Genomic DNA, 576,716 nt, shown 5'->3' on the forward strand with positions numbered 1-576,716 from the left:
CACATTCGCAGGGAGCACCCCAAGGGGCGCAAGGCATGGAAGAAGCCCATTGCAGTTTGCTGCAGTCCTGTAGAGGAGAGGGGCGGCAGCTCTCTGTTGCCGACTCTCCACTCCGCCCCCGGGTCAGACCTGACCTGGGAGTGGAGCTCCCTCACATGCCGAAGCCAGGCTCTGATGGTGGGGGCACTTGGTTGTGCCACCTCCAAAAAGTGCGCCCGGGGCAATGGCCCCCTTAGTAAACCCCCCCCCCACACACACACACTATGCCACTGTCAGAGAATCCCGTTGCAAGACCAGATGTGTACATGACATACAGAGAGATATTCAGGTAGGTAGCCGTGTTGGCCTGATGCAGTCAAGATAAATAAATAAATAGTGGCACCTTAGAGGCCAACTAAGTTTGTACTGGGTATAAGCTTTCGTGTGCATGCACACTTCTTCAGATACCAGATAGAGAGAGAGAGAGAAGTGCTGGAACTGTTGCTCATGTATCATCATTTTGCTCTTGGTACAGAGCGAGTCACTTAAAGCGTTAATACTCCATTCTTACTTACAGTTTATTAGGTGACTAATCTGAAAATTCTAAATGAGCTTGGTGATTTTAGTTTCTCAGTAGTGTTCTTATGCTTGTATTTTTACTCAGATTGCAGTGACTGGTGTTTTAATTTCGTTTGGCATTTTTACCTGTTTAGTTGTTTGTGTATGCATTGCTTCTTTTAACTCACATTTCAAAGGCCAGTGGGTGACGCAAAGAAGGACCTGCCTGCCTACTGTACATAGCTGCCTATCCAGCTGTCTATCTGCGACCAGCTGCCTCCACTGTCCAATACAATGCTATCATCTTCAGACCAGTCATGGCGCCCTCCCCATTTCCAGCAGATAAAGTAAAATGGGGAACAGCAAGGTCCTACTCACAGCCCATTGTTGCCCACCCATGTTCCATTATTCTGCAAAATAAAAATAAAAATCTGAACCACTAATATTAAGAAAGAAAGAAAAACCGCATAACATTCACAATGTGACTTCCGGTCTGCAGCAGCAGCAGCCATGCTGCTCATGACCTGCTTTGGAGATTGCACCCCATAGAGGTCACATCCATAAAAATGGTTTGCTCCACCAACTGTGTTCTTCCAGGAGAGAGGGGGAGTCGAGATTTTTCTGAGTTTTCTACAGATCTGCTGTCTAATGAGAAAAGAAAGCCTTCAAGTCTCCAGTTTTTATTTTCTCTAATGACTGGTGCTAGTTTTTTTTTCTTGTTTCTTTTTTTTTTAAAAAAAAGACTGTCTTTTCTTCTTTTCTTTTCTTCCTGTGGAAGTGATGATGGCATCATGTGCTGTTCCCATTAGTTCCAAGGGATGGACAATAAAGGGAAGGCCAGGAGAGGGATGGCTAACTGTTGCAGGTTGATGAAATTTCCCCCTTGGCAGTCGTAACACTGAGGCACCATATTGCCCTGTGTTTCATCGTTTGACATGCAGGCATTGCAATGTGATCTTGGGAGTAGAATGATGAAAATGATAAAAAAAGGAGCATGATCTTAGCTTCCTAGTAGATAACTACCAAGCTTCTCCAAATGTTTATAAAACGTGTTCAATAGTCAGGATGTATGCCTTTGATTTTTCTTTTCTTTTAATGAGATATGTTTACCATTCCTAATCATTATTGCATGTGTTATAAAGATTTAGCTGTAACCAGGATGAAAAAGTAACTCTTCAATGGACTTGTGCTTAACTAGGAGGGCAATGGTTTTCTATCTTCATAGAGAGTGTTTATTCCTTTTTATAAAGTTAGCTATTCAAAAATACCACAAACAAAGTCAACGGGGACCATGAAGAATATAATAAACAGTGGGTGTTACTGCTGGAAATAGCAATACAATCTATAGTAACAGGAATGCATAAAAGCATGTATGATATAAATGGCAACAAAGCTACATAAAAACACATGCAAGAGAGACTCATATTGTAGTCAAAAGGCCATTGAATGAGCTGAATATACAAAATTCCCCTATGAAACTGAATCTTAAATGAGAACATTGTGGGATTGCATATATACTCTCTCTCTCTCTCTCTCTCTCTCTCTCACACACACACACACACACACACACACACACACACAATGGTATGTTGGTATGCAACCGTTTTGGATTACAACCACATTAAACCCAGAAGTGTGTGTCCCTTTTTTTTGGATTACAACCCTTTATTATTATTATTACGACCCATTTTGTTTTTGTGCACCTTGGGTTACAACCTGTTTTGGTTTACAACCGGGCCTCTGGAATGAATTATGGTTGTAAACCAAGGTACCACTGTACAGTGAATGTTATTGGAAATAGCAATAGTAATTTCTTACGTTGTTTGTAGGCCTCATAGACACTTTCTGCATATTGCATATTGGTGGGGGGAGGATCTCCTTTTGTCTTTGTGTATAAAGTTTACTACATATTTTTCATCCCAGTGTTGCCTCCAGAGACTCCTCACAGTCCTGGGTTTCAGTCCTGGGCTAGCCAGTGTCTATGCTCCATGCCTGGAGTAATCAACATGGTATTATCCTGTTGTTGTGGACAACTCCCATTAGCCTTACCCAGGAAGGCCAGTTGTCAAAGATGTTCAGAGCTGCAGTCCAGCAACCTCTGGAGGGTACTGTGTCAGCTATCCCTCCTTTGTTCAGCAGCTTGGTATCTTTACAGGTATTTAGTATTCTTTGAAACATCAGCATCAATTGTAGAAAGCATACCAAGGAATTGGAAATACAAAGTTAGCCAAGGAAACACTATTTGTTCCTTAATATATATGAACCAGCATTCAATATTCAGGGAAAGCAGAAGGCTAAGATAATGTCTCACATAAATAGACCATGGCATGAACCTTCCAAATATAGGCAAGAGGTGAATATATTTGATGGAACACTTTGCAGGAGACAGAAAAAGTAAGCCATATGTTGTGGTTAAAAGGGTGGAGAATTCCACATGCTCTCTATCCTGCAGCCATTTACCCCTCAGTACTTTAATTATTGATTTAGTTAAACTCAACACATGTAAGATGCTGATAAATATTGCAGATGCTACTAAAATCAGAAGAGCAGTAAAGCTCAATAGGACATGGCTGGTTTATGATGTAGCCCCAACCTATTTGTGAAAAGCATCAAGGAGCATAATATGGAATGTAAGGGATCTAAGTGTTAAATGATGCATTGGTGTAGAGGAGTCCATAACGATTTAATAGGGGAGAGGAGACAAAAGTATGTTGATTGAGGCATTTAAATATTCGGCATAGCTGCCAAGTTATCCCTTTTTTAAAGGGATTTTCCCTTATGCTGAATAGGCTTCCTCGCGAGAAAAGGGAAAACTTGACAGCTATGATATTCGGCCCAGTGCACCAAAAGCTCACATATCTAGTAGATAAATGATAATGAACTTGCATAAAAATTGAACTCTAAGAGAATTGCATTCCTGTGTAGGAAGTTAAGGCAACATTCCCAATATTCTGCATGAATTGTTCAGTATTATCATGGCACCTCAAGTGTTATAGTTCATAGGATCAAACTAAGGCTGAAATCCTATATCCGGCAGCCCCAAACTCAGCCCGCCAGATGTTTTGGGACTACAGTTCCCATCATCCCTGACCACTGGTCCTGTCAGAACCTATGGGGAACAGCACTGTCCTACTCATGTTCCCCCAAAACTAATATTTGGAGGCTGCTGACAGTGGTTGCAATATAGCCATCTAGTAAATATGGATAGCCTTATCCTGCATTTTGTCTAATCTCCTTTTAGAGTCATCTAAGCTGACTGCCATGACAACATCATGTCTCAAGTTCAGAATTAAACTTCAGAAAAGGCTTCTCCCTTGCCTTGAAGGAACTGTGATCAGGGGTGTAGCAAGGGGGGAGCGGAGGAGGCAGCCCGCTCCTAGCTCCGTCTTTTGGGGGGCAGTGCGAGCGACAGTGCTGCCACCCCACTATATAGCGCATATGTGCACACTACGTAGTGATGCCCCACCCCGAGTGTTCATCATGTTTGCCGCTCCGGGTGCCCGAGTGGCTTCCTACGCCACTGACTGTGATATTCCACTTGCAGAAGGAGGAGGAGACAGTTTGCTTTTGTCAATTTCCCTCTTGTCCCAAGCTGTCTTCCAAACATCCAGTGTAATTTGCTGGTGGTGCAGGGGGAATCTTGGGACATAGTCCCCTCACCCTTCTGTGAACTAGAACATGCCCTGAGCAGAACTTCACTCATGAGATCTCTGGAGCCAACACATTAGATTCCAGCAGAGACACCCAACACTAAATGTAACAATTGAACATCCAACCTTATGATCTGCTTTAGCACGACCTGGGATTTATGCAACTCATGGCTAAGTACTCAGCTGGGCAAACTTCTCACTGAATTATGCTCTTGAGTGGTGTTTTGCAGGTATGACTCTTCAGTAATTTTTATATACTGTTTTCTGTCATAATGTTGAGACACGATAATGATTTTTTTGTTATAAATTCCTCCATATATAATATAACTGATGGATGATGCACTTATTTAAGCATCAGTGGGCAAGTAAAGTTATCTATGGGTGACTAACAGCCTTGAATAAATACTATTTCAGCTCAGCTCAGGAACTATAATACCTTAGCAATGCAATTACATGCTGGGACCTATTATCCCAATTAATTGACTGTTTTATGTTCACAGTGCACTATCCTTGAAACACTTCAGAGGCTTGGCCTTCTCTTGGCCACAGGCAAAAAAATAAAAAGTATAACAAGTAACCAGGAAACAGCTTTCATTTATGTACCAATATATATGGTGTGTAATTATACTTTAAGCATAAGTAGGCAAGGCTCAAAGATGTCCTTTGATTTAAGTAAGTATAAAACTATATATTAAGGCCATGGTGGAATATCTAGCTTCCAAACCCCTTTGGAGAACTGTATCTGATCTGTCTTCAGCTTTCCACATATTTCCTGTAATGCTTCTGGCAAAAGGTTGATCTTGATTGTTATTAATTATATACCGATTTCCAAGCACGGGAAAGTGAAAGAGCAGTTACCAAGGGATTTTGCATGTGCTGGATGGGTGAACAAGTAAAGGTAGTACATTAATGTCTGGTTGTGTAGCTACTTTGTAAACTGTCAGCCCTGGGCTGTGCTTTATGGTTCTGGAATTTGACCACTTGAGTTTACCTTTACTCCCTCTTGTGGTTTCCAAAGCTGTATTGCCAATGCTATAAAATAAAACACAGTAGTAATTCTTCTCCTTATTGTAAGAAGCATTGATCGTCTCTGATTGTATATTATAGCAAAGGGGCAGTCCATTACACAAATTTATTACATTTTCTTCCTGATAATTACTGGAAGTTATTGAACAAGGCAGGGAGTTATAGCCAGTCAGTTCCTGCTCTCGCTGAGGAAGCAAATCCAAATATTTAGTAGAACTGAACAGCTGTAAACAACACATCCTGCTTTTAACAAATTTAGAATTTACAACATACAGTGCACTGGGATGTTGGGGTTTTCTAAATTGTATTTTTGATGCAACATTGCATCATTTTTGCTTCTTCTCTCTCCTCCCCCCGCCACCCCAAAGCACCATAATTGTTTGACCATGAGCTTAATGGTCTCATCAGCAAACCACAAATCATATGCACAATCAAGACTTCCAGAGACCATTGTATGGGTGCTTGCTAACAGCAGGAAAAAGGCACAGACGATGGTGGAATCTTAGGGCAGAGGGGATGTACAAATCCCCTATTAAGGTGAGCTAAAGGTCAGATCCTCTGGGTAAAATTTATCTAACTAGGACAAAACTCTCAGGATCTAAATACCTCACTCCAGCTGACCTATTCTTCCTTTTCCCCAGTCTTCTGGACACAATTGCATCAAAACAATAACCATTGTTGGAATTTCCCAGTCATGGTACCCCACTGTGACTTTGTGACCACAGTAGAATCTATTCTGGCCGAACTCTCCTTAGTCAGAGCAACCTTTTGAAGATGGGCCAGCAGAAGCTCATAGAAGGCTTGGGGGGGGGGGTACAGAGTGTTTAGAAAGCATATAGGTGCATGAGGTTTTCTACTTGTCCCATGCTACCTAGGCATGGTCCCCCACTTTCCCCCACTTCTTTCCCTGGGAAACCTGGTATTCACCCCTGAATTGGAGCAAACATCCATCTGTGGAAAACCGGATTGATGTTTGCTCTGATTCCTGGGGGGAAAGCAGCAGGACAAGTGGAAGTGTGGACAAGCCCTAGCAAGCTAACTTTAACTTCCCTGCTTTTTGATACTTAAGTGAACTGGTAATTATCCTGCCTCTTAAATGAAACATTTCTACACCTTAAAATCCCCATGGGGAAGGACCATAGCTTAGCAGTAGAGTGCGTGTGTTGCATTAAGATGGTCCCTGGCTCAATCCTTTGCATCTTCCAGTTGGATTGGCAAAGTCCCCTATCTGAAACACTGATGAACTGTTGCATCCATTAGATGGGTCAATGGTATGACTCAGAATAAGGTAACTCCCTTTGCTCAGGCCAGCTTCCACTCTTCTATTCATTTCCCAATTGCAGCATCTTTGACCTGAGTCTTCACCCTAAATGTCACCTTCACTTACCTAAATGTCTAAAGCAGAATAAGAGTTTTTGCAAAGCCTAATTGGTGTGCTAAAATGTTTTGCCTATTGCACTGGACTCTCATGAAGTACTGGTAGTTTTTTTCACATTTCACTGTCTCTTTGTATAGCAACTTTACATATATTGCAGTCTAACAGTGAAAGGACTGGGAATCAGTTCTCGACCAATAAATTTTTATCCATTTCAATTAAACACAAACATAATAAAACATTTATACAACATGCATTCAATACATTGTGACTTCCCTCCTCCCACCAGATGGTAAACTATTTCAATCCTCTCTCGTATTGTTTAACTTTCTTATATTCTCAACGATGTAGGAGTTATGCTATTACCGCTAACTATTTCATTCCATTGTAATTGTCCTTAGCGTAATCAATAAATTTACTCCATTCTAACCGAAATTTCTTGTCGTCCTGGACTCTGTGGGTTAATTTGGCCATTTCCATATATTCTAAAACCTTCGTTTGCCACTCTGTAATTGACGGAATTTCCTGTAATTTCCATTTCTGGGCAATTAGTATTCTGGCAGCCACAGTGGCATATAAAAAGAATCTTTGGTCCACTTTTAGAATTTCTTTGTCTACTAATACTAGCAGAAAAGCCTCGGGCTTTTTTGGGAAAGTATATCTCAAAATCTTTTTAAATTCATTATACACCGATTCCCAATTTTTTTTAATCCTCTCACACTCCCACTACATGTGGTAAAATTCCCCAACAGATGTTTTGCATTTCCAACAAAACTTGTTTTGATTCCTATACATTTTAGCTAATCTTGCCGGCGTCAAATACCAGCGGTATACTAATTTCATAACATTTTCCTTTAACACTGTACAGGCCGTGAACTTTAAATTCTCCCTCCACAATTTTGACCACACATCAATTGTTATGCTATGCCCGAAATCTATAGCCCATTTAATCATTGATTCTTTTACAGCTGGGAATCAGTTCTCTATAGATACCTGCATCCATTTTTGTGCACATGGAGTGCAGCTAACCTAGTGCAGTTGACCTAGATTCCATGTCATGTAGGGTAGGGAGATATTTTGCACTATTCTACTACACCTTACGATAAGGGACTTACGTCTTCTTTGGTGTACTTTTTATACTAAGCCAGCTTTTGGTCCAGAGCTAACATCAAGGAGCATCTTGGCTGGGCATCTTCTGATGGTGCACACTTACGATGTTGAAAATGTCAATTTTTGTTTCTCCTAGTCTTATGTTCACTTCTCCACATTTCTACATCAGTTTAATGTTTTTCATAAAGTAATCATTATAAAAAAATTTTTTAAAAATGTACATTTTAATGCACACTTTACCCTAGTATATGCATAAAAGTACTTGGCTGGATAACCGCATTGCAAAATCCGGAGGCAAACTTGCCTTTAAACGTGAACCAATCCAAATTTCTTCCTGATCCCAACCCTAACCCAGCAAAGGGGGCTGACAGAAGCCATGTGTATCTGATGCAATGAGGAGAGGTTCGTGAAGGGCAGGGGACCCACAGAGGGTGTCTTTCTTGCCCAAGGATGGTCCAAAATCTGAAGCTGGCACTGTTCTGGCCTTTGGACCAGTGTGGGCATATTGCACTCAGGAGGTCCCTTGGCATCCACTGTGACATCCTCCTCACTTACCCACACACCTGCTTCAGAGGTTTCTGCAAGCGTAGGCTGCAATCTTAGGCACACGAAGCCTGATCCTTAGCAAAGTAACTGGATTTGGTGGGACTTACTACTTAGTGAGTGTCGATAGGATTGCAGCCTTCCTTTGATGTTCATCCTGCTGAAATAAATGAGGCTCACTTCTGTGCAAACATAGTTAGGACGGGGCTCCTATTGTGCCCTGCAGTCCCACAGCCAGAGGCAATGAATCATGCCTTGAGTCTTATTCTGTTACAGACTTAATATTTACCTTGAATAATCTCCAGGTTTGAAGAGTAACTGCTCTGATCTATTTTAAACTGTCAAGAAGCAGGGGAAATTTGACTTTTAAATGACAAAGGCAGCTCCGTTGTTTGCCAATGAATATAGCTTTTATGAAAGAAAATGAACTTTATTGCCATTTCATTATTTTAATAAGATTTGCCCAAGACTGCATGCCTATAAGGTGCCGCTTTTCTTGGATCACTGGGGGGACAGAGGGGCAAGTTTTATTATCATACCTGAAGGCTCACTTGGTGTCTGTGTGCAAGTAAAAGATGGATGTGCCAAAGCTTCATGGTTTATTTCATTACAGAGCATATTGGAATGGAGAAATAGTATCACTTGTTTTAGTTTTATTAACCATCAGAATCATTTAAATTAAAGTATCCCAGTTATAGCCAACATTAGCTATGGAGCAAAATAAACACTTGTGATCAACTAGCACAATCACAAGCACTCCTCCATTTGCCCAGAAACTCCATACAAAAAATACAAAACAAAAACACAAAAAACCCACCTTCAGAAGTAAAGGTTTGCAGAATAACTTGGAGGGACCTGTGGGACACAGGTGGCGCTGTGGTCTAAACCACAGAGCCTAGGGCTTGCCAATCAGAAGGTTGGCCGTTTGAATCCCCACAACGGGGTGAGCTCCCGTTGTTCAGTCCCAGCTCCTGCCCACCTAGCAGTTCGAAAGCACGTCAAAGTGCAAGTAGATAAATAGGTACCCCTACTGCAGGAAGGTAAATGGCGTTTCTGTGTGCTGCTATGGTTCACCAGAAGAAGCTTAGTCATGCTGGCCACATGACCTGGAAGCTGTCTGCAGACAAACGCTGGCTCCCTCAGCCAGTAAAGCAAGATGAGTACCACAACCCCAAAGTCGTCCACGACTGGACTTAACAGTCAGGAGTCCCTTAACCTTTACCTTTGGGGGGACCTAAAAAGGAGCCCCAAAAACATCCCAGTGAGGCAGGTGAATGGAGAAAGGAGGTGCCTTAAAGGAGACATGGCCGGCTGGCCTGAACTGTCAACTGGAGAACTCTATGCTGCAACACTTTGTTGCCAGTCCGCCTTGTGTCATTAGAATAAATTCTAATTGGGAGAAGGGCTTGCCCCTTGCTATCATTCCAGCTGTAATGATATATTTTGGATAAGCACAAGTTGCATGTGCCCCAAGACTTGGACACACTTGAAAGTATATGTTTTGTTTTGCTGGTTGGTTTTGTGTGTGTGTTTTTGAGGATAGTAATGAGTGACCACATGTCAAAATGAAAATAGCCAGAAGCAATGTAAGACTCAGCCCTGGCAGACTGACTGAAAGAGGTTTGCTGCAGATGTCCAGATGCTCTTTCCAGCTTGCTGCTGGCAAACAGCCCAATTAGTATAAAGAAATTTGTTGCAGGTATTAATTTTTTTTATTTTTTTATTTTTTTTTAAGTGAGGGAAGATAAACATGTAAAGCAAAATTTCCCTTAGGAATCCCCTTATCATTTTAATTGTGTCATCTGAAATGACCTCAGTGCTGTTTTGTAAATTCACACACACACTAGCCACAACAAATGGCAAATGGCAAACAAAACAATAAACCATAATTGCTCAGCTGAACAGATAGTCCAGCACCACATACTTGTATATACATTTCAACATCTCCAGTGCTATCCAATAACAAAACCACATATTCCTGTGCATGTCTGCTCAGAAGTAAGTTGCACGACATTCAGGGGTTTGCTCCCAAATAAGTATATATCCTACTAGTATATTTTCCCAGCTAATGCCATTTTCCCAGCTGCTGATTGAAAGTACAGTCAAATGCAGCTAATGCTGAAATTTTGCATAGGTTTGCTTGAGAGTAAGCCCCACTGAATTACCAGTAAGTGACTCACTTAATAGGGAGGATAAGTGCTAGAGCTAAATTGTAAAGCATCAACAGTTAAAATATGAATCAAGTACCAAGTGATTGGAGAGCACTCTGGAGAGCCAATGTCAGTTGGAATTATCTTGTTCTCAGGACCCGATCCTCCATTGGGGCGGACTTGAAGGAAAAGGGGGCATCAGGTGCAGAGCCATCACTCCTACTTTCTCAGACCATCTAGACCAGAGATGTGGCCTTGCTTGACTCCTCCAGTTCATAAAACAAGGCAGTGCTTGCTGCCTCCAAGTAGGAGAAGACATGAGTTACAGAACAGATTAATGGTTCTTTAAATGAGCAGAACACTCCTCAGAGTGGGGCAGGACTAATGGGATAGCCAGCCTTTAGAATAACCTACCGGTAAGCATGCTGTTGAGGTAACAGCAGTCCCTGTACTCATTAACCATAGCTGCCAAGTTTTCGCTTTTCTCGCGAGGAAGCCTATTCAGCATAAGGGAAAATCCCTGTAAAAAAGGGATAACTTGGCAGCTATGACTCATTAACAATGACCACCAGAAGCTCTCGAGGGTCCTACTCTTGACCTATCAGTACCTGTCTGTAAAGAACTATTGGATTGGATGTTACTAATAGCCTTGACTGGTCTATTGCACAACATGCCCTTGCTCTTTGAGATGTGACACCTCCAACCTAAAAGTGAGTCCCTCCAGCTGCAACCTTTCACACCACCCCCCAGGCCCCAATCTGAAAGAAAGAAGATAGGACAGGAATAGACAATACTGAGTTAGATGGATAAGTAGTCTGATCTGATATAAGGTACCTTCCATTGTTTTGAGTAAACATGCATAGGATCAGTTCTTTACAGCAACAGCAACAAGGGGTTATTTGAGAGCTGTTTTCAGGCACATTATTTGCAGCTGATTACTACTATTTATCCCACCAGGATCATCTTAAGAAGAATTCTCTTACAGGGTGATTTGTTTTTTTTTCCTTATAAGATGCTTAACAAGTTGCTTAATTCACTTCTCTGTGTGACAATTCTCTGCAATATCCTTCACATGCAGCTTCATCTGTGTGGGAGCCTTTTATATAGTGTGATGTGCACGCAAACACACACACACTCACACAGCTAAGGGCTGCATGTGAATTATGCATAAATGAGGCAGGATGTGTGGGTCTTTTCCACATAACTGCTTTTCTCTTTCCTGGCAGGGTTCCAACAGGATTTTTTTTTCTTTTTCTCTGGCTGTATACACAGCTATCTATTTAAAGCACAAAGAATCCTGGGAACCATAGTTCACCCTTCAGAGAGCTACAATTCCCAGCACCCTTAACACATTTATTTTAAATTGGTGTGACTTGCCCTAAGACTTGCCTTATAGTAAAAATAATAATGACAAGAAGAAGAAGAAGAAGAAGAAGAAGAAGAAGAAGAAGAAGAAGAAGAAGAAGAAGAAGAAGAAGAAGTATAATGATTAGATAAGCAACATATTTTCTGTTGACTGTGCTACTGGGTGCCACCCTTGGGCTCTCCCCCCCCCTAAAAACAATTTCCTGGTTCAAGGTCTCTGCCAGGTTTAATAGCTCTTGGCAAAGTGTCCTCTGTTGGGCTCCTTCCTATATGAGTTTCCCCCCAAGGAGTCTTTCCTGTTGGAGATGTTGAGCAGCAGCAACCAGCCATCATTTTGATTACAATTCCCTTGCTGTCTGGAGCATTGTGGGAAATTAAGACAGTACCAGGGGACACAGGTGGTCTAAACCACTGAGCCTAGGGCTTGCTGATCAAAAGGTCAACGGTTCGAATCCCTGCAATGGGGTGAGCCCCTGTTGCTCGGTCCCAGCTCCTGCCAACCTAGCCCTAGCAGTTCGAAAGCACAAAGTGCAAGTTGATAAATAGGTACAGCTCTGGTGGGAAGGTAAACGGTGTTTCCGTGTGGTGCTCTGGTTCGCCAGAAGTGGCTTAGTCATGCTGGTCCTTAGCTGCCAGCTGCCAAGTATCCCATTTTTCGTGGGAAACCCCCGGATTTTAATCCGTTTCCCGCTGTTCTCCCGAATGGAGAAAAATCCGGGAAATCCCGCGGATTTCCTACCTGCCAGGGAGCCTCCATTTTGGGTGCTGCTCTGCCCCGGAAGTTGCTTCTGCGCAACTTCCAGTGTCGCGCCGCTGCTGATCCCGCATTTTTCAGCGGGAGACTTGGCAGGTATGTGCTGGTCACATGACCTGGAAGCTGTCTGCAGATAAACACTGGCTCCCTCAGCCTATAGAGCAAGATGAGAGTCGCAAACCCAGAGTCATTTGTGACTGGACCTCATGATCAGGGGACCTTTACCTTTACCTTTACCTTTTTATGTACTGATACAGGGGTTTTTTATTTCCAAATCATTGCAACCAATATGGTCATTAATAAGAAGGTTGTAGCTACAGAAATGTAGAAAAATGGTGATAAGCAAGAACACAGTAGCAAAACTGAAGAGGCTGAAGAACACATTTTTCCACATCTGATGAAGATGGCTCAGCATGACAGGGCCCAACATGTTGTAATACAGATATAGCAACACTGCAGCTAAGGTGCATGGTGGTGTTTAACATCAAAGTCCTAACAGACCAATGGGCTTAGCTTACAACACAGATAAAAGGATGCTTTATTCCTTTTCAGCATCTCTTGATCAAGCTGAACCGTGTAGAATTTTGGTGAAAACTCACAACTGGAAATGATACTTTGAGCAAGATTGGAACCAAGCATGTAGCAGTAAATACACAGCTTGAAAGCTGCTTGGTGCTATCTGAAGAGACCAATGCCCTATCAGAAAAAGACACTGTCTGCACTGGAAGGGATTTAGTAGGAATATGCACAATGCCTACAATAGTGAACGTTTTTTTAGGAAAGGTGAACATGTCACTTGCTGATCTGTCACCAACCTCCAGCTCCATCACAGTGATAGGACACATCCAAAAAGTATATCTTGCTATCAGATATTTACTCATATTCTTGGATTATGACTGCACAATTCTCAACCTGCCAGACTGCAGCTGGAAGGATACTTTGCTGCCATTTAATTGCCTTATCCCTTTCTAAGAATTATGACACTTTTCACACTTGCATAACCTGTGCAGATGCAAAATATGCCACCCAAGAAAGTGCAAATGCAATCCATTCTTGGTGATTTAATGTACTTTATCCATGTGTGAAAGATGTTACTCATATATATAGTTCAAATATTGTTTCTGATTTCAGTGGTTTTAGAGAAGTATTCATTTGCTTCATTTCAGTCTGAGAATTCCCCACCCCTGTTTTAGTGAGTCAAAGCCTCCCCTCCTTTTTTTTTTAAGGACAGTGTTTCTAATGATCTGATTACTGGTATTAGGGGGGGGGCAGATCTAATCCCAGCCATGGAAATGATAAGAGTACATCACACTTTAAAGTGAAGTAGCCAGCCTGTCAGTCAAAATTCCCGAGAGCCCCAGAATGCAGCATGGGGCTAAGGCTTTATGCAATAATGAATGGTGAGGGCATCAGTAATAACTGCCTCAGGAGTCAAGGAGTTGTGACCAATAATGAGAGAGGCAGAGATTACGCAAGTCTGTTGGGATTAAGATATTGTGCAGATAAATAATTAGACAGATAAACAGAGTACTTCTGGATCTCCATAAATGCATGATTTAAAATAAAAATAAAGAAACAGTATTCCTGTTTTTCCCCTAGCAGCATTATAAGGTATGTGTTCAAACTCCCATTAGGGTTAGGTTGCCATGAACAGAAATGCCAGGCAGGACATGTATTTAAATGGTTACTGGATTATGTATTCCCATCACTGTCCTTCTGGGATAAAGGAAATATTGTAACCACCACAAAAAGAAAAGGTATTTATAGAGCAAGTCTCTGGCTAATTTTAATAAATGAACATAAAGGGGTAGGATATAATTGAAGTTCCTGCAATTCTGCATCCAAGTATCATCAGATAGGGTGAGTTTACTATTTCATGAGAGAGAGAGAGAGAGAGAGAGAGAGAGAGAGAGAGAGAGAGAGAGAGAGCAGTGACCTGAAATTTTCTACCTTATTTGCATTCAGCAATATTTGGGGTACCATTTTTTTGAATATTATTGAATGAAAAGAGAAATATTCCAACATTTGATATTGGGGGGCAGGAATGCTGTTAAGCAGTGATACAAAAAAAAAAAGAACCAACCGAAAAGTTTTCCATTTATCATTTTGCTGCTGCTGCAAAGAAAAATAGCTAGCAACACCTGTGATGGCAACCTGGCTGCCATTTTGCATCTAGCTACCCCCTAACTATACCCGAGACTTTGGGGGCATTGTGAAGTGCAGGGAGAGAACTAGAAGTCTTTACCCTGCCCCCAATGGCAGAGAATACAGTGGTGCCTCGCTAGACGAATTTAATTCGTTCCACGGGTCAATTTGTATAACGAAAAATTCGTCTAGCGAATCCCATAGGAATGCATTGAATTTTTTTTTTTTTGCCCATAGCAAAGCATTAATTGAATTTCAATGCATTCCTATGGGAAACCGCGATTCGCTAGACTATTCTTTTGCAAAATGAATTCGTCTTGCGAGGCAACCTCCGCTAGAAAAATCTCTTCGTTAAGCAAAAAATTCGTCTTACAGGGCATTCGTCTAGCGAGGCACCACTGTATCCTGAGGGAGCAAAGAGGTTGTTCTCGTGTATTTTAAGAAATTTCTTCTGAGAAACTTTGGCTCAGCATATCTGTGGATGAGCAAGAGGGGGGGGGAGATGGCAGTTGTGGCTGTTCCACTGGGGCAAATGATGCTCTTGCCCCACTGGGGCAAATGATTGCCATCAACCAATTCCTGTCTCCCTCCTCTATTTACAACCAATCCGGAGGTGGCTCTTCCTGCTATTGGCTGTGGCACCAGCCACCACTGAGAGGGAAAGAGTTTATGGTTCTGCCTTTTTCAGGAGCTTTTGCCACACATCTTCTGTGTGCATATCCTGTATGCACACTCCCTCCTCTGGGCCTCCTGTTAAAATGCACACACACACACACACTGTAAGCAAAGCTCAAATGCCTCATGGTGTCTACACATGCAACGTGCAATTCTATCTTGTCACAGATTGCTATCCAGTCAGGTCGAATGTGGCAATCACTCAAACAACAAGGGACAATAGTGTCTGGATAAAGGATACAGTTTTATTAGCAGGCTCTAGGAATGGTGCAAGTTGAGCATGTCTCTGCCATTAGGTTTACAATCTAAACGACATGACACAAAGGGGAAAGGATAAGGAAGAAGGAGTGGGGAAAGCAAACTTGATCCCTGTTTCATAGCTACACCATTCTTATAAGTGTTTATTTCTGACAGAGAGGGGAGAAGCTGTTATACTCAGTTCATGCTTGCTGGCTTCCCATAGGGAGGTTGCTGGACTAGATGGGCCATTGGCCTGATCCAGCAGGGCATCTTTTCTGTACTTCAGCTCCCTACACCTGCTCTTTCTTTGGTTGTTGGAAGGAAGAGTGTATGTGGTGTAAGAATGTAAGAAGGCATTGTTTTCCATTCTAGCCCTGTGTCTCCATTCTGCAGCAGTTCATCTTCCACTAAAAGCTTTGTTATTCGTCTCATTGCCCCTTGTGACAAAATTATGTAACTGATGCAACTTAATTCATTGCATAAACTACTGTCATTATGTTTTGTCATCCTGTTCATTTCAGTGCAAAGGAAACTCATTGCAAATTAGGCAAGTGGGGGGAGGGATGTGATCAGTTACATATAATTTGCAGCAACAATACTGAATACCAATTGTATTTGCTGGAATGCTTTCTGATCTAGACCTGGGATTAATAAATGAGCGTGAGAGATTACCACTCCTGTTTCTGTTTTTATTGGAATTCTCCAACATTCCTAGTATGGTGGCAAAGAGGTTCAGCAACATGAAAGTGGAAGATGTGACAGTTCATCTAATTTCTACTTAATCATTCATAGAATTGCAATGAAGGAATTTGCAGCTGTCCCATACAGAGATTGAATCTGCAGCATTGGTGTTATTAGCACCAACAGAGTTATCCAAGTTTTCCATTCTGCATTGGAAAACAAGCACAGACATAAGCTAGTATACCTTCCAGAGAAGGGGCTGTTAGGGCTTTTTAAAATTCATGTCTGCAGTGTAAACCTGTAGTATTTTGCCCTAAGTCCCACCTTTAGCAGAGGTAAGAGGTCAATAATGCATATTAGAAGCAAGTCCTATTAAGTTCAATGTCCTTACTCCAAGCTAAATATGCATAGGATTTCAGCTTTAATTCTTTATTGAATACCATAGGCTATTACGACTGCAACCCTGTCCACCCTTCTCTGAGAGAAAGTCGACTGAAATCAGTGCAACTTAATACATTTGTATGCATATCATGAAAAAGCTCCATTGAGCACAGTTGAGGTTTCCAAGTATAGTTTAGTTCATAAGATTCTTGTTCTAGCCAAAGGCCATGACAAACTTATATTAAGCAATAGTATTAATAAAATAATACAAAACATGTATCCATAATATAAAAATCTGCCAAGTTCCTAAGCATTAAAATACAGTTTCCCTTGTGCATCTCTGACAGTTTCAATTCTAATATTAGTTTGCCTTTTTAAAATCCAATTTGTCAACACCCATGATGTAAGAAGTTACTGGATACACCAACAAACTCCAATCCAGCTTGATTTCTGATTAAACCTCCAAATCACCATAACAATTTAAATCAATTTTATCTAACAACCTTTTCCTGATTTTTTTGGGGGGGAGGGGACAGTGCATAGGTCACTCTGTGTGTTATGAAGCTATTATTGTCACTAAAAATGAAATGAAGCCATTTCTAACAAGGTGTGGCTGCTCGCTTGTGTGAACAAAGGTTTCAGAAAGTGGTATCTTGGGTCTATATAAAGAGCAGGCTGACAGATAATGCGTCTTCCACCTGAAGTTGACCACAAATACAAAGACTGGTACAGGGTTTTTTGTAGCAGCCATTGAAGACTGCAGTGGACACTACTTACAAATGCAGCTCAATAAAGGCATTTATTAAGGATACTTGTGAGAGTTTGGTCAGATAACTAGCTCTAAAATTCTCTGTTCTCAAGAGTGGATACCAAGGGGAAAATATGGTGTTTCTAATTAGTTGCAGGTCCCTTCTGGATTCTATCTAGGAGAGCCTGAGTTGACACATATTCAAGGTCAAAGCAGAGCTCAGTTTTGGAAAACAATGATAATCAAAAAACATCTTGACAAGCTGCTTTCCAGAGAATTTTTTAAAATACACTTAAACTGAGCACAGTTTGTTCTTGTTTTAATTGTTGGCCACCTGGATTTTGTACAAAGAAGCATTGCTGAAATTCCTGGAAGGAGAGTATAGCTTCCCAAAAAAAATATATTCTGCAGTTTCCAAAACTTTAAAGGAGTTCAAATCAGAGCCCCAAATTTCAACGCAACAGAGCATCTGAGAAAGCATTTTGCTATCAAATATGTTTAGGGCAGGTTCAATCAGCTGACCTGCCTTATTGTAACAGAACTTTATCAATGCCTCTATTGCTATACCTAGGGCTGTGTTTTCCAAAAATCATAATCTTGGTTTTAGAGTAAAATATAGTTAGGAATTCCTATTTCCATATGTGCTGAACATCTCCAAGAGATTTTTGAGGCCCAATCAGAAAAGAGAAAGGAGCACCTGCATATATCAAATTTCAGATCTTTCTGTTCCAAATTAATGGAGAGGAGGAGTTTGCATTGGCTAAATATGGCACTAAATTATTGATTTAAAGGTTAAAAAGAGTGGGAGACAGAATGCAACCTTGCTTCACTGCTCAAGACATTTTAAAAGCATCAGTCATTACCACCATTTAAACCTACTCTGATCCCCTTTTCTGCATAGCTGTATAGTTCTTGAATCAATAGCAGAAATCTGCAGTCAATGTTGCCAATGTGAAATTTCTCCCACAGTCTGTTTCAATTAATAGAGACGAATGCAGCAGGAAGATCAATAAAGGCTACATAAAGATTATTCTTAATGTTCTTAGTATATTTCTTCAAATTTTGGTTCAAAGTAAAACATTGATCAGTGATACTGTATCCTCCTCTGAATTCCACTTATTGCATGACGAAGCCCCCAGAAATCCCACTAATTAACTCACAACACACATAATATTTTAGTTTGGGTTGTTGGCATTGTTTTGGCCACAACTTTATTTAAATACAATTTTAATTCTGAGTGTTGGCTTAGGCTTTGGTTAATCCATCTGTCCACTCTAAGGGACAGGACCAATTCCATCTGACCCATGTTGGGTCAGGACCATTCCATCTGCCCCCCTTTGGTCAGGACCAGCTCCAACTTACCTATGCATAGGTAAGTCAAGTAAACACTCCAAGGGAGTGGAGGTACTGTTCACAGACACTCTCCCCTCGACCCCGGAATGTTCCCCAAGGCTCGGCTCTGTAATGTCCGCATCTTCCCTGCCTATGGCAGGGTTGAATGGACTAGAGTCCCAGAGCCCCAGGATTCCTTTAATGGAATACTTCTATGAGGAGCAAAATAGGGGGGTAGGCAATTTAATGCCATGCCCCTCCTATAACCAATTTATTAACCAAAGCCTAACGGCCAACCTAACAAGTTGTGACGATTTGCTGAGCAGTAGGCAAAAACCAAATGGCCACAGCCAATCAGCCAAGTGGCAAAATTCCTACTGGGCCCCTGAATACAGGCAACCCCTCAAAAAGCAAAGCAATGTCAGGCTAAAGCCTATGAAACAGCGGCGGGCGGGCAGGAGGGAGATTCTAAGGCTTGCCAAGAGTGAGCTGGAAAACGAAAGTAGCTGGCTTAAGTAGGGATCTCCTATCAATCAAATACTGCTACACGCCCCCATGACTCAGCCTAACTACAGCCCACCCCCTCCCAGATTTCTTTAGGGCTCTTCCGCAACCCCCTTTAAGGAATGTAATGGGCTTTGTTAACTTTGCAACCTGTCTGATATATTTTTTAAGGGGATACCATTTGAGAAGAAGTTCAACAAGCTAATTGACCGATAGTTTTGTAGATCATTCCTATTCCCTTTCTTATAAATAAGGAAAATGAAACTCATTTTCCATCCAGGGAGCATTTGGCCTGTGTTGTTTATGGTGGTAAATAAGCCATCCAGGATAGACACACACACGCATTCTATGTATTCCTTACAGAGCTCAGATGGAAGTATATATTCTCAAGGATCTTTATTTTCTTTCAACCTGGAAATCAGGGCCTTTATCTCATTATTGGAGACTGGTTGCTATCCAGGTAGCTTTGAAAAATCCTTACACACTGCTGGTATGTGTAATTGCCCAGACTGACCACCATATATTGGAGAAATAACCCAATCAGAGGCAAGTATTAAGCCAAGAGATTCCTTCCTTACTTCCATTCCAACCAGTGAACCATTGCAGCATATCCTATTTCAGTTATATTTTGCAAAACACACTCAAAGTTGGTTTAACTTCATTTCTCCACCTCTCCCTCCCCCCCCCATACACACACACACACACACACACACAATGTTTTCCATGATGGGAAGATTGTAGAACAGTTTCCTTTGGATTACGCTCGGTTGGTAATTACTGTGACTAGCTGTAGACTCTACGCTAATTCAAAGACTAAGCTGCATGACTTTTTATACTTTAAATTAAAAACCTTGCCTAATTAGGGATCTCATTAAGAAACATATCGGGAGAGATTCAGGTAATGTGTTTGCTCAACAGTTGCTTGAACAGTTCTCCAGTTTAATTTCAGCAAGATTGATAGTTGTGTTTATTTCTTGTGAAAGAAATTGGATTATATAACTTGAACTTCCAATCTCTCTGGTAAATAACATGAGCATTATATCTGAATAACAAACTAAAGAAATCCCAGGAACTGAATCTCTAAAAGATATGGCCAAGTGAAACTCCTTCATCCATTAGCATTGTGCCCCCTCTCCATAGTTAATTGGCTTCGTTAAAACATGTTGTTAAAAAAATCCAGCTAGTTCATGAGCTGGGGCTGAAAGACAGGAGGAGCATGACTTAAAATCAAAACTTCTTCAAAAATGCTGAGTTGAGTGCAATGCTTCCAATCCCCAACTCCAACAGTAATACTAGAAAGATACCATGCTATGGCCAATGATACAATGACACCAAGCAATCAAAGAGAATACCTGTTCCTCTTCCTCTTCCTCTCCCAGCACAAGATGTCATTCAGGGTGACCAAGGTGGTGTCTGTGGCAAATCCACACCTTACTCCTGACTGAAACAGATCAAGAAAATCAGTTTTATTCAAGAGTGTTTGGATCTCTTCAGCCACCACCTGCCTGAAGACCTTACCCAGAAATTTGCTATCAGACTAGCCTTGTCAAGATATTCTTGGTTCAGGGTAAGTTCTTTCAGTAGTCTTAATACTGCCTCAACCTCTTACAAAGTAGCATTCATCACTTCCCTGTCCCAACCAGCTATCGCCTCCCTACCAGCCCTTACGAGCCAAGAGGGGCACAGCTACCATGCATAGGTGGTTGTACAAACCTGGCCAAGCATCTTTGAGTTGCATCAACTGATACCTATCCAATAAAGCCGGGCAAGACTGCACTCCAGACACCTTTTTTAATTCACCTGGTTCAATGACGGAATCCAAGTTGTAGTGGAAGTAAACCATTTATCCTCAAAATGCCTAGCAGACGTCTCACAACATTTACAGAAACATTTACAGAAAGTTGAGTCCAGTTCCAGTCATGCAGAAACTCGCAAATGTCAAACATATTTGAGAACAACACCTTACTCTCTCCATGGAATACTAGGTTTGCACCCCTATCCATCTTACCTGTTAACCCATCTATTTAAAAAAAATGATGATCATAGAATTGGAACTAACTTGAACTGTGCATAGTATTCACAATGTAACTACATTAGATTTATAAAATGGCATTGCAATAACTCACTTTTATTGAATTCAACCATAGGTCATTACAAAGTCATTATGATAACTCACAGAGTTATTGATATCTCATCCCTAATAGAATCTAACACTGAATTTACTGTTTACTGTTTATGCTCATGAGTTGATATTTTCAGTCTTCACTGAGCTGTCCACAGGGTCAGCCCAACTATGAAACCGCTGAGTGGGGCTATCTGGAGGTTTGGAGTACATTGTCAGCAATATGGTGATGACACACGGCTCAACTTCTCCTTTAAATCTGCACGTGTGGCAATGGATGTTATAGGCCATTATTTTGTTAGTGGGTGGTTCCCTAGACTAGATGGATGGGAGGTTGCCTGCTCTTGATGAGGCTACACTCTCTCTGAAGGAGTGGGTATGCAGCTTTGGGGTCCTTTGCTGTCACTTGAGGCTCAGGTGGCCTTGGTGCCACAGAGTGCCTTCCATCTGCTTTGGCTGGTAGCCCACCTATGTCCCTATCTGGACAGGGATAGCCTCTTTTCTGTTGTCTATGCTCTGGTAACCTCTATGTTAGGTCACTGCAATGTATTATACATAGGATTGCCTCTGAAGATAGTTCAGATACTTCAGCTCATGCCAAATTCAACAGCCAGGTTACTCACCAGGGCAAGATAGTTTGAGCATATTACACCGATCCTGGTCTGACAACACTGGCTGCCAATTACCATACCCAACTCAAAGTACTGGTTTTTACCTAGAAAACCTTAAATGTCTCAGGATTGCAATACCTCAATAAATTGGGTCCTCCCTGCAAAAGAGGTCACGTGTTGCGGTGGGAGCTGGCAATCAGGCCTAGGTGTTGGGGCGGGGACAATTGGAGCAGCCACAACCCCCTATTGGTGGTCCCTCTGACAGGGAGCAATTGGGCTAAGGGCATGCCAGTCAAGGAGTCAGAGGGACCACTATTTAACTGCTGCACGTGACCTTAGAAATCCTTTTTTCAGATCACAGTGCATCGGAACACCTGCCCACCTCTCCCTAATTTAGGGCTTGCGCTTGACTTTGCTATGCCGTCATGTGTTGCCTGTTTTTGGGATAGGAGCACTGCAGGAATTTTCCCCACTTGGCTGATTGGCTGGTGCCACTTGGGTTTTGCCTGCCATGTAGCAAATCGTCACAACTTGTAAGGTTGGCGGATAGATTCTGGTTCCGGTTGATAGGGGTGGCAGGATTCCTAGCCACCCCTATGCATCAGTATTCCTGTAAATGGAATCCTGAGACTTATGGATGGTCTTCCCCAAGCAGGGTTGTGCCCTGAGCCAGAGTTCAGGGCGCACCTGGGTGGACCCGGGCCCAGTCATCCGACGGCTCCCGTCCCAGGTGTTTCCCCAGGCTGACTCATGGTTGCTGCCCTGAGTCAGCACTACTGCAGGTAGCTTTGTGAACCAGAGCCTATGCAACCACTCACTTGATTTGTAATCAATAAAGTTGTGGCCTAAATTCTGCCAAAAACCAAACCAAAAATTTGAGTCATGTCTGGATTTATTTCTAGGCCAGGTTAAAGGGTCTCCACACGCAACTGCCTCTCCCTATATGAACCAACCCAGACCCTGCAATCATTATTTGAGGCCCTTCTTTGCATGACCTTCTCTGTGAGAGGTCTGGGGGCAGAAAGCATTTTCTGTGGTACTTCCCCATTTGTGGAATGCTTTCCCCAGAGAGGCTCACCTGGCACCCTCATTACATATCTTTTGACTCCTGACAAAAAAACACCTTTCTTTCCCCAGGCCTTTGGCTAATTAAACAATCTGCAACCTTTAAAACTGTGGGGGGTATTGTTTTTGTTTGTTGCTACATCGTGCATGTTTGTGCTTTTATATTGTAAACCACCCTGTGATCCTCGAATGAAGAGCGGCATAGAAATTTAATAAATGAATAATAAAATAATAAAAATATTAGGCACAGTGAAGCAACTTCCTCAGGGCAAAGAAGCAGGGAACAGTAGCAAGGTTTCTGAGCTATATGCTGCCACTCTGGTCAGCTTCTGTATGTGGAATTGAGGTGGGCTGGCATAATCTTACTCTTTGTTTCAGGCAGCAAAATGTCTAGGGCAAGCTCTGGCTGATCACTACAAACCTGAGATCTCTTTCACAGCCAACTTTCACAGCCAACACAGTATGTACCTTCAGGGAGGAGCTGTAGTTCAATGGTAGAGCATATGTCTTGCAGGAGGAAGGTTCTCAATTCAATCCCCAGTATCTCCTGGTAGGTCTGGGAATATCCCATGTCACACCTGGGAGAGCACAGTAAATCAGTGTAGGCAAAGCTAAGCTAGATGGACCAATGGTTTGACACAGGATTAGGCAGCTCCCTAATAATAATAATAAATGTGGGGCTGTTGTTCATAGCAGAGCATCTACTTCACCAGCAGAAAATCTCAGGTTCAATCCCTGTCATCTCCTGGAATTCTTACTCCTGTATGAAATCCTGGAGATCTGCAGTCAGTCAGCAGGGACAAAACTGAGCTAGATGAAGGAATGGTCCAATTCAGCATAAGGCAGCTTCCCTATGTAAGCTGGGGTGAGCCTACTTTACACTTACTGTTACTGAAACTCATGTGATCCATTGCTAAAGAAGCTTTAACCCACCCACCACCACCCCTCCCCATGGGTGGGGGGAGAGAAACTTGAAACCATCTTCCTTGCAAAATCGTAATGATATTTTCAGAGTTTTTCTTGGCTCATTTCATACTCCGAGATGTCATTGTCCTGGATAATTTAGGTTTTTGTTTTCTTTTTTTGTTACCTTCACTATTTCCCTATTCATCCTTTGGAAAGGAATTTTGTTTAAAAAAAAAAACTTTTTTGAATTTTTGAAGCCTATTATATGTATTGGATTGCCCTTATCTAAATGTTGGTTGGCACTTCCAAAGAATTTTCAAAGGTTAATGAAGCAAGAGTGCCTCTGCTTTGCAGAAGGTATGGTGATGGTGGGGGAGTCCCCCGCAGGCAGTCTTTATATTTAATTATTCTGATCTCAATAAAGCTTTCCAATATACCTGAGGTGGCAGTTAGGCTGGCAGATCTGAAATTTCCTGAATTTCCCCCTCTGGGTCCCTTTTTTAAAACTTATTTTTACATTGACTACCATCCAGTTCTCTGATTAGAAGACGGGTGCAGGTGTTAGAAGCCTATGCATTTTTATTTGAAAGAGCAACAGTTTCACATTTGAGTTGTTTAAGAATTTTTGTGTGAACGTTAAGATAAGCATAATAAAAATATATATTCTGTTTCATTACATATATATAAAAATTCTACAATGTTACGCGTCTACTAAAATTTTATAGGCTACAAGCAGGAAGTAGGGTTGCATCCAATAACAGTTTTCTGTGCTGTCTCATAACCAAAGAGAGGAATAAGAGGAAAGAACAAAGAAAGAAAGAGACAAGCGATTGAGAGGGAAAGGAAAACCTCTCTCTTGCAAACCAAGTATCTTGATGAAACACCATTACATCCCTGATTACTTCTCCCTCTCCCCCACCACTGATGAAGTTCTTGAATAAGAAGAAACACAATACCCCAGGCAGAACAATAAAGTTGTACACTGGAAAGCACATGCTCCTCAAAGAAGAAAACTCTCCAAAAATCAAGAATCACAATAAAGGAACAAACAAGAATCAAGTAACTGAACAAAGGCGCTAATTCACAAACTAAGTGTGCTTGTCACTTATCAAAGTGCTTTTGCACATTTCCCCATTGCATGCATTCGCACTTCACTGACAAAGGCACACTGCAGAGTGGCAATTCATATGCCAATTGCTTGCCAATATGCCACTGTATTTTCCCTGAAGGCAACAGAGTTTGTAGGGTTTTTTAAAAAAACAAAATAAGTAAAAAATGAAGTTGCAAGACACACAATTCTACACTCCCCACCCCACCCTTTGTCTCCTTCTCCAAGCAAATTGGAGTCAGGTTCCCAGAATCCCTTTCACACACAGGCTGGCTAAATGCATGGAAGGGAAGGGTAATAGTAGAGATTGGTCCATTAGGGTGTATGGGACACTGCACCACCAACCTTAAGTCTGCCCTCCTCAACCAGCCCCCATCTGCCTTCTTTCTTACACTCAACCAGTCCAGGAGAGCGGGTGCAAAGGCTTTCAACTTCCTCCCTCTAAGTCTGAGTGTTGCTCTTGTAGGACTCAACAGAATCAAAATAAAATTAGTTGACAATGCCTGTCATTAACTCTGGCTCCACCTACTGTTTGCCTGCCTGCCTTCCACTTAACCTGCCCCAATGAGCACCACCCACAAATGGTGGACTGTGCCTCCTGTCCCAGCCAACACCTGCACATTCATCACAGATGCCTGACATAGAGAGGCCTTGTACTCACAACTGTATGTTCATAGGCTTCCATGCAATCAGGAACCTAACATGACTCCCAGCTCATAGGGGCCTGTACACAAAGACATTTTTGCTGAACATGGCAGATGTTTCCCTGGAATGCCTCTTTTTAGGGATTTTCACTGGCTGTTGCCCACCAGTGATAATTTCTCCTTCCCTACATTTGGAAGGCCAAGCTCCATGCCACAGGGTTGGAGACCAATGGGGTTGGAGGCAGGGATGCCTCTGCTTAATTCGCCACTGAGCACAAAGGGGATTTGGATGCTTATGTTAATTATTAAGAAGAAAACAAATGACCCTTATCAACACCATTTCTTGCTAATGATTTTTAAAACATCTCCAGAATGTCAGTTGCCAACACCCCTTTTAAACAATTGCCTAGTAACTCCAAAGAAAATTTTGCCACTGACTTCAATCTAGTTAATTTTTTAAAAATCTTTCGAGTGATTCAATGCCAGATCTTTGTGTCTCATTAAAAATTGTGGCCACCACTTTTCTCAGAAGATGAAAGACTTTGTGGCAAAAGGAAAAACAATTGATGATGTACAGAGGGAAAGATTTTGAAATATGTTGAAAGAGGGGGAAGTATAAAATAACTCAACCCCCCCAATAATGGAACATTCATTTGTTTTTAATGTTTCTAATCTAAATCATACAGAGTCAATATAAGCAAAAACATATAGTATTTTAAAATGTGCACACATTTCATTTCATCTACAATGTGCTATGAGTCAACACAACAAAACTATAGTCAAACATTTTAGGACCCTCTGCTTACAGCTTCTGATGCTGAGATGTTTACAGAAATGTAAAATGAGCAATAGATAATGTTCATGGTGCAAGTGGGAGGCAGGATAAACTGAAAAATTTGCCAGTTCTTTAGTTTACCTTTGCTTTCTGTTTTCAAAGTGATTTCCCCCCAAACTTTATTTTTTAATTACAACTGTGAAAAAACATTTTCAGCCTGAAGGCCACATTCCCTTATTGATAACTTGGGTGAGGGGGGCACATGCCAGTGCTGGGCAGTGCCAGAGACAAAACTGGGTGGAAGAAGCAAGAAAAATTCACCTTTGCACTGTAGGCTAGATTCTTCACACACTCACAGACCCCTCTCTATCCTCCATCCAGGGGAGCAAGAGGCATCAGAATTCAATGACACATTTCAGCCAAGCATAAATGCACAAGGAATGTGCATAGAGGTGGTCTGCCCTGGGGAGGTCCTGAGAAATAGAAAGATTAGGAGGGTCATCTTTGCCCCCCCATCCCTTCCATAGACTTACTTGGACACTCAAGGAACACATGAAGGCATATGCACTGGTTTTGCCTCAACACCCTCACTGAACATTCACTGTCTCAACTTTCTGAAGAATACACTTAGTTGCCTACTTCATATCTTCATCATCCAACTCACAGAGATCTGGAAATGGAACTATGGCGGAGCACCAGAGATGGTGGTGCTTGACAGTGCTCTGGCTGGTCCATTGCGCTGGATGGGGAACTGCACCATCAGCTTCTCCTGCATTCAGCCAGCCCCCACCTGCCTGCCTTCTTACTTGCATCCAGTCAATTGGGTCGCACTGGCTGTAAGCTTCCTCCACCACAGTCTCAGTCTTGCCTTTGTAGAACTCAGCAAGGAGGAGGACCAGCTCTGCCTGTCAGTGGCTGTGCTTGTGCCTATCATTACCTCTGACTCCACCTCTTGCTGGCCTCTTGCCTTTCAGCCCATCAGTTCCAATGGGGACACCAGCCACCTTTTCTTCTTCTAGGATTGTTTGCATGTGAATAATCAGAGTACAGTGGTATTTTGGTTTATGAATTTAATCCATTCCAGAAGTCCGTTCTTAAACCAAAGCGTTCTTAAACTAAGGTGTATTTTCCCATAGCTGCAGGGGACTCAATTTATAAATGGAACACACTCAACAGGAAGCAAAACATGTTCTTATTTCAAGACAAAGTTCACAAACCAAAACACCTACTTCCGGATTTGCAGCGTTCTTAATCCAAGTTGTTCGTAAATGAAGCTGTTCTTAAACCAAGCTACCACTGTATTCAGATAAGACTATTGAGGTATCCTTACCAGAGAACTATGACTAGATGCATGTATCCCTGCTAGTGGGCCCAGATTTGTGTGAAATGTGTGCAATATAGGTGATGTTCACTTACTACATTCAATAGATATACAATCTGTGTACACAAATAACTGAGCTATACTGTCATAAAGTTATTCACATGTTGACTAGATTACCCTTGGGGTCCCTTCCAACTCTACGAATATGTGTTCAACAAAGGCATAATCTATGTGCACAATAGCTGAGCAGTACAAATCAAGAAGTGTACACCCCTTCACATAAACACATGAAGAGATGGCTTGCACTTTAGGAAAGATCTGTAGGTTAGCTCAGTAGTATAGCATCTGCTTTGCATGCAGAAGGTCACACTCTTCAGCTAGAAGAGAGTCCATCTAAAAACCTGGATTCCTACTGCCAGTTATTGCAGACACTATTGAGCGAGGTGGACCAGTGGTCCAAGTGTTCACTGTAACATGTGAACAAGCCTATAATGTTTTCTGTGTTGTGTGACAAGCTTAGTTAACTACCGGTATATGTACATTTCTTGCTTTTCCCATTGGGAGGGGGGGAAATCCTCTTTTCCTGCTGTAAATAAATAAATAAATAAATAAAAACACACAGGAACACTGGAGAGTGGCAGTGTAATAAAGCTTAATTTCAATAACAAGGTTCAGCAACTCATTAGCTGTATCCCTTTCAATCCTCTAACAATAGAAAGAGGATAGTTATTACATGCATTTAGCCTCTAACAAGAAATAGAATAATGTGCATCCTTTTCAGAAGCAAGGCTTTTTGCAAATAATTTTAAATACTAATTTGGAATACTAAATACTAATTTGAAAAACATCAGCTGATTGCGGATTATAGAATTGGATTTTAATCAGAATTGTCCTGTGTGTATGGATATTTTGTGTAGAGGACATTTAAACTCTGTTTGTGTGTGTCAAAGGTAACATTTGGGATTGGGATTTTTTCCCAAGTGGTGAAGTGTTTCTCTGTGAGCAGAAACTAGTGTCTTCATTAAATACACTTCTGATGCAGCATTGGCTCTGTGTGGATCACCCTGGCTTTGAGGTGTTTGTTGTAGTTGTTGTTGCTGCTGCTGCTGCTGCTGTTGTTGTTTCAATCAAATAGGTGTGTAAACTTTATGAAATAAATATTTATTTAGTAAATAAAGTAATCTTTCGCTAGCAATACGTAGTAGCAGCCTTCTTCACCAGGTTGAAGAAGGATGTTTCAGAGGTTCAGTTAAAGGCCCAGGTAGAGAAATATCATTGCATTGTTATGCTAATGCAGAAAATGACCAGGCAGGCCTGGAAAAGACAGGAGGATTTATGTGGGGTGGGGACGCTGGATTCCCCTGATCCATGTTTCACTCTGCTTCTTTAAAACAAAATTATTTAACTGTGACTAGTTGCAGTATACTGTGCATTCGTGCAGATCTTCAAATGCATGCCTGATGGCAAGCAATGCGGTGGACATATGGCACATACTTTCAAATGCATATTATGATCTATCATTGGATTTGTGTTTGCTTAATACCCACAATTCTTGATCTAGCAAATGCAAGCTGTGCTGCATTGGGGTCACCATCCAGGCACAAGCAGAAGGTACCAGGCTAGCTTGGGTGAACCCCAAAATGTGCAGAAGTAACAGTAGCAGCAGCAGCAGCAGCAGCAGCAGCAGCAGCAGCAGCAGCAGCAACTATAACAACAAAACACTTAAGGGAAAAAGCCCTAAGAGTGGGAAAACACGCAAACAGCCTAGTGAGAACTGGGTATTCTCAGTGGGCACAGGATGCTGGTTAAAGGTTGGAGTGTGTGGAAGCAAGGGACAGCATATGCAATGGAGTCCTTTGGAAAGGGTAATGGCTGGCTGGCAGGCACGCTGCAGTCCTGCTGGTCATGGCCAATAGCTAGTAAATCTATTCCACAGAAATGTGTCAATAATGTCCCGTAGTAGCAAGGTTCCATAAATCAGTAATGCCCTGTATGAATAAGTCTTCTCCCTTCTCCATCTTGAAACTATGTCAACCTGCGACTATCTCTGGGGGAATGTAGCAATTACACAAAAGTAGAGTCCACAGCAACACACTTCCTCTTCTATTTTTTGAGTGAGCATATTGAGGATTAGGCTGCCAGAGACAATTATAAAATTAATTAAGTCCTCACTACCCAACCACATAAAGGAAATGCAGCACCCCAGCAGGATTTCATCTTCTATGTTTGGTGCACTTAATTCATTCCCCCAGAGGCTCTTACAGTTTAAGGTGGTGTTATGCATCCTATAGTAATTGCTTGTATACAAAGTGCTGTGGATATATAGAGAGATAGGGAGTGTGTGTGTGTGTGTGTAAACAAATTAGATATATGTCAGAAACCTATAAATAATGAATTAAATATTGGTGTGCTCATAAATATTGCAGAAAAGAGCAATAGATTGCAAAAGAACACTTCCCTTATGAGTTTTTACCCGAACCACAAGGGCGTCTTGATGCTGAGGAGACTGAATTATACATTTCTGGGTATACAATTAGTCCAACCGTCAAATTTTTAAAATTTATCTTTGGAATACAGTGTTCCAAAATTGAATGAGGAATAGCCCTTGAAAGTGTGGCATTAGTATTGCTCCTATTTATTTAACTTTCTTATACAGTTTCTTTCTCTTGCTCTCCCCCCTCCCACCAAAAAAATATGTTTAATTGCTTTGTAACTTGCATCAGGAGCTCTGCCAAGGAGGGTTTATGCAATACTCAAATGTCAATGCTTTACCTTCCATGCATCCTCTACATCTACAACAAGGGTAGCCGATATTGTGCCCGCTTCTGATACTGGCTGACAAAAAAATGACCTTAAACAAAGCTTATTTTCACATGCAAGAGATTTCTACAACTAGAGAGCAGCCACAGAAAAGGCCCTGACATATACTGCAACCAATCTTGTATCAGCCTGTGTTGGGACATAGAAAAGTCTTGTCCACCAAATCTTAGGGTGTGGGCAAGATAGCAAAGAAGAAAGTTGTGTCTCTGGCAGTCAAGCCGTTTAGGGCTTCCTGGGCCTAATCAGCAGCACATTGAGTATGTTCTCGTCTTAATGCAGCACACAGTTAAACTATGGAATTCACTCCCAAAGGAGGCAATGATGTCCACCAGTGTAGATGGGTTTAAAAGAAGATTAGAGGAAGAAAGAGCTATTGATGCCTACTAGCCGTGATGGCTATGCTCTGCCTCCACAGCTAGAGGCAATGATGCCTCTGAGTGCCAGTTGCTGAAAAGCACAGGAGGAGAAAGTGCTCTTGTGCTCAAATGCTGCTTGGTTGGCCACTGTGCAAATAGGATGCTGGATTAGATGCCCTATATATATGGATGAAAGGAAAGGGAAACTCATCCACCAGTTCTCGCCTTACTTGCTGTTGTCACCACTCCTAATATTTTATTGATAAGAAAAGGTGAGTGCATTGGGGGGGGTAAAGACTTTGGGGACTATGAAGATATTTAGGATAAGTGGTATATTTTACTTTGATTAGTTCTTGGAGGGGGGACTTGGTATTCATTCATTTACTTACTTTCATACGTACGTACATACGTATTTACTTACTTATTTAATAAAATGTATACACCACTTGACTGTAAAAAAACAAACAAACCTCAAAGCAGTGTACAAAAAAAGCAGATTGGTCAGTGTTGAGGTCTGGGATCATTTCTGACCTAGGAGTCATATTCACTACCATGCTGATAATTGTTAGGTGACCTCCCCCACCCCCACCCCACGATTCACCACACAGGGCTACAATTCACAGAACGGCTTAACAGTGAGTTTGCAGCCTTCCTGGGGACCCTGCTTCAATGAAATCATAGACAAAGACATCATCAGGTAACTCCTCCCACTGTGCTTTGTTTCAGATCAGGAGATCTGGGCAGCCAGGGAGGCTACAGAGCAATGTTCACTGGAAAACCTTAATAATAATAATAATAATAATAATAATAATAATAATAATAATAATAATATATTATTATTTATACCCCACCCATCTGGCTGGGTTTCCCCAGCCACTCTGGGCAGCTTCCAACAGAAAAATAAAATAAAATAATCGATTAAACATTAAATATTTTTTTCTAAGCCTTTGATTCAATCATTCAAAAACAAAAAAACAAAAAAAACCACCTAACCTCCACCACCTCTCCTTGCCCCCAAGCTAAGTTGGGGAGGAGTAAGATCAAGACACTGCTGCTACTTTCATGTCTTTGAGCCTGTATGAACACCCTTGCTTCTCATAATAACCTAGGTGTGTTCAGCATCCTAAAATGCTTTGGTTTGAGCTATCTGTTGCATGCTCGAACAACACTCTGTGCCTTGTAGATGTTCTCTCTTCTTTGTTTCTAGGATTTTCCTTATTTTTTTAATAGAATCCTTATGCTATCTGGATCTTAGGTACTGTACCTTCATTCCCTCAACTGACAAGAATCTCCACTATGTCACACACGAAATCCATAGCTGGATTCTGTTACATACATTCCCACCCACCCCCCAGTTCCTTCAAAGCAGCAAATTGAGATCAATTTAAATGAGGATTAGCACCCACCCATCCCTCTCTCAGACACACACGTGGTTGGCCAGGTCAAGCACTGGGTGAGGGTCCAAGCATATCAAAAGGGCCCCCACAACACTTGCCATGCTGCCACTCATCACCCTCCTTACTGGGGCCATGGAAACATCTCAACTCTTGGCAGGCAGCTTTCCCACTTCTGAAAGGAAGCAGAGTTTGGCTCCTGCTCCCCAAACTACCCTGCTCTGGTCTGCAGTTGCATAAAACCACTGGGACTATAGATCTGTAAAATGGTATACAATCATCTATGGTTCTACCAGGACCTGTTGTCCTACCAGATCCTATCTGTTCTTCCATGGCAGCTGCTAATGCAGAACCATTGTGCCTTTGATTCCAGAGACAGCATAGAACAATCATGAGTCATGACTCAAAGCAAATAGGTAGACTTTGTCCTGTGTGAAACTCTGTGCCATGATCTCTAAGCAAAGGACAGAGAGGATCCAGCTTAATCCAGAGGACCATGGATGGAGACTACAGGGGATCTTGGTAAGGGACCCCAACACCAAACCTGAGCTCCCAAACCAGAAACATGTAGCATTGTTACGAAATAAGTGGACTCTTTTTTAAAGAATCAGAATTCTGAATGTGGTTTGTTTGGAGATTATGGGGCTAACTTGTTAAACCTTGCTGTTCCGTAGATCAAAGCGGGAGAAAGAAAAAGTATTGAGAATAGTGCAGATAGAGAACCAGATGAAAGAAAGGCAGACCAGGATGCATCTCAGGAAAGTATGATATGCTGGTCTGGAGAATGACGAAAGGAGGGCTGCTGCAAATCTAACAGATGTCTGTAGCTTAGGGGTCGTCTAGTTAGGAAAAGCTGTCTGCTGTTAAACCAGGTTGCTTTTCCATACTTCTGCTCTTTGAGAACTTGCTTTCTGTGCATGTAACTAAAAGAACCATCTTTTAGGCCTTTTAGTAAACCTCTAATCTTAATTCACAAAACTCTATTAATTAAAACCATACCATGTCTAAGAGCCAATTTCCACACCACCTTTAATCATCTAGAGAGAACCTAATGGAAGTTTAAGGCTGTTTGGTGAAAGGCAAAAAATAAATCCTTTTGCCTGGTGGCAGCTATGGTAACTAGAAGGAACAAGAGGACATGCTGTGTGGTTCAAATCTTCCTTCCCCTCATGTTCCAGGACCCAGGGATGGTGGTGCCAATACAGTTATCAATGGTGGACTTTGGGCTCTCATAGTTAAATGGAGCCTTGTGTGACACTAAAATTTGGTGCCTCCCACCTCTCACGCTCCATTCTACAGCATTGTTGTGGTGCCCCCTGCAGCCTGGTGCCTCCAAACCGGTTACACTACCCTAATATTGCCTCTGCAGTTAACCTGTCCCCAGGAAAATGAAAAGTGCCTTGTCAAACTGTTTCCAGTGAATGTACCTTTAAGATTCCTTCTTCCCTAGAACTGAAAGGTGGTGACTGAAATGGCACAGAAAAAGGCTTTGGTGTTGAATTAAAACTGAACAAGTCGCAAACTCCTATTGAGACATTCCCTGTACAAGACGATCTGAAGTGCCATATCACATCTTGCAGGGCTTGAGCATTCAGTGACTGCATGCTCTCTCCGTTCTTTTTTTTTTTTAAGCTGTGACCTCTTTGATGGCTGAGGGCAAATGTGATATGTTCCTCTGCCTACTTCTATTTATTGCTTTGAGAAGAGGAGCTATAGCTCTGTGGCAGCAAGAGAGTACATGCTTTGCATGCAGAGGGTCATAGGTTCCATCCCTGACAATGCTCAGCTATACAATTCCCAGAGTTGGGGGGGGGGTTGTTGTTTTTACGACGGCAACGGCAACGGCGAAGAGTTTGGAATTTATATCCCGCTTTATCACTACCCGAAGGAGTCTCAAAGCAGCTAACATTCTCCTTTCCCTTCCTCCTCCACAACAAACACTCTGTGAGTGAGTGGGGCTGAGACACTTCAGAGAAGTGTGACTAGCCCAGGGTCACCCAGCAGCTGCATGTGGAGGAACGGAGACGTGAACCTGGTTCCCCAGATTAGGAGTCTACCGCTCTTAACCACTACACCATACTAGCTCGAGAGATGTGGAGAGATTCCATTCAGAATGGAATCCACTTGGCCAAGTGGATTAACTTGGTATAAGCAATTTCATACATATCTCTTTGCTGTTCTTTACTTATTTCCTTTCAGGCAGACAAGCATCATTTATGTACCACAGTTTCAACAGATTAATATACCCAGGACAGCTAATAGAGCAGTACGAAACAAAAGGTCCAATTTAAAATAAGGGGCTGGTATCCAGTGTTACTCATAAGGCACATCCAGACTGTTAGTATTTTGTGGGAGGGGTTCAAACACATACTTAGAAATTAAGGTTAGCACAATTAGAGTGGATTTGAGTGCCCTGTCACCCTAGCAAAGCAAATCCATTTAAAAGTAAATAAACTGCCTTCTTGCAGTTAGGAATGAAATGAAGAAATGCATTGAAACAATGCCTTATGAGGAACGGATAGGGAGCTGGGTATGTTTAGCCTGGAGAAGAGAAGGTTAAGGGGTGATATTATAGCCATGTTCAAATATATAAAAGGATGTCATATAGAAGAGGGAGAAAGGTTGTTTTCTGCTGCTCCAGAGAAGCGGACATGGGGCAATGGATTCAAGCTACAAGAAAGAAGATTCCACCTAAACATTAGGAAGAACTTCCTGACAGTAAGAGCTGTTCGACAGTGGAATTTGCTGCCAAGGAGTGTGGTGGAGTCTCCTTCTTTGGAAGTCTTTAAGCGGAGGTTTGACAGCCATCTGTCAGGAATGCTTTGATGGTGTTTCCTGCTTGGCAGGGGGTTGGACTGGATGGCCCTTGTGGTCTCTTCCAACTCTATGATTCTATGAAATGTGTGTTGTAAACAAATGTTTAATGGGAAGGTGTGTAAACACGCTACAACATACGAAGGTTTGTTGCCATATAACCGGCCCTTAAAGAATGAATGCTCAATTAAAACTGGTAACATGTAAGCTTTGTGCAAGAAAATCTGGATGAATTCTCAAAAAATAAGTTCCCTGAACTCATATGCAAAGTAGACCGACTGAAATCAATGGATCTACTCATGAGCATGACTAGCATTGGATACCACCCATTATTAAAATTGATAAAGTATGCAAACTAATGCAAGAAATGAAAAAAAAACAATGTAAAATGGGGACAGCCGATTTAAATAGATGGTGAAAGTGCTTTAAGTTAAACAAAGAACATCTATATTAGACCTTTTTTAATAATAATAATAAAGGCCTCAGACTCAGAAATGCTTTTCCCTGGCACCTAAGTGATAGGAATGAAGGTTGGTATCCAACTAACACATCCCATTGGCACGAGGATTTCCACTTTGCACAATGGGATTTTCCCTTCTCTTCACCCTGTGCTCTCCCCAGATCTGCTGCTGAAGGTAGGAGGAACCTCTGGAACAGAATTAGATAATGTGTGGAGGGAGAGTGGGGCAGGTCCTGTGGCAGAAGCTGAAATCGCTACACTGGTGGGATATGCTACTAAGCTGTCCTTTTGATCCTGTCTATGATCTCTAGGCAAGGCCTTTGTGGGAGGGCATTCCCAGGGTGAAGAGTCGCCACAGAACAAGTTCTCTCTGTCTCCATTCATCTCTCATCCCATTTCAGACAGCGGGGGTGCCCAGGAAAGGCCTCAGATCACTGCCTCAGTGGTCAGGAATATTGATCTGGGAAAAGCGGGTCCAGCAAAAAGACATACCCTTAGTAGGGATGGAGGAGAGATTTGATTCCATTTGCGTTTTAATGCAAACTTCCCCAATTCATATCTTTTCAAACAGTATGCAAACCGAAAACATAGCCATTCTTCAAAATTTGTACAGCTCTGAATTTTGCAATGCCTTTCTCCAGCCAATTAATGTGTACAAAAATGTATATAGTAGGGTAAAGTGTGCATAAAATGCATCCATTAGTGAAAATAACATACATGAACATTGTATATTAGGGAAAACTGCTCTCCTAAAATGTAAGTATTTTTGAGATGTGCATACAAAAATGTGTTGTATTAGAAGTTCATACTAAAATGCTGGTGAATTTTCACAATGACTTAAAATAAGATTGATGTGGAAATGTGAGGAACTGAACTTAGAAATAGAAAAATGAGAAACTGAAGGAAACCAAAATTGGCAGACTTGTCAATCTTTAGTCCTATTCAATATATTGGGAGACAGGACAGGCAGAAGGGAGGGATTTTCTGCATTCTCACTAATGACCTGCTAATTGCCTCAGATGAACCGAAATAGGGAGATGTGTTTTCCTAAAGATGCGGAATTTTGTGGCCTAGACTGCCCCAAGACTTGACAGAACACAGGTATTTAACAACCTGCTATAACTTGCCTCTCCCCATATAAACCATCCCAGACTCTGTGTTCATCACCTGAGGCCCTTCTCCTTGTGCCTCCTCCAGGTGTGGTCTGGAGGGTGGCAACATGAAAGACGGACTTTTCTGTAGTCCTCAAATCTAAACGATGCCAAGGGTGCAAAAATGCTGATTATAAAGGAAAGAGTTTTCTCTCTGTGTTATTCTGTAGAACAGATTCTATTTAATGTTCTGTTTCCTAGAAGCTAATGCCGCTGAGAGGCATTGTTTGACATAGCAAAACCACAGAGAATGTTTAAGCACTGCAGAGAGCAAAAGGTTCTTTGCTGATCGAGTGTTCTAGATTTGAAATGCTTTTTCACTTTCTAGCAGAGAAGTTCACTCCACTGTTATTGTTCCAAGAGTATGATCCTATACATAGTGGTGGCTGGTGCCAATTAGGAAGGTACAGAGGCCAACAATAAAGCCAATGGCAAGCATAGCCAATTAATTCTAGTTTTGCTCCCACTCTCCTTCCTGTTGACTGAGGGGCAACACTGAGATGAAGGAGGAGGAGGAAGCTGTCAGCCAGGAGCACTCCCTGGAATGGATATAAGAGGGCAGGCAGGTGGGGTAGAAGCCCATTTGCCCTAAGAGAGCAGCCTCCACTGCCTGTACATACCTACTTAGAACGCAGGTGGCACTGTGGTCTAAACTACAGAGCCTCTTGGGCTTGCCGATCAGAAGGTTGGAGGTTCAAATCCCTGTGATGGAGTGAGCTCCCGTTGCTCTGTCCCAGCTCCTGCCAACCTAGCAGTTCAAAAGCATGTCAAAGTGCAAGTAAATAGGTACCGCTGCGGCAGGAAGGTAAATGGCATTTCTGTGCGCTCTGGTTTGTCATGGTGTTCCATTGCACCAGAAGCTGTTTAGTCATGCTGGCCACATGACCTGGAAAGCTGTCTGTGGACAAATGCCAGCTGCTTTGGCCTGAAAGTGAGATGAGCGCCGCAACCCCATAGTCGCCTTTGGCTGGACTTAACCTTTACCTTACTTACCATGTTTCTCCTAAAATAAGACACGTCTTATATTTATTTTTCCTCCAAAAAAACACACCACGACTTATTTTCAGGGGATGTCTTATTTTTTTTGTTAAGCTTTTTTATTTTTTACCGGTATTAAGCTTTCAGAGAGTTTTGCTGGGTCGGGGCTCCGTGCGGCGCGCGCTGCTGTCCTTGCTGGCTCCAGCTCAGTCGGGGCTCGGCGCTCGGAGGGGTGTGTGGGTTACTTGCCAAGCAAAGAGCGGCTGCTGCGGCGACTACCCCCCGCCCCTTGTCAGCAGCCGGCTGCCCAGATCACTACTGCCTTTGTTACAAGCTTGCAGAGAAGCAGCTGCCCAACAGCAAACTTCCTCACGCGATTAAGTTTCCCCTCTGGGTTGCAGGACTGCGTCCCTCCACACTCTCGCGTGATATTTTGTTTAGGGCGGGTGTGTGTGTGTGTGTTGTCTTTGCAGATCGAACATCAAAGCTGAGAAGCGACTTTTCAAACACAGTCGCTATTTAGCCGTCATTACTGAGCCCTCGCCCCCCAAGGCTTTGCAGCGTCTGCAAAGCCTTGGCTGCAGAGCAGGGTCTCTAAGCAAGCGAACAGCGGCGCGCCCATTCAAGATGCCCAAGCGAAGAACAGCAGCGGCTGCCGCCTCGCCGTGCACACTGCCGCCACCTCCTGTTGTAGCAACCCCAGCTCCGTCGAGCCGCTTCGCCCGGCGGGATGAAATGGAGGACAAACACCGAATGAATAAGCGCTTAACCAGCGCCCTCTCTCCCCCGCCCCCAGCAGTAGAGCGTGCATCGACTGCTAAAGAGGCTTCGCATTCAAAACGGCGTAGCTGCACCGCCGAGCAATAACAGGCTGCAATCTGGCGCGTTTACCTGGGTGAAAGCTCCGTACAACTTGGCGGGACTTGCTTCCGTGTAAAGCGTGCACAGAGTCGGGCTGCAGGGGGCTTTGCTTTTTTGAATGAGGGGCGGGCGGGTGGGTGGCAGAATCAGATCCAGGCTGCCTTTTTCCAGGTATCCACATTTCTCGCCAGGATCTTGACCTAAGCTTCCCCGAAGCCTCTTCCACTGGGTCTTTACTGGGTCCCGCTGAGTCGGGGCTCGGCGCAGCACGCGCTGCTGTCTTTGCCGGCTCGGCGCCCCGACTGAGCGGGATCCAGCAAAGACAGCAGCGCGCGCTGCGCCAATCCCCGACTGAGCGGGACCTGGCAAAGAGCAGCGTGCACCGCGCCATGTCCCGACCCAGTGGGACCCAGGAGAGACAGCAGCGCGCTGCGTGCCGAGTCCCAACCCAGTCGGGGCTCGGCGAGGCGCGCGCTGCAGAAGCGCCATGCAGACCTGCTCCCACCACTACCGTAACAATACCCCAACACGTCTAATTTGGGGGGGATGTCTTATATTTTTTTGCCTTTAAAAAATTGTGCCATGGCTTATTTTATAGGCACGTCTTATTTTAGGAGAAACACGGTAGAAGTAAGCTCTACTGAGTTCAGTAGGACAACACAAATGGAACTGGTCACACATAATTGTCAACACGAATTGTGAAACATGAAAGTTTTTTTTAAAGATATGCCTGAAAGTTGACGTCCTCTAGATCAGGGATGGGGGAAGAGAGTGCCCACCAGATGTTGATTGGCTGCACCTCCCATTGCTCAGCTTCATAGAAGATGGAGCACACTTGTTTTCTCCTGCTCCAGAAGGAGATTCCGACTAAGCATTAGGAAGAAGTTTCTGACAGCAAGAGTTGTTCAACAGTAGAATGGACTCCCTCAGAAGATTGTGGACTGTCCCTCTTTTGAGGCTTTTATGAAGAGGTTAGATGGCCGTTTGTCATGGGTGCTTTAGTTGAGATTCCTCCATTGTAGGAGGGTCCCTGCCAATTCTACAATTCTATAATCCCTGACCATTGGCCATGCTGGCTGGGGCTGAATGCCTTAGACTTCAACACAGCGGAAGGGCCATTAGTTTCTTCCGGTGGATATATACCTACCTATCTGGGAGTAAGTCCCATTGAACTCAATAGGACTTACTTCTGAGTATGAATTTATAGGGTTGCAATGATTTATTTATTTCTATCTATCCCACCCTTCATCACCCAAGGTTACGTAAAATACAACAAAATACCTGCACTACAAATAAGCAATGTTAGTGTTGCTGCTAGTTTCTTTATTGTGCTGTGCATAGCTGCCAAGTTTTCCCTTTTCTCGTGAGGAAGCCTATTCAGCATAAGGGAATTTCCCTTAAAAAAAGGGAGAACTTGGCAGCTATGGTGCTGTGTGTATTTTAGGCTAATTAACTTCAGACTGTTCTAATATGGATTTTGCTCTTGCTTTGGATTATAAACTGCCTTGAAGGCCTTGTAGGTCAAAAGACAGAGTATAAATGTTTAAAGTCTGTCATCTCTCTCTCTCTCTCTCTCTCTCTCTCTCTCTCTCTCTCTCTCTCTCTCTCTCACACACACACACACACACACACACACACACACACACACACAGGGGGAAAATCTGTCAATTTTAGTTTCTCTCAGTTGCACTTTCCCCCCCTATTCTTAAATTCAGTTCCCCACATTTTTACATTTATTTTTACATTTTTTAAGTCCTTCTAAAAATCATCAGCATTTTAGTGTGCTTTTCTCGTAATATGCACGCTTTTGTGTGCCATGTTCCACAATGCACACATTTTTTTGCAAATAAATTTCCCCTAATATATACATTGTTTGTACACTATTTATTTATTACATTTATATCCCACCTTTATCTTCCAAAGATCTTAGGGTAGTGTACACAGTTCTTCTCCTCACCATTTCTTCCTCACAACAAGCCTGTGAGGTAGGTTAGGCTAAAAGATGGTGACTAGCCCAAGGTCACTCAGTGAGCTTCATGGCTGAGTGCATATTCAAACCCTGGTCTCCCAGGTCCTAATCCAATGCTCTAACCATTATGCCACACTATACATATTGCAATGCGTACTTTACCCTATTATGTGGCAGAGGTTGGTACAGGGTGGTGGTAGCATGGTAGGGTTGGTGAGCAACACCAAGTAGGGAGCTCCTAGTATATATTTAGATTGATTTATTTTAACACATTTGTATCCCATCCACAAACTCAGCAGATAATGTCATCTATCTAAGCTAGTTTGTAATATTCCATCAAGATTTATTAGGACCTAGAAACAGAATTTACTGTAAAACCATACAGACTATTGTCGGCTTCACTCCCAGTGGATCTCACTGTGTTCAAAGGGACAAAGCCAGTGGGCAGGAATTTGGGACACACTTCAGCCATGTTTTTCATTCCAGACACTGAAAGTATCCAGTCTGATTTAATCCTCAGCCCAGTTGCATCCCTGACTGTGCAATCCTATACTATACATGTCTACTCAAAAGCAACGCTTTTTGTTTTTACAACACAGTTCATAGTTAATCATTTATGCAAACTTAAATCTGTGGTCTTACTTTCTTTTTCTTGACCACAATTTCCCAATGAGATTTCACCAATGCATGAACTGGAAAATGATGGGGTAGTGGTTATCATGTCATACCTTGGTTGGGGAGACCTGGGTGTGTATTCCTGATCAGCTAAGAAGTTCACTGAGCTTACCCTACCTTGCAAAAGAATCATGTGCCAGGCCAGATCTCTTCTCAAGTCCCACAAAACCTACAACACTGGCAAATACCACTCCAGCTGATGGCACAGAAATGTAAGAACATATGACAACAATGCTGTTGCTGGGAAAAAGTAGCAGAACGGCACTATACCACTGCAGTGACTAACAGTCGAGGGAGGACTCTTGTGTTGCTGCCTGATTCCTTCTGTGAAAAACAAAAACAGCTTCATCATACACTATACAACACTCCTATCTTTTTGTTTTTGTTTTTAGAGACAATCATATAAGTCTGCACAAAACAATACACATGCATTTTGCAACTACAATAAATCGTGCTGGCCACATGTTTTATTATTACCGTCACTTCCTCCAGTTAGGTTTTTGAAGAATGCTTAGTTTTTCAGAGTACTAGGAAGACTAGGATCAGGAGGAGATGTAGGTAAAACACAAGTTTGGGAGTCAGTGCCACCTGCTAAAGTATATTATATTATCTACTACATATTTTGGGAAATTCTCTGTTCTCTGTGCATGAATATATTGCTAGCAGACTTTGCAGCTTGGGTGAATTGGTTTGGAATAATCACTTAATGTTCTGGAGTTCAAAGGCTTTATTCATGCAGGAACTATTTACAGGTTATGTGGCAATGAAAGAGAGAACAGCAGGCATCTTGTCTCAACAGTTGGGAGAGAACACTAAAATGGATCAGGTTTTAGGGGCGGAGTTAACTTAGACAAAGCAAAGATTACACACAAGTGCTGACTAGATTGCTAGACAAATAGTACCCTCATGTGGTTTAAAGTAATGCACACATAAACTAGAAGTTGAAAAGAAGGAAATGTATTCATTTTTCTCTCACAGGTATCATAACCAAATTTTGCAAGGTGGTTCCTGTGATAAAGAAGCAGATTTTCACCTATTGTTTTATTATATTTGGTTGCCATTTTGAATCAAGATGGTGGAGTGAAACTTTGAAAACTGCAGTGTGTATTTGGACATCCCTTAATATAATGTAGCCAAGTTTTGAATGATTGATCCTGAGCATATCTGCCAAGTACCCCGCATTCCCCGGGAAACCCCCGTTTTTCCTTACCATTTCCCAGCAGTCTCCCATTTTAGCTCCTCTCCCATAAATCCGCTGCTGCCAGCAGCCATTTTTCTGGCGCTGGTTTGCCCATCTATGGGCACCAGAAAATGGCCGTGACTGGCGCTGGAAATAGCTTCTACGCATGCCTGGCGGCCATCTTAGGGGTGGCCACATGGCGGCAGCCATCTTGGAGGTGGCCGCATGGCCACCCCTAAGATGGCCGTCGCCATGCGGCCACCCCCAAGATGGCCGCCAGACAACTTCCGGTGCAACTTTCAGTGCCGCTGCTGCTGCTGCTAATCCCGTATTTTTCTGTGGGAGACGTGGCAGGTATGATCCTGAGATCAAGGAGCAGGTTTTTATTTATGTTTGGATACAGCTGGACATATTGAACCAAGATGGTGGGTGGAATCTTTTAAAACTAAAATGATTTTAATCACTAATTTCAAAACTGCTGATTTTTGTTGTTCTTTCTTAGGCTGCTAGTATGATTATAATTTCAGCTGTTGCTTCGTCCCTTCCTCTTTGGCACATGCTAGATAGAGGGCAGAATGACAATAAAAATAATATTAGATAAACCAGATTTTCCAGACTTAAAACTGGAATCAGTTAAAACTGAGATGAGGTGTGGGAAGGCAAAGGAAGGAAGCAACACTAAAAAAATTGGATTTTTGGAATGACAGATATTGAATGTCTCTCCTTGTGTACTCATTTGCTAAAAACCCAAGAATGACCTAATGATAATGTTCTTTATAAATAAAATGATTGTTCAATTGGAACAATGATGCAGGCTCAAGAAATCCAAAAGGAAAGCAACAGATGATAAAAGGAGGTGAAACAAGATTTTATTGTGAAAGGCCTAACCAGGTTTACTTCCATACTTCCACCTTTTCCTCATACTGCGTTTGCTGGAACCAGAGAAATGTGATTCCTAGCAGCTGCAGGTGAACCCTAGTGTGAACTCCTCCTAGTATACTCATCCTTAGATCTTTGGCTCAGTGGTGATTGGTGCCCTTGACTGATGGGGTGCAAGGGAGAAGGCCAATTGTAGGTGGAGCTAGAACCAGTGACAGGTGGAGCCAACTTATTCAACTTTTGTCCCCATCCTTCTCCCTGATGAGTTCTACAAAGTCCGAACAGAGGCTACCAAACAAGAAGCGGGAGACCAGGGCCACCCTCTGAACCTGTTTTGATAGTAAGAGGGCAGGCAGGTGAGAATTGGCTGACAACAGACTGAGGCAGGCCAGGCAGTGCCCCCTTTGCCCTAATGGACCAGCCTCCACAGTTGGGCAGCTTCTCATCTTTCCACTTATTTGCTCACAAAAGATTTCTGTACGTGTAGGAAAGGGGCCAAGGGCACTCCATTTATTCTCTCCATTTATTCCTCCTTCCCCCGCCCCATTTCCAATGGCTGATCTTTGTAGGCAGCAGCGCCCAGGTTCTAATCCCCAGTTAAATCGATCGGGTAAGAAGGTAGTGGGAAGGTCGCTTTTCTCCCTGAGGGGCACCTGGAGAGGAGGATCCAGCAGCCTGGACCCGGTGGATGGTCCGGGTTGTCGCTCTGATAAGGCAGCCGTATCTCCCCAAGCCAACTGAATGCGAGGTTCAGATTTCTTCGCCATCCTCTTTCTGCAGTCGTTCTCAAGGATCCTCGGGGTGTGCCGGCGGCAGTCTTCACCTGTTGCTTTTCTCCCCCAATAATCTCTGTGTGTTTCGCTGCACCCTTCTGGCTGACACCGCCAGCCTCCTCCCTCCCTTCTCTTCCCTAGCACCCGCCGCCGCCGAGCGTCGCTTGCCTCTTTCTCTCCGGCTTCCCAGCCTAGCGGCATTTCTCCCGCTTTGCGCATTCTGTGGCCCCCAACCACCCATCTCCCAGTCTTTAGCAACCCATGGATATGGGTGTTTTCTGGAGAGAGGTGAGGAGACGAAGACGGATCTGAGCAGTGTGTGTGTGTGACAGAGAGAGACTGGAAAATCTTCCCACTTCCACCTCCCTTTTAGCCGCTTTTCGTCGAATCCCCGTTCTCCCATTTTGCGCTCTGTTCCCCATCCCGAAGTAAGGATCGTCTCTGGGGAAAGCTTCCCCTTCACTTTCTGGTTAGAATTGGGCCCCTCTGCCCACTTCCCCAAAGCCCTCCCTCCTTCCTTTTTCTGCTTTCCTCCCAGTGCACCTGCACAAGAGTCTGGCAGCAGGTAAAGGCAGAGGCTTCGGCGTCGGCAGCGCGCATGTCCTTCCTCCTCTCCCGGGCATGCTCATTAGCGGCCGAGGAGGCAAACCGCTCGGAAGGGATCGGGTTCTCTGCTGCCAGTCTGCCCGGCGCAGAGCGGCTGGGTGTGCAAAGGCGAGAGAGCGAGAGCAGTGACAAGGCAGCAGACCGGGCTGGTGCAGCTTCGCGTTTCCGAAGCAGCCTGTCTGCCTTTGCGGACAAGCCCGGGTCTCCTCTCTCTGCTTTTGGCGCTGAATCGCCCCTGCGAGGAGGACTGGGAAGGGGAGGAGGTATGATGATGCGGGCAATCAGCAGCAGCTGCATCCTCGGCTATGTGGATTTATATTCGCCTTCAGCGTAGCTGCCGCGCCGGGGAGAGGCAGGACGAGGGCAGCAGCGTCGGCAGCCGGGCGCGATGGCTAGCCACCGGAGCCGCGCGGGGTGGAGGCGGCGCTGCTGCAGGAGCAGCAGCAGCAACTGAAACTTCCACTGGGCAAGCAGGTAAGTTTGGCTCGAGGGGGAGGAGGAGGAAGAAAAAGAAGAAGAGGGGGGGGTTGGCTGGCTGGCTGGCTGGCTGGCTTGCGCGATGGAAGAGCTTGTGCGCGCGCCCTTGGAGATCCGATGGTCCCTTTCCCTCTCCTCCACCTCGACTCCGCTCTAACTGGACTTGACATGTCCGTGCGTGTGTGTCTGTGTGTGCGCGCGTGGGTCTGATGTTGCAGGAGGAGAACAACGGGAAGTCACAATCAATAAGGCTGCAATCCTGAGCTCACTTACTAGGTAGTATAATATGCTCAACTGGACGCGGTGGGGCTTGCTTTCGGGATGAATTATGCGCAGGATATGCTCTGTGTAAATCAGCCGAGATCTCTTAAGGACACTCCGACACTTCTGCTGCTGGGATCGCGACACGCACGCGCGCACCCCATGCACAAAACCGTAGTGCAAACCCACAGGAACCTTGCACACATCTTCCAACCACACTTGAATTGTAGGTGGAATCCCCGCTTGAAATAATTAACCGAATGTTGTACATCAAGTGGTGTAGATTGGATGCATAGTCTCTCTACTCGGACCCGGTGCGTGTGGATTGATGGGTGCTGTGGGTCAAGTCAAGGTGCAACAGTGTGTATTGGGGTGGTGAGGGGGGAGAGTGATAATAATCCATCAAATAGCCTATGTAAGAGAATCTCACATTCATGAACATATGCTTGGCCTGATGTGCTGCATTTTTTTTTAGACCCATGTGTCCAGCTTTGTGTTTAGGAACAGCAACTTTTGCCTGTAGACTGGTGTGCAACTTTGGTATTGTCTGTGTTCTAACATTTGCACTTCACATTGTGGGTTTTTATGTGCTGCAGATTCTAAATGTGTCCAATTGTACACATATACACTGGAAAGATGCAGTATTAGACTGAAGTGTATTTGATTGTCATGTTTATAATTGAATTTGTACACTGTGAATTGCAGTGTGTGAGAGATGTCCAGCTCTTTAAACAGATTGGTAGGCTATATACTGTATATACAATCAGAAATTATGTAGTATGTGTTTTAGCTATCTCCAAACATTTATTTTGCCTATAGGGGGTCCCCTTTGCTCACAGTTGTTGTATTATTTTCCTTTTATACTGTAACTGTAGGTGCTATATGTGTCTCCTTTTAATTAATGTGTTATTCTCTGGGATTCTCTCACGTCAGAAAGATACTCCCTCTCAGGCCCAGATAGTTCAGCTTTTTCATGTTATGAGTATAATGATATTCAGCACTTGCATTTTTCTATCATCTCCCCCCCCCAAAAAAAAATCAATTTAAATTATCTGTATTGCTTACAACAACCTTGTAAGGCAGTTCTTTGCTCTCAGCTCCTTGTCGTGTATGGACTGATGGGATGGTGGATTGCCTAATGAGTTCATGGGTTGAGATTTGAACTCTGGGCTTCTGGCTTTGCACTCTCATAACTGCTACACAGTGTTGGCTCTAAAGCAGACATACTGGCTTTATTTGTCTTTATTAAAAGTGTGTTGCAACACAACCATGAGCTTTTAACATCTTTAAAGTCAGCAGAAATTCAATTATTTACTGACTTGAAATTCTAACTTAGCTGGTGGGAAGGAATTTGTGGATGTGCTTTATGGATGTGCTTTACTAACAGTTAAGTGAAGACAGTCTTTAAGGGAAAAAGGAGTGTTGCTTCAAGGTGTGGCAATATATTTCTCTTCGAGTTCTAGGGCCTTTGTGGAATCCAGGTTAGGGTGAATGAGAAGGCAGCTCCTAGTGACCTCTCCTTGCCTTCGTTTTCTCCTTCACCTTTTCCCAGCTACTTTCCAGTCTTCCTGGTGATATGCTTAGCAGTTTCCTCACTCCTGGCACCTCTGGTCATTTTCACTTAACACTTGCAATCCATCAATCAACGCAGGTGCTCTTATACACTCTTAGCTTCCTGCAATTGCTTCTGCTGGGCATTGAAAAAAGCCGTTGGGTTCATTATTTGGAAATGAATGATGATAGTAGCCGTTGTATGTGAAGGAGGGAGAGCTTGCAGTTGTATTTTGTCCATGGTGGAGTGGAGCTCAAGCAAGCTTCAGTGGCTCTAATCAGCACCAGTAGTAGCATGTGGTTTTGATGGTGGAGTCTTTTTAATCAGACTTTCCCTTTCCCACCCCCAGAGGAAGGGGGCTTACTTCTGTGCAGATCAATATAGGACTGCACTAAATGATCATTTTATATCCTATGGTTGCGGTTTACAAATAGTCAGAAATCTATCTTGGTTGTATGGAGCCCTTCTCTGCAGCTTAATTGTCGAGATGGATGACCTGTAGTGTAAATTTGTTAAGTCTTCAAGGTGCCACGAGACTCTTTGTTATAGTGTCAAAAATAAATCCAGCTGGTGACATTGCCCTGAAGACGCATCAAATATGCCTGTTTTGACTCTGGGTGCATTTGCGGAAATAACGGCAAGTGTGCTTATGTGTTTGCATTTCTCTTTTAATTACTTGAACTAAACAACACAGCACAGAATTGATTTCATATGTGCACCCACATCCCTAGCTGTAGCAAACAGAACAGTGTAGGAATATGAAGTACTGAGGAATATTAACAGTGAGCAAGCTAGCTAGTGAATGAGGAGGGGGGGGGAAATGGAATTTATTTTTCCATCTTTCTCCCACATGCTGTGCATCCTTTCTGAGATGCAATTCTATGCTCTGATTGTTTTCGAGTGAAGGAAAAGTATCTTGCCATGTGAACTATGTGATGTTTTATATGCCCATCTTCTAAATACACTATACTAAATTAAAGGAGTATCTTCAGCTTTGTAGACTAAGGTCCCAGATATTTATTAAGATGTACAGGATGTGTTTATAAAGCACATGACAGAAGCATTAAGCAGTAGATTTCGCCAACATGTGTTTATGATAAATGGATCTAAAAACATATTTGTTGGTCTTGCTCCTTCCCCTGGTAAGCATTAAATTGTAACTGGTAGTAGGAGTTTTGGGTTGCACTCAAATAATTTTTACACAGAGCAGACCTTTTGAAATTAATGTACCTAAGTTAACCACCTTCATTAATTTAAATGGGTTTACTCTGAGTAGGACTAGCATTGCATACAACCCTTTGCAGTCCTCTCCCCACTTTCCTGAGAGTAAGCTTCACTTAATACAGTGGGATTTATTTCTGGGTAGACCAGCATAGGATTGTGCAGTTAATGACTTGCACTGCATTAAGAAGAAGGTTGCAGTCCTAACTTCACTTACCTGGGAGTAAGCTTCATAAAGTTCTGTAGGACTGAACTCTGAGTACACATTCGTAGGATTATGCAGCATGTCCCACTGTTCAGTGGAGTTACTCTCGGAAAAATGGGAAGAGGATTGCAGCCTTTTTAGTGATGGTTTGGATATTACATATCTGCCCGCAGTGTATTAAAATTGGTAAGCTTAGAAAATGCCAATAGCCTTGAACTTCATAGTAATACTTTTAGCAGTGTTTATGGCATTATTTTGTACTGCTTAGAACGATCAGTGTAATAAGTGTAAAACTCAGGATTCCACACTCCATAGATAAGGACACTTACCTGGAAATTTAAAAAGTAGCATTAATTTTCATTGGGACATGGAGCAGAATTCCAGCCCTTGCCCACATTCTTTGAGGAGTTGTCTCAATGCACTGGATAATAAGGTTAAAAGCAAACAAATACTACCTCAACATTTTTGAAAGGTATACAAGCAATATATTCGGAACAAAATGCAAAATTAATTGTAAACCAAGCGATAACAAATGAATATAAAATACAAAAAGGAACAAAGCAAGGATGCCCATTATCACCGCTGTTGTTCATCTTGGTCTTGGAAGTTCTTGTGAGGAATATAAGAGCTGATAAAGACATACAAATCTTCACAAGCGTAAAGATTTTCCAGTATCATTCGTTGCCAGTATGCAGCCTGTTTGCTTTATATCATATTATTAATTTCTCCCCCCACCTAATCTGCACAGATACTTTGTTTCCTCCAAACCCACCTGCAATTATCATTCTCTTGCAATCCAGCTAGTAATTAGTAGAATAGATGGCTTAGATATGCAGATGATAAAATATATTGTGTTCTTGTGTTGAGGCAGTGTTTGGTATAACAGTGATACAGTTAGCTGTGAAGCGGTAATATAAAGCCTTCTAGCACATCCGGGGGGGGGTATCTATTTTGGAAATGGATTTTAATTGAGGGGAAATGACTTGACTGTCCCTCTGAAGTGGAAAATGAGGACAAAATGTTTTGAGAGTTGATGATACCCCCCCCCCAGTTGTTGTTGCCAGCAAGGAGGTGCATAATGAAGATGAATTTCTGTCTCGTAATACATCTGCAATCTGGTTTCAGGGTTAGTGCTGTAGAAGGATTCTCTGTTCATGCTTCATCCTTCTTCCTGCCTGCCTGCCTGCCTGCTCCTGTGGCATGCCTGTAAAATGTTATTGGATCATTCTTGCATGCATCCTGTTTGTCGCCACCTTTTTGTGGCCCGTCATTTTACTACAGGGGTCAGGAGCATTTTTTCAGCCTGAGGTTTGCATTCTTTCATGAGCAACCTTACTTGGGTGGGGCGGAGCTCATGCAAATGATGGGGCCAGAGGCAAAAATGGGTGGGGCAGTTGTCTTACCTTTTGTGCAAAGCTGCATTCCAACCATGCAAAAGTAAGACGTCTTTTAAAAATTTTATTTATTGCATTTATATCCCTGTTTCTTCTCCAAGAAGCTCAAGGTGGCATACATGGTTCTCCCCAACATCCTTTAATCCTCACAACAACCCTGTGAAGTAAGTTGGCCCAACATCACTCAGTGACCTTCATGGCCAAGTCAGGATTTGAACCCTGGTCTCCCAGGTCCTAGTCGGATGCTCTAACCACTACACCACATTCACTCTCTTTTACACACACACACACACACACACACACACACACACACACACACACACTCCTCCATCCAGGTAGATATGACCACAGTTCATGGAGCACTTCCTAGCCAGGAAAAAGAAGTTTGTAGAGTATTGCCTGGAAGAGGTGTTGTGGCCTCAGGAGAGTTCCAGGGGCCGGTTAGAAAGGTCTCGGGGGCCACATTAATCTCCCTGGGTCTCAGGTTCCCCACCCCTGCTTTAGACAGGAGTTTCAGAGGGCCAGATAGATGTGATGTTATTGATTTCTTCAGTCTTTGTGTGCTGTTGTGTGTGATAATTAAATATGGAAAGCGAGTGTAGAAGCATATTGGGAGCATGGCATGGCAATGTGTAACCTTTCCCCCACCCCACCCATAGTCCTGGTCTGTATCATCCCCACTCCCTGCCTGCTATTAGAATAGGATGAAAGCTCCCACTGCTGCCAATGAGAGCATTTCCCTCATTGCAAAGAGCAGGCATAGAGGGTTTGGATCAGAACCATGGTACAGGCAAAGAGTTGCCTCAACTCAAAATATTACTGTTCCAATCTGGTGTCTTTTCCCAACCTGCAATCTGCTGCTGCTGTTGTTGTTTGTTTGTTTTTTAAAAAATAGAAATAAAAAATAGAAATAAAACATGCAGGAGCTAAAGACACAAATAATGTTTTGCCTGATTTGGTCCTTATTCTGCAATCTTCCTTGCCATTTAGTCTCTGGGAATATGTGGGGATCAGTGTATTGGTTTGAGATGTTTTCCATTTGTTTCACTGTTGTGCTTACAGTGTTTTTCACCGTTGCACTGCTTTTCATTGACCTTTGTGCTATACTGTGTGGGTTTAATGAACATAAGATGGAAGTCCTTCATTCAAATTTGAGTTGAACCATGACTCATCACAGAATTTAAGGCAAACTGTGTATTTGTAAACTTCAGTCTACCGTGAAAACTTGCTTGTAGGGTTTATCAGGAAAGAGTAACCTAACAGCAACCTTGTGAGGTAGGTTAGTACGTAAGAACAGCCTGCTGGATCAGGTCTAGGCCCATCTAGTCCAGCATCCTGTTTTCACAGTGGCCCACCAGAGGCCAGTGAGACGCCTGCCTGCAGAATTCAAGCACAATAATACTCTCCCCTCCTGTGTATTATAGCAACTTATATTCAGAAGTTTTACTGCCTCCGATCACAGAAACAGAGCAGAGCCAATATGGCTAGCAGCCACCCACAGCCTTCTCCACCATGAATTTGTCTAGTCTGCTATTATAGCCATCTAAGTTGGTGGCTATTAATGCATCCTGTGGAAGTGAGTTCCATAGTTTAACCATGCACTATGTGAATAAATCTTGGGCTGAGATAACAGCTGGTCCAAGGTAATCCCTCGAGCTTCATGGTGGAATGGGGATTTAAACCCCATTTGTAAATGTGTAAGTTGGAAGCCACATTGGGAGGGTTTGATCCTGAAAGGCAGTCTACAAATATTTGAACTCAAACCTAGTCTGAAACTTGAAGCAATGCAGCACACTAGGTGTCATCTATGTGAATAGATCTGAGCAGGTAAGGAAGACCCTCCTGATATATTAGGCGATTTTTATTAGAATGTTCAGTGTTAATATGTCAGAGAGAAGTGGGTTCAACATCTACTCAGGCTGTGGAGTTCACTAGGTTATCTAACAACATATACTCCCATTTCCAGCTTCCTGCATTTCAGTTAAAGCCCATGAGGAAATGTCATGAAGTAACTCCTCTCATGGAGTTTTTTCTGATCAGGAAGTGTGGGCAATTGGGGAGACTGCTGAGTGTCACCATTGCCCCATCCACACTATAATGCAGTTTTATACTACTTTGATAGCCATGGCTACCCTCAAAGAATTCTGGGAACTGTAGTTAGTTAAGGGTGCTGAGAGTTGTTAGGAGATACCCTATTCCCCTTGCGGAGCCACCGTTCCCAGAGTTCTCTGAGAAGAATTGTAGCTCTGTGAGGGGAAAAGAGGTCTCCGTAACAACCCTCAGCATCCTTAACCAACTAGAACCCCCAGGATTCATTGAGGGAAGCAATGACTGTTTAAAGTGGTACATGAGTTTTAAATGCATGGTGCAGATTTGGCCAAGTGATGAGGTCGCTTCAAGCTTGCACAATAATTATAAAGCACCCTGTGGTGGGGGGAAAAAAATCAGAAGCCTCTTTCGTGGGGAAAGAAACCTTTTGATAAACTGTAGGGCATTATTCACGCAGCATTAGTCTGAAAGGGCAGGTGCATGTATCTCTCCCCCCCTCTCCAAAATGTGTGTTGTGGAATTTACCTCTAAACGGCTAGGCAAAACTAGAACTAGCTAGAATTCAGCATACATGTAGTCCAGTCCAGGCATTTGTGAGGAGAGGAGACTGTGTTCTGGTTTCTTCCAGACAACCTGTTCATTGAGTAAGTTTGCACAATGTTTGCTAGGAAGTCAGATGGAAATGGCTATTAAGTGTTCACTGCAATCTGTTTGCTGGGAGGTTATCTGATGTTACATAGAGCGATTGTAGTTTCACATCATTTTCCGTATTGCTAAAAGTTTCATGGGGAGGGGGGCGATTTATTGTGCAAGAGCGTCAAAGCAACTTTGTGAAACTTTCACTTGTGAGTATGTGATTGAATTCCTGCTGAAAATGGGGAAAACCTGGATGTGCTCTTTCTGCTTGCACCCCTCTCCGCAGCAGGTAAGAGTTTTGTACCCTTGGAGGCTCCTGTTTGGAAAATCCTGGAAAATCAAGGTTCCAGGTTTCCACTCTGATTCCAATAGCAGTCACAAAATCTTTTAGTTTGTTTCAATGTATCTCTGCTGTGCCAAAAGCAGTTCCTGGGGCAGTTTACAAGAACAGAATACAACAATAAAAATCGGTGCCATAAAAAGAAACAAGAAAATGAAATTGTAGTGAAAAGTAGGAGAGGGGGAGTTTAAGCACCAGAATTTAAAAAGTCTGAACAGTATGATAACAGCAACAGCAACATCGTCAACAACTACAGTACTTGCTAGCACTGAAAATATACCGGTAGCAATGAAGGTGGAGGGAGTTCCATAAATGAAGCACCACCACTAAAAAGACACTCAGCCCTATTTCCACCCACCTGATTAGCCTCTGCATAGAAAGCTATGAATAGGTTGCAATGCTGGACTGTGGAGATGGTGTGTTACCTACTCAGGTGTAGGATTATGAGAGTAGGATAATTCAATAGCACTCGGAGCATGTATGCAGAAAACTTCAGTATTTTTATTTTCTGTGCACATGCATGCCCATACACACCACACTACATAGAAAATACTCCCAGGAAGCTGCATTAGAATTTTTAGCAGTGTGAGGCAGCAGCAGCAGCAGCAGCAGCAGAAAACTGGGTAGCAACAATGGGGGAAGGCCGTGGTGGAGCCACCTGCCTTGCTTGCAGAAGGTCCCAGGTCAAATCCCTGGCATCTTCAAGTAGGGCTGGGAGAGACTCCTGACTGAAATTCTGGAGAGCTGCTGCCAGTCAGTACAAACAATACTGAACTAGAGGGAATAGAGGCTGTTGGTCGTGACCTATGCTCCTGCTTTGGGCTTCTTGTAAGTGTCTGGTTGGCTACCATGGGAAGCAAGATTTGATTCAACAGGTCTTTGGTCTGGCCCTGCATGTCAGCTCTTGTGTTCCTAAAGACCCTCCAAGTGTCCGTATTTTCCAGGGACATCCCTGATTTAGAGAAGCCATCCCGGTTTCTGATTTGATCCCAGAACGTCCTACTTTTACTTCCTATTTTCATTGGAGAAATGTTGGAGGGAATGGAGTTATCCGACCCTCGAGCCACCCAGAGTGGCTGGAGCAACCCAGTAAGATGCAGATAAATAGCATTATTATGGAATGGAACATCCCTATTTTCGTCAGAGAAATGTTGCAGGGTATGTTCCTATGTTCTTCAGTTGAGCTCTTATTGGTTTAAGCAGGAGTGGTAAGCACCTGCTTAAAAGCTTCCCACTGAAATCAATGAGGCTTCCGTGTGCTTTATTCTTTGTGGATTATATCTAACATAGGTGGTGGGGAGAGGGGAGATATTTGTTTCAGACTCTCTAATTAGAACATATTTCTCATGGAAGTATTTCAGTGTTAAGGCAGATCAAGCGGTGCTGAGTGATTTGTATGCTTGCTCTCCTCCAATTTAAATAGTGAATTACAAAATGTCAACCTTTCTTTGCAAACAGTACATACACCGCAGGGTTGTTTGTCTATAAATTTTCATAAAGTATCTTTTGAATAATACATTTTTGAAACTGTTAACCTTATCATCAAAGTCTGAGGAGGAGGAAGAAAATATGTCAGGACCATGGTCCTCATCCTGCAAGATTGATCCTTGTATGGAAGCTGGCTGTTGTGAGCAGTTTTGTTTTCTGGTTTAAGGCCTACACAAAGGGAATCCATGTATGGTGAGCAGTTGCCTCTTGAACTAATAACCAGTGCAGTTGATTTGCACTATAAAAGACTATTGGCTTTGCTAGGTGACCTAATTCTCATGCTCACCAGCATTTGTGTGAGGTACCAGAGTGAGCTCAATATGCCTGCTTATATTACCTACTTCCAGGGGATCCTATAAACTGTGCCCTCTTTGGGCAGCTGGCTACCCCAAAAGGATGACCCCGAAGGACATCTTCTGCATTTGTTCTCTATGAGAGTTGTGAATATAAAAATGATGGTCACACCCTTGCCCCACCTCTGAAGGGCAAGCGGCCTTTGGGGATATCCTTCAGGGGTAGCAGAAGCAGAGTTGCCCTTCAGAGGTGGGACAAGGGCATGACCATCATTTTTAAATTCACAACTATCATAATAGGGTTTTTAGATGGCTATACACTCTAGTAAGGGTGGGGGCTAGAGGAGGCGAGAAGCTGAGTATTAACTGACCCTCTGTAAGGAGCCTTTTATACAGCTGCCCAAGACACGAGGAGGCACTAGTTTTTCTAACAGCATTAAGTAGATCATGACATTATTGGATCTTGTGCACCCATGTAGTGCTTAGTGTCAACTGTGCTCGTCTCATGTACCCACTCAGCCATAAAGGTCATTGGGTCAGTTGCTTACCCTCATCTTCAGCTACCTTGCAGGATTTGTGGGGAAGAGAACCATGCACTCTGGTTTTTGTTCCTTAATTGTAAGCTACTTTGGCTCCTGGCTGGAACCTTGTATATAAATATAATAATAGTTGAGATAATATTACCTCCTTCTTTAAAGTAGGCTGTAGCCAACAAAGTCCTACTCTCTACAGTTAGTGGACCTAAGTTGGTCTTGTCCCTTCAGTGGGTCTACTCTGAGTTGGATACAGCACAGAATGCTTAAATTAAATAGTTAACATTAAAAAAAACACCAAGTGGGACCTTGGACAATAGATTGCCGCACCATAATTGCATGCTCCTGCTCAGAATGTTAGTCATACTCTTCCAGGCTACCCCATTCCATTTCCCATCTACCTCAATTCCTTCACTATTTCTTTCTGCTTAAACAGGCACTTGGCATTCTACAACTACTGAGCATGCATGGTCCTCAACAAGTTGCTTTGGGTCATCCCCCCTTATGGTTCTACCCCCCCCCAATATATTTGTATGTGTGTATATATGTGTGTATCCCACATTCATACTTGTGCAGTATTGTGTTTCTTCCAAGCCTGATAATATCTCCTCCTTGTGTATGAATGGTGGCGTTTTGACTTCGGAAGGACTGGCACTTGGAGAATTGAATTTGCTATTAGTATATGTGAAATTCTATTTCAGGCATGTGTTCCCTTTCTTCCTCTGCCTGTTTAAGTAAACAGACTTTAGGTCGGGGTGTCAGAAACCTCCTGATGCATTGATTTTAGACTAGAACCTTACCAAAAATACAAAAATGAAGGAGCAAAGCCATCTTTGTCTCTGTCTACTGCTGTCTTACTCCTTGTTTCCATGTGAACGGTGAGGGGAATGTGGCAAACTGGATAGAAATTTCAAATTAGGGATGACTTTAAAATCTTTTTTACCCTATTTCTTTCTTGTCAGGCCCCTGTTACCATGGGAACTGGTTCAGAAAGGCAGCGGGTAGTCAGCGGTTGAGTGAGAAGTGTTACCCGCTACTCTTGGATTCCAGCTGCCTGTTGAGCAAGATTTCAAGCTTACCGAAAAGCATGGCCTATGGTGTGTGTGTGTGTGTGTGTGTGTGTGTGTGTGTGTGTGTGTGTGATGAAGTCTTTTTAAAGGCAGAGAGGACCCCTGGTTGGGCTACCCACATTCCGTGCCAAAGAAAATCTGAATTCTTCGCTGAGAAGTGTGTGAATTAAGCCAATCTTCATGCTCTCTATATCCTTGCAACAATTTCAGTCCACTAATCTTGAACTGGGCAGGACTTAGGATGCCTTGTGTTTCATCTGAAAGGGGTTGGTGCTGTTTTGTTTATTTATTAAAGTATATGGCACCTTTCCTTGAAAATCTTAGGTTGGTTTACAACAGATTCTGTATAAAACAATACAATAAAACCAAGTTGTGGCTGTGTGCAAATTAAAAGCTTTGCAATAGTAGCAAACGCTATAGAAGCTCACTCTGATCCTTTGTTCGGGACCTCTTCTCAAACACTCACAAAATCCTGACTGACATGCCCCACCCTATGACCCATGCAAAAGGCTGGTTTGGGAGCTTTCTGAGAATTCACAGGGCATTGAATACATATATTCAAGCCTACCTCTGTATCTTAAGCACTAAAAATAAATCTTTATGGAAAGAAGGTTACCAGGTTGCCCATTTTCTTGTGTCTAAACATAATGCCAAATGGTTACACTCCTTGGCAGCCATAAGCTTTGGACTGGGACACTCCTTCCTCCCTTCCCTCCACACATGTTGGGAGTAGATGGATAATAGGTGAAACCTATGCCTTTGCCAGGCTCAGTCCTAATAGCAAACATAGTTTGCAGCTAACCAGGAACCAAAGCTTCTAATCCCTTTGTGGGAATGTTCAGGGTTGCAGGAGAGGATATATTGTTTGATTATATCCTTTCCAACTTGCATTAACAAGTTCTACAATTTAGCAGTGTAACATTCATCTTTTTAAACTTGCACAGCGGATGCGTTTGCTCAGGCTCGCTAAAGCCTCTAAAATAAGTTTCGTTGGTAATTTCCCCTTTAGTCCCTCATAAAAAGATAGACATGACACAGCCTTCTATAAAAGTATACACATTCTGTTCACAAATGGGTACCAGAAGGCAGACTTAAGTTACAAAACTTGGCTGGAAGCCAAGAGAGAATCTTAGGCTTAGCAGATGTTGCTTCTTTGACGAATGTAGTCAGAGAGAGAGAGAGAGAGAGAGAGAGAGAGAGAGAGAGAGAGAGAGAGAGAGATGGCTGACCAGTCCTGCTCTTTTGTTACCTGGGCAGGTGAGGTCACGCCCACCTCTAGTCACATGCAGAGGAAGTCTGTCCCAGCCTAAGAGAAACATGAAATTCCGACTGGCTGGTCGAGACATCCCCTTTTATGTCCACTCTAGGGACGTTGTTCTTGACTGCTTTTGTGTTTCACATCCCACACCCTTTCCCCTTTATTTAAGTACCCTTCACCATATGTTCCCATGGCTTCACCTTCAAAAACGTAGTGAAAGAGGTAAGTCTTCACCTTCCTCCTCAAAGAGTATAATGTGGAGGCGAGACTTCAAAGAGCAGTGAGGAGAAGAATGTCTGAACACTATTGGTAAGTTTCTGTGGACTGTTAAACTCAGAAAGCAGTCCCATGGGGCTGAGGGGAGTTGTAATCCTCTAAAAGAGACCAGGTTTGGAGAAGGCTGATTTAGAGGCTACTGAACGTTTATGACAGTTAAGCCTTATAATATGATAATAATTTCTTCTCTTATTAAGAAATTGCCAAACCATTCTTCTCTCTTGCTTTTTCTTCATGACTGCTCCTGATTTCTCTCTGAATGGCATCTGTTTTAATTTGTATTTGGCATGTAATATGGCAATAGGTGCAGAGTAGATAATATTTATTATTATTAAATAAGAATAACCTGGCACCTGCAAGGGTGAAACTTATTTTTTTAATCATTTCTTATGAAAAGTTTTCAACATAAATTTCAATAAAAATCACACTAACCTAGAAAAGAAAAAAGGGAAAGAAGGAAAAATAAGGAAATGAAGGAAATAAGGAAGAAGAGAAAGAAGAAAACAACCAAAAGGAGATTGCAAAACCCTCTGTCAAAATTATATGTTAACCGTTATTCCACACACAGAAGAATAAACCCTCCCAGCTCTCATCTGAGAGCTGCCCCCTCTTCACCCAGCCTCCCACCCTGGAAAATCAAGGCTGAAGTTTCTTTTAAGCTATGCCTGCTGTGTGCCCCATCTGCAAATGTTAAAATTTCAGAGCTTTCACTCCATATTGCAGTGTGCTTTGAGTTTTGTGAAGTTCATAGGAGCAATGAAATGTTGAGTGCACCCATTGGCTGAGAATAGTGTGATGCCTTAGAACATTCCATGAATATTCTTTAGTGATAGAGAATTAAAGAAGGCTACATGGAATTTTCAAGGACATTCTCTCCTCTGAGTGAAGTTATAGAGCAGTTGAGTTGGAACTGAAAACAGCACCATGCTAGGAGAATCTGTGTTGGCAAGATAGGATTGCTGAGAGAGAGAGAGAAAAGAACCCAAGAGCTAAGCTAAAAAGCTCAGGATGGTACACCTTCCTCAGACAGCCAAGTGAGGTAGGTTAGTGATGAGCCCAAGTGAGGATTTGTGTCTCCCCAGTTTAAATCTGCCACAGCAGGAAAAAGAAGGTGCTGGGATCAGTGGCAGACTGAGATACAGGAATCAGAGCAAATAGAAGCCTAAGGAAATGAGAGGAAAATATGATGGATAGATTATGCCAACTGATGGGTTCTGATTTTTATTTACACAACTTAAGGCGTAATGTAGCATACAGTCAGAGGCCCTGATGGCCTCAACTGGGATCCCAGTGCTGGGGAAGCAAATTCCCAGGATCTTGCACAATTTACATGTTCACTGAGAACCCAATTCATTGTGCAAAATAGGACATGGTTGGAAGCACAGGATGAAGGACTGCAAAGGTAAGGCTGGGGACTAACCTACAGAGCCAGAGATCTCCTTTTTCTCTGAAGACTACAGTTTATTCATGACTGGCAAAGAGGTAAGTGGTGCATCTTTTTTATTATTGTTGCATCTCTATGCTCAGGGGGAAGCTGTGACCAAACTCATGCCTCTAATGCAATGATATTTTTAAAGCCATTGGCCATATTTGCTAGGACAGATGGGAGTTGTAGTTCAGCAATATCTGGACAGCCAAAGGTTCCCCACCTACCCAATTAACACTTTTGAAACAACATGTCTTTTTCTTTTTTGGCAATCACTCGTAGCCGAGTAAGATTGTCTTCCATAATCAGTTTTAGCAGTGAGTCCGTAAGGGACTGTGGAGGCTAATTCTGGATCCATACATCCTTCCACACAGGGCCGGTGCCTCCATTTAGGCAAACTAGGCCTTGGCCTAGGGCGCTGAAATGGAGGGGGTGCTGTTGAGCCGGCCGGCCGCACTGCCGCCAGCACCGGGAGCAACGAGCGAGCGAGCGAGCGGTGGCGGCGGCAGCGCCCGTAGCTGAAGCCTTCAGCTATGGGCGCTGTTGCTGCCGCTGCCGACGCTCACTCGCTGTCGCAGCCGCTGAAGAACTCACAGTGGCCCCTCCATAGGCAGGAGGCGTGCGAGCTGAAATGAGGCATGCGAGCTGAGATTCCTGCATTCCAGGGGGTTGGACTCGATGATCCTTGGGGTCCCTTTCAACTCTACAATTTTAAGATGATTCAGCCTTATATAAAAACACGTGTTAGGGCAATGTATGTATAAAAATGAACACATTAAGTGAAAATAACATACAGAAGGCATTATAATAGGAAAATCAATTTGTAAAGATGTGTTTCATGGGTTAAACGGCATACAGGCATGTCTATATTAGGAAAATTTTGCACTAAGATGCTGATGAATCTCCATGAGGATTTATGTGGAAATGTGAAGAACTGAACTTAAGGTGGATTATGACCTAAGGTCCTTACTCTGCTGACAGAGACAGTATGTATTTGAAAACCATTTACAGGGAATCATAAGTGAGGAGCACAAGTGAGCACTGCTGGTGTGCTTAGCTCCTGCTTTAGGACTTATTATATGTTTCTTGTCGGCCACTGTGAGAAAGGATAGAGGATTTGATAGGCCTCTGGCCTGATCAAGCAGAGCTGCATACAAATTCTTAGGCGTTAATGTCTCCCTTCAGTATTTCACAGATGAAATGGGGATGTGATTGTACCACTGCTATCCTTGTACCAAGTATTTCTTTGGGAACTCCTGACACTCATTTTGTGGTACGCTCACAGCCACCCACTCTGTGTGCTTGTATTCATTTGCTCTATGACAGCCTAGCCAGTTCTCCACTGATCTGAAAACCAACTGTGTTTCTGTTTGTTTGTTCCTTGTTTGTTTGGTTAGAGATATATCAGAAACGGCAAAACTATCATACTGTGTTACTGGCAGTTCAAAACAGCAGCTGTAGTGTGTGAACTTGACCAGATCCAACTCAATCTCACCCCAATAAAGATATACAGAAAGTTAAGGTCCAGTGGCCTGGGCGAATCATAGTGCCATGCAATTACAACATAATCATAAACATTGCATGAAATATTGTGCATAGCACATAATACACTCAACATCTGGCAAATGTCACGCTGGCTATCCCTTCCCTTCCTTGTCACAACAGTAGGAGCAAAAGAGGGCATTGATTTACCAAGGACCAGTGAGCAGGAGGAGGAAAGATGTGGTGAACATGCAGGCAGTCAACACCATGAGATACAGTTGATGGCCACTAGCTTGTATAGCTTTAAAGGATTATTAGGTAACTTCATGGGGGGATAAGGCTAGCAGTAGCTACTAGGCGTGATAGCTAAATGTTTCCAACAGGATCAGAGGCAGTTAATTATGGTGTGGAGTAGCCTGTCTCATGACTCACGGTCATCCAGGCAGATGGATATTGGAAGATACGGGAAAGAAAAAAATGATGTAGTACATCCCACAGTGTATAGTTGGCATTCACTCCCACAGGATGCTGCAATGGCCATGAATTTGAATGACTGTAAAAGGGGGCTGGACAAATTCATGGAGAATAAGGCTATTGATAGCTACTAACCAGGATGCATAGGCTTAGATGGCTGTAGTATGTCTCTGAATTCCAGTCGCTGAGGAACACAAGTCCTGGTTAGGGGCTTCCCATGAGCACCTGGGAACTTGAGGTGGAGCATGGCCCAATGTTCTCCCTCCACTGTCAGAGGCAGTTTGCTTCTGAAAACCTGCTTGTGAGCTTTCCATAGGCATATGGTTGACCACGGTGAGAAAAGGCTCTTCCCGAATAGTGCCCTGTGCATACTTACTGATTTAAAATGCATAGAGTTTCACTGTAAGATTTCATTAATCAGATAACTCCAGTGCAAACATTTTCACACTATTATTGACAATAGTGAAAACCTTGTATTCTGACAAACACCTCAGAATATGATTGTGAGTGTATGTGGGGAGCGGAACAGTGGGGTGATTTAGTGATAGATGGCTTCTCCTCCTCAAGGGGAAAAAAAACAATTTTGCCCAGCTTCTACCATTTTTCTTTTTGGCATATAATATCAATAACTAAAATGTCAGAAAGTTTCTGGTGCTCATTATTTCTTTCCATCTGTGGCCAACAGACAAATTCCTTTTATTAATGGATGCCCTGCTACCTTATTCTGTTTGGGCTTGCATAGCTCCTTGTTTTGCTTTGTTTTTGGTATTAAAAATACACCTTATTACAAAACAACATAAAATATGTGGTTTGGTGGTAACCTGTCTGTTTTGTAAGGTAGCAGGAGAGAAACTCCTTTGCATAGGGTTTGCTGGCCCAAATAACATTGAAATATAACTCTCATCTGCCCCTGCCAACATAACCAATGATGGTGGGATGGGATGGTAGAAGATGTCATCCAGGAAAAACCTCTGGATCAGGGTGTCCCAAACTTGAGTCTCTACCTGTTTTTGGACTACAATTCACATCATCTCTGACCACTGGTTCCTATTAGCTAGGGATGATGGGAGTTGTAGTCCCAAAACAGGTGGAGACCCAAGTTTGGGAAACCCTGATCTGGAGAGTCATGGGTTATTCCCCCCTCCTTTATTTTAATAATGTATATACCATTTGCTACAATTGTTTTTAAGCTGTGTGCAATAGGGGTACAGCATAATAGTTGTTAAAATTGACCATAAAACAGGGTGGGGGTGTCACAAAATGCCCGTTGAATTAAGAGTAAGCTTTACCAAGTTCTGGAACACTTGAAACATAGTATGTGGGCTACAACTCCCATCATCCCTCACCATTGACCATGTTGTATGAGTTTGATGGGAGTTGGAGTCCAACAACATCTGGAAGGTGCCACATTGACTAGCCCTCTGCTCAATGGGTGATGGGGCCTGTCTGATCTCAGCCGAAGGGGAGTTTCACTGAATTGAACCCACAACACTGAGCTCACAATTCCTAGTGGATATAAGCCACTTCGAAGCTTCTCCAAAGACCTTGTGATCAGGCGGGAATATAAGGCATCAGGTGGTCCTTAACGTATCCTGGACACAACTTGTTGAGGCTGTTGCAAATTAATACAAGAACTTGGTTTGGTGCTGGTGTTAGATCAGTACTTGGGATGGGTAGGAAAGCAGAGGCGTACCAGTTCTTCTCAAGCACACCTTAAACCTTCCCACTTCTTTTCAAAGGACAACAGCCCCACTCCCTTATCCCTTATTTAGACTACTTGAGAGCAGAAGGAAGTGGAAAGTTCCTTCCCTCATGCATGCTAAGGGTAGATCTTTAAGTTGCAAGAATGTCAGGACCCAGCCCCATAACCCCAAAGGGGTACTCTGGCACTCTCACCCTTAGGCCAGAAATGTTTGAATTTAAAATGGCAGGCAGCTGGACTCTTGACTGCCAATGCAGGTGCTTCTTTCCTGTGCATCTCCACCATTGCTGTGGTACCTATGGGGTATATTTGCTGTCATTTATAGTCCCCCTGGGCTCTGTTGGGACCCAAATTTGTACCCCGTAGTTCTTAAATTATTGAGAATGGTGTTCTTCAGTTATTCAGGCAGTTCTGCAAGTGTGCCCCTCTTTTCAGTTGTTGAAGGATGTGCTTCTTTTGTTGTTGAAAGAATCCTGTTATGTTTAACTCTTTGGGGGGAGCAATTTTGTGAATTATTTTATAGTGATTGGTTTCCATTTCAGTGAGATTAAAGTGTCTATTAAGTATCAAACAGAAAGAAGGAATAGCCTTTTAATATGTCTTATATTTGACTTGATATATATATTTGAGAGCACCTGACTTAGCGAATTGAATTTTGGAACCACAGAGCAGATATAAGTTGTACTGAAGTGCTCTTACCAGTTTCTGTCAGGCTTTTCTGGAGTGCTAGCCATGAGAAATTGCAGTCTGTATGTTGATGTTAACCTCTCCCCTGCAAAGTGCTATGAGATATTCGGGCAATCACTGGAACATGAGAAACTAATCACAATTTTGTTCACACTCCCTCTTCCCCTCTCGAGTGCAGCATCCCATTTTGTTTACTGTTTACACAAACCATAACTTGCCATGATATTCAAATTGAAACATAATGGTTAGCATGTGAATTGGAAACACCATTTCAAACCATATTTTCTGATTCTGCTTTGGAGGGCAGGTGCTAACCATAGTGGTCCAATCTGAGCACAGCATCAAATTATGGTTGGTGCTAAGCACAGATGGGGTAGGAAGCTGAGATGGAGTAGAGAATGCTTGAGTCCAGTGATGAATTTGCAGTCCTCCTGTGCTTTGGTTGATTGCCTGAACTGAATGTTTACTTGCTACCTCATTTGAAAAAGTGAAATATTGAAACAGTCTTCAGCTAAAAAGAAGTCAAAACAGTTGTCACACACACACATTTGGTTTTCTGTTTGATTGTTTCTTAAGAAAAAACAAAAATACTGAGGCATTTCAAAGTTATGCTTTCTTTTTAACTTCGTTCTGTTTTATAAATACTGTTAGCTGTGCTGGATTCTTTATGAGAGAGAGCAGGTTACAAGTGGAGGAGGATGCAATTTTCACGGAAAAAAACAAGGAAAAATGTAACCAACAGGTTTTCCAAGACATTGCTGGCTTTCCCTAATAATCTTACCATTGAAAGTAGCAGAGTAAAAAGAGGCAGATAAATCTTTCTCTAAGTGTCTAGGTGTAGAAAATGTGCCTGTACATATTTTGCTGCCTAAGGTGGAGCAGGAAATTATGTTCCACTCCAAGTCAAAGTACATACTACCCTAGCATTTTGGTACCCGAAGCAGAAGATTCCTCAAGTGCACCTCCTTGATCCAACTGTAAAAATGCAGTAAGGAAATTAAGTAAGGAAAAACTTGCTGTCCTTCTGTGACACTCTGAATCTATTGCCTGAGGTATCAGTCTACTGATAAGGCTGGCTCTGAGAAAGAGAGACCTCTGAAGAAAATCAATTTGCGACGCTCCCTCTTCCATTACTGTTTTATTATTATGTATTACTACTATTGAACAAAATTCAACTTCTGGTGAAAGACGGTGTTAAGGTGTGTTTGCAACTCCACAGGTACTTGCAGCTAACAGTGTTTTGGCTTAAGAAAGTGCCCTTTGAGCAAGACATAACTATTCCTTTTCTTATTACCTTTTTTAGGGTACTACTCTGAAAAGTGGAAAAGTGGCTTTGTTTAGGTGTTTACTGCAAATTGTGGTATGGGTAATGACTGATATTGACTTAACATTCATTAATTCTGTTTCTCCTAGTCTTGCTTGGTCTTGGGTCTTTCTGTCAGGAGAAATGCATGTTTCCTGTCCTTTGTTGGCATCCTGTCTTGAGAGACAGCAGACGAGTGCACCATCAGGGGTAAAGTCAAACCATTTTCGGAGTATGGCTTATTTTCGGGGTATGGCTTATTTTCGGAGAAACACAGTAATGTATGTGAATAAGTGCTTTGCTGAAATTTTTCCTCTGGTTTTTCAGTGTTTCTTCCATTTTTCTGCCTCATTCTTGTAAGAGTAGTGGTGCTCTCCGCAAGAAATGGTGCTGATTACTCTGAGCTATACATATTTCAGTCTTAATTTACATATGTACAAAGGCAGTAGACATCATTCAGCCATCCGTACTCTCGGACTCAGATCCAGGAAGTAACTTTTGGCAGCTTTTTCTCCAACATAAAAGCTTAGGGAGCCCTAATCTCCGCCTCTGCGTTCTATGTGTCAACTCCCGCCTCTCCCTTGCTGACGGGACCTGTGTAGCCTCCCCTTCTGTTCCCGAGCTGGTGGAGAGTGTTGGGGCTCCAACTCAGCCACCGTGAGCCCTTTCAATCTGTGGCTGCTTCCTGTCACCCCTGCCCTTCTCCTCCCAGCTGTTCCTGCCCAGTCTCCTCCTGCCATTTCCTGTCCTTCTCCTCCCAGCTGTTCCTGCCCAGTCTCCTCCTCCCTCTCTCCTCTCAAGGTGTTTCTGGGCAGTGCCGTGACAATTCTCAAGGCACTTTAGATTATTGCTCAGTGACAGGTTTTGAGCTTACAATTCCAAGGTGGCCAAGGGTGGCTTACAAAAATCAATACTAAGATTGTCCCTGTCCTCAGCCTAAAAAGGCATGGTGTATGAGGAAAAGGGTAGAGGTGGGGAAGCAAAGCTTAAACACAATTTATTAGAAGACAACAGTCCTTGTTGTATATGTACAGTATATATGTTCAGGTTCAGGTTTTCAGCGGAAGCCACAAGGATTAATGCAAATCCCCACTTGCAATTTCCTCCAGGTATATGGACTCTTCAGACCTTGATATGGGGTTTAATATGGTAGCTTGATTTGGTTGCTGAGTTTCCAGAATACACACACACACACACACACACACACACACACACACACACACAAAACCACAGCTGCTTTGTTTGTGCAGTATGAAGAAATATTGCAGCATTTGGGACTTTTTAGTTTAGAGAAAATGTGAGATAGGAGTTTATAAAATTATGAGTGGCATGGAAAAAGTGCACAGGGAACAGTTTTTCTCCTTTCAAAACACTAGACCTGGAAGAATTATGGACGGATAAACGAAACAACTTCTTCATGCAGCACATAGTTGAATTATGACACTCACTCTTGCAGAAATCATAAAACCATAGAACTGTAGAGTTGGAAGGGACCCAAGGTTCATCTAGTCCAGCCCCCTGGAATGCAGGAATCTCAGCTAATGCATCCACGACAGATGGCCATTCAACTCTCTGCTTAAAAAGCTTTAAGGAGGCATTGCAGTGATGGCTCCCAACCTGGATGACTTTAAAAGAGAAATAGACACATTCATGGAGGGTAAGTCCATCAATGGCTACTGGCCATGATGGAGGCTATGTTCTCCCTCCCTGGTCAGAGGCAGCAATGCTTCTGAATACCAGTTGCTGAAAGCCACAGGGGGAAGAGTGCTCTTGTGCTCAGGTTCTGCTTTGGGGCTTCCCATAGTCATCTGCTTGGCCGCTGTGAAAATAGGATGAGGAATTAGATGGGCCATTGGCCTGATTCAGCAGGCTTTTCTTATGTTCCTATGTTAGATAGCAAGAGCTGTGGCGGCCACTGATTTGCCAATGCAAGGATTTATGCTACTGACTTGCTCGGCATGATCCCAGTGAAGTTATGCTTGTGCCAGCAGTAGAGGGTTCACTCACAGCTGTTGTGTTGGGGACAGTCAAGAAGCATATGAGCAGGGTCACAGCACTCATAGGCAACCATCCTTACCGTATGCTTCTCAGTGTGATAAGCTGTAATGTGTAGCTTCCCCCCACCTCTCTCCCTGGAAAGCCACAGTTAAACATTTGCTTCTCATTAGCTAACAGTCCAGCTGAGCAAAACAAATTCTCTTGTCATTTTAGTAGCTGATTGGGGCAAACGTGCCAGTGGTGTTAACTTGAGCATTTTATAGGTGAGAACTCCAGCAAATGTTTGATTTGAGTTTTTTGTTGTTGCACACAATAGCTGTTCTAGATTTAAGAATGCAAAGACCATGAACAACTAAGGGGAGCACTGCAGGATAGATGGACTGCAGACAGGGATAGGATGATTTCCCTCATTTTCACACTTAAGTTTAGTCCTTCACATTTAAGCAGCAGTTTTCAATTAAACAAGAAGCGTATTTGTGAAAATTCATCAGAGTTTTTGCAAATTCTGCCTAATACAGTGGACCCTTCGGATGCGAACTTAATTCATTCTGGGGGTCCGTACGTACCTTGAAAAGTCCGCATCTAGAGGCGCCACTTCTGTGCACACACACGGCATGATAAAGTGCTTCCACGCATGAACATGATGCGCACAGCACTTCTGCGCATGCACGAAGCAAAACCCGGAAGTATACATTTCCAGGGTTGCAACATTCACAACCCAAAAGTTACATTACCTGAAGGTAACGTAACCCGAGGGTCCACTGTATATGGATTTGTACACAATTTTGCCTAATATACACATTTTAGCAAAACAATTTCTCAGATTCATTTCCCCCTAATTTAATATATTTCACTAATATGCATATTTACATTTTTTTTTACCTTAGTATATGCATTTTTGTACATACTGCTTAGCTGGAAAAGAGTGAATTTCAAAAGATGGCTGTATTTTGGTTCTCATATTGTTTCAAAAGTGCAAATTACATAGGTTTGCTTTTAAATGCAAACCAAATCCAATTTCTCCCCATCTCTAATTACGACCATTGTTCTTTGAAGGTGTGATAACTCACTTCTTGAGTTATATTGAAAGCTTTAATTAGAAATTATTGAGTGTTGGCTGTTTAATGAAATATATCAGGCTTCCCTACCCTAGCTTTCACTCATAGGTGGTGGGGTCTACTTCTGGGAGTGGGGCATCATTTTCTTTCTTCATTACTCTTTGCAACCCTTACAAATTGCAAAGCATTTCAATTTTCATTGCATTTTTTTATATTGTCATGGTCTGTTGTGGTCCTTGTAGGGTTGCCTCTGAAGGCAGTTCAATTGCACCCTGGGGCATTGTGTGTTTTGTGTTCTCATTTTGTATTTTTATGTTGTGAAATGCTCTGTCATCTTTGGATTGCAAATTTAGATGGTGGTGGTGGGCCCTTCACCTGTTGCTGTTGAAGATTTGACTTTGGAGTAGGAGATTCAGGGTTGTTTGTTTTTATAGGCTACTGCTTCCCACAGACTGATGGATAGACCCATCTTAACCCTGCAGAACAGCTGGTGTGGTGAGGGACATGGGTACATTTCCTGTGGGTGTTAAAAAAAAAAAAGGTTTGTCTCAACCCTTTATGCTAAATGTCCAGCTCTGTGTTTGTGTTATTTCCTATCTCCACTTGTTCAAAGCTGGGATTTTCTTAGTTTCAGCACTGATGAACTGAGGAATTAAGAGACCATTACAAGGTCACAAACAGACCTCACAGGCAAGATCCAGGGGAAGGAAGTACAAACCCAAATCACTTCTAAGTTAGAAGCTTTTACTCTATGCACATTTATAAAGGTTATTTCCATTAAAAATGTGACCTCCATTTAAGGGTGGCTACAATTTCTCTCTCCCCCCCCTCCCCTCTTTCTGAGAAGCTGAAACTAGGAAGTACTATTACTGCTTTGTCTGCAGTTTGAAGCAGAAGGTGTTCTTCTAATCATTATCCTGGAAGCTGAGATCCCATTCTACAGCTTGAGCTGAAATACACGGCTTGTTAATTAACGGGAAACCCAAACTCTTTCAGCTCCCCATTAAATACCACCTTTATGAAAAGACAAGTCTCCCCGCTTCCCATCCTCACTGCTGAAAATGTAGCTGACTGTTTTAATCATTTCTTGCCGCTCCTTCATTCTCCGTAGCAGTTGAGGTGTCTGAGACAAGGGGGAGAAAACCTGGTAATGAGCAGAATGTATAAAATAAAACACTGGTACGGCTTTGTAGGCAGACTGGCTAAGTACAGTTGCAACAAAATAGCTTGTTCAAATGGATTGATCTTTTGCATTGTCTACTGGAAGGATTGTGCTGGTGCTTGTCATCACAAGTGTAAATGATCTCATCTGCACAGTTAGTTTCACAGTGTCACTTTATGGTGTCTGTGGCTAGAGGGATGAGACGAAAAGTGAATGCGGTTTCCACCCCCCCTCCCTTGCTCTCATGCTGCCAAAGTGAGATCCATATTTTTCTGCAGGGGGGTGTCTTTCCCTCTGCCATCAGCAAACACCAGTGGTTTAGTGGTTTTAATTTTCTCTCTCTTGTGCACCCCTTGCGGTCTAATAGACTGGTTAACACTATTTGATTAGCTTCCTACAAAGATTAGGTTCAAGGTTTTTGTATTAGTTTATGAGACCCTGAGCTTTGAGTCAGGCAGCACACAATGTGTGGGATGGGATCAATTCTCATTGATGCACTAGTCTTCTCCTTGCAGGGAGCTGATTGCCTAGGAGAGCTTTCCACAATGGCATCTGGCATTGAAGTGGTTCAGTCTGTTATGCTGCCTCATTCTCTTTCAATAAGTGGGCCAGAACCAAGATCTGAATCTTGATCTGAGCTCACTGTGTGGTCTCGAGGAAGCTGTATGTTCTCATCCTTAGCTGCCCCCCCCCAAAAGAAAGCAGTAAATGAGGTGTTGTATATTCTTTGGAAGTAAATATGAAGATTGTGGAGCACTGTAAATTTTAGTGTTGTAGAAATGTTAAGCTGTAGCATCTCCAAAGATCGGGTCATTATTAAAATAATTAAAGCACTCTTGTTTGTTGAGAGCTCATGTGTTTGATGGGGCATGGATAGTATGATCAAGCTCTAAAATTACCCTGTGCCAACAAATAAGGAAATTTTAGAAAACATTTTAAGTACCTCAACTTATTCAAAAATTTCCACACATGGCTCACAATATTCTAAAAGAAATAAATTGCAAAAGCTTTGAACATCTTTTAAAACTATGTAAAATAAAACTAATGGAGTTGTCTTCTTCTTTGGTAATCACTCATAGGGATTGAATTCACACAACATCTTAACAAGCTCATTGAGAAAATCTGGAAGAGATACGAGATCCCAACAGACTTTAGGGATGCCAAAATTATCAAGCTGTTTTAAAAAGGTGATAGAACGGACTGCAGAAACTATTGACGCATCTTTTTATTAGCTGCGGTCGGCAAAATTCTTGCAAGGATCTTAGCAAACTGTCTCCTAACTATAATCAAAGTTACCCTTCCTGAATCCCAAAATGGAGTTATAGAGGAAGTGCTAAGATTTAAGAACAGCATTGAATTATACCCTTTAAAATTAAATTATGTTAATAGATTTTAATATTGAATTATTACATTGTTGTGACTCACCCTGGGAACATGGTGAAGGGTTGGTGAGAACTTCTCTTCCTCCTCCTCTTCTCCATCATCATTGCCTTAGGGAGACCCCATAATTTTAATCCAACTTGTAAAACATTTCGGAAATTATTATTCTTAGCTTTTATTCAAAGATCCCAGGGCAGTTCAGCCCAGAACAATAAAAAATGATAATACAATGTACATAAGAAAACAAACCAATAACCTCTGCTCCCACAATAACATTTAAAAATCCATTGAATGATAGCCAGCCAAAAACCTGGTTGAAAAGAAACTTTTTCACCTGGTGCATAAAGATATGTAATGAAGGCACCAGGCCAGCCTCTCTGGAGAGAGCATTCCAGAAATGGGGAGCAGCTGCAAAAAAGGCCCATTCTCATGTTGCCACCCTCCAGATCTCTCATGCAGAAGGAACACAAAGAAGGGACTCAGGTGACGAGTGCAGGGTCCGGATTGGTTCCTATGGAGAGAAGCGGTCCTTGAAGTATTGTGGTTATGAGGTGTTTAAGACTTCATAGGTCAAAAACAGCACTCTGAATTTGGCCTGGAAACTAATTGGCAGCCAGTACAGTTGGGCCAGGATTGGTGTTGTATGATCAAACCATCTTGCCTTGGTGAGCAACTTGACTGCTGAATTCTTCACCAGTTGAAGTTTCCGAATGGTCTTACAGAGGCAGTCCTACATATATCATGTTCCAGTAATCCAGAGGTTACCAGAGCATAGAAGTCAGGCTATCCCTGTCCAGAAAGGGGTGCAGCTGGACCACCAACTGAAGCTGATGGGAGGGAGGGTTTCTTGAGCAGTGGCACATCCACTGCCATGCATGCAGATGTAAAGGAGAAGTAGAGCTGTGTGTTATCAGTGTACTGCTGACAATGTACTCCAAAAACCCCACTCCGGACAACCCAACTTAGCAGTTTCATGTAGATGTTAAATAGCTGCATAGGGGGTAAAATTGAAACCAGAGGAATTCCACACTGAAGGCTCCCCAAGTCTCACCATCCAAATAGGACTGGAACCACTACAAAGTGTGTATTTAGGTAGTCCTACAATGAAGGGGCACCTTATGGAAATATCTTGGTCCTTACAGCCACTATTTCCATTTCACTGGTCCAAAATAGTAAGAATATAGGAAGCTGCCTTATACAGAGTCAGACCATCTACCTCAGCATATTCTAAACAATCAATTTCCTGGATTTTAGGCTGGGGCATCTCCCAGTTCTAACTGGAGATGCCAGGGATTGAACCTGGGGCCTTCAGCTTGCAAGGCAGATGCTCTACCACAGAGTTGTGGCCCATTATACTACTCCTTTGTATCCATGGAGATAAGGTCTCCATGGCAACCTATATGGAAGCATCAAATTTTGCCCTCTCAGCAAATCTGTTGAGGTGGGATATGCCAGAGGAATTGAGACTTTTTAAGGCCACCCAGCAAGCTCTGTGATTGGTCAATGGGTCTCCCACCCCTGTACCAAAGGGGCCCTTCATAGGCCAGTAAATGAAAAGAAAGGGACAGTTTAATCAGCATGTGTGATCATTTTATTTTTAAAAAAATGTATTTTGGCTCATTAGTGACTAAAGGGTATTCTTAGCACCACTTCAAAAAGTAGCTTTAGATATTTGATGTCCTAGAATCCTTTACTAGTTGGTTTGGATAGCTCTCAGGCAGATTGATTTCTGATTTTATGACAGAGAAGACCGCAAGAGCAGCTCTCACCTTCATCTAATAGTCTTATTTGGGTTTGCTAAAATCACTGGAAATTGCTTCTAAGTAAGACACTTAAGGTCAGTGTGCTAGATGATTTAAAGGATGCTTTGGATAATGCAGTAAAGTTTTGGTCTCCCAAAGGTATTTGTGGTAGGGCCAAGCTGAAAAAGTGCATGAGGCTTTCCTATGAGGGGGGGGGATTCTTATGTGGCCAAAATGTGCACTTGGCTACTTCTCAGTATTTGCTCCCAAAGGTGTGTGGTCCTCAAAGTGAGGGCAATTGTGTATACATATGATTCTGAATGCTAAGAATGGAAAATGCAGATTTGTTGATCTGTGAAATATTGCCCTCTCTCACAATTGTTGCATCATATTGCTCATGTTCAGTTGTTGTGTAGCCAATCAGATTACCTATGCAGTCTTGGTAAGTCATCATGTTCATTATTGTCTGGAATCGCTATCCACTAAGCTGACTGTCAGGTTTTGTTTTTCAAACGGTGGTGCAGTAAGTCAGAAAATGAAACCCAGTGATCAAGGTAAGTCAGGTAGGTAATACTTTCACCACAAAACTAAAATTATTGAACTTCTGAGCCCCATTGAGATCTTCTTTGTGCTAGGGATGGATGGAACACCCCATTCACTATTTTGCACGTGAACGTTCCTAGGTTCTGTCTTGTTTCTGCATTCATTTGTGCATGTATCTTAATAAAAAGTATCATTGAAGACGGTATCACAAAGTGTATTATTTGCATACATATTTTCTCAATGTCAGTGTGTAAATATATATTTATCCATACGTGTTTTATGGCATATTTTGGTATGTCTTTTAAGGCAAGAACTATATTGCAGATCACAGAGTATTGTGAAATCCAAGGAGAAATATGCTAGAAGATGCGGATCAGGGGGTGAATTCCTCAAGCTTACCTGGATAACACATTGAAATGCATAGAGGCAAAGCAAGTGGAATTGTGCTTATGACCCTGCCTCCCTATTTGCATTCAGTGTGATGTCTGCAAAGGGATTCATAGATTCATACAGGTGCAGATACTCCATATGATCAGCTTTCCTATGCAATCAGGGGCCCTACTTGCATGAAGCAACTGTACACGTACAGCTTTATTATTTTATTTATTTATTTATTAAATTAATTATACCACCCTTTATCTGAAGATCGCAGGGTGATTCACAACATAAAAATACAAAACGATAACACCAAATACATAATGAAGATAAAAATAACTTCAAATAAATCCAATAACTCAACACAGCCAAAGGCCTGGTTATAGAGAAACATTTTTGCCTGGTGCCTAAAGATATGCAATAAATGCACCAGGCGAGCCTCTCTAGGGATAGCATTCCACAAGCGGGGGGCCACAGTAGAAAAGGCCCGTTCTTGTGTTGCCACCCTCCCAGCCTCTCATGGAGGGTGCTCATGAAGAAGGGCCTCAGATGATGATTGAAGGTCTAGGTCTGAGATTCTGGCACAGCAGTTAAGCCAAGGTTTCTCTTAGCACATCATCTGAACCTGGGATTGTGGTTAAGTTCTCCTCCATAACTACGAGTTGTAGCCAAAGATTGTTCTTGGCTACAGATCATGGCTAAGGAGAAGAGCTTAATCACACACCCAGGTTTGGATGATGTGCCAAGAGAAACCTTGGCTTAGCTGCTGTGCCAAAATAAAAGGACTGGGGGGGATCCAAGGCCATTGCAATCTCCATCCTAAGAACAAGAACATTTCTTGCTAAGCCATTGTTTGGTTTAGCATTGTTTGCGAACATGGCCACTATTGATTTACACAGACGAGGATGGTGTAAGAAAGCTTCATGTGTTTGTATATGATTCTTAATATTAAACAAGATGTTGCAAACTTGGTTTGCTAGGTTTGTCCTCAATTTGCCTGTCAAAATTGAAAATATCTTGCATAATGACTAGGATGTAAGTGCTTCCATTTTCAATAGACTTGCATGGCACTTAAATAGGTAACAACCCATTAGTAGGTAGATTTGTTGTGTATTAAGCTACCTAGACATCTAGTTATGAGGGGCAGATACATGCATGCATGCATGCATGCATACATACATATATATAAAATTTCATTTGTATGTCACCTTTCCACCATTCAAACCACGCTCAAAGCAACATAAAAAATACATAAATACAACATAACAAAAGTAGTCATAAACAATAAATCAGCGTTGAAAATATACAACCAATGAACAATTTTCACATAAATCATGACAGGATTTAATACAAAGATACAAAAAAAAAAAAAGCAACAAGACCACAAGCCCAAGAGTCTGTTGAGCAGCCTCACCTTTTGTGGCAGGAGTCAGTCAAGGCCCCACCCTCCTAGACCAGGTGGGAAAAGGCCTGCAAGACAGGGAGCAGGTGTTCTAAAATTCACAGGCAAGATGGGAAGTGATTCTTGGTACTGAAATCTTAAATAAGAAAACGACCACATTACTTTGAGGTGTATTAAGTAATAACAGCCCCCAACATTTTATGCAGCCCTCTGTACCATATTTGTTTTTCTTGCCTGCAATGAGTATCAAAATTTAAATTCACAGTTAATTGGATTTCTTTTGGTTTTAGTGCATGCAACACGTTAGATTATCTTTATCAATATGCAGGAGGCATACAGCTTTGTGAATTGCAACTTCAGAGGCATCAGTTCTGTTTTTATGAGCCTAATTTTTTTATTCTTTTGTATGCCATGCTGAAAACATCTCCCCATGTGCTAAAACATAAGCTCATGATACTATTTATCTGCTTCCCTTCCGGAAGGATTCACTCAGCAGGTGCTGCAGAATACACTCTTGTATCGTTCAGAACAGAACATCTGCTGCCTCACCTTATTTGTTTTTGTTTTTTAAAAACCACAGGGCATTAATCCACTTTTGTACTCTGAGCCATTTAAGTCTGTGCCATGGGTTTCCAATGTGGAGCCCATGGACACACATGTGCCTGCAGAGGCATTTCTTAATGCCCACAGGGTCCCATCTCCCCACTGAAATCCAGCTTGAAAGAAGCCTTCTTTAACCAAAATATGACTTTCTTCAAGCCTGATCATGGCAGGGGGGCAATTTCATGCAGGTCTGAGGAAGGGAGAGTTGTGGCATGTGTGTGGTGCCCCAAACAATTGTTTGGTTTCCAAATCTGCAGCCCCTGTTTTTCTACTTCCTTCCATTATGTTGATTTCATTCTTTTTTTTCTTAGGTCTTGACACCTCAGGCCCTCCTCTAGGTTTGAGGGAGTCCAGGGCAAGGTGCCTTTTGTGTGCCTGTGTGTGCTTATGTGACATTGTCAGTGGTGCTCCCCTTCCTGTAAGCTTGGCAGACAGTATGTGATGAATGTGGCAAATAGCCCAGCAACAGCAATAAGAGATCTGCAGTAGTGCTGTTATAAGTATTTGGTCTGGTAGTGCCTCCATTTTGATACCCCAGATATATGTATGTCTCAGGAAGCACTGATGATGTTGGGTTAAAAACATCGCATACCAGCCTAACTAGAGAGACCAAACCTTGCCTCAGTAATCTTTGCACTGGCACATCTAGCACAAACTACTTTGGTGTGCTTTATGTGGGGCTGCCTTCAAGGCAGTTCAGAAACTTCAACAGGTTCAGGACATTGCTACCTGGTTTCTTGAGGGCTCTGGGTATTCAAAGCATGTGACTTCTGTTCTGCCATATTTGTTGCTACTGCATTTCTGGGGTCAGATCAGAATGCTTCCATCCAGTGTGGGGCAGGTGCAAGCGCAGCAAGAGACACACAAAACATTGAGGAGTTTTAAGTGAGTCCCCAGATTGTTCCTTTTGCAAGCAGGTCTCCCTGTCATTACTGATCAGAGGAGGCTCACTTTTTTCCATTTGAAGGAAGAATTTTGGACCCAAGGCACTTCCTTCAAAGTGACTCCCTGTAACCATTGACCAGTAGTAAGTTATTGTGAGTCCCTTTGAAGGTGCGCTCTCAGGTTGCATCTGCCCTATGCATTTAAAGCAGCATCATGTTATTTTAAACAGTCATGACTCCCCCCCCCCAACTAGGAAACCTGGAGACTGCAGTTTTCTAAAATGCTGTGAGTTTTTAGGAGGCCCCTCTGTGTGGGGGACACAGAGCTGCAATATTCAGAGTGGTTTAACAATCCCTCTTCCCAATGAACTCTGGGAATTGTACCTCTGTCAGGGGAATGGGGGCCTCCTAACAACTTTCAGCATCCTTAACAAACTATAGTTTCCTGGGTTGTTTGGGGAGGATCCATGTTTAACGTGATATAATACTGTTTTAAAGTTATAGTGCAGATGAAGCCTAAGTACTGCTGTTGCAATGAAGGAGCATCTTCAAAGGTTGCTGTAACCATGGATCAGCTGATTGGTGCTTACAGCAACCTGCTTCAATCTTTGACAGATGTCAATTATATGGCATCATTTTATTGACAGGTGGATGACAGGCGGGCAATATTGCCCGCCTCTCAAAATTGGCCAGGGCTCAGATCCATTGATTGGATTCAGTTCCCCTCTCGTGCCTTACCCAAGGTTGCCAACTTTGCCCCATTTATCAAATTCCCATTAAAAGGAGAAATAGAGAAGAAGTAACCACAAGACCCAGCAGCCCTGCTGTGTGTGCCTGACCAAGAAATACAGCGAAGCTTCTCTACATCTTCCTTTCCATCCCTACTAAAGAGAAAATGTGGAAGGGGGGGGAGCCTGTGCACAGTCATCAAAGCATCACTGCAAATGCTGTGCAGGGGCTCTGATTGCGGTGCTACAGACACTGCTTATAAATTTTACGTTCTCCTTCCTCTTTTGAAGCCAAAAGCTCTTTAAGTTCAGGAGAGTGAAGAACAGTCCCCTTCAGCATTTCTCCGTAGGAAAAATAAGCATGAAGCTGTCCTCCAGTTCTGGCTTTCATGGCCTGGCAGTAGAGCTGTCCAGCAGTATCAGCAGTCAGAGGTCTCAATGCTGGGAAGAAGGGAGCTGTCCAGACAATTTCTAGAAGTAGTTTGTGAATCTATCTGCATCAATTATTGAGGGTTTAAGTCAGTCTGGCTGCCCAGTGTTGTCTGGCATTATACCTTAGTTTGGGGCTGCTGCTATCATTGAGGACACAGTGGTGATAGTGTGTATGGGGTATAGTAAGTCTGCTGATTCCCTAGTTGGGGTATTGCTTTAAAACACTGTATTTGGTATCTTTCTTTGCTTATTTTTCTTCTCAATTTCATGGCCTGAACATTTGACCTACCTGGGCAGAACATAGATGGCTTTCAAGGGAGAAATAAGCTTTCATGGAGGATGGGGCCATAAATGTTCACTAGTCATATGCCTATGTACTACTTCCACTGAATGACTCGGTATACTTCTGTACTCTGGATGCCAAGAACTGCAAAGGGGTAATGTGCTGCTGCACCCAGGACATACTCATGGCTTCCCCAGAGGCATCAGGTTGACCATTGGTTTCATATACCTTTGGTTTCATTTAGCAGGGCTCTTATGCTGCTATGTTAGAAAGGCTATGAAGTAGAGTTTAGTACTTTAATACACAAATAATAAAATTCATGTTTGGTCTTGGAAATTTCCTCTTTTGTAGAACATGGAGAAAATTTTACCCAGTTGCCCACCTGTGTTGTGATACATAGGCAGTGCAGCCCATAATTGAATGGTAGTTCAGCAGTGGATCAAAGATGTGTGACCTCTTTCTGACTTCTTAAATGCTTATAAGCTTTATTTTGGAGTTGAATATACCATGCCCTAGGGACGCGGGTGGCACTGTGGGTTAAACCACTGAGCCTAGGGCTTACCGATCAGAAGGTCGGTGGTTCGAATCCCCGCAACGGGGTGAGCTCCCATTGCCTGGTCCCAGCTCCTGCCAACCTAGCAGTTTGAAAGCATGTCAAAGTGCAAGAAGATAAATAGGTACCACTACAGCGGGAAGGTAAACGATGTTTCCGTGTGCTGCTATGGTTCACCAGAAGTGGCTTTGTCATGCTGGCCACATGACCTGGAAGCTCCCTCAGCCAATAATGCGAGATGAGCGCCCGAGTTGGTCACGACTGGACGTAATGGTCAGGGGTCCCTTTACCTTTATACCATGCCCTAGTTTAGACAGGTATTCTAGCTCTCTGGGTGAATTCAGACATGGGGAATATTGTGTTAGCTTTCCGTATTATAATGCTAGTTCTTCTGCGCCATTTTCTAATACCCTTCTCACTTCAGTACCTGTTGTGTTATGGAATTGCGGCTTATTGACCAACAATACTGGCATGTCATGCTAAATTATGTCATGTCAGGCCAATGGGTGAGATGTGACACATCAACGAACAGCACTGGACAGCATCATTACTCCTTCACTCTTTCTGCACATGCCTAATTCATCCATAATTTCCCCATGAAAAGAGCAGGATAAGGCTGTATGCTGGTAACCCCCCCCCGAAAAGCAACAACACATCATATTATTCATTTGATTTTCCATAGGAAAGGGGGTTGCAAATTGTTTCTGTCTCTCCCTCTCTCCCTCACTACAGAGGTAGTGAGTAGGGAGGGCTGGAGAAAGTTGTAGAGAATGGCTTACCCCTTTGCTTTGTCTTCTGAGAGTGGAAGAAGAAAAGGTGGACATACCAGATACCATCTGATAGCATCTAGTAAACTAGATCAGATGCGGATTAGATACACTACCAATTCTATATTAGATGCGTATTAGATACATCAATCAATTCTGTAACCATGAAGTGCTGCTCTTTGGGTGTCTGTTTCTTTGTCCCACCTCATCTTGTATTAAAAAAGAACCAAAACAGGATTAGCTAGGATAGCATTAATACCGAAATGCAAATCAACAGCCTTATATATTTACTAGGAAATTATTCATATGCCACTATGACAACACTATAATAGTCACCATTATACTTTATCGCCACTTAAAAAATTGTAGCAAGGAACTGGAAATTGGAACACACAAAATAAAGTTTGTTTCTTTTGGAAATACTATTAAGGTCTCATATCTATCACTGCCTTAATTTTAATCTCTGCCCTTTTTGCTAGCCTAATCGCATTAACTCTCTGTTTCTTCATACAAATGATTACCTGCTTAAAATACTGTAGTGTACCCCTCTTTTGACTGCTGGATGTGTTTGCATAACACATTAGGCTTTCTGTTAAGTTATAACTTGCTTTAGTTTTAATGTGGAGTTATATTTATCGATTCATTTTTATTTGCAGCATTTATTGCCTGCCCTGTAACCAAGAAGGCTCTCAGAACAGTTTACAGAAATCAGCGGCCCTGTCTGCAGGCTCACAATATGAAAAGACATGACACACAAGGAAAAAGGATTGGGGAGGGAGGAAGGAAAAGTAAGCTCAAGCACAAGCTATTCAAATTGCAGCAGATGCTAGTGGCTGTTTTGACAGTGTCCAGGCAAGTACGGTAGGACAGAGCAGCTCCTGCCGCACAGTTATCTCATACAGCTGACTTGATGACAGTTAGGATTAACACAGGATGGGGCTTGAGGGCATCACATTTTCCCCTTGCTGATGTCAGTGGTAGTTCCACTGAGTTCCGGCTGGAAAAAAGCCCTGGTTAAACCCATCTGGGAATCATGACTCTATGATGGGAATAGCTACTCTCAGTACCTTGAATGAACTCCAGCTCTCGGGATTCTTTGGAGGGAAGCTATGACTGTATGAATCGGCATGATATTGCTTTAAATGAATATTGCAAATAGTGCCTTAAATTCACATTTCTGCAGCAATTTGATTTCCTCAAATATTTTTAGATTTTTTTAAATGCAAACTTGACCCAATAAACACACATTTGTATGCATTTTTTCAAGCAGTGTTTCTTAAGACAATGCATTTTAATGTTATTCTTTACCAATATATTCATTTTATGCATGCTTCCTCCCCATGTATGCATTTTTGTAAAAAAAATAAAAAATAAAATCAGTTAAGTGTTAATTCTGAAGGCCGGCTGTGTTTCAGTTTGCATATTGTTTCAGGAAGTGCAAACTTGATAGACCCAGCTTTAAATGCAAACTTAATCAAATTTCTTCCCCATCCCAAGTATCAGCCATTTTTAGGTGCAAATTATCTCTTAGGGTTTCCCCCCCTTGAAGTTCACACCCACACTCAAACACACTTCTGCATACCATTGGGATCTTCCAAGCACATAGAGACAGCCCTCTTCTGGGGTGTAGCTGCTTTGTTTTGTAACTTGTCATTTTTCTGCAAATTTGGGGAATAAGAAGGAATGGTTGGCTCCTCTAAAGGTCAAGGTAGCTAAAATGTGAAGCATGTGCCACTTGGAGGAAGCTGTTCCTCTAGTGGTGTTACAGTATTGTAATTCCACTAAAATGCTGATGTATTAAGGGTGTGTGTGTGTGTGTGGCATTTCCCTTTCAAAATCCTCTCCCCAATACCCTTTTATTATCAACCCACAGATGGGGCTGCAAAAAAAAAATGTTGCAGTGTATTTTTGCTACCTAATCAGTGTGTTTCTGTTCCTCCAATAGGCAATGCCACTTCCCCTCGCCAATTTTGATAGTTTCTTTTGCAATTGACATTCAACTGTGGTTGCTGAGATGCTCAATCCTCATTTGTTTTTGTCTTGGTGGGGAGATTTGTCCCTCGCTATTTTATTTGTTGTACTTCTTTGCAGGACTGCTCTGGACATGCTAAAACCTCCCTCTTGCTTCTAAATGGCCCTACATTTTCTTCTGTTTCAGTCAGCACTGACCACCTGCATTTGCCACTAGCTGGAATGATAAAAAAGGTTAACATTTTTGTTTTAAAAGCACTGTGCAAAAGATTCAGAATTCAGTGCCACAAGCAAGCTAATGCTGAGCTGATTTCCAAGCTGTTGCCCATGTGCTGACCATATCTTGGTTCTTTATACCTATGCATGAACATAACTTTAACCTTGGTCTAGGTGCAGTGCCCATCCATTTTGGAACATGAGACTTTCGTAGTTCTGTATGTTTGTCTGCTTTAATTTATCATATATCTGAGATCAATCTGTACCCCCATCCAACATATTAAGTTTCCACTTAGCATATCTCATGATAGGACACCAGTAAAACTTTGTAGTGCAACTTTAATGCTGGAATTGGATTTGACAGCAAGATCGATAATTAGCATGGTCAGCTCAGCAGTAATTCTGAATAAGCCATGCATTTATCCAATAGTCCTTGTAAATCTTCATTGATCAATGACGCACTTAAATGTTATTGAAGGGATTACGATGACATCACTGAACTCTTTTGCAAATGGGTGATTCATTGCTATACAAAGTGTTGCAAGAAGTGTTTCCTGACTGGCTCTTAATTAGTACCAGTTATATAAACAACATGTTTAATTTAAATAAGCCTACTTTGCAATTTGTGTCACTTACTGGTTGCTGCTGCCGCCGCCGCCTCCTTCCATCCAGTTCTACTGAGTTATTCCTCCTATCCACATTTCTAACTATCCTGCTTAGTTTCATCTATGTTGATACACCAAATGTTGATTGCGATTATTCTAGCCCAAACTGGAAATTGTGGGTGTTATTCAATTTTACCCAGACTAGATCCGCTGTTAAGTCCATTCATTTCATTAGGTGTACTCTGAGTAATACTTAGTTGAATACTACCCATTAAGTCCACACCTGCAGTTTGCATTTAAAGCAGTATCATAGCACTTTAAACAGTCATGGCTTCCCCCAGAGAATCCTTGAGACTTTATTTGCTAAAGGTGATGAGAGTTGTTAGGAGATCCCTATTTCCCCTCAGAGAGTGACAATTCCTCTTATTGGGGAACTCTCGGAATTACAAATACAGTCCTCACTACTCTGGAAATTGTAGCTCACTCCCCTTACAACTCTCCTGCAGTTCCCAGGATTATTTGGGTGATGCTATGATTGTTTCAGGTGGTAGGATAGGATAGTTCTTTAAATGTGTAGTGCAGATGGGTCCTACAACTCTAATATCGAGTCACTTGTTTTCAAGTAAATTCCACTGAAAGTAGTGAAATTTGCTGCCAGGTAAATGATCCTAGATGCAGTTCAATCACTGTCTTTCTTTCTAACCTCCTCACTGGGTTTTCACCAGTATTTCCCCCCCCCCCAGAAAAATAGGTGCTGGTACTCACCATGAAGTTGTTACAAGTAAGTGCCACACTTTTTAAGAACAACAACAAAAGAGGTGTTGGTAATGTGTACCCTTGAGTACCCCCTGAAAAAAGGCATTGGTTTTAACAAGGATAAAAATGGAAAGGGAGAAACCCATTGGCACACCCTTGGGTTGGAAGCCGCCCAGAGTGGTTGGGAAAGCCCAGCCAGATGGGCAGGGTATAAATTTTATTATTATTATTATTATTATTATTATTATTATTATTTTATTTGCATTGGAAGAGTGGCTGAATATAGGTGTGAGAAATAAATATTGCTGCCACATACACCCGGCCAACACCATCACTGGCCCCAACAACATCAAACATACCATCTCAGGACTATTTAATTGCTCATCTTCTAACATTGTGTATGCCATCAAATGCCAACAGTGCCCTTCAGCTCTCTATATTAGACAAACAGGCCAAACCCTACGCCAAAGTATAAATGGACATAAATCTGACATCAGGAATCACAAGACAGAGAAACCAGTAGAAGAACACTTCAATCTCCCAGGACATTCTATACCAGATCTCAAAGCAGCTGTTTTATTACAGAAAAATTCCAGAAACAGACTGGAAAGAGAAGTTGCTGAATTGCAACTCATAAGGGACCCAGGTGGCGCTGTGGTTAAACCACTGAGCCTAGGGCTTGCTGATCAGAAGGTCAGCGGTTCGAATCCCTGTGATGGGGTGAGCTCCCGTTGCTTGGTCCCAGCTCCTGCCAACCTAGCAGTTCGAAAGCACGTCAAAATGCAAGTAGATAAATAGGAACCGCTATAGCGGGAAGGTAAACGGCGTTTCCATGTGCTGCTCTGGTTTGCCAGAAACAGCTTTGTCATGCTGGCCACATGACCTGGAAGCTATACGCCGGCTCCCTCGGCCAATAATGCAAGATAATGCGAGCGCGCAACCCCAGAGTCGGTGACGACTGGACCTAATGGTCAGGGGTCCCTTTACCTTACCTTTACCTTACCAAGCTTAAAACCATGGAGAGACCTGGTATGAACAGAGACATAGGATTCTTATCTCATTATACATGATCAAGCTTTCTTTAGCACCTCAGCCCTTGCTTTTTCCTGCAAGACCAATTGCAGTCGTTAACAGTCGTTAACAGTCATCAACAGGTTTACCACTCCTATCAGCCCATCACCCATTCCCATCACCACCACCCCTCTGACTATACATAAGGGTCTGGTGACTTCTGTTTCAGTGTATCTGAAGAAGTGTGCATGCACACGAAAGCTCATACCAATGACAAACTTAGTTGGTCTCTAAGGTGCTACTGGAAGGATTTTTTTATTTTTAGAAATAAATATTGTAATTATTTATGCAGAAGGTTTTGTTTGTAAACGGAGAGATTAATGCCATTGTGTTTCCTAAGTCTTTGACCTGTGCTGGAAGGGTTGTGCTTTTTGGTCCTCCTGCCCATCTTTTCCAGAACAAACAATAAAAACAGATTAAAGCTTAGTGCTTCTCATCAGTGACATACTTTTTAACTGTTGGAACGGAATGTTCATGGGGACTTTCTAGACTAGGAAGCTGGGTTGTTATTTGTTTGGAATGGGGTATAGCATGGTTGGTATTGAGAAGAGACCTAGAATAGGCAATGGAGACATGCACAAAGAAGGAATGTGTAACAGACATCGTTTTTACTAAACTGGCAGTAATATTTGCTATATTTATTCCATTTCTATCCCACCTTTTCCCCAAGGAAAATGAGATAGTGTACATGGTCCCCCCCCCCAATTTAATCCCCACAACTACCCTGTGAGCTGGGTTAGGCTGACAGGTAGTGACTGTCCCAAGGTTACCCAGTGAACTTCAGATTTGAACCCTGGTCTCCCAGGCCCTTGGCCAACAGTCTAACCACTACAACACACTTCTACCTTCCACATGTTACAAAAAAAATCCTACTCGTGCATTTGGTTTGTCCTTATGTCTGAAGAGAATTTTTCCCCCTTCTGCTTAGGAGCCACAACTGAATGCAGGAGTGAATTCATGCATTTGGTTTGTTCTACTTGTTAAGCAAGGCAGAGCAAGATCTACTGATCACTCAGAGGGTCAAACACTCCTTTGACCTTCAATTAATTCCTCTGTGTGCAACTTGAAGCAAATTAAGGAAGTGTTGGAGAATTGATGAATGGCTGTTTGTTGTCATGACCTGAGTTGGGAGTTCATGAAGGCTGAAATCTTCTGCACTCTTGGGAGTGAGTCCATGGAAATCAATGGGACTTTGGAATGAAGATAGAAATCAGCCTCAAATTGATTCATGATGACTTACACCTTTTTAAAATCAACACAATTTAATTGTTTATTTTATGCTGTTCAGCGCCATTTTTTTCTTCTAAATGTAAACAGTATAGACATGTCTTGTACATTCTGTTTTGGCAAGACAATTAGGATAATTAATGCTCTGGAAAACATAATAAAGTATTTTTTTAAAAAATGGGGGATTTTTAAGAAATACATAAGGCAAATGTAGACATCTCAGGATGCTTTTATCCATTTACCTGGGAGTGAACCCAATTGAATCCAGTGGAAGTTACATTCTGCAGACAGGCCATTTTTTCTGCGGGGGGTGTCTCTTTGGCCCTGAATATGGTGGCCAAATAACCATAACAAGGCATTCATACAAGCCTGGGTATTAACACCTTTGCACAGGCCATTTCTAGCCTGGGTTAAAGATAAAGGGACCCCTGACCGTTGGGCCCAGTTGAGGATGACTCTGGGGTTGCGGCGCTCATTGCACTTTACTGGCCAAGGGAGCTGGCATTTGTCCACAGACAGCTTCTGTGTCATGTGGCTAGCATGACTAAGCCACTTCTGGAGAGCCAGAGCAGCGCACGGAAACTCCGTTTACCGGTACCTTCCCGCCGGAGCGGTACCTATTTATCTACTTGCACTTTGACGTGCTTTCGAACTGCTAGGTTGGCAGGAGCTGGGACCAAGCAATGGGAGCTCACTCCGTCGCAGGGATTCGAACCACCAACCTTCTGATCGGCAAGCCCTAGGCTCTGTGGTTTAACCCACAGCGCCACCCCCATCCCTGCTACTTTCACATGCATACATGAATTGGCATACATCTAAACTGTTCTCTTACCCAAGGTAGGGAAAGGTTTTCAGCTTGGAGCAACATTCCTTAATGGCCCATTTGGTCCTCACTAGACTTCAAAAAGGGTGAACTGTACAAGGTCGTCCACCCTTACTGAAAGGGTGGGCCTGATCAGCTCCTTCCTCTGCATCCTGACTGACCCAGACAGCAGGCAACTATGGCCAGATATGGGAGGCGCCAGCCATTTCTCTGCAGCTGTGTGGGACAGCGATGATCCCAAGACCCCACAGCCACGCCATGCAGCAAACATTTCCCGCCTCCTGCATGTTATTGACTCTTAGAGCATATGTTTTAAAGCTCTGATTCTGTCTGTGTTTATATGTCTCTCTCTGTGTGTATAGATATACAGTCATACCTCAACATCCAAACGATTTGACTTCTGAAAGTTTCTACTTCTGAAGTCGACAACCCCGGAAGTCTTTTTGCCGCGCACACCCCACGCCGACCGTGCGCTTCGACATCCGAAAACCTCGACTTACGAAGACAGCCACGGAACGGATCGTCTTTGTAAGTCGAGGTACCACTGTACAAACCTTCCAAGTGTCCCTATTTTTCCAGGGAGAGTTCTGGATTTACAGAAGCCATCCTGGTTTCTGGTTTGATAATGGAATGTCCTGCTTTTTCTTAGGATGTCTCTATTTTCATTGGAGAAAAGTTGGAGGGTAGGGAATTACCCAATCCTCAAGCCATCTGAAGGCAGTCCTGTACAGGGAAGCTTTTTAATGTTTAATTATGCTTTTATAAATGTTGTAAGCTGCACAGAGTGGCTGGGGAAACCCAGTCAAATGGGTGGTGTAAAAATAGTAAGATGATGATGATGATGATGATGATGATGATGATGGAAAAGGATGACCCTATTTTCATTGGATAAATGTTGGAGGGTATGGATGTATACACATATAAAACAGACAAAGAACTTCAGGACCAAGGGCCAAATGGGCCACTAAGAAATGTCACTCCCAAGCTGAAAACCTTTCCCTACCTTGGGTGAGAGAACAGTTTAGATGTATGCCAATTCATTCGTGCATGTGAAAGTAGCAAGAGTGGATTCATTGCAGATTTGTGCAGACATCTGTAATTGTGTGTTTTGCACACCTATACAATTGTAACCTACACAATGCCACGTATCATGCAAAGTTCCTCCAACTGTTGTAGGTGCTTGCTGTGTATACTAGCTCATCTCTCGTTCCCTGCTGTTGCTTGCCGATACTAATGACAGCCATTTTTCTTTTGGGAAGCAGGCTCCACCAGGGAAGCTTCAATCTGCCAAACAGACATGTGCTGTAATACTTGCTGTTAGTTAAATGACTGGTTAAAATAGGAATTTAGGACTGCAGAATGGATTTTCATCAAGCAGAAGGCAATGTCCTTGAGTTTTTGATATGACCTGAGCTGCAGAAGGAGAAAATTTACTGTGCATTGCAGTGAATGTCTACTTAGGTGTATGTCCCATTTTAGTTTCATAGCGTGCACAAGGTGTTTAGGATGAAGTCACCAGTTATATTTTTAAGTTGTAAACTGTATGATCAAAACTGATGAATGATAATGCATTTGGGGTTTTTTAACCACTTTTTTTACCACTTGATTGCAAGAGAACCACTAAACTTTTTACAAACATATAAAATGGAACATTAAATTGGTTAAAAACAAGTATTTAAAAATATTGAAAAGATGATTAAAATCAACAATAACTAAAAGGAAAACAAAACATAGGTAATTTCTACATTTCAGGATAGGCTTGCCTAAACAGAAATGTTTTAAGCAGGCACCGAAAAGAGAGTTCCAAAGTGTAGGTGCTACCACACAAAAGACTTATTTCTTTTGAGTAGCAAACTAATATTATTCAACATCCGCAGTAAAACCACTTCCGCAAATGATAGCACAATATTGCAGTCAATTAAGACAATTTACAGTCCGAATAGGATGAGTCCTAAACAGGTGTGTGTAAAAGGCAAGGTAAAGGCAAAGGGACCCGTGACCATTAGGTCCAGTCACGGATGACTCTGGGGTTGTGGCGCTCATCTCACGTTATTGGCCGAGGGAGCCGGCGAACAGCTTCCAGGTCATGTGGCCAGCATGACTAAGCCGCTTCTGGCGAACCAAAGCAGCACACGGACATGCTGTTTACCTTCCTGCCAGAGCAGTACCTATTTATCTACTTGCACTTTAACGTGCTTTCGAACTGCTAGGTTGGCAGGAGCTGGGACCAAGCAATGGGAGCTTACCCCGTCGTGGGGATTCGAACCCCCGACCTTCTGATCGGCAAACCCTAGGCTCTGTGGTTTAACCCACAGCACCTAAGATAAACATAATATAATGTGTGAAGGGAAAATGAAATTGAGTGCCCTCAAAGATGGCATGGCTGGCATCCCAACAGGAGCATTCCACACTGCAACATTTTCTTGCAATTACCAGTAACATTGCACATTCAATGTTTGCATTGAATATAATTTGTTTATTCAGTTCCAGAAGGACCTGCGACTGTATTTCTCAAACTCTGGGCTGGCACCCACTGGTGGGCACTTTCAGGAGGGCCACAGTCTGCCCAGGGCTTCCTCAGCTGGCCAAACCATCCCTTACCTGCCCCATAGCCTTTTGGGTTGAACATGCCACCCCACAGCTAGTCCTTCCATACAGACCCAGAGGTTTTGGCAGGGGGAAGGAGGTTTGTGTCCTATGAGCATAAAGGGCAAGAGCAGGTATTGAAGAAAATTAGAAAGTGAGACAGAAGGTGTATTAGTAATAAACAAACAAACAAACAAACTTAGTATTTAAAACAAACAAACTGGGAATAGAAAGGAAGTGGATGTGAGAGGAAAGCTGTTATAGGAGGAATAAGTGTATGTAAAAGGGCAAGGGAGGATGGATGAAAGAAACAGGTAGTTTAGAGGAGAGTGTGAAAGGAGAATGGGAGAAGAAAGTACATGAAATTATTTTTAAAGGGGGGGGGAGGATTTTTTTAAAATTCATCCATCCCAATCAACATTTACATCATTTAACCCACCCCCACCCTTTCCCATAACTTCCACAAAACATTTTTACACCACTTCTGCTGTTTCCTCCCACATCCACCTGTACCTTCCTTTCTAATTTCCCAGAATATGCCCTGTCCCCTCTCTCTCACTGGGAGGGCAAAAGTCCACCCTGGTTCGTCCTTGAGGTGTTCTTGAATCAAGTCCTTTTTCTGTTCCACATCTCCCACATGTGGAGCATTCTGCCATTCTTCCTCCTCCTCTTCTTTAAGTTGTACAGATTCTTCATATGTCATGGAAATGTCCAATGTTGGTGATTCTTCTTGGTCCTCAGCAACTACTTTTACAAGTTCATTTCCAGTTCTATTTTCCGTGCAGTTTTTTCCATTCGCCTCTCTTAGTTGTTTGTTATATTCACTTGGTATACGAATTCAGTTCCTTTCTAATGTCAAAAAGTTCTAAAAAGATCTTTTGCCAAAGCTGGTCTATTGCGGATGCTGAGTCTGGAGCCATCTTATCTATTCCAATCCCATGGGAAAACAGCAAGTTGCACAACAGGAAATAGTAGAAGGCTTATTTCAAAACATTATACTCCATTTTGTTACCCAATCTGGTTATCTTCTTCTTTTAATTTCTTTCAATCACAACCCCACTTCTTCTTTTTAGCAGCTCAAGATCAAGTTCAATATTTCAGTCTTTGCTTTAATGATTTTCTAAAGTCCAATCGCTGATCCCTCCAGGGACCCAAATCTAACTTCCTGAGGGGCTTCCTTTAAAGAAAAGATTCTAATTTTGCAGGGAGTTTTAAAAAGAAGCACTTCACCACCACCCCACTTCTGGGGAAGAATCAATCGCTCTCCGCCGCCGGCACGAAGCTTCGCTTCCATGAGGGTAACAATACCGCTCAAAATGGCCCCCACAACTGCCACCCCACTCGCTCCGGGCCTCTTAACAGAGCTTACTGGAGAGTAGAGGAGTCGGAAATAGGGCGCTGCTGAGCTCTTCATCCCCAGATCTGGGGCTCTTTTGGGTGGCCACGCCGCTCTCGTGGCTCTCCCCCCCCCTCGCAAAGCCGGGTTGCCTCGGAGCTCGAGGCAAACCCCACCGGATGGCGCTGGCAGTAGACTGGAAGTCCGGGGAATGATTTTTTGGAGTGGGAAGGGGAAAATGTAAAAGAAAAGGCCTTATTGCGTGTGAAGACCTTTAAACCTCCCCCTTAAATAAATTCAGACAAGACTCAAATTTTGGTTTGGTTTTTGGCAAAATCTAGGCCACAACTTTATTGATTACAGCAAGTGAGTGGTTGCGTAGGCTCTGGTTCAACTAGCTCCCTGCACCGTTGCAGGTAGCGCTGACCCAGGGCTCTATCATAGGTCAGCCTAGGATGAACACCTGGAATGGCGGAAAGCCGGGGACATGCTATGTCCACCACTCAGATATCCCCCTGGACTCAGGCACAGACACAACCCCTCGCAGGGTTGACCAAACCGTTGAGTCCCTGGATTCCTTTAACAGAATACCCCTTCGCATAGGGATGGTGAGAGTGTTCCCCCATTCCTATCACCTGAACCAGAGCCTATCTGCAACCTTACAATTCTGACGATTTTTTATGCGGCAGGTGAAACCCAAATGGCACCAGCCAATCAACCAAGTGGGGAAAATTCCTGTCGTGCCCCTGTCCCAATGACAGACGACACACGATGGCATAGCAAGGTCAAGCGTGCAAGCCCTAAATATAGGGAGAGGTGGGTGGGTGTTCCAATGCACTGACCAAGAGAGAAAGCTCAGGGTCATGTGCATTGACATATATAGGTCCCTTGATCCATTTGGCTAGTGTCCCATTGGTCAGATTAAACCCAGCATCAAGGGACCTACCAATTGGATGTTGTGACTATCCAATCGTACCCATCCACAACACAAGGGTTTGGTTGCCAGGTCTCGCCGCAACACGTGCCCTCTTTAAGGGAGGACCCGATTTCACTTAAGATTCTCTGCATCCACAAACTCTACGTAAAATGGGGAGGCAGAGTCACAATACTGCCAAAGTAGATACATGTACTTAGCTTGCGGAAAGCTGAGCTATGAAACTCCCTGCTGCAAGGAAAATACTGTGTCAAAGAATTCAGCAAATTCCAAAAATGGATTGGATGTTTCACTAAAGCGATGTCAGTAACTTCCATTTGATCATTATACCAAACCCTTCCTCCATCTGCTACCATTACATGGGCTTTTGCAATGTTAAACTGTCTTTAAGTTGGCTCTGGGGGTCAGAAGCTTGAGAATGGCTTGTGTTGTAAAGGTCTCTGTTCCACTCCTCCAGTTTATCCATTTTGCTGACATGTTTCTCTCCTTCATCCCACAATGCTGTCTTCATACTGAGTTTCAACTGATGTGGTGAACTAATGGTAATAATAAGAAGCCTGAGGGTGACTGATCCAAATAGAGGGAGGCAATTCTTATTAGTACTTGGTGTGCTATTCCTCTGATTTATTCTGATTCTTCATGGAAATCTAAAGAGGATTCAGAAAGTGAGGGTGCTCATATGTCTTTTTGCGGGGCTTGTGTGAGTTTGGTGCGGTGGATTATGTTGTGGAAGCACTCAAGCTGAAATTTAGTGTGTGTAGTATTAATAGGAAATGATAATGGAAGTGTGGGGTGGGAAAAGCACACACACACACACACACATAAGAGAGAGAGAGAATTCTGGGTCAGTGGCTGTTCATAAGCCTGTGTTGATTCCTCTATTTGGAAGCAAATCTATGCTAGCAAATTGTTAGAATTAAGGAGATTAAAGTTGTGTGTTATGTGGTCATGCCTGCAGCTTTGCTGTGGATCTAAACTACTGCTAAATTGCAGTAGCTCTGCAAGAACAGATTAATGCCCCCTGGTGAAACATACTCATCCGCTCTGCTAAAATGCTTGTGTTGAACAGGATGCTTTTGGCTATCATAGAACCTTGTTTTCATAGCTGCCAACTTTCGGATTTGAAAATAAGGGATCAGCAGCCTCACCTGTCCACTTTCTGATTTGAAAATAAGGGATCAATAGCCTCACCTGTCCTGGGGACAGTCTACGGTATATCTAACAATCCAAGATAGCAGCGGGAAACGGCACTGGAATAAGGGAATTTCCAGCAAAAAAAGGGAAAGTTGACAGCTGTGGCTTAGATTAAGGGAGTTTCCCGCAAAAAAAGGAGGGTTGGCAGCTATGCCTTGTTTTGCTTCCTCCCATCCTACTCACAATCTCTCCTGTAAGTTAGTGCCAGCTAAACCAATCTCCTTTGGACTCTTTTCCACTATATAAAATCAAATTCACTGGTGCTTTCTTTAGCCCGCCCACCCCTGCCTTTAAAAATAACAAAGATCTCTGGGTTGTATTAAAAAAAAGTCTTACCATTGATTCACCCAGATGATAATCACCGAATTAATCACATTCCTGAAATGTGTTGGAGAAACTGGAAACTGCCTTGACCACTTTACAAGACACTTTTCTGCTTATTGTCACATCCACACCATGAATACAAAGCACTCTTACACCACTTTAATGTCATGGAGAATCTTAGGTGCTGTAGGTTTGTGAGGTCAGCACCCTGGGCAGACTACATCAGGCATCCCCAAACTGCGGCCCTCCAGATGTTTTGGCCTACAACTCCCATGATCCCTAGATAACAGGACCAGTGGTCAGGGAAGTTGGGAATTGTAGTCCAAAACATCTGGAGGGCCAGAGTTTGGGGATGCCTGGACTACACTTCCCACGGTTCTTTGGGGGAAGCCATGGCACTTGAAGTGATATAAGAACTTTTGGGGGGCTCCCATCATTCCTAGCTGTGCTTGCTTGGGTTAATAGGATTTGGAGTCCAACAACATCTGCAGAGCACCCAGTGGGGGAAGATTGCTGTGGTCCCTTTGCTCATCCTAGCTTATTAGAGCAACCAGTCAATTATTATACAGTCACAGACCCTCTAAACCAGTCGGGACAGGACTGACTCCTAATTGTAGCCACAGAGACTTTTAACAAAGCTTGTCGTGAGGCCCTATCTTCCCAAAAGGCATCAGTGGTTGTTGTTGTTTAGTCGTTTAGTCGTGTCCGACTCTTCGTGACACAGCTAAATGTTCCAGCATGGGATGATGCAAGCATACAGGCACCCTGCTATTGAGGAATACCCCCACCAGAGGGCAGTGTCTATGCTTTTTAACTGGATGGACAGAGGGAACCAAGCTCACATTTGTGATTTGTACAGTTGCTTTGGGCAGCGGTGAGGGGGGCGGGGAGTAAGGGCTCATCCACACTTCAGCTTCTCCTGTGCCTAGAAAGCCCAGCTCCAAGCACTTTCCCACTTAATCCATACATTCATACCTCGATTTAAGTACGCTTCGGTTTAAGTACTTTTAGTTTAAGTACTCCGCAGACCCGTCTGGAACGGATTAATCCACTTTCCATTACTTTCAATGGGAAAGTTCGCTTCACGTTAAGTATGGACTTCCAGAACCAATTACACTCATACTTTGGGTTAAGTACGCTTCAGGTTGAGTACTCTGCGGACCCATCTGGAACGGATTAATCCACTTTCCATTACTTTCAATGGGAAAGTTTGCTTCAGGTTAAGTACAGATTTCCGGAACCAATTGTGTACTTACACTGAGGTACCACTGTACTTTCGAGGCATGGGTCCAAGCAGTTTCCCACTTGCCTGGCTCCTTACCCATTCTTTAGCTTTAAATTGGGGGTGGTGGTGGTGGTGGGGAACCAGCAATCTGTGGGAAACCGGAATTGCCCTTTGCTCCGATTAAATGTTAAAGAGGTGTTTTCTCTGGGGGGAAGCAGCGGGACAAAAGGATAAGTGCTTAACTGAGAGAATGGAAGGAATTTGTGTCATCTGACATGGAGGGGAATAGAGAGGGAAAAGATATTTCTCCCATTAATTTACAGATTGTACACTTGTGCTTATATGACTGCTGGAGGATTCTAAACTCCTCTGTAGTGGAACAAGACCCTACAAACTTAATTGTGCAGAGTTACAGGAATATTTCCTGACATGCTGTTGGTAGGAGTGATATTATTATTTTTTTCAGTTTAAGTTTTTTATCAGTTTCTCATTTATCCCAAGTTCAGTTCAGTTCTCCATATTTCCCTATATTTTGTTTTGCTTTAAAAAAAAACACCATAAAAATTCACCGGCATTTTAGGGCGAATTTCTCCCAATATGTGTGCCATTTTGTCTAATTAATTTCACATTATCTCCACAAACATATGCATTGTAATATACACTTTACCTTAGTTTATGCATTATTATTATTATTATTACACATTTCTTGTTGGGAGAACTATATTGCAAAATTTTGCAGAATATCTGTGTCCAATCCCAAACTATTGGGAAACCAAGTTCTTATCATGCTTGGGGGCCGGGGGACAGAAAGACAGCACATGACTCCAAACACTTGCCATCTCATTGAAAAGCTATGAAGTTGTGTTATTGTTGTTGTTGTTGTTGTTGTTGTTGTTGTTGTTGTTGTTGTTGTTGTTTTTAATGGAGGGAAAATAAATGGATGTTCACATTGTCAGAATCCTCATGGAAGCAGTTTTGCTTTTTTGCACCACTTTGCTTTATAACAGTTGGTGATAGCTACATCTGATGAATGTTAGAGAATATATTCCTCAAAACATATGTCCCATAGATTTCAATGTGGGATTCGCTGCCAACATAGATAAAGTCTGCTTTGACAGATGCATTAACAGTCTGAAATCTGAGAGAACATCAGAATCAAACTTGCTGAATTGAATTAGGAATGTGTGGCTTTTAACATACTCTAGCCACTCTCATTTAAACACAAACCATCTGCTGTTTACAGATGTACCACTTCCAGTGGTAATATTCTAAGGATTCTCTCTCTCTCTCTTTTATTTATATATACCCTTTATTTTTCAGTTTCTGAAAATACTTATAACACACAATCCCCATATAACCCCACACACACCAAGGCCCCCATTCCCAAAAGTGGATGCTCATGGGAAGATCCCAATACTGCAGCTCATGTATTGCTATTTTGCGATCTTTATGAAGCTTTGAGTAAAGAATTAATCTCCTCGTTATCATTATCATTCATCCAGGGGGTTTGGCTTATTATTACGCAACCTTTCTGCTTGTGGACCAAATTAAGCTGGAGGCAGCAAAAATACTACAACATTTCTGGTGGCTGTCATTTACAATATTACTGAGTTTTAATTTGCATCATCCAAAAAAATGCATTTTGGCCATTTTTATCTGTTTGGTTGTGTTTATATCTGTGTGTACTTGGTACACAAATACCAATGACTGGTGGCTGAGACAACTACATACCTTTGTCATCATCATCACAAAGCATGCTCAGTGGGCTATTTAGAGGCTGGTAGGGCGCTGTGGTTAAACCACTGAGCCTAGGGCTTGCCGATCAGAAGGCCGGCGGTTTAAATCCCTGTGACGGGGTGAGCTCCCGTTGCTTGGTCCCAGCTCCTGCCAACCTAGCAGTTCGAAAGCATGTCAAAATGCAAGTAGATAAATAGGAACCGCTACAGCGGGAAGGTAAACAGCGTTTCCATGTGCTGCTCTGGTTTGCCAGAAGCGGCTTTGTCATGCTGGCCACATGACCTGGAAGTTATACGCCGGCTCCCTCGGCCAATAATGTGAGATGAGCGCGCAACCCCAGAGTCGGTCACGACTGGACCTAATGGTCAGGGGGCCCTTTACCTTTACGGCATGCTGGCAGAGCAGGTATGGTAGAAGGGAGGTGTGTGGTTAAACCTTTCCCTGTGTGCAGCTTCTCCTGCTCCCCCCCCCACTGCGTACACTCACAAACTTCTTCCAGCTGAATACATTTATAGTTCTGAAGTCTAGCAAGGGAAATATTTGACAACCATTGGGGCATTTGTAGTGGAGAATTAGCAGAGATGTGAGAGGCTGAACGCCTCTCTCCCTCTTTTTACACACTGATTGTGCCCAACTTTGTCTCTTAGCCCCATGAATTCATGCTTTAATCTAGTTCCCCTCTCAGGAATCTGTATATCAAACAAATCAAGCTGAGAAATAATGGCATTAGTGAGTTTGCGGCTGAGGCAAAATTAGGATCAGGATTTTAGTCTATTTTTCCATTTGTTAGCTTGCACACTGTGTTTTAAACTGTGTGAGATACAGCAACTGTAGGAGAGATACTGTGATAATTGCTCAGTTTGGGACTCTACCTTCCATCAATTGCAGGCAGCATGGCCAGTGGTCCACTAACATATGGCTGCTGGTTGTGGTGGTGGTGGACACAACATCCCCATCTCTGCTTTTAGTTATAGAAATTTCTTTAACACATTAATGGCTGTCATTGTATGCCTCTTAGTTTGACTCCATGCTATGCTCTACCTTAATCTACCGCTGACTTTAAAGTGATGGGCTGTCGGCTCCCTCAAGACCACTGCTTGCCTCATTAACACCACTGGAACAAATTATCACTTCACAGCCCAGAAATTTTGTGTAGCAGTTGAGGTGATTGATGTAACAAGGCTGAGAAATAATGATGAAATGCACGTTCCAGTAGAGAGGATATTCAAAGGCAATTAAGTGTGACACTGAAGGAGGCTGGCATGAATGAAATATATAATATATATTTTTTCAAATAAAGTATAATCTACCTTACTTTTTATTACTCTTAATTAACGTTTGTGTGCAGTAATAATCTTTGGTAATCAGTTAAGTGAAAAGCAGTTAACTCTGGAGGAAAGTGGAAACAGGAACACAATAAACTGCCTTATAGCAAGTCAGACCGTTGGTCCATCTAACGTAGAATCATCCATAACAGACAGACAACTTGATGCCCTCCAGTCATTTTAAACTACAATTTCCACCAGCCCTAGCCTATACAGCCAAGGTATCAGGGATGGGGAGATGCTGGTTTATGCTGACCAGCAAGGACTTTCCAGAGCTTCAGGAGATGCTAGTGATTGAACCTGGGACTTTCTGCATGGAAAGCTCTACCACTCAAGTATGGCCAACTTTTATAACCAGGCCAGACTATTGGTCCACCTAGCTCCGTATTGCCTACACTGACTTTCAGTGGCTCAACAGGGTTTAAGCAGTGGACTGTCCCAGCCTTACCTTGGAGATGGAAGGGATTGAGCCTGGGACCTCTTTTGCAAGCAGTGAATGGTCCTTAGCATGGAGCCGTGGCCCTTCACTGTCACTGCTTTATTGGGCTGTAGTTAATGCAAGTGTGGATAGACTTTGGCTCTCCAGATATGACAGAACTACAACCCCCATATATACTGGTCTATGACTGTAATAAAGTGGTGTTGGTGTTGCTACAGCTCCCATCAGCCCCAGCGAGCATGAACAATGGCCCGGGGTGATGGGAGTTGTGGTTCAATAACATCTGGAGAGAGATAGGTTCCCCACATCTGATTTAGAGCAACACTTGATGTCCAGGCTTATGTTATAGGATGAAAACTATGGCAAGCTTGGAGTTTGACCAGGTTGGTCATTTATTTGAGAGGCATGCTATTGCCTTGCAACCCTGCCTAATCCCTGCATCCAGCAGAGGAAACTTGGCTGGGGACTGCAAGTGCAACAGCAAACCAGTTGGCTAGGACATGGCACCAAACCAGCTAGGTAGTCCTCTCCATCCCCACGTATATGAAGCTGGCATCAAATGTGTGTACACTTCAGTACCTAATAACGACTTTATTTTATTTACACAAACCTTTCCTGATTAAGGCTTACCTGTATCTCTACCTCTTCACATATGGAGCTACTGTATATCCAATGCTAGTCCTATGCAGTGTAGCCCCATTAAAATAAATGGGCATGAATAACTTAGGCCAATTAACTTTAGTGGATCTTCTTGGAGTAGGACTTGGTTACTGCTGATTGTTTCTGGTGTTATACACCTATATATGTTCTGATTAGTGATCTGTACAGTATTTTAAACTTTGTGTTATTTGTGCGTTTATGTATTCATTTTTATTGTACACTGCTATAAGTATGCCAGTTTGAAGTAGCATATAAATAATTTAAATGTCTTCAGGGTTTTCTGTCAAAGAGTTACAGCTCATGCCATATGTGTCTGATGTTGCGAACGTTCTCTAGCAAAGCCCACATTTTCTTAAAATGAGACTGGGATAAGACAAGAAGGTGTTTAATCACTCTGCAGCACATTGTGCCACATTATGCTTCATAACGGAAAGGGATGAGGGTCAGAGATAGAGCACATGCATTGAATGTGATGAAAGTCCCAATCCTTGGCATCTTCAGGTAGGACTGGGGAAAGCACCACCAAGAAACACTGGACAGCTGCTGCCAGTGTAGACCAGGAGGGGAAATCTTTTTCAGACCCAAGGGCCATTTCCCCTCATCAGCAACCTTCAGGAGAGGCAACATATGCCCTTGTTCAGCAAGGCCAAGGCCCAAAGTAGGCAGAGCTACAGTTACAAACCCATCTCAATCCTCAACCAAAAAGCAAGAGGTATTACCAGACACATTACTAGGACACATGCTAGCTAAGCAAACAACAACAACAACAACAACAACCAAGAAGGGTGTTAAACAGGGCAAATAGGGAGAGTCCTAAGCCTAGATAGAGTGGACTGGAGGAAAGTGATCAGCCCATAAGCCTGAAGTTAGAATCATAGAATTGTAGAGTTGGAAGGGACCCTCAGGGTCATCTGTTCCACCCCCTGCAATGCAGGAATCTCAACTAGATCCTATATGACAGGTGGCCATCCAACCTCTGCTTAAAAACCTCCAAGGAAGGAGAGTCCACCACGTTCCGAGGGAGTCTGTTCCACTGTCGAAAAGCTCTTACTGTCAGAAAGTTCTTCCTGATGTTCAGCTGGAAACTCCTTTCTTGTAACTCAAAGCTATTGGTTCAGCTCCTACCCTCCAGGACAGAAGAAAACAAGTTTGTTCCATCTTCCATGTGACAGTCCTTTTGGTATTTGAAGATGACTATCGTTTATATGGTTTCTCCCCTTTGTGAGTTTGCGAATGTTCTGTAAGGTCTCCATTTTTCTACACTCCATTCATGGAAATAGTTTCTCTCTTAGGTGAGTCCTTGGTTGTATTCTAAGTTTCAAATGGCTTGTCCTCTATTGAGGTCGTTTATGTGAAATAAGGTTGGAATCCTGACTTGAAATACCTCCCACACTCCATACATATAGATGGTCATGTTGTCGTCGCCGTCGTCCCCCTATGTAAGTTGGTTGATTATTTTTAAAGTTTCCGTTATGCATTTAAATTGTCTCTTTGTTATTCCAAATGAAAGTGCATGTGGCTCTCTGCAATTCTGACCTTCGTATCCATCATCTGCTCTATTCCATTTTCTCCTTCCTCCGTGTTCTGTAACATCTTCCTGACACATCCCAAACAACTGAGCACAGAATCCTGATTCATTTCCTTCCTGAGGCTGATCTTGACAGATCTCTCTGAGGGCCATGAGAGGGAATGCTCAGAGGTTGTGGAGAGAAATGCAGGAGACAGCCTAACCAAATCTACTGTCCATCTTTCTCCTTCCATCCTCATAAGGTTTGCCTCTTTCATCCTTCCTGAGGACCTTTTAAGTTTTAAACTATTTTGCTGACCTCAGAAGTTAAAACAAGCTACAGGGTCTTGTATTAAAAATAACTCGCTTTCCTTCTGTTTTTTTCTCCCCACTTTCCTCCCCTCTTCCTACCCAGAATTTCTGCATTGAGCCTTCCACCGTCCCCTCCCCAGGGCTTCTCACCCCTTGTGTACATATTTTTGAGGCAGAAGGTCTGGTTCCACCCCCACCCCACCCACCCCATATAAGGCTGTTTCCTACATTCATGTGTGGGTATAACATGAAAAATGAGTCAATAAAAGTATCGTGGATTTTGCAGATGAAATTGGGGAATTGACTGCAAGATCTGAGCGCAAGCACACCACACTGTCTTAACTGAAACTATTCTTGTGAAGAACTATCTTTAATTAAAATATAACACATGTGGAAACCTTTTTTCTTACCCCCCCCCCCAATATTGCTAGCTGTAATTTAAGTTTAACTTAGAATGAAAAACTTTTTACAGAAATCACACCCTCGCCAGAATTGCACATAACTTTATATAGGATTAATTATTAAAATATACTGTGGTTTAGAGTAACCATGGAGTTCATCTTCTATATCAGCTTTATTGCTTATTACATGTCTCAAGACTGTATGAGGTACATGTAAATGTTATTAAACTGAGAATTTGACTCCCAGTTATTGAGAGTGGTTAATTTAGGGAAGCTGTCCTTTCTTTCATAGCATTGTGATTGGTAGATGACTATTTCTCTATTGAGTTATAGCAAACTGGGTTCTACTTCAGAGTAGACCCATTAAAACTGATAAACCTAAATTCAATGGGTCTACTCTGAGTTTGACAAGCAATGGATACAACCCATAATCCCCAGCCCCTGCAAAGCAGGGCCCCATTCAAAGAGGATTTAAAAAAAATTCAATGATGTATTTTAACATCATTTTTTACTTTGTTGTTGTTGTTGTTGCTTAGTCATTTAGTCGTGTCCGACTCTTTGTGACCCCATGGACCAGAGCATGCCAGGCACTCCTGTCTTCCACTGCCTCCCGCAGTTTGGTCAAACTCATGTTCATAGCTTCGAGAACACTGTCCAACCATCTTGTCCTCTGTCGTCCCCTTCTCCTAGTGCCTTCAATCTTTCCCAACATCAGGGTCTTTTCCAGGGAGTCTTCTCTTCTCATGAGGTGGCCAAAGTATTGGAGCCTCAGCTTCACGATCTGTCCTTCCAGGGAGCACTCAGGGCTGATTTCCTTAAGAATGGATAGATTTGATCCTCTTGCAGTCCATGGGACTCTCAAGAGTCTCCTCCAGCACCACAATTCAAAAGCATCAATTCTTCGGCGATCAGCCTTCTTTATGGTCCAGCTCTCACTTCAATACATCACTACTGGGAAAACCTTAGCTTTAACTATACGGACCTTTGTCAGCAAGGTGATGTCTCTGCTTTTTAATATGCTGTCTAGGTTTGTCATTTCTTTTCTCCCAAGAAGCAGGCGTCTTTTAATTTCGTGACTGCTGTCACCATCTGCAGTGATCATGGAGCCCAAGAAAGTAAAATATCTCACTGCCTCCATTTCTTCCCCTTCTATTTGCCAGGAGGTGATGGGACCAGTGGCCATGATCTTGTTTGTTTGTTTGTTTGTTTATGTGGAGCTTCAGGCCATATTTTATGCACTCCTCTTTCACCCTCATTAAAAGGTTCTTTAATTCCTCCTCACTTTCTGCCATCAAGGTTGTGTCATCTGCATATCTGAGGTTGTTGATATTTCTTCTGGCAATCTTAATTCCAGTTTGGGATTCATCTAGTCCAGCCTTTCGCATGGTGAATTCTGCATACAAGTTAAATAAGCAGGCAGACAATATACAGCCTTCCCCATTTTGAACCAAACAGTTGTTCCATATCCAGTTCTAACTGTAGCTACTTGTCCCACATAGAGATTTATCAGGAGACAGATGAGGTGATCAGGCACTCCCATTTCTTTAAAAACTTGCCATAGTTTGCTGTGGTCGACACAGTCAAATGCTTTTGACTGTGTGTAACTCCATGGACAAAGACAACAGGAATTTTTTACTTAGGTTGTCTTTATTTTAAACTGCAAATATCCAGGAACTACAAATATCCACTGATTTTTGAAGAGGTTAGGCCCCAGCTAGAGCATAGTGAGTCTCCAAGCATATGCTCTGGGGTTTTTCCAGCCCTGCTCCCCACAATCTGCTGCCAGGAAACAGATTCCCATTTGCCTCCCCTTGATCTGGACTTGCCCCAATACATGTTGTGTGTTTGCTTCTTTATTATGTTTATTTATCTTGCAAAAATTTTGATTAAAAATTAGTCTTCTGCATTTGTTCTGGAATTCCCTTCCAACAACAACCGTGGATCATAAAAGGCAGCTCACAAGGCCATGCTGTTTTGCTGGAACTGCATAACTCAACGTATATAGTTTGCTGACATTACTTCCTGAGTTGGAGGCAACATGCCATTGACTTCAGAGAGTGCTGTTGTGCTCAAGGTCTGCTTGTGGGCTTCCCATAGGTGTCTGAATGGTCACCGTGAGAACAGGATGCTATATGGGCCTTTGGTCTGACCCAGCGGGACTCCTTCTGGGCTCTTCATGGTCATAACATCCCTGTGCGGTCTTGAGCTGGGAAAATGTGATGGGCCCTAATTCAACCAATGAGCTTAACTGCTTGAGGTGGGATTTGAGTTCAGGACTCCACAGTTTAATTCAACACTCCATGGATTTGGCTGTGCAGAGATAAATGAATAGTTCAATATTTGCCTCAAGATTCTGAGCTTCATGTATGTGATCCAATGACTTTGTGGATATGATCCAAAGTTCCTGACCACTTGACTCAATGAATCATAGAATCATAGAATTGTAGAGTTGGAAGGGCCTCTGAGAGGCATCTTGTCCAACTCCTGCAATGCAGGCATCTCAACTAAAGCATCCATGACAGATGGCCATCCAACCTCTGCTTAGTAACCTCCAATGAAGGAGAGTCGACCACCTTCTGTTCTACTGTCCAAACAGCTCTTATTGTCAGAAAGTTCTTCCTGATGGAATCTCCTTTCTTGTAACTTGAATCTACTGGTTCAAGTCTGGAGCAGACGAAAACAAGCTTGTTCCATCTTCCGTGTGACAGTCCTTTAGATATTTGAAAATGGCTATCATATCTTCTGTCATCCAGGCTAAACATATACAACTCCCTCAAGGAAGCAATGATAAACTCTCCCATCTACTGCCGTTTTGTGACCATTCTTTTAATATACAGTTTACGAGGGTGAGAGAGTGTGTGATTAACTGTAGTCTGAAACACAAGTTCTGGCCTCTTTTAATTTTGGTAGAACCTAAGCCATCTGTTGTTTTTGAAGCACAGAGATTTAGTAATCAAGTACAACAGTAAGAAGGAACTTATCTGGAGAGGTTATTAATTAAGAAACTTGGATGGGGTTCAGCATCTTCTAGCCTTAAGGTCAAGCCACTCAAACAAGTCTGTTGGACAATTAGTTTCAAAGTCGGGCTTAATCTACTCAGATGCTTGTCTCTTTGCACTGAACTTTTATTCTAGCGCACATTAAGGAATTTATATAACGGCTCTGTTATTGGCTGTTGCTTTTTGCCTTTTTAATAAGGCGCCAGTAAATGAAGTCTGCTTGGGGAAAACGAACATGCAGAAATTATTTATATTTTTGCAAACTTCACATTTCCCCCAAGCCTGCTGATCTCTCCCTCTTGTGTGCAGGTGCTGCTGCTTTGGCAGTGGTACCCGCAACCTAAAAACAGAGGGAATAATGCATGTTGACAGCAGCAGCAGATCCCATGCTGCAAGCTGGATCCCCTGAGGTGTACTTCAGAGCAATCTGTCCTAAAATATTGAAAGATGAAAGCTCCAGTACTTTGCACATTCTACTCCCAAGTAAACCCCAGTGGACTTAGTGGGGCATTCTTCTGAGTAAACATCTGTAGGATCAGGCAGCAGGTTTCCTCTGTATAATTCTATGGAAGTCGATAAGCATTCAAACCTTCCGAGGGTGTTGAATAGAGTTCAAGCATTTTGGAACTCTTGGAGTTGACTCAATCCAAAAGTTAAATAACCCCACTTTGCAATATTTGCTATTGTGATCTTATCCACTACTGGAAGGCACTCTGCCAAGTCAATTAAAATGTGAACCACGAAGGTTGAGGTGCTCTTGCATTTCTCTCTCTCTCTCTCTCTCTCTCTCTCTCTCTCTCTCTCTCTCTCTCTCAATTAGTGGGACTTGCCATTCTTAGGCATGATATGTGGCAAAGTCCAGATGAGCTTCACTAAAATTCTTGCTGGAGGCTGAGCTAAGCAGAGCTGCGTAGAGCAAAATTCTGGTGTGAGGAATGACCTCTATGCCAAATTGTTATATCCATTGTCATACTCAGAGTAAACCTGTTGAAATTAAAGCACATTTAACTTTTGTCTGTTAATTTCAAAGGACCTACTCTGAGTTTATATCATTATGAATCACTTCCCATGAATCACCCCAAAGCTATTTACAATATAATAACATATATAAAACTGTTGCATGGATAAATACAGCTGAAACAATTGTACATATAAAAACAATCTTTTTTTAAAAAAAACACCACAATTTAAGACAGCTGGTGGAAGAAGGAATGCAATTTATTGGTAGAATATTTGCATTGTTCGCAGGAGGTCTCCTCTTCAACATTCAGCTTATCCAGGTGGGGAGCTGCTGCCAGTTAATTAGAAAATAACTAAACAGACGAACAATCTGCCAGTATACTGCAATATCCAATCCTTACTAACAAAGCAGTGTTTGAAACCTGGACAGTAGCTGCTATCCCATGCACATATTAATAATCTAGGACGGACCAAGGCATCTGGGTGAAATATAAGTTCTCCAAGGTATCTGGGTAAAAGTCAGGTCTAACATAATTAAACTGAGACTCAAAAAGTCAATAGAGATGAAATAAGAAGTTGGGAAAGAGTGTCACTCTTCCAACTTCCCCTTTTAGCTCAATGTGTTTTTCAAGGGGGAAATGGAAACCACCACCACTACCTCATGCCTAAGGGGCTGGGTTGGGGGGGGCACTCAGAGGCTTCACAGACACATGGGTTTACCTCTAGAGCACAACATTACCAACCCCACATCTAGAACTTGCACTGTCTAATCTGAAAGTCCTTCCTTGCTAGCAGTTAGCAAGCCATGTCATTGTAAACACCTTCCAGAGTGTAGCAATGCCTCAAATTTAATCTCTGGTGGACTGATTGTTTTTCACCTGGTTCTGTCAGAGTGCAGAACAAATATGCAGTGTATTTATTAAATGGAATAATTTCAGCCAGAAAATCAAGAACCTACCACTCCTACTGCTTCTATCAGTGACTGTTAGCTGTTCGCTTCTTTGCTACGGAAGCTGAATGTCGGAAAATTCAGGACAGATAAAATCAAGTACTTGTTCATATGGCACATACAGTGGAACCTCGGTTTATGCCTACCTCGGTTTATGAACGCCTCTGTGTATGAATGCCGCGGACCCGGAAGTGTTTGCATCTGGGTTCTGCGGCGCTCGGATGCACAGAAGCGATCTGCGCAGCTCGTGCATGCACAGAAGCAATCTGTGCAGCGTGTGTGTGCGCTGAAGCGCTCTATCGGTGCTTCATGCACATGCAGAAGCGTGCCTTCGGCGAGCGAACACCTCCGTGGAACGGATTGCGTTCGCAAACCGAGGTACCACTGTAGTTAAACTCTGGAACTCATTCCCACTGGAGTCAGTGATGGGCACCAACCTGGATGGCTTTAAAAGATGATTAGACAAATGTATGGAGGAAAAGACGTACCGTTGCCTACTAGCCACAATGGCTATATTCTACCTCCACTGTCAGAGGCAGTGTCCCTCATATTTCCTGCTGCTGGAAGCTTCATGAGGAGAGAGTTTTCCTACAGGTATCTGGTTGGCCACTGTGAGAACAGGATGCTAGACTAGATGCGCCATTGGCCTGATCCAGCAGGCTTTTCTTATGTTCTTATGTTCCCTTATCCTGATAGTTCATGTGTGGCATAATAGCTGTTGTATCTAAAAGTGCAGAAAAAGAGATGGTCCTCATGCTGATCATGTTTTGTGTCAGGTATATATTTTTTTACATACAAGATGGCAGAAAGCATTGCACTTACTCTGATTTGGCTGCAACCAACATTACAAAGCCAGTTCTTTCCAAGTATATGTGATTTTAGTAATTTTAAAAGTCCATCTCTTTTTGGAAGCATTATCAAAACCAGTAACTGGAGAAAGCATTTTAGCACATTCACAGATTGCCCTACAAAATTTTCAACTCTCACTCCCCCAAAGAAACCACACACACTGTTGTACTGTGAATAAGGTGGTGAATAAATAGGAGATTTTTGCTCGGCTCTAGTTTGGGAATTATAAACTCTCTCAGTTTTTTTGCATCCTGCCTTTTCACAGTTGGGCAATGAATGGAAGTAATTTATAGGGTGTCCAAAGTGGGTGGGTTTTTATATATTTATTTTTTCTACTGTGAAATATCTGAGAGCTGAAAGTTGCAAATTCACGCCGGCTGTAATGCAAACAAGGAGCCTTATGCTATAAAACCAAATATAGCAATGCATCTGCAATGAAGAGAGAGGTATTGGGGGGGGGGAGGAAAGTAATTTGCAAGCTAATTTATGAGCTTGAAAACAAATTTCATCATGCTCCAAGGATAACAAATACCTGTTTCGCCCTTGCATGTAATTACTGAAGCCGAGCCACGTGGAAACGGAGCAGAATGCGTTTCTCCGTTCTGTATTGTTAACCTATCATTATTTGTTTCCATAAATATTGTTATAAGGTCCTACTATTTCAGCAACCCCATTAATGGGCCCTTTTCCTTCTTCTTTTAATGGCAGCAGTGACTCGTATCATTAAAGTTCCTCACCATTCCTCCCAGTGTTACGAGGGTGTTCCTGGGTTCAATAAGAATCAGAATTGATAGTTTATTCAGAACTCCGGTCATATTTAATACCAGAATTCATTAACCTTTTCGGAGAGGGGATGTATTTCTGAGATGATATAGTGATAAGGTTGCCTTGTCAGCCTGAGTTTTGCAGACACAATGAGTTGCTTCCTAAAAGGAGCATATGCTACTTGGAGCATATGTGCACTGGATCAAGCTATGCTCAGCTTCCCCACCCCCACCCCTGTCCTGCTGCACAAGCAGGTGCCAATTCCTTCCCCCAAAATCCATAAGCATCCCCTCGCCATAATTTTTTTCTTTAAAAAGAAGTGGGGAAAGTGGGAGGGAGGGAGGTTTTTGTTGTTGTTGTTGTTTTAAAGGTGACGGAAGAAATGTCATAAGAAACCACAAGTTATGGTTCTGGAGAGAAGCCTGTCCTCCTACTGGACTTGTATGCTTCCACATTCTCTGGTGTGGGCAGAATGGAAACTTTTTGTTCAAGGTTTTACTATTAATAGTGCTTTTTTTCTTACTAAAATGTTTAGGGGTATTCTAATTTTGACTCAAGAAAATGACCATTTTATAGTTCAAATCGGGGGAAATAAATACAGTAAATACAACAGAACTGACCGATCACCATGCTATATTTCAACTGCTACTTCACACATTACATACTTCTGTCTGAGACTCAGGAAATGAGGCCGCCATCAGGGGTAGCAATGGAACGGACAATTCACCATGCTAGGGAATAAACACATACACACACACACACACACACACACACACACACACTAGCATGGTGAATTGTCCATTCCATTGCTATATACTGTATATATATTTAGAGAGAGAGAGAGAGTTTCTTTCCTGTTAGATTCACAAAATGTTTAGGGGTTTGCGTACCCCCAGGAAAAAAGCACTGACTATTAGTATAGAAAGATGTTAATGGTTTGGGATCTGTTTACTTGCCCCGGGCATGCCTATTTGACTGCTTTGATCTGTGGAACATGTACCTTTACAACTGCCAGATAAGTTTCATTCTGCATTCGTGAAGAGTCTATCTCTCGTTGTGCTTTGGAACTCCCTGCCTATTGACATTAGGCAGGCACTCTCACCATACAATTTTAGACATGAATAAAAACTTTTTTAAAAAAATCAGTAAGCCTTTCCAGGCATATAGTTTAGTTACTTGCATTTGTTTGAAGAGTTTTACTGATTTTTTTTTCTGCTGAGTTTTAATTATTATTTTTTATGGTTTTTTTAAAGAGTTTAGTCGTGTTTATCTACAAGTGCTAACTTGTGGGACCCAGGTGGCGCTGTGGTTAAACCACTGAGCCTAGGGCTTGCCGATCAGAAGGTCGGCGGTTCGAATCCCTGTGACGGGGTGAGCTCCCGTTGCTTGGTCCCAACTCCTGCCAACCTAGCAGTTCGAAAGCACGTCAAAATGCAAGTAGATAAATAGGAACTGCTACAACGGGAAGGTAAACGGCATTTCCATGTGCTGCTCTGGTTTGCCAGAAGCGGCTTTGTCATGCTGGCCAACATGACCTGGAAGCTATACGCCGGCTCCCTCGGCCAATAATGCGAGATGAGCGCGCAACCCCAGAGTCGGTCACGACTGGACCTAATGGTCAGGGGTCCCTTTACCTTTACCTACAATTTAATTATGTACACCACTGAGAGAGCTATTTTATTAAGTGGTTTATAAATCTTTCTAAATAAAAATAAAATCCAATCTGATTTCATTTTATGATTAAATATAGTTTGTTGTGTCAATCAGACCCAATAAGTTTTGGTTAGTCTTAAATAAATTTTTTTTAAAAAAAAACAAAAAACCAAAACCGTATGGCACACCATGGTTTATGAACTGACTTGCTTAAACTAACTGTAGTTAAGATGGATCACAATTCAGAGTTTGGACAGCATGACGACACAGTTTAATGAAAAATAGATCCAAAAGCTTTTAGTCTCCCTCTTTCAGCTGCATAGGGGTTCATGAGAAGGAGTTTGAGGGAGGCACTTGCTTCTGCATGAATATCATAGGATTGCACTATAAAGTCTGCAGTAGTGCAGAAGTCTTTCTGATAAGTCTATGATCAGCCTTGGTCACTTCTATCCAGGAATTGTTTTCCTTTTATGCCACCCAGGTAGATTGGATTGTTTCATCTTTTCCAGACAAGCAGGAAAGGAATTGAAAAGGGATGGAGATTTTTTCTTCTGAATTATTCTGTGGCAGTTGTTAGGGATTTTGTGTTTGGGAAATCTCACCTCCTTTTTCCCCCTGGCACAAATGCAGTAATCTCATAAACTGTTTTTGTGTGTGTTTCTGTTGAAAGTTAATGTCTTTGCAAAAGCAACCTGACTCTCAACCATGAAATTGATGATGGGGTGTTGCTGAATTCATTAAACCCTGTTAAGAGACAGTGTTCACAGTATAGCCACCTTTGCTGGAAATTGGTCATTAAGTGGTCTTCTTCTTCTTCTTCTTCTTCTTCTTCTTCTTCTTCTTCTTCTTCTTCTTCTTCTTCTTCTTCTTCTTCTTCTTCTTCTTCTTCTCCTTCTCCTTCTTCTTCTTCTCCTTCTCCTTCTTCTTCTTCTTCTCCTCCTCCTTCCTTCCTTCCTTCCTTCCTTCCTTCCTTCCTTCCTTCCTTCCTTCCTTCCTTCCTTCCTTCCTTCCTTCCTTCCCCCCTCTCTCTTGCACCCAAAGTAGCATAAGTATGTTTTACAAAATAAAGAAGCATTTTATTTTATCTTTAGCTTGCTTGTCCTTTAACATGTCCACCAACAAATGAACAAACGAATGAATGAATGTCTCTTAACAAATTTCAGCACCCTGTAACAAACTATAGTTTCCAAGATTCTTCATGGAAAGCCATGACTGCTTACAGTGCTATGATACTGCTTTAAATGTTCAGTGCAGATGAGTCGCCAGTATCCTGACTCGACTCTGACTGGCAGTGGATGTCCAATATTTCAGACAGAGTGAAGTCTTTCCCATCACTTGCTTCCTCACCTGCTTGAGATGCTGAGGACTGAACCTAGAGCTTTCTTCATGCAAATAATGTGCCAGCCTTTGAAAACCTGATGCTTTCCAGATGTTTTCGACTGCAGTTCCCATATGCTTCACCACTAAGCTATAGCCCTTCCAGGAATATATAGAAGTATGTACTACGTTAATGTGTGTTAATTGTTATTCTCCTTCCCATTTTCTTAACACTGGTAACAGTGGGCTTAAAAACTGATGGAACTGAAAGTTGTTCTTTTCTTCATTTCTAAGCTGCCTTGAATGGCTGTAGGAGCAATGCAAAAATGTTTTAAATTAAGTAACCCTGGCTTCCCCATCTTTTCAAGCACAGCATTGTGCTTTAGAGTATTCTTGAATTAAAATAGGTAAATTGTTACTACCGTATCTTGATTTTAAAGTTCTTGTTTTGTATAAATGAATGCCAATTATTAAACTCCATTCATGCCCATTATTTTCTATAATGCCTTTCTTTTTCACTTTCCTTAAAAAATCCATTAACTTTCTGCTTTGAAGGAATCTGAAAGGGAAATATTACATATTATTAAACGATAAGTAAAAGTGTTAAATAATGGATTTCATTGTCAGCTTTGATAGGACAAAGGTGAAATTAAAGCCCACTGTTCTGCTGGGTTGATCAGGGTTATAATCCTTCATTGTCACCCCATTTTGTTATTGTACATTTCCTGCAAACATGATTTAAGAGAGAATTAATTTTTAGAAATTCCTGTACCATCTGTTGTCCAATGAAAGTGGCTCCCAGAGGCCCTACTGGTTAAAAGAAATTAGGCTGCACACAGATCATACATTTAAATCACATGGCTTCCCTCAAAGAATCCTGGGAACAGTACTTTACCCCTCACAGAGCTGCAATTCCTAGCACCTTTAATAAACCACATTTCCCAGGATTCTTTGGGGGAAACCATGTTCTGTAATTGTGTGGTGTGTACATAGCCTTATACTCCATGAGTGGAAGGATAAATGCCCACCATCTATTATTCACTGGTCTGAAGACCTTCCCACATAGCTGCCAAGTATCCCGTATCCGCCGGGAAAACCCCTTTTTTCTTACCGTTTCCCGGCGGTCTCCCGTTTGGCGGAAAATCCCGACATTGTCCCTTTAATTTGCTTCTTCCCGGCGGCCATTTTTCTGGTGCCGCTTTGCCCTTCTATGGGCACCAGAAAATGGTGGCGCCGGCGCCGGAAGTCGCTTCCGCGCATGACCGGAAGTTGCGTGACGCGACTTCCGGTGGCGCTTCGCCCTTCTATGGGCATCAGAAAATGGCGGCGCCGGCGTCAGAAGTCGCTTTTACGTGTTTCCGGTCATGCACGGAAGCGACTTCCGGCGCCGGCACCGGCATTTTCTGGTGCCCATAGAAGGGCGAAGCGCCACCGGAAGTTGCGTCACGCAACTTCCGGTCATGCGCGCGCTGCCGATCCCGGATCTTTACGATCCGGACTTGGCAGCTATGCCTTCCCACCATTTGCACATACGAGCATAAATATCTTACAGAACAACAATGTCATCTGAATACCTATTTGGACATAGGGGTGACTTATTTGAGTTTGTTGGATTATTCTCCGCTTTTCTTTGTGGGTTTGGTGGGTTATTCTTAATGGGAGCTCAGAGTATGTGTGTTTTGTCTTTTCCCCTCTCTTTTTCTTGCAGTATACTGTATTTGCAATTAAAAGAAAAAGACGAGAGAGAGAGAGAGAGAGAGAGAGAGAGAGAGAGAGAGAGAGATCTGTTCTATTTTCTCATCCTCTTCTGGATTCTGTACAAAGCTCCCCATACCCATTCTTTTAGCCTAGAGTTCTCTCCAGCTAAACCCAAGGATCAATGTGTAGCTTCTAGCAACTGTACTTCGGGCAGCTGTCCAAGAAAACCAAAGCCATCAGCCAGCATTCTGTTACTTCGGGCATTGTGTGTAGGAAAGACAAATTCAAGCCAAAATATCCCACGTATCGCCAGCTTCATGGTGTTTTTGATTTTTCTACCCCAATTTTCATTTAAGTCCTGAGTGAACAGCTTGGTTCTTAGGACTATACTGTTTTTTTGTTTTGTTTTTTTACAGTTTATAAACAAATGACATATCATTAATTTAAAGCATTTATCTTCATAGGCCTGGCTCTCTGCAGGTGACCTTATGATTTACCAACACTAAACCGAAATTGCAATACTCGTAGAACAAATAAAAGGAATTGTGTGCCATATTTCCCAGTTCGTATTGATCTCGAGGCTGTCAGCAGATTGATTTTTACAACAGTGACAGGATAAAACAAGTGTCAGGGGAAGGGAAGGCTGGACCTTACATTGCCATTAAAGAAAAGAACACCCACCCTTATTATTGTCCTTGGGTTGTCATCCCAGTTTTCTAATTTGAAAAGGCTGGACTGCAATTGATCTGGCCTTACTTCAGCATAGAAACTAATGATCTATCATCATTCCCCACTAAAAGGAAGCTGCTGGAGACATTTAGAGATCTATTCATTGCCCCCCAAGCAGTGATAAGGGACACTTTATTTATTTGGTGGAGATAACTTCCACTTCATAGGTTCACAATGACTGGCTGCTGATAGCAAATCAGGCAAGCTTGGCGGGTTCAAAGCTTTATCTTTGTTTACTAAACAAAAGTAAAATAAACATGCCAAATTATATTACTTTCCAGGGCAGCAATGGAGTAAGAAACCCGTGGCCCTCCAGATGTGGCCAATCATGCTGGCTGCGTTTGATGCAGAAGGCTATAGATTCCCCCCCCCCATCCCTGCTCAAGGGCATCAGGAAAAAATTCCAATGCAAATTACCATAAGAATGTAAGAAGGGGCTGTTGAATCAGGCCAACAGCCCATGTAGTCCAGCATCCTGTTCTCCCTGTTGGCCACCAGATGCCTGTGGGAAACCTACAAGCATAACATGTGCACAACAGCGCTCTGCACACCTGTACTTACTACCACTTGGTATTCAGAGGCATATGGCTTCCAACACTAAAGGGGGAAAACAGCCATTGTCACTAGCAGCCACTGACAGACTTCTCTTCCATGAATTTGTCTAATCCTCTTTTAAAGCCATTCAAGCTGCTGGCCATCACTGCTTCCTGTGGAGCATAGTTCCATAGTTTTACTATATGCTGTGTGGAGAAATGCTTTCTTTCATCTATTCACAATCTTACAACAACCATGATTTGCATAGGAATAAATTCTGATTAATATCCACATCCCCCCGAAAATCCTGCCTACACATTTTGTAGGTGGAAGGGTGTGTTGATGTCAGGAGGCTGGCTTAGCAAGGATATTTGGGCAGAGGGAGATCTCTGCCTAATCTGCCAGTGTGGTGTAGTGGTTAAGAGCGGTAGACTCATAATCTGGGTTTGTGTCTCCACTCCTTCACATGCAGCTGCTGGGTCACCTTGGGCTAGTCACACTTCTCTGAAGTCTCTCAGCCTCACTCACGTCACAGAGTGTTTGTTGTGGGGGAGGAAGGGAAAGGATAATGTTAGCCGCTTTGAGACTCCTTTGGGTAGTGATGAAGCGGGATATCAAATCTAAACTCTTCTCTTCCTCTTCTCTACCACCCACAGAGTGTTAGGGGTTTGCACTGATCTGTTTAAGACTTGTCATTTTGTATTCTATTATCATTTGACCTTGGCTCAAATACAGACCTACCTAATAATAATGAAAAAAAGTATTTACTTCTACAAGTGGTCATGAATACCACCAACTTGGATAACTTTAAAGGGGCATTAGACCAATTTACAGAGGATAAGCCTATGTTCTACTTCCACTGTTGGAGGCAATATGTCTCTGAATAGCAGTTGCCGGGGATCAAAAGTTGGGAGAGTGCTGCAGCACTTAGGTTTTTGTTTGCTGACTTCATGTGGGCATTTGGTTGTCCATTGTAAGAGTAGGATGCTAGACTATGTGGGCCATTGGCCTGGTTCAGCAGCTTTTTCTTATGCTCTTTCTCTGCACTTATCCAAAATATATCCTACCTCTGGCAAAAGATTTGTAAATATTAGAGCTTACCCATACTTCCTCTTGTCCCACTGCTTTCCCCTATCAAAAACCACTCTTTAGAGCTCAGTTGGGGCAAACAGCAATTCAGGTTTTCTCCTGACTGATGTTTACTCCAATTTAGTAGTAAAGAGGGGGGTTTTCATTGGGAAAACATGGGTCAAGTGGGAAACTGCTCAGACACGTGCTTCCTTGGCACAGGACAAGTGGAAGTGTGGACGAGCCCTTAGTTGAATAATGGGCATTTGTTTACTTCCTATTATCCATAGGCTGCCTTAGAGGGTTAACCCTCCCCATTTGGCTCTCAACACTTTCATATTCCATATATAATACATATTATCAAACAATAAAATATAACTCTATAAATCACAAAAATGGGGTGGCCAACCTGTGGTCCTCTGGATGTTGTTGGACTCCAATAATGAGGGATGGTGGGAGTTGTCCGCATATTATAGCAGCAGCAGTCTGAGCAATATCACCAGGAATAGGAGGCATAAAGAATTCAAGCAGGAGCAGTCAAATGAAGAGCACTTCAATTAAACCAGTCTTCTGGGCCCTTTTAAAAATCATCAGCACAGGGGCAATATCTACCTAGGGAGGTAGTTCCATAAACATGGATTTAAGGAATGCCTAATGCATCTACACTGTAATTTAGGACATAAATCTTAATGAATATTTACATCTGTCTTAAATTGCAGGGGATTTTAAAATGGCAATTCTTTGGTAAGTGTGCAGTTTGCTATTGTCTCTCATTGCATAGTACATCTTTACTCTCTCTCCCTTTTTCTCCTCCACTCCTTTGCCAAAATCAATTTACTAGCATGGTCAAGGAGATCTGTGTATCCTGTCCTCCAGCCCTATGTGGGTGATTTATCAGACTTTAAACACAGGATATTATTTGCTCCCTCCCTTTTGACCTTGTATTTCTGATGAGAAGCAGAAAAGGTAATGTGCAATTTCTTTTAGAAATGAGACTTGGTACATGACAGCACCTGCTGCGTAGTAGAGCCAAGGTGGCCTTTTCCCAGTGAGTAGTGCTCAAGTTCTGCACAGGAATTCCAAGAGTGTTGCCCTATTCATGTGTTCACAAATGAGCATGCTGGGGATAGAGAGGGAGAGGGAGGGAGATTCAGAATCGCCTCCAGACATCCTTTCTATTGTGCATTCATGATCATTTGTGCTCATGATTTCATTGGGGCAGTCACAGATTATCACACTTTTAATACAGTTTACACTTGCAAAAGTTATGGGGTTGTTGTCACAGAATGGGTCCCGCTTGTCTAAACCAGGTGCAGTACTGTTGCTTATTCCAACAATGGTTACACTTCTTCACTTCCACTCAGTGCATATCCTATAACTTCCCACGGATCTCCCGTAACTTTTTACACCACAAATGTTCGGATTTGTTTCTGTCCTGTTTTTGTTGAGATATAGCCCCTTCAAACAGCAATGATGTGATAGCATTGCAGAACAGACTAAAGCAGAATAAATCCACCACTTATGCTTTATTCCTTTGCCAAGATAATGTTGCAGTCTGGCAGGACCCACATGCTCCAGCCTCTTTCTCCACTGTCTTTGTGCATGCTGAGTTCACCCTTGGAACCCCTGACTTTCCCACATTCCTCAGGAAGGTCCGAAGGGGGCTTCTGGAGGTGTCAGGCTTAGAAACCCTTTACTTGTTTCAGTCCTGAAAGTTTGGAGGTGGATCAAGGGCTCATGGCATGAACAGCCCACCTCTCATGCCCTCTCTGAGGACCTGAAAGGGGCTTTTGTTTATATCTACTGTATTTATTTGAGCAAGTTCTCAGTTTTGCATTTGCAAACATTTAATCTTTAATCTAGTGATACAAAAAATATTGAAACTTCATAATAATAAAAATAGAACAAACAAAATAATTATATCGTATTACAAGCCATACAAAATATCACATTCTGTTGAAAAAAGGAGGAAGAAAAAAAATCATATGAGAGGAAAAAAGAACTAAAAGGACCAAAGGATATTCCCCTCCACCCTCCAAAAGAACACAAAGACATGAAAGTCTTATATAACCACTTCACACATTGAAAAAATGCATGCACAATAGACAAGAAATGAAAATCAATAACAAGGAAGAACCTATTAGGGTAACATCCGTAAATAGCCAGTGAATGCTGGTGATAATCAAATGCACATTCTCTTAAGGAGGAATAAATTTGAATTGTGTGACCAGGCGGTGACCGCCCCAGCTCCCAGAGACCACCAGAAATGAATAATGACTCGTGACAACGTGTATGGAATTAAAATTTGGCCACAACTTTATTAAAGTCTTAAATATAGGAAGAACTTGCCTTAGGCATTGGGCATATATCCTTCCCAGCCCCACAGCCAGGGGAACTGGGGCACATCAGGGTAAATGGGATAAGGGGGTGCTCTGCGAGACGTATGTGTAGCAGGCAGCCAAGCCCATATCACAGCACGTAGGGTAGTTTACTGACAACCTTTCAGTGTATGGCCAGTGATACCCATATATGTAACCCCTTTTAAGAGGGGACCCTGGAATTGCTGCCGCAGGGGGGTGAGTCACCACTTCACACACACACACACACACACACACACACACACACACAAACACACACACACACACACACACACACACCATTTTAGGGAAGAAGAGACTAAAAGATTCCGCCCAAGGCCTTAAACCGCCCAAGTTGTGACAAATTGCTACGGGGAAGACAAAACCTGCCAATGCAGGAAAATTCTTCCTGGCTCTTCAACAGCAACCAGTCGAAAGACCTTAGCAGCACCTGCTAAACAGGAAAGAAAATGTTAATCTGTAAACAAGAAACATTAAACAAAGGGAGGGTAGGGAGGGTGAATCTCCTGAGCCGACTGCCTGGCTAATACCGGCTCCTCCCCCTATATATAAATGGGGCTGGCCCCACCTCACAGCAGTGTAACTTGACTACTGGGGCTGGGCATGAACCTCCAAAGAATAACACTGAGAGGCAGGCCAGCCCCTCTTTGCCATTAAGCTCCCTGGGAACAGTAGCACCTCACATGATCCCGCAAAGTGCACCCACAGTGTAAAGTGTGAATGCTCATTATCAAAAAATATATCCAGGATAAAAAACCTCTCCCCAAAAGGAAATGAATATAAATTGTCAATCTATCATTTGGGGTGAAGGAAAACAAATCTTCCTCTTCCTCCAGACCATTTTTGATCAATACTTTATAGTGTATTCTTTTATCGTTGTGACCTGTGACCCTGGAATCTCTTCCAGTGAAGGGTGGCATATAATTTTTTGCAAATTAATACAGGCAACCAACACATTCAATATGTGTGTGACTGTGCATACACACACTGCACCCGGAAATGATCTGAAAATGTCACAAAAGGGGTGGGACAGAGTGGGGCACAGTGCCTCAGAATGTAACCCCGATGCAAATGGGGTAGTTGCCTATAAATCATTCAGGATTGTTATTTCTGGCTTGAGTGAGTTCTCAAGTGCATAGATATGGGTACATCTAGAATATTTTACTTGATATTTTAAAGCTCTGGAAAGTCCAAAACTTCAATAATGGAGGTTTAAGAGCCATGAATTTTTATGCCAGAGCTTATCAGTCCTGAACTGAATTTCAGATTCTATCCTGCAGCTCTGCAAAGAGAAAGTTAATGATGGCTGCTTCCTTTAGATTTCCTTTGAATACCTTATGCACAGAATTTTATTTTATTTTAGCAAACTTCATCAGATTGGCAGTCAATCAATTGATTAGATATGTTTTGCCCTGTTATATTGACATAGTTCTACACCCCCCTCTAATGCTTATCTGATGTGCTGTGGCATATCAAAAGAAAAGCACCAGCCTCCCTAGAGAATCCCACATGTTGATAGGAAAGAAAGTGATCCTTTCCAGTTTTTTATTACCTAATAAGATACATTTCAGGCTCCTCTGCTGGATATAAGCAAAGTGACAGTATCTTTATTACCAATTAAACTTTCAGTGCTCACACAATCTGGCATAGGAGTGCACAAACAGTCATTGGCTTAAACCCTGCTGTGATTGCTAGAAACTTAGGGCCTCATAGCTATGGAATGGAATATTAACAGAATATGCTACAGTTCAAGGAAAACCAAGGAAAGGAAAAAATGAACAAACCTTCCTCATTGGTAAGATTTAGAACCTGGAAAGCCAATATAGTTAGTATGATGGCTTAATATATTTCTGTGGTGAATATATAGAGTGAGTAGGAAAAATGCAACACATTTGCAATATGGAAAGACAGTGGTCAAAAGGCTGCAAATTTAGTTAAACATGTTGTCCAAAAAGGATCATTTTGTGATGCTTGCTTTGGTCCCATGAGGGTTATCTCTCAGGAACCCCAGATATGACTGAAGTTGTAGCACTCCCCACACTCTGTGCCTCTGGACCATCCATGCAGGGGTGACTGACCAGTGGCCTTCCAGATATTGTTGCACTACAATCCCCATCAGGCCAACCCAACATAACCATAAGCAAAATGCAGTAGCCTCTCTAGCCTTACAGAATTTTTAAACTTGTCTGTCCGTTTGCGTTGTGGGCTGGTCTAAATAATCTTCCTGCCCAAACAGGCACCCACAAGTTTTGGATTCACACATGCACTTTAAATGGTTCTCATCACCAAAGGTCCAGTTGGAAAAGCCAGCCTTACAAATAAGTCTACAGCAGTTAGTAGGTCACAAAAAGATTTCCTAGCCAGCTTGAACCCCTCCCCACACAAGTTTAAACACGCACACACTACTTTCTTTCTACAGCTATTGTGGGGTTAATAGGAACATCTTTTAAAATGAAACATTAAATTGGGGGAAGGCGCCTGCCATTTTCTTTTAACTTTAATGGGAGTATTTGTCCTGACCCCCCCACACACCTTCCAAAGGATGAAAAAGACTATGTACAAAAATTAAAATTATGCTCAATTTAATAAATGTGGGAGTGTTGCCTAACTTATTCCAAAGGTGTAATACAAATTTCTTTGCTCATAAAGGGGATAAATCAAAATATGACAGGTCTTTATTTTATCTACTTTTATTCTCCAAAGAGCTCAAGGTGGCATACATGATTCGTCCACTCCTCATTTAATCCCCAGAACAACCCTGTGAGGTAGGTTAGGTGGGGAGGCAGTGACTGGCCAAAGGTAATCCAGTAACCTTCATGGCTGAGTTGGGATTTGAACACCCAGGTTCTTGCCCAACACTCTAGCCACTACAAAATACACCCTCTCACACACCTATTTATATGCAAAGTTCAGATGTGGTGGGCTTGTTTGTCATGCCCCAGAGCTGTACACCAAGTACAATAGACTCCCCCTGGCCCTCATGTGATTTGCTTGGTGACACCGAGATGAGGAGAACCCTCTGTGGAATCCAGCTTCTATATGTTGATGATCATGAACAGTGTGATTGGGCTGTAAATCTAATTTCAAAAAAGAAAGAAAGAAAAGAGTTTCATGGCACATATGAAAAGAGGTTTGTAGCCAACCTTTGAAGCAGCAATAAGAGGGTGCATATATACCACTTTCACAGTCATGGCTTCTCCCGAGGAATACTGGAAACTTTATGTTATCCCTTCCAGCACCCTTAGGAAATGACAGCTCCCAGGATTCCTTAATGGAGAAGCCATGTCTGTTGTTGTTGTTGTTTAGTCATTTAGTCATGTCTGACTCTTCGTGACCCCATGGACCATAGCACGCCAGGCACTCCTGTCTTGCACTGCCTCCCGCAGTTTGGTCAAACTCATGTTGGTAGCTTCGAGAACACTGTCCAACAATCTCATCCTCTGTCGTCACCTTCTTCTAGTGCCCTCAATCTTTCCCAACATCAGGGTCTTTTCCAAGGATTCTTCTCTTCTCATGAGGTGGCCAAAGTATTGGAGCCTCAGCTTGATGATCTGTCCTTCCAGTGAGCACTCAGGGCTGATTTCCTTAAGAATGGAGTCCTTCCTTAAGAGTCTCCTCCAGCATCATAATTTAAAAGCATCAATTCTTCAGCGATCAGCCTTCTTTATGGTCCAGCTCTCACTTCAATACATCACTACTGGGAAAACCTTAGCTTTAACTATACGGACCTTTGTAGGCAAGGTGATGTCTCTGCTTTTTAAGATGCTGTCTAGGTTTGTCCCAAGAAGCAGGCGTCTTTTAATTTCGTGACTGCTGTCACCATCTGCAGTGATCAAGGAGCCCAAGAAAGTAAAATCTCTCACTGCCTCCATTTCTTCCCCTTCTATTTGCCAGGAGGTGATAGGACCAGTGGCCATGATCTTGTTTTTTTTTTATGTTGAGCTTCAGACCATATTTTGCGCTCTCCTCTTTCACCCTCATTTAATTCCTCCTCACTTTCTGCCATCAAGGTTGTGTCATCTGCATATCTGAGGTTGTTGATATTTCTTCTGGCAATCTTAATTCCGGCTTGGGATTCATCTAGATGAATCCCATATATGTTAAAATAGTGCTTTAATTGTGGTGTGGATGTGGCAGGAATTGTCCTTTGGATTTACTGTAAACTTCTCTGAATTTTGTGATAAAATTCTCCTTTAAAACTGTTGTACCCAAATGCATTAAAATGCACCTTAGGATAAAATAGTTGTGGAATGAGTACACTGAAATACAATATGTAATTTATATATGTATTTTGTGATAAAATATGTATTTGTGAAGATTCATATTTAAATAAACATATAAAAACTTCACAGATTAGTGCAAAAATGGCCACATGAATGAGCCCATGTGAGACAGACACCAGAAATAAACTGATGTTTCCATCCTTTCTTTAGAGTACAGATGACGATTCTTGGAGGTGTGACATCTGCCAGGATAATAGCTCTTGTTTGTTCACTTTTTAATTATTATTATCTCGTTTTTTGAAGGGGAGAAATGTATAAAGCATCTTGTTGCTAGACAGCTCTTTATTGGCTGTGCATTTGAAGTGGCTCAAGAGAACTGTTTCATCAAAGAGCTGACAGTCATTTACACCCAATAAATTAAGCTTGATAAATGGATCTACCTGTTTCTGTCCAGAGCCCAAAATAAACTTGGGGATTTGCTTAATGGACTCGTTGTTTGTTGGGCTGCTTCTGCCAATGAACACTGTGTTTATCAATGAGCTGCAGTTGTTTTTCTAGTTATGATGCTAACATATTGAAAGATATGCTGCAAATTACATACAAATTCATGTGACAGAGAGCATACTTGTTTAGAAAAATAGAAAGAGGAGTCAGGAAAGTAGGGGTTTGAGCAGGGAATGAGCAGGGTGGGGTGCTTAAACCTTTTGCTTTCTGCTATCTAAATAACCCTGCTGAGTTGTTTCCCCCTTCCCAATGTTAGAACACAGGGAACAATATAATGTTCTGGCGTGGGCATGTTGGGGTGGAGAGGGGGGAAAGTCCTGGTGCATGTTTGGACCTCATTCCATGCATGCAGCAACTTAATTGAATCCCATCCTTAGTCAACCTCCTTCTTCTGAAGGTGCACTCAACAGAAATGAGCAGCTTTTCCTCAGTTTCCTTCTTTTCAGATTGGTTTGCTATGATGGAGCAGTGACAACTAACAGGCTTAAGAGACTAACCAACAGTAGAAATACAGCTACCCCTACTGAATTTATTAGATTTGTGGAGATTGTAGCTTCTCCACACTGCTCCATCATTATTGGACACCATAAGGACTCTATGAGGCAGGAGGAACAGGACTCTAGTCCAGGGATATTGAAGCTATGGTTCTTTCCCAAGAGTAAGATTATAGGAATCTGTCATGCCATTGGCCCATCTATGTTGGTAATGTCTACACTGAATGCCAGTGATTCTCCAGGGTTTCAGGCAGGAGTCTTTGCCACTCCTACCTAGAGATGGAAAGGATTGAAGTTGGGACTACAGTGGTACCTCTACTTACGAATTTAATGCATTCCGAACACACATTTGTAAGTCGAAAAAAATTGTAAGTCGAATCCCATGGGAATGCATTGGGAGAAAAAAATCGTAAGTAGAAGCAACCCTATCTAAAAATCGTAAGTAGAAAAAATCCTATCTAAACCGCATCCAAGATGGCGGACGGAGCTCCATTCGTAAGTAGAAACATTCGTAAGTAGAGTTATTCGTAAGTAGAGGTACCACTGTACTTTCATCAAAGCATAGGCATTACCACTGAGCTATGGGCAATGATCATGCAATGATCCAAACCAAGAATGTGGTCACAAAAGGGCGAGAGTGATTGAAGAGCAGATCAAAGCAGCTGTTGGAGCAGCTGTTGCTGCAACAAAGGCTCTTGATCCCCCATCAAACCTCCTGTTATACCTAACTGGATTAATTAGGCCTAGCTTATTTTTCAACAAAAAAAAAGTGCATGGAAACTTTGCACCACGAAGAGCTCTTTAGTCGTGCTGGATGACTCAGCAGGTTTCATACCTTGGGGGTGTCAAAATTAACTAGGCGGCTCATGTAATAGCTTAAGTTCAGAAATCTCATCCAGTTTCAGGCTTGGTAATTAAAATTTCCCCAAAAATATAAATCAAACATTCAGGCTTGCGTTGTACTGAATTTGAAGCTTCACCACAAATAGCACATGTATCAGAGGGGAGATGTAGAAATTGGGGATTTCAATCTCCTATTTCTCTCACTCTGTTGCCCAAATTTGATTATGCTGTCTTCCGCCTTCCCCTTCAGTAATGTGTGAACCTGCCACTCCTTGGCAATGATGTCTGCTTGTACAGAGGGTACACTTTTGCTCTTTCTCCTCTTCATGTAGGGGAGAATTGCACAAAGGGTATCTCTGCATTGTGCTCAGTATGTTATTGTGCATTGCGGCAACGATGTTGTAATGCAATATTGTATTTTAATGTTGCAATCCACCCCATTACTTCAGGGTGAAGGGCAGGTAATTAGCAACAGCAGCTATAGGTGTTCACCTGCTTATGTTAGAGTAACATAAAATTTTTACACATCACTTGGGAAGAGAGGCGAACTAATATCAGTGTACTAGAAGAAGCAAAGATCACCAGTGTTGAAGCAATGATTCTTCAACATCAACTTCGTTGGACTGGTCATGTTGTGCAGATGCCTGATGATCGTCTTCCAAAGCAACTACTCTATTCCGAACTTAAAAATGGAAAGCGTAATGCTGGTGGTCAACAAAAGAGGTTTAAAGACTGTCTCAAGGCAAATCTTAAAAAAAGTAGTATGAACACTGACAACTGGGAAACAAACACTGGCCTGTGAGCGCTCTAGTTGGAGAACAACCTTTACCAAAGGTGTCATGGGCTTTGAAGACACTCGAACTCAGGACACAAGGGGAAAACGTGCTAAGAGGAAGGCATACTTGTCAAATCCACACTGTGATCAACTCCCGCCTGGAAACAAATGTCCCCACTGTGGAAGGACGTGTGGATCCAGAATTGGCTCCCACAGTCACTTACAGACTCACTGTTAAAACAGTGTTTATGGAAGACAATCTTACTCGGCTACAAGTGATCGCCAAAGAAGAAGAATAATGTTAGAATAGGCTGCTGCCACCACTCATGTATCAACTGCAGCAAAGATGAGAAGTATGGAGGGCACAGAGAGATAGGCAGAGAGAAAGAATCAAATCAGAAGGAAAAACATTTCTCATAATCTGTACTGCTGGGGAAATGTTAACATTCATTGGAACTGACCTGACAAAACAGCTAAATATAATAATTATTGAAGATATTTATGAACAGATATTTTATTATTTGCATTTTGAAGCAGCATACATAAAATAATCTATAGGGAATGAGACAATAACACAAAGTCACTCATGGAGGTTCATGCGGGGAGTTGAACTTTGATCTCCTAGATCATAGTCTAATGATCTTACTGCTACATCACACCTGCTCTCTCTAGTTATTTTAATGTTTAATCTATAATTTGTTTTCAGAGTAGCTTTAATTTTATTTTAGTTTTTTAGTTTTAAAAATTTAACTTTTTTAAAGGTAGCTTTTAAGAGTTTGCTTTAAGTAATTAAGACTTTGGCTAAGACTTGAGTCTACTGTTTAACAACCCTTGCAACATAGTGATGTGTGTTTGCAAAGGATGACATTGACATGACACTGGAAAATAATGATCACTGTGGCCATTACACTGAAATCATTGTTTTGGGTGTTCATGAAAGTAAACCTTTCATCTGGTGGTTTGCCTGAAGTGGAACTTCAATGCATGGAGCATTCATTAGTGGTATTTTTAAAATGCAGATTGGCGTTCTGAGTTTTTTAACTTAAAATGCTGTCAAGAGTTAATGAGAATAAAGGATGCTCCAGGGTCTTAAACAGAATCCCTTTTGTAGCACCATTGTGGGCAGTTCATACATAGAATTGTAGGGTGCTACCTTTTACCAACTCAGACCATTGGTCCATTTAGCACAGTATTGCCTGAGATGATTGACAGTGGTTCTCTAGGATTTCAGACAGGTCTTTCCCAGCTCTACCTGGAGGTGATGAGGGTTGAAACTAGGACCTTCTGCATTCAGTGCATGCATCCTACCATCGACCTGTAGCCCTTCCCTGAAATGGCTTCATCCATTGTGCAAATGGCTGTGTCTAGTATTTTGCCTCATGGCTGAGACCTGGATTTAGTTTTTCTGATGAAAAATATGCCATGGCTGAAATTTGACAAAGTCATTTTGCTATCTTCAGTGCTGCAGAGACCACGTTGTACATATATGACTGTTAATTTCCACATTGTATCCGAGACTTTCATATAGCATATGAAGTGGAATATAGTGGACATTTAGTTCTCATTTCCATGTTAATTGGCTCCAGAAATAATCTCTTTGAAACCCTATTAACCCAGAAAACCATAGAAATAAAGTGATGACATTTGGGGCAATATCCCAGCATACAGTTATTTCTTGCTATTTTCATGGATGAATCATGAAGGACCAGGAGCGCACATGTGCAAGAAGGATGGAGGAATGGCATTGTTGTCCAGTGATATTCACTATTTTCCCACACCATGGCCACAGGCATGAATAAAATTTAGTATGACATAGCCGTTTTGTCAATCACAAAGCCTCAGTTCCACAGCACAACAGATACTGCTGAGTAAAGGGAATGTTTGAAAATGGGACAGAAGTGTTAGGATTATAACCAGGAAAACTAACACAATTTCCCCTGTGTCTGAATGCTCCCACAGTTTCTTCGGTCCCTTTTCACCACCACTGTTGAGCTGTGTTACAGAACCCTACTCCCTCCAATTAGGTACATGGGCGAACCTGTCAAAAGATTAATCAGTTATCCATGAGAAGGTATCGTGTAGCCTGGCAAATCCTATGCATGTGTTTTCTGATGGGTGATATCCAGCATAGCCAGGAACAATACTGTATTTGACACTGCTACTTGATATCATTTTATGCTAGATCATTTTCAGTTTCTGTCTTTCAGTTGCAGTTTTTTTTTTTCTATCGGATGAGAATGCATAGTTGGTATTTCCCTTTGAATTGCTGGCAGGAAAAGTCCAAAGGGAAGATGAATGCAGTCTGATGACTAACTAAAAGGAGAGATGTGTGTTTGAAACCCTTTCTCAATGTACTATGCAGTCTCTGAAGATGCATAGCTGTCCTTCATAAATGAAATGCAGTGCAGCAAAACATAGGCTTGCACATCAATCCTTAACTGCACCTACTTTTATGGCATTGGCAGATGCTACTGATTTTCACGTTTTGATAAAATATATCTAAGCTGTCCTTGATTTGAAAGTCTCACAAATACGCTAATAAAACACATACAAAAATTACAATACTATAAAAATAACATTTTCAAAAAAGTCAATAAATGAATTAGTAATTAGCAACATGATTTAGAGTAACAGAAACAAGAAGGAATAAATAAAAAAAATTAAAAAAATTGTCCAGTAGCACCTTCGAGACCAACTAAGTTTGTTCTGGGTATAAGCTTTCATGTGCATGATACATGAAAGCTTATATCCAGAACAAACTTAGTTGGTCTCTAAGATGCTACTTGACAATTTTTAAATTTATTTTGACTGCGTCAGACCAACACGGCTACCTACCTGAATCTAAAAACAAGAAGGAAATGGGTAATTAGGAAAAACCTAAAAGCCTTAAGCAAGAGGGCCTCTTTGGCCTGGCGTTTAAAAGCCAATAAGGAGGGAGGCAGACAAACTTCTGGGAAGTTCATGGGTTTGGTACCACCATGGAGAAGTCCCTGCTGAGCCCTTTACTCCCTTTCCAAACTGAATGAATGACCACCATTGACATTCTTAAGCTTTCAAACCACACACTGTCTCCACAAAGGGCAGACTCACTCAGTGGTTAGACCCATTGTCCTATAAAGCTCTGTGCTGTAGAGTTGTCCCAGGTGCTATTCATGAGTTTTCTGTGAATAGAGTTGGCTTTTGCGAGAGAAAACCTTCCCTCCACATACATGTTCTGTATCAATTTAAATTGCCCCCCCCCAAAAGAAATTCTAGGTCTTTCCTTGCTTTCCAGAAAAGCTGGCTTCCTTTGTGGTTGCAGATGTAATTTTTCCATTGCTGGATGGTGATGATGTCAGGTAGCCAATAGGTACCCTAAGCATCTTCTTTGTAATATAAGGCAGTCAGAGAGTAAACACATAGGCATCCAAAATGCTTTGTTGGAAGATCGCCTGAGGTTGCACAAGATTATCCTACATATTAGAAAACCTTTGGACCAAATGCATGTGTTGGTTTGGATTGGTTTTACTCACGTGTTGTTAAGAGCAAACAACATTTAGCTATGCTTGATGGGATTTAATTTTCTACTCCTAGTTGTAATGTGGTTCCACTGTAATATAAACTCTGGTGTAACAGCGTCAGCAGTTTATGGTACCCCCATGACCATGTTTGCCTGTCATTTGTCAGGGTTTGATGGCAAAGCATCCACACTGCTTGTTCGTTCTGTTAATCGTATGTTTGCACTGAAGCTGAACTGATGAGGGAAAATGCTTTTACTAATATTTAGTCTAGGATGGTGTTAACCAAGGAGAAACTTTCCTATACAGAATACATTATCTGTATTGGACTACACATGGCTCTAATCAAATAACTTGTTTTAAAGCAATCTTCAGGGCCAGTCCTACCATTAGGCAGAGTGGGGTGATTGCCTCAGCCAGAATATGCTGTGAGGTAGTGGTGCCCCTCAGTTCTCCCCGCTGAGCTTCTCTAGTCCAGGGACCAAATGCAGCTGTCAAACCCTCTTTCTCTTACCCTTGGGACTCCCCCGCCCATGTCACACACACCCCTTTAGCCTCCTTTATAATTTCATTCTTGCTTTATAATTGTAACAACTTTATTTGTTTTTATAATTGTATATTACATCATTGTTATGGTGAAGAGTGGGTTAAAAAAAATCTTATAAACTGTTGCTCCCCTCAGTAATACAATATGCAATTTTAAAACATATAAAACAATTACAGCTATAAAACTAGGTCAGCAAAATGCTTCCCCCAACAAGCAGGGTTCAAGGTATAGCATAGTCTCAACAAATGGCAAGTATGGAGAATCATTCTAGGTCCAAAAAACAATGCAGAAGCAAGGTCAATAGCACAGAGTGTTCAGACAAGGTACAGCACAGCAATCGGGATGAAGGAGCCAGAGACCTGTTTTGTTTCCACAGGTTAGTAGATAAAATGGTACCACTGCAAAGGTTAAAAAGGTAAAGGCCAAGGGAGCCAGCATTTGTTCACAGACCCCTTTCTGGGTCATGTGGCCAGCAAGACCATAGCGCTTCTGGCACAACAGAACACTGTGACGGAAACCAGAGGGCATGGAAACGCCGTTTACCTTCCCGCTGGAGCTGTACCTATTTATCTACTTCCATTGGTGTGCTTTTGAACTGCTAGGTTGGCAGGAGCCGGGACAGAGCAATGGGAGCTCACCCCGCTGACCTTCCGATCAGGATTCAAACCGCTGACCTTCCGATCAGCAAGCCCAAGAGGCTCAGTGGTTTAGACCACAGTGTCACCCGCCCCATTCTGTTGTTATTCTTGTTTGTTTAAGAAGGCCCTCTTGTCTCTCCTTGCTATGTTTTGGAAATCTGCATTCAATTTCCTGTATCTTTCACTATCTCCCTCACATTTTGCTTGCCTTCTCTCCCCCACTATTTGCAAGGCCTCATTGGACAGCCACTTTGCTTTCTTGGATTTCCTTTTCATTGGGATGGTTTCATTGCTGCCTCCTGTATAATGTTACGAGACTCCATCCATAGTTCTTTAGGTACTCTGTCCACCAAATCTAAATCCTTAAACCTGTTCCTCACTTCCACTGTGTATTCATAAGGGATTTGATTTAGATTGTGTCTTACTGGCCCAGTGGATTTTCCTACTTTCTTCAGTTTAAGCTGGAATTTTGCTATAAGAAGCTGGTGATCTGAGCCACAGTCAGCTCCAGGTCTTGTTTTTGCTGACTGAATAGAGTTTCTCCATCTTTGGCTGCAGAGAATATAATCAATCTGATTTCAATGCTGCCCATCTGGTGATGTCCATGTATAGAGTTGTCTCTTGTGTTGTTGGAAAAGAGTGTTTGTGATGACCAGCTTGTTCTCTTGACAGAACTCTATTAGCCTTTGCCCTGCTTCGTTTTGAACTCCAAGGCCAAACTTGCCAGTTGTTCCTTCTATCCCTTGATTCCCTAATTCAACTGATCGTCATCCGAACTGAATTCACCCATTCCCATCCATTTTAGTTCACTGATGCCCAAGATGTCAATATTTATTCTTGCCATCTCATTTTTGACCACATCCAGCTTACCAAAGTTCATGGTTCTTACATTCCAGGTTCCTATGCAATATTTTTCTTTACAGCATTGGACTTTCCTTTCGCTTCCAGGCATATCCGCAACTGAGCGATCTTTCAGCTTTGGCCCAGCTGCTTCATGAGCTCTGAATCTACTTGTACTTGTCCTCCGCTCTTCCTCAGTAGCATGTTGGACGCCCTCCGACCTGAGGGGCTCATCTTCCAGCGTCATAACTTTTATATGCCTGTTGTCTTTGTCCATGGAGTTTTCTTGGCAAAATACTGGAGTGGTTTGCCAGTTCCTTCTCCAGGTGGATCACATTAAGTCTAAACTCTCAGCTATGACCTGTCCATCTTGGGTGGCCCTGCACGGCAAGACTCATAGCGTCTCTGAGTTATTTAAGCCCCTTCACCATGACAAGGCAGTGATCCATGAAGGATATTAGACTGACCTAAGTTAAAGATGCCGATGAATCTATTATTCCTTTATAAAAATTGTGAGCTTATTAAGTGTGGATTCTTAAGTAGTAGTCAAAATAACACCACCCAAGCACTTGGCAGTATCAGCAGGCTCAGAGAAACAAACAAAACCCTGCAATGCTGAATTCTCAACTAAAGCATCCATGACAGATGTCCCTCCAACCTCTGCTTAAAAACCTCCAAGGAAGGAGAGTCTACCACCTTCTGAGGGCGTTACCATCAACAGGTCCTAACATTAAAAAGTTAGTATTTGTGTTTAGTCAAAATCTCCTTTCTTGTAACTTGAATCCATTGGTTTGGGTCTTACCCTCCTAGGTAGAAGAAAACAAGCTTCCTCCATCTTCCATGGATATTTGAAAATGGCTGTCATATATCCTCCCAGTCTCCTTTTCTCCAGGCTAAAAATACCCAGTTCCTTCAACTGTTCCTCATAAGGCTTGGTTTCCAGACCCGTGATCATTTTGGTTGTCCTCCTGTCTTTCCTTAACCCCCACTTGCCTGCCTCTTTATTTGCGACCACCCCAGGGGATGGCAATCTCTGTCAGCTTCCTCCTCCTTAGTCATGGTGTTGCTCAGCAGGGAAGAAGATAGAGTTGCTTTTGCTTCTCATTCATTCTGGTCCCACCTATTGTTGGTCTCCCTACTTCCCACCCTACCAGTCTGAATAAGCACCAACCACAAATGGCTCCCACTTGTGTTACCTAATGCATTCCCTAAAAAAGGGAAAGTAATACATGAAGGTCAGACAGAAAGTCCTTCATTTGCTACGCCGATTCTTTTAACACACTGAAATGAGCATAATCTTGGAGAAAAAAGAATGTTGAAATGTTCTTTTTCTTGCTGCAAATGTTTAATTATACTGCCTGTCAAACATTCGTACACACCCGCTGCAGGCATTGAAGGGTGGGGAGGTTTATTGTGAGGGGGGAAATCTTAATATTTTAGCTAACCCTTGAAAAGCTGCTTGGAGGTCCTTGCTAATTCCTTTCATAGATATGCTCCTTTCCCGCAAAATTATAAGTTTAGTGTCTTGCAAAGGAATATTAATAGAAATGTTTTATGTCATTTTGTGCGTTTATGGATTAAGCTTGCCGAGCAATGGTGAAACCCTGCAGTTGTCCAGGGCATGAGAATTTAATCAGGTTAAGCTGTTTCTGCCTATTTAACTTGGGAAATGTGGGAAATGGGGAGCGTAATGCATGCAGTAAGCCTTGCAATATTGCTGCCACTGATTCATTACTCCTCTCTATTCCTTTGTAGTTTTTAGAGTCTTATGGTTCTGTATGTGTGTGGGGCGGGGGGAGTTGATGTTGGCAGGCCTTCAGGTATTGCTGCAGCTTTTTACGTGGAGAATTCAGACACACAGGAAGCTAACTTATACAGAGTTATACTGTTGGTCTATTCTGCTCAGTGTAGTCCACTCCTACTAAAAGCAGCTTGCTAGGCTTCCAGACTTTCCCAGCGCTCTCTGGAGATGCTGGGGACTGAACCTTGCACCTTCTGCATGGAAAGCATGTGCTCAGTCACTGAGCTATGGTTCATCCCTTTTAACTGGGGTGGAGAATTTGTGACCCCATTCTAGACCCCATTCAACTCCAACTCACATCAACCCCCAGGCAGCATGGTCAAAGATTAGAGATGATGGGAGCTGAAGTCCAAAAAAGATCTGATAGGCCACCCACCCCCTATTCCTCTTTGAAGCATGTAGACTGTTAGTGACTGTTAAAGGGAGAGAGGGGCAGGGGGTTGAAGCATCTTTTCTTTTTCTGTCTATTATTTTCCCCTGACTGGCCACTGGAATTCCTCCTGAAAACTTGCAGACTTCCTCTGTACTTCTTGTAGGTATGAGGAGTAGGGGGGTTATAGCTCTCCCTGCCTTTTGGAAATTGTGTTTCCATCTCAGCTGTACTCAGTCACACCCAGAAGCAAAACCAGGGGACTGTAGCTGTCTAATCCCCGACTACTGAATCACAGCACTGCACCTCTAAGAAGTGATTAATTAAAATCCACCATCTTCAGTCCTGAATGGCTTATGGCACATTTGGAGATGCAAGTTTATAATCTTGCCTTTGGCAGGCTTCTATCATTTCTGTTATTCAGAGCCATTGTTCCATAAAATTAAGATTTCAGGTTAATGTTCATACATACACTCACAGCAATTTATCCTCAGTTTTGCTTAAGGTGTCTAGAGCAGGGGTAGGCAACCTAAGGCCTGGGGGCCGGATGCGGCCCAATCACCTTCTAAATCCGGCCTGCAGACAGTCCGGGAATCAGTGTGTTTTTACATGAGTAGAATGTGTCCTTTTATTTAAAATGCATCTCTGGGTTATTTGTGGGGCATAGGAATTTGTTCACACACACCCCTAAAATATAGTCCGGCCCACCACATGATCTGAGAGACAGTGGACCGGCCCACGGCTGAAAAACATTGCTGACCCTGGTCTAGAGAGACCCTACTAACACATGCTTAGTGCAAGATGTACCTTGCCTTTTGTAGAGCCCTGACATTCATTAGGAAAGGCGAGTGATTTAAAACCATTGGTTCCTCTTTGAGATAGGCAAGCATTATTATTATTCTCATTTTATGGATTGGAAAATCATGGCCAGAAAGTTCAGCAATACTTTCTTCCCTTCCCTTCCTTCACCCTCAAGGTGGAGCTGGAAGTAGCTCAGGTATGTTGCTTTCCTGTGCTCAAGGTTGCATTTTCTTGTATGGTCTGCCCAGGTCTACAGGAGGGTCCTTTGGACTCTTCTACTGTCTCCTTGAAGTCTGGCTGACAAGGCTCAACAGAGGGCCTCTTCCATTAGGGTGCCCATCTTGTTATTTTATTTATTCAGTTTATATCCTCCCCTTCTTCTCAATGGAGCCCTAGGGCAATGAAGCAAGCACCAATGATAGAAGGGCTTTCACAGGCAGCTACATTGTAATCCTACCCATGTCTACTGAGATGTTAGTCCTGTTGAATTCAATGGGATTCTTGTGTAAATGGGATTAGGATTGCAGCTTTAAAATACCTTTCTGTTTCTCCTGGAATTTCCCGACTGTTTCTACTGAGATTTTGTTTTAGTCTTTGGTTGTGGCTGTTGTGGATACTAATGTTATATGACTCTCCTATACTATACTAGATGCTGTTTTAACTATTTTGTTGTTGATGATGGTGATGATTTTAATTGCTTTCTGTATGTTGTGAATAGAAATGGGGTGGGGGATGTGATTAAGTTTGCGTCTAAAGGTGCAAATGCAATGCACTGTTGATTGAGTATCATTTATGAGGATGAAATTAATTATAGAAAAGTGAAAGCCACACCACAGCCAATACAGAGCACCACAACTGAAAAGTAAATACTGTAATACATCTTTTTTTTCCCTGCCTGCCTTGCCATATGCTACCATATGGATAGAAAAGGGTAGCATTTCATCAAGCTAATTTATTTTGTGTGAATCATTCTCATTGTGTTCATTTTGCTTTCTAGAGACTTTGTTTTGGAGGGGCAGGGAAGAATGAACAATATTTTAACTGACCCAGCAGCTAAAATTAAATACAATCTTGCTTAATTTTAGATGATTGTTTTACATCAAAATAGATAAATTTATTTTAAAATAAAGAAGTATCACCTTCTTTTAAGAGGAAACTTCTGCATATATGGGTGTGTTACCCGTACATTGCTTTGTGAACCCAAACAGCCTCCTTGGACACTATGTTAGATCTATATTACATCCACAAGTGTTATATTTTGTCTTTTGTATAAGTGGTGTAGTCAAAGGATTCCTAGCATGTCTTTTTAGCTATAGATCTCCTCCCTTTATTGTGCATTCATTAATGTACCTCACGACAGGAATACATTATTCTTTAGAAAAGAACAGGAGAGCTTTAAGGGTTGTCTTTTCAGTTAGTAGAAATTGAAATATTGTGGGTTGAGTTCAGAAAGTTGTATCTCTTATTTTAAAGTAGGTGACCTACTTCAACCACATATTGTATTTTACTTCCTCCATTCCTATATGGCTAGGCTTCCAAATCAGGAACATATGGGTGCTTGTGAAGGTGTATTGCCCGAGTATTGTCAGTTTTTTCTTCTTCTGTGAAATGGTTACTTTGTAGTCCTCATGATGGTTTCCAAATGTGCTCTTGGGCCCAAAACGGTTTGGGACCCCTGCTCTAAGGTGCAACATATCTTATGTTTCATTTCAGAAGTTTGAAGGGTGTGTGTGTGTGCAGCTCAGTAGTTTTTCTATGTGTGTTTTCTAGAAGAAAAGTAATCTGGAACCAACAGAAGTACAGCCATTTTTCACTATGCAGAAGTTTATGTTGGAGAGTTCCCTGTTCATAAATGCATTGGAAGTAGGAGAAAAGTGTGCATTTGATTTTCCATGTGTGTCATGTAGGAATTAAATGGTACATCACAAATAAAGAAACAACTGGTGATTTTGCTTTGACGTCCCACATGGTTCAAGATTAGAATTCAATTGCTTCATCAATATATCTTCAGACATGCTAATAACTCCTATTTGTAAGGAGCTGCTGGTTCCTATACTATGGATTTCTCCTGAGGCACAGTTTCGACGGTAGAAGAGCTTATTAGGTCAATTTACAATGGAGCCTTATCTCTGAAGAATGTTTGGCTGGAGCTGATAAACTCTATACTGTAGATATTTGAAGATTTTTTTTCTTTCAAGGGCTGCATTCTTTTGAGGGGTGTGTGTGATCTGTTGGGGGCCACATGCTGAAAATAAGTGGAATAATTTATGGCTACCGAAACCATATAAATCAGTATCCACATATTCATAGATGGCACCACATACTGGTACAAATTTCTAGAATAACTTCTAGACTCTTACGGTGTGGGCAGAGGTTTTTTGTTGTTGTTTTTTTCACCTATAGTAGGAATGACCCATTGTTTTCTAAATGTTGGACTGACATTTATAGGGAGATCTCTAGTAGATGTAAAAGCGATATTGTAATGACCTCACCTCAAACTTTCTTTGTCAAATATCTGGGATGGCTATGGGTGTAAAAGACTTGAAAGGCCTAATGACATTAAAGCATGGATGCTGATCTTGACAGGACAGTGGTGGAAAACATTACAATTAGCTTGCAACTAGAATTAACACTTTGGTACAAAAATATGTGCCCACTAGCAATTTCAGAGAAGATTACCCACAATTTAAATGTCTCAAGTAGGTCAGAAGACCCAGATTGTGTGTGTTTTGCTATATGGGGGGACTTTATTTCTTATACTTTTGGAATTGTTGTACAAAATTCACTACCTGCAGTGATGAGAGGAAGCTACCGGTAGTTTTCTCAATGAACACTTTTCCTGAATATTCTATGTACAATGTGAATCTTCGTTTTATATTCCACTACTGTAATTATTATATTTTTTTAAAAAAAAATTAAGTTTATATTTTTTTAAAAAAGTGAGATAAAAGGCTTGTATCAACCCACTCAGTATAATTCAGTGGCTCCATCTCAAGGTTTATTCTCACTACAATTTCTTACAGCTTGTTGTTTAATTCCTTGCAACAATTAACTGGCTGAAACCTTTCAAAACAAGGGATCATTAGGAGAATGTTTATGCTCCCTTTGAGGACATTTTAAGTTTCCCTTAACTAAATCTACTAGACAAATCAATTGCTGTTGGGGGGGGGTTAGGAATTGAACAACTACCATGCTTGAATGAAGAGAGTTACATTGAACATTTTTGTTTCTTCCAGAACTGTTTCGGTAAGGAGCCTCTATACATTGTTTTCACGATTTTGGCCTACTTAATCAGAGATGGAGCAAATGGATTGTAAACCCTACCAGCCGCTGTCGAAAGCTAAGCATGAAATGGATCTAGCTTACACAAGCTCATCTGATGAAAGTGAGGATGGAAGAAAGGCAAGACAGTCTTATGAGTCCAGAGAAACGCTTAACGAATATGGCCAAGAACTCAGAATGAACTACAACAGCCACAGCAGAAAAAGAAAAGCTGTTGATGAACCCACTCAAGGTATTTTTTTATTTTAAAAAATCAGTTTTTATTAAAATGAATACTTTTAATAACTTTTTAATCATATGGTGATCACCCAATTAAATTGCTTGCTACCCCTACATCATATGGAGCAGAAGAAGTTATTTTCCTCTGTGTTCTTCTGTTCCATATCTTTTTTGTGGAGGAAGAGCTGGATAACTGTGGGCTTTTGCAGCTATCAATACAGCAATTGCCAGCAACTTCTGACTTATACAATTACTCTTTTGCTTATGGTTGGGCTATGCCTTTTTCTTTTTTCTTTTTTTATAATTATTTTTTATTAAGGATTTTCTTGGGTTACAAAGGTAGTGCAATGTCTCATTTTTTTTTCTTCTTCTCCCATGTATCATTTTCACACATCAATTTTACTTGTTGAGACATTATGAGGAAGGGGGGAAAGAGGTGGGTGGGATGGGGAGTTGGGTGTGGTGGATTGTCGATGTTTCCGTTTTTCTTGACCTTTCTTAGGACCAACCAACATGTCACAAAATAGTGAAAAGCTTGTTACACAAAGCAGAGCTATAGTGGAGGCAATGGGGAATTAAAATGATAATAATAACTGGATGTTGTAGCTGTAAGACACTGGTGCTTGGTGCACGATTTCCACGGGGAAAGTGGCAGGACAAGTGGAAGTGTGGGTGAGCCCCTGGTTTGGTGTGTTGTGTTAGGTAGAAGGTCAAACAAGAACACAGAGTTCCTGGTATTGTCCATTAATGAGTCTTGTCCTGCTGGCCTTAGAATGAAGGACAGATTGACTTTTCAGGGCTCCAAGAGTCCTTTTGTGTCGTAGAGCAGCACTGGGCAATCTGCTGTCCTCAAAATGTTGTTTGATTCCAGCTCCCATCAGCCCTAGCCAGCATTACCACTAGTGAGGGGTGATGGAAGCTGCGAAGCCCAACAACTTCCAGAGTGCCATAGGTTCCCCACCCTTGCAATTATCCACCAATTGCAGCCTGTCCTTAATTGCCAGACTCTGTGGCAGCTGCTGAGAAGATGAGAGACTGAGACAAAGTGGAAGTCTGGAAATGAGCTGCTAACATACTACTTATTTACATTTGTTAATAACGTTAAAGCATTTTTTTCATTTGATAGGTGAATTTGCTACACATGCCAAGCCAACTCTAAAATTATAAACATTTCATTGATATAAACATTGCTATACCACACGACAGTCATTTCAAAGCAGTGCACAAAAGGGGTGTACCGAATACAAGATTGTGGAGACCATTCTTTAATGCCCACTGAAATTTTAAGAGGTCTTCACCAAGTGCTGCTGGGGTGGGCATGAAGGAGTGGTCTGATCTCAGTCAGGAGAGAGTTCTATAGAATTGGGTCTTCAATACTGAACACACAGTTCCAGGAAACTAACAAAAAACACACATTTAAAATGAAACTTCTGCAACCAGATTGGAATGCCAAAACATCTATGTGCATGTAATTCTTGGTGCATATTCTTGAAAGAAAGGGAAAGAAAGGGGCTTTCTATATCAATCCTGCTTTCAGGCAGGAGGGGTGGGAAGGATATGGGGACTCCTCTTATTTCATGAAGCTGGGAAGTGGGGAGAGTGCTGTTGTCCTTCTTGGGCCTTCCATGGGTATCTGGTTGGTAACAGAAGAGTGGACCAGATAGGCCACTGGCCTGATCCAGCAGGCATTTCTTTTGATCTGAAGAAGTGGAGCTACTGAAGTGAGAAGCTCTCTGTATTTATTGCTCCTCAAATGTCCCATCCAGGGAAAGGTATGAGGAGAAAACTTAAAGGCAAGACACGTAAAAAATAAGTCTCATCTACTCCATCTGTTCTCTTCTCACCACCAAATCAAAGTATGTGTTTGTCAATACAAAAGACTTTGTAAGTATATGATATATAGATACAGATACAGATACATAGATACATACACATACACACATAAATCTGCAGCCCTCCAAGCATTTAATATTTGTATGCTTGTGGTATGTTTTTCTTCACTAAAAAAATTGCTTCAGGAATTTTGTCTTTTTCTTGGAACAGATTTTTTCATCTATTGTTTTCAAAAAGAAACTTTTTGAAACACTCCTTTAGGGAGGGTTGTTGTTGTTGTTGTTGTTGTTTTCTTTTGCTTGGCTCACTTTTACATTCCTTGCTTCTCAGAAGCCTAAAAAATAAAATAAAAAAATCAACACAAAATACAGAATCGATCTATGGGGAGGACATTATTTAAGTTAACATTCTGCATGAGTGTTGCAGAAAATCAAATGCTGGAGCATTCATTTAATGATAGATTGTAGCTCTGAAGGAAGCTGTACCAGAGAGCTATCAGTGTCGAACAAGCCAGAATTGAGTGAAAAAAGACAGAAAAGAAGAGAGGGAGAGAGAATTGTAAATATTTGGGTAATAATGTACCAAGGTGTAAGCTGTAATCCTGTTTAGGGAAGCTTTTAATGTTTGATGGATTTCTGTATTTTAATGTTTTGTTGGAAGCCGCCCAGAGTGGCTGGGGGAACCCGGCCGGATGGGCGGGGTATAAATATATTATTATTATTATTATTATTATTATTATTATTATTATTATTACCTCAGTTACTTGGGAGTAAGCCCCATGGCAGGATTTAGTTCTGAGTAGATATGGTTAGGATTGCAGCTTAAGTCCAGAAAGCACAGTGAGCAAATGAAGTCTTGTAACCCTTCTTAGAAGGCTGCAGGACATTTTATTTTGCATTAAGCTTTTCAGAAGTCAGAATAAACATCCGCAGAAATTCAGTCCTGGATTTCTCCAGCCTATCTTGGTTCCAAGGATCAGAAAATAAATATATTTGTATATGAAGTGAATCTTCCAAAATCTGTTCTGTGCTACTGTGAATAACAAAATATTTAAGATAAGAAGCTATGTTTTAAAGTGAGGGGCATTTGGCAAAGCAAAGCTTACCTAAACACAGACAGATTTGAAAGGAGAGTGATTCCTTTAAAAAAAGGGTGTGGATCCATTTGCCTCAGAGGCTGAATTTTCATGCCTATTTTTGCCATGGTATTTTTTGCCACGGTGTGCATGTCTGATTTTCTCAATTGCTTCTGAATGCATCCCAATATTTTTGAAATATTTTCACAGTTTTAACACTAATGAAAGCTAAAGTCCTGCAGGGTGTGCTGAATGGAAATCTGAGGTGACATTATGTTCAGAAGTATCAAGGTAAAAGCTAAGCTTCAGGGTCTGTTAGCCTGGGGCTTGGCAGTCTACTTGACAGGCTGCAACCGAGAGTCATATGAGCCACAGAGCAAAAATATGTGGGCATGTATGGGCTGAAGATCAGGCACTGAATGCTATAAACAAGAACCAGAGGCAGAGATATCATCAAAACAAGCTGGGTTGGGCAGATGAGAACCAAAGACAGGAACATAGACCAAGAAAGGCTAGAGGCCAGATGCAAGATAGCCTGTGCTATACCTCCATCTGAAAAGTTTTTCACTGGAACATGGTGGATGCAAAGGGGGGCATGTGCACTAGGTGGCAGGTTAGGGGGTGGCAAAACAGCATCCTGTGTAGGTGAGAGAAAAGAAAGAAGTGTCACTGCCATAGCACACACTCACTGACTACATTCCAGCTGGGTCCCACTTATTAGAAGAAGTGGGTGAACAGCCACCCACCTATTCTTATAAGATGAATCTGGCAGGAACACACAAGGAGTCACCAAGCCTGTGCTTTGGCTGCTTTGCACCTCTCTTTTCTCTTTGGGGCCAGCAGGAATGTAAAGGAGCCAGGCCTTGATGACTACAGGGTGTGGCTGGCTACAGCCCACACACACCTTACAGGAGGAGGTGAGTGGCTATAGAAAGACTGGTGTGCTTGGCCACTCCAGGAAGAGGAAGGTGAGGAGGTGCAAAAGAGGCACCACTGCCACCACAAGTGAGCAGGAAAGAAGGAGCACAGCAGGCAGGTGAACTGGCAAGGTAAGCGCCAGTCTGGAGCAGGGGTCTCGTGGGAGTTGCTGGGACCAGCACTTATGTAAATTGTCCCTTGTTTTTCAATGCCCCTCCCAAAGGGAAGCAGGGTGGGCTTCCCTTCGCTCCTTGAACAGCCCTTCCTTGTGTTGCTACTGTGGCCACCACTGAGACAAGTCAACCTGTGCATGCTTCCTTCTCTCAAGCATGGTGGTGACAGGGAGGCAGCAGTGCAGGCTTTTGCCCTCTACAGGAAAATGTGTAGATTCAGCACTGGTCCTCAATGCAGAACACATTTGGAGGCAAGAATTATATAGACACTCATAATCCTCTGTTGTGAGAGCCAGTGTGGTGTAGTGGTTAAGAGCGGTAGACTCGTAATCTGGGGAACCAGGTTCGCATCTCTGTTCCTCCACATGCAGCTGCTGGGTGACCTTGGGCTACTCACACTTCTTTGAAGTCTCTCAGCCCCACCCACCTCACAGGGTGTCTGTTGTGGGGGAGGAGGGGAAATGAGATTGTTAGCCGCTTTGAGACTCCTTTGGGTAGTGATAAAGTGGGATATCAAATCCAAACTCCTCCTCCTCCTCTTCTTCTTCTCCTTCTCCTTCTCCTTCTCCTTCTTCTTGTGGTTCCTCTAGTCTTGTGGTCTTGGGCTGAAATAAAGAGCTGTAGTTCTAGATCTGCCCACCTACTTGAGTCACACTCTCCTGCAGCCAGAGATATGGGCCAATAATTCCTCACTCTGAGAGCTATGCAGGGGGGAAGATGCCTGGGCCCTGACTCCTTGGTTCAAGACTTACAGGGTCATTCTGGATGATAGACTTGCATGTTGGACCTTTGGCTATCAATGTCCAGATGAATATGTCATGATTTTTCAGTTTCTGCTGAGCCTTTGTCTTTGTTAAGAAGATACTCCCTTGAGAAGAAAGAAGATGCTGTTTCTAACACACACATTATTTGGTTGTGAAATGGTCTCAGTATTAATAGGTACCATCCCATGCCCTCTCCCTAGCTTCAATCATGTACACAGAATACATGTCTTGAACTAGGGGAACCTATTCATTTTAAGATGTGATGTCTCCATCCCTCCAATTGAAACTTTGCTTTCAGGTGCATAATCAGATAAAAAACAAGACCTCTTGGTTCTAGAAATGAATAGAGAAGATGTGCCAGGATGGCTCAAATCATCGCAAGGCCCCCTTAATCTAATGCACACACAGTTTGAGGGTGAAACTAGTATAGACTAAATTATATCTAATGACACTTTCCAATTGGATGCTGTAGTGGATTTCATTTTTGTGGTGGAGGGGAGCAAAGAAGAAATGGGACTTGGTAAAACTGTAAGCAAATAACAAATTTAGTTGGCACTTTTTTTTACTGGTTTAATTATTTCCCTGTAACAATGCAAAATAAACTTTACGGATCTGGGTTATGAAAGAAATGAAGGTTAAAATGGAATTGCAAACCTTTATTTTTCAAGATCATAATACAGAACCTAATCAAATAAAACAGAGAGACTTGCTTGTGATCTTGTTTTTCCAATGAAACTCTAATTTGACTAATTTATGAACTGATACATTGATCTAGCATTAATGAATGAATTAGTAGCTGAATAAATTGGGGTAGGCTAAAGTATATAATGAATTCTGATAGCATTATCAATTAATTATATACTAGTAGCATGCTATCCTGATGAAATTAATTTTATAATCTGTCTTTTTGTATTAAAGGATTAATGAATGGGTGAATTATTGAGTTACTGGACTTATTAATTGACATATTATAACAAAAGAATAACACATTAGTGTGCATTTAATGAATTACTAAATTGAACAGTGATTAAGTGGCAATATGTTAAAACAACTTGGGCCATGCAATTCAGTAATCAAGCTAATGAATTACAATGTTTGGGGGAGTAACTGTAATTAAAAAGGAGGTCAATTTGTTCAGAGAGAGGGAGAGCATAGATACAGGGCCAACATATGAGAGGGGAAATGAGTATACTTCACTAGGGTTGTGGAGGGCCCAACTCAACTAATCTTCTAGATCCATTTCAGTCGGGGTTTAGGCCCAGTTCTAGCATAGGGATTGCATTGGGACAGAGAAAATGTGTCCCTGTTAATTCTTCTCAGCCGCTTTAGAAACCATTGACCATGGTATCCTTTTGGAGCAGCTGTCCAAGTTAGGGGTGAGTGGCACCACTCTGTGGTGGTTCCAGTCCTAATTGGATGGTTGTTTCAAAAGGGTGGTACTTGTGAGTGTTATTCAGTTCCATGGAGCCTTCAATGTGCAGTTCCTCATGGTTCAATCCCTTGTGTTGTTTAACATCTACATGAAACCACTGAGTGTTGTCATTGGGAATTTTGGAGTATGTTGTCAGCAATATGCTGATGACACACAGCGCTACTTCTTTACATCTGCAGGGGAGGTAATGGATGTGCTGGACTGTTGTCTTGCTTTGGTAATGGACTGGATGAGAGCCAACAAACTGAAGCTCAATCCAGATAAGATTGAGGCACTGATAGTGGATGGTTCCCTAGACCGGATGGTTGGGAGGTTGCCTGCTCTTGATGGTAGGTTGGCTTGGGGATGCTACTGGATCCTTTGCTGTTGCATTGCTTCTGCTTGAGGCTCAGGTGGCCTCAGTGGTGCAGAGTGCCTTCTATTGCCTTTAGCTGGTGCCCTGGCTGCACATAGCTGTCAACTTTCGGATTGGAAAATAAGGTATCAGCAGCAGCATGACACCAGAAGTTGCTTCTGCACATGTCCAGACATGTGCAGAAGCCACTTCTGGTGCTGGCTCTGCCCGATTTCCGGTGCCCAGACATGGGCAGAGCGGCACTGGAAATTGGTTCTTCACATGTCCAGACATGCGCAGAAGCGACTTCCGGCGCCGCGCTGCCCGTGTCTGCATGTCTGGGCATGCACAGAGGCAATTATATCGATCCTGGTCTGACAGCACTGGCTGCTAATTAGTTTACGAGCCCAATTCAAAGCGCTGGTTTTGACCTTTAAAACCTTAAATGGCTCAGGACCACAATACCTCAAGAACTGCCTCTCTCTATGTAAATCTATCCAGACCCTGTGATCATCATTGTAGCCCTTTTTTCATATGCCTCCTCTATGAGAAGTCTGGAGGGTGGCAATGGGCCTTTTCTTCTGTGGCTCCCCATTTGTGGAATGCTCTCCCCTGGGAGGCTCACCTGGCACCTTCATTATACATCTTTAGGTCCCAGGTGAGAATATTCCTCTTCCGCCAAGCTGATTAACATCCTACATCCTTTTAAACATGTTTGTGGAAGAGGGCTAATTAGTTTGTTTTGTTCTTGTTTTTATTATGCGTTTTATGTTTTTAACTTTTTATGCTGCCCTGAACTCTTCGGAAGAAGGGCAGTATACAGTTTAATAAATAATCAAATACTTAACCAAAAACCAGGATGCAAGCTCATTGCCACCATAAAAAGCATTGAGGCTACATGTAGATCATGATTGAGGGTGGTTATACAGATGTGTTTTCCTGCATATGGATAATTATATGGGTTTCTAGATTTTCTGAGATTTCATAAAGCCAATCAGAAGCAATGGCAGAGCATAATAAAACAGTAAGTTCACTGTTCAAACTGCTGTTTATTTGCCATTGCTTATATGAGAAGCACTGTGCTGAGCCAGATCAACCTTTGGTCTAGGGATGGAGGAGAAATTGGTTTTAAATGGATGTATACAGAGAATTTCGCAGTTCCAACCTGGTTGTGCTTTTTCCACATTGCACCTTGTATTGAGCCACCACTTATCTCTGAACTGCTTGTGTAATGTTGTGGGGTTGTTGGTTTTTGGGGTTTTTTAAAGGCTGACTAATTATTTGCAGAAATATGTATATTGTACATATAAGACATATAAAAGAATCATACTCCATGCTGTTCTGTATTTCTGCAGCATCATTCATTAAGTATACTAATACATAAGCATTTTTATACTATTCTATCAGTGTTGTATCATCTGCTTATGTGCTGGTCACTTTAGGAAACCTCATCACCATGATGAACGGAAACGAAAAGAGAGCAGGACATCTTCCTTGTGCCAAAATAAAGCCTTAGCAGCAAAACTAAGAGAGAGAGAGAAACAGCTTTTCAAGTGCCTTTCTGCAGGTTTTCCCCAAGCGCATAAGTTTGTTATGTTAAATGAAATAGGACTTAGGTCATTCAAAACTGCACAAAACTAAACATGTAATTCACATAATATTCAAGATTTGACCATAATTTTTAGTGGACTCGAGGAGAGAGTAAAATCTCACTTCTTTTCGAGATAAAGGAGCAAGACTGACTCTACAATTCTATGATTCTGTGAATGAAATGAGGGGGGGGGGAAATGCAGATGAACTCAATATTGATATTTCCCATGCCTGCTTTGCTCCTATGTAGTCCAGCTCTTCTTACATTTTTTCTAATAGTCTGTGCAGGCTCACAGATGGGACCCATGAGCTCCAGTTTCACTACCCTGGTTTGTAGGCAGTACCTGACAAACTGTGGCTTGACAAACCACCATATCTCCCTCAGAGTGCTTGAGGGGAAGATGCAGGTAGACATATGGCTTGTTCCTAGTCTCAAAAAAAAAATCCCATGACTGAGGTTATGGTGTATGAATTGCACCTGTCACTTCTCTGATAATTATTTTAGAGTATATGGGTTGAAGAACCACCAAGCATGGGGGTTTGCAGATGTAGCAAGAGGGGGAAAGTCACTTGAAGTAGTGACTTCAAGTGGTCGCTTGGTTGAGTGAAACACTCCAATCAGCATCATATTTTGGCCAGCTCACTGTGTAGGTGACTTATTTTTCTGGTGTGTGTGTGTGTGTGTGTGTGTGTGTGTGTGTGTGTGTGTGTGTCTTCTTATAATTGCATTGTATATGTAATGAGGCAAAGTTTTGTGTGTATGTGTGTGATTGATTTGTGGGAACTCCAGTAGCTTACAGGGCACATGATACTTTGGTTGTATTTACTGTGACAAAACAGGTATAATCAGTTGCAGTTTCCCTATCTGTTCCTCCACCCATTCATTTATAGCCTAATCAAGCATTTGATGGTAAGAAACTACCACCAGTACTTATGCCAATCAATAAACTAAATGTAATAATTTTGATATTATTGTAATCCTTATTGTAATTCAGTTATATTTGGGAAGGCCTCAGAAGCAGTAATAAGAAGGTCCTTTATTAGGGAATGAGTCTAGAAAATAGAAGATATGTCCAGCAAGGATGCCATTTAGATGACTGGAGATCACCAGAATACATCACATCTGAAAGATACAGACCATACAGTGGGGGGATCATGGGATCATTAGCTTTTATGGAGAGAGCGGGAAAGAGAGAGCCCTCACTGGTGAATAATAAAGACTTTTAAAAGCACCAGGAGAAATGGAACAGATATTCATGAATTTTATGGAGAGAATATAAACGAAGAATTGAGAAATAAGTAGATTTTCACATTTTCTAATCTTAATATATACCCAAAATAGCCCAACATAATGAACTGGATATTCCAATGAAGTGCAATGAAATACAGCTACATATGACTTCATTGCAAAGTATTGTTCTGCCTCACTCACTTTTTCATTTTAAAATGAAACTCTTTTTGTAGAGGGAGATTTATAAATCTTTGACAGAAATAAAAATAATATTAATCTCTAAAGAGGAAGATGATCCAGCATAATTTGACTCTTATAAACCCTATACTGCAACTAAACAATGATAATAGAATATCAACAGAAATTATGTGTGGGGTCATAGAGAAATATTTTCATAGAGCTAGCAGGATTTATCTGCAAAATAAAAGTTTATTATAAGAGATGAAGTGCAATTAACAAGTTCAGTTGCACAGTACAGGTAACTCTAAACCTGTGCTGGCATTAAGTTCCAGGAATAGCACATAGAGCCAAAACCATGTATCATCAAAACACATTGGGTTCAATGCCAAAGTCTTTTTCCCTGGACAGAGTCTGCCCTCTTTCCACTCCCTTTTTTATATATTTTCTAAGCATGTAAAGCTTAAATGCACATAAACTGTGAGTTACCTGTAGTTGTTACTTGTTTGTTTTCAGTTGCCTCTATGGCATTTGATATTGTAGAATGGCCTTTTTTGCTTAATGTTTCATAGACTTTTAGATTTATTCCTATGGAACCTGGATTGGCTTCATTGTCAATATTTCCCTGATACAGTCACACCTCATGTTACATTTGCTTCATGTTACGTTTTTTCAGATTGTGTCCCACGGCGACCCGGAAGTACCGAAAAGGATTACTTCCGGGTTTTGCTGCTCATGCATGCGCAGTAGCGCTAAATTGCACTTTGTTCATGCGCACAAGGACCAGATCACAGATACGGCGCTTCAAGTTGTGGGCTTTTCATGTTGCAAACGGGCCTCCAGAACGGACCCCGTTCACAACCAGAGGTACCACTGTACAATGCAAAATGGGTTACATAAAGATCTAATCATGTTCTTAATAGCAGCTGTATTTGTGGAAGTTGCTTAGCATTAGAGATACCACAAACATCTTACTCAGTGGGGTTAGTGAAGTAGAATCTGGGGATTAGTTATGCCAGAGAAATAGAGCACAACAGACTGCCTGGAGGAGCTCATCTTTCTCCATTATTTCTCCTTTGTTCATTAATAAACAAGATGGTAAATTACTGCCTCTGATTTTTCAAAGTCCCTTGTGATTAGATGTGATTCCTAAGCATTTGATAACAACATAACCTATGTCTGCTTTATTTTACCTTTATTTTACTTTTATTAGACATTCTGTCTGCCTTGTGAGAGTTTACAAGATTGGAAATTAGTACTGAAAAAATAATATATAAAGGATTGGGGGGGGCATCCCCAAATCTCACACCAGAAAGCCAGTGCAACGATCAGATCCTCACCCTGGCCAAAGCCAAACCCCAGAACTGCTGTGATCAATAATGTTGTGGCCTTGTTTTTACCCACCTAGAGTCTCATGTTGGCTTATTTCTCTGCTTTGGCTTCTGCCTCTCATTGTTCCTGGGTCTGCAGTGTAAAGCTGTAGACTGGACTGAAAAAGAGCTATACAACTTTTAAATGTGGGGATAAAAACAGGTAACTGATCTGACTCAGTTGTATAAACATAATTACAGCCTTTTTGGTGGAAGAAGTCAAAAAAGATTTTGTTAAATGCAATAATTTAAAGCTTTCGTTATTTTTCATGAATCTCTGCAATTAGCATGTCATCCTACCTAGATGTTCTGTTTTATTTATTGTACTTAATTTGCCAGAATCAGGGAGAAAAACCCTGAGAACCTGGCAAAGGATAATTAAGAGTTTTATATTTGCAGGAAAAGACTGAGAGTTAGCTTTTGCACACCTTAAAAGAAATTTGGAGGGGTAGGAGGATTGTCAGCATTGAATTCATGGATGTATTGTACATGAGCTGAATCACTCAAGATAATCAGATGGCTTTGTTTAACTCTTAGTACATCTTAGAACAGGTTGTCATCCAAAGCTTTACAATCAGTTGACAGGAAAGAGAGAAGTGTGTTGACAGTGAGAAAACCTATACTTTTGGGCACCTTTGCGAATTACAGCATAGTTGTTATATTACAAGTTTTGTCAAGTAGGCTGCTTCTTCATGGGGTGACAAAGTTTGATATACCCTTTTTGGTATACCCTTTTTGGTATACAGTGGTACCTCGGTTTATGAACACAATTGGTTCCGGAAGTCTGTTCATAAACTGAAGCGTCGATAAACTGAAGCGAACTTTCCCATTGAAAGTAATGGAAAGTGGATTAATCCGTTCCAGACGGTCCGCAGAGTAACCGTTCATAAACTGAAGCGAACTTTCCCATTGAAAGTAATGGAAAGTGGATTAATCCGTTCCAGACGGGTCCGCGGAGTACTTAAACTGAAGCGTTCATAAACTGAAACATGGGTGTAATTGGTTCCGGAAGTCTGTTCATAAACTGAAGCGTTCATAAACTGAAGCGAACTTTCCCATTAAAAGTAATGGAAAATGAATTAATCCGTTCCGGATTGGTCTGCGGTGTTCATAAACCGAAAATTCATAAACCGAGGTGTTCATAAACCGAGGTTCCACTGTACATGGAGATAGAAAGACAAACATTGGGGCCAGAAGGACATTGTAAAATTCAACAAACAGTCCACGATACCTCTAGCAGTAGAGGCAAACCCTAGTAAATTCTAATTCAACAACGCTGGAGTTTCATATTGGGCTTCTTCTTTTTTTAATGAATGGCAACATGAGTTTATTTGTTTAGGCCTGAGCAGCACAGACAGCTGGGGTGGCGGATGGGGATTAGAGAAGAGCCTGGGATTCTTCTCTAGATCAGTTTTTGTACCAAGACAGAAAATAATCTCTCACTTATCACTCATGAGCTTCCAAAATTTGTATCTAAGTCTGACTAGAGATAACAACTGGCATCATATCTAGTTTTCCATTTGCGTCCTGCAAAATACCCCTCCATATTATCCTGCTTTCTCCTGTAATGTCTCCTCTATTTATGTGAGTATGGAGAATACTCACTGTGTGTACTCTGCCCTACACCTAGGAAGCAAAAACAGACAAGGTCATTTGTAGAACTTTTACTCAGGAACAACAGACAACACACATACAGTAAACATCCAGGCGTGGGTCATGCAAAAAGTTTAACCCAGCCTTCTCCAAGCATGTGCCCTCCAGATGTTTGGACTACAGTTTCTATTGCACACGGCTAAGCTCATAGAAAAGACCCTGGTGTTGGGAAAGATTGAGGGCACAAGGAGAAGGGGATGACAGAGGACGAGGTGGTTGGACAGTGTTCTCGAACATGAGTCTGACCAAACTGCAGGAGGCAGTGGAAGACAGGATTGCCTGGCGTGGCATGCTCTGGTCCATGGGGTCATGAAGAGTCAGACATGACTAAATGACTAAACAACAACAACAACAAGCTCATAGAGGCAGTACTACAAAACTACTAGAGGGCACAACGTTGGCAAAGTGTTCCCCAACCAGTTCTAATTTAGGGGGGGGGACAGCAAAGGAGGAAGAAGAGCTGTTATTGCAGCCCTGCTCTTAAAGAGACAAGTCATACATACTACACCAGGCATCCCCAACCTTCGGCTACAATTGATGTTTTGGACTACAATTCCCATCATCCCTGACCACTGGTCCTCTTAGCTAGGGATCATGGGAGTTGTAGGCCAAAACATCTGGAGGGCCGCAGTTTGGGGGTGCCTGTACTACACGGACCTTGTGTGTGCTTTTGGAGTAATTTCTGAACAATGCTCTACTGTTTGTGATAACTAGACCTGAGAGAAACCCATGCCAGTTCCTAATTTGTGAGCAGTTCCTTTAAATTTCCTCTTCTCTGTTGTTTGTATAGCTTTTGTTTACCTGAGGGAGTATAATGCCAATACTGTGTCAGTCTTGCAAGGAAAAACAAACAAACAAAAATGAATTCCCAGCAGCTCGAAGCTATATGGTTATTGGCAGGCTTGGCCTATTGTAATCCATGGTTTTGGCAAATATAGAAAATTAGCTCTTGGCAAGTCTGGCTTTTGCAATTGTTTATTGGCAGGACAAACTGTTGTTCTGTTTTTTAAGGAAACATACGAAATTTGTTTTCTGTGGAATAGGTTGTTCTTTCGGCATCTCGTTTTAAAGTCTTTCTACTTTTATGTTACATGCCTGTGTGTGTGTGTGTGTGTGTGCTTGATTTTCTGATGTGTTCTGTTTTTCAAAAGTGTTTTTTATTTCAATTTTTTAAAGAAAAAATACAAAATAGTGAATGAGCAGTAGTTTGTTTGTGGTTTTTTTTAATTTTTTAAAAAACATTTTCATGTTAAAAACTGCAGATTTGGTTCACTGATCCAGAAATGCTGCTCTTGATGCTAATGACAGCTTTGTAGTGGACTGTGTATTTTTTTATTGGAACTCAGGTATGATGGATAGAGTGTTAAGCCCACTTTGCACAAGCTGCAAACTCAGTCCAGGTTGGCCCCTCTGCAACTGTTATTTAAATACACTCACACATACACATACACAAATATACATTTATACAATGGGTAGTTTTCTCCTCTGTTGCATTGTCCTACTTAGCCGTTGGCAGTCTCTGGGAGCTTGTGACCAAGAATTGTAAACAGGAGTGTTTGTGAGGGATTGGTGGAAGAGACTGAAGAGAGTGAGTTTGTGTCTTTTGGATTAAGGTTAGCTGCTAGTCTAAAGTGTTTGGAGGTTTGCTTGTGGGTGTGGCTGTGTGCTTCAATTAAAGGTAAAGGGACCCCTGACCATTAGGTCCAGTCGTGACCGACTCTGGGGTTGCACGCTCATCTCGCATTATTGGCCGAGGGAGCCGGCGTACAGCTTCCAGGTCATGTGACCAGCATGACAAAGCCACTTCTGGCGATCCAGAGCAGCACACGGAAACGCCGTTTACCTTCCCGCTGTAGCGGTTCCTATTTATCTACTTGCACTTTGATGTGCTTTCGAACTGCTAGGTTGGCAGGAGCTGGGACCAAGCAACGGGAGCTCACCCCGTAGAGACCTGGATTGATTGTAGGACATAGCCCTCTCAGATCAACTTAGGCGGAGAAGGAGGGTCATTAGGAGTGTGTCAAAAAGAGATAGGTTTGAGGTTTGGTTTCTGTTCTTCCCTTTAATAAACAAGGAGCAGCATAATCTATGCCCCCCCAGTCTATGTGGAGAGACCATATTAGGGCTCATTGAAAGTGTATAAAACACAAGATCCTTGTGATAAGATGAATCTCTAAAGGCACAAGAGTAGAGTGCTCACAAAATTACATTAGTGGATACTTTCCTTGCTTCTGTACTGTGCTTTGCTATGGATAAGCTTGAGACTGAAATAATTTTGTGTCATTTTTTTTGTTTGTAATGTTTAACGAATATGATAAAAATATTTTTTTTTTTTAAGTTTGATCCTTCCTTTCCTGGATATTAAAGTCACTTCCAGAACTATAGTTGAATATAACACGGGTTTAGCACGCATTTTCTGGAAGCAAATACAGTAACATTAAATGAGCACTATATTCCACTATAATTCCAGAAATGGCTTTTATACCATGTGAAAGTTCAAGTATAATGTGGAAGTTAACAGTTAAGGACATGTCATGAAAATGGAATAAACTGGCAAGTGAATGAAGCCTCAGAGTGCCTTGCCTTGAAGACCAAGTTTCACATATGAAACCAGATCCATATTACCTCTCTGGGACTTATTCCTGTTTTGAGGATTTGAGTGTCCAGATTAAAATGTTCAGCAATACAGAGTTCTTTCTGGGTCAATTCATATTGTTGTTTAAAAACAAGTTGAAAGGAATGCTTTCTGACAGGACATGTGTTTGACTCTGTGCCATGGCCATATTTATTAATTCTTAGAAAGGGAGGCATATAGGAATAAATTATGGTTAGACAAATGCTTATGGTTTCTCTATGGGTAGTAAATTATATTGGAGCCTGGAGTGGAAGCCAGCTATATATTAAATCTTTGCAGAATCTTAATCTTTTCAGGTGGGAGTGGGGTTCTTTGGTGGAAGAAATGGATGTTGAACTTGCATAGAAGAAAAATATGACATTTTTCATTTTCAAGTTACTTTGTAATCTTGCATTTCCCCCCGCCCCTTTCCACTTTGACATCCTTTAAAGAATAACATTAGATTTATACTGTACTTGGATTAAGTCAGTGTTGAAAGTCTTGAGGCTGAGCTGTGTCTAAATGTCCATAATGAAGTTTCAAATACAGTATTACTTGAAGAAATAAACCTCTGAAAAGTGTTGTTACAAGGTCAGAACTTGAAGTGGTTATTTAAGCCAGTTCTGTATTTCTGTGTAGGGGTGAAGGACAAGGGCAAATGTAACTAATTCACACTTCTCAAATTAAGATGTGAACTGAAACACAGTCATCCTTTGAAATCCACACTTCACAGTATTTTGTGATCCAGTTCTCCAGCCATGTAATGAGTACAAAATGGAAGGTTCCTGTGGCAATAGCCTTTTTTTCAGTCACTCTCATCAGTCTGATCTAAACAGCTTTGCATTCCAGGGGGGAAATAGATAAAGGCAATACAGTGGTACCTCTAGTTATGAACTAGTTATGAACTAGAATTACATTCCAGAGGTCCGTTCTTAACCTGAAACTGTTCTTAACTAGAGGCGTGCTTTCGCTAATGGTGTCTCTTGCTGCTGCTGTGCCGCTGGCACACGATTTCTGTTCTCATCCTGGGGCAAAGCTCTCAGTTCGAGGTAACTCTTCCAGGTTAGCGGAATTGCGGAGTTTGTAACTCGAGGTACCACTGTCCTGAGGTGAAGAGAAATCAACAGGAACTGCAATATATAGAACTGCATTATAAGTTCTACTTAACAATGCAGCACCATTGTCTAATAGGAACAGAAAATGCATACTTTGTCTCTTTACTCTATTTAAATAAAGTGGGCAGAGGATGCATCATGCTAATATTAGGGCTGGGTGATATCTCAGTTTCAACATTGTGATATATCACCAGCCAACATTGTGATACGTTGCTATAGCATGATGTCTGAAATAAGGCTAGAGCTATGTGGCACTGGCTGGTTTTGCAGTTTTCCCCATGATTCCCCCCCCCTTGATTTTGGCGTAGCACACACATACACACATCATGATTCACAATATATTGCCATGTCAAAAATTATGAAATCGAGATGGAAACAAGAGCAGGATTTTGACTCACTTGTAGAGAAAAAAACCCCCACTATGGACAATACTATTTGGTATAAAAATTGGAGTACGGATTAATATGCAGTTGTAGATGCTTAAAATAAGACTCCATGGAGGGCATGGGGGAAGTCTTGAAATTCGGAGAATCTCCTCATATAGATATGTTTTTACTAGTTTGTGTTAATTTGTACTTTGTATTTGTAAAACCAATAGAAATGATTTTAAAAAAAATATTATGAAATTGATAACATGATATGAACTTCAAACCGGTTTTAGACGATATATCACCCAGCCCTAAAACACACCATGATTTGTGATATATTGCCAGGTCAAAAATTATGAAACTGATATCACAATATGGACTTCAAACTGCTTTTGTGCGATATATCAATATATCACTCAGCCCCAGCTAAGATACCATGAAATCACCAGTTATTTTTGCAGCCTAATTTTCAAAATATGTATTGCTTTGTATCTTTTCTAGTATGGAGGACACAGAAAGAGAGGCTTGAATGCAAACTTGAGTTTCCTTAGTTTCTTATATATGGCATCAGATTTGGGGCAGGTAAAGGCATGGCTGCAAAGAAACATCTGGGAGGCTGAAAATGTGTTTTTGGCATTTGTTCGTTGTATTTAGCCCCCTTTAAATATAAACTAAATACAAGCCCTGCTGGTATTGATTCAGCTCAGGAGCTCCCTTTCCGAGCTACGGAGGATAGCTGATTTCTGCAAAGACTAGGACTTTGGAGTAGACTGTAGCCGATAAAAGCAAGGGTTGAAGTCACTGCTGATTGGCAGTGATTTCAAGCCACAGTGCAAATGAGATGGGGAAAAAAGTCATCTGACATCATGGTGACTTAAGCTGATTGACAGATGGGATCCCACCAACCAGATCCTGTTCCCTACCTCTGTAGGAGAATGAAACAGGCAGGCCTGCTCACCTTTTGTTTCTTACAGATTCTGCCTCCTTCACTTTCTTGCTTCTCTTTCCCCCTCCTCCTTTCTCTCCTCTTCCTCCTCCCTCCCTTCTGCTGAAGCCCTCAGGGGGCAAATATCTGAAAAACAAACTGAGAAGGGTCTGCAGCCATACAGATGCAACAGATGGTAACCACTTGAACTGGCACTGTCAGTATATGTGGCAGGCGAGCATTCTCCTCGCTTCGGCAGGCAGAAACGTTCCAGAAAATCTTCATCCAATTTTTATTTTTTATGTTTTTTAAAGCATCTCCAGCACAGGAGGCTTAATCTTATAAAAGTTGAAGGCCAACCTGACAAGCCTTACGAGGCCATCCTGGTTTAAAATTCTTTCAGCAACCTTCACCCTGTTCCAAATGAGTCTCTCCAATAATCCTAATCTTATGAGCCGATGGGCTTGGAGCCAAGATGTACATTTTGGTTTAGAAAGCTATCTCTGAGTATGTCAATGATCTCAGAAAATCTATAACATGCCATTACTTAACCAAAAAGTGCACAGACATTTTGACACGTCTAAGTGCTTTGGGAAGAGATGTCAAGAGCTGGAGGTAGGAGCCTGGAGTTATGTAAAGGGAGAGTGGCAAAGAGCTAACTTAGTACACAATGTCCAGGCTGTAGAACGGATAAAAGTAGGGGGGGGTATCTTTGTAGGCTTCCATACTTCTCTGTGCACAGTATCGGACAAAGAATTTCCACGGCCTGGGGCAGCACCGGGGCCGGGGTGTCGCCCCACCGTGCAGGGGTGCTGCCGCCCGGGATCCTCCGCTCGCGGCTGCAGCGACTTCATCCCTGCATGGCGCTGGGGATATTTGCCGGCAGCTCCACTGCGTAGCGGGGCATCGGTGGAGGTGGGGAGAGGGCGCTGCCCCCCAAAAGTGGAGACCAGGGTGGAGCGCCCCTATTGCCCCTCCTTTCCTACGCCCCCATCTCTGTGTGTTTGTGTGTTCTGTCAGTAGTCTAAAGACAAAACAGCATTACAGTCATACCTCATGTTATGTTTGCTTCATGTTACGTTTTTCAGGTTGTGTCCCACGGCAACCTGGAAGTACCAGAAAGCGTTACTTCCGGGTTTCGCCGCTCGCACATGCACAGTAGCGCTAATTCCTTAAGCACAGGTATGGTGCTTCAAGTTGCAGGCTTTTCATGTTGCGAACGGTCATCCAGAACGGATCCTGTTCACAACCAGATGTAGATGCTCTTATGAAACCTGTAATAATAATAAAAATGCTTGTATTTCCATCTGTTGTATGTCCCTCTTACTTGAGTAAGATGTTAAGATATTACTTGTAATAGTAAGTAAGACGTTACTTGTGATATATGCTGCATTTTCGGTTGTTACTGTTGGTTTCTGAAGGAAGAGGAGGAAGAAATAGAAAATGTCAAGGTGAGATTTTAAGTGGTTAGAGAAAGAGACTAGGCCTACCATCCTAATTTATGGGAGTTAGCCCTAATTCAATATTTAATTCAATATATGTAAAAGCCATTATGCACAGCTTAATTTTAAAAAAAAACACCCTCCAAGCAGTGTGCCACATAAAACAATGTGAAACAGTAGTATAAAAGCATATAAAAAGAGGAATTCAGTTCACACACACAAAACAGGATCCAATCTTATGAGTCAGGAAAAGCCTGAGCTGAAAGGCAGTTCATTTACAAGACTCCTGAAGCAATTGATGGTTGCTGCTTCATGTATGGCAGAGGGAATGACATTCTAAAGTATGAGGCAATTGTGGGAAATGCCCATTTTGGGCTTACCACCCTGTAATAATTTGTAGACTGAGAAATTTCCCCAGATGTTATAAGTGATCTTGCACATCTGAATGTCGGAAGGTGGTCTTCCAGACAGGATTCACTTCTGAGTAGACATGGCTAGGAACAGAGTGGCCCAGCCATTAGGTGAGGATGAGGCTTCCATCTCAGGTGGTGGAAGCCTCTGAGGTGGCACCCCCATGCGTGTCCCACCTGCCCTGCCTCCTCCGGCAGTGGTGGAGAAGTGGTGACAGCATTGGCGCCCATTTTGGTAAAGAACTCACCAAGATCTTGCCTGAAATGGGCGCTAATGCCGGCCCCACTTCCCTGCCAGTGCAGGAGCCAATGGTAGGTGGTGAAACGGGGTGTGCCGCCGCTGCCTAGTAATGCAAAATCATGATTCTTTACAGAGTTACATTCTAGTTTAGGGATGCCATAATTTGAAGAGCAAAAAAAGAGGGCACATTTGCCAACTTCTGCTTTTAACTACGAATCACTATGGCAACTCTCATTTTACATGCCCATTGGAAAAGAGGACGTGTCCAGGAAAAAGAGGACATATGGCAACCCTAAGAAGTCATTGGCTGAAGTGTAAAATGCCACATAAAGTTATTGGGTATGTGAACAGTTGGGCCCTCATCAACTATGTGACCCATTGGGGGGGATTCAGAAAGGTTTAAAGAGAATCTAACCTAATCTTCTGCTCAGTGTAGGAGGAACACATTTCTGAGTGGTTTTGTTCTCTGTCAAGCTCAGCCTGTGATGGTGTTCCTGAGCCACTCTGTGAAATGAAGCTCTGTGTTCCCCATTCACTCCTATGCAGAATTTAAAAGCAGCTATAATGTTGCCCCCCTTTGACACATGCAGGTAAACATTTCAGGTATGTGAGCTCTTCCACAGTGAATTAAGCCTGAACATTTGTGGATCGGGGGGGGGGAGGGGCGGACTTTTATGGGGAAAGTATTCACTTCCCTCCACAATCTTTATTAGGGAAATACATTTTTATAGGCAAGCCAAAGCTCAAAAATCCACATTGGTGTCAAGGCAGAGGGGGGAGCGGCAGGTTTGTCTCCTGCTATTTCTTACCTTAAAATAATTGAGACAAGTATAGGTATCCTTGTTCTTCACTTTTTAAAGTGTTATCAGCTTCACTCTGGCTGATTAGCTTGGCAAGTGCTAATTGATGTGAAAATGTGATGAACTGAACTTGAGCCTGGGAAAACGAGAAATTGAGTGAAATCAAAATAGGTAAACTTGTTTTTTCTTAGCAGTCAGTTCTATCTGTTTAGATTTCATTTTAAGGTAGCTTGAGGCACTTCTCTCTCTTTTTGTACAAAGCAATGAATAATAAAACAATAAGGCACTCTCATGATATTGAAGTTTGAGTCTCCTTCCTCAACAGATGAGGACATGATTTGGAGGAAGACTCAAGAGAGTACTTGTCCTCAGAGCCAGCCTGTCAGGAGCAGGTCAGCAATAAATCACATGGTGTCAATGTTGTTAACTCTTTATTGAGGGAAACAAGGTTGACTCACTAGGCCAGGCCTCGTGGAGCACATCAACTTATCCAGTATATCTTTCTCCTACCGTGTGAGGCAGTTGTGGGGACTGAAGGTCCTCACCTTCCAACAGTTCCCTAAGTCTCCTCCTCCCTTGGATCCTCCCCAAGCAACTTAAGGCTCTGCTGCTCCCTCCTCATACCTCTTCTTGTTCTATGAGACTGGGAGGGGGAGCTGGTAATGACAGGAAAGGGAGACCCCCGTTGCTTCTTCAGCAGCCTTCCTCCTCTTTGCCTGCTAGATACCTCCTCTTCTGCCTCTGATTCTGGACTGTGCTCTGGACTTCTTCCTGCTCACTTTACCTTTTCAGCTTCTGACACTTCCTCCCTGCAGTCTGCTCCCTCTTCTCCCTCTGACCACTGATTGTCATCCTACCATCAATCTCCTGGCTCTGAGCCTTCTTCCCTTTTTTGGGGGGGGGGTCCCTAACTGGTGCCTCCCACCATTGCTCTGCTTTCAGCTAGTCCATGACATTGCCACAGTAGATCTGGCACAGGAAAAGGTCATTTTGGTAGTACCTCTACAGCTTGGTGAGGTCACATCGCTACTCTTAACCTCTTATGACACCAGTCTAGAAGATCCAGCAGAACTACCATTTCTTTCCTGTTTGCAGATCATTTGGTGTTGAACAGTGCTATTTTTCTAGGAAGAGAGGTGGGGAACTCATTTTTTTGTTCTCTCAATATAAGGTTACCAAACGTCTCCGTTTCCTGAGGACAGTCCCCAGATTTACAAATCAGTCCCCTGACAAAATCCATCTATTTAGTAGGAAGTTGAAAAGTGTCCCCGGATTCATTGGGGGGGGGAAATCTGGTAACCTTATCTTAGAATGGCAATGGCACCCACCTGAGAGGTGCTGGAACTGAGTTCCAGTGAGTTCTGGCTGAAAAAAGCCCTAGTGTTGAAACAGCCAAGGCCCCTTCAACTAAAGATACTCTTCTCACTCAGGAAAAAGCTAACCATTCAGACTGACCTGCAGCTCTGATTAAGACTAGTCTGCCTTCCCTCTTGAAACATTAAAAACTTGCTTTATCTGAAGCTCCATGTTGAGTTGTCCATTCTGACACCTTGCCTTGTGCCATGGAAGTTTTCTTACTGTGTGACCTGTCCTAGCTTACCTTGCTTGACCCCACTTTACTTCATCTTATTATGTCTGTGGGAACCTGAAGTCTTCTCATGAACCTCCCACTTTCTACTGGGTCAAAACAGGCCCAATGAATGCCCTGGGAGAACCGCCTCAACCTCAAGCTGCATAGGTGTAATAGGGTAGGGACTCACATCACACAACTGATTCATTTGGATGTTTTGCAATACTTTCTCTCCCCCCCCCTATTGATAGGGGTTGAGGACCAATGCTGAGGGCACTGAAAGAACAGAGGTTAAGATGTTTCTCAAGGCCTTTGTGAACACTGTGTATGGGTTATTTTTTCAACAGTTGATTATGGCTTTTTTATATTTGCAGGGCCGGCTCTACATAGCCCCCCGGTGGTGCAGTGCACCACGGCGGGGGGCTGGTAAGCTGGGCGCCGGCCTGGCAAGGAGGGCGCCACGCGGCGAAGCCGCACGGAAACCAATTGCGCCCTGCGAGGGCGGGGCGGGCGGCAGAGCGATCTCCGCCCCTCAACACCAGGGCGCGCGATCTGCTCAAGACGGCCCTGTATATTTGTTTAAAAATATTAAAGTTGGAGAAGAAATCAGTATTGGTAGAAACCTGCTAAGTTACAATTATAATTTATATGCAAAATACAGTACAGTTATACAAAGTTTTCAGCTTTCTTAGCATTTGAATTGTTTGTGAACATTATATGCTATCTCATTCACTTGATCAATCAGTGTGGAACTCTTCACAAATACAACACAATGTAATATGCATTGTTATATTTGAGCATGGTGTATTCAAAACCATCTGTCCCTAAGATTTTAATAAATAATGATACAATACAGTAATTGGAACAAATGGTGGAGATACCCCACATTCTATGTGCTTCAATAGAGGCAACATTTAGTTAGATCATTGCAGATAATAATCACAATTTTTAGCGCACCTGAATGAGACAGTTTGTTGAAATGCTGTAAGGGTTTTACTAGGAAGATCTTAGACTACTGACTCTTCCAGATAGAGAATCTCAAATAACAAGATATACTTCCTCTTTTTATAGAATTCCTAGAAATGCAAATTCTGTAAATTGTAATGATCAGTCATTTACTGGTATGTTAATTTCTTAATGCATTCAATTTATCCTCAGCAGGTTTTTCTCTAATTATAAGGTTGAGAAGCCTGATTGTATTTTCACAGATGAATTGTAGAAAATTACATTACATGGCTTCTTTCAGTAATACCCAAGACATAGATAAATATAAGCAAACAACTACTGATAAGAAGTCAGTCTCATTTTGATAGCATCCATTTTGATAAACAAAAAATGTTGTTTCTGCTTTCCCATATGTTTTGGAAGTCTTTTTTAGAGAAAGGAAAGGTTTTCCCAAAGAGTACTGTATTGAACCATTAGTTCTTTAAGATCAACCACCACAATTTATTTGATAATTTGTTGTTAACACACCACAACATCAGATGTGATTGGGGGGGGGGGTATTCTTATAGATATGTTAATTATTTAGAATCGTTAAGAATTGTTATGCTTTTCATTCATTTGTTACATTGTGAGTAATTTTGTGCACAATCTTGTGGCGAAAGTGGTACACAAATATTTATTTAGGTCACCCAACAGTCACTATAAGATTCCAAAGCAGGTTACAACAATAGAATATAATTTTTAAAAAACCCACAAAAAACATCCCAAATAGAACAGATTATGATTATTAGATATATTTTTATCCTGCCTTTCTCCCAAGTTGGGATTCAAGCAACTTACAATATCATCATTATCATCATCATCATCATGATGTATTTATTTATACTCCACCTTTTACACTGATACAGCATCTAAAAAGAACATTATAAAATAGAAAGCAATGAAACCAAGTGAGCTAAAACACTAATTAAAATAGAGCTGAAGACATTTAGAACCAGCATTAAAGTACAGTTTGCCCTGACAGCAGCCCCATAGTAAGCATTATGACAACCTTTAGAAGACATCTGAAGGCAGCCCTGTATGGGGAAGTTTTTAATGTTTGATGTTTTAGTATGTTTCTGTATATGTTGGAAGCCACCAAGAGTGGCTGGGGCAACCCAGTCAGATGGGCGGGGAAATCATAGTCATCGCCATCATTTGTACCTTAGTTTTCAAAGGCCTGTTGGGACAGGAAGGTCTTAGCCTGCTGGCAGAAGGATAACAAGGAGAATTGTGTCACCATCAGTCATGCTTCTGATGTTGATGGGAAAGTGCTGACCTGAGGATCTTAGCACCCAGGCAGGTGCAAATTTAGCAAAAGAGATGTGCACCACAAAACAATAAAGTGTTGATGAATGTGGCATCATTCTGTTAGGTATGGGACATAGCTCAGTGGTAGAGCACGTGCTTTGCATGCAGAAGATCCCAGATTCAATCCCTGGTATCTCCAGGTGGGGCGGAGTGAACCCTGCCTGAAATCCTGGACAGCTGCTGCCAGACAGTGTAGACAATACTGAGCTAGATGGACCATCAGTCTAACATGATATATAGCAGCTTCCTATACCCCTGTATAGGTAGGACCAGCATGTACATATTCAGTGAGGTCATGCTTTGAGGTTTGTTTTGTTTTTCCCCACCCTAAGGGATGGGGGTGTGGAGGTTGCTTGCTGATCAAAGTGAATGCTGAAGAGTTCTTTAAACATTTAAAGTGAATTAGAGGCAGCGTATGTAAGGCTTTCCCTCCTTCAAAGACTAACATTTTGTTAACAGATCTGATTAGCAAGTTCCCTTTTAAAAAATTTAGTTCCTTGTGATATTTCCAGAAAGGCAACCTTGTAATCTATTTTGTATAAAATCCTAACATTTAGCAGAACAGCAGTGACTGCTGGTTTATTTATAACCGTTGCTTGCTAAGGAGTGTATCAAAACTTCCTTTTACCAAGTCTGAGTCCCCATCCAGACTATACATTTAAAGCTATATTGTACCACTTTAAACAGCTATTTTCTGTTTAAAGAAATCCATGGTTTGTTAAGGGTGCTGTGAGTTGTAAGGAGACTCCCCATTCCCCTCCCAGAGCCATGATTCCCAGAGTTCCCTGAGAAGAAGGATTGGTTGTTAAACACCTCTGGAAATCCAAAATTAGAATTAGAGTCTCAACAGCAGAAGCTAAACCCACCATCATAGCTGCCAAGTACCCCATTTTCCCCGGGCAACCCCCGTTTTTACTTACCTTTTCCCGGTGGTCCCCCGTATCACTTCGTCTCCCATTTTTCTCCGTTATTTTCTCTTGCCGGCGGCCTTTTTTCTTTCTTTCTGATTTGCCCTTCTATGGGGACAAAAAATGGCCGCCAGCGGCTTCAAAAGTCGCATCTACGCATGACCGGAAGTGCGTAGACACGACTTCCGGTGTCGGTGTCGGCCATTTTGGAGCCCATAGATGGGCGGGGCGACACCGGAAGTTGCGTCAACGCACTTCCGGTCATGCATAGAAGCTACTTTTGAAGCCGGCGGCGGCCATTTTTGGTGCCCATAGAAGGGCAAAGCGACACCGGAAGTTACGTCGATGCAACTTCCGGTGTCACATGGCTGCCGGTCCCGGATTCTGCAGTCCGGGACTTGGAAGGTAAGCCCACCATACAGTAAGGAACACTGATAAGGAACCAGTGTTCTTTAAGACATTATTGGACTCCAACTCTTACAAGTCCTCACCAGCATGGCCAATGGGAGTCCAAAAAAGATCTTGTTGGATAACAGGTCTCTGATTCCTGGTAAACAGAGTAGTCATAGATCTGTCAGCTGTACTGGTCCCCAGTTGTTTTCCAGGATCAATTAAAGGTGCTTACTTTAATATTTGAAGCACCAAACAGCTTAGCACCAGAACTCTGGGAATTGCAGCTCTGTGAAGGGAATAGTAGCTTCCTAACAAAGTACAGTTCCTGGGTTTCTTTTGGAGAAGCCATGCCTGCTTAAGGGATATGATGCTGTTTTAAATGTATGGTGCATAGCTGCCAAGTCTCCCGTTTTTCGCAGGAAACCCCCGGATTTTATTCCGTTTCCAGCTGTAATCCCGAATGGGAAAAAAAAAACCGTAAATCCCCCGGATTTCCTACCTGCCAGGGAGGCTCCATTTCGCGTGCCGCTCTGCCCATGTCTGGGCACCGGAAATCGGGCAGAGCGGCACCGGAAATTGCTTCTGTGCATGTCCAGACATGCATAGAAGCAACTTCCGGTGCCGCACCGCTGCTGATCCTACATTTTTCAGCGGGAGACTTGGCAGCTATGGTATAGTGCCATTGGGGTGGGACCAGTGTTGTCTTCTCTGGAGTGCCTTGCCTTCTGTGATTTAAAGTAGGCATTTCCCCCCCATCACCTACTGATACCTGGTCATTTTAAACTGAAGAGTCAAGAAACTGGGAGGAAAGGAAACTGCCTTGTGCTAGATCAGACCATTTGTCCTTGCAGTTCACTTGTTTATTGGCCCTCTGGGGTCTCAGGCCTTTCCAGTCATCTGCTTAAAAATCCATTTATCACCAGAGATGCCAGGAATTTTCCCAGGCCTTTAAAGACTTTTTTAAAAAAATTAAGACTTTGGGAGTTTGAGATTTTTATTATCTACTGCTCAGTTTCCCCCTATTTTTATGTCCTTTTATTTTAAACAATATGTAAATATGGTTCCCAATGAACATCCTAGTGTGGATGCCATTTATCCACACTGGTTTGCCAGTATGTGCATCCTTATTCACATTCCACAGCAACTTGAGCCCTCTTCAAGGCTTACTCATGTGTTCGGGGGGGGGCAGGAAAATGCTTTCCCTCCCCCACCCAAAATATCACATCACCATTCTAATGCTACCCTATGATTTCCTTTTTTCGTTTTTTAACTTTATTTATTCAATTAATAAAGATAAATAGCAGAGAGAGAAAAAGATATAACAAAAATTAGGATAAATCATATATAACAAAAATAACAAAAAGTAACAAAAACCAAGTCTTTCAAATCATCTTTTCATATACATAAATAAATAAACATACTTAAATAAATAAATGAATAAATCAATCAATAAGTAAAAATACTTAAACCATAACTAACCATAATTAACTCCTAATGCTTCATATATTTCAACCCCAGAACCAAAAATAACATAACAAAATAGAATTAATAATACACGCCCTTAACACCCCCTCCCCCTATTTCCCTATACTTCTCAACCTTCTCTCTCTCTCTCTCTCTACATTATATATATATATATATATATATATATATATATATATATATATATATACACACACACACACACACACACACACACATATATATACATATATATATATATATACATATATATATATATATACATATATATATATATATATATATATATATATATATATATATATATATATATATGATCTCCCTCCAGACATTTAAAGGCTCAAATAAGATAGGAATGAGATAGGAAAACCAAAGTAGAGGTTTGCAGAAAAACAAAGGAACATATATTTAGCCACCCTATGATTTCATATTGAGCAAAGATGCATTCTCCACATTGAAATTTTTGCACTGTTGGGACAGCTACTTAGCACTATACTGGATACAAGCCTATGTACTTCCATCCCACTTGTCAGGCAGGTGATCAGAGTTTGTGCCTTCCAATAAACATGGTGGTCTTAAGCAAGTAGCTCTCACATTTTCAGTACTTTGTATTTGTAAAACCAATAGAAATGATTAAAAAAAATATTATGAAATCGATAACATGATATGAACTTCAAACCGGTTTTATAATAATAATAATAATAATTTATTATTTATACCCCGCCCATCTGGCTGGGTTCCCCCAGCCACTCTGGGCGGCTTCCAAAAAAACAGAAATTCTAAAATACAGAAATCCATCAAACATTAAAAGCTTCCCTAAACAGGGCTGCCTTGAGATGCCTTCTAAAGGTCTGGTAATTTTTCTCTTTGACCTCTAGTGGGAGGGCATTCCATACTACTGCATTTAGGTACATTACACTTTGGTACATTGAATTCTTAGTCTTCAGCCTTGTAGTTTATTAACGTTTTTCAGAGCTTTGTATGGATTAGAAGAAATCTCTGTTAATCTCTTGTGCCACATCAATTGTGGTGATGGGAAAACAGATTTGTTTAGACTTCTTGATTGAATGGAGTAATATTGCTAACAAACAAATATGCATATCTCAATATAATTTTATGGCAGCTTCAGAGGAATTTCAGGGCATAAAATGTCTTTCATTTTTAATGCACAATAAATTTTTGAACAGGAAAGAAGAAGAGTAAATAATATAGTTCCTTTGCACAAATACTACACTATCTAGATAAATGGGAGCTATAAAGGAAAAGAGAGAGAAACATTAAATGCAATGGCACTGATAAATGCAGATCAATCACAATATATGGGGGAGGGAGAGAGAAAGAGATAACAGTTCAATATAAATATAATCTTTCCAGTTTGGGCAGTTGTTTTGTATGTTTGCTGAAATTCATATAATAATCACAATGTTTTCTATTTTATTTCTCTGTCCCACAAACTTTTATTGCAAATTTGTTAGCTAAGATTGCAAAGAATCTTTTATTCACAGAGGCAAATCAAATAAACTGTGTCTCCTTTTTTTTAACAGACCAAACTGTAGTTATATATGTAATAAAAAAAGGTAAAGGAGAGAATTGATGTTTGGTCAAAGCTACCAAAAGCACATAATTGCAGGATTTGTTCAAAGTAGGTTGGTGAGATACAAATGAAAACTTGTATCCTACAAATCAATGTCATCTTTCCCTAAAAGCAGGGATGGGCAACTAGAGTGGCGGGGGGGGGAGGGACCCGGCCAGATGGGCAGGGTATAAAGAATATTATATTATATTATATTATATTATATTATATTATATTATATTATATTATATTATATTATATATTATTTAGCCCCTCCGCGGGGGTGGTAATCTGTTGGGGGCTGCTTACCAGGTGTTGATAGGACTGAAACTAGTGATGGGTGGTGCCAAGTATGGAAAAGACCATAGCTCAGTGGTGGGGAATCTGCTTTGGATGCAGAAGGTCCCATGCTCAATCCCTTAGTTCTGTAGGTGGGACTGGGAGGGTCTCCTGCCTGAAACCCTGGAGAGCTGCTGCCAGTTGGTGCAGACAATACTGAGATAGATGGACCAATGATCTGACTTAAGGCATATTCCTTTGTTCCAAAAGGACTTGTCTCTATAACTCCATTTCCCCAACTTCCTTCCTGTCTTCCTCTTCTTGCCCAGAGAACTGCTTGCTAGAGATCTGAACTGATAGCTTGCAAAACACTTTTGAAAATAGGGTGATGCTCTGATGGCCACATGAAATTAGACCAAGGGCTGATTGTGACCTGTGGAAAAGAATGGGGCTGAAATTCTGAGCTTCTTGTGACTTTGTATAAATATATAATAACTGGGCTGCTGGATCGGGTCAATTAGCCTCTACCCCAACATTATGTTTCCTACAGAGGCCAATCAGATGCCTGCGGGAAGCTCACAAAATGAGGACACCTGTCTTTCCTGCAGTGCTTGTTCCCAGCAACAGGTGTTTTGGTGGCATACTGCTTTTCCAATTAAAGGTTCCACTTAGTTATGATGCTGGTGCTATTAATAGTTCTTTTCCATTATTTTCTCATCTCCCCTTTCTAAAGCAGTAGAAACATAGCAATGGCTCCGACAGCTCAGTTATGCATTGTGAGAAAGTGCCATGCTTCATTTTGCCTCTCCCAAATCCACTGCAAATGATTGTATTGTGCCTCACAAAAGCAGTGGCTGAAGTTGCAATGGTGTCAGCCTCCAGTGATGCTCAAGAAAGGGCTTTAGCTCATTGGCAGAGTATCTGCTTTGCGTGCAGAAGGTCCCAGGTTCAGTCCCCCAGAATCTCCAGGTAGCAGTACCGGTAGCAGTGAGAATTCTGATAGAAATCCTAGAAAGCTGCTATCCATTGAGGTAGACAGTACTGGGCTAGATGAACCAATGGTTCGATATGGTGTAAGGCAGCTTCCTAGGTTCTAAATGTAAGTGGAGCCTCGCTGGATCAGGCTGAAGGGTCACCTAAATCATCATCCTTTCTCCCTACAGTGGCCAGCCAAGTGTCTCATTTTAGTGCAACACACAAAGGCAAGATCCTTGTTCCACAGTTACTCTCCAGCAGCTCATATTCAGAGGCATATTGCCTCTGGTTCCATAAAACAATTCTCTACAAACCTATAACACTTCTAGAGATGGATCTCTCTCTCTCTCTCTCTCTCTCTCTCTCTCTCTCTCTCTCTCTCTCTCTATATATATATATATATATATATATATATATATGAATTATTTAAGTTCTCCATATTTCCATATTAGTTTGCAATAAAGTCCTCATGAAAATTCAGCATTTCAGCGTGAATTTCTCCCAATATTCACAGTTTTGTATGCAATCTTGCAAATTCAAACATTTTTGCAAAACACTTTTCTGTAATATTTTTTCTTCCATTTTCACTAATAGCTGTGTTTTATGCATACTTTACCCTAGTACAGTGGTACCTCTGGATACGCACACCTCTGGTTGCATATCCTTTGGGTTATCCATGCGGCAAACCCGGACGTATTTTTCTAGGTTTCGTGGCATATGCATGTGCAGAAGTGCTCTGCGCCGCGTGCATGCGCAGAAGCACTCTACTGTGCCATGCACATGCTCAGAACAGGCACCTCTGGTTGCGAATTCCTCGGGATCCGACTGGACCTCTGGAACAGATCCCATGTGCAACCGAAGGTACCACTATATATGCATTACTTGGCTGGAAAACAGCATTGCAAAATTTGGAGAAATGTCAGTTTCAAAGTGTGGCTGTGTTTGCGTTCTGTTCCAGAAAGTGCAAATTAAGTAATTTCACCTTTAAATGCAGACTTAATCCCCAACCCTAGATGCTGCAACAGACACAGCAACCCTTAAGTCAGTTCAATATCCCATAAAAGGTTGAAACATTAAGAACCCATATTAAGAGTTTTCACATATTCATTCTTCCTGAGCTGATGATTGTGTGGACTTTCCCCATCAAAGCGTTTAAGGGCCTTTTTGCTTCAGTTTAATGTGCACTTGTTCGTTCTTATTAAAGGTCACTTTTGGAATGGGCTTTGAACCTTTATGTGCTCTCCTAGCTCTCAGCATTCTTCTTTCCATGCCGGGCCCCTTTTCCTGATCACTCTTTAATTACATTTGAAATCCCTTCGATGCCATTATCTCCACACTGTCTCAATTAGTTCACCTCCAACTGTGTCAAATTTTTATGAGGTGGGACAAAATACTGCTAGTTATAACGGACTCTGGGTTTTTTAAAGGTTTTTTTTTAGCTTATCTCCTCGCAGCAGAGCAAGGAAGAGTTTAAAGGACTGGTGTAGTCTAATTTGTTAGTGAGCTCTCTTGCCCTTTTTGGTCTGATTTATTTTTTTGAGTGTGCAGCTTGCTGTCTCTGCTGCTAAAGGGAAGGAAGCTTCCGCCACTTTTCTTTTCCTTGCTTGATGGCTGCAGGCTCCATTGATCAGCGATCCCTACTGCAGAGTGGGTTGGGGGAGGGGGACGTTTAAATGTTTGCAAGCCCTGGTCAGGCATGGGGTTCTGAGAACAAAGTGTTAATAAAATAATGATGATGAACAAGCCTCTTTCCTGTACAGCAACCTCAGTATCAGAGAGTTCCGGAGAAGGTCTACCTATGGTAGTGATGCAGAACCTTTTCAACCCTGAGGGAAGCCTCCCAGGGGCCACATGCCAGTAGTGGGTGGAGCCTGAAGCAAAAGTGGGTGGAGCAATTGATGCAAATTTTACCTTTGAGCAGTAGGTTAGCAGAGCAGGCTGTAACGCTTTACCTCCAACTGTTCGGAAAAAAGCAAAAGACTCTCTCTGTTCCTGGGGCTTTCTGTCCCCCAGTGTATGTCATGCAGCGCAAGAGGTATGTTTATCTCTTTCCCTTACGAATTGCTTCCCGTGAACCATCCCAAAGTGATTCACTATGTCAAGTCCAATACAGACACAGACTGGGGTAAATACCTTCAGTTAAAAAGACTGCATCGCAAACTAAGGTCTTTTATAGGTTCCAAGAAGATAAGAGAGACAGGGCCTGACTGATGTGCAATGTGAAGGGGTTGCAAAGGATAGGTGCCTGGTTCCGACATATACTGAATAGACCTCCTGCAGGACACAGTGATTGGTTGGGTATATAAGGGGTGAGATTATTTTTTAAGGTTTCGTGGCCAAAGCTGTGTAGGCCCAGAACTATGGTGGAATATAGCACAAGTTCAGCATTCATTTTCAGATCATTTGAAAACAGCCCCCCCCCCCCCGGAAGCAAGTAACATGAAAATGAGTACTAAACTATGTTCCACTATAGTTCCAGAAGTGCCTTTTACAGCATGGGAAAGCTCAAAAGTGAGGTGGAACTTAAGGGTTACAAAAAAAATTGCGAAAACAGAATAAACTGCCATGTGAATGAATGCAACCTTAGCTTGGTGGCTAACTGGTGGCCAGTGAAACCAGTGTTGGGGTTTTGTTGGAATATTCTGGGATTAGGTGTGGAGGACCATCATCCTGTGATGGGCAGATGCCGTGTCTGGTGAGCATCTCCTCCAGCAGTAAAGGGTTTCTGGGTACTGGAGCAACTTGGCTTACCCAGGCCAGTCATTGGGTTTCCTCTCCGTGAAGAGATATAAAGGCTTTCTGTTCAAGCTGTGCCTTTCCATGGGCCACAAATTGTTTTGTTTTGTTCCCCCCCCCCCTTCACTCTGAGTCTTTGCTTCTTCCCTTGTTACATCCTACCTCTGATTCCTCTAATTTCCCTGAGCATTTTCTTTATTTGATTGTGTTTATTACAAATAAGAGAAAGATGGAACAGGCACCACAGAGAGGCTGAATTAAATATTCCTTAATAAGCCACAGTCTAATTGTCCTTCAGAAATGAACTCATGTTGGCAAAAACCCTGCAGTGAAAGCTTCACGGAAAGTGTCATCCTGAACACAAATTTGACTGAATTGAGATTTTAAGATGTTTCAATCTCTCTTTCTCTTCCCCCTTCCCCCGCCCCGCAATATCGGAATAGCATATTTTCTTCCTTTTCTTCTGTGAAGGACGTTTTAATGTCGCGAGCCCTTCCCATACTTGAACTTTCTGATGAAAGATCCCTTAAAACCAGACTGAGGGGGAAACTTTGAGTGACAAACCTTGTTCTGGGCTGCCTAATCAGAGGTAGCAGATGTGTCTAGATGTCTTTCATATCATTCTATTGATGTTAAATTTGCAACAAGATGTAATTTGATGTGAATGGAAGAACAGAATGCTATAGTGCTTTCGTGCGTGCATCTTTATGTGTATGTTCTGTTTTGTTGCTTGCATTTAAATCCAAGAAAGGGGCATGTTCGAGCAAATTTTCACAGAAGCTCAGATGATTCATAGCTAGTAGACCTGTAGTGGTTAGAGTGTTGGAGTGGGACCTAGGAGATTTGGGTTCAAATCATTGCTCAGCTATGAAAACGGACGATCTTAGGCTAGTCACAATTCCCCAGCCCACTCTACCTCACAGGGTTGTTGTGAGGATAAAATGTGGAGGGAACAAACCACTTTGAGATCCTTGGAAGGAAGATGGAATATAAATTTAAAAAATACAGGAACTTGATTGCTGAGCTGATCCCTGCAGAAAGCAGCCTTGCCAGCCTGTGATTGGATAGGGTTGCCATATTTTTGAAGAGTAAAAAAAGAGGACACATTTGCAGCAGCTCATGTGCCACCACCACATCACCTTCATACTCTTGCACATGCACATGCACACTTAGTTACACACACAGGCACCACACAAACACACTGCTGGCCCCACCCAGCACTGAGAGAGAAAGAGGAAGGAAGGGAGGGAGGGAGAGAAAGGGGAGGATGGGAGACATACAATGTGGCATACAAGGTCCCCCTGTTGTACGCCAATAATGGCTTATCTTCTGAGTTAGGCCAATAAAACTCAGAGACAAGAGGAGTTAGGTGTCCATTTTGTTTATTGCAAAACAACAACAACAACAACAATTTATACCCCGCCCATCTGGCCGGGTTCCCCCAGTCAAAACTTTTCGCAAAACTGCAACCCCGCCCAACATGGGGCAGGAGAATTTATAACATTTCATACAAAGGATTTTATTTTAACCAATCATATAAATCATTACGTCATTTTAATTCAGTACGCATGTCCATCATTACCTCATCCTAATTTAATACGCATGTGCAATAAGTATTGTTAACTAGGCCTTGATTCTCAGTACAGTAATATGTTACATTGTGAGTTAATATGCGTGTTGGGAACCTGCGTTACGTGTACCATGTAACAATTATGTTCTAGCTTATGAACTGCATCTTTGTGATTGACATATTAGCTGACCTTCTATCCCAGTAGGGACGGCATCTTGCTGAATCATCAGCTTCTCTAAAGCATCAGGTTACCATAACTCTTCTAAAATAAGCATATTCCAAGATTTATAAGGATTTGCATTATCACCTTAATTCTGTCCCTTTGGGCCCCTGCTACACCCCCACACCACATTTTGTCCTCCCAAGAACCCTGTGGCATAGCTACCAAGCCAAACTCAGGACAACTTTGGTCCAGGATACCTAGTAAACTGCTCTTCCCAAGCTTGTCTAGGTACATGTAAAAACTTCCACCCATGTGGCTCATCCAGATTTACACACCACACACTATTTACACACCACAAAATCAGCAGTGGGATGCTTTGAGAAGTCTGTTATTATTTCACAGTACATAAACATTAGCCATGTGGATGGAGGTCTTTATATGTAGCCAAACTATTTATCGCTATCCTACTTGCACTCCTTGAGGTCTTCCTCTTAAAAACGCTTCTCCTTGCCCATTGGAATATCAAAGGGAGGAATCAGCTAACCTGCCTCTATTATCTTTCAGTCCTTTTGCAAACACTACCCAACAACTGCCAGAGAGAGAGAGAGAGAGAGCTGGCTGGCTGGCTGGCTGGCTGGCCGGCCGGCTGGCTGGCAAGCTTTGAAAAGGGTCAAGGGTGGAGAAAGCCCTCGAACCAAGTTACGTGAAAGGGCAGCAGGAGTTAGGGAGCTGCAAGGAGGCTCTCCAGGCTGGACTCCTTTTCTTAAGCAAGGCTGTCAGGTGTGGAAGCTTGAAGGGAGAATGTATGGGGGGGTGGGGAGTTAGAGGAGCCTGTAGGTCAGTGTGATTATAGTGCAGATGATGAGGAGCAGCACGGCAACCCTGGATGCTGCGGCTAGGATAGGGGCTGCTGCAAGAAGGCCGTGCTCAACATGAAGCTCGCCAGCAGCATCCAAGAAGCAGCACTCAGGAGCAGCAACTTGGAGCTGGGGCCTCCCTCTGCCTCACGGCTTGGGAAGTCCCTGCCAATGCCGCTGCAGCCCTCACAGCAGCGGCAGCAAGGCATAGCAGAGCTGCCACTGATGCTGTTTTTGCCGGTGCCTCCTCCTGCGGAGAGATTCAGCCTGCACTTTCCTCACCATGTGGGCAGCTTTGCAGCCAGTTTGAGGGCACTAGGGAGGGATGCAACTGCACTCATTTTCTCCCTTGGAACAAAAGGGAGAAAACCCAGACATTTTTGCAGATTCTAAAAATCCTCCCAGACAGAAATTTTACCCCTGAAAAAGAGGACAGATCCATGAAAATCCGGACATATGGCGACCGTAATTGAGCATAGGTCTGTGGCAAAACTCCTTGTACTGTGGTATCCAAGCAGCACCCAACAACCAGCTGGCTGCCAGGCACTTTGGAAGTTGTATGTAAGGGACTTCTGACCTACCAGGCCAAAAGACTCCATCATCCCTTGTATGTAGCAAATTCTGAAGAACAACGTATACCAACACTACGCAGAAACATCCCACCCACCCACCCACCCCAATATCAGAAATCAGACCCTATGATTTTGTTGCTCAAATCTGCAGACTGCATTTCTTCATCGCTAGTTGTGGAATGTTTCTTTTGCAAAGTTTCCTCCAACACTCTTCAGCACTCTACTCTCACCCCCTTCCTTTGTTAAACGTGCTTCCTTTTCTTCTTTTAAATGGCAAAAACTCCATTATGTGCAGAGTTAAATGTTAGAATAAATTAAATGCCCAGGAGTATAGAAATGCAAAACAGAGGGCTTGCTGCTGCAAAATCAGATAGTAAAAGGGGGGGAAAGAAGTATAGTTTCTGTAGGCAACTCATTTCACCATTCGTTAATTGGGCACCACATTTTAGATTCAGAAATTATTGAATACAATATTTTGCAATTTGCTTTCCTACAACACACACACACACACACACACACACACACACACACACACACACACACCTTTTATCTCATTGTGGTTATACCGGTATATATTTTCTCCACACTGGAGCAGACTCAGTTCAGTGTTTTCTGTCTTTGTCTGAGCTCTGTATTGTTTTTAACAGCTGTGCTGATTTTGAAATTTTAAAGTCCTGGACGAGGTTGTACTCCTAGCAGGTCCGTAGCTTGGGGGGTGGTCCCAGATTCAGCACTATCTCTAGAGGCTCTGGTAGGCTTGGTGACTAGGAATGCCCCTTTCCATCTGCAATTGGTTTGCCAGCTATGGCCACTTTCGGACAGAAATTACTTGGCCACTCCTACTTCCAGATGTGATTATTGCAATGCACTCTGCCTGGAGATGCCTTTGAAGACGACTCAGAAACTTCAGTTGGTCCAAAATGCAGTGGACCCCAGATTACTGCCTGGGACTCCCTTTAGACCACATATAACTCCTGTTTTTAGAACAGCTGTATTGGTGACCGATTCATTTACAGTGGTGCCTCGCAAGACAAATTTAATTCGTCCCGCAAGTCGCTTCGTATAGCGAAAAATTCGTTTTGCGAAGCGGCTCCCATAGGAACACATTGAAGTGTGGTTTCCCATAGGGTGACTCGCAAGACGAATAAAAAAAAATTCATCTTGCGAGGCACCCTATGGGACGAAAAAATTGTCTTGCGAAGCGTGCCATAGGAAACTTCGTCTTGCGAGTCTCCATTGAAATCGCAAAATGCATTCGCCTTGTGAAGTATTTGTCTAGTGAGGTACCACTGTATTTCATTTCATAAAATTTATATGCCACTAGAATGTAAAAAAAGAAAACCTCAAAGCAGTTTACAAAACAATAACACCAAGAAAAATTCAATGCAAAACAAATGTTAAAAAACTAAAGCAGATTAAGATTCACATCAACTTTCTAAGCATCTGGGTTGGTTTGTAAACACACCAGTGTTTATAGCCTCAAAGACTGGCTCCTTCCCTACAGACTTTCTTGATCTTAATCGCAGAATTAGATTGTCTTCAATGGATGGTGTGTGTGTTGTTCCAAAAGTTAAAACAAACCCCTTTCCTGGTCTCAACTGCCACATGCGATATTTTGTTCTAAGGCCAAACGAACGTCCAAGTAGAAGTAGCCGTGGTAGTGATAAGTTTTGCCACAGGATTCTGCTCTGAACTTGCTTCCCTGTACTCTAAATCAGGCCCATTCCTGAATTCCACTTGAAGTGTCAAAAAGAGGTGGGGGAAATGTCTCCCTCGCGTCTGCTCCGTTCGTCCTGTGGCAGCTATTGCAGAAGCAGCTTGAAGCAGCAATTACATAGACTAAAACGCAAATTAGATCTGTCACTCCATAGACAAGTTCTCCCCAAGGGCCTTAAGATTAATACGGGTGGGTGGGTGGAAGACGCAAAGGAAGCAAAATACTAAACAAAATAAATGCGGTTTCCCTTCTCTGTCTTTGAGGTTGCTTGAGCTTGACTTCGATGTGTTGCCCCAAGGCATGAATTCTAAAGGTGGGGCCACATGGCTAGAAGCCCTGCGCTCATCTCCAGGGATGTAGCTGTGGAATTTGAGAGCAAACATTTCTAGCTGCCATCAGCCAATTGTTGGGATTAAAGGAGATCTTCTTGTTGCTCTGTGGTGGTGCTTTTGTGGGGGGAGGGAGGTGTCTTCGTTGGTTAGTTTTGCTTCATATTGGAGGATTTCATCCTACTCAACCCCAAATTTATTCATTTAGTAATCAGGAAAGTCAATGATTAAGGGGGAGATTTAAAATCCTGCCACTCTAGTTACTACAATCTAGGAACACTACTGCATTTTTCTCCTTTCAGGGCCAGGGATTAGGAGCCAGTCTGGTGTAGTGGTTAGAGTGTTGGGCTAGGAACTGGGAGACCAGAGTTCCAATCCCTACAAAAATAGCAATAAAATCCTAATTCCGTCAGATGTAATATTTATTTCTAACTGACACACAGGAACCAGGTGATTGGAATTTTTAGCATTGCCGTGAGTGGCTTTGGACATAGGTTTCATCAATCCTTGTAATAGCAGTAATAGCTCCATGGAAAATTCCAACAGGGTTGTAGCCATGAGGGCCACTGAGAGATCAGAAAGGAGGTGTTGGCATGCTCAGTGGACATGAAATGCTGAGCATCCATTGGAAAAGAAAAGAAAAAAGATTGAGAACTTGGGGAGAGGGAGTGGAATGGTTTGTTAGAAGAGGGCGAGGATGGGCACCTGGACCTTTGGAGAGGAGCACTACTATGAGGAGGCAGTGGCAGCTGGTGCTCACTGACACTAGTAGGGCTGAAGGCAGAGAGGTTAGCCATAGGTGGAGCCGGAGCCAATGGCAAGCAGAGCCAACTAATTACAGCTTTGTTCCCATCCTCCTCCCTGCTAAGGCAACACTGAGATGAAGGGCGAGGAAGATAACAGGCAGTTTGGCCTGCTGGGTTGGTTGGTTGGTTGGTTGTAAGACAGGTGTACAGGTGGGAGCTTCACCCTGGTGGACCAGCCTCCATTGCTATAAGTGGGCAGTCATTGCACCATTTTGTTGTCAAGGGAAGTCCCCCCCCCTCTCTCAGAATCACACACAGACACTTAATTGGTTACTACATTCCCCTGGGGGTGGGGAAACTCCTTCCATCTAAACTCCACATTCCCTTGTGGGCAGTCTTCCAGGGGCCACCTGTGAGTGGTAGATAGGGATGAGAGAAATAATAATAATAATAATAATAATAATAATAATAATAATAATAATAAGTTATTATTTATACCCCGCCCATCTGGCCGGGTTCCCCCAGCCACTCTGGGCGGCTTCCAACAAAACATTAAAATACAGAAATCCATCAAACATTAAAAGCTTCCCTAAAAAGGGCCGCCTTGAGATGCCTTCTAAAGGTCTGGTAATTGTTGTTCTCTTTGACCTCTGGTGGGAGGGCATTCCACAGGGTGGGTGCCACTACCGAGAAGGCCCTCTGCCTTGTTCCCTGTAACTTGGCTTCTTGTAGTGAGGGAACCACCAGAAGGCCCTCAGCACTGGACCTCAGTGTCTGGGCAGAACGATGAGGGTGGAGACGCTCCTTCAGTTAGCATTTAAAGCTGAATCTATGGAACTTGCACTTTCTGAAACAGTATGAGAACCGATACACAGCCATCCTTCAAAATTCACACTTCTCCAGATTTTGTGATGTGGTTCTCTAATAAAAGAATAAAAGAATGTTTACGAAGGTAAACAAAGAGATAAACAACTATATTACTTTCCAAAGACATCTGAAGGCAGCTTTTAATGTCTGACATTTCATTGTGTTTTTATATTTTGTTGGAAGCTGCCTATAGTGGCTGGGACAACTGAGTCAGATGGCTGGCGTATTATTATTATTATTATTATTATTATTATTATTATTATTATCATCATCATCATCATCATCATCATCATCATCACCATCATCAATAAAAATGCATATGTTAGGGGTGGATGAGCATACAGGGGACTTGCTTTACAATAATGTTCATAGTAACCAAAGCTGAAAGAAAAATAATTGCAATTTGCATTAAAATGCTAATAAGTTTTCATGATGAATAATAATAATAATACAGTTGTACCTTGGTAGTCAAATGCCTTAGTTGTCAAATCGGTTCCTGAACGTCGCAAACCCAGCAGTGAGTGTTCTGGTTTGCAAACATTTTTTGGAAGCTGAACGTCCGACGCGGCTTCCGTGGCTTTCAATTGGAAAGCCAACCGGAAGCCGTGCCTTGGTTTTTGAACCATTTTGGGAGTCGAACAGACTCCCAGAAGAAATTAAATTTGAGAACCAAGTTACGACCATAATAATAATAATAATAATAATAATAATAATAATTCTTCACAAACTGATGTGGAAACATTGAGAACTGAATTTAAAATAGGGAAAATGAGAAATTGAGAAGATTGGAATTGAGACATGCTACCAACCGTTGTTCGGTCCCAGCTCCTGTCCACCTAGCAGTTCGAAAGCACATCAAGTGCAAGTTGATAAATAGGTACCGCTCTGGCGGGAAGGTAAACACCGTTTCCGTGCACTGCTCTGGTTCATCAGAAGCAGCTCAGTCATGCTGGCCACATGACCTGGAAGCTGTCTGCGGACAAATGCCAGCTCCCTCGGCCTATAGAGCGAGATGAGAGCTCAACCCCATAGTCGTCCGTGACTGGACCTAATGGTCAGGGGTACCTTTACCTTTAGCTTTAGCAACCCTAAATTGTAGGTAGGGCCAGATTTTTTTTATTTTTTATTTTTTAAAAAAGGTGGCACGATAAATGCAACTCTTATCATTGTATAGTAGACATTACAGCCACTGAAAATGTTTATACACCTGCATAGTGGTGCACCATCTGTTGCACTCCTCAGCTCTGCCAGACAGTACCTTTTAATCCATCCAACGATGGTACTGGTGGTGGCAGGAGTTGCCTAAGGGGCCCCCGCTTGTGTTGTCATAACCGCTAACCATAGAGACTACATTGCTGGCATGTAGTGTTCTCCATAAACATTCAGCACGTGTGCCTCCTCTGATGCCCAAGGCGGGCTGATGGATGTTTAACCAGATAAGGCTCCCACATTTGGCCAAGATGTTTGCTGGTATGGTACTTTTACATGCACCTCTTGGTAACAGCCATCAGGACTTCTCAGCCTGGTATTCCATCAGCAGTGTGAATATATAAGGGGCGTAGAGGTCACACATGTAGAATAGAATGTCCTTATTTTCATCTGAGGAATGTTGGAGGGTACTCATGCATATTTAGGCACGCACACACCCCTTTACCCAGACCACAAAGGAGCATTGTCACAGTTTAAAGACTCTTTCCAGCTAGGCATAGACATTGTGGAGCAGAGCTGGTGAGGAGTGTGGCTGGGGAAAAACTTGGGAGAGCCCGGAGAAAGATATAGAGGCCTGTAAGGCTGCATTCATTCCTGGAGCCTAAGGTTCCCTATCCTTGCAATGCATGTTCAGATGTCCCTGCTTATGTAGCCATGCTGTTCATCTGCACACATCTGCACTGTGGCTTTCCATCACATGAAAATGGTTCCCAACCTGCTGGCTTTATGTGTGTTTTGAAGAGAGCCTAAGAATATCATAAATCCACTTTGAGTTTTATCTCCTCCGGGGAATATGCAGTATTGTAGGTAACAAGGTTAGATGTGCAAAGCTAAAAACCACCATTTATGGCACTATAAGAGCTTCAAAGAAAATACATCCTGTGGGAATTGGAGCACTACAAAAGCATGCATATTTAAGGAAATACTCTGTGAATGCAATGCAAAGCGGTGGAAGGGAAAGGAAGTATCCTTTTTTTTCAGCTCACCCACAACAGTTTTGCTGTGTACCAGCAAAAGCCTTGTCTCCAAATATATTTACTGTGTCACATATGCCACCTTCAAAATTAAAATATCAATAGATGGCCACATTCTGCCTATTTTTTAAATGTGTTGTCAAATTAGCATTCATCAGACTTCCTGGGCTCGAGTCACCCTATAGCTCCTGCTACAACAAATAGATTTGATCCTGCCAGCAGGCTGCTGTCAACAGGAACATGCCTGGAAGTGGGTGAGCTTGAGTGAGCTGCCTGCAGCCCTTGTTCCTTGGACCCAGCTGGCAGAATATGCACAATTAGCTCTGGAGGAAGTTCTGGGGCTGGAAGACGGGAGGGACAAGGGAATAACGGGCCATAACACTTTAAGAAAAAAAGCTGGAGCCATGTAAGATGCTATGAGTGAATCTTTTGGAAAATAGGCAAAGTCTGAATGATCTCTCTCTCGCTCTCTCTCTCTCTCTGTGTGTGTGTAAATGCATTATTAAATCTGTTTCTTTGGTGTGTGTTTGTTTTTGCAGAGATGGAATTTCATGATACTCCACATATCTTGTGCACTGGCTACCAGCCAGACATGCATGCTGTCTCCCAGTGTGGCTATCCGATAGAGATGGGTTCTGATGTTGATACCGAGACAGAAGGAGGAGCCTCACCAGATCAGGCCTTGAGGATGTGGATGTCCGGGATGAAATCAGAGCACAGTTCGTGTTTATCGAGCCGTGCAAACTCAGCGCTATCCCTCACCGATACTGACCACGAAAGGAAGTCTGATGGGGAGAACGGTAATGAAGCAACCCGTTAAAAGCAGACATGGATTTATTTCCATGTGGGTGTGGGTGTGCATGTATGAGAGAGAAAGAGGTTCAGCTATGCCAATTTGTACTTAAGCAGAACAATCAATGAGGCAGCAGTCGGGTAAACAAAATGTAGGAAATGTATACACTTGAGTATGTATGCTTTCATGAGCATCCAAGGTGATTTTGTAAATAATAATAATAATCAAATTTTCATACATTGTGGAAATTTACTTTATTATTTATCAGATAATTTATACTCTCGTTTTAAAAAAATCCAAAGGGCAGGCTGAGGAACAACATAGTAAGAGCCATCGATGATGTTTGTTTTAAAAAGACTGAAAGGGGGAAAGCAGCGTTAAATATAAAACAACTAGTATCTTGAAGCCCGTTAAATTAACGGGTGCTAGAACATGCAATTCCCCCCACCCATTCCCCCCTCTCTCCCCCTCCCTTCTTTTCTCCACCCACACGTGCCGGGACTCTCCTGGGCTGCCACCGGCGCTGCTCCTCTGTCGCTGCTCCGCCTCCTCTTCCTCCGCTGCTGCGGTCCATGCCTAGGCAGGGGAGGGGGGAAGGTAGGGGCGGCCAGGGCCCTCTTTCCTTCCTGCCCTCCCCCTGGGCTCGAGCCTGCTTTTGCGAAGGGTTAGCGGGGAAGAATGAGCAGCATCCCTCCGCTGCCACCGGCTTCTTGCTGAACGCAGCGGAGGCACGGGGTAGCAGAGGAGATGCTTCATGGAGCAGGGAAAGAGGGGCGGGTGGCGGGCGGCTGCCACCCGCCCCTCCTTCCCTGCTCCCTGTCAAACATCTCCTCCCCCCCCATGCGCTGTACCCGCTTCTGTCTGCCTCTGACCCTGCACCGCGAGGGAAACGGTAAGCAGAGGGGTGGGGAGAGAGAGAGAGCGTGACGCCCGCTTGCTGCTGGTCGTCGGGGGGGAGCGTAGGAGAGAAAAAAGGGGGGAAAGCAGCCTCCTTCTCCTCGCCTTTCCCAGCCCACCCAGAGCTGAGCCCGCCACACGCCAGGTGGGGGGAGGGGTTGGGATGCAGCGATGGGGTGGGGGTGGGGACACAAACACCCCGCCAGTGGCGGGGAACGCGCGCTCGCGTCTCAATACCTCACAGTCCCTTCCCCTCTTCCCCTCGCGCCATTAATCGGGAGGCGAGGCGCGGAACGGCAGTTTGGAGGGGAAGCCGTTGAGGGAGAGAGAACCGCATTCCGCCCCCCCCCCCGGCTCTGTGTGCGTCCAGTCTCTGCGTCCAATCCCTGTGTCCGTGGGGCACATGCTCAGTAGCGCGGAAAACGGGACACACGGAATCTGGATGCAGAGAAAACAGGGACTTTATTATATAGGATAACAACAAATTCAAACAAAGACACCGGAGAAAGGTGCCTTATTCCAGGACAGACTATTTACTTGCCTCCCTCAGTACCTAAAAGCGAGATCATCTGCCTTGTACGCAGAAGGTCCAAGATTCAATCCACAGACTCCCCAGGAGAGATTTGAACATATTTCCTTTCTGAAAGCTTGGAGAGCTGCTGCCCATCAGTGTAGACAATACTGAGCTCAATAGGCCAAAGATCTAACTCGCTATACATGAGCATCCTATAATAATAAACGAATAATAATTTTAATAAAGAGTCTTTGTGGGAAGGGGGTTATTGGTTTGCTGTTGTAGTAATTATTATGTATTTCGTGTTCTCATTTTGTATTTTTATGTTGTTAACTGCCCTGTGATCTTCGGATGAAGGGTGGTATACAAATGTTATATTAATAAACAAACAATATATGTATATACTGCCTGGCAGTATTTCTCCAGGATTGTAGACTGAGAAAGGTATTTCATATCGCAAGCTACTTTTGATTATTTGGAGATGCCTGGGATTGAACCTGGGACCTTCTGTGTGCAAAGTCAGGGGTTCATCCCCACCCCTGCCCCCAGACGCTGCTTATTCAAACAGACTAAAAGCCTGTGGAAACTTCCATCATCGGCTGATGGTGGAGCAGCTATGTTTTATTATTTATTTTATTTGAAGACGGGCATCACCAACTTGAAGGAAGGTGCCCAGGTGTACACAGATCCTTGTGATATCCTGGGCTCATTGGGGAGGAAGGGTGGGATAGATATCAAATAATGTTGCTGGCATCCGTCCATCTTGGGAAACAATGGAGGAGTGTGCCTTTCGAGGTAAAGTCAAACTGTTGGAAGGTTGTTACAGCACTTGCTGTGGCTGTAGATCAGGGGTCAGCAGACTTTTTCAGCAGGGGGCCAGTCCACTGTCCCTCCGACCTTGGGGGGGGGGGTTGGACTATATTTTTTGGGGGGGAATGAATGAATCCCTATGTCCCACAAATAACCCAGAGATGCATTTTAAATAAAAGGACACATTCTACTCATGTAAAAACATGCTGATTCCTGCAGGCCAGATTTAGAAGGCAATTGGGCTGGATCCGGCCCCCGGGCCTTAGTTTGCCTACCCAAGAACTTTTATTGAATTGTTTTATTTTCTTTGAACTGAGCTTGGGGGAAATAACTGTAACATATTTCTGAAGTAGTCAGTTAATATGATTGTATTGGCATAATATCATTTGCATCTGTTCAGCTTACCCATTAAGATGCAGGGATAGATAGAAATCACACATTCACACACTGATGAATAAAATATCAAAAGGGAAAACTCAACAGACTAACTAACTATGGAGTGTTGACACAAATAACATCTGAGCACAGGAGATGGTGCAGCTAAATGTAATCAGCCCTTGTGATGTCTTTGCTTTCCACAGTTCTACTTATACATTTTGACAGTTGGAGAACTCGGGTCAGATGTGAAGTCAGTAGCGTAATTTTAAATCTGTCCCACAGTTGTCCTTGTATGTTTTTCGTGTCAATGTCCCACAGGCATCCCAACTCACTAGTACATTTGGAAGTCTATATGATTGGGAAAATAACAAATCACTCACCCTTGATACTCCTTTTATCGTGGGGCAAGCACCCAACCCATCTTCAATGCTCACATCATATTCACAATTCATGACAGGGCATTTTGAGTTGATATCCCATGTTTTTGTGCCTGCATCATCAACATTCTTCAGACAAGATGTCTTGACCGTTTCAGCAACTAACACCTACTCCTTGGAATTCCCTCCCCTTGAATATTAGACAGGTGTCATCTCTGATATCTTCTCAGCACCGACTGAAAACCTTCCTCTTTCAACAAGTTGAGATATTTCCCTGTGTGCATATATACTGGAATCATTTTTATTTTATTTATGCTTGTTGTTTGCCGCCCTGGGCTCCTTTGGGAGAAAGGGTAGTACAGTGGTGCCTCGCTAGACGAATTTAATTCGTTCCACGGGTCTTTTCTTATAACGAAAAATTCGTCTAGTGAATCCCATAGAAATGCATTGAATTTTATTTATTTATTTATTTGCCCATAAGAATGCATTAATTGAATTTCAATGCATTCCTATGGGAAACCGCGATTCGCTAGACGAATTTTTCATAAAACGAATTCGTCTAGCGAGGCAACCTCCGCTCGAAAAATCCTTTCGTTAAGCGGAAAATTCGTTTAGCAGGGCATTCATTAAGCGAGGCACCACTGTATATAAATTTAATAAGCAACAGCAACAAAAGAATGGCCCACCCCTTTCTATGGAAGCTCGTAAGAGTTGCATGTAACTTAGATCTTCAAATGCAGGTACTGGGGGGGGGTGCAAGGAGCAGTTTATTAAGACATCCCAGATAATAACTCCTGGATGGCAGTTTATACATTCTGTGACATTCCAACTCATATTTGTGCAGTTTGCATCCTTTTGTCATATCTGCAGTTCTCTACAGAAGAAGGTTCCCCAATGGCTGCTTACTAAGACAGTCAAGGGACATCTGATGCTGATTTGTCAAAGTCTGTGTCCAAGGTCTAATTCCGTTGCCAAGGACTGAGAGGGTGTCACAGACGGAGAAGAAATTCAGTTCAGTTTGCATTTATAGGTAAATTGAGCTAATTCACACTTCCTGAAAAGCAAACCAAAACTCAGCTATCCTTTGAAATGTCACGCTTCTCTGAATTCTACTCAGCCTGTTTTTTGTGTGCAAAAAAAGCAAATAACAGGGTAAAGTATGCATACAATACTTATATTGGTTAATATAGCATCTACAGATACATTATATCGGGGGAAATTCTTCCAAAGATTTGTGTACTAGGAGAAATGCTGGCTAATTTTCTTGAGAATGCTTTTTTTAAAAAAAAAAAAATCTCAAGCTGATACGGAAATGTGGAGAACGGTCAGGTACTGGCTGATACCTGCTTGAGACCTTGGATACTGACTGCATGAGTTTGCACAAGAAGGAGAAACACTCCAACCTGTAATAAGGCAGCTTTCTTCTTTGTTCCTATTCCATCTCATTTCTGGAGGTGCATCATGATGCAGATATTCCCTTGTCTCAGAGTTGTAATCTGGATTGGGGGCAATTGTCAGACAGTCCAAGACACCTGTTTAAAATTCCTGTTTTCAATGTTAATGACAATGTATTACTACATTCTAGAATTAGAACTGAGCAAAATTTATCAGGTGATACTTTTTTCTGGTGAAAGTAATATTTTTCCTCTGCCCCTCTAGAAAAAAAAAAAGTCCACTGTCCTGATTTCCCCCCACTGTGTTTGTGTATATACGTATACATGTGTATGGTAGCTGCCATTTCCTATCCATTATGCCCTGGACTGGAACAAATCTGAGTCTGGGGAATTGTGGGAAATGGAGAATGGTGGCTAACATAGATGCTAATCTTGGCCTTTGTAGCACCTGCAGCAAAGCAGGAACTAAGGCAGGGAAGGGATGGGAGGGGCGGAGAGAGAGTAGGAAGCTATGCTACTGATAGTGTCAAGCCTCCAACCCCTTTGGGATAATTTCTCCTACCCCTCGAATCATTTGATGAGATGGTCCCTCCAAACATCTCTGACCACAAATAGGGTGGATCATTTTGAGCTGTCACATGTCTGCAGTTTTAGCTAAAATCTTCCACGTGGAGCAATTCCATGGTTAGAGCTGCATGGAGGAAATGAAGAAAAGAATGAGCTGACAAGGAATGAACAAGGGGAAGGTCAGTAGCTCGGCAAAAGAGCATCTGCTTTGTATGCAGAAGGTGCAATATTCAATTTCTTGCATCTCCAGGTACATCTGGGAATGACCCTGCCTGAAGCCCCTGAGGGCTGTTGTCAGTCGGGGTATGCATTGCTGAACTAGATGGCCCAAGGAACTATGTTCCTATGACCAAGCAGCTTCCTGGCAGTGATTTGCCGGAATGTGGAGCGGTGCATACTTTTAAATTAATCCAACCCCCAACCCCCCATGTATGTGTTACTTCCCATAAAGCCACTCAAAATGGTTTCACAATAAAATAAAAAAACCAACCATCAGCAATAAAAGCAGGTATGTAATTTAACCTATGACAACTGTAACAATTAGAAAACAACAACCATAAACAATAAACACAATCTATCAAGTAAACATAATGGATTATGTGTTAAGTAAACATAAACAAACTGAATTGAAGTTCCCATATGAAAGGCAAGATAAAGGGAAGTCTTCAGTAGAACCCAAATAAAGTCAGCACCGGTCTGATAAGTAACAGGAGAGAGTTTCAAAGGTTAAGTACCACTGCACAAAAGGGCAAATATCTACAGTGTATGAAACAGACCACCTGATGAGATACTGATTGCAGGAGGCCCTCCCCTGCAGAGCTCAGTAATCAGTTATGCATGTAAAGGGATCCTTCCAGCAGCACCTTAGAGACCAACTAAGTTTGTCATAGGTATGAGCTTTCGTGTGCATGCACACTTCTTCAGATATCGTATCTGAAGAAGTGTGTGTGCACACGAAAGCTCATACCTATGACAAACTTAGTATGTCTCTAAGGTGCTACTGGAAGGATTTTTTTATTTTGTTTTGACTGCGTCAGACCAACACGGCCACCTACCTATAGTATGTAAAGGGGTGGGAGGATCTTTTTGGTACTGTATCCTGGCCCCAAGCTGAACAGGGCTTTGTACACCAGTAAAAGCACCTCAAACTTGGTTCAGTGTGTGAACTGAACCATGTCATATTTGTGCACAAGTTGCCTCCAGTTGGACCCAAGGCAGAGCAAAGTATGTGGGTTAAAAAGGGGGGGAAGCGGGGGGGGGACCACTCTGCTAATAATGACCAGTTTCTCTGGAAATAGTTGCCCGATCCAGCTTTACTATAAATAGCTCTGTTCTAAGACATAAACAGTTGCTATATAATGCGTGAGCAAAAACCCCTTCAGCAGTAAAGCTCCAGGATGTCAATGCTAGCTGAATTATAGAAATTGGGGGTGGGGTGTGTGAAAGAGTGTTGCAAGGAGGCAAGATTGAGTTAGTGCCAGCACTCAACAATAGGAAGGAAAGCATATCTGTTTTTGCAACACATGCTTACATGGTTTTAATTCCTAAACTATTTCTTCCCTTATGCATAACACAAATGTTCCAGTGTAAAGAAATGCATTTGAAACACACACATCCCTATTCGCTTGCTTCCCACCCTCTCTCAGATGGGATTACAGTACCTTCATTTGAAGGAGGGGGGGGGATGTGCCCAACACAACCCGGTCGCTGTCACTGCTGTTTCCTGCAATGTTGGGGGCTGAATGTCTGCAGCAGGAAGCCTGCTCTATTTGAGTATACTCCCTACACAATGTAAAATTCTGATCTTCTTGTCTTCCATGACATTCAGCTCCCAACATTGCAGTGGATGGCTACAGGAATGGTAATGGAGAAGTAGGGATATGGCTGTGCCAATAGGCGCATCCATGCTTTGCCCCTTGCATATTAGCAATAGTGTCTATGAATAGGGTCCTACACTGAAAGAGAGGGGGGGGAAGCTAGACAGCCTGTTCTACTGTCAAACAACTCCTACTTTCAGCATTCATAATATTGTGATTTTATGTTGTAAAGTGTCCTGAAACCTGCAGCTGTAGGGCAGTATGCAGCTACTACGACTCCTAGTAGTAGTAGAAGCAAATTTGTTTGCACAAAACTTATGTGACTATAGCCACATCCACACCATACATTTAATGTGCTATTCTAACATACAGTGGTACCTCACAAGACGAAAATATTTCGTTCCGCAAGTTGTGCCGCCTTACAAAATTTTCCGTCTTGCGGAAACAAACGGCAGACGGCAAAAAAAAGCAGCAAAAAAAATCGTCTTGAGAGATGCGGCCATAGAAAGCTTCGTCTTGCGAGGCAACAAAGAATCACTAGACGCTTTCGTCTAGCGAGTTTTTCGTTGCGCGAGGCATTTGTCTTGCGAGGTACCACTGTACTTTAAGTGTATGTTCCAGATGTGTCCACTGTCTAACCACCACATAAGCTTTGTGTAAGCAAATCAGGATGAATGCTGAATAAACAAGTTGTTGTGAGGAGCCCTAAAGAATAGGAGAAAGTTTGTAGAAGTTGTTTGACAGTAGAAGAGGATGCCTCGTGGGTGGTGGGCTGCTTTTCACTGGAGGCATTTAAGGAGAAGCTGGACAGCCAGCCATCTACCAAGGAGGCTGTATTGGGTTGGACTAGGTATCTCAACTATATAATTGCATGATTCTAATTGAGCAGTGGAGAGCAAGAATGTCACTGAAGTTCCCCTTCTTCAAGCACTCTTTGCTACCTGTTTTCATCTGTTCCCCCCTGGTGTACACAAAAGGAAGGAAGGAAGGAAGGAAGGAAGGAAGGAAGGAAGGAAGGAAGGAAGGAAGGAAATGAAGTTCTGAACAAAGGAGGTTGTAGTTGTGGTTGAAGAAGTGCATGCAACTGATGAGGCAGAGAGCAGAACTGCTTGTAAGAAGTAGGGAGTTTAAAAAAGCATCGTTTTCCATAACAGCTTATATATGTCGCCTGCAGCACTGGTTCTGTTCCACTGCAGTTTACCTTTCATCAAAAACTACATTATTCATCTTGATGTCCATTGTGGCAAAATTAGGTGACCTGTTTAATTAATTATGTATATAAAGGTAAAGGGACCCCTGACCATTAGGTGCAGTCGTGACCGACTCTGGGGTTGCGCGCTCATCTCGCATTATTGGCCGAGGGAGCCGGCGTATAGCTTCCAGGTCATGTGGCCAGCATGACAAAGCCGCTTCTGGCAAACCAGAGCAGCACATGGAAACGCCGTTTACCTTCCCGCTGTAGCGGTTCCTATTTATCTACTTGCATTTTGATGTGCTTTCGAACAGCTAGGTTGGCAGGAGCTGGGACCAAGCAACGGGAGCTCACCCCGTCACAGGGATTCGAACCGCCGACCTTCTGATCAGCAAGCCCTAGGCTCAGTGGTTTAACCACAGCGCCACCTGGGTCCCTAATTATGTATATAATTATGTATATAACATAACTTAAATTGTCATTACATTGTTTCATCCCAAGGAAATGCAGTGCAAATGTGGGGCAGGGACATAATGGGGGGAATGCAATGCACATGGAAGGAAAGTAAACATATAGTTTGTGGACTGAAAGCAACAACAAACACAACAGCGAATACCGATCTGGATTGATTTCTGTTCTGGACGTGGGACGAATGAGTGAACACCGGCAATTTCTGCTCCCTTTCCTATTGTCCAACATCCCTAGTTGGAAGATGGGAGGTAGGAGGACCAAAATGATCAGAACGACAGTAGGGAATGCGGAAAATTGTGAGAGCAAATAAGAGCTCATATAAACATGCTCTTTTTCTCTCCCTCACAGCATTAATTTTTGCAGCTATAGTGGACAGTGCATCTAGAGGCAGTATTTTTAGTGACAGCACAGAAAGAGCAAGAGAGAGAGAGAGAGCAGCTGCATGAAAGATTAGAGGCGAGTCAGCATTTGGTGTTCTGCGATGCCTTGGCATTCTTCCTGAGCATGCAGAGTCTCCCTCCCTCCCCTTTGCCCCCCAAAAATTGCAGTGGCGGATAAAACAGTGATCATCGGGAGCCTCTGGTGCACATCAGGGGGTAATTGGAGCCTTGATTCAGGAGTCTAGGCTGCCGTTGCGTGCCATGTTGCATGTCCTTAAGTTGAATTTGTATCAGCGGGACTTCTGTTTGCATAACTAGGGCTGCAGCCTTTGCCAGCAGAGCAGCTTGGAGAAACAGCCCGACTACCGCTGACTCTGGCTATACAGAAAGATGTGGTGGACCGACAAGCTGCCTTCTTTCAGCAGGGTCACCAGTGGGAGATGGAGCCGGGGGTTGGTGGGGATGTCCTTGTTTTAAATCCTGCTTTTAGAATACATTCTGCTCCATTTCATGGACAAAATTTGGGAAGAGCAAAGATTCTCCTCCTGTGGAGATGCTAACGCTGAATATCACCAATGAATTATGGAACATTTTCATCACCGGGCTACAGTCCTTTATTTAGATATTTATTTATCTCAGGACTTTGCAAACAGCCACGACTCTTCTGGGCATTTTGTTCTACAGCTACAGAAGCAACTCTTTATAGAACAAAGTGTTGGCAGTGTTAAATATTTTACAGAAGATCTCACCACAACAGTGTCTTGAGATGAAGGAAATGAAGGAATTTTTCTTTTCCATCAGCCAACTAATCTTTGCCTTCAGCAACGCGAGTGCAAACGTATTCTCTACCCCCTTCCACCCATATTTTTCCTTCCTTTTTTTAAGAAAGAAAGAAAGAAGGAAGGAAGGAAGGAAGGAAGGAAGGAAGGAAGGAAGGAAGGAAGGAAGGAAGGAAGGAAGGAGTCTCTAGTTTGAGCGGGGGAATGATGCAAAATGGAAAAGAAATTAAACCTGAATCATTATTTTTTCTGGCTCTGAAAGTTATGAAAACATAAAACTTGAAGACAGTTTTTAAAAAAAGCAAAAAACCATTACATCCTCAATACTGTACACCTAATCCAGATAACAAAGCCTAGACAGAGGTGTAATATATTGTTGCAGAAAGGAATCCAAGTACTGTAATGCATAAATTTAGTGAGAAAAGGGTATGATGGTAGGAATTAGGATTTATGCCAAAGTTCATCCTCTATGAGAAGCACATGTTGCATCTCATGGGGTCTTCTGACAAGTCTGTAGTCCATGGCAAAATCATTCATCACAGAATCTTAGAATTGTAGAGTTGGAAGGGACCTCGAGGGTCCTCTAGTTCAACCCTCAGCAATGCAGGAATCCTTCCCCTAACTGTCCCTAATTGGGCTTGAACCACCAACCTTCTGGTTAACAGCCAGAAGCACTGACTCATTGCACCACTGGGGACTTTAAGCCTTTATGATGTAGTGTCAGGTTGCAGGATGCCTCTATACACTTGACTCATCCCCCCAAAATGTAACGGTAAATACTTAATTGTATATGAGGAGGCAGAAATAATAGGATTTATTCAATTCAGTCTCAATCCCAAACCTTTATTGGCATATAAATAGGATTTATTTTCAGGTACTTTGAAAAATTGCTTTACATATCTGGACAACTCATCTTAAAACAGGATGGGTATACCTTAAAAAAAAAGCCTTTACTATTCACAGAAACTGCTTTTGTATTATTTTGTGCAATAATTCAAAACATGAGAGCTTGATAAACCTTACATAACAGACCTAATGTAGTCCAGCATTTCTGTTTCCTACAGAAGAATATTGCTTATCACTCCATTAAAAGGCATGCCCTCAGTCTTACAATCCAGAACAGGATGGTCCAACTTATTATACCAAGTGGGCCACAAGAGTACTTCAACATGGAACCTGTGAGCTGCACACTGTTTTGTCATGCAGGGTAGGATAGGGGGCAGGGCCAAAATTTGAAACACACATCCAGCCATCATGCTGCCTTCCCTAAGCCAGCCAAGCAAGGTGCTGGGCTTCGGGAATGAGATTAGAGGCTCTGGGAGGGTCCTAGAGTTCTCCCATCTTCTTCCCAAAGCTGGGCAAGTGCTATCTCGGCTTTCAGAAGGAGGAAGGAGAACTCTAGGATCCTGTCAGAGTCTTCACAATGCCTCCTCGAAGCCCAGCACCTCGCTTACTTAGCTTTGAGAAGGGCATCAAATATTGCTGAGGACCACAAATAAAGGCCTCGGGGGCTATATGCAGCCCTCAGGCCACGTGTTGGACCACCCTGATCTAGAAAGGCATGACACAAAAGGAAAATGGATTGGGATGGATGAGGAAATAAGCAAGTTATGAGTTACAAACTGTTATCATCCATTAATAGATCGGCCATCCTTAAATTAATCCTATTTCAAAGCCATCTAAGTCTAGACTTCCTTTTCAAAAATAGCTATTATGGGACAGGATGGTTGGGTGGTATGTATTCATCCACCCTGTGTGCCAAACCACTGATTTGCATGTGGCAATCTTCTTGGCAGCCTGTCTGATGAAGAAATTTTAAAGGGGTTCCTAGGCTGGAGGTATCCCTCACAGCAATCCAAAAGACAAGGATGCAGATTCTAATTCAAAATAATAGGCCTTTATACAAATGTGCATTGGGACAGCCTCAAAAATAAGGAGGCTTCAAAGCAATGTTTCTTATAGACTTCTAAATTCCATACATGATTTCTATTCACCAATCAAAGGATCACAGCAATCTTATCAGTTGCAACCCAATACCACAATCCTGAACCAATCAACATGATTTAGCTCTTCAGATCAGCCCTCATCATAGGCTATTATCATGTAATTACATATAATCATTTTTTCAATGTCTTTCTTATTTGACTTTTCTCCCAATATCCTCATTCATCTGCCTACAAAATAATTGAAGATTAATTACAAGTGCTATGTCGAGCATAGCTGCCAAGTTATCCCTTTTTTTAAGGGATTTTCCCTTATGCTGAATAGGCTTCCTCGCGAGAAAAGGGAAAACTTGGCAGCTATGATGTCGAGCCAACTTTCTTTTCATGCGTACAGTGGTCACATGGATTCTGTTTATTCTTTTGAGTGTTCTGGAACGAACATTTGCTTACATACAGTACCTGAAAGCAACTAGTTCAGTACTTCAAAATGAAGTGCTCCTTCCCAATATAGCTTTGCCGTAGGGTGTAAAGAAAACGGAATCATCAAAATGATACAGTTTTTGTGAAATTGTTATTTTCTCCACTGGAGCTATGCTGGTGTAAGCTGGACTCAGCTTGCCCCCTTTTTTACAACTACCCATGTAGAAAGAGGAAGGCTAGAAATGTAACACACTTCCAGCGTAGAGTTGCCCAAAAGTGTGGAAAACTAGAAAAATGTGCCATTACCTGCTGGCCAACACCTATTCTATTTCCCCTCAGTTTATATGTAATCATATATAATTGCTAGATGTTTATTTATACCCTGTCCTTTTCCCTGACAGGGATTCAAGGATGCTTATACATAAAACAGCTAAAAACACAGAAGAAACAATCATTTAAAAAAATTAAGTCTTAATAGAAGAGAATAGATGGAGATAGAAATATGAGAGAGATGGTATATTAAAAACATACAGTCACTTCCCCAAAGCCTGCTAGAACAAAGTCTTCACCTGTTGACAGAAGGAAAACAAGGAGGAAGGCCCTCTTCAGTATTCACAATGCAACAAAGTATAAAAGAATCACTAATAAATAAATAAATGCACAAGCACCAACCATTAAAACAGCAACCTATTACAATTCAGAATCAGCCACAGTATCAATAGTATTGAAGCTGCACTATTGAAGGCTGAGAAGGAATGTGCAACATCTTAGCACTTTTGTTTTTGAAGAGCAACCGGAAGAGGATCCTAATAAATTACCAGGGAAATTGTGTTCATAAATGACTGGAAATAATGTTCCCTACCTCAGTTCACATTAGGGATGAGAAATCTTTGAATCAGGGGTCACTTTTTTCTTGACCAGCCCTTGAACCTTGAACAGGAACAAGACAAATGCAACACACACACTACCCCTCTGGTGATTATGTTTCGGAGGAATATATATTTTACAAGTTTTAGACTATTTGCTTCCTACAGACTGCCTATGGACTACACTCTCCTGGAAGATCCCCCTAACCCTCCTGCAAAATAATTAGGGGGGGGGACCTTCCATTGGAGCCAACTTCCCTAAACCTCATTCAACATTCAAAGGGAGCCACATCTACATTGCACTACAGCTGTCAAATCTTCAGGTTAAAAACAAAACAAAAACACCAGTTAGTATACATGTGGAGCCAGAGCTGGCCTGCTCATTAGGCGAGTTGAGGTAGTGGTCTCAGAGCAGCACGCTCAGGGCAGCTCAGAGGGGTGGCAGATCTTCTAAACCCACCTCCTCCACTGTGTGTGCCTCTACCTTCTCCCCTGCGCACCTTTGGCCTGCTCATGGTTGCACAACAGGCACACAACATAGGAAGGGAGAGAGAGAGCGTTTTCTGTCTTGCCTCTAGTGGCAAAATGTCCTGTGCCAGCCCTGCAGTGGGTGTGCTGCTGTTTATAAAGCTAGCTGGGAGGCACATTTCCTCATAGTGCTCATACTACAAACAACTGCCATGAAACACCCCCCCTCCCCCCTGCCCTGCAACACCAGTGACTTTGTTGTAATACCAGTTGCCCAGTGCAACTAAACCAGCATAAATTGATTTCTGGGGAACCACAAAATTTCTGAATATCTGCAGAAAAGAACTACTCATTTGCCCATTGATATTTTTGTAAGGGCGCATGTGCTTGCTTGAGAGAGGTGTGCTGTGATGTCTCCATTACCCCCCCACACACATTTTATTGTGGGGAAAAAAAAAGATAAGCTGTGCCTCCCCCCCCCCAACTTCCATTACTTCATTCAGTTTTATGTTTATCTTCACTTCTATTGACAATTGCATTCATTATTTTTATTTTTCATCTCCACTTTGTTATCCGTTTGAGGATGACAATTTCTGCAGTTCTCTTCTTTGGAAAACGTACATCCGGCTGCCTTTGGCTGGTGTGTTATCACCTCATCCTGGCTGTACGTATTTCTCCACAGGAGCTAATATGCTGCAGCAGTTGAAAATCCCTTCTGCTTTTTATAGGCTATATTTCCCCCCCTCCCTCCCAATATGTCGCCTGATTACTGCACTACAATTCTGATTTTTATTGAATCGTTTTGAGGTATAATTTATTTCAGATCTTTAGTGCCTCTCATCCATGTCTGAAGTGGCCTGCATTATTCAATCGTTCATTCTTGTTTACATCTTCCGTTTCCCATTGGTCTCTGCTCCCCCCTCCAAAAAAAATCTTTGTGTCTTTGCATATGTGTTAAATCTTTTACATCCAATTTCACCCTAACACCGACATGGATTAAGGATCATTTCCAGCCTTTTAACTATCTATGCCTGATTCATATCCCCTTCTTGGATGCATAACCTAATCATGGTGTAAAAAATTAACTGCAGCAGCTCTGTTTAAAACTTTTTTTTAGCATTTGTTGAGTGAACGTATTAAAATGGCACAATGGTCCGCAAAACAGTACAGATACATTTCTGTGAAATTCCAATTTACTGCTATCCAGTGGACAGTAAACTTATTGAGAGGATGAAACTGGTTTTCTAAATGATGCCAATGAACAATGGTGGGGTGGGCTGCTTATAATACCAATTACCTGGGGATTTTGAATTTGTCCACCCCCGCCGCAATATACTGACTCTTTTGAATCTATTTCACAATAACCTGTTAAGAAACACAGTTCAAGTATAGTACATAAAGCTAAATATCCCTTAGCAATCCTTGAGGATTGATGCAGGAGCTACTGCCTCATTTATGTAGAGTTTTTCTTATCTGGGCAAAGGAGATTTATTGCTTCTGTAGTCAAATAGATGATTTCTTTGCTCTGCTCCCATGAGGATCTGTTTCAAGAACAGCCATTATGAACCCGGCATATTGCTATGATCAGATGTCAGCCTAGGGCTCAGAGTTTGTCCTAAAGGTTTGGGTCTTATTTATTCTTATTTATTTTTGAGGGTTTTAACCCACTCTATTTACACCACTTTATAAGCTGCCTTGGGATTACTGTAAGTAAAGGTTTAAAATAGCATAAGCAAATTACATTTGTAAAAAAAACCAAAACACCAGCACAGCACTAAAGCCATCACTATATCCAAAAGCAGCTAACATCACAATAGCCAAAACACAATAAGCTGCCTTAAGTCAAGGCTATTTGTACATCTGTTCAGTGTTATTTGATCAGACCAGCTGTGACTCTCTGGCAGACTCTTTTGGATCACCTGCTACCTGATTCTCTTTTTAAACATAGGTGCCAAGGATAGGACATGGGGTGTTATGCCATGGAGTAGGGGTAGGGAACCTTTTACAGCCTAGGGGTCACATTCCCTTCTGGACAACCTTCCAGAGAACAGAGGTAAGAGTGGGCAGAGCAATGAATGTGAACTTTAGTTTCCTACAGTAGGCTAGGTTTCTACACATTTGCACATCTCTCTCTGTACAAACAAGCAAGAAGCATTATTGGGATACCCTCCAACATTTCTCCAATGAAAACAGGGGTGTCCTATTCCATGATAATATTGATTTTGTTATTTGTATCCCACCCATCTTACTGGGTTGCTCCAGCCACTCTGAGCAGCTTCCAAAATATATAAAAACATAACAAAACATTAGACATTAAAGAAACTTCCCTATGCTGCAGGGCTGCCTTCAGGTGTCTTCTAAAGGTTGCATCTCCTTGGCTTGGGGGGAGGTCACATAACTCCATACCCTCCAACATTTCTCCGGTGAAAATAGGGACATCCTAAGGGAAAATAGGGACATCCTAAGGGACCCAGGTGGCGCTAGGGACCCAGGTGGCGCTGTGGTTAAACCACTGAGCCTAGGGCTTGCTGATCAGAAGGTCGGCGGTTCGAATCCCTGTGACGGGGTGAGCTCCCATTGCTTGGTCCCAGCTCCTGCCAACCTAGCAGTTCGAAAGCACGTCAAAATGCAAGTAGATAAATAGGAACCGCTATAGCGGGAAGGTAAACGGTGTTTCCATGTGCTGCTCTGGTTTGCCAGAAGCGGCTTTGTCATGCTGGCCACATGACCTGGAAGCTATACGCCGGCTTCCTCGGCCAATAATGCGAGATGAGCGCGCAACCCCAGAGTCGGTCACGACTGGACCTAATGGTCAGGGGTCCCTTTACCTTTACGGGAAAAATAGGACATTTCCAGGATCAACTCAGAAACCAGAACGGCTTCTGTAAATCCAGGACTGCCCCTTGAAAATAGGGACACTTGAAGGATCTGTACCAGAGTTAAAGGGTAAATCCCAGGCAGGCAAAAACACTCTTAAGCATGGGTGTTGGAGAGTGAAGAGTGTGTGGTCCCAAGGGCCATTTAGAGAGGGCCGGAGGTCCATCAGGTCTGAGATTCCCCATCAGACCCTACCATAGAACTACAAGTACATCCCTGCTTGTACCAGAAACCAACTGGTACAGCTGAAATAATATTGGATTTATATGCTCCAATTTGTGCAGGATATGGCATTTCTGAGTTCTCTTCCGTGGTAGCCCCACACAGTTGTTGGTTTTTTTATTTTACTTGTAGGGGCAATAATTTGGTGAATGCCACTGAGGACACAGAAAGCTGTGTTGTACAGAATAAGGCCATTGGCCCATCCAACTTAGCATTGTCTCTACACTGACTCGTATAAGGGTTTTAGGCAGGGGTCCTTACCTGGAGATGTAAGGAAATTTGAACCTGGCACCTTTGGCATCCAAATCAGTCATGCTACCATAAGTTCTTATTTGTTTAATATAAAGTACTGTTACTCATTTCGTAGGCCTAGAACAGGAGGCCACTTTTTGATGGACAGGCTAGCAGAACAAAATACAGTACAGAAATGAAAGTGACCACATGAACAAGCCAAAGGCTAGAGTCTTAGCTCTAATACAGGCATGTCCAAAGTCCATCTGTGGGGCCTAATCCGTCCTGCTGGTTGGTTTAATCCAGTCCCTGTGGCAGTTTATTTCCTGGGGTAAAATCCTGGGGTAAAAAAAGCTCAACAACTTTAGTTGGTTGGCCCTTTGGGCACTTCATCAAATCTGGCCCTCTTTGAAAAAAGTTTGGCCACCACTGCTCTAATAACTTGAGACAACACTTAACTCTGTACTTACCATGTCTCCTTGCTAATTAACTGCTGTCCTTTCCCAGCCCATTAATGATTGATTGTTTTTGGCCAGGTGCAACCGATGCAACAGAAAGCAGTGCTGGATACAGGAAAGTCTCCCAAGCCAGAAATCTGATCTTTAATCTACATCCCTAAAACCCATTCTAGAATTGATTCCAGACTCCCTCCATTCTCCTCTCTGAATTGAAGTGGATCGAAACTGGCTCATTGTCAGGCACACCACCTCACAAGCCTTCTCTTTGAAAGCTTACGGGAGAAATAGGTGTTTCTGTTGCAGAAGGCTCCACAGGATGCCCCTCGAGCCCTTGGAATTCAGGACTCAAAAGCAGCTGGCTGCTTATTACTTGAAGCTTGCATCTTATACCCACCAGGAGCTTTCCCTGCCTCAATTAATTTGCAAAGGGAGAAGGATCATGGAGAGAGCTGTCAGTAATCCCTTATGCAAGCATGTGATGAAGCTGTGGTATCACAATATCTTAGAATGGATCTGATTTTAAATTTGGACATCTACTGCACATCCTCCAAATTAATGTGGTTAGTTATCAATTTATTGATTACCCACCCTTCACCCTAAGGTCCCAGGGCAGGTTGCAACATTAAAAACAAATTAAAACCACTTAAGCTGACCCATTCAGTCAACCTCTACCAATATTGGTGCACCCATAAGTTAGGTAAAAAACTTTTGGAGGGTTACTTGTGTTAGGCCACATTCATGCCATGCATTTAAACACTATGATATCACTTTAAACAGTTATGGTTTTCCCCAAAGAACTATGGACATTTCTTTATTAAGGGTGCTGAGGGTTGTTAGGAGACCCCTATTCCCCTCACAGAGCTACAATTACCAGAGTTCTGTGTGCAGAAGGGTTCTTTGTTAAACCAGTCTGGGAATCTTCCAGGCATTTTAAGGCTACCTTTCTTGTCACATACACTTCTATGGATCTCTAGACCATAAAAGTTTACGCTGCAATAAATATATTGTTAAAATATGCCACAAGAGGCCATGTTCAATTAATCAGGTGGGGAGGAAAAGCTACTATTACTTCTTATCTGGATATTGTGTCACATAATTGCTTATGAAATGAAGAGAGTATTTGAATACTTTCTTCTGTGTTTGTATAAAGGGAAGAATTATCACTTTTTCAAACATGGGAAATTAATGTTTCCTTCTATTGTTTTGCTAAGGTGTGAGCTAATGACACCCCCCACCACCATTTCTCCCCATTTCAAAGAAGGATTGTCTGATGTGCTGCACTTTTCTCTGAGTGTCCATTAAATTTAACCTCTTTTTGGCTTCTGCAAGTCTTTGAAGCGCATTCGGGGATTGTTTTCCTTTTTGATCTTTCTGTTTTTCTAATCTCTGTTGAATGCTGCCGTCTCAGCCTATTTCTCTGCATTTTCAAGCAGAATACATGATTTAAAATGCTGCTTCCTATTTTCTCCATTTGTGGAGTGTCACTGTGTGGTCACACACAAAGCTTTCCATGATGCAGAGGAAAATGAGAATCCCACAAAACTCTCTACACACAACCCTAGTAGGAAATCATACTGCTGTGCATGTTTCGGAATATACTATAGGAATATATTTAATGTATGGTAGTCCAGTTGTGAGAGTGGTTAACCTGTGGCCCTCCAGATGTTGTTGAACTACAGCTCCCATCATTGCTGACTGCTGGCTGTGTTGGCTGCAGCAGATTTGAATTGTAAGTTTGACAGGGTTTGTGTTGTTTTTTGGAGGGGGGAATGGTCTGTATTCCTGATAGAAAATGGTGTACATATTACAGCAATTCAAACTGCTGATCTATGCACACTTAGTAGGAACTCTGTTCAGCCATTCCAGCTTCCATGTTGAGCAAGAAGTTGGGCTTGTCCCTCAAGATCAACTGCAGGAAGGACCCTGAAAACTCAGGTGTGTTGTATACATGGATGTGAAGGGACAGGGGTAGTCAGTTCATGCAACACTGAGAGCATAGCTAGTCAGTGCAGCCTCTCTCCCCACTCCCATGTTACTCTAAATGGGAGCAATAGTGTGGGGGCAAGCCCCATTGAACACATTTGGTGATACGCCTGAGTAGACATGGATGGGATTGTACTATTGATCTACTACACAAAGCTAAATGGTTTTATGACTGCAGCCAGGAAAGTGGATCTACTAGTAGAACTACTGGGCAATTTGAAATAGATCAGCAAGGATTTTGACTCTCTAATGGAAAGAGCAAAAATGACTTCCTCACAGTATAAAGATATATATTGTTGAAGTGAAGAAAGCAGGTGACCAAGAGTGGCAGACTGCTGTGGATGTGAGCTCTGGATTTGCGTGTGGAACAACTGTGAGTTACATTCAGATCTGGTAGTCACAACAACTCCTGGGCTTGGAATTATTTAATTCTGTATATATGCCTTTAACATAATGACAACTGGTAGATCTAGGGGCTTTAATATATTTAAAAAATAAAATAAAAAACCAAAGTAGATCCCCCAAATCTAAAGTCTGCCCAGTACTGACCTGGATCTTTTATTCTTAGTACTTGTATAAGAAGCATTAAATGGTCAAAGGTTGACAGCAATTTCTCCAATGCTTATTGATATCAATGCTTATTGATGCCATTCTGTAGAGACATAATGGGCTAGCAACCTTGTGGCTGGTGGTGCTCCGGAATTATAGGAATTCCATAATAATAATAATAATAATAATAATAATACCACCAGCATTTGAATCAGTGATTCAAGTCAGTGCAGATGTCACGGATTCAATCTGCCATCTTGATTCAAGGTGTCATTTAATTATCATAGCTGCCAAGTTCTCCCTTTTTTTAAGGGAAATTCCCTTATGCTGAATAGGCTTCCTCGCGAGAAAAGGGAAAACTTGGCAGCTATGTTAATTATGTTCAAACATAGACAAGATCCTGGTCCTTGATCTCAAGAGCTGTCATGGAAATTTGGTTACAATAGCTTAAGAGATGTCCAAATTCATAATGAACAAACAACTTTGCAAAATATACAGTTGATTATTGACCAATTTTACTCAGGGATTCTTTCATATTTTGACAGTTATAAATACAAGTTTTAAGCCAAGTTTTTTAAAAATAATAATTAAAAAGCTTCCTTCAGTTGTTGGTCAATGTTGTTGCAAGAAGGAAATCACTGCTGATTGTTTTGTTTCCATCTTTTTTTCTTAGGAGGCTGGGAGTGAGGAGTTGCCACTGCAACCTAATTGGGTTGTGATCTTCATCAATAGTTGTTTGGAGGGGGGCACTTTATCGATAAATGGTGGAGAGACAAAGAATGGATCCGTTTTAGGGTAGTGTTTGTCATCTTATAACAGCATGTGTGTAATATATTTCATCCAGGTGCTTGTCTTTCCAGGCATCTATTAACTCACAATGTCCTAGCTCTGTTTTGAATAAAGATTCTAAGGATTTGCGGTGAATCTGTTCTATCCTATTCACCTCCTATAACTGCACTCATATCTCCTTCTAATAGAATTTCACCTTCAGGAAATGCAATCAACCTTTTCTATATATATTATTTGTTCTGTATTCACAGCATACATGCAGTCCAAAGTTATTTTCTCAGATCTTGATGCTTGTTTCAATAGATTCTATCTTCCATCTTCCTCCCACCACCCACAACTTCTTCTCTGATACCTACAATAGTAATTCATTTTATTTTTCACTTCAGATTTTGAGGGAGTTGATGCTGCATATAACCTTCCTTTACTGCACGTTTCCTGCTAAATGTTTGTTGTTACTGGTAATGTGTGTTCCATGCAACATATTCGCATTTTCTTTATAATTTTTTGAGAAACAAACATTATTTTTATTTAATATACCATTAAATTTAACCCGCTGATGCTAGTTGCACTGAAAGCGGCAATTTTGGTCATGCAACAACCTCTGATTGAGCAACAGAATTTTCCCTTCCACTGCAGTTCCCAGCACATCCTTAAAACCTTCCTTTTATATAATTATTTCTATTGCTTTAAAAAAAAACACCACTTAGGACAGAAAACAAATGATGGTCCTTCCTAAAGTGTTATCTCAATGGCACACTTTAGGATTGCACTTTAGTAATACTGTAATTTGAGGCACATGCCCAGGCACAGCTCAGCACAGTGTTGGGTGCTAGTGTTGTATAGTGCTCAGAGTGTTGGATAAGGACTTTCCGGAATTGAGTTCAAATCTTACACAGTCAGGAAGCTCACAGGGAGTCCTGGGGTTAGTCACACTCTCTCAGCCTAACTGGAGAGGAGGAGAACCACATACACTACCTTGATATCCTAGGAGTAATAGCAGCAAAATCTTCAGTTATAGGGGAGGAAACAGAAAACTGATCATTAGCAGGATGTCCCACCAAAACCAGCTCCTGGGGTTCCTGAGTTGCTGCAGAGAATGGTCAATAATACAGTTGATGGGTTGGAAGTAATCTGGAGAAGACAATTTCTTGGCTATTCAGCAATTCCCACTTGTAGCCACACTTCTTCCTGTCTCCATCCATGCCTTATCAGCTATTGGCATTAAAATTTGTGCACATTAAAATTTTGTCCATTAGCTTCAAGGTGTCTAAGTGGAGAGTGGAATGAGAGCAGGGCTTGGCCAACATTGCAGGCTATCTAGACTAGCTCTAAGTACACCCCCAGAAAGAAAAGTAAGATGTGGGTAGGATGATCCAGTTATCCACTTTGCTTTTCAGTTGTGGAGGGCAACATTCTTTTTGAATCCTGCCAGGAATTTAATTTTTAACAACTTAATTGGAGGGCTGCAGCAATTAAAAGAAAACAACAATTAAAATTTCATCTCAGCTTTCTGCCTAAGGAGGCACAAAATGCCATTTACCGAACATCTTGGGGAAATACAGAGGTCTTAGCTATCTTTCCATGAAGTGGCTCACTTTTAACGCTTTGCCAAACTTTGGCTTGGTGCAAATTAGGGGATGTGCTGGTTCCCTCTAATGAGATTTCTTCTGGTTTTCTTCTCCCACTGCTGTGCTGGGTGCAAATTAGGGAATGTGCTGGTTCCCTGTAATGAGATTTCTTCTGGTTTTCTTCTCCCACTGCTGTGCTGGGATAAACTGTGATTTGTCTTAGTGCAATGGCTGCCAATGTGTTGCCTTGCAGATGCTGCTGGAGTTCAACTCCCATCATCCCTGACCCTTGGCCACACTGGCAGGGGCTGATGGACATTTGAGTCCAAGAAGGAAGTCGCCATGTTGGATATGCCTGGCTTATTGTGCCATCCTAACCCAAGCTCATTATTTAACTGTCTCTAGATAGACAAACCATTGGTTCCATCTCCCTCAGTAGTGCCTACTCTGACTGGCAGCTCTCCAGGGTTTCATACAAAGCCACTTCCGCCTTGCAAGGAGGTGGTGTTGCGGGCAGTCATGAGCCTCCCTCGTGCACAGGGGGTGGGTTGGGGGTATGGCCTGCTGCTTCCAGCTGCCAGGGGTTGAATTTGGGACCTTCTGCATGCAAAGCCTATACTCTACCTTTGAGTTACAACCCCACTGCTATGGGCCTCATCTACCTCTGAGCTATGTGGTATTCAGTAAATATTGCACAATCTTCAATAAAATCCCTGCGCCAAACTGTTGCCAACCTAGATGAATGTGAACAATTTAGCAGCAGGGAGGGCAAGCTTTTAAAACACTGACATTTCATTAAAGCATCAATTGTAACACTAAAAGAGGGATATCCTTCAGTAGTTAGAAGTTGACAGATGGCGGCAAAGCATTTTATAAAAGTTTGTTTTTAATGTTCCTGTCTGTATTTCATATCACACTATTGTAGTGCCTGACAAGTTAAAGATAACCAGCAGCCATAGCTTACTAAGGGTAATTTGATTAACATTTAATATTAAATGCATGCCAAATATGATGACATTTGATAAATCTACACCCTTGAGTTAATGTCTTGACTTTTATCTCCGATACCAGAGTATGCCTTATCTCTGCTAATCTGAGGATTCCTCTGGGGATTAGCTTCAAATGTGCTCTTGGGTCACCTTCACCAGAATGATAAAACCGATAACTGTTGTTGAAATTTGCAGTCATCTGGAAAAAAATAAAGAGCCGAGAAGAAGCAGTAGCTGTCACTTTAGAGTCTGCTATCTCACACATTCACATTATCCCTATTTATGCCAAAAAAAGCCTAATTTTCTGTGATCTGCACCCAGATATGTTTCTGTGTTGGAAAATTCCAGATGGAGAATTAATTACCTTGCATTTGTCAAATGTGCAGGTTTTCCTTGCTAGCAGAAATGTTTCACGCAGACCTCTTTTTTTCTTTTACTGCCTCTCATGGTGAAAGTACACATTATGCAAAATGCACAGCATGCAAATATAGGCCCTTCCACATGTCAATTTTATTGTGCTTTCATGATTAGTTGTGCTCATGATAGTATTGCAGTGGTTATATGTGAACCTGCTTCCAATTCTGTTGGCACCTGCAAAAAATGAAACACAGTGTTTCATTTTCAGTCAGTGCATGCCCTGTAAATTCCCACTGAAATCCTGTAACTTTTCATACCTCTTTTTTTTTTAGCCGGGGGGGTAGGGTTTGCCTTGCTTTTGTTGTGCAAGAGTGCAAGAGTGCACCTCGAGACAGCAATAATGAAGTAACATTGGGGAAGCATCACAGAACAACTAATAAAGTGTGCGGACAGTCCACTATAAATCCACTGCTAATGCACTATTATGTCAATGACATGTTGCAGAATACACCCACTAGAAAATGGTCAGTCTGAAGGGGCCTTACACTTTTCTTCTGTCCTTCAATTTCAGGCACAGAGGTGGTCAATTTTCACCCGAACAGCAACACGCAGGGAGGTGAGGTTTAATGCTTTTCTACCCAGCTGCGATTCTGATGAAAATTGTCCCTCTGCACCCAGAATTTTATTGACTGGGCTGCTTCTGATTTGTTTGCAGGCCAAATACAAGGCAGTACAGCCTCAGACTCCTAAATACTAAACATTTCTCCAACTTTCATTTACATAGGAAGAAAAAGTTCTGCCTCTAACAGAGCATAGAGTAGTAACAACACTGTGGCATGAGCTTTAAACATTTACTGTGACAAACAGTACAAATGTTCAGACAAACCTATCACGATATATTTCAGTCACTCATGACAGAAACCAAAAGCCATAGCTCAGTGGTAGAACAGCTGCTTCACATCCAGAAGATTTCAAGTTCAATCCCTGGCATCTCCACGTAGAGCTGGGAAAGACTCTTGCCTGAAACCTCTGAGGGCTAATGCCAGTCATTGATAATAATGTGACCTAAAGGGATCAGTGACCTGACCTGATCTAAGTCTATATTCCAAACCTATCTCATTTACAAGGTTGGAGTCAATGCAATGGGGTAGGGCCTTTGGAGATCCACCACTGCCAAAAGCCTCTTTCAGCTGCCACACCGACATGATGTATTTCTGCCTTTGTCCATCTGCCTCGACAATAATTCTTTAGCTGTTCCTTCTGATGTACATTTCATCTAAAAGAGCTATCTTTACTTTCCCAATACCTTGTGGGAGGAAAGAAAAATCAAATGCTGATCTTCCTTGTCCATGTTCCAGTCTGTCATCTCTATGATCTGCCAGTGGATAAATTTAAATCACCTTGAAATCAGCACAGCAAATCAGATGCAGTCTTTGTTCACTGCAGACTGAAGAAGTGGAGCTGAAATGTGAAAGTAAAATGGCATTTTAACTGTGCTGCAGCATATTAATGTTTAACTGAGTTTACACAAGTGACTAGAATACATCATCAAGCTCCTGCTCTTTTATCTCTTTGACCTGTCTGCTGTTTGCTTTCTTGTAACTTTGGTGAGACATCTGGGGCAACTGACAACAAGGTTCAATGAGAACAAAGCAGGATATCAAAACGAAGTTGTCCATGACACAATACAGCAAGGATGTTGAGCCACTCGGCATTGCAGTTTAGGGTCTTGTTTTGCATCACAATTTCACTGAGCTTGAGTTCTCTATATTGCAAGGGAGCTGTGAACAGCAAGATGGCTTCCCCTAGTATGCTTTCCAGCCATTTAATGATTACCTACAAACTCCCACGCAAGAAGGATTTAGTTGCATACTGAAAAATTAGGTTTATGCAATTAAAGTTGATTAATTTTTCAGGCAACCTGAAAAAAGAGGACTTTGCAGGTAACAGGTTTTATTTATTAAAATTTAATATTAAACTATAACTATAGAATCTCCAATCAGAATATGTCAAAACCAAATTAACCAAAATCAATGAGGTCCAGGCAGTGAGGTCGATTGATGGGAGCATTTCAACTTTCCAATCTCCTGAGCCACACACACTGTGATCATGCAGCAAGGCCCAAGGAAACTCCTCACTGTGTGCTTCTTGGGTATATGAACCTAATATGTGCCTGGTGCGCTCCATTCCAACATTCACCCCGATGCACCTGACAGGCCCAAACACCACTCTAGCTCCGATATTAGTCTGATATTTCCCAAAATCCCACTCACCCACCTGGACCAAATGCCACAGGAAGTAATCAGCTTCTGCTAGTTTGCCTTCACCCACAAACACACAAAAGCTCGAAAAGAGTTCTCTGTAGATCCTCCAAAAAATAGTGTTACCCTCTATAGACAGATGAACGCCATATCCCTATATGACACTGGTGATGCCAAACTTAATATAACTGTATGCATACCCAAAAGAAAAGTTTTAATTGTAAGGATGATCTTCCTCTGCACCTCATCTACCTTATTTGGGTGATTGACACACACACACACCCCGCCAGACCCACTTCCCCAAAAGCTCTGACCACACAAGCATTACTTATGGGACATGAAACTGCAACTAACCAGGTGTATTTATTTGGAAGCTAGGCTCTCTGGTTTTCAGTGGGACTTCCTCCTTTGTAAGTGTGCATAGGATTACACGTACAGTCTCCTTAACTGAAACAAAAGTGCACTGAATTAACAGCCTGCCTTTTTCATCCAAGATTATTTTTCATTGCTGAAGCATTAAAAATACTTTGATTTATGCAACGTCCCTTTTTCCCTTGAAAAAGTGGAAATGCATTGAGTAGAAGTGTCATTTTCCTATGAGAGATGATAGTTTTGCACAGTGGATTGTTCTCCACACATAAGGAGTGGGGCCTTTGCTAATAATGTCTTTTGCATTAATACATGCCATTAGCTTGAATTATTTATGTAAGTAAGCATGACCAATAATCCCAGAATGATTCTCTAACCCTTGAAATAAGTGCTTGAAATGGCCTGTTGTGCAGAGTTTGAGCTGGCGGCAGGAATCTTAGGAGGGGGTTTTTTTGTATGGTTTTTTTTTTACCATTAAAGCAGAGCAGGCTAACAGTCCGGCACATTTAATACCTCCAGCTGAAAATGGATTTTTTAGCATATTTTCCACTGCATTTATCTGTTTTTTATGGAAAGAGCCCTCTGTCACTCACCAAAGCCAATCTTATTCTCACTGAGGCTGTATTTTGTATGTGCAATCCTTGGAATAGGATTTCGGACTGTGAAGAATGTGGAGAATTGGCTGTAAAAGTATTGGTTCGCTGGCCTTGCACTATCATTCTAATTACTGAACCAAGGGCAGGCTGAAAATGGTTGAGCAGTAGCTTTGTGGAGCCCTCCTCCCCCAGTATGCATTCTTATGCAATTAATACTGTAAGTCCAAAAATTGATAAAAGTTTCTTGGAAAAGGTGGTTACTAACTCAGTTGCCTCAAAAGTCTCAGTACGAACACATCACTGCTTCTTGGTATATAATAAGATTGTAGGGATGTCAGTTGAGCGCGTGGGTGGCCGGCCCAGGTGACCAAGGTGGGTAGTAAGCAGCATAGGTCAGATGCAGAGGAACAAGCAACACTACTCTCCTGTCTTCATCCTGCTTTGCCCTCACACTGATGATGCCAGTTCAGTTTCAGCAGTGTTGGAGGAAGAGGAGGAGGAGGAAGGAACTGGCAGCAGAGCATGATGGCTGCTGGGGAGCTGCCCCAGCCTGTCCTATTTGTTCCTCTGTGGCTTCCCTGGGCTGCGGTCTGGCAGAGCTATAAGGGAATGGTGGGTGCATTTTGGCTGAGTGGGCTGGCAAGTTAGGAGGAGGAGGCAGGGAAGCAGGCAGGTGCACTGGGTGCAAAGGATCAGTGGGGTGGTCTTTGCAAGCCTTCCTGCACTCCCTTGTTGCTGGTGCTCTTGTAGGATGGAGGAGAAAAACAACAACCCTCCTTCTCTGTGGCTTCCAACAGCAGCATTAGGGGAGGAGGCGAAGCAGAGGAATGAGTTTTTTCATTCATTCCTCTCCCCACCATCACTGAAAAGAAAGAGAGAGAGAAGGAAACCTGTGTTTTGATGTGTAGGTTCTCTCTCTCTCCTTCCCACAGCAGCAGCCTCCCACACTGGTGGGAGGTGGGGTGGAAAGGGGAGACTATTTCTCTCCCCCCTTGGTGTAAATGGAGCGGGCTTGGTGAGGTGTGTAAAGTGAAATGAGGGGTGGTTTTGGTGTGTTGTGAGGGGAAGCGGGAATGGGGCAAGCTGTAAACAGAAGGGGACTTGTGGGGGGGGGGTTAGGCAATATAATAAAGGGAGGGGTTTGGGCTAGGGGAGTTGGCAGGTTGGCATAGTTAACAAGGGGAGTTGGCAGGTTGGCATAATTAACAAGTAGAACACGAGCAGGGTCACAACCCCTAGTTCATTAACATGTTCTAAGCACACCAAATATTATTTTCATCTTTCATGTGTTAAATCTGCCAAATTTAGATTGCAGAGCAAAATCCCCTGATTCAAGAATGTGTAGAAATGTGGAGAACTGAATTTAAGAGTAGAAAATATGAGAAACTAAGAGCAACCAGAATTGGCATAGTCTCCCATCTACCACTGAGCTATGGCCCTTCCATTCAGAACTGGCATAGGTCCAACTTTAAAGAATCCACCCATCCCTAGTTATGACCATCTTTGAAAGCTTAGGAGGCTTCCATTGGTTGAGGACTGGACTGTCCTCTGTGTCCTCTCTTGCTTTTTAACTCCAAAGTTACCATGAGGATGTGTTTTTCCCTGTGGTTTATCCCTCAGCTTCTAGTGCATGGTAATGGTATATATCAGGCATGTCCAATAGGTAGATCGTGATCTACCGGTAGATCACTGGACGTCTGTAGTAGATCACTGGTAGATCACTGGCTCCCCCAGAAGATGCTCAACAACTCTGGCTCCCCTAAAAATGCTCAACATTTTAGCCCTTCACCCCCCCCAAAAAACAGGGCTTTCCTCCCACCTCAGAAAAGCTCAACAACTCTGACCTGAACCCCTAAAAATGGGCCTTCCTCCTTCCTAAATAAATCTCAACAACTTTGGCCTGAACCCCCCAAAAGGGGGTAGATCACTGCCAGTTTTTAACTCTGTGAGTAGATCAGTCTCTTTGGAGTTGGCCACCCCTGGTATATATCTTGGAAACAGGCAATAGCCCTTATAAAGTTGACATTGGAACCTTTCCTCTCTCTTTTTTCTTTCCTTGTAATTAAACCAAACAACAATACATTGTTTGTGTGGTTTAAATCACCCACTGATTCCGCTAATCTGTAAACCATAATTATTTTGCTAAAGAAAACAGTTTTAAAAATTCATGCTAACTCTTTGCATCTTTTATTATACATAGTGACTTAAACATTCTATTGTTTAGATAGCAAAGGCAAAGCCCAGGGGCAAAACATACATAGTCCTGTGTTCTTTAAGCATTTAAAATGGAAACAAGAAATAGAAGCTTGTTAAACTTATCATATTATGGGTTGTAATCTAGGCTAGAGGTAAGTGTACGATTTCACTCACCATTTCCCAAACCTAAGATAATTGAGTTCACTCTCTACCACTGCACTCTCACAGCTGCAGAGTGTATTATGGAACTGTAAGAATTTATGACTTCCAGAGGATCACAACTGTTTTTGTGTTTCTACATGGGTCTAATATGCCACCTAATGAGAAAGGGACAACCCCAGAGTTGTGTGGGAGGTGGGCTATTGGTTTGTTTTTGTTCTTATTCTTGCTTTTATTATATATTTTGTGTTCTCATTTTCTATTTTTATGTTGTGAGCCACCCTGTGATCTTCAGACAAAGAGAAGTATACTAACTAACTAACTAACTAACTAACTAACTAACTAACTAACTAACTATTATTTTCAGAACATTAGTTTTGTTTGTGTCCAGGTTGGTTCATCCTGCCCTAAAAATGGACAGAATTAAGGGAAACAAACATTACAGTGGCCCAAATGGAGAACAGATCCTAGGGGACCAGGAGGGGCTCATGCCCACATGTTGCCAACCTTTTGGAGGTATGGCATAATACAAAAACGGCTGCCACATATGCACAGGCAGAAGAAGGAACAATCTAACATCATATGCACCGCCCCACCTGCCACCCTGTCAATTGGGGGGAAAGACACCAACATCAGAGAGTGACATGCTCACTCACAGAGAGATGCTCTCGACACCTCTCTTCTGTCCAGAATGAAATGTGGGCATATTTCAGGGTGTGATGTAGGAGAGACTGACCCTGTGCAAAGACTAATGGAGCAAGAAGAGCAAAACCTGTTGAGGGGATATTACTGAGGTCTTTCATTGAGATGTAGCATAATTCTAATAGCCATTGATAGCCTTGTCCTTCATGAATTTGTCCAGTTCTCTTTTAAAGCCATCTAAGTTAGTGGCCATCACTGCCTCCTGTGTAAGATAATTCCATAGTTTAAATATATCCTGTATGAAGAAATACTTTGTCTATCCAGCTTCATTGGATGTTTTTTGAGTTCTAATGTTATATAAGAGGGAGAAAAGCAATTAGCTATCTACTTTCTCAACACCATGTATAATTTTATACACCAGTATCATGCCCCCCCAACCCTTTTTTTGACCTGAAAAGACCAGAACATGGCAATCATTGCTAATAGGGGGGGGGGGGACTGTGTTTTGGCTGGCCCTTTCATGAACTCATTGCCTTGGGGAGCGTCACAATTTGATTGCTGACTAGTTCAATATGGGAAAATAGCTCTTAACAGGAATATTTATTTATTTAATTAATTTAATATACTTCTATGCCATTTTTCACGTTATAAATACTTTCCAAGGTGGCATAAAAACTCCAGTTTTAAAAGAAGCAACACAATACCTCCCCCAGCACTCCCAATGCCTAGATGTTTTGAGTAAGGTGCCTTCCTGCAAATTGGCACTGATTCATAAATATCTATAGAATGAGCTTGAATCCTGGCAATACAGAAGCACTGTGAGTAAGTGGCTCCCCTGTCTGAGAAACTGGTCAGTTACTTGCCCCAGATAGGGTTGTACTTCCCTAGAAGGAGCAGGTATGCAATTTGAGACTGCTTCTGGATCCATCTCTGCCACTGAAGGCCCAGGTAGCCTCAGAGGGAAGATGTGCCTTTAACCAACTGCAACTGGTGTAACATCTTCAGCCATTCTTAAACCGGAAGAATTTGACCACAGTAGTTCAGGCACTAGAAACTTCAAGATTGGATTACTGCAATGCACTTATTGTGGGGCTTCCCTTGAACTTGATAAGAAACTGCAGTTAGTGTTGAATGCTAAAAGCACAGCTGCTGACAGGATCCACACATTTTTTTCACATTAAGCTGAGCACAGGGTTCATTCACATATCTGAGCCATTGAACTTGGTGACACTTTCTTCCATGTAAACAAGGATAGGGTTGCTCTGCCAGTGTGTGCTTGATACCCTTAGCAAATTATGCAAATAAACTCATTCCAGAAAGCATTCATTTGCCTACAGGGAAACTACAGTAAGAACATGTAAAGTTGATTAAAGTTTGCATATTCTGTTAAGATAGATTGATTATTGAAGGGAATTGGGCTTTGTTTCCTGTACGTTTTAATTATCTTCTGCTGGGAAATCCAGTTGTTATCATCAATCATTTATACAGGACTTCATGATTTGAAGTGCTGTATAATATTTCCTGTGCACTATTTCTGTGGCAACTAAAATTCGGGTGGATTTTGTATTCCTGAGTAGCATTCCTCCTTTATGTGGACAATTAACCTTGAGAACCTTGAGATACAGCCAAACTTGTCCTGAGCTTCCGATATTCAGAGTGGGGAGGATTCAGTTTCTCAGGACATGAAAGTAAAAGTAACCCCCCCCCCCAAAAAAACACCAGAGTATGTAATTAATGAACTAAAATGCAGGGCCGGCTCTAGGTAGAGTCCCGGTGGCGCAGGGCGTCAGGCAAAGCCGTGCGGAAGCCATGCTGCGCCCTGCGGGGGCGCCGGAGCAATCTCCGCCCCTCACTGCCAGGGCGCGTGACCTGCTCGAGACTGCCCTGCTAAAATGTATTAGTAAGTTTGGTTCAATTTGTCTGGGACTCAACTGAGAGCAAGGTCTTATTCTCCCACTGGCAGTATTAAAGTTAGCATAGCAAAGTTGGGATTAGCAATTACCACTGCTGTCAATGTACAGTGGAACCTTGGTTCTTGAATGGCTTAGTTGACGAACAAATCGGCTCCTGAACACAGAAATCCCAGAAGTAAGTGTTCCGGTTTTCAGACATTTTTTGGGGAAGCCGAATGTCTGATGTGGCTGTCAGCTATTGTTTCCGGGGTGCCTGCGCCAATCAGAAGTGCAATCCTAGACGTGTCCAGTTGGAACGAAAGGTCCATTGGGTTTAAATGCACTTAATACCAGGTAATAGGAGTGTAGGGTAAACATCACTTGTGGCAACTATAATTCTTCAAATTTTACCTATGGGGGTGTGGGGAGAGTCTGCTTCTTCACCACAGGAAATGTGCTAGCACCCTGCAGCATAGGTACCAACTATGAGGTTGAAGACACCTTAACTCCCCCACTAAATATATTGGGATGGGGCTGAGCCCCAGCAATCTTGAGGGGCTGGAACTCATTGGACCTCGCTGTGGCGGGCCTCACCAGGCCTACCTATGGCTGCGGTGGGTCAACAGGTGTTCCCATGACGGCAGTGGTCCTTGTAGTCCTGTCCTGCTGCATGATATCACAAGTGTGCATTTGGCACCCCCAAGGTTGGGCAAAACCCAGCGCCTATGCCCAGCAATACTCTGCTCACCAGCTGAAGGCTCCATCTTGTTCTCTGCTTTGCAGGCATATTTCCTGCCGGGAATGTTTTGGTGAGGCAGCCACCAGCAGAATTGAACCCCACACCTTGCCCCTCATTGAACATCACCCAGTGGCATCAGCTGAATGACAGTTGGGCATGGTTTGGAGAATATGATGTCCCAGTCCAATATTGGCCTGTGAGCCAGAGCCCCCCCCCCACTTCTGATTTAGTTTTTGCTAAATTTCACCAGATCTACAATTCACCTCTGCAAAATTCAGCTATTTTCCGTATGTCCAAATATTTGCCTCCCCCCCCCAAAAAAAAATCTCACTCCGCGTATGACCAATGGTATTTGATATTTGTCATGCAGGGCTTTCTAACTGTGTCTGATGGCTGACATTTAATAGTGTTTAGTTTCTGACAGCATCTGATAGATAATATTCAATGGTATTTAGTATTTGAAAATTGACAGCTTATGACATTTCGTGTTTGATGCCTGCCAGAATGTTTCATGCCATGGTAACAAATAATATTCTTGGAACAGAAAAATGTCCATTGTTCCAAGTTTCTTACAAGGTCTTTTGCTTGGCTCTAGGACACTTCTTATCTCATTTCAGTATCGAAATCTTGTTTTTGCTGTATTTCCTCAACCATTTGTCAGATATGGGTATAAGGTTCTACATAAAACAATACATTATAATTATGTGTATTGCTAATCTTATAAGGGGCCAAATGGAGTCCAGGCCACATAAAAAGTTGCCTTATAGCATTGGTCCATTTAGCTCAGTATTGGCAACACTGAGTGGCGGCATCTCTCCAAGATGTCAGACAGGGATCTCTCCCACCTCTACTTGAAGATGCTGGGATCGAACCTGGGACCTTCTGCATGTAAGGCAGGTGCCCTACCACTGAGCTATGTTTTTTTCCTGTCTTACAAATAGCATCCCTGTTCCATTCTGTGAGCATCTGCAACAACCCATTTTGAAATGTGTTTGGCTCTGATGCTTGCACTTCTATCTGCCCTGCATTAGGGCTACCTAATGACCCCATTATTCTGAAATACAAATTTGTTCAGTTTTCTTACTTGGTCTTGAAAAAGCCTTTCCCTGAATGTTTGAGGAGAAAACCCCCAAAACTTAACTACGTATATAGTGGTTTAAATTGTGGATTTTCTACTTTTATTATTTTAGACTGAAATATTTCCAGATAAAGTTATTTCCTCTGAGGGATAAAACATACTTATATACCCCAAACAGTAAATTTCCAGAGGAAAAAATATGATTAAGTACTGTAGCCTTCCATAAGAAATATAGCTACACCACTATGTAGGATATTCAAACCCTGTGTGATTCATATCCCATAAAACTTTATTTGTAGTCTCAATCAGCTTCTGAACGTTGTTCCAGGGGAGTGGGAGGGTGAATATTTGTGCAGCTGAAAAAGTATTTGCAAAGGCCATCTTAACTTGTTCATTTAAGGTGCAACATAGCAAAAAATAATAATACCTGGTTAAAATAGACATCTGTAGGCATGTGATCATTATCATTAAAACTAACCAAAAACAGGTTCTAGTTACAGGTAGGTCTGAGTCGAAGCAAAAATAAAAAATTCCTTCAGTAGCACCTTAAAGACCAACTAAGTTTTTATTTTGGTATGAGCTTTCGTGTGCATGCACACTTCGTCATTCCTTGGCCCTGGCCTGACTCTGTGGGTTGTAATGGCCACCTTGGTGGTTTCAGTTGCTCGGTTGATGATGTTGTTATTTGGCGCCGCCCTTCAGAGATTCTGCTGGTGACAGCGCACGATCTGCCTTTCTATTGGATGCTGCTGGAGTCTTCAGACCTTCTGCTGGTGATGTCTAATTTGGGCACCACTTTTTTGTGTGTTTAATCATTATTTTAGGTATGAAAGGTGTGCTTTGGTATGCTGGTGGGCAAGGTATGCTTTGCCCTGATTTGATGCAATTCGGTTCAGCGGTTATGGTGAAAAGCTGTTACATCTGCGCGCACAATGCCTACATTTATATATATATATATATATATATATATATATATATATATATATATAGGTTTTAAAAAATAAAAATAGTCATGCTAGTTTATAGAATCATAAAGCTGGAAGGGACCCTGAGGATCATTTAGTCCAACCCCCTGCAATGCAAGAATATGTAACCATCGCATAAGGGGATTGAACCTGCTACGTTGGTGTTATCGGCAGCATGCTATTTTCTCTTTGTCCTAACCCTCTTACTGATTGGACAAAAAATCTGTTTGCATGTATTCCCTTCCAAGGGTGTTCCATGTATAGCAGTTTTGTATATTTATAATTCATATGAAAAGATAATATAATTGAAGCTTTAAAAAAAGAACTATGGACTGTGCTGTAAAAACAAGTTGTTTTTTTGCTAACAGGAGAAAAATCACTAGTGAAGACAATGTCTGTTTGTATTTATGCTGTACTGTGATAGTGATCTATTAAGTAGAAATCTTCTATAGAACAAAAAAACAAAATACTTATCCAGTTGATATTTTCTAAGTGACTAGACTGTAACAGCAGGTGAAGAACGGGACATCTCGGAGATGTGGTTTATAGGGAGAGATGAAAGTCATTAAAATTGATTTCCTGATGAATAACACAGGGAAAGCTTTCATCTTAGAAGTTTTATCAATTTTCAATTACTTAGTTCTTTCAAGACACTTTCACGTTATATTCTGAAACAGCATGTCACATAAAAATAATTCATAAAGTATAACTGGCTCAATGGATCTTTAAAGAGACTAAAAGCCAAGATAAGTGACAAGGGACAGCTGGAACTCTGGCTCTCCACTTAAGGGAAAGAAATGTATGCATCCTGAACTCATTTGCACTGCTGTGGCACTTCTCCAAGTGTAACATCTAAGGGCAATCTCTGGATTGTCAGCATTTTACCAGAACTTTAGGTTTGCACAATTAAATTTTATTAAAGCGCTCTGTTATTCTAGCACAACAAAACCACTTTAAAAAGCCACCTGCCTTTTTGCAGTTAGGAAAGTAACAGGGAAATACTCTGAAAAGTGGGGTGAATGAATATTTAATAGGAAGATGTATAAACACCACACAAGCAAATCAGGTTGGATGCTCAATAAAGACTGCATTGTCATAACATTCACAAAAGCTTTGTTGAACCAAATCAGGGTTACTGCTCAATAAACAGGTTGTTGGGTGTGCCTTAAGACTGTGTGTTTGACTGTGTTAGCTCTGCTTTAGGTGCTAGTCCAGATTAGCGTACAAAGATTATACGAGTTTAAATGGTTATCATCTTATATATGCATATTGGATGTTGGATAAAGTTAATGGCAAGGTAAAGTTATGTGCATATTTTGGATGGTTAAAAATGGATTTTTTTAAAAAAGTAGAATACAGATTCAAATGATTATTTAAAAAAGAAATACAGAAAAAGATAGATTCAAACAAAGTAAAACATACTAACAGCCAGATAATATTTTACAGTAACCCTGCTTGCTAAACTTCAATCTGAATGTCATCTTTATAGCATGTCTGAAAGAAGTAAGGATTTTGATAGGTCTCCATGGAAAGAGAGGTCTTTGTTTCCCAGACAGCCCTTCTTGTTCTTTCTGCCTGGTCTTGTTCTATAGAAGTATCAACATCTTTATAATATTGTCCCATACCTCCTAAGAGGTACTGCTTCAGCTTCTAAATTTAAAAAGCAACATCACTGTTGCAGTTATCACCACACATAATTATTAACTTGAGGCAGCTCTGAATATACGGCTCTGGAAGTCTGACAAATACAAGACGAGAAGAGGAATCACTACGGTGAGAGGTCTGCAAGCCAAGTCCTGTGGGGAATATTTGGATGATCTGGGTGTGGATAAAAGAAGGTTTGGGAAACAGGCATGGAGTGTCTCGCCTGAGGAGAAATGAGAATTTGCACTGTTCCACCCTTACCTAGGAAGTTGAAGAGGCAATGCCCCTACCGGCTGGAAATCAGTGCCACTTCTCCGCCAGTGCCAGAGGCGTTGGGATGCCCACAGGGGCGCCACCTCCTGCTCCCACTGCCTGAGGTGGCTGCTCCTCATGGGCCCTGATGGGAACAGTCTTCAAATATCTAGATGGCTCCCATGTGAAGCAACCTTGTTCTCTGTTGCTCTAAAGAGGAAGGCTAGAACCAATGGGCAGAAATTCCAGAGAAGCAGATTCTATTAAAAGTAAGAAGTAAGTTCAATTGTGGTTTGACAGTGGAAGAGGCTGCCTCACTGGATGTATTTAAGTAGTAGCTATCTGCCCAGGATGCTGTGAGGGAAATTGACTGTTATCAGTAAAACTTGCTCATAGGTTTGGAGATTATGGGGTTAACTTGTTAAACATTAGAGGTCCATACATCAAATTAGAAGCAAGTAAAATTCATTGAGAAAAGTTCAGGTTGCAGGCAGGCAATGCAATGTCTGCTACTGAAGAAGAGAAAAATAAGACCATCTACCTTCCTTGTGTTTGTGGACTTGCACATACCAGAGGGTATTTTAGGGAACCAGATGATGAGCAGATGAAGGTGTGATCTCGTGTACAAAGGAAGCACACTGAGTTAGAGGGTGTAAGATATGGAAAGTCTGATGTGGGATCATTACCTTTTGGGATTGTGTCTAGAGAGGGAAAGCTTTGTGTTTAACTTACTTTTATTTTACTGTACTTTTGCTCCATTCAGAGGATTGCCTCTGTGTGCATACAGCTATTCCTATGCTTAAACCCTTTCCCTAAAAACAACTATTTTTTGTTGTAAACCTTTAATCTAGACTGGTTGGTGAAAGGCTGGTTGGTAGAAAAGCAAACACTTTTACCTGGTGGCAGTAAGAGATCTAACAGGAAGGGTGGGCAAGCAAATGGGAAAATTTGTTTTGGCCATATCTCCCTTCGCAACCTGGTGCATTGCCCAGGGTGAAGCCGGAGTGCCATAACAGATGCTGCAGATACATCTTGCATTGTAGAACCTGCACTGAGTTGTGGGCGGGGAGTTGGACCTAAGAACCTCTTTGGTCCCTTCTGACTATATGATTGCATTTGGTCTTCAATTATCTAATTATAGATCTTCATATGAAACAAAGCATAAATATATTGCTTTGAAGTTGGCATTCCGACAAGATAAAATCATTAAACAGACATTACTATAAACTGATGTTGGCCTGTAGTTTTTGCAGTGAACGGGGGAGTTGACGCTTGATGAACAATCCAATTAAAACTGGCAACAAAAGACCTAAAATGTCAGCCAAATTGCTTTTTAATAGTCAACGCAACCATCGCAATACATAAACATTAAATCCCCATAGCATTGTAAAGCTTCATGGTAAAACAATTCGAGAAATGAATAATAATTACAGTACCTTGAGAATTCTTTTTAATAGATGTGCACTCGTTAGAAATATTTTCTTGGCTGGCTTTATATGACAAAAGTATGTTTCCCTGGGAACCTCCTTTATGTATTTGTAACTGTGACAATTTTGTATGATATTGAATTAGATGCAGTGTGTTGTATTTTTAAACACACGGTTCTTGATTGAGCTTGTTTCTCCAACTGCTCTAGTAAGAAGCTCCTCCAGACCCACATTTTTTGCATGGAATTGGTGGAGCCCCAAGCAGTGATCCGAGGTGTTGAAAACAGGAGTGTTGTAATATCATCCCTGGAAAATATTGGAGGGTATGCAGATTGCCATAACACTGGGCTTCATTATGTTCAGCAGACATCTAAGGCTCACAAGAGAAGTAGGCATAGTTTGGCCTAGGCTATTCAGGGCAGGTCAACACAGGCAGCCTCAAATTCAGTGTAATCCAGTCAAGCAATGTCAACGAAGGTCAAGTCCAGAATTTGGTTGTGCAAACTCAAAGCAGTTAAGGCAAGGCAGGAATCAGTTCATGGACAGCATTTGAAATTGTTACGTAATTGCAATTAGCAGTGGCTAGGGAATGCCACAGTATTTTATTAGGCTTTTACAACAAGAATCAAATTGCATTTCACACTTGTGTAGTTGTCATTTTAAAAAAAAAAACAACAACAACCAAAAAACCATCTTTAATAGATCATTGAAAAGACAAAATGTTATGTGGCATTGAAAACTTCATTTTTATATTACTTTCCCTCCCATCAAATATCTGCTTGTGTTTTGAAAGCCCATACTAATTAATTTAGGGTGAGATGTTGAGATGTCTCACCTCCCAATTTATCTGAGATGGAATTAATCTGGGTCCATTTGCCAGTAAAAACCAATAAAACAGCATTTAACCTTGAGACTACTATTTTTATTTTCACTGACAAGGTTAGGAATACAGTGGTACCTTGTTTTATGAACACAATTGGTTCCGGAAGTCTGTTCATAAACTGAAGCGTTCATAAACTGAAGCGAACTTTCCCATTGAAAGTAATGGAAAGTGGATTAATCTGCTCCAGATGGTCCGCGGAGTACTTAAACTGAAGCGCTCATAAACTGAAGCGAACTTTCCCATTGAAAGTAATGGAAAGTGGATTAATCCGTTCCAGACGGGTCCGCGGAGTACTCAACCTGAAGCGTACTTAACCCGAAGCATGGGTGTAATTGGTTCTGGAAGTCTGTTCATAAACTGAAGCGTTCATAAACTGAAGCGAACTTTCCCATTGAAAGTAATAGAAATTTAATTAATCCGTTCCAGATGGGTCAGCGGCGTTCATAAACTGAAAATCCGCAAACCGAGGTGTTAAGAAACCGAGGTTCCACTGTATATGTGTGGGGAAAGGACTCTTGTTAATTACAGCTGAGAGAAAGTAATGCACTTAAGGCAGTGGTGGTGAACCTATGACACGCGTGTCAGACATGACACGCAGAGCCCTCATGGCTAGCACGTGCCCCATCGGCCCATTCACGCTGTTGTTGTTGTTGTTGTTGTTGTTGTTTCCCCCCCATTTGTTCTCCTGCTCCTCCTCACGCTACAGCTTGTCTCCGCTGTCAAAACCCAGATCCTGTTGTTGTTGTTGTTGGTAGCCAGAGATTGGTTTTTTAACCCTTTCTGTGCTGTTTTTTCTGGCGCTTTGGCAGACTATGTCGGTGCTGCATGTTAGTTCCAGCCAAGGTATTATTCATCATTTATTTCGTTTCTCTCCCCCCCCCCCCAAAAAAAGCAAAGCAACTTTTGCACACACACCCCAAAAAACCTCCAAACCTTTGGTCAGCAGCTCCCCCAGCAGCTCAACAACTCTGGGCACTTTGTGATAAATAAGGGTTTTTGGGGTTGGTTAAAGAATTAGTTTTTGGTTTATTTAATACAGTTATATATCACAATTATACATTTTTGTTATTTAAACTATAAATATAGCGAAATTATGGTTTTTTCCTCGAAGTGACACACCACCTGAGTTATGCTTGGTTTTTTGGCGAATTTCGACACACACTCTAGCGCTCCAGATGCTATTGGGGTACAACTCCCATCATCTCTGACCCTTCGCTGTGCTGTCTGAGGCTAATGGGCGTTAAGAGTCCAACAATATCTGGAGGGCTGGCAGTCTCCCTTCTCTGTTCTAAATCATGCCTGTATTTGGACATTGCACTAAGCCATAGATTATTGTGATAGGAACAAGCCTAGCTTCCTCTAAGTACATTTGTAAGATTCATGTACAGTACTCCTTCTTTACTCCCACAATCACATCCTGCAAGGAAGAATTTGGAAGCTTTTACTTGCATCTTTGATGTCAAGAAAACATAGTTACTGTAAGATTAACCATTTTTAGGGGTCAGCTGTAGCTTTAAAATGTGGTTAATTTTCTCACATGTCAAACCAGAGGAAGAACGGGAATGGGAGGATCTATCCTTATTTTTGTCAGAGTAAACTGTAGTATATTGTAATGTGTGCATGCAACCAGCATAATCACTAGAGATAAATCTAGCTATTTTATTTTATATGAAAATTTGAATGTGGTGAACGCACTTAAGGAGATGCACACAGTATATCCACTTTGATTCTTTGAGGGCTTTTTATCTTTAAGACATGTTTTAATTAGAGCCTCTTCATTTTGTCTTTTAAAAAAAAACTATAGAGAACTATATATATTTAATGACATCTGTAAAATTCCTTACATCACATTCTGGAAGATTCACATAGATGAGCTTGGGAGTGATAGGAGAGTGAATATAATGGCCCTTTTCCCATGCGGAAAGTGTTTGTTGGTATTCAAGATTTTGTATGTTCTTAATTTGGGCATCCAATCAACCTTCATGTTTTCTTAGTCAATTTCTAGTCACTGCACCAGTGTTAATTGGGTCCTCTAATCAGAGCTGAATTAGCAATCTGGTGGGTTGGAGCAAAACATAACCAGAGTTTAAAACCACAGACTCAGGGTTGTAGCTGAAATGTCAACATAGCTGCCAAGTTTTCCCTTTTCTCACGAGGAAGCCTATTAAACATAATGGAATTTCCCTTTAAAAAAGGGATAACTTGGCAGCTATGAATGTCAATAGTGTAGCAGGGTCTCAAATAGTCATGTTTCCTAACCCTACCTGGCGGAGCCAGGGATTCACCCTACTATGTTGTGCCACTAAAATATGACCCTTCCCTCCGATATATCATAACCCCTATATCCAAATTAGATGGATGAGGGGTTTTAACTTAGCAAAAGAGTTTTCTTCTGAGCTGTACCAATTCCCTATTTCTCCACCTAATGCTTTTGATACGTAATTGAGATTGTAAAAATGAAACTGAACATCAAATTGGGAAGAAAAAAGAGTTACTTCCTAATTGTCATATGGCAATAATGTATTGCTTTTATCCTGCCATAGATTGGCCATGAAAGTTGGATGGATATCGCTTGCATATTTTGTATCGACACCATCTCCATACACAACAGTAAAACACAATTAAAGCATGCTGCATCTATTTATGTTGCACATCAATGATAATAAATAATTGGATTTGATGGTATTGATATTTGCCTTGCAAATCATCAATGACATTTTGGCTGTGATTCTTGCAATGACAATTAGTTACTCCCCTCAGAGAGCTACAGTTCTCAGATTAGTTTAAAAATTCACCTCTCTTCCCAGGATACTCTGGGAAATGTTGCTCTCTGTGGGGAATACGGGTATCTCAACAACTCTCAGCACCACAACAGTTCCCAGTATTATTAAAGTGGTATGGGGCTGTTTAAAATGTATAGTGCAGATGGAGACTCGGTTTTAGTGACGCATAGGTATTGTGCCAAAGACTTCACTGAAAGGGAATTTCTGTTTAGCGGGGAATTTAGAGAAAATGAAGAGGTGGAATCACTTAAGTCTTCTGGGAGGCAGTTCCAAGCAAGCTGACCAGCAGGTGAGAGAAGATGGAGTAATTTCAGGGATCAGAAGAGCTTTGGATGATTAAGGATGTTGGAAAAGGAGAAGCACAGGTCACAGGTAGGGGTGTATCAGGATGTATCAACAAAGACATAAGGGAGAAGTGGCCATAGAAGACTTTGAGGGTAAGTGCAAAGAATTTGTGCTTGATTCAGGAAGCCAATGTAGAGATTTAAGGAACAGCATCTCAAGAGCATGATTTAAGGAGGTACGTATCAAACCGTGGTTTGAACCATACTGTCCCTGTGCCAATTGAGACTAGAAAGGACTGTATTTGGGGGACAATCCTGCTTCCCTCTAGCTCAAGGGTAGGGAATCTTTTCCGCCCGAGGACCACATTCCTTCTGAGCAACTTCCTGGGGCTATGCACTAACTATTCTTGCCTTGCCCAATTTCATTTAGCTTTTGGTCTCACAAAATATAAATGGAAAAGAGCTGATAAATTGAGGAAAGCCACACTTGGAAGCAAGTGGGGGATCCATGAAGCATTCTAGGAGTCTTATATAAATCAGTTTGTTAACTCCCACCTTGACTTTCAGACTTGTATATTAAAGAATCTTTTTTATTATCTTGGCTGTGAGTCCTGGAAGACCTCAAAGACCTTTCCCCACCTGGCCTGGGAGTGGGGACAATGACTGACTCCACCTACAGAAGCTGAGGTTGTTGAAGAGGCCAGAGACCCATATTGGGTGTCTCTTATTGCAGACCCAGGTCATTGAGCCTGAGCTTCCATAGCTGCTGCCCGCCATGAACCGTCACTGGCAGGATTGGCAGCAACAGCAGCTGATATGTTCTGCACTTGTGAATATTTTAGTCTTTTGCTAATTATGCTGTTTTAAATCTGCATTTTATATTTGACTTCCTTTAGTAATGTCCTTTTGAAATGTTATATAGATTTTGTAGTTGACCTCCTTTGTAATGTTTTGTTTTGAAATCTTTAAGATAAGGTTTAAGTTTTCTGTTAGTTGCTTTGAATGTATATTTTAAGTTTGACTTTCTTCTGTAATGCTTTGTTCTTGCTTGCTTTGATGTTTTAAGGTAGGTTGTAAACCACTTTGAGATTTTTCTCCTTAAAAATATAAAGCGGTGTAGAAATGAAGTGAATAATGATAAAAAATAAAAATAGCACTTCTACTTTTGAGGTAGCTGTGGATGCTTCAAGTTAAACTAATTACTGAGCTTTACTAATATTAAATATATGTATTACTATTAACGGCTTATTTAACATAAATCCATTCACAGCAGTTTAGCACAAGAAACTCTTACCTTGTTACTCACTTCCTTTTCAGCAAATATCCTTCTCAATCCCTTTCTCTTAGCCATTGATTCTTTTGCAGGCATGTTTGCTAGACACCACAGTTGGACTGACACAATTTCAGAACTGTTTATGACCTTATTCCATGGAACAGATTACTAGTTACTGAAAGAGTTTATAATTCAGGGGTCAGCAAACTTTTTCAAGCAAGGGGCTGGTCTACTGTCCCTCAGAACTTGTGGAGGCCAGACTATATTTTTGGGGGGGGAATGAACAAATTCCTATGCCCCACAAATAACTCAGATATGCATTTTAAATAAAAACACACATTCTACTCATGCAAAAACACCAGGCAGGCCCCACAAATAACCCAGATATGCATTTTAAATAAAAACACACATTCTACTCATGTAAAAACACCAGGCGGGCCCCACAAATAACCCAGAGATGCATTTTTAATAAAAGGACACATTCTACTGTACTCATGTAAAAAAATGCTGATTCCCGGACTGTCCGCGGGCCGGATTTAGAAGGCGATTGGGCTGGATCTGGCCCTCGGGCTTTAGTTTGCCTACTCATGGTTTGTATTATATGAATATGATAGATGATTTGGATGGCATCTCCTGTTTTGAATGAAAGATGTTTGTTTCTAAAACATTACAGTTCCTTTCATCGTTATGTTCTGAAATGAAATCACATGGCATCTGAGCTGTAACACACTCTCTCAGCCTATGATTCTTTTGTCTTTATTTTTTTTTTTAAAAAAAAACACTCCCCAAAACCAAATAAAAAGCCTAGGAGAAATTGCGTAAGTCACTTCACTAACTTTTATATTGACTGCATTTCATACAAATTCAAATCAGTGGATGTTCTGCATTTTGTATGCATGCATTTCATGAACTCATAAGTTAGAATTACATTTCCAAGACAGATTGATCGCAACATTCTCTCTGACAAATGCTGTAATCTTATTAGGCATGAAAACTATTTACTCTTCTGTTGTTGCTCAATATAATAACCGGCTCTCTTGTTTCTCTCCCCACCACCCCTTGATGTCTCTCCACATTTAGAAATGCCAGGAAGCCCACGAAACCAGTTCACATTCAGACCACTGCCACCACCACCACCACCGCCCCACACATGTACCTGCAGCAGGAAGCCACTTTCAACAGCTGACTCTTTCCAGGGAAGATCAATGACGACCCGCAGCCAACCTAGCCCAGCTGCTCCGCCCCCTCCAACCAGTACACAGGACGCAGTGCATCTCCATAACAGTTGGGTCCTGAATAGTAATATACCACTAGAAACCAGGTAGGTACAAACTTAAAATGCACGTATCTATAACCTAAAATAAAGTGTATGTGAAACTATTTATTTATTCATTTAACAGGATTTAATCAGAAAAGAACTCTAAGCAGTTTTCAGAAAAGAATATCAAATATTTGTTACAAATGCTAAAAATAAATCAAACATTATTGAATAAAAGTAGTGGAACAGGATGCAAATATACTAAAGAAATAAAGCAAAGAAAAAGTAGCTTAGTACAGTAATTGGGGATCAGGTATTAAATGTAGGTTTTCTTATATACTGACTTTTTGTCATCTAGTCATCAGCCAATTTGTGTTTAATGGGAAATGCATCATGAATGAAGCCACATAAGTTTCAGGCTCTTGCACCCCCTCCTGCTTTTGCATGCCAGAGGAAAAGCTTCAAAGCTTCCAGTGTCACCTTTTAACAAACCATAGTTTCCTATGATGCCCAAGCTCTGGGAACTGAGTTAGGTTGCTACTGAGAAGAATCCAGGATCAAACCATGGTTTTAGATCCTAGCTTGATATCAAACCACAGTTTAAACCAACCACAGTTACTTGAGTTAAGATGTCACAGGGATGCTTAAAAACAGTGTTTAATCTCATCTTCTGGCAATGACAAAGAGAAGAGGGAAGGAAAATTCATGCACTGGAAAAATCATTCTTTCCCATAACACCTTTTCTTCCAGGAGATTAAGGCAGCATACAGAGTTGTATCTCTGTCTCTGCCCCCACCTGTTTGTCTTCACCAACACAACCTTGTGGGGTAACTGGTCCTGGGCCAGCCAATGAACTATGAACACTACAGAGAAAAGTGGTATATTGGTAGATACCAGTTATTTGACCATAACAGTTACCCTAAATGACCTATCTTATCATTCCATAGAACAGCAGTGCAGACTCTGCTTAAACAGCACTGTAGCCTGGGGCTACTTTATATATGGCATTTCTTCTTCACCACTGTAGAGAAAACTGCCTTCTTTCTCAGTTTATTTCCAGCAAATGATCTGATGGCAGAAGAGGAAACACCAGTGCATTCCCCCCCCCCACTTTCCTCAAAGTTACATGAAAGGGAACAAAATTCTTTTACAATCAAACCAGACGCATTTTGATGGCAGATGTATCACTGTGCTAAATCTTTCTTGTATAATAATACTGAAATCTATCTAATAGGTTTAAGCCGATTCTTTTATGTTATTTTATTTGGAACATTTGTAATCTCAAAGTAGATTTAGAGGCATTAATTCATCTCCCCCTATAATAACCAGAGATAATTCAGAATGCACATGTTGAGTGCTTATATCATTCAAAATCTCATTCTAATTCTTAAAACCACAGCGGTTTGTAACAGCTTTCAGGACTGGACAATTCTTCCTACAAATGGTTATATTTATTTCTATTTCCTATATTTCTACCTCATGCTTCAGTTCTATGGATTCTAACAAGAAAATCAAACCATTGTCGCAGTCATCATTATCAAGAGCCCTATCTGTACTTGATATGTAAATATATACTGTACAGTAGCTGTATCTTGCAAGGAGCTCATGCATAGTTCTCCCCCTTTGCATTTTGTCCCTCAGCCTAACCTACCTAAGAGAGCTTTTTCCTGGAAAGTCTAGCCACTTTCTTAATTTCCCACCATGCCCGATACATTTTTTGTTTTTGTGGCTTGGGAGGGAGGGGAAGTAGTTGGAAAGCTGATAGTGTGCAGCTTGAAAAATGGGTGGGGGGGATTAGATGCCTAAATACATGTATATTTTTATTACGCACTTACAGGAAATGTCAGCGACAGCGTGCACTCAAATGACATAAAGGCATAATATCTTCTTTTGAATTCAACCTTTTGAAATTGGGTGTGCATTATGTTGGAGGTGCATTATATTAAGGCAAATGCAGTAAATATTGTATTGATTATGTTCTGTGTTGCTAAGGTTGTATTGGCAATTTAGTTTTGCTAACCTTTCAGACTAGTTCTGCAGCAGTGCAGAAAAGCTGAAATAAATAAATAAATAGGGCCTCAACAAAGTTGTTCCCCGATAAAAATAGTTTGGGGTTTTTTTGTGTTCCTTTCTTGGATGAGTGCTACACTTACCATTTACCCACCTCTGCCTCCACATAAATGAGAGAACTCTCCAAAGATCAGGTTCATGTGTTTTTCTGTACATCAGTCAGAAAGGTTGCAAAGACAGTAAAATTTAGTTTAGTTCCAAAGTGTTGAAAGTTCAGAAATTATTGGTATAGGAACTCAAGCGTGACTTGTGAGAACCATGTACCGTAGTCTGAGCTTGGAGCAACCAGCTCAGAACTTCTCACATGCTGAACTTCTCAGATAGACTGAAGGTAACAAAGGCTTGATCACCTAGTCCCTCCCAAGGTGAACTACCGTGTTTCTCATATTATAAGACACGTCTTATATTTATTTTTTCCTCCAAAAAACACACTATGGCTTATTTTCAAGGGATGTCTTATTTTTTTCCTCTTCCTCCTGCCGTGGCCAGCATTGCTGCTGTGCCTATCACTATGTCTTATTTTCGGGGTATGGCTTATATTCCTTGAATGCTTAAAAATCCTGCTATGGCTTATTTTATGGGTATGTCTTAAAATATGAGAAACAGGGTAGGCCTGGTAGGACAGTTTACTCTGTGACCTTAACTCCTTCATGCATTAATTTGACTTAAGCATGTCACTTATGTGAGGCTGGTTATTCCACATCAATAACAATATAAACTAAAACATTATAAATACTGTTACAAATATTCTTTAAAAGCATTTTTATATATAAAAAATCTCCCAAATAATGATTTCAGGGTTGCTAAGAAAAGTACCTTTCAGCCATCAAAATGTCTGGGTAAACATGAATGTTTTTAAATTATCCTGAAAATCAATATTGAGGAAGATAGATGTATCTCCGCAGGAAGGATTTTTCTCAAATGGGGAACCATTACTGAAAAGGCTCTGCCACAAGCCAGTGCCAGCCGGGCAGTACCCAATGGCAGCAGCAGAGGTGCACCATCTAGAAACCCTCTGAAAAAGCTTTATCAGCTAGCAATTTGATTCTGCAGACAATACAAAATACTCTGGTAGAGGGAGCTGAGCACATCATCCTGCCGATTGTATACACTGACAATATCAGAATAGGTTCAGGGTCCAGAATTGTATCTCACAGTCCGCAGTTTGCTTGAATGCCTTGTGTGCTGCCTCGCCCAACCTAGCTCAGTATGTTAAGTTTAGTGCCTGTAAGTCTGGGAGTGTCTCTAAGCTTGTGGTGCAACTGAGCAGGCCCGTCCTAGCCATAGAGGCTAGTGCCATGGAGAACCATGGCGCCGGCCGCTGGAAGGGCGCCAAGTGAGCGCAGGGTTCCGGCGATCTGGCCAAGACTGCGCTTCATTAGCTGAGAGGCTGCGCCGCGTCTCTCTTCTTCTCCGAGAACTCCGCGCTGTGCCTCCTCGTTTCCCCAGCGCTGGGTTCCGCTCAGTGGAGCTTCGCCACCAGCGCGCGCACAGCGCCCAAGCAGCTCTGGCTGCTCCCGCGGTGCGCACACTGGTGGCGAAGCTCGACTGAGCGGAACCCAGAGCTGGGGAAATTAGAAGGAGGCATAGCGCGGAGTCCTCGGAGGTGGCCTCCCGCTGCTGCCGCGGTCCGCTTGGCACTCCCGGGCCCTTGGAGAGGCTCTGGAGGGGGGCACTGGAGGGACCTAGCGCCAGGGTGCTGGATGGGCTTCAGACGGCCCTGCAACTGAGAGCAGAAACAATATATAAGGAAGGGGAAGGAACCTGTAGGCCCCAAAGAAAGAGTTGGGGCTTCTCCTGTGATATTCTTCTAAACTGAGAAGGAACCAATAATGAATCACCACTGTAAGAACTTAGCGGAACTAGGGGTGAATTGCTGAGGAAGAAGGTGCTCAAGGGCAGAGGAGAACTGTAGTTGCCGGAGAGTTTTTGGAGTTCCTTGCTGGCTAGGACAAGCAGAGAAGCCAAAGTCTGACTCTGTACAGGGATGTTTTTAGTCAGGAACAGGCAGAGTAAAAGTGGCTATCCTGCTTTATTTGTGTGCCCCATCTGTTAATAGATGCAGAAAAATAACTGAATAATCGTGGGGGGGGGGACAGAGGAAAGCTACAGAGTTATTTCAGTTACACATAATTTTGCTCAGACCCCAGCTGCACTATACATTTAAAGCAGTACCATACCACTCTTCCAGCCAAAATGGGTTTAGGATTGTAACCTCTAGTTTAAAGTAGGGTAAATTCCTAGTTTACATGTAAAATCCAACAGCATCCTATTATTAAAAACTAGTGCTTTCAGAGTGGTGAAAGAGAGACAGCAATTTGTGGGAAAAGATAGCAGAGCTAGGATAACATTAAAAAGGTTAAGAGGCCCCTTTTAGAGGCAATTTCTTATTTTCACCTTAGATAAATTTATTATGTCTCCCTCTCCATTATGATAAAGCACTCACACACATTGCCAACCCATGGCTTGTTCCCTTTTCTCTCACTAAAAATAATTATGATTCTCAGCTTTTATGAATACTTTGCTCTAATTGTTCAGGACTGATGATTTACAGGGTCATATACTGTCATTATCCTTGACAGCCATAGCTTTATGTGCTTATTGTTTTTATAGGATCCTTAAAACATCAACGACTCAACAGAGCATGCTTTCCTGTTCTCTGCATTTCAAGTTTGTTTTAAGTCGCTTAAATGCACACTCTGGTTATCTTTGTTTTGCTTTGTTTATTGAATACAGAGTATTTCTGTAGCTCAACCAGGACTGAAAAGCAAAAGCAGGTTATATAACATGTTATAGAATAATGTACTTTCAAGTCATAATCCAGAAAGTCGCAGGAGTAGAAAAGTTTGTTTAAGAAACAGCATTCCCACTTACGCATCCGCAGAAATAGGGGACATGCGCCGCTGAAAAAGAAGATAAATGAGAACACAATTGTCATTAAAAATGTCACATGCTAATTTATAAGTATATATTCAAATTTAGAAATAATTACTAAAATGTAAATTTCAAAAAGTCAATCCAATTAATTTCATTTCCAAATCACCTCAAATAAAAAAAAATTAATTAATTTTCACCACAAATCCATATCACTGTAAATCAGTTCTTTTTCAATTAACCTATACCCAAATAGTTTGTTAAAATATTTGAGGCTATAATCCTATGTGAATTTCCTTGGGAATAAGCCATAGGTGCATTACAGCAGTTGATTCAGAAGTCAGTTCAATTTAATTCCTAGGTAAATGAGGTTAGGATTGCAGCCTTAATTGGTACTTAATTACTGATGTAGCATGGGAAACATCACCTGGTGAAATTCTTCCATTTATGCAACTAAGGCTGCAATCCTAAACTTTTTTTTTTACAAGGGCACAATTCCTAGTGAAGATGGCAAGAGTTACTTCTGACTACAAAATTAGACCAAAAAAGTTTGAGTAGCCAAATAAATGGAGTGGAATGGGGCAGGCAGTTTAAACCTGTTCACAACTCAATAGGAGATGCCTCTGAGTAAACAGACAGCAGGTCAGGCCTATGGTGGTCAGATGAAAAGGGAACAGGGCTTCTACACCTTTAAGAGTTTTGTAGAACTGGAATTTCGACATGTGGTTTGTCCACACAGAAAACTAGTATCCCAGGAGAAAGAGTGCTCTCTTCTACCTGACATGTGCTTTGTGCAGGGTAGGCTTTGATTTTTGTTTGTGCTGGGATTTGGGGAAGGGAGATATTCTACTTTGTCCACACCCCAGTGACAACTTTGTTTATTTTTTTATTACTAACAGACAGAGATCTCCAATGCAAGCCTTCTAATATTGCTGCCTCTCAAAATAAACATTTCTTTCTCTCAAAGATATCTTTGCTACCTCACCTGTCTCACAACAGACGCTTGGCAGCAATTTTCAAGTCTACAAGTTTATTGTCTGCTACATTGTATTTGTGTCACGATTAAGGCTGCAGTCTTAAATGCACTTAGCAAGGAGTAAGCCAGGAATCCCCAAACTGCGGCCCTCCAGATGTTTTGGCCTACAACTCCCATGATCCCTAGCTAACAGGACCAGTGGTCGGGGAAGATGGGAATTGTAGTCCAAAACATCTGGAGGGCCGAAGTTTGGGGATGCCTGGAGTAAGCCCTTTGAACAGAATGGGCCTTTTTTCTGAGTAGATATACATAGAATTGTTCTAAATGAGCAAGACTTAATGAACAGAAACTATTCAACCAATTATCTGTTGGATCAGATTCCCACCCAGCTCAGCTCAACCTGGGAGTCATCCAGGTTCACAGAAAGTAATGTTCTGCTTTTAAAACAAGGAGACTTTGAACTAAGGGTGTGGAAACCTTTTGAGCCACATTACCTCTTGGGGAATCTTCCGGGAGGACATGCTAATGGTGGGCAGGGCCAGAGGCAAGAGAATATGGTTGAAACAATTAATGCCGCTCTAAACTTAACGTAGTAGGTTACATTCCAGGCTACATGAAAGGCAGACATTTCTGTACACTTTTACACAAGCAAGAGGCACATTCCATTTCAAGGACACATTCCAGATAGGCATGTGGTGCAGAGCAAGGCCTGTGAGAAGCATGACCAGGAAATCAGTTGCAGCCTAGGGAGAGGCCTCCTCTATATTTAAAACTCTTCATGACTATGCCCCTGGGGAGGAGTGCCTCAAGCTACTGTCTAGATGTTGGCTAACAGTTCAACACTATCAGTTCCAGGTGGCCAGTTGTATCACCTTGCTTCCACGCCATTTCAGATGAGCTGCCACAGGCAAAGTCGGAGAAGGAAGTCGTCTCCACATGGAGCGAAATACTTCCATTGTTTTCTGTTAATCTAACACAACTAAAAAAAAACTTAAATAGTAAGGGACTATCATAAGTAAAAGACTGAGTACTGAGGTCTCCGAGATAATAGCTAGATAAGCTGGGCCCATCCTAGCTAGGTTGGGTCCCCCTTCCCACTTTGCAGGTTCCTCTAAATAACAAGGCTTTCTCCATTGAGAATTATAAAAAGCCCCATGTCTTTATGGAAATCCATCTGGCATAGTAGGCCAAGGGGATTCTGGATTACATCTGTCAGCTATAGTCCTTGTTATTCCTTCGTCTGCTGTTTTTGTTACTGGAATGCCTTTCACACAGGTCTTCATGTGATTAGGAATCATGCAATAAAATGAACTAAAACTGGTTGTAAATACAAACAACATCAACAACAACAACAACAACTCAATGTATATATATATATTTTTACAAATTAACACCCAAAGCTGAGACCTTTAAAAACCCATCCCGTTAGAAACACTTTTCAGAACAAAATGGCTTCATTTGTTTCTGAAAGTATGAATTGTTGTTGCCTGCTGTATCTCAACATGGATGATGTTCCACAAAACAGAGACAGCCACACAGAAAGTTGTGCTCCAAATTGCTGTAGAGTGGATTTCTCATATTTTTGCCATGGTTCTGTTATCCTTACCAATGGGGGGGGGGCGGTTCTGATTACTTTTTTCACATGCACAGAGTATACTTCCTTCTTTCTTAATTAACCTGCTGTACCTATAATTAGAGCAGTTAAACTATGGATTTTCCTCAGGCTTTATTGGTGAAGTGGGGATGCTAACTGGCATTAATGATTGTGACTACAGAACAGGGGAGGGGGGCATTTAATTAATATGAAGTACAGAGGTGTAATCTTGTGTGTATTCAGCCACCACCACAATGTAGACACCATCTCATTGTTTCTGTGTGAGTGGAATCATGTGATTTAAGTGTCTTGGATTTGTTTGGCATTCTTCCAGTATTTATTGAATAGGGGGGGGGAGTAGGTTTTCTGTCTGTGTGGTTTCCATTTGTGTGTTGATTTTGTGTTTGTGATTTTGGTTCCGTGCTTAATCATAGGGATGCAGCATGATGGTGTTGTGGTCTGCTCCCAAACAGGCCACTTTTTGTGGATGTGCAGCTCCTTTTATTGTTTTTTGTCTTGAGCTGTACCTTTTTGGACTGTTGATTTTTTAAAAAAAATGTTTTCTTATTTCATTAGGCTGCTCTTCAGCAAAGCTATTAGGGTGACGTCCAACATGAATCAATATAATTATATAAAATTATGTACAATCACACTTAGGCAAACAGCAGAGCAGAATAGCAGCATTCAAATCCAACATACGATAAAACTTTATCAATGTAACTTTAGAGTTTTGTAGTCTTGGTGCCCCAGAATTGTCTTCGATAATGCACTCAAGATCATTCAAGTTAATATGAGTGAACCTGGTGCCTCCAGGTGGTGTGGACTACAACTACCATCATTCCTGACATTTGTCTTTGCTTGATGGAGCTTCTGAAAGTTGTAATTCAAAAAACACCTGAAGCGTGTTTAGTTTGTTGAAGTATTATAGGTACCCCAATTGGTGATGGGGAACTTATAGTCTTCCTGATATTGTTGGACTCTAGCTCCTGGGCCAGTGGCCATGCTGACTGATGGGAGCTGGAGTCCAATAGAATTTGGAGGGCCACAGGCTCCCCACCTGTGGAATGGAGTGGAGGGGAAAATCTTACTCTCTGTGGAAAATGGGGCAACCTACACAACTGTGTAAGTAAGAAGACTTGAAAAGATTTCCTGAACCAGAAGATTCGAAGACACTTATCAGACCAACATGACACTTGGTTAATGAGTCGTTTCTCCAGTGTTCTTTTTTTATCATCTTTATTACAGTGAAACAACAAAATAATAATAATAATGTAATGCTGTTTCATTTTTCAAATCCTTTTGGCTTGATATCTGTTTTTCTGGCATGCCTCTTGTACATGCCATTTTCTGTCTAATTAAATAATGATTCTAACCTCACTTGTGGCGCATCACATTTTGAACAGGCACATTGAGGAATAGAAACGCAGTTTGACAGCCCCTCTACTGGTTTTTCACTGCCAAATGGTGGTGGGAGATATATATATGTCTTGACTATAAAACAGGATGAAGTAAAAGTTACCGTATATGTATTTGTCAGCCACTTTACAGAAATTTATTTCTTCAGTTATTTATCACATACACAGGCAGGCCCCATTTACGTGGGGGTTATGATTCGAGGAGCCATGTATACAGTGGGACCTCGACTTACGAGCTATTCGACATCCGATGTTTTCAAGTTACAAGCGGAAAAAGTAGCTGTGCACTCACAATTTTTTTGACATCTGAACGGAAAACCCGTTCACGGCTAGATGCGGTTTCCTCGACTTATTCCAATGCGTTCAGGGGCGTAGCCAGGATCAAAACTAGGGGGGGGGGCAAGCCATGGTCGTTCAGGGGCGGGGCCAAGGCACGGAAGGGGAGGGGCCACAAAGTGGGCGGGGCTAAAGGGCCAGCGGGCCTGATGGCATTGTGGTGGTGGCAGCAGCGGCCACCTTGTGCTTCTGGGGGTGGTAGCGTTGGCGGCTACCCTGCTTGGCTGGAGAGGACGGGAGGGTCGGGCAGGCGAGAGGGGGTGGCAGGGCGGACGAGGGTGGGGCAAGGCATGGCCGCAGCCACGACGGTTCCGAGGCGTTGCTGCATATCAGCATAATATTTCAACCATGGTTCAAGCCCCACCTTAGGAAAAAAATCCTGCATTGCAGGGGGTTGGACTAGATGACCCTTGTGGTCCCTTCCGACTACAATTCTACGATTCCATTGATATATTACCATACCATATGCTTTCTTGAATTGTCCTGCTCCTAGGCATAGCAGCCAACTCCTAGAGGCCTAGGTGCCTCTCCCCCCCCCAATTACTGGTAAATACTGTATTTGAAAGAGTCATCCCCCCATGTTGATGGGCTTTCTATGTGGGACTTATCTGCCCCCCCCAGTATGTTATTAAGGATGGAAGAGGGAGGGAAGGAAGGAAGAAATAGAGAGAGGGATAACTCATATTTGTGGGTGCCTCTGGGTGACGCTGTGATGCTGGAACTCTGCATGTACAGGAGCCTTGTAAGCAGCTTTCTCTCTGCTTGATTTACAGCAGGCACGTCCAACAGGTAGATTGTGATCTACCAGTAGATCACTGGATGTCTGTGGTAGATCACTGGTAGGTCACTGGCACCCCTAAAAAAAGCTCACCCAAAATTTTCCTCCTCCCTCAAAAAAGTTGAACTATGACCTGAAGCCCTAAACAAAAATGGGCCTCCCTCCCTCCTAAAAGAAGCTCAACAAGTTTGACCTAAACCCCAAAAAACAGGGCTTCCCTTCCTTTAAAAAAAAACTCAACAGCTTTGACCTGAACCCCCCAAAAGGGGGTAGATCACCCCCAGTTTTAAACTCTGAGTAGATCAGAGTCTCTTGGGAGGTGGCCACCCCTGATTTACAGTATACAGATGCAGGAGGAGGGGCAGACTGGAACACCAATGCTTTTTATAAACATCACTGTGTCTGTCAAAGCTACAGCCCCCCCCTTTCTTATTCACTTCTTTTTAGCCTTGCAGAGCCACCTTAGTCAAATTGAATCCTCTGAGTCTGTACCCTCATTAAATCGCCGATAGAACTCTTAATGCTCCTGAATGCTCATTAACAACTCCCACTTAAGAACAATAGGGTGAAATGGTCAGCTATCGAATCTTGCCTGGGGATATATGCTCCATTGTCTTAACTGCTTAACTACTGGTAGCCACTTTGCTTTATTTATTTGATGCGTTTTTGTTACTGCTGTGTCCCCCCCCCCCCCAGCAAGGGGAGACTTAGCTGCTCTTGCTAAAGCAAAGCCCTTTCCACTTCAGTTTTTGGAGGGGAAAAGTGCTGGTTATGGTCTGTAAAATAGGGACCCAGGTGGCGCTGTGGTTAAAACTACAGAGCCTACAGAGCCTAGGGCTTGCTGATCAGAAGGTCGGCGGTTCGAATCCCTGTGACGGTGTGAGCTCCCGTTGCTTGGTCCCAGCTCCTGCCAACCTAGCAGTTCGAAAGCACGTCAAAATGCAAGTAGATAAATAGGAACCGCTACAGCGGGAAGGTAAACGGCGTTTCCATGTGCTGCTCTGGTTTGCCAGAAGTGGCTTTGTCATGCTGGCCACATGACCTGGAAGCTATACACCGGCTCCCTCGGCCAATAATGCGAGATGAGCGCGCAACCCCAGAGTCGGTCACGACTGGACCTAATGGTCAGGGGTCCCTTTACCCTTTACCTTTATGGTCTGTAAAATACATTTATTTTTTTGCTTCTAGGGGGGGGCAGTTGCCCCCTCCTGCCCCCTGCCTACGCCCATGAATGCGTTTCTATGGGAAACCGCTTTTCCTATGGGAAATTCGACTTGCGAAGTTTTCGACCTACAAGTGTGCATTCAGAACGGATTAAATTCATAAGTCGAGGTCCCACTGTATAACTGAAACCCATTGAAAAAACGTGCAAACACCCTGCTCCACTCCGCCCCCATTCTGCCCCCGTTCCACCCTTTTAGTGATGTTTCAGTGATGTTCTTATGATGTTTCCAGGTCACTTCCGGGTTTTGCTCATTGTGTGTATACACACTGAGCTTCATGGAAGAGTGGGTATTTGAACCCTTGTCTCTAAGAACATAGTCTGACACTCTAAACGCTACACCACACTGCATCTTTGTCGTTGTTTTAATGCTGCCAGCCAATACTATGTAAGAGTCCATTTGTAACTTTGTGTGTTTCTTATGCATCCATAATCCACTTTTCCTTTCTTTTTTGAGTGGGAGGTTATTAAAAGTGTCCTGACATTTTTTAGATGCATTGGGTGATTTTAGATGTGTTTCCGGCCTTGTTGTAATCCAGCACAAAGGCATGTCTAGAAGCAAAGTCATTAACTTCCAAGTAAACAGGGCTGTTATCAGGCTTAAAGGGAATAAAAATGGAAGCACCATATCACTGTGCTATTAAACCACAGGCTTGTCGCCATATGTGTAGATTTCAGAATTTCTGTTTAGTCAGAAAGGCACATTCATGAGAACCAATGGGACCAGATTAGTTCTATGTTTTAGGCTGCAGTTAGAAATTAATCAGTTGCATGAGATTTTGTTGGCAGATATCTGTGGGAAGGGCTTTAGCTCAGTGGTAGAGCCTCTGCTTTGAATGCAGAAGACCCCAGGTTTAATCCATGAAATCTCTAGGTTGGGTGGGAATATCCCTTGTCTGAAAGTCCTGGAAAGTTGCTGCTGGTCCATGTGGACAATACTGAACCAGACAGACCAATATTTTGATGTGGTACTTGTTCCACAATGATGATGATAATAATAATAATTAATAATAATAATAATAATAATAATAATTTATACCCCACCCATCTGGCTGAGTTTCCCCAGCCACACTGGGCAGCTTCCAACAGAACATTAAAATGTGATAATCTATTAAACATTAAAAGCTTCCCTAAACAGGGCAGATGTCTTCTAAGTCTGGTAGTTGTTTTTCTCTTTGACATCTGATGGGAGGGTGTTCCACAGGGTGGGTGCCACTACCGAGAAGGCCCTCTGCCTGGTTCCCTGCAACTTGGCTTCTTGCAACGAGGGAACCGCCAGAAGGCCCTCGGCACTGGACCTCAGTGTCTGGGCAGAACGATGGGGGTGGAGACACTCCTTCAGGTATACTAACGGAGATTTTATGCCAATTATGTTTTGTTAAAAGGTTTGTATGTGTGACAATATGTTATTTCTCTTTTCTGGATTCTGTTGTCATCTTTGCCTGGCATGGGTGGGCTCCAAGGGCTTGTCTATACTTCCACTTGTCCTGTGCCTAGAAAGCATGGGTCCGAGCCATTCTTTTGCTGGACCCATGCTTTCTAGGTACAGGTCCAAGCGGTTTTCCCCTTGCCCCACTCCTTCCCAGGGAAACCCCCCTCTTGCCATTTGCTCTGACTGAGTGCTAGAGTGGTTTTCCCTGGGGGAAAGCAGCAGGACAAGAGGAAGTGTTTCATTTCCCATGGCTGGTCTAGCAGAAGAACTTACAACACCAATATATTTAAGAAATTTTGAGAATAGCTTACATTTTCTTTACAATAGAATACCTGCACTATAATAAACCAGGAGCTCTCTAATAGGTTATTTCCAGTAATTGGGAGATGCAGTTTCATAGTCATCTTAGAGTTCCTTAAAAAGAATACATATGAAATAATACATATTTAATTTCTTAATTGCACATTGACAATCTATATTTTAACAGATTTCCATCAAAATTAATTCTAGATCAACATGCTTTCTCAAGTCATTTTAGTACTATTATTTTTTGTGTTTGAACTACCATTCAGCAATGAATCAACATAATTATTGCAAGCTATTTATTGTGATAGCCTTAATAACAGATTTGAGTTCATCATTTTGTTGCCTTTTTTGTACTCTAATGATCTCTCTGAGCTGTGCATCGCAGAAAGTAATCTGTGTTGTGCATGTCAAGCCATTTATGTTAATGTTCAACAATCCAATAGGTTTTCTGTTTAAAAGGAAAATAGGGAATTAAACAGTTTTGCCATTTTCTATCCAGAAACTGTTAAAGCATTTTTTATTAAAAAAAGAATAATGTGAATGGGAAAAAAAGACCAACAAGAATTTATTATATCCTTTTTCCTTATTCCACATTGTGGTCCTGATCCTGATCCCACAGAAGTCAGTGGGGGATTTGCTGGCCCTCGGCTGTGGAATTGCCTTCCACCAGAAATCAGGAGGACCATGTCTCTTCCCTCGTGCCAAGTGAAATGTAAGACCCTCTTTTTGCAAAAGCCTTCCCTCTACAGCATTTTTGCTACTTTATACATAAAGGGCCTAGGACTTCTGCCCACAAGATAAAGGAAAGAGCATTCAAATCAGAAGGGAAAGATGTACAGTTTGATAGCAACATGTTTGGGGATAAGGTTCACCACATGGTCTCACTGACTACTTTGTGTGATTTTGTAAACAACTTTCAACTATTGTAGGGGAGGGGAAAGAAGTTTGCTTTGCATTTTAAAATGAAACTACATAATTTGCACTTCTTGAAACAACATGCAAACAAAGCTTAATTATCCTTCAAAATACATATATTAGTAAAGATTAACCTACAAAAATGCATTATATTAGAAACAGTTGTTTGTAAAAAATATCCTTAATTATCCTTCAAAATTTGCACTTCATCAAATTTTGTGAAGCAGTTCTCCAACGACAAAAGATATACAGAAATGCATATAATAGGCAAAAGGGTCTGGAAAAATGCATATACAGTATTAGTAAAGATTAACTTACAAAAATGCATTATATTAGAAACAATTGCTTGTAAAAAGACGCACTCAAATGCTGATGAATTTCCATGAGGACTTTAATAATAATCTGAAACTGATATGGAAATGCAACAAATTGAAGTGAACACTGGAAAAATGACAAACTGAAGTTGACACTCCCATCCATTCCTGAATAGTAGGGATGGAAATTTTAGGTAAATGAGCCACAATGCTTAAGAATTTTCTTTGTGTGTGGAGTCCCTGTAACCTAGGCCTAGAAATAAATTCAGACATGACTCATATTTTTGGTTTGGTTTTTGGCAGAATTTAGGCCACAACTTTATTGATTACAAATCAAGTGAGTGGTTGCATAGGCTCTGGTTCCAAAGCTACCTAAAGTAGCGCTGACTCAGGACGTACCTTGAGTCAGCAGCCAGGTTCACAACTGGGACGGGGTATCTGACGACCACCAGGTCCTGATTCTCCCATGTGTGCCCAGAACTATGGTGAGGGCACACCCCACTTGGGGGAATACCAACCAGTAGTCCAATGGATTCCTTTAGGAGGAATACCCAGGGATAGAGTGGTAAGGGCTCATTCCTCCCTTATCAGCATGAACCAGAGCCTATCCGCCAGCCTTACAAGTTGTGATGAATTGCTATGCGGCAGGTGAAACCCAAGTGGCAACAGCCAATCAGCCAAGTGGGGGAAATTCCTGCCATGCCCCTGTCCCAAAGACAGGTGACACATGATGGCAGAGCAAGGTCAAGTGCAAGCCCTAAAAATAGGGAGTGGTGGGTGGGTGTTCCGATGCACGAAGCCGGAGAAGGACACTCTCCACGGCTCGGACAGGGGTTATATAGGTGGTCCATCTGCCTCCTTTGACTGACATGCCCTTAGTCCAATTGCACCCCGCAAATGGATCACCAATAGCGTGTTGTGGCTGCTCCAATTGTCCGCACCCCAACATCTAGTCCTGGTTGTTGGGCCCACCGCAACGCGTGCCCTCTCTTGCAGGGAGGACCCGATTTATCCAACCCTGAAGCCAACATAAATCTTTCCATCAACATCTATGTATGCCTTAGATATTTATTTTTACAAAGGGAAAAACCAATAGGACTGTGTTAAGAACCCCAAATTATATTCAAGATTATTCTAGGCTAGAATTCTGGATTGTATGTGCCCAGTACACATAGACCAATTTTGGAAGTCTAAGGGCTCTGAAAAACCAGCAAGGAGGTCTAGATCTAGATGTGCAATCTGGGAATATTGAACAATAATGCAACTTACAAATACATGTTTCTCATTTACTGTTACAGAGGCCCTAAGCTATATGATGGTTCTTTCCCCTATTCCACTGAGTAATAAGGGAATAAGGGAAGCTCCAATGTAAGATGTGATGATATGATGAATTACAGCCACTGTCTTAGTGCCACATTCTAAAAAAACATGACTCAGGAACTTGTGCCCCCCTGATGTTGTTGGATTCCCAACTTCCATAAGCCCCAGTGCTTAGCATGAACATGTGAGCTCCCATGGTTTGGCTTGGCATGTTGGACAGTGGAATGGACTCCCTTGAGAAGTGATGGACTCTTTTGGAAGTTTTAAAGGAGAGGTTGGATGGTCATCTGTCATGGATGCTTTAGCTGAGATTCCTGCAAGGGGCTGGCCTAGAGGCCCACAGATTAGCTACCATGTTCAAGAGCAACAGAAAACAAATTTGCTGCAATGTCAGGTTTTTTCCTGCCCCAGCTATATCTTTAGCTTCTCCTGGCCCTATGGCCCAATTGATAAAAGTATGGATAAATGAATCTTTTGCAATATTAACACCATTCACCCCCCCCCCAAAAAATCTAAACACCTGCAGTTTAGTATGAACTCATGGTCTCCAACCAAACACCGATGCACCTAGATCACTGGTCACCAGTGTGGCACCTAAGGGTGCAATGGTACCCTTGAGGCCATTGTCTCATGCCCATGAAACCTTTGAACCTCCCACCACCACCTCATTTGGCAATGAGGTAGGTAAATACACCCCCCCAAAAAAAATTGAGCTGAAGAAGGAACCTGCAAAAGTGTCTCTCTTCCCCACTTCTTCTTTCAGCTTTCTATGGCTTTCAAGGTTTATTCTTCTGAAGTGCCTAGAGCAGGTGATACTCACAAGATTCACTTAAGACTCCAAATGCTCATGGGCCTAGAAAGGTTGCTGACCTCCAACAAATGCATCACACACTGCCCCCTTTTTAGTATTTCCTTTATTAATAAAGGCACATCATCACCACATGTCAAATTTGGCACCACATGAAAGAAAGATAAATATATGCAGAATCAAGTGTAAGATCAACCCTTCTTACTTGGAAAGTGCATTGTACTTTGTCAACATTAACTCATTTGGGCTGTCAAGTCAGCCTAAAATCAGTCCGTTCACTGCCTTGTTTTTAGCCAATTACTGAGTTATTAAAATTAGTTATTTTATTAGTTACCGGTAGTTATTTAAATGTGTAATGAGTGGTCCAAATCAGGAGATACACCCAAATATGCCTGGAAGCTTTGGGTACCATTGCATATTCAAATGTTTTGGTTACAGTTTTTCATTTTAATCTGCTGCTCATCAAATAGTAATATAATTTGGTTAATGCTCTTAGCCCCAGGAGATAGCAATATAAAGTCTCTTATGATTATATACATGTGTATAGTGATTTTTTTTTTTTTACGTTTTTGGTTGCCGAAGCAGCTGAATAAACAGGCTAAATCCAGAAAGCAAATGCTTTGGCAAACTTCACTAAATCATAAACAGATAAGCTGAAGAAAACTTTAACAGCAAGACTGTTGTAAATAACAGTTTATGGACAGACTCCTTCTGGCTAAGCAACAGAACAGAACAGATCAGGTCAGATGCTTCTAGCAGAATATAATTATTACTGTTAAGCATACTGAACATGCTAGTCTCTTCAGATATAAGAAACCCAGGGCTAGAGTTATTAAGTAGCCTTGTGCCAAGCCAAGTCAGTCTAGCCCAGTATAAACTAGGGGGGGGGACCCTTGGCCCTCCAGATGTTTTTGAACTGCAGTTCCCATCTGCCACAGCAAGCATGGCCAATTACCAGGGATTATGGGGAGTTGTGGTTCAGCAGCATCCTGAGAGCCAGAGATTTCTCACACCTCGTCTACACTGACTGGTAATGGCTCTCTTGGATTTCAGACGGGAGTCTCACATAGCTTTACCTGGAGGTGCCAAAGATTGAACCTGGGACCTTTTGGATGCAAAGCAGATCCTCCATCACGGTTCTTACTATTGCTCCTTTAAAATTCTAAGGAAAAATTATGCTCTAGGTTGCGCTTTTGGGTGTGATCCCCTGCCATTGCTATTCCCATTATCCCAAGGACACGCCAATAAACATAAATAATATACAGCTATTGCATAGGGCTAAAAAATACTAACATTAATTTGTTATATTATTTGTATATAAAATGTGTGTGTGTGTTTATGTGCACACACACATATTTTTAATTTTATACACTTTTTTTCTCCCACTGCTCTTGACTTTTAAGTGCAGCATGACACAATTAGATTGCATATGTGAAGCTTTTCCTAGCAGAGAAATAAAGTGCTGGGAGAAGCTTCAAGTATTTCCTTCCTTGGCATGAATCCATAAATTCTATCAATGCTTTTGAGAGACCCTTTTTGTGCTCTCCAACAACCCTCCACATCTCATGTACAGAGGTCTTGGGACAGAGTCTAACTTGAGGTCACATTAAGGCTCAGCTTCTGTTTTACTTGGAACCACTGAAGCTTCTTGCTGCTTCCAAGCATCTCTGAAGCTCAGCACAAATTTGAAGATGAGGTCTCACTCTTGGAGGGGAGCAGATTTCAATTGTGATGCTGCCCTGAGACTTCCTACTGCTTCTTAATACCTTTAGTGCACAGCACAAGGTCAGAGAAAAGGTCCCATCTCTTGACTTGTTCTGGGACAACAATTCACCAGATTCTCCAAAGACACATTTGCCATTGCCAGTCTGGTTTACTGCATTTGTGGATTCCTCAGTCAAAGGCAGGATTGTTGGGGAGTGGGGGGGGGGGGTGGCAGCACTAATAGTATACATGTTTTATAAACAAACACTGATTGCATCAGGTTATTCTGGCATGCTCCAAAATCTAGGCAAATGAGTAGTGGCAAATGGCTGTCAGTAGCAGCATGGATAATGGGTGGTGGAGCCACAGGGGCACCCTCTGAGGCACCCACATCACAGCAGGGGGTGGCAAGGTTGTGTGCAAATATAGGTGCCGGATATGTGGTAGCACCCCTGTTGATGCAGCCATATGGCCCCAGCCTTGCCGCTATCCTGTCCAAGTAAGCAGCAGTGACACCAGTGTTGGGAACATTGCTCTGTGGCTCTGCTTCACCTCATGTGGATTTGCCTCCACATTTCTAGAATTACCCACAGCAGAGTTTTACCTGGGCCAAGGAAGAATGAATTGTTTCAATCAGTGCATTTCCACATGGTTAGACATTCAAGATTCCATTATCCTGTTATCTGTATCTGTGTATGTGTGCATGTGTAGGATGTGTACCGGTATGTGCATGTAATATGTCAGAAAAACAGATGCATACACACATATATAGCGATCATTGTGTAACTCCTTACAATATATTGTGAAATACATGCGTCTAAAATTAAATTAGTTTAACATATGTGAGGCGGACTCTATGTTTCATTCTAAGAGGGCTTTAAGACATTGCAAACAAGTGACCTGGCAGCCAACTGTGGAAGATGCCAAGCTAGCAGCTGGCAACACTTTGGTGAAAAGTCCAAACCCACTCTGAGAATGTGTTTGTTTACTATCCAAAGGATTAGGATCAGGCTGTAACTGTGTTGAATAGAGCTTTGCAGGAAAACACAACAAAATTTCATATGCAATTGGAACACTTAATGTTTTGCCCCTTTTCATACTTGGGAAGTCTGGGGGCATCTGCTTCATAAATGCTACTTGCCCTCAAATCTATTTTTTGTGAAAATTCATTCTCATGTTTTAAAACACATCATTGAGGAAATATTAGCATGGGCAGAATAAACAACACTCTTTAGATTCTTATCATCAAAGGTCTTTGTGACATTTTGTCCCTTCTGTTTGTGTATATCTAGGAATCTTATGAACTCTGATACTGCCTTTTCAAAATTCCTACAATGATGAATCCTGCACAGCTTGAGATCATGCATGTGCTGTGTTGTGATCAAATAGACATATTAGAGTCCGGAAAAGAAACACTAACATTGCATGGATTCCAGCTTATGATTATTGAAAACTGCATGCTGAGGCCAAAAGGAGCATTTTATACTGCTATCCTAAACGTATTTACCTAGGAACACAATAGGACTTACTTCTGAATCTGCATGGGTTTGTGTTGTTTATAATGGCACCTACTCTAGGGCAGTCTTCTTCAATCTGGTGTCCTCATATATTGTAGGACTACAATACCCATCATCCCTGCCCATTGGTCATGCTAACTGGAGCTGATGGGAGTTGTAGTTCAACAACATGTAGAAGGCACCAAGCTGGTGAAAGCTGCTCTAGTGCACATGTATTTCATGTAGGAAAAAGGTATTTAAACCTCAGGGTATGTTCTTTCTTGTGCAGACACTAATTTTGCTTTTACAACACGCTTCTCTGTCTTCTTTCCCTAGGCATTTCCTATTTAAGCATGGATCTGGCTCGTCAGCTATCTTCAGTGCCGCCAGTCAGAATTACCCTTTAACTTCCAATACTGTTTATTCGCCGCCTCCCAGGCCACTTCCTAGAAGTACTTTTTCTAGACCAGCTTTCTCTTTTAACAAACCTTACAGATGCTGCAACTGGAAGTGTACTGCCTTGAGTGCAACAGCTATTACAGTCACACTGGCTTTGCTGCTTGCCTATGTCATTGGTAAGCTTTGTGTTTCGTTTTGGTGTTCTTATATTTTTTTCACTTAATCTGCTTTGTGAGTATTATGCAGGGCAATTAACAGCACAATCCTATCTGTATTTAGTCCCATTGAGTTCAGTGAGGTTTACTCACAATTAAGTTTGTGTAAGATTACAGCTAGGGATGTAAGGCTGGATCATTTTCCATTCTGCCCAGTATTTGTCATGTGCAGCATTGTTTTATTCCACAGCAGTTCATCTTCTCCCAAAACTTTGCCATTACTTTCACTTTCCACAGCTGAGAATTTATGCCCATGGTCCAAACTAGCAGTTACTAGACTAGACCCACAGAATAAAAATGGCAGATATGGGACACGAGGAGGAATGGGAGTGGGGAGTTAAAGGAAGCAAAAAATAAAATAAAACAAGAAATTGGGACCAAATCAGGTGTTTTCATGGTGGTTATAGATGGAGGAATTTATACATGAGATCTCACAATTCCAACCTGATAGAGCTTTGCCCACACGGGGCATCCTCACCCATCAAGCATCTGCTTACGTCGAAGCTTCTCGTCCATTATTGGATAGGTATTGTTTCTTCCAATAAAACTAATTATATGCAAAATTATACATAAAAATTGCATATAAAGGAATCAAGCTCAATGCAATGAAGTATTTCTGCAGACAAGTGGCAGCACCTTGCAGCCAGACTGGAGAGGTAATTTATGGTAATTTAGGCTATATGCAATTTTCGCCTTATACTCTGGCTTTGGACCCTAACCTCCACGTAAGATGCAATTCAACTGTGCATTGTGAACAATATTTTCCAATTTTCCCTGGCCGCAGGGAAGGTAGCATTGTGAAGGGTGGATGGGACTGGGGAAAACAATAAAGCAGTATCAGGGTTTTCCATAAATAAATGCATTGTGAATATGATCTTTGGACTTAGGAAATTTGACAATCTGAAGTATGCAGTGTGGGAAACATAGAAAAACAGCAAGTGCAGAATCATTCATCATTGAAGATACAGTCTATGTCTGCTTTAGCCAAACCCTTTCCCTGGTTTTCATTGCTGCGGTTCTCTGGTTTCCTCCAAATTCACCAATTTTCCCTAGTTAAGGGAACCATTCTTCTGTTGCTTTAGCTGATATTAAGTTCTATCAACTGGATATTTATTTGACAACAAGAGTCAGTCTGTGTTCCTCCTTTTTTTAAGTTACATTTGTGCATAAGGAACTGGCTGCAGGAATGGTCCTAACTTTGGTTGCCACTTAGCTTTAGTCCAAATTCAGGTTCCAGAGCTTAAAATGGTGATGGAGGGATACACTGAAGATTTGCCTGCATAGTAACTGCAGGTGGGGCTTCCTCTTCAGGAGAGATATGGCAAGGCTTCCAATTGAAGGGACACTTCTAAATGCATTCAATCAAACAACCTTAAAACCTTCAAATTTTCATGCTTGACATGTGATGGTCTGAACAGACCACATTCATTGCAACATTGTGTGCATGCCGCTGCCATCCCTACTATGCAGACAAATGAATAGGACTTTTGCAGAAATGTAAGCATCTGGAGGCAGAAACATATAGTTTTTCCAACAACAAACCATAGGCGTCCTTTCTCCTGTCTGTGTTTTGTTAACTTACTACGTGTTAAACATAACAGCAGTGTGCATTATATATTGGACTAAACATAGCATGTTTTATTGTAGGACAAAACTGCATCGCCTCTTTCTTCAGATGTTTAAAGCAAGAACCTTGTTTGAAGTAATAATCAACCAAGGTCATTTAATCCAAAATTGTGATTGTCCAAACCTCCATCTCCACAGCATGGCATTGCTGGGGCTGAACATAGTCCAAAAGGTCTGGAGGGCACTGGGTTAGCAAGGGCTGCTTTAAGACAAAACAAAGGAGCTTCTGCAAACTTTTCGGCTGGGTCAGAAATCAGCTACTGTAGGGTTCATTCGTACAGCAAGCCATGGTAGGTCACAACAGAGTCTGAAAAAACAAGTTTGAATGTGCAAGATTAATTAGGTTCCCATTGTTGTTGATTATGATGATTATATCATTGTTATTGCAGTGCTGTTCTTCATCATCTTTGCTTTGTTCATAGGCTCCAAAGGAGAGTATCAAAGGGTTGGTCATTATGAATTGATCCATAATTAATCATTTGCTCACACCTTTCGGAAATCCTCATGCTAGAATAGAGAATAAATAATTGTTAACTCAACTCATAGAAATAGAATAGATGCCAGGAGGATTAAAAGGGCAGACGCCTTATGGCATGGGTGTCAAACACAAGGCCCGGGGGCCAAATCCGGCCCGCCAGACCTTGTCATGTGGCCCGCCCTCTAGAAGCAGGGCCGGCGCATCCACTATGGCCAGGACCCCGGCGGAGCGCGCAGCCGTGGGCAAGAGGGCGAGAGCGGCGCCCACCACTTGCTCCGGGGCTTTCAGCTCAGCATGTTTGGGAGCGATCCTCTGGCGGCCCGAGCCCGCGCCGCCTCCCCACAGCCCCGACATCAGGCGCTGGGCAGCCAATGGCAAGCCGAGGCACCCGCGGCCGCTCCTCCGGAAATCAGAAGAGGAGCTCAACAGAGTGCAAAAGGGCCAGAGCCGCCCAGGGTCCAGGCGGAGGGGAAGTCGTGAGCTGGGCAGGCGGTCAGGCGCCGCGCTCCCAGCCTCATGCCCTGCCGAGCTTGTGGGGATTCCCCTCGGCAGGGAAGGCGCTGGAGCCCGCAGAGCTCGCCAACCGAACAGCAGCAGCCGCCGCCACCGCTGCCAAAGCTGAGGCAGGAGCAGCAGCTGCGCGAGGTCTCGCGTTCTCTCAGAGGCTTGCACTGCTTCTCGCGTTCTCCCTCCCCCTGGGTGTGGGGGTGGCTCCCTCTCTCTGGATGGATGGAGTGTGCAGCTGCCTCTCGTGTGTGTGTTTTTAGAAAGATTCAGATTTTTTTTTGAGGGAAAAAATGTGTGTGCACGCCCCCCCCCCCCCGTTTTGGGTGGAGTGGGGTGGCAACGGCTCTTTAGGTTGTGTTCCTAAAGTTGTGTTCCTCTAAGCCAGGGAGGGGCTGCGAGTTTCTTCCCACCGCCACCAGTACTCTTCCCCCCCACCAAAAAAGTGTGGCGGGGTCAATCTAGCAACGTTCCCTCGTCCCCGATGCTGCAGCCTCCCCGCTTGCCAGCCTTCTCCCGAACAAGGAGTCCTGCTCGCGGAGCAGGATATTATTAGGATTCGCAGTGAAGCATCCTCCTTGATGTCAGGTCTTTGCTCTCCTCTCTCGCTCTCTTTCTCTCTCTCCCCCCACCTCCACCCTCGCGCCACAACCAGTCTAGCAAACGGGAGAGGTGAAAACAAAAGCGTCATGTCAAATTGGTTGCGCCACAGCAGCTTTTCGGCTAGTACTCCAAAAGGAGCGCGTGGGGGGGGGCTTCTCAGAAGGAGGACAGGAAGGACTGCAAGAGCCCTTTAAAAAGGTGCTTTGAAGCGTTAGCACGGGGGGAGGGAGGGGTATGTGTGCAAATCTCAGACTTGGGCCGTGGTTTTAAGAGTTTGGTCAAAGTGTGCGCGTTTCAGACTCCCTCTCCTCCTCTCTCTCCCTGCGCCTCTCCCTCTCCGGAGGTTTAGTATGCTGGCTGACAGCTACGCTCCGATCTTTCCCCCTTCTGTTTGTAGGTCCGATCTTTGCCCCTTCTGTTTTACCGTCTCCTCCCCCCTGCTTTGATGTCTGTTACCAAAAATCATTTTTCAATAAATTGTACAATAATTGTACATTTGAATATCTACTTGCCATTATTCTGACTATGTTTCTGCTTTCAGAGCTAGTTATTACTTACATTATTACAAAAACCAGTAATAATTGAATGCAGTGACAATAATTTATGATAATAAAGAGTGGACACATAGTCCTACAGATACAACCGGCCCTTTGAGGGTGACCAAACTGCTGATGTGGCCCCCGATGAATTTGAGTTTGACACCCCTGCCTTATGGAAAGCAAAGCCGTATTTGTGGAGTGAAATGTCTTCTGTTGTACTCACACCCATGGGGATCCATTTGCCTAACCTTTACACTTCTGTCTGCGAGCACGTTTCTCCACTGTGCTAGGCAGTATATGTTTGGTTTTCTTTTCCTGTCTTGTCCTCAGAACTGATTGATAGGTGTGGAAAGAAGATGCTGTTTTGTATGCTAGATGCTACCAGGTGCTTAACAGAGCCTCTTTGCCACTCTGAAAGGGCAAGCAAAACGCCCCGTTGCTTCCTAATGGTTATCTAGTCCCTAACACTGACCAGCTCGTCCTGAAAGGTCAAACTCTCATTTGTATTTCAGATGGTGTCATCTTTCAAATTATGCCTGATGAAGAAGTGAATATTCTAATTAAATAGAATCCATGGGGCTTGCAGAATTGTTACCTTGGTTTGGGGGGGGGGTTAAAACCTTCTGTGGTCCCACCAAAAATCTCCTCCTCCAAAGTTCTCTTTGCATCAGGAGGGAAGCCTCCATTTATATCGGTGGATGCTGTTCTTTCCTCAGTACAAATTGCATTGGGGAGGCTGGATTCTTCTACCCCTGGGGTCCTTCTCCTTCCCCTGTGGCTGATATTTTACATCAGAGTTGGTGAGCCTGAGGGGCCCAATTGCTGACCCTCAGAACTTTCCTCTGCTTCACATCCTGAGTGTGTTTATGGGCTGCATTGTGTCCTTCAACTCTGGTAAAGTATCTTGTCTGGATGGAGGCGTGGCCTAGAGAGAGTCCCAAGGAGCAGTTGGCACTGGAGACCCACATTTGACCCCTGTGTCAGAGGTTCCCCACCACTGATGTGCTGTTTGAAATTCACCATTCACTTGCACAACATTTTTCGTTTACTGGTTAGAAGAGCTGCTGAGTGAGGGGGGAGGGGAAAGAAGCTACAAGTGTGTGTAATTTCTCAGAGTCAAATACAGTATTTAAGAGTCAGTCAGGACATAGAATTGAAGAGCTGCAAAGGAACCCTGAAGATAATCTGGTTCAATCCAATCCCGTAACTGAGGCGGGATTTGCTGTGCCTAAACTAAATCTTTATCCAAGCTCTTCATGAAAAGGATCCAGGAAAAGTAATTCTCCATCTTCCCTGAGCAACCTTACTCTATTTGGCTAACTCCTCATTTGGTTAAGATGTTTTATCTGATCTCAAATTACTTTCCTGTAGTTTAAATCCCTTTCATGTGTCTGTCTTGTGGCTGAGAGAAATTTATCTCTCCTGTGGAAATCTTTTAAGCATTTTAATGCCGTGGATCTAACACAATCTTAAAAATTTGCCTTGTGGTAACACAAGTAGGAGTATGACCTGATATAGCGAAAAAGAAAAGGAAGGAAAAGCCATTCTGTTAAAGTCATCACCTAATATTGGTCAATTGATCATCTGGCTTTTGATTGATTGATTGATTGATTGTATCAGGATACATTTTCTTAAGAATAAAACAATCATTCTAAACTAAAAGACAGGCTTTATTTGAGCTGGATTGACACTTAATTCTACTTAGAGTACTGTAAATCCACTGAATTAGTCATTGATTTCTACTAAGCAGTTGGCTACTGTGAGAACAGGATGCTGGACTAGGTTTTCATTTGGCCTGATCCAGTGGGATTCCTATGTCCTTGAGTATGACTAAGTCCGGATCCAACCCATAATATTTAGATGCTGTACACCCATTTCAGAGCAAAGGTTACCATAGAAGAAGCAGTTTTTCCATCTTGTATGGTAAGGCACCTATAACCTTCTGTTTTCGTAAATACTTTTAATTTTAAATAATTCATTTTTTAAAACAACAACAACATGACCTGCTGCTATCCAATCAACTAGTAACGCTTTAACAAATCAGAAGATTTTCAATCAATATATCTGACTGGTTTAATCATCCAAAACTGCAATCATGAACACACTTACTGAGATGTTACCCCAATTGATTGCAGTGGGACTCCCCCCCCCCCCGTGGAATAAACCTACACAGGATTGCACTAAGAGTGGAACTTATTTCTGAGTACACCTGCATAAAGTTTGTACTTTACACACCATATCCTACGCTTGGCAAAATGACCACCAGCCATAGCTGCCAAGTTATCCCTTTTTTAAAGGGATTTTCCCTTATGCTGAATAGGCTTCCTCGTGAGAAAAGGGAAAACTTGGCAGCTATGCCACCAGCCCTGAGAGAGCCAGTGTGGTGTAGTGGTTAAGAGCGATAGATTCATAATCTGGGGAACTGGGTTCGCGTCTCCGCTGCTCCACATGCAGCTGCTGGGTGACCTTGGGCTAGTCACACCTTCTCTGAAGTCTCTCAGCCCCACTCATCTCACAGAGTGTTTGGGGGGGGGAGATTGTTAGCCGCTTTGAGACTCCTTAGGGTAGTGATAAAGCGGGATATCAACTCCAAACTCTTCTTCTTCTTCTGAGTGTTTATCCTCCACATAACTTAAGTGGAGCGGGAAATGAATTGCAGAGCTCAAACATTCTATGAATTCTACCGTAGGACATTTGAAATGGTGCTGCCTCATTGTCAGGATAGGGTGTTAAGGAATGCCAAAGATGGTGTAGGGATAGGCGGATCTGTCAATTTCATTTTCTCCCAGTTATTCATTCTTTCCAGTGCAAAGTTCAATTTTCTGCACTTCCGCATCAGCTTGCAATACTTTTCCATTAAGTCCTCATGAAAATTCATCAGGATCTTATTGCTAATTTCTCCTAATACATCAGGAGAAATTTGTAAGCAATTTAGCCCATTAAACACATTTTTTGCAAAGCTATCCCCCCTAAAACAATGCAATTGTGTAGGTTATTTTCACTAAAATGTGTGGTTTTTATGCAAGCATTAGCAAATGCTAGTTACTTGGCTAGAGGTGCATCGCAGAATTCAGAGAAGTCTGGATTTTAAGCAATGACTGTGTTTCAGTGCTTGTATTGTTTTGAGAAGTGCAACTTAGGTAGGCTCACCCTTAAATGTGAACTGAATTGAATTTCTCCCTCGTCCCTAGTTGTTTGTCACTTAACTTTTGCATCAGGAGCCCCTGGATACTGCTGCAGTGTGGATAGTCACTTCAAGACTGGGTCATGGGTGAGCCATACACTGAGAACCAGTAGCCATGGGACAAGCCAGTAATCAGAACCAAGTCTGTAATGGAAACCAGGAGACAGGGCCAATAATACAACCACATCAGAGTTCAGGAAGACCTTGTCGTTCAGACAAGACACAACTGAGGCAGGAAGCACTCTTATACTCCTACCCGTCCATGGAGAATCCAGGGACCAGTAGGCAGAGTCTGTCCAGGGCATGAAGGTGCTTCACTGAGAAGCTGCCTAAACTACAAATGAAAGGCAGTTGCCTTTCATTTGTAACACCACGCAAGGGAGCTCCACACAGATCTGTCATCTCCTAACAAATCATCACCTGGTGCTTGATCCATGACTGGTCTTAGGCCTTTGAGCCTTAAGCCCAGCACCACAGCAAATATTCCATCATCACAGCAAATAGCATAGGCTACAAGGCCATCATTGCATTTAATTTGGAGGAGAGCCCTGTGGATATATCCACAGAGTTTATTTCCTATGAAATATATGTGGGTAGAGGTGCAATTGGCAGTTAAGTGCTGAGGCAGCTGCATTTCCTGATGTCCCTGAGTACACCACAAAAGTGATCTTTATGTTGGGGTACTGCAGGAATGGCACACTTGGAGAAAAGGTCAGTGCATATGTTTGCAAGGGTCTTCCTCACCTTATGTTTCTCCTAATGTTTTGAACTGCGACTCCCACAATCTGTGACTGCTGGCTACTATGTTGGCTGGGTCTGAAGAGAGTTGCAAAACACCTGAAGGCCACCACAAAACGTGGGGAACCTTTGGCCCACCAGATGTTGCAGTGCAACTTTCAACATCCCTGACCATTGGCCATGTGTGCTGGGGCTCTCCAGAGTTGTAGTTTAACAATATCTGGAAGGCCAAATGTTTCCCACATCTGATTTATCCCGAAAGCTGAGAGCAATATATATATATATTTAAACAAATACATAGCTTTTCCATTTTTAGTCTGATAACCATCCTGTGTTATGGCTTACATTGGGAGATTGTTATTGGTCCACACTTGCCTAATAAGATAATTATTGGCCCAAGGTCTTCCAATGAACGTTGCTCTCCCCATCCAACATCAGCACCCAGTCTACCACACTGTACTGAATAGGCTGCCAGTTTTTAATTCAATTAGTTGCATAGCAATTAGATGAAAGATCATCTTCCCAGTTTGTCTCAATAAAGGTCAGTAACGGCAATATAACCTTGTAATAATGGGATATCACAAGGGACCATAGCAGCTATGCGAGGAGAAAATGTGCTCTGCAAACTAGAGCATCTTCCTACAGCTAGTGCCCACTAATTGTATTTATGAATCTTCTCTTCACACAAAAAGTCCTCGATTTAATGTAGAATAAAAATACACAAATATTAATGTGCTTCTGAGGTTCAGAAAGTTTGGTCAAGAAAATGCCTTTTGTGCTTATAATGGGCTAAATGACAGCTAATATATATCATGCCATGTACTCTTTTCCAGCAGGTTATCTGAGAGACTAAAGAAAAATTCATTCTCCTCTCCTGAAAATTCCCTACCCCCATTGCATACCATGAATTTGGGGGAAATCATTTTGCTGATTTATCAATGGGGCGCATTATGTATAATTATGGGGGGCATTAATCAGTGGTGTTTCTTTTGTTACCTCTTCTGTTTCCACTGGTGGTGGCTGTGGAACTCCTGTTAGTGCCTCCCCCCCCCCCAATGTCTCCTTGGGAAATTGCTACATCATGGCCTAGCATTATTTGGAGGGGACATTTGCATAGCTGCCAAGTTTTCCCTTTTCTTGCGAGGAAGCCTATTCAGCATAAGAGAAAATCCCTGTAAAAAAGGGATAACTTGGCAGCTATGGACATTTGTAGTGGAGGGTGGCAGGGCCCAAGAGGAGCTCTGTTACAACTTGTAGTGATGGCAAATAAAAAAGGGGGAAGGAAGGGAAGGAAAAATGCAAAGCTGGCAACATAGGAAGAGTCTGCTAGATCTGGCCAATGACCTATCCAGACACAGAATCATAGAATTGCAGAATTGAAAGGGACCCCGAGGGTCATCTAGCCCAACTCCCTACAATATGAGAACCTCAACTAAAACATCCATGATAGATGACCATCCAACCTCTATTTTAAAACCTTCAGTCCACAAGCTCTCGCAGGAGTCAGTTCCACTGTTGATCTGCTTTCAGAAAGTTATTCCTGATATTTAGTTGGAATCTGACTTCTTGTAACTTGAAGCCATTGGTTTAGGTCCTACTGTCAGGAGCAAGCCAGCAATAAATCACATGGAGTAAGTGAAGTTAATTCTTTAGTAGAGTCTCCTCCTTTCTGGGGTTTTCCCCAAGCAATCTGAGAGTGTGCCTGTGTGCCTGCCTTTGGTCCTCCTCCTTCATGCCTCTCCTTGTTCTGGGAGACCAGGGGGGAGAGGAGTTTGTCACAGCAGGAAAGGCAGATACCCATGGTTCTTCGCATGCCTGTCTCATCTTTTCCTCTCGTCTTCAATAGTCTAGTGTCCTTTTATCAGACTTGCCAGCCAGATGCCTGTGGGATGCCAAGCTGGACATGGGCAGAACTCTTCCCCTCGTGGGGTTTCCAGCAACTGGTATTCAGAAGCATTACTACCTCCAACTATGGAGGCAGAGCACAACCATCATGGCTAGTAACAATTGATAGCTTTCTCCACCATGATAACAGGTATGCCTCCTCCCCGCCCTCCGCCAAAAAATCTGAATAATTTCCTAATATAATTCACCCCTTTTTTGTACTTCATCATTCTCTTCAACATTTTGAGCCAAATGCTCCCAATGGAGAAGTTTTCTCCCTTAGTTGCTGGCAATTTTTCAGTAGTCCCTTGATGGCCATTGGAGAAAGTGACACACCGTTTCAACTAGAATCACCCAGAACAGCTCTTGCCATGCTTCTCCATAGTCTTCTCCTCTGTGGAATATGCCGTTTGCTATTTTATCTGTATTTAAAAATAATAATAATCTGGAAAGTACTTCACAGCGTACATAGCTCAATAGTGGAGTTTACTCCCATGTGATGGAGTGATGACTATCCATTTGGATGGATTTAGAAGAAAACTGAGCAAAGATTTGAAAGAGGATTAGACCTGTTTCCCAAACTCCCCCCCCCTCGCCCTCTGGAAAACTGTTGAGGGCCTTGGAGGACCAGTTCTATGAATGACAGAGCAGCCACTACAGCTAACATTCTTCACAGACATGTTGCACACCACCTGAATGAATCTCGTGGACCGCAAGTTGGGAATTTCTGGATTAGACCATGGCCAAGAAAAAATTCCAAGGAAAAAAGTAAGGGCCGACATTATAGAGCCATGTAAAATAATGCATGGTGTGGAGAAAGTGGTTAGAGGGGAAAGCAGTGGAACAAGAGGAAGTATGGATAAGCTCTCTGGCTATTCGCCACAATAACTGTGTTCTACCTTGGTTGAAGGTAGCAATTTGGCTTTGAATACCAGTTGCTTGGATTTTCAAGGGAAGAGTCCTGCTTGTGGCGTTCCCGGTGTCATCTAGTTCGCCACTGTAAAATTACAGTAGTGGACTAGATAGTCTTTGGCCTGATGCAACAGGGGTCATCTTATGCAGGGCTGGCTCCCAGGTTTGAGGAGATCTGGGCAAAGTATCCTCTGATGCAATAACAAGCAGACCTAGTTTGCAAGAATCCATCCTTTCCGTTCTATTTCCCAATTATAATTCCTAGTTTAAGGGAAATGTGATATGGTTTGCCAGGAAAACTCATTCGGACAGCTTGGCCCAGGCTGTTCATCTGGAAACTCTTCTTACCAGTTCCATCTCCTCCACTCACCTGGAAGATAAGTCACGTTGGCTTGATAAATACATACTGCACTGATTTATGTTTTATTTTTAATTCATGGATCCACTGTAGGGAGTCTCTTGTGTTTCAACCAAGCTTCATATTTTGTTCGCTGCCAAACTTTGCAGAACACAAGTTGACAAGCTGTGCTTACACAGAAGGTAGATAAGAATAAATTCAATTTAATCATTGGCTTTGTAGCAGATGGTGGGTTAATCCAGTTTACAAAATGTAATCTGCAAAAATAAATAAAAAATAAAAAATGCACTACTACTACAGAGAGAACCATAACCCTTGTGCAGTTTTGCAGGTCTCTTTCCCAAATATATGACACCATTTGAAAGATAAATAATATGTTATCTAAACATGCCAAGGTTTTCTTTTCATTAAACAATAAAAAGGCAGCATAATGCAGTTACATACTTCAGTTGTTGAGCTCTTGTACCTTGTAGAGAAATGGCCATAGCTGAGTGGTAGAGCACCTGCTTTGCATGCAGAAGGCTCCAGGTTCAATCCACAGCATCTCCTGGTGGGACTGGGAGAGAACCCTGCCTGAAATCCTGGAGATCCTCTGCCAAGCGATGCTGAGCTAGGTGAATCAGTGGTCTGACTCTGTTTAAGGCAGCTTCTTATGTTTCTATTTGTCTGGCTACTTTGATCGCCACATTAAGAGTAACAGCACAGTAACCTACTCAGATCTTAAGATGACAGGTAAAATTTAGGGGTTACTAATGAAGGCATTACCTATGCAACACTTCAATTATATGAGTAGTGAAGGCATTATGGAAGATGGAGACACCCCAAGCAGATTCATCCACAGGGTTGTATTGGCCTCTGTCATCTCCTATGAAGCTGAGAGGTTCTCTGTTGAGGGAAGCATGATTTTGCCTCCTTCCTTTCCCCATTCTCATTTATGTAAAGGCCTGGTTCTTATGATGTGAAATAACTATATGTAGGCAATACACTCATACTTCAGGGGAGGGGAGGGTGAATTTACTGAAGAAAATATATATGGATGGAAACAGAGCTTTTTCAGCTGACCTGTTTCTTGAGCATTCATCCTGCTTTGCTTGCACAAAGCTTACACAGAGGTCAGATAATGTCTAATTTTTATTGAGCATTCATCCTTATTTGTTTCCAGGGTGCTTATATGTTTTCCTAGTAGCAATCCATTCATCTTGCAATTTTTAGTGCATTTCCCTATCATATTCCTAGCCACAAAAATATGTTTCTTTCTTTTCTTTTCTTTTCTTAAAAAAGGTGTATTTGTTGTACTAGAGGGGCAGAGCTACTTTAATTGAACAAACCTAGAAGTCCGGCATGTGTTTGAATCTCCCACAAACTAGTGACACCCATAGATAGATTCATAATTACAAGGAGTTACCATTTTAGGCGTGTAAACATGACACACAATCGCTGATACACAGGTCCTTCTTGACCTGGAAGAGGGAAGAACGGGGGCAGAACAGAGGATGCGACTCATCAGATCTGACTTATGTGTGCTCCGCCAATGCACAAATAAGATGATTATCACCAGTATGGATTGGATCGGATGCAAAACCAAACATTGCAATTCACCATCCAAATTTCATCCATGCCTTGGGTGGTGGGAAGGTTGGAAAAATAATCCATAAAAATGAAGCAGTTTCTGATAATGTATTCATTCATTCTTTCATTTAAAATATTTACTATCCAACCCTTTGATTTAAACAGCTTCCACTTTGCCCATTCCACTTCAGTACATTTCATTGATGGAGGGAGGGACTTAACTTCAAAGGAATTGGTAAGAAGAATGAGAGCTTATTAGTTAGAAGGAAAGGGCCCTGTCATGCGAGCCTGGCAAAATAAAACAGCTGCAACATCTAAAAGAGTACCTACATCAGCCACTAACATCTTCACTTACAGAAAGAAGGTGTTTGTACCACTCATCTATTCTGAACCAAATAGAGGGATGGAGCTCAGTTCTCCCATCCATGAAATATGAACAGGTTTAAGGGGGGATTTTCAATGTAGGAGAGGCTAAGGCAGTTCAAACAGGAACTGAGCAGGAATATTGAGCATTGTGGGTTATTGAGAGGATATTTGCTAAGACCTTTGTAGGTGCAACAGGAAGTACCATGTCCTTGGGGTGAGCAGTGTTTTATCTAGATGGGCCAGTGATCTGATCCTTTATAGTGGGGGTAGTGGGTGGTGGTCTTCCAAATGTTACTGAACTATGTCTCCCATCATCCTCAGCCAACATGGTCAATAGCTAGGGCTGATGAGAGCTGTAGTCCAGCAACATCTGGAGGGCCAAAGGTTTCACACTCTTGCTTTATAAGGCATCTCCCTATCTTCCAGTAGCTAAGCCTGTGCCAGATGCTAGCATTGTATAAGTGCCTTCCTCTGCAGTCTCAGATAATGACTTTTAATAAAGCAATAATGTTTGGGTAACATTTTTGTCATAAATTTACCTATGAATTGACTTTAGTTTCTGAGACAATTTAGTTTATTTTCCACTTGGCACTGAGAATATTTCTAGTATTAGCTTAGGAAGCTGTGTGCACTGTCAGGTCATTCATTGCTCTCAAGAATGGGTTCCCTTTAAAACAACATTCTTCCACAGTAGGGTGTGCTGAAATTTTCAGCTTCCAAAATCCAAAAATGAGGGGAATTTAAAAGATACTTTGGTTAAATTAGTATAATTTAGTTTTGCTTGGTAAGTAAAATGTGCATTTTACTTAAATTCTGCAAAGAAATAATTAAAATGATTGCCAAGTACTTGTAGTGGTTGTTACTTCTAATATTATTAAGCATTACCTGACATTTTCAGAAGGTAAAATTAAAATTCTTTAGTTTTCTGAAAACAGTTTATGTGCTTCTTCATCAGACATAGACTTGCCATGTTAAATGTTGCCCAATCTCAAAAATAATAGCAGCTTTTAATTTCTCATATCGAAAAACCTCAGGCAAGTAGGTTGTGTCATTTTAGTTTCAGCCCTAAAATGACACAACCTACTGCCTGAGGTGGTTGCCTCACTCTGGCTAATAGGAGGGCCACCTCTGAAGAAGAACGAGCCCTTGGCCGCATAGAGGTTAAATTGGGTAAGCCATGCCCCTGGTTGACCAGATTTGTTGGCCGTGGGGCGTGACATGGCCAGGACTCCCAGTTATGCAGCTGGCATCACCACGCACGCACGCCCCCCCCCCCACGCTGCACATGGCCTGTCTGCAACCCCACTCCCCTGGGAAGGGGAGCAGCCTTCTATTTTAGATGTGGAATGTGGAACAAAAAGTTGCAGTGGAAGTTCCTGTTCAGTGTTCTAAACACCTGCAGCCCTATTCCAGGATTCTCCATTCCGTTCCCTCTCAGCTTATTGCAGTAAACAAACCTATCAGTCTGTCTCTGCTGTAAAATAAAATGGTTTGCAGAACAAGTCATCTCCTGGGTTAGCTTGGCATGGCAACATTCATTCTTTTGTTGTTTTTCATTTGCTGGCTTCAACCAGCTAGTCATATTTCTTTTTCAAGGACAAATCAGAGAAGCATAGACTGTGATTCTGTGCAGAACTGGAATTAAATAAATTCATCATAATGAACAACTTTGCATAGGGCTGGACTTGAGGATCATTCTGGATACACACAGAGTACTTTTTTCTTTAAAAATGTTTAGGGGTACTCTCATTTTCCTACTCGTATTAAAATACTGCCCCTCAATGAGTCCAAACTTAGATTCACAAAATGTTTAGGGGTATGCGTACCCCCCCACACAGAGAAAAAACAACTAAAAAAAACAACTGCCAGAATTGCAATTCTTGAAGCCAGGAGATTTCAGTGACCACTTTCTCTCAGAGCCTCTTGGACTCAAGAACTGTTAATTTTGCTAAGATTTCTTGTGGGAATTACACACACACACTCCTCTCCATCTCATATTTTCCAGACATATTGATATGGAGAAGCAGCAGCAGCATTAAGCTTGGAACTAGGCAGCCTTTGGATAAATGGGTTTGTTGTGTGCCAGTATACCCAGAATCATCTAAAATTAATAGCCTTAGGAAAACAGCTTTCAGGGTTCTGTATTCTGCAAAAAGCCAAAATAACACCTTTATCCGAGGTGTATCTGAAGAAGTGTGCATGCACACAAAAGCTCATACCAATAACAAACGTAGTTGGTCTCTAAGGTGCTACTGGATTGAATTTTGTTTTTGTTTGTTTGTTTGTTTCAACCTTTACCCAAGGATAAGGGATAAATTCCATCAGTTTAAAGGCAAACCTACCTAATTCACATTTTCTGAAACTATAAGAGACCTGAAACACAGCCATCCTTTGAAATTAAAATATTTCTGAGTTGTGCAATTTTCCAACCAAGTAATGTGCACCAAAATGCACATATTTGTGAAAATAACATACAAATAACCTACATTGTTTTAGGGATACATTGATTTGCAAAAATGTGTATTAGGCAAAATCTAATACAAACACATGCATATTAGGAGAAATTTGCACTGAAATAGCGATGAATTCTCATGAGGATTCATTTATTATTCTAATAAATGCCAAACTTACATGGAAAAGGAGAACCGCAGGCTGGAAACCTTAATGGTCAGAGGTGCCTTTACCTTACCGATAAGCCTATCTGCATGCATTTTTTAAAAGGGGGTTACATTTCCCACTCTAATTCTGAACATTTTAATCAGTTTAACACAGGATGAAAGCGCAGATTCTGCTTCTACTGTTTAAACCAGGGCCCTTAACCCTTCTATTGGCTTTTACCAGCCCCGATTCCAAACCTATGTTTTAGATGTTGGCAGGAGAGTTACTTGTACAAGGGAGTGGTTGTGAGGAGAGAAGTAGTGGGTGATGGGAGGGTTAAGCATCCTTCCTCCACTCCCTCCCCAAACCATTTTACTGCATACTGTGCCCTTCTAGCTTCAATTTGCATATGTGAAACAGCCTCCAGGTTTGAAAAGGTTGCAGTAGAGTGTGTAATTTCACCCACACATTCAGTGTTACAACTTTCCATGCAATATATAACTTACAAAGCCTTTGTCCCTTGAATTACAAGCATTTTTGTTAATTGCCGAGGAAATTCATCATCTAGTATTGGCTGATCTCCAAAAGAAAAGTGTGGAAACTAATTAAACATTTAGTTTAAGGTGAAATTAGCATACTTAGAATTCCAATTTATTCCAAACACAATAATTGTCTTCTTCAAAAGCTTCCCCACTACCTTTTTTCTTCATGTAATAAAGGTGGGCATAAATTAATTGTGCGTCTTTTTTCTCCTCCTCCTCTCACCCTCTCCTTTAACAGCAGTACATTTATTTGGCCTAACCTGGCAGCTACAGCCTGTTGAAGGGCAGCTTTATGAAAATGGAGTCAGTAAAGGAAGCAAAGGCACAGAGTTCCTGGACACAACTTACTCACCCATCGGAGGGAAAGGTTCTGATAAAACAGAAAGAAAAGGTACACCCCTTTCTCTTTCAAATGCTTATGTCAGAGGTCACAAACATGATGACATTAAGGCAGGGGTCCCCAGACTACGGCTCGGGGGCCGGATGCGGCCCAATTGGCCTGCCAATCCGGCCCGCGACGACCCCCGCCACCTGCCGCCGTCACCCGCTCTTACGGCGCGCAGCGCCGCAGCGCTCTTCCGGGTCGGGAAAAAAGCGCCGAAAATCCTTTGTGCGCATGCGTATGGGCCTCTCCCGACCCGAAAGAGGTCATTTCTGGTGCACTTCCGGGTCGGTGCAGGCCCATACGCATGTGCACAACGGATTTTCGGCGCTTTTTCCACCCTGGAAGCACGCCGCCGCGCCAGTAAGCGCCCGTGCGCATGCACTCCCCCGCCCGCTGGCCCACACAGGCGCGCGCTCCCCCGTCCTCCGGCCCGCCGCGCGATCGGCGCGGTGGGAACCAGCCCAAACACCGGTAAGTCTGGGGACCCCTGCATTAAGGTCTTCCCCTCGTACCCACAAAGCCTCTGCATCTTCTCCCCTCACTGTCCCCCTTGGTCATGAGGCAGTGAGGATGGTTACTTCTTTCTCCCTTGAAGAATGCATTGAGCTGAAGGAGGAAATTGGAAAAGTGATACTTTCCATTTTTTCATTTAAGCTCTATGAGCTTTTAAAAGCTCAGATTAATTTTACTGTATCCCACTTTTACCCAGATTCCTTGGAAAAGCTGCTTGCATGTCTGCTTGCATGTCTGTCTTTTGGGCAGGGTGGCAGAGGGGCTGATTGGGAAAAAGGAGAGAGAAGGAACCAGGGGAAGTGGCACTCACAACATGAAAAATTCAAATATGCCCATTGGCCTAAATAGTTTGTTGACTCCTTGTTTAAGTTGTTGACATTGCTTTTCCAGTTCTACATGTTACTATTACCGAACTGGGGCAGTCAGCTATACAGCTGTTCCAGACTGTGCTTAGCAATAAAAGTTGCTCCGCTAGGCATCCATTTTGACCTTGACTCTTCTAGGAAATAACTTGACAGCTTGGGTTCCTTCATAGCACAGAAAGGGTATCAGACGGGAATGAGCATAGATTATTTTTTTTGCTGTTTTGCTTAATTAACCCAAACTCTGTTCCTGGAGAGGTATCATGGTTATGGAACTCTAACTCCATTTATGGAAAGCACAGTGGTTGCCAAATTCTCTTCCCAGGGACTCAGAGAATCTGATCGGTCTTTCAAAGGAGCTTGGTGGTACTTGTATCTTGCACCAAGTCTTGAGCATCATTTATCATTATGTGCTAGTTTACACATTTAGCTGAATAGAGCAGAGAAGCTTTTTTCTGGATGCTATCAAATCAGACTGGTGATGGTGGAAATGGAATTGACATGTTTGAATGGTCCCCCATCATGGGAGGAATAAGTACTCATTAATGAGAAATTATGATGGCAATCAAATTTTGCACATTGACAGAGGCTGGTTCCTTTAAGGTGGCATTTCAGAACACTCTGGCATGTGGTTATGTTAGTATTTTAATAGGTTGCACTATGATTAAAAAATCGAGACATCCTATTGATGGCTGGTGCTTAGCAGGGAAGCATAATGAGATTGATTGTTTTAGGAATCAGTGATGATCTGCACACAGGCACTTCACTGGGAGGATAATTGGTGCTTTGCTGCTCAGATTTTCAATTTCTTGAAGCCATGAGCAATCAGTGATTAGGAGTCTGTCTTTGCTGTCAGTATGCTCAAAAATGATGTAAAAAGCAGGATAACGCATTTATAGTAGGAATACATTTTAAAACTTTATTTTATATAAGGTGCATTGAAGTGAACAGGAAAATGTCAAGAGAATAATAAGCATTGCTGTTTTGGAAAGCTCATAATTTAACAAAAGAGAAGCTTCTTGAAATACCAGACACAGAACCCAATTTTATGCAAGCATGGAAGACCACCTGCTCTGCATACAGAAGGTCCCAGGTTTAATCCTTAGTATGTTGTGGCGCCTTCCAGATGTTGTTGGATTCCAGCTCACATCAGGGCTAACCAGTTCAGCCAATGGTTAGCGATGATAGGAACTGTAGTCCAGTCCAGTGGAGGGTACCACGTTGGCTAGTGTAGACCATGCTGAGCTAGATAGTGAAATAATCTGACACAGTATAAGGCAACTTCCTAGGTACCTAAGTTTACTTTGAAGTAAATCCTACTAAATTCATTGAGGCTTACTCCCAAGTCAGTGTAGTTATGGTTTTAGATTATGGCCGCGATCCTATGAGCATCTATTTGACAATATGTCTAATTTAACTCAGTGGGACCTCCTTCTAAATAAACGTGCATAATTTTGGGATCGATGTCTGATAAACCTACTAACCACGCTGTTCCATCTCCCACAGTAATACCCATGGCAAAAAAACCCAACTAATTAATGCTAAGCATTAAACCAGGGGCTTGAGAAGCTTATTGTGTGTAAACATCCTGAATTCTATCCATTGTGATAAAAAAAGAGCTTCCCACTCTTTTGTCTTTTGGGGAGTTAAAGCTAAATTATTCAAGGTGTTGTGTTGCCTTCCAAAACCCATGCATTTGCAGCAGGACTGGGAAACCTGTGGACCTCAGATGGTTGCTGGACTCCACCCCTATTACACATGACCATTGCCCAAGCGGGTTCCTCAGCTCTCCTAGATAGGCATCCTCTGGATGCTGTAAAATAAAAAAATCTCTGGTTATCAAATGAGAGAATGAACGTGAGCTGTGAATAACAGCTTGATGTTGAAATTTGGGTAGCTCTGAGATAGCAGGTAAAGGTAAAGGACCCCTGGACAGTTAATTCCAGTCAAACCTGACTGTGGGGTGTGGCACTCATCTCCGCTTTCAGGCCAAGGGAGCCAGCGTTTGCCCACAGACAGCTTTCTGGGTCATGTGACCAGCGCATGACTAAACCGCTTCTGGTGCAATGAAACACAATGACAGAAGCCAGAGCACACAGAAACACTGTTTACCTTCCTACCACAGTGGTACCTGTTTATCTTCTTGCACTAGTATGCTTTCAAACTGCTAGGTGGGCAGGAGCTGGGACCAAACAACGGGAGCTCACCCCGTCGCAGGGATTTGAACCACCGTCCTTCTGATCGGCAAGCCCTAGGCTCTTTGGTTTTTAGACCACAGCACCACCAACTCCTTTTCTGAGATAGCAGTAATGGGTGGTCAGTTCTTAGTTTTTTCTCATTCTGGGCCTCAGCAATGTAAATCAATAAAGAAGAACAGAGCAGGGGGACGGCTTGCTTTGAAATGAGTTGGAACTTTCTGAGCTTTGGTGGGGGGAGCTTGACCTGAGAAAGGAGAAGTCGGTAGCATGTGGCAAAGAGCACCCATCAGCCCGACCAGTAGCAACTGATGTGCAGAGTGTCTTTATGCTGAGGTTCATGGGGGCTTCTTTGAACTCAAGCAGGGCCAGCCCTACTATAGGGCAGTGTTTGTAAAATAGTAAAGAGGATGAAACCACTTTCAATTACATATTGTAAACCAGCTCATGGATTTATGCATTTTACTTTACAATTATAGAGTAGAAAGGCGTGCCACAAGTAGGTGAATGATGGACAGTTCTGCTAAGAGGGAACCATTTCCATAACAGCTTCATGTCATGCCTGAATAATATCACCTGATACTACAATATATTGTTTCATCTCCCAGCAGAACAGCAGATCTTTAAACTTTCATTTTAGAAAGTAAGGTAGTTACAATCTCATTTAAAGGCCGTCAACACTGACCAACATTACCATTACTGTTAAACACCTTGTTTTGTCCTTGACCTTAGAGTTATTGTACTAAAACAATGCAATTGACTCTTCATACTGAACGGCAATAGCATAAGAAAATATGTTTTTGCATTTTGCTTAACGTTATGGATAATGGCTTGTAAAAAGTTTGCTTCAAGTCAGTATCTCCCTTTTCCCCTTTGAGTCATGTCTTTTAGATTATGGTTCTGTAAGCAGGGACTGTCCTGTCTTAACTGATTTTATCCCAGCCATTCTGCAAGCCTTCTTGGCTGAGCAGTGGGTTACAAATGCTCTAAAATAAACAAACCAAGGAAATGAATGAATCTGAAAGGTCTTTAAAGCTGAAGAATGATGAATGCTACTGCTTTTCTTATGGTTTAATTGCAGTCCAAAGTCCATTAGGTTGCAAGTCTGTAGGTAGCCCATAGACATTACTTAATTATAGAGTTATGAGTTTGAGGGTGCCAGAACACTATAATCCTTGGATTCAGCATGTGTTAGAATTTAATTAAGGCTTGGTGTGCTAAAATGTGTGCTAGTCTTAAAATATAAGCCAGGCTAGTTTTCTGATGAGGTATCAACCTGGGGTTATAAGCTATTAAGAAAACAAAAGTGATGGGTCATTAAGAAAGCAATGACCAAAGGAGGATCAGTACTAGATGGCAAATGGTTAGGGCCCCTCCCTCAACGGATAGAGCAACGTGAGTTAGAAGCTTAGAGTAGACTTAGGAGTTATGTGACAGAGAACCAAAGCAGCAGCCAGAGCACAGTGTTTGATGTCTGTTTCAATCCAAGGCTGCACCTACGGGAGAAGCAAGGTCCTATTGGGGCGTTAATGCTGCAAAGCCCTGCATCGTAGCCTCAGGTTGTATATATGTGTCAATAAACCATATATCCTAAAGACACCACAGTCTCCGTTGCGCCACATTTCCAAAAGGAAACAAGGACTCTTGGTGAGAGCCTGGAACCCCTGGAATTTCACACCACTCAGAGATTGGGGTGGCGTAGAATTTCTGTACCACTCAAGATATAAAAATAACAGAGCAGTGTATATTTAAAGGCTTGGACATTTTAATGATAAATGATGATGGAATAATTTAACCACAACTTGTTTGGAGCTGTTCACAAATCGACGCTAATTTAAGCCGGATATTTATCCATCTCTTTCAGGCACTTGACAGGCTCAGGTGCTTAGGAATGTGAGTTATTTCAGATTTGATGAAAAAATGAGCTGGGGAGCAACAGAACATAGGGTACTCTTGACTTCTCTGTAACATCCAGACTGTCCACTTTGTTAGGTTCACTTGGCCATCTGCTGACTAATGTTGAAAGCATGGTAGGAAAAGCAGTTGTAGAGGACTTGGGATTCTGGTCCTCTTCTCCCCAGCATACACTGAATGCCTCTGCGAAATTCTTAAAGGGATTGGCATAGTTGAGCACGTTCCTCAAACTTTTTGGAACAGAGTTGAGCATGTTCCTCAAACTGTTCTTCTCATGCTTTTTAAATGACAGCAAACTCTTCTTCTTCTTCTTTGTTTCTGGAGAAATAGTGTTTCAGAAAGGACAGGCAATAGACACGGGGGAAATTGAAATTGGAGTTCAAGTGATTCAAGCCATTCTTCCAGGCCTCTTCTGGCGTTTCCAGATTATGATCCATCACCCAATGTACCTGAAATTTAATGTTTCTCTGGCAAAGGACTCACTTTTCGGGATATATGGGAGACGCAATATTCCCCCTACTCACACACAGGTATTTATTTATTTATGTACTTACTTACTTACTTACTTACTTACTTACTTACTTACTTACTGTAAAAGTTAGCTATTTCAGAAATATATGGTGTTCACTATTAAATTGACTGCTGTTAACTTTCCTTCTTAACCTCCCTTGACAAATACATTCCTTTATCAAAGGAGAAGAAAGTTCTCAGTTTTTTGTTATTTTTGTAAAAAGGTCACTAAGCATATAGATGATGTCCCACAATGTTTTTTTTATGTCAGCAACCTGATTTGCCAACCCTTGCAAGAAACAAGGTGCAGAGATGACAAAGGAACTACTCTATTTGTTGGCAGGCAGGAGTGATAGAAATGAAAACATTCAACAGAAGCAAAATCAGTGGCAGTAAATCCAATAGTAGCAGCAGTGGGGTAAATTTGAGGGGAGCGAGCTGTAAAGACCTATGAGGGCTGTGTGTAGTGCACCAACTGCACAGCACTAAAATACAGAGACATCCTGCACTGCAGGGTGTTGGACTATTTTACCCTCAGGGTCCCTTCCAATTCTACAGTTCTATGATTCTATGATTTTCCATTTAGGAACATGGAATATTCTTCCCAGAGGTGTACTGACATAAGTACATGCCCTAACCACTGCACAGCCGCTTTTTGATAGCTGGATGAAGTCCTTTCAGAAAGAACGAGATTAGGCTTTGCCTCTTATTGCAACACTTACTCAGTTTTCCAGTTGCTCATAGAAAAATTACCTCCTCATGCATGAATTGTCCAGTCTACTGAACGTGTTCTTTCATCCTTAATGGGGTCATGGACCCCACTTTGCAAACTCTGTTCCATGCATAATGGCATTATTTGTACATAATAATAGGGCTGTGGGACTGAAAGGAAACTGGGCACTGCATGGTAGAGCACTCTGGTCCCACACAGAGTCCTTGTTCCCAAGTTGCAGAAGAACAGGAACTTGCAGAAGAATTCTTTCCAAAGGCTTTAATGTTGAGATTGGTGTGATACATACTGTATACAGGTTGTTGTAACAAACAAAAACAATAACCCCCAGTTTAAAAGGCCATAAATAGGCTAATTAAACAAAGGCCTGGGAAAAGGGGAAAGTTTTTGCCTGGCACCTAAATATATGGAATGAGGGTGCCAGGTGAGCCTCCCTGGGGAGAGCACTCACAAACTGGGAGCCACCACAAAAAACACCTGTTCTTGTGTTCCCACCCTCCAGACTTCTTGTGGAGAGGCACACGAAGAACAACCTTAGATGGTGAGTGCAGGGTCCAAGTTGGTTCATATTGGGAGAGGCGGTCTAATGGGAAAGGGGAAAATACTCTCCCTACATACTTTTCCACAGCATGCATAATTTTATAAACCTCTAATATGTCCCCCCACTTAATTGCCTTTTTCTTGGAATCTTTGCTTGGCCATGGTGTGTTATGTATGTGGGGTGGGGGAGAAGGGGGAATTGTCAGCATAGCACTGTCTACTCTTCAAGATCTCAGGTATGAATCTTACCATGGTGGTTGTTTGAGATTGGTGATGCCTGGGATTGAACCTGGGACCTTCTGCATGGAAAGCATGGACTCTGTTGCTGAGCTGTAGCTGCCCCTAAAGATGGGGATGTGTTACTTTACTCAGATCTCTGTGTTTGATGGCAAGCTGAGAAGCTCACCCAAAAGAGTGCTGCTTATTTGCTAAGTGCAATTACCTACAGTTTGAGCACAAACCTGACAGCCAGTTAAAGCACTTGTTCAAGTTCTTGTAATTACATCCATGCTTTGATTCCAGTTAGATCATTGGTGTCGCATTTACAGAGAACACTAAAATAGCTTTTTAATTACCTAGTGAAACCTCCCCCAATCTGTTACCCACAAAATACTTTGGACTGCAACTCTCATCAGCCATTTCCAGCATGCCCAATGGTCAGGAATGATGGGAGCTGTGGTCAGCACTGCCTGGAAGGCACCTGGTTGTGGGGAAACTGATCGGGGGCGGGTGGGGGGGGGCACGACATATTATTTTGTAAAGTTCCTGTTTGGTTTTAGAACAAAAAAATTGTTGGTTTTAGAAATAACTTTGAAGGGTCAAAAGCAGTTAAAACACACACACAACCATGCATATAAAGACAGGACTCTATCTAATCAAGCTTTTTTTTATTGTTGCTGTTTCAGTTTGATTTTGTGAAACTGATGGATGGGAAACAGTTAATTAAGCCAGAATCAAGACATTCTGAGGAATCTCAGCATGCTCCTAGGAATCTGATCTTAATGTCCTTGCAAGAAACTGGTTTCATAGAATATATGGACCAGGGAACTTGGCACTTGGCATTTTACAATGATGGCAAGAAAATGGAGCAAGTGCAAGTATTGACAACAGCAATTGGTAAGACCACTTGGTTCTGTCTTCCTCCTCTTTCTAATGAAGGCTTTCATAGATTATTGAGCCATTTCTTGTATCTGACATATATGATGATAAATATTAAATAGGTGGTGCCTGTATTCTAGGAAGGCATGGGCGGTTTTGGGGTGGGTCAGTTCTGAAGCTTAAACAATTCAAGCTGAACTAAATTGGTGGAGAGGGGGATTCTCATTAAAAGCCACACTCTGATTTTTCTTGTTGAAATGAGTGGTGAAAATTATTAATTATTATTATATATTAAACTTACTAATGGCTTTTTTATTTACAAGCTATAACACATAGATTAAAACCACTTAAAACTAAAACAGAGTAACATCTAAAACTCATTCAGGTTTCATTTTTTTAAAAAGGAAAATAAAATCCTTTAAAAAGATATTCCTTCTGTTAAATGTTATAAATCAGGGGTATTCTTCAAGAATATTCTCCATCAAGAACCAATCAGTTGCTTTACAGGATTCATTTATGTGATTGGCACTTTTGAAGAAAGCTGTATGCATTGTAGGGCAAATCTGTAAATCCCCTAGAAAATTAAACTCATATTTATAATATTGCACCAGAGTGGTGTGTTGGGGATCTTGAATGCATTTGTTTTTCCAGGTCAAATTCCATCACTGTTGGGTTTTTTTGGGTGTGTGTGTGTGTGTGTGTGCTAAATCTTACAAAAGTAGGATGTTTATCTGAAATATACAAATGACAGACATTGGAATGCTCAACGAAATGTACTATAAAACTCTTATTTTAAACAAAACCATGAAATGGTGAAGAGACAGATTTGAAGTGCAATGGGGGTTACTCAATAAATACCTAGACTCTTCAGATGCTTTACACAGTAGGGAATTTAATATGAATGCTCAACATAAAAACTTCACATTGTATTGCAGAATGAAATACCAATTGTTGTTCTAAACTGTCAAGGCCGAACCTAATACATAATAAGTTGTTTGAACAGATGTTTTATTTCAGGTTGTGTATGAATACAGTGAATATAATTGGTTCCCCACTCATCTGAAGGTTGAGTAATACCATTTGAATGGTTGTGCTGCATGGTTGCCTCTCATTTCAGAAGTGGTCTGTTCACTTTGCTGTTATGCTTTTCTTTTCTCTTTGTATGAACAGAAGTCATGGATGACTGCTCCACTAACTGCAATGGGAATGGAGAATGCATTTCTGGGCACTGCCACTGTTTTCCAGGATTCCTTGGTCCAGATTGTGCAAGAGGTAGGAATTTCTCATTTATATATATTTGAAGTAGAAGAAAAGACAAATAAATAAATATCCATTTTCTCAGCTTGGAGCTTCAGCAATGAAGCAGCTTAGAGAAAGGGCTTAGGTGCTGGAGGCTCCACTTCTTCCTGACTCTCAATCAAGCCTAGATCCAGAGCTGCTGCCAATGAGTCCAGCTAGTTGCATGTGAAGCAACATGGGAGGAGGGGGAAATGCATAGGTGTTTCTATGCATTTTCCCCTCCTCCCATGTTGCTTCACATACAACTAGCTGGACTCATTGGCAGCAGCTCTGTACTTCCTGCCTGACTTGCTGTTTCCTCTGTTCCTGTAGCTCTAGGGCATGGGTAGGCAAACGGTAAGGCCCGGGGGCCGGATCTGGCCCAATCGCCTTCTATATCCAGCCTGCAAACAGTCCGGGAATCAGCGTGTTTTTACATGAGTGGAATGTGTCCTTTTATTTAAAATGCATCTCTGGGTTATTTGTGGGGCATAGGAACTCGTTCATTTCCCCCCAAAAAATATAGTCCGGCCCACCACAAGGTCTGAGGGACAGTGGACCAGCCCTCTGCTGAAAAAGTTTGCTGACCCCTGTTCTAGGGGATATGGAGGCAGAAATCATTCATAATATACCCTTCATGATTTTGAAGCAAATAGTGGACACTTCAACTTCCACTCATCCGCATCAGATAATAATAATAATAATAATAATAATAATAATAATAATAATAATAATAATAATAATTTATTATTTATACCCCGCCCATCTGGCTGGGTTTCCCCAGCCACTCTGGGCGGCTTCCAACAGAAAAATGAAATAAAATAATCTATTAAACGTTAAAAGCCTCCCTAAACAGGGACGTCTTCTAAAAAATCTGGTAGCTGTTTTTCTCTTTGACATCTGATGAGATGTTTGTTAAACATACATTGACACAGTAGTGACTGCATACGAAAAATGGTGGGCTGATCTTTCACATGTGTACCTCCAAATAATAAATCCTCCAAATAATAAATCCAGGCAGCACTCCCCAAATAATAAATCCCTCCAAATAATAAATCCAAGCAGCACTCCCCAAAGCCAAGCTAAGTATCTGATACAGACACATCATGACCAGATTGTTAACAGAGAGAAAAATTATTCCAGCTTATGGAATAACAGAAATGAGAATAAAATGAAAAGATTGGATAGGAAATAGAATGTGAAAAGCTGAAGCAGGTACGCTAAATGGATAGGAAATTTGAGAGGAAAAACAGATGATGAAAGATAGCTCAAGGTTTGAGGGGGCCTTCAACAAGATGGGCTCTCAGCTCCAAATAGTGTTGCTCCAGAACATTGAGGGCAATTTCCAGTGGCAGGTGGCTCTCAGACCTATCAGCCTGCCATAGGAATAAGGAGCAGGGCCAACTGAGGTGAGCCCTCTTTGGGCTCCCGCTGCTGCTCAAGAATACTAGGTGTTGGCACCACAAAGTGTGGGGTGGGGGGAGAATCATAGGCTAATAGAGTTGTAGAATTGGAAGGGGTCCATCTAGTCTAACCCCTTGCAGTGCAGGAATCTCAACACGCAGTTCCTCATCCAATTTGAAACCATCCTGGACCCTGCTTAGATTTTTTAATGTGCCATCACTTTTATTGCGGCACCAAATCCTATATAGATCACTAACACTCAAATATGTTTCTCCTCTACAGACTCCTGCCCAGTGTTATGTAGTGGAAATGGGGAATATGAAAAGGGCCACTGCTTGTGCCGCAATGGTTGGAAAGGGCCTGAGTGTGACGTTCCAGAAGAACAGTGCATTGACCCCACTTGCTTTGGCCATGGAAAGTGTATCATGGGAATCTGCATTTGTGACCCAGGATATAAAGGAGAGATATGTGAAGAAGGTTTGTGCCTCTTCTTTCTCTTACTGGCTTTCTTTTCAATGGAGCTGTAGCTGAGAGGTAGACCACACATGCTTGGCATGCAGAAGGTCCCAGGTTCAATCCCAAGCATGTCTAAGTGGGGTTGTGACAACCCTCATCTGGAATCCTGGAAAACCACTGCCAGCCATTGCAGGCAATACTGTGTTGCGTAGTCCATTGGTCCAACTAAGCAAAAGGCATCTTTCTATGTTCTGCTGAAGTGCCAACAGTTTAAAGTTAAGAACACATCACTCTGCAAATCCAATGCCCACAAAAAATCCTGTTTCCTCTACCACCTCCACCAATAATACTTTATCTTTCAGAGGAATGGCAGAACCTTATTTGTAATGTCAAAGCCTATTTCTCTGTTGCAGAGAGATTACAGTAGTGGTACTGACATAGATCAATTGGACATGTCTTAACAACAGAAGCTTGGAAAAGGATATTAGAAATGGCTGATAAATTCTCTTTATGCCTTAACCCTAAAGGAAGCTCAATATAAACTGATGTGCAGATGGTATATGGCACCTCAAAAGCTGAATGGAATCTACAAAGTAAACTCACCGTGTTTCTCATATTATAAGACACGTCTTATATTTATTTTTTCCTCAAAAAAACACACTATGGCTTATTTTCAAGGGATGTCTTATTTTTTTCCTCCTCCTCCTGCCGCGGCCGGCATTGCTGCTGCGCCTATCACTATGTCTTATTTTCGAGGTATGGCTTATATTCCTTGAATGCTTAAAAATCCTGCTATGGCTTATTTTATGGGTATGTCCTAAAATATGAGAAACAGGGTCAGTTGTTGGAAGTGTGAATTGATAGATACTGATTTTGTGCATACGACAGTCATGTCCTTAAGTTGGTGGATACCAGGATGTGCACAATCACAAGATTTGTTGTGTATCTATCATTTGGAAGCAGTCTGATAAGTTTCAGACCTGTTGTGTGTCAATCTAGTTCAATTTATTATTTGGTTCCAAATTTGATCTGTTAAATCTGAAGCTCTTTTTTGCCTCTATTGATCACAATAGGGAATCTATTTTTAAAAGCTATAACTGCCCCCCTTTTCACACAAGTGGATTAAATTATCACGAAAAGTTGCCCTTCTGGAGTGGTTAACGCCTGCTGAATTTCAGGAAGATGGATTCAGCGATTCTCCCACAAGGGCAAACTGAGATTAGGAAAGTAAAAATCATATCCCTTCCACTGTTCCATCAGTTTAGTTTGAAAACCAGTTGTTGTTTTTTGTGTGTTAATTATAAAATGAATAAAAATTATTTGAAAAAAAGAAAAGAAAACCAGGAAATGGCAGAAGCACCCAGAGTAAGAAAGCGGCCAAAGTTCAGACAAATAGGTCTAGGGGCATGCTCTGCTATTGAACTATGATGATGAGTGCGATCTTTCCCTAACCACCTACACCTTGCCTCACTTCCTTCCCCATAGGAATGCTCCTGACCCTGATTACACATTAGCTTTTTATCCTTCTAGGCTCAAAATGCTTTTCTGGACCTTGACTTTTACCTGAGCTGACCCCTGGCCCTCCAAATTGACCCTGTATGGCCCTGACACATAATTATGACAATTGTCCCAGAGGTCTGTGCACCACAGAATTATCAATGGATAGGAAATGAAAGCAGATGAGCAGCTCTTAACTGCATTTGGAAGCTCACATCATAATTTGGGATCTGAGCTATAACTGCTACAGGTCTGTTGTGGCACCTGAAGACCCAACAAGATCAATAGGACTAGCAGCACAAGTAGTAGAGGTGCCAGGAGCCCCAAGTAACATTTCCTGTGGGGCATGGCTCTCTCTATGCTTAAAGCCTGAAGCTTCCCAATGGCTGCTCTGTAATCTTGGCAATACATAAGACAGGAGCTGACTGATCAGCAGTGCAGTGGTAGACGCTAGGCCAGAAAATGATCCCCTTAAGGCTGTCCACTCTTCAGGAAGGGAGAAAAGCATTGGAAAAGGGTAAACTGACCTTAAGGTAAAAGGCACCAGTTAGGTTTTGTGGTGTCAGTTGTTTAAAACTATCCTTGATGCTGAAATTCCACTCTAACCCCGCCTGCTTACTTGCTACTTGACTAAGTTGTCTGCAGGCACCTGTTGTGCTGTTTGGACTTCTGCTCATAGTCAGGACAGCACAATAAGCATGGGTTGATGTAAAGCAGGCATCCCCAAACTGCGGCCCTCCAGATGTTTTGGCCTACAACTCCCATGATCCCTAGCTAACAGGACCAATGATTGGGGAAGATGGGAACTGTAGTCCAAAACATCTGGAGGGCCAAAGTTTGGGGGTGCCAGATGTAAAGTGTGAATTGAACCTTCACCTAATAAAGCTAATCCCATTAAGAGAAATAGTATGTGAAATCTGCCCTAAAACACACCTTTTGTTTATACATGTCAGAAGCAAGGAGCCTCAGGCCCAGGGGCCAAATGTGGCCCTCTAAGATTCTCTATCTGGCCCTTAAGACTCTTCCCATAACACACCCTTTGCTCAGCCACACCGCTTCTCCCCTGGCCTCACCCCTCACTGGCCCTGTTTTGCACTCTCCTTGAGTTTTTGCCTGGCTGGAATGTGTCCTTAAACTCTGATAATGCCTCTTGGTTCACTGTATAGAGGCTAGGAGGAGTATGTGAGAGTATGGAAACACTGCTTTTCAGGAGTAAAAGTTGCCTCTGTTGCTCCACCCACTTCTTCCTCTGACCCCACCTACCACTGCTGTGTGGCCCCTGGAGGGTTTCTCAGTAGGAAATGTGGCCCTCAGTTTTTTAAAAAACATTTACACTGATCTATGCTCTATGTTCTGCTTTCAGTATTAAATGCTGTTATCTCCTTCCTTTGCTCATCAGAGGACTGTTTAGATCCTATGTGTTCTGGCCATGGAGTCTGCGTTCAAGGGGAATGTCACTGTTCCATGGGTTGGGGAGGAGTCAGCTGTGAAACATCACTCCCTATCTGCCAAGAACAGTGCTCAGGACATGGCAGTTTTATTTTGGATACTGGAGTATGCAACTGTGACCCAAAGTGGACAGGTTCTGACTGCTCAACAGGTAGGTAGACAAAATATCCTTCTAATGATTTGACTTCGTTTCTGAAAAGAATAAAGGCTTGATGTGCGAAGGGTGTGTGTGTGTCAAATTTTGTTACCACTAAAGTTTGGAGTGCTGCAGAATATGGTATGAACTAAAACTCTCAATGTGCTTTGTGAGAAAAGACTTATCTTCAAGTTAGAGGAAGCAAATATTTCCAGGAGAAAACAGAAGACAAGAGAAGGTGCAGATCATGATAGAATGAGGATAATGTAGATGGTTTCCCAAGCAATCCAGAGATGCTTTATATCCTCACAACTAGGGATGGAGCACTATTTCCAAATTCAAATTTCAAATGCTCTTTGGAATACCACACTCCCTTTGAAAAAGAGGAGCTTCTTCTTTTTTTAAAAAAAATCTGGTGCTTTGATCAGTTACAGACACTGGTTGTTGGACAATCTCCAGAAGATGTGTTTGCTGTGAAAGTGGCAGAGTGCCACTTTAACTTATGAAACTGCTGTCACCGTTGCATGCTACACCTTTCATAAAGGTAAAGGGGCCCCTAACCATTAGGTCCAGTCGTGACCGACTGTGGGGTTGCGCGCTCATCTCGCATTATTGGCCGAGGGAGCCGGCGTATAGCTTCCAGGTCATGTGGCCAGCATGACAAAGCCACTTCTGGCGAACCAGAGCAATACATGGAAACGCCGTTTACCTTCCCGCTGTAGCGGTTCCTATTTATCTACTTGCACTTTGACGTGCTTTCGAACTGCTAGGTTGGCAGGAGCTGGGACCAAGCAACGGGAGCTCACCCCATCACAGGGATTCGAACCGCCGACCTTCTGATCAGCAAGCCCTAGGCTCAGTGGTTTAACCCACAGCACCACCTGGGTCCCTTTCATAACATTTAGTTAATCCATGAGAGTCCTCCATCTTACAGAGCATCTGCTAGTTTGAGGAGTGTTCCCTTCCCTTAGAACAGGAAATGAGAATGGGAAATAATTATAATATTGACTGCTTTCAATTAGAAAAGACTCTTGTCTGCTGCTTTTGATTTCATTAAGGAAGTCATTAGAGTAAAACCTAAAACTAATTACCTGTATGCAAGCAAACTGCGTTTTTAAAAAGTTTTTGAAGCCCGTTTTCTTGCTGATTTGAGTTGTACTTTTGCCTGTAAACCTCTGCACCTCTCTAATCAACTTGTCTGCACTTTATATTGATTTCTAAAGCGGGGGGGGGGGGAATCTGTTATTACTATGCTGGATTATAGGCTTTGTTCAATGCCCTTTTTTAAGAGCTTGTGGTTGTTGTTGTTCCACAATGGCAACATTGACTGAACAGTGTAATAGCAAACTGAGTGTTCTAAAACCAAGAAATGCATCTTACCTTTCACCCTGAAATGCAGCATTATTTTTACTCAAGGAATACAAAGAAAATATGTGGCAAAACTTACAGTGGTTTATTCACTGATGGTTTCCACCCCCTTCTAAACTTCTTAAAAAATCAAAGGCACAGGGAGAGCAGCATGCTGAATTATGCACTTCAGGGCCGGCCCACCCATGATGCAAAGTGAGGAAACTGCCTTGGGCAGCAGGATCCGTAGATCCGGCCTACAAGAATTGCATTGCATTGCATTGCCTGCTGCAATGGCGGCAGGTTGGATCTGCTACCTCCTCGGCAGCCCACCTCCATCCCATTGTAGCCTCCACAGTGGCCTCTTGGTGAATGGGAGACACTGCTGGTCTCCTTCCACCAAAAGGAAATGGTGGGGATATCCTGGGCTCTCCACCCACCCACCCACCCATTGTGATTCAGAGCAGGCAACTTTCACCCACATGGCAACCTTTGACTCCCCGTTCAACCATTGAATAAGGTTGATTTGATCCCCCTCCCCTTGTTCCCGATGTAGATCTTCACTCACTCCTTCTTCCCTGGTGGCGAGATGCCCTTTTGCGGTTCGCCTCAGATGCCAAAATGTCTTGGACCAGTCCTATGACACTCTAAATTGCCCCATCTCCTCCCCCCCCCCAGGGTATTCATATAGGTTGCCATATATTAAAGAACAAAAAAGAGGACACATTTGCAGACTTCTACTTTTAACTATGGATTGTTATGACAACTCTCATTTTACATACCCATGAAAAAGGACCTGTCCTGGGAAAAGAGGACATATGGCAACCCTATCTACATCAGTGTAGCCCCTCCTGTGCAGGTGAAGCCTTGGCTGGTTTAGTTGGCAACTGGCGCATGTAGCAACAGTGTTCTAATCAATACCACAATTGTGCATTGTGATGGCACTGTAAGGGGCTGCACCATGAGAGGGGAGGAAGCCAAGCAAACCAATTAACAACCAGTTAAACTTCACCATTACCACCAAATGGATCTCTTCAGCCCCACCCTAGCAATCATCCAGTCCTTTAAGCTCCAGAACATTTTTTTTAAAGACAGTCTCAACAAACTTTCTAAACCAAATGAAGTGATAAAGCAATTAAGCACAGTGTAGGAATAAGGTCTCACACATATTTAAATCCAAACTCAACTTTTTACATGAGATGTTTGTAGGGTAACAAGTTAGCCATATGGGAGACTGCTAGTGGTTTCCTGTGGGACAAGCAGGAAAGTCTATTATTTAAATCACCCTGAAAATGCAATTAATTCAAAAATATATTTTATTGAGATATTATTATGCCTAGATAGGTGTGATTTCCCCAGGCTACATCATTTAAGCACACTGGGAGAATTAACTCTCTCTACCACTCCTGTATTTACCTAGATTAGATTTCCAAGTATCCCCTCAGAATATCTGACCAGTAATTTAAGGCTGCCTCTACAAATTGTCTGTCTTTATGCAGATCAGGCTAGGCTGAAGATATCATGCACTATAATCTGTATTGTCCTTTATTAACACCCCTAGGGGTGGATTGCTCCCCCCCCAGAATATTCTAGAATTACAGTCAGACAATTTTAAAATTAAAGAGTTGCTGGCCAATGAAGCTTGTTACTTACATACATGGTAGCTTTGAGAAAGTTGTTGACGCTTTTTGACACAAAACCTTGTTGACTGCCAAGGGGACTGTTAACTTTAAATGATACAGGGAACTTTACATTTTAAGTTTTGATCATTTTCATTTCTGAAAATTTATTTTAACCTTTTATTTTATTTTTATTTATTAAATTTGTCAGCCACTTGCACAGGATAACCCAAAGTGATTTACAAACAAACAGGCAGTAATCCCACTTAGATGCATTAAAACCAGGAAGAAAGAGAAATTAAAAACATCCCACCCACTTCTAAAAGGCCTCAGATAGTTAAAGGCCAAAGGCCTAGTTACAAACGTTTTTGTCTGGTGCCTGAAGATATTTAATGATGGTGCCAGGTGAGCCTCCTGGATGAATTAATCTGTTTATCTAGCCTTTGTTCAATAATTGGCATTGTCTAGAAAAATTGCTAATGACTGATGTTTTGAGAAGGTTGGGCTTTATAAATTGCCCATCTTCATTCAAAATAATCTATTCAAAAGATACGAAACAATTATGAAGATACTGTTTAAAAATGTAGAGTTGTGGCCCAAGGTTAATATATTTGAATGTGAAAATTTATAAAATGCCTGTGTTCGTAGATAATTTTATTATTTTCTTCATACATAAAATGAAGACCTGTAACTTAACACATACAGTATTCTGGTTGATGTATCCTCCTTGAGTGGGAATTATATCAATCAGAATGATGAAGTGTTTAGCTTTGGCTTTAGTTTTATATATTGTAAATGTAGAAACTTAGTAATGAGAAAAATGCTTCTTAGGTCCTTTGGTGATTTAAGTATTTAAAATAATAATCCAAAGTGAATTTTAAGGCTTCGTAAATGAATGTATGATCAACTTATTTATCTTCTTTTGCCGGGGGAGGGGGGGGAGATACGTAACCAAAAATTATTCAGTCAGTTTTTGTCTTATTGCATTCAGAATGTTTGTGAAATAATTCTGGAACAGCATGACTTAAATGTGTACTTCTTGTACAAACATGTTGGAACAGAAATCAACTTTGAGAAGACACACACACACACACCCCGTTCTTTGAAAATATAATTTATAATGAATTTTTAAAGATATAAAATGAAGTGAATTTCCCTAAGAATACACCACATACATATTGTGAAAAGGCAAGAGTATAATTATTATTCAGCACGAGAGTGGATCATTATTCTTTGAAACAGGCCCAGTGTCATGGTCAGGCAAATGTTAGGGTCCCAGAGGGTGCCCCACTGCTGACTCTAGCATCCCTGTAACTTTTACATTTTATTTTAATAGGACCTGGGGCTGATAGGAGAAGTGCCTCTGCCATCTTCATTTCTGCCTTACACTCCTGTGCCTCACCATCAATGTGCAGGCCTAAATATCTCTGTAAATAATGGCTGAACTGCTCAATAATTAGCATGTCTCATTAAAAAGCTGATTGACATGAACCTTTCTTCCACCATCTGTGACTGGATTGAAGACTTTCTGATAGATTGGACACAAACAGTGAGGATTGGACATGTAACATCTAATTCCTTAAAAATCAGCACTGGCACACCACAGGGATGTGTGCTAAGTCCCTACCTGTATTCATTGTATACATACAATTGTGTATCATCTGACCCGTCTACTGCAATTATTAAGTTTGCAGATGACACCACCATAATGGGTTTAATAACAGGTGGAAACAAATCAGCTTATAGAGGGGAGGTCCAAAAAATATCTACATGGTGCCTAGGGAACAACTTGCACCTTAATATCAGCAAGACAAAAAGAGATGGTGTTGGACTTTCAGAGGACGAGAGGAGAACTAGCCCCGCTGTACATCAGGGAGGGCTGTGTGGAGAGAGTCTCTTCCTTTAAATTCTTAGGAGTTTATCTCAGTGTTTAAGACCATACTTGGAAAATCAATTCAACCCAGCTGGCTAAGAAAGCCCAAAAGAGACTCCATTTCCTCAGAGTATTGCGAAAGAACGATGCCAATCAACATTTGATGATCTCCTTCTATCGGTCCACGATAGAAAGTGTCCTTTCATACTGCATCACGGTGTGGTACCCTGGTTTGACATCAATGGATAGGAAATGCCTACAGAGGGTGGTGAATACAGCAGAAGATACTATGGGCTGTCCCGTGAATCCGCTGGATGACATCACGGAAGAACGTTACCTCAGGAGAGTGAGGAAAATTCTCAGGGATGATTCACACCCTGGCCAGCACTTTCTTGATCTCCTGCCCTTGGGCAGAAGATAAAGAAGCATGATTAGTCACACCAACAGGGTAAAGAACAGCTTCTATCCGTGGGCTGTTATGTTGCTGAATGAAAAGTTAACAAAAGGGCAACTGACTTTCGGGTTTGGTGGGTGTGCGTCAGTAAACGAGGGGAATTAAGACTAAGAGAGCTGAGTGGGGGTGCTCGTGTAATCTCACTGTACAGTGGTACCTCTACTTACGAATTTAATGCGTTCCGAACGCACATTTGTAAGTCGAAAAAAATTGTAAGTCAAATCCCATAGGAATGCATTGGGAGAAAACATTCGTAAGTTGAAGCAACCCTATCTAAAAATTCGGAAGTAGAAAAAAATCCTATCTAAACTGCATCCAAGATGGCGGACGGAGCTCCATTTGTAAGTAGAAAAATTCGTAAGTAGAGTTATTTGTAAGTAGAGGTACCACTGTATACAAGTTGTACAAGTGACAATAAAGTAGTATTTCAATTTCAATGTCAAACCACTAAATTATATCAGCACAGCAAGGAAGATGGCAGAACATACGAACTGAGCATCAAAGTTCCCAGGCCAGCCCACACATGAGGCAAGGTGAGGTGACTGCCTCAGGCGGCAGGATCCACCAGGACAGCAGATCCAGATTTCAATCTTTCTTCCCTCCTTGTTCGTGATGTAGATCTTTCCTTACCCCTTTTCCCCTAGTGGTGGGGGAGGAACCGTTTTGGAGTCCACCTCAGGTGCCAAACTGCATTGGGCAGCCTCCCTAACAACCATAGAAATCCACTTCTTAATAAAGGTACTCTTTCCCAGGCAACAAAATATAAGTGCCAAACCTCAAAAAGGTTGAGTGTGCCATGCTGATAAGAGTCATGAATATATATATTTAGAATTTACTGAGAATGTCAAGTCTTGTCTATATACCTGCTTCTCGTTTGTATCGTCCAGACCCCTAAGGGTGGTGGTTTGTGCTATGACACACTTCTATTGTATGATTATAGTCTTTTACATTAATACATTTTCTACAGAGATAAATAGAGAGCAATAAGGAAAGAAGTATTGCTATTTATGGCACCTAAAACAGAAAGAAGCCTGGCATAAAATTACATGGCTGTCAGCGCATTTTATATCATGCCTTCATTTATATATTTGTTATAGTTGTGTTGTCTGTGCTAAATAAATTGCTTATGATAACAGGTTTAGTTCAAACATTTAAAAAATTTTTTGAAATAATATTGTTTTTACATGAAATTGCTATTTTGCCCGTGCAACTATTATTTAGTTAATAAACAATCATTTGTTGCTGACAAGGTGGGGGATTTTCTTCTACCAGCCCTCAAAACTGACATTTTAAATCAAAACAGACTTCATTATTTTAGATTGCACTTACAGAAGTGTCATTAAAATTGTCTGTCAGGTTAAGTGCAGTGTAACTTTTTTTAAAAAAAAGTATTGGAAATGATATTGAATTGCACAAAGAAGCTTTCCTGGACATATTTTATTTACATAGTGTATTTATAACATTTAAGGAGTTTGAGTTTTAATCAAAAGATGAGCTGTGCCCACTGACCCATAAACTAAAGCTTCAGTTGAGTCACCATCTTGAGTTTGATCAATTAAATTGAAATAAATATGTGCATTGCCAAAATTTCAATAGCACCTTTCTGTCAGTATCACTGACAGTTTAATCAACAAAAGGTACCACTTCTAGAAGTAAAGGCTATCTTTAATAGATCCTGTCTTATTCACTGTTAAGTAAAACACAAAGGCCAAAATAGTCTCAAGAAATAAACAAGTTTGCCCTTTACTCAGAGCCCTAATCAATTCAAATTGCCTCTATTAATTAATCAATTTAAAGCTTTAAGGAATTAATCTATCATTCAACCAATTAAATCTTCCTGTCATGCTAATGACACATGCAGAAATTGTATATAGTGACCCATTAGACTTGCCAGAGGCAAAATAATTTCAGTTCCAGGATCACTGACTAGATCTGAAGCATTAAGGAGCTAAGAAACAGACTGATGATTCTCTGCAGACATAGGCTATACCATCCCCCACCCCCACCCCGCTTTATATTCCCTTTTATCTTTCAAATTGCAACAGTGATCTTCATTCCAAATTAAGTCTCTTTTTGCAGGAAACATAGCTTGGGAAAGGTCACGAACAGTTGCTTTCAGTCTTGGGCATTTTAAAAGCTTGAAGCCACTCCTTTCATTATTTCAGGTTCATCCTTTTTTGCCACTCTTGGGAGATTAGGACTGGTGCAAAAAAAGTGGCATTTCACACCCCCTCTATGTTCCTATCTTAGTTTCATTATCTTTCTTGGGCTCATGACTTTGAGACTGGGGTGCAGCTTGAGAAATTGTGTCTTCCCTCAAAGAGGGACCTATATATGGAACCTATATATGCCAATGCACGTGACCCTGAGCTTTCTCTCTTAGTCAGTGCATCGGAACATCAGCATCGTGTCTGCTGCGAGCCGAAATAGAGACCAGTCTACCTTCGACGATTACAGTGATCTGGTCTCGTTATTTCTCAACCTTCCCCATTTCCCTTTTTATTTATTTAGTTCCTTGTCCCGTCAATACCCCTCCTGCCTTCCCCCCCCCCTTCCCACTACCTTCGACTTTACCCTACAGGGCTTAGGCCCCTTGAGCTCCGGAGCTCGCTGCTGCAGCTACTAGCCAGAAGGCTGCATGCAGCGGCTCCCTTTCCACAGCCGCGGTTGTGGCATCAGGGCTTTGAGGCAAGCTGGTTTTTAAACAGCGGAGAGTTCCCTCTCATATTGGCTGCTTTGGTTTCAGGGGTCCATGGGGGATTCTGCCAGCCTTGCAAATACCCCCCTCACATGATTGGTTCCAACAAGACCGCCATTGTACCTCTTCTTCTAGGGGACATTGCTGGTCACGTTTTGGCAGGAGCACCATATTGATTTGGCGCGGCTGCCATCTTGTTTTGGCAGGAGCATCATTTTAGCTGCTCAGTGCAATTGAATCTTATTTTGCAGTCTTGCCAAATATATGCCAATATTTACTTTTGAATCATGATGTCTGTTAAACGCAATCCGAGTCTGGCGCTTCCTTACAAAAGGGTAATCAGAGGCCCGTCTCAGGCCCTGCGCTCAGCGCCTTCTCTAGCTTTGCCCCCAGCATACGCTGGATCGCTTGTGTTCAATAGTGGCTGACCTGGGGTCAGATCCTGCTGACCTGGCCAAATTTAATATGGAAATGGAGTCCCTTGCTCAGCACTGCACAAAGCAGCCTGTTTCTCAGCCTGGCCCTTCCACTTCTTCTACTGTTTTTGAGGCTCATGGCCCTTCAGATACTAGTGAAGGAATGATGCCTTTGATCCTTTGGGTGCTTTCCCCCCCTTAATTTCAGCAGTCCAGGATCCCCGTTCCAGCTAGTCCCTGAGTTCGGCCTAGGAGTATGGGTGCCATGATGCAGCGGGCTTTCCAGTCTGGCCTGCCCTGCTCGCAGTCTTCACCTCCGAGGCTCTGGTTCAGGTTATAGGGATGGGGGAACACTCTCGCCATCCCTATGTGAAAGGGTATTCTGTTAAAGGAATCCAGGGACTCAATGGTTTGGTCAACCCTGCGAGGGGTTGTGCCCGTGCCTGAGTCCAGGGGGACATCTGGGTGGTGGACATAGCATGTCCCTGGCTTTCCGCCATTCCAGGTGTCCACCCTTGGCTGACCTACAATAGAGCTCTGGGTCAGCGCTACCTGCCACGGTGCAGGGAGCTAGTCAAACCAGAGCCTATGCAACCACTCACTTGCTGTAATCAAAAGCCCAAATTCTGCCAAAAACCAAACCAAAAATTTGAGTCTTGTGTGATTTTATTTAAGGAGGAGGTTTAAAGGTCTGAACATGCAACTAAATTGGGCTTTCTATCCATATCTGTCTATTGCAGCTACACTTGCTATGAAGCCCCAAAATATAGTGTGCTAATATAAAATGTTTCTCACAGGCTTTCACATTCATGAGGCATCGGTCCTTTGAGGCAAGGCAATAACTTTACTGTTTGCACCACCTTCTCACGTTCATCCTTGTAGAAATCAATGTGTGAATGGTGGGCCAGAGTCATGCCTGCTGCTGGTCCTGCCCTTGACTTCCATGTACTCAAGTTCCCTACGTTGGAATAAGCCTACATACATGGATATATGAGACTTCCTATATGTGTACCACCTGTGTACACACGGGACCTTTGAATTTTCACAGATTGAGAGTGAGCTAATTGGTGGACTTCACAATCCCTTTTTAGAGGAAGGGTCATAGCTTAGTGGTACAGCGTATGCTTTGCATGCATAAGGTCACTGGGTCAATCCTCAGCATCTCCAGGGACAGCAGGGACAGACTCCTCCTGTCTGAAACCCTGGAGAGCTGCTGCCTGTCAGTGTAGACCATAATCTGACTCAGTATATGGCAGCTTCATGTAATCCTATGTCCTATGAAGTAATACTACAGGAGTCATATAATTTGCAACCTAGGACAGAAAAATCCATTTTTCCAGCTAGGAACAGCTGGAAAAACGGGGATTTCCCGGGGAAAATGGGAGACTTGGCAGCTATGCCCCTGTGCCCCTCACAAAACTCCAGTTCTTAGAGCAGTTCAACAGTCAATCCCTCTTCCCACGAAACTCTGGAAATTGTAACTGCGTGAGAGGAATAGGGGTCTCCTTACAACTCTCAATTACCATTTACTAACTACACTTCCCTTAATTCTTTGGGACTATTAAAATTGTATGATGTTGCTTTAAATGTATATTGCAGATGGGGGCTCAGTTCAGCTATAATTTGAATTTAAGGCTGCCTTTAAATCTACAAAATATGGCATACATAATTTCTAAGACCTTTGATAACTCAGTCTTCTAATTTGTTTAATAAATTTACAGAATATGATTAGATCCAACATCCAAGAAATTAATTGAGCTAAAATTACTTGGATCTTCTCACCTCCTTTTTTATATAGGGGAAATACTGCAAATTATCCACATATAATAGTGGTATGTCAGAGACTTCTTCTAGTGAGAAGTGAAAGGTGGGGTGTGATGAGCTCGATGCTAGCTATTTTTATATTTGTCCCTGATGCAGCTGCTCAACAACAACAGGGAAATCAAAGTTACGGACTGTCAAGGGTTTCTGTTTTCCCTCTGCCCCCTGGTTAGAGACAACAAACGCACAAGACATAACTGGCTGTGTTCTTACATAAATAAAATATATTATTCACTATATCATATCAAGTAACTTAGAAAGTTCAACAGGAATAACTCATAAAGTTCAACGGAGTAAGCAGAAGACCCAGTAGATCAGTTCATTCACAGATCAGTTCATTCACGAGGTCCATACATGTACTAGTGTCTATTCCACATGTGTCTTTGTATGTTCATAAAGTCCAAACAATCCACATAGGAGTTTGTACAGTTCCACAGAATCCTTTCCACATAATGCTTTCACAGAGACAAGGATTTCCGGAATATTGGCCTTGTTTCGCCGTCCTGGGCTTCATCAGTTGTACAAGTTCATATGTGATGTAATAAGATTGTGGATCTTATGGCATAGTAGTAGTAGTAGTAGTAGTAGTAGTAGTGTGTGTGTGTTTGCTTAAAATACTGTAAATCGCTTTCGGTTGGCGAAAAAGCAAATAATAAAATTTAATTATTATTGAAGTACTTCATTTTTTCTGTCCTGCATCTTTCTACATTCAGCTTCATTTGATGCCCATGACTTCTAGTGTTATGAAAGTGGGAGGGAAAAGACCATGCATAATTTTATAAAATTCTGTCATTTAACCTTTTACTCACCTTTTTTTTTCTAATCTAGAAAGTCCCATGCATTGCAACCATTCTTCATGGGGCAGTCACTCCACTCCCCTGATCATCTTGGTTGCCCTTTTATGAAGCCTTTCCAATTCTACAATATCCTTTTTGAGCTGAGGTGACAAAAACTTCACACAGTATTCCAAATGCAGTCACACCTTAGATTTGAATAACAGCATTATGATAGCATTTTTATTTTCAGTTCCGAACCCCCCCAATGATCACTGAAATAGAATTTGCCTTTTACAAAACTACTGCACATCTTCATTGCACTATATACTATGGCCCCAAGATCTCATTCCTGGCCCATCATCTCTAGTACAGACCCCCTAAGTATATATGTGAGATTAAGATAATATTTTTTGTCTCAACATGCATCAGTTTACATATGTTTACATTGAACTGCATTTCCCATTTTAGCACCCATTCACTCAGTTTGGAAACATCCTTTCTGGAGCTCTTCACAACCTATTTTATTTTAACGTCCATGAACAATTTAGCATCGCCAACAGTCTTGGCCACCTCACTACTCATTCCTAATGAGATCGTTTGTGAATAAGTTAAAAAAAAAAACCTACAGTGGTATCTCGGGTTACAGACGCTTCAGATTACAGGCGCTTCAGGTTACAAACTCCGCTAACCCAGAAATAGTACATCGGGTTAATAATTTTGCTTCAGGATGAGAACAGAAATCGTGCTCCGTCAGCATGGCGGCAGCAGGAGGCCCCATTAGCTAAAGTGGTGCTTCAGGTTAAGAACAGTTTCAGGTTAATAACGGACCTCCGGAATGAATTAAGTTCTTTTTTCTTTTTTTCCAAATAATATTTATTGATTTTCAAACATTACAAATTACAAAAATTCCTCAATTCCCCTTGCACTGGGTCCATTTTTAACTCCAAATTAAGCAATTTTCATTTATTATCTTAAATCATTCTAACACATTTTTCATTATCTCACAACTATTTCTATTCTTAAAAGCATCAACTATCTTCCACCCATAATTCATCTTAATCCAAATCTAAATTTATTTTCCCATCCATCTATATTTCTCCCCTTAGCCTCAAATCTATACCCAAAATTTTTCCATACATTCAAATATTCTTTTATCATAATAACATTTAAACACTTAAATCAAATTCAGCCCTCCCCCCCCTCCCCTGGACTCAGGGTCTCCCAGATGAATCAGCCAGTTCCATAGGTTATTCCAGTTTCAGGCCATCTTGATCAGTCATAAAAAAATAACATCCATTATTACTTCTCACCCCACTCCTGCTCTTTCACCACCTATCCACCACTCTCCCTTCTTCGTCCCCTGCTGCCTCCCCAATTTCCTAGCTGTTGCACAATACCATCTAACTACATTTCCACTTTTCAACCCTGTCGCAATTTTGGTTCACCTTAAGTTCTGGTCCCAGCATGGATCCTGTCCTCCCTCTCTCACTGGGAGGGCATTATTCCATGCTGGTTCTTCTTTGAAGGCTCTTTGAATCAAGCACGAGTCCTCCCCCCCCCTCACTGAGGGAACAATGTTCCATGCAGCTTCTTCATCATCTTTGAATTCAATTACATTGTCTATGGCTGATTATTGTTCATCTTGCTTCTCTTCATACTTTGTTGGGATTAGTCCTTTTTCACTTTCTGCACAGTTCTGTTTTATTTTATCAATCTGTATAGTATTCTGACAAAATTCACTTTTAAAATTCAAAAGCAATTCCAAAAGTTCCTTTTGAAAGTCAATAAAGTCAGATGATGTTGTGTCTACTGGCATCCTGGTTGTCTCCAATTTCGTGGGAACAGCACAGATTACAGCAGGAAATGGCGCACTTCGTATTTCCAAACTTCAGAAACAGAAATTATGCCCAATCTGGTTACAAACTCCCATTTTTAATTCTTCATATCTTAAAACTCATATATCCATTTATGAAAAGAGCATCTGTCAAACTTCTTATTCACAACCTTATATTTTACGCTCTCTTCAATGTTGACAGTTTTCAGCCTCAAAGAGATAAACAAATTCCATCCTAGTGTGATGTCATAATGGCAGCTCGCTTATCCCTCCAGGGACCCGACTCCAGCTTCCAGGGGGACTTTCCCCAGACCAAATTAAAGAACCTTTTACAGGGATTTTGCGAAGTTCAACCTTTCTCCTCTTTACCCTTCCTTAGGGGGAAAGTTTTAAGTCCGATTTTTGGTAATTAAAAACTTCCTGTCAGCTTCCTGGCTTTGGGCAAGTTAACTGCGTCTCAATTAGCTCAATGGGGGAAATTGACTTCCTTTTTTAATCTCCTCCCGTGTCCAAATCTTTTCAATTAAAATTTTTAAAGCCTTTTCCTTTACTCACTGTGTCCAATGTTTTCAAATCCTTTGAATCTGGAAAAAATCCACCGCTCTATAGGCTGCCGGCTCGGAGCTGCACGTTGCGAGGGTAGCAGATTAACTCAAGACACCATGTCTCCACTCTGCTTGCTCTCGGCTCCCTTAATAGGGCTTACCGGGGAGCGGAGGAGACAGAAAAAGGTGCTGCTGAGTCCTCACGTCTCCAGAACGCTCGATCTGGACGTCTCGCGGCTCCCCCCCCCCTCCCTCACAGCGCTAGAGAATCTCGGGGCTCGAGATTTTCCTGCCAGTAAGCAATGGCGGTAGACCGGAAGTCCCCCAGAACGAATTAAGTTCTTAACCAGAGGTACCACTGTACCAATATTGTTGTTGTTTTTTAGTCACTTAGTCGTGTCCAACTCTTCGTGACCCCATGGACCAGAGCGCACACCAGGCACTGCCTACCACAGTTTGGTCAGACTCATGTCTGTAGCTTTGAGACACTGTCCAACCATCTTGTCTTCTGTCATCCCCTTCTTCTTGTGCCCTCAATCTTTCCCAACATCAGGGTCTTTTCCAGGGAGTCTTCTCTTCTCGTGAGATGGCCAAAGTATTGGAGCCTCAGCTTCAGGATCTGTCCTACCAGTGAGCACTCAGGGCTGATTTCCTTCAGAATGGATAAGTTTGATCTTCTTGCAGTTCATGGGACTCTCAAGAGTCTCCTCCAGCACCAAAATTCAAAAGCATCAATTCTTCGGCGATCAGCCTTCTTTATGGTCCAGCTCTCACTTCCTTACATCACTACTGGGAAAACCATAGCTTTAACTATACAGACCTTTGTCGGCAAGGTGATGTCTCTGCTTTTTAAGATGCTGTCTAGGTTTGCCATGCTTTTCTCCCAAGAAGCAGGCATCTTTTAATTTCATGGTTGCTGTCACCATCTGCAGTGATCATGGAACCAAAGAAAGTAAAATCTCTCACTGCCTCCATTTCCTCCCCTTCTATTTGCCAGGAGGTGATGGGACCAGTGGCCATGATCTTGGTTTTTTTTATGTTGAGCTTTAGACCATATTTTGCGCTCTCCTCTTTCACCCTCATTAAAAGGTTCTTTAATTCCTCCTCACTTTCTGCCATCAAGGTTGTGTCATCTGCATATCTGAGGTTGTTGATATTGCTTCCAGCGATCTTAATTCCGGCTTGGGATTCATCCAGTCCAGCCTTTTGCATGATGAATTCTGCATATAAGTTAAATAAGCAGGGAGACAATATACAGCCTTGTCATACTCCTTTCCCAATTTTGAACCAATCAGTTGTTCCATATCCAGTTTTAACTGTAGCTTCTTGTCCCACATAGAGATTTCTCAGGAGACAATATTACTAATAATAATAATAACAACTAAAAAACCAAAACCTAGGTAAATGTAAGAAAAAGAGACTTCTTTTCAACTCTGGAACACAGCCAAATGCTAGGACCATAAGAACAATAATTCACATCATAGGTGAAGGAAGAAAAAGGCTTTTGTCAACCATAATGATGTTTGCACCTCCTGGTATGACAATCAGAACAGCCAGTTTCCTGATAACAAAATTGCCTTGTACTCATCCTACAGACTCAAGAATGTGGAAGCCCATATTGTCATGCATTTCTTTTCTGACTGACGGAATAAAGAGGATTTGGCTGGTAGCTTTAGTTTTGAGTTATTATTTTCTAGGTTCAGACCTATTTAGGGATTCCTAAGAGAAATCCAGAGTTGCAGTGGGACCCAGGGATCTTTACAAGCTCACCTTCCCAACCCTTCTGAAAATAACCTCCTAGTGGATTCAAAACTGTCAGACAATAAAGCTTTTATCCTTTAGATTTATTATTGCTTCAAAGTAATCCCTCCCAAACCTTCCCTATGTGCTTCCTATGTCCAATGAGCTAGGTGCTATTTCAGAAGTGTGGTCCAAAGGATTGTGGAATTATATATAGTATATTGTGCAATCATGTATGTGTGTATGTTTGAGAATATCTTTCCCAATTTAATGAGCCCCGATCTCCCAAGTGGCTCAGGGCTGCAGTGGCAATTGCTATCAGGTGAGGAACAGAAGGAGGAGGACACTCCTTGCAGGGAGAGGCCAGAGAGGGAGCGTAAGGCTTCCACTCCATTACATCTAGGGGCTGGAGGAAGGGGAGATATCTCACTGGTTCCCGGTTGTGCCCCATCCAGGTTGCAAGGGGATTCATTAGCAGTGGGGGGAGGGTTTCAACCTGCCAGGAGGGAAGACAGGATAGCAAAAGGTGGAGCCAGAGGGCCAACCTCCATCCTGTCACCAAGGAACGAGCACCACCTCCACTACTGGGAACTGACCCATACTGTATTCCTTTTGCAGTAATGTCTGCTTCTAAGAACACCTGTCTCAAAGGGAGGGTCTCACAAGTGAGCATGACATGCCTCTCCTTTCACAGCAATTGGAAGGGACATGCCCATTTGTCAAGACATCTTTGTAGCTTTTGCCTGGTCTCAGACCCCCTGGTTGTTGTTCTCTAGTTTACCCTTTGGTGTTCTGAACCTGTAGCCTGACCATTGCAGGCCTTAAATAAAACTTTATTGCTCCCCTGTAAGAGCATCTGTGGTTTGGGAACCAAAACACCCACCCCATTGAACAAACTTCGCCTCACTTTCAAGAAAATGCAGGTGTGAACATTAATCTTTCATTGTTATTCCTTTCTTAAATTAACTGGGTCTGCTACTTTCTGTTTTCAAAGAACTCTGCGTACTGGATTGTGGCAGCCATGGTGTTTGTGCAAGAGGAGCCTGCCAGTGTGAAGAAGGCTGGGTAGGCCCAACATGCGAGGAGCGCACATGTACTTCTCACTGCACTGAACATGGGCAATGCAAAGATGGAAAGTGTGAATGCAGCCCTGGATGGGAAGGGGACCATTGCACCATTGGTGAGTTGGGTGCGTACCACTGAGGTTTTTTCCTACAATCAAGCAGTATAAAAAATTATTAAATAAATAAATATGTTAATTATGTGCGTGCTTAAACTCCCTCACCTTGTATCACACACTATGTTGGGCTGGGGAAATTGTGCTGTGTTTGCACACTGACTTTGGAAATCTCTCCCCCTAGATGCATGGACAGTAATGCTGTTGTTGGTCTTCTGTCACCTAGTCAACTTCCCGGCTTTTTGATGATTTGCTCAGCCTACTATTGGGTGTTAGGTTGCCTTTGTTCGTACTGCTTGGTTTTTTTTATATTATTGTATCTGGTTTCTGTCTATATTTTTATTGCTGAAAACTGCTTTTGGACTTTGGGTACACACACACATTCAGGTTGGGATTAAACAGACAACTGGATAATTCAGAATAACATTTGACAGGTAGCAAGACAACACACATCCCTGCAAATATGGTACATTTAGCTCATACTGGTTTTAGTTTATTTTTTATTACGATATTTATGTCGATTGCCTGTATGCATGCATTTCAAGGTGGTGTACAGTTGTATAATAAAATATGCTACAAACATACAAAACCAATCAAAATAAAGTTCAGTAGTTTATACTAAATGTACACAATGATAGATTGTGCTCTGCATACTGATAGTGTCACTAGTCCAAACATTTTAGAACTGGTGAAAGAAAATGTCTGAAAATTGTGACATTGGAAGCAAATGAAAGACCAGATGAAGTTGACTACTGAGCCATGACTGAACAGAGCCTTGTTACGCTACAAGTAGGTCTAGGTTGTGCCTGGCGCAAAGAGGATGAAACACCATAGCCAGGAGGAATAAAGGCAACATATTTGTTGAAATTAAACATTGGAACAGTTTTTCTGCTCCACAGAAGAGACCAGGAAAGATAATTGCAGTGCTGTAACCTAGTCCAGTTGCTGGTAATCCACCTGGCAGGGAGATGGTGTTAAGAAGAGGCAAAAGTATCTCAAGCAATGTTTTATGAAATAAATTCCTCTTGGAAATACATGTTATTTGCCTCTCCCACCCCTTATATATTCCCTTTGGGGAGGGAAACTCCCTTGCAGACCCTGCCAGCCAGCTCTGCAGTGACTCCAGTAGCTGATTATAGATGAAATGCTGCCTGAAGATAGAGTGAGCTATTTTTCCCTTTGGGGAGAGTAACCAGAAGACAAGGTATGGTAGTATTTTCTTCCCCAGTACAATCCAGGGGAGGTGCCCAAATTAAACATTACTAGAACTCTTAGCTATAACACCAGGTCAACTATGGGAGAATTTGTGTGAGGAGCCTGTGGAATCCGGGAGAAGCGCTCCTCCCCCCCCCGCCGCCTCGCCACGCAGCGCCGGCATGGGACAGAGCTTCAGAGAAGGTCTCCGAAGCCCCGTCTCATGCGGGAGGTGCGCGGTGAGGCGGCGGGGGGAGCACTCCTCCCCCCGCCGCCTCGCCACGCAGCGCCGGCATGTGATGGAGTTCCGGAGAAGGTCTCCGAAGCCCCGTCTCATGCAGGAGGTGCGCGGCAAGGCGGGGGGGGGGAGAAGTGCTCCTCCCCCCCGCCTCGCCACGCAGCGCCGACATGGGACGGGGCTTCGGAGACCTTCTCCGAAGCCCCGTCTCATGTGGGAGGTGCGCAGCGAGGGGGCGGGGGCGGGGCGGGAGAAGTGCTTCTCCCCCCGCCGCCTCGCCGTGCACCTCCCGCATGAGACGGGGCTTCGGAGACCTTCTCTGAAGCTCCGTCCCATGCCGGCGCTGCGTGGCGAGGCGGCGGGGGGGAGGAGCGCTTCTCCCCCCCCCGCCGCCTCGCTGCGCACCTCCCACATGAGACGGGGCTTCGGAGACCTCCGAAGCTCCGTCCCATGCCGGCGCTGCACGAGAGCAGCGTTCTAGCGCCCGTTTTTAAACGGGCTGAATTCCACTAGTAATGATAATAATAATAATATAATTTATTATTTATACCCCAGCCACTCTGGGCGGCTTCCAACAGAAAAATGAAATAAAATAATCAATTAAACATTAAAAGCCTCCCTAAACAGGGCTGCCTTCAGATGTCTTCTAAAAATCTGGTAGCTGTTTTTCTCTTTGACATATGATGGGAGGGCGTTCCACAGTGTGGGCACCACCACCGAGAAGGCCCTCTGCCTGGTTCCCTGCAACTTTGGCTTCTCGCAACGAGGGAACCGCCAGAAGGCCCTCGGTACTGGACCTCAGTGTCCGGGCAGAACGATGGGGGTGGAGACGCCCCTTCAGGTATACTGGACCGAGGCCATTTAGGGCTTTAAAGGTCAGCACCAACACTTTGAACTGTGCTCAGAAACGTACTGGGAGCCAATGTAGATCTTTCAAGACTGGTGTTATGTGGTCTTGGCTGCCGCTCCCAGTCACCAGTCTAGCTGCCGCATTCTGGATTAGTTGTAGTTTCTGGGTCACCTTCAAAGGTAGCCCCACGTAGAGCGCATTGCAGTAATCCAAGTGGGAGATAACTAGAGCATGTACCACTCTGGCGAGACAGACTGCAGGCAGGTAGGGTCTCAGCCTGCGTACCAGATGGAGCTGATAGACAGCTGCCCTGGACACAGAATTGACCTGCGCCTCCATGCACAGCTGTGAGTCCAAAATGACTCCCAGGCTGCACATCTGGTCCTTCAGGGGCACAGTTACCCCATTCAGGACCAGGGAGTCCTCCACACAATATATGCAAATTGGGATACATTTTGTTTTGTTTTAAAAAATTACGTTTTCAGTGGTGCATAGCCCCTTTTTTGGTAATACAAAGCTAAGGGACATAGTGTCTATGGAAACCAGGGTGCCCACCACTACATCCTGTGGTGCCCACAAAAGGTCTCAATAAGTCTTTGTTGAAAAAGACTTACTGAGCTCCTTGCTAAATTTGGGTTTTCCCTATTCTTCCTTAAACATTCCCACATTTTGTTGGCTGCTAAGGTTGGACACCTTCCCTCTCTTCCATTCTGGACAAAGTACTTTCCTCTTGAGAGCAAGTGCTTCTGTGGCTGATGCTGGCACTTGTCTCTTTTTCTACTCTTCTCAAAGTGGCAGCCATTTTGTGACGGGCACCAATAATAATAATAATAATAATAATAATAATAATAATAATAATATATTGTTTATACCCCGCCCATCTGGCCGGGTTTCCCCAGCCACTCTGGGCGGCTTCCAACAAAATATTAAAATACAGAAATCCATCAGACATTAAAAGCTTCCCTGAACAGGGCTGCCATGGTACTCTCTCCAAATTCCAAATGCGCCCACTGACCGAAAAACGTTGGAGATTCCATTGCTAAGTGGCCACCCTAATTAATAGGGCTGGAAAAGTCATTTACTGGAATTTTCCCTTCTACAAAACTACCGAAGGCACAAGAGCACCATTCTATTTCGCTTCTGCTCGCCCTAATTGAGTTCCTTTTCACGGATTCTGTGTGAAATAATACTGACATAACCATTAGAAAACATACATCCCATTTTGGTTTCATTTAATAGAAGCTCTGTGAGACCAAAACCATCAGACAGTTTAAATAATTCCTATATTCTGTCCCTTCACTTTACAGGATTTAAATATTGTGCTAGTTATTAACGACGTCCCTTTCTCTCCTTCTCCTCTACCCCAAGGCTAATTTCTAATGATATTCCTAATAAGAATCTAGAACTCACAGCTCTGTTCAGAAGTCATTGCTCAGCTGTGGAAATGTTACTGTTCAATTTTAATGAAAAATGATACATTTTCTCCAAGACATTTAATAGTGTAGCCTTGGCAAAATGTCATCTAGATGTTCCCAAAGTTGTTGTTGTTTTAAATCCATAAAGGTTTTAATTGGATGCAGGAGACTTGGGTGCCTGCATTTATAGAAACAAGTTGGCCAGATACCAGCTCTTTTTAAATACACTGGCTCCTTCTTAATTCACTTGCAGGCATATTTTCTGTTTGATTACTGAATTTCCTTTGAACACCAGCAAAAACAAAAACCCTAAACTTTTCTTTGTTGTGCTCTTGGTTACATTTTAAATAAAAAATCCAGCTATAATTAATCCAGGCATCTGTTTGGCAACAGCAGGATGCTGGACTAAAAGGACTTCTTTCTGGTATGATCTCTTTTTATGTTCGCATGCAAGGGTGCCAACTTGAATAAAATATTGGGATGGGTGGGTAGGTAGGTAAGCCCCGCCTCACATAAACTGATCATAAGATGTGGCACACGCACACCATTTAAATGGCAATGCCCATCAGTTTTTGGGGGGGGGACCAGCACCCTCAAATATTTTAGGGGGGGGCAAAGGGACCTCAGCCCCTAGGAGCTGGCTCCTGTGTTCATATGCATTGATTAAATAATTTATTTCTTCATTTATGCAGTGTACAGACTGTGTAACAAAAATCTCTAAGCACCTTGCAGGAAAGAATGCAACTATAAAAACACAAAGCTAAAATCTAAAGAAATGCAAAAAAAAAGCAAAATACAGTAAAATATTAAATCACAGCACTGAGCAGCTACTGAAGGGGGGGGGGCTTTTCAACAACCAGAGAAAGCCCAACTGATGCGGGAGAGCAGGATCTCACTTCTCTGGATTGATTGCAGAACAGAGAGAAGCATATGCCTGTAGGAATTGGATCCCAGTAGGTGTGGAAACTTCATGGATCGAGCAAGGAGGCATGATCCCGCTCCACCTTCATGTGCTCAGTCATTTCATGAGTAGAATGTGGGGACATTCTGTTGGGGTCATTCAGAGGCTACCTTACACCAGGCATAACTAATTACATGTAAACTTACATGTGTATGTTACATGCATAATATGTATAAAAGAGGCAAACCCCATGCTGTACTATATTTCTACGGCACAATTTTAGAAACAAATTAAAACTTACATATCATTATACAATTATATACATGTGTGCATGTATATGTTTGAAATACTAGCTTAGGAAACTTGGAATGTATAAGCGTATAGCATGCATGTAATATTTGTACAATAATGCATATACTAATGCATATACTATACTTGAATTTTGCATATATGTTTTAAGCAAAAGGGTACTGCTTCTTGCTGAGATTAAGAAGCAAAACAGGGATCAGAAAAAATTCATGTGGTTAATATCTACATCAGGATTTTCAGATAATTCTATCCCACGTTTTATTAAAACTTGCATCTACTGTGTCTTTGATGCTTCCAAACATCCACAAAAAAAACCCTGACATTCATACTTAAGGGGTTGGAGGCATTAACTTTATTTAACTCCAGCATGTCACCAAGGCCATGCTGCAACTCAGTACTGATTCCAAGTAGATGGGACTGCACACATAGCGGCCAGCTGCTATGCCACATATATAGTTGGATCAGAGCCATCATATTTTGCTATTCAATTCATGAGAACAGTCCATGTTGCAAAAGACAATGAAACACTCCTGGACAGATAACAATAACTATTAAAAATAACTGCAGTTTATTTATTTCACACAATGTTACTGCTGGAAACCTTTTTTCTAATGGTCATTGAGATAACAAGATGAAATTAATGATATCATCCATTCACAAAGGTAGGAAAACGACCTATTTTCAGTAAAGTGGAGGCACTTCATCTTAATCAACAGATGGCAAATTAATACTGAAAGGTTTATGTGTTTTCATTTAGGTACACAAATGGTTCTGTTTTCTTCTATGTTATGCTCATGACTTGTTGGAGGGAAGCTGTTAAGGAGTGAGCTTGAAAAGAAAAAGGAGAAAATGCAAACCATTTGGGGAAACATATGTTTGTAGTCTGTCTCCTTCTTTTGCCTGGGTCTCCCTGTGATTCAAGTCTGCCAAGCCTGAGGTATAACTCTGTTGATGGGTGTAAGGTTTAGGATAGTTAAAAGCATGTGATTCAAAAATGTTGATGGCTCCATTCCCTACTCATTTCTTTTTATTTATAAGCTTACTTGCCCCCCTTCACCATAAGGTCGCAGGGTGACTTACAGCAAAGGAGTATAAAGTTATAAAACATAAAACTGTTAACAATAATAAAAACAAGTCAATCATTCCAAATGGAACGCAGCAGTATACATCCAATAAAAGGTGGGTACCACAAAACAAAAGATCTTAATTGACAAAGGCCAGGATAAAGAAGTAAATTCAGTTTACGGCAAGTGCTGTACAATGAAGATGAAACAGGCCCTCAGTGGAGAAGGACTTACACAGCTTAGGGGCTGCCTCTATGGATGTTGGTGACTTCTAACAAAACAGAAAATGAGGCAGAAATCACTACAGTTCACAGTTCTGAAGAAGTGTGCATGCACACGAAAGCTCATACCAAAATAAAAACTTAGTTGGTCTTTAAGGTGCTACTGAAGGAATTTTTTTATTTTACTTCGATCCAGACCAACACGGCTACCTACCTGTATACAGTTCACATGTTTGTCTGTGGTTGGGAACAGAAATCAGTTAAGTGAATGGAATTTGCATTTGTTCATATCATTGTTTTTCAGTGTGTTGTGAATGCCTTTTTTCCACATTGCTTTGATGTTTACACTGAAATGAATGTAAGTTACATAAATAGTTAAATAGTGCAAGACAAATGACAGTATTTGTTGGAAAGTGAACCGTAGCAGAATAGAAACAGTGTTGATGATACTCTCATCCTGGAGAGTAGTGACTAGTGGGGTGCCACAGGGTTCTGTCTTGGGCCCAGTCTTATTCAACATCTTTATCAATGACTTGGATTCATGACTTGCTTCAGGGCATGCTGAGCAAGTTTGCAGACGACACCAAATTGGGAGCGGTGGCTAATATCCCAGAGGACAGGATCACACTTCAAAATGACCTTAACAGATTAGACAACTGGGCCAAAGCAAACAAGATGAATTTTAACAAGGAGAAATGTAAGGTACTACACTTGGGCAGAAAAAATGAAAGGCACAAATACAGGATGGGTGGCACCTGGCTTGAGAGCAGTACATGTGAAAAGGATCTAGGAGTCTTGGTAGACCACAAACTTGACATGAGTCAGCAGTGTAATGCAGCAGCTAAAAAAGCCAATGCAATTCTGGGCTACATCAATAGGAATATAGCATCTAGATCTAGGGAAGTAATAGTACCACTGTATTCTGCTCTGGTCAGACCTCACCTGGAGTACTGTGTCCAGTTCTGGGCACCACAGTTCAAGAAGGATACTGACAAGCTGGAACGTGTCCAGAGGAGGGCAACCAAAATGGTCAAAGGCCTGGAAACAATGCCTTATGAGGAACGGCTTAGGGAGCTGGGTATGTTTAGCCTGGAGAAGAGAAGGTTAAGGGGTGATATGATAGCCATGTTCAAATATATGAAAGGATGTCATATGGAGGAGGGAGAAAGATTGTTTTCTGCTGCTCCAGAGAAGCGGACACGGAGCAATGGATTCAAACTACAAGAAAGAAGATTCCACCTAAACATTAGGAAGAATTTCCTGACAGTAAGAGCTGTTCGGCAGTGGAATTTGCTACCAAGGAGTGTGGTGGAGTCTCCTTCTTTGGAGGTCTTTAAGCAGAGGCTTGACAGGCATATGTCAAGTATGCTTTGATGGTTTTCCTGCTTGGCAGAGGGTTGGACTGGATGGCCCTTGTGGTCTCTTCCAACTCTATGATTCTATGATGGTGAAAAATGAACATTGGAATGGAAATCACTGCCTTCTTGGATCCCCAGCTGCCAGAGAGAAAGTTATCTCTTGAAGGACATTCCCGCACACTTATGTGGGTGACCTAAGTACCAAGAAAGCCCCTTCCGCAGATCTTAGTATTCAAGAAGCTTGGTAGGGATGAAGACAGCCTTTTCGATATTTTCCTTCCCCACACCCAGTCCATTGCTAGTCTCTAATTTCATAGTTTCATAGTCTTCTAACAGGAGTCTTGTGGTGGACCTATTGATTCTTATTTGACAGAGTTCTTCTTAAGCCAGTTGTTTGAATTTCTACAGCTACAGATAATTCTGTCTGCCTTGCTAAGGGATGTTAGGAGTGCAGTATGAATGCTGAGAACTTGGTGTGCCCCCGCCCCGCCTGCCAGCCCCCATACACAGCTGCTGGCTCAGAGCTTATTGCCAATACTCAGGCTCACCAATCAATAGAACATAATTAAGCAGCTTCAGAATGCTGCAGGCAAGCTCTGTTGAACACATCTGCTGGCTGAAACTCAAGCTGTGATGAGCATGTCATAGAAAGAGAGTGAATCCAAACCATTTATACCCATTAAGGCTGCAGTTTTAAAACACGCACACACCTCATTGAACATAGCGGGACTTACTTCAGTGTAAACACACAAAGGACTGGACTGCAAGGTTGCAGTTATTTTGGCATACTTAAAAGCAGGGACAGAGAAGCTTTTTCAGCCTGAGGGCTGCATATGTGCTGGGATAACTCAGCAGAGCATGAGACTCCTAATCTGAGGGATGTGGTTTTGAACCCAACATTGAGCGAAATATTCATACATTGCATGGGTTGGGACAGTGCTTTTTTTCCAGGGGGTACTCAAGGGTACGTGATACTGGCAACTTTTGTAGTTGTTGTTGCTGTTGCTGTTGTTGTTGTTGTTAAGTGTGACACTTACTGTAACAACTTTATGGTGAGTTGTTCAAGGGACCCCTGAACATTAGGTCCAGTCGTGACCGACTCTGGGGTTGCGGCACTCATCTCGCGTTATTGGCCGAGGGAGCCAGTATACAGCTTCCAGGTCATGTGGCCAGCATGACAAAGCTGCTTCTGGTGAACCAGAGCAGCACACATAAATGCCGTTTATCTTCCCGCTGTAGCGGTACCTATTTATCTACTTGCACTTTTACGTGCTTTTGAACTGCTAGGTTGGCAGGAGCTGGAACCGAGCAATGGGATCTCACCTCGTCGCGGGGATTCGAACCGCCGACCTTCTGATCGGCAAGCCCCAGGCTCTGTGGTTTAACCCACAGCGCCATCCGCGTCCCTAAATGCTGAGTACCAGCACCTATTTTTCTAGGGGGAAAAGCATTGGGTTGGGACTTGATGACCCTTGTTGTCCCTTCCAGCTCTACAGTTCTATGATTCCTTTCTGCCAATGGTGGGTAGAGGCAGAGCAACAAATGCAAATTTTAGTTTTGTGCAGTATGTTAGTTTATGAACACCCCCTTCTCTCTTCTACCCAGGCAAGCAAAATGCATTATCAGGGTTCACTGACATATTAATAAGGCAACGTGCTATAGGCGCGTGTGCAGCATGACGTGTGTGTGTGTGTGTGTGTGGAGAGAGAGAGAGAGAGAGAGCGCAGCTGTGGCGGGGGAGGATGTGTGGTGTGGAGAGAGTCCTGCAGGGCAAACAGAGACCTGTTTGGCCACATTTACCCCCTGGATCTGAGGTTTCTCCAACCCGCTTAAAAAATAGAGAATTCCAAAAGAATGTTACAAAAGACAAGGGTTACAAACCATCTAAAGTGCAAGTAGAATATGATGCTTCAATTTGTTAGTTTGTGGGATCAATAAACTAAGGAAATTATAGGTATAAATATAAAAAGATACCTGAGAAGGTTAAGCCAATCGTGACTGAACTGGGGTTCTTAAGTGTACTAAACAGGGTTATATTTAATTCACTGAACCAAGTTTGAATTTTGATAAGCTGTTAGGTAAAAGCAGTTATTCTCTGCAGGGTTTTTAATGGATCAGTCTATTCCAGTCTGTGTTAATTTCACAAATGTTTATTCATTAGTCCTTTCAGTCTAATTTCCATATTAATCTGCATGTTTTGTTTTTTAAATCTGTATGAAAATTCGTACATGAATTTGTATTTAAATACTTTAATATATGTACTTTATAAGAAAATACATATTTATATAATATTTTTGCTCGGTTTATGCATTTCTAAATGTTTTTTTATCCTATAATGCATTTTGGTATGTTCTTTGAGGTGAGAGCTCTACATTATTGCAAAGTCAGAGAAGTGTGAAATCCAAAGAATACGTTCCTTTCCATGCATTAGTCCAGGAGGTGAGAATCAAGTTAGTTTGCCTAAAAATGTAAACCAGACAAAACTGTTCTTCATCCCTACCAGTACATGTGTGATCCATAAGCTGATCAGAACACACTTATTTGGGAGCAAGCTTCATTTAGTACAGTGGGACTCACTATGGGGAAAACCTGCATAGAATCAGGCTGCATGTTATTAGGGATACAGGAGAAATTTGATGCAGTTCACATTTAAACCTACCTAACTCACATTTTTCAAAACAGTATAAGATCTGAAATACAACTATCCTTTGACATGCGGACTTCTCCGAATTTTACAGGGCAGTTAACCAACCAGGCAATGTGTACAAAAATGTATATTAAAAATGTTGTATATAGTGAAAGTAACATACAAAATGTGTTGTAATAGGGAAAACCTGCTTGTGAAAAAATGTATATACTAGACTGAAAGGAGAAATTTGCTGCATGATGCAGATGAATTTTCAAGAGGAACATATACATATAGTCAGAAACTGATGAGGAAATGTGAAGGACTGAACTTAAGATTGGGAAAATGAGAAACCGGGAGAATCTGTCTAAAATAGAGATTCACCCACCCTTACTAAGTGCTAGTTTCAAGCTTCTATTCAAGAAACTCTAAAACAACTTTTCCTTCAGTTGATACTTATCTCTATTGACCATTTGCACAAACAGTATTTAGCTATGACAGAATGGTTGTATAGCAAGGAGAGTGGTAATATGTCACATTGGTAAAAAAAATTGATTGATTGATAAAAATTATCATGGACAATGATAATACATAAAGTTTTGTTTAATTGTTCTCTTCCTAGATGGCTGCCCAGGTCTGTGTTATGGAAATGGAAGATGCACCCTTGATCAGAATGGATGGCACTGTGTCTGCCAGGTGGGCTGGAGCGGAATGGGATGCAACGTTGTCATGGAAATGATGTGTGGAGACAGCATTGATAATGATGGAGGTATGGGCATGCTTTATGACCTCCAAGTATTGTACAATTAGATCCTGTGTATTGCCTTTTTGCTGTCTTACTGCTTACCCCGCCGAGAGCCATCTGTAATCAAAAGTAACTTTTGATTTTTTAGTAAGTTTTTAGTACTGATCCTGTATTGACTAGCAAGCTTGTTGCTTGCTCGTTTTTAAACTAATTTCATTCTTTAATTTTCTGTTATTTGTGAGCCTACTTGGGGCTAAAAATAACTATATCAGATGAATATTTAAACTGGCAAATAGACAAAGTGAAGGACCACACTGCAGAGTGCACAATTCAGACATGTTTCTCTGAAGTGGGATAGTAATGTGTCCTCCCAACCATTTTGTCCCACCTCCAAGCGCTTCATCTTTGAATATGCACACAACATTAAAGGCACCTCTCTCAATCTGAAACAGTGGAACAGATGCACAGCTGTGGAGTGCTGATTTGTGCTTGTGGCATACATCTGTGCCATGCTGGCAGGACTTAATGATAGCAGCCGCGTTCAGCTGATGCCCATCGTGGCAAAAATCTCTTAGTTTTCTGAGAAATTGCCACATTTTACCAATTCTTTCATTTTATTCCCATTTGCCTCTCCCACTTTGCTACTTTGGCACAGCAGCCATAAGTTTCCTGACTGGGAGTAGCCCAAAATATCTGGAGGGCACCAGGTTGGTGAAGGATGATCTAAGATGATATTTCAAATTTGCTGAAATGGTTTACACACACACACACACACACACACACACACACACACACACACACACTCACACTTTTGTATGTCCAGCTATTGTTGAAAAAGCAGCAGGGATGGTTCCATATAAACTGCCTGGAAAGCCTATGTTGAAATCTCTGAGTGTGACATTCTCACATTAGAGCCTCAGGCTCCAGAATAATAGCTCTACCTAAAACCAGAACCAACAAGACTGCACATTGCAAGCAGTCTGGGTGAGGATCACATCACTTCTAAGCTTTCTGTAGAGCACAGAGCAATGCATGCTGTGGCTCTACAGAGATGTGTCCAAGCCTCCAAGCAGATATTCACTCTGATTCCCAGACATTCTTACTTAGGCTGTGCAGCTGGTTTTGAGTAAAAATTGAAGCGTTCCAAATTTGACGCAGGCAATCTTGCCATCCTACAACCCACAATTACCGCCCTCCTTTGACCCCCATCCTGCTAAGTCCTCCCCCAAGTCCCCCCCCCCACGCTTTAAAAAGAGCAACAAACAATGATAATTTTTATTGGTGTTTTTGCATACAAAATAAGATCTCCAAAACCAAGGCATCAAAAAACAATCCCAGCAGCAGAAGTTGAAACCATTTTAATGTTGTTATGTACAGTATTGCTTTTATATCCTGCCTTTCCTTCTGGAGGAGCCCTGAATAGCATACATATCTCTACTATAAAATATTTTAGGAAGCATCCTAAAAACAGTGTCTGTTAATGTCAGTGGGTTGGACCAACAAAGGGTACAATCCTAGCAAATATGTAGCTTGTGGGCACATCTATGCTGTTAGAGGCCAAAGTGCCCTCTGACTAGGAGTACCTTCATCTTGTACACCAGCTGTGCCCATATCTGGATCAGGAGGATCTGACTGGTAGAGTCCAAGCATTGGTAACCTTGAGACTAGATTATTGCAGTGTGAGGCTGCCCTTGGCCCTGAAACTCCAGCTGCTGCAAATGATGTGACACTTCTGCTAAAACATCTCCATTGGCTGCTCATCTGCTACCAGGCCAGGCTGAACACTCTTATGTTAACATACAAAGGCCTGAACCACTTGGATCTTGGATATTTTACAGACTGCCTGAGCCCTGAGCTGAGATAATCCCGAGGAGCTATGTTAGCAGGGCCGGCTCGTCGTAGACCCCCGGTGGCGCAGGGCACCATGGCGCCGGCCCGCCAGGAGGGCGCCGCGAGCTGCGCCCACCCGCTGGCCGACCGGTCTGCCGGTCTGCTGCGCGCGGCGCCCACCTGCCCACCGCGCTGGGAAACGGGGCGGGAGGGCGCCGGAGAGATTGCGCTGTGCCTGCCCGCCCGCCCGCTGCGCAGCAGCGCCGCGCCCACCGCGCCCCGGGAAACGGGGCGGAAGGGCGCCGGAGAGATCCGGCGCACCATGGCGACAGGGGCGCTTAAGACGGCACTGTATGTTAGTTGCCCCTCATGCCCCAGAGGCCCAACTTCCCTCAACTAAAAGTTAGGCATTTAGTGTTGCTCATCTCCATGGTGGGGAACATTATTTAAACAAAGATACATTATTTAAACAGAGGTTTTTTTAATATTGTTTTGTGTTTTATTGTTTTATCATATGTTGCTGTAAACTGCCCTGATATTTTATAAGATGGCAGCAAGGGTTTTTTCCAGCTGGAGCTCAGTTCCAGCACCTCTCAGGTGGGTGCATCGCTGTTATAAGAGAACAAGAGAGGCGTTCATGGTGAGTTCAGGTACCTATTTTATTAGAAAAACAGCACTGTGTTGTATATTAGTTGTTTATTGTATATACAACACAGGACACTGTTGGCGCTGTGGTCTAAACCACTGAGACACTTGCGCTTGCCAGTCTGAAGATTGGCGGTTCAAATCCACACAACGGGGTGAGCTCCCATTTATCTGTCCCAGCTTCTGCCAACTAAATGGTTTGAAAACATACTAGTGCAAGTAGATTAACAGGTACTGCTGTGGCAGGAAGGTAAATGGTGTTTCTGTGTGCTCTGACACTCGTCACGGTGTCCCGTTGCGCAAGAAGCAGTTTAGTCATGCTGGCCACATGACCTGGAAAGCTGTCTGTGGACAAACACTGGCTCCCTCGGCCTGAAAAGCGAGATGAGCACTGCACCCGATAGTTGCCTTTGACTGGACTTAACCGTCCAGAGGTCCTTTACCTTTACCTTTACCTTTACAACACAGGGCAGAAAATATATAGGAACTTGCTGTCATTCCATCCCAAATACTCTAGCCAAACCTGAACCTAGCTTTCCTACTTTTATTTTCCTTCCTTCCTTCTCCATTGTTTTATCCTTACTGATGTAGATAAAACTTTAACTCAGCTTATCGTTCTTTCACATATAGATTATTGTACAGTATTATTTTCTGATCTTCCTATCTCACATTGTAAGCTGCTTATCTCTGTCCTTAATTCTTCTGCTTACTGATCTCACAGCAGTCCAACATGTATCTCCTTTTTTCTTCTCTCTTCCTCATTTCATATTGAATAGGAGGTGCCACACCTTGCTTTCCTTACCTCGCTACTCTGCTTTCAATTTATTTACCTTCTTGGATTGTGTTACCAGGTAGTGACAGCCCCAGCCCCCAGGGATCATAAGGAAGGAATAAAGACTCTGACAACATTACCTATATGGAATTAAAATTAGGCCACAACTTTATTAAACTTCTGAATGTAGAAAGACCTTGGGTGTTTATCCCTCCCAATCCCCCAGCCAGGGGGAACTGGGGCTCATCAGGGTAAATGGGATATGGGGGTGCTCTGTGAGACGTAAGTGTAACAGGCAGCCAAGCCCATATCACAGCACGCAGGGTAGTTCACTGACAACTTTTCAGTGTATGGCCAGTGACACCCATATATATAACCCCTTTAAGAGGGGGACCCTGGAACCTGCAAACAAGAAACATTAAAGAAAAGGAGGGTAGGGAGGGTAAATCTCCAGAGCCGACTGGCTGCCTATTGTTGGCTCCACCCCCTATTTATAAATGGGGCTGGCCAGCAAGATTACTGAGGCTGGGCACGAACCTCCAAAAGTTAACACTGAGAGGCAAGCCAGCTCCTGTTTGCCAGTAAGCTCTCTGGGAACTGTAGCACCATGCGCGATCCTGCAAAGGGCACCCACAATGTAAAGTACAATGTAAAGTGTGAGTGCTCATTCTCCATTCTTCTGCTGCCTATTGCACCACCAACTTCAGTCTAAACTCTCCCCTCAACTGGCTACCTCTTTATTTACCTACCTCTTTATTTACCACCAGTCCAGGGGCTGTTACCTCCAACTATAGGCCACCTAGCCTTTTATCACCCCCATTCTATCACCCCCATTGGAGATTCACCCTTCCCCTTCTTTCACAGGTACTTCATTGTGCAGAGAAAAAGTAGGACATAGATGTATGGATGGTAAACAAGGAATACTGAAATTGTCATAAATATATATTGTCATAGATTGTCATATAGTCATACCTCGGTTTAAGTACGCCTCGGTTTGAGTACTTTCAGTTTAAGTACTCTGTGGACCTGTCTGGAATGGATTAATCCACTTTCAATTACTTTCAATGGGAAAGTCTGCTTCAGGCTAAGTATGCTTCAGGTTAAGTACGGACTTCCAGAACCAATTACACTCATACTTCAGGTTAAGTACGCTTCAGGTTGAGTACTCCGCGGACCCATCTGGAACGGATTACTCCACTTTCCATTACTTTCAATGGGAAAGTTCGCTTCAGGTTAAGTACACTTCAGTTTAAGTACTCCGTGGACCGTCTGGAACGGATTAATCCACTTTCCATTACTTGGGAAAGTTCACTTCAGGTTAAGTACGCTTCAGGTTAAGTACAGACTTCTGGAACCAATTGTGTACTTAAACCGAGGTACCACTGTATATATTATCCATTGTGTTTCTATTGTTAAGTCTCTTTGAGATGTTTCCTAGGAAGAGATCGTAAATGCAAGTAAATAAATAAATAATGCATTCTTCGCAGCCGTCAATCCTTTGGCTCCTGTATTGCAACTTTTTCCCTGTATTATCCATTTCAGATGGTTTGACAGACTGTATAGACCCTGACTGCTGCCAGCAAAGCAATTGCTATTCAAGCCCTCTCTGTCAAGGGTCCCCTGATCCCCTTGACCTCATTCAGCAGAGCCAGCCTCCTTTCTCTCAGCATCCTCCAAGGCTCTTTTATGATAGAATCAAGTTTCTTATTGGCAAGGAAAGCACTCATGTAATCCGAGGAGATGTCTCATTTGAGAGCAGGTAAGTGTTTTGTGTGTTTTCTTTACTACTGAAAACTGCTTTCCAAATTGAAGGTACTCAACCACTACACGGGTGGGAATGGTGTGTGTGTGTGTGTGTGGAATTAAATGATCCTCGATAACTTCTTTGGGGGATATTGCCTGGTCTTCTCCACACTTAAAGTAAGGCCATAAACAGATATTTTAGATTTGCTGCATAGGTCATTTACACATATATACTGTTTTCAGTTTTCAGTCATGAAATAGCGTTGACATGCAAAAATGTCCAATAACTTAATAAAAAGTAGTTTACATTTGTCTGCATTTAAAACAACAAGAAGAGTGCTGCAGTAGTGGGAGGAAAGGGATTGACTTTTTAAAGCTTTTTTTTGGAAGCTCTGACCAAGAAGGATACATCCTTTTGAAAGATAAATGGCCCCATGTAGAATCGTCTCAGGACCTCATGGTAACATTCTATGATATTTCTGTATTTTTGGTTGAATTCTGATGCTATTTTTTGTTGTTTTGATTGATGTATATCTTGTACTTTTATTGTATGTTTCTTTTGAGTTCATATGTGTTAATCTTGTTCACTAGTTTGGGGACCTTTGGGCGAAACTTACCATGCCATAAGGACTCCCCACATGCGGTAAATGAGCATACCATAGGCAGGGTGATGTATGCTGATGCATTTGTTTGCTACACGCAGGAAAGGCTATGTGTCTTTGGGGTGTTTTCCGGCATAGGACCATAAGGGCCATAGCAGCTTAGTGATAGAACAACATTTCAGTCTCCAGCATCTCCAGATAGGAAGGTCTTGTCTGAAACCCTGAAGAGCCTCTGGCAGTCAGTGTTGACGATACTAAGCTGGGTGAACTAATGGCCTGACTCAATAAAGGGCAGCTTCCTATTCCCTTGCCCAAAGAATTCAGGGGCTATAACAGAATAGGCTCTGACTGCTGTGGCAGGAACTGTAGGTCATTAGTAAGCTCATAGTTTGGATGCAGAAAGTCCCAAGTTCAATCCTTGACATCTCCATTGGGGTGGGGGCCGTTCCAGGTGGCTGATGAGACACTGGAAAGCTAGTCAATATTTAACACTGGGCTAGATGTACAAATACTTATATTCCTGTGAAAAAGTTGAAATCCAGAACTGGGCTTCTTCATTGGTTGTTCTTAAATTGGGGATAAATTTCTAAAGGCAAAGTGACACTTCACATGTAGGACTAAGCTGGTGCAGTTTGTGAAGGAAGAGCCATTTGGGAGACTCTTGAATGATGCACATGATCTAGATCTGTTTTAGTTTGTTTGGATTGGCATAGAAACCAGCATTGTTTGGAATGTGGTCAGAAACCAGCATAGTCGGCTGAAGCTAAATCCTTCGAAGACAGAGGTCTTCTGGTTGGGGCAGGATGACATGGGGCCGGGGGGGGGGGCAAATTCCATCTTTCCCTGGGGCTCAATTAGTGTCAGCCCCTTCTGTCAAGAGCTTGGATATAACCTTGGATGCCTCCCTTTCCATGGAGGCTCAGGTTGCAACCACAGCCAAGGTGGCATTTTTCCATCTCTGCTGCATTAAGCAGTTGGTCCCCTACCTTTCTCAGCCTGACCTGGCCACAGTGATCCATGCGATGCTCACCTCTAGGCTTGATCATTGTACACGGGGCTGCCCTTGAAACTGACCCAGAAACTCCAGCGGGTGCAGAATGCTGCGGCAAGACTCCTTACGGGGTCCTCACCGTGAGATCACATTCATCCAGGGCTTTACCAGCTGCACTGGCTCCTGGTGGAGTACAGGGTCAGGTTGGTTTTGACCTTTAAAGCCTTATGCGGCTTAGGACCCTCGTACCTACGGGACCACCTCTCCTGGTATGCCCCGCAGAGGACGTTAAGGTCCACAAATAATAACATACTGGAGATCCCGAGTCACAAGGTGGTTAGACTGGCCTCGATCAGGACCAGGGCCTTCTCAGTACTAGCTCCGACCTGGTGGAACGCTCTCTCTCGGGAGACTAGGGCCCAGTGGGAGTTGTCATCCTTTCGTAGGGCCTGCAAGACGGAGCTGTTCCGCTTGGCCTTTGGACTGACTCAGTCTGACCCCAGTGTTACCCTCCCCATAGGCTTTATTCTACAGATATTTAAATGAGGTTGCACTTGTAGATTCCTAATTTTAAAATTGAATTTTAACATTGTATTTAATCTGCATTTTAATTGAATTGTTTCTTTCATGCTTGCTTTGATATTCTTGTTGTTAGCCGCCCTGAGCCCAGTCTTGACTGGGAAGGGCGGGGCATAAATATTATTATTATTATTATTATTATTATTATTATTATTATTATTATTATAGTACTGTGGTACCTCTGGTTAAGAACTTAATTTGTTCTGGAGGTCCGTTCTTAACCTGCAACTGTTCTTAACCTGAAGCACCACTTTAGCTAATGGGGCCTCCTGCTGCCGCCACACCGCCAGAGCACAATTTCTGTTCTCATCCTGAAGCAAAGTTCTTAACCTGAGATACTATTTCTGGGTTAGCGGTCTTTGTAACCTGAAGCGTTTGTAACCTGAAGCATTTGTAACCCGAGGTACCACTGTAGAGAAGAACAGAAAGATCTTCCTGATCTAACAAATAGCTCTGTGTACCTTAAATCAATAAAGATATTTAAACCAGTTTGTTCTGTTGCTGAACTAAAAATGAGCAGGATCCTACAGCCACAACAAACCTCTGAAGGTGGCTTGCTTAAGCAGGTAGTATCAGGCTGGAGTCACATGAGCTTGGGTAAGTCTAAGCAGAAATAACTCTCCTGGATCAGAGCAAAGGCCTGTCTAGTCCAGCATCCTGTTTCCCACAGTGGCTAGCCCTGATGTCTCTTGAAAGGCTCGACATCATGACACGAGGGCAGTAGCCATCTCCTGTAGTTCCCAAGTGACTGTATTGAGAAGCAATGCTGCTTTTGATCCTGGAGGCAACATACTGCAATTATGGCTATTAGTCTTACCCTCCTGACAAGGTCTGAAGTTCAACTGAGGCCTTCTATATGTCTTGATCTCTCCCCCTTTCATGAAAAGTAGAATGACTTTAAAGAGTAGTCCTTTATCTTTGAGCCTTGCACTCTGTCACCTCTCAGTCTATTGTAAGCATTGGGATGCAACTCTTCTTGGAGGCTGATGTGTCTGCATAGGAAAAAGTAGATAGAGGGAGGAACCTCCAGGTTTCCTCAACTGTCCTGTCTGACCTAACCTGTGTTGACCTTACCTCAGGTGCTAGACTGATAGCGTTTTTGGCTTCATTACCTGCTTCCTGCTTCTCCATCCTCATCTTAGTAGAGGATACATCTTTTTCGTCCTGCTTACTGAGGTACAAGAGCAAGCATGGCTCAAGGCAACATCACCTTAGCTAGGATTTTTCTTAGCCAGCATATGCTTTCCAGAATGAATGTAGCTTTCTTATTTTCCTAAACTCAGAGTCTCATCGTGATTCTATCAAGGTTAAGTGTGCCCCTTCAGTAGGAATGCACAGTATTAAGTTCAACTTCTGGTTAGCGTTTTAACTCCAAATGCCAGCACAGTCAGCATGAGGTCTCTAGGGTACAGAAGGGACAGTTCCTCAGGGTGAATCTGGTTCAAGAGGTGCTGCCTCTTGGGGGCCTGTTTTGGTTCTCTGGTCAAAGGGGCTGTTGGCTGACTGGCTCAGGCCTGGTGGCAAGGCCTAGGTTCAGTCCCTCCATGGCTTGCATCACTGGTCTTCCTGAACCAGCTGGTCATTCCTCCTCTGTCAGGGAATAGTATGATGTAATTCCTCATCCAACCAGGAGTTTCTGCCAGGAAATTCTCACCAGTTTTTATTCAAACAGGGAATTATCATCAATGTGCCTTAGATTCAGTTTGCTGGAAAATAATGGTGGTTGTGTGGGTGAATGGTATACCTTTGAGTCTATAATACATATGTGTGTTTCTGTGTGATTATAGAGAAGTAGTTTAATGCTCTGAAGGCAAGGTTACAGATATTTTCCTCTGAAAAAGGAGTAACATTTGAAATATGCAGCTCATAAGGTTTTATACAGTAGCCCACCCCAGGCAACTATAATTTATGTACTGGTGTCGACAGCCACAGATCATCCATAATGCCTAACAGTTTCTCATGTACCCTGGCTTGTAAATTAGATTTCTTGGTTCTTATACATTGTTGTACTGAAGGAGAAAATATAGCTAGTTGTGCTGATGTACTAGAGAGGGAGAAATCCCAAAATAAGGATAGGATAATATCTTTATTAAATCAGTGCCTGGATTGGCAGCCACCTGAGGACTCCACACATACCACTCTGAGATCCATCATGAAAGATAAGCAGGATATGAATGTAATTAAATAAAAAATATTAGGTTAGACCATGATAGGTGCAAAACAGATTCAAGGTTGGACCAAAGGTTAATAGGAAGAAGGAAAAAATGACCTTTCTACCTTTGAAAACAAAAAAAGGGAACATTTGGATTCATTTCCTATGTGCTGCAATTAGCACAGGATATGGATCTGAATTGTTCTTTGTGCTGAATGTCAAAATTGGATGCCGAACATGCTTTTAGAGGAAGCTGGGAGGCTTGTATGATATGGAAGCAATAAGAGGCAGGTATTAAAAAGCCCCTGTGAAGGAATAGGGATTTCAGCATTTTGTGTTAGTGTTTTTGTATGCAAGTAATGGGTTATAGAATGGTTTTGCTCTAAAGCCTCTCATGCATAAGAAGGTTAAAAAAACAACTCATATGAATGTTAAAAGTTCAAGGGAATGTTTAGCTCAGAATGCTGTTCACAGGAGGGTCAAAAGTTTAAGAGGATGTGTTTTGCACAGGAGATTCAAAAGTTATTCCTAAGAACATGGCAATTCAGGGGAAGTAGAAAGTTAACTAAGAAACTACTCATCTACTGATTGATTAAAGTGCTGGAAGTTAGCCTATACATTGAGGAGTTTGTTGTGAAGAGCTGGAGTTTAAGAGCTGCAAGAGAAGAAGAGGGATAAACAGTTTTTAAGACTGCATGAACACTGGAAAGTGTTGGAGTTTACAGTTGGATGCTGCAGGAGGAAGAAACCAAGAGAGGACCACAAAGGGATCCACAAGCTGAACTGTGGGGTGAAAATTGTTAAGTATTGGCTTGATTCAGGAAACATTCTAGAATAGGTATAACTGGATGTTTTTATCTCTAAACTCTAATGGAGAACTACACAAACTTTAAAATTAGAGTCTTTCGCCCTGAAAATTATTTCCTCAACCTGCTTAACTTTTCCTTTTGCTAAATTCTTAAGTAAAATCATAATATGGTCTGAAACATTATTATTCACCCTGTGTCTGAATGCTGTACCACTTTATCTAATACTGGAAGAAAAGAAGAGACTGAGAGGAGATATTATAGCCATCTTCAAATATCTAAAGGGCTGTCACGTGGAAGATGGAGCAAGCTTGTTTTCTCCTGCTCTGGAGGGTAGGACCCAAACCAATAGATTCAAGTTACAATAAAGGAGAATCCAACTAAACTCCACAAAGAATTTTCTAGAGGTAAGAACTGTTTGACAGTGGAACGGACTTCCTCGGAAGGTGGTGGACTCTCTTTCATAGGAGGATTTAGTGGAGATTCCTGCATTGCAGAGGGGTTGGACTAGATGCCCCTTGGTGTCCTTTTTAACTCTACAATTCTATGATTCTAAGTTCAGAAGGGTTGTTTGGTGTCAGCAGCCAGAGACGGGGGAAATATATCGACAGAGTGACAGCAGCGACGTTTTTCAAAAAGGCGGAGTTGGTTTGGCTGATTTATTTGGGAGGAATAAAAAGAGAAGCAGGGCAGAGACTTTCATAATTGATAGACCATGGCTTGACTGTTTTGGGAACTGTACTGGACTGTGATTTCAGATCAACTACTGCTAGCATTTTGTAAGGCTGAAAGCTCTCTGCCAGGCCATTTTAAAAACTTTAAAAACAAAATTAAAGGGTAAAGGGACCCCTCACCATTAGGTCCAGTCGTGACCGACTCTGGGGTTGCAGCGCTCATCTCGCATTATTGGCCGAGGGAGCCGGCATACAGCTTCCAGGTCATGTGGCCAGCATGACAAAGCCGCTTCTGGCGAACCAGATCAGCACATGGAAACGCTGTTTACCTTCCCGCTGTAGCGGTACCTGTTTATCTACTTGCACTTTGATGTGCTTTCTAACTGCTAGGTTGGCAGGAGCTGGGACTGGGCAACGGGAGCTCACCCTGTCGCGGGGATTCGAACCGCCAACCTTCTGATTGGCAAGCCCTAGGCTCTGTGGTTTAACCCACAGCGCCACCTGCATCCCTATAAACCTGATAGTAGTTTCCATAATTAAAGACAAATTAAGTTCATTTTGGGGGTAGAACTTTGAATGATTCCTAGTTCATCTTCAAGTTCACTTCCTTTCTCTCATAGCTATATATATATATATATATGGCAAGTGGTTATTTCTAAAGTTGGAAAACAAAAAGTGGAAGTAGCATTATAAGGCTTATGAAACATTTACAGAGGCTATAATGTTGCTAAGCACTTTTAGCACTTAATCACTGTTGCTAAATGATAAGAAGGGAGGGAGGAATGTGAGTCACTTTTTTTGTGCCTTGCCTGTGGAAGAAATTCAGTCTCTTTCAATAAGTGCATGTACAGGAACAAAGTGAATGATATCTTGTGCTTCTTTTAACAGCTTTGTGGCTGGCACAGATTAAGCAGCACAATACTTTTGTAGCATGGAAATACAACAATTATGCAGCAAGTTTCACACATTGACATCCAATATGCCAGGCATCTTATTCTTTCTGTGTGGCTCCAGAATTACTTCTGGATGCTATACAGCAGCTTGTAACATTCTGAATGCTGAAAAACACATTTTGCTAGGAATAAAGAAATTATGAACTAAAAAGTTCATTTGAATGAACTTGAACTGTTTTGTAAAAGGACAGACTGCAACAGGTTTATTTTTTTGCAGAGGATGAACTTGAACCACTTGAACTAGTTTCTTTTTAAAAGGAACTTTCCAAGCATTACATGTATAGTGTACAGTATGTGTAACAGTGTAAAAGGTGTACACAGTAGTTGAGCTGTACAAATCAGCATGTACAAATCTCTTTCACATAAAGAATTGTACAGGTGTGGAGATAATTTGTACCTGTGTTCAATGTAACACATTGCAAGCCTTTAGAAACAGATGTCTGGTCAGATGTCTGCAGACCAGGCCCAGTTGAAATTAGGAGAACTGGACCTAAAGGAAATGGAGTGTGACTTCCTAGAGGTAATGTGTCTCCTTCAACATGGGGATGAACAGAAGCATGGGAAAGAACAGCAGGAAGCACAATTTTGATGGAGTGTATCCATCAAAAGGAGGAGGAGCAAAGGTATGAGGAGGAGATGCTGCAGTTGAAACAACCACCACCACCCAAGGTCACAACAAAGGATTTCATGGCATTCACCCCTGGAGAGGATCCCTATGTGACTTTGCATGAACATTTCCTGTGACACTTGGCAAAAATCAATATCAATACTAAGCATTGGTGCATTGTATCAAGTATTCAGAGCATATCACATACATTATCTCAGTAATCCTTGATACAACCCTGTAAAGGTGACCATTGTTTTATCTCTGTATTGCAAACACTGAGATAGGGGAGTTGACACGGCTTAGTTCATGGCAGAGAGAAAATTTTGACTGGCACTTACTAGATTTCACTTATAGTCACAATATAACACCAGTGTTCAGATTGCCCTTCAGTCACTTACCTTTCACGATGGACCCTTTAGCATTTCTAAATGAGCCAAATATATCAACCTACTTAAAGCGTGAAAAGACTTGACAGTCTGATGTTCATACTGTGGCCATGGATTGAGGGTGTGCATATTAAAATAGTTTACTCATTTTTAGCCACATATTGCTAGCAATTTGCTTGATTTGCCTTCATACATGTGACAAAAATTATTCTAGGCCTTGAGTTAATTGCTCTCCCGAGGCTGCTTAGACCAGTGTTGTCAGTAGGAAGGAAATGAATAAACCTTACCAGACCTTTTCCCCTTAATACATTTCACTGCAACGTTTGATGCAATAAATTATACATTTTTTGAGTAAAATTGCCATTTGTTAGTTTGTCTATCAGACATACACTTCATAAGTTAATGCCTCTTCTGTTGGTCAGAAAAGACTTGTAACATTATATGTAAGACAAAGTACAAGCAATTGAAAATGCAAGACAATACAGCTAGAGAAAGAAATCATTGAACCTAAGGCTATCCATAACTACTAGCCATGATGGCTATGTTCTACCACCACTATCAGGGTCAGTATGCCTGTGAATATGAGTTACTATAAATCACAAGTGGAGAGGTTGCAGTTGTACTCAGGTCCTGCTTGAGGGCTTCACATAGGCATCTGGTTGGGTACTAGAGCAACAGGGTGCTGGACTAGATGGGTCATTGGCTAGATTCAGCAGGCTCTTATTGTTACTGCTGTTGGCATCTGTCAGTCTTGGGAGACAATGGGAGACCACTTTGGGGGTGAAGTCAAACATTTGGAGAGTTGCAGTGCCTGCTGTGGCTGTAGAGATCCATACGAGAGAGACATAATTTGTTGCAGCTGGGGCTGATGAAGGCATCTGGTTTTGTGATGCAGATCCATCACAGTGTTTGTTCTCTCTGTGCTCTATCCAGTGGCCACCCGTCCTTTGTTCACTGTTGTGGATGAATGACCTATCTGTCTCCAGGCACTACAGTCTTCTGCAAGGGATTCCCACTTGGCGGGATTGATGTTGCTAGCCTTCATGCCTTGCTTGCAGAATCTGTAACAGATATTGATCTGCCAAGGGACCTGGTGCCTGAAGACATGTCCCTGGGGATCGTGCCACTTTGTGGACATGCCCAAACCAGTGCAGATGTCACTGAGACAGGAGTGTGTACTTGGTAGGACTGTGGTATTAGGTGAGCACATCTTTCTTTGAGACTCTGCCCTGCCATGTGATGCCCCAAATCTTCCTGACAACGGCACATGGGGAAGGTGTTGAAGCATCGTTCCTGGTGGTCGTAAGTCACTTCCATAAAGCAGCATGCTCAACATGCAAGGCTGGTAGACCATCTTAGGATTGGTTGTTAGCATCACATTCTCCCATACCATTTTGGGAGAGAGAGAGAGACAAGCCATTGCCATGACTGCATTGCCAATATGCTTATCCAGTTCAGTGTCAATGGAAAGGTTGATGGTTATGGTGGAGTCCTCTGCAAAATCCATGCAAGGGACCCCATTTTGTTAGGGGATTGCAATGCAAGCCCCTTCCCGAATCAGGATGGAGTTTGTATGGAATCCTGCAAAACTGGGGAGGATTAAACCTTGCTCATCAGCTGGTGAGTGGGGGGTTAAATTACCCTTACTTTAACTGTGTACACTGTTCCTCCTCCTACCTCTCTAGCTCACACTGGCAATGCCATTTCAGCCTCAGTGGCCAAGGGAAATGGTAGACAATGGTACAGCAGGATGGTTGCTGTGGACCTGCCTAGGCCTTTCCTAACAATTCCTCCACAGCGCGCCACCTCTGCTTCAATCTATGCTTTTGTCACTTATCTTTCCTCCGCTTCTCTTTCCCTCAGGGTCCATCACTGCTGTGATGGTGAAGCAGTTCTCAGAAGTTTGTCATAATGCTGTACTTCACTGTACAACCTGTACAACTATCATTGGATGTCTCAGCATCTTCCTTTATTTATGCTCATTTCACCCTGTCTTAATGCAGACGTGCTTGTGTTGTTCGAGGCCAGGTGGTAGCGATAGATGGAACCCCCCTGGTTGGCGTGAATGTGAGTTTCCAAAACCACAATGATTATGGATACACCATCAGCCGACAGGATGGAAGGTGAGACAGTTTATTCTGTGCCTTCTGATATTATTTTACTTCATTTTTGAGATGCATTTGGTTAATTCAGTTGTTGAAAATAACTTGGCTGTCAACTAATTAAATAATTAAGTCTGGAGACTTGTCTGTCTTTTAAACTGATTAGTTATTTGATTTTATTTGAATGCAAATCAGCAAAATATACAATTTTTGGTAAATATTTTAGTTCATTTTTCAGTCGATAAAAGACAAGTAAAGGAACTATAACAAAAAATCAGAAATAGAGAACATTAATACAAAACAAAATAAATATACAGACATGCATAGTACTGTAAATGCAGTCTGTGGGTTAAGTAGAAAGGTGAAAAATGTACGTATTTAAATAAGGCACATTGGTAGTTTTTGTATAATTCCAAATTACCGAGTCTTGTGATGGTGGTTTTCTTGAGAATATTGAAGTTGCTCTATAAGTAATAAAGGGTGCCACACCATATAGAAAAAAATCTCAAGTTTCTAGTCCTTGTCTAAATTTCAAATAACATGTAATTTTCTCCATTACAAAATATACCATTCTCAGACATACTACATGCACTATAACAAACATAAATGAACAAAATTCCTCGTTAGAAAATAAAACATACCTTAAACGCTTTATTTTTGCTCTTGTTTTATAGGTGATTGTATGGCTTTTTTTGTATTCATTGTACCACTTTTACTTTTTTCTGATTTTACTTTTTTCTGATTTTTTCTGATTTTACATCATGCTTTGGACTTTTACATTTTTGTAAGTCACCTACTTACATTTTGTAAGTAAGAACTATGGATGGAGGCTCGTAACATTATACAGGAGGCAGCAACGAAAACCATCCCAAGGAAAAGGAAATGCAAGAAAGCAAAATGGCTGTCCAACGAGGCCTTACAAATAGCGGAGGAGAGGAGGCAAGCAAAATGCAAGGGAGATAGGGAAAGATACAGGAAACTGAATGCAGATTTCCAAAAAACAGCAAGGAGAGACAAGAGGGTCTTCTTAAATGAGCAATGCAAAGAAATAGAGGAAAACAATAGAATGGGGAAAACCAGAGATCTGTTCAAGAAAATTGGAGATATGAAAGGAACATTTCATACAAAGATTACCATAATCAAGGACAAAAGTGGTAAGGACCTAACAGAAGCAGAAGACATCAAGAAGAGGTGGCAAGAATACACAGAGGAATTATACCAGAAAGACATGGAGGTTTCGTACACCCCAGGTAGTGTGGTTGCTGACCTTGAGCCAGACATCTTGGAGAGTGAAGTCAAATGGGCCTTAGAAAGCACTGCTAATAACAAGGCCAGTGGAAGTGATGATATTCCAGCTGAACTATTTAAAATTTTAAAAGATGATGCTGTTAAGGTGTTACACCCAATATGCCAGCAAGTTTGGAAAACTCAGCAATGGCCAGAGGATTGGAGAAGATCAGTCTACATCCCAATTCCAAAGAAGGGCAGTGCCAAAGAATGCTCCAACTACCGCACAATTGCGCTCATTTCACACGCTAGCAAGGTTATGCTTAAAATTCTACAAGGCAGGCTTAGGCAGTATGTGGACCGAGAACTCCCAGAAGTGCAAGCTGGATTTCGAAAGGGCAGAGGAACCAGAGACCAAATAGCAAACATGCGCTGGATTATGGAGAAAGCTAGAGAGTTCCAGAAAAACGTCTACTTCTGCTTCATTGACTATGCAAAAGCCTTTGACTGTGTCGACCAGAGCAAACTATGGCAAGTTCTTAAAGAAATGGGAGTGCCTGATCACCTCATCTGTCTCCTGAGAAATCTCTATGTGGGACAAGAAGCTACAGTTAGAACTGGATATGGAACAACTGATTGGTTCAAAATTGGGAAAGGAGTACGACAAGGTTGTATATTGTCTCCCTGCTTATTTAACTTATATGCAGAATTCATCATGCGAAAGGCTGGACTAGATGAATCCCAAGCCGGAATTAAGATTGCCGGAAGAAATATCAACAACCTCAGATATGCAGATGACACAACCTTGATGGCAGAAAGCGAGGAGGAATTAAAGAACCTTTTAATGAGGGTGAAAGAGGAGAGCACAAAATATGGTCTGAAGCTCAACATCAAAAAAACCAAGATCATGGCCACTGGTCCCATCACCTCCTGGCAAATAGAAGGGGATGAAATGGAGGCAGTGAGAGATTTTACCTTCTTGGGCTCCTTGATCACTGCAGATGGTGATAGCAGTCACGAAATTAAAAGACGCCTGCTTCTTGGGAGAAAAGCAATGACAAACCTAGACAGCATCTTAAAAAGCAGAGACATCACCTTGCCGACAAAGGTCCGTATAGTTAAAGCTATGGTTTTCCCAGTAGTGATGTATGGAAGTGAGAGCTAGACCATAAAGAAGGCTGATCGCCGAAGAATTGATGCTTTTGAATTATGGTGCTGGAGGAGACTCTTGAGAGTCCCATGGACTGCAAGAAGATCAAACCTATCCATTCTTAAGGAAATCAGCCCTGAGTGCTCCCTGGAAGGACAGATCGTGAAGCTGAGGCTCCAATACTTTGGCCACCTCATGAGAAGAGAAGAATCCTTGGAAAGGACCCTGATGTTGGGAAAGATTGAGGGCACTAGGAGAAGGGGACATCAGAGGACAAGATGGTTGGACAGTGTTCTCAAAGCTACGAACATGAGTTTGACCAAACTGCGGGAGGCAGTGCAAGACAGGAGTGCCTGGCGTGCTATGGTCCATGGGGTCACGAAGAGTCGGACACGACTAAACGACTAAACAACAACAACAAAGTCACTTGGAGTTTTCTTACATGGCACACCTATTGTGGTATGAAAAGGTGAAAGTACATAAAGGATTTACAAACCAATTAATTAGGGAAGATTTTTATAGAGTATGGGATAAATATAAAAATTTGTTGGAGACAAAAATACCACTTTGGTTCTCACCTTTGGAAGCCATAGCGCTAATGAAAAAGAATATGATAGAAGGTTGGACAAATTATAGAAATATATTAAAGCAAGGAGGAAGAGAGTATAAATTAAAAGAATTTAAGGATTTATCAGGAAAGCTAAAAACATGGATACAATATCATCATTTGAATGAAGTATTTAAGAAAGATAGGATATGACAGTTTGGGGTACAAATATCACAATTGGAGAGAGATCTGTTGGAATGTAATGTTAAATTGCTGTCTGAAATCTGTAAGATATTATTGGCAAAGGATGAGCAAGTAAAATATTCAGTGATACACTGGGCAGTAGATATTGGTCATATTGATTGTGGAATACAGATATAAAATTTACAACATGCTATAGTTTAAGAGAAAACTACTGTTATATAAATGGTATCTAACACTGACTAAATTGTCAAAAATGCATAAAACAAAATCAAGTAAGTGTTGGAAATAAGAGAAAAAATGTATTTTTTTATCATATGTCTTGTAGTAAAATTAAAGCTCACTGAGAAATGATTATAATGAATTGAAAAAGATGTTTAAAATAACATTTGTAAAAAAAAAAACCCAAAAGCTTTACTTTTGGGAATTATAGGGGAAGAACTACCTAAACAGTATAGAAATGTATTCATGTATGTGACAACACCGGCAAGAATGTTATTTGCCCAGAAATGGAAAGAAGGGGAAGTCCCAATGAAAGAAGAATGGATACAAAACTTGTGGAATGCAGTGGTACCTTGGTTTTCGAATGTAATCTGTTCTGGAAGTCTGTTCGAGTTCTGAAACATTCAAAAACTGAAAGCAGAAGCCTCAAAGTAGAAGCCTTACTATGGAAAACTCAAAATGGAAGCTGTGTTTCCTGTTCGACTTCTGAGGCGCATTCAAAAACTGAGGCATTTACTTCCAAGTTTTTGGTGTTCGAGTTCCAAAATGTTTGACTACAGAGGTGTGTGAAAACCGAGGTACCGCTGTATGCAGAAATGGCGAAACTTACCAGAAAAAATAAGAAATCAAGATGACAAACTTTTTGTAACAGAATGGTAATGGTTTATTGAATATTTACAAACAAACTGTAAACAGATAAGGACACTGGCAGGATTATTGTGATAACCTACAGTTTCATAAGAGCATATATTTAAATTAAATGAATAAGAGAATAAGTTAAGTTAATTTAGAATATGCAGGAAATGTAAAAAATAGATTTAAGGAACCACAGAAAGAAGAGGAAGGAAGTTGAGTTTTGAAATGTTAAAATGATTGTAAAACTATTGAAATCATAAATAAATAAAGAAATGAAATGAAATGAAATCACCTAGACAGAGGAACTGGTTAGGCAAGCTGATTGTCATACCTTCTACCCCCACAGATGCAGAAACCCAAGAATCGGAAGGGACTCAGGGCATTATTCAGGTTGACACACACGAACACCAGAAGCTCACATAATAATAAATTTCCCCTTCCCTAATGCAATAGCACATCTGTGCAAAAATTAGTTGCTGTTTTTTTATATAAAAAATACACCCTTAACACACAGTTCGTGGATTGACATTTTGATGTACAGATTAAAATAGCGCCTTATGGATTAATCAACTGAACCAGTTAAAGCTTGCAGATGCAGAAAAAGCTTATGTTCACAATTTCATGGTATGATTTCCTTTTACTGCAACAGCAGCATAAATACTTTAAAACTGTGAGTAAATAATCTATTGCAGTGTCAAGCCTTGTAAGTAATGGAGCTGATATCCATTCCATATTTTTTGTGATTTTAAAATGCCAAGGTAGCAAGTTACCTAATTATTATTTCTGATTTACCTATCTCTTGACAGAGCTGTAGCATGCAAATGTGCTCCCTCTAGTTTTGTTTCTTTCTTTCTGTGCAACATTTGGGAAATGTGATGGAATATGCATAATTAAGCCTGACTTCCTATCACAGTTTGTTACCATCAAAGGTTTCCATAAGAGATGCATCCAGTAATAGAGTGAAGTACCGTATCTATTTACACTGCCTTACGTTACATGACTATTGATGTTAAAGTCATATGATAATAAGAAACTGTATCATTTCCTCTGTCTAATACCATTTTATGCCCCATACCTCTTCTGGGATACAGAGAGTTCTTTTCTATAACAGTCTAGTCAGCTCAACACACCGTGATAATAAATATGTGATGTGGTATGTGATGCAGGCAGGTCAGTGGATAACCATTCCAAGTAACTTCTGCAACCATTGTCCAGCAAACCATCTTGCACAGGTACTCTGCCATTGATGCAGCCAGGTCAACCTAGTAACTCCCAAAGCTGGTTGGCTTAGGATGTGGGTAAGCAACTGACTGTTTACCTGCTTCTCCACATTGTAGGATATCAGTACTCAAACAGCCATGTTGGCAAAGAGTGAAGGTGTAAGTGGCAGGTCAGCTGTTTCATCATTCATTCATTCATTTCCCCTCCCATCTGACTGGGTTGCCCCAGCCACTCTGGGCAGCTTCCAATATAACAAAAATGTAGCACACATATTCAGTCTCCAAGTGGATTCTAGGCACTTACCCAGCATTCATGTTTCCTTTGGAGTGAAGTTCAGCAGAGACGGTGGTGTCTTTATGATATATGGTTTATTTATACACATATACAACCTGAGCCTACAATGGAGGGGCTTGCAGCATTAACACCCCAAGATGGCCTTGTTTCCCCCATAGCTGCAGCCTTGGATTCAAACTGAAGTCAAATATCTCTCTAGCTTCCCTATCTGCAGGTTTGCTTCATCTAGCTTCTAGTTCACATCACTCAGCAATCTAGCCTCCCTCCTTCTAACTGCCCACATGTTGATGGAGGGTCCCCGACCCATCTGCCATCTTGCACAGAACCTCTTCCTTTGTTCCACTTTATGGCCCATCACCTAGGCTGTCACCTCATCAGGGAGCTAGCCTGGCTCTTCTAAGAATTTGAAGGGGGCCCAGGTATTCATTCTACCTCTCACAAAAAGCTTAATAACAATAGTAAGGGTTTGAACAACAGACGCATTGCAATGCTGTTTTGACTCTTCAATTTCTTTTCACATTGCATTTGTGCTTCTTTGTTAATGAATTCTAATTTATTTTTATTTCTTGTAAGCTGCACTAAGAGCTTCAGTATAAGGTGGCTTTTTAATGTAGTATAATAAAATAACTAAATGCAGACATACATTTAGGCATTTTTGGCAGTAGTATGAGAGCAGCAGCTGTATCACTTGATGGTTCAAAATTTAAAAAGATTGGTAATATTAATATTCCCACTTTGCCCTATGAAGAGTGGTTAACAAAGAAAATGCTTAACCCAAATGTTGGAAAGATGGATTTTCAAAAGGGTTTTGTTGAAGCTATATTAGACCAGAATCAGATTTTTAAAATAGGCTTCTTTTGTCTTTTCAGTTTTGACCTAGTGGCTGTTGGGGGCATCTCAGTCACCTTGGTCTTTGAGAGATCTCCTTTTCTTTCTGTGAAAAGGACACTTTGGTTGTCCTGGAATCGGTTTATTGTGATAGACAAAGTAGTCATGCAAAGAGCAGAAGTGGACCCACCATCCTGTGACATCAGTAACTTTGTGAGTCCCAATCCCATTGTACTCCCTTTTCCTCTCACATCGTTCGGAGGATCGTGTCCAGAAAGGGGGACAATTATACCAGAACTACAGGTAAGAACAAATGCCAATGGTGTAATATCATTGTTGGAATGACAATAAATAGTTGGTTATCTATTAGAATGGGGACCCCTGTTTGTGTTAAAGCGTGGATAATTTAATTGACCTTTAGCTAAGTGTTAGATTTTATTTGCTAAAATGAAGAACTGAATATTTTGCTTTTTTTATGTAAGTCACTGGTTCCCAACCTTTTTAGTTTTCAGAAACTGACCTAAAGGGCAGTCACAAAATAGCATAACCCCAAATTAAAATAAAATATGTCATTATTATTCCCCTGTTGCTGGTGAGTAAGTGTGGGTTATGCCAGCCCAGCACAATCCAGTGTTGTTATACCCATTTTCCTGGGGGGGGGGCAACCAGAGTACTGTATGACAACCCTCAAGTGTGTAGTCCAGTCTTGTTATCCTGTATATTGGATTTTTAGGGAAATGGTGAGGGTTAAGGAGAGAAGCTTGTGGAGCTGATTATTGCAGCAGTGCAATTAATTAAGGGAGTGAAGGGAGCCACGGAAATAATTGATGGTTTCATTTGTGAATGGAAGGATAGGAACTGCAGATCCACACATTGGGAAACAACAGAAGGATAGACCATGATTTCAAGTTTCTTAGAGTTTTCATTAATGTGATTTTCTGTGACATTAACACACCCAACTGTTTTTCAGGTGGTCCAGGAGGAAATCCCCATCCCTTCCAGCTTTACAAAGCTCAGTTACCTGAGCAGCCGAACTTCAGGATACAAAACCTTGCTACGCATTGTGATGACACATTCTACCATCCCTCCTGGAATGACAAAAGTGCATCTTACTGTTACAATTGAAGGGCGGCTGGCTCAGAAATGGTTCCCTGCTGTCACCAACTTGGTCTATACCTTTGCTTGGAATAAGACAGATATCTACGGCCAAAAAGTCTCTGGCTTGGCAGAAGCAATGGGTATGCCTTTTAACAACAACAACAATTAATTAACTATTGATTTATTGCATGGGCATCAGCCACTTTATTTATTATGTATGAATTCCAAGAAGCCTTTTAAATGATCATCTTTCCCTGGCTGCATCTGCAACGGAAATGTTCTTAAGTTTTTAATGTTTTAAATATTATTATTATTATTATTATTATTATTATTATTATTATTATTATCCAGTATTATTATTAACCTTAAAATGCATTCCTCTAAGGAGCTCAAGGCAGTGTATATTGTTCTTTTGCCCATCCATTTTATCCTCACAACAATCCTGTGGGGTAGGGTTACGCTGAGAGATAATGACTGGCTCATAGACATCCAATGTGCTTCAAGTCTCAGCAGTAGTCATTTAAAAATGTTGCTACTTAATCAAATGGTGTGTCTCTGTTTTCCTGTTCTTGTGAGCAGATGCACGATTAAAGATGGATATTTCCTGGTCAGTGTCAGCAACACACCTTCTAAAAGCAAATTCAGGTTGTTTGTGAGTGCCTTGAATATTGGAGCCAAAATAGGGCCTCTGAAAATGATAGAGAGAGGGAGGTGTTGGCATTACAGTGGTACCTCGGTTTATGAACACAATTGGTTCCGGAAGTCTGTTCATAAACTGAAGCGTTCATAAACTGAAGTGAACTTTCCCATTGAAAGTAATGGAAAGTGGATTAATCTGTTCCAGACGGTCCACGGAGTACTTAAACTGAAGCATTCATAAACTGAAGCGAACTTTCCCATTGAAAGTAATGGAAAGTGGATTAATTCGTTCCAGACGGGTCCGCGGAGTACTCAACCTGAAGCGTTCTTAACCCGAAGCATGGGTGTAATTGGTTCTGGAAGTCTGTTCATAAACTGAAGTGTTCATAAACTGAAGCGAACTTTCCCATTGAAAGTAATGGAAAGTGAATTAATCCGTTCCAGATGGGTCTGTGGCGTTCGTAAACCGAAAATTCGTAAACTGAGGTTCCACTGTATTGTGGGAACCCTGAAATTTGCAGAAGTATAAACATAGTAGTTGAAAATAACTAACAAGGCAAGCTGACCCCTTCAAACAACCTTGTAAGGACTGAGCATGTTCAGGTGCCAGGCCATGTGGAACGTCAAGGGCATGGCCGTAACTCAGTGAAAGAGCATCTGCTTTTCATCTCCCAGGTACAATCCTTGACATCCCCACCTAGGCCTGGGAATATCTCCTCTCTGTTACTACATGGAACAAAACCTATGTTCTCAATGTTATTTTGAAAATAAAATGGAAAGCTCAGTGGGTGGGCAGAGTAAAATGCAGGTTACATAATCCTCAATGAGAATATGGTTGTCTGGCAGGAACCATGGACAGGGGACCTCTGGTCTGCAAGCCTTAATTATGCCTGCCATAATTAGGTTGTTCCATCCAAACTACACCTACCAGCCTTACACATATGATGTCCGGTGAGAGGAGGGAAAGGTGGGCTTGGATGAAAGGGCTTTGCAAGCGCCACTGATCAGCGCTGCCCACAAGACTCTTGCATAAGGCTTCTCAAGAGTAGATAATAAGCGGATGATCAGTAGTTGGGAAGTGCTAAGGACAGAGCTTTGTGAGCACTGATGATCAGTTGGTTGTTGGTGCTTCATAGACTGTTCTGCTTGCATGATTTGATGTCAAACCACATGAGCAAATGCAAGTCACCTGTTCTCAATTGTGATATTAGGAAATTGACTGGTTGGCACTGGTAGTCTCAGACTGAGACTGCAAGGTGGGAGGTGGAATCAGAGAATTGTAGAGTTGGAAGGAACTTTCACTGCCACATCATTCCCTGACACTTGTGCTAGATACACCTCAACATTTTGTTGCAGGTCTCACTTGTTTTCTCAAATTGCAAACTCAAGATCTTTAAGCACCTAGCCATCTGGAAAGAAAACAGAGCCACCCAAAACAGGCAGTGGTTTCTGCATCCTTGAGGACCTCCTAATTTATGCAGAGATTTATAGGTTTGTAATTTTGTTTTTAGGGACGCGGGTGGCGCTGTGGGTTAAACCACAGAGCCTTGCCGATCAGAAGGTTGGTGGTTCGAATCCCCGTGACGGGGTGAGCTCCCGTTGTTCGGTCCCAGCTCCTGCCAACCTAGCAGTTCGAAAGCACATCAAAGTGCAAGTAGATAAATAGGTACTGCTACAGCGGGAAGGTAAACGGTGTTTCCGTGTGCTGCTCTGGTTTGCCAGAAGCGACTTTGTCATGCTGGCCACATGACCTGGAAGCTGTACGCCGGCTCCCTCGGCCAATAGCGCGAGATGAGCGCCACAACCCGAGTCGGTCATGACTGGACCTAATGGTCAGGGGTCCCTCTACCCTTTAATTTTCTTTTAAAAGTTTTTTTAATGGCCTGGCAGAGATCTTTGAGCTTCCAGCCTTACAAAATGCTAGCAGTAGTTGAGCTTAGAGAAAATAGGGTCTAATGGGATGTTATGATGTCATGGAAGCCTATTAGAACTGGCTGCATGGTGCCCATCAGTGAGCACAAAGGAAGCACAAATTATTCTCACTCTTAAGCATTGACACAGTTGTAATTTTGCCAAAATGTGCACTGGTGTGTGCATTACATGATTCCCATTGAGAACGATATAATGTGCATAGAAAATATATCTATTTGGATGCACATTATGAATCACATCCTGGCCAATGCTTTCTGTTTTCCAGCACTGCAAGTATGTCTGTTTGTGCCCTTTTGAAACCTTTGGAAAGAGAGGGGTGGGGAGCTTGGTTCCATTTGTTTTCTGGTTTATGAGGAAAAATCTCTGGCTGCCAGTACATAAAGGGAAGACAGGACACCAGGGAGGATGGAAACCCTGTACTTCACTATTCTATCTTAATTCCTGCTAAGAGGAGTAATTCCTCATCCTGTCCTGACTTGAGTGACCATCTCCTCTTGCTTTAGAGCAGGGATGTGGAACCTCATGCCCTACTCGCCTTTGGCCCTTCTTGCCTTTCATTCTGGCCCTTGGAATTCTTCCCAAACTGCACACCCTGCTGACCCTGTTTCACACACTGTGCGAACACCTTCTGTGCCAACTTATAAATGCCTGCAGAAAACTTTTCTGTTCTGCCCTAAAGAGTACACACCACATAGTACAGTCATACCTCGGGTTGCATCCACTGTGGGTTGTGTTCTTTCAGGATATGAACGCGGCGGTCCCGGAAGTGTTTACTTCCGGCTTCCACCGTGCGCGCATGCGCAGAAGCGCTCTATCGCACTTTTGCGCATGCGCACACACGCATGCTCGGGTTCCGGACTTTTCGGGGTGCGAATGGCACCCTGGAATGCATTGGGTCCGCAACCCGAGGTACCACTGTAGTAGTTTCCTGATGTTTGTTTTTAATTTCTTTTTACTTTCAACTTGTTTTAAAGTCTTTATTATTTTATTGTTTGATTTTATGTTTTTTTATATTATTGTAAACTGCTGTGATATATCTTTATGGTACAGTGGTATATAGTACATATTTTTATAAATAAATAAAATGTGACCCTTGGGCTGAAAAATATTATCCACCGTATGACATATTTAGAGTTCTTACCCTGCTAAGGTTCAATCTGGTACCGTCATTTATTTTGGAAAGTAGATTTGAGCATCTTCATTTGATGACTGTCATGTATGTGTGTGGCATGGTAAAATTTGTGTACATTTTCTAATCTTTTCTTTAAAGTACCTCATTCATATATTTGTCAGTTTCCCAAAAGTATCATGAGTTTGCAAGGTATTGTTTTTGTTTGTTATTATGGTACAGATTTTTGTGTTTTGATGTTGCAAACTGCCCATCAGATGAAAGACAGGTGATCTTCAGATAAAGGACAGTATAAAAATTTAATAAATAATGATAACAAATCCTGCTTCATGCCAAAAGTGAGGTTCTATAGGGTGTCCATCATATACGCATCTGCCTTTCACAGCACTTCTGAAAAAGTCCAGAATTGTGGTGGTATCTTCCCTACCCCCATAATTGACACCTCATCATTCATAATCGTTCTCTTTTTATTATTATTCAAAGAAAGATTCATCATTAAGTTCCAGTAAAACTGATGAGTTGTGTGCAATAATTATACCATGGTGCCCATATAATAGCAAATGGCATTGGAGCAGATTGAAATAGCAAATTTCATACAAAACATCCCCTTCCCTCTACTCAAGTGCAATGGAGAAATCTTGTCATCTTCCCTTTTTTGTGCCTTCCAGCAAGATATATTCTTTCAAAGTGATGGATTAGAGAGAGCAAGGTGAGAGGGCAGAGGGGATAGTGGCTCCCTGAAATAAATGAAACAAGAGGTCTGCTTGCCCCAGGTATGATGGAGTGAGCTTGTGCATCAATTCCTATGCTCAACAGACAGCAGTTGTGACAGTGCTGCCCGTGGAAGCAGCATTTTTGCAGCACTGATGAATCACTGGAGGGACAGCAGGGTGAGCATCTGGGCTCAGACCAGGCATACCCTCCTGCCATCTCTCAGAGCAGTGTCACAAGAACATTGTCCCTAGGAAACAGCAGTCTGCTGTGACAATTTCAGGGCTGATAGGAATTAATGTGGGGGGGGGACCTAGCTCAATGGCATACAGCACCTGTTTGGCATGCAAAAAGACCCAGATTTTATCACTGGCATATCTAGTTTAAAAGATTTCTGTTCTTCACTTTGTTTTCTTCCAGATTTCTGTTTAAGACCCTGGAAAGGCACTGCTTTCATTTATTATTGCAATGTGTACTATGTGGTGCTGCCCTTGAAGACGACTCAGAAACCTTAATTGGTCCAAAATGCAGCAGCTACCAGATTTCTGGCTGGAGTTTCTTTTAGATCTTGTATAACCCCTGTTTTAAAACAGCTGCAACACTTGCCAGTTCATTTCCAAGCCTGCTGTTTCAAGTGGTGTCTGTGATCTAATTATTGATAAAGTACAGGTGAAATAAGAAATACCTGTTTTAAAAGCAAGTATATAAAAATAATTTTAGTGGCATAGGTATAACCTGGTATCTACAAGGGCAACAATCTTTCATTTTTAAAAAAATGAAATGAGCCTTGCTGCAGCATCAGACAAAATAATTGCCTGGTCCAGCGTCCTCTTTCCCACAGTGGCCACAGCACAAAAAGGGCATGGGGGCAATAGCCCTTTCCTCCAGTTGCTCCCCAGCAACCACTTTCAAAGGCAAGCCTCAGAGTCAGCTATTAGCATAATTTCTAACATCTAATATAGCCCAAAAGGCATTATGCAAAAATGCAGTATTCAAGTACCTGAAAACTTCCCATGCAGACTCTCTCAAGTGCTAAGATCATTGGAGGGGGGTCTCTTGATTGCCCTACCATCCTCAGAAGCTTGTGGGGCTGGTCTGGGGGAAGGAACTTGCTCTTTGGCAGCTCCTAAGTTGTGGCAGTCACCAAAGGTGTGTTTGACACCTTATATCACCTTTGGTGAATGCTGAAGATGCACCTTTTTACCCTGGTTTTTGACACTTGAGTTGTATATTTTTCAAACCCACTTTAATTTTGGGGATTGTTTTACTCTGTTTTTTAATATTTTGTTTTAGAGTTGTAATCCACCCTGAGACCTTAGGGCAAAGAGCATGTTAATAATAATAATAATAATAATAATAATAATAATAATAATAATGATACGGTAATAATAATAGGACATGCCGTTAAGGCATCTTCTCATCTTTCATAAATCTAGTTGATTCCAGCATTTTTATTCCTTCCTGGATATGCAGTCCAATTTTTCTCTTCTTTTTTCATCATCTCACTAGTTATAGCTTTCACGTACATGCCCCTGAAAGAAGCAGAGTGCTTATTTGCAACCTGAGTAGTTCCCTCCAGGAGCAGAGAGCAATTATGTCCTTTAGTTTCCAGGAATGTGTTCTTCCTTGCACATGTGCTCCTGAATCTCTGCAGGTGCCACATTAACAGCAGATACGCAGTGGTAGTCTTGGGATCTGCGATTATTTCGGCTCCAGCAGCAGCAATTTACTCTACATTTCTTCATGATAATGGCATAGGAAAGAATTCTGGCAAGCTGAAAGCGACATTCTGTTACTAAGACAAGTTTTGTGGTTTCTGTTGCTCCTATTCACTGATGAGGTTTTCGGAAGAGTTGCCTGCTCTCCCCCCCCCCCCCTCTGTAAGGTTGAGTGGATTTTTCCATTGCTTCCTAAGGATGTTATAAATACTGATGCCATTGTATTAGCTGCTAACTACCCCAGCCTCAATGTTATTAAGAAATAGTCATTAAGAAATAGTCACACACGAGATATGCTTATTAAGCTTTTTTAAGCATAGTGTATGCAAAACAAACTCCTTGTGCTGTTTATATAGGGGGTGTTACTGGGTTGTAGGGGTTATTAGGTTGTTGTATTTATTTTGATTATGTATTTTGCGGTTTTATATTTTGATTTTATTCTGTGAACCGCCCTGAGACCTCCAAGTTTAGGGTGGTATATAAATTCTAATAATAATAATAATAATAATAATAATAATAATAATAATAATAATAATAGCATAATATATGCTATCCCCACTGCACCTTTGCTGTTGATACATACTTGGTGAAAACCTGGATAGAAAACCTGGATATAATTTATAGCAATGGTATTCAGAATTTTGCTCTTTGGCTACAGAAAAGCCTATACAGTGGTACCTCTGGTTAAGAACTTAATTCGATCCGGAGGTCTGTTCTTAACTTGAAACTGTTCTTAACCTGAGGTACCATTTTAACTAATGGGGCCTCCTGCTGCTCCCGCTCCTCCACCGTGCGATTTCTGTTCTCATCCTCTTCTACTCCACCGAGGCACTGTATATTATGTTCAAGAACCACAGCATAAATGTTACCCCAACTGAACCTGAATCACACGCCTGTCGTGTTGTGCATAAATCTACTTCTAGAAAAGTCAACTGATCTAATTTTTTTGTACAGTATATGCATAATATTTGTACATATGCTGCTGCTGCTCCTCTACCACATCATTGCTACCGCCTACTTATGCCTGCTAGGCAGAGAGCCCATCAGCAAGCAGGCGGTAGTGGCATCTGCTGCTGCTTCTCCTCCTCACCACCACCATGGCATGAGCCAGAGTGTGAGGTGGATGAACAAGCAGGGTGCAATATGAAGAGGAGCAGGGTCAAGGGGACTCTTCTCAGTGGGTGCAATGCAGTTGCCCACTCATGGTGACCTTTGATTAAGATTTCGGGCTTGCTTTGAGGGAGGGATAGGAGGGTGTTTCTCCATTGTGGAGAACAGAAGTGGTGGCTTCTGCTCGTTGGAATGGGTGGGACAGAAGGCGGGAGGCCCAACAGCAGGTGGAGCCAGAGCGGACGATGAGCGGAAAATCCATTCTAGTTTTGCTCAGTTCTACAAGGACAGCAATGAGACACAGTCCACCATCACACAATTCTTAGTCTACCCTCTGCGAGTGGAATAGGGACTTTCCTAACAACAGTCAGCAACCTTAACAAACTACAGCTCCCAGAATGCTTTGTAGGAAGCCATTGATGTCTAAAGTGCTATCATAGCACTTTAAATGTATAGTGTGAATGTGACCTAAGGAAAAGGAAGCTGACAGGTGTAATAGGACTGCCTGGTTCATGGATGTTGCTTTTAGTTCACCGTCAACAGCAGTATAAACCTGTGGTTGAACTTTGTCTCAGTGTCAGTCTCTCATCCTCTATTCCTGCTGCAGCCAGGCATTCTCAAACAGAAGGAAGGGTGACCATTGTTAATATTTTTGAAGATTGGAGGTGCCAAAAGGTCTCTAGTTGTCACAATATCCTTAATCTAGTCCAGGTAATCATGTACCATGTCATCAAGACCCTCCTAAGGTCCTGTTTTTTTACATATAGCAGATGAGATGGAACTCTCCAGTATCTGGACCTCACAGCTTTCAACTGTAGGCCATGGGGGCATGTTTATGTATGTATGTATATATGTACAGTATGTATGTATGTATGTATGTATGTATGTATTTTTATTTTTTTAAGTTTCAAAATGCATAGAAAAAAAGATTCTCCACACAGTATAGAGATTCAGTTATATATCAAAAATGACAAAAATACAAAAAGCAACTGAATAATAAATACATAAAACCATAATCAAAAGCAAAGATAAAACCAATAGACCATTAAAAACAAATGTAATTATATAATGTGTCTGAATAGGACTGCTGAAACAGAAAAGTTTAAGTAGACAGCTAAAACAGTATAGTGAAGGTGCCAGCGTAATGTCAATAGGCAAGGAGTTCCAGAGCACAGATAATGCCATAGTAAAAGAATGACTTGCAAAGGCAGGATGAACATTGCATGGCACTTGTAAAAGTGCAAGTTCCACAGATCAGAGTGACTGACTGTGCATGTATGGGATGGGGCAATCAATCCCTTAAGTAATATGGTTCCAAGCCAGCCAAGGCTTTGTATAAATGAATTCTCTACATAAAAAATAAATAAACCCTTGCACACGGAAAAGTAGATGGCAAGAAAGGGCCCTGTTCAGCAAGTAATCCAAATGCAAGACTGGTTGTTGGTGATACGGGAACATCCTGCTGTCTGAAGTGCAGCAGTCCCCACAGGCAGGTTAATAACCTTCTCTGTTGCTTATGAGGCTTGGTCCAGGGGTGGGGGCAGGGGCAGGGGTGATTGGCAAAATGCATTTTGATGGAGCCCCTGCTGAATGAGTGGGATTCCTTTGTCTTGCTTTGTGGTAGCATCAGGTGGCAGTAGTCCCAGTAGTCCAGCCCTTTCACCATTCAGCTTCCAACTTAGCCTCGCTCCGGGACATTATGGGAAATTAAAACAGCAGCTCCAGGACAATGGGAATGATGGGAATTGTAGGCCAACAACATCTGGAGGGCCACAGGTGCCCCATCCCTTAAACAGTGCAGGATTAACTTCTGATGATTTAATCTTAGAATTACCATGGAAAATGGGAAGTAAACCAGTCTATAATGTGTTGTTCTTTATGTCTTTTCAGTGTCAGTGGGTTATGAGTATGAAACTTGTCCAAATCTGATTCTGTGGGAGAAAAGGACTGTAACGCTGCAAGGATTTGAGTTGGATGCTTCAAATCTTGGAGGCTGGTCCTTGGACAAACACCACATTTTGAATACACAAAGTGGTAAGTCAGTTGGCAATGAATTAAGCAGCATGGGAAGGTTATTTCACCTCACCTCCCTGCAAAATAGAAAATTACGAATGGTAATAACATTCCTAACTTCAGAGGGTATTATGGCTGGTCAGAAAAGTCTGCTGAATCCTTCTTTGGTTTTCCTGCAGAATCATAGATGTATAGCATTGGAAGGGAACTAACTTGTCCAACCCTTTGCATAATAGATGCTATTTAGTTCAGGCATTGACCACTGCATCACTGATAGATGGCCATCCAGATTAAATACCTCCAGCAAAAGAGAGCACACAACTTCCTTCCGATATAGAAGGTTGCACTGTTGGACTGTTCTTAACATTCTTGTGTTCTTCTGGATACAGTTAAGGCTCTCACCGTCTCAATATGCAGTACAACTAGGTAACATGGAATATCAACAGAGTAGCCCTATTTATCTGAATGTCTCATTGCTGGAAGTGACTAGATGTTTGCTGAACCAGGATGGAAACAACTATTCCAAGGTCACAGCAGATGAAGTGAGGAAGACCTTTATGAGATAATAGAATATGTGTGTCTACTATGGTCATAAATTGTTCCAAATAAAGCATCACTTTAATTACAGGGGTAATTCAAGAGGGGATTTCCCCTATTTTCTTGCAATATCATCCATTCCCACCCCCCTCTACTTATTTTATAGGCTACAGGGGAGCCATGCTTGAGATTCAGAATGGTCAGGGGATAAGGCTAGTAGATTTTATTAAGGGACTTCTCTTCATCTTCCTCCAATAATCTAAGCACTAGTAGGATGAAGCAAAGTGTGTACTCTCAAACTTCATTAGCTGAAAGGTCAAAAAATAATGTACCACTTGATCTCAGCTAAACTCTCAAGAGCAGGTTCTCATCAGTTTGAGCCACTGAATATGAATATATATATATAATGAGTGTTCAACCTTTTTTTAAAAAAGCTGCAGTTCAGGCCACAATGTGACGTGTGGGGAATTGAAAGGCATGCATATTTGAGTGACTTTTCATTCATGAACTTCTTCAAATGTTTGCAGCGATTAATTATACTAGAGAATTTGTTCCGCTGGGATGCATTTGCTAGGGCAAGATAGTAAGAAATGTCATTCTGCACTGTAATGATAATAATAATAGCATCAGAAATACTATAACAGGGACACAAGCTTTTCCCTCCACCCCTATTCAAACACAGTTCTCTCAGCTTCTTAGCTGCATCTTCCTGGCAGTTATGATCCCAAAAATCCTTTCCCAACATATGCATCTTTGTCCACACACATGCAAACCACTCTTAACTAAAATCTAATTTAGGTGCAAACATTGGGTGGGTTCAGCTAGGTTTATTGAATTTATGTATCTTTTCCCGCTAAAAAAAAGTTTCCAAGTAATATACTGCCAAATAAGAAATAAACATGTTAAAAACAGACTTCACAGTACAATCATATTATTGATTCTGCCCAATTCTGGGGAAAGCAAAACCATTTTTGCCCAGTGCAAAAACGATCACAGAGTTGGTGCCAGGCAAGCCTCCTTGGGAAGAACAATCCACAAGCAGGAGGCTGCTATAGGGAAGACCTGTTCTCTCATCACCATCCTCTGGACCTGTCTTGAAGGTTATACTCAAAGAAGGACCCTGAATGAGAAGCCCAGGGTCTCAGCACCAGGGTCTGAGCCACAAAAGGTTTTTTAAATGTCAAAACCAGCACTTTGAATCATGCCGAGAAACGAATCGGCAGCCTGTGCAATCAGGCCAGAATCAGTGGTCTATACTCACTCCTCAGAGTGAGTTAACAATCTATCACCTGCATTCTATACTAGCTGTGGTTTCTGAACCATCTTCAAACTCAGCCCAGCGTAAGTTGAATTGTAGTGGTTGGACCTGGAGGTTACCCAAGCATGCACAACTAAAGCCAGGCTATCCTATCCTGTTGAGCTACCAGCCAAAGCTGGTATAAGGCACTCTATGCCACTTAAAATACTTACATATAGTGGATGGAAAGGGAAATGAAATAGGTTAAACAGATCCTGAGCTGAATTGAGCAGCCTGTGAAACACCCCAGACAGAGGCAGACTGCTTTCCGAAGCACAGAGTTGAGATCTGAAGTGGATCTTGTGGTTGGTGTGCATCTATAATAGCTGTTGTTATCAGCATTTGTATTTTTTTTAATAAAAAATCCATTCTAGGTCAGAATCCAAATTCTGAAAGACAAGTGAATTAGTTAGTTATTTGTGTATTTATATTCACGATTTGGGGGGGGGGGGTGCTCAAGGCAGCTTGCAGACCGGAGGTAGGAAATCAAGTAGAAGTAGATAACAATTTATTGGCCAAATGCAAGGACAAAAATACAGTTTTGCAAAATCATCAGATAATAGTTGAAGAAACCTTTTGAAGAACTGTGAGTAGCTAGTGAATCAGAAAATCTTACCATTCCAATAATCACATAGCTAACTCTTCTGTTAAGTGTTCTGGCAAGGCTAGCATATCTGTCAATATATTACTGGAAGGCTCCTCATATCCCTATTGTTGGAACAAGTTTGTAAAAGCTCTATTTTGGGGTGAGAAGTAAAATGAATACCCTCACACAACAATCTGGATTTCCTGTTATGTTCTGTGTGCCCAACTCAGGCTAAGTCTCAGATCAAAAAGCAGCTTTTCAGCTAAGAAATTCAACGTGATCTGGCTGCAGAGGTTCAAAATTCTCCCTTTTGGTGGGCATGATAAAAGAATTAATACCATTCTAAGGATAATCTAGTGGATCTAAGGGTTTTCTGTGCAAAGCATTGTCCAGGCAGAGCTTTAATACCAAACTACCCAAGACAGGGAAGATCAGATCTCCCAAAACATCTATTTTTAGCAGAAAGCCGCTGGGTGGGGAGTACCAATATTTGATTGAAGCAGCAGTGCTGGGAGACAAGATGTCTAAACCTTTTCACCAGCACTGTTTTCAGAATGTAAATCTCCTATTATCCCCGCTGGGGAGAAAAATACATGTTACTTTTATTGTCCCTGTATTTGGTTCCCTAGCAGGGCTAATATCAGCTTCAGGGTAGGGGGAGTGGGATTTTGATTGGGGGAACTAAATAGGGAGGGAGAGGTTCAAGGTTAAATACCCCCCTTCCCTAGTCCTGCTGTTCTGACTAAAATCAGCTGCTTAATCCCCTCCCATTGTAAAATACAAAAATGGAGCTTCTGTGATACATTTGTCTTGTCTCATAGATCACATTCTGGGTTGCTGTCCTGGTCAGTTAAGTTCCCTGGTTCATATGTAGTGGGGGATCCTGATAATACTAGCCAGGGTCTAGTGAAGTCAGCATGTGGCAGGAGTGGGGAGAGGAGGAACTAGAGGAGGAGCACACATTCACATCAGTGGAGGCTGGTCCATTATTATGAAAGAAGCACTGCTACACCTACCTCAGTCTGCTTTCCAGGGGCAACACACTCTATTTCACCACTTGAGGTGAAACAGGTAGTGCCACCCTGCCCTGAATCAGGCTTCGGCTACTGTTGGGCTTCTTGCCTTCTACCCTACCAGTCTCAGTGAGCACCAACTACTCTGGATTCACAGCTTCAGAAAGAAGTCTGTAATGATTGCCTGAACTGGGCTATTATCTCCAAGGCAGACACCAGACATTTTGCTGCCTGAGATGGATCAGCAGGTGGCTCCCCTTCCCATGCAGTTGAGCAAAATAATAACCATGGCCTGCAAAACTTATTTTGGCACCTGAGGCAGAAAATTTCATAAGCACCTCAACCCCTTTCCTGTCAGTAAAACTGCAACAATAGTAAAATAAATAAATGACACTTTTTGCCATATTGTGGCACCCAAATTCAACTGCCTGAGACAAACACCTTGCCCTTCCCAATAATAGGGCTGACTCCAGTTTTTTTCATGGAAAGAGTTTAGTAACTGGGTCCTTTAGAAATGGAAGCTCTCAGTGTTTTAAAAAAAGTTTAGGGATACTCTCATTTTGACTCAAGAAAATCACCATTTTATAGTTCAAATTGAGGGAAATAAATACAGTAAATGGAAAAAAGTACAAAGATTCACAAAATGTTTAGGGGTATGCGTACCCCTGCATCCCCCCAGAAAAAAGCACTGGAAGTCCTACTTTTAAAGCTGGTATTCAGATTTCACAGATAAGGTGGCAAGGGCTGGGAATATTTCAACTATAATTTTTAATATAATGAGATTTTGTTGCATTTTCTGTTGGTGTTGGATCACATGCGCATTGCGCACCCACCCACCCACCTATTCATTAGCTACCTGGGACCTTTGAGATGGGTTAGGCTATGAATGTTAATTGAACAAGTACAATCTTTTCTACTGTATGTCATTTTTTGAAGTTACAAATACAGTAAAACTCTGGCTTCATCCTAGGGAACCTGTTTAGTGAAAGCATTGACTATTATTTGAGCATGTCAAAAATAACTATTTTGATTTTGTGCACAAAGGTGTTTGGGGGGTTATTGTAGCTTGCTTGTCTTTATGACACACTATTAAACCAAAGCTCCTTTCTTTTATTGTCAGCCATAAACAAAATATTTGCACGTAGACGTTATTTCAAGAGAGGCAGGGTCTCTGGAGTCCTAATTATATATTGTTACTTGTGGGAGAAAGATGAAGGATTGCCTTTACATATTTAGCCGTAGACAGAGGCCAACTGCTCCTGTCATTTCAGTGGATTTTAACTGCCAAGGGAGAAGGCGTCTGTGTGCATTAAGAATCCTGGCACATTGCCAGTTTGCTCTTCCAAATGCACCCAAAATTCCAAAGAGAAATAAAGCAAGCTTGTCCCTTGTTGTTCATAAAATATTGCTTCTTTCTTTCTTTCTTTCTTTCTTTCTTTCCTTCCTTCCTTCCTTCCTTCCTTCCTTCCTTCCTTCCTTCCTTCCTTCCAGAAATCTCTGGATTCAAGTTTAAGAACTACAGCTAGTTATCTTCAAGAGAAATCTGGGGGAGGTTTCTGTGTCTTGTTTTTCATTTATTTTCATATATATTTATAAACTGAAAAAACAGCATCCAGAATGTGAAGTTGAACATCCTAGTTTAGAACTCTGGTGTGCTTTACAAAGAACTTTAGAAGCTCCTCTCACCATTTTCAGTTAAGGCTCTTCATTTATTTGTAGCATCCTCGTTGTTCTCAAATCTCCCACGGATCAGAGCAATCAATTTATGAGAGCTCTCAGAGACCCCAAACCTCATATTTCCTTCAAAGAAGTCCTGGCAAGCCCTTGGTTTCTAATATAGGAGGGTTAAGACATCATGGGTTTGCAGGGAAAATTTCCTTCTCCATTTCCTCCTCCCTCAAGACCTGTTCCTGTAAGGAGTTTACTTTCCTGGCTTGCTTCTGGTTGATGTTCTTAGAGATGTTAGCCAAAAGGAGGATGTATTATTATTATTATTATTATTATTATTATTATTATTATTATTAACCTGCCCTTCACCCTAATGTCCTAGGGTGAGTAACAGCATAGAACACAATATTAAAAACAGATTAAAACACAATCATAAAAAGAAGGTCATTCCTTAAAAATATAAACTTCAAGCGCCAAAACCTAGAGTACAGAAGTGTGTCTTCAGCATTCTCTGGAAGCTGTGTAATGAAGGTGCAGGACACACCTCTGGGACTGCCACTGCCCCCCCCAAAAAAAGCTCTAAGGGACGAGGAAGTACCAAAAGGGTCCACTCCACCCATCTCAGCACCCAATAGGTTCTATAGGGAAGGAGGAAGTCTTTTTAATATTCGAGCACCCTCTCTTTAACTGCCAGACCAATAGAGAACAATCAATAATAAAAATGGTCCTTGTCCTCAGAATTTGAAAGAAAAAACACAGAATGAAAGGGGATGGGGGGGGAGAAGGAAGAAAGGAAACTTTGGCACTGGCTATTAGTTACAAAAATCATTTCTTAGTTTTAAAAAATCTGGCAGGGAGAGTGAAAGCAGGCTCCTTAGGACTGCCGCTTCTCTGGTTGACTGATGAGGCTAGATTGGTCTCTTCCTTGAAATGATGTTATTCTATGAGGGACACATTGCTCATCCTTGAAAAAAACAAAATTAATACACTCCTTCTGAAATCCATCACAGTATCTTTTCACATTATTTATCAAGCTCAACATGTACTAAAATAAGCGGGGTTTTTCCTTATCTTCTTGATTCAGGGCCACTTGTACCTTCTAGAGACCTTTAGAACATTTTTCAGAATGTTAGGGTGAAAATAAGCATATATGTGGCCTTATATTGTTTAATTGCACTATGGTGCAGTTCTTAAGAAGGCGTGATGCATCTTGTTGTAAAGGTTATAATGAGATGGAGAAATGTGAAGCACAGCTATTCAAAGTTTAAAGAATTTGGAGCAACAAGATCATTAGGATCTTCCAAGATTTTGCATGAGTCTCATTTTAGAAATATTTACCAGTGAAAGCTATTTTAACAAACTTTATGGGTATGAACATATTAGTAGTGGTAAATCTTTATTACGATCACCGACCAGCACAGTAATTTGCATTACATCATTAATGTTTAAAATATTTTTAAAAATTAGAATAAATTAAATAACTTATCTAAAAGGGATCCATCAACCTTTGATCCTTATTTTTATATTAATTATTTACTTTGTGCCATAAATTATGATGGAACCTGTCTGGCTCTATTCAGGAGTTAATTTAAGTACTTCGTGTGTAGGCGCACCAAATTCTGATAGCGTTTGCACAGAATCTTGCCACCGTAGCAGTGACCTTTGGATTAGAGCAGGCATCCCCAAACTTCAGCCCTCCAGATGTTTTGGACTACAATTCACATCTTCCCCAACCACTGGTCCTGTTAGCTAGGGATCATGGGAGTTGTAGGCCAAAACATCTGGAGGGCCGCAGTTTGGGGATGCCTGGATTAGAGTCTGAAAGGAGCCATTTAATTTGCAATTCTTCAGATCGTCCAGGTACCTCGTCAAATATCTTTAGGGTAGATTCATTTTGGAGGTCTCTGTACAAGGAGCATATAGGATCATATTAATATACTGCGAATAAAAAGCTTACATTGTGTTCAATGTGAACAGAACTGGACAAAATACTACGCACAATGGTATGTGGTTATTATGTACTTGTGTTTTTAAACCAGGTATTGTCCATAAAGGAAATGGAGAGAACATATTCATCTCCCAGCAGCCCCCAGTAATCTCAACTGTCATGGGCAATGGGCACCAGAGGAGTGTTTCCTGTGCCAACTGCAATGGTCCATCTCACAGCAGTAAACTCTTTGCACCTGTCGCCATGGCCTCTGGTACTGATGGCAGCATATACATTGGAGACTTCAATTTTGTTCGGAGGCTCCTTCCGTCAGGAAACTCTATTAGCATCCTTGAACTAAGGTAGGAAACTTCGGAGTGCTTAAAAAGAACTAATTCATATTGGAAAGCAAAGTTATAGAGAATTCCCCCCCCCCCGAAAAAATGTGCTAGACCAGGCATGTCCAACTCCCAAGAGATTGCGATCTACTCCCAGTATTAAAAAACACTGGCGGTGATCTACCCATTGTCATTGGAGGGGGGGAGCGTGTGTGGGGTGGGTGGATTGCCCAGAGTTTTTCAGGAGGAAGATTGCAGAGAGTTTTTTAGCCTTTTCCCTGCAGCTTTTTGTACACGATAAGGATCCCGTGATCTACCAGGATCAGCTGGGGATCTACCGGTAGATCGCGACCTACTGGTTGGACATCCCTGTGCTAGACTAATATCAATCAGCGGCAGACAGTGTAATGGGCAGAGGCGCATAGCTGACCTAGCTGGTGAGTTGCTGCCGCTTACGGGGTAGAATGAGGTTGTGGGGAGGGTGGTGTGGCACAGGTGAAATGGGTTAACTGCACACTGACCTCTCCCCCTCAAAGTAAGCAGCAGCAACTCACCAGCTAGGAGGTCAGGTAGGTGCCTCTGACCCACCACACTGTCCGCTACTGATAGTAATATGTACACTATTTCCTTCATGGATGCCACTAAGTAAGGAATAGATGGGGTTTGCTTTGCCCCTCCTGTTTTTCAGATCACACATACTGTTAGATGTTAGAAGCTCCCGCATTTATGAGGCGGTGACATTGCTTAGCGTGCATGCTGTGTATGCATGCAGGTAGCGCTGGGCACTTTCCCTTTCCCTCCATGCCCTGAAAGTGCTGAAGCCTTTTTGTTTGAACGTTCAATATTAACACTTCAAAAAGCCTCGTGGAGAAATAAAACATAAGTGGAAGGTAAAATGGAAGTAACGTAGGAAGGTATGAGAATGGTGTGTGTGTGTGTGTGTGTGTGTGTGTGTGTGTGTGTGTGTGTTCCCTTACAAGGAGTGGTTGGGTTCTAATTTTTCAACAGACAGGAACATCAAGGGAAATGGCATGGGTCACCTTAGAAAAGTAGGGTGGGTAGGAGGGACAGATAACGGTAAATGTACATTTTGCAAATAAATAAAGAGGTATGGTACTTTATACATATATGGTGGAAGCCCAGAGTTTTTTTGGAATTTAGTAATATCAATAACAAATGAAAGAAATGATTTCTGACTGTTTAAATAGTGTGAATCATTGATCAATGTGGATAATTCAGGGACGCCAAGATATCATAGTATTCAAATTCTGCATAAATTAACACTAGTGAGAATCATGCTCTCAAAAACATGGAAAAGTAGCCAGAAGGCAAGGAAGAGAGAATGAGTTGCAGGCTGATAGGAACAGATGGCAAATTGTGAAATTGACAATAATGTTTTAAAAATATAGAAATTACAAAGAAAAGAGTGGGAAGCTGGAGACCAGTAATGCAATATATTAAAAGATAACTTGGGAATGAAGAAATGGGGATAAACTGTCATGTAATATTAGCGCAGCTTTCTCTTACAATGCAAATGTATCTGTTGGCAGAGTCAGTATACTTCTGAACACCAGGTCTTTGAAACCACAGGAGGGAGAGTGCTCTAGCCCTGCTTGCAGGCTTCCCAAAGGCATCTCGTTGGCCCCTTTGAAAACAGAATGCTGGGCTAGATGGGCCATTGGCCTGATCCAACAGGCTCTTCTTATGTTCTTATAGTAATTTTTGTTTCATTCAGGAACTTTATGTATGTGTGTAAAACGAGTGTAATAAATAAATCATATATTTAAAGAAAAGAATAGTCATCTGGCTTTAAAACACACATTCACAAGCCTTTCTCTGCTATCCAGAATAAGGCATTATTCGAATTCCAGGACATGCTGGATCCAGACAAAAACACTTAGGCTTTGAAGCAGGACTAATGAGGAAAGAGGATGTGATCTGAAGACAGTTATGAGGAGCAAACAGAGGACTACATTTGGCCCCTCAGGCCTGAGCCCCCCCCCCAAATCTACACCCTCATAAAATAGCATACTTTACTTTCTCCCCTTCATCACCCAATGCCCAAGCACACATTGTCTCATCATATTGTGCATGTCATATGGCTTCTATGGTCTGTATGATAGTTAGCATACAACTTGATCTAAATAAACATTAATCAGCACCTTTTCCTACTTACTAATGATTTGTTTACTTTTCTAATCCACACTAATAATTTCTGTTTTACTTTCTTTTTTGTGTGGTACCCGCACGAATATGCCGTTGAAGGAACAGAGACACAAGACACAGGTAAGAAAACTGGGGAGGAGCAATAGGGTCTTTGGTAGGAATTTGGTTTCCAGATTCTAAATTAACACATAGCTCTTTGTATATGGTTAGCTTTATACAGAATATTTATAGAAATGTTACAAGTTTAGTATCCGGGCATTCCCCTTCATAATGTCTCCAGTTCAGGGGCTTATCTGGCCAAAAGATGAAAAATACAGCTTTTAATGGGACACCCCTGCCACACATGACTTTTCCAGGATACTTTCCCCACATGAGTGATCTACACTATAATAATACCTTAACTGGAGAAGCCTTTCAGGCTGAGGGCCACATTTCCTTGGGGGTAGACTTGTGGAAGCCACATGCCTGTAGTGGTCAGAGCTGGAGGCAAGAAGTGGGCAGAGCAATGAATATGATTATCATGCAAAAGCCAGAGTTTTCTATACACACCCACACATTGCTCTATCCTCACAAGCAAGAGGCAATTACTACAATTCAAGAACAGGCATTAGCACTCAATAAGGCTTTGGACTTGGCCCATGAGAGATGTGGCCTGGGGTAAGGCCATAGCATGCAGGGTCCTGAGGAAGGACACTGCCTGTTAATACAGTAAAAGCTAAATGTGCATTATGTGTTATTTACATGGACAATAGCTGGACAAATGATCCTTGTGTTGAATTTTTGACATGGTCCTGAGGTTTTCCTTTCTTAAGTGATCCAGACACCAGGGGTACTTGAAGCAACTTTATCAAAGAAAGGGGGAGGTGTTTATATTCCTGTATACATGTAGAGGAGTGCCTGGCGTGCTATGGTCCATGGGGTCATGAAGAGTCAAACATGACTAAACGACCAAACAACAACATACATTTTATGCAGCATGTGGTATGAAATAGAGGAACGTGCATGTGTAGGCTGCTAGCAGAGGCACCACCTTGGACCAAAGATTGGGTGGGACCAGTGGTGCAGCACAGGTTTTGGAAGGCAGCCTGGCCCAGCTCTGTGCAGCATCAAAATCAGGCTCCTCCTGAGCATGAGAAAGGAAGCTCTTCTCAAGGAAGCTCAACATTCCAGAGTTTGGAAACTGGCCAGACACTTTTTATTTCAGAAGGCAATTGGGCAGGAATGGCATTTTCAATTGTTGTACCAGTTTGGCTGCAGATAAATTTCAACACATAAGTATCTACCTGCCTGTGTGTAGGGGCTGCATGCCATTACGGCACCTTGCAACTGGGTGCCTCAATTGCATGGATGCCCTCTTCCCCCAATACCAGCAGCAGCTTGCAAATTGAAAATTTTCAACATGTGATTGTTGCAGGAAGAAGATGCAAAAGTGGAGGTAACGCTAAAAACACTGCTGCCATCAGAGATATAAACTACTTATGAAAAAATGTGAGAAGGTCTCTATATAGTTCACCATGTGAAGATACGTTCTCAAAGCTTCTCAGCATTGAAAGTTTGTGGTATGGAAAGACAATCTGTTTCACCGCAGTCCTAAGACTACTCAGAAGTAAGCTCCACTGAGTTCAATGAAACTTGCTCCCAAGTGTGTTTAGGACAGCAGCCACACTTGCTTGGGGGTAAGCTCCATCAAGTGTGACTTACTTCTGCCAACTTAGCAGTTCAAAAGCATACAAGCTTGAGTAGATAAATAGGTACCACTGTGGCAGGAAGGTAAACAGCATTTCCATGCACTCTGACACTCGTCGCAGCGTTCCATTGTGAAGTGGATTTGTCATGCTGGCCACATGACCAGGAGAGCTGTCTGTGGACAAACGGCAGGTCCCTCAGCCTGAAGCGAGATGAGTTCCACACCCAATAGTCAAGTTTGACTGGACTTAACCTCCAGGGGTCCTTTACCTTTTACATGTACCTACATCTGGGTAGACATGCATTGGATTGTAGGAAGGTGCCCACAGGATCATGGCTACCCCTCCAATTTGTTGGTAAGATGACAGCTCTGTTTTTGAAAAAGATAATAATCTAAAGGGTTCCTATTGTCTTATTTTTGTTTGTGGCTTAAGTGCGTATTTTTAATTGAACCTCATTCTAGGGGCTTAAGTAAATGATGAGGCAAGGTAGAAATTTAATAGATAAGTAAACATTCTTTTGTATCAAATTAGCTTTGTTGCCTTTTGTACCCAAGGCTTAATATTAAAATGTCCTGCATGCATACAGCTTGCTATAATAATCTTTTCCATTTGCTTTTTTGTTTTTCAAAAATGCATTAAGCCTTAAATTGAAAGGGGGAGGGTACATATTCCCCCCATATGCTATTTGTTAACAAAGCGTTTAATTCTTTTCTGCAACAGAATTTCCAAAGTGTGGTCATTATTTTTAAAAATGGCTTCTGTGCAATTCACAGTTAAGTTGCTTGTCAAATTCCTGCCCCCAAAAGTGATGCTGTGTATTGATTATAAGCAATAATTACTTATTTGCCAAACTGCATTGTCACAACTGGCTTAAATAAAGAGATGCCGGGAGACTCTGGGATCGGAGTGAAGCAGCAGTGGAAGAAGATTGGAAGAAATTTAAGATTTATTTAAAGAATAAGCGTATAATAGATTAGAATTAGTGGAAGTGAGGGAGATACAAAGAAGTTGTAGATAATACAATGGTGTGAAATAAGTATTGTTAGAAGATAATTATAATTTTATTAAGAAGTAAGATATAAATAGATTGTAAAAGGATAAGATGTAAAAGATAGAGAAATAAGGTAATATTAAAGTAATAATTAGAGTTTATATAAGATTTAGAGTTTACTAAGGATGGTATGTAAAGAATCGTAGAAGGAGGTGGAATGAGGAAGTCAATAGATTAGAAATAAGGGTTATAAGTTAGAATTTTTGTTTTTGTATTTTTGTATTTCTTGTATTTTGTATTTCTTGTGTTTTGTATTTTCTTTTTGTGTTTTGTATATTTTTTATATTTTTGTTGTTTGAAAAAATCTTTAATAAATACATTTAAAATAAATAAAGAGATGCATGTTGAACTGGAGGGTACCACTCAGAGATAACCTCTCTGAGGTTAATTATGAGGGAAAGCTATTAAAAAAATGTTACATACATGGTGTTACTGTAGCTTCTGAATTCATACCTAAATTAGAAGGATATATATGTATTTTGAAGTCTGGTAAATTCTGCCCTCACTCCTGCACCATCGGGGTAAGCTGCAGCAACACCTGTCTCAGGTATGGCAGCTCTTTGACTAGGGATAGAAGAAGGCATCAGCCTCTGTTCCACCCCAAGTACATCACATGCAGTGCTATTTCTGTTCCGCTGCAGGTTGGCTTTGGGCAAAAACTTGGCTGTCCATTGTCCGTCTTGGCTGTCCATTGTTTCAGAAATGTATGTAATGAATTACATTATCACAAAATTAAAGACGCCTGCTTCTTGGGAGAAAAGCAATGACAAACCTAGACAACATCTTAAAAAGCAGAGACATCACCTTGCCAACAAAGGTCCGTATAGTTAAAGCTATGGTTTTCCCAGTAGTGATGTATGGAAGTGAGAGCTAGACCATAAAGAAGGCTGATCGCCGAAGAATTGATGCTTTTGAATTTTGGTGCTGGAGGAGACTCTTGGGAGTCCCATGGACTGCAAGAAGATCAAACCAATCCATTCTGAAGGACATCAGCCCCAAGTGCTCACTGGAAGGACAGATCCTGAAGCTTAGGATCCAATACTTTGGCCACCTCATGAGAAGAGAAGACTCCCTGGAAAAGACCCTGATGTTGGGAAAGATGGAGGGCACAAGAAGAAGGGGACGACAGAGGACGAGATGGCTGGACAGTGTTCTTGAAGCTACAAACATTAGTTTGACCAAACAGCGGGAGGCAGTGGAAGACAGGAGTGCCTGGCGTGCTATGGTCATGGGGTCATGAAGAGTCGGATACGACTAAACGACTAAACAGCAGCAGCAACAACAATGCTTTATTATGTTATTTCTATTCTGGACATGGGATGAATAAGTGAACATCGGCAATTCCCACTGAAAGTCTATGACATCCCTATATTGGACACTGCCCCACCACACAGCCGCTATTGGGTAGAGTGTACACCCACTCGTTGGATCATCACCTTGTCGTGGTGAGTGGGCTTGCATGTTCCTATGACCCTTGTGAGTGAAGCCATCAGGAATCTCGTACTCCCAGCAGGGGCACCCAAGGCGGTAAGGTCAAAGGGAAGGAGCCAGACAAAGAATGATCCAAGAAGTCCTCAATGGCAGAACAGGCAGATGATAAAACTAAAAAACCCACCTGGTCGATTAAAAAAAAGCTCAAGAGATCCAGCACTTAGTCGACACTCATGATGCACAGGGTTTCTTTAAAGCCACAAAGACCATCTATGGGCCAATAAATCATGGTATATGCCCCCTACGCTCAGCAGACAGTATCACACTTCTAAAAGATAAAGAAGCTATTGCACTGCACTGGAAAGAACATTACCAACATCTCCTTGATCGCAACTCCCCCGTAGCTGCTGAGGTCCTCTCACAAATTCCACAAAAACAAATTAGAGATGAGCTTGCAGTACCTCCAAATCTGGGAGAGTTGTGTACAGCTATTAACCAAATGAAAAACAACAAAGCCAGTGGACCTGATGGGATACCTGCCTAAATCTTCAAAGTGGGCGGAATTGAACTTACACAACAACTTCACAAGCTCATCGAAAAATCTGGGAAAGAGAAGAAATCCCAGCAGACTTTAGAGATGCCAAAATTATCAATATTTTTCCAAAAAGGTGACAGAACTGATTATGGAAACTATTGAGGCATCTCTCTATTAGCTGCGGCCAGCAAAATTCTTGCAAGGATCTTAGCAAACCGTCTCGTAACAATATCCGAGGTGACCCTTCCTGAATCCCAAAATAGTTTTCGGCCTTCTAAGGGGACAGTGGACATGATTTTCACCGCTCAACAGCTTCAAGAAAAATGCAGAGAGCAAAACCAACCCCTGTACAGTGGTACCTCGGTTCTGGGAGTCTGTACTTGGTTCTGGAAGTCTGTACTTGGTTCTGGAAGTCTGTACTTGGTTCTGGAAGTCTGTACTTAACCTGAAGCGTACTTAACCTGAAGCAAACTTTCCCATTGAAAATAGTGGAAAGTGGATTAATCCGTTCCAGAAAGGTCTGTGGAGTACTCAACCTGAAGTGTACTTAACCCGAAGTATGAGTATAATTGGTTCTGGAAGTCCGTGCTTAACCTGAAGCGTACTTAACCTGAAGCAAACTTTCCCATTGAAAATAATGGAAAGTGGATTAATCCATTCCAGACGGGTCCGCGGAGTACTTAAACTGAAAGTACTCAAACCAAAGCGTACTTAAACCGAGGTATGACTGAATATGGTATTTATTGACACAAGGTTTTCAACACTGTAAATCGTAATGCCCAGTGGTCTATCCTTCTGATAATTGACTGCCCAGATAAATTTGTAAACATCATTCGGCTCCTCCATGATAATATGATAGCAACAATCACAGATAACAATGGCAACAATCACAGATAACAATGGCTCTCAAAGTGAACCATTCACAGTGGGTTCAGTTGTTAAACAGGGCTGTGTTATTGCCCCTACTCTATTCATTATTTTCATTGCCATGATCCTACACTTTGTTGAAGGGAAACTCCCCACCGGAGTAGAAATCATATATCAAACAGATGGAAAGTGCTTCAATCCGAGCAGGCTGAAAGCAAAGAGTAAGGTTACCGTAACTTCCGTCATAGAGCTTCAGTATGCTGATGACAACGTAGTGTGCGCACGCTCATCCTAAACACCTTTGCAGAAGCTTACATAAAGCTTGGCCTATCACTCAAGAAGACAGGCGAACTAATATCAGTGTACTGGAAGATCACCAGTGTTGAAGCAATGATTCTTCAACATCAACTTCGTTGGACTGGTCATGTTGTGCGGATGCCTGATCATCGTCTTCCAAAGCAACTACAGTACTCTATTCCGAACTTAAAAATGGAAAGCATAATGCTGGTGACCAACAAAAGAGGTTTAAAGACTGTCTCAAGGCAAATCTTTAAAAATGTAGTATAAACACTGACAACTGGGAAACTCTGGCCTGTGAGGGCTCCAGTTGGAGAACAGCCTTTACCAAAGGTGTCACGGGCTTTGAAGACACTGGAACTCAGGACGCAAGGGAGAAATGTGCTAGGAGAAACGCACGCTTGGCAAATCCACACCGTGATCAACTCCCGCCTGGAAACCAATGTCCTCACGTGTGGACGTGTGGATCCAGAATTGGCCTTCACAGTCACTTACGGACTCATTATTAAAACCGTGTTTGTGGAATACAATCTTACTTGGCTACGAGTGATCGTCAAAGAAGAAGAGTGTACAATTTTTGGACAACCAATGCAGCCATACCTGACTGTTTTAATTGGCTTTCTGATAGGATTAATCGGACAGAATCAAGCCAGTAACTTCTTTTAAAAAAAAATTAATGCCACGTATACAGGGCACACAATTCTCCAGTAAAAAGACCTAATCATATTGCTTGGTTACCACCCTAATGAGAGGAGCTAATTCCTCTACCAACAAGAGCTACCTATTTTTGAATGATTTAGAGTGGAATCCTGTGACTTCCCTTGATCCCTCATTTTATTTCTGCCCCTTTTCCTTCAGAATCACAGTCTTATTGCATTGCTCAGTTTTGTCTTTTTGGTCAAATAATGTGACCAATATCTGCCCTGAACCAAACTAACTTGTAGTCAGCAACTATGAGGAAACTGCATTGTTGATGGATGATAATAGATACCTTGCAACAGCCATCTCTAATTAGCAAATTCTTAATTCCACATGCTTCTTCTAATAATTCTTCATTATGGAAGTTCAATATTCTACCAGACCCTCTATTAGAACTCCCTTGACCACAGTATAAACTTACATATTGGCAAAAATGGGGTGATATAATTGAAGAAGTTAAGCATCAATGTCTGCTCGTAAAAGTTATCACTCTTAACTTTCTTTTTTGGCTCTAGAATTAATCAGTAATATAGACAGGCATTACATAGATTTGACACAGGTATTGAACTGGAGTTGCCCACTTGGCAGAGAGACATAAAAACTGACATACAACAACAAATCACCAAAAGTTTTACACTACAGCAATTGCCACACTAGGCTTCATTTTATTAAAAGCAGTTTAATTGCTTTCATTACTCTCTGGAATGAAAGCTGAAAAGCATAACAATAGAACTGTTGTGATATAAAATTAGGGGTGTAAGAGAATTCCACCAGAAATGGAAATGGGAGTGGAAGATGCCATAGTTTACATATTCAAGGTCAGAAATGGAATTCTGACCTCAGTTCCACAATACATTTCCAAAATTCTCATGTTTGAGATCTGAAATGGAAATAATATGAACACACACCATCATTCAATGATGTTGTTTTTAGTCTGACAATGTTACATAAATAATTGAGTCATTTTCTGCATTGTTTGTAATTTTTCCCTTTCACTGAAATGCAATGAGGTTCATTTCGCCCATAGAGGATAGCGAGAATAACAGGTTTTAGCAAAACTGAATTACAGCAGAACAGAAACAGCACTGATTGCAACAAACAGGGTGGGATGGAAGTCACTGTCTCCTTATGCCCTTATGCTGAATGTTGGTGATTAGAAGCATAAAATTAAAGACTAGATCAGGTATGGGGCCCTCAAAGGTTGCTCTTACGGGCTCTCTCTGTATCACGCCTTTACCCCAGGCAGAAACTTTTACTGACCCAGCTCCATGCCTTCGTCCTTTAGTGCTTTTGAGTCACTGAACTTGAACTATGATTATGCCTCTTGTTTGCCTCAATGGAGGAAGAAGAAACATGAGGGGGTGTATGACCTTTTGTATTGCTGGAATATAGTCTATTGTGCAAAGGTGGTGAGAATGGAGCTAGCAATAGAGATGGCAATATTAACCAGATTAATGTTTAACCAGAGGTGTATACTCCGTGTGATCTCCTTTACTGATTTCATATGACTGGTTACTTTAAGTGTTTTAAACACATGAGCATTTTACTTGTCTGCTCCTGTGTAATATTGTTGCCTCATTATTGAGATAATGTGTGTAGGGCACAATTGCACCAGAGAGCTCATACTGTATCTGTAATGTATTTTGCCAACATGGATTGGTGAAAGTCACCACCTATCAACTTCCACCTGCACCTGAGTGTTGGGTCCACATCTGAAATGTGATGATTATAGATACAAATAATTGCAATGCTCACTCCAGTCAACAACACAAAACATGGATATTGTGGAGGGAATTGTACTTGTATAGATGTAACTTTTTACAGGAGAACAAATCCTTGAATTATGGAGACATATAAAATGCAGATGGGAGAACAGCAATAGTAAATTGTGGGGTGAGGTAGTGGTGCTCACCTGACCTCTGGTAGGTTGTGTTGCTGCTGTTACCAGGTGGTAAAGGGGGAGAGACAAGGCGGTGTCAAGGTTAGTGTGTTAGATGGATTCTGCCTGTGCGTTTCCACCATGAGCTAACCTCACCAGTTCCTTGCCCCTTTCCTTCTGCCTCCCAGTAAGCAGTAGCAACATGACCAACTGGAGGTGTATTTAGTAACCCCCCCCCAATTATACTATTCAATGATAGAGACCAGATTCCACCAAGTTTTGAATTCTTACAAATGAAATCCAATTCAGACAAGTTTTAAAAAATCAGCACTGTGTATAAAAACCAACAGGCATTTAAAATTGTGATTCCATGTAAAGATGAGATGAAGCAAATGATATATTAACAAAATCTATAACAAAGATAAGGAACCTGTGGACCTCCAGGTGTTGTTGGAAAACTCCAATCATCCCCAGCCAGCATGACCAGTGGTCAGGGATGATGGGAGTTGGAGTCCAGCAACATGTGGAGGGTGATAGGGTGGCAACCCCAATGTACAAGACATGACTAAAGTGTGAATGTGAGTGTAACAAGTAGCAAATTAAGTGATGAACTGGGCACAAAACATATAGGTAAACCCTTATATTGATCATTTAATAAATGTGGGAACATGAGTCCTCTTCAGATGTTAAGAAGTTGTTAAGTTGTAAGCTGACATTGCCACATTGAGTATCAAGGGCTGAAGGACCACTCCCCACATTAAATGGGGGGGGCGACTTTTGCATGGTCATGCACAGCCCCCTGAATCACAGTGACTCCCTGGTAGTTCAGAACTGGCACTACCTTCCCAGGCTGGGTCCCTGGGGTCCCTGCCTACCCCAGCCAATTGTCCAATCCCGCCTGGGAAGGCGTTGCCAGGGGACTGGCCAGGTAAGGGGAGGGACTGTCCAGCTCACACAATAGAATTTGAATCTTACCTGCGAAGCAGCAGTCGGCTGCAGAGCTTCTCTCACCCTCCACACCCTCATTTAAGTCTTCTTTTGCAGGTTAACCTCAATTTTCACAGGGCCGCTGCTACGTCAGGGACGCTGTTGAAGGGCCGGAAAGGAATTTCCCTGCATTGGCAGGTTTCACCTTTCCCGTAGCAATACGTCACAACTTTGGCGGTTTCAGGCCTTGGGTGGAATCCTTTTGGCTATCTTCCTTAAAGGGGGGGGCGTGAGGAAGTGACCTCATCCCCTTTGCTGCGTCAAGATCAGGGTTCCCCTGTTAAAGGGGTCTTAGGGGGAGGCATTGGCCATACACCGAGAGGTTGTCATTGCTCTCCCCCTCCAGCGGCGGCAAATGGGGGTGGGCTATCTCTGCTTGAACATACGTTCTCCAGAGCCAGCCTAATCCCCATATATTCTGAATGACCCTGTAGTCCCCCAGATCCGTGGCTGGGGACTGGGAAGGATAAACGCCCAATGCCTGAGCCAAGGTCTCCTTACATCTGAATCTTAATAAAGTTGTGGCCAATTTTTATCCCATAACACGTTGTCTTGAGTCATTATTCCGCTCAGGGGTCGCCTGGGGTTTGGGGGGACTCCGCCTGTCCACGCAATGGAACTTGTAAGCATGTTTGCCTGAGATGAACTAATCTCCCTTAGATCATGAACAATTGATGGGATCTCTTGGAAGGCACTAAAGTTAGCAAAAATTGTATTATACTTGATATTTAAGTCCTTTGCAACTCCCTCACTTGAGTGGCCTCAGTGTAACAGAAGCATGCTTGCACACGGCTGCATGGAAAGCATTACAGTCTGCTGACACTGGGATTTGGCAGGAACACATAAATATGTTATCTATATAATTGGCGTTGTTCTTAGTTGGGAATACTGTTGTTCCAGCTGTTCCTGTTGGAAGCTCTTGCTGAGAAGAAAAAAAGCCAAGCAGCTTTCCTTAGGTCATGCACTAATCACATTTTTTTTTAGGAAAAATAGCTGGAACTGGACGGTTCCACTCCCCCAAGCTATTCAAAGACTTGAGAGCTCTCCTACTACCTTCTTGAGATAATATATAAAGTTGCTAATCAGCAGAAAGCATCATTCAAGCACCCTGCTTGAGTACATGCTTCTTATTTGTTATTTGTTAATTATTGTTCTTTGAGTTGATTGCTTATTTCTCACACTCTCATTCCCCTGCAATTGAAAACTTTTGAATCAAGCCAATCCAGCTTTATCTGAACCACCACAAATCACTGTCATTATGCTTGCTTGCTTGTGTGCCCATCCACAAAGAGGGAACCCAGTGAGTACATCAGCCAGCCTAAAGGACCCTAACATTGCATGACAGTACATAAACCCAAATAAACTTCATAAAGTGGCTAGTGGTCATAATTCTACTTGTTGCAAGTGCATTAACAGGGGGTCATTCCCAATAGCAGCTGATAACTGGATTAACATAAAGAAATGTATTAGTAGAATTCCCAGATTAAGTCTGAAACTTAGAGCTCTAAAAAAATAAATATTATTTTTTTATTTTGCATATAATAAAAACATAAACAGGAGTAAGAGGCTGCAATGGTGGTCCCCTAAAGTCAGGAGTAGGGCACTTCAGACCAAAGGGCCAAATGTGGCCTTCTAGACCTCTCTGTATGGCTCTTGGGACTCTGCTCAGGCACCACACACCTCACCAGGCCATATCTCTTACTGCTTCTGCTTTATGCCCTCATTGAGTGCTTTGTTCCGGCTGGAATATGTCATTGAACTGTGATAAGAATACCTCTTGTTTGTGGGGATGGAGATTTCAGAAATATTGGTGGGTGTAAAAAACCTTTGACTTTTGGATGGGTAAAATATAGCCTACCAGCCAAGAATTTGATGGTTTCCCTTATCATAATGCATCAAGCAACCCTGGAAAACATTTATATTAAAGGGTGAGATATAAATTCATAAGAAGGATGTGGTTTTATTTCATTATTGGTGCAACAACTGTGGAGTTCCCTCAGCAAGAAAGGTCAAGATATTTTTTCCTTCTCCCACACATTTTTATTTATTAATTTAGATTTGTCAGAAAGGAAAAAATATTTTGAAGACTGTTACTGAGTTATCAGAATTTCTTGTGAAGTTGTGATGAATTTTTTGAAAGTGGGTTGGGGTTTTCTAAATTATTATTTCTTTCCTCCTGGCAATGCATTGAGCTTGAGATCATTGAGAATGTCTTGAAGAAGAACCATAGCTTGGTGCAGGGATGGGCAATCTATAGCCTTCCAGATGTTGTTGACCTGCAGCATGCATCATTCCCTGACCACTGATCATAGTTTGTGGGATTGATGGAATATGTCAGTTATATACAGAGGAGTACCACATGTTTTCTATCATTCCTGCAGGAGTCCTTCCATGCCAGTTGCCATACAATGCCTTGCAGTGTAGCAACTTTTAACTTCCATATAATTTGTGGGTTTTATTTTGAATTGCAGCCCTTGATATAAAAATGACGACTTAAAGGGGGGGGGAGAGATGATTTGTTATGAAAAGACATCCCAGAAGGTGGAGAGTTTGTTCTTACAGTAACTAATTATTATTTTGTGTTTCTCTTTCCTTTTCTCAATAGCACAAGTCCAGCTCACAAGTACTACCTAGCCATGGACCCAGTATCAGAATCCCTTTACTTGTCAGATACAAATACCAGAAGAGTTTACAAGGTGAAATCTCTCAGTGAAACCAAGGATTTGACCAAAAACTATGAATTAGTGGCAGGAAATGGTGACCAGTGCCTTCCGTTTGACCAAAGTCACTGTGGAGATGGAGGACGGGCTTCCGAAGCATCACTTCACAGCCCCCGAGGTAGGAGAATGACAGAAGCTGAAAGAGTTGTCCTTGACTGCAGCATTTAAAATAGGGTTATTGTTGGGCTCTACCTCCCATAAGCTCCAGCCAACTTGACTGTGATGTCAACTTCCCCTTCTCTTGTAACTCACCCCTCCTACATTCCTACACGCTAAGAGGTATAGGAACAGGCTCGGATAAACTCTCTTCCAAAACGCCCTGTGTTTCTCTAAGCTGAGCACCCTCCCCTGCCTTTTCCTCTGTCCTTGTCGTAACAAACCTCCCTTCGAGTCCTACGCTGCCCAAGTCAGACAGCTGGGAGTGCTCACTTGTTGGCTCTGGCCTAACATTGGCCAATGGTTAGGGATGATGGAATTGTAGTCAAACAACAATTGTAGGTTCCTCCTCCCTGAGAAACTTCCTTTCATTATGTGATGCTCATGGATGAAATTAGCCCTGAAGAGCAGAGCACAAGAAGTTATGTTAAACTTTTTTTCCCCATATCTCAGCACCATCACTGCAAAGAATAATATATTTCATACATTTCAACTTGTCTGTTACAACCATCTATCTCTTCTGCCAAGTTAGACCATTGAGTTTTGTTTTGCTCTGTGCACATTCCCTCAAAAGATAGTGGGCTTCTGAGTTTCAGTGTGTGCAGCAAAGATGGGAAATTATAATTTATTATTATTACTTATGAAATTTGTATTCCGCCCTATACCCGCATTGTCTTGGGGCAGTTCACAACATAAAACCACAATATGAAAAGACAAAACACATAATAAAAACAAAAACAGGAACAACTCAATAATCCCCTCTCCAATAATCCCCAACACATTTTAAAAGAAAATTAAAAAATTCCTTCCAGTAGCACCTTAGGAATTTTTAAATTTTAAATTTTGTTTCGACTACGTCAGACCAACACGGCTACCTACCTGTAACATTTAAAAGGGCAGTGGATGTCAATTACCCAAAGGCCTGGGTTTTGATTGGCACCTAAAGGTGTATAATGATGGAGCCACTACAGAAAAGTCTTGTTCTCATGTTACCACCTTCCGGTCCTCTCATTGAAGAGGCACGTGAAGAAGGGCCTCAGAAGATGATATCAGGGTAGGTTCATATGGGGAGAGGTGGTCCTTGAAGAATTCCTCCCCCAGTTTCCATTTCCCATGTCCATTGGTTGTGCTGGCAAGGAGTTAGAGTCCAGCAACATCTGGAGGGCCACAGATTTGTCCCACATTTATTTCAACAATTCTCCATCAATTAATGAGAAAAGAAATTGCACTTGAAAATAATCAAAAGGAATGTATTTTTTTTTTCAGTGAAATTTCTGTGGGTGACATTCTGGGAGCACTTGCAGAGGAAGGGGGTGGGGTGGGGGTGGTCTTCCCCGGGTGTCATCCCTGAGAGGAGTGACATCACCGCCCCACCCCCTGGGACGCTTGCCCCCTGGGATACTTGCCCCATTCCCGTGGGTGGCTAGCCCCACTCCAGGTGCATGGCATGTGTGCCGCTCTGGGTGCCGGAGCAGCTAGCTCCGCCTCTGGCTAGGAGGATGTTGTGCTTAACCTTGTACTTGATAAGGTGTCTGGGAAGTGTTTGTAAGTGTTTCTACCTCATCAATGGCCTGCACTCTGCAGTCTTCCCAGGTGTCTGTGATTCAATCCTGTACCCATATGCTTGATGCATCAAAGACATATTGGATTTTTTATGAGTTAAACCTAGCCAATCATTTTAACAGGCATTATAAAGGTTTTCAGTTGCATAGGATGGTGGAGCTCATTAATGCACAGTGTGGGTAATTTGGAATAGAAAGTACCCAGCAACTCATGGGAACGTGCTTAAAACCTTGCAACACTGAGGTCTAATGTGGTTGCTTCTGGCTTATTAGCCTTCTAGTGTACAGCAAATGCCTAATTAATAGCTGTGAGGGAAGGTTTGGTCCCGCCATCCAGCTCTGAAGTAATAAAGGAAAACTGTACATCAGTAGAAAGTTGAAATTAACAGAGAGACAGTATAATGTCCATGACACATAAGAACCCTTATTTGAAAACCAGCTAGCAAGAGATTGCAATTATAGTCAGAGTAATTTTAATACATTTCTAATGATGGAAAATAAGTGTGAAATAAGCACAAATAAATGTTAATATTCAGGCCAGCAATTAATGCAGGAAATCAACTCTAAAAGAAGGTAAAATAAATGGATGTAGATCCTTTTCTTCTTCTTCAAGAAAATAAGAATCAATCCAAACCGTTCCTGTTTACACCATTTGTGAAGCCAGTTGTTCACTTCCCCTATTTTTCCCTCTCTCCCTGGGCCATGTTGTTCAACTGGGAGGACAGATGAGATGACAATTTGTGCATTTAATTGCTTCAACTTCCTGACCAGAGCCTCATAATCACTTTTGATCTTCTGTAGGCTATGGCTACAACAACATTTACATGGAAACCCCCCCCCCCAAAAAAAACATGGGCCTTCCTACGTCCGCAGTCTCTTGGAAGTTGGCCACCCCTGCTATATATAATGTTATTGATGGTTTCCCCACCCAGGTGATCCATGAATGCATTGGCAAAGGTTCAGATTTACAAAAGTATCTAGAGGATCAAGCCAGTCATCATAATTGCATATTGTTTGCGAACCTTGTAATTTCAGTTTCTCACTAAGCATATGTGTTTCCACAAAACAGGTTTTGAATGGCATATTTTCATATTCTGCCTAATTCAAGTGTATGCAAAGGCATGTTAGTTCCATTTGGTCTTACGCTTCTTGTGTTCTTAAAGCAATAGTAACGCTTTATTTTTTAAAAAAAATAAGAGATTGCACACCTTTAAACTCTAAATCAGTTATCTCTTATTTTAATTCTGTACCATGACGGCCTATAAATAAGTAATTGCATAAAATTGCTTTAGTAATTCCTCAATGGTAGCTTTAATTGAAAGAGTCAAAGATATTTAGAATGGGTGGCAGGCAAATTTATGTGTTAGAACCATAAAATTACCCAATTGGATCCACTTTTTCCTATTTAAAAGTTTTATGAGAAACTGCAAATTCTTTCCAAATACAATTGGCATGTTTTCTTTTTATCAGACGTCTCTGGGAGTTTATGAAGTTTTATTGGGGAATTTTATTTTATTTTTTTTGGAAGTTAGATTAGAAATGTAAAATAACTAAAGTTATTTCAAGCAAAATAGCTAAAGTTAATTCAGCTACAGTTGAATCAGAAATGTCATATTACTAAAATAGTACAAAAGAACCCCCTCCTTCTGAAAGGGAACTTTCCAATAGGGAAAAGACATCAGAAAAAAATGAATGCAAATTCTCTAGCTACAGATTATGCCCATCAACTGCATATGTATGAATTCCTCCATTTACATATCTGTTTTCAAGATGTGTTGGAGGTTTATGACTTCCTTATTGCATGACTGACAGTTCTATAGATAGTCTTTGCAGAGGTAAGCTCAGTGAGGCTTACTCCCACATAAGTGTGTACAGGATTACAAACCTAAGCTAGTTTCTCTCATGCAGAAAATGTGATGTCTTTGTCTAAGAGGCACATAGATGCACCCTGAGGCTTCTTCTAGATATGATAAGGGACAGGATCTTCCACTAAAAACTGGTGTGATGTAGTGGTTAGTGTTGGGAATCCCCACTCAGCTGTGAAGTTTATTTGGTACCTTTGTGCCAATCACTCTCTCTCAGCCTAACCTACCTCACAGGGTTGTTGTGAAGACTGAATGTGGAGGGGCAGAACCATGTGTGCCACCTTGGGGAAAAGGAGGGATATACTGTAAAGGCAATAATAAATAAATACCAGTTGTTGGGGTCCAACAACAGGGCAGTATGATTCAAGAAGGCTTGGAGTGCTAACGGAGTTGTTGCTTCTTTCTCTAAGAACATCCCAGGTTCAGATCTGGGCACAGCTATTACATTTGTGATTTGTTTATTTATTCCATATACAGTGGTGCCTCGCAAGACGAATTTAATTTGTTCTGTGAGTCAATTTGTTTTGCGAAAAATTCGTCTTGTGAATTGCGGTTTCCCATAGGAATGCATTGAAATTTCTTTTTTTGCCCATAGGAACACATTAATTAAATTTCAATGCATTTCACAAAATGAATTCGTCTTGCGAGTCACCCATAGAATCGCAAGATGCATTAGTCTTGCGAAAAATTCATCTTGCAGGGCATTCGTCTTGCGAGGTACCACTGTACTGTAATTTATATACTCCTATATCACTCCCAGAACTACAATTCCCACAGTGATTTAAGAATAAATCCCTGTTCACATTCTAAGAAGAATGTGTTCAAAAGGAAAGAGAAGACTGAGAACAGCTCTTGCTCTATGTTCTTCATAACTTATCAGACCATTGGTCCGTCTAGCTTAGCCTTGTCTGCTCCAAGGGGTAGCAAATGTGGTGCTCTTCATATATACCCATAGTTGAACTACAACTCCCATGATTCTTGACCATTAACCATACCGGTTGGGCTGATAGGAATTGTAGTACAAAAAAACCTAGGGGGCACCATTTTGAGTACCCCTAGTTTATGATCACTGATTGCAGCTCTCTGGGGTTTCAGACAGGAGTCTCTCCCAGCCCTGCCTGGAAATGCCAAGGATTAGAACCAAACTAAATGCAACATTGATTGGGTTTTATGTAATTTAAGATTTTTTTTTTTTAATTCAAATAGCTGCCATGGAAAAGAGGAAACAGGATTAAGACTGTGACATGCCAGGATATGGGTTAATCTTTTCTTCCACCATGGCCCTAATGATCCTCACACCTGGAACTTGAAATTCATTCATTTATTTATGATTACACTTATATTTCACCTTTCCCCCAATGAGGTCAAGGAAGCATACATGGTTTGCCTCCCCCACCCCCTTTATCTTCACAACAACCTGGAGAGGTAGGTAAGGCAAGAGATAGTGATGCAGAAAACTCACCCTCTGAGCTTCATGTCTGAATGGTGATTTGAACCCAAGAGTCTAATTGTTATACCACACTGTTTTAGTTCTGGGTGGCCTTACTCACAACTACCATCTTGCCTCGTTTAACCCTCATAATAGGGGAGGAGCAATATTGATTACCATGTCAATGGTATAAATTGTAACAGTTCCACTAGTGTGAGAGAACAAAACAAAGGGGGGGGGGACAACACTGTAGATAGCTTTAGGCTGCAATCTATAAAACAATTGAACAGTTGGGTATGTTCTATTGACTCGAATGGTGCAATGTTAGCTTTAGACAACCGTGCTACATTAAGTAGCTTTATAGATTCTAAATCTTAAAACACCACCAGACATAACACCAAGATGTGGTTTCCTTCCACGTTTTCCTTATGTTAATACAAAGCTTGCAGCAGTTCTGCCATAAGTATGCCATTAGATGCTTACATAAGGCAAATGCGAAGAGTTTGCAAGCTTGGGTAGAGAGGGAGGCAGGGACAGCCTTCACCAACCATAGAGGGAAGGGCTATAGCTCAGTCACGCAGCATTTGTTTTACATGCGGAAGGTCTCTATATTAAATTCCTAGCATCTCGAGGTAGAACTGGAAATGTCCTCTGTCTGAAACCCTGCCGAGCGATTGCCAACCAGTGTGGACAGTACACTAAACTATATAGGCTAAGGGTCTGACTCAATATAAAATAGCTTCTTACTTTTCCTCCGGATGTTTTGAGCACTGGCCGGGGTGGAAGTTCACAAACATTTGAAGGGCACCAGATTGGCAAAAGCACCATAGCATCTCAACTGGGCAGACTTCTTCCCCTGCCCCAACCCCTAAAATTCACTACACCAATATGTGTAGGAACATTCTCCATGTGTGGGTAGGTGCTTACTTTTGTTTAAGAGTTCAGTATTTCAAAAATATGTTTAATCGCTTGTTTCCTTGTTATGGATCCATTAATTTCTTCTTTTTAAATCACTTGACTAAAATAGCTTATTCCAAGCTACTTTGAGGCCCTCTGGTTGAGAATGAGTCCCAGATCTGCTAAACGAATGAGTGAAGCTAGCTTAAAGTTTTGTTTATGACCCATCACATTCAGGCATTGACTGAAGGGTTCAGGCTGCCTTATGCTGGGTCAGACCATTAGTTCATCTGGTTCAGGACTGTCTACTGTGACAGGCAGTGCTGTTTTTCTAGACTAAGAGGTGCCGGAACTCACCATGAACACCTCCCTCATTCTCTTATAATGGCAATGGCACCCACCTGAGAGGTGATGGGACTGAGTTCCAGTGACTTCCAGCTGGGGAAAAACCCTGGTAACAGGCACTGGATAGCCATGGTTTCTGGCAAGAGCCATTCCCACTTCTACCTGGAGATGCTAAGGATTGAACCCGAGACCACCTGCATGTCATGAAGCTGCCAATGTCAACATAGCCAAATCCAAGCACAATCAACAGACAGAACTAGAAAACATAAGGGTGGGGAAACTACAGGGGAACCCCCAAAGTAGGTCAATGATGACTTGAGCATGCTTAGTGCCAATGAAATGCTAACTGACTGCCAGAGGGCAGGAAACTAATGGAGGGTGTGGAACATAGTAGTATCCTGAATTACTACAGACTGAATGACTGTAATGCCCTCTGTGTGGGGCTGCCCCTGAAGTTGGTTCAGAAGTTGCAGCTAGGTAGTGCATAAGGTAGCAGCTTTATTGTTCACTGGGGCAGAATATTGTCATCATGTTATGCTGCTGCTGAAAGAATTACACTGCCTAACAGTTAGCTACCAGGCTAAGTTCAAGGTACAGATACTGGTATAAAAAGCCCTATTTGGTTTGGGACCAGGATTCCTAAAAGATCATAAGCCTTTCTGTACTCAGCTGATTACTAAGCTCTGCAGAAGAGGACCTCCTGCAGATATCATCTCATCAGGAGGTCTGTTCCATACAATGCAGGCATCGGGCTTCCAGGGCTGAGCCACACTTTCACTTGACCCATATTTTGATTGTAGTATGTACTGATTAATTTCCCTGGGTCCAATACCTTGATTAGTTGTTTTGTGGAGTTGTTCTGCCTTGTTCTGTTCTTGAGTTGTTCTGTTTAGTTGTTCTGCCTTGTGAAGATCAAATCTTACCCACTGAATTGGATCTTGTCAGATATGCGGATTTTCCTTCGCTGAGCTTCAATTCTGTGGGTAAGATTGGGTTTTTGCAAGGCACAACTGCAGAACAAGGTTGTTTATATTGTTAAATCACTTCGGGGGGTTTCATGGGAAGTGAAATCAATCCATCAATTAGTAAATGGGCATGACTGTCTGGCCAGAGTCTGAACAGAAATCCTCCACACTGCCAACATTTTGCTGCAGATCTCACTTGTTTTTACTACCCTTGGGCACTGAGTACCTCTAATACTCAAGAAAAAGGATTTTGAACAAAGAGTACTATCTAATAGAGCAATAATTTTAAGTTAATCCTTTCCATATACTTTTGACTGTATAAAAATGGCCAGTGTAGATCTTCATATTGAGTTAATCTTACCTTACCTAAGCTCAGACAAGCCTTTATGGCTATCTGCTTTCAGACTCTGCTATTGGCATGATTGATTGCCAATATCCACAGGCTCAGTACAGATGCCTTTGTGGACCTGCTGAGATAGAAGATATTCTACGTTACATATTGTCCTTTTTACTTGGAACCTCACTTTAAGTTCTGGATATTTTTTTATTGTGGTTTTACTCCAAAAGGTATAAGCTAAACAACAACAAAGAGATACTGTTATATTGTGTCCTCCAAATCATTGAGAGCCACGTGTTGCGGTGAGATCACCAAACTGCCTTATTGTTGCTGGGGCGGGCTCGTTTGGATGTCCTCCGCACCTCATTGGTTGTCTCTTTGTTACTGGGGAAACTTTTCTGTAGAGTTTGGCAACTAAGGGGCTATTCAAGGGGCTGTACAAGGGGAAGTACTTTCTCTTTCACATCGTGCAGTGGATCTCCCCCCCCCCTGTAATAATAATAATACTTTATTACTTATACCCCAGCCACTCTGGGCAGCTTTCAACAGAAACATTAAAATACACTAATTTCTTAAACATTAAAAGCCTCCCTAAACAGGGCTGCCTTCAGATGTCTTCTAAAAATCTGGTAGCTGTTTTCCTTTTTGACATCTGATGGGAGGGCGTTCCACAAGGCAGGCGCCACCATCGAGAAGGCCCTCTGCCTGGTTCCCCGCAACTTGGCTTCTCGCAATGAGGGAACCACCAGAAGGCCCTTGGAGCTGGACCTCAGTGTCCGGGCAGAACGATGGGGGTGGAGACTCTCCTTTAATTTAAGGTTGTGTTTTTGACCTTGCTATGCCTGTCTAGGGGTCGTCTGTTTTTGGAGCAGGGACCCTGTAGGAATTTTGCCACTTGGCTGATTGGCTGGTGCCATTTGGTTTTTGCCTACCGTGTAGTAAATCATCACAACTTTGAAAGGTTGGCGGTTAGGCATTGGTTCATTCTTTGGTGGAGGGGATTATGGATTGGCTGTGCCTGCCCCTCATTTTTTGTTGCTGCTGCTAGGGAATTCCGTTAAAGGAATCCAGGGGCTCGATTTGCTCTGTCCGATCCCCTCTCAGGAATTTGCCCATGCCAGAGTTCCTGGGAGCATCTAGGGTGAACTAAGAAGCGGAAATCCAGTTGTCAGTCCTGTTCCTGCCGGTGCAGGTTCAGGTAGTCTGAACCAATGCCTAAGCAACCTCTCACATGCTGTAATCAATAAAGTTGTGGCCAAATTAACACCAAAAATCTTAAACAAATATTCTGTGTCCTGTGTGATTTATTTTGGAGGGGGTTTGGGGGTCTTCACACGCAACTATTGTTAGATAGTGCCTTTTGTGGCCGGGGGGTGGGGTGACTTATAAATTGTCTCCTTTTCCACTGTTGCAAAGATCTATGCAAAGGTGCTTTCATGAATAGCTATAAATTGTCATGGTGATACCCTGATTTCATTATAATTTCATTAATCATTTTTATTGCTTGTTTTTCTTGCCCCTTGTTCTGTTGTTTAACCTTTATCTTTGATTCTGCCTTTCATTATATATACGATTTTTATATAATTTTATATACGATTTTATAGTATTTTATGTATAGTTAAACAATCAATCCGTGAGCACTTAGAAAAAGATGCTGTGATTACTAATTTTGGGTCTGCGGACCACAATAAAGGGGTGGGTGGGTGTGTTTACTAAGACCCAGAAGGGGTTTTGTTGTGACGTGGGGTTTGTGATTTCAGCTCTCTTGACATAATATGCTGGAGACAGTTCTCTAGTAACACTTCTTTATTAAAGCAAACAAGACTAAGCTCTGAGGAGAGGAAAGCAACATTTATAGGGACGGGGGACTAGCTAGAAAGGGATACATTTTGGAGGGAACAATATCAGGCAATCACAGTGCTGCCTTTTGGAGAAAACCAATAAGACAGAGGATCCAAATACAGCAGCTTAAATGAACCAATAGTAGCTGTACCTTCTGGAACAAAAAGGCAGTTACTTTACCCTAATGCAAATACATACAATAGTAATATAGATATTAAATCCTTTGACTCAATACACAACACCCCTCCCCCCTAGTGAGCGCAGCAGACGTAATCCCTCAGGTACTATGGGGTCCTACGACTTCTACTTGATCTCCTGACAACATGTGTCACAGGTACTGGATTGGGTGTTACCTGCGGTGGAGGGGCTGCTATAGTGGTTTCGTCAGTAACGGATGGAGTCCCGGACAGCTCAGGGTCCCCTACCTGTACCTCATCATCATGAGGACTAGCGGACCCTGGTTCATTTGCTGAAGCCCCTGGTGACTGCACCTCTGGACCATTTTCACTCTGCTCTCGCAGCTGTGCATCATTAGCCAGGGATGAATTATCTGACTCCTCCCTGCTGAGCGCCCGGCGCCTCAGCTGATCTATATGTCTCTTCCAAACTTGCCCATTTCCCAAGGTCACATAATAGGACACAGGTCCACTAGCCCGGGTGATCACACCGGCCACCCACTGCGGACCTCGTGAATAGTTCCTCACCCAGACCAGATCTTCAGGGGCGAGATACCTTGATGTGTCAGTCTCAGCCTGGGGGGTTGCTCTTGAATCACGGTTTAGCATTTTATCTGGGTGGACATAATCCAGCACCGTTACCAGTCTTCTACCTAAGAGCAGCTCGGCTGGCAACTTGCCCGTCGCAGTACACGGCGTCGCATGCTGCAAAAATAACATTCGCGCAATGCGAGCTGACCAGTTACCCTCCATTAAGCGCGCAATGGATTCTTTGGCTGTTCTTACAATGCATTCAGCCTGCCCATTGGAGGATGAGTGAAAGGGCGAAGATGTGACCCCTGTTTTGAAGTTATCAGCCAAGAATGCCCTGAATTCTTGGGATACAAAAGCTGCCCCATTATCTGATACCATGGTCTCAGGTAACCCATGGGTTGCAAACAGCTGCCTCAACACCATGATTACGGCAGCTGATGCCATGCTAGGGACCATCGCCACTTCTAACCATTTGGAATATACATCGACGATAACCAAAAAGACCTTCCCTTGGAATGGCCCAGCAAAATCTAAGTGCAGCCAGCTCCAGGGAGTCCTGGACTGCTCCCACCAGTGGACCAGTGCTCTGGCCACTTCTGGCCGCACCTCTTGGCATGCCTTGCATGTTCGTACTCATTGTTCTACATTCTGGTCCATTCCAGGCCACCACACATAACATCCGGCTAGCGACTTCATCCTGACCATTCCCGGGTGTCCCATGTGAAGTGTCTCAAGAACCCTGTTTCTCAGTGGTGCTGGGATGATCACCCTATCTCTCCACAGGAGACAACCCTTATGCATGGACAACTCATGCTGCCTTGTTGCATAAGGCCTGAATTTTTCTTCATGCGGACCACCTGGCCACCCCCTCCCCACCCAAGTGAGCACACGGGAGAGAACGGCATCTTTCCTCATTTTCTCAGCTATATCAGTAGCCATTACAGGGACCCCCGGAAGTGTTTCTAGTGGGATCCCCATTGCTCCCACCAGGAAGGGGCAATCAACTCAGCGCATCAGCGTGGCACAACCGTTTCCCCAGCACATGGGTCAAGGTGTACTGGAACCCGTTCAGGAATATCGACCAACGCAACATTCTGAGGGAGAGAATTTGCGGCGTTTGTTTGTTCGGGTTGAACAACCCTAACACCGGTTTGTGGTCCCTTTCAATGGAGAAATGGCGACCATACACATAATCATGGAACTTTTTGATTCCTGACACAATTGCCAGTGCCTCTTTGTCAATTTGAACATAGTTGCGCTCTGTTGGTGACAATGTATGGGAATAGAAAGAAATGGGCTTTTCCGACCCATCCGGTTCCCTATGACAAGTCATGCCAGAGGTATGTAGAGAACACCACAAACACAGATTGAAGTAGAGCATGCACAGAGTGATTCAGAATAAAACATCAACTCAAAATACAATACAATACAAAACAAAATATAAGACAAATCTAGAGGTCTGTTCATACCCCTATCACTTGTCACCTTAGATGGGCAAGAATGGATTCTATCATATGGTAGTATCACCTTCTTTGTCTGTGAGAAAGTTGCTTGGTAGTTGCATGGCTCCCTACCTTGCTGTAATAGTCTTTTTAAAAAACCATCATGCTATAAACAGCATGTCATAAACATAATGTCATTTATGCCTTTATGTGGTTTAAAGTTCCTCTGCCCTCTTTAAACACTTCTGATGCCTGATTCAATATCCTTTATAACTGTTCATTGTCTATTTTAATGGCATTTGGAGAAAACGGTTGCCAGATCTTTTCTAGATTTCCAGCCCATGATAAGTTTATTGATCCAGTTGCCAGCCCCATAATGCCACTCCCCATTTCTCAATAAAATGTCAATCCATCAGTTGTTGCTTGTTATACTTCACATTTGCTTGAATCACTCCCATGCACACTACTGTCTTTTCTTCTGTGTACTTTTTTTGTGATGCCTTCCTCTGTTTTGATATATGAAAATTTTTCTTTGTACTCTGCATGAGATGACAGACAAAGCAGGCCCAGTGCCCAGTTCATTTCTGCTCCTGTTACATATTTCTAGGATTCCTACTCTGTTTCCATGGTCTGAATTACTACTATTCATCAAGGAAACAAACACTGGGATTTAACTTTTTATGGTATAATATTCATGTCAGGAACAGAAAACCCATGGTACTCCAGATATTGTTGAATTTCAACTCTTATGAACCCTAGCTAGCATGGTCGATGGTGAGAGATTATGCGAGTTGGAGTTCAACAGGTCCTCCATCCCAGATCTTTGCCAAGGTTTGGACCTTTCTGATTTCTTACAGGCTAACACCACCGAGAATATACCACTTTTTATTGCACCCTCTGAAACATCAATCTTTAAACCAGCTCTCAGGAAGGCAGGAATACATCATTTTTCTGCAGAACCTTTGTGCAATACTGTATTGTTTCCAATTTTTTGCATTATGGGAGGGGGGCTTCCTTCAGTTTTGATGTGTCCTCCATATACTTTTCACCGTGAAGTCCACATCCACATTTTTATCTGTTTGTGCACTATTAACCCAATCTGTGCAATGCAATCCCATGCATGTTTGCTCAGAACTTCAATGAAAGTGTGCAGGGCAAATATGGGGAACCAATGACTATCTAGATGGTGCTGGGCTCCAGCTCCCATCTGCCCTAGCCAACATGGTCAGTGGCAAGGGATGAAAGGAGCTGTAGTCTCACAATATCTGGAGGGCCACAGGTTCCCCCATTTCCAGAATATAGCTTAAAGTCACATCCTAAAAGCTGTGTGTGTGTGTGCATGTATTTTATTCTTAAAAAAACATTGCAGTCACTTAAGAAACATGCTTTCAAGGTGGACCTGCTTGTAGAACCTGAATCCTTCTACTATAACTACATGCTTTGGTAGTAGATTTCTGCATCAAAGGAACTAAATAAAATTTAGAATATAGATATTATAAGGACGTATAATGACAATGATGCTTCTACATGTGAAAAGGGCCACTGCTGCATGCAGAAGGTTCTATGTTCAGTCACTGACAACACCAGGCAGAGCTGGGGGGAAACTTATCAGAAATTCTGATAAGGGTCAGTATATACAGCACTGAATGAGTTGGACCAATGGTCTGACTCAGTATAAGTCAGTTTCTTTTGCTCCTCTGTTCCTACCCATCTGTCTAAGGTAGTTTGATGTTTGCTGGCTTAATCTTTCTGCCCTGTCTTCAACATACTGCTCACCACCACTGTATCTTTTTTCTCACTGCTGCATATACAAATAATAAACAGGTTTTTACAGTTCTTAAAATAGTTTGTAGCTGTATTTTTAAGCTAGTTCAAGCTGTAAGAGAGGCAAGATAGAAATATTAAAATAGAAAGGTAGATTGATATATGAAATATTGTTTATTATCATCATTTGGCAAATTCAGTTTAAATCAAACTACTGATTTTCAGGCTGGAGTTTGTGTTTTCATAAACCTCATTGCTTTGAGCTATTTTTCCCCACTGTTTCTTCATTCTTTATGAGAGTAAAGCATGTTCACAAAAGCACAGGATGTTCACTGTGCTTTCAGAGGGGTTTTTTTCCAGATGGTTTCATGAATTTGAACACACATAAAAAGACAAATAAAATGAGGGGATATTATCAAATCAGAAAAAGCCAATGGAATGAAACAAAGCCAGCATTTATAGCAGAACTGGGGAAACCTATGCTCTCCAGGTGTTGTTTGCTGAACCACAACTCCCATAATCCCTGGCCATTGGCCATATTTGCTGGGGCTAATGAGAGTCCAACAACAGCTGGAGAGCCACTGGCTCCCCCAACACTGATTTATAGTTCTGGTCCCTGGTAGTTTTCCTGCTTAATCTCCTTTCCTCTTCCCCAATAGGTATTACTGTAGATAAGCACGGCTTCATCTACTTTGTTGATGGCACCATGATTCGGAAGATTGATGGAAATGATGTGATCACAACATTAATAGGCTCAAATGGTCTCACGTCAACCCAGCCACTGAGCTGTGATGCTGGAATGGACATCACTCAGGTAGACACTAATCGTTTTTATATGTTGCAGCTGTTCCACATGGAAACAAATTTCCTTTGGTCTGCAGAAATTACATGTGCTAAGGACACCATTTGAATAAGCATGGTGGTTTTAATCAACTTTCTTTAGGTTGTGCAGCAGCAGCCTGTAAAACTTACTTTGAGATCATCAGTATAATGGAATTGTGGGCTCATCCGGCCTTCTGCCTGTCTTGCACTTCCCCCTGAGAAAACTCAATCTTTACTGCTGAATTGCAGCAAACATCAATTGGGTTTTCCATTTATTGACATGTGTTCCGATTCAGTGCTAAAGAGTGTGTTTCCTCAGGGAAAGCAGTGGGCCAAATGGAAAACTACTTAGACCCATGCTTTCTAGGCAAGTGGGGCAAGTGTGGACAAACCCTAAGCTGAGCAAATAAGCTTTTGCTTTTGTATGTGTCTGCAATTGTTTATGTATTTATTTACTTACGGCTCGTAGAATACAATGCTGTGTTAAAAATGCTGTATTTGCAAAAATCTGTTTCAAGATTGCCTCTAGTGTGACACTTCTATTCGCTGTCTCAGAACATCTGGCATGCACACATAGAGATAATATTCTTAATGAAGGATACTGCCTTCCTATTAGATGGAGGGAAATAACTCTTAAATCTCGAGAGTTGTGGCCCTTTGGAGCTGTTCATTTCCTCTTGGGCTTTGAGAGATCCAAAATGCATCCTCCACCACCCCCGCCCCGTTTATGTTTAAAAACCAAATAAACTCAGGCGCACTAAACAGCCTCTTAATAAATGAAACTTTATAGAAACATTACAGAAAGCATAATGGTCAGTCAGCTGTTGCCATTGAATAAAAGGAATGGCTAGAGCCGTGCTATTGCATGGTAGCTGTGAAGTATTTAAACTAGCAGAGTTAATGAGACCCTCGTGTGGCATTAAAATGGCCTTTTTATTTTAAGACAAATAGTCAACTCAGGTTTGCAGCCCTGCTAACTGTGCCGAAAAGCCAAACTAAATGTTACAACAGCAGCCCACACTTTGGAACGCAGCTTACACCCAGCAGCTATAAATCGGCAGGAACGGGAACGGGATCCAAGCAGAAAAAGTCAAGCCATTATTTATTCATTATTTCAACTCACAATTAATTCCAGATGGCTGCAGCTGCAACACTAAAAGCCCAGTTTTTAGGACAAATTAAGCACATCAGTAGGGTAAGCAGTTATTTCAGGAGTGCCTCATATAAGCAGTGCAGTTGCTGGGCAGGGACATGTGAGGTGGTCCCTTAGGTAATCTGGTCCCAGCTTGCTATGGGCTTTAAATGCTAAAAATAAGACATAGAACAGCACCCAGGAGCATCATGGCAGGCAGTGCAGCCCCCTCGACTTAGTCCATCTAGTACCTTTACCTTATATTTTTAGCATGGTTACAACGAGGATGGGGTACCTCCAACCAATGGGCCAAAATAGGCCCACCAGGAGTCTTAATTGGCCCCACAAGACTTTTTCCCTCAGCCAAAACCATCTGCCTACACAGTTTTTGTAGGCCAAATTAAGATTCCTGGTGGGCTTAATTTGTGTATGGCAGTAAAGCTACAGCTGCAAAGGAACAATCAGAAGCCTTAGAACACACTCCCAGTTATTGTTGTGCAAGTGGGACTTACATTTGGCACCTTTTATATTTGGCACCAGATGCAAGTCCCCCTGGTATTGGTTCCACTCAGGAGCTCCTGAGCTGAGCTGCTGAGTAGCTGGTCTCTGTTGAAAGCAATGCTTTCATTTAAATTCAGCGCTGACTGCAAGCCCATCTTTTGGCAGGGGTATTTGCAGCCATGGCTTGAATACAACACTTAATGCTTGCTCCTGATTCTTCCTTTGACGTTGAATCACTGACATCATAAGCATCTTAAAATGCTAAAATGTTCCATCTCATTTGACATCCGTTCCATGTGAAATTGACATGGGCTGAATTTAGACCAGTTCACGAAGTGCCAGATTTTGAAGTGCAGGGAGCTCATCAGGATAGTCCCTGGAAATTATAATGATTAATATTTCTTACCCACATTTCATCCCAGGGTGAGGTATAACAATTAAAAATTGAAATATTAAAATTAGATAAAACGTATTACAAACTGAAGGAATGGCTAGACGAAATATGGGGCATGGAAACAACTGTAGAGGGGCAGGGGCCTTCAGTCTCAGCAAATGATCCATGGGGCAAGAGTCTCTGTACTTATTAGGCCTGGCACACTGCCAAGCTTGTGCAGATCCTGTTCTTGCTATTAAAAAAAGAGAGAGTTTTTTTATTATAAAAAAGTATTGCCATTTATATCATCAATACATTCAATACAGTTCCATACCTACAATTACACCAACAGCAAAAAAGGGGGAAAAAGAGTTAACTCCATCATGCACAATGTGATTCCCTGCTGGCTTGCTCCTGTCAATAGAGCTGAAGCTCTGTTATATCCAGCAATGACCCAGATGGCCTTATGAAGTGAGCATTTGCAAATTCCAACACACACCAATTCAGCAACTACCAACAAGTGAAAGAAGAGTACATGGGCCATGTTAGTTACTGTAATGACTTTCTTTATTGTATGTGAAACATATGTTGATGCTTTGTGCTTCATTGGCAGACATAATGAAGGTTCCGGGGTGGGGGATCCTTTTCTGGACACCCCCATAGTGCAGTTTCCAAGCCATTCACTGCCCTGGTTGCCTCTAGTGGGTCAACATCCTTCTTAAAATTTAGTGCCCAGGATTGGACAAAGTGCTTCCACTGTGGCCTGACTAGCACAGAACAGAACAGAACTGAACTGTTGCTTCATATGGTCTGGTAACAGGGCCTTTTTATTCGAAAAATAGCACTGTTTGGAGATGATGTTTCTGATAATATAGCTTAAGAATGTGTTCACTTTTTAAATAGTCACAGCACACTACTGATTCATGTTCAGCTTTCTATCCTCTGGGACACCTATATCCTTTTTCACATAAACTGCATTTTTAGTGGAGACTTCTGCCTTAGCATTAGTCCAACAGGTGCTAAGTGTTGTCATAACTTTTCAAACTTACTGAAGCAACTTTAATTGCTATGGAACGCATGCAATCAGACTCACATTTTGCTTGTGTATGATTTAAAAATATCTGACATGCTGATGTGCGAGAAGAAAAGTTTAATCAGTGTTAATTTGCAATCCAGTCAAATTATTCCGTCACCCAGTAGGAAGCTCTGATCAAAGAGGTCTGTGGCCTAGGCTACAGATTGTTTGGAAATGGTAACTTTCAACAGATTTTTGTTCTGTTATAGCTTGGATGGGGAACCTGTGGCTCTCCCAGGTTGCTGGACAACAACGCCGTCATCCCTGAACACTGGCCATGCTGGCTTGGGCAGATGGGAGATGAGAGTCTAGCAACATCTGGAGGACCACAGCTTTCCCATCTGTGATTTATTGTTCTGATCTCTTGTAGTTTCCCCAAGAGAACCAGACTCTTACCTGCCTGTCAAATAAATTGATTCATTTCTGCACTAAATAATGAGCTGCTGATAAACTGTTAGCCTTGCTCCATCTTTAATGTTCATGTTATAATGTTTAGTACATACCCTTCAACCAAGAACATTGGCTTTAAACAAATTGTCAGAAGAATATTTTTCATTTCCATTTGGTTCCCCAGCTGGGTCCCACCTCCCTCTTCCCTTCCACAAAGCCCTGGCAATTTCAAATGCTCCTTAAGCTCTTACATTTGACTTGCAAACAATTATTGCAGTATTCTTTATTTGGTGCTGTTACAAAACAATCAGTTTTAGGACAAGGATATTTATTTATTTATAACTAAAATCGTCTGTTTTCAGAGATCAGGCTCGAGCCACCATAAAGTCTAATAGTTTTTCTATGGCATAGGTTTCCATGATAGAGAATGATTAAAAAAAAAAACAGGATTAATTTTGTTTTAATCACACCAACAATTTTGCCCACCTACCATCCCAAAATCTATTGACTTTTTTTTTCCTCCTGGAAGGAAAATTATTTAACACATGACATTTGTATCAATAAAGAATAAAACTTAGTAGAAGATATATCCTGATGGAACAGTGAAGCAGATCTTATCACCCAATCCTTTAGGTATCCCTAGCTGTGACATAGTGTGTAATCAATTGCTAAAGATAAACCTGTATCCTCTGAGTCTCAAGCAACAAGCACGGTGAGCTCAGCCTCCTAAGCTGCAATTCCTTGCTGTCCTTCCACCAGCAGGTGAAGAATTTTGTATTCTAGCAGGTTTCTTTTAAAAGGAGAGGACCCTTAATAGTGTTTTGTGTTTTTAAAAACTATCTGCATTTTAATAGATATGTTTTTATATTGGACTAATTCCATAGATAGTTTGATTATTATTTTTATATGGCTTTAGCTAGGGGTATTTTAGCTGTAATTTTTGTGAGCTGCCTTAAGTCCCGGTTCTGGGGAAAAGGTGGAATAGAAATAAGCTAAAATTTCTTGAATAAGTTTGCAAGCAGATGAGAGCCACCTAAAGGTGAGCCAATGCCACTACCTGCCTAGCAGGTCAAATGTTATTTGGATTCCACACATATAAACCATTCCCAGTAATGCCCCCTTCCCATTCTCCTTCTGCCCACCCAGTATATTCGGGTACATTTGCATTAACACTAATGGGGGGGGGTTTCATTGATAGAGGTGCCCCTACATTAAGGAAGCCTCGAGTGTGTTCAGAGCATGTTGTACATAACCATGTTTCTCCTATAATAAGACACCGTTTCATATTTATTTTTCCTCAAAAAACAAAAAACAAAAACACTATGGCTTATTTTCAGGGGCTGTCTTATTTTTTTCCTCCTGCTGCTGCTGCAGCAGGCATTGCTGCTGCGCCGATCACTATGTCTTTATTTTCGGGGTAAGGCTTATATTCCTTGAATGCTTAAATATCCTGCTACGGCTTATTTTATGGCTATGTCTTATTTGCGGAGAAACAGGGTAGGTTGTACAACCTATTTTGACAGCTGGGTGGTGTCAAGTGGCACAGCAAGCTCTGGTTAAAGCTTTTGGTAGATATCAGCTGCACTACTAATTGTTGCTTGCATCAAGCCCCTACAAAGGAAGATGCGCATGAACATTTTTCCTTTGCAGGAGTGGCACAAGTGTTGCCAGCTTGAATTCAGGTCAGCATGGCAAAGGATCTTCCTCTACAAGGTCTTGCTATAATTACTGGGTTTTTTTGCCATGCAGCGCAACAGAAGAAATCACCAAATTCAAGAGTGTTTTTTTTACTCAAAGGAAGAAGCAGGAATGCATTTGGGAGTACATTCCATATTCTTCATTTTAGCCGAGGCTTGAAGATTCCCGTACCTGATGTTAAATATGAAGTCAGGTACAGGAAAAGTAAGTGTGTTTTGCCCCAAACTGCCTGGCAGGCTAGCCTCTGGAGTTCAGACATGCGTAGAAGCGACTTCCGGTGCCAGGGCTGCCCGATTTCCGGTGCCCAGATATGGGCAGAGCAGCACCGGAAGTCACTTCTACGCGCGTAGAAGCGACTTCCGGTGCAGCTCTGCCCAGTTTTTGAAAATCTGGGGGAATTACGGCATATTCCTCCATTCTGGACAACAACGGGAAACGGCTTTAAAAACGGGGGTTTCCCGCGAAAAACAGGAGACTTGGCAGGTATGGTTCAGGGGGAAGGGGGAAACTCAGTGCTCCCATCCTTAATTATTTTTACATCTGAAAACATTCCTTGCTTTATGTATAGGTCTGAATTATGGATGCTTGTGATTGATTGATTGATTTCTTTACCACTTAATATATTAAAAAATATCACAAAGTGGTGTGCAGAAAACTGAAGCAGCAGACCACTTAAACAAAATGTTACAAAAAATACATATACATATGTTGCATTAACACAGTGTCATATATAAATAAATAGTTCATTTTCCTTCTGACACATCCCCCCTCTCAGCCTCTGAGTTCTCACCCATGGTTCAAACAAACTCTCAGTTCACTCACAACAAGAAGAATTCCTGGAAACAGCAGATATTACCCTAGTCTGCCACTCTAGACTTACTTTTTATCATAATTTATTGTATTTAAACTGTGTAAAATATGTAGGTGACAGATACCTAAGGACATTTGTTATTAGCTTTTGTGTTGCCAGGCTTATGAACCACCTAGAAAGAAATCGTTGTTCCCACTTATTGCTATATTAGTAGAAGAATCTGACCTAGGTAAACTCACTACTTAAACTCTTCAGGTAATTAAAAACTGTGGTTTTGTTTTTCACTCATATTGATGTGTCTAATATAGTACTGTATTGAAAATCCACCCACTCACCCCAGGTTGTTGTTGTTTTACAATTCTGCATTAATTAATCTATTCTATATATATTTAATGTAAAAAGGGCATGTTTGTGTGTCCTGACTTTTCTCCGAAACTGCTGGACAGATTGCGTTCAAATTTGGACACAACATCACATGCGGATATGCAAGGGTTTGCATACTGTTTGTATAGATAGATGTCACACCTATGGCAGGTAAAGCAGGTAAAACCCACTGTTCCCGAACACAAAACTCAGACAGCCGGGGATGCTGGGAGCACAGGAGAGGTTGCAAAGCAGTGCCCTCTAGCGATGGCTACACTGGTACTGCAGCTAAGAAACCTTCCCTCTCCACAGCATCTCGGCTCGGCTTTGCAGACTGCCGAGGGGGTGGGATAGGTCATGGTTCAGGACAGGATAGGGCCAATCACAGAGATGAGCCGGGGGTGGGGGAGGAGGGGCGGGATAGGTCATGGGTCGGGACAGAGTGGAGGAATCACAAGGATGACCCAGGGGTGGGGGAAGGAGGGGGCAGAATAGGTCATGAGTCGGGACAGGGTGGAGGGAGTCACAGGGATTAGCTGGGGGAAGGAGGGAACAGAATAGGCCATGGGTCGGGACAGCATGGGGGGAGTCACAGGGATGAGCCGGGGGGAGGAGGGGGCAGAATAGGTCATGGGTCAGAACAGGGTGGGGGCAGTCACAGGGATGAGCCACAGCAATGGAAAATGGACAGAAAAATGGAAGTTTTTTTACAGAGTTAAAAGGGGGAAACCCTTAAAGAAATTGGAGGACAGATTTCAGCACAGCAGTAGTCTCACAGATTTAAGCACCAAGGAGACATCAGGAATCTTGTTCAAACAATTTGCATAATAGTAATTGATATCATGTGCTGCCACCTGCCTTCGCCTTCCTGATTTGCCTGGAGAGTCTTAATGGTAGTATGAGCACTTTTATGATACCAGATTCATTTCTTTATAATATTCTTCCATTGTTGTTGTTGTTGTTTTAAATGAGTTAATCCTATGGAAAAGAAAGTTTACTTTGGGGAAGAAGTACTTAGCTTAGTTGACATTTTGCCTGGAAAAAATATTGACTGTGCATCAGACACTTTCCCCCCTTCCTCTTATCTCCAGTTGATCTTATGGAATAAATTATCATAATACGTGCTGCAATAGATCCTTGTTTGTTGTTAATGTGATGCCAAGAAAATGCATTGCGTTAGTTACCTCCTGACATTATAATTAAGCATAGATTTGGCCTTTTTTATTTTGTTTTGCTTCTATCTCTAAATTTAAAGTAAGGATTATTGTTTCTTCATTGAGCAGATAACCAAGGGATCGGGAATTTGAGGCCTTCTGTGTGTTGTTGGACTCCAACTCCCATCAGCCCCAGCTAGCATAGCCACTGATGATGGAAGTTGGAATCCAGCGACATAGGAAGGGCCACTGGTGCCACATACATGAGTTAACCATATATTTTCCTTGGTTATTCATGAACTTCATGAATAAAATTAGCCCTGAGTTGCTGAATGTAGGAAGTTATACTGAACATTTTTTGCATCATGGCTCAGTCATATCAGATGCTTGAGGAATCTATATCACAGTTCCTTCCCTCCCCCAATGGCTGCAGGTCCTGGGAGGGCTGATTTTGGCATCTTAAGGGGTGGGGCACCCGCCCTGTGGAATGCCCTCCCAGCAGATGTCAAGGCAATAAGTAACTATTCTACTTTCAGAAGACAACTGAAGGCGGCCCTGTTTAGGGAAGTTTTTAATGTTTGATGCTGTACTGTTTTTAATATTTGGTTGGAAGCCGCCCAGAGTGGCTGGGGAAACCCAGCCAGATGGGCGGGGTATAAATATTATTATTATTATTATTATTTTATATGTTATTGTCTTCTATTAGAGGCAGAACATATTTCATCCATTTGACCTTGTCCGTTCAGAATACCTTACACCAAGTCAGACTATTGAACTACTTAGCTCAGCATTGCCTTCACTAACTGGCAGCAGCTCTCCAGGGGTTTCAGGCAAGAATATTTTCCTGCCCTATCAAGAAAAGCCACAGATCAAACCTGGAACCTTTTGCGTGCAAAACACTGAGCTGTGGCCCTATCAACAGTTTTGAAAAGCCTGGGATTTTATAATATACTAGCCTTGCATAGTTTCCTTAAAATATGTATAGTGTGTGTGGGGTGTGTGTGAAACAGGTGTCTTTAAGGACTAGAATCTGTTTCCAGCTGGCTCGCCCCATTCATCTTCCTCTCAAAATATCACCACCACCTGCCAGAATGGTGAGCTCAGCCACATTCATCTTAATGCCAGATAGCAATATTTTTAAAGAAAATCCCCTGGATGAAAAGGACAAATTTAATCATTTAATGAGTATTCTAAATTTTGTTGTGTACCCATTGTAACCAAGCAGGTTAAGGCATAATAATCTCATTAACCTTGCTTTGTTAAAACATCAATTATCTAAGTACAGTATAGCAGGTTTCTTCAAATGTCTCTCTGCAGGAAAGGTGGCAGCAGTTGTGGCCCTGTGTGGGTCAAGGGGTGGGACAAAGACTTCCTGTGCAACCAGCTGGTGGTATCATCAGCCTTGGCTGGCCATGGGGAATATCAGGACCTCAAAATTTGAACTGGCCAGTCATGGCCAAGCTAGGGGACTGTAGTGTGTGGCAGACCTAACTGAAGCCTGGCTTCACTCAGGTCAGCTTGGCAATTGTCAACAGATGTTCCACCCATTCACCCTGCATGTTTTGGCTCTGCCCAACAGAAAGTGGGCAGTGCATGTAAAACGTAAAAAAAGGTAAAAGACCCCTGGACAGTTAAGTCCTGTCAATGGCGACTGTGGGGTTGTGGCACTCATCTCTCTTTCAGGCTGAGGGAGCCGGTGTTTGATCACAGGTAGCTTTCTGGATCATGTGGCCAGCATGACTAAACCTCTTCTGGCACAATGGAACACTGTGACGGAAACCAGAGCGCACGGAAATGCCGTTTAACCTTCCCGCCACAGTGGTACCTATTTATCTACTTGCACTGGTATGCTTTCAAACTGCTGGGTTGGCAGGACCTGGGACAGAGCAACCGGAGCTCACCCCATTGCACGGATTCGAACCTCCAACCTTCCGATCGGCAAGCCCAAGAGGCTCAGTGGTTTAGACCACAGCAGCATCCACGTTCCTTTACCTTAGTGCATGTACATGACCTTGCTGTGGAGTTACTTTGTCACTGTATTTGGAGCCATGGAGGAATTTGCCTGCAGACAAATTGGACCAGCTTGGAGGTTCTGCCTTCCTCACAGCTACTGTCACAAGTTGCCAGAGGAAAATTCTATTAGGTTGGATCCTTAGTCTAAACAGAGAGAGATTAGGAAGGAGCTCGACCCCTCTATTCACAATCAAAATATAAAGATAAAGGAGCCCAAAGGGAAAGATTCTGTCCAAATGTCCAGAGAGGGGGCTCATAGTAGTAGGACTACCCAAATGGCACCCTGGAGGGATCACCCATATTTGATGTGTTTCATATGGGACCAGCAACACTCGTCTTATGTCAGAATATATTCTTTTCCAAACATTTTTATTCTTGTGGAAATAATAATATACTGTATTATACTCTTGACCAGCATTTTCAGCTTGCTCACACTGCTTATGACAACCTGAACAGCGGCAAGCATGTTATGGAAAAATTGTGACTGATGTTGCCTGACAGGATTTGTTTTTGCTTATTTGCATGAGTTGCTTGAAGGATAATAATTTGCCCACCTTAATAGGGGATGCTGTGGAACTAACATGCTTGAATGTCAGAGGAAAATAAATTCTGTTTGCCATCAGTGTTTTCATACGGACACAATGGGAAAATGTATCCATGTTGCACTAATGGTGGTGTTTTTTGCACTCAAATAATTATTCCCCCTCAAAAAAGCCTTAATTACAGCAGGAAAATAATGACCCTTAAGCACTTTGGTTCATTTCTGTACCCACTCTGTTTGCTGTCACAGATCACACAACAGGCATGAGTAAGAAGCTGCTAAATTGCTTGATGGATATAAGCAAGCAGTTATTCCAGTGTGGTAAGTTTTCAAAGCATCATACTTAGGCCTCACCTGCTCTATATATTTAAAGCAGTATCATATGTCTTTAAACAGTCATGACTTCCCCAAAGAATCCTGGGAACTGTAGTATGTTAAGGATGCTTAGAGTTATTAGGAAACCCCATATTCCTCTCACAAAGCTACAGCTTTTTCAGAGTGATTTGAGAGTTGATCCCCCTTCCCAAGGAACTCTGGGAATTGTAGCTCTGTGAGAGGAATAGGGATCTCTTAACACCTCCCAGGGCCCTTAGCAAACTACTATTCCCAGGGCTCTTTGAGGTATGATACTGCTTTAAATGCATAGTGCAGACAAGGCCTAGGGCTGAGGAGCCCAAGGTTCAAATCCCCACTTAATGATGAAGCAAAAATTATTCATGTGGATTAGGGAAAAGAAAAATAGAAAAGGGAGTTATTATTTATTTATTAATACCCCACCCATCTGACCGGGTTCCCCCAGCCACTCTGTTCTTCCTATCTCCTAAGATCTGCATGCTTTCAGGAAAAGTGTTGTTGGTATAGGGAGAGGAAAGCTGTAAGAAAGCATCCACAGACAGACAGACAGACAGACAGAAGCCTCAACTCCCCCCCCCCAAAAAAAAGAAAATTCTACTTCTTTGTGTGTTTCCCTAACATAAAACCTTTCTCATTTTAAATCTCCAACCACTGCTTGGTTTTCTCTGATATCTATGCTGAATCATATTACTCCTCACTAAAAATTAGGCCTTTATTAATTATGACTTACATAATGCTTCTGAGCCCTCTTTGTTCCTTTTCCTTTAATTTTCATCATTGAATTCTTCTGCTTCCTTTATCAAAACTAGGTCAAAAATTATACTCAAGCCAGGAAGAGCCACCTGGAAACCATTTGGTTTTTGGCTTAGATATGTAGGTTGCAAATTAACTTTCCTCCTTTCTCAGTTTCTCTAATGCTTCAAAGTAAAATCCTACAATGGGGAAAATATATTATTTAAAGGAAACATTATATTCTAATTTCACGAACATACTTTTGGGACATTCAAAAAAATGAGCCACCCAGCCCCGTCTCTCTTGAAATCAAAACTCTCACAGTGGGACCATGCAATGTCAACCTTTCAGCAACAAACTCACAAGAGAATAAAAAAGGGGGGAATAGAGAAAAGTGTTGTAGTTTAACTTAAATCAGCCAAAATTTTATCCAGACCTACTTGCTTAACTCTGAAATTATACATTGATTAAAAGCAGTGTCCTTTCACTCTAAGAGATACATCTTCCTATTTGAGTTTAATGCAAAGGCACACACTTGAGCACTGGACATCAGGGAAAAACATCATTCTGCTCAACCTTGAAGTGCCCAGTTCATATTTTAGATCCCACCCCACCCCTACTTTCACTCAGTCTTTCCTGGTTTATAATTGGAACACTTTTCCATGAACAGCTGCTCCTCATTTTAATCAAAGAGAAACATAGGTAGCTCTGAACTCTGATCAGGGAACACGTATATTCAGAAGTTACCCAAAGATATCAATGGACCAAGGTAATAAGCTATTTCATTCCCAATTAACCAAAACTTCTGTGTTGTTCCAGCACAGGCTTCAGTGGGTCATGGGGATAAATTCTCTTTTTCCTGCTTTTAATGAGAAGAGGAAGTAACTAGATTTCTCTTGCCTAGAGGGTTCCTTTGGTCCTGTCAGAGAGCTGTCAACCATCCAGTTGCCCATCTTCATGGGCCCATTGGGTCCCATTGTGATGTTTATATCAAAGTTTGGTAGGAAGAATAATCTCTGTAATCATAATGACCACCCTGGGTTCCTGAAATCAAAGTTCAGCTCATGCAATAAGCAGGTCTGCTCCTTTTGTACAGTACCCCAGAACCCAGAAAATAAGTCCAGAAAAGCCATAACTAAGAATAATGTATTCTGTCTTAATTTATTTCAAAATATGGCAGGTTAGCAAAGTTAGCCCAAGACATTTTTCTTCCTGAGGCAAAAGGATGAGATGGCTCCAACCAGGCTGGCAAGTGAATCTTACTTCAGAACCGGCAATGGGATGGCATCCTCTTCCACACCTGAGAGTATTCAGCTCACTTAGGTGGGACAGGGCATGCACAGCTTTGTCCTTCATCACTTTGCCATCACCCCCTGTCCCTCAGCAACTGCTGCCTGAGGCAACTGCCTCACTCAGCCTAATGAGAGGGCTGGCCTTGTAAAACATCCTGCTGTGTTGAAGGCCCTCCAGCTCGTGGTGCTTTGGACTTCACCCCCAAAGTCTGGGCCTGGGCATTGGACAAATTTGAGTCAAGATCAAGGGGTCAAAAGAGTGTCAACTGGAAGAGAGTTTATTTATGTTATTATTACATCTTTTCCCCATCTTTCGTCCAGGTGGCATACATTTTTTCCTCTCGGTAATTTTCATGGCTGAGTGGGGATTTGAACCTGGGTCTCCCACGTCTTGTCCAGCATTCTAACCAGTACGCCATACTGGCTGTCCACAACTTTGGCTTGTGCTTCACTGACCTGATTTCACCCACAGGCACACAAGCATCCTACTAGGCCAAAAGTGGAAACCATGGAGAAACTACTTCTTTGACTCTTGCTTTATTCCTTCTTTTTTGCAGGTCCGCTTGGAATGGCCAACAGACCTTGCTGTCAACCCCCTTGACAATTCGTTATATGTTCTGGACAATAACATTGTGCTGCAAATTTCTCAAAATCAGCAAGTGCGCATTATTGCAGGCCGACCTATTCACTGCCAGGTGCCAGGCATAGATCACGTTTTGGTCAGCAAAGTGGCAATCCATTCCACACTTGAGTCGGCAAGAGCCATTGGCGTATCTCACAGTGGCGTGCTGTACATTGCCGAGACTGATGAAAGGAAGATCAACCGCATCCAACAGGTTACAACTAATGGTGAAATCTCCATCTTGGCTGGAGCTCCATCAGATTGTGACTGTAAGATTGACCCCAATTGTGACTGTTTCTCTGGTATGTATTAAACAAGGGTGCAGAATATTTTGGAACAATGGCTGCTTTCCTTCTGGGCAGCCTTCCAAGAGACACATCAATGGTAGATGGAGCCAAAGGCAAAAGTTGATAGAGCAGGGAATGTAAATGTTATCTTTGTACAATAGGCTAGATTATACATACTAATTCCTCTCTGTCCTCCATCCAGGCAAACATGAAGCATTATCGTAGTTCAATGACATAGTTCTGTGAACGGCCCTGAGACCTCCAGTTGTAGGACGGTATATAAATTCAATAAATAATAATAATAGTCCAGCCAGACAAAAATACTCAGGTCTTCAACTTCAGGACCTCAAAGCACCCTATTGCTTGATGTCATTGGGACATCAGATAATTGCAGGTAGCAGGCAGCACTCCCACATGTCAGACATCGCCCACAAGGCTAGATCGTGATATGGATGTGGCCCACAGAACCAAAAAGGTTGCCATCCCTGACATAGAGATTTCTTTGAAATAAGAAGTGGTATATAAATTACCTAATTCTGTAATACAGAGTCAGACCCTTGGTCTATCTAGCTTATTGTTGTCTACACCGTCTGTAGAAGTGGGCCCAAATTTCAAGTTTTTTTTTTAAAAAAACATTTTTTCATATATTAAAAAAAACCTGGAGATGCTGGGGATTGAACCTGGAACCTTCTGCATGCAGAGCTTATGCTCTGCCACTGAGCTGAAGACTTTTAGTTTGATGTAACAGCTTGTCCCTCTGATCTCCACAAAAAAAAAATGCCCTCAAAAGCTTTGAAATCTGAATTTCTGAAGCAGAGGAAATCCCAAAGAATTCATAAAAGTATGTAAGAATCCTATTTCAAGCTATCATGTCTGTGAATTTTACGTTTCCACATTTTCCCTTCAATCTTCATTCTGGTATCCACTGTTCACAGTTCGGAAATTCAGATGGTTGGATAACATGATCCTGTGGTACTGTGAGGACAGATTCATGCACTGCTAGTAGTGCTTTCCTCATCTCTGCTGTGCAATGCAATACTTCTTGCACAGGGCACTGTTGACGTGACTCAAAACAGGTTTCAGGTCAGGATGAGTCACATTATCATATCCATAGGATTGGATTGAGCTGTGGGCAAAATGAAACAATGAGCCAGCTTGGATATTACCCTCATGCTGAAATGAGTATGCCTCCCGTATGTCAGTCTAATGTTCATGCTCCAAAAACATCATTAGGAAAGGGGATGAGAAAAGGGCAGTTGATTCATTTTATGGTGGTTTGGTCAACTAATCCAACAGTAGCAGGAGAGAGAGGACATAGTTTAGAATGGGGAGCTGCAAACCACTGTGTGTTCAAATGAGGGGAAAGAGAATAATAAAGGGCATGTAAACAAATTTCTGTGGGAAATGGTTTAATTATCTGGATGTGTTTAGCCTAAAGAAGACTAATTTAAGAGGAAACATCATAGTACCATTCAAATATTATTTATTTATTTATTTGATGTACCACTTTTATCTTCCAAGGATCTCAGTGTGGTGTACATAGTTCTCCTCCCCATTTTATCCTCACAACAACCTTGTGAGGTAGGTTAGGCTAAGAGATGGTGACTAGCCCAAGGTCACCCAGGGAACTTCATGGCTGAGTGGGGATTGTGAACCTCCTGCTCTCCCGGGTTCTAGTCTAACACTAACCATTATGCCACACTGGCTCACTAATTACCATATTTTTCCATGTATAAGACTAGGTTCCCCCCCCCCGAATAAATTATGTCAAAAATTAGGGGGCATCTTATACACGGATAGTGCCGAGGCCATTTTCTTAAATCTGAGTCCCCCAAAATAGGGGGCGTCTTATACATGGGGACATCTTATAGACAGGGGGGAAACAGTAATCGCTTCCCATTGGGCATCCCAAAGCATTTCCATATAACATGTATAGAAAAGTTGCATATCTAGAAACAGTTATTTAAAAATGCTTTTATAGAATCAAATGGTGATGGAGAAGGTGCCACACTAAAGACCTTGTAATAGAATGGATCTTGTGATAGTATAGCATTTGCAGAATGCCCTCTCCTGCAGAACACAGTGATTACTTGAGTATGTAGCTGGTGAGATGATTTTATAGGTAGTCTAGTGCCACCAAAACCAGAGCCTTGAGCTTAGCCCAGTAGCTAGTTGACAGCTAGTGCTATCTAAAAACCTGTCATATAGAAGATAAAAGAACTGGAAGCAGGAGCAATAGGCAACAGAGTAGACAAAAGAGATGTGTATTAATCCAACACATTTCAGATCCTACTGGTCATTCTTAAGAGAAATTCAGATATGTGAAGATTCAATAATTAGTTGTGCTGCTTCTTTCCTACATGTTGAATTAATAAACAGGGAGTTCCATTATTGTAGCATTATTTATAACATAAATTAAACTTGTTCTCCGTAATTAGAACCAATGGGTAGAGAGATTGGGGAAGCAGATTTTGGGTAAATGTGAGGAGAGGGGTCCTATCAATACAAGCTGTTAGACAGTGAAACAGTCTGCCTTGGAAGGTAATAGGTTCTCCTTTGCCAGAGATATTTAACCAGAAGCTGGATAAATGTCTGTTAAGGATGCTGTAGTTTCATCCTGCTTTTCAGATCATGCATGTAAGGTGGTGTAGATTACGTGACCTACAAGGTCCCTTCCAATTCCTTGTTTCTATGATTTTAATCGTTTTTCAGGACTGCAAAATCACCTGCAGAAAGGACAATGACAAATCCCTTGTCATCTACAAAATGATGTGTCTGCTAATGGAAGTGGTAATGAAATTAGGACTGTGAGATTAATGTCACAAGAAATCCTGAGTCCTGTGTTGATGGTCATGCTGGATAGAAATGTACAGAGAGGGATTAGGATCATGCTTTTTGGCATTACATCAAAGGATGAGGGGAAAATTGATTCAGTTCACATTTATATGTGAATTACACCTAATTCACATTTTCTAAAACAATGTGTGAACTGAAACACAGCCACCCTTTGAAATTTACACTTCTCTGAATTTTGCAGTGCAAATCTCCAGCCAAGTAATGTGTGAATAAAATGCATATACTGGGGCAAAGTATGCATAACTAATACATATATTGATGCAAATAACATATAAAATGCATGAAGAAAAATTGCTTTGCAAAAATGTGTATTTTAGTCAAAGTGTATTTTAGTCAAAGCTACATATTAAACGTGCATTTTAACACAATAATAATAATAATAATAATAATAATAATAATAATAATAATAATGTATTTATACCCCGCCCATCTGGCTGGGTTTCCCCAGCCACTCTGGGTGGCTTCTAACTGAATATTAAAAACAGTACAGCATCAAACATTAAAAACTTCCCCAAACAGGGCCGCCTTCAGCTGTCTTCTGAAAGTAGAATAGTTACTTATTGCCTTATAGTTACTTATTGCCTACTTAATGCTGACAGATACAGAAATGTGCTCACTTTTAAGATTGGAAAAATAAGGAACTGTGAGAAAATTAAATTGACAGATATGCATATCCCTGTTTGATCTCCCTGCATTGATCATTACTTCTGCACCTAACATGCATAGACACCAACACTGGATCTGAATGCACAATCCTGCAAAAGGATCTGAATGCACAATCCTGCAAAAATCGAAGGACACCAGTTCAAAATCTGTGCAAGTATGTATGTATCCCCTTGTGGAGAAGTTATAGTCACCGAGTGGAATCAGTAGTGTAGCCAGAAAGAGTGATTCCTATCCCCACATACACACACAATGGATGTATGGATCCATCTACTCCCATACTGTGCCAGTTTTACATGCATGTTAACACAAGTCTATTCCGCCCCTTATTCCCTGGGTTTAAAAAAACAAAACAAAAAACACTTGAAAAATTCACTTACTAAACCCCTCCACTAAAATATGCATGCCTGAATATTTTTATATACATTCCCCCATAAAATAGTAATCCTTGTATACTCCCCGCCCCATGAAATACACATTATTTGTACACATATTTTGGAACCAAAAGTGCATTGCAAAATTCAGAGAAGTGCACAGTACAAATGTTTATATAGTAATGTAGGAAGTGTAAATCTAGTTGATCTGCTTAAAAATTCAGGTCAAACGAAATTCTCCTCCATCCTTGTTCCACGTGCAAATTTCTACCTTTTTAGGGTTTCTGCACAAGTGTCCAGTCTTCATTCTTTCTGGGTCCCCAACTGGTTTTGCCTCTTCCAGTTCCTTATTCCAAATGATGAAGTACATAAGCATTCATGTAACAGAAGCTGTTCATCCTTGAGCATCACCTGGTGAATGGCAAACGATGCATCTCAGGTCATTTTAGGCTTTACATCAGCATGAGGAAGATTAACAGCACAAGATATTGGGTGACTAATCTTGCCTTGCATCACCATAATTTGTAGTATGTTTTACAAGGTCTGCTTGGAGATGGGGTGGGATGCATAGTGATTCAGAACAACTTTCACGTGCTTTTTTGTTAAGCATTCAGATGCTGTTGTAAGAGAATCAAATTGCTAAATGATGCCACAGGACAAAGGGTGGGACAAAGGAAAAATAGTTGATAACATGCATGTTTGGAGGCATGAGAAAGCATAATGACACAGAGCTCCCCTTTTCTTTTCTGATTATCCTCTTCTGGACCTTGCCTTATTATTTATTTTATTTAAAACATTTCTACACTGCCCTTCATGACTGATTACAGGACAGTTCATAACATTGCAAACAAGTTTCTAAGAAATGTAACAGGTTAAAATGAAGGGGGGGCCAAAAACAACAACAACAACAACAACAACAACAACAACAACAGGAAGGAACTAGCTCATTTCCTCTAAATGCTTAGCATTAACAGTCAACAAATGGCTGGGTGAACAGATCTTTAGCAAGCATTAAAAGCTTATCAGACACAGTGCTTTTCTTATTATGGTGGGTGGGTGGGGGCTTGATTCCATAAAACTGGGTGCCACAACAGAAAGGTTGTCACAGAATGGATTTCAACTGGTTGCAGCTAGCCATGAGGGCCTCATCTGAAGATCTCAACATGCATGTGTACGGGATCTTTGCCCTTGCTAATCAGTAGTTATGGATGGTTGGACTTGAGAGTACTGCAAACACTGAAACAAAACTTCTACTTCCTACTTGAAATAAAACGTTCTCCTCTGATGCTAGCAGAAGGTAGCAGGTGTGGGCAACAACCATATTATTAGGTTCAGACCTTGATTTGGTGCTTTGGAAAGAACTCTCAATTTGAAATGCTTTGTAGGCTGGCCAATTTTACTTGACTTCCTTCTGAGTCCACTTTGTTAATCTGCAGACTTTGTGCCCCCTGCATGTTGGATAAAGTCCACAAAGTTTCAGTCAAATAGGTCCAGTATTTTTGTGCGTGCTGGGCACCTTTAAATATTTTCTCCTTTTTTTGGTTTTAATGACATATCTCTGGCTTATTTATTTTGGGGCAGAATAAGATGTCATTTTCAGGCTAGCTTTCCCCTCCTTGTGTGGGTGGGGGTGTAAAATGAATACTGCCAAATTTCAGAAGAATAGATGAAGTATTTTTCCACAAGAGCATATTGAACAGTTTTGGAGTATGTAAATAAGGAATATTCTAGTCTCTCATCATAGTTCGTGGGCAATTGGTCTGAAAGTTGGGAAAACATTGATCCCACTTCACCTCTAACAACCTCCAAGGCAAATTCCTTCAGCTCAGGATTCAGAATGTGGCTGAACCCAGTTCATACCCCTAGAAGAAAGGCTATCATAAACAGATAAAATAGCCTGTGAACTCTGGGGAAGATACGGTAGGTCTGCCTGAAGACATAGACTTTCATCTTCCATGAGCTTCCTCAGTGGTTCAGAACCTAGGGCAAGCCATTCTTGACACAGAAGTTACTGCACCTTTATAATCTTAATGGCATTGGAAAGTTCTGGGTCTTTTCTTTCATTACATTCCTGCATTGTTGAAAGAAACTGCCTGGGAGGCAGCTGCTAAATGGCCAAGCAAGTCTTAAATGTTCATCAGTGACAAAATAATTCAGTTCTGGTACAGCAAACCTAAACACAATAGGTCGGATCTAAACTTAATAGACCAATTGAAATCAATGGGACTTCAGCTAGTGATGACTAATTTAAGTCCCTTTGATTTCAGTGAGCCTGCTATAAGCTCTGGTAAGTCTGTATCCATCTCCATGAGCTCGTATTTAAAACCGTTTTACATATACTCTACTGGACTTTATGAAAAACAACAAACTCAGTTTTTTAGCTTTTGACTATTCCCATTGCTTACTTCACAAATGGATTTTGATTCAAGAAAGTGTGGATTTTGCAGAGGAGAGCATATTTGTCTGTGACCTTCTTTGTGCCCTGGGCACTTGAAATGTAGTAGCTCTGCCCAGCCAATGGCACTGTAGATTTACAACTATTAGGGTAACTGAAGCCTCTATATCTCCTGTATCCGTTCTTCAACTGCACCGATTAAGAATTGTACTTGCTTTAGATAGTGGGAAACAAATCTGTTGGAGCAAAATATTGGTTTACAGTTTTAAAAATATTAAGTCTGGAGAGTTCTTATTTTTGTTTGGTTAATCATATCAGGTACAGATTTAATAAAGTTGCTCCCTGTTGTTTTGCAGGTGATGGTGGGTTCGCCAAAGACGCAAAACTGAAAGCTCCCTCTTCCCTGGCTGTATCTCCTGACGGCACCTTGTATATAGCTGACCTTGGCAACATCCGTATCCGTGCAGTCAGTCGGAATAAGGCTCATCTCAATGACATGAATATTTATGAGGTTGCATCCCCAGCAGACCAGGAACTGTATCAGTTCACCAGCAATGGGACTCACTTGCACACACTCAATCTGATTACAAGGGACTTCATGTACAATTTCACATACAACGGAGAAGGCGATCTTGGAACCATTACCAACAGCAATGGGAATTCAGTTCATATTCGCAGAGATGCCAGTGGTTTGCCTCTCTGGCTGGTGATGCCTGGAGGTCAAGTATACTGGCTGACCATAAGTAGCAATGGGATTCTCAAAAGAGTTTATGCCCAGGGCTACAATCTAGCTCTCATGACTTATCCTGGCACCACAGGTCTTCTTGCCACCAAAAGCAATGAGTATGGATGGACAACAGTTTATGAGTAAGTGACCTTCAAATATTTTAATGCCTCATCTGCACAATACATTTAAAGCCATATCATACCACTTTAAACAGTCATAGAATCATAGAATTGTAAGTTGGAGGGAAGCCTGAATCTAACCCCCTGCGATGATGCCTCCCCCTAAAAACAGAATCCTGGGAGCTTTAATTCATGAAGGGTGTTGAGAGGATACTATCACAGAGCTACATTTCCCAGAGATCCCTGGGAAGAGGGATTGACTGTTTAGCTACATTGGCAAGTATAGCTCTGTGTGGGGAATAGGTCTCCTAACAACTCTCAGGACTTTATGAAACTTTGCAAAATCTCTTTTTGAGATACCGGTACTTATTTTTTAAATTAAATTTGTATACCACCCTTCCTCAAAAGATCACAGGGTAGTATTTAACATAAAATTCAAAATGAAAACACAAAGTACATAATAAAACAAAAGCAAAGCTAGCCAATAACCCTCCTCCCACAGGCCATAGATTCAGCCCAACTCTAGGCTGAAGATAAAAAACAAAATTGCTTGACGCCTTTACCCAGAGGTCTCACAGAATAAAATCAAAATATAAAACCACAAAATACATAATCAAAATAAAAACAACAACCCAATAAACCCACCCCCAAAAACACCACATTTGTAATGAGGGCGCCAGGAGTGCGTACCTGGGGAGAGCATTCCACAAATGCGGAGCCACCGCAGAAAAGGCCATTCTCATATTGTCACTCTCCAGAGCTCTTGTGGGGGATACACTCAAAGAAGGGCCTCAGATGATGATCACAGGATCTGAGTCTGTTCATATGAGGAGAGGCAGTCCTTGAGGTATTGTGATCTTGAGCCGTTTGAGGTACTTAAGATACCCTGGAGCCTATGTGCCTATATCTTCTTCACCACCTTTTATGCAATTCCTGTTGTGACCAGGGTTGGGCAAATCAGTCTATAGTTAATAAAGGCTGGAAATTGTCCGTGGGGATTGGCACACAGAGAGGCATTATGGTTTATTGATTAGTGTGTCCCTGGTTCAAATCCCTATCCTTGGGCCAGTTACTGTATCTCAGCCTATCCTATCTCACACAGATAGATTGGGAGGGAAGAGCAATGTACAACACCTTGAAATGCTTGGAGGAAAGCTGGGATGTGGCTTGCTTGGATGCATTAGATCAGTCTACACATAATAACTATGTAACTTAGCAATTGGGAAGCTGTGACCCTCTATATGCTATTGAACTACATTTCCCATCATCCCTGGGGATTGGCCATGCTGACTGAGGCTGATGGGAATTAAACCACAGAGTCTAGGGCTTGCTCATCAGAAGGTCGGCGGTTCGAATCCCTGCAACGGGGTGAGCTCCCGTTGCTCGGTCTCAGCTCCTGCCCACCTAGCAGTTTGAAAGCACATCAAAGTGCAAGTAGATAAATAGGGACCGCTCCGGCGGGAAGGTAAATGGCATTTCCATGTGCTACTCTGGTTCGCCAGAAGCAGCTTTGTCATGCTGGCCACATGACCCAGAAGCTGTCTGCGGACAAACACCGGCTCCCTCAGCCTATAGAGCGAGATGAGCACCGCAACCCCAGAGTCGGACACAACTGGACCTGATGGTCAGGGGCCCCTTTACCTTTAACTTTACTTTTCGCATAGGTGCTTTATCATAGAATATGCATAAGAACTATATTCTCATGTCACTTTTGCATGTGTTTACCCATGATATGTTCTCTCAACATACGCATTTCTAATGATATTTTCTCTCAAATATACATTCCTATATGTACTTCGATGTAATTTTTTTCAGTCATGCACTAAATTCAGGAATGACAGAAGCTTGTGAATTAATAAGTTCTGATTCATGCATTGAGTGGTACAGGTCAGAATAGGTCATACTAGAATTTTCAGAGATAATTTTCCTCAAGCATCTTAGTTGTGGCACTGCACCACAATAAGTCGTTTAGCATTTAGTAAGAATTCACAGAATACATTTTTTCTTTCCAATCACAGTGTGTTGGATCCAAGCTAGAGTTTGGGGCCCTTATCGCTTGGAAGCTATTCTTAGATATATATGGGAAATGGTGGCTGAAATACCAGAAGAGCCTTATTATTATTATTATTATTATTATTATTATTATTATTATTATTAATTTTGTTATTTATATGCTGCCCATCTGACTGGGTTACTCTAGCCATTCTGGGCAGTTTCGAACAACTTAAAACACAGTAAAAACTTCCCTATGCAGGGCTGCCTTCTGAAAGTCAGATAGTTGTTTATCTCCTTGACATCTGACAGGAGGGTGTTCCACAGGGCGGGCGCAACTACCAAGAAGGCCCTCTGCCTGGTTCCCTGTAACTTCACTTCTTGCAATGAGGGAACTGCCAGAAGGCCTTCACAGCTGGATCTCAGTGTCTAGGCTGAATGATGCAGGGTGGAGATGCTCCTTCAGGTATGCCGGGCCTAAGCCATTTAGGGCTTTAAAGGTCAGCACCAACACTTTGAATTGTGCCTGGAGGCAGAATCAAATTTCCACAGATCACTTAAAAATTTCCGAGTGTAGCTTTTGTGCCAAGTGTAGCTTATGCCCATCCCCCATGACTAACAAAATGATAACATATCACACAAAATAGTAAAATTCGCAAGATACGGGTTGTATCCAATGTAGTGCTTAGTTAAAGGCATTTAGTGGTGTATAAACGTTGTACTGGTGGAACATTATTGCACAGGGGAAATCACAAACACATTACCAAAGATGGTTGCACAACTAATTGCGCAAAATAAATGAGCTATTGCACTACAAGCCTCCCCTAATGCAGCTGTTGCTTTGGACTAATTTGTTTCACTGCCTTTAAACTCTGCATAGCAGAACTTTCACGCTAGCTAGGAAACAGAGAAACATTGGGTACAGTCCTGAATGTTTCACAATGTTGAGAATTTGCAGGGTTGAGATTTGGGGAAGTTACCTAATTTTGTTTGCCTGGGTACGCTAGCATAGAACTGTGCATCTAAGAACCATTACCTGAGTCTGCAATCCTGTCCTGACAAAAAACACAAGTCCCACTGAGCTCAGTGGATCTTATTTCTGACTAGACATGCTGAGGATTCTGTTATCAGATCATGTGAATTCCTTTTGTGAATAACATAAGAAAAGCCCTGCTGCATCAGTGCAGGCACCCCCAAACTGCGGCCCTCCAGATGTTTTGGCCTACAACTCCCATGATCCCTAGCTAACAGGACCAGTGGTCGGGGATGATGGGAAATGTAGTCCAAAACATCTGGAGGGCCAAAGTTTGGGGATGCCTGGTCCAGTGGCTCATCTTTTCCAGCTTCCTGTTTTCATGGTCACCAACCAGGTGCCCCAGGAAACCCTTAAGCAGGAAACACCAGAGCACTCTCCCCACATGTGATTTCCAGCAACTGGTGTTTAGAAGCATCCCGCCTCAAAGTGTGGTGGTATGCTTCTTAACATTTTAATGCAACTTAAAATTAACTAAAAAGATATTTAAAACATTTAAAAACAATTTTAAACCATCTAAAAACATTTAAAGCCAACCAGTTACTAATTTCAAGGCAGGGTAAAAGAGAAACGTCTTTACATTTCTCCTGAAAGTCAATAATGGGGGAGAGAGGTGCTACCTTTTGGGTAGCAGTGTGATGGGGAAGACCTTGGACTGTCACTGCCCTTGAGAGTACTAAACAAATAGTCTGCTCTGGCATTAATTATTTGCCTAGTTCCTTTGGTTTTTGAATTGCTCCCTAGCAAACATCTCCAAGTGATAAAATAATAAAAAAAGAAAAAACATATATACAACAACTTCATTATTTTTTTTTAAAAAAGAAAGATTTGAAATCCAATACAGCTGCAGACTGGTATAAAAATATTCACTTAAAAGACTTGTTGAAAAAGGAAATTCTTCAATAGGCATTAAAAAGGCTTATTGAGACAGTGTTTGCCTGATATGTAATGGGGGAGGGGATGTTCCGAAGAGTAGGTGCTGCCACACTAAAAACCTGGTTCCTACATCATAAGGAACAGGCCTCCTGGTGAGATGGTATGTGCAGGATGCCTTGTCCTGAAGAGTACAGTGATCCACTAGGTATATAGAGGATGAGATGATTGTTTATGTTCCTTAAAGGTGCAGAAGTCCTCTGGGGGCTGGGGCTGGGGGAGAGGCAAGCAACCTTTTGACTCCCTGGCTTGCTCTTCCACAGGTTTGCAAATCACTCCCTTTCTGTCCTGTCCATTTCTGCAATTGCTCACAGCCTGTCCTGTTCTAAGCTTCCAATGAGAAGTAGGATTGAGCTGAAGCAGCAAAATCAATGGGAGATGTCAGCTTGGTTTCATCTGGTCAATTTATGGTCTGTGGTCCACAGCTTTTTACTGTTATTCCCAATGTATAAGGTGACCAGATGCATTATTAGAGGACAAACATTCTTCCTTGTGCTTTCTTTCTTTCTTTTTTTAAGAGTTGTACAGGAGCCAATATTTGAGCAGACACAGCTGTGGTAACTCCTGAAGTACTGCTCATTTATTTTGGATTTATTACATTTTTTTATTCTGCCCTCTCTTCAAGGAGCACCAGGATGCCTCTTTACCTGGTTTGTCCCCGTCCCCCTCAACACACACATCATTTTAACCTGCCCTCTGTTATCTCCTGGCAATGTGTGGTACAGTCGACCAAAATCTGGGAGACCAGGGTTGAAATCCCTACTCAGCCACAGAGCTCACTGGGTGACTTCAGGCTAGTCACCCTCAGCCTAGCCTACCTCACAGGGATGTTGTAAAGATGAAATGAGATGGGGATGAAATGCATATACCACCTTGATCTCCTTGAAAGAAGGGCAGAATATGAATGTAAATAAATAAAATGGGGCCCTGTTGCAAACTTATAAGATGTAGTGAGTAGAAGAGAGCAGAGTACCTTAACAGTTTGTAAATCTGCCATATTCAAGGCTATCAAAGGTTGGCAGCAGTAGAGACTTGCTAAGGTCTACACCCCAGCAGTGGCTGTTAGCTGCCAACACCTCTCTCCCTGCTCCCAGTATAGCTCTTCCTCCTGCTGCTCTTCCTCTCTGTTGAGATGTGCTCAGCTGCCCTCACCAAGAAAAGCAAGGAGAAGAGTCAGCAGCCTCCACTTGCCTTCAGCTCAGAGGGAGAGGGAGTGCAAGGGGACAATGATGCAAGGAAGTGGGCTCATTCAGGACCAGGGCTGGGCACCTGCTGTAAGTCTGTGACCTAGCAAGGACCCTACCTCTGGCCATGAAACTGCCAGTTGCAATGCCCTCTCCCCCTGTGCAGCAGCACAGACTGGCCTAGAACAAATTGTCTCTGGAGGCAGTAGTGCTTCTGAATACTGGTTGCAGGAATCCGTGGGGAGTGGCAGGAGTGCTCTTGTGCTCGGGTAATGCTTGCAGGCTTCCTACAGGCATCTGGTTGACCACCATAAGAACAGGATGCTGGACTAGATGGGCCGTTTGCCTGATCCAACAGGTTCTTCTTATGTTCTTATGCTCATTGAAGGGGACGTGGTGACCAAGATGGGAGCCTGCCTATAACATCTTGCTCAGGAGCCTTGCAAAACCTAAAACCAGCTCTGGGCTTACTTAGAGAGACTGGTCCACTGAAACTAGGCTTGAAAGCAGCATTCTATTGCAGACCAGTGATTTAGACTGTGGTGCATGCTTGATTGCTGTGTGTGTGTGTGTGTGTGTGTGTGTGTGTGTGTGTTGTCCATTACAGTTTTTCTGGTTTGCAAATAATATGCCCCAAAGAGTTGGTGAAGCAGGAGATGATCAAGGTCAAATCAAAGGGGAAAAGACAACAGGAGCATAAATGTTAATGTGGTATGTTCCAGCCGTTCCCCATGATGAAATGTAGAAATATAGGTGTGTCTTCATGCCAGTCAGAATACAAAAGGACAAGAGGTTACAGCATTTCCTGGGCATAACCTCATATGCCAGGCAGCATCTAAGAGTCTGGAAAGAAATCAGGCAGAATTGCATAGTTTCCAGCCCTCCAGCCTAGCCAGACTACCCCAGCTGAATATCAGCTACTGGCACATAAGACTGATCCCTAGAAAAGCCTTCACCTTTGGCAACTTGGCCATCACACACCCTGACTGAACAAGGAAAAAACCTGCACAGCTTTTGCTCGGATTTTCTGCTAGGAGGCACAGAGGAGCTGCCATCATTTCTCACTGACCTGCTGTGCTTCATTCCCTCTCTACAACCTTGGCTGGGAGAAATAATCCATGCAGATGGCAGTCCCTGGGGCCGGGTGCAATTGTGTACACAGGTTTTGATGCACCCCTGGAAATTTTCATCCCTGGAGGTGGTGAGGACTGGACCAAAAGGGAATTCCCAATGCCTTTTGAACATTTGCAGGTCTTCAAGATAAGAAAATTCTCAAGCAGATGTTATTCGGTACTTCAACTTTGTTTTAGTTTCTTTTTCCTGGATGCAGAGTGACCTCTTGTGGTACATCTGCATCATGTTACATTTTGCACTAAACCTTGCAAAAAAATCTGAGTAGATTGAGGATCGTAGCAAAAAACCATAATAATATTTACTTAATATTAGTGAGTAGCCTTGTCCAATTAATTTGCACGATAATTGTTCAACAGAGACAAAAACGACAGATAATCTCTGCCAATAGTCACCACTTAATTACATCTTTCAGGAGCTCCTGAGAGAGGCGGCCAGCCTGCAATGGCTCCTCCTCTAGAAGTCTGTGCAGTACATTTTATATTTATATTCATATTTCTTTCATTCTTTCTCTTCCCAGGTACGATTCTGATGGACATTTAACCAATGCAACATTTCCGACGGGTGAGGTCAGCAGCTTCCATAGTGACGTAGAAAAACTGATGAGAGTTGAAATCGACACTTCAAACAGGGAGAATGTGATCACAGCTACAAATTTGTCAGCTACCTCAACTATCTACACATTAAAACAAGGTACATTTAGTTCCCCCTCACCACACTTGCGTGAACTCTGACAATTTATGCTTGCTGAATGCATTTAGGAAAACTCTGCTCATTAGTTTATTGTGGCCTGATATTCTAGTTCCTACTAGATCAAGTTATCTTCAACCTTTTCAGACCCAAGACCCACTTTTAACCCAAACATTCATTTGCGAACCCATTTCTTAATCTAACCACTGAGCCTAGGGCTTGCTGATCAGAAGGTCGGCGGTTCGAATCCCTATGACGGGGTGAGCTCCCGTTGCTTGGTCCCAGCTCCTGCCAACCTAGCAGTTCGAAAGCACGTCAAAATGCAAGTAGATAAATAGGAACCGCTACAGCGGGAAGGTAAACGGCGTTTCCATGTGCTGCTCTGGTTTGCCAGAAGCGGCTTTGTCATGCTGGCCACATGACCTGGAAGCTATACGCCGGCTCCCTCGGCCAAAAATGCGAGATGAGCGCGCAACCCCAGAGTCGGTCACGACTGGACCTAATGGTCAGGGGTCCCTTTACCTTTACCTTATATATGAGATAAAGTGTGGTATCTTCATCTTCAGCACCCTAGGGTTAACTTGCAGTACTACTGAATGCCACAGCTTGGTACACTTGCAATATGGCTATCATTACACTTGCTTTCATTGCAAATCTGCCCTTCAGATGTTGCTAGATTACAACTCCCTTTATCCCTAACCATTAGCTATGCTGGATGGGCTGATGGGAGTCCAACAACCTTCCCCATGCCACCCATAACTTAATTGCTAGTATCGGCCCAAACTTTAGATACTGGAATATTCAAGAACTGGGGTGGCATTTCCAAGTTGATTCTCCCTCCATCACCCTCTTCCTTTCCATTAAAGAACGAAGCCAAGCTTTATTTCACAGCAACTTCATGCTGCAGGGGTGAAGGAACTACAGTATTGAGATGGTCTGCCCTAAGGTACTTATGGAGTCAAAAGGATTCCTGAATGCTCTGGGGGATTTTTCCAGCTGATATGGCTGGTGCTACTGTCAAGATTCCTGTCACAGTGTGGAATGGTTAAATGACTAGAGCCATTGACACAATGCTCCTGGGTGCCTTCACTGTAGCTGTGGAGCACGTAGGTCACTGTGTTACTCTAGTACAATTTCCACAGCTGCATTTTAGCTGTTTAATTAAACAATCACCAGTTTTGACTTCAGCTGCATATTAAATTCCCCCAGACGACAGGTTTTTCAGTAGCAGTCCAAAGGTAGTAAATAATGAAGTACTCCAAAGGCTAACTTAAGGTCCCTTAAGTTGAAAGGTTTCTGAAATCAAAATACCTTTAATCAAGATGAAGGTTGTTGCTAATATGTAAATACTAAGGTCTGGATGTAGTAACAATAAGCTGTATGCCTTAAAAGTCTGGGAGGTCCCCGTCCCCCCAATTACAAAGATTTACAGATGTTGGCAATGCCTACTGCTATCTGAGTATGCATAAATATAACATTTGCACACATAGCATTTGCTTCATGAAGCTGAAAAAACTGAACTCTCTCCCCTTCCTTGTTTTGTTGCTGACAGAAAACATTCAGAATATATATCGGGTCAGTCCAGATGGGTCACTGAGAGTCACTTTTGCCAGTGGAATGGAGATCACTCTGAACACAGAACCTCACATCCTGGCTGGCGTTGTCAATCCTACTTTAGGAAAATGCAATATCTCTTTACCCGGAGAGCATAACTCCAACCTTATTGAGTGGAGACAAAGGAAGGAACAGACCAAAGGCAATATCTCTGCATTTGAGAGAAGGTTACGGGTAAGGTTTTCATCTCATGTGTCAAATGAAGCATTCTTTGGGAAGGCAATCACATCTGAGAATCACATCAAGCTGCTGTTATTGTAAATATGCCTGTGCTCTCCTGTCTGTACTGTCTGACTATTTGTTTTTGTGTCCAATACATGGTGTTGGTGCTGATCTTTCAAGCCCTAAACAGTTTGAGACAGTCTGAAGGATTCCCTGTATTTATATGAACGTGCTAGTGCAGCTGGGGTTAATGCAGTCTGTCACTATTTTGTGGGAGGGATTCAAGTATATATGGTTCATTTAAGGCCAATATGCACTATAAATTCAAAGCAGTGTCATCATACCACATTAAACAATCATGGCTTCCCCTTAGGCTCCAGAGACACGTTGTCAGTTAAGAAGGCTAAGAGTTATTAGGAGATCCCTATTCCTCTCAGTGAGGTTTTTTTGGGGGGGGTGTTTCTCATCCCATTAACAAACATGCAATACAACTGTCCTGGGTCCCCAAGCCACATTATATGGTTTCTTCCAACCTATTGACACAACATGCAGTTTCATGACCTTTCCCAGACCATTTCTATGTGGAAGAATGGTGCCGTATTTTAGCACCCCAATCTGCTAACATGGGCTGAGGTAATAAGCATGCCCCATTAGAAAATTATATGCATCAAGAGATATTTTATGCCTCAGGGGTGGCTTTGGTTTGTTTGTTTCCAGAAGGAAAATGACAAGTGGCAGCTGACAGAAATTTGTAGACATTGTACAGGTGGCAGTGTGAAAATGTCCTAGGAGGACTATCATGTAGGTCTACTTATATGTAAATTACAGAAGTAAAAGTGTACCTGGGGGAAGTGGACCGAGATTAAGACCCATGTCCCTTCCCTGGATCACACCCTCTTCACAGACCACACCTCTCACTGTTCAGCATCCATGGGTGTTTTCGCTGGCTGGAATGTGTTCTTGAACTGTGATATTGGGAGGACTGTGTGTAGAGAACCCTCTGCCCACTGGCGGAGAAAGGGGTGTGGTGGGTCCAGCCCGCCCCGAGTGTCATACCTGAGGGGGGTGACATCACTGCCCCGACCCCTGGGATGCTCCCCCGTGGGCGGCTCACCTCGCCCCCAGTGTACAGCATGGGCACTGCTCCAGGTGCTGGAGCAGCTAACTCCGCCTCCAGGGCCGTCTTAAGTATATTTGGCGCCGTGGTGTGACGGATCCCTCTGGCGCCCCTGCCCCGTTTCCCAGCGCAGCGGGCAGGCAGGCGCAGCACAGAGCGCGGCTGCCGGAGGCACAGCTCCACGGCGGGCAGGCGAGTGCAGCTCCGCAGTGAGCGGGCAGGTGCAGCTGTGCGCCGCCCCCCTAGCGGGCAGGTGCCCTGGCACCCTGCGCCACCCAGCCTGGCTGTAGGGCCGGCCCTGTCCGCCTCTGCCTTCTGTGTGACTGGAAGGTAGCCTACTTTACAAAGGTACATCCATTGTGCTTCGCTTACTAATGGCATATGATCCTTGGAAGACTGACATCAAGGGAATGCGGCCCTCAGACTGAAAAGGGTTCCTCAGCTCTGACATAACAGTATGCCCAGGAATAATGGCAGGGGAGAATGGACAGAGTTCACTGGAAATAAAAGGAAGGGGTGGGAAGCTGATAAGGAAAGTGTCATTTTTCTGAAACCATTTTTAGAACTAGATAAGAATTAGGGGACATTAAAATCTTGCCTCTCATTTGAGCTGCCCTTTTATGACAGACCCCCAAAGTTCTTTTCCAAGCCTATCTGCAATTAATTGTGTTGGCATCTCCTGTTCTGTGTTTACACAGAACTGCTGCCATCGCACCCAGTTTGCCTTTATGGCTTGTATTTTAACCAGAGTATTAACAGTTCCCTATGGCAGGTGGTCAATATTTTTCTGTTTAATTAACGGACTTAAGTTTAAGACCCAAAGACATCAATAATGTGCAGGAAAAATGCTTTAGGAAATCTGTTTTCCATTTGACAGAATTACTCCTTTGGGAAGCCTTGATGAGTACAGTGAATAGTTAGCATTCAAGCTAATGGTCTAATGACAACGATCCACGCACTTAGTGATTATGATAGATCTGTCAAATCCGAAGGGAAGAGGAAAGCATGGGATGTTCCAGTCCTTCCCCCCCTTCCCAGTCTCACTCATTTATTCTTCCCAACTCCTCACCTTATTATTTATTAAATTTATATACTACTCTTCATCTGAAGATTACAGGGTGGTTTACAACATTAACCATCCTCTTTGCAAATCTAGGCCTTCTTTTTCATTCCCCAAATTGAACATGACTACCATGCTCTGAAGAGGAGGCAAGGAACATTGCTTCTCCACAACCAGAAACTGTGTTTGGAATGTTGGTGAGAGAGAAGACATCAGTCTTTCTGCTTCCACCTTCCAACTAAATCTAGGCACTCAGCTACACAGCTGCAAATAAAAGGTTTTTAATGTGTTGTAAACTGCAATATACAAATGTGACACTAAATGGCAACACTGAGCCTATTATTCATAAGTGAAATTCACATCCATTTATCCATGAACGTTTGCCTCTGGCTCTGTCAATTACTGCCATGTGGCCCCTGGAAGGCTGCCCAGAAGGGATTGTGGCCCTTTGCCTGAAAAAAGGTTCCAAGCCCTGCTTTGTCTCTTCTCCTGGAGGGACAAATACCAGCTTTGGTAGGGCAAATTTGGAATACGCTGTGATCCTCCCATCTCTGTTCCGCCCATCACAGACATTCCCTTCTGAATTTTTCAGCTTACATTTTCCCTTCACATCATTCAGCGAGCTCCTGTCATTAATCCCTCTTGCGCAGCTGCCTGTGAATGCAGAGCTATCCATCAAACTTGTCCCAGCATGCTGAAACATGAAATTTGGTAGGAACAAGCAATTTTAGCTGCTTTCAGAGGTCCCACGTGGTAGGTAGTAATTTCAGGTTTGCTAACTGCAAGGTTGGTGATAGGGATGGTGTATCCTATCTTGTTCCTGCTGGTGCCTGGTGGAATGTCATTCTGTCACCACTCATACTGTGGCCTTAACTTACAGGTAGGAGATGCCATATGTAGGATTAGCCAAATGTTGTGCTCTCCATTTGTTGTTGTTAGACTACAGCTTCAATCATCCCTGACTATTGGCTATGCTGGCTGGGACTGATGGGAGTTGGAGTCCATAATAGCTGCATGTTGACTACCCTTTGCATATTGCAAGAACTCATAGGATTACTGTGACAGAACAGCTTTCTTCAAAGGCAAGTTGAGGATCAGCAAGAGCAAAATGCATGCAGTACAGCCATCTGTAAAGAAAAGCATACAGTCATACCTCAGGTTGTGAACGCTGCAGGTTATATGTTTTGGGTTGCACTCCGCGCCAAACCTGGAAGTACCGGAACGGGTTACTTCCAGGTTTCAGCACATGCGGAGAAACACAAACTGACATCATGTGCATGCGCAGAAGCGCCAAATTGCGTCCCGCGCATGCTCAGACACAGCGCTGCGAGTTGCGAATGCTGCGGGTTGCGAATGCAGCTTCCGCATGGATAACGTTCGCAACCCAAAGTATGACTGTATTGATGTTCTATTGCAGCTGCAAGTGTTAAGAGTAGCTCTGACTGGAGTTGTAGTCCACAACAACTGCACTTATGTCTCCTGATTACACATGCGGTTTCTCATCTAGCTAGGGATTCCAGATACATACAGTACTTGTTTATTCCATTTGTTGCATTTATTTTGTCCCCCAGTATTCATTGAGACAGTTGCCTATTGTGTTCTCTGTGTGCACAGCAGGCTGATTAAGAAAGGGACAGGGAAAATTTCCTTAGCAGTGAGAGCAGACCCCTTTGTGCATGCTCAGAAGTGCCCACCTACTTAATACTGAGTGGGGAGGAAACAAGCTGCAGTAGCATAGTGGAGAGAGGAAACTGCTCTGGAGGAACTCTTCATCATATATTCTAGGATTCAGTACTGTTACGGAAAACCATCACTCACGGCTCATCCACACTATTGGCCCCATGTTTTCTAGGCACAGGTCTGCACTTTAAAGTGGGGTTTGTTTTTGTTTTTGCCCTGGTGCTTTCTTTGTGAAATTCTGATCTTTAATGCTGAATTGGAACAAACAACAATTTGGGTTTTCAGCGAATTGCCATTTTGCCATTTGTTCCATTTCAGTGGCAAAGAGTGGGGAAAGTACCAGGGCAAGAGAAGAAAGCGCTCAGAAACAGTGCTTTAAAACATGGAACTGTGCCTAGAAACACACCACAAAAGGAAGTCTGCATGAGCCCTCAGTTGAGCACCAGTCGGTTTTGGCAAAAAAAAAACCTGAATCCTGGGTAAGACAGGAAAGGATGGTCCATTTGCCCATGGCAAAGAAATAGATTGTGGTGGGGATGCTTGTTTACAAAAAGAATTTGTTAGGCTGAGTCCTGGTTGGCCTTGGAGGAAATTCCTAAGTAGTAGAGAGGGGCAATGAGGAACTGGAGTGAGTCTTGTATGTGTGGGAAGGGGAACTGATGGTGTTCTCTGCATAGAGAGTAAGCAATGTGTGTGTATTAGAAAATAGAGCATTTATGTTTTCGACCTATAAAGCTTTAATAGCTCAGGTCTCCCAATACCTCAAGGACTAACTTCCCCTGTATGAACCTACCTGGAACCTGAGATCAGCCTCTAAGGCTCTGTGCATACACCCCACACCAGGAGAAGTTTGGAAGATTGCAACAAGAGAACAAGCCTCCTCTTGTGCAGTGACCCATGCTTTCTGTGGGCTGCCCTTCCAGCAAATATATATATTTATTCCCCCAGGCAATTTGGACAGTGCTAAAGGTCTGGATTTTGATCGTTTATTTTTTAGTGTTCACCTTTATGCAGGTGGGGTGGTTATTTAATGTTGGGTTGGGGCACCTGTGGCCCTCCATATATTGGTAGTCTGCAGCTTTCAGTGGCTTTGGCCATGCTGGCTGGGGCTGATGGGAGTTGTAGTCCAACAACATCTGGAGCACTTCAGCAGGTTCCCCACTGCTGTTTTACAGTGTTGGATTATTTTTGTAGATTTTGGTATATGTTTTTAACGCATTGTGATTGTATATTTTGTGTGGTATTGTCCCTGTAAATCGCTTTGGTACACCTGGCAGTGTGAAGTGATGCATAAATAAAATATATTGAACTTTAATTTGGGAAACTGCTGGCATTCATGTCCGTGTTCTCTAACTGCACAGTAGATGGGAGGGGTGGAAAGTGGTGTGACTCATGCTCAGGGTCACACCATTCCTTCACTGCAAAGGTGTAGAAGTGAACAGCTGGCAGTAATCCAGTGAAGGGAAAGCACATGCCTGAAGGCTTCATATTTTCCTAGACACCAGACCCCTGGTGAGCTTTGGCACATACCAACCTTGAGAAAACTTATATCATCCTGAATCAGAATGAAAATTAGAGTGTATGGCAGTCTCAAGTTCTAAGAAACCGAAGTTATACTACAGTGGACTTCAGTGGCCTGCTTCATGAAAGGAAGGGTATGGTCAGAGATGGGAGGAATGAAGCTACTAGGAATTATTAAATAATCAGGCTTGTTACCATAAGACTGAAACCAGTAGTATCTGTTTGCCAATCTGCCAGTAAATTGAAATATTCATTTGAGGCCCTTACCTGAGTTTCTTCTGTAAGAATGAGGCAAGATTCCTGAAAGAAGACCTGCTCCTGAATAGGCCTGAAAGATCACTTAAATCAACTGGGAAAATTCTACACATCGTGCTGCACCCTATAGAACAGGCACCCCCGAACCCTCCAGATGTTTTGGGGCTGCAACTCCCATCACCCCTAGCTAACAGGACCAGTAGTCAGGGGTGATGGGAATTGTAGTCCCAAAACATCTGGAGGGCTGAGTTTGGGGATGCCTGCTATAGAATATAATAGAGCAGAAACACACACACACACACACACACACACACACACACACACACACACAATTTTATTGCCCCCAAACTGTGAAATGCCTTTTCATGTGCCATCAGTTACTCCAGACATCTTGTAAAGACATACCTTTCTGCACAGGATTCAAAATTTGCCCCTATTTTATTGGCTTCAGTTCCCAGAATTCCTCCATTTCTTTTTATCTGCTTTGCTATTACCGTTTTACTATTTACCATTTGTGTGTTTTATTTTTGTTTATTTTTGTTTTAATTTTTTTATTTTAATGCTCTATACTACTTAATGTTCTTTCAAATATGTGTGTGTGTGTGTGTGTGTGTGTGTGTGTGTGTGTGTGTGTAGATAGTGAAGAGGGCCTTTTTGGTGGCAGCCCAGCTTTGATACACCCTCCTAGAGGAAGTAAGACTGGCTAATATTATATTGCTTTTGGTTCTGGAATAACACATTTTTCTTTGCCCAGAGTTTTCAAATTGATTGTACTATCTTAAGTGGTTAGATAATTCATTAACCATATTTTATTATGTTGGTTTAACTATTTGTTTTTAAAATGTTTATATATACTGTATATATAGTAAGTTATATTCGATCTTGAAGTCTGCCTCCTTAGAGTCCTTATTTTGAATGAAGGCATGGTTTAAAAAATGCAAAATTAATAAAATGCATATATTCATCTACAGAATTGCTTCAGTTGAATTTGTGGTGCTGTTCTTGCTTTATAAATTAGGCCCACAACAGAAACCTGCTCTCAATTGATTTTGACCACATCACAAGAACAGGGAAGATCTATGACGACCATCGGAAGTTCACTCTTCGGATTCTCTATGACCAGGCAGGCCGCCCAATCCTTTGGTCTCCCCTCAACAAATACAATGAAGTCAACATCACTTACTCACATTCTGGATTAGTGACCTTTATCCAGAGAGGGACATGGACTGAAAAGATGGAGTACGATCCAGGTGGGAAGATCATTTCCAGAACATGGGCAGATGGAAAAATATGGAGCTACACATACCTAGAAAAGGTGATTCATTTTTGTAAAGGTGATTCATTTTGTGAAGATTGCAGTGTAAATTTGATTATCCACATTTAGAAACTCGGAGAAGCCCCCACTGGGGAAAAAATAATTGGATTTAATTAAATAAAAAATCCTTCCAGTAGCACCTTAGAGACCAACTAAGTTTGTCATTGTTTTGATTGCGTCAGACCAACACGGCTACCTACCTGTAACTAGTACTATGGATTTAATTAGATTATTATTAATAATAATTACTTGCAAAAGGCTTCTGAACTGTTTAAAGCACTGTTTCCCAAACTTGGGTCTTCAGCTGACTTCAGACTACAGTTCCCATCATCCCTTACCACTGGTCTTGCTAGCTAGGGATGATGGGAATTGTAGTTCAAAAAGAGCTGGAGACCTAAGTTTGGGAAACAGTGCTTTAAAGTGTAAAACCAATTATAAAAAATATGCACACACATGTTAAAATACACCCAAAACAATCTCATCAAAACAATAAAAACATCCGTAAATAAAAATGCATGACAGAAGAAGCCCATTAAAGCAGCAAAACAATTAAAACAGCAATTAAAACTATTAGATCAGGAGGTCTCAACAGGTGTGTCTTCAAGATCCCTCAGAATGTCTGTACAAATATAGGGCCTCTCATATTTCAGCAGAGAGATCATTGAACACTGATGCAACCCAGAGATGGGGAATCTGGTGTCTTCCAGATGTTATTGGACTCCAAGCCCCAGCCAGCATTGCCAATGCTCACAGATGATGGAGGTTGTAGTCCAGCAAAACCTGGAGGGCCACAGCTTCCCCATCCTTATTCTAGACTAAATAATTTTGATTTTAGATGAAGGATCTAAATTAGCAATAATTGAGGAATTCAATTTCTATGAAATCCAGTGGGAATTGATCTCTCAGACTTATGGAGCTGCTCACAACATTAAATATCTTTAAGATTGCACATTTCTCCAGTTCTTGCAAAACAGTTGTCAACTGATAAATCTTACCCAAACACAGTAATGTGTGTATTTTAGAGTAAGATACTTTAGAAATGCATACACTGAGATAAAACAATGCATTACAGTACATGCAATTTTTCAGTGGGAATTTTTAATCTAAAAATTAGCAAATTGGTGCATAGATTGCATGGGATGGACCTTTGAATGAACACATGTGATACTGGCATGTAACTGTCCATCTCTAGCCCAAACTGAGGGGCCCAACCAGAATATGCTGAACCTGTGGGATGTCATTGGCTCTTACACAACTCAAACATCATCATCCTCCTCCTTATTAGACATAAGAACATAAGAAGGGCCTGCTGGATCAGGCCAATGGCCCATCTAGTCCAGCATCCTGTTCTCACAGGATGGCTAGCAAGCATCAGCAACCCTCTCCTCCATGAATTTGTCTAATTCTCTTTCAAAGCCATCTATGTTAGCATCATTGCCTCCTCTGGGAGCAAGGAATTACTATTACTTACATTTGTTTGTTTGCTTACATTTCCTCGAAGAAGTGCAAGGTGGCATATGTGGTTCTCCTCCTCTTTCTATTTTATCCTCACAACCAGAGAGGTACAGTAGGCTGAGAGCCAGCGACTAGCCCAAAGTGAGCTTCGCAGCTAAATGAGGACAAGAACCAGAGTCTTCTGTGTGTTATTCCAACACACTAACCACTATGCCATACTGACTGTCTTGGAGAGGGGTTGTAACACAATGGTGGAGCATAAGCTTTTGCAGGCAGAAGGTCCCAGATTCATTCCCTGATATCTCCAATTAAAAGGATTGGGTAACAAAGGGATGGAAAAGACCCTTCTCTCTCAGAGAGCCTCTGCCCATTATAGAGTAGGCATTACTGGGCCAGATGGAGAAACTGCCTAGGTAAAAGGCAGCTTTGTATGTTCCTTTCTATATTATTGATGTGGAGCTCTCAGGTTTAGAGATGGTTTGAACTTAGGAATACAAGTGAAATGGAGAAGTTTCCTGATAAGGTCAGGATCCCCCTCCTTTTGCAGAAACCACTAATGAGCAGATAGGCCTAAATGTCTGCTAACAGCTAATGACAGAGAGCCACTGAAAGAGTTGCCTATTGGATTTAAATGGGCCTTGGGTGACATAGTTATGAGTGATGCAAAGATGAAATGTGGCATTTCATCTCAGTATCTGTGTTATCCAGGTCATCTCTAAAGCATACACTTTAAACTTGGAGGGGGGTTACATTCCACGTTCCAAGTCTTGGTGCTCAGTTTTACAATTCTTAAGATGGCTTTGTGAGCATTAACTTTTCAATATGACAAGCTGCCTCTTAAGGGAGGGGGGAGGACATGCTTGTTAACACATCCCAGAAGATTGAAATGGTGAGATTTCAACAACAAAAAATTTTTTTGCAAAAGGAAAAGCAGGGGTCTGTGATTTTCACCAACCCCATACCACCTATAGCACCAAAAGGCTCCCAAACCCATGGAGACAGTGCTTTTTTCCCCTGGAGGTACTCCAGGGTACGCAGTACTAGCACCTCCCCCAAATGTTAAAAGTGTAGTGCTTACTGTAACAACATCATGGTGAGTACCGGCACTTTTTTTCCTTTAAAAAGGGGGGGCACTGCATGGACCCAACTTTCACAGGCACAATAGGCTTCAGAAGAAAATGAGTGTCAGCAAAATATATCCTCCCCACTTCCATTCATGCATCTCCTTGCTGAAGCGGTACTATACAAAGGAAAAAAATCACAATATACCTGCTGGCAGGATGACACTTTATGTATCTGCTGAAGTGGGCTGTAGTCCATGAACGTGTATGCCATAATAAATTAGCTTTAAAGATACTACAAACCTCTTAGTTCTTTTCACAATACACATCACCTTCATTTTTAGGCTTTTCAATGCATCGGGGGTTGGATCTAAAGAGCCAAAGGGCAGAAGGAAAGTAGCTGCTGGCATTTTTCTGCAAGAGTTTGTGAAGCAGTTTAACAGGTAGCTCAATAGTTTTCACACTTCCCTTGTACAAGGGAAGGGGGATCCTTTTTTTAGTATAACTCGTTGCCCCACTGATTGCTCTAGCACAAAGCGAAATTTTTCCACGAATGCAAAATAAGTTCTGCATACAAAAGGGTGGTTTTGGATCCACCCCAATGTTCTTCTGAGCTCATGAGTGTTGCTTCATGGTGTTCTCCCCTTCCCAACCCAATGGTTTAATCATAGTTCAATTTATGAGACAAACACTGACATGGCTACTAGCTTGCTAAAAAGCGGGAAAGAGAGATGCATTTCTGGTCACTTTTCCCAGAGCAATATGCACAGGTATACCACCCAATACTGCTGTGCAAATGACTTGTCAATTTCCACATTGAGAATTAAAAAAATACACATGTTAATACAGGTGGCAAACATTTTGCACAGGGGTTTTGTTCCCGCCCGCCCCCTCACGTGTTGGCAGAGCATGTATAAGCCTGCCCCGCCCTGTGAGGTATCTGTTCTTCCTTCTTCCGGGTCCAAAAGGACCCGCATGTTGGCAATCACACATCAGCTGTATGCACCTAAACTGTCTCTGCCTGTACATGAAAGCAAATATCTGTAGCAAACAAAAACAAAATTACAAATAGCATGAAGCAGTGATGCAATAAAGATTTACTTAGACAACTTATTTCAGGCTGCACAATCTGTTTTTTAAGGGAATGTTTTTGGCAGGGTCAAGGGAGATAGAATTCTTATAAAAGTAATCATGGGTCAACAAGTGTTGGTTTGGCTTATTGGCCATCCATTATTTGTGGCCACTACCAATCTCCTCCCCTCACTTGGGTCCTCTGGCATACACAGAGGGCTGTGGGGGGACAGGACAATGCAGTGACATTACTAATTTGTGCAGGACATGTAGAAAGTACAAAACAAGAGCCTTTCTGCTCAGAGGGTATTCCTGCTACTACTCACTTCTTAAAAACTGCTAATTATAAAACCGCTTGGTGCCAGGGGTCCACGATAATAAACCTAATCTTACTTAAAAGGTTCTTAACAATCTTCCTTCCTGAAACAGATTTTTTTTTAAAGCATTCACTGTAAAAAAGATTCCCAAATGTCTGCTTTGCATTTAATACCAAACAAAAAATGCATATGTGAACATATCCTTCTCTCAAACATGGATTTCTAGAACCCCCTTTAAAATATGTAAGCACCTGAGTAGATTCTATATTCCCTTTCCTGGTAAAATAAGTCTTGATAAAGAGATCCCACCACATCCAAAACTACATATAGGCTCAGTTCGGACATCACATCTAAATGTGAATAAAGTAAAACTATGATTTGGTGTGATTTCCAAATTGAGAACCATGGTTTGTGACTGGCTGGAAAAGACAGAATTAGAAACAATGGTTTGAAGTAGGTAAATACCATGGTTTGTACTGACTATGATATGAGATGATGTCTGAATTGACTAACTGTAGTTAACGGTCACCTCTACCTCCAGAGACTGCTGCACAACAGAGACGGGAGTAAACTTATGAAGCTGAGTGCTGAGAGGATGAAAAAAGAAGGCAGACAAGCAGCCCTAAACCAGGGTCTGCCTGTGGTATGTTTGAAAACTCAAACCATGGTTTGGGTTCCAAACTATAGTTGGTACAAACTATGGTTTGGGATGATGTCTGACTTGAGCCAACTTGTATTCTATCTGTATTCTGTCTCAGTACGTTTGCGTGCATTTTGTTGAGCTGAAAAGCCAGTCCCGAGAGAAGTCCCATTAAGATTTCTAACAATTTGTTTATATATTTGTGTGTGTTTCAGGAATGTGGACAGGAAGGCTCAATTCAGTCATCCCAACTCCCTCCAGTTCCTGGAAGGGACTTAACAGGGACAAACTAATTGTTATAATGAGAGATCTATGATCTCCTGAAATCTCCCCACCACCACTGCCGCCCTATAAACATCCACATGAGGTTTGAATGAGCCAAAAGAGGGTTAAATGTAGACACACAGACTGAAGCTGCTATTAGTTACAGAGTGGTAAGCATACAGGTACTATAAAGGGGCCCACATATTTTCCTCTCCTCAGCTAATAGCAGCTCCAGGGAGGAGTGTAATCTGCACTGGAAAATCGACATAGAGGCAAACACTGCCCAAACCTCCAGTGTCATCACCCTTAAGTACTCCTATCTTGTTTGAAGAGAATTGCAATATTTCAGGACATCTCATCAGAGGCCTCTCAATTACAGGCACCCACACCCACATACTTAGAGTACGTGTGTTCTACTCACGTGCAACCATGTATATATACAGTACACGACTCTGATAAATAAATAGACTCATACCAGGAAATTGCAGGAAAGAGCTGGGGAGTTTTTGTGGCTCACAAGGAGATCCTTGCCAGAGCCCAAAGAGGATGTCAGTGATGGCTGAGGAAGCCCCGAAGAGACCTGAGGCACAGTGGGGCTTCATTTAGGGTGCTCAACTTCCCTGCCCAGCAACTGACGTGTAGGGTGGCACAGCAGCAGCAGCAGCAGCACCTTGCCTTCAGCCAGCCCCAGAGCTTCAACTCTAGATATTTTGGTCTGGAATGGATAGAGCACCACTTCAAGCAATCATCACTCCATTCCAAATAATTCTGGAAGTTATATTTTGTTAAGGGTGCTGTGAGTTGTTAGGAGACTACAGTTCCTTTCACAGTCTTACCATTTCCAGAGCACTTTAAAGCCAATCCTTCTTGGGGAATATGGGAATTTTAGCTCTGGGAGGGCAATAGGGGGCCCCTAAGAATTATCAGCATCTTTAACAAATGACAGCTCCCAGAAATCTTTGAAGAAAGCCGTGGCTGTTTAGAGTGGTACTGTGCTGTTTAAATGTATGCTGTGAATGTTGCCTTTTGCTGGCACTCTTTGTTTCATAACTTTCTACAAGGGCTAGAGACTGGGAAGGCACCAGGGAAGGCCTTCACCGGCCCCAGGTTGGGAACCAATGTCATCTTTTGTTGCTTGTTTGGTCTGTGCAGCAAAAGGAGCAAACATGTAAACAGTGGGGAGCAGAAAATGGGCCTATAGTTTAGTCTGTCTCTGGGAGCAGCTTCGGACATTTCAAAGAGAGGGGATACAACACCCTTGATACACACCACTATTTCCCTCAATGTCTGAAAAGCAAGCTCCATGGATAGTGTTTGCAAAAGCTTTCCCTACATGCACAGCTTGTACATTCCTGCTGCACCCGATTCATTGACAGATGCTGCAGCAGTGGTGTATTAGAAGTCACTTTGAAGCCTCTGAAACCAGCCAGTTTTACTTGGAAAGGGAATGAATTAGGAATGCTCAGTGTCTTACAGGCTCAAGAAGCCACTAGAGCTTGTTCAAATGAAACAAAGGGGAGGATCGATACCTATTTTGCTGCTCTGTTCTCATGATACAAACTCACCTTTTGATGACTTTCTGAAACCTGAGTGGTTTTATGTTGCTTTCATTGGTACACATAACTAGTCATGGGATTCCCTAATTAGATTTTTAAAAGAAAGAAAAAAGTTATTACTTGTTTGCAAGTAGGGATAGGGGAGAAATTCAATTCTGTTCACATTTAACAGTGACTCTCCCTAATTCACACTTCTCCACATTCACAAGCCAAAGCACAACCATCCTTCAAAGTTCATACTTCTCTGAATTTTGCAATGCACCTTCTACAGCTGAGTAGTGCATACAAAAATGCATAGACTGTGGTAAATATATATATTAGTGAAAATGACATACAAAAATACATTATATTGGAGAAATAGCTCTTCAAAAAGGTGTATATTAGGAGATACTTGCACTAAAAGGCTGACAAATTTTCATAACGACTGTGTGTGTGTGTGTGTGTGCGTGCGAGAGAGAAATTTTTTTTGAGAGCTGAGCCCAATAACAGAAAAATGAGAAACTGAGACTGACCAAAATCAACAGATTTGCCACCATTGCTTGCAAGTCATTGTGCTTGTTGTTTCTGTGTTTTTCTTTCAGTCTGTGATGCTTCTTCTGCATAGTCAGCGTCGCTACATCTTTGAGTATGACCAGTCAGACTACCTACTATCTGTCACCATGCCAAGTATGGTACGCCACAGCTTTCAGACAATGCTGTCTGTTGGATACTTCCGCAATCTCTATTCCCCACCAGACAGCAGTGCATCTTTCATCCAGGACTTCACCAGAGACGGACGACTTCTGCAGACCCTCTACCCGGGTACAGGGCGCAGGGTTCTTTACAAATACACCAAGCAGTCCAGACTGTCAGAGATTCTTTATGACACCACACAAGTCTCCTTTACTTATGAAGAGTCATCAGGTGTTATTAAAACAATACACTTGATGCATGACGGATTTATTTGCACCATCAGATACAGGCAAACAGGTAGGTTGAAACTGTATATTACTATTTGGGCTGTGCTTGTGTCATATGTTTGTGGTATATATTAGTCATTTCACTGTACAGTTAGAAATGCAATACCATAAGGTGTTTGTATATTGATAGAGATATATCGATTACCTTTAGCCCCTTTAGCATGGGAGCATAGCATAATGGCTGCCACAACTGAAATGGAAGAAGAAAAGATGGGACCACAAAATGGTAGTAGCCACTCCATCATGGGAAAAAGGAACCTACAGCAGTCACCACCATGTTTAGTGACAGAGAGAAGCTGCTTTTGCCTCTGTTAATAGGTTGGAGAGTGGATATCCAGCCCTGCATTCCAGTGGCATGTGGGTATATTAAGAGGGAGGGAGTTGTTCATTGCAGAAAAGGCCAAGCCAGCATAAATAAGAACTAAGCAGAAAAGGCTGGCCTCTCACCTGTTGTAGATTTTTGACAGGATATTGATTGAGATAATTTCACAGGTGCCATAGGAGGTACTGGCAGCCACACTGGTGCTTGTGGACATCCTATTGATGACCCCAGTGTAGCTAGTCCTTCAGGCAGTCTTGTTTTATTATTACATCATCATCATCATCATCATTACTTTTGTGCTGTTTTCCTTCTCCTTAAACATTTGTCCGATGTTTTATATGTAGGTCCACTTATTGGCCGCCAGATATTCCGATTTAGTGAAGAAGGTCTTGTGAACGCCAGATTTGACTACAGCTACAACAACTTTAGAGTAACCAGCATGCAGGCCATGATCAATGAAACTCCCCTCCCTATTGATCTGTATCGCTACGTTGATGTGTCTGGTAAAACTGAACAATTCGGAAAGTTCAGCGTAATCAATTATGATTTAAACCAAGTTATAACTACCACCGCTATGAAGCATACCAAATTTTTTAGTGCCAATGGCCAAGTGATTGAAGTGCAATACGAAATCCTTAAATCCATTGCCTACTGGATGACTGTTCAGTATGACAACATGGGCCGCATGGTGATATGCGACATCCGAGTTGGAGTTGATGCAAACATAACAAGATACTCTTATGAATATGATGCTGATAGCCAACTTCAAACTGTGTCTGTGAACGACAAAACCCAGTGGCGTTACAGCTATGACCTCAATGGAAATATCAATTTACTTAGCCACGGAAACAGCGCTCGGCTTACTCCTCTGAGGTACGATCTCAGAGATCGTATCACAAGACTGGGAGACATTCAGTACAAAATGGACGAGGATGGTTTCCTCAAACAAAGGGGAAATGACATCTTTCAGTACACCTCTAATGGCTTTCTGAGCAGAGCCTACAACAGGGTTTCTGGGTGGACAATCCAGTATTGCTACGATGGGCTGGGGCGACGGGTGGCCAGCAAATCCAGTTCAGGACAACACCTCCAATTCTTCTACGCAGACCTTTCCAATCCAGTAAGAGTTACTCACTTATACAATCACAGTAGTTCAGAAATAACTTCCTTGTATTACGACCTTCAGGGTCACCTAATAGCCATGGAATTAAGCAGTGGAGAAGAATATTATGTTGCCTGTGACAACACTGGGACACCTTTAGCTATCTTCAGCAGTCGAGGTCAAGTGATAAAAGAAATTCTTTACACCCCTTACGGAGAGATCTATCAGGACACAAATTCAGATTTTGAGCTCATTATAGGTTTCCATGGAGGGTTGTATGATTCACTCACTAAACTGGTGCACTTGGGGCAAAGAGATTATGACGTCATTGCTGGGCGCTGGACAACACCAAACCACCATATCTGGGAAGAACTGAAGAACAACCCCAAGCCATTTAATCTGTATGCGTTTGAAAATAATTATCCAGCTGGCAGAATCCAAGATGTGGCTAAATACACAACAGGTAAAGCATTTATTTAATTGGGTTGTGGGGGAGGGTAGTTTCTGGGCCAAAATTTAATGACAGGAGTGTGTGACCTAAAGCCCAGGAGCTAAAGGGGACACTCCAAACCTCTCGGGCTTTGGAACTCTCTGCAGGACATGCAAACCACTGAGCCTGTTTCATGCACAGAAGTTCAAGGTGTTACTTTTAGTATATGACAACTTGGGACTACTTTACCTACGAGATCACTTTACCCCACATGTATCCACTCAACCACTTGGATTGGCGGAATTGGCACTGCTGCAAGTGCCACATAATGCTCATCCCGCATTTGTAAGAACTCAGTCGTTTCATGTGGTGCCACTTGCACTTTGGAACTCCTTGCCTCTTGAGATCAAGCAGGGACCTCCACTTTACTCTTTTTGGCGCCTGCTAAAAACATTTTTTGCAAGCCTGTCCAGATGCTTAGAAAGTTGAGGTCATTTTAATCTGCTTTAGTTTTAGGTTTGTTTGTTTTTCCTTTTGCATGTTTTAAAGTAGGGTGTAATTTATTATTATTTTTTGCTGTCCTTTTTGTAAACGACTTTGAGATTTCTTACAATCAAACGGTTTTTTAAATTTTATGAAATAATAAATAACGAAAGTATTTTTGCCTGTCTGGAATATGTTCTTGAACTCTTACAAAATCTCTAGTCTGCCTGGATGTAGCTAGGAGGGGGGGGGGGTGAGAGAGAGAGAGTGAAAACTATATTAGTGTACAAAGATGTAAATGTTACCTCTGTTGCTCCGCCCACTTTTGCCTCTGGCCCTTCCGAGCCCTGACATATGGTCCCTGGAATTGAACACTTCCCTCAGGCTAGAAAAGGGACAGTGGATCTTGTGAATACCTTCAATAAATTCCTGTAAACAGTGTCATTGAATCTCTGATTAATTTTGAGACAAAATGAATTAAGAAATCACTCAATTTATTTTGTATAGCCAGAGGCCTATCACAATGAACAGCAGGGGGCAAGAGCAAGGCTTTCCTCTGAAATCACACAACACAAACTGTAAAAGATTACAGCACAAAAGATTACAACATAAAAAATTTAAAACTAGAAACCATTAACATAGCTGGAATGGAGCTTCTTCCAGGTGGTTTTTTTTTAAATTAAACTTTTAATTGAGGTTTTTGTTACATGCAAAAACATGTAGACACTGGAAAAGAAGGTAAGGGGGGGAGAAGAAAAATGAAAAAAGCAATGCAGAGTTGCAGAATGAAATATCAACAGCAAACCAGTATACCAAACTAAAGTCATATTTCACTGAATATCCCAGGTATTTAAGGCAGTATGCAAGCATGGTCTTCCCTATTTTATTGCCTGCCTGGGAGTTAGGTTAGACCAGGGGCTCCCAAACTGTAGTCCACATTCATTCAGGTGGTTTGTGGTTCAGGATGGGAAATGTCAAATCCAGTGCATCAAATACTCATGTTGATCATATTGCTTCTTTTCTTTCTTAAATCAGGTTTTACTGTATTGCAATATGAATTTTATGGAAATACAGTGCTACAACAGGCAGAAAAATCAATCCAGTTCATACAATTCTTATTTTCCATCCAGACTGGAAACCAACCCAGTTCATAAAACTCGTATTTTCCAACTCTTAGGGGCTAAGGGGGCTTTAGCCCCCACAGTAAAACATTTTAGGGGTCTGGGCCCCCACAATGTTAATGGACATTCCCGTTCAAATGGTGCGTATGCACTGCGTCATGTGATTGATTAAGCAGGGTAGGACTTACCGGGGGGCCCACAATACCGGTATTTTATTCAAGTTCGCACCCCTGTTTGCTGTTGTTGTTTTCAATCTGCAAGTGATACGTAATTCATTACATTCCTGGCCCCCATTTGCATTGAAATGAATGGTGTGGAATAACAAAATTATTATGTAATAAATTACATACAATTCCAGAACAGCAGACGGAGATGAATAAGGTAGTTTTGGTCAGAGCTGAGCAGTGCGATGGAAACAGAACTGCTTCCGCCAAATGCAGGTTGCTGCCTACATTTTTTTTATCCTGTACCTGTCACTCCACTTCTTCCATGATACAGCTCTATGTGACCTAACATGAAAGTTACATGGAAATGTAACACATCTCTCAACAGCCACTTTTCAAGAATTAAATGAAAGCAACTTCAGGAGCAGGTGATTTGATGTGGAGAGTGTGCCTGACCATTCCCTGCCACCAATTTTCCCACTTCAGATTGCTGCTAACAAGCTGCTTGCTTCCCTCCTTCTCCCCCGAGCTTCCAGATACATGCTTATCCTTGCAAGCCATGTATATAGAAAAGGGTTAAGCACCTCTTCTCCCCACTGTTATTTTTCCCTATTTGTTTTTTCTATAATTGTCATACAGTACTTCTTGTCTTCAGCATGTTAATTGTATTCTGTTTGGGTTTATTTGTAGACATTGGAAGTTGGCTTGAGTTGTTTGGGTTTCAGCTTCACAATGTACTCCCTGGATTCCCAAAGCCAGAAGTGGATGCTATGGAGACAACATATGAACTAGTACAGCTTCAAACAAAGACCCAAGAGTGGGACCCTGGAAAGGTTAGTAAAAAGACACATTCCTGTGTTATGTGACTTCTGGGGGGGGGACAGAATACATATTTATTTTCCTCTATCCTCTCCCCACCCTTGGTGTCTATATTGGAGGGCAAGGGTGCAGGCTCCCCATGGTCCAAGATGCCCCAGACACCATCAGGGGCAAAAGTTTTCCTCCCTTAAGCTCCACAATCTCATAGTAACTTTATTATGTCAAAAAAAAATCAAAAAAAAAAAATCCAGCAGCAGCTTAGAGACCAACTAAGTTTGTCATTGGTATGAGCTTTGGTGTGCATGCATGCTTCTTCAGATTATTATGTCACTTACTCTAAAACAGAGATATCCTAGTTCTGTAACCTATGGGACCACTTTATTCTCCATACAGAGGGAAGAGAAGACAAGGACCTCTGCTGACAGCCTTTTCTATTAAGCATCTATCCTGATTTGTTTGCGCAAAATAGTTTGGATGTTATTTGATTTCCACTGTTTTATTGAGCATTTATTCTGATTTGAGCTCTAGAATCCTCTGGAATGCTCTCATGAGATCTCGGGGGGGAGGGGGGAGACTTGGATTGTCTTGTGAAATCTTGCAGCAGGATTTCAAAGCCAGCATGCTGAGCAGGCCTTCCTCTCCAGCCCCCCAAGCAAGGTGGAGAGCTCAAAAGCTCTTTCCATGATGGGTAACCCAAGTGAACCCAGTGTGAAAAGAACTTTCGAGCTTTCTGCCTTGCTTCGGGGACAAGGCATGGTGCTCAGCACACCAGCTCTGGAAAACTAGGGATGATCTTGCTGGAACTCAGCTGCCTCTCAAGATCACATGAGAACCGTTCAGAGCTGGTGCACTGAGTGGGTCTTGCCTGGCAAGCAAGGTGGAGAGCCAGACAAAAACTTTACTCTATAACCAGGCCTTTGGTTTCCCTGGGCAAAATAAAGAGGCTAACAAATGCAAATAATAACAATAACAACAACAAAGCCATTTTCATGCCAAGTGCCCCCTAAGTGGGCCTAGCACAAAGAGCACCTTGCTTGGCATTTGACTTGCACAATTTCAACCACCAGCCCATCTTCAACCTCATATGGTTGAAAATGTGCAAGTCAATAGCACATAAGATAAGGTGTTGCTGCACAGATCTGTAAATGTCCACATGTAAATTGTGATCTTGTAAGACAACCACTAGAGGGTACCTGAGAGGCAAAGAGAAGTAGAATCAGAGCTCATCCATGTTTCATTTTGTGCTGCATTGCTAGGCACTTTAAAGTATAATGTCTAAGCACTTTTTTGTTTTGCCCTAGTGTTTTCCCTGCGAAAACACACTCTTTACCGCTGAATCTGAGCAAACTGATCAGCGGAAAACCTGATTTGTGGTTTCTTCTGGTTCAGTGTTAAAGAGTGGGTTTCTCAAGGAAAGCACAGGGGCAAACAGAGAAAACACATGAACACAACATTTTAAACCACAGAGCTTTGCCTAGAAAGTGCAGGACAAATGGTGTGGATGAGTCCTCAGCTGCCACATAAGAAGAGGTCTGTTCTTACTGTGCAGCTTCAAACCCTTATTTATCCTAGTATGCTATTTTCTCATGAAGTGCATGCCCTGGAGTACTGCTGGAATTCTGCTACACTTCCTGGAAGTGTGGCAGCAGGGGCAGGGAGGATTGTGAAGGACCCACAACTTTAGCCATGTGCACCAGTACCTTGCACATTAACCTTTAAGCGATAGATAACTATGGTTTAAAGTGAAGTGTGAACCAGGCTTACGTTGTTACAATAGAAACTTATTGCATGTTTCTCTAACAACTCCAAAAACCTTACCTTCATATGCCATGCATCTTCTCTTTTCCAGACTATACTTGGCATTCAGTGTGAACTACAGAAGCAGCTCAGAAACTTCATTTCCTTGGACCAGCTTCCCATGACCCCCAAATACAGCAATGGGAGATGTGTGGAGAAAGCAAAGCTGCCCAGATTTGCTGCAGTTCCCTCAGTTTTTGGGAAAGGTATCAAATTTGCCATCAAGGATGGTGTGGTAACAGCTGATGTGATTGGGGTGGCGAATGAAGACAGCCGCCGCATCGCTGCCATCCTCAACAATGCTCACTATCTTGAGGACCTGCACTTTACAATAGATGGGCGAGACACTCACTACTTCATCAAGCTTGGGTCTCTGGAAGAAGACCTTGCAGTGATAGGCAACACTGGGGGACGTCGGATTTTGGAGAACGGTGTCAATGTCACAGTATCACAAATGACTTCCATCATCAATGGCAGGACTAGACGGTTTGCTGATATCCAGCTCCAGCACGGCTCTCTGTGCTTTAATGTTCGGTATGGGACTACTGTGGAAGAAGAGAAGAACCATGTCTTGGAGGTAGCCAGGCAGAGAGCTGTGGCTCAAGCTTGGACTAAGGAACAAAGGCGACTCCAAGATGGCGAAGAAGGTATTCGGGCTTGGACAGAGGGGGAGAAACAGCAGCTTTTAAGCACAGGGAAAGTACAGGGCTATGATGGATATTTTGTTTTGTCTGTGGAGCAGTATCTAGAACTTTCTGACAGTGCCAACAATATTCACTTTATGAGACAGAGTGAAATAGGCAGGAGGTAACAAACAAACAAAAGACATCGATCTCTGCCTTTGCATCACCAAAGACTGCCTGTTTTTAAAAAAACATTAAAGTAAAGGTTTATTGTATTGGTTTTTCTAGATCAGAACTCTGTGTATATATACATATAGAGGGGGAAAACATATCCAACTGCCTTTAAATGTGACAGAAGATGGTATTTTAATATCGTTTGTTTAAAACTCTTTGGGAGATGGCAATGATTGTTAGTTCTAGGGTGGCTGCCTTCAACATTTGGAAGCGGCGTTCTTGGTGTTGAATTTCATTTGGAAATGGTTCACATGGGCAAAATATTGAGTGTGTTCTCTCTTTCCCTCTTCAGGACACAGTTTTGTTAATTTTAATAACTTGCATACAATATGTTTGTGGTCTGGCCAACACCCTTTGTTCCTTGGTCTAACTGACAACTCATCCACCAAGCAGTCTTCACAAGCTATGCTTTTAAGGGGCCTTCAGGCATAACTCCAGGGTATAAGAAACACCCCAAAATACTTTGAGCCAAGTAGAAAACTGGCCCACTATACTTCACACCTCATAGGTAGGGTGTTGTCACATCATTATCTTCTTAATAAATTGCAGATAAACCATTGTTAGTCATTGCCTTATAGGACAAATTGTTTCACTGTGATTGGCAGTTAAAAAGTGGCAAGCCAGATTTCAGGAATCTCAGCAGTGATAACAGTCATGTTCACAGACCTGAGGGAAAATGCCCTTTTGCTTGCCAACTCAGAGGATACTAAATGGTGAAGCACGAATAGAGATGCCACTTTATCTAACATTCCTATTGCAAATGTGTCAGCTTTGAAATAGGGGCCAAAAGAAGGATGTGTGTGGCCACCCTGAGGTCACTCTCTCACACACAGAGCACACACGCACACGTGCAGACTCTCTCTCTTCTCCCCAACCCCCAGCAATTAGTCTTGAATAAAAAGCATTTTAGCTTTTCTCAAAATAAATTGCCAGGTGGCGAAGGTGATCTTCATAGAGATTGCAGCTGGAGAGGAGGAGATTTTGTTCTCCTGCGACATCCTAGTAGCTTTATTTTCCATGAAGATCCTGGTCCTCCATGCATCAATTGGACTTGAAAAGTCTACCACTGACACCAGTTCACAAGCAGTGTGGGAGAGGTGCTTTTAGCAAGGGAGATACCATTCATAGCATCTATTCTCACTTGCAATTCCCTGGGCCACAATTATGCTAGAAAAAATGCTTCCTACTGGCTCTGATAGGAGGCTTTTTCCAGCCAAAATTTGTGCTGAGGGTGGGGAGGATGAGGAAAGGATCCTTCCAGCTGAATGGAGAAGTCCCTTGAGTAACATCCAGCCTGATGGTGGCTGGTTTATCACCCTGGACCTTATGTTTTTGTGTCTTTCACAAGTTTAGATCTAGGCCATGCATTATAAGCACATTTGGTCTACAATCCTAGCCACACATACCTGGTGGGAGCAAGCGCTACTGAATTCAGCGGAGTTTACTTCTGAGTACACATGCTTAGGATTGCAGGCTTGGTCATTAGCAATTCCCATCAGCATCAATGGTGAGAAGTTTCATCAAAGTGAATACAACCACACTGGCACTCTTCTGAAATAAAAGAATGAAGGAGAGTCTTAGTGTAGACTTTAGGGCTTCTTCATATGACAAATGGGAATGCTGAAAAATGGGAAAGCCTGGCTGTGTGGAGAGTCTGGCACGTCATGATGGAAGTCACCATGCACTTGCTCCCTCAGGTGTACAGTCTGCAACTCAACCAGTTTCTTTTAGTTCACCAATATTTGCCCATTTTTTCTTGCAACTTCTCATTCATTTTATTTCTTTGATTATTTATGATGGCATTTAGAATCCACTTTCACTGCCACACAAAGCAGTTTAGAAAACATAAGGTAACCACAAATAAGTAAAATACACAGTTAATATCAAAAGCAAAAAAAAAAAATCAGCAATAAACCGCAGGATATGATTGCATATTGTCAACATGTCAACTTGGTCATACGAATGGGCCCAGATGAGTGGATGTATTTTTTTAGCAAGGAAAAGCAGGTGCTTAATAATTTGCCCTCACTAAGCAAGTACTAATCACAATGCCTGTTCATGAGAGTTAATATCCTAATATTCATTGCTCCTATATTCCCAAGCTGTTTTATATTGGGTATATGTGACAACTAGCTGTTAGGGATGGGCTTGATTATGAACATCAGATCTAAATCCACCAAATAACAATGACATTTGAGTTCTCCCTACTTGTTGCTTGTCAGTGGTCCAGATTCTGGATGTTCTTCATCTTTGACCACTGGAGGTAGAATCTGGGGAGGGGGGAGGGTGCCTCAGAGGAAAATTCACTCTCCTTTAGATTCTTTTATGGTATAAAATACTGTACACCATTGGATCCAATTAATGAGATCAGACAAAATAATTAGTATTGTACCTTGTTCTTGTATTGCTAGCTCTGACCTGGGGGTCATTCCCTATGAAATTGTGGAGAATTTTAGTACCTCCACACACCAGGCTAAAATGGACAAGCACTTTTTAATTCACAGAAATGATTTCTGGGCTTTATGTAAGAAGTGCACTCATGGTGATATATTTTAGCACTGATCTAAGATGTCAACACTAGCAATGTTTTAAGCAGTTCTATCATTTGAGGCTCGTGAATTGATGTACCTTTTAAAACAAAATGCTTTAAAATACCCAGAAGGGAAGAAAATGTTTTGAAACTCTTCTTAAATAGTTATTAGCTTGAAATTGTGCATTTCTAGTATGTAATACGTATGACGTTAGTGTGTGCCTTGAGTTCCATATAGATATATTTGTATTATATGCAGGAAATGCACTTTATATTACCAACCATGGATGGGTTTTAATGCTGCCTTGAATGTTGTCATTTTTGTTATTATGCCAAAAGCTCATAAAATGAAATGGAATACTTTTTTTTCCTCTTTGGCGTTTACCAATGAATGAACAGAATTTCCTAGGTGTGTTTATAGGTATTGTTTGATATAAAATGTGGATTAGAAAAAATTAAATAATCATGCCACCAGAGGATGGTGGTATATAGAAATGTTTTTATCATGTTTGCTTCTGAAATTCAGAAAAAAAACAGTTATTTTTACCACTTTGAGGTCAAGGACGCAGCCCTCCAAGCTCAGCTTCTGTGCAAATCCTGTGCATAGGAATGAATGGTGATTGTGCAGAACAACTGAATAGATTTCAATTTAAAGCAACATGTTTTGGGTGCTTCCAGACTGTAGCTTTTTTTTTTTTTTTGAAATCTTGAGAAGGATGTGGTTATATAGAATGCAGACCAGCAGTGGTGAACCTCAGGCCCAAGTGGCCAAATGCAGCCCTCCAAGCATCTCTCTTATAGCCCTTGAGCCCTTATAACCCCAGGTTATCATCCTCACCAGCCTTACTTCACACCCTCCTTGAGTGTTTTTGCCTGGCTGGGATGTATCCTTGAAAACTGATCATGTCTCTTGCTCACCTGGATAGAGTGGAGTGTGCAGAAACTACTGCCCTACAAAGATACAAATTTGTATTAATTGCCCTGCCCATTAATTTTTTTTGCCTCCGGCCTAACCCAACATTGACATATGGTCCCTGAAAGGTTACTCAGAATTAAGTGAGGTCCTTACACTGAAAAAGGTCCCCATCCCTGGCCTAGATAATGCATAGTCTAAAGCAGGGTTTTCCAAAAATGGGTCTTCTGTTGATTTTGGACTACAATTCCCATCATCTCTGACCACTGCTCCTGTTAGCTAGGGATGATGGGAGTTGTAGTCCAAAATTTGCTGGAGAACCAAGTTTGGGAAACCCTGATCCAAAGAATCATTCTGGCTTAAGGCTCATCCACACTTACATTTAGTCTGCGCTTTCCAGAAAAACCGTCTGAGCAGTTTTTCGTTTTGCTTTTTGTCCCACCGCTTTCCCCAAAAAAACCCTCACTTTATTGCTGAATCAGAGCAAATGGCAGTTTGTGGGAAACCCCATTGCCGTTTGCTGTGATTCAGCAGCAAAACATGGGTTTTCTATGGGAAAGTGGTGGTACAAAAAAAGAAAACCTGCTCAGACACAGACCTGGAAAGCCTGTCCCTGTGCCTAGAAATGTGGCACAAAAGGAAATGTGGATGAGTTACTAACATTTTGCCATTCTGCAAGTGGTGAGCAGCCTTTGTAAAGAAAGTGCAATTGCCAGAAAACACATACAAGCCATTTCTGGGAGAAATGGATTGAGGATACACGTAGAATAAAACGTACAGAATGTGTTGCTTCACCTTTAAACCACATTCTCCTTACAAACACATTCTACTATTATGCCATCCCGCTTAACCTTGCTAAAAGCAGAGCTATTGGCCCTTTTAGGCATGCTTCAGTGAAGGCAGGCTGGATATCAGACACGTATTCAGTCGGCCAATTTTATCTCCCTACTCCCACCCTCCCTCCATATTTTAAAAAAAAGAAAAGAAGGGGGGAAATTCACAAATGACTTTCTAATGAGCAATTAAATAAACAGCCTATATTGGGATGTGCTAGGTGATTCTGTGTTCTTGCAGTGGTGGCGAAGCTTCTGACTACTATTGGCTGAACTATTGTGATGCCTTGGAATATTAGCAAACATTCAGTCTGCTGAAGGGAGTTCTCAGGTATGAAATATTCACATCCCTCCAGTTTTGTCTGTCCTCACATCATCTTAAGGACTGGAAGAGCATAGTGGGCAGAACAAAAGAGAGTGAGATGAGAACTTGTTGAAGAAAGACCACCTCAGAAATAGGGATCTTGAAAGGCAGAATGGCTGGAGAGAAGGGGAGGGAATACACTGAAATAGGGACTGGGGTGTGAAGCAGAAGATGGGGGGGAAGAGGGCAGAAGATACTGGAAAGGGGTGGCAGCTGTGGAAACAAAGGGCCTCAGGGCAACAGAATGTATAGGAAGTGGGGCAGAGAGTCGGAAGTGTTGTAGGGAGGCTGCCTGACATCATAACAAAAGGAAGTGAAATAAAAGTAGGGGGAGGCAACTCACACTGAAAAGCAGAGGCTGCTTCCAGACAGTCACTGTTTTGCAGGTGGCATTCAACTAGCAAATTCAGGTTGCACAATTAAAGTAAATTTAGCACTCAAGCACAAGAAACCTGCTCCCTACAAAATCATCATCGTCATCTTTATCTTTCTGAGTTGAGATGTGTGTGATGACATTTGCTTGATGCAACATCACATAACCTCACAAGCTCTCAGTAAACAGCAGACGTATAACCTCCTTGCAAACTTTGTGCAAATGAGGATGAACACCCAGTAAACAGATCATCTTGAACTGACCCCAGTAGGTACCGGTAGCTGCAGAGGCAGGTACTTGGAGAGCAAGAACTTAACAGTGCACTCCTGTAGTTGTAACTGAGACTTAATTGTTTTAAGGGAAGGGCCGTAGCTCAGTGGTAGAGTGTCTGGTTTGCTCCAGTTCCAATCTGAAAACCTGGAGAGCATAGCTAGGGTGTTACTAGCTGTCAGGTAGTAGTCAGCAAGATTGAGACAGAGGTCTTGTCCACACTTCCACTTGCCCTGTGCTTTCTAGACATGGGCCTGGGAGAGTTTTCTGCAGACTGATATTTGTTCCGATTCAGCACTAAAAAGCATTTTTTTCTGGGGAAAGCAGAGGAGCAAATGGGAAACGTCTCTGATCCATGCCTAAAAGCATGGAACAAGTGGGTGTATGGACGAGCCCTGAATGAGGAGTGGGTCCCTGAGGCCCCCAGTGTGGAAAGTGTGGCAAATCAGTAGTAGAATGAAGTCTAAAGATGACAACAGCCATGTGCACTTATGAATAGTCATATAATGGGGTTACAATAGAATGGGGAAATGTGGGCACAGAGTGCTAGATCCTGCTCCTTTCCATTCCCTTACCTCACCTTAATCTACTTTTTTTAATTTGCAAAGTATTAATTAACCATATACACAAATAATTTAAAAACATAACACCATATATGACTATTAAGATGATGAGATGAGAAAACTCACTCCCAAATGTGGAGTGAACCTGAAATCTCACCAGCCCTAGGGGTGGGATGTAAAGCTCATACTGGGTTGAAAGAACAGAAGGTTGATATGGGCTGGAAGCCAGGGAGGGCAGAGAAACAAGAGTGCCCAACAGTGATTCATGGTCCTTCAGGGTAGCTGAAGGACATGAGAGTGCAGGCAGTGGGGGAAGTGGGTGGAATTAGAGCCTTGAGGAAACAGTGGTCAGTGGAGGAGACATGAGATTGGAAGCAGCAAAGATTAGTTGGGAGCGGTTCAATGAGCAGCCAAATTCACACATTGTTGTCCCTTTTTCTGGCCTGTGCTTTTAAAAATTTGCATAGAAATATAAAACTGCTGTGATAAAGGGGTTGGGGTGGGTGGAGAATGAGAGAGAACATCTTCTATTACATTGCAGCCTGTTGGCTCCCAGATCTGGTTGCCTTCAGCAGAATGAGGATGGGATGAGGCGGTAAGAGTCTGGAGGTTGTAGACTAGTTCAGTGTGCTTCAATCTCGGGTTCACACAACTTTTAGGACTACAGTTCTCAGCATCCTTGACCATTGGCCAAGGTGGCCAATGATCTGGATTTAAGACAACTGGCATGCCAGTCATAGTACGTAGATGAGGAGTAGAGAGAGCCTGCAGCCCTCCAAATTTTGCCTGCCAGCCAAACCCAGCAGCATGCCCAGTGATAAGGGATGATGGGAGTCTAGCAAAAGCTGAAGGGCCACAGATTACAGGGCAAGTCTCCTCTAGGTGTGTGTTCAGTGTTCCACAGGCTTGCAGGAGGCAAGTCAAGAAAACACTAGGCTGAGCTATGCCCTAGTAGATTGAGCTGAGTATGAATAATCTTCCTCTCTGTACACCTATGTCAGCAGCAGCCCTGCCCTTTGAGACGCACAGGGGTCACCTCAACATCACAAGAGACTAGCAATGTAAGGAAGAACCCTGGTGATCGAGCTGAAACCCTTGACTTGCCTCCTCTTCATGCTATTGTATTTCATCTGGAACACGGTCCTCTGGACATTGCTAAACCATTCCACCAAAGCAATGTCACTACCAGCAGAAATAAACGCTGTCTTTTAGTGACAGTGAAAACTAGTACAGTAATTCTGTCACCATTCAGCAAATTAGAACACTTTGGCCAGTCTGCAAAGTTATATGCATACACAAAACATTGGTAATACAATCTAAAGAACATACAGCCTTGTGTTCATCTCCTGTTGATGGTTCCAACCTTACTAGAAAGTGCAGAGTGTTTCCCATCATATCCTGTTAAGATATGACTGAAACCTAGGGCTTTGGTGAGCAAGGCTGTTTTTTGTTTAAAGAGGCAGAATATTATCATACCTGCAGTAATCTGCTGCCCTTCAAACGAAAAAGGGCAACACCATTTGAAAAGGGTGTTTTTTTAAAACCAAAACCAAAAACCATATCCCACTAATTCCATCAATTATGCTCAAGGTATAATGTTGGCCGCTGTATGAAGGGGGATTGTAATGGAGAAATAGCAAAATAACAAGAAGCAGAGAGAAACAAAAGAGCTGGAGCCAATTTTTAGCACACAATGACAAAATGTGTTAGATTTTACATGTTCTGTGGTCCGCAGTCCTACTCATTGCCCTTCCAAATGCTGGCTTATAGAGACCTTAACAGAAACTGGGTGTCCTCAAGTTCAATTTTGTTGTGGGATTTTCTTGGCCTTTGCCATTTTACATTATCTGTCCAAGAGAATGTGTTTGCCAGTTACAATCTTTTCTTATATTTAGTGGTGAACTTTAGCCTCTTAATAAACATTAGTATATCTGTAGGTCTTTGACAATATTTCACATGTATGATGATGAACCATGACAGAACATTGAAACTTTCATAAACAAGGTGTCTATAAACAAAAAGAGAGGCCTAGCATACAGTGTTTTGTCAATTACTAGTCTTTTTCCTTTGGTTTTGCTTTCTCATGAATTGTAATGATGTTTACAATGTATGCCAAGATTTTCCATTCCTATCTAACAACAACACTTCTAAACTTACTGAAATTGTAGTATAACGGCTTGAACTTTGTTGCTAGGGAACAATAGATTTTCTTTTTTTGTATTCCTGCTCTGAACACTGGCTGGATAACTGTACAGGTTTTATGTTCAATGGCTGCAGTGAATGGTTTGTTGCATTTTGCTCTGGTTTTCAGACCAGAAGCATGTATTTTCTACAAGACCATTACAACAACCCTGCTGTAAATAGTAAAAGTTACTATATAATGTGTTGACATTTGAAAGACAAAGTACTTTGAATATTTCATTTTTAAGACATAAAATTGCAAACAATTAACCAGAATGGTTTTTCTTGTTCTTGACTGGCCAAATGATTTACATCACAGTCCTGTGTCTATCTGCTTATAGGTTAGCAGAAGTTGCCCTTGTTGACCTTCATAGAGGTTCCTCTCTATTTCTCCTTATGCTGCAAACCTATGGTCCCTCAAAGGGCATCCCAGAGGCAAGTAGAAAATACTGGATACTCCTCTGGGGTAGGGTGTGGTGGTGGTGGTGTGTGTGTGTGTGTGTGTGTGTGTGTGTGAGAGAGAGAGAGAGAGAGAGAGAGAGAGAGAGAGAGAGAGAGAGAGAGAGAGAGAGAGAGAGAGAGACGGAACCAGCCCAATACATTTTGCCACCTGAAGTGAACCACAAAATGGCACCCCTGCCACGGAAGAAGGGGTGAGTGATGATCTACATCAGGAACAAGGGGAAATAAAGATCAACACTGGGAACAAGCGGGGAAATCAAACCAACCTCACCCAATACATGACGTGAGAATCAAAGGCTGTTGCTGGGGGTGGAGGAAAGGGCCTGCTCTGAATCACCTGGGCACATGCAGAGACCAGAACCCAGAGGGTTTCCTCCCTAGAGGTAGAGAAGACCAACAGTGCCTCCTATTTGCCACTGTAGAGGCAGCATGGGGTGGGGCTGCTGACCTCTAAGGAGTGTTCTGCAGCTGTCACCACCACTGTCAGGATGCTGTCAGCGGCTTCCAGCTGGTTGCCCAGGAAAGTATAAAGACAGGAAAAAGTTTCCTACCATCCTTTTTTATTTCAATATTTACAGAGAGAGGCTATAGAACCCAGCCTCTTGGATAATGATGTTGTCCCAAGTGAATCTCTACCACTTGTCTCTCCCACTTCCTCATTCGTCACTTCTGTGGGTGCAGCTACATGCCCTCTGTCTTTGAGCTCTTTGCTCTCCTACTTACTTTATTTTATTTTATTTTATTAAAGGTTTTCTTGGTTTACAAAGATATGTGCAATGCCTCTCATAACATTTTAAGACTCGCCAGTTCTGGGAGATGGAGGGTCTGGGATGCTTTCTAATGACAATGTGTCAGCTGGGTGTTGTTCTGGCTCTCCCATGATTTCCCGGATTTCCCCCTCATCTGCCTCTGAGCTGCTACCTCCCTCAACCCCCTGTTGTAAATCTATACTGTCTTCCACTTCCTCCTCCCTGGAAGAGTCAAGATGGGGAGGCAGTCTCTACCATTCCTCCTCTGCCCAGTCCCCTGACAACAACCATAGCGGTGGCAACAGTGGGCAATTGATTCCTTGGAGGCCAGATCCACTGCTCCTGTGGATTCCCCTGCCTGAGGTGGTCACCTTGCCTTGCCTCATAGGTGGGCCAGCCCTGGTGAGATAGATCAAGCCTAAGGATGGGGGAGGAATTTGATTCAGTGTGCATTTAAAGCTGAATCTTGCAAGTTCACACATTCTGAAACAATATGCTAACCAAAACATGTGTATCATTCAAAATCTACACTTGTCCAAATTTTGCTATGCCCACCAAACAAACAATGCTTACAAAATCCCTTTATTAGAGGAAAGTGTTCATTGAAATAAACATATTAGTGCACATAGCCTGCAAGAATGGGTTATATATGGGGGATTTGTTTGCAAAAATGTGTTTATTTGGAGATATGAACACAAAAATGCTGAAGTGTTTTCATGAGGATTAAAATAAAAAAATGCAGAAACTGCAGCAGAAATATGGAGGGCTGAATTCAATATTGACAAATCCTTGCAACCCTATCTGGAAATGACTGTGGGTGGAGACACACATTGTGCAGAGGGTTTTGCAGGACACTTTGTGCTTTTCTCTGTACTCCTGGGGCTTGGCTATTGCATGCACTTGCCTTTCTGCAGCTGTGAGCTATTGCAAGTGCTGCACTGCTTCAGCTCTGCAAATGTCTACAGTATGAGTCAGGAGTCAATTAAGGGTCTCTTAGCTGGGGTTAAGGCAGATAGAAAGACCTGCAGCTTCCCAGACTACCCCTGTAATTTTATCCCTATGCTGACATCTCTCTGCTCTTTGATGTTTAGACAGCTATGTCTTGGGTTGGATCCTGCTTACAGCTTCCTGCTTCTCCTCACACACTTTCTCTGAACCTTGGGGCAAGAGGTCATTTTGGATTTATCTTCTGACAACCAAGGGGCGAGCATGGCTTCTTTGTTTCCCCAACTAGATATCTAGGACTACAGAAGGTATTTCCCATCAATTATGTACTTCCTTTAATAAACATAAGCTTTCTTACCTGAAAATGAAAATCAGTGTCTCTTAGCAACCTAACCTTCTCCCAGTCTGAATTTACTCCACAAACACACAAGATCTGTTACGTGAGAGTCATACAAGTCTCCAAACATACACATTTGTGCAAGCTTCTTTAAATCCTGGAGGTGCACCCATTGTATCTCGAGACATATGGATACCAACAGGGATCATCTGAGCTTTCCATCTGAGCTCTGGTGAATAATTTGTCTCTCATATGTCACATTCTCTTCTGGAGTGCAGCAAGCTTCAAATTTGCTGGCAACAGCTGATACCTTTTGCTTATTAGCCTCAACAGTGAACTGAATGGATATGAAAACCTCCCTCATCTCTTCTCTAGGCATGTGCAGAAATCAGGCATTTTGGAGCATGTCATCCTTTGTGAACCACAAACAACGCCGTATATTTTGAAGCCATGCTTCCACTTTCTCCAGTTGTTGACCATGTTGCCCTGAAGCACCAACTTCCCCAAGACTATATTTGTGCCATAACCACTAGGCAGGGATGTCAGTGGCACTGCGTAATATTCTTAAATGGGTCCCATGTCCACCTACCACTCACACAGTCTTAACCATGCCTCACAACAGCTGCCAGGAGAATGGTTGCTCTCTTAAATAGGTTATAAACAGGGCTACCTCTCATACAAGCTTACACAAAACTGAACTGGCAGAAGGCTGCAACACACGATACATAAATTCTAAACATGCATGCTGGCATTCTGCCATGATATCCAGTAATATTTCCTTCTCCCTTTCACACTCATCTTGAAGCCTACCCCTACTCTCCCTGACTTCCTTGCCCGCCCCCCAAATTACCACACTCTTGTTTCAGTGGTCAGCTTGCTACAACCCCAACATTACAACTGCACTGGGATGCTTCAAACGTGATAAGCAGGCTGGGCCACTTTACACCTTTTAAAAATAAATTGGTACCAATAACTCAGTTAATCTCAATGTAATAGAGGCAATTTCCTGGCTAGTCACACACACAAAAAAAGTATTCCCAGCTCCTTTGACCTCTCACATAACTCCTATACTTGGAAGAAACCACCCTTCTGGTGCCTGTGAACACATTTGGGAATTTGAAGAAACTGCTGCAAAATGGATAATCTGACTGTGCTAGTCACAAAACACGGCCATAGGGGGTACACAAACACACACACACACACACACACACACACACACACAATCAATTCAAATTTAATTTCTGTTGTTGTTTGTCCCATCAAGAGGTAAGTAGACAAACCAAAGCAATAAAGGCCTAGCAGTTACTAGGCCTAACCACACATCAGAGGAGCCACATAGCACGTTTAGGACAAGGCAGTTATACATGGACAAGAACTGCCAAGCTGGAAAATGCCCTGGCGTTACTCAGGAGGGGTGCACTGGTGCCAGTGCCTTTACATTAATCTTGTAGCATACATCTCGCAGGGTTACAATGCCATTATCTCTCTAGATGCCATACCTCTCCTACACAGGGTCAATGCCAACAAGTAAATAAAAAAATAAAGTTATACAATACATTAAACAACACAAATCATTTTGACAGCATTAAACTACACGAGAGAATAATATGTAACACAGAAATAAAACAGTAGCATACATGTCCAGAAGGGGTGGGGGAGAGAACCCACCATCCCCTCTGCCCCCCAAAAAACCCTTTCTGCAGAGGTTCGCTCCCCTTCTCTTATGTTTTTAATAATATTTTGGAGAATAATCAAATTCCTGAGACAGGGCAAATGTTAAAAATAATATGCCAGGGGAAAGTGCTGAGTCTCTTTATTCTTATAAGCCTTCTATATCAGAATATATTTGCCAGCATACTAATTGTTAAGTTGTGGGTAAGCAGCAGACAACACAGTGATTCTCCAAACAGCTCTTTATTGAGTCATAACAGAACTGAACTGAACTGCTGAGCCAGCCTGCTTTTATAGAAGGCTGGCTCAAACAATGTATCAAACATAATTCAAAGTTCCATCCTAAAGTTCCCTCCTAAAAACAACTGCCAAGGACCTGAGGGAAAACTACGATACATAACACTAATAGTCTCCAAGCAATATAGCTCCACAATATGTTAATTTGGACAAAACAAGATTCATTAAGCACAGGCACATTGCTGACCCAGTTTGTAAAACCCTTAGCCTGGTACACTGTGCTAAGAAATATCCAATTCCATTATTGATCCTCTCACTGGATGCATCCAAAGATTTGATAAACTTGCAAGTAAATTCTTGGTGGAAATTATGCAATATCAAAATATTGAAGGTGAGATTTTGGACGAGGGGTCTTAAAACAATTATATGCAAATAGCAAAACTAGGGCTAGGGTCAATAATAATGGTTTTTTTCAACTTGGAGACGGTCACAAAACGAGGTAGCTCTGCCACCTATTCTACGTGTGTTTTCTATTGAACTACTGGCTAATATATTTGGAAAATAAAGTTCTCTAAGAATTTAAACCTTTAAAATTTTAACTTTAATTTGCCATTATGAAAATTTAAGGCTGAGTTGGAAAAAATTAAATTTGTCCTGTTTGGGAAGAATAGCTGTTATTAAATTTCATGCTACCCCCCCCTTTATTATTTCAGGAATTACCTGTAGACATTCTCATAGATAAATTAAGCCATTGGCCGAATTTATTTAGCCTATTTATGCACCAAGGGAAAAATCTAGACTAAACACTAAATATTCAGGGGTGTTGCTTTTTTTAAGGAAATGAAGGTGGCTTGTGTATTCCAAATGTTGTATTATATTATGAAGCATTCTAAACTACTGTAGGTAGATTATTTATATAATCAACTACTGTACAGTATAACTATACTAAATGGAAAGACAGGAAACTGTCCCTATAGTATGAGTCTATATAGGGACAGTTTCCGGTCTTTCATTTGGTGTAGTTGTACTGTAGTTGATTATAGAGTTTGAGTCGAAACAAAATTTAAAAAAAAATTCCTTAGAGACCAACTAAGTTTGTCATTGGTGCTACTGGAAGGAATTTTTTTATTTTGTTTCGACTACGGCAGTCCAACACGGCTACCTACCTGTAAATAGAGTTTGGGTGTTTTCCTTTGTAACCACTAGAGTGCAGCACTTGGCTAAGATAAACAATCCTTTTTTAAAAAAGAACTTATTGACTATTTGTAGTTACATGTAGGTAGCCGTGTTGGTCTGAGTCGAAACAAAATAAAAAAAATTCCTTCATTAGCACCTTAAAGACCAATTAAGTTTTTATTGGGACTATTTGGTTAAACAGAGCAAAGCTTTGGGCTATAGATAATTCTCCGTTAGCGCCAATAATACACTTCCTTACCTCTCAGACAAGCATAATTAGCATGTATATATATTGTATTAAAGATCTGCATGAAGGATTGCAACTAAATACCAGTCAGCAAATAACAGATCAGCTACAAGAAGTTCAGCATTCTTCTCTCTTCTTCTTTGGTGAAACCTTCACAAGGCCACTGCTGAACATGCAAACTGATTGGGCATGTTGCTAGGACTTTGGAGGCGGGAGTGATATGAGTTTGGGGGAGGATTAGTAACCAATTAGTTCCTTTGAAGCCCTGTTGAGAACTTGAAAGAGGTGAGCTGGGTTACAATTACCGTATCTGTGGGAAGGAACCTAAGGGGGCAACAAGGGGGACGTGGCAAGATAGGACCTTGGGTAACCTTTTAGGAGAGATGCTGCGAGAGCTGGACAGATATGCCTTGCTCTGTGCTGGAACTAAAGCTGTGACTAATGGAAGAGCAATGCATTGTGAGCCCCTCTATCCTATGCTCAGGATGCATATATGTTTAAATAAAACATTATATGCCACAGTGTCTGTTCACCTTCCATCCAAGAGAACAGAATACCGAGTAAACACACAAACCCTGGAGTCTCTCACCACCTGGAGGTTGGGGTGACATGTCACAATACAAAAGTCATGCCAAAGGTTTTGCATCAGACTCTTTTGCAAAAAGCAAGCACAGATAATTCGTCAGAGCTGCAATAATCATTGGGAAATTTTTAGGTTATAAAAACTGGGAGGGGAGGAAACAGAAAGAGAAAAATCGGAGGGGTGGTGGAAGGGGGTAAGTGAGGGAGACATGAAACTTTATGAGAGGAGCTTTTTTTGTCAGCGTGAAGTGGATCGGTGTCATCAGTAATGTTTTAATATGGATTGTTTTATTTGATCTTTTAATAATGCATTGAGATTTTCTTCTTAGCAAATATAAATTGGTATAGAATTGAAATGATGGTGATGATAATAAACAAATAAATACATAAATAAAAACACGGGACGAGAGAGAACCTCATCACTATATTTACAATCCTTCCCCCCCCCCAATACCGGTAACAGTGGAAGTCCTGATTTTTTATTTTTTATATATAATTTTTATTAAATTTTCTGCTTTGTAATTTAAAATACTCATTTAAACATCCTTAAAATATCAGTGACTTCCCTTCTTCTCTTTCCACGGTTCATTTTGCATATCATAAATCCCTGCATATTTTACAAAAACTAAACCATTCAGTATCCAATGGAGATACAAGGAAGTGCTGATTCTTTCTACACTTTTCCTATCTCTGTGGTAAGCGCCCCGCCGTCGGCCCCTTAAACCCCGCCCTCCAATGATGTCACACCCGATGATCTCACGACGCCACCATCGGTCTCTTCCAGCCGGCCTATCTCTCTCTCTCTCTTCCACTTCTCCCCCTCCCTGCAGCTCAGGATGAGCTCATCCCTCTCTCGTCCCTCGGAGGGGGGCCGGGCGGCCGCGGAGCGGAAGTGACGCCATCAGGTGTCGCTCGGCTGTTGCCGTGTCTTCTTTCTGGTCGGCGCAGCCCGGTTCTTCCCTTGCCCTCTCCTCGCTCCTTCTCCCTGGCACCTGGCTCCTATTCCGGACTTCCATCCTTACACCCATCCCTCCCGCTCTTCTTCCTCCTCCTCCCCCACTCCCAGCCCTGCTCCGCTTGCCATGACGGCGCCCGGAGGAGCCGGCGGCGAGTTCGGCAACCCGCTGCGCAAGTTCAAGTTGGTTTTCCTGGGCGAGCAGAGCGGTGAGCGCGGGGCCCCGGGGGTTTAGGGCGGGCAGGTGGTGAGGAGGGTGTCTCTGAGGGATGACCCTATGGCGATGACCCTCAGGCAGAATTGCCCCCTCCCCGACATGCTGAATCCTCAAGAGCGGGGCAACATGCAGGTGCCGTCGCCGTTTTGCCGTACATGGTGCTTCGCAGAGTTACATAAGCAAAACCATATGAGGTCCCACCCAGCATTTTGGATAAGAAAATCCCATGCCCACGAACGGGCTTTGGGTGGGCAGTAGTTGGTGAGGCTATTTGTATGTGCCTAATGTTGTGGTTTGTCAGAAACCCTGTAAGGAAGCCATAAGCAAGCACCCCCTCCCCCCTTTTCCTTCTGTCCCCAAATACCGCTTTGACATTCCAGGGTTTGGGTAAGAGGAGGAAACAAAAGTTTGTGATTGTATGATTCTGATGCATTCCAATATTTTATATGGTGCCTTGTCGAATTGTAGGAGCAAAAGCTGCCAAGAATCCTCCTCAAGTAAAGAACTGTGTAAGATGACAAATGCATGCATTTGTCATCTTACAAGACTTACATCATTTGTGTAAGATGACAAATGCATGCATGCTCCTTAAAATACAAAACCTTTGGGTGGGGGAAACAAAAATGGCTAAGGCATCATTAGTGTAATTGAACAACTACATCTCCATCAGTGTGCATAGTGTCTCTAGAGTTGCATAAACAGATGGGGGCAAGTGATACTTTGTTATTATAAATGCCCCTTGCTTTGATTCCTTCATTCATCCAAGACTTTAGAGAGGTATTGGAAGGATGAGAGAAGTGTGGCATCACAAACCTGAAATGATTCCTACCATCACCACCCAGGTTGCCCAGATGAAAGTATTATAAGATGCTCTGAGAGAGAGATTGTAGTCAAGCTTCCATTGCTCATTTCCATGGGATCCTAGGAATTTTGATTGGGAAGCTTTAAAATGTATTAATCCTATTGAATAGAAGTCAGTCTCATTGAGCATGATGCTACTGAATTAATGTGCATAGAAAAAGCAAAAGAAGCTCAAAATTAGGTAGTTTCTAGGAATTGCTAATACTCCCCATGCCATATCTTTTTACCATATATTTTTGAGGCCAAGATTGCTACCAATATTTTGATTTGCTTGGTAGAAGACTTTATAATTCCCAATTCTTTTTAATGTTAAGAACATCCTTGAGGATAATCTTTTTAAAATTATTATCATTGAAGTGACATATCACAGCTGAATTTGTCAGCATATCTATGGTAACTTTCATTGTGTGAAATGGCTTTTGCTGTTCAGTTGTACAATGTCTTGTTGGCACTTGGACATACTAATGGCTAATGGAGTTAAGTTTACCAAATGGTGAGCTCATCATTTTCTACCTTCTCAACTTATCCAGTGAATTGATCCTTCCTGTTCCAGAGGACAGCTTCTAGGACACTTACATGTGAATAATAAAGTCAAGTTCAAAGCACTTTTTCTAAGAGCATGGCTGGAAGTGTATCACATAAATTTCTTTCCAGTGCTCTGAATTGCAGTGTTGGCTAATGCCCAACACCCTATGTATTGAAGCGTGATATGGGAGCTAACAAAGTTGTCAATGGTGAAATAAATATAGAACCTCCTAGAAACCCCCCTCCCATCTTACGGTTTGTCTTGATGTGCCAAAATTATTTGTGTCTATGCCAGTTCTGTCCACTAATGGAATTTGTAATTATTCTGAAACACTGAATATATAGTCAGTGACATTTGTGCTGTTATCATGTATTGTAGTAAGGTGAAGAAAAATGAAAATTATAGACATATGTTGCTTTTATCACAACAGCATAGTTGTGCTTGCACTAGTTAAAACTGGTTCAGCTATTTTAAAGTCTTTAAGGTTTGTTGGAAGAAATGGCGTTTAAGCCCTACTACGGTATGTAGAATTGAGGTTGGTTTGCAGGTCTTGTAATAAATGCTTGTGTATGTATGTCACCAGCCTTCTGTTCCATGCTAAGACCTGTACAAACTTAGTTGGTCTCTAAGGTGCTACTGGAAGGATTTTTTAATTATTTTTTATTAAATTAAAGTTTTGGATGGGAAATATGGACCCACACCTTTGCAGTATCACAGAACAATCTCTGTTTTCAATGGTTTAGGATTGTGGTTGACATTAATGTTCTAGAACTCTTGTTTATTTATTTGCAAAATTTATATCCCATCAAAAGGGCTCTCAAAACTTATTTTTATAAACTGCTGGAATATGACCTCTGTACTTAGCCTCACAATCTTTTAAAAAATGACATACAAGGAAGAAGATATTGGAGACAGCAAGGAAAACCAAGACCAAGCATAGTTCTTAATTACAAGCTATGACAGTGACAGTTTGGACTGTTTTTGCGCTTGACAAATATCACCATATCTGGAGGCACTCTTCTCATTCTCATCCAAACTCGAGCAGATCCAGAAGGAGAGCAGGTGACAGGGCCACATATTTCATCCTTCAGACAGACCATACTTATTTGATTCACATTGTGATGGATCACTATGCTTATTGCTTGCTTTCTGTATATATGTTCCACAGTGCCCAGTCCACAAAGGGGCTGCTTGTGTAAATAAAATAATATGTCTGCACAACAACTTCTAAAAGCAGCAGTCCCAAAAATCTCATGCTACTTTAAGTAGGTTAGCTGGATTTCTAAAAGGAAGGCATAGTATAATGTGACATGATATTCTGGAGATCTTGACTGTGTGTGGGCAGGTGTTTTGCGTGCCGCTCCTACCACTTCATATATAAAGAGCCATTTCTCTTCTCCCCTCTTCTATAGTTGGAAAAACATCCCTGATCACCAGATTTATGTATGACAGTTTTGACAACACGTACCAGGTAAGTGGGAGCATAGTCAAGCTTCTTGCATAAGAGCATTTAAAATGCATTGTTTTCATGAAGAGGTTTAGAAATCAGTGAAATTCTAGAGCAGGCGTCCCCAAACTACGGCCCGCGGGCCGGATGCAACCCATGAGGCTCATTTATGCAGCCCGCGACAACTGCCGCCGCCTGCTCTTACTGGCGCGGCGCGGCTGCCCACTTCCGGGTCGAAAAACACTGGAAATAGTTTGCGCATTTCCGGCGCACTTCCGGGTCGGAGGAGGCCCGTGCGCATGCGCACAAGCTATTTTCAGCACTTTTTCGACCCGGAAGTGTGCCGGAAATAGCGCATGCGCACGGGTGCGTGCTCCCCTGCCCTCCGGCCCGCCGTGCGATCGGTGCTGTGAGCACCAGCCTGACGCCGGGTAAGTTTGGGGATCCTTGTTCTAGAGGTCTGGAATCTGGATATTAGTTGGACACATCTATATGCTGCCAGTAGATAAAAGGAAAGCTTTTGAATAGGCTGAAGGAACATTTACAGTTTTAAAAATGAAAACAACATAAAGCAACCAAATATTAGAAATATTATATATACATAAAAGTGAATTTAAACCAAATAAAAACATATTGAACAGCCTAGGACCATTGTTTCTGCTATATATATTGCAAATAACTTTCTTTTGCTGCCAGAAGTGCAGACTTAGCAACAGCTCTTACTGATGTATGTCTATGCGCCTTGTAATAAGAAGCTTACTGTGAGGGACAAGGGATACAGGGAAGTCCCTCCCATCTTAAGTTCCAGCCCATCACCAAGCGCTGGAGAGAGTAAGGAGAGCTCTGCCTCCAGCGGAGAGTCAGGAAGTGGTGTCCGAGGCTCAGGCAGGGTTGTGGAGCCCATGCCTCAGGTGGGACAGGAAGTTGGACGCACGGGGGGGAGGCCAATCCCCCCAACTCCCGAATTGCGACGCAAACGTAGGGGGAAGAGGTTGGGTCTGCCAAAGTTGTGGTGCTGGAAGAAAACGCGCCAATCGCCATTCGGGAGTTCTGACACCTCACCTTAAGGATGCATTTTCATTGCTCTGAACACTGTAAATAATCAGCACTTAATAAAAGCCTTAAAAGACCATGCTGGAGTCGTTACTCTAGAGTAGCCACACCAAGCCCTCTGACACTTACCATTAGGTATTATCCAGAGACAAAGTTGAACTGGCTGGAAAAAAAAATTCTTCAGAAATTCATGTAATTTACATAATGAGCATATAACAATACCAGTCCTGTGTCAGTTGCATTGGTTGCTTCTCTTTCTTTCAAGGCTCAGTTTAAAGTGATGGTTTTGGCTTTTGGCTTTTGGAACCTTAAAAGGTCTTTAAGACCAGGTTAATTGAATGTCTGCACCCTCATGAGCCTGTATTGCCCTGAGATTGGCCTTGGAGACCTTGCTCTCAAACCCAACACTATTAACGACAGATTGTTACCAACCATAGGGCTTTTTAGTACTGGCCCCACATCTTTGGAACTCCCTGGAACAGTGTAATGCCCTATTATTGCAGGTTTCCAATAGGCATCTGGTTGACCTCCTATGCTGTGCCAGATGGGGTACTGGCACAATCCAGCAGGTTATTATGTTTAAAGCAGGTTTGTTCCACTCGGATTTTATTGATGGTTTTAAGCTGCTATTGACTTTAAAGAGTTGCTGCTATAGTTAGTGGTTGAAACCTAATTGTGTCCATACAGAAGCTGAATAGACTTCAGCATGTGCTAGTCCTTTCTGTCTTCCCCCTGCAGCCCCTCTGGCTGGCATCCAGATTTAGAGGGATTCAAGGAGCTACTGGGTGGTGGAGTAGAAGGGTAAATCGGCTTGTGCAATATTGGATATTGCCACATAGATCTTGTGCCTCAGCTGAATTGAGGCATACAGATGTATTCCCAAAGCAAGTCTTAATTCATTTTCCATAAGGCACCATGATGTTCAGAGACTACTATTTCAGTGTGGTAAATGTATTTCATAACCTGTAATCAGAGTGATATATTAAGTAATTGGACCTCTGACCCCACTGAAAAAGCTTTGTGCACTATGGAAATTATTCTCTACAGCAATATCCCCCTTGTGCTTCAACCTCCAAAATTATTTAATTTATCTGAGTTTCCCCCTCCCAGATGAACAGGGTCACAAGAGAAGAGGACCATAACTTGTAAGATAACCTTTTTTTTAATTAGGCAGCTCCAGAATTTATTTTGCACAGGAATCATTCATCCAATGTGTTCAGTATTGAGGTGACCACAGATCTGTCTTTGTATATGATTCAATAACTTGATTTTTTGTGGACTTACAGCAACTCTTAACTAGATGTCTGTTGCAGTTCAAAGTTACTGAGAGTTTTCTTATTTTTCCAGGCAACTATTGGAATTGATTTCCTCTCAAAGACTATGTATTTAGAAGATCGCACGGTGAGTGGGGTCGTCTGTGTGCATAACCTGGAAAAAGTATGTGACCGCTGTCCTGGCTTGTGTTGTATTTGACAGCTTTCACCTTCTAAGAGTGGCCCTAAATCCCCTGGCAGCCCCTTCCAATCATGGTCTCTGGCAAATAAGGGTAAGCCAACTGTGGCTCTTTATTTGTGACAAACTGTACCATGCAGGAGGAAAAGCGATTTCCCCAGAGTCACAACTTTTTGTGTCCTATTGAATATGGGAGTCTTTAGTAGGTTCAGCTTGCATTCCTCCCTAACCTGCAAGCATTTTTCTCCCTGAATCACAAGGTTAGAACTGTGCTTTTTTTAAAAAGGGGGGAATGAAAGAGGAGGCCCTTTGAAATCCACATCACTGGGTAGATTGTGTACAAAATTGCAAAGGCGGATTAGTTTTGACAGAGAAAATGTGCTTTTGCCTTTCAGTCCAATGGAACCAACTTTTATTGTGGCAATGGAATTTTAATCATTGTCTGCAACATCCTTGGTTCTGATACAGGAGGGAGGCCAGTGTGACAGCTAGAGGCTCTTCCGGCAAAATTATTTCTCCCGCAATTTAAAAATGTGCAAAATGCCTTATAGTCATTATCTTATACTTGCAATGGTCCTGTAGGGGAAATTTAGGCTTTGAGAGAGAAGCAGCCTAATGGGTACAAAACCCAAATGAAGATTTGAACCTGGATTTCTTACAGCCTAACTGAAATAAGGGCACCATGTTGGCTCTATTTTATGACAGCAAACAGTTGAATTATCTGGCATCTCAGTCTGAACTGGCTGTGCCTCTAGTGCTACCTTGCTTCTGTCTCCTGGAGTTAAAGTAAGAATTTTCTTAGGTGATTTTCAGAGTGATAGTGTTTGTATGTTGGTGCAGGGGTTTCCAAACTGGTCTGTGGACCACTAGTGATCCACAAGCTTCATTCCAGTGGTCTGTGGCAAGTCTCTGGATTTGTGGTTGGAGATGCAAGTCAGCACATCCATCATATTAAATATTCATAATTTTTCTAAAATTCTGTTGCTTCTTTTGTATTTCATATTGTATTTTAAAGGTAAAGGGACCCCTGACCATCAGGTCCAGTCGTGTCCGACGCTGGGGTTGCAGCGCTTATCTCGCTCTATAGGCCGAGGGAGCCAGCGTTTCTCCACAGACAGCTTCTGGGTCATGTGGCCAGCATGACAAAGCTGCTTCTGGCGAACCAGAGCAGCGCACAGAAACGCTGTTTACCTTCCCGCTGTAGCGGTCCCTATTTATCTACTTGCACTTTGATGTGCTTTCGAACTGCTAGGTGGGCAGGAGCTGGGACCGAGCAACGGGAGCTCACCCCATTGCAGGGATTCGAACTGTGGTTTATAAACCGTGCTCTGTGTGTGTCTGTTAATGAGTCCTTGACTTGTATCTTTGTTGTGGGGCTTCATAAGGGGGTACACAATTAGACTTAGTGTCAGAAGAAATTCCATTGGGGCAGCTTGGGCCTCCACTTCTTGTACCTGCTGTATTCTTTTGCTTCCACTGTGGGTAAAAGCTGGCTGTTTTAACACATTTAAAGGGATCTATTCAGAAGCTACAATCGCAAGGTACCCTTGGGCAAGCCCTTCTTTTTATTTTGCACTGATTTTTTTTTTCATTTTACCATTTCCCCTGCCCCTTTTGTTGCTTGCATTTTTCCTCAAAGAGTTTGCATTCTTTTTTTAAAATTCACATAATTTTTTTGTTTTTATTTTGTGTTCCACATTCCTGCTCTTTCTTCCCTTCCCCCCTTCCCCCACATTTTCTGTTTTCCCAGATCAGGCTGCAGCTGTGGGACACAGCCGGTCAGGAAAGATTCCGCAGCCTCATTCCTAGCTACATCCGGGACTCTGCTGCGGCTGTCATTGTCTTTGATCTGACAAGTAGGTATTGTGGCTTAGGCTCTGCAAAGGCACTGTTCTCTCAGTGGAGAAGAGAGCTCTGGTTCTGTCCTTCCCAGTAAGGTAGCAGACAGGACTAAAACCACCCAAAAGCCTGCAAAGGATCATCCGATAGAATCCGTTGTTACTAGCAAAGGCCCACCACTTTTTAAACTGTTTCTTAGTATGTAAATTATAATTGGGCAAATATTTTTATCCAGCTGATACAGATTTTGTAGCTCTACAAAATATGATACCGAAAATGAAAATTCATGTTACAAATAAAATAAAGCTATGCCGTTTTTAATAAAACAGATTACCAGTAAGTGCCTGTCCCCTTAGAAAGGCAAAAAATAAAAAATCCCATAATTAGCACCTGGCAATTTAGTATGTTTCCACTATCTAGCAGTTATTATTGTTTTTATTATTTACCTATCCTTCACCAACAACTCTCAGGGCAGGTTACTACAGTCCACATTAAAAACAGCTACCAGTACAACAAATCACAGCCACAGGGAAGTGGTGTGTCCTCAAAATACCTATCTCATGTGTCAGAGGCCAGGGCAAGATGATTTAGTGGATGATGAAAGTTGTATATTGAAGGTACCAGATGCACTTCTGAGGGGAGGGAATTCCACATCCTAGGACCTGCCACAGAGAATGTCCTCTCCCACACCGCCGCCACCAGCACCTCAAACTTCTGAGGTCAATGGAACTGATCTTAACACCTTAGAGGGCCTATAGGGAAGGAGACAGTATGTTAGATATTTGGGGTCTAAGTTCCATGGGGTCACGAAGAGTCGGACACGACTAAACGACTAAACAACAACAACAACAAGTTGATTAGGGCTTTAAACGCTAATGTGGACACCTTTACTTGCACTTATAAATGAATGGGTGACCAATGAAGCTGTTTTTAAAATTGATTATGTGAGTTGTAAAGTCAACCCCAGTCTGTAATCTAGCTGTTACATTTTGGACCAGCTGATGTTTCTGACGCATCTTTAAGGGCTGCCCTACGTAGAGTGCATTGCAATAATCCAGCCTGGAAGCTATTGGAGCATGAAGTACTATGGTCATCATCTCTATCTATAGTTTACCTGAGCCTCTTAAGCGGCAATGTTAGGCCCAGTTTTGCTGTCTCATATACCATAGCCCAGTCTTCCCTAACCTGATGTCCTGTTGTGATTTTGGTTTCATTTCCCATCAGCCCAAGCCAGCAGGCCAGCAGTCAGGGATGATGGGAGTTGCATCCCAACAATATCTGGAGGGCTTCAAGTTGTACAAGGCTGCTATAACCTCTTTATGATTAACTCATTCCTTTTTTTGTAAGCATCAACAAAAAAAAAACCAAATGGCCAAGTTAAGTTTCATGTCCTGTTGTTCCGGTCAGATGAAATACTTTCTTTGAGGCATGTCTAGTGGTCCAACTTCTTGTTACTCCCTTCCCCTTCATCGGCCTAAAAAAAAGTAATGCTGCAAAGAAGAATATAAGCTTCTTGTTAAGATTCTAGTCCAGCATCTTATTTCACACAGTAGCTAGGTAGGCACCCTGACAAGCCCAGAAGTAGAATATGAAGGCTACTGCTCTTCCCAAATTTTTGCACCATACCCTGAGCAACTGGTATATTATCCCTGAGCCTGGAACTTTTATTTAGCTTTTGTATCTGATAAACATTCAGAGAAATATCCTTCATAGTGACGTAGAAAGCGACCTCGTTGAATCAGACCACTGGTCCATCTTGCTCAGTATTTTTTTCACTGACTAACAGGGTCCCAAGCAGGCCACATTCCTGGCTTCATCTGGCAATGCCAGGGATTGAACCAAGGCCCTTGTACATGCAAGGCATATGTTCTACAGCTGAGCGATGGCCCTTCCCTGTGACTTTGTCTCATCCCATTGAAAAAATGTGCCAGGTGTGCGGAACCTTTAGCTTTCCAAATGTTGCTGAACAACCATTCCCATCAGCCCCAGCAAGCATGGCAATTGACATGGGATGTTGGGAATTGTAGTTCAGCAACATCTGGAGGGCCAGAGGTTCCCCATACATGTTCTGTGCCCTTGGCCAGCAGTGCATTCCATCAAGTCTTGTGTTGCATGAAGGAGTATGTGCTTCTGTTTGCCACAGTTTGTATGAAAGCAACTAATCCATACCTTTTGATGGCCCAGCTTAGGAAGTTTATTAATCAATTATTTATTTCATAAAATTTATACACTGCTTAATTGTTTGTTTGTTAAAAAAATTCAAAGCAGTTTACAAAAAGACTTGGAGAATTGTTTGTGGTCCTTTAATCCTCTGCCACTGACAATTCCCTCCTGGAGTTTTTGAGCCATTTTTCTGCATTATTGGCTTTATTTTATTTTATTTATTTTATTTTTTGTAGCATCTGTATGCTCCATTCATCAGAAAACAATTGCATTCAGACACTACAGTTAAAACTACAACCATAATAAAGCATTAAGACACAGATATGTAAGATGGCTGGTAAAAGCTTTACATTAGGAACGATGGCTTCACCTTAAATAGCTACAGAAATAGTGCATATGAGGTGAGCATGTGTACTAAACAGGACCTGAGTTTGAAGAGAGTTAATATCAGTGAAAATCATTTGGGGGAAAGCCTTGAGATTCAGGAGGCCAAGTGTAGAAGCAGGACTACCTTCTTAGGCCCTACCCCCAAAGGGGTGTTGGAAAGGATTTTGCAATGCAGTACATTTCAACACTCCTCCATGACCATCTGCACATGTGCATGGAGATGATTGTGCCCAGCCAGTTTCCCAGTGGGCCTGGAAACCTGTTGCTGAAGGGGAAGTCGACTCCACATCAGCATTCCCTGTGCAGTCTTTCAAAATGGGGGCGGGGCAGGAGAGAATACATAACATTTATGCACTTTCAGCTCAACCGCAGCTCTGTGACAGCATGCAGAGCTGCAGTTTCTGTGAGTTCCAGGTTCCTTGTGGTTTCTTGTTTGCTTTGCATTGATGTGGACAATGGCAGGAAAGGCAAAAAGATGGCCATTCTTGGGAATAATTGCTAATGGGCTGAGTTGGTTGGGAGAACGAACCTTCACTGTATGAAAGTTTTTTCTTTAAAAAAAATTGTATAGACCTCCAAAAGGAAGATTTTGAAGGATTCTCCAGTGGAAGAGAATGCAATAATAAAAGGCGTCTCCCTATTTTCTTTCACCTTAGTGAAGCTATAGAACCTGAAATCATGTTCACTTAAAGACATGTTGGCTTCCTTGAAAATGCCACACCTTTTCACCAAGTGCTCCTAGGGCAATGTTGCTGCACCAACTGTCAGCTGGTGCCCCTTGGGACTGTTAGGGTGGGAGGCCAACAGTAGATGTGGGCGTCATTGCAAATAATAGGCAGAGACAGAGTTAACAGCAAGCAGAGCCTTACTAATTCTAGTTTTGTCCCAATCATCTTCTCTGCTGAGTCCTACAAGGGGCAACAGACTAAGAAGGGAGAAGCTGATGATCAGGGCTACCACACAGACATGAAAGAAGAAAGAAAGTAGGCAGGTGAGGTTTGACTTGAGACCACACTGAGGCTAGTGTGACAATGCCCCATTCACCCCAGCAGACCAAACTCCATTGCACACCTGTAGGGAGATTCTTGGTTTGCGCCCATGTTCTCTGCGTTGTGTGGGGGCTCACTAAACATATTCCTGTGCAGTGGGTTAGCAGCAGCTGTGACCTTATGTGTCAGGGCCTCATAGTGGCTCCCTGACTCAGTGGCCCTGCTGATCGCTGATTCCCTCTCTTCAATACAACTGCATTGAGATATATGTGAAGGAAGGAGGAGAGGTCTGCAGTACTGGAAAGCTATGGGTGGAGACTCAATGTGCTGCACACTTGGTCCCTCAGCCTAGGGCGGTGGGCAAAGGAGCCCCCCGTCAGTAGTTCATCTGCACCCTTTCTCTCCTGCTCCCCCTTGCTCTTGCTTCCTCTGTCCTTGTATTGCTATGACCACCTTCGTCTGGTGTAAACATTGCAATGATTTGCTTCATGGAGTTAGTGTATATCTACGTTTAGGAACTCGCTTTGTTAGATGGTTGTGTATTTATGCAGTAAAATGCTTCAGTTAGTATGGGAAAAGTGGGATTATTTAAATAAATAAATAAATAAATAAAATCAAGTGGTTCCTCTTGTCTCTGGTACAGCGACAACCTTTCTCCTTGAATCAGTTCCATGCGATCCATCCGAACTGTCAATGTGGGTACAGTACCATAAACTCCATTTGTAGATTCATCTGGCTACTTTTTTCATTCCTTGGCCTTCATTGTAGACACAGTTACAGCTCTAACCAGTCACGAACAATGTTGAGGATGGTGGTGGAAGGTGTAATCTTAGTCATGATATCTCTTTGGATACAATCCAAAGCTGAATTTTATTCTTTTTGCCCCAATAGCTAGTTCCAGTTTCTGCTTTACATAGCTTCCAAGAGGAAGGGCTGCTATGTTATGTGTTGTTGTTATTGTTTTAAATAAAGTTTTTGTTAATTAAATGTGTGTCCTGACTTTCCTCCATGAACCTTTAAAACACGTTGCCTGTCCTGAAGGCATCTCCCATCTCCATTGGGCTCCTCGGGGAATTGTGCTATGCTGATAGTTGTGAGATTCTTGGTATGACTGGCAATGCTTCTATTTAATTTAGCTCTGTTGCTATTTGCCTCCCTTAGGAAGTGTCTTCCTTTCCTTGCGGGTGCTGTAAGGAACCAGATGACTGCACTGTGCAGTTTGCACCTTACCCCATTCACATGCTGAAAATAAGGGTTTTGGCTTCACACTTAACGGAAAGCTGAACTCAGAATTGAGAATGTCAGTTTCTCCAGATGGAGCTATGCTATAGTTCTCAGCAGAACTACAGATCTTGCAGAACTTGCCCAGATGTATTGGCTTTCATAGATTAAGATATATAGATAGTCTCACTCGCATACCCAGTTTACTAGTATTTAGAGGTTATAAGAGTCTACTGAACTGGAAGAAACTAGTCCACTTTGTGCCGCTGGTATTGTTGGCTGTCTTGGTTGGTAGCATCATTTGATGAGTAATTGTCCTATTTGCAGAAGCAAGAGTTAGGTCTTGGGTAGTCTGCTGTGTTTTCCTTCCATCTTAAGCACTGCATTTTCTACAGGGGTGTCTGTGCATTTGGAGATCTATTGCAATTCTATAAAATTTTCTAACTGCCTTTTCTCTAAAGGACAATTTCTTCCTCTTCTGTCTTTTGTCCCTCTGTCCCCTCCCTGGGCTGGTACCAGCAGGTCCGACTTCAGCTTTGGGACACAGCAGGCCAGGAGCGGTTCCGTAGCCTCATTCCCAGCTACATCCGTGACTCAACTATTGCAGTGGTAGTCTATGACATTACAAGTGAGTGAGAGATTGGTTTCACAGTGTATAGAAACAGTCCTCTCAGAGAGGGGTCAGAGCACAGAAGCCTCAGAGCACAGAAGCCCTGAGTCATGGCTGCCCAAAGATAAAGCAACTGGGCTCGTTGTATGTCATGCTGGTCCATGGGGTATGCAAGTACCTTACTTTTGCAGAAGAGCCTTTAAAGCTTTTGTGCTTTTAAAAGTTTTTAATTAAGCCTTCCCCCCAAACCCGCAGATCTGAATTCCTTCCAGCAAACTTCCAAATGGATTGATGATGTGCGAACAGAAAGAGGAAGTGATGTCATCATTATGCTGGTGGGGAATAAAACTGATCTTGCAGACAAGAGGTAATTTGGGGAGTTGGGAGTCAGGTTCCTTTGTTTTCGTATATGCTTGAAAGCTTCCTAGCTGGCTTTTGGAAGGAACAAGCAGAGGAAAATTTCTCTTTTTTTGGTGAAGTAACGGGATTGAATGCATCCAAAAAAAGCATGTAAGGCTGGTAGAATTGTGGCTTTAATTGAGATGGCACCAACATCTTGCTTCTTTAGATATTTTAAATTGTAACCATTCTCTGGAAGAAACGCATCTTCCTTGAGAGAGATTTGTTTTGAGACTTCTTCTCATTGACCAATAAATACAGCGGCATTCTGCTAGGCCTTTAGAAGCTGGTTTGCCAACCCCACGCCTTTGTGACTTCTTTATGAGAAATTTGGGTGCTGCCTTGACCAGCTAGGGACCTAGTATACATAGGACAAAAAACAACAACTCGTAACTTCCTCTGGAGCAAAAATCTGAATGGCTTTAGCACAACCTGGAAATAAGAATCAGTTAATTGTGGGCTCCTTTGGGATGGGGAGGTGTGAGATATAGATTTAATAACTGAGATAAATACTTAACATAGGACATCTTTCCTGCCAGTACTTCCCATACGGTGCCTAATCAGATGTATAAATTTGAGTTTTCCAAACTCATCATTTGCAGCTTTTCAGTTGCAGATCTTGACTAGCATCAGCTGAGTCCCCCAGCTATGGACAGCTAGCAAATACAGGTAACTCACAACTTACGCGCATTTAACTTGTGCACATTCAGCTTTATGTGCTTGGCAAATATATACCCATATTTATACACATATATAAAAGGGGGTGGGCATCAGGGAGGGAAAGCTTTGGCAATCCCACCTGCCATTGCACTCACCTTGAGAGAGATTTCAGAGGTGCAGGGAGAGAGTGTTCTGACTACCCGATTTTGGCTTTGTGTGCTGTTCCTGGAATGTAACCCCATAAGTTGAGAGTCGCCTGTATTGCAACACCTATTAGGATAGACATAATGGTCAGGGAGCTCTTACACCAACACCATGGTTCCAGGAATGTCTCCTGTCCAATTTAATTTCTGCTGCTATCATCTCTGCACATTCAAGCAGTATATGTTGATTTAAGAAAGCAGTTTTTAAAGTACTGTCCATGTCCCCTTGAATTAGCCATTTATAGGATCTGTGCTGCTTAGTTGCAAGCAATCATAATTCATTTGACAATTACAGTTGTTCAAACAGATGTTGCTACAGCCATTTTAGCATGCAAAATACTGTATTTATTAATATAAAGGGAAAGCAACTTATTCCTACAATAATGTGAATTATAAATAAATTCTTTGGAGGGGGGACATTCACATCTGTGGTTTCTTTGTTCAGCTTTTCCCTACATCTGTAAGTATTTTCTGTATTAAAGGTAAAGGATAAATTGGGCAGATTAAAAGCAAGCTGCAGCCTTGTTTGCTCCCTCCTCCCACTTAGCATTCAACTTTGCTTTTAATTTCCCCTTTAATGAAACGCAAATGTTTTTTCCAGTGTCTAAACCACCAAGCAATGGTTAGTCCTTCCTTTCCAAACCAGAATTTGAAACCCACTTTAAACCATTATTTTCTATTTGGAAGGGTAATACAAACAATAGTTCCCCCATTTAGACATCCTTACAAACCATGGTTTATGTTACACAAGACATTGAAATTGTAGCTTTACAGGGAGGGAAGTATAAAGCTAGTTTTGGATCCCCCACTGGCATCAAAACACCAATTCCGCTCTGTTTTGGATTGTGTGAAATGAGCCTAAGAGACTATATGATCAAAGAAATTTTTTAGGTGAAAATGAAGACCTCTCTCATGCAACCTATGCAGACATGCAACCTGTTCCTTATTGTTTTATTTTGTGGGGGCTGTGTGCTTCTTCCTTGCTGGCTTTTCTGTTGCTGGCCAATCTTTTGAAGCTTCATTTGTTTTTGTTTGTTTGTTTGTTTGTTTGTTTGTTTGTTTATTGCTACCAATTCCCTTTTTAGTTTTTGCTTCCTTTTGCATTTTTCTCCCCCTTTCCTGTGACATTTTTTTCATTTCTGTAGAAGAGGGCGTGCAAGAGGCCTAAGAACTGAGTAGGATGTATATTGAAACCAGGGATAAAGCAGGATTTTATATAAAACCAGGTATGTACAGGGTGTTAGAGATTATTAATTCCCACGCAGCAGTGTCATAGCTTTCTATGTGACATGTGACCCACCTAACCAAACTAAGCCAACTAACCATGTTTTGTGGCTTTCCTGTTCTGACTTACATTTTGTGTTTTGTAATCACATGCAGGTAGAGCAAAAATGGGTTTAGCCAGCCCACCATGCATAGCTATGGGGCTGTACTTGGTTTGGTGAGATGTAGAAATGCCTCCAAAAAGGTTTCTATTACTTTTTTCCTCTAAGGTTTTATAAATGCAACAGGCACTAAAGCTCTCTGATTCTAGCATTGCTTGTGTTCCTGCTTTTGCTTGTTGTGATTTGTGAGCACCCAGTTTCTAACTTTTCTTGGTCGCTCAAAAGCTTGAGTTGATGAAGGTGACAGTTCAGAGATTTAGGAGTCCTCTTGTAGTGTTGGTAAGACAGGGAGGGATCCTTGACAACTGAATCTCCCCTCAGAGGAAAAATGCCTTACCTTTCTCTCTCTCTTGTCTGCATTATTATTTCCAGGCAAATTACTACAGAAGAAGGCGAACAGAGAGCTAAAGAACTGAGTGTGATGTTCATTGAGACCAGTGCAAAGACTGGTTATAATGTGAAACAGGTAACTTGGTGCTGCTCCTGGGAAGGAGTGCTGACATTTTTAGCACCAAAATTCATATTGGGATTTTGGAATTTCTCTTGCTTGAGGGAATTTAGGTCTCTCCCCACCAATTCTGAGTGTGCCCTGCTTGGTGGTGATGTATTGGAATGGATTAACTTCTCCTTCCCTTTGATTCCATAGCTTCCATGATCAAAATATTTTTTTAAAGGCCATCCTGAATTCACTGCTTTTCATTCTAATTATCGCAGTATTCACATTTCTCTATCCCTTAAGCTTGTCCCAATGCTCCCCCTAATGCATTTTTGAGTTACCACATGTTCTTACCATAGCTGTCAACTTCCGGATTGGAAAATAAGGGATCAGCAGCCTGACCCAGCGGCGTGACACTGGAAGTCACTTCTGCACATGCCCAGACATGCGCAGAAGCGACTTCCGGTGCTGGGCTGCCCGTGTCTGGGCACCGGAAATAATATCATCCTTCCCACCCGTCTCTCCTGTCTTCTTTCTTCCTTTTTTGTGGCAAAAGAAACAGCAGCAGCAGCATTTAGATGCAGCAAATACTGTAAATGAATAAAGTCACACGCATACCTAAATCTAAATCGCTACGTCTAAAGGCATGCACGCCCGTCCACCAGTACAACCCCCCCTCCAGAAACGCCCCTCAATTTTTGGTGGGGCCCCCGAGAACCTAAATAGCCCCCCAAAGACACCCTAGATAACCCCCTTCCTTGGCCTCCATATCTTCGGGTCCCGTAAGCAACCATCTCCCCCAAACACAACAACGCCCACGAAGTTGGATAAAAGTAAATGAATAAACAAAGGTTAGACAAAAGGTTACAGAATCCTCTAACTGTAGAGATGGAAGGGACCCACGGGTTATCTAATCCAACCCCCTGCAATGCCGGAATGCCAACTAAAGCCTCCAACAAAGGAGGTGTAACAGACTCCACCTTCCAAGGGAGTCTGTTCCACGGTCAAACGGCTATTGCGGCCCGAAGGTTCTTCCTGTTTACAGTGGTACCTTGGTTTACAACCTTAATCTGTTCTGGAAGTCCGGTCTTAAACCAAAGCGGACTTAAACCAAGGTGTGCTTTCCCATAGAAAGTAATGGAAATGGATTAATCTGTTCCCGACAATGAAAAGCAACCCCTAAAACAGCAACTCAGCATGAATTTTACTATCTAATGAGACAGTTGATCCATAAAATGAAAGCAATAAACCAGGCTGCAATCTCCAGTATCAAAAACTGGCAGTGATCTATCCATTGCCATTGGAAGGACAAGATGGGAGGGGGGAGTTTAAGGGGTGTGTGGAAAGACTCAAACTGGAGGAACGAGGAGCGCGCATGGGGTGCATGTGGGGAAGTAGGTGGCTAACTGGATGCAGGAGAGGGGTTTAAGTGGGGAGGGAAGGAAGAACACTGAAGGGGTGAGGAGCACGAGTGGGGGGTGTGGGGGGAAGGAGGTGGCTAACTGGAAGCATGAAAGGAGAGGAAAGCCAGCCCTTCCTTCCTTCCTTCCTTCCTTCCTTCCCTCCCTCCCTCCCTCCCTCCCTCCTTCCTTCCTTCCTTCCTTCCTTCCTCTCTCTCTCTTTCTCTCTCTCTCTCACACACACACGTAAAAGCAGCTGGGCTGCAGGACGCTTCCCCCCAATGCCCCAATTAGTGCGATCTTTTGAGATCTCTCGTCAAAGCAGCTGAGCTGCAGATCGCTGAGGGGATGCTTCCTTCCCAAGCCTCTGCGGGGACTGCTCCTGCCGCAGCTGCAAGGGAGAGAGTTGCGAGCAAGCCAACCATATAGCTGGCGGGCGCACAGCTTCCCTCTTGCTTGTGCGCTCAAATCCTTCCGCGGAAAGAAAGAGGCGGTTCTTCACTCATTCGAGAGGAGCTGCTTCCTGAAACCTGGGAATTTTAGGGATATCAAATAATCCGGGGGAGCACCGGGGAACGGCTTGGAATGCGAGGGTTTCCCGCCAAAACGGGAGGGTTGACAGCTATGGTTCTTACACCTTCTCTTTGTGTTGCCTTCCAGCTCTTCCGCCGTGTGGCTGCTGCCTTACCTGGGATGGACAGCACTCCAGAGAAAAGCAAAGACGACAGTATCCTTGCTCAGCTTCTCAGTAGCTTGATCCCATACTGCAGTCTTTCAGTACAAGCTTGGGGAAGCCTAACACCATTTCTTTTTAGGGTGGCTCTTTGCAAAGCATTGACAAGAGCTTATTTTATTGTGTGCCAATGGTGTAGGAGTGGAGAACCTCAGCCCTAGGGGTCAAAAGTGGCTCTCTGACCACGAGACCACAACCATCACTGTTCCACTTTGCCCACCAAGTTTCTCCACCCCTCAACTTGAAATCTAATGCTGCCTCTTGCTTGTCTTGCTAGAGCAGTGTTTCTCAACCAGTGTGCCTCCAGATGTTTTGGGACTACAACTCCCATCATCCCTTGCTAGCTAGGGATGATGGGAGTTGTAGTCCCAAAACATCTGGAGGCACACTGGTTGAGAAACACTGTGCTAGAGAATGGAGGGAGGGGATGTGAAGATGTATGGAAACTAGTTACTGTACATAGGTAAAGCAATGTTTGTTAGTCCACTCATTTCCCCCCCCCTGAATTGCCTGCCACTAGCATATGGCCCTCAGAAGGTGCCTGGAAGGGGTGGCAGAGGTGTGTGTCCCCAACCCTTCTGGAATGTGTCCCCAACCCTTTTACACTGAGGTGATGCAACCCTTGGTCAGAAACAAGTCCCCCTGTCCCTGCTTTATTGGCAGCGAGGAGAAGCGAATGCTTCTGGAATACAAGGGGTGGGAAGGAAAGGCAAGGGCAGATCCCCTTAACTTCGTGGATCTGCTTTACTAGACCCAAGTGTCGCATTGTTGCACTTTTCTCTGTGTTCTTTACTACACCTTGCTTTACATATTGGGTGTTCTTTTTTCCCCTTAACCTGCCAACTCCAGTGATTGACATCAAACTAGAGAAACCTCCTGAGCAGCCAGTAACAGAGAGCGGCTGCTCCTGCTAAAGGATCTGTTGCGTTGCAACCTCTTCCCGACTGCCCAACCCCATCTCACCGGAGAACATCACTTTTCATTGACTAGAGAAACTTCAACTTTTCGAGGGCTGAAACCTCAGTCTAATAAACTATCAAGCCTCCTGCCCTTTGGACGGCCCTGGCTGCTCCCTCCTACTGCATGGTGTGAACCCTCAAGTGTGTCCTGTCCCATGTTGGTTGTTGCACTTTAGGTTTCCTGTCTCGGGCGTGTGCACCTTTCTGTGTCGTCCTATGAATGCAAAGGGGCAGAGTTTTTCTCAATTTAGGAAAGCATGGATAAACGTACAGCAAAGGACTTAGTGGGGCTGGGTCATCCCTTACTTACTTCCTGTTGCTTTTTATCCATCCCCTTTCCAGAGGTTGCTCCTTCAGTTTGCCTGCTGTTGCAACATATGTATGAGGATGGGGGTGTACTCCACTGCTGACTTCCTGTAGGTTAGTCATAGCTACCCACTTAATTACCCATTTGATCTTTGTTCCTCCATTCCCTGAGGGGTAGTAAAGGGGAGGGGAGAAGGTAGCTCAGAATATGGCATTAGATATTTCTGCTTCCAAGTTGTCATTTTATCTTTACATAGTGGCTAGGTATTTATAATTGCAGATTGACTTACCCTTTTTTTCTCTCAAGCATGTGGTGCTCACATAAAAATGGATAGGGAGGATTGGCAGAGCCTTATGTGGGAAGTCTGGCTGCACCAAAGTGATGGACTGGGGATATATTCTCAAGGACTAACGATCTGTTTCTAGGTGAGCTGTAAACTCTACAGTTGCTAGCTAGATTAAAACAGGGATTTGCAGACTAGTTCCAGTGCTGCTGTTTCTGTAAATGTATGTGTCATTTTAAATATGCAAAGTACTTTACAGTTACCTTTTATGCTTCATGGCTCTATTGCCATTTTTTAATCTCCTGTCAGGTGAGTTAGTGCCTAGCTATGAGAAAGACCCTTATCTGAATTTATTTTATTTTATTTCACTAGGCCAGACTAGCATTTAAAGCCTAAATGTAAGTGGCATAGCACTTCTCCTTGAATTGGTCCAATTTTGGTCTAATTCTGTTCCCCCCCCCCAAAAAAAACTTGCTATTGACCAGTTCTCAAACTCCACACATATTAGGGTTGTTCCATTTTTACTTAATGCACAGTGCAATAGACTTTAAATCTATTTTGATGCTTGGCTTGCTCTGCACAAGATGTACCTGTGTATCATACTTTTTCAGAGGATAAAAACTTTTGAACTATAGACCTTTGAACTTATGATTTATCACAAATCCCACCCCCTTTATTGGGTGCCAGCCACCCTAACATGCAGACCTGGGAGACTGGTCGCAGAAAATGACATTAATTGGGTAATTGGTTTTTGATGGTACTTTGGACAATTTTGTTTTGGTCTGAGGTTTTGTCCAAATAATAATCCCCAGATCATGGTACCCTCCAGATATGGGGATTGCAACTCCATTGTTCCTGTTCATTGGCTGATGGGAGTTGAACAAAATCTGGAGGGTACCATGCTCAGTACCCTTGCCCTAGTCATATGCTTACTCCAATAGTTCTTCCTGCCAGGCTTTTGTACGCAAGTGATATTGGGTCCTCTTTGCTGGAGTTGCTTCTGAACATAACCTGTGGACACTTCCGTAAACCAAGTTTATATTCTTAGAAATGAGTAAGGGATGGTAAAGAGCAAGAGCAGCATATATTCCATCCCTGTTTTGCCTTGCTCCCTCACTCCACGTTCCTGGATTGAGTTGCCAGCCCTGTTTTCAGCAGAGGTTCCTGTCCTCGTAAGCTGAGTGAAATTCAACGGGTACAGCATTATACCTTCAGATAATGCTGCATAATGGAAAAGCTTTATCTGTTTGAATTTTTAAGGTTTTTATTAAAGTGTTTTGTTGCAACAGCAAAAGTACCTGTCAAGTTCTACATGAATTGCTCCCCCAAAAAGGGAGAATATCCTTAATTTCTACTATCACTTGGGTGGGGCAGGAGGTTATGTGTGTTTAATTATTTCTCCTAAACATGACTCCTTGGGCAGGGACACCCACTTGTCCTTACGTAACAAAAGAAAACCCAGGTTTTCCACAAATATTTCAGTCTTGTTTATCCCCTGTAGTTTATTTTCACTGAGCTGTTCTGCTATGATGAAGGTAGTTACCTTTTCTGAGTATTCATAGTACTTAAGTTTGGTTCTCATGCTTGGCAGTCTGATGTACATGGTGGAATGCAAGTTTGCATGTGCAGCTTAACAGCCCAGGTTTCAGGTTACACTTAATAAAAAGTGCAGGTTCCCAGACAAGATCCCAGCTGCTAGGTTGCTCCTCTGGTCCTGCTGCCCACTGCACTGCTTTGAGCTAAGCCATAATTTGGCTTAATGTTAACATCTGAAACTAGGCTTGTGGTTTATCTCACAGACAATCTACAGGTGGGTAAACCATTGTCTGGACAAAATAAACCAGCTGCTTGGGCTTGGATATAACACAAAGCCAAACCATGGCTTCATAGAATTGTAGGGTTGAAAGGGACTGGGGGTCATCTAGTCTAACCCCCTGCAATACAGGAATCTTTTGCCCAAAGTGGGGCTTGAACCCATGATCTTGAACCCTGAGATTAAGAGTCTCATGCTGTATCAACTGAGCTATCCCAGCAGTAAGATTGGAGAAGGAGCAAAGTGACCATGAATTTACTCGTTTGCCTACAGCAGAGGTTGGCTTACTGTTATATGCGAACTGGCTCACTGTCTGCATCAGTCAAATGCATATTGCCCAGTTTCTGCAATCTACCATCTCCTTTTCGACATAGAAGGATTGTGGGTATTGGGCCTCTGTACGTATCATAATGGTACACATGGCTCCTTGCCTCATATTCCGTATGAAATTTAGAGCTTGATGAGCACATGACATCGCCCTTTGGCCTTGAAGCTAAGGGCTCACCTTGCTAAAGTCCTGATTTATTCGTGGTAGAAAATAAGCACTTACTGCATCTTGAAAGCTTGGAATGGCTAAGTGCATTTAAATTATCTGTCAGGCTTTTTTGTGAAATTTAACAGTCCTCATCTCAATCTTATCTGTGACTGGCCACTTGAAAGCAAACCTCCTCAGAATCTTCTACTTCTGTGATGTTTTGAGTTTCCCCATCATTCTCTTATACCCCTTTAGCTGAGTGCAGGAACCTCATGAACAGATTCTGCACCCTCCCCCCCCCCCCCCCGGGGCCTTCTGCTCCTCAGTAGCCTCTCCAGCAGAATAGATAAGCCCACAACTTTGGCTCCATCAGTTCTGAAAGCAAATGGCACTGTACCTGTATATATATACTCCCTGTTGCGTGGAAATTGCTGGTGTCCTGTCAGTGTGACTTGTTTCTCTCTCTGCAGTTAAACTGGTGCCACACTCCCTTTCTCACTGGCAGCCAAGTCCTGTCACTGCTGTTGCTGTGTTCTCTCAAGACACACTAGAAACCTGTGTATTTTACAGAGAATAGGGATTTTAAAACAAAATACTTAAATGTTTTGTGGGGAGGGATGGGGGTGGTTGGGCAGGTGTGGGGCAGGGGGAAACAGGGTGAACAACATAGTTCATTTTCTGACTGCCTTCTCTGTGGATGTGTATAATATTTGAGTGTCTGTCTCTGGCTCTGCTGTCTTCTAGCTGTTAGCCAAGCAAGTGACTCTAAATATATGAATACTGACTGTCAAGACTACAGCTGTGTATCACACTAAATAAAGTTAATTTCACCACAGTTGTGTAATTGTGATGTTGTTTTTTAAGGAAAGAATGGGCAGCTGCTCTAACCTCTTTATCCACAAATCTTCCATATGAAGTTATGCATAGGGCTTAAGTACTCACTGAGTGCTTTTATTTGGCTCTCCCCACCTCCCAAACTACTGAGGTTCACCAGAAACAACCCTTATACTTTGAAGGCTTGACATGCAGCCGTAAGAGCTAACAACCTAGCTGGTAAATTTTTGGTATGTGTGAATAATGCGTCCATACAGAGCCCCTGGTCGTTTCATGGACTGTTGACCTGTACATCACTCCTTTATTCTTCCACTGCCACCAACCAGGTTTCTTCTGGTGAAATGCTAAGTCTCAGTCAAGTTGTAAAGTTAACAACGAAGATTAAAGTTTATTGAAGAACAAGTTTAAAATATGTTCAGAAAGGTTTCTCAACTAGATGTGGCATCTCACAGTGCCACACTCTTCTCTCTCAGTTCTATCCCTTTCTCTCACTCTAACTGTCACAACCACTATGTTCAACTTTTTCTGCCTCTGTCTGACCCTCACTCCTCTATCTCCCCCTGGTAAACCCCTGGGCTGAGCCTCAAAACCAGGTAGGCTCCGCCTCTGTGCTTTCTCATTGGTCAATCTACATTAACCATCTCCATCCCCCTATACAAACATAATCACAAGGAATGGGCAAACGCCCCATCGAACAATTGACTTTTATGGATCATTAAAATTTGCACCCATCACAAAATTCTGCTCTTGTGCCATAAACCTTCCCCACCCAAAATATATTTTTTTGTTTAAAAGGAAGTGCCTGCATTGGTGCCTTTTTATACTCAAAACTGCTGTTTCATACTCCTGAAGAGTCTTGAGACCAGATTCCAGCTGCTGTGACCATAGAGCTGTCCCTCTAGTGTGCTGGGAAAGAGAGACTTGTGGGGCAGGACAGTTGCGGATATCTGTTGCAAAGCCTTGGCATTCCTGGTTCTCTATTCAGGCTTAACAGCATCCCACTAATTCAGGGGTGGGCAGCTGTTTTCAATCAAAGGACCACATTTATTATTATTATTATTATTATTATTATTATTATTATTATTATTATTACCCCACCCATCTGGGCTGGGTTTCCCCAAACACTCTGAGCAGCTCCCAACAGAATATTAAAAACACGATACAACATCAAGCATTAAAAACTTTGCAAAACAGGACTGCCTTCAGATGTCTTCTAAAAGTCAGGTGGTTGTTTATTTTCTTGCCATAATGGGAAGGTGTTCCACAGGGAGGGCACCACTAATGAGAGGACCCTCTGCCTGGTTCACTGTAACCTCACTTCTCGCAGTGAGGGAACCACTAGAAGGCCCTTGGCAGTGGACCTCAGTGTCCGGGCTGAACGATGGGGTGGAGACATTCCTTCAGGTGTACATGACTGAGGCCATTTAGGGCACCCACACTTTGAACTGTGCTCGGAAATGTACTGGGAGCCAATGTAGGTCTTTCAAGACCAGTGCTACATGGTCTCAGCTGCCACTCCCAGTCACCAGTTTAGCTGCTGCATTCTAGATTAGTTGTAGTTTCCGCGTCACCTTCAAAGGTAGCCCCATGTAGCGCACATTGCAGTAGTCCAAGCGGGAGATAACTAAAGCATGCACCACTCTGGCGAGACAGTCCGCAGGCAGGTAGGGTCTCAGCCTGCATATCAAATGGAGCTGGTAGGCAGCTACCCTGGACACAGAAATGACCTGGACACTTCTGGGGAGCCATATTGCTGGTGATGGACAGGGCAGGGCAAAAGTGGGTGGGGCAGCAAATGCAAATTTTTCCTGTGTGCAGTGAGCTTTCTGCATGCATTCACACACCTCTCTCAGTCCTCTATCCAGACAAGCATAAGTTATTGGAGTTCAAACCAGGACACATTCAACCCAGCAAGAACACTTAGAATGCCAAACCAAGTCAGTGAGGGACATACCCAGGTGAGAGTTATAACAGCCTGCATTACAGCTACATTTGACCCCTGGGCCTGAGGTTTCCCAACCCTTCACTGATCCATCATATTTCTGACACATAGATAGCAGATATTTCTCAAAACAGCCCAAAGGATCAGTGCTTGGAGGCACTTTTCAGAAACTAACACCTCTCTTTGTCCTTAATGCACAGATAGGTACTGTACTTCTTGGTCCTCCACCTAAGCAGAGTCTGTAACCTCATCTATTCCTAAAGATTACTTTTGTGTTTTTTGTTTTGATTTTGACAACTGTTTAAGAAGGGCGGGGCTCTCTAAATAAACAGTTTAATGTGTGGGTTTGCACTTTCATAGCTGCCAAGTTTTCCCTTTTCTCGCGAGGAAGCCTATTCAGCATAAGGGAATTTCCCTTAAAAAAAGGGAGAACTTGGCAGCTATGCACTTTCGCAGGAGATAATTCATAGCTCTGCAGGAGTGACTGGTTTAACCTGCTGCTCTTTTGCTCTGTTTTTTAATAGAGCTTTAAGCTAGGGAGAATGTGTGAAGATTGCAGAAAATGTGGCATTCCCCTGTTTGCATTCATTCCCGTTAGTCTGGAAGATTGCTTTGGGCAACTGGGAAAACCAACTTGTAGCTTTCCAATCATTCTTATCACCCAAGCTTTGCCTTGGAGGTTTTGTTTTCTTTTTCTGAAAGAGCCTGTGGGTAAGTGCAATTAAAACATAAAAGTGGACCTTTTCCCGCTGTACTGTCTTTTAGCTTCAAACTAAAAACATTTGTTTAAGTAGGCACTTATTTCCTGGTCACACCATTAGTTTGCCTGCACACAACTTTACCTGATAGGATTGTGTAACTGTTTTATGGCTTTACACACATTAGTTTTACACAGATTAGTTAATTTTCGAGTTTTATTCCATTTTTATTTTTAATTTGTTTTATTGAAAGTTTTCCATGAATATACCGGTATATAACATCTCTGTTTTCAATTCATAGAGTCCTTTCCACAGGTCATTTACATTCAGTGTGAGACTCTACTGTCATAGGCATCATGAGGCAGTGTCATGTGGATAGTGTATGTACATACGTATGTATGTATGTATGTATGTATGTATGTATGTATGTATGTTGACAGTGCAATTGGCTGGAGGGCCCAGAGCATGGTTGGTTGCATTCAGTTGATTGCAGTGAGTCTTGTTTGTGAGGGGGTGGGGATCGTTGGGTCAAATTAGCCATATTTATTCATATGCTGCCGGTAGGTTTAGGTCGTTGTCTTGTTTGGGCTGTATACAGTATGTAATAAAGGGGAGCCACACCAGGGTGAAGGCATCCTCTTGTTTGTCCCTGTGCTAATTTCAATTTTCTGGTTAGCTTTTCTAGTAGGGGCGTTTACCCTATGATTTGATACCAGTGGTCCATGTCAACTCCTGACAGGTGCCTCCATGTCTAGTTAAGACACTCCTAGCTGCTAAGAATAAGTGGCTTATGAGTTCTTTGTAATGTGAGTGTGCATTGTTGCCTTGGTAGATATTTACTGGGACTAGTTCTGGAGTTGATTCTGATACTTGTTTTGTTATTTTGCAGATTTCTTGTAGGACTGATGTCCAAAAGTTGTACAACATACAACGTTATCAGCTACACCATTTGTGAGGCTCAAATCATTGTCCTGTGTTTCAATCCATATACTGTATTGCCATGGGATTTCAGTGGTTATGCATACTGTCCCCTCACTGTATATATTCCATGAATGTTGTCATATGTTATGAAAATTGTGAGGATTCCCCCCCCCTTTGGCCAACCAAATTTGGCATTTTCTGGGATAGGGCTATCAACCATATTTGTGAGAACCATCCCTTGGCTGAGGGAGTACACCATTACATGGTGATGTCCATCTCTGCAATAAAGAATATCAGAATCTCTTTATGGAAGAGCCACAGAAATTATGTGTCCATTATTCCCAGGTTCTGCCAATATAAATATAAAAAAGACTCACTGATCAGTTCAGCTAGTTCATACATATACAGATCTAGATGTGACAGTGAAACATTAGACGCCACAGATACTAAGTTGGTTCCCAATGGCCTGGTCCATGCAGTACGGTAAACCAACAATGGCTTACTAGGACCACATGGGGGCTATGAAAGAAGTTCACGGCCACTTTGTTCCTCCACCTTTGGCTCCCATACTAAGCTCTGCCATAATGGGGATTGTGCTGAGGGAGCTCAGTCATCTCCACTGTGGTGCTTCTCAAAGAGAGCTTGTGAGGAAGTGAACAGAGGCAGTGGCCATTGCTGAAAGACACAGTTCCTTCCTTTCAAACTCATTCACCTGCAGTCTCCCTCTAGGCAGCACCACAGTGAGGATTGGGGATCCAACCTAGCTGCTGCCGTGCAGAGATTGAGAAAGGGCATGAGAGGAATCAGAGCCTTGTACTTCCTTTCTGCCACACAGCCAGGCCCAGCCGTTTTTGCTTCATGGTCTACAAGCTGCTCTTACATCAAGCAAATGCCCTTTCACTCACTTGTGTGTTCTCTGAGTGGCCTTGACCTAATCCTCTACACTGCTGATAGAGATGACAGTTGCTCCTTCTTATTTGTGCACTGTCTTTCCCAGCAGGCTTAGTCTTTTCTACTGCAATACCAAGGCCAAGAAAGAGCTCTCTAGGTGATGCATCAGAAATCCAGTGGAATGGATACCTGACATGGTCACTGAGAAGTGGCAGGATTTGTTCAGGAGGCAAGGAACAGGTGAACGATTTGAGAAATTGTGACCAGGGGTCAAGTGAGGCTTACCTTAATGACAGATTAGCTACCACTTGACACACTTTGCTTACTGTGGAACAGAATTTTATGTACATTTGCAATTCAGCTGATCAGTTTATTTGGTCAGATCCACCATGTTTTTTTAAAAAAAGCTTAAACAAGCATAGTTTAATCCTGTTGCAAAAAAACCAGCGAGAATACAGGCAAACCCCTCTCTCACCATTTGTGTGCAATTGGCTCTCATGTGTGGTGCCAGGAAATAATTAAATAATAATAAATACCAACAACAACAACAACAACAACAACAACAACAACAACAACAACAACAGTTAAATAATATAACCCATATCCGGGAATGATGTATATATGTGTGCCAATACGACGCCACTGTTGCAGCGAGATCAAATGCAAGAGAAACTTCCTGTCATCCTTGCACAAAGGTGTGTGCATTTTTTCACCCTTCTCTCGTCGCCCTTCCTTTGGCTGCTTTGAGTACTTAGTTTGTGTAAAATGTAGAAAATTCTAATGTGCCTATTGTGGTTAACTGCTTTTAATTGTTTTGGGGGGGGGGTGGAATGCCAATACAGCTCATTGCTAAGGGTGCAAGTGACCCTAGGTATACGAAAAGTACAATTCAAATACATATACCATACAAATAATACAAATACAAATATACAAATACAAGTACATTCAAATGCAAACCTCAAATAGCAATGGGCTATTTAAATAAATGGTAAAATCAAACCTGTCAAATGCTTTCCTTAGCAGTTCTTAACGAGCCTGGGAAAACAGATATGTTTTTGCCTGTTGCCTTAATGATAGTAATAAGGTCTCCAGGTAAGCCTTTTCAGGGTGACAGTCCAAAGAAGAGTTTTATCAGCTATGACTGCCTGCTGTTGTAAAAAAAGTTGCTGTATGCATATATTCTAGCTATCATTGAGTTGCCCCCAACTTCCCTTCTAAAGCTTTGGTTTCCTCTGCTTTCACAACCATGTGCAAGTAGGAATTACTCTTCAAGCATCTTAGGTCCAAGCTACATATCTGAAAGACCGTATTTCATCACAAGAACCTGCTCAGGTTCTGAGATCTTTAGGAGAGGCCCTTCTTTCAGTCCCACCACTCTCACAGTCACACTTGGTAGGGACACGGGAGAGGGCCTTCTCGGTGGCTGCTCCCCAACTTTGTAACTCCCTCCCTAGAGAAGCTAGACTGACTCCCTCCTTGCTGTCCTGCTGGCAGGTGAAGACTTCTTTGTTCCAACGGGAACTTTAGTAATTGACTTCTTTTAATGAAAGGGCTGGCTACTTTTATAGCATCGGTCAGCCCGGACACTGAGGTCCAGCACCAAGAGCCTTCTGGTGGTTCCCCCACTGCAAGAAGTGAGGTTACAGGGAACCAGGCAGAGGGCCTTCTCAATAGTGGCTCCCGCCCTGTGGAACACCTTCCCATCAGATGTCAAGGAAATACACAACAATCTGACTTTTAGAAGACATCTGAAGGCAGTCCTGTTTAAGGAATTTTTTAATGTTTGACGTTTTATCGTGTGTGTTTTTTAATATTTTTTTAATTTGTTTCCAATTACAATCCAATAATAGCCTCATTACAACAATACCAATTCATAATGCAATTATTAATACCAATCATTCATATACCAAATTATATAATTTAGATAAAGTGCCCCCCGCATGCTATATTTGATTATTTGATTAAATTCCAAGTCCTCTTAGTGTTATTTAGTTCACTTCATAAATAATAAAGGATGGGGAACAGTCAGATCTTAGTTTCCATCGTAAACCTTTTGCAAAATAGAGCTTCCCTCTGATAACAATAATGTTGCATCTGATGGCCTCTTGCCCACTTAAGAAGTTATACTATAATAAAAGTTTGGTTGTGAGGGTGCCACAAGACTTTATTATGTGTTCTAGGGATAAATGTTCCTTGCATTCTATCTTTTTGTCTCCTGCACCCCATTTTCATGAAACAAACAAGCACCTGTATTTTGTAGCTGGGTAAGGGGGGCTTAAAGAAGTAAAAGTAGCAGGATTAAGTCATGGGAAACTGAAAAATGCAAATGTTTACTTTTGCTTAAATTTGGGGTGGGTGGGTAAATTTTTTGAAGAATGGGGGCTTTGGTGCCCCTCACCTCAACCCACTTTTTTTTTGAAAGGTCAGAATAGCCTTTTATAGCAAGAACTCTTCAAGATACGAATCTCAGTTGGTAATTTAAAGGATGGAGGGATTTCCATCCTTTTTTTGTTAACAATTAATTTTTGTTAACAGCAAATATTTTTGTTAGCAATTAATTATTAATGCCATTAAGAATCCAGCATGGCACATGTGAAGGGTCCACATTATCTCTGCTTTGTTCTCAATTTTTTAGTCCCATTAGCAAGTTTGTTAAGAACCAATGGAATTAACTTTGGCTTGCAAGAATTTAAAATTTCACTGTATGCAAATGATAATAGCATTATCTTTTACAAAACCAGAAACATCAATACAAAATACATGGCCTTTGGAAAAGCATCCTGTTACAAGATCCATACTACTAAATCAGTTGGTTTCAGAATAAATATTGGCAACTCAATTGATAAATACCTTCTACAAAGATTTCGGCTTTCAATTTAAAAATAGCCCAATAGAGTACTTAGGACCCAGATTCACAAACAACTGTCAATCATAACTGCAGAAACATAAGCACACAAAAAGATGAAGATACTAAAAAGTGGCAGACCCTACAACTTTCTTGGGTGGGTTAAAATATAATAGTATTTCCAGCATTTTCTCCAGGGCCCTCAGAAATGGTTTTGTAGACAACAAAATTTGACATTGTATGTTTTTTTTAAAAAAAAAATGAACAATTTTTTAAACTATAGCACCTGATTTGTGCCAGCATCAAATTATTTCATATGAACAGGCAGCAATAATAATCATGTACACCCACTATAATTCTTTTCTTTTTTCAACTGAGACATATAGGATAACAGTTCAAAGCTAAATAATCAGGTTACCACGTTAAAGACTTTTGAGCAAAATTATAAAACTTAAGTAATAACAAATATCTATTTCATATTATTTTGGTAAATACAAAATAATCTCCCTGTCCTTCACGTGAACAGGACTTAGCAAATATTGCATCAACAATCTTTGAAACAGAATGGACATGGGCATTTAAGAAACACTGGAGAAAAGTTTATTAGTGTGAGCCTGAAGGAGAATTATCTTAAAACAAGTTTCCAATGGTACTTAATTCCGCACAAAATTAGTAATATATTTGGCTGAAACATGCATTGTTGGAGGTATAGCAGAATTAAGACAGATTAGTTGTAAACACACACACACACACACACACCTTTCAGGACAGAAGTACTGATCCAAACAAGTACAGGCTATGATCTTCCAAGAAATCCTAATACAGCTGATTGGATACAGCTGCTAACAGTGGCAAAACAGTATATTGCACGAAAATGGAAGGACCCTCCCCCACCATAACTGATTGGTTAAAGAGAACCTGGTGAGCTATCTTGATAATAAAATTTACATGGGAGAAACCCAATACACAATGATAAAAATTTACCTCTCCCCATATGACCCAACCCAGACATGTGATCATCACCTGAGGCCTTTCTTTCCCCTGCTCTACTTGCAGAATGCTCTCTAGGGAGACACTTCCGATGCCTTCCTTGCATATATTTAGGCCCCAGGCAAAAACTTCCCACTATAACCAGGCCTTTGGCCTTTAACTACCGTTGCCCATAGCTGCCAAGTTATCCCTTTTTTAAAGGGATTTTCCCTTATGCTGAATAGGCTTCCTCGGGAGAAAAGGGAAAACTTGACAGCTATGCCGTTGCCTTTTAGACATGTATGTGCGTGCATGCTTTTAATGTACTGTAGTTCTCTTTCCTCTTGGTTTTAAAGCATCTATGTAGGGGTTTGTTGTAGCCTGTTTTTTGGGTTGTAAATCACTTTGGGTTGCCCAAAGTAAAGCTACTGACAAATTCAACAAATAGTTATTTATTTATTATTAACTTCATTTCTATACCGCTTTATATTCTTAAGAAAAATCTCAAAGCAGTTTATAGCATATTAAAACATCGATAAAACAGTCTAGAATTAAACATTTCTGAAGAAAGTCAAATATAGAGTATACAGTCAAAGCAACGTAATTAACAGAAAACTAAAATATTAAAGATTTCAAAATAAAACATTACAAAGAAGGTCAGCTACAGAATACATATTTTACACGAAGTTAACAACAACAAAAATCTTAAACATTTCAAAAAAACTTGCTAAGTGAAGTCAAATATATAATACACATTTAAAACAGCATAATTAACAAGAGAATAAAATATTATCATAAGCATAGAATAATGATAACGAAGGAAACGAATTTATTGAGGGGTGGTCGGTGCTGGGTTTTATGTTTTGTTTTTTGAATGATAATGTAAACGATGATTCCCAGTCCGCCCACAATTTTAAGATCTGCGCCGCAGTTTTAAGAGTTTTGTGTTTGGTTTCTTTCTGCTGCGCTGCTGCCCATTCCCCTTATTCATATTTTCTTCCCCTCTCCCTCCCCCACCCCTCCTCTTCTTCTCTTGACAAGTAAGCTTGTTTGACGCCCAAGGGCCTCGGCTGCAAAAGTGCAATAAAACCGTGCCGATTAAAAGTTAAATACTGTAAATAAAACAAGTACTGTAGGCTAAACAAGCCGACCCAACTTCGCCAATCGCGAGCTGGTGACCGAGCGCTCCGAGCAAGCCGGCCGCCTTCGTCCAATAGCTGCGGTCGTCCAATAGCCGGCCCCGGCCAATCAGCGTCCGCGAAAAGCAATTTAGAGCCGCTCACATATCCGCGGCTCCGCGGGATCTTCTCTTTCTTGCCCTGACTTTGCTTGCGACGACTCCTAGACGGCGCGCACGCAGTAGTAACGCTTGACCATTGTGAAAGCAGGTGAGGGGAGGTGAGGGGGGGGCGGGGAGCGGGGAGAGACCTTGGCTTGGCTGGGGATGGGGGGACCCCCACCTGCCGTGCCACCGCCGCCACCTGTGCTTTCCCCCCCGTTCTATTTAGGCAGGATGGAGCCCGTGACCCTCCCGAACGATGCTACCTTCGAGCGTTTCAAGGCAGAGTGCGAGTCCCAGCAGGGTTGGCTGAGCTGGTACGAGGGCTCTGGCATGTCCATCTGGGAGCAGGTGGTTCCCCATGCGGACCTGGCGGTGTACCACATCAAGGTGAGGCTGGACCCGGAGTTGGGTATGGAAGGGGCGATTCGGGACAGGGAGCGGACGGAGGCTCCTGGTCCCGGGAGTAAAGTTCTTTTCTCTCCCCCCCCCCCCCCGCGCACTCTTCTACCTCTGCGCCACATGTGAATGCTAAAATACGTGGCTGCGGACCGTCGGGAAAGAGGTGCGCATTGGCCTGCGGGTGCTGGCCCGGTGCAAAGAGAGAGAGAGTTTCGGAGGTGTAATCTTGATTTTTATACGAAATGCTCAAAGCCTCAGAAGTGAGGAAAGAGTTAAATTTCTCCCTGCACAGCTGCTCCACACCACCACCACCAAAAAAAAAGCAGTTTGCACGGTATCTAGTTGAGCCCTTTTGCACAAGCTACTCCCCAGAATTTATTTAAACCACACTCTACCCGTCAAAAACTCTAGAATCCCAGGAATTGTAGTTTACCCTTCACAAAGCTGCAGTTCCCATCACCCTTAACAAACTACAGTCCCCGGAATTACTTTGGAGGTGGGGGAAGGGTGGTTTGAATGTATGGTATTTACACAGCCTCACTTGAGCCCCCAGGTTCGTTGGTAAAATATATTTTAATTCTGCTGTAAGTCTGTTATAATCTGGGTGTAGACCAGCAACCAAAATTTTGGTAGGGGAGGGCCACAGCTCAATAGAAGAGAATTTGCAGAAGGTTTTAGGAAGTGCACAAAAGGTTTAGGGGTATGCATACCCGTGCATACCCCCAGAAAAAAGCACTGGTTTTAGGTTCAATCCTTGGCATCTCTAGAAACTCTGGCAACTCACTGCCCATCAGTGTGGACAACATTGAGTTAAGTGGACAAATTGGCTGGGTTTGGAGCAAATAAAGCAGGGGATGGGGAAGGGCTTGATCCAGTCAAGATTAAGCACTCTTAGGTTTTTCCTGGTTGCAACAAGGGAAACTTCCTTTCTCTTTGGTGATTTCTCCGTGCAGCAATGGTGTGGACACATTTCACAGAATCACAGGCTTGTTGAGTTGGAAGGGACCATGAGGGTCATCTAGTCCAACCTGCTAGATATTTATTAAGCTTTCTTTATTTTATTTTTTATTGGCAGTAGTTCTATATGTATGCACTTTCCATGTTGCTTTTTCTGCACCATCTCTAGTTGCATGCTGGGAATGGGAGGGAGGAACAGGCTATAAATCATTACTTTAAAAAGTAATGAAAACATGTCCTTAATTCAGCAGGGCTGAAAAGTGATTGAGTCTTGATTAGAGTCATAGAATGCTTAAATGTACACAAGCTTTTGCAGCTGTCTGTTGAATGCCACAGGCTTTTTACAACATTCCTGGGAGTTATTTGGGTTCAGGAGTTGACTCTGAGGATGTGCCGCCATTTGAGAGCTGGTCAAGAGTGGGGAATCTTTTTCAACCCAGGAAACCTTTTGAGGGCCACGTGCCAGTGCCAGGTGGAGGCAGAGGCAAAAGTGGGTAGAGCAGTGGTGCTGTAGAATAGTTTCTAGACACACACTCACGTTGGTTTCTTTGTTCTCCATTCACACAACCAAGAGACACCATCATCTGAATTCCAAGGCACACCCCATTCATGCAGAAACACCCAGGATGTGAAGTGTGGCCAATGAGGGGGAGAAGAGTGTGCAGCCAGGGCCTGAGGTCACCTAGCTTGTAGTGTGCATACATGGTAACAACAAGGATGGAAAACTTTGTGACCTTCCAGATGTTCTGGACTCCATCATCCTGGATCATTGGTTAGCTGGGGTGATGAAAGTTGGAGCCCAGTGACATCTGGAAGGTCAGGGGTATTGCGTCTTGGGTTAGTGTTGGACTGGTTCAAGTCTCCACTTGGCCATGAAGCTCACCTGTTGCCTGTTGCATCACAGGAATTTTGTTGTGATAAAGAGGGGGCAGGGAGGAGAACCACAAACGTATTATTATTTTTAAAGCTGGGTACTCTCTTGTTAAAGATTTTTTTTTAAAAAAGACTCTGGGCAATGCACAACATATTTAAGAGCCCAGGTAACAAACCCCATAAAAATACACAAGGCAACCCCCAACACCAGCAGGAAAGAACTTCAGCAGCACAGTTAGCAGCAACCAACATTGTTGACATCTGAAAAAGGCTCGACAAAACAGTACCTTTTTGCAGGCATTCAGGAGGGACAAACAGGGAAACACAACTCCCTTTGTAAGAAATAAATCATGTACCCTTCCTGTATGCAGCTTTGTTCACAGGCAGAGAGAGTGTATCCAAAAGGTGTTAATCAAAGAGTGAAATGAAGGCTGGTATCTGGGATTGATGGAGATGAGGGGCCTGGAATGCTGTTTAATATGGCAGAAAACTTAGTAGGGGCTAAGCTTGATTGGAACTATTTTTCAGTTAGGATGTATAAGCCAACTGCTGCCTGTGTAGGTGATAACTAAATTGCAGGATGCAATGAACTTTAGCATAGCCTGGGAAAGCTGTGAAAGCCTGTGAAAGCTGCCTTCTCTTACAGACATAATAACTGGCAGAGACTAAACAATCATGATACCAATGTTTCATGAAGTCTTGGCCAAGCGTCAAAGATACTATGGTGATGATTGGGACAATGCAGCCCAGTAGCTGATGTGCTGCTGTTTGCTCTTCTAGGAGAATAGTAATATTCACAAGTGCAGCTTAATTCAGCTTTTGCCTTCCATGTAGGGCTGTGCACTGAATTCAGCAGGAAACCAAACTGAATCAGGTCCACCTGGAGTGATCTGGGGTTGTTGCAAGAGGTTTGGTGGCAGGGAGGAGGGGGAGAAGGACACACACAAGTAGCCTTGCATGCCTTGCCTTCCCTCCCTGGCCAGATGCTTACATGTGGTTTCCAACCCTGACTAAGCAGGGAAGTGTGGTACTTCTTCCCCATCTCCACTTGACTTTGCAAGGCCCCCAGATCAGTTCCAGGCTGGATTGGGCCCTGACTTAGATCCCAGAGAGGCCATGTACAGCCCAAATCTCTTGGATCTGCAGTAATTCCATTGTAAAATTTGAAATGTTAATATGAAGAGCAAAACAGAGTGACCTGGAGACCCAAGTCATAGAGGAGAAAGTAAGACTTGGGTATGCTTAGCCTGGAAAAGTGATGTAATATTATCAAATGTTTGAAGGGCTGTTATATAGAAGATGAAGCTGGTTTGCTTTCTGTTGCCCTGGAGGGTAGGGTGCAAGCCAGTGTTTCATGCATGGCCTGCCTGTGTGCTTCCCATTGGGACACTGTGAGAACAGGATGCTGGCCTATTGGCCTGATCCTGCAGGCTGTTTTCATGTTTTTTGGAGAGATTGTCCCAAGGGTGTCTACTGAAGATCACTTAATGTCTTGTATCTATGACTTAATTTGCATGGGGGATCAGCCCTGGACTCATGAAGCAGCTGTAAAATGAGTTTAGCTGAGTGCAGAGGTGCCAGCTTACGAGGGCGACTATGCACTCAGAGGAGGAGAAGGAGCCTTTGCACTTTTGGGACACTAGCCCTCACCAGCCCAAACCCCCAAAACATAGTGGGGGTCCCAAAAGGGCTTGGCCCCCTGGAGCTGGCGCCCCTGGCTGAGTGTGTGCTCCCTTGCAACAATCGGCCCACTGGAATTGTGATATGGAACTTTTGGTTGTTGCATTTTAACCCTGCTGCCCTTTTAAAGTAGAGGTGGGGAGTTTGTAACCCTCCAGGTGTTGTTGGACTCTTAACTCCCACCCAGCAAGGCCTGGGTTGGTGGAAGTTCTGGTCCAACAATATCTGGAGCTGGAGGGCCACAGTTTCCCATCCCTGCTTTTTAAAGGATGGCTGCTCCCCCTTCTTCTTTCAGCCTCACAAACAGCCCTGTGAAGAGTTTGACTGAGAGGTGTAGACACCTGGCTCCTTTCACAGTTAGAGAACACTTCGATAGAAGTCCTCCTCTTGATTTTTAGAAGACCAGAAAAGAGAGTGTATTATAGAATATCGGCTGAACTTCATCCCACTCACAGCAAATGCCCTGAGCTTTTTTGAGAACTAGTGTCAGATTCAGGTTCTATTGAGCTTGTGCATTTTGCAAATGTATTTATTTATCGTGTTTATATTCCACCTTTTATCTTCTGAGGATCTCAAGGTGGTATATATGGTTCTTCTGCTCCTCGTTTCATCCTCACAACAACCCTGTGAGGTAGATTAGGCTGAGGGACAATGGATGGGCGATGATCACCCAGTGAGCTTCATAGCTGAGTGAGGATTTGAACCCTGGTTTCTCATGTCCTAGTCTGACGCTCTAAGCACTACACCATACTGCCTCACAGTTGAAAGTGCATTCCTTCAGGGCCTGTTGTGTTCAGGCAGGCAGCTACAGTGATCATAGGACAATTTCCATGCCTGTGGTGAACATTGTGTGGTGTGCACTGGGGAAGGTATGCTAAGTAGAATGAGCAAGTGTAACTCAGAAAACAGGAAATGTCAGGATGACTGTGGAGCCCAAAAGAAAAAAGAAAGAAAGGCTGCCCACTTGCATGATGTCATTGTTTGTCTCTTTCTCATTTTTAACTGCGTGACAACAACAGGAAACCTCCTTTACATGGGATGTCAGACCAAAGAGCTTTTCAAATAATTGATGGAGAATGTAGCAATTTCTCCCCATGTTCAGTTCGGTTGTAAATTTGCTAGTCAATTTGCAGGAAAGGGCTATAGCTCAGCAGCAGTGCATCTGCTTTGCATGCAGAAGGTCCCAGGTTCTATCCCTGGCATCTTCAGGTAGGGTTGGGAAGAGACTCCTGGTCTGAAATCCTGGAGAGCCTGCTGCCACTCAATGTAGACAATACTGAACTAGGTGGACCAAAGGTTTTACGAAACCCTCTCTTTGCTCCACCGTTGGAGGCAGCATGCTTGGTAGAAAGAGCGCTGTTGTGCTCAGGTCCTGCTTGGTGGCTTCCAACCATGGACATCTGGTTGGCCACTATGAGAACAGGATGCTAGGCTAGTTGATTTAGCTGTAGGGCTCTTCTTCGGTTCAGCGTTCAGTGCCAAAGGCAGTATGCCTCTGAATATCAGCACAGGGAGAATGAGGTGGTTGCTTCTGGTCACTGATCTGGCTTTGTCATGAAAAGGCAGCAAACTGTTGATTATTTTGGATGCTCTTCCCTCACCACTAGAAGGTCAAAAGTCAACGGCCAATCAGGCATCACCTCCAAAGAGGAAGTGCATTTACTAAAGTGGACATCAATTTGCATAATATTTGCATATTCTTGAAGAACCCCCTGGATCAGGCCAAAGGTACATGTAGCACACCATCTTGGTCCCACAATGGCCAACCAGATGCCTCAATGCGATGCCCAAAAGCAAGCCATTAGCACAACAACAAGTCTCCCTACCTGCAGTTTCCAGCAGCTGGTATTCAGTTTTGATTCCCAGAAACTGATATTGCTGGACAAACTATTCAAGCAGTAGAGTGGACTTCATTGACTAGGTGAGGTTGAGAAGCTTCTACCTCCTGAAACCAAGCTTCGTTCCTTGGTCCAGTGGTCATGTAAACACCACATCAGGTTTTATTTATATAAACATGATTCCCCTTCTTCCTTGACAGGGTTCAAGGTGGTGTATGCAAAGCTCCCGGTTGATATTCCATTCAAACACTGACCAGGTTGGTCTATCAAGCTCAGTATGGTCTACACTGAATGGCAGCATCTCTCCAGGGCTTCAGATGGGAGGCATTCCCAGCCTTACGTGGAGAGGCCAGGGATTGAACCTGTGACCTTTCGCACCCAAAGCAGACACTCAGCAGGCTTGTTCCATTTTACACCATGGTCTGAGGTTCTTCACTACTCTGGTGTTTTGACAGTGTTCTTCCTTCCACCCGCAGGGCATCAGTCACATGGCAGGGGTCAAGGCAGAGACAGCATATGATGTCCTCCATGACACTGAGTACCGCGGCATGTGGGACATAAACCTTGTTGAGACGCATGAGATCGCCCGTCTCACAGAGAATGCTGATGTTAGCTACTATGCATGTAAGTAAGGATGGGCACCCCAATACCACCACCAAACCACATGAACTAGTGCAGGTGTGGCCCACATTGCCATCTGGGCAATCTTCCAGAGGTCACGTGCCCAATGAGGGTCAAGGCCAGGGGCAAAATGGAGTGTAAGAGCAAATCACATTTGCACTTCCCTCTCTGTTCTCCATCCAGCCAAGGAAGAGGCATTGCATTCCAGCCATGTAAACACACTTAAAGGGGGTGTTGAAGTGACAAGGGTGAGGAGTGTGTCTTGGGGAGAATCCTGGGAGCCTGATAAAGGGACCTAAAGGGCCACTGTTGGCATCTGGGCCTGATGAGTTGTGGGTCACCTGGCAAACACAATGAGATTTGGTACCAAAGTCAGAAAAAATGCTGATGGGTTCCTAAGCTTTAAAGTTCCTAGCTCCAAGGACCACAAACACCCACCCTCCTCCATCACTGGCCATACTGTTTGAGGCTGATGGGAGTTGGGAATCCCCGGGCACAAGTCCCCCATCCCTGTTCCTACCTCTTCAGTAGCCAAAGTCTTGTGGCACATTTCTGATGGCATGGACTTGTGATGCGGATGAGGAATTGTGGAACGTTAACCTGAGAAATATTAGCAGAGGAGTTCAGAGGGAAATGGAAACAGGATGATAACGCTGACGCTTAGGTGTATGTAAAATAATGGCATTGACCGTTGCGAAAGTAGTGTTTATAAAAACATCCTGGCATCGAATCAACCCTACTTTGTGAATTATCACTGTAATTAAGGTGCCACAAGCCTCTCTTTGTTGCTTCCGCTGCAATGGATTAACTAGAGGGTTCTCTAGTTATGAGGTTTGCAAAGGTAATCTTGCAGGTATGTAAGCAATGTGTGATGTAATTTCAAGACACTGGGAGGATTAGTAGTCTGGGCTGTGGGGTGCCTTGGTGTTCTTCCTTCTCTGGGGCAGTACCTCATTCACCCTCATGGACCAGCCTCCGCTGCTTAAAGATCCACCTCAACTATGTTATGTGATCATGATCCAGCTACCTTCCACCTGCTGTTGATTTGGTGGTGTTCTCTCTAAAAAAAGAACATCTGTGGAACACTACGCTACATGATAGTAACCACATCCCGTTTGGTCCTTAGCCAGCAGCAAAACTATATCTGCTGAGCTACTCCAGGTTGTTGTAATGAGAGTGTAATGAGAGAGGACTATGCAGCTTTGTCCAGGGCTGCGAAACCGTTTTCCAACCCAAGGGACACATTCCCCTCCTGGAGAGCCTGCCCAGGGCTGAATGATGGGGTGGCTGGGGCAGAGTCAAAATAAATCCAAAGACAAAATTCACAAGTTAAGCTAGTTTCTTCACACACACACACTTCCCTTTCTATCCTCATCCCATCCAGGTAAGCAATAATCAGGTACGGAAAAGAAGTCAAAGAAGGATGCAAATCCAGAGTGCTGAGTCAGAGTGGGTGTGTGGCCTTTGGGGACTCTTGAGGTTCTCCATCCATGATTTAGTCTTTTAGCTCATTATTATTACCACCCTCATCATTGCCAGGCAGCCTAACTTGATAGCCATGGTTGATGAGACAACAATGTCTGTGGACTCAAGGTGGTGGAAGAGAGCTGTGTTAGATGGATTGATCAGAAACATTCTGGTAGTGCAAGGCAGGTCCCTGACTTGAGAGTTGGTCAACGCTTGAAACGGGTATTCTGTTTTGTGTAAGAGAGAGAATGCCTCTCCCACGATGGTGCCTGCTTTTTAGCTACCTGGCTCACTTCTTTCTGGAGGTCAAATAGCCTTGGGGATTAGCAGTGGACACTGCTAAAAAAAACCACAACTTGGTGGAAAGGAAGGATCAGGCTCATAGAGCAGTATAGTCCACAACATATAGGGGTGTGTTTGCCTTGCATCTCTCAACTATGTGAACCTGCAACACATAGTTGTAGCATGAAGAATTCCTGTTCAGGTTTCCAGCCAGCCATGCCTGATTTCAGGATACCCTGTTGCATTTTCCCTCCCCCTCCAACAGACACTCAACAGTCAGTACAGTATGCTCAGTCCTCAAAAGGCATTCGGCTTGCTTGTCCTCCTCCTCTTCCCTCTTCCTCCTGCCACCCGCTTTTCTATTTCTGCAAACGTTGCCTGCTGCTGATACCTTCCTTTCATGCACAGGTGGTGCAATTTTTCTTCTCTTCTGTGCTTGGATGGGGGATATAGGATCTGTGTGCAAGGCCTCTCTTTACTTGAGACAACCTGCTTGGACCTTTGACACATTCCCTGTGTTGCTTTGCCAAAGCAAGTTGAGCTCTCACTTTCGTTTATGCGACACAGGTGCCGCCCCCCCCCCGGCCATTCTAATTAAAAAGCTAAGGTGCCTGGGACTTGTAATTGCAATGGCAACAACTCACTCGCCTTACTGCTATTCAAAGCTTAATAGAAATTTAAAATGGAAATCTTATGAAATAGATTTATGAATGATATAGAATGAATATGAATGAATACAAATTTAGATGAAATCATTAGCAACTGAATGTGATCTGCATGGTGTAGGTGCAATGTTGAACTGCCTTTCTCTCCCCACCTTCTCCCTTGGATTAGGGAAGTGCCCAAAGCCGTTAAGGAACAGAGATGTGGTGACTCTGAGGTCATGGAGAGTCCTGGATAAGGCTTATATTATCCTCAACTTCTCTGTTAAACATCCGGTAAGTGAGCAAGGGAAAAATTACGAGATTCAGGTGGGTAATGGATTGGGGTGTGTGTGCTTAGGTCTCCTCTCAGAGACCCTCTATAGCATTTCATTAGGGAAATGGAGCTTCATCCACCCGCTTGGTAAAGCAGGTTCTCCCCTTAAAGGAGAAATGGGTTGCGGAAGGGTTAACAAGACATCCCAGGGTTGGTTGGGCGGGTCAGTTTGGATGGCCACATGTGTGATTGGTGGGTGTGCTGTTGCTGGGGAATTTTGCATGTAGCAAATAATTAATTGACAGCCTTAGCCCCATATATGCTTAGCAAGCAGCTTTAACCCACTTCTACTGCTCGCAACGAATCTCCCGCCCGCCCTCCTCTAATTTTAGATGTTCTTTGCATTGACCTTGCTGCGCCTGTCATGGGGTCACCTGTTTTGGATCAGGGGCCTGGTAGGAATTTGTCCACTTGGCTGATTGGCTGCTGCCAGGTGGTTTTGCCTACTGCGTAGCAATAAGTCACAACTTGTAAGGTTGCGGTTAGGCATTGGTTCAAATTGAATGATGGAGGGGTACGGATTTTGGTTGGGCCTGCCCCTCATGGTTGCTGCTGCCTTTATGGGTATTCTGTTAAAGGAATCCTGGGGCTCCACATGTTTGTCCGTTTATCCCTGCTAGGGGCCAGGATCGTGCATGAGCCTCGGGGAGCATCTGAGGGATGAGGTCAAGGGCTTGGGCCCCTCCCAGAGGGTCTTCACCTACTGGCTCCCCTACCAGGCTAGCAGGAGTCAGATCTGTCCCAGGTGGGTGACAGATGGCGGGAACCAATTCCTAAGCAACCACTCACATCAGTTGTATTTAAATAAAGTTGTGGCCAAAATTAATGCCAAAAACCTCAAACTTAAATATTGTGTGGAGTGAGAGTTTTTTGGGGGATGTCTTGGTACCTCGGCACGCAAGTACGCAATGAGACCCACAACGGCTGAATATACTGTCACATACTAAGGGCTTGTTCACACTTCTGCACTTGTCCCTTGCCTAGAAAGTGATTTTTTTATTCCACTTGTCCTGTGCTTTTTAGGCACAGGTCTGAGTGGTTTTTTGTTTGCTCTGCCGCGTTCCCCGGGAAAACCGGGGAATTGGTGCATACATCAATCTTGCGGAAAACCCAGTTGCCATTTGTTCTGATTCAGTGCTAAACCACGAGTTTTCCCCAGGGGAAAGCAGTGGGTTAAATGGAAAGCAGTGGGTTAAATGGAAGTGTGGCTGAGCCCTAAGTCAGACCTTTAGCTCCATTTAGCTCACTCACTACCAGCAGCTCTTTGGGGTTTCAGGCAGGCTCACCTTGGTGAGATGGAGCACCTGCTTTATTACAATGCTTAGTTCTCTGGATGACAGAGCTGAGAGACACTTCACACGACTGAGCTGTTGGTGGTAAAGTTGGCAGCCTCTTGGGAATAAGGGTCCAGTCCTTTGAAGCCTGCCTTCTATTATTGATGTGTTGTTGTTTTTTATTGCTACTTCTGTATTTTGGTGTGTTACAATGCAGTTTTCATGGGCTTTGGCTAGCACACTAAACTGATTGTTGAGTACCCCTTAGTTACCTGATGGGAACTCAGTCTCAGGGAGGAGGGGAAGGGGAGGCCTCTGTACCAGAAATTGATCCATCAGCTGATTGCCTGGCTTTTTACTATGCAGAATTACCCTCCACGCCAGGGCACGGTGCGGGCTGCCTCGCATTTGGCTGGATACCTGGTGCAACCAACTAGACACGACAGTTGCATGTTGACTTACCTGGTACAGCTTGACCCTAAAGGTGAGTCAGCATTCTATAGACTATTTAGCACAGCGTTATTATTATTATTATTATTATTATTATTATTATTATTATTATTATTATTTATTATGAACAACTGCTTTTCACCATCTAGATCTCAAAGTGGCTTACAATAATAAAAATATATAATATGCAGTATTTGAGGCATAATGTAGAACGTCATGAATTTAAAATCTTGGGGATTTTAACAAAGAGCATCTGTCAGGGATGCTGGTGGCTACCCTCAAGTGACGACACTCCACACCGACGTGTCTTTAAGACTTTTATTGGTGCATACTTATTCACAGTGCAAGAGATAAGAGAAACATGACTGTTCAGTCTTTATCAGAATCTCGCAATGGCGCTTTCCGACTACGCGCACAGCAAAGTAGTTTGGGGACCCCCTCACTCCTACGGGAGCTGGCACACCTCAAATCAGGCATTGGGGGAGAAGGGTGCCTGTCCGATGCTCCTCCGCTGGCCATTTCCTGTATAGGAGCTCTAGGCTGCAGTCGCGGCTCTTGGATGCTGTCGGAGCCCTGTACCAACCCACTCACCTCCTCCTGCCCTTCACTGGACCCCCTGCTGGAGCTCTGACTAGTTGAGGAGCTGGACTTTATGATGGGGGGGCTGCTCTCTGTAACTCCGCCCCCTTACAGCATCAAAACATTTTAAAACATTAGGGAAGCATTTGCGATTCCAAAGCCTCCAGAAATAAAATTAAAAATCCATCTTGATCAGGCACCTGAAACTCAGCAGAGGCAGTGTTGGGAGGGAGTTTCACAGAGTTGGGGCCCACAACAGAGGAGGCACAGCTTCTTGTTGACATGAGTTGTGCTTCTGGCCTGGCATTGGGGGGGGACCACTAATACCTCATATTACCTCAGCAGTCAACTAAAGATGTGCAGTATATCCTGGACCTGTTATTTTCGTACATTACTACAGAAATCTTCACCTGGGCTGGTGAAAGAGTTCATTGGAGTCATTTAGGTCATATGGTCCTAAGACCTACTTGGAGGCAAGATGTTGCTCTAGTAGATGCAATCATTTATTTTTATTTTTTTGAAATACCTAAACTGGGAACATCCATATTCTTCTTAGGCACCATTCCTGTTCTGAATTGTTCTCCGGGTACTTTTCTCAACCTTAAACTTGTGCTCGGTCTATTTAGTGAACAGAGAAACCTTTCTTCTGCCTGACATCCATGTATCTGGATCTTCCTTCTGTGCATCTGAAAACTATCGTCTTAGAATCATAGAATCATAGAGTTGGAAGAGACCACAAGGGCCATTCAGTCCAACCCCTGCCAAGCAGGAAACACCATCAAAGCATTCTTGAAATATGGCTGTCAAGCCTCTGCTTAAAGACCTCCAAAGAAGGAGACTCCACCACACTTCTTGGCAGCAAATTCCACTGTCGAACAGCTCTTACTGTCAGGAAGTTCTTCCTAATGTTTAAGTGGAATCTTCTTTCTTGTAGTTTGAATCCATTGCTCCGTGTCCGCTTCTCTGGAGCAGCAGGAAACAACCTTTCACCCTCCTCTATATGTCATCCTTTTATTGTCATTTTTATTGTCACAGTTCACTATCCTTGAACTGTGGTGCCCAGAACTGGACACAGTACTCCAGGGGAGGTCTGACCAGAGCAGAATACAGTGGTACTATTACTTCTCTTGATCTAGACGCTATACTCCTATTGATGCAGCCCATAATTGCATTGGCTTTTTTAGCTGCTGCATCACACTGTTGACTCATGTCAAGTTTGTGGTCTACCAGGACTCCTAGATCCTTTTCACATGTACTGCTCTCAAGCCAGGTGTCTCCCATCCTGTATTTGTGCCTTTCATATTTTTTTTTTGCCCAAGTGTAGTACTTTACATTTCTCCTTGTTAAAATTCATCTTGTTTGCTTTGGCCCAGTTGTCTAATCTGTTAGAGTCATTCTGAAGTGTGATTCTGTCCTCTGGGGTATTAGCCACCCCTCCCAATTTGGCGTCATCTGCAAACTTGCTCAGGATGCCCTCAAGCCCATCATCCAAGTCATTGATAAAGATGTTGAATAAGACTGGGCCCAAGACAGAACCATGTGGCACCCCACCAGTCACTACTCTCCAGGATGAAGAGGAGCCATTGATGAGCACCCTTTGGGTTCGGTCAGTCAGCCAGTTACAAATCCACTGAATGGTAGCATTGTCTAGCCCGCATTTTACCAGCTTCTTTACAAGAATATCATGGGGCACCTTGTCAAAGGCCTTGCTGAAATCAAGATAAGCTATATCCACAGCATTCCCTTCATCTACCAGGCTTGTAATTCTGTCAAAAAATGAGATCAGATTAGTTTGACATGACTTATTTTTCTTGCAATTTCCAAAATCCATATAGGGGCCAACCAGTCCTAACTGGACCTCCGCTAGGGGCTTACCTGGTGGTAGCAACTGTGAGGGAAGCCATTTCAATTCCCTCCAATGTAGAGCCATGTCAAAGCTTTGTGGAAATTATAATGGTCACCCACCACCACCACCACCAGATTAAGCTCACTGCTGTGAGCCCACCAGAACGTTTCACTGTGGCGTACCACAGGACAATTTGCTGAGGGCTTCCTCAAACCTGGAACCAGACCTGTCAGCATTAGTGGAGTAGGAGAGCTGAAAATAATGCCAATATATTCCACATCTGGTAACCCTTTGATTTCAGGTAGTACATGGGTAGAAGAGTCTAAAAAGGCTAGGACACAAATGATCAAGGCCCTCTAGCAGCTACGGTGGCTCATTCGTCAGAAGTAATATATTTCATGTTAACTCTGTAAGGGAATACTTGACTCTGACCAAACTAAGCTGCATAGTTCCGGAGGCTTAGTTCTGGAAAGCTCAGGAACCAAGAAGACCAAAACTTCAATAAAGAGACCACTGTAAGCAGATGGGAACATTAGCAAGATTGCAATAACACTTGTAATGTAGCTAGTACTATGAACACAATGATGTTATATAAAATATAAATTATTGGAAAAGATGCAGTAGAAAAGGTTTAATAAAAGGACCCATGGAGGGGAGGTGGGAGGTCTAGAGGTTAGGAGGAATCTAAATGTGTATGTGAATGGTAATATTGTTATAATATACTTGTACAATCAAATAAAAATATTTCAAAAAATAGAACAAAATATACATTTTGAATCTTCTAATATCTTTGCCATAGTAAGTTGTGCTGCAGTCATCAGGTAATAAGATCCTTGTGGGAAAGTTGTTGATTAATTTGAGTACTATTTTACCTTTTGCCTTTACTATGATAGAAATGCTGTTTTAGGATCAAAGGAAGTACTGTATCTTGCTTTGTGATCAAACCTGCTTCATGAAAAGCATATATGCTTCACAAGGCATAAAACTATTTAAAGCTGAATTTGAAGAAAAAGAAGAAGAAGAAGAAAAGGAATATGCTCTAGTCACAGTGACTAACCAGATTTCTCAGTGGTGGCCAAAGTGTTAAGTGAGAAAAAAACAAGTAGATTAAAAAAGAATAAAGGCTCTGTGTAGGAGGTACAGTTAACTCGCATCTTCCAGGTTTGTGATTCCATGATTCTATCCTACACTGATTTTACTTACTTTAATTCAGCTTTGTGTGGGTGCGCGAGTAAATAAACAAATGGAGAGCTGAGGAAACCTGCTCTCCATTTATCCCACCACCACCACGCAATGCTGTAATTGCAGGATTACCCAGCTTTCAGAAGGTGGCGCGGGGGCTCTGGCTGCATCCTAGAGCCCTTGTGACGCCTTTCCAAAGCTGGGTCAGGACGGATGGACGGATTTGGGAAAGAGGCATGAGCGCCCTGGCATGGTCCTAGAGCCATCCTTTCTCCTCCCCAAAGCTCTGCAAGTGCTTACTAGGCTTTCAGAAGCAGGAGGGAGGACTCTAGGACCCTGCCGGAGCACTAGCTACTGCTTCCCAGAGCCAGGTAAACAGCCCTCCAAATTGGCGCTTCTAGGGTTCCTGGGTTTAGTATTTTTTTGCACATACACATGGACCCCCAGAACCGAACCCTCACATAAAATGTGAGTTACCTGTTAACCGTTTAAAAATGAATTGCAAACACTAGACAGGCTAGATGATTTTTCATCTACTGCAAATCAGCTTCCAACATCTGCATTATGGGAAATTTGTTTGCCGCAGCCCATTGTCAGTAGCAATCATGCACCTGCTCATCTATCAAATAATCCTGGGAACCATTGTTAAGGGAATTGTAACCTCTCTGAGGAGAAAACTACAGTTCCCATTATTCTTTTGGGGGGGGGCATGTGCTTTAAATGTATGCTGTGTATGTGACCGAGGTTAATTTTTTTTCTCATCTTTCCTGCCTCCCCCCCTTTCCAAACTAGGATTTCTGCCCAAGTGGATTGTGAACAAAGCTGCTCAATTCCTGGCACCAAAGGTGAGTGAGGCAGAATAATAGTTTAAGAGTTGGAAGGGACCACGAGGGTCATTTAGTCCAACCCCCTGCAATGCAGGAATCTTTGGCCCAACCATGGGGCTCGAACCCATGACCCTGAAATTAAGGGTCTCATGCTCTACCAACTGAGCTATCCTGGGGCTCCAGTGATCTGGTTCCTCTTGTGACGAGCATCAGTTCAGCCAGTGTAATATTATGTGGGATGGATTTGCAGAAAGCCCTCTTTCTCTGCCCAGAGAGAGGGTTCCCCCTGCATTGTTGGTTATGGAGCACAGTGGGCTAAGAGACTGAGCTGTGAATCAGAAAGTCCTCAGTCTGAATGTTTCCTCTACCCTGATGAACCCACTAGATAGCCTTAAGCAAGCCCCTGCTTTTCTGCCATAGCCCTTCAACTGCCATATAGGAATAGTCAGGGCCGGCCCTACGTATAGGCTGGGTGGCACAGGGCACCATGGCGCCGGCCTGCCAGGAGGGCACCGTGAGCTGCACCCGCCCGCTTGCCGGCCGGTCCGCCGCGCAGCTGCTCGCTCCGCCCACCGCGCTGGGAAAAGGGGCGGGAGGGCGCCGGACAGATCCGGCGCACCATGGCGCGAGGGGCGCTTAAGACGGCCCTGGTAATAGTAATTTGGACCCACTTTTATATAAGTGGAGGACCTTTTTTCAGCCTGGGGACCAGGTGCCCGTGGTGGGCAGGTTCAGAGGCCAAAGCGGGTGGAGCAGTAGATTTTAGCTTTGTATAGCAGGCTAGAGGCATTACCAAAGTTCAAAAACACAGGCAGAGGACCTTCTCGGTAGTGGTGCCCACTCTGGAACGCCCTCCCATCAGATGTCAAGGAGATGAGCAACTAGACACGTTTAGAAGACATCTGAAGTCAGCCCTGTATAGGGAAGCTTTTTAATGTGTAATGTTTTATGAACTTCTATGTTGGAAGCCGCCTAGAGTGGCTGGGGCAACTCATTCAGATGGACGGGGTACAGATAATAAATTAGTACCGTAGTAGAAGTAGCCCCGCAAAAACATCCAAAGAGGGTGCAGATCAGGGCTGGTGAAGGGTCTGAGGTGAGTCCCAAGGGCTTGGAGGGAAGGGACTGTGCTTGGGCCCCCAGGCCTGGGGTTTACCATCCCTGCTTTATAAGGCTATGTTAGGCAGGCTTAGCGAACATGGTGGCCTCCAGATGTTCTGGACTACAGCTCCCATTATCCCTGACCATTGGCCACGTTGGGTGGAGATGATAGGGCTTGGAACCCAACAACTTCTGCAAAGCACTATGTAAGCTGCTCCTATTGTAAGGATGTCAACCAGATAAGGCACACGAAGCACTTCGACATGAAAAAGAAGCAAAGGGCTGTGTAGAACACTGCTGGAAAAGCACTTGTTTCTGGGACATTTCCCATACCCTTCAAATTCTTGTCTGTGAGTTCTTGCAGACTCAAAAGGCTGCAATCTTTCTTTCTTTTCTTTTTTGGGCAGAAGGAGGGAGGGTGGGAACAGATGGAAATTGAGTGTCTCAGAATACTAGATTTTTTATTTTATTTTTATTGCCCATCACCAGTTTACACACACCTTTGGGTATAGGGCGGCATAGAAATTAATTACATAAATACTGTTTAGCACACCTGGACAGCAGCTGAGCCCATGTTCCTGGCTATAGGGTAGCCTGCCTCTCCAGTTTTGCCCAGGTACCTGACTGGCAGCTCAGTAGACTAGAGGCAAAACTACCCCAGAAGCCCAGGGGTTGCACACATTGCAAACTGGAATGGCATTCAGATCATCAATTTGTAGAAGAGCACATGATTTGCATGTCAAAGTTCAGAAGTTCAGTTCCAGGTGTCTCCAGGTAGAAAGGTGCCTGCCCAAAGCGCTGGAGAGTCACTTCCGGTCATCGTCTACAATACTGAGCTTAGATGGACCAGTATTGTGATTATGTAGAAGATGGCTTTCTATATCTTTATTTAAATCTGCCATTAGTTCAGAACCAGGAAGGACTGGAACCTTGCTTTATTTTTAGGGGAAGGGTTTACCAAACTTGGGTCTCCGGCTGGTTTTGGACTACAGTTCCCATCATCCCTAGCTAGCATGACCAGTGGTCAGGGAGGATGGTAAAATTACCAGCCCCAACAGCAGCTAGAGACCCAAGTTTGGAGGAGCATTGCTCTAATTCCTGTGTTCTGTTGTGGGTGGATGCCTCTTCAAGTCCTGAGTAGGGATTTGAGGCAGGTGATCTCACATGGTACCTTTTAGTTGTCCAACATGGTTCATGAACCTTCCTGTCCAGAGCACTTTGGTGGGTGGTACAGTTCCAGGTTTATGTGGGATTTTCTTGCCATTGCGCTCATCACACAGAGAAGTCCAATGTGGGCATGTTTTGACCTTCTCTCTCCTCTCTCTCCCTGCCCCGGCTTGCGGGATCAGTTGATGAGGAGGCTGTATAAAGCCTGCTTGAGATACCCCTCCTGGAAGCAGGAGAACAACATGCATTTGAAGCCTTGGCTGCACCCCGAGCAGAACCAGCTCCCCACCATGTTGCTGTCTGAGTTGGCTCTTCAGCATGCCTCCTCCCTGGAGAACATTGATGAGAGCAGCGTTGCAGAATCCAAGGATCAGCAGGGAGAAGCCAGCGAGTCCGACTGACTCTATTCACTTTGTGCTTTTTCTCAGTTTAGGGACATTCTCTAGTCTGTCACTGTGCCTTTCTGAGAAATGAGAAACGATTTCTGTTTATTTCACTTGGTGGGGGTTATTCTCTCTCAAGCACCTGTTGCAAGCTTGTGGTCAGAGGGGCAACTCTCTGTCAAGACCATCTTCCTGTGTTCTTAGCTGTTCTCCCCAAGGAGGGGAGAAGGCTTGTAACTGTAGAGCTGCAGTATTTAATCAGTTAATTTGTTTGTTTTCAGAAGACCTTTTGAACCAGGGAAAGGCTGCATATTGTGCTTATTTTGGATCAAGAGAATAATATAATAATTGGTGGCTGGCTGTGCCAATTCTTGGATGAGCTTCAGGAAATTGATGCAGTTAGATAATTTTGAGATACTTTATTTAATGGTTTTGTGGGGGGGGGCTGTTTTATTTCAACAGATTTATTTGTTGCCTATGAAACTTCTCTAGGTGACTTACATAAATTTGATGGTTGTCTTTTTGTGTGTAATGCAATGATAAAACAACCTCTTCTCCCCAAATAAACAACTGCAAATAATAAAATGCAATTTGGTGGTACATGTGTATTATTTCAAAATGTGGGAAGCCAGCTGCGGTGTTTTACCGGGGGGGGGGGGAGGACACCTGTCCCCAAGTCCTGCCTGCTTAACATTGTTTTTGTGTTCAGTGAGATGCACATTCAAAAGGGCAATTAGTCAATAATGCATGTGCCCACATACTTGCTTCCATGCACACTGATTTGAATATGTGCTTTTCAGAGGAAAGAACGAGAAGCAACCTGATTGAGTAGTAATTTAGGAAAGCAAGGTTAGCCAAGCCACTTAACAGACTTTATTTAGCCAAAAGTGACTGATTTTGTTAAATGATTTCTTGTGTGTTTTACTTTGCAAGACAGCCTAAGAGTACTGGCTCCTGATTTAACACATGATGTGTGCCCCCCCTGCCACTTCAACACAGAGAGATTCATGGAGCAGCTTGCAAGGTTTGCGATATGGTAAATCACAGGCCAAATTGCTATTTTTGTACACTGCCTAGCGATGATTTGGAGGCTAGGCAGCGTACAAAAATAGAGTTCATATTTTAATAGGAAGAAAAACAAGATTTCAAAATACAGTAATGTAATATTTTAAACAGCCAGATAAAATCACTGAAGGGAAGCATGTTCAATAAAACACAATAGCTCAGCCAGATGAAAAGCAGAGAAGAAGAAGAAGAAGAAGAAGAAGAAGAAGAAGAAGAAGAAGAAGAAGAAGAAGAAGAAGAAGAAGAAGAAGAAGAAGAAGAAGAAGAAGAAGAAGAAGAAGAAGAAGAAGAAGAAGAAGAAGAAGAAGAAGAAGAAGAAAGTAAATGGGGCCTGGCAAAAAGATGTGTTCTTCGGTGGCTTTATAGAAAGTGGACCTGATTTTGGGCGGGGTGTGTTTGGAATTGAGAGGCAGGGTGTCACCACAGAGAAGGCTGCCTCCTGAAACAAAATATACATTGGGAGGCTTAGTTTGGTTAGAATAGAACCCGCACAAGCGACACTGAAACAAAACAAGTATTGACACCCAACCTGACCCCCACTCACCATGCCCGCCTCCACCTCTTTCCCCCTTTTCTTCCTAATGTAACACTAATGCCTCAACAAGTGAAACTGATTTGTAGAAAATGTAAATTGAAAAAAGAGACATTGCACATACTTTTGTAAACCAAGAAATCTTTAATAAAAAATTAAAGATAAAAAATAAAAAAATAAAGAATTGAGAACAGTGGTACCTTGGTTCTCAAACTTAATCCGTTCCGGAAGTCCATTCCAAAACCAAGGTGCGCTTTCCCATAGAAAGTAATGCAAAATGGGTAATCAGTTCTAGACTTTTAGAAACAACCCCTAAATCAGCAATGTTATATGAATTTAACTATCTAACAAGACCACTGATCCATAAAATGAAAGCAATAAACAATGTACTGCAGTCACACAATCAATCAGTAGCTGAACTGGGTTCCATACAGTCACAAGAAAAGAGCACAAAAATGCAAAATAAATAGCAAAAACATAGATCTCAGTGTAACACTCAAAATGGAAGTGTGGCCCTCAAAATGGAAGTGTGGCACTCAAAACGGAAGTGTGGCACTCAAATCGCAAGCGTAACACTCAGAGGACGTTCAGCTTCCAAAAAAAGTTTGCAAACCAGAACACTTACTTCCAGGTTTGCAGTGTTTGGGTTCCAAGTTGTTTAAGGCGCTTGAGAACTAAGGTACCACGGTATATACTTCCTGAGTTATGAGCCACCATAGCCACTAGAGGGATGTGAAAAATTCTGTCCTGGGCTTTTTAGACTTTTGTACTACTGTATTTGAAACCAGAGGGGTGCATTGGTTTCCAGATGTGAAATATATTGGCATTATTTTCAGTTCTCCCACCACAGGTGGTGGAGGTAGATGCCACCTGCTTCGGAAATAACTAATTCTTCTCACACACAACCTTTGTCTAGATGCCCACCTGCTCCCTCACGCTCAATATGTTTCTTTCCAAATTAACACATTCCAAAAGATACCATAGGTCTCCAGAAAGCCCACCTCAAGAAAAACTAATCCTGCAGTGGCTACCTCGGAAACTTTCTAAAGCTTGGGGAAGTGGGAACGACGCAGTAGTACTGTATGCTTCTGAAGTTAGTGTTATCTCCAGTTAGGACTAGGGCTAAGCTCCCAATGAACATCAAGCAGGTACCTACAAGTACTGACATATAGGAGCAAGCTTAGAACTCATTGGTTCACTCAGGGTAATCCAGCTAGATTCAAAGAACGGCAACCAAAGCAATTAAGTGTGTGGAGTAACTCCTTAGTAGAGAGGCTGAAATATTTGGGTCTTTTTCTTCCTATATGCAGTGCTTTTTTCTGGGGGGACTCGGGTACTCATACCCCTAAACATTTTGTGAATCTAAGTTTGGCTTTATTGAGGGGCAGTTTTTCAATATGAGTAGGAAAATGAGAGTACACCCTAAATATTTCTTAGAAAGAAAAAAAAGCACTGCCTATATGCATTGAAATGTAAGAAAGTTGTCATGCTGCAGTTCGCTTGGACACAGACAGGTGACACAGGGAACATGATGATGTGGCATGATGAGAGGCTGGCACAGATGCTGGCCATCTTCCTCCATCCCTGGGGAAAGGGGAAGGTCCAAATCTTTCTCTCCTTTATTCCCCCCCCTTCCACTGCTACGTAGCAGGTGAAGAGAATGAAGGAAAGAAAGCCTTCCCCCCCCCATTGTCCCACTGTTGCTGCTTCTGCTACCACCATTGCCAAAAGGGGATGAGGAAGATTAGGCTGTTGCTGCTGGTGGTGTAGAAAGGAGCAAAACGAGGGGGTGGAATCACTTCCCTTTGTTCTTCCCCACTGCTGCTGCCACTTGCAAGAAAAAAGCATGCTTCCTTCTAGTTTCCCTCAAGGTCTAAAAGGCTCTTTGACAAGTTCTAAGGAGGGATTGCGAGGTCTTAAAGGAAGGGTTTCTTTTGGGTGAGCTGCAAGGTGAAGAGAGGGGTGGCCAACCATAAGGGGGGGGCAGTGGCAAGGAGCAAAGGGAGGGGGTAACTTTAGCAAGGGGGAATTGGTTTGAGCTGTGTAATATTATGTATGCCTTTGCATCTGAAGAAGTGTGCATGCACACGAAAGCTCACACCAATGACAAACTTAGTTGGTCTCTAAGGTGCTGCTGGAACGAATTTTTTTATTTTGTTTCGGCCTTGGAGAAAGTTAGGGAAACAATTTATCCTTGTCTCATAATGCTGGACCTTGAAGCCACCCAGTGAAGTTCAGTATAGGATGATTCAATACTGCTTCACATAGCACATCATTAAAACATGGGATTTGTTCCCACGAGATGTAGCAGTGGCCATTAACTTGGATGGCTTTAAAAGAGGACTGGAGAAATTCACAGAGGTTAAGGCTACTATGACTACTTTGGATCATCACAAGTGGGAAAACTGGTGTTGCATTTGGTTTCTGCTTGTAGACTTCCTGTAGGCATCTGGTTGGTTACTTTGAGAGCAGAGTGCTGGATGAGATGGGTCTCTGATTTGATCCAGCAGGACTCTTTAATGCATCAACACAAGAAGAGTCTGGCCTGCTGATTTGTGGTGGATTTTGTACTTCTTTCATACATGTACTTTGATTGTTGATTGAATTCTGTCCATCACCAATATATCCCCCCCCCACACACACAGTACTGGTGGTGTATAGACATTATTATTATTATTTTTTGCAAATAAGTAAACAAACAAATCAGAGACCATCCCGTTTCCTCGTGTCTTGCGGAACCTGGATGTTCTGCATGAAAGGTGAACAAAACGCCTTTAGGATGCGTGTGATGTCAAGCTGACCTTTCAGTTGTAGCAAATGAGGCTTTGCAGAAAGAGTGGGTGTCCATTAAAGCTGTTTGGACAGGCTTGGTTAATGATCAAATAAATGAAAAGCTAAGTGAAAGAGGCCTCTTGACCAACATATTAAAAATGCACTTGGTCAAAATCTTTCCACACACTGGCATCTGTTGCAAAGGATCCTCAGTCCATCAGGAAAGAAGAGAGTCTCTCCTAGTTTGCTGTCCTTGCTTGCTGAAGAGAAACCTGGAAAAAATAATTGATTCGGGCATTCTAATTGGATTTGCAATATCAAACTGCTGTCTGGCCCTTCCAGGTAATGGTGGATGTGTTCCACTTTAGATGATAGATTAAGGAGAAACGGAGAGGTAGGCCCAGCTGTTTAATGTTCCCTTGTTTAAATGGCAGAGGATGTTGATGGATGGCTTCAGAATGTTGCCTTGTTTGTCATGCTCCACAGGGGAAGGGCAGGTGGGTGAAGGGTGGGAGAGGAAAGCACTCAAAAGATCAAACTTTCCCCACTGATTCCCGAGAGATGTAGCACTTAATCAGGGTTTTATGCATGGCTGCTGCCCCAACCAGGCAAAGGGATGTGGCCTTTGCTCCTTGATGCTGTTGACTTTTAAAAGCAAACCAACAACTATTCCCAAGCTGCAGATAATGTAAATGCAGCAGAAGCTTTGGTGATGTGTGCAGTGGGGAAGCAAGACCTGCAGACACTGAATTTATGAAAGAGCCTGGCAAACATTTTGCAGAAGGAGAAGGTATGTTTCGCAACTCTGTTGCCTTTGCGAGTCGTTCATTCCAGCAGTAGTGCATGTTTGCCTTTCTAGTGATTTCTTCAAGCTGTGAATATGTTGTTAATAGTTTTGATGCTGTTTTTATTTGTTTCTCCTTACATTTTAAAAACAATCCTGTTCCTTCCTCCAAGGAGCTCAGGAAAACAAACAGCAGGCACGGAGAACCTGTGGCCCCCCCAAAGGCTGTTGGAGCTCTTACGATCGATCATTGGCCATTCTGGATCTGACTAAAGTGAGGTGAAGACCAGGGAAATACAGGAGGCATTTTGCATGAAGGCATTCCAGGAACCAGCTCAGGTGTAAGAGGCAGCAAGAGAAAACGGGCAGAGTCAGTTTAGAAAGCAGGAGGGGTGAATGAACTGCAGAGGGCTTTGAAGGTGAGAAACAATATCTGGGAGCAGATGGGAAGGCAGTGAATGGATTTAAGGAAGAGTGTCACATGGTTAGAGAGACAAAAGAGGTAAATAATTTCAGCAGCAGAGTTCTGGACGGAGATGTGTGTGCATGGTGGCCTCCATACAACTGACCTTCATGAGCTGTTTAATCCAACTACATCTCAACTGTATACGCTGAATTTCTTTCTCTTCTCTTGCTTCTGGCAGAGATCTCTTCCAAAATCCCAACACTGTTTCTAGCTTCAGAGGCTGATTAACACTGGGCTCCTGCCTCTTCAAGTTCTGTAAGCTATTGGTCTGTATAAGTAGCCCCCAGTCCTGGAACGAAATGAGATTGAACTTGTTGGTGGGGGAATTCTCAACCCATTTGGCCTCTTCACTTTGAAGCAAAGAGCACTGACGAAGGAGGGTGATCGAGTCCCTAGGCAAGAAGAGCTCAACACTAATCAGAAATGGATTTTTTTCCATTGAATGGCTCCATTGGAAATAATACAGACGATTATGAAGACCCTTCTTCCTTGTTTGACACTCCTGTCTTAGTGCCAGTGACAATTATTTGCATCTTCTTGTTCTTCTCAGGCATCGCTGGGAACATGACCATTATATTAATTTTTAAGCGATACAAGGAAATGCAGACAACGGTCAATATGTATTTATCCAGCATGGCATTGTCTGACAGTCTGATCTTCCTTGGCTTGCCTTCTGATTTGTATAGAATCTGGAAGTATAAGCCATACATCTTTGGCAATTTCCTCTGCAAGTTTAATGTCTACCTCAATGAAACCTGCACTTACTGCACCATACTCCACATAACCGCCTTGAGTGTCGAGAGATATTTTGCAATCTGCTTCCCTTTGAAAGCCAAAGCAACCATCACTAAAAGGCGGGTTAAAGGCATAATCCTCCTGATATGGGTTTGCTCTGCAGTGACTGCCATCCCAATCCTGTTTCTCTTCGGTGTAGAACACCGCAACGGAAGCATCCCGGAGGAAACCAATGAGTGCAAATACATTGAGCAAGCAGCCCGTTCGGGACTTCTAGAAACAATGACATGGCTCTCCACCCTGTATTTTTTTCTACCTGTAGTTTGCTTAGTTCTCCTCTATGGGCTGATCTGTCGAAAGCTCTGGAGAACAGCACGAAAGCTGGAGGGGCACCATGCAGCAACGAGGGAGAAGCACCACCAACAAACTGTCAAAATGCTAGGTAAGTAGCATCCCACTGTGAAGAGCATGACTCAAGTGCGTCAGAGTGGAAGGAGAGGAGAAAAATATAGAAAGCAAAGTTAAAGAAAGACTGGGAACAGCCTTAAGAGTAATGTGTTTATTCCGTAATGTGATCAGACAAGACTGTTCTCAACATGTGGTTGCATCCACATCATACATTTAAAGCACATAGCTTCCACCGAAGAATTGTAGCTCTGTGAGTAAACTACAGCTTCTAGGATTGTTTGGGAGAAGAATCACAATAAATGGATGTGACGTGTATTGGCACCTGTACTTGCCAGATACTGGGAATTTGGCTTGTTTGAACAGGGTGGGGATAGTCCTTTTAGACCAGCGATGAGGAACCCGTGGCCCTCCAGATGTTGTAGGGTTACAGCTCCTATTAGCCCCAGGTCAGCACAGCCAAAGGTCAGGAATGATAGGCGCTGTAGCTCAACAACATATGGAGGAGCACAGGTTCTCCATCCCTGATCTAAAGAGGTTGAACCAGTACTAGGTAACCTGTGGTCCTCCAGGTGTTGTTGATTGGAGCTGATGGAAGGTGGGGACCAACAACATCTGGAGCTCTTTCTGGTTTCCAGGTAGGTGACACTGTCTTTAATTTTTGTTGTTGCTAAGAAAACCGCATGCAGATTGCAAATTTCAGCCTGGCAAGAGCTGGCAGCAAATTATTGCATAGCCACTCTGAGGGTGGGGGTGTCCCGGTCAACTCTCCCAATTAACCTCCGTCTGCAAGGTCCATCCCATGACATCACCTGGTTTGGGCCATGAAATTTCAGGAGCTGGGAGGCTCTTGGCCTGGCAACCCTAGCTGAAGTACAAATTGTCAGGGGGAAATAGCCTCCCCCATGAATTTTGAACAGCTCCTAGATATGAGGTTTCAAAGGTCTCCTACTTTCCCAATGTCTTCCATGGAGACCTGTCAGGGTTCATTCCTTCCAGCTAGCCTTTGCATATGCTTTAATTCTCACCTTGCCAATTTTCAGTTTGTTGCTCTGGACTGTTGGTTTTAGAATGGATTTTTTTTAAAAAAAAACACAATCACATTTGACCTCCATAGTTGAAAAGCAGTCTCTATGTACCACCAAGTACATTGATTAAAAGGCGAGTTCAAAGATGGTAAAATCTACTTTCAAAGCAGGGGTGGAGAACATTAAGCCCAGGACATCAAAGCATCTCTATCTGACTATCTCCTTAAGCAACTTCCCTAGTGTTTATCACTGGCTGGAATGCGCCCTTGGACACTGATAATTCCTCTTGCTTTGCTGGGTAGAGGATAGAGAGGGGAGTTGTCTATAGAAACTAGCCTAGTAGACAAAGGTGCGGTTAAAATTCATTGCTACACCCACTAATTCTGGCACCACTCACCACTAGCATGTTGCCCCTCAGGGAGGTCTGCCCAGAAATCTTGGGGCTATTTTAAAGAGAGGGAAGGACTTAGTGCCTGGGATTGACCTGCGGAAATATATTCTCGCCCTCATGTAGCAGTCGTGGTCGTGGCCTTTGTGCTCTGCTGGCTTCCCTTACACGTCGGCCGAATCCTCTTCGCCCAGGGAAGCACAGTCCTCTATGAGATAAGCCAGTACTTCAACCTCATCTCAATGCTGCTGTTTTACTTTGGAGCCTCTGTGAATCCAATCCTTTACAACGTCATGTCACAAAAGTACAGAAAAGCTGTGTGCAAGTTTCTGAACCATAACCAGGCTTGGCAGCAGAGGAACTTAAGCAGGAGTGGCAAGACTTCTGTTGAAGGTGTGGAAATCAGTTCTTTCCTGTGAAATAATTTTGAAATATGCTAGTAGAAATGTAAGTGCTTTGCTTGCAAGATCTCCCCCAACCACCCACATCTCTTCCCTCCACACACATATAGATAGATGATAGATAGATAGATAGATAGATAGATGATAGATGATAGAGCAATTCAAGAGCTCAGCTGCATTTAGAGATGGATAAAGGTGTCTGTTTCAGTTTCTCTTGTTTTCATTTTTCCAATATTGAATACAGTTCTCTGAATTTCTGCAACAATTTTACTTTAGAAAGAAAATCCTTGTTAAAATTCATCAGAATTTTTTTGTGCTAATCTTTCCTAATAAGCGCATTTTTGCCTAATGCACACATTTCAATAAGCTGCTTTCCTTGATATAATACATTATATGTTATTTTGCACTAACATATGCATTTCCCCCTAATATATGCATTTTAATGGTTAGAGAACTGCATAGCAAAATCTACTGCTTGCTCACATAGCTCGCTGCCCCCCCCCCAGCCATTCCTTGTGATTGTGAAAAATATGCTACATATCCATTCAATGTGAAAGCATTAAAAGCAAATGGGGGAGAAAATCATGACATTGCAATTTCATTCTTTTAATTTCTGCATTCATTTTCATTTTAAAAAAGTAGATCTATGGGGTGCACTCATTTTGTTTTTTGTTTTCAAAATGAATGGCTCCTCACTCCTAGTCTAAGCTGTAACATTGTTTTCAAATACCGGGTCACAGACAGTGGATATTTCACACACAAACTAAGCTTTAAAAGGAGTTGTTTGTTTGTTTTTAAAAAAATCAAATCATGCCACCAATAAACAAATGTAATAGGATATTTCCCAGTGATGCAAGATTCCAGAGGTTCCAGACGCTCACCCAGGGTTCATGTTTCCTTTTGGAAATGAGGCACAGCAGAGACTGTGGTGTCTTTAGGATATATGTTTCACAGTGGAACCTCGGTTTACGAATGCAATCCGTTCCACAGAGGCGTTTGTAAACAGAGGCATTTGCTCCCCGAAGGTACACGTTTGCGCGTGCGTGAAGCACCGATAGAGTGCTTCTGCGCATGCGCACACTGGGCAGATCGCTTCTGCGCATGCGAGAGCTGCGCATCCGACGCCGCAGAACCCAGGTGTAAACACTTCCGGGTCTGCGACGTTCATAAAAGGAGGCGTTCATAAACAGAGGTAGTTCTAAACCAAGGTTCCACTGTATTTACATGTATATTCAACCTGAGTTTACGATGGAGGGCTTCACAGCATAACACTCCAATAGGGTCCTGCTTCTCCTGTATCTGCAGCCTTGGATTCTAGAGATTCAGCATGGCTCTCTCTCTCTCCTTGCTGCTTTGCTTCTAGGTCACATCCCTGCAATTCAGCTTTAAACTCTGCATAGATCCTGCTTGCTTCCCATAAAAACTCATATCTATCTATCTATCTATTATCTATCTATCTATCTATCTATCTATCTATCTATCTATCTATCATCTATCTATCTATAAATCTATAATACAGGCAGCAACAATTTTGCGTGTGTCTGATTTACACGCGACCACCAACGTGCAGGCCATTCCCCCCCCCAGGTACACAGGTCTCTCTCCATTCCCATCAACTTGGGCTGGAAGGATGCACCTGTTGAACACTGCCACTGTGTAATCTAAATGAAGAAACACTCCAGTGGGGAATATTCACATTTAGGCTATGTACAAATTAATGGCGTAAAACACAGCAAGGTCATTCCCTCCGCTCCCCCACATATCCAGTCATATTTGTATGCTGCTGTACCAGAGAACGGGTAGGAATGTCGTCACCCTGCATGCCTCAGGTCTTTGGTTTCCTTGCCCCTTCAGCTCCAACCACCCCAAACTCCTATTCATGAAGCAGAAATGCACACATGCTTGGCAGCTGTCTCAAATATACATACCTCATCTGATCTGCAAAGAGAATGTAGCTTAGATTTTCCTTTCAGATTGAAGCTCATTTGAGAGGAAAAGCATCGAACAGCAGTAATTCTCCAGAAACTAAAGGATAGCTCTTCATCAGGGGGGTAACATTGTCACACAGATTCAAAACTGGTGGTGAGAGTTCAGGTACAGCCATAAACAGGCAGGTAGTGCCTTTCATTTAGGACCCCCCCCCCCAAAAAAAAACCACAAACAAGCTTTTGAGTTTTGATAAAGTCTTCATTGGGCTGGAGCATGGTTGAATGTGTCGCTTACAGCCTTTGGTGCTAAAGGAAATCAGTTTTCACCAATCAGGTTAGCACTGTCCCTATGACTAGACCCCATAGAGCTGGCTTTGTCAAAACTGCTCTGTTTTACAAGTAGTGGGAAAGACAAAATGCTTATTGGCAGCCACACAAACTGCAGAGTGTGACAACATTTTACATTCTTATGTGTATAGGAAACAAAATATGAAAGAGGTGGCAGGTGTGTGTGTGTGTGTGTGTGTGTGTGTGTGTGTGTGTGTGTGCGTGTGCTCACACACACCTCTTGGATCTAGTGAGGGAGATCTTATTGAAACTGCCTACTTTTCCATGGCTTCCCCACCCCTACCCTGTCAAATCATAGATAGCATCTGCCGCCATTGACTGAATCATTAAAAATGCAATGCAATGCAATAGCACCACATATCCCAGGCACAAATCCTTATGGAGTCCTCATGCTTTTTACGTGTGATCTCCTTGAAACCATCAGCAAATTGTAGATCACCCCTGAATCCACAGGTGTGTCGTTGACTTTATGAGCCATCTACTCATGTGCAGATCCGTAAGGAACTGTGCTTTGGATCAGTGTTTTTGTGGTACTGGCAAGTATCAGATCTGTGCTATCTATCAGCATAAGCCTTAATTTGATGGTTTTTCTTTTGGGTAGACCCCCAGGTAACATGTAAATTGAAGAAAATCTATTTTTAATTTTACCCTAAAGAAAAGCAAGGAATCTGTGTGTGGACTTTTGTTGTGTGCACTGCACATAGATAAACTGTGGAAGACAAGTGACCAGAGGAGGTAGTGCCCACAGCATGCTCTCAAAACCCCAAATGTATACATGGGGCCTAAAAAGTGCCCCCCCCCAGTCTGCAGTGACTGACAGTGGCTCAACAGGCATTGCCCTTGCTTGGAGATGCCAAAAACTGAAACAGGGGCCTTCTGCATGCAAAGAACATATGCTTGATGTGGCTTGATCATGGAAAGTCTTGTTTTCTAGGCTTTGTTTCCTTCTCACAGTGGTGCCACCACCGAGCTTGGGGAGGAGGATGAGCCGGTGTTTGTTCTGAGCGATGGTGACTGTGGCAGTGCTTGCAAGGAAGCATCCTGTTGCCTTTTCATGGCTGCTGCTGCCAACCTCCTCCCATAGGCAGCTTTTCCTGCAGGCAGGAGGAGGAGATGCTGCCACTGTTGAGGCCCAGCCTTGTTTGACACACCAGCTCTGAGGGGTAAGCAGAGGGCAGGGCCACCTTGGGCAGCCCTGCCCTTCCTAGAAAGTGGGAGAGAAGCAGAGAAGGGCACATGTCCTGGCAGAGCATCCTCCTCAGCCGCACCTGGGTTCAATGAGTCTTACTCTGAATGGTGTATAATCTTAGAATCAACCCTGGGAAACTATTCAGAGATGATAAAGGCATTCAACCTTATCTTGAGCTTTGCGCTTTCTCATTTTCTTGCATCCCACTGTTTTATTTAGTCCAGTCCGCTTCCCCTCATTAATTTTCTTAGGTTTTTTTTTTTCATTTTCTGATCTCCTGCCTTGTATTTCATTTTCTCATGCCTTATCCCAAAAGATTTAAAATTGGGGAGGGAACGCTATGATAAAATAGCTTGGGGATAAGGATTGCTGGGGTGACACCTTCAGAATCAAGCAGCACAGCTTAAACATAGGAGTGAATTAGACATAGAGATGTTATGAATATTGTTAAGAGAATAGCATTATTTGTTTATCTGATTGTTTGCTTGAATGGCGATTTGAATTTTGCTGTGCCAAATAACATTTTGATAAGCTTATGAAAACAGGAAAGTGCCAGAGAAAATGTTTCAGTCCAAAGTTAATTAAAGCTGTAATTTCACTTGAGATTGTAGATCTGTTGACTGGTTTTTCTGGCCAGATTTCAATGAACTTCACACAAAATAATCAAGTCCTGGGGTAGTACAGCATCTTGCATTATCAGGAAGATTATGGATGACAGCTGGGCTGGTTGGTGAAAGCGGAAGAAAAACAAGTTTTGCTAGCTGGAGAGATTATAACTATGTTTCCCAGTGGTGTAGATGGTTAAAATAATAATCATCACCATCAAATGTAGAGTATACATTTGGCAATCAGAGTTGAAATTCAGATAATCTGGAAATCTACATATGTAAAAATGCATATGGAACCTGATCATTTAATTTCATTAATTCTTTCTTTCTAATTCTGAATGCTGATCCCAAAAGAATCTTTTTATACACCAGGGGTTAATAATTGATGCAGTATTTGTGGTTTTTGTTTTATTTTGTGCCTCGCCAGAATAATAGAAGAAGTTGTCAGTGACAATGGATGGAATGTTATGCTCCATCTCATATGTGGATTTATTAGCAATGCTTAAAAAATTGCTAACAGGCTGATGTTATGTACCCATTATATGTGTTGTACACATCCATATGTATGCATTGTAGCTGTTGTGCTGCCGGCAGCAGTTTCTGGTGTAAAAACTGAAGAGCTACACATTGTACTCTGCCTAACTTGCATAATAATCCCTTGTAGCTGTGCTTCTTGGCTCCTAAACTAAAAAAAACTACCTATTTTTTTTTAAAATTGTTTCACCCTTCTTTCAAGGAGCTCAGCATAGATATTCTCCCTGCCCCCTGCCCCATGTGAGGTTAGCATAGGTTGAAGGGCAGCATCTAGCTTACATTCCTATTTGTTTACATTCTAACCATTGGGCAACATTGCCTCTCAATATATAGATAGTGCTTGTGGGATGCAAGTAGGCACCCAGGCAGATAGTGCTTGGTCCTGATGCATTTTTGTCCCACTTTGCTCAAATGCATCTCTGTTTCTTTGTTGTAGGTTGCTTTGAGCATGATTTGTGTGTGTATGTGTGTGTGTGTGTGTGTGTGTGTGTGTGTCTGTCTGTCTGTCTGTGGGAAAGTGGCATACAAATAAAATGAATGAATGAAGGTGGCATACATATACTCTCCTGCTATTTTACCCTCACAGGTAGATTAAACTGAGCTATAGTAACTGGTTCAAGGGCACCAAGGGATCTTCATGACAGTGGTGACTTGAACCTGGGTGTCCCAAGTCCTAGCATACACCGTAAAAAGCATGCCACTCTGGCTCTTTGTCTGCCCTGCAGAACTAGAGCAGCAGGAACCAGAAAAGGACATGATAACCCAGAGATTGAGCCTGGAAGAATCTGCTACATCAAAGGTGGATCCAGGATAGAATCTGGTGGGAAGCCAATGTAAGCTTGGAGTTAAGCCAAGTTAGGACCTAGTGAGTTATGAGAATAGCCAGGTAGAAGTTGGAAAGCAATGTTGGAAAGCAATGTCTGGTACAAGCAAGACATGGGTGCAATAGCACTCTCCTCTTGTGCAGTTTTTAGCGCCTGGTATTCAGAAGCACGCTGCCTCCGACTGTGGAGAGATAATGTAGCTCTCAGGGTTAGTAGTCCTTGACAGCCCATCCAATCCAAGCCACCACTCCTTCTTGTGTGTGAAATTCCATAATTTAACTGTATACCACAACTAGGCTCTTGCAACCCTGAATCTTCCAACGTGCAGCTTTTGGGGGGTGGGGTGGAGTGGGGTGGGGTGGATAATGTCCACGAGTTCTAGTATTACAAGGGATAAAAACTTTTCTCTGTCCACTTTCTCCACACCATGTATAATTGTATACACACCTTTGGTCAATGTATACACTTGGGGATGGCCTCATGGATGCTTTAGTTGAGATTCCTGCATTGAAAGTTGGGCTGGATGACTCTCAAGGTCCCTTCCAACTCTACAGTTCCATGATTGTCTTCTCTTACTCTTTTCTCTAAATTAAAACGGCCCAAATGCTGTAACCTTTTTACGCTGCCTTTTCAGACCATAATAATTAAAGCTTGATAGAACTATTTTTGCTGGGCAGGCCATCGAAACATATTCAGAGGCAAGGGGTTCTTCCACTTGCCTTGCCCAACCAGTAGCACAGACGGCAGTCACTATGCCACCCACCATTTTGCAGTAGGCTGCTAAACTGTTGCCCTTCTCACTTGCATTGCCTTCAGCAATGCTGCCTGCAATATGGACACTTGCCATCCCTAAAACCACCACTTTGCAGTTGGCCGGCCGCCTGTGGCGTTTCACCTCTAGGGGTCTAGCAAGAGTTAAGTTGCAAGGGAGGTAAATGGCCAATGGGAGCTCTCCAGGCAGAAGCAGGGGTATATAAGGAGAAGCAGTCAGTCAGAAGGGAGTTGAGTTGTGGGGAGGTGATGGGAGTTGATGAGAGAGGTGGAGAGGATTTTGAGATAGAGAGAGGGTTAGAGAAGCTAGTGAGGTGAGCTGTGGTGCAGAATCTGAAAGAGTAAAAGAAGGGAACTTCAGTCAGGGAGGAAAAGGGGGGGGAAACTAATACTAAAGGTTAAGTTTAAGTAAACGTATTTGAGAAACCGTGAATAATTTATATGCTTGTAAGATCATCACCTAAATAAACTTAATTATTTGGTTCACTTTTCTCCTGACTGGAATCCACTATTTGTCTACCAGTACACAGACTTACTGGTTGGTGGCAGCAAGGGAAGAATATAGGTGAGGGAGGTAATGGGTCAATAGACCGTTAAACGTCTGGGGGCCCTTTACCGGTGTATCTCGCCACACCGCCTACCTTTCAGCACTCTCCAGCCTTGTCCACCAGCTGTTGTGTTTGTGTGTGTGCTTGTTTTTTAAATTAATACCTGCTGTGAACTGATACCTGCTCTTCAGCGCAGAGATTTTGAGGATGACTTAAAATTTAAAAAAACAAGTGTTTTTCTTAAAATAATAATGATAAATAAACAAATCAATAGCACGTTGAAGCAACATAGCCAACCAAAAACAGGTTTAAGACTACAGATCTAGGAAGGCGTGGGAAAGAGTGTTTTCATTTAAACTTAGGTGTCAGCTGGAAGAAACTGAAGCGGTTGTGTGCCTAGCCAGAGAATGCCTTTGTTGACAGCAATGGGGTTCTGAAGAACCTATTAAGGTACAGGGGGGCACTAATGGAAGTAGTCATTCAGGTACTCAGTGCCATTAAATGATTTTAACAATGCAACCGCATGCATCAGAGTAAAGCCCATTGAGTTCAACGAAGCTTATTCCTTAGTAAGTGTGTTTACAATTTCAGCAATAACAGGTCCCTCTGAAACCATGGGTAGGCAAACTAAGGCCCAGGGGTTGGGTCCGGCCCAATCGCCTTCTAAATCCGGCCCGCAGACCGTCTGGGAATCAGTGTGTTTTTACAGGAGTAGAATGTGTCCTTTTATTTAAAATGTATCTCTGGGTTATTTGTGGGGCCTGCCTGGTGCTTTTACATGAACAGAATTTGTGCTTTTATTTACAATGTATCTCTGGGTTATTTGTGGGGCATAGGAATTCGTTCATTTTTCTTTTCAAAATATAGTCCGGCTCCCCACAAGGTCTGAGGGACAGTGGACCGGACCCCTGCTGAAAAAGTTTGTTGACCCCTGCTGTGCCCAGAAAGACTAGAAGGGTGTAAAACAGCTGCAACATGTTCCATTCACCCACCCTAAGGTAGCAATCTTGCCATTGTATTTTTGAATTGGCTGTAGTTTCTGAACTGCTTTCAAGGCAGTCCCACACTTAAATTACAGTGGTACCTCGGTTCCACAATTGGTTCTGGAAGTCTGTACTTAACCTGAAGCGTACTTAACCTGAAGCGAACTTTCCCATTGAAAGTAATGGAAAGTGGATTAATCCATTCCAGACAGGTCCGCGGAGTACTTACTGGTAAACTGAAAATACTCAAACCGAAGCGTACTTAAACCGAGGTATGACTGTAGAGTAATCCAGCTAGGATGGTTCTGGGGAATAGATAACTGTGGCAAGCCTTTGTCTGTGCAGAATGAGTTGCAGCTAGTGAAAAGGTGCTTTGCATTTAGAGAAGCTACCTAAGCCATCAAAGACAAAGCTGAATCTAACAGTACCCTCCTTGTTCTCCTAGTTGTTGGGGTTTGGGGGGGCTTATTTTTTAGAGGGGGTGCAGGGTTGCACTCCATCTAAACAAGTTGGACTGTCGCCCAGGAATTCATATGGCTGCAGTGCCTGTCGCAGGTGAGAAGCTGAAATAAATCGCCGGAAAATGCTCTGAGTGTGGGGAATCTGGAAGAAATTCCAGAGCACAGCCCAAGAAAGATACATGGCAAAAAGTGTGGAAGCTTGAAATTTCTACTTTTAAAATTGAGGTTTCTATTCCTTATAGGATACAAGTTTTGAAATTTATCCATGTCTTCTTGCTACTTTTTTCCCATTTAAATTATTGGATGCCTGAAGTAGAATTAGGCAGAATTGGGGAGGGCAGTTGCTCAGTGGTAGAGCATATCCCATCTTGCACGCAGAAGGTTCTAACAACTCCCAATAGGGCAGGGAAATAACCTTCTGTCACACCATTGAGGATCCTCATCAATCAATGCGGACAGGTAAAAAGGTAAAGGACCCCCTGGACGGTTAAGTCCAGTCAAAGGTGACTATGGGGTTGCAGTGCTCATCTCGCTTTCAGGCCGAGGGAGCCGGCATTTGTCCACAGACAGCTTTCCGGGTCCTGTGGCCAGCATGACTAAACCACTTCTGGTGCAACGGAACACCATGACGGAAACCAGAGTGCATGGAAACCCCATTTACTTTTCCGCCGTAGCGGTACCTATTTATCATTTTGCACTATCACTGCTAGGTTGGCAGGAGCTGAGGCAAAGCAATGGGAGCTCACCCCATCACGAGGATTTAAACTGCCACCCTTCTGATCGGCAAGTCCAAGAAGCTCCGTGGTTTAGACCACAGCACCACCCACCAATGTGGACAATAGATGGACCATTGGTGTAAGGAAGTTTCTATGTTCGAGAGAGATGTGTTATGCATGTTAAATTTTCTGCATTTTTTTTTCCATTTTAAAAAACATGATACAAAACATCCCTTTGAAATTGTCCATAACATGAAAATAAAGTTAGAACCAAGAATGAGAAAGTCTGGCCAAAGTGTGACTGGACATGGAATTTTACCTGTAGTGGTTAGTGCCTCAACAGTTCTTTTTATATGCCCCTTGATGTCTGTCTCTTGCAACTATATATAAACTTCTTCATGCATCACCATACACTACACATAATAATTCCACAAACGCAATGGGAAAAAATTGTATCTTTATTGGCCATATTAAATATATTATCTATTTGATAGTTACAATTTAGTAATACGATGCCTGGCAGGTTTAACATAAGTATGAAATACAGCAAAAAATAAAATAAAATAAAAATACAAGAGAAAAGGGGATCTAATACATTAATGCCACTAGAGTACATCAGCCTGGAATGTATAGTCGTAAATATAAAATTCTACCATTATGTTCTCCAGTAAATCATCTGGACATATAAACATTTGGTGGCAAATACAAATACAAATTAAACTTTTAACTTTCCAGGAAGTCATAATTTTGGTTAGTATTTATTCAAAAAAACCTAATTTTTTTTTAAAAAAAATTGTATCTGACATACTATTGCCAATTAAATAAGACTCTGTATTCCCTCCCAATAATTTTTGTCAGAGAGTTCAGCAAAAACACCCTTTGGCAACAGAAATCTGCTGACAATCTATTGTTTTATATAAAAAGTGAAGTATGAAAGAAAATCAGGTTGTAAACGTTCCTGTGAACTAAAAGACACTAACATTTGTATAAAACTCTTTCGAACATTGAAGAGAGGCTTCCATTACAATATATGATAAACTTAAAAGTTCTTCTACAAGTAGAACAATACATTCAAACATAGTTTCCAGAATTTTTTTTAAAAATCAAAATAAATAGATCACAAAAAGGAGAGTACATTTTGTTTGAAAAAGATTAATTTCAGATTGCACCATAAATCTACTTTTAAGATAGTTAAGTGATATGATGTGTGTGTGTGTGTGTGTGTGTGTGTGTGTGTGTTTTCCACCCAAGTGTGAAATGCAAACGCAATGCCACAAATCTTAAGTTACCATTATGAACTAACAGCCAGTTGAGAAACACTTTTATGATGTTCTATTGTCTGAAACAGAGGCATCTCAAGCTAAACTCACTTACACATTACATCCACTGTCCCACGTACAAGTGCAAATGTTTTGATGTTTCATAAAGTATAACTGTTTCTCTTATTAGTTAAACGGAACAAACGTATTAGTTTGAACTTGGATTTATTTGTCCAAAATGAAATAGGTTGATTCCAGCTTTCGAAGGAGCATGAACGTAAAGACAACATTTAATTACTTATACTTCACAGGTACCTGCTGCAGAGGCTTGACAAAGAACAGTCTTATGTAGTGCATGATATTCAGCCCCCTGTCCCCCCCCCAAACAAAACAACAACAACACTATTCCACCCAAAGCCAGACCTGCCACTGAAGATTTCATCACATAACTGAAAAGACTTTGGAACCACAAAAACAATGGAATATGAAACTGCTACCAAGGAGACAGCAATTCCCTTTAAAAAATTTAAAACTTTTTTAAAAGCAAGGTTCATTTTCACATGTGACTTGATCAGTTGGATTACACTGGAGAGAATCCCAACAACTTAAAAAAAAAAAAGTGAAACGAACCGACCACAGTTTGAATCTTTTTTTAAAAAATTTATGTTAAGAATAGTACAAAAAGCATTTGCTCAGTTTGAGCCAAATAGTGGAACATTTATCATAAATGCACTTTTTGTTCTCATTAAAGACAAAAAATTTCTGTGCTTTTCCTCTGAAAAAAACCACACACGCCGCAGTGGTGTTCAATCAGAAGCACAGGGCGTTACTGTTCTCTCAGAGAGTGAACTCTGGTTGGGCCTACAAGTTGCTTACCAACGAGAGAGAAAGCATTTCATTCAGAAATGTTACAGTATAGAAGGGGGAGTATTTTGCCACGTTACATACCAATGAAAATCATTCTGTACATAGGTGAATCTTGGTGCCTTGAGGCGCTTTTGATAATTAAAAAAACCCCTCCTAAGAATGTGGACACCCTTCTATGACCCTTGGCTCTTGAAGTGATAAATCTAACTACTAGAATCCCAAAGATTAAAATGATCAGAAAAATAAAAGTATCACTAAAGTAGAAGTTGCTAAGATTTTGGTTTCATTTCTGTCTACAGTATATATCTGTTGTGGTATGCTCTAGCAATATTCTTTAATACAGTACTGTTCTAAGCCGAACCATCTTTGCTGCTGTATATCTCCCATGTGCAGAGACTTGGGCTGGAGAGGCTGATCTCTCTCCCCCCCCCCCCCCAAAAAAAACCACACCAATCCCTTCTTGGCTTTGAAGAAAAATCTTACTGTGAGAATTTTCCAGCTCTCTGAGAATCACAAGTGCATGTTAAGGCAGCTTGCTTGCTTTATTTATTTTGCTGTTTTCAACAGCTAACCCTGATGCATAACTATGTGGTAATAGGGATTTTCTTCTGTTCATTTCTTCTTACCCCTCCACCCCTGGGAAGGAAGAGTTTGTGTGGAGGGGGTGGGAAGGTGAGAAGTTCTACCTACCCAGCCTCACTGTTAAAAGTCCAGCAGCAAAAATGGAAACGTGGGTCTTATACAATCATTCCCAGTTAGCATTTTAGTTGGAATTTACATAAATATACCCAAGGCATAAAACTTCTGTATGAAAAATAACAAGCCGAGTAATGAAGTCGATCTGCAAGGTCATTCGCTTACGATCACAAAGTACTGAATGAGAACAGCAAATGAAATGGCAACTATTGCAAAGATGACAAGAAGCAGGAAGGCAAACTGTTCATCGCTGAGCGCCTTCTTGCGTTTCGTGAGGTCGGGGCCGGCATCTGGGTTTGGTGCTGCTGACGCCTGTTTCTGAGATGAGAACACTGTGTTAGGACTATACGGTCCACAGAGTTCCTGGGATCCAGTGCCGTCGTTATACTGGCGTCCAGCACACACCCTGAATCGGTATTCACAGTTAGTCTGAATGTTGGTAACACGGAATGAAGTCTCTGGTCCCTTGTATACCTAAAGGAAGGAACAAATACATACGCATCAAATTTAAAACACATTCAAGTAAGTTCTAAGTGCTACTGAATAGGAACGTATGAGGGCTGTCAAATATAGACTGTCAGATCGCAAGCCCATCTAGGTCAGCAAGGATGGCTGGCAGCTCTCCAGCGTTTCAGACAGTGGTCTCTCTCAGTCCTACCTGGAGGTGCTGGAGATTAACATGGGGCAGAGAAGGTTATAGATCACTTGGCATTTCAGCCTAGAATAGCTGGGTCTGCCTGCTCCAACCTATTGCCTTTTAGATGTTTTGGACTGCAACTCCCATAAAAAATCCATCGGGAAGGCAACTGGTTGGGGCAGGCTGGCCCAGTGCATTTCTCAACTGTACTCATCCACAAAGTACAGCGTTTTGGAGTTTAAAATAATCACAAACCAATTTGTTTGATAGGAACCCTGCTTGGCAGTTTCATTAATTCTGCTACCACAAACAACCACAATAACATTATTTTCTTAATGAGTTGGATTTCCTGCTCAAGCGAATTGAGGGCAGGACCACCATCTTCAGTTCTGGAAAATTCTAATTCTTAAAATGAGACAACAATGACAGCAATATTTTTCAAATGGATGTAAATATAACTAAGGGCACATGCTTCTTCCCTGCTTCAGGTAATACCCTACACAACACCAGTCTTCTGAACACACAGTATTTTGATCTAGCACTTCAAAGAAATACATATAATAAAAGTGACTTTTTGCCACAAGTTAAAAAAATTACCGGTACCTAAGAATCAAGACTTCTCAAACAGAAGAGAGATAACTGAGATTACCTGATCAACTTCCCTCCCACAGGCAAGTTGTAAAATGTAAACAATGGCATCACGTTTCATTGGCTGTAAAGTCTCCCATGTGACCTCACAGGCGTTATCTCCCACTTGTTGCACTTTGGGTGCTGAAAAGAGAAAATTCATAACTCAGATCTTATAAATCCATTTAAAATGTTGTGCATATTCTCAGCTTGCAATGTAAGACAGTATACCTGTGGTCCTTTCCAATTAATTAGAAATTTGGCCCCAGGAGGAGGAGGAGGAGGAGATGAAGAAGAAGAAGAAGAAGAAGAAGAAGAAGAAGAAGAAGAGGAGGAGGAGGAGGAAGAGGAGGAGGAAGAGGAGGAGGAAGAGGAGGAGGAGGAAGAGGAGGAGGAGGAGGAGGAGGAGGAGGAGGAGGAGGAGGAAAGCCCAAGGGTGGCTTCTTGGTACTGAATTTTAAAACCCCTGCAAGGCAGAACAAGTCCTCAACTGGTGGCAAAATGACCTTAATACGGGAGCCAGATAAGCCTTTATGGGGAAATCCCACCACTGGAACACTACAACCAAAAAGGTCGTCTTTAGTAGCCACCTCATTACACCTCATTTAGTGGGTGGGGTGGGGTGGTGGTTTTGTTTTAGTTTCTTGTTTTATATTTCTTGTTTGTGAGCCATGCTGGCAACCCAAACTAGAACAAAACTGGTGTGTGCGTAGAACCTGTCCACATTTCCAAAGTGTAAGCAAAACACAGTAACTACACTACTTTTCTACATGGAGGCTTATTACATTCTGTGCCAGCACTGTGTTACCACTCTTTGAACAGAGGTATTGCCCTGCATTGCCTCTAATATTGGAACCCCCCACTTCCGAGTTTCACTTGCTTAAATAACATATGATAAAATGTCCTCACCTTTGATTTTTTTTTTTAATTTTAAAATAAACTTTATTGAGAATCAAAGTTAAAATACAAACCACACATACTCAAAACTCGCAATCATACCAAAACAAACACCTCACCTTTGAGAGCAGGTGGTGGTGATTTGGTTGTGGTGAACGCGTAAACTTTAGAAAATTCTCCATTACCAGCATCGTTGCATGCTTGGATTCTAAAGTAATATTTAGTGGATTCGTTAAGCCGCTGCACTTTGTATGTGTGACAAGGTCCACTGTAGATAGTAACGAATCTGCAGGGTTGGGGGAAAGATATGTATGTTATAGACTCTGAAGCACAGCTAATCATGCCTGTTTGCTTCTTTTCAAGATGCACATTCTGAAAGTTCGTCTCTTCCGCTCTATATTTCCTTGATTCCTGTAGCTATGTTAATTGCCAGAAGAGGAGAAACACTGTCAAGTGGCAACTACTGAGCAACATTTGAGGGTATTTTTTAATATATTTTTTAAAAAGCTTATCTATATGATCCAAGTGGCATAATGTTTTGAAGAAACTCAAAACAGTGCTCCATCTACCAACAACTACTGGTCCAATGAAATTAAAAGTCAGGAAGGAGGCTTCTTTTTCATCCAGATCAGTTCTCTTTATGTGGTAGATAGTGAGACTATGTCTTCCATCCTCATCCACTCAGTACATATGCTCTTCTGCAGATGCCACTGGATATCTACATGCAACTATAATGATCTATTACTGTTAATTTATATGCCAATATAGGCATTATAGGGGCAGTTTACAAGTCTAAAAAGCAATCTAAAAGCTGTACTGCCCAGCTTGTGAGATGGATTCTTAGGTTCTACCTAGAATAGTGTTGGCATGATGCGAGACCTACACAAATGTTTTTGAATGTTAAGCCTATGCATAACCCCCCAGTGGCAGATGCCATCAAGAGGGGTGGGGAGGTGATCTCTCGTTCTCCACTATGGGTAAGTATGAGAGTGATATGGGTATGTGTATCATCCAATCTGGCATCTTCTGAAACCTTGAAGAGCTCCTGAATATTAAAAACAAAACAAAAACTCACTTGATCATGTGAACCAAGACACAGGCAGCTCTCACCTGCCAGCTTTAACTTCCATCTCGAGGTTGAAATGTGTTGAACTGGTGACTACAGCTCTGCCAGGGCCGTCACCCCATTTTAGCTTAAGGCTCTGGTAACTAAAGACCGCACATTCCATTTGTGGGGGTTGCGGAGGTAAAGGCTTTGTTTTTGCTTTAATGTGGGGGCTGAAGGGACCAGTTCCGAGATTGTTAAAGGCCTGGATTCGGATTCTAAGAGAGAATGAAGGGAAGAAAACTTGTCATTAAGATAAAATTATTGCTTTGTTGTTGTTGTTGTTGTTTGCTTTGTTTTTTACCACAACTCACTGCAGAGGGCTCAGGGTGGGTTTTTAAAAAACATTTTCAAAGCAACAGGACTACAATGATAATCAGAAAACGGTTTCCTGCCAACATCCACTTTGTAATATCCATCTACTAGGGATGCTAGAAAGACAGAAGGACTCATGTCCCTTAAGAACAGAAAAAAGAGAGAAGTTTTAACAGGTACATTGAACTCAATCACAAGTGTGCACTGTGGAATCATCTCCTCTACACATCCCGCTCAGTGATGTGCTTCAGATGTCACATTAAATCATAGATAAAAATAACCGGTTTAATGCATGGGTGGGAAACCTCTACCCTCTGGAGCTAACTAGGCCCACCAGGCCTCCCCATTTGGTTTGGGAGAAGCCAAAGGGGCTAAACCAGGCTCTGCTGCCCTACACTGGAAATCATACACAATGAGGGTAGGTAAAAATCTGGCTCAGCCCTATACAAACTCTGTGCTTGCACAGCACTGTGCAAGACAGTGTTTTGAAAAAGGGCTTCTGAAGACCACTGTGGGCAAAAAGGGTCACTGGATGTCATTGTGACATCAGGTGACTGACCCACCTGTCAAATGCATCCCCATGAGAAGAAGATAATCTGGTTCACCACTCTTCTAGTAGAGTATATTATGCACAGTGTGTAATGTTATGCTTTGCATTTCGATACTTCGTGTTACAAGGGAGGGGGCGCTCAAACATGGAGTTGCCCCTTTCAGCACCTGCCAGTCATCTTGCTTAATTTCTGCCTGAAAGTGAAACTGAGGCAAGCAAAACAGCCACAGGATGCCTCCTGTATTTCAGCCCCTGTAACTGCAACTGATAAATGCATATTAGATTTTCAACATTAAGGGAGCTTGAAACCTACTTTTAAGGAGAAAGGTGAAACAGGACATAGATATCTGGGTATCTGTGAACAATGAAAAACTCGACAGGTAGCTTTCCCCAGCCACAGGAGAGCAAGGAAGTGGACAGAAAAGCAACCAGGAATTCTTATTGGGAAGATGGGCTGTTGAAAAAGTATTAAGCAACCCACAGCCCCTGCGTCATAATGAGGCTGTTTGTGAGCCCCCTGCATCTAATTTAGCTTGACTGTTGCATTAAGTGTGCGCCTGATGAAGCTATGTTAATCTGAAACTGAACTGTCTAATCACCTGTATAAAGTGTCAGGTTGCAGGTTCTCCAGAACATGGCTTGTAACTCTGTTGACAGTTGAGACTTGTCTTTCCCCATACTCTATATTGTAGCCAAGGATCTCTGCCCCATGGCAATTAGGCTCCTCCCACTGAAGAGCAAGGCACTTTGAGAGAGGAAGTTGGGCTTCCACCTGGTCTTCTTCGAGCAAGTGCAATACTGTCACTGCAGCTGGCACAGAAGCCGGGGTTGTGACCATGCTAGTCTCCCCAAACAATCCAGCACCAGCTATATTTGTGGCCTGAAGGAAGAGGAAGGAAAGGTGTTAAAACAAGAGCAATAGCTAATTCAACAATTCTGTAGCTGACACAGAATTCTACTCTAAAGTTGGAAATGCATGCCACTGTTATTATACAAAATAATAATAGGAACTGACCACTTGTGTTGGAGAGAGCTTCCTTATTTTGAAGAACTCTAGATCTTGCAAACAAGGGCTTCGTTAAAAAGGTTGAAGCTTTTTTTTTAGCTTGGGGGGGGGAAAGGTATGTGTTGGGAACATGGCAGAGATGGGGGGCGGCGGAATTGAATGGTGCAGACAAAGTGGACTATTTTTCTTCCGCTATTACTGGGGCTGCCAACCTTTCTGGACCAGATGGCACTTTTCGAATTTTGAGAGTGTGCTCTGGGTGCCAATCATGAAATAGCTGCTAGGGGAGGAGGAGGGGCATAAGAAAAATGGCAGCCATTGGGAGCATGGCCTAACACAACATTAGAGAGGCAGTTGCTTCTGAAAACCTCATGCTTTATTGAAAGTTCAAAAAGTACATAACTATATGTGCACGACATGAGAGAGAAAGAAAAAGAGAAACAGCACCCGCGTAGAAGGGAAAATAAAGGGGAGGGGGGGGGAACTCAAAACCGTATACTTTACTAAGTTGTTATTGTACTTCACCAGATCTTAACCTATTACTACTGTGAGAATGGATTCCAAATATAATTGAATTTGTCCATGGCAAGTCTATGTTTATATGCAAGTTGTTCATATGTTGCGTGTTGGATTGAACTCACAGTTTATTTGTAAGTTTGATTTATACATCCTCTCATTCTGTAATTTTAGCTCTCTTTTTTTGTAAATATTCTCAACCATTTTTACCTGACCTTTATATTGTTTCTAATTTTCCAAAGATGCAACAGGCAGCTTGTTTTCACGATGAGCAGTTGCATTTTTGCTGCATTTTTTTGCATCCAGACTAGTAGAAGAATCGAATTGTGCCTCATGATGCAATACGACAGAATCACCTACTTCTAAGCAGAGAGGGGTGGATAAAGTCAGAGCCTTGGGCCATTGAGGATGCTCTGGGGTCAGAAGAGTCTTGAATAGTTTATTATTATTATTATCTTTCACGTAACACAGCTCTGGAATTACTGAGCTAACTTCCTGTTTAAGATCTCATTAGAACAAATAGCTTTTGAGCAAAAAAGGTGGATGCATCCAGACTTACTTACCTGAACTCTGCAATAATATGTAGTTGCAGGTGTAAGCCCTCTCACTTCATAGGTCAGAAGAGGGCCACTGTATATTATGTGCATAAATCCTTCTACTTGGCCCCATTCTAATTTGTATTCAGTAACATCTGCACCATTGCATGCTGGAATCTGGAAGAAATAAAAGCAAAAAGTGAAAATTCAACATTTTTCATTGTTCGCAAACATATTCCATATCGGCCTGATGACTGGACTCCACAGCGGCTGACGATAGGGAAGGAGCATTAAGACACAACACTGTTTTTTTGTAAAGGCACCAGCTGATGAACACATTGACTACATAATGATGGCTTCCATCCAGTTCTTGGTGCAGCTCTTAATCTCTGCCTTTTAATCAAAATCATGGCCCACATGCAGTTGCATGGAGCCTCCCCTCAGCTTTTAGGGCTGCAATCAAAGGCAAGAGAATCCCCAGGGTTCTCTGTGCTCTGCTACAACAGTAGGAAGCCAAAGCTGACTGAGTTAGTTCAATCAACCAAGGTGGGAATGCAATTCTGCAAAGTCCCTTTGAAGGTGGTTACACCTGTTTTTCTCTAGACTAGGGTTCATGGACTGCTACAAATAAAATCACTCACAAGCAACAAAGTGCATCAGACAGTCCAGATACGATACAGGAATGGGTTTGGCTAATGCCAATTTAAAAAAAATAAAAATCAGTCATAGTGCTCTATGGAGCACACCTGCTGAAATTACTGGAACTAACTTAGTTTACAAATCTAATTGGTTTACAAAAATAGCAAAGCAATATATAGTTGAACGCCAACTATATCAAGAATTTAATAATAATAAAAAATTCCTACACATTCCTTCTCTCTGCCATCTTTTGCTTTCTGGGATGAACATGCAAGCATGTAAACAAGTAAGAGCTGCTTTAGTTAGTAAAAGAGAGTTGGCTACCAAACAGAATTATTCACAATATCCTGCATTTATGTGAAATGTGCAAGAATCTGAAGTGCCATACTGAAACAGTTAGTGTGCCCTATTGGATTCATTGATTATGCACACAAAGGCTTTTTTATTATTAACAATTGTAAATTGAGAGTTTTGCTCTAAACCTTCTCCCTTGCAATTCACATTTATTTCAATGGGGCTTGAATAACAGCCACGGAGTTGATGAATTATATGTAAATAAACAACATACCTCCCATGTGACTACTACACAAGTAGCTGTCTTACAAGTTAGCACGGGGGCGCGACATGGTTCTGGGGGCCCTGGAGCTGTAGAAATCTCTGCCTTTTCTGAGGAAGGACCAAGCTGTAGGGAAAGAGGACCCCAAGATTAGAAAAGAGCAAAGAGATAGACCAATTCAGAATTCCTACAGACTGCCAATGGTGTACAACTGTCAAACTGGGAATGTTCTTTCTCTGGCTACTGAACTGTTGAGTCTATTTCAGTGGCATCCCTTAAAAAACTGGTCTTCTGACTATTAGCCCTCCAAACTTTGGATCTGAAGCAGAGCCCTTAGTAGTTTACTTTTGACATGCTGGCTTTTATGTGATTTTATTTATTCTAATTTAAGACATTTCTAGACCACTTAATTGTAGAGTTGGAATTGGAATGGACCCTGAGAAGTTAAACTTCCTGCAAAGCAGGAATATACGGCTATCCCACACAGGGATCGAACCTGCAACCTTAAGCATTATTAGCACCACAGTCTAACCAACTGAGCTATCCTGTTCTATATACTGATGCACTAAGCTTGCATGAAGGGACACATACATCTTCTAGTGTGATTCCATTAGGCATATAATCTGAATACAGTCGTACCTTGCTTGTCGAACGCCTTGGTACTCATCTGGTACTCCAGAACGTCACAAACCCGGAAGTGAGTGTTCTGGTTTGCGAACGTTCTTTGGAACCTGAACATCCAACGCGACTTCTGACTGGCTACAGGAGCTTCCAATCAGAAGCCGCACTTTGGTTTCTGAACGTTTTGGAAGTCAAACAGACTTCTGGAATGGATTCTGTTCAATTTCTGAGGTACCACTGTACATGGGAAGAGGCAGCCATTATAGATCAGCAACACCTGAAAGCCTACTGGTTTCTTTATGTCCTGCCGTTCAGGTTTACTCAATTAAAGGGATCCAGGATTCTTGCAGTAGTTAATGCCTGAGAGACTATAACTCCCCTTAGGCCAATTTGGCTCTTGGGAACCTCCAATCTGCTGGGGAGGGGGGGGGGGAGCCTGCAAGTGATCAATTGGAAAGGCTGAGTGAAAGCCTGGAGAGGCAAGCCTCTAGAATCTTCCCTTCTCACAGGCTACTTTCCATCTAGTTCTCCATTTCTTTCTCCTTCACTTTAAAAGGGAAAACCAAGAAAGTTTTCAGGCACATTCAAGAATGGGAAAAGAGGCTTTAATATATTCAGGCCCAAATTATTTTAAAATCAGATAATATATAAAAGTTTAGTAACTGACACAGACTGTCCTTCTAGATTGAACTAATTCTCTGCAGAAAACAAACAAACAAACAAACAAACAAACTGAAAAGGGCATCAATCCTTCAACTAGTGGCAATTGTTTCTGCTTTGAGATCAGAATGGTTTATAGTCATTTGCCTGGATTAAAAATCACCTCCAGAAGACCAGGCAGGTAAGAACATTTACAAACTCCATTCCCCAGGCATATTTTTAGGCAGATGCAGATGTGTGGGGGCAACAAGACAAGCAACGTTTGCCAAGGCTGTTTGGGATCTCTCAGATTCCATTTGAAATTCAAAATGACCCAACTAGTGGCGGCAGCTGAAGTAAGTTGGAAATGGAGGTCAGAACAAATAGAGGCATTGCCAGGGTGCACCAGATAAAAGGGCAAGCTAAGCTCTTTATTAAGCCTGAAATATGGTGTGGGAGGATGACAGTAACATGTGCTGCCTAAATAGTTGTGGCCAGGTCATCATGCTTGCATGGGGAAAATATTTAAATACTGGCCAAAATTCAACCTTTCCAGACAAGTTTTCAAAACTATATGAAGTTCAGATTTAAAGGCATGTAAAAATGATAACAATGCATACCCTGATCCGGATTTCCTGCTTCTACAACCAGCCCACCCACAGCTAAATTCTATAAGCAATTTTGTTGTTATGAAAAAAGAATTTGATGAGATACCCCAGCTCTGTTGGCTGCTTGTGTCCAGAAACAGTATGTCCTCCCAGGAATGAGACCATTCACTGTGCATTCTGGCGCCTCGCCCCGGTATATTTGCCTCCGTTCATCTCTGTCTCCGTCTGCTATTTCCATAATGTACTCTGTTATCTCTGAACCCCCATCCATGGCAGGGGGATCTGTAAAATAGGAATACAAGTCACGTTTTTGGAGAAAATGTAACCTCAACTATGAGTGGTTGTTAGTTACTTTTATTGCCTTATGATTGCTGCTGCCATCACCTTTAACAATGCCTGCCAGGGAACGTTGGTGAGGCTGCTGGAAAGAAGTATTTTCCTAGGGCAAAGGTCCAGAGACCCCAGCACCACCCAGGCTGAGCTTAGTGCAGCCCACTTGGTATGGTTTTGTGCACAAGTTATTTATGGTGTGATACTGATTTTTTTAAAAATAAAAAAATATATTTAATGTTTAGAATGGAATTCTAATTTTATTGGCTCCTTTCAGCCTTGTGTGCCCCTTGGGCAGGGCCGGTGCCAACTTCAGGGGGCACTTGGCATGGTGCTGTTAACCCCTCCCAATCCAAACCATGACTGTAAAATATACTTTCCCTCTGTTATGGCTGTGACAGCAACACTACTCACTGCCCTCTCCGCAGGACCCCGAGGCAGCATTTTAGTGATGAGCAGGCAATGGCAGTGCCACTTTTAAATGGGAGCCAAACTATCTGCAGAAGCTGTTCACCATCTTCATCTACCCAAAGTACAATGCCTTGACCCACAAAATTTTAAATCTATTGAGTTTGTAGAGCTATAGGCTGGGTTATTGGATTTGGGGGAAGTTAAGATGCTGGGCAACCACTGTGGATGGGAAGAGAGCTTCATTTCTGTTGAAAAGTGGCCTGCCCACCACTAACATGTCTGTCAAGGGATCCTGCAGAGAGCACAATGCAAGCAAAATCAGGCTGGTGATGGGCTTCTGGCCATGTTTGAGCTGGTTGTCCTCTGGCTGTGCATTTGGGGACAGAACAATTAATATATATAAAAACTGGTATAAGTCTCACTGAGCCCCTGGGGTAGAGGAAGGTATCAAATGATGATGATGATAATAATAATAATAATAATAATAATAATAATAATAATATCATCTACACATTTTTTTTGCTCATCCAACTTGCAAGTGAATGCAAAAAGCATGAAATTTCAGTTTCCTGTGCCCCTCCATTTCCTCAAGATGCCAGATCTTACCCCAAATAAGACTGAGTTCCTTGGTCTTGGGTCTTCCAGCCAGATATGGAGAATTACATGGCCCAGGAGGAACAGCTGGTGTCTGAACAATGAGTATATCGGAGGCCTAGAAATGAAGACACATATTGGCTTACAGTTGTCGAAATACAAAACATCTGTTTCATATGCACTTCCAACATGTTCTTTCAAGTAGTGCTCCCTGTGTGTGTTAACTCTGCCTTCAGAACACGACAAGTCTGCGCCAAGCTAAACCCAAGTTCTGCTCCTTCACTAAACCTCCATTTTTGTTTTTGTTATTGTGATGTATTCTGCATGTGGAAGGACAGTGAAATAGGGGGGGGGGTCCCTATACTCCAGTAGGTAGCAATTCTTCTTAACTGTGAAGATTTCAACCATGGACCCAGGGGCACAGTCTTGGAAGGCAGATGATGCAACAAAGCTGACACCCAGCAGGCCTGACCCACGTGAATGTCACCTTGAATTCCTTTGTGTGCAATAATTAAGACAAGACACTGCTCATCTACTTTTAAAGCCCATATTTTGCAGCCATGTGATCCCATAAACCTGCCTTTTTATATTTAATTAAAATAAATAGATAAAAATGGATATTCTAAGGATATTGAATTCTGTGGAGAATAACAAATTTTGCCGCTTTCAGTGTACTTGCCATGTATGGTGAAATACACACATCCCCCTTCCCCATGTTTTTTTTTAGGGACTTCCTTGCTCACCTGGCTTTGGCCACCTCTACCAATGCAGAAGACCCTTAGTCTGTATGATGTACCAGGGTTGAGCTGATTGCATACATGTTCTCTCATGGAACCACTACAGGCTACTTCCCATTTACTCCCTAAGAGAAAAATGAAATATCAATCAACAGTCAGAGGGTGGTGAGAAAGAAGGAAATGGACTTTCGCAACATTAGAAAGAGCAGTGTGGTAACTGGAACACCAAGAGGACCAAGGAGAGGACATGGATAGGGCTGCCCCTCAGTGACCCCCTGGGAGCGGATTCTCATTCCAGGCAAAGGAAAGTCCTTCCATAGAGGACAAATATTTGCTGCTTCCAGGCCTGTGCTTGGCAGCACACGGTGGTTATAAATGGTTAAGAAGTCACTCGAGGATCCAATCTTGGCTGAAAAGTGAGTGCAAACATATCAAAACAAAATTACTATCTCGTAAGTTTTAAGTTAGACAAATCCAGGAGTGATCCCCTGCCACGTACAGAAGGGAAACACAAGACATGATCAGAACTAAGCAAACCATTTAACATGTTCAGTCACTTACCAGCTGATGCTTCTGAAATTTCTAGAACATACACAGAGATGTCTGACCCTCCATTATCCTTTGGTGGATCTACAGAAAAGGCAGAATTTAGAAATGAAAAGAAACTCGTGGTTTAAAATCAACACAACTAGTTCCATCACAAGTTATAACAGGTGTTGTACTGCTTGGTCCAAAATGGAATTTTGGTCAAAAAAAAAAGACCTGTGCTCAGAAAAAGGAGTCAGAGCTGAAAAATGACACACTATTTGTTTGATCCCAAGCCCTCCACCAGGTAAGTATAGAGCCTTTCCAAGTTAAAATATCTGTACTGTTCGGCATTGACTGACAAATTCGGCATTGACTGACAAATGGCCATGCACCAGATGAGCTGCAGTTTATGCAGGACCTAGGTCCCCCCCCCTTTCTTTCAATGTGGGAAGCAAAGAAAAAAGGAATTATGAGCATTACTGCACATCTATACATGCATGCTAAACAGGCAGCGATCCAGGCAATCACAAAATGCATCAGCCCAGACTAATGAGCCTCTTGCTCATTATTTCTGTGCAGTTAATTACATGCTCATACAGAATCAGCAAAAGCAGAGAGTTGAAGTGTAGCCAGCGTTTTTTCTTTTTATGCAACGGTACAGATGGAGTGGGTGGTAGGGGAAGAGAGAGACCCGACTGCATCAAGTTCAAGTTCACTTACCCCAGGTAACTTTCACATTATGTGAATGGATCCTTCCCTTTACAGCTGGTTTACTTGGAGGTCCAGGTTTGTCAGGGATTGTGCTGAATTCTACTACCTCACTGGGGCCACTTTTACCTTCAGTGTTGTGAGCAAACACCTGTCACATCACAAACAGAACAAGCATCAGCTTAAAAACAAACAAGCTTGCATTCAAATGCCTCTATAAAAAGATCAGCAAGAGAGCCCTGTTGGAGCAGAGCAGATGATCCATCTTGTCTAGCATCCTGCTTCTCAGAATGGGCTGCCACTTGCCTCTGGGAAGCCTGCAAGCAGAAAATTATGGCAACGGCTGCTGCTCCCCAGCACTCTTTTAAAAAGGAAGACAACAACATTACCATTTCTTTAAGCCAATTTCTCAGATGTGGTGACCCTGACCCTATTTGAGGAAAGGGATTTGTGAATGGTCCTGATAGTTACGTGGGTTGGGCAGAAGGATGGGACACGAAGGATGACTTGGTAGGAAACTGAAGTGTTCAAAGGGAAGCTTGGCAAACAGGTCTGGGGGTTCTCAGCATTTTCTGCTCCCACCCTCCCAAAAAAGCCAGGGGGTGTTTCCAGTGTAGCGCTGGGTTAAAATTACTTAGTGATATGCTTGTTGGGCTGTTGTTGCACAAGGGAAAACACTAATACAGCACCAAATAATGTTGCACAACAAGTTTCTGCTGGCACTATGCTGTGTTGGGATTCCTTTGCTGCGCAACCTTTAAACTCTGCCATCTGCTAGTGCTCTTGTGGGGCTCTTGAGCTAGCAAACAGAAAACATTAGATAGGCTGTTGGATCTCCTACGAAGTGAAGAATCTGCCAGCACAGAGGAAGGTATTTCAAGGTTTTAAGAGCATTTGCATTTCAAGTTATCTTGGTATTTTTTCTTATAACTAAATGAAGTCAGTTAACTAAACTGAAGGGTTCCTCCCCCCCACCCCCACCCACCCCTGCAAAAAAAAACCCCAGGAGATGCTGCATTTTCTCATAGCGGGTGTTTGGCTTTCCTGGTATCTGCATATAAATAAATACCACTAACAAATATGGTAAGTACTACTTAATAATGATTGAATTTGGTACATACTCTGAATTTATAAGAAGTGCTCCTTGTAAGGTCTTCTAAAGTGCAAGAAAGTTCATCTCCATTGTACCCTGCTTGGAAACCATAATTCTGGGGTGGGGAGAAGATGAAGAAAGGGGACATTTTTATGTGCGCATGCAGTAACCACATTTTTCTTACATTGAGGAAGAGAATGTTAAACATTCCTTAAGGCAATAAAACTGTAAACAGAGAATATCCAGTGAATGAATTATATATGCATAAAGCCAACTATGACAATTGTGGTTTTTAATGTCGGCAGGTCCAATCCTTGTACCCAGGGTATATAGATGCATTAGCCCCACAGATAGAGTTATATGCTATCATAACAGAACCAAGGTAAGTGATATCTAAGGAATCATCTCAAATAAAGAAGCAGATCAGGTTAGCCCCAGCTCATGTCATTCTATGTCCCACTCTGAGCCATTGGCTATGCTTGCTGGCACCGATAGTTGTTGTAGCTCAGCAACTACAACCCACAAAGGCTGCACAAGATCACAGCGACTACAAAGTCTATGACAGCCTTTAGGTGTGCTTCAGTATTAGATGTTTACCTACTCATTGGACTTTGCCCCTACCTTCTATAGGTTGGACCCCTGGGCAACAACAACTCAGCATTAAATTAGCCCTGGAAGATTCAGGGATAGTCTACTACTACCAACTCCACTGGGATGTCTGAATGAGTGAGCATGTAATTATTTGCTAGGCAACATTCTAATCTGTCCAAGAGGGAAGCTGCTCCTTTCTATTCTCCCCACTTCCAAGGTTTCCTGACTCACAAGCACCAGAAGCTTACCGAACCATCTTCTTCCATTTCTAAAACGTAGGTCAGAGAGTCATCTGTGGATACTCCAGCCGGAGGACTCCATTCAAGTGATAACCAAGTTACCCCTGCTTCTTTTAGCTGAGGAGGCAGAGGTGGTGGTGGGACAATTCCAAGTGTGTAACATACCAATGTTTCGCTGAACTCACTGTGGGGAGGAGTCAAAAGATTAGCAAGAACTTACATTGTTAAGAACGGAATGGAAACTCTGCAAAAAATTGCACAATCCATTATTACCTTATCCCAATGTCATTTCTGGCTGCCAACCTGAATCTAAATTTTGTGGAGGGGGTCAGCTTGGTAACTTTGTGCTGCTTCAGGTGACCATAGTAGCATTCCTTGAACGCATTGTTCTTCCCCTTTTCAAAGAAACAAAAATGAAGTCATATAGTCCATTAAGGCAAGGGCTAACTAGCTGTGAGAAGTCTTGGCGATACATGACCCCAAAAAATTCTTCATTTACAAAACAAAATCCTTTAACATAGAAAAGATGCATCAAGGGAACAGATTGGCTAAAACTGCCCCAAGGGAATGGTTTGGAGCAAATGTGTTGTTGTTGTTTTGTACAGGAACATTCCATCATGTTACATGAGTGCGTAAAAACTGCTAATGGTCGAGCGAATAAACAGTCCACCTGGTCCATTCTCCTGTTTCCCACAATAACTAGCCCAATGATTATAGGAAGCAAAGAAAGAAAGAAAGAAAGAAAGAAAGAAAGAAAGAAAGAAAGAAAGAAAGAAAGAAAGAAAGAAAGAAAGGGCAGGGTATGGAGGCAATGGTTGGAATGGCTGCCTGTGACATACTGAAATTAATCCAATGATTCAGAAGGATTTGAATGATCTTTTTAAACCTGTTGCTATTATAGTGTTCTATACCGATATGGTTTCAAATAATACAAGCCACTGTGGGAAGATACTGTGTTTAGAACAGCAGCTATTGCAGATAGCTTTTTGTTTGCTGTTGTTTATCTGTGAGTAGTGTGCAGTGGCATGGCTGATGCCTACAAACCAAAATTGTGAAAATTGTTTAAACACTTCATTCAGCTCTTTGCTCTTGGCCTCTGGGAAGAAAAATATCGAGATTCCTGACTAAAGGAACCAAAGTTCTATGATCCTATAACAACTGCTAATGTTTATAATTTTGCTTTGTAGGCATACTTGAATTCTGATTCTAATTTTCAGGGTTGTTTTTTTTGTTGTGAAATTCAGAAAACCTGTTGCCTGGGCCACATTCACATGCACTTCAAAATATCATGGGATTTAATTCCCTGGGGCAGTAACCATATGACAACAGGTAAATCCTAGAACTGCATGAGTAGGGATCAAATAAATCTTTTCTATCTGACTAGGATGCCTGCTAGCCTTTGCCAGATTTCTGCAGGTTTACAATGATTCTGAAGTGCTTGGTTATTCTATTAATTCTTTACGTGCCACTTTCTAAGGCACCAGGGGCAACATGATCCTTAATTTGTTCATAAAAAATCTGAAGCAGTTAATACATGGATATTAACACTCAAACAAAGGTGCTAACAAGTTTTTTCTGTCCCTCTAGTAGCCCTGGTTCAACATTCCATAAAAATGGTTAAAACCACTTCCCTGCCAAGATGGAAACCTTACAGGATTCTCACCCCTACTTGCAGTATTTCCAATTATAGAGGATCTCTCAGTGCTATACTGAAGACTGTTATTAATCTTACACAAATACCACCGACCAGTACAAAAAAAGAGAGGACTAAAGCAACATACAATTTCAGTTTGACAAGATTAGGATGTTGATTCCGAAACAAGGAACTCACCTCATCCCACTCTAAAAGGTAGTTAGTTATTTTGGAGCCATTGTCATTGGAGCTCTAAAAAGGGAAAAAAAGAAAGCTTTACTTTGCCTAGCTACTGAAAGAGGCAAATTTCTAGCTCTCTATCCTAATAATTAATAGGTCTGCCAATCCTGAATTGATACATAACATAAACCTATTCCATGCATGTATATACGTACATTTATAACCAGTATATTGAAAACTAGTACTTTTTTTCAGGCAAAAGAATGTATGCTCCCAGTTGCTATTGGACGCACTGCCCCACATCCCCAGTAATGTAGTTTATGTAGCTCGATATTCTATCCTATGTTCAGTTTGTGGCTTGCTCTGCAATGGAGTGTTGGCCTCTCAGTTAGAAGGTAGGTTTGGTGCCTGCAGTTCTGTCTACTAGATTCACTAGTAATTAAGCGTGTCTTGACCTACAGTGGCACCCAGTTTCAGATTTCTGGATGTAACGGAACCATTTTGGGATACACTTTCAGAGTCAACAGCAATAATCTTAAGTGTTGTCTCGGAAAATGCACATTCAGAAACAAGCAGCAACTACTTATTCTGAAGAGGGCTGTGTACTCTGAATGTGGTAAGCAAGAAACGGGATTGATTTTCTTTAGCGCGCGCACACACACTGCTTTTTTTCTGGGGGGACACAGGGGTATGCATACCCCTAAACATTTTGTGAATCTAGGTTTGGCCTCATTGAGGGGCAGTATTTCAATATGAGTAGGTAAATGAGAGTACCCCTAAACATTTTAAAGAAAAAAAGCACTATACATACATACATACATACATACATACATACATACATACATACATACATGCAGTGGTACCTCGGGTTACAAATGCTTCAGGTTACAAACGCTTCAGGTTACAAACTCCACTAACCCAGAAATAGTACCTCAGGTTAAGAACTTTGCTTCAGGATGAGAACAGAAATCGTGCTCCGGCGGTGCGGCAGCAGTGGAAGACCCCATTGGCTAAAGTGGTGCTTCAGGTTAAGAACAGTTTCAGATTAAGAACGGACCTCCGGAATGAATTAAGTTATTAACCAGAGGTACCACTGTACATAAATGTGTATAGAACACTTTACCCCCCCCCCCCAAAAAAAGAACTGCAAGACGATTCACAAGGGAACCTTTTTAGGTTATACCTTAAGCCCTGTAATTTGAGTGAGAAGTCTACAATAATGTTGAACATCTGATTTTTTCTAGGAATTGTTATCTCCTGAGCTACCTGTGTATCAAGTTTCATTAGGATGTACTAAAAATTCTCCATTATCAGTGAGATAATCAGTGAGGCCTATGCATGCTTGCATGTACTTCCGCTTTGCTCAGAGGGGAGGAGAGGAGGGTTCCAGTCCTTCTTCGCACACTCCTTGCCATTCATCATTGAGGTTAACACCTCAGGTAGAACAACACCTTATCCTACTGAACTTAACATGCAGTATGTTTGTTTGTTTAAACGAGATTCTTTTAAATAAGTAGGACATGCAATGTTGCTGCACATCCTTATCCGCTAATGTGAGTGTCCCTGTGCAGCGAGCCAGCTAGCCAGTCTCCTCCTGGATACTACAAACCGAGGTGAACAAACTCAAACTCAGGAAGCTTCTTATCTGGCCCTCAGGGCTCTTTTCAGGTCGTGCCTCTCAGTAGCCCTGCTCCAAGCCCTCCTCTAGTGACTTCGCCTGGACGCAATATGTCCTCGGACTAAGTTAATGCCTCTTACTTGCATGGATGGAAGCTAGAAGGGGTGGGGGTGCATGTTTGCATGTAGAAGCTTTTGGCTTTTGCATGGCCGGAATGTAGCCTACAATCCAAATGTAACAGTTGCAACTGCTGTTAAACCCACTTTTGCCTTTGGCCCACTTGCCCATCACTGAAATGTTGCTCTTGGGGTGAAAGCTGTCCCTCACCCATGCTGTAAGCTGTAAGTAAGGGCTTTGAAGCAGGTCACTTTACTCCCCCAGCGTTTTCTTTTCCAATTGACACCCAGCATTATATGGTCCTGAGCATGCTCAATCCTCACTGCCGCGCACACAAACTCACTCCCTTTTTTGTACTTCTGCATACCACAGGGTTCTCCTAAGCATGACAGTACCTCCCTCTCATTTGCCTTGTTTCAGCTCCATTTCTATCCGCACTATATCACAGAGTTCACAATTAGAGGAACAATTGGATTTACTTAAGATACGCTATAAATCTTGCTATAAAAAAAACCCTGGTTTAAAATCCATTTTTGGCTTTTCAGTTACCTTCCACTGTAAATTCAGGCTGTTTTTGGTTCTGTTGATTACTTTCGGTGCAGCTGGAGGGTCTGGCTCACAACTATTTGTAGTAAAACTCACCAGCTCTGAAATAGCTTCCTTTGTCGTACTACTTGAGGCTATAACTCTGTATGATTAAAAAAAAAAGTTAAGGCAGTTTTGCTAATGGAACTGAGATCTGAAAGCTGAGACTGTGGTTGGTCATAATGATTTGAGTCACAGGATTGCATTTGGCAAATATAACATTCCTACCATGTTACAGGTCTGCCTCCCCACACACCTAAGAACAGTTTCAAAGAACAGAATTCCGCCCCCCCCCCCACACTTTTCCTTCAGGAACCCATTGCCTGTGTCTCACCAGGCTTGAAATGTAGGAGAAGATAACAATCTTATACCTATTTCAATAAGGAATATGCCTTGGTTCCAGTCCTCTGCGTGTGCATAAAGAATAGCCACACTTGGATTAGAAGAACGCATCTTCACGTCTTTAATGAATTTGATTGGAACACTTAACACACTTGCCTTCATTTTGGCCTTCACTATACTCAGAGCCTGACTACTATGGCATAGGTGGGAACAATCTAGCCACCAAGGGGCAATACTCTTCTGAGGTTACTTTTTATATTGGGTAACTCTGCCCCCAAATGCAAGTTTTGCAAGTACCCTAACACCACTTAGGGTGGTACTGAGGCTCAGGGGAAAATATTTTGCGGGGGGGGGGAGTAGTATTTGATATCTATATATGTAAAACTCTTCACCCTGACGGATTCACAGGGAATGGTAGTTGTGTGGGCATGTGCAATAATACATTACAATACAAATCAATATAGATCGAGCAACAAAAATGAGAGGCACAAATTATAAAACTAAAAAGCAGTCAGGGGTCATAAAACCAGTTTTAAATGCCTGACCAATTAAAATCGCTTGCCCTGGTCTAGTATGTTGATGCAACTCCAGAAGCATTATTAAAAACAGTAAAGAAAAGATCTATTGCACCATTTGTAGGCCTACGCTTTTCAGTTTTATCACCTGCCTTCCCCCACCTTCTCCAAATCCTTATCTCTTTAAGCAACTTCAAACAAGGGAGGTATCTGCAGGGCAATTCAGCTACTTTTAACAACAACTGCTGTGTTCTCAAGATTCTTTTGTTCTTGGTGCCCACCTGACATGGTAATCAGTTGCCGGTCTGAGATCATTAAGAATAAAAGTCATCTCTTCTTCCCTGCAAAAGGAAGAACCCATTATGATAGTGATAATTAGATAGTTTCCACAACAACAACACCCTATGCAAACTATACCACCATTGTTCTGTCAAGCATATCCTACATAGTAAAGATAAAGGGGTAAGGGGACCCCTGTCTGTTAGGTCCAGTTGCGGACGACTCTGGGGTTGCGGTGCTCATCTCGCTTTACTGGCCGAGGGAGCCGGCGTTCAGCTTTCGGGTCATGTGGCCAGCATGACTAAGCTGCTTCTGGCGAACCAGAGCAGTGCACGGAAACGCCGTTTACCTTCCCGCCGGAGCGGTTCCTATTTATCTACTTGCACTTTGACGTGCTTTCGAACTGCTAGGTTGACAGGAGCTGGGACCGAGCAATGGGAGCTCACTCCGTTGTGGGGATTCGAACCGCCGACCTTTTGATCGGCATGCCCTAGGCTCTGTGGTTTAACCCACAGCGCCACCTGCGTCCTTAATATCCTACATAGTTTCCCACAATGTTGGATTAGTATCTCAAAACTTCTATCTCCCAGGACATCACAATTTAGCATTTGTCTGCATGCAATTCCCCATTGCCCAGGAATATCAGGAATTACAGGAGCAGAACTCCATGAAGGTGAATGAACTGGCTGGCAAAGGAGAGATTAGGTGCTCCATTCCTCATCTGCATCCTGCATAGGAATTATATTTTGGTTGGGAGGGGGGCAGGCTAACTTATGTGGGCCTATTCACAAAGCTCCCTTAGATTCTGCCTCTAGGCTGTCCTTTGAAAAACAACACTGGAAAAAAATCCATCAACTCTGTCTAAAATATTTTCTATGGAAAGTGAGCAAGGTATCAGCTGAGATAAGTTGCGTCATAAAATAAAGAAACTGGACTTACACATAAAATGATTTAAATTTTCCATTTCTACCACCCTTCGAGATTGCCACTTCGTATCTGAACTGTGTAGAGGTGAGATGTGTTTCACCATTTTGCACCACAAAAGGAGGATCCCAAGCCACGACTGCTGACCTAGCTTGTATTTCAGAGACCTATAAAAAAGGGTGAATAATGTGACTTTCTAGAATATTCAAGAAGCATTAGGAAAAAATGCAGGTGGGTGCACTCTTCCCCTACACAAGTTGAAAAAAATAAAGCCCATTATTCTTGTGTAGTCTTATGTGTTGACAGTATTGATGGTTCAGAGAGAGAGACAGAGAAAGACAGAGAGACAGAGAGACAGAGAGAGAGATATCCAGGCAGTCAAGTAAAACATTTGGTCACCTATTTTGGTCTGGTGATTGTCCTAGTTATGTAACTTTTCTCATTCTCCTCTTTCCCCAGCTGTGAAGTTGGTTCAAAATTCACCAAAAAACTCTAAGTTAAGCAGGCTTTGTGTCAAACCCCATAATTGTCATACCAAGGATTTCAAAATATTTTCAACTTGAATGTTGCCCAACTTCAAACCCCTTAAATTGGGTGTCTTATATTCAGAGAACAGCTATGGCTGACTTTTCCCTAAATGTCCCACTGCAATATCAAAGATCAGAAAACACCCATTTGCTTCTTCCACCTATTCACTAGAGTTTGCATAGCAAAGTCATACAGAATGTCATTTTCCACAGTTACTTATCAACTATGAAAACTCCATTTCCTTCTAAGGATCCTGCCATATTCTAAAGTATTGTAAACAACTCTTGTTTGAGCCAGGTTTTGTAAACAGATATGTCTATTTTGAAAAGATATGCCACATGCTTATTATAACGTCTAAAATGTATCACTACTTACTGTAGGCTTATTGATGCTTAAGGGTTCTTGGGATTTTCTAGATTCTGTATCAGAGTCTAAACAAAATAAAACAATAAACATACACCACATTGTGAGATGGAGAGGAAATGAAAACCCCCATCAAAATATTTGTTATTTAACTGCAAACCAAATCAGGACACTTATTAGAACAACAGTAAATGCTGTGCAAACTTCATTGCCCTTATTTGTTTTGACCATTGAATCAACTACATATTCAAAGTGTGCAGAAATAACAGAGCTGCACAGACTTCCTTTGAGTTTGACTCACAGCATCAAGAATCTGTGCATATCTTGCTTTTCCTTTGAATGATGGAATTTGAAAATTCTACTGTGCTAAAAGTCTTAACAGTAACCCTGTTCATCAGCTACGTTATTTTAGGAAGACAGTTTGAAGGAATGATACGATGGGATTTTATGCATTCAATAATTAAGACTAAAGTTTCAGCAAGGAACATTTAAACGATTGAAAGCAAAACCCATGCATATACATACTCATGTTTTCAGATAAATTTCATGTTAGTTTTTCTAGTTATCCTGCCAAGGCTCAAGGTTCAGGATACTAATTCATGCAGAGGACTGAGTAAGTCAACAGGAGCAGGGAAGCCTCATAAGTACTGAGGTTCAGGTCTGAATGTAGATGAAGTACCTTTTTCTTTCAACTTGCCAATGAGGTCTATCTATTTTTATTGTAGATACAGTACACAGTTTCCAAATGATTACTTCCTTTGTTTCTTCCTTCCATGATAGGCCAAACTACAATTCTGGCAATGAGACTACACTGCAAGAATTACAGTGCATTTGCTCCTATGCTCTCAAGCAGCAGTAGTTTATTTTAATAGTAAGCCATTTCACCCTCTGAAATGCCCACATTGCCAATTCTGTGCAAAGCCAACCAAGCTGGCAGAGATGCACTGCACTGCACTGCTGAAAGAAAGTACTGCTGTTCAAGAGTGTAGGTGCAAGTGTATGCTTCAGCTGGTCTGCAGCAACATTCAGAAAAGCACACATGCATTTATTACTCAGGTAACAGATTCACCGTATGTGCACATTCTGGCTTGGATCCAAATAACCCCTAATGCAAAGAGAATACAGTTTTTCTCACATAAGGTGGATCCCACACCACATTGCATATTGTTAAAGGGCTCCCTGACCCCCAGGAGCAGCTTTTCAGCAGGAGCAAACAGCTACAGAAGGAAGAGGATGTGGGAAACCCCACTGCATGGGGAACTTGGCTCATGGTTCTTTGGGTGCGAGCCTCTGCTCTTCAACAGTACACAATACAATACTGTATTGTTAAATAAGAGCCTTTTGTGAAGTCCATTGAAATCCAGAAGGTATAACTGAATTTTGTGGCTGATTGTATGGGTAAATTCACCAAGCATTCAGGTCCAACTGGGCACACCTATCATTGGCTGTGTATGAATGCACACAAACATCAGATTTCAGCCATAGCTAGTCCAGCAAATGTAGTTCTACATCAAGCTTCTAAGTTCTAATAATTAATTTCCTCATACAAGAAACACCTCTTCACCACTGTCCCTCAAGGGGGGAAAAATCACTCCTCACTGGCAAAGAGGAAGATTAGGGGGTGGGATTGGGAGGGGAGGCCCAAGAATGGAAAGGTGGTCTAAGGAAACCTGAATCTTTTCCCAGACAGTGGCTTAATCATTTCATATTGCATATTGTACAGAGTTTTGAAATGTGGTACTCTTAATATTTGCTTTTAGATTGCCATGTGTACTTTATTTTTAGTATATGCATCCTGGCTTCTTGTGCTCTCACGTTACACCAGGAATGGGGAACCAGAGTCGTGGCCCCCCCCCCCCCCGGTCCTGTTGCCCTGAAACGCCCAGCATCCCTGGCCATTTGCCACAGAAACAGAAGGATTTTTCCAAAGAAAGACTGCAAATATGAAGATGCCAACAACAATAGAAGAAAACATTTTCAATGGCATGCTTTTCATTTCAGTGAAAACATTAGGATCCAGCTCCCCTCTCTTGCAAGTCACCTACGTTCATAATGAACACATTGCCACACAATGTACAGATGTGATGCATCGTATCTGACATTCTCTACTGTCAACACTGCTGACATGTACTTTTAAACTCTAAAGGAACACAGACAGGTGGTTCCTCCTTTGTTTCATAAGAATGCTCTGCAGAATACACATACTATACGAAACACACATTATGTCCCTTAAAAGTTCCAACTTACCTCCCTTTCCTGAATTGGCTGCTTGGCTTTCCCTGGCTTTCCCTGCTTGCTTCTGCTTGCCTTGCCCTCCTGACCCTTGCTGTCCCTTTCCATGTCCATTCTGAACGCTGGCGCTGGACGAACTGTTAACTTTCTGAGGTGAGGAAGGAGGGCTGTTCGGTTTATTATTTGTGTTTCCACTAGCTTGTCGGTCTCTTATCCGTTTCTTCAAATGCTCTTGCATTTTGAGAGTTCTTTCATCTCGCGGAGGAAAATTAGCTCTGCCATGAGAACGGGTCTCTATAGGGGCACCAGCAAAGAGAGCCCATTAGATGGGACACATAAGGGCAAGACTTTCATTTTCAATGATACGGTTTCCCCCTCCCACCAAACGTAAAAGCCTTCAAGGTTTAGCCAGATTAGACATCCGATATATATATAAAAGAAACAAATACAGTTATTGTAGCTACTAATTATTCTTGAAAGCTAATTTTAGAACTGTAACATAGATAGCATATGTGCACATGTGTATAAAAGAAAGAATGGCTGCAGTTTTCTACCATAACACAGAGGCAAGTGCCAGGATATATTTTTTTCTGAGGGGTGTGTATAAGAAAGAAATACTGCAAGCTTCAACTTTCTAACTCTCACTAGTCCACTTGGTTGTGATTTGCAAGGAACAACTCCACCTGCCAGGGGAATGGGACAAGATAAGAGCCAGCTATGGCAATTAAGTCTGAAATTCTAAGCCCATTTACTCCATAGGATTTGCTCAATTCAACAAGCATGGTGTGACTGAGCTGTAAACCAAGGAAAAAGCTCCCACCAACAACAATTGGAGCTTTATGCCTAATTGGTATGGGGAGGTGGCAACTGTCTTTAGGATGGCAGTGCCCTTCCCCACCCTGCATAATTAGGCTTAGGAAATGAATGCTATGTTTTGACACACCTAGGAGCTCTTTTTAAAGCCTTATTTCCTGTGTACAGCTTGGAGGGAGCAAGGAAGAAAGGCTGCAGGCTAGCTCCAAAAGCACAATACACCAGCAAACTCCTGCCCTACAGAAAATGAGATCAATAGTGATAGGGAAGCGGCTAAGAATGCGTATCAGCAAATTCTTGCTGCTTGGCCTTCGTATATGGCAATGAAGAAAACACTTGTTATTCTTAAATATTGTGAAGGAAGGTGAATTAGAAAGCCACATCTAGGCTATATAGGACCCAAACCACTTGGGGTTTTGTGCCTAAGAGTGAGTGGGAAGACACTGCACACAGAGCACTGTTTTTGTTGTGGGTTTATCTCACTTGGAAACAGACTTGCTGCAATCTGCATCAGCTGCAAGGGCACATAAGCAGCCCAAAAGAAAGCATCAGACCTTTTAAATACAGGGAAGCTAATAAGGGCACTTCTTCTTACCCTGTTCTTGATAAAGATGCTGTGGTGCTGTATGCTGATGAACGAACTGCGGTGGCATTTCTCCTGATCCCGGAACCGGAGGATACACTGCATGAGGTGGATGGGGTAGCATAGCAGGATGAGGGTGCATATAATGGGTCACATGGGGAGGGGGAGGAGGAGGAGAATGCATGGGAGGGTGGTATTCAGTAGAATGTGGCAGAACTACAACCTTCCGGACTCCATTTTCTTCCACCACCTGTAATGCAAAACCAATATGTTGTATGTATGTGTGTGTTTTAAAATACAAATACATTGATTTTTAAAGAAATCTAACCAATTTCAAAAAAAATGGGCATATCCATCTTGAATCACATTGTTAGTCAACGTCTCAAACTGGCTTGCAGCTCCAACAAACAAGATCCGTACCACCGCCACCCCACCACTAGCTCTACTACAGTGATGTTCAGGAAAATTCAAGGTAGTACCAGCTCTTCAGCCCAATTGCTGAATATCAGCAAAACCAGCCACAAGCTAAAATCCAGTAACTAACATACTGCACAGATAATAATGTATACACTTCCGGGCAAGTAAGTCAAAAGTTTGTGTCTCATGTGAAGTCCTGGCAACAACCCACTTGAAAGATGTCACATGTCTAGCATGAAACCTAAGCATAATGTGGAGCAATGGTTGGGTTTCATTCTCAAACTTAACCTATTGTATCCATGAAACTGTACAGCATTAATTTTTCTTGGACCAGCACTTTGATGATTTTAAAGAGTTAACTGAAAGCATGCTATGGGCCATCTGCAACATTGATCCACAGCTTGTATTGGGTCAAAGTATATCATAAACAAAATATCCTATCCTTTAACAAAAAATTTCTGCCTGAAGCACGAGCCAGTTGGTTCTCACATAGTTTCCTAGCTGGCCAAACAGGAATTACAGAAAGTTGGTATTACTGGCCATGCCAAGCACACCCACAACTAGAGTTTCCCAAGTTATGATAAGTCAGATCTGATGGCAAACAGTTGTCCTCAAGGGAGAAAGAATGTGTTGAGCCATGGATTATTACAAGAAAGGTCACCTGAAATGTGACCTCCAAGCATAAAACAAAACCCAAATATTTCCTTACTTGGTTATGAGCATAGGTGTGCTTGATCCGATGTACTGTACTTTTCCATGTATAAGACTAGTGTTTTTTTTAACTAAAAATAATGTTAAAGGGGGGGGTAGTCTTATACATGAGGGCAATCCTCCTTTTCTTAATTTTGAGTCCCCCCAAATAGGGGACGTCTTATACACAGGGGCATGTTATACACGGTAAAATACGGTATTTTAGCATAAGCTGAGGTACATTAAGTACTTCATGCATTTCAGTAAAAATGCAGGAAATGTACATACAGTACATTAATATGCCAGTTCTATGAACTAGCCCACATGTGGACAATCCATGGCTTCAGACCAATCCTTGGTGTCCTTCTGTACAGCTTATGCAGATGCCCAAGTTGCCCTCTGCTGCCAAATTCCAACTCACCTTGAGCTTCCCTACCTATATTATCAATCATGCTTCCATTAGCCTGCCCAACAGCAATTTGGTGGACTGGAGCAGGATGGGTGGGCGATTTAATAGCTGTTTGGCAGACTGGGTAGAGCATTATTGTGTTATGAGTGAGGGCCTCTGTTGTCCACCTTCCCACCCATTGGCATGAAGCTCCTGATCACCTCATGTAGCCATTGGGAGCAAAATAAATGCTCTTACCCAGACTGGCCTTTGCTGTTTGCACCAATGCAGCTCAGTACAGACAGAAGGATTTGGTTTCCCAGTGAATTCTTCCTAACTGGACCAAAATGTGGTAAACAAACACCAGATGCTCTCCCCTCCCTCCACTAGCAAGCAGGTCTTTTGTTTTCTAACATTTGGCTTGCATTTGGACTAGAAGGCCACACACACTTCCTCACTAAAGCCAGTGATTATTGATGCAGCAACAGAGGCCAATGATACCTCTATGGCTACCCCCTTTCCACCTTCTTTACTCCCTACTTGGCAAAGGAAGAGGCTCTGTCCCATGAAAATAAGCTTCCACAAGTATGTGGAATATTTGGCCCTGTGGATGATGCTTAATTACAACTTCTGTCAAACCGCTGACCATGTTTCCTGGGGTTGATGGACGTTGTAGTTGAGCAATATCTATAGGGCCAAAGGTTCTCCATACTTGTTTTAAGAGCTCTCAAGATAGAGCCAAATGCTTTCCCAAGGACTGGCCCCAAATAGGCAGGATTAACTGATGCTCTATTAAAATGTGTATTAACCTTAGGGTCAAAGGACCAGTTTGAGTGTTGCACAATCTTTATCATGTGAAGTGCTATCAGATGGTTTGGGTAACCCCAAGAACCCTTTGGCTGAAGAGACAGTCACTAAAAGTTCTTAAAAGGCAGGAGGAAAACATATTTTCTACATCCTTTCTCTAAACCACGATAGTAATGTATTGATAGATTCTAATGCAGGCCTCCTCAAACTCGGCCCTCCAGATGTTTTTGGCCTACAACTCCATGATCCCTAGCTAGCAGGACCAGTGGTCAGGGATGATGGGAATTGTAGTCTCAAAACATCTGGAGGGCAGAGTTTGAGGAAGCCTGTTCTAATGTGTATTGGTACTACAGTGAAGATCTTGAAATTCAAGGCCTTCTCAAAGATTCCCTTTCAGAGTCAAAAGGAAATGATAAGCATACTCTAGGAAGTGCCTGACTCAGCTCCATGAATCAAGAGCGCTAAAAGGGTTCTCTCCTAGGATGGGCTCAACACTCAGAGCAAAGTGCTCCTGAGTCATTTAAGCTAATGAGAATGGATGCCACAGCTGCAGTGTTAAGGAACCATATACATATATTCCCTGTACATATATACCCTCCAAGATAGAGTCTTAGGTTCTTAATGGAATCTGAGAGTTTGTATTGATCCCGATCCCCAATTCCAGACAATGGCAAGCACCAACTCATTCATGAAATTATTTTAAGTTACAGCAACCCCCCCCCCCAAACTCTTGCTTCTAGGTCACCCTGTTCTCTTGGAGAAATAACAAAGGACCTGTTCTAGAGGAACTATTCCCTCACCTGAAGTGGGAAGGATCGTGCTGTGTTTAAAGATGTTAACACTGCTCACAGTGTTTTTAAAATAAGTAACTGAATGTTACTTTTAAGCGACCTTGCTAAGATTTATACCCTGATAGGCAGAATATAAATTAATAATGATGAGAATGTCATCATCATTAAAGACTTGTAGAGGGGGAATAGCATGCTACTTGTGTTGCTATACTTTCAGTCTGGAACTATGGGTGAGATAAGGCTCAGTCAATAATTGTTCAATGTATTCCCTTGCCTGTTTCCTTTGACTAGCTGCCAAACAAAGTATGGAAACCACACACACTGAAACCCTGGCCTAAACCAAGACCATAGAAGCTGCAACTGTCTCAAACACATGCAAGATAAATACTGGCTTCATGAACTGTGTCTCCTGGTTCAGGTCCTGGCCAAGTTCCTCTTCAAAGAACCTGCCTTGTAGTGGACAGAACAGAGAGCATCAACTGTTTAGACCACTAGGAAGCAACAAATGCGTGTTTGGGGGGGAAACTATGTTTCAGGATGCTAGAGCCATGCTGGATCAGGTCAAAGGCCCATGTAGTTCAACATCCGGTTCTCAGTGGCCAATAAGATGCCTATGGGAAGCCCACAAGCAGCACATGAACCCAGCAGCACTCTTCCCACCCGCATTCTCAAGCAACTAGTATTCAGATATCAGAGTTAGTAACCATGGATAATGTTATTCCTCCATAAATATGCCTAATCCCCTTTTACAGTTGTTCAAGTTGGCAGCTACCCTTACACCTTGTTGTACAGAATTCCATAGTTTAACTATGTGCTTGGTGAAGCACTTCCTTCTGTCTTTTCTTATTTTCCCAAAATTCAGCTTCATTGCATGGCATAGGTTCTACGGTAGTTTCTACTCTCTATGTGCTTTTTCCATTTCATGCTCAAGTTTATACACCGTTGTCATGTCCCCCTTATTCCTTTTTCTAAACTATTATGATACCCCACCTGGAATGTGCTTCTTTAATAGCTGCTGCACACTGGGTCAACATTTTCACTACGCTACCCACCAATATCTGTTTCCTGGTCAGTCACCATCAGTTCAGACCCCATTAGAGTGTATGTAAAGCTAGAGTGTATTTTATACTTCCTTACGGTACATGAATCCCATTCACCATTTTAATGCCCATTCAACCCAGTCTGGAGAGATTCCCTGGAATCCCTTTGTGTTTTTATCACCCAAAACAATTGGGTGTCATCAGTTTCCTAATCTCAATTCATGGCTGTGACATGGAGTCTAGCACCCTCCCCTTTTACCATTAACTGAAGTAACTTGCATTTAAATAAATGCACCAGTAGTTTCAAAACCTGATTTCAAATTATGCTAAAAGCAAACCACAGACAGCATTAAGCACAGTGCAGATAACAACACTTTTGTTTAAAGAAAGAAGATAATTTACATGGTAAAGTGGGGAGGGTGAGAAAGAGGGCAGGTAGCTTGCAGGGTGCACCTGATTTCCTAACCATGGTAAAAAGACTAGGAAACGATGCACCAGGTCCATAGCAAGAGCAGCCTTAATGTGGCAAGCAAGTGAGAGGAGAGAGGAGATCTGCTTCCATCACACTTTCCATTTAACACCTTTATAAATCATTGTTAAGTGGGAAATCATTTTCTTTTTTCTTGGGAAATCTCTCTGTTGCAAAACCATAAAAAAGGCTCTTACTGTTTACCTGAGATACATAACCAGGAGGCACATAGATTGGAGGCACAGAACCATTTGGTGACATCATAGGAACATGTGCTGGACCTAAAAGGAAACCAAGCAACAGAGTGTTCACATCTGCATACTGTGCTGAAGTGTGTGCAGTCATGGTTCATTTGACAATCTGATAACCTAAATGGTGATCATGCATATGCATACACATTTCATTCTTATGTAAAGGTTTTCAAAGCAATTTTCAAGCCTCTTCAAAGCTTCAGAATGCTGCAGGGTTTTTGGCCAAACCAGGTTGAGTAAGAAACTGTATAGCTAGAGTGGTTGATGGACATAAGAAGTGGAAACACCAAGGGAAGTATCAGAGATAGCCTTCACAGAAATGGCAAACCTAAGAGAATTTCCTAATCTGCTGGAAATCATCACAGAAAAGCATGAAACCAGAGAGATATGTTTTTGAAAAGTTATGTCTCAAGAAAATGAACACATTCAATTACTGATGCAAAGACCTGAAGCAGATTTTCAATGACACTAATGCTATCATTGGATGAATGTATTAAAACTTATGCAGATTTATATTGGTAGCATATTTTATTAATACTTTTAAATGGCAGTAACAACCCCCCCCCAAAAGTACACCAACTTAATGGCCACTCCACTAATGATTGTTTTTATATAAAAAACGTATATGTAAATATGTTTAAATCAATGTTCTTAACCTTGGACTTCCACCCTGCATGGACCAGGTGTAATCAAGAATGCCTCCTCAGCACCCTGCTCTGTGCACCAGCAGGCTATACTATGGCTTGTTGGGTCATTAGTTGGAAGTAAATTGGCAAAGCCCATGCTAGGAGAAATTAGTCCAATGGCTACTGCTAAGCCTGCATGTTCTACAATATCCCAGTATGAATGTCAAACAAAAAAAAATGCAATGAGGATGTGGGTGTGTGATAATATATATGGATGGTCTAATGAATGGTCTGTTTTGCTTCCCACTTGGTGAACTGTTCCAGAAATAGAATAATGCTTAATTAGTATTGCCTTCTACTACTGAAGGCAAATTAAACTAATGCAGTGAAAAGACAGCAAGTAGTTTTGTCAAATATTAAGTTCCTTTATGCACTTTCAGATCTTTGTTGCATCCCACAGGAATTAAGGAAGGTCTCTCCTTCCACCCCCCAAACTTCTACTTCCTCCAAGGCACCAGAAACTGACACAGAGACAGATTGCTGGGTGCACGGAAATATGCCCAATGAAAATTCCCTTATGAAGTCAGACTGGATGAGTTCTGCTACACTCATGATCTGACTGTTTATCGTGCTTGGGCTGAGAAAGGTTTCCATCAGATCAAACTAGCAGCATGACCTTGGGTTACACCCACCATGCGACACTTAGCACTTGGCTTCCCTGCATTAGCCACTTCAATTTATTTGCTCCATTAGGAACCTTGTGTGTTCTTTGCCTGTGGACTGGATGATTTAATTATGGACAGGTTGTGTGAGTGTGAGGAATGCATGCTGGTAGAAGAGTGACCCTGACTAGTAGCAGGTAATCAACCAATATGAAAGTTTGGTCCCTCTGAATAAAGACTCTATATTGTCGCAAAATCATAAACATTGGATAGTATGTCCCAACCACAATGATTTAATGTACTGACACAAGAAGGCATGCAAAATCAAATAAAAGCAGTTTCAGGAGGCAAATAATATAAATGTGTATGAATTCATCACCTGGGATACACTGAATGTGTCCATCTTCAGTTCTAATTGTGAAAGTCTCTCCTGGATTTACCTGCACAAGAATAACCTAAGAACAAACAAAACAAACAATACTTTCAATCGCATCTAGAACCAACACTGTTTCCCAGAACACACACACGTGAAAATATTGGCAATACAATATTAGTTCTAAACTGTTTCTGCACTTAACTATTCTGTAACCAGGGATGTAAATATTAGTTGTAGCAGCCTTGTAAATAATTCCATAATTATTTTGTAGTAGACTTTATCTATCTGCCTGCTCAGTACACCTATTAGTCATTTATTGTGCGGGGGTGGGGGGAAATGAATGCTTTTGAACAGCTTTCCTGGCCATATTGAAGCAATTCTTTTGTGCCATACACCAATTTTCTATTGCTTTGTGTCTAAGTGACTTAAGACCAATTACAGAAAAAACAAACATTTCTATCCCAATTTTAGTTGCTTTCAAAAATTTAGGACTGGGATTATATTTCTGCTGCTCAAACTGTTGAAAGGCAAGAGTATGAAACCTGCAATGGTCTGTCTGCAGTGGGTGTCTGTTTGCTCCTGAGATAGTTGAAGGTGTACATTGTTATCTTCCAAGCCCTCAATGTCCTTGTGCCCAGAGTATCTGTGGGAGTATTTCCTCCAATATACTCAACGAGATGTACCACATTTGCTTTAACTTTAAATAATTTATATCAGCAGACTTTTTCTGGTACGTTGAACAATTTAATCAGTTTCGGACAGCTGCCAATCACCTGAAGCTACAATGACATCAGCATAGCTGGCAAGTTCTCCCTTTTTAAAAGGGAAATTCCCTTATGCTGAATAGGCTTCCTCGTGAGAAAAGGGAAAACTTGACAGCTATGGACATCAGGTGAGCTGTTTTCCTTTGCCCATTCAAACCCCAAAGGCTTAAAAAGCATGGGGTTTTGTAGGCACCATCAATCAGCTGATCAGCAATGAGTCACGATATCAGCTTGTGGGGCAGGTGGGTATGACTTTGCTGAAACAGACTTGCTGATCCAACAGAAAGGTCTGGTGGTCCTAATTAGGTCCATGAGCTAGAAGTTAGGGAGTGAGGTAGCAGGTGATATGAAATGGATCAGGCAGCAGTCAAGGCCCAGAAGAGCTTCTGCCAGTCAGAATAGATAATGTTGCACTAAATGGGCAAATAGTCTTACCCAGTATAAGGCAGCTTCCCATATAAGTTAAAATATTTTAAAGAAAGCAGCACCTTGAACTTACAGCATCCATTCTGCAAAACTGTGTGGATCAATCATTTGTTTAAATCAATTCATGGTAAACTAACTAAGCCTTTCCTCTACACACACTTACATTGTGACCAGAGAAGTGTAGTGGCAAATTGCATTGTTTCCCAAGAATGTTGCCTCAAGGCAGAAAGGCAGCTGAAAGTCTAGTGATGCCCTGTACTTGTTTGTTGAGCCCAGAAAATGTGAAAACACATGCTGGAATTAGCCAAGGATAGAACTGTAGAAGGTGATGTATTGCAATATGCAGAAGTGGGAAGGGTTGTAAAGCATATTTTGCATATGAAAGGTCCCAGGTTTAATCCTTGGCATCTTCTCTTAAGGCTGGGGAAAACTTCTTCATGAGAGTCTGGAGGTCTCTTAGTCAGTGTACTCAACTAGATGGATCAATGTTCTGATTTGACAAGGCCAATTCCTATGTGCCTATGATTTCAAAACATAAGCCACAGTTGTCTTCCTTTTCTACAAGCATTTGTAGCCCACAGCTTTCTGAATAGCTAATTAAATACTTTTCAAGCTCTTAATCCAGCATTTTGCCATTATTTTTGGAAAACAACATTTTAAAGGTTTGCTTCTTCGCACAGTGATTCTACAAAGTATGCTTTGTACCATGTTTATAGAACTAAAAGTCAAAATGAGCAGCTTCTCATAGAATTTAGAAATAGTTTTGCTAGCTTGTGCCTTGATTTTAAGCTTAATTCCTCTAAATATGGAAATGCTCTTTTTTTCAGCGTGTTTTGTCTAGAAATGTTATAACCAAAGACAGAAAATGTACACTCAGAAAAGGGCCAAGTCCACACATATATTGATCATATAATATGGACAGGAAAGGTCAATGATGACCTAACACCACCAGAAAAATAATTACTGCCAAACTATGTTTTTCATACTGAACAAGCTTTTTTCTCCACAAGAGCTAATAGATTATATCCAAATTAATAGTCACATTGAGAGCCTTTCTGATTACAGAGCAGGGTAAAAATATTTTAAATAATATAAACTTTCTCTTGCATGAACTTCATTGAAACAAATGCACAGACATTCTGAGGATACCTGGCTCAAAGACTCAGGGTACAATGAATAAAATATTTACTTTATTAAAATGTTCGGCTTTGGAGTCTTCCCTGGGTCCCCAAAGATACTTATAATGTGTCATAGGTGGCTGCTTTGGAGAAACTGAAGTCCAACCCCCAACACTAGGTCTCCACCCCCTGTTGCATGGAACTGGCTGCACAGAGAGGAAAGGGATCTTCAATGTAGTAAGGAGAATCATGGCAGAAAACAGTGTTGGTGGATTTCTGTTCCATGAACCCAAGAGTCAACATTCCATGACTGTGTGTCACCATCTTAAAGATTATCCCATATACAGATCGAAACAGATCCAGATTTTAAATCTGCACCTGCAGTTGCGTGTTCGCAAAAGCCTTGAAGAATAAACACAGGATAATTAACTTAAGACAAGCCATAATGTAATCCACTCACCTCTTGCAATATAGGCACAGAATTAAACTCTCAACTCATAAGTAAAGCCAAGCTGAAGCCAAGCCAAGAGCATGCATTCTATGGCACTTGCTGAATTTACAAAACATATATGTATACATGTCAAATCCATTTTTGAAAATTAGCATGGATTTATTTTACTGCATTGAAGATCCTTTTCCTCATTCAGTGTACCTTTTTTTTTGCAGTCCCATTATCTTTATTTTAATGTTGGGTAACTCTGCCATCCAGTGAAGTTTTCAAAGACAACCAGCCACACGAAAGAGGAGAACTGGCACGATTAAGATATCCATACAAACTGACATTGCTACAGGAGCTGTGTTATACTATTCCCTTGGTATATCTGTAATTACAGAGGGCATGATCTGAAAACAATAAATCTAAGTGTTTACAGAGTAGAATGTCACCTCTACCAAACAATTTGGCCATTTTTATATCATGCTGGTCCACTTGCCTGTTGTGTGTTGTCCCCATTGACCATATGAGGTAGAAGTGGCACTTCATTCAAAGCGGGTGTGGCTTCTAATGGAGGAGGCTGCTCTGCCATTACAGCGAGAATTGATCATTCGTTGACAGTTCCTTAAAAAAAAAATCACCTGGTGAAACAAAAAAACAGTTCCAACATCAGCAAGTTTCGATATTTTGGCTCTGAAACACAGTCCCCTGATCATAAAAGTTCAAGCACAACAATTCAAAATGTCTGTGCAAGAGGAGATAAGGGGATACATCTTACCAAAAGTGCCCACCTTAGAACTATAATCAGCAGTTTTTAAAAGATGCACGCAAGTGTGACTCGGGGTAACGTACCAGTAACTAATTTTAGTGTTTGGATTACATTAGATTTAGAATTGCCTATACCTTTCCACCCATGCACCATGCCATATGCCTCTACAATTAGCAAGATGAAAAAGGTGCTGTACAGTGGTGCCTCGGGTTACAAACGCTTCAGGTTACAGACTTCGCTAACCCAGAAATAGTACCTTGGGTTAGGAACTTTGCTTCAGGATGAGAACAGAAATTGTGTTCCGGCGGTGCAGCAGCAGCAGGAGGCCCCATTAGCTAAAGTGGTGCTTCAGGTTAAGAACAGTTGCAGGTTAAGAACGGACCTCCAGAACGAATTAAGTTCTTAACCAGAGTTATAATTATACAGGCAACGGGCAAGGGCTAGAGCCCAAAGTGGGTGGGGCACCTGTTTTTCTTAATCTCCTCCTACCAGCTCTTTCTTCTAGCTTGCTCCCTCCTTGCTGTGTGAAATTAACTTCTTGGTTGTTCAGCCATGTTGTAGCTGCATTTACAGAGCAGGATGCAATGGTTTTGGCTTGCAGGCACATGAGGGCATTTTGGCCCATGTTGCTCTGCTTGCTGAAATGGATAAAAGGGATTGGTCCAGGGTCAAATGGGTTGTGCAGTCTATATGATTTGTCTTCTGGATCTGATCACATAGAAAGGCACCTTTATTCTCCCTAGGCCACTTGCCACTTTCCTGGTCAGGCTTTACAGCACACAATCTTGAGGGAGCTGCCTGCTGGAATTGTGTAACTAAAAGGAAGCTGTTTCATACCAGTTTGGACATTTGTCTGTGCTGTCCTGCACATTCAGGGAATGGCTTTCTGGGGTATTGGTCGGAGGTCTTTCCTATCACCTGCTACCTGATCCCCAGAGATCCCAGGAATTGTACCTGGGACCTTGTGCATGTGGAATATGTGTTCTACCTTTAAGCTATGGTCCCTCAAATTCCTTCAACATTGCTGGGAAAGTGTTAATCTTTTGGTGACAAGAATACATCCAAGAATATGAAATGGCAATCATCTCCAGATTTATTTTAAAGGTAGATATCAGGTTGGTTCACAGGTAATTCCAAACCATGGTTTAACTTAATAGGAGTGAATATTGGGTTTATGTGCTCACCTCTTCCACACTCAAGTTCTCTCACCTTTTCACAGGAAACTACTGTAGTTTACTGTTACATCCGAATAATTTGGAAGCCAAGTGCAAACCAAAGTTTATAGGTTCAAATGCAATGACAGAACATGGTGTGGCATTACATATGAGCTGAGCCATGTCCACCTGTCAGATTATTGCTCAAGCTAACTTTTAAGTTATCTCCACAATCCATGGTGGACACCCTGAGATTCTAATTTCAGTCTCTTTTTAAAGTTGAAATTCTTCAACACTATAAAGATAGGATTGAAGGTTTTATCAGAAAACACTGCATGGCTGTGCATTGGCTTAGATGACAATGGCTCCAACAGAGTTCAAAAGGAACACGTGATGAGGCTATAATTGGGGGTGAAGTGGAATGCAAAATTCCCCAGATACCAAAGTATTTGAGGCCATTCTCTCCTATACCATACACACACTCAATTATGCCCCCTTTGGCAACTCATTTACTTTCCCAAAGAGTGCATTAGTTGTTGCAGAGTTCAATACTGGGTGCCGATCTCCACCGATAGGGCAAATCCACTGTCCTCCAGATGTCCTGCAGTATGCTGCTCCCCCCCCCCACTCTCACCTTTCCATGACAGCAATTTTGCTAGCACTGAAACAAGAGTCAGACACTTTCTTGTCCACAAACCAGTATTAGAAAGGTAGCCAGCTTGTCAAAAGAATATTGCATGCAAGGACAATTCAAGAGACTCTTTTTTAAATTATGTCTGCTTCTTTTCTCTATTAATTCTCAACGCAGAAAAGGACTGCAAGAAAGGAAGAGCCCTCTGGGACAGAGTCATTGCTCAACAAGTATTCAAATTATTTGTTTAAAAATATAGCTGGTTGTGAAAAACATGCTTCAAACATATTTAGTTGCAGGTGGCAACTTGGGGGAGAACAGAACACATGGGTGGCATTTTAAGTCTCTTTCCCAAATTCTGGTTTCTAGCACAATGCGAGATTAACATTGTATTCCAGTATTATGAATGACTTGTAAGATTCAGAAATAAATTTCTTTGCCCATCCTAAAGGCTCTGTCTGGGCAAGTAAGAATCTACAAGCAGCACATTCCCACTAGAACATTTTAAAATTCAATCAGATTAAAATACCATTTAAAAAGTCCCTCACAGCCTGCCAATTTAACCTTCATCCCTGACAGATAGTCCAGTTGGATACAGTCTTCCAAGCTTCTAAAAGACCATCACATTGGGGCCTTTGAGCATAAGTGGATGGTCTCCCATGGATGCTAACTTTCCGAGTGCAGCGAGTTTCTTTTACAGAGGAGGCATGTAAATATGTGATCCCCTACTTGCAATCTAAAGTGGCACAGTCTTGGGAATGTATTGTGTCCTTTCCTGTCAGATTTCAACCAACTTTCAAGTTGAAACTGAAGAACTGCCTTCAATAAGTGCCATTTAATAGCTAATGTCAAAAGTCTATTTGGATACAGTTAATATTGAACAGGGCTGCAAGACTGACATTATAAGACACTAAGATACTGAGGTGTACAATTTAAATATTTGGAAAGATTATGACCTAGTGACTTCCAAAACTACAGGGCAAAATCTGCTCTGCATAAGCATTCCACCGCTTCCCATCCCTGTCTGTACCCTTCTGCATGTAAAGGATGCATACAAAAAGACCAGAGAGCAACAGTCTCTAGTGCAAATCTTACCCCAACCACAAATTTACCAGCTGGTTTTAGCCCCCAACACAGGGATAATAATACCATTACAGAGTTGTTGCAAAGGTTATGATGATTACCTGTGCGAAGCACTTTGAACACTAGTAATAAGCTAAATCATAGTATTGCCCTTTATACCCAGAACACAAACACTGGCCTGATTAAGACAAAACAATCTCAATCAACTGGTTTCTTGGACTGGGAATGAATGTTCCTTCTGCCTCTTCTATCCTCCATCCTCCTGTGTACCATAATCCAAAATTTCCAGGGTTTGTTAAATCACAGCTTCCCCAAACAGGAAACTGTAGCTTAATTACTGATTAGAAAGCATGATATGAAACCAGGAACACATCTAGGGAGAAAGAGAAAGCTAGAGGCAGCTAGAGTGGGTGGAGAGAAGGCAAAAGATTTGAGACCTGGTCCCTGTGCAGACATTCCCCTACTTGCTTCACACATGCTATAGCCAGGTCTGGGAAACTCCCAGGACTTAGAAGGTGAGACAACTAGGACAATAGCTGGCTTTTATTTATTATATTAACTGAATAAGCAGGCCCACTTCCTCCTCCATGTGATCTAATACAGTCAAACCTCTGTTTGCGACCGCTTCGGCGAGCGACAGCCGCAGACCCGGAAGTGTTTACATTCGGATTCTGCGACGTCGGATGCGCAGATGCGATCTGCGCAGCTCGTGCATGCGCAGAAGCGTGCCTTTGGGGAGCGATCACTTCGGCGAGCGACAGCCTCCATGGAACAGATTGCAGTCGCAAACCGAGGTACCACTGTACCTTAGTATGTACTGCAATACTTGAATAGAGTATGGGTTGGATGTTATTATGCTATTTACTGGGGCTATTGTTTTCTTGTGTTTGCTATGTCTGTTGACAGCTCTTGATCTGACATGATTTAAAACATGTGATTTGCATTTAGAGATTGGGTTTTTTGAGTAAACATCAGAAATCCATTATTAAAAGGCTGAATTTTTAAGAGGCACATGTTACAATGTTAAAATACAACACAGAGTTGTCCACAGCATCATCAGCTGGTGTGACCACTACAGTTCACATAAAACCAAAGACCTGCCAGCTTTACTGGAAAGCAGGGACCGAGCAACAGGAGCTCACCCCATCGCAGGGATTTGAACCCCCAACCTTCTGATCGGCAAGCTCTAGGCTTTGTGGTTTAACCCACAGTGCCACCCACGTCCCACTGTTCAAAAGGTACCAAACAGTATTACTTTAAGAAAGGTTTACATGTGAAATAAGATCCCTAGAGTTGGATCATACCTGCAAGAATAAAAGCTTAGTAGTTTCTTTTGGGCTTCTGACTCATTGACCCCAATACTGAACTTTGAGAAACATACAATTCATTATAACTCATGTTTGTTTGGCCCTGCAAATGCAAAGACAAAAATCCCCAGAGGCAGGCATTTTTGAATAACCTTTAATATGAATGCAGTCATAGAAATAAGTCCCCATGACTGAAGACAAAGCCCCCTACAAACCTGAAACTTCTGGACCGCCTCTCCTTTGCTATTTCCCCCAGTTAAACACATCTGTAACACCTTGTTAGATTACTTTTGAAAGGGCTTCTCTCCACTACAGAAGGACCACACACGAACATTTCAGGCAAATTGGTTTCCATATTGCAAAATTCAAGGGAGATTGGGGGGGGGGAAGTCTTTTGACAGAAACCCTGTTATAACTTAATTTCGGGAAGGAGGGGGGTGGCACGGACCATCACCTCTCCATAATAGCAATCTGTTCATAAACTAAATATATGTTTTTTTATTAAATCTTTAGAAATAATGTTAAATGTTTCCCAAGGGAGCTTATATGCACCCCTCTTTCGCGTATAATATTTGGCTTCCATCCAGAAAAGTACCACAGGTTATGTTGAGACACTGGACATGTTTCTTAGGTATTGCTCAACAAGTACACATAGTCAAACATTTTCTGTGTCCACAGATGGAAAATAGCCAAATAATTAATATGTGAAACAGCTTTGGCTGTGGCAGGGATAAACCACTGCAGGGTTTTTTGAAAAAAACAAAACAAAACATATAATTCCTGAAACACTCTGAAGTACAAGAGACTTCCTTGTAGATTTCCTCATGAACTATGCTATCACTCCCTAAAAAATATATACAATCATTTACAAAGATAGTCTGCAGAAGTGTCTGAAGCAAAATTATTAGCTCCATATTAGCATTAGGAGATTCATTTACCACATTATTATAAAGATCTGTATCTTAGCTGTCCAATGCAATCATCTAGGATGAGTCCACCTTGCAGTTGAGAATCCTGGACTTTGTTTCCTCTATGCCCCAAAAGCTAAGAGAAACTGAGTTTAAGGGAGCCATGGGTGAATAAGACTGGCTGTCATTCATCCAGATCCCACCAAGAGTTCTCTTTCATATACACCACAATCACATTGAAGGGGGAGAGAAGAAGTGGACCATTTGCTTTGCGGGAAGCTCAATACTGTAGGTTTAATAGAATGGGAGATACACCATGTCAGCCACAAATCCGTGGTATTGCTTGGCTACAGTTGTAACTGCTAGTAGTAACAGTAAAACAAATAAACAGCTAGTTTTATTTGAAAGCAAAAAACCAAGAACCATTCAGGACAGGACTTCTACAATGGCTCTAGCATTGTGGGTATCATCTCATAGTACCATGACCCAATATTCCAGGTGTGGGGAACCTTCGGCTCTCCATATACATTGATGAACTACAAATCCCATCATCACAGCCACTTATTTGCTGGGGCTGATGGGAGTTGTATTTCAGCAACACCTGGAGGGCCAAAAGTTTCCCACCCCTGAAATATTCTCACAAATCATTGGGTAGGCTTTTAATAATGCAAGGAGGGGAGGGAAGAGAGCAAGCTACCTCGAGATCTTGAAGAACTGCTGCCAGTCAATTGGCAATACTAGGGCAGGTACACTAATGATGTGACAGTGCAAGACATAGGATTGCATTCAATGATATTTCTATTCAGATTAGACCCACTGAAATTTTTGGACATGACTAACTTGGATCCATTTATTTCAATATGTTGGGAGGGTGTTATTGTTTTCGTTTTCGTTTTGATTATGTATTTTGTGGTTTTATATTCTGGTTTTATCCTGTGAACCGCTCTGAGAATTGCGGGTATAGGGCGGTATAAAAATTTAAATAATAATAATAATAATAATAATAGTTCTACTCTAATTAGAAATGAGTTAACTACAACCAATAGCTCATTATTCCCTAGCAAAAATATTATTATTCAAACAAAATGCACCAATTTACATAGTCCAGCACTTTTTCGATGAATAATTTTCACTTCCTGAAAAATGGTACTTCGATTTTACAAGAATATACAATTCCTTTAGTTCAGGGAAGTGGTGGTCAGGATGATAATGCAATATGGAAGATATGTTCATCTCACTTTTCCCAAGAGTGAAATAATCTATGTACTCTGCCTCATTTTTTAAATATCTGGGTTCAATTTTAAAGGGCATTTTAATGCATCAAGAAGTCTTATGCTTATCTTTTATATCTGACTCAACAGGAGACCCATACTTTAGCAGAACTGACTTAAGCCTAAGAGTATAGGACTCTTTTTCACCCTATTTATATATAGCATACTGTACTTATGGAGATCCTCACAGTAGCAACTTGTCTCTCTTTCTCTTCATTTTACAACTTTTGCGCCAGAACTGTTAGTGACTCATGCCCACATCCTGAAGTGCCTAGCAAATCCTCCCCCAGATAATCAAGGGAACTGAGGCTTAGGGAAACCCTACATGCTGAACACAGACCCTGCCAAAGTTTAAAATAATAAGACTGGGTTATTAATTTTCCCAGCTTGTAATGTCCACATATAGTCCAAGGAAAACTCACTTGACTTGAAATACTTTTCCTGCTTATAATTGACACTGATGTTATGATTTTGGTTTAGCTCCTCAAATATAACAGCAGCCACTGCTAAATACTTACAGATTATTATTATGAGTAAAACTGTAGTTTTAAAATGAAATGTTTTTAAAAAATGAAAATCTAGTTATAGGGCAAAACCAACACTCCATCTCAGTCAACTGGATTGGGAGTTTCCAAGCAGAAAGGCTCAAGAGCATGCAGCAACCAATATGCAGCCAAACTCTGGTGAAATGTGGTTGGTTGGCTGCATGAGACAGCCATCTGAATCCTGATCTAAATGAACAACAACCCAAGATTGGGTCATACCATTTGAGGGGAGGGAAGAGAAGAGAAGAAAGATGAACTCTCTAAGTCTTATGGGGGAATGATTCCTGGGTGGTTGTTCCATGGCTGCTTACCTGCTCCCTTTGCCTGGGTGGAGTAGAGCTTCACTGTTTGGTGCTTTGGTGCTGAATGATCCTAGCCTACAGTTGAGACATAAGAACAAAATAACATAAGAAAATGGCCCATCTTGTCCAGCAACCTGTTATCATAGTGGCCAACCAGATGCCTGTGGGAATCCCACGGGCAGGAATTGAGCACAAGAACACTCTTCCCTCCTGTGATTTCCAGTAATTGATATTCAGAAGCATTGCTGCCTCCAACTGTGGAGGCAGAGCATAGGCATCATGGCTAGCTGCCATTGATAGTCCTCTCCCCCATTAATTTGTCTAACTCAGGAATCCCCAAACTTCGGCCCTCCAGATGTTTTGGACTACAATTCCCTGACCACTAGTCCTCTTAGCTAGGGATCATGGGAGTTGTAGGCCAAAACAGTTTGGAGGGCCACAGTTTGGGGATGCCTGGTCTAACTTTTCTCTATCCACTCTATCCATGCCATGAATAATTTTATAAACTTCTATCATGTAACCTCTTACTTGCCTTTTCTCTAAACTAAAAAGGCACAATGCTGCAACCTTTCTTCATAGGGGAGTCACTTCATCCCCACAATCATTCTAGTGGCCCTTTTATGAAGCTTTTCCAACTCTACAATATCATTTTGAGATGAGGCAAACAGAACTGTATACAGTACTCCAATGGTGGTTGTACCATATATTTGTATAATGGCATTGTAATACGGGTAGTTTTAATTTCAATGTCTTTTCTAATTATCCCTAGCATGGAATTGCCTTTTTCATGGCCTCCACATACTGGATCAACATCTTCATCAAACAATCTACTATGACTTCAAGGTATCATTGCTGGTCCATCATCTCCAGTTCAGACACCATGAGAGTATATGAGAAATTAAAAATTTTTCCCCCAACATGCATCCCTTTTCACTAGTTTATATTGAATTGCATTTGTCATTTTACTGCCCATTCACTTAGTTTGGAGAGGTCCTTTTGGAGCGCTTCTCAATATATTTTTGTTTTAACAACCCTAAACAATTTAATATCATCAGCAAACTTTGCCACTTCACTGCTTTGTCCCAACTTTAGACCATTTACAAATACCAATCATAATGCTGGGGCATTCCTTGGGGTACTTTCTACTTTTCTCCATTCAGATAGCTGTCCATTTATCCAAACATTTTGTTTCCTGCAACTTAAACCATTCCAGATCCACATTCCAGATCTCCTCCAATTCCTTGACTGCTCAGCTTACACAGGAGACAACATGTTGTCTTCCCTCCCCTGCACACTACGTTTCCCAACCAACCTTGCAGGAAAGGCATGCATTCTGGAAAGGAACAGATTGACAAGAATTGTGAGTCAGTAAATAACTCTTAAAACCAGGTGAATCTTCCTCCAAGAATTCATCTATTCTCATCTGGAGTTGCCAATTCACTTCTGAAATGAATCAAGGAGAGGTTGCTTATCTCTAATTCTGACTGGCATTCAATGAATGTCTGTTTTTGGAGAAGCTTTGGGTGCTACCTAAAGTGCTACCAGCGGAACAAGTCACTTCTAATATATTATCCATGTTCAGCTAGCAGAATTTATTTTAATATTTCAATGGAAACAGGAAGAGAGGAATTGACCAGATTGTATATACAAGTTATTGTCCAACACTGCAACCATTCCCACTAGTGACTGAATGTGCAAGTGAAAGCAAATTGGAGTCATAGCACCTCTTCAGTAGCATCCAAAGCTCTCAGATAGCTAAAAAACTGGCTAGGCTATAGCCTGCCTTCCCCAAAGGAACCAAGCAATCTATATTGCCAAAACACTAGTTGAAAATGGAAGTTCAGAAAAATCCAGCAACAAGCCTTCCTCCATATTTAGCCATTTTAGTAATGGTTGAACTGTGTCCCAACAATGGCTCAATTCAGATTGGGACTGGCAATCATAACTGATCAGAAAAAAGCCCACAACTCCTTGCTTTGGGTGATTGTTGGGTGCTACTGGTATTGAATGATGCCTTTCTTACATTTGGTAGGCTATTATAGTGACATTACAATTGTCATGGACCCTGGAAAATGTCATTTTCCCCAGGACACCTCTATCTTCCTTTCCCCACAAAGTATCGTTTCCCCAAGGTACAGTACCAGTGAGAATGGAACAGAACTAGACAGGCAGGCATTAATGCATCCAACTGCAAAAGCCAAAGATGTAGGGAAGAGAGTATTTGCCCCACTCTCAAACTTCCTAGCTCAGAATATAAGGTGGGGGAATAAATGGAGGAAAGGGAAAGAGGAAAAATAATGGGCATTATGTTAAAAATATCATTTTGTATGATAGAAAGCAATGTATTTAGGGAGAAAGTGGGTTGTTGTTGTTTAGTCGTTTAGTCGTGTCCGACTCTTCGTGACCCCATGGACCATAGCACGCCAGGCACTCCTGTCTTGAACTGCCTCCCGCAATTTGGTCAAACTCATGTTCGTAGCTTCGAGAACACTGTCCAACCATCTTGTCCTCTGTCGTCCCCTTCTCCTAGTGCCCTCAATCTTTCCCAACATCAGGGTCTTTTCCAAGGATTCTTCTCTTCTCATGAGGTGGCCAAAGTATTGGAGCCTGAGCTTCACGATCTGTCCTTCCAGGGAGCACTCAGGGCTGATTTCCTTAAGAATGGATAGGTTTGATCTTCTTGCAGTCCATGGGACTCTCAAGAGTCTCCTCCAGCACCATAATTCAAAAGCATCAATTCTTCGGCGATCAGCCTTCTTGATGGTCCAGCTCTCACTTCCATACATCACTACTGGGAAAACCATAGCTTTAACTATACGGACCTTTGTCGGCAAGGTGATGTCTCTGCTTTTTAAGATGCTGTCTAGGTTTGTCATTGCTTTTCTCCCAAGAAGCAGGCGTCTTTTAATTTCGTGACTGCTGTCACCATCTGCAGTGATCAAGGAGCCCAAGAAAGTAAAATCTCTCACTGCCTCCATTTCTTCCCCTTCTATTTGCCAGGAGGTGATGGGACCAGTGGCCATGATCTTGGTTTTTTTGATGTTGAGCTTCAGACCATATTTTGCGCTCTCCTCTTTCACCCTCATTAAAAGGTTCTTTAATTCCTCCTCGCTTTCTGCCATCAAGGTTGTGTCATCTGCATATCTGAGGTTGTTGATATTTCTTCCGGCAATCTTAATTCCGGCTTGGGATTCATCTAGTCCGGCCTTTCGCATGATGAATTCTGCATATAAGTTAAATAAGCAGGGAGACAATATACAACCTTGTCGTACTCCTTTCCCAATTTTGAACCAATCAGTTGTTCCATATCCAGTTCTAACTGTAGCTTCTTGTCCCACATAGAGATTTCTCAGGAGACAGATGAGGTGATCAGGCACTCCCATTTCTCTAAGAACTTGCCATAGTTTGCTGTGGTCAACACAGTCAAAGGCTTTTGCATAGTCAATGAAGCAGAAGTAGACGTTTTTCTGGAACTCTCTAGCTTTCTCCATAATCCAGCGCATGTTTGCTATTTGGTCTCTGGTTCCTCTGCCCTTTCGAAATCCAGCTTGCACTTCTGGGAGTTCTCGGTCCACATACTGCCTAAGCCTGCCTTGTAGAATTTTAAGCATAACCTTGCTAGCGTGTGAAATGAGCGCAATTGTGCGGTAGTTGGAGCATTCTTTGGCACTGCCCTTCTTTGGGATTGGGATGTAGACTGATCTTCTCCAATCCTCTGGCCATTGCTGAGTTTTCCAAACTTGCTGGCATATTGGGTGTAGCACCTTAACAGCATCATCTTTTAAAATTTTAAATAGTTCAGCTGGAATATCATCACTTCCACTGGCCTTGTTATTAGCAGTGCTTTCTAAGGCCCAAAGTGGGTACTTTTCTTAAATAGAAAGCTGGAGAAAATCCCGAGCTACTAAAACTACTCTGGTACCCAGGACTTCTAAATACTCTCCCTTTTCCTTGTTTATTTTGTCATCTGGGGGTGTGTGGGGAGTGCCAACCAACATTATCTCTGTGTATAACCAAGTGCCAAAGAGAAGTGTTGATAAAAACTCAAGTTATCAAATAAAACACTCTTCCTAAGCTACAATTCTCATTACCAAAGCAAAAGCTCATTTACAAACACTGGACTGCCGATTGTAAGCTAGACTCCCCCATCCCAACTTCTAAGGCAAATGAACTTTGCTTATCAGAGAAGAAGTACATTAAAGCCAAATGCATGTTACTTTTGAATGAGGTCATTTAGAAGAACAATACTTTTTTCTACATCAAACATACCCACATCCATGCAGTATGTACTAAAGTAAAATAGTGCGCAAAATGGTTCAAAGACCCCACTTAGATAATATGTTTCTTAGGATATTTGCTAGTCTTTAGTCCTTGTTGTGCTTTATTGCAATGAACTAAGACAGCTACCCTTCCAGAAATCAACATTCAGCATTTTAACAGCTGTAGCATCCATGGGAGTGTGATGAAACTGCGTTTAATTAGAATTTCATTTTAAAATATAGTTCACATTATTTAGGCAAAAGAGAAATGGATTTCAATGGGGCTTTATTTTTATTTTTTTAAAAAAATCAATAGTAAATAGAAGTGAATTGACCTTCGTTTTAAACTAAACAAGAGCACCCAAAGTGAATTATAACATTATATTAAAGCAGTCATGTAAAATCTGTAATTGAAACAGAACAGGCACTAAATGTGAAATGAGTCAACAGAGCACTGGCAAAAAAAAAGTCGAGACAACCTAGCTAAATGCCAGCAAGTTCATTTTTAAACAAAACTAAATTTAAAAAAGAAAGAAAATTAAGTTGTGGTAGCTGGTAGGTATTATATAGAGAAGGAGCCAATCAAATCTTCCACAGAAGCCATCCAACCAAGTAGGTGCTGAATCGAGTAAGCTGGTGAGTTCACCAATTCCAAAGTTAACTTATGGAACAAATTAAACCAGCGATTCCCAAAATTTATGTCACAAGAAATGCTTAATTAAATATGCACTGAAAAATCAAAACCATAATTTGAGATGCAACCGGTCTCTGTATCTTGAATGGGGAGGACTTATACAGCACTGGCAACACTTCTCTGTTAATACAGTACTAACTCAATCCAGAGGAAAGAAGGATTCAGCAGAAGATATCCCAGCATCACATGACAAAGCCCACACTGTAGCTGACAGACAAGGATGAATCCCTAATACATCATTACTAGCCAAACAGCAGGATCCCAAACCGGAAGCCAGCCCACCTGTGGAAAGGGGGGGGGTGACAGAAAGCTGGGAGGCAATATTAACGTGACTTTCCTTCAGTTGCAAGGTGGATACTTGACCACTGTTCTTGTAGCTAACCCTATTAATCTAACTTGTACTCTGTCAAGAAAGGGAATATGTATCTTTTTAGGGGCAGAACAGTTGGCCTCTAATGTTAACCCCCAAAATTAATGTGCCATCAGAAGTTGGGAAATATTGTTTTAAGGATCAAATGGGGGGGAGAGATTTGACTAGTCATCAAAGAGACTACAAAGAGAACAAACATTACTATACATTTTATCATATATACTTTTCAATACTGCCAAATATATAAAAATAGATATAACTGCCCTATGCATTTTCACCCAGAAATACAAAATACTATGTAAAATGATTATAAGAAGTATGACTCTCAAGTTTCTACTAGCAATTTCTAAATCGCTACTGGAATAACTAGGCTCCCAAATTCTTAGGAATAAGCATCAGATTTCTAGACTGTAGGCAAACAGTGTGTTTTATTCAAGGCTTGATTGTAATTTATTTTCAAAATAATGAGAAATGCATTGAAAAATGTGGAGTGAAATATTTAAACTTATAGTAAGCAAGTCACATGTACACAACTGTTCTTTACACTGAAATGGGACCAGAGATTAACTGAGCTTACAAAGAATGGAAAGTTTGATTGGCAATGGGAACATTCAGTAAGGTTACACTGTTAACTAGACTGAATGATTCTTTCAATAAAATAAAATAAATATTTGATCTGGCATTGAACTTCAGAGTTCACATTGCAACATTCAGCATATGGCTGACAAACTAGATCTTCTTTACCACCATCAACTTCAAAGTACATCAATTAGAGCAATACAGCTTGGGAAAAGATTATGGATGGGGTCTTCAAATACCAAGGCAACTAGTAAGGCAGGACCCAATTCAGAAAGCCAGGACATTTTTATTTGCAATTGGCTGCAGCTATCAGAGATCAGAGGTAGCATTTCCTCAAATATCAGCTGAAGGGGCAAGGGCAGGAAAAGTACAGGGCATATTGTTGTGTTCATGCCCTGCTCTGGGCTTCCCATTCCCACAAGATGTTAGAATATACTATTGTCACTAAAAAAAATTCCTTCAGTAGCACCTTAAAGACCAACTAAGTTTTTATTTTGGTATGAGCTTTCGTGTGCATGCACACTTCTTCAGATGCATGCACACGAAAGCTCATACCAAAATAAAAACTTAGTTGGTCTTTAAGGTGCTACTGAAGGAATTTTTTTTATTTTACTTCGATCCAGACCAACACGGCTACCTACCTGTAACCAGTATTGTGACTAATTTATCCAATGGCATCAGTATGCATAGTGCTTTTCAGAGTACAAAATGACAGGTCCCTCACCAAGGAGCTTAAAATTCAACATAGGGGATAAAGTGTGTGCAGTGGGTTGGGGGTGGAGGCAGCAGTTCACAAGGAAATAATATGTGTTTGCTGTAGGCCCATGTAAAAGGAAGCATGAGAATTAGGGGTGAGTGCCAAAGGATTCATGGAAAGGAGATGCCCCCTTTGTTTGATCAAGCAGGCCTGTTTTACCATTCTGACCATCCAGGCTACTTACAGAAAGGTTTGCCTGGACGACCACACATTTCTAGATCTTCTGGTCACTTCGGGGGCACCAATGGAATGGGAGACAACATTTTCCAAGTCTCTGCCACCCTCAAGCAAGTGTGCTTGCCAAGCAGTGCATCCCTAACCCCTCCCTCAGTATTTTGTATACCCACCTCTCAGTTCAACCTTCCGACCTATCCATCCATTTGCCAAAGTAAATGTTTGTGCTGATGCAGTGGAAGGACCCTGATCTGCGTGAGATCATTTGTGTGCAACATCTGTGCAAATCTGAGGATCCTGGGAGCTCCCATGGTGCAGCCTTTTCGAGCAATCAGATTGCAGAATCACTAAGAAATGGTGTGTCCACACTGATCAATTTACACAGAAAGGCTTGTGTTAACACGAGTGAAAGAATAAATTATGGCTGCCTCTACAATAAGCTCTTCCAGAATGTAATAAAGAGTTCAGTGTGTGTTCCTCACCAAGGAATCACAACTTTTTCATTTAAAGTCTGGTTTGCAGAAGAGATAACAGCTGAAAACTAACCATCTTGACCTTGGCAAACTTAATCACAACATGTCTTTTGAAGCATTCTCCGAAGCAGGTGAAGGGAGGAGAGTAAAAAAGCTTGTTTCAGTGGGAAGTCTATGTGCAATGATAAATTCCTTTGATAAATCACTAATGTCATTTTAATTAGGATATACAGCAGGCTTTTTTTTTTCTTATGTATTCCTGAAGGCCACCTGAAACCAATATTGGTGTGTGTGTGGAATGGTCCCTAACACTTTGCACCAAATGATCAATTATGTATAAGAAAGTTCAGAATACATACTGGTTATAATCAAGTCTTGGGCTGCATTATCATATAACTTGGAACCAGAGCCACATTTACACCATACAGGGTTAGAAACTCAGATATATAAGCTAGGTGCCAAACGGCTCATTCAACCAAGGTTTAATGCTCTAAAGTCTTATTTTTCAAATGATGGACTGGCTGCGATTGATTCTCAGTTAAACATCTGGCTTGTTCAGATGACAACCTTGAGCTGGCTTAAGAACCTTGAAAGAAGAAACATCACTTGATCCAGGGACAGTGCACATGTATACTGGCCTATCCCGAACTCTCTTTCTTAATGGTGACTGCTCCTGCTCAGACTGCACAGAAAAAGCAGTTTGGTTCCAGAAATTCATTCTGATTGTGTAGATTAAATATAACTGTTACATTTTTACAGAATGGGATATTAGTGTGTGAAACTAGTCCAGGTCCAATGATCCTCAAATGGTGGAGATGTCAGGCGTCATCCTGGCACCCAGGCATCTTCACTTGGTCACAAGTGGTTGAAAGTCAAGTGCAAAATGTGCCTGGCACCTGGCTAATTTTGAACACTGATATAAGCATTATAATATCATTTTAAACACTCATGGCTTCTACCCAATAATTATGGGCGCTGTTGTTTGTTAAAGGTGCTGAGAGTTGTTAAGAGGCCCTTATTCCCCTCACAGCCCTGCAATTCCAAAAGTAATTTTAGTATGCCATCTTAAGTGTTCTGTTCGGAGTGAGTGTGTGTACATGTGTGCACAAAGTAGTAGATGAACCACCTCTTCCAAGGACCTGCTGGCATGTACCACCCAATGTGGGACTTAACTCTTTCTTATTGCATGGGATCTTATTCTCTCTCTTCCTCCCCACCCCCGCTAGTTCTACATGGGGGTAGGGAGAGAGAGGGGGAGAGAATTGAAAAATAAGACCCCACTGATTGATTCTTACTATTCTTTTATATTGTGAAGTTTAAATGTTATTGTTTTAGGTTTGTTTTGCTTTATTACATATTATTGCTATTTTAACTTTTTGTAAGTTGCCCTGGCAACATCAGTGGTCTTTGACAAATTACTAACCTTCAGCATAACCAGCTTCACAGTGCTGTTACAAAGCTTAAGGGGTTGCTCAGAGCTCCACATAAGAGAAGTGAGAAATAAGAATATTTATATTTATTTAGGACTTTTCTTACATTAGAGGGAGTCGCAAACATCATCTCAATAATTGCCACAACACTTCCCAGCTTGTAGCTATACCAACCTCTTAATAGTCAACTCTAGTTGGGGGGGGGGGGGAGGCTAATACACAACTGAAACTATCAATTTACATACCCAGATTAAAATTAAGTTGGTTTCTTCAAATGGCAAGCCTGATAAATCTTGGAAGAATCAGGCAAAATAACAGAATCAAAGATTATACTATGCTGTTCTTCAGCAATCACAACATATCCAGTGTAAATCTTTTGGGTCAAATAGATGCAACTATACTTGAACACTTATTATTATTTAAACAGCTTGAAATCACAAGAGTCATGAACCTATTGAAAAATCACTTGGATTTCAAGCTATTGTTACGGCAAATGTAGGCAGGTATTACTTTTTAGTTTAAATTACAGTTTGCCATCCTAAGCATACATATGTATTTACCAGCATAAATGGCTGAATACTGAAGAAAGCATGCATTCTTAAAAAACGCTTTTCAATAATAAAAAGCAAGTATGTTTCATACACTAGTATGAAACAAATAGTGTAAAGGCAAAAATATAAATGTTTCTCCAGTACATTTGAACACAGTAAAAGCTGGAAAGGCACATGCATGCAAACAGGAAACACACACAAACAGTATGAGTTAAGTACACCTGCCAGCTTTTGCATCATCCACAGCCAACTGGCATGATTACAGGACAACATACCACTTGCCATATGTTGAGAAAGGGGTTCTGCAAGATTGGGGGTTTCCATCAACTGAATCACAAGCCCTCCAAATTTAATAACAGAGAAAAAGAGGGCTGGTGACTGCAGTCATTAGCCCTATTGAATAATCACAGCAGTTTCTGTCTTGACTACTGATCCTCTCCTACTTCAAAAGCCAGGAACAAGCATGGGGTAAAAATACTCATCTATCCAAATCTGCTGGCTACAGTAACTACCTTTTACACAAGAGAGAAGTTCGGGAAGGTACTATACAGTATATCTAAAAGCTGTGCACTCACTCTAGTCAAAGGGGAATAGCCAGAAGGCTACGTGGCATTCAGACACAGCAGCACCAGGGGGAGGGGGAGGGGAAGAGAAAGCAGCAGAGAAGAAAGGAAAGACATCACCTTTTCCTGCCCCTGGACTAATAATTTGCAGCAGGTAATAAAAGCAAAAGGAAATATCTGATTGCAGCACTAGAACGAACCCTTCCAAAAAGGAGAAGTGATCAAAAGAAAGGTCAGCTTTCTATGCTGAGGGGGTGGGTGGAGAGAAGAGGGCACTAGAGGGGACTTCCTGCAACACAGCAGAAATTCAAGTTGACATGGCAGGTGTGTACAAAGTTTAGGTCCGACTGCTGAACTCCACCGCCGCAAGAGAACAATAATATGAACTCTTTTACATTCACCTACTTCTCAGGCACTTCATTGCACCTATGAGCACAACCCCCCACCCCCGAAAGACTAGCGTCTTTCAACTACCTGCCATTTCAAACACAAATCTGCACATCTGAAGCACAATGGCTCCGTGCACAAATCCAATGACAGTACATCAGTTTTGATACCAGCATCTGAATCAAAATCCGTTTGCAGGAGCCCAGTTTCTGCACAAACCCACTCAGCAATTCTTGCAGGCCCAATATCCTGACAACTTCCAAGCTTCCTTCAATTTCACCACCTAAAGCTCCACTGTATTCACACACACACACACACACACACACCGCTAACCCCCCACCCCCAATCTCCTATACTGTATCCTTATGCAAGACTCCTACATCCAAGTCACCACACACCTGTGTCGTGTGGCCTTTTAAACATCCAATACTCCAAAGACCATCAGAATCACCAACCACCAACTCCGGTCTCCCGATTTCCTCAGAATCCATTCTTCTCCGCCCACCCCGCAACCCCCTTCGCAGCAAACTCCCTGTTCCCACACACCGGTGACAGTCACTCCCACCACACTTTCACCTGGGAGAACCTGGGAAGGTGAAAGTGGGTTTGGGGGTTGTTGGCAAAGTGGTTTAAGATGACTGGAGTGGGCATGGGTGCCGGGTGTGTGTGGCGTGGGGAAAACAGCTTGAGATAAAAGAGTGTCCTTTTTCCTTTTTTAAGCTAGTGGAGAGGGTGGTGGTCCTCTTAGAACGGGGTGGGTTGCAAATTGAAAGGAATGCAAGAGATGACCTGCAGGGACTGGTGTGTGTGTGTGTGTGTGCAATGAAAAGGTGTGTAATGCAAAGGTTGGCAACGGGATTAAAAACTTGGGAAGGATGCAAGCAGAGATGACCTTCCGAGGAGAAAAGCAGCCTCTTTGGAGCAAGGAGGGCGGGAGAGTGCATTTTTTTTTACTTGTTTCTGTTACATCGGCAGTCGCGGACGACTAAGGATCCGTGCCGGGGAGATCAGCTGGGAAAGAGGCGCTGGCAGTGTCGGTGGTGCTGGGGTTGAGGGGATGAGGACTTCCTCGCGTGTGAAGCGGAGAGTGCGCCCCCAGACCCACACCAACCCCTTCCTCGCCTCCCAGCAGCCCCCCAAACTCAAGAGACACCCTGGCTTCCAACCCTCCCGACCCCTCCGCTAGCCCCACCCTGGCGGCCCGGCAGACCCCTGGAGCCCCGTCCATGAGGAGCGGGAAGACCCGGCTACTTACGGGCGCAGGCAGGAGCTGCTGGCAGGGAGGCGGGCGGCGGGCACCGGGGAAGCCTCAGCCGCCTCCTCAGGCTCGGCGCTGCGGGGCGTCGCAGCAGCAGCAGCAACAGACTCAGTCAGACGGCTGCGCCATGATGGAATGCAGACTCCCGCACATGCGCACTGCCGCCGCCGCCGAGGAACTAAAGAGGGGACACGCGCGTAGAACGAGAGTGGGAATCGGTGCGATCGGGCTCGCCAACCACACTGCGGTCCCGAGTGCCCTCGTCTCCGAGGTTAAGAGGGAGCCCCGGGCGGGGGAAGGGGGGCCAGGGAGGGCGTGCTCTCCGGATCCACGTGACGGGTGTTTTGGTTCTGTTTATCTTTTGTTTGCCTTGTACACGTTATCGTCGCATTACGTTTTCCGGATCCTTGTGCATTGCTCTCGAGACACCGGGAATGTAAATCCATGCTTCTAAAGTACGCAAGGTCAGAGCGGTGGGGAGCCGCTCACCCCCCACTCCCCTTCCTCAACCCCCCGCGGTCAGCTTTCTCTTAGGGCTGCATGCCAGTGGTAAACGAGGCCAGAGGTAAAACTCGCCGGAGCAGCAAATGTAAATGTTAAGCCTTGTGCAGCATTTAATTGTTTGCTGCATTTAAATGCCACCTGTTCCGTGGTTCTCCTTTCTTCTTCAATACCCCCACAACAATCCTGTGAGGTGGGCAGGGCCGGCCCCAAGACATTTCGGCATCCGAGTTGGACCTCAAAATGGACCTCCCTCCCTCCTTGCCAGGGAATAAGGGGATCAGGGAAGATCTACACTTGCAACAAGGGTGGCAGGGTGACATCAGGATCTGCTATCCCTGTGGACCCTGCCGCCTGAAGCAGTCTCCTCACCTCATGGGCTCTGGAGGTAGGTTAAGCTGAGATGCAAATGACTGACCAAGAGTCACCCAGTGATCTTAACGACCAAGTGTGGAATCAGACCCTTGTCTTCCAGATCCTAGTTCCATACTCTAACCACTAAGAAACACTGCTACACCAGTAGGCTTAGTATCCCCCCTCAGTATCCCCACCAACGCAAGGACACATTGCAGAGAGGCAAAAACATTTAGGGTGCAAAGCAGAGTTAGTCAGAGGTGTTGCCTGGGAAGGACTCAGAAGGTGGTATGGAGATGCCTTCAGCTTCCTGGCCTGGAAGTCAAGTCACATTCAAACTAGTGCTGATACTAGAATTGAACATATTGCATTTTAAAGTTAGAAGGAGGGAAAAGGACTTTACTGAGGTAAAGTGAATATAAAGCACCAGGTTTAAAGCTGACTACAATTTCCATATATCCAAGGAAACGGGTGGTAATGTATTTTACAGAAGATTTGTGTTAACATATAATATAAATCCCACCAGACTGCCTGAAATTTACCAGATTCACACATTCATTAATAACTAGATTTCCATGTTAGTTTCTCTAGGCTGAATCTCATACATTCTGTAACTAGGGGGCTAGTGTGACAGCGGTCAACGTCTTCTGATGCTGTGTAATTATGCAACAATTTACAAGAATTTAATGAAACACTAGGAAGAACTTTCTGACAGTAAGAACTGTTTGCCAGTGCAATGGACTGCCTCGGAAGGTGGTGGATGAGATTAAGCCATCAGCCCTGTATTTTTCTAAAACAGAAGAGTGTTTGATTTACTACAACAATTTTAGAGTAGAATGAAATAAAGGAATTAACATGTGCTGCTTGGACTGTAAAAGTAAAAAGGGAAAGGACTCCTGGATGGTTATGTCCAGTCAAAGGCGACTGTGCGGTTGCAGTGCTCATCTTTGCTTTCAGGCTGAGGGAGCCGGCTTTTGTCCACTGACAGCTTTCCGGGTCATGTGGCCAGCATGACTAAACCACTTCTGCTGCAATGGAACACCATGACAGAAGCCAGAGTGAACAGAAACACTGTTTACTTTCCCACCACAGTGATACCTATTTATCTACTTTCACTGGCGTGCTTTCAAACTGCTAGGTTGGCAGGAGCTGAGACAGAGCAACAGGAGCTTACTCCGTTGCGGGGATTCGAACCGCCAACCTTTCAATCGGCAAGCCCAAGAGGCTCAGTGGTTTAGACCACAGCACCACCCGCGCCCCTGCTGAACTGTAATAACCTGCCAGGGGATCATTTAATTCATGAAGGGTTCCTCTGAACTTAATCTGAGAGACCAATGCATGCTCATTGGTAATTAGGAATGAGATTGAACAATAAATCCTAACCATGGTGTTTCATTTTTGCATGATGGGTTTTGTAGTTTTAAAAGTGCATAAAAGCTTTGTTTCATATAAAATATGCATAGGGTCAACCTGTGTTGCATGGCTGCCATCTTACAAACCCTTTCCTGAGCATAGGCCTAGTTCTCAAGGCAGCTAATGAGGAAAGCTAAGAAGCTTTAGAGTCTGATTCTGGATACAAATGGGTCTGAGTGTGGTATAGAGATTAAGAGCCTAAACTACAAATAAGAACCTCTGCAGTTAAAAATTTGCCACTGCTGTGAACTTTAGGCAAACCACTCTCTCACCGTCAGTTCTATGCTTCATCTGAAATATGGGGAATACGAACACTGCCCACCTTTTATTTTGTTTAGGAGATGCCTTTCACATACATTTTAATTTGATTTACAACCCCACAATAAAAACAGGTAAAAATAATTTATTTTTAAAACAACAACAACTCAAGGTAAATTTAATAGCAATACAAATAAATGTCTAGGGCAGAGACCTAAGATACTTTTTTTATTTCACCCAGCTGAATGAAACCCTTACAACATAGTTGTAAGAACTGCAACTAGATAATGCACATAGAATGCTCTGAACATTTGAAACCACCATACAAATATTAAGTTTTAATGTGTGCATGTAATAAAGTAAAATATGATTTATTTTTAAATGAACTCAAAAGGACTTATATTGCATGGGTGATTGGGTTGTAGGTATGCCTCAATGCCCACAATTTACAGCAAAAAAGTACCAGTAGGAGAGATGTGGGGAATCTCTGACCCTCCAGATGTTGTGGAACTACAACTATCACCTCTGGCCATTGGACATGCTTGCTGGGGCTGATGGGAGTTGCAGTTCAGCAACATCTGGAGGCACAAAGGTTCCCTGCACTTGCAGTACAAAAAGATACATCATGACACTCTGTTAGACCTCCCTTGTTGCACCCTGGCTTCAGACAAACACGTCCACACCCGGTTCATCCAGTAGACAGGGACCAATTCAGTGTACCATGTTTTCACAGATGGCTGTACTCTACAGGCCAACTCTTCAGCACAACAATTCAAGAAACAGTCATTATGCAAGAAGTGGCAGGCAGTCTCAAGACTGAGTGAGTGCTCCACAATTTCCTGCAATGTCACTTAAGGGATCAGTCAATCCTTGACTGTACTTCCACTTACTCCATATAGTCCCAGAATCAGAATGTCACTGGAGTTAGGAAGCTATGTGCCCTACTTTATTCCTCTATTTGAAGTGCTATCAGATGATAGTCCTCTGTTTGAAAGCATTCTCTTGGTCAGCCTTTGCCCACCCAGTGTAAGGTTACCAGATTTTTTTCAACAAGTTCGGTGACACTTTTCAACTTCAATAGTAATGATAGGATTTTGTCAGGGGACTGATTTGTAATTCTGGGGACTGTGTCCCCGGGAAATGGGGATGTCTGGTAACCTTAACCTAGTGCCCTCCGGATGTATTGGACCACAGTCAAAATCCTGTTTAAAGATAAAGAACTCTCAGAAAGGAGACCTTTAAACCAACCACCAGCAATGAGCACCAAGATAGCAGACTGAGCAGGCACGGAGGATTGCCGGTTATTGTCCGCCCCACTACAGTAAGGTGCATTGTTTTCATATTGAAAGCATAGTAATTGTTTCTATACATGCATTGATACACAAGCAATTTTCATGCAAATCTGTGCCAACTTTTGCTTTCCTTTTGGGCAAAGTGTTTCCTCTTTTTGGCAATACAGTATTCTGAGTGGGCGCTGTGCCTTGGACTTTTGCGCCCCCCCCCCAGGTCTTGTCCTGGCGTCAACACTGCCCCATTTCCACAAATACTGTAGTCCAGACTCCAGGCAATTGGAAATACACATTTCCGATTGAGTATTTCGCAACCTAAATGAACCCCAAATTGATATTACCCCCCACGGTGGAAAAATAAATAAAGGCACCTTACAAGTACATGTATTTTTCCCCCACCACAAGGTTAATGACCGTGTTGAGAAATATTGGCTCTGGAAAATAGTACAGCGAGGAAGGCTTAAATGCCAGCACTACTGCAGGTGAAGGACTCCTGTAGATGACCTGTTTATTTGGCACTAGCAAACCTTATACCTGATGTTGCTAAGAAAGCTTCAATCCATCAACTTTATTCGAAAGGAAATCAGGTTGAGTGGGGTTATCTTGAGTTTTCTGGAGTATGTTAGCAACATGCAAGACACACAGCTCTATTTCTCCTTTACATCTGCAGGTGAGAGCTAATAAACTAAAGCCTAATCCAGATAAAACTGGAGGCACTGTTAATGTGTGGCTTCCTAGACTGGATGGAAGGGAGTTTGCGTGCTCATGATAGGGTTACACTCCTGAAGGAGTGGGTACACAACTGAGGGATCCATTGCTGTTGCTTGAGGCTCAGGTGGACTTGGTGGTATGGAGTGCCTTCCATCAGCTTTGGCTGGTAGACAAGCTGTGCTGCTTTCTGGACAGGGATAGCCTAATTTCTGTCATCTACCGTATGCTCTGGTAAACTAGGTTAGATTACTTCAACCTGTTATACATGGGACTGCCTCTGAAAATGGTTCAGAAACTTCAGCTGGTGCCAAATTCAGCAGCCAGGTTGCACACCAAGGCATGATGGTTTGAGAATATGATGCCAATCTTAGCCCAGAGTGCTAGTTTTGACCCATAAAGCCTTAAATGGCTCAGCATCGCAATACTTCAAACCCCACCTCTCTCCATATGAACTGTCCTGCACCTCCATTAGAAGTCCAGAGGATGACAGCACAAGAACGGGCCTTTTCTGCAGTGGCTCCCCGCTTGTGAAATGCTCTCCCCAGGGATACTTGCCTGGTGCCTTCATTACATATCTTTAGGCAACTGGCAAAAACAGGAATTTGACTAATTAAAAAATCTATGGCCTTTTAAATGGTGGGGGGGGGATATTGTTTTTGTTATTCTTCAAAGTCTCTCAGCCCCACTCACCTCACAGAGTGTTTGTTGTGGGGGAGGAAGGGAAAGGAGAATGTTAGCTGTGTTGAGACTCCTTAGGGTAGTGATAAAGCGGGATATCAAATCCAAACTCTATTATGCTATGCATTTTTGTGTTTTTATAGTGTAAACCGCCTCAGATGAAGAGCAGTATAGAAACAGATAAATAAATAACAAAAAATACTTTCCAAAATATAGTAGATTCACCCTGAGTTGCTTACACAAATCATACATGGAAGTTAGACTCTTTATCGAGCATTTGCTCTGATTTTATTTGCATGGAAACTACAGCAATAAGCAGCAATCCTGCATTCATCCTGATTTGCTTTTGTGGTGGTTATATGTCTTTCTGTTAATCACATTCATCCCACACTTTTCAGTGCATTTCCCCATCACTTTCCAAACTGCAGAAAGGTCGTTTTTGTTGTATATATGTATATACAATACGTTGCATGAGGGCAACAGAGTGCTTATAATCCATTTTAATTGCACATATGCTTGAATCTCACCTGAAAAATATTGACAGTCTGGAAGCAACTCAAGATTGGACCACAAACCTCTTAAAGGTAAGAGATAATGGCCAGGTGATCCAATCATGCATGCCACATATGCAATTTTTTTTGTAATTTTTAAAAATTGAAATTGTTGTTAATGTCAAGTTTTAAATTGTAACCCTCACTGAAATCTTAGAGTGTAGGGCAGATAATAAACAACAACAACAATAATAATGGCAGCAACAACATATTTTAGCCCAAAGTGTTTGAGCTTTTATCTTTGCCCTCTTTAGGTGATGTTGGATTTATTTCAACACAGACTGGCTTTTACAAAATAACTACTTTGTTTATTTGTGACTGGATATTTTTAGGCCTGTGGATGAAATGGACTTGGATTAATTGTTGCTTTATATATCCTCCTAAGACTAGAGCATGCAATTGCTTCCTTACTACATGGAATTATCTGAGTTATAAATAAAAAATGGCTTTATGTTACTTTCAGGTAAGCAGAAGACATGGAGGAAGGCTATGTGTACTGCTTCTAGCTCTTTTAGCTGCAGCAAATCGTTTACCGCCATATAAAATTTAATTTATGCAATTTTTATCCCACCCTTCCTACAAGATACTAAGATATTTTGAGAATATAACTTGTTCAGTTATTTTTGCTGGGTGCTTAGAAGACTTGGGGTACAGGCCCTGTGGCATGATTTTGCATAAAATTTGCATACACAAGTATATATGTATAAGTGCCATTTTTAGGCCTCTAAGCAAATTACTGTAAAATGGTGTGTGGCCAGGATCTCATCAGCACTGTGCTTTGTGACATGACTGTAGCGAAGGCACTATGTTCTTTGCAGACTGATTGAGAGATGTTTAACACACCCTTAAAGCACATGGTTTCCCCCAGAGAATCCTGGGGAATGTAGTTTGTTAGTGGTGCTGAGAATTGTAGTTCTGTGTGTAGCTAACCCTGCACAGAGCTGTGTTCTGCCTCTGCAGTTGGTAGCAGCGATGCTTCTGAATACCAGTTGCTGGAAACCACAGGAGGGGAGAGTGTTTTTGTGCTTGAATTATGCTCTCAGGTTTCCCGAATGCATCTGGTTGGCCACCATGAGAACAGGATGCTGAACTAGAGGAACCGTTGGCCTGATCCAGCATACTGTTCTTATGTTCCTAAGCTCCCATAATTCTTTGAAGCCATATGCTTTAAATGTATGGCATGAATGTGACCAATGTCTACTGAAAACTATTTTATTTCAGCAAGCCTACCCAAACAGATAACTTAGTTACCTATATGCATTTTAAGTTTTACTGACCCTATCTATCTATCTATCTATCTATCTATCTATCTATCTATCTATCTAATCTATCATTTATCTACTATCTATCTATCTATCTATCTATCTATCTATCTATCTATCTACCTACTGTATCCATCTATCTATCATCTATCTATCATCTGTTTTCTAATAGTTTTGCAGGTTTTAGTTGTGTTTTACCTATAATTTTATTGCACAAAGACCTTGATTTCAGGGCTCTTAAAACCCCTGCTCATTCCACCTGCTTTTATTCTTTATAATTAGAGGGTTATATTGAGTGTCAGTGTCTTAAATATTTTAAAGAGAGGCCAGAAAGGAGAAAGTTCACACCACCCAATGAAAACATACTTCGCATACAGGATGTGTATGTTGACCAGGAACAAAAAGCTGGTTAATCATTTCACCTCAGAGAGAATTCCTGGAATCTTCAGTGTTCTGTATCAGAAATCTCATAACTCCTAATGTGTTGGGGATGCGGATCTGTCTTAAAAAACAAAAGCTCACTTTCTGGGGAATAAAATGTTTGGATTACAGTCCTTTATTTCACTGAGAAATATTAATTTTCCTTTTAAAATAGAAAAGTTCAGTTAAAAACTGCAAGCAGCAATAAATAAACAATATCATGCAAAATACCTCCCCCCCCCAAAAAAACCCAGCTACCTTGTGCGAATGCTAATTGAACTAACTATGTTGCAGCATCCCACATTAAAAAGGGGGAAAGCATAATATCTGCCAAAAGCTTTCTAGAAGAGTCTGATTTTGTCCTGGTGCTTAAAGGGGCATCATAAAAATGATGCTGTATTCCTCATTGGTCCGGTTTACACATTACACTGAGCCAAATCATGGCTTAGTGCAAACACAAGAGTTTGTGAGCTCCTGGAAATGATATTGTGGCCACTTCTTTCCTCCTCATTCATTTTGCTGCTTCACCACACTGAACAAATCATGGTTCAGCATGGCATGTCACCCTAACCAAGGCCTTCGGTTTAGCTCTCTCCAGACCAGCCATAAGTTATAACCAAGTTTCCCCTTCCCTGTCTTCATAGTGGAGTTGTCCTAGCTCCACCATCATTTTGTAGCTCTTTTCTGAATCTTTTTCCAGCTCTACAATTTCCGTTTGAGGTGTGGCGACCAAAACTGTGCATGGTATTCACATTGTATTACAAATGGAATACATTAGCAGTTTCATTCTCAGTCCCTGACCTAATGATCCATAACATGGAATTCACATACGGTATTTCACAGCTGCTGCACATTGGGTTGACATCTTCATCGATCTGTCCGCCATGACCCCAAGGTTTCTTTCCTTGTCGTTCACATGAGTTCAGACCCCTTGAGAGGTTTTGCCCCAATGTGCACCACTTTAAAGTTGTTTGCATTTGCTGTTTCAAAGTGCATCCATCCAGTTTGGAGAGATCCTTTTAGAGCTTTAGGTAATTTTTTGTTTGTTTGTTGTTGTTTTTTACCACTGCAAATAATTGGTGTCATTGGCAAACATGGCCACATTACTGCACTCTTCTACACCAGATCATGTACGAACAATTTTAAAAGCTCCCGATCCTGATCCAGTTCCTTGGTGGAACCCACATCTTGCTTTATTCCTACTTCCTCTTCTTTAACAAGTTACTGAACAATAGAAATAGAAATATTTTATTGTCACTGTACCACTTGTTTACAGTGAGATTAAACGAGCCCCCTTCCCCCCCCCACAATCTCTCAGTCCTTGTTACACTCTGTGCTGTCGTATGACCCCCCAACGTCAGCTGCAGTGTTGCTGCCTTCCATTCAGCAGCCTCACGGCCCATGGGTACAAATTGAGAGGACCTCACCTCTTATCCCATGATTGCTAATCTCACTCAGGAAACTTTGGTGAAGTAGTTTATCAAACACGTTTTGAAAGTTTTTGATGCAATGTCTACTGAGTCACCCCATCCACATGCTTATTATTAACTCCCAAAACCTCTAAAAGGTTAATTAGCTAGGGTGTACCCTTGCAGAAGCCATAGGAGTTGTTCTTCAGCAAGACTTGCTCTTCCATATGCTTTGTTATTTTATCTTCGGCCATGCTTTCCACCAGTTTCCCCAGAGCAGATGTTAAGCTAACCAGTTTGCCATTTCAAGGATCCCCACTCCCTTAAAAAATAAATAAATGTTGCATTGGACACTTTCCAGCCCTCAAAAGCAGGGACTGACCTTAGGGGCAAGTTACATATTTTTGTTCAAAAATAAACTATTTCACACTTGAGTTCCTTAAGAACTCTCAATGAATGCCATCTGGACCTGGAGGTCTGTTGGTTTTTAATTTGTCAATAAGGCCCAGAACGTCAACTCTTGTCATCACTGTTTGTCTCACTTCCTAAAAGGTTTCAAAAACCATTGAAAAGTGGGTGGAGCAATCAATTCAAATTTTACCTTTGCTCTGCAGGCTAGTTTGCACACATACACACAAACACACACCCTAATCTAGGCAGCCGAGAGGCATTAATAGTTCAAGCCTCACTGCAGTCAGGCAAAAACACTTAATGGTGCAAAGCAGGACCCTTCAGGGGGGCTGGCAGGAGGAGGGCTATGACCTGGGGAAAGTGTCAAGACCTGAGGATCCATACCTCTTATTTGACCCACCATCACTTTACATTAAGAAAGCATGCTGACTGAAGGTTCACCTTCTCAATGCTGCTGGAGTTGTCAACTACCAAAGAGCTCCCCTCACCATGTGCTATCTTGTGGCTCTTACATAATCTGCCTAATAAAGCTTTCAAGGAAATGCTAGAGAAGCATTAAAGCTAAGCAGCATATAAATGACATGAACTCATAAATTTATGGGTATTATAATTGAAGAGTATGGGATTCAGCATCTGGAAGATGGGGAAATAAATCATGCAATTTGTTTTATTGCTCCTGAATACTGTATATCTTGGTACCATTGAAGAGTCTTTTGGTGTATGAGCTGCAAATCTCTCTTCAGCTATGCAAGTACAAAACAAAATGCTTTATCTTAGAACCCAGAGTTCAAATAGTTCTCATTTTGAAAAGATGGTGAGTTTCAGACTGCTGTTGCAGCCAGAGAGATTACTTCCAAGATGAAAGGGATCTGAGGGCAGCAGTCCAGAAGCAGTTTTAGGGGATGAGTTTGGGTGTTTGGTGCTACATCTCTGACGCAATTTCTCTTCATTATCACCCACTCCATTAGACGTTAATGAAGCTGACCCTGAAACATGCTATCTGAAACACTGTCTGCCCCTTTACCAACCTTCAACACTACTGAGTTATTAGGAGAAAGTTCTGCTTGTGGTAACTGCACCATACAAGGCAGTCATAGGGCTGTGACTTGAAACTGGGCATTTTTTGCTGTCACCAATGGAATGCCCTTCTTTCTGTCATACTTGAAGCCTATTAGTTCCTTCAAACTTACATTTTTTGCCCAGACTTCCCCTGACCCATAAGATTGGACTCTGTTTTATGCCCTTGAATCCTTTGAACTTTTGCTTATTTGCTTTTAAATGGTTTTATATGTTTTACACTGTTGTTTTATTGATTTGAAATTGCATTCTTGTTTTAATTACATCTATCTATCAATAAAGCTTTGATATTTATAAAATATTGGGTGGTTTAAAAATGCTTAAATATACTATAAGGTTTTTTTCTGTACAGACAAGTGGTGTAAAATCACTATGAAATGTAAAAAAAAGCAAAAAAAATTTTTTGTCAAAGGCTTCCATTCCTAGCCATGCCTTTGCTGAAGTCTAAGGAAACCAGATGGTGGAATGCCTTGTGGGTTGTTTCGGAAAAAAATCCAATTCACAAAAAAATCCAACCCTCCAAAAGTCTAAGTCTAAGGCTTAGCTTTCTCATGTGGTGACGTGTTTATGGAGCCCTCCACCTGTGAGCAAGAAAAGGCTCCCCCTGGTCATTTTTGCACCCTGTTCACAGCCCATGAAATGTGGATAATTGGATAATTGTAGGATTATGTACTGTTCCAACTTAAAGTTTCCGAAGCTCTTTCAAGAAAGCCTGGCAGCCTACTGGATCCTGTATGAACATAAGAATGCCTTCGTTGGGTCAGAGAAAGTGTCCATCCAGGCCAGTGTTCAACTGCAATGGTGTTAAACCAGATGCTCAACTCTGTCATCAGAGGCAAGGTGGGCCGAGATGTTTTGACCCCTGAGGCAAAATGCCTCATTGCTGCCCCTGATCCAGCCCCTGGATGCATGATGTGCAGGGGCCATGAACCACTGCAAGGGCTTCTCCTCAAGGAAAAGCCCTTGCAAGCCCTGCCAACCTGCCTCCTCATTCCTCACAACAGTCAAGAATGCTTACATTCTGGTACTGGCCAGAGTCTCAATGCACCTGTGTCATCCCACCTCCTCTCCCCATAACCTACTCCATCATAGCACTGACATAGTCATGTCCCAGGCAGGCCACTGTAGTGTTGGTGCACCTGAGCGCAGTGGCTGGCTGTGCGGTTACAGATGAGGCAGCAGAACAAGCCTCCAAGGAGAGCACCACTGCTGTCATTGCCACTGTGGCGGTGATGGTCAGAGGCAATGTGTTCCTTGGAGGCCTGATCTGCAACCTCTGTGGATCAGCTGGACAAAATAACACAACATGATGGCCAATAACAATGGCACTAAACACTATTTGTAGACTAATACAAATGAACAGAAATTGCAACCAAAGTCTCTAAATCTTCTTCACCAGTCGCAGTAGAATAATTCAAAAGTTCGATATATACATAATCTGTCACCAAATATCGCCAGAACAGAGTTTCCGGATAACCATCAGTGACTACAGTGTCATATGAGCACTGATCCAGAGCATATTTTCTACAGCGTTTGTATTTACTTACATGTAAGATTAGCTTGTTAAGAAATTGAACTGCATCCTTCTCATATTAATTCTTACAAGTCTGGCTGATGAAGAATTGATCAAGATTGGCTGATAAATCATTGAACAAAACAGATTGGTTATCCGGAAACTCTGTTTCGGCAATATTTGGTGATGTATATATCAAACTTTTGAATTATTCTACCACGACTGGTGAAGATGATTTAGAGACTTTGGTTGCAATTTCTCTTCATTTGTATTAGTCTATAAATAGTGTTTAGTGCCATTGTTATTGGCCATCGTGTTGTATTATTTTGTTCAGCTTGTCTATATTGCAACACAGGGGTCTGTTTACAGACCTCTGTGGATCATGCTGTCCAAAGTAGGCTCCCTCACCCTGATTCATGGGTGGGCCAGCCCTCATTTAAGGTTAGCATTGTCAGGGACTTTTCAAGGCCTGTGCCACAGTAGGGGCTACCACTGATCACCATGGAACTGTGTCCCTGCTTGTCTTGTTCCTTGCCGCTGTTATGGGCTCCTTCAGAAAACTTCCTGAATAGGCATTCATCTGTGGTGTGCAGTAAATTTTCTCATAGGGAAATAGTTATGGCCAGAGGTGCCTGCTTGTGAGGGCGATTGAGGGGTGTGTGTGATATCACATGCATGAGCACCACACCCATAGCTGCCAAGTCTCCCACTGAAAAATGCGGGATCAGCAGCGGCGTGGCACCGGAAGTCACTTCTACGCATGTCTGGACATGCGTAGAAGCAACTTCCGGTGCTGGTGCTGCCCGATTTCCGGTGCCCAGACATGGGCAGAGTGGCTCCTGAAGACGCTTTTACACATGTCCAGACATGAGTAGAAGCGACTTCTGGTGACACTGCCCGATTTCCGGTGCCCAGACATGGGCAGAGCGGCACCCGAAATGGAGCCTCCCTGGCAGGTAGGAAATCTGGGGGATTTCCGGGATTTTTTTTCTATTCGGGATAACAGTGGGAAACGGATTAAAATCCGGAGGTTTCCCGCGAAAAACGGGAGACTTGGCAGCTATGATCACACCTCTCCATCTAAGCCAGGCAGAAGCTTCCAAGACTTTGGAAAGGAGATTTCAGGGCTCTTTCAAAGCTGGGCAGCCTTTGGGAAGGTGGTGAGAGGGCCTCTCTCCCTATGCCGGGCAGAGGCTTCTGAGCTTGGGGAAGGAGATGCCAAGGGAACATTTATGGAACTAGCCTAGTCCCCTAGTCCATTGATCGTGCACTACTGGCATTCATCCTGATTTGCTTGTGGGTAATTCCATGGAAATTCCATTGTTAACATGTTCTATATATCATTTTCATTTTCATGTACAGTTATCATTTTAAAGTTAACTTCCGATAAACTGAAATGCCAATCAATTTTCATGAGGACATTTATTTATTCTTTTAATGGCAAACTGAGGTGGAAATGTGGAAAACTGAATTTCTTCCAACTGGAAAAATGAGAAGCTGAGAGAAACCAGATTCGCCCCTCCCTTTCTGGGCTTAATTGAAGCAAATGCACCCAAGAAGGCCACAGAGATTATTTGCAAAATGAACAAAAGGGCCGTCACAAATATCTCTCCCACCTTGAAGGGAAAAAAAGGTAATTGCAACAAAAATCCTGTATCCCAGCCATGAGTATTTCACTGTACAGTAATTTTCTCTTCGCTTTGATACAGTTTCAAAGGTATCCCCCACCACCTCAGTAATTGATGGAGAATGGTCAGGGAGGGAGAAGTCTGATAATTTTTTTGGCACGTCAGTAATTGCAATGTCTAGTTCCCTGTATGTGGATATGGGTAGAACTGTCTTGCAGCCTTTTTTCTATGCTCTGCTTTTTCCTTTTGGATTCCAGATATGGGGAGAAATGAAAGAAAACCATACTTTCAGCCCTTGCCTATCAGCTTCCAGAGCTGGTTCGGATAAGTCTGTCTGCTCCCAGTTTCATCTCAGGACCTTTTGTCACTTAAGGTAGAGCAGGAATGCCATATCACTACTGCTCCAATTCATGATAATAATCAAGGTTAAGAGACTCAAGATTGTACCCAAAGCTAGTCCTAATTACAGCAGATCTACTGAAGGTAATAAATGTAACTAAGGTCCCATCTTCAGTATATATTTAAAGCAGTATGCCATTTCAGAAGCTCAGGACCTCCATACATACTGCCCAGGCTTGCACCCTGGGAGGTCACATTGGTGCAGGTGCTGCTAATGCAGCAGTTTGACTTCATCCCCAGAGACACACGCCATTGTCTCTTGAGACAGATGGATGCCAACAACGATGATACCACTTTAAATGGTCATGGCTTTCCCCAATGAATGCTTGGAGCTGTAGTTTATTAACAGTGCTGAAATTTGTTTGGGGACCCTGTTAAAATCCTTGGCTGAAGGCATTATCCACTTTCCATATGCTGTATTGACCCCTGGCTGCTTCCCATCAACTTCAAAGCCAGCAATTAATTGTGTCCCCTCCCCCCCTTCTTCTTCTTCTTCTTCTTCTTCTTCTTCTTCTTCTTCTTCTTCTTCTTCTTCTTCTTCTTCTTCTTCTTCTTCTTCTTCTTCTCTGGCGATCACTTGTAGCCGAGTAAGATTGTCTTCCATAAACACGGTTTTAACAATGGGTCCGTAAGTAATTGTGGAGGCGAATTCTGGATCCACATGTCCTTCCACAATGGGGACATTGGTTTCCAGGCGGGAGTTGATTACGGTGTGGATTTGCTAAGCGTGCCTTCCTCTTAGCACATTTCTCCCTTGCATCCTGAGTTTGAGTGTCTTCAAAGCCCATGACACCTTTGGCAAAGACTGTTCTCCAACTGGAGTGCTCGCAGCCAAGTGTTTTCCAATTGTTAGTGTTTATACTACATTTTTAAAGATTTGCCTTGAGACCGTCTTTAACTGTCTCCTTTGTTGACCACCAGCATTACGCTTTCCATTTTTAAGTTCTGAATAGAGTAGTTGCTTTGGAAAACAATTATCAGGCATCTGCACAACATGTCCAGTCCAACGAAGTTGATGTTGAAGAATCATTGCTTCAACACTGATGATCTTTGCTTCTTCCAGTACACTGATATTAGTTCACCTGTCTTCCCAGGTGATGTGTAAAAAAATTTGGCGACACCGTTGATGGAATCTTTCGAGGAGTTGGAGATGACGTTTATAAGTTGTCCATGTTTCACAAGCATACAGTAAGATTAGCAGTACAGTAGCTTTGTAAACAAGCATTTTGCGTTCCCTGCGAGTCTCCTGGTCCTCAAACACTCAGCACTTCAACTGGGAGAAAGCCACACATGTAGAGCTCAGGCAATGCTGGATTTCAGCATCAATTTCGGCCCTTGTGGAAAGATAACTGCCCAAGTAGGAGAAGTGATCAACATTTTCCAATGTTACACCATTGAGTTGGATTTGTGGCACTGCAGAGGGGTAATTTTATACTTGTTGGTGCAACACTTTGGTTTTTTGGATGTTGAGCGATAGACCAAGCTTTTTGTAAGCTTCTGCGAAGATATTTAGGATGGTTTAGAGGTCATCCTCTGAGCATGCACACACTACATTGTCATCAGCATACTGAAGCTCTATGAAGCTTACTTTTTGCTTTCAGCCTGCTCAGATTGAAGAGCTTTCCATTTGTTCGATTTCTACTGCTGTGGGGAGTTTCCCTTCGACAAAGTGTAAGATCATGGCAATTAAAATAATGAATAGAGTTGGGGCAATAACACAACCCTGTTTAACACCTGATCCCACTGTGAATGGTTCACTTTGCGAGCCATTGCTATCTGCGATTGTTGCTGTCATATTATCATGGAGGAGCTGAATGATGTTCACAAATTTATCTGGGAAGCCAGTTTTCAGAAGGACAGTCCACAGGGCATTACGATTTACAGCGCCGAAATCCTTAGGTCAATAAACACCATATACAGGTGAAACTCGGAAAAATTAGAATATTGTCGAAAATTTCATTTATTTCAGTAATTCAATTTAAAAAGTGAAACCAATATAGGAGATAGACTCATGACATGCAAAGTGAGATATGTCAAGCCTTTATTTGTTGTAATTGTGATTATTATGGCGTACAGCATAGGCTCTGGTTCGACTAGCTCCCTGCACCCCTGCAGGTAGTGCTGACCCAGAGCACCAGCATAGGTCAGCCAAGGGTGAACACCTGGATAGGCAGAAAGCCGGGAACAGGCTATGTCCGCCACCCAGATGTCCCCCTGGACTCAGGCATGGGCACAAACCCTCACAGGGGTTGACCAAACCATTTGAGTCCCTGGATTCCTTTAACAGAATACCCTTCACATTGGGATAGCGAGAGCGTTGCCCCATCCCTATCACCTGAACCAGTGCCTATCTGCAACCTTACAAGTTGTGATGATTTGCTATGCGGCAGGCAAAACCCAAATGCCATGAGCCAATCAGGCAAGGGGGGAAATTCCTGCCATGCCCCTGTCCCAATAACACACGATGGCAACAAGCCCTAAAAGTAGGGAGAGGTGGGCAAGTGTTCCAAATGCACGCACCGAAAGAGGAAGCTCTGGGTCACGTGCATGGGCATATATAGGTCAATCAATCCATTTGGACTGCGCCCCATTGGCCAGATTGAACCCAACATCGAGGGACCTACCAATCGGGTGTTGTGGCTGACCAATCTTACCCACCCACAACACAGGGTGTCGGTTTCCAGGTCTCACTGCAACACGCACCCTCTTTGAGGGAGGACCCAATATATATGATTGTAGCTTCAGTGTTGGTCTTCTTCACATGTTGATGTATCCAGTACATGCTCTGAGATATAAATTCTAGAAACAGACTTAGAGAATCCTGAAGAATGACAACTCACAAATTTGGGAGCTTGCACTAAATTTTTTTAAAATACCTTAAAGTGCCCTTCTACTCTAGCATCTTGTTTTCACAGTGGCCAGTGAAATGCTTGTGGAAAGTCTGCAAGTAGGACCTAAATGCACCTGCACTCTCCCCACTTGTGATTCTAAGCGACTAGCATTCAGAGGCACATTGCCTCTGACAATGGAGATGGGACATAGCCATCGTGGCCAGTAATCACTGGGGGCCTTATCCTCCACAGATACTTCTTTTGAAGCCATCCAAGTTGATAGCCATCACCACTTCCTCTGGGAATGAATCCCATAGTTTAAGTATGTGCTGTATGAAGAAATATGTTCTGAATCTTCCAACATTCATGATCCAGCTGCAGGCAGTGGCAAAACAAATGTCTCTAGAAGCAACAAGCAGGGCATAAAGGTTCAGTGGCCTGATGCTGTGTGGTTTTGTGAACTGCTTTGAGCTTTTCTACAATCAAGCAATATATACATCTTATGAAACAAACAAACAAGCAAACAGACAGACAGACAGAAGAAACAAACAAACAAACAAACACAAACAAATAGAGATAGGGCTCCTATACTGTCAAGAACTGTCAGGACACTGACGAGCGTGCACTGAGGGGGGGAGGGGCTGGAGTCTGGCTTGGGGGTGGGCAGTGAATTATGGGGAACTGTACCGGCCAGGAGGAAAGTGCTGGAGGCAGAAGAAGCTTCGGAGGTGGACAGTGGAGCACATGTTGGTTCTGCAGAAGAGGCAGGTCAGGCAAGTGAAGGGTTTGGTATTCTCCACCCTCTACTGCACTACTGTGTCCCAGAACAAGGAGGGGACTGAAAAAGAATGAGCAGAGGAAGCTTCCACTCAGGTGTGGTCTCTGACCCCTTGTGTGCAGCCAGTCGGGGCAGGGTGGGGAGCGAAGGTACATAAACCAGTGGAGGGGGGTGCCCCCTGTTGCTGCAATTGGAGCTCAGGCCTGGGAAAAGCTGCCTAGAGGATGCTAAACTAGTGTGCATGGTATTTGGAGCCATAAAAATTATACTGTGCTAGTTTTGATCGTAAAGAGATAACTATCTCTGTAATCCTTTGACTGGGAGCGCCCTTGACATATACCTCCAGCAGCTGTGTGCAGAAGAGATTTCAGCAGGTGCAGCTTGCAGGAGCTCTGGCTTTTTTGCATCCAACCACATGGCATGAGAACGATAGCCATCTCCTGCTGCGGTTCCCCAGCAACTGGTGTTCAGAAAGCTGAAGCAGCTGTCATTTGGATATCATTGTGGTTGTGTCCAGATGGGTGTTTACTGTGGGATGGGTGGTCATTGTGCATGCAAAATTTGCCATAGCAATTATTACAGTGAAGAAACACCACTTTTTCTTTTTAATGTTTAATGTTTTCTTAAGTTTTTGTTTACTGTATGCTGGAAGCTGCCCAGAGTAGCTGGGGCAAGCTGGTCAGATGTGTGGGGTACAAATAAAACTACTACTACTACTACTACTACTACTAGGCCTTTCCTTTTTCTCTTTCCAGCAGTGAAAGCTGCTCGATTAGGGCAAATGGGGCACTCCCCTCACCTGCCAGTCCAGGAGGCGGCACTGCCTGTCAGCTTTGTCCTCTGTAGTCTACAACTCAGCAGGGAGGAGGAAGATGGGGGCGGGGGGGGGTAGTGCAAGTTGGCTCTGCCTCTTATTGACTCTGGCTCCACCTACTGTTGAGCTCCCTGTCTCCTTCCCTACCAGCCTCAGTGGGCACAAGCCACTGCTGCTCTTTATAAAACCTGCATGGTATTGACCTTTTAAAAATATATATCCAGGAACACTGCCAGTGGCTATCTCACATCAGAGATTGAAATAAAAGCTCAAGTGTTATTAAATCCTCATAGGATATCATGGTTGATATTTTCTCTCAGCAGTACAAAGAGATCCCTATTCATTTGTGAAACAGGTCTGATCACCTGACAATCAGAATGGAAGCTATGCACAATGAGCATTCAAAATGCCAATGTGTTTGCAACTTACTATACAGTGGTGCATCAACTTACGAATTGAATCCGTTCTGAAGGCACCTTCGTAAGTCGAAAAATTTCCCATAGGAATGCATTGGAAAGGAAAAAATTCGTAAGTCGAAGCAACCCTATCTAAAAATTCGTAAGTCGAAAAATCCCTATCTAAAACCACCACGGTTTTCTTTCAGATGTCGAGACATTCATAAGCGCGCGGCCATTACCCCCATTCGTAAGTCGAAAAAGTCGGTTGTCGAGTCGTTCGTAAGTCGAGGTACCGCTGTAGTTGCATTTCCAGTTTAAACTTGGCAACCCATGTTGTAACTATTATCATGGCTAAATGCAACAAAGCCCCCCGCTGCCCCCGCCACCCCCACCCAATAACTGTGCATTTGCTTTGTGGATGTGTAGGGGAAGATGGTGAGTAAGCATACCGATATCAAGCATGGCACCTCTTGGTTCAGATTGCAGCTCAGTCCAACTTAGAATTTAATGGACACAGTGAGCTACCTTATATCAAGTCAGACCAACTGGTCTGTCCAGCTTGGTATTACTCTGCATCAAAGATGAGGAACTTGTGGCTCTTCAGGTGCTGCACGACTTGTTGTTGTTGTTGTTGTTGTTGTTGTTGAGGAACTTGTGGCACTTCAGGTGCTGCACGACTTGTTGTTGTTGTTTAGTCATTTAGTCGTGTCCGACTCTTTGTGACCCCATGGACCAGAGCACGCCAGGCACTCCTGTCTTCCACCGCCTCCCGCAGTTTGGTCAAACTCATGTTGGTGGCTTTGAGAACACTGCCCAACCATCTCGTCCTGAGTTGTCCCCTTTTCCTTGGGCCCTCCATCTTTCCCAACATTAGGGTCTTTTCCAGGGAGTCTTCTCTTCTCATGAGGTGGCCAAAGTATTGGAGCCTCAGCTTCACGATCTGTCCTTCCAGTGAGCACTCAGGGCTGATTTCCTTAAGAATGGATAAGTTTGATCTTCTTGCAGTCCATGAGACTCTCAAGAGTCTCCTCCAGCACCAGAATTCAAAAGCATCAATTCTTCGGCAATCAGCCTTCTTTATGGTCCAGCTCTCAGTTCCATACATCACTACTGGGAAAACCATAGCTTTAACTATACAGACCTTTGTCGGCAAGGTGATGTCTCTGCTTTTTAAGATGCTTTCTAGGTTTGTCATTGCTTTTCTCCCAAGAAGCAGGCGTCTTTTAATTTCCTGACTGCTGTCACCATCTATAGTGATCACGGAACTGCATGACTACAACTCCCATAATCCCAGGCCATTGGCCATGCTTAGTGGGGATGATAGGCAATGCAGTTTGACAACATTAGAAGGACCACTGGTTCTCCATCCCCGATTTACATGATGTCTGGAGCAGTTCTCCAGGGCCTTAGATGGGGGTCTTTCCCAGCCTTATCTGGAGATAACAGGGATTCAATCTAGATTCTTTCACATGCAAAAAATGTACTTTACAGCCCTTCCATGGGAACTGAATCAGATAGCTCAGTATTATCTATTCAGAGGTTGGGAATTTCAGCCTAGGGGCCAAATGCCCTCAGGACTCTTCTCAGCCTATGCTTCTTCCTCCTCCCTTCACTGGCCCTGCTCCACACCTAGCTGGAATGTGTCGATACAGAATTAAACCCTACTGTATTTGCACCATGTAAAGTCATCTGGTTGAGAGATGGGTGTGGCTTCAGGGAAATGGTTTCATGGGCCAAGATTGGCCTGCGGTTTGGAAGTTCCTCACCTCACCCTATGCAGAGGAACCTTATTATCTGCTCTGACAGACAAAGGCTCTCCAGGGTCTTTCTCATCACCTGCTAAAGATCCTTTGAAGTGGATGTACCAGGAGCTGAGCATGGGGAATAGAATTTGTACTGCCTGTGACCTATGTACCTTCCCCATCAAGCTGCCTTATGCTGAATTAGACCGCTGTTCTATCGTGCCTGGTATTGACTGGCAGTGGTACCGTTGGGTTCCAAGCAAAAGGCCACCCCAACTCTGTGACCTGAGATCCTGTTCCTGGAGTTG

At 42.3% G+C, this 576,716-nt stretch overlaps 5 protein-coding genes across 11 annotated transcripts; 4 read left to right on the forward strand and 1 right to left on the reverse strand.

Moving 5' to 3' along the window:
- Positions 1–44,654: 44,654 nt before the first annotated feature.
- Positions 44,655–419,994, forward strand: TENM1 (teneurin transmembrane protein 1). Of its 3 annotated transcripts, none has more exons than XM_060270164.1 (33): positions 44,655–45,158; positions 133,839–134,116; positions 176,323–176,583; positions 220,396–220,636; positions 234,196–234,288; positions 240,470–240,708; positions 256,887–257,039; positions 262,342–262,547; positions 264,703–264,913; positions 266,066–266,167; positions 267,860–268,054; positions 270,930–271,130; positions 287,233–287,427; positions 298,214–298,360; positions 303,126–303,342; positions 313,080–313,199; positions 319,546–319,807; positions 320,475–320,742; positions 329,732–329,875; positions 336,995–337,244; positions 339,486–339,506; positions 351,426–351,658; positions 365,514–365,668; positions 378,663–379,029; positions 385,659–386,169; positions 392,942–393,114; positions 394,664–394,899; positions 401,539–401,835; positions 406,281–406,382; positions 408,781–409,168; positions 409,825–411,045; positions 413,471–413,613; positions 415,449–419,994. In XM_060270164.1, the coding sequence occupies exons 2-33, from the start codon at positions 133,900–133,902 to the stop codon at positions 416,205–416,207; spliced, it is 8,328 nt and encodes a 2,775-aa protein (XP_060126147.1). In that variant the 5' UTR covers positions 44,655–45,158; positions 133,839–133,899; the 3' UTR covers positions 416,208–419,994. The 3 variants fall into 3 exon arrangements, with proteins under 3 accessions (XP_060126147.1, XP_060126149.1, XP_060126148.1); XM_060270166.1 differs by having other exon boundaries at positions 287,233–287,418; XM_060270165.1 differs by having other exon boundaries at positions 262,348–262,547.
- An 11,496-nt stretch (positions 419,995–431,490) lies between these two features.
- Positions 431,491–454,294, forward strand: LOC118078271 (ras-related protein Rab-6B). 2 transcript variants are annotated; one of them, XM_035102065.2, is made up of 8 exons: positions 431,491–431,850; positions 434,658–434,716; positions 437,093–437,146; positions 438,948–439,053; positions 444,662–444,773; positions 447,426–447,519; positions 449,550–449,616; positions 450,472–454,294. In XM_035102065.2, exons 1-8 carry the CDS (start codon positions 431,769–431,771, stop codon positions 450,534–450,536), a joined length of 639 nt encoding a protein of 212 aa, XP_034957956.1. In that variant the 5' UTR covers positions 431,491–431,768; the 3' UTR covers positions 450,537–454,294. The 2 variants fall into 2 exon arrangements, with proteins under 2 accessions (XP_034957956.1, XP_034957955.1); XM_035102064.2 differs by lacking the exon at positions 438,948–439,053 and adding an exon at positions 444,319–444,424.
- Positions 454,295–464,072: 9,778 nt separating this feature from the next.
- On the forward strand, positions 464,073–482,066 carry LOC118078277 (START domain-containing protein 10-like). The gene is made up of 6 exons (XM_035102073.2): positions 464,073–464,228; positions 470,065–470,212; positions 472,793–472,896; positions 474,577–474,694; positions 479,060–479,112; positions 481,545–482,066. Exons 1-6 carry the CDS (start codon positions 464,073–464,075, stop codon positions 481,761–481,763), a joined length of 798 nt encoding a protein of 265 aa, XP_034957964.1. The 3' UTR covers positions 481,764–482,066.
- Positions 482,067–487,787: 5,721 nt separating this feature from the next.
- On the forward strand, positions 487,788–490,473 carry LOC118078276 (growth hormone secretagogue receptor type 1-like). Its single transcript, XM_060270317.1, has 2 exons — positions 487,788–488,541; positions 490,047–490,473. The coding sequence occupies exons 1-2, from the start codon at positions 487,788–487,790 to the stop codon at positions 490,337–490,339; spliced, it is 1,047 nt and encodes a 348-aa protein (XP_060126300.1). The 3' UTR covers positions 490,340–490,473.
- A 9,197-nt stretch (positions 490,474–499,670) lies between these two features.
- Positions 499,671–556,206, reverse strand: FNDC3A (fibronectin type III domain containing 3A). Of its 4 annotated transcripts, none has more exons than XM_035102060.2 (27): positions 555,969–556,206; positions 544,486–544,551; positions 537,006–537,130; positions 533,769–533,844; positions 532,055–532,131; positions 527,261–527,498; positions 525,868–526,146; positions 523,633–523,688; positions 522,745–522,896; positions 521,808–521,867; positions 520,634–520,772; positions 518,368–518,421; positions 516,810–516,931; positions 516,546–516,720; positions 515,735–515,821; positions 514,626–514,764; positions 513,939–514,007; positions 513,384–513,502; positions 512,653–512,758; positions 511,412–511,587; positions 509,450–509,563; positions 508,270–508,419; positions 506,784–507,064; positions 505,325–505,537; positions 504,334–504,500; positions 503,340–503,461; positions 499,671–502,527 (listed from the first exon to the last, which is right to left on the reverse strand). In XM_035102060.2, exons 3-27 carry the CDS (start codon positions 537,096–537,098, stop codon positions 502,207–502,209), a joined length of 3,585 nt encoding a protein of 1,194 aa, XP_034957951.1. In that variant the 5' UTR covers positions 537,099–537,130; positions 544,486–544,551; positions 555,969–556,206; the 3' UTR covers positions 499,671–502,206. The 4 variants fall into 4 exon arrangements, with proteins under 4 accessions (XP_034957951.1, XP_034957949.1, XP_034957950.1 ...); XM_035102058.2 differs by having other exon boundaries at positions 537,006–537,147; positions 555,969–556,205; XM_035102059.2 differs by lacking the exon at positions 555,969–556,206 and adding an exon at positions 553,206–555,828 and having other exon boundaries at positions 537,006–537,147.
- Between the last annotated feature and the right edge of the window lie 20,510 nt (positions 556,207–576,716).

Source organism: Zootoca vivipara, chromosome Z (assembly GCF_963506605.1).
Source record: "Zootoca vivipara chromosome Z, rZooViv1.1, whole genome shotgun sequence".
Taxonomy (NCBI): Eukaryota; Metazoa; Chordata; class Lepidosauria; order Squamata; family Lacertidae; genus Zootoca; species Zootoca vivipara.

Excerpts from the sequence above, each read along its gene's own strand:
- TENM1 (XM_060270164.1), top strand. The coding sequence starts at position 133,900 with ATGGAGCAAATGGATTGTAAACCCTACCAGCCGCTGTCGAAAGCTAAG. Across the intron at positions 176,584-220,395 it reads GAAGTCTGATGGGGAGAACG|AAATGCCAGGAAGCCCACGA; the intron begins GTAATGAAGCAA and ends CTCCACATTTAG. Across the intron at positions 337,245-339,485 it reads ATTAGCATCCTTGAACTAAG|GAACAGAGACACAAGACACA; the intron begins GTAGGAAACTTC and ends ATGCCGTTGAAG.
- LOC118078271 (XM_035102065.2), top strand. The coding sequence starts at position 431,769 with ATGACGGCGCCCGGAGGAGCCGGCGGCGAGTTCGGCAACCCGCTGCGC. Across the intron at positions 431,851-434,657 it reads TTTCCTGGGCGAGCAGAGCG|TTGGAAAAACATCCCTGATC; the intron begins GTGAGCGCGGGG and ends CCTCTTCTATAG. Across the intron at positions 449,617-450,471 it reads AGAGAAAAGCAAAGACGACA|TGATTGACATCAAACTAGAG; the intron begins GTATCCTTGCTC and ends TGCCAACTCCAG.
- LOC118078277 (XM_035102073.2), top strand. The coding sequence starts at position 464,073 with ATGGAGCCCGTGACCCTCCCGAACGATGCTACCTTCGAGCGTTTCAAG. Across the intron at positions 470,213-472,792 it reads TGATGTTAGCTACTATGCAT|GGAAGTGCCCAAAGCCGTTA; the intron begins GTAAGTAAGGAT and ends CCCTTGGATTAG. Across the intron at positions 474,695-479,059 it reads GGTACAGCTTGACCCTAAAG|GATTTCTGCCCAAGTGGATT; the intron begins GTGAGTCAGCAT and ends TTTCCAAACTAG.
- LOC118078276 (XM_060270317.1), top strand. The coding sequence starts at position 487,788 with ATGGATTTTTTTCCATTGAATGGCTCCATTGGAAATAATACAGACGAT. Across the intron at positions 488,542-490,046 it reads ACAAACTGTCAAAATGCTAG|CAGTCGTGGTCGTGGCCTTT; the intron begins GTAAGTAGCATC and ends GCCCTCATGTAG.
- FNDC3A (XM_035102060.2), bottom strand. The coding sequence starts at position 537,098 with ATGGCAGAGCAGCCTCCTCCATTAGAAGCCACACCCGCTTTGAATGAA. Across the intron at positions 504,501-505,324 it reads ATGGAAGTTAAAGCTGGCAG|ATTCGTTACTATCTACAGTG; the intron begins GTGAGAGCTGCC and ends CCAACCCTGCAG. Across the intron at positions 503,462-504,333 it reads ACCACCACCTGCTCTCAAAG|CACCCAAAGTGCAACAAGTG; the intron begins GTGAGGTGTTTG and ends TTCTCTTTTCAG.